General features: G+C 45.4%; 1 protein-coding gene across 1 annotated transcript; it reads left to right on the top strand.

The window, feature by feature from the left end:
- Positions 1-51,276: 51,276 nt before the first annotated feature.
- Positions 51,277-463,565, top strand: MAP3K9 (mitogen-activated protein kinase kinase kinase 9). The gene is made up of 11 exons (XM_085627122.1): positions 51,277-52,972; positions 117,993-118,406; positions 179,689-179,869; positions 221,572-221,720; positions 244,101-244,276; positions 259,554-259,794; positions 274,488-274,610; positions 371,444-371,600; positions 374,206-374,318; positions 407,847-408,635; positions 459,487-463,565. Exons 1-11 carry the CDS (start codon positions 52,396-52,398, stop codon positions 459,969-459,971), a joined length of 3,405 nt encoding a protein of 1,134 aa, XP_085483248.1. The 5' UTR covers positions 51,277-52,395; the 3' UTR covers positions 459,972-463,565.
- The last annotated feature ends 113,151 nt before the right edge of the window (positions 463,566-576,716 follow it).

Genomic DNA, 576,716 nt, shown 5'->3' on the forward strand with positions numbered 1-576,716 from the left:
AGATTCTATGGAGAAATTCCCAAAGGTCTGGGAGGCCTTAAAAGTATACATCCGGGGGGGTCACTATCTCAAAACATGCAGGCGTACTTAGTGCACTGCGAGGCCGAGAGTGTCATGGTTGGAGATAGAAAAAGCAGATCTAGAGCGGGCACACAGAGAGACGGCTGAGCAGAGTGTGCTGGGTGATATTAAGGTAAAGTTAGAGGACGTCCACAAAGTACCGAAAGCGCAGTCATTTATCTAGGTAAATATGCGACTGCAAGGGTGATTGGGGAGGGTCCTAGAGTGATGCTGGCGGGGCTCCTGCATCCCTGCTGTGAGGATGATACCATTTATTTTAGCAGGGGTGCCCCTTTATATGGCGGAGCAGATGTCAGATTGTTTTCGCCGTTATTATGCGGAGCAATATGAGTTGCACCTGCCCTACGATGAAAAGGCCACAGCAGTCTACCTTGCCCAAATCACTATTAAGTGGTGGATGGTGGCACACAGGGAGCACCTTATGGCACCACTCTGCACCTCGGAGATTGTGGAGCCACTGAAGGACATGTCGAGCAGGAAAGTGCCAGGCTCTGATGGGCAGATGGTGGCCTTTTATAAGGCCTATCAGGCCAAACTTGTTCCACACTTGGTCTCCCTGTACGAGGAAATGATAAAGGAGGACTGCATGCTGCCCATGATGTGTGAGGCCTTTCTGGTCATATTGCTACAGCCGGGCAAGCCGGCTAACTGCTGCTCGTCTGATAAATTTCTGTCGCTGTTAAACAAAGACACAAAACATTTTACGAAAATCTTGGGAAATCGATTAGCGCCTCTGCTCCAGGTCATTGCAGCCTGGAACAAGCCAGGTTCATCTCGGGCAGGAATTAGTATACAATCTTAGAACCCTCTTTGGCTCAATTTCACGTATCGATCCGGATGTGCGAGCTACTGCTGTGTTTCTGGACGCTGAAAAAGCATTTGATTCGGCCGAGTGGTGGTTCATGTTGGTGGTGTTGAGTGTGTGGGAGAGGTCTTTCTGCAACTTGCCAAAGTGCTTTATACACGGGCAACTGCTCGTATTTTGGTTAAGGGTTTAGTCTCAGGGGCCAGAGTTATCACAAGATGCACTAGGCAGAGTTGCCCCCGGTAGCCACTGCTGTGTGTCCAGGTGGCTGAGCCACTGGCCTACACACTGCGAGAATATCATGTGCACCAGGGGATACGCTTTCCGCACTAAAACCTGATCATCGCTGCTTATGCAGATGACACACTCATACATCTGCAGAATCCAGAGTATAACGTATTTCCTCTTCTTCAGGAGGTTGTGAGATTTCGTGGGCATTCCGGCATGCAAATCAATTGGCCCAAGTCCACAATATTCCCGCTTTCTGTGGCCACAACACCGATACAGCTGGAGTACCGGCTGTAGTAGACAACGGACTTGGTTCGATACAGGCCCACATGGACCAGTTGGTGGTGTTGCTGGACAATTATGGGGAGACTATGCAGCAGCTTACAGAGGCAGTCGAGTGCCGGATAAGGCTTCCTTTGTCACTTAGGTAAGATATTGCCATAACGTATATGGTGCTGTTGTCCCGCTTCCTGTTTGTAAACATCCCGATTCTTCTGCCCCATGCCATATTCTGTAACTTGTGGACTCTCCTGGTGCACTTGGCCTGGGCTGGAAAGCAGCCGCATGTGAGCTGGGACACATTAACTCTCCCCGATGATATTGGTGGGTTGAATGCCCCAGATCTAGAGGTTTACTCTAGAACTGTGAAGTGTATGTTTGTCCATTACTTGCTGCATAGCCCGAGTGACCTACCACACTTGCGGGTTGAGAGAGACACTGCCTCCCCCCTTTCTTTGCCTAAAATGCTATTCGACAAGTCAACATGTCGCAACAGTACTTTTGATTTTTGATTTTTTCAAGGTGCATACTGGGTCGATGCTTTACTCACAGCGGATCTTGCTGGAGTTGTGTATGTGGTTCTTCCTGGGTCAGGGGAAAGGAGCGCTTGGGGTGTTACAAGGAATGGGACTGAGATGCATGGGTGACTTTTTCCAGAACGGGGAGATATGCATCTGGGAGCAGGTGAGCGTGCAGGTTGGCACTCAGGCTGTCATGGCTTAGTTTCATTACCATAAAATGCAACATACGATGCGTGAACTGCTGGGGGAGGGATTGCTGGAACAACCAGAGTTTCTAGCTTTGACACACCTTCTACAGATGGCTATGCCTCAGTGCATTATAGCAAAATTGTATGCGTTCTCTTAGGAGGCATGGCACCCGGGAGTCAGGAAGGTTAGACTGGACTGGCAAGAGGACCCAGGAATATTCATTAGCGATAAACACTGGAATTATTGTTGTTCGGTTGTCAAGTTCATTTCCTGAAAGCTGGCATAGCTTAATACACTTTAAATACCTTAGTAGAGTGTTTTACACACCAGCTAACCACTTTGTTATGGTTTGTGGGACTGTTCTTGCTGATCTTGATGCGGAGTGGAGGGGTTGATGTTTGCCCGTGTAGCATGGTTTTGACCGGGGGTGCAGTCTACTGGGATGCAGCAGTGGGGGAGCTGCCGGAGATAACAGGTGAGAGAATTGAGGCGTGCCCCCTGTTAATGCTGCTGGGTTACGACAAGGCCATTCTGAAGTCCAACAGGTGGTTGATAGCCCTGGGACTATTGTTTCTGAGGTGCAGAATAGTTATACACTGGGCGAAGGGATAGCTCCAGACGCTAAAGAAATGGCACGTGGACATGGCATACTGCAATACTCAGTCTGACACATATCATGACCTGATGCCAGTCCACAGCTTCCTAAAAAATATCTGGGTACCCTTTCAGGCTTTTCTGGCTTGGATAGGGAATTCTGGGATTGACAGCATGGGGTAGTGTGAAGCAGCAATGGCTCGAACAAGTTTGCAGCAGGTAGAGAAGACCCCTGGAGCTGTTTAGTGTGCACACTACTCAATAGGTAGTGAGGTGGTGGGGTCTGGCGAATGCAATTGTTTGCATCCCTGTCGCACGGAGAACGTGGAAGAAAAGTATAATCAGATCTCTTGGATTTAAGTAAGGGGAGATGTGGATGATTTACTGGGGAGTGTTTCGGACCTTGCTGTGGTTTGCTCTACGTATGTATAAGTGCAACCCTGAATGTATGCTCTGGAATAAGGTCACCTGGCCAATAATTTATATGCCACTAACCTCTGTATGGTTGTTCAAAATGAAAATAAAGTTTAAAAAAAATCCTTAGGTCAGTCCTGATATAGTTGCAAAGAGCAGTCAGGCTTTAATAGAGGAACATGTGTTAAGCCAGAGGTCTTCAATCTGTGGGGCGCGACCCCAGGGAGGCCATGGAGTCATGGGAAGGGGGTTGCGCTGTTCATTTGCTAAAAGGAAACATTCCAGACAGTTAATTTCGGTAGTTAAAATGCCTTCTCTGGAGTGTTACCAACTGACCACGGACTTGAAGCTCGTCCTAGCCCCGCTATGGTGCAAGATCATTAACAGCTCACTGAAATCAGGAGTCGTATCAGATTGCCTCAAAGTTGGTCAAGTCACACCACTGCTGAAAAAGCCTGGACTAGACACGGGGGATCCAAATAACTTTAGACCTGTCTCGAACTTACCTCTTCTGTCCAAAATCCTGGAAAGATGTGTACTTCCCCAACTGACCCAACACTTGGATAACATTAACCTTCTAGATCCCCATCAATCGGGCTTCAGAAAAGGCTACAGCACTGAAACCGCAATCCTCAATGTCATAGATGATCTACACAAGTCACTTGACTCGGGCCAATGCTGCCTTCTCATCCTCCTGGACCTATTGGCTGCATTCGATACAGTCGATCACAAACTTCTCCTCAAGGTTCTACAAGAAAGGGCTGGTCTTGAAGAGACGGTCCTCCACTGGTTCTCTTACTTTCTCCACAATCGCTCACAAAGATTAAAAATTAAAAATTTTGAATCCGACCTCCACCCTGTTAACAGGGGTGTTCCACAAGGGTCAGTGCTCTCTCCTCAGCTTTTCAACATTTACATTGAACCCCTCACCACCCTACACAGGAAATCCAACATCCCTTTCCACTTATATGCTGATGACACACAGTTATATCTGAAAACCTCCTCCATTGAGGACATCCAGAGACTCAATGCCATGCTCAGAGAGGTGCAACATTGGCTCTCAAGTAACCACCTGAAACTCAATCAAGAGAAAACGGAAATACTCCTCATCTCCAACAAAGACGAAAACCCCCAAATTGCAGAATGGCTCAAAGCTATTGACGCCCTCAATGGCAACCTCACCCTGGCGGATTCGATAAAACCTCTAGGTATCACCCTAGACCCGAAACTGGACATGAAAAACACATTACAAGATCCGCTAAAATTGCCTTTCTCAACTTGAAACAACTGTACAAAATAAAACCCTTCCTCCCGCCCAAGGACCTTCAACAAGCCACCAAAGCACTGGTGCTCTCCAGAATCAATTATGGGATTGCAGCCCTGACTGGTACAGCAAAATCCCACCTCGCCCCCCTGAAAACAACCTTTAATGCAGCAGCCAGAATGGTCACCGGAACTAAGAAATTCGAATACATCTCCCCTGCACTCAGAGAACTTAAATGGCTCCCAATTGAGTTGCGAGCCAGCTTCAGAACAGCCTGCCTCACGCACAAAGCCCTACACACAGGCAAGCCAGAATACCTAGCCGCCAAACTCAAAAGGGCCGGCCAGTCCAGGAACCTCAGGAGCTCCAACACTCTGCTACTCATCCCGCTGAAAACTCGCAAACAAAAAACTGCAACCAGATCGTTTGCGGGAAACGCCCCTAAAATATGGAATTCCATCCCCCCCCCCACATCAGAACAATTCCAAAATTCAAAAACCTGCTCAAAGTCCTCTTCCTTGACTGCTCTCGAGCGAGCAGATAGGAGCTAAGGAAGTACTTTAACCGGCACGCCATCTAACTTCAACTAGGTGACCAGTGTCATTGTCTCTGATCTAGAAAACTTTTTGGATACTTGTATTGTCTGAACAAGAAAACTCTTTGGATACTCGACTTAAGGAATGTGGATTACTATTTTACATAACTAAATCATCTCCCATGACACTCTGCATATATTTTCCTGTTTAATAAGACAGAACTGTAATTTGCTGACACGATAGGAGCATTTTTACTGATACTATGACAATTGTTTCATGTCTCTGTAAAAGAACGTCTATTGTATTTGTTGCTTATAGGGTCATGTAACATTAGTTGCTTATTTGTGCTTGTAATGTTGGTCTGACCCCCACCCCCCATGCTCCCTATGCTTTCGGCGTGAATCGCTATGTTCGTCTATATTCTCTGTACTGCCTATTTGCACATAAGGTGCTTGCTTTGAAGCGCTCTGATACCCTCGTGTCCAGCTAGCGCTATATAAAATTCCTAAAAACTTTTACAAAAAATGTCATTCAGGGCAGACAGCTAAACATGCCTTTCTACCAGGGTGTTGCTGGCCTGAAAGAAATGCGAATGTGCACAACGAGTTAATCTGCAAATGTAAATGATTTGAGGATTAACTCGTTGTGCACATTTGCATTTCTTTCAGGCCAGCAGCACACTGGCAGAAAGGTGTTTTTAGCTGTCTGTCTGGCTTTGATTTCTCAGGAAAGGGGAGTGCTGTTGCAGTTAATTGATCGAATCACTTGAAGCTTTTTGAGTGGTGATGCACAGAGTTAACTGAGCTGTGAAGTGCTTGCTTTTAATTGTCATTGTATTTACATAGCGTTTACTGTCCCTGAGAATGCCGCCTTCCTGCACAAAAACAACCCATGGAGGCTTTTTCCTCTTTCTGTGTGTGCTACACTTAGAAAGAGGAAATAATTGAGGAGAAATAAAGATAATTCTCCTTGTTACGCATCCCCTGGGGCAGCGGACAGTTTTGACGCATCCTCAGGTTTACAGAGCCTTGTAAATCTGGGAATGTGTCAAAACCCATGGGAAGTCCTCCGCAACGCCCATGAAACGTCCCCGACGCAGTGTATGGCAAAGCATCGCAGTGTGAGGCAACGCATCGATTTACGATGCCTTGCCTTACACCATATCTAGGAGGCCATGAAAATGACTTTGCGTGGCCTCGTAAATACGGGTCTGCACTCTGCGCAACCAGAGCATCATAAAAAAATGACGCACCAGCAGTGCAAGGGGCTTACAAATAAGCCCCTACATTTTGGAAGCAGCCCATATATTTTGGAAGCACCATTTTATCGTAAAACATTTTGCGCATTTTGTATTTGTGTGTAATGCAAGTATCAAATAAAGACTTACATATTCACAGTGCTTTCTGTCACAGGCTGTAAACTCATAGCACTAAAAATACACAAGTCACTATCAATGTTCCCTCTAATATTTTTCCTCCATGTGCGGCAGTGTAAGGTCTCTGTGCGCTGCAACCAAAGCTATGTGCACAGGGAACCAGACCGCGCGTGTGCCCTGCAATTAACATAAATACTCCAGCCCTGCCAAGTAGCACGCATTAGGCATGGTCCGCAACACAACACTAAAATGCATTAATCACGCATTTTTAGCACCATGACAATGTCTGTTTAATAGGAGTCAGTGATTGTGAGTGTTGGGGCTGAATTTACAGCAGTGCAGTAAGTGTTGGGCATACGGTGCTATAGGTGGGACAATGGAGAATGGAACGAGGGGCTTTCTGCTTGCATAATTTTTTCAAGTAAGCATTTTACGTCCTGTCCGATTACTCAGCTCTGATGCTGTGAGGCCAAGCGTTGGAAGCGCTGTACTGCACATGTCTGCCTTGGAGTAGGTTCCTGGTGAACGCTGTATGCACTCACAGGTAAAAGCATGTGACTTGCGCACGAGCCCCCAGTAGCCCTGTCTGGCGTCAGACACTGACAGGTGTGCATTGGCGGATGCGCCCCACGGATCCCAGGTCCAATGTGAGAAGAGAGGAGGGCACGGCTCGCGCCCACAGGCCGTGCACCGGCAGAAGCTCAGGTGTCAACAGGTAACCTCGGAAAGCAGGCTTCCATCTGTGAGGGGCCAATGTAAGGGCTCCTGCATGCACAGGAACGATGAGGGGAATGTAGGTTTGTAAAGAAAGGTTCAACTTTATATACAACAATATTTGCATCCACAGGAATGTCTGAATGTCGGGTTTCTTCTATGCACAGTATAATGCCATAGCACACCGGGGAAAGGGGATACACAGCAGAACTGAAGCATTGCATGTGTGCAGCTTGTTTGTTGCTGTGTGACTTCTTTATGTTGAAGGCCCAGAGCTGCCCTGCTCAGCTCAGTGATGCTGCATGTGACTCCTCACTATGAGCAAGGCCGTTAGCAACACCGGAGTGTGGCAGTGAGACAATAGGAATTTAGAGTATTAAAGCAGAGAAGCTGAGGGGGAGGCCTGATGTTTCATGCTCCCAAAGCAAAACCAAAGGAAATGATGGACGGAGTGTTGAACATTGCAAGCACTCACCCCCAGTCAACTGATCTGGGTTTAATCCACCACTGTTCTTTAGCCCACTCTGCCACCCCAGTTCAGACATGGCCATATGCAAATCAGTCTGACCCTGTGCCTCATGGGAACAGTCCAGCCCGAACTGCCAAGCCATGTCTTCCCTGGACTGGAAACAAGCTTCCTAGGACCGGTTCCTGGCATTTCAGCCGTCTTCAGCCAGGCTTGCTTGAATCCAGTGGCAAAGTGAGCAAGGGACTCACGTCTGAGCATACCCTGCCAACTTATGGCGAACAAAGCAAAACCAAAGGAAATGATGGACGGAGTGTTGAACATTGCAAGCACTCACCCCCAGTCAACTGATCTGGGTTTAATCCACCACATTTCTTTAGCCCACTCTGCCACCCCAGTTCAGACATGGCCATATGCAAATCAGTCTGACCCTGTGCCTCATGGGAACAGTCCAGCCAGAACTGCTAAGCCATGTCTTCCCTGGACCGGAAACAAGCTTCCTAGGACCGGTTTCTGGCATTTCAGCCGTCTTCAGCCAGGCTTGCTTGAATCCAGTGGCAAAGTGAGCAAGGGACTCACGTCTGAGCATACCCTGCCAACTTAAGTTGAGTGTGAGGGCTTGCAATGTTCAACACTCCGTCCATCATTTCCTCTGGTTTTGTTTCATGCTCCCACCCATAGATCCCAGAGAAGGCGCTTTCAGCCTGCCACTCCACTGCACTTGTGTTGTGTGTGTGTCTGCCAGTCTCAGTGCTGTGCGTCCTCCCTACCCCCTTTTGGCTAGGCATTCTTCGGTGCCCTGTCTCGCCAGGGTGCATAGTCACAGGTGACGCCGAGATCTGCACGAGGAGGTGTGCCGGGGCCCCAATGTAAAGAGTAAAATAACACCCACAGCTGGCGCTGAGCCCTTCCCAGCCCTGTGTGCTGGTGTCACTGCACCTGCTGCACCTCTGGTAGCTCCGCCCCAACATAAATACAGTAAATGTTCCCATTTCTGGCACACCTATGCACCGCCTGCACTTCGAGGAGCTATCCTTCTCTGGCAGATAAGACCAGCCTCTCTCTGATACCTCCCTGTCCAGAGCTGACAGGGACTCCGAGTTATCACAGAGTTGTTCTTCTCTGGTGAAGGAGGGGGCTGCTCAGGACAATCAGGGCACACACTGCACAAATATCCTCACAGGACCCGGGCGGGGTCTGTGTGGCTCCTCTCCCTCCCCCCCCCAAGCAGCTGTTAATACCACCTTTATTAAAACAACTCCTCTGTAGTTTTCAGTTAGGCTCCCTTTGCCTTTCATTTGGAATTACTTTTAAAGACTAAAACAGCAAGAAGGTTTTGCGGTTTTCGATGTGAGAAAGATGGTAACTACTTGTCTTTTGTGATGGCGAGAACATTTTGAAAAAAGAGTGGGCAAACGGTGCATTTTCAAGTAAATTTGAGAAAACAAGAAGGTTAATAAAGCAATTGTGAAAGTGCAGTTATTACATTAATGAAGAGATGTCATATAACATAGGTAGCTGCTTATTCAGTATAACCACAGAGCTTCATTTTTTTTTTTTAACAGACGTTTATTGGTTTTCTGAAACAGCGATACAAACAGCCTCATGGGTATCATAGCGGAGTAGGTGGATAGGCAATATGCGGTACAATTATAATCAACAGCATCCCTGCTGCCATCCCAGATGGCTACAAGTACAAGTCTTGCCTGAGTCCCCCAGGAACATACTACTGGATCCCCGCCATTCCCCCCTAGTTACCCTAACAGATAGGTCAGTTTGCTTCCATGTCTGTAACAGTCAAAAATGCAGGCTCAAACAAGAAACTCCCAATACCCAACCCACCCCTTATACTTAGGCACCCCAACAAGACCCATCCACCCCGCACACCCTCCCAAGCATGCCGCTAACCTATAAAAATATCCAGGGAATCTCCCAACTCTCCTGTACCTCCCACCAGAATCCTTGCCTCGCCGATCACAACATAGGACAGACCGGGAACATCGACCTTTCCAGGCTCTCATCAGCCGCACCATGCCCCTCCCACATCAAAAGTCAGCCCCTTCAGGTGACCTGCGCGCCCTCCGACTCGTCAAGAGCCCCTTTTTCATCGTCAGGAGGAAGCTTAGTCAGTTCCACCAGTGCCACCCACGCCCAAGCCATTTCCATTGATTTCTCACTCCCATTCCGCCTAGCCATGGACAGCCTGTAGTTCTGATGGAGCAGGTAGTGCAAAATTTTGTATACCTCCTCTATTTTGCATGAAAGTATTAATTGAAAAACCTACTAATAATAATTTACTAATGGTGTGCTGTGATTTATTATAACTAATCATTTGCATACACAAATTACACGTGGGAACTTGCTATTTGCATGGCAAAATAACTCTAATAACTAAAATACGTACGCATATTAATAGTAGTATATGTGGTAATTAGATATTGCATGATTTATGTTGCTTTTGTGACGTTTGCATCTTCGTGGAGGACCGTAAAGGTGAATATATTGCTTTAAATGTCGCTATATGCTAGGAAAATACTAATATATAAAGGGATTAGTAAGGGTATAACATTAGAAGCATCATTTCTTTGTATTAATTATCCTTTTGTGTTTGTTTCGCTTAAGTTGACATTTTGGCCTATCAAAATATGGCGGCAGAAACCGAGTTCAGAAGTGGCCACCGTCTCGTGAGGCTGGCTCCGTGAACTTCCTAACGACCTCTATACACCCTGTCCCTGTCAAGGATAGGATATTGGTGGACTGCCAAGACCCCGGACGTTAGAAACTGGTATAAATGAACAATGGACTCTTACAACTAGAAGTCGAAACTTTGCAACAATCAGTATTGGATCATCACCGGAAACGTATCAGCAAAATCCATGTGAACGTGGACTGACCAAAAATCGGACGTTTTCCCCAACCAATAGAAATCATTCTCCGCCCAAAAATGTTTCATGTTATCCCGAAATTTATTATAAAAAGAGTAGTAGAATAGGGAGGGGCTAGCTACTTTTCACATTCGGCGGTAACTATGACTGCACACCCTCTTTGACCCCACAGGCGATGACGGATGCTGGCACGACTTCTGGTCCTTTGTCGATCTTTGGGACTGTACCGTGCTGAGCAAAGGACTTTCGGACTCTGAGTTCTGGCCTGCTTATTTGGACAATTTAACGACAAAACTCAGTTATGCAGAGCAAATGAATTAGAGAAAAGCCAGAATAGCTAAATATGATGTTCTGTGATTTAACTAAATTGATCTAGAAATTCTAAACTTTGAAGAGACAAATGCTAATATTAATTACAATGACATTTTAGATACACAAATATTGATTAACAGAAATTATGAGTTTGTGGTTCTTCGTTAAAGAGAATTAGGGATTCTGAGTCTTAAATGTGTTTTAGCTGGTTCTAAATCACCATCAACCAATCCAACTAATTGGTCCGTCGACTAAGTGGGCGGAGTGCCTTGATGTTTAGGATTAGGAATCTATAGGTGACGAATGTTAATGTATATTTTGTAAAGTAACTTTTCTTTCCCTATAGGTTATAAGATACCCCACCCACATGTCCAGCACATAGTCCCCCCCCGTGTGTGCAGACCTGTGAAAGAGAACGTGCGAGTGTTGGTGTTATGGGCCCCACCAATGAATGCGTGTGTGAATGAGTTAGTGTGACGGCGGGTCTGCGACGCAGAGAGGATAACTGTGCTCTTTCTATTTCCCCAGGCTTTTGCGCTGGATCAGTTTTTCTGGTAGCAGAGTTATGGTTTTATTGCATTGGTTTGGTGTTTATTGCTTATAGATTGCTTATTGATTTCGATTTTTATTGATTATTGATTGTGGATGTTGGATAAGTATTGGTTTATGTATTAACACTCTATGTTGAGTCGCGTTGCATTTCATGTTGTTTGACGTCTTCTGGGATGTAGGAAGTCGGAAGTTTGTAACGATTCCGTAGTAGGGCAGAGGTAAGCACTGCTCTCGGGAAAGACGGAATTGTTGTTGCCCTGTAGGTATACGGGGAAAACGTGTGACAATTGAAGTAGCACGACGCATTGTCTGGGTTCGATTCGGTAACATCGTCGTGTCTTGCCATGAGGGACATTTTCTGTATGAAAGAAGTGTATGGTAGCGAAGGTCATCTGTGAAATTTTGGTCTTAAGTACCAGGAGTCCAAAAGGCACTCTGATTACGCTTATCACTGGAAAGGTAATAGGTGTTCTCTAAGCTTGAAAGAAGGGTAAAGTAGAGGGATGTGCTACTTTATTAACGAATGAAATAATTCTGTAGTAGGGCAGAGGTAAGCGCTGCTCTAGGAAAAAGACAGGATTCTGTGTGAATGAACTACATTTTCCGTATGAATGTGTGTAAATGAAATAGCATTCAAGTTAATTGTGAAACTCTGGTTCTAATTCTCAGGAGCAATGGGTCTCCAACAGGTGTTTTATTTCTGGAGGAACAGTTAGCTAATGCTTGCTAGAAGGGTGAAGTTGAGGGAAGTGCTACTTTATCAACGGATGTAACGATTCCGTAGTAGGGCAGAGGTAAGCGCTGCTCTCGGGAAAGACGGAATTCTTGTGAAAAAGGTCAAGACTATTCTTTGTTAGCGAAACAGACAATGGTGGCCTTTTTATGTCGTTACTAACATAATTTTTGTAAAAGTGAATGTAAAAGGTTTGCAGATAAATTTTGTAAAGGAGGGGTCAGCAGAAGCAGGAACAGCAAGAAAAACTGACGTCAGAAAGACCGCGCTGGGATTGGACAGTCAGTAAGAGACGTAGACGCTCCGGATTGGTGCGTTAGTGTGCACCGTGCTAGGAGTGGAGAATTACAGGGTGACGTAGACGCTCCGGATTGGTGCGTTAGTGAGAGTCGCGCTGGGATTGGAGAACTGAAAAAGTGACATAGACGCTCAGGATTGGTGCGTTAGTGTGAGTCGCGCTACGATTGGATAAAACAAACAAAACAGTCGTAGAAGAAATCTAGCAATACAGAAAAGAGAAAATGATGTATTACGATCCACCAGAGAAGGAGAAAAAGTCCTGGTTCGGTAAAATCAAGAACTTATTTAAAAAGGACAAACCGATTGTGACTAGAGAGGGACAGTTGCTCCCTCCAGCGAAATCACCTGCATCTTTTATGGTTATCATACATGTATTTGGTTAGACAATTGCGCAAAATATACAGCAGATGATGGAGTTTTGGCATTTCCAGAACATGGTTCATTTAATTTAGCGGTTTTGAGAAATTTGAGGGAAAGAATGATGAAATTAGAACCGAGACCTAGACCTACACAGTTTGAAGGATTGACAGAATGGGAAGATGAGATGTATGACAGAGAACGGCAATGAAGTGGCGGAAGGTATAGATATATGTTTGATAGATCATACGGACAAGAGAATCATGATGATATAATGTAGTGATGGCGAAGTGCAAATATGACTGATGGGTTGTTTCCTATGAGAAATGTTGAAGAAACCACTAGTAGAAAGTGTACGGAAAAGAGAAATAATACAGGATCAGAAAGTTATAAGTATGGTGTGCATGAGTCGGAGGATGATGTACTGGAAGACATGTTTTATAAAAATCCACCCCGTATCAACCAAATTCCACATTGACACCGAGTGCCCCAGTAAAAGAATCGCCACAGAATATAAAATTTGAAACCGTTCCACATGAGGCAGGAAGAAATAATCATTTGAGAGAAACAGAAAATACTCAAGTTAGTAAAATGGCTAATGAAAATTCAGCTGAATTAGTTAGAACTACTTTAGAATTGACTGAGAAGATTAGAGAATGAACTAAAAACATGGAAGATGTAACTGTTCCTGTAACAATAGGACCTGTAATGCCGATTTTTGATAAACAGAAGGATAGTGAGCATTGTCTGACGATTCCTTATAATGGAAACAGAGAAAATGAAATACACAGACGAGATATAAGAGAAATTTTGTGGGGACAAACGGTAGGTTGACAGCAAATCAGAGTTTAGTAAATAGAGCAATAATGACAACAGAGTCAGTACCAGGATCACCAAAAGGATTAGAACAGACACGAAATGAAATGATTCCTGTAGGTCCTACTTCTGATGAATTAAGTGAATGGCTAAGAAGTTTACAACAAAAAGATGCTGAGCCTAAACCTTTAGATGTGTCCAAATTAAAAATAGTATTAGAGGAATTAATAGTAGGGACTATTCCTACAGAAAAATTAAAGAGCTATCAGAATGAAGAATTAATGTTTCTATGCAAAAGCATAACATGGAGAGCCAGAAATGTACATGAAAGACTAGAAGAAGTAGCAAATGAAATGGGAATTGATTTTGAAAAGGTAAAGTCATTACAAAAACCATATAGAGTAGATTTTTCTGAAAAAGACATTGAAAAATTAAATACGACAGGACGAATGATTCAGATCAAAGATTTAATCATATTACTGAGAAAATGGGGCGATGTAGACAAATGGAAAAGTAGATTGTTTCGAAAACGAGACGATGCAATGGATAAAACGTTTGCAGCTTACCCATTAAGAGAAAAATAAAAAGTAGTAACTGAATGTCCCATGAGAGAGATTCCAGGTGGAGGCTATGTACATGTCCCCTGGACTAGACAAGATATTTTGTCATTTACCAATGATTTTCCCTGACTGCGCGAAAAGCCAGTCGAGTGGTATAGGCAGGTAAACAGATTCGTAAAATTATCAAAAGTTCTATGGATTGACTTGACTAGTCTTTTTGACATAACAGTACCAGCAGATTCATGGACAGATGTAAGGTAATAATTAGCTGGCCTACACAAGAATACCCTAGAGATCCAAAAACAGGTGCCCCTGATCCAGAAGGAATGAGAAAATATGAACAAGTAATTACCTTTTTGAAAAATCAAGTACCTCCTAAAGAAACTGATTCGGTAAAAATTGATAGGACTCATCAAGAAGCGAAAGAATCAGTACATACTTACTATGAAAGGTTGATCCTTGCCTTTAAACAGTATAGTGGTGATGAAAACTTGAGTGAAAAAGATTTGAGTCATTTTGTATATCGATTTGGGTACGGGTTACGACCTGAAGTAAGTGAAATGATTAAACAACATACCGTAGATTGGCAAAATAAAAAGATAGATGAAGTACTAAGACATGCCAAATATTTTATTGATGAAATTGAAGCAAAGCAGCGTAAATTAAAAGAGAAAGCCATGTGGGCTCAAGTAAAAGAGGCAGAAAGACAGGAAGCTCAATTGATTGAACAGGCAACTGGTAAGGGTATGAAACCAAAATTTAATATTGGAAAAGGGAAAGGACAATTTAATATAGATGAAGCCAAAAAGAAATGGCCATGTCATAATTGCGGAAGAATAGGGCATTGGAAATCCGAGTGTAAATTTCCCCCAAGTGCTAATGGTGATAATGCATCATTGAATTCACAGGTGCAGAAAGAGGTGAGTTGTCAACCGCAGCAACAGCAGCAGGTTGTTCCCCAACAGAATCAGGCGCCAAAACTGCCTTTTCCACAGAGATAAATCATCAGAAATACAGTAATGAGACAGGATTTTACAACGAAGAACAGGTAACTAAGCTGCTGCGCGCTAGTGCTGTTTCGCAGTATTGGCTACGACGCGATGAGAGTGAGTCAGAAGAAGGTTATTGACGGTGCCGAGGGGAGGAAGAGGAGTGCGTACTTGGCGCAACTCTAGAAGTAGACCAGACAGGCCCATTTGTGGGTGGAAAGGTAAATGACAAAAACATTACTTTCCTAGTAGATACTGGTGCTACTCGTTCAACTGTTAGGTCAGCTGATGTTAAAAATCTTCCTCTCTCGGACAAAACAATCCAAGTAGTTGGAGTATCCAACAGACAGATAAAAACATATCTCACCGATCCAGTAAAAGTTAACATAGGGAAATTTTCTGAAATGCACCACTTTGTCGTGTGTGATTCAAGTCCTGTAAACTTACTAGGGAGAGATTTGCTGTGCAAGATGAATTGCACCATATTTTGTACTCCCGATGGTATAGCATTTGAGACTCCAGATGAAGATGTACTGTATAAAATGAATGGCTAATATGGAACCTGAGATTATCGAGGCATTTGCTGTATTTAACCCCGAAGAGCTGCCTCAAGAGTTGAAAAAGACAGTAAAGTCGGAGGCATGGGATTTCACAGGAGAAGATGTGGGATTAATGAAAAATGTAGATCCCGTAAAAGTTGCTGTAAAAGAAGGAGTAAGTTACCCAAATATTCCACAGTACAAATTGACACCCGAGATAATTACAGGAGTTACTCCTATAATAGATAGAATGATCAAACAAGGTATTTTGAGAGAAATAATGAGCAGTCCATGTAATTCACTAATGATGGGCCTGAAAAAAGCCTAATGGAACATTTAGAATAGTACAAGACCTGAGAAAAATGAACAAAATCGTTGTGTCATGTTGTCCCATTGTACCACATCTATCTGTGATTTTGTATCAGATTCCCCATGATGCAGAATGGTATACAGTAATCGACCTGTGTCATGCTTTTTTTCCCATTCCTTTGCATCCCGACAGTCAACAGATTTTTGCGTTCCGGTTTGGCGAACGTATCTTGGCATGGTGCCGAATCCCACAGGGGTACACAGATAGTCCCTCAATATTCAATCAGATATTGAAAAAGTCTCTAGAAGATTTAAAAATGCCTGAAAGTTCAGTTCTGGTACAATACATAGATGATCTGCTTGTGGCATCAAGAACTCGAGAGGCTTGTGTAGTGGATACCATTGCACTGCTGAATCATTTGGCAGATGGAGGACTTAAAGTATCGCCATCGAAATTGCAATTCTGTCAGAAAGAAGCGAAATATTTAGGCCACAAAATTGAAAAGGGACTGAGAAAAGTAACCGCAGATAGAATCAAGATAATAAAAGGAATGAGAGCCCCAATGACGCAAAGAGAAGTGAGAATGTTTCTTGGAATGGTTGGATATTGTCTTCAGTGGATAAATAACTTTTCCCTGATTACCTTTGGTACGCTTAACGAGAAGTGATGTAAAAGATCCCATTGAATTAAATAAAGAGGAATTAACGGCTTTTAAACAATTGAGAGACAGTTTGTGTGAAGCACCAGCACTTGGTATGCCTGACTATGAGAAAGAGTTTGAACTCTATTGCAGCAAAAGAAATGGATGTGCACTTTCTGTATTAATACAGAAACATGGAATACTAAGGAGACCAATTGCATATTTCTCAGCTATATTAGACCCAATAGCTGTAGAATTGCCAGGTTGTTTGAAAGCTGTAGCAGCCACTTGCAAAAGTTTGGAACAGAGTGAAGGAATTGTGATGGGATATCCTGTGAGAGTGTTTGTACCTCACGATGTGGCAATCCTTTTAATAAGGAGCCGCACCCAGTTCATGACGCATAGTCGTCTGACTAAATATGTAAAAGTCATCCTAGGTGCAATGAATGTTAGCTTGGTGAGATGTCTGAATGTGAATCCTTCAACGTTACTACCTGATGCTGAGAATGTGGAAGTCAGAGATGATGTGGATCACGACTGTTTGGAAGTGCTTGACTTCTGTACCAAACCCCGACCTGATATAAAAGATGTACCTTTGACAGAAAGTGACTATGTGATGTTTGTGTACGGATCATGCTTGAGAACAGATGAGGGAATTCTGAGTGCAGCATATGCAGTATGCACAGTAGCAGCTGTATTAGAAGCATCGTGTCTGAAAGGAGTAAAATCAGCCCAAGTTGCTGAACTATTTGCCTTAACAAGAGCATGTAAGTTGGGAAAGAATGTGATAGTGACTGTGATAACCGATAGTCAATATGGCTTCAGTGTAGTGCATGATTTTGGCCAAATTTGGTCCCAAAGAGGATTTTTGACATTGAGTGAAAATCCCATAAGGAATGCTGAAGTGGTTGGAAAATTGCTTGAGGCGATACAGCTGCCTAAGCAGTTAGCTGTTGTGAAGTGTGCAGCCCACACAAAGTCCAACGATTAGATATTGGCTGGAAATCAGTTTGCAAACGATATGGCTTAATATTGCGCACAAAATCAGAATTCCATTAATAGGGGAAGAGAAAGAGAAATGAATTCATGCCCCTTGTTGTTTACTAATACTGTGAATACATGGGAAGAAGTAAGGCAGTTGCAGGAAGAAGCAGGAGATGAGGAAATGAGACAATGGGTAAAAGCAGGATGTGCACCACGGGAAACAGATCATGTATGGGTTTATTTGGATGGAAGACCAGTTATGCCTGATAGCATGATGTCTGCCATGGCACGGATGTATCATGGACAAGCACATGTAGGAAGATATGCTATGATCAGAATTTTTAAACAGACATGGTATAATGCAAAATATAGACTTGTAGCTGCAAGTCTTTGTCAGAGATGTCTTATATGTCAGCAGTTCAATCCTGGAAGAAAAACAGTGGTAAGTCTGGGAACGATAGGTTGAGAAGGAGGGCCTTTCACCAGAATGCAGATTGACTTCATTGAAATGCTCCCCTGTAACAGGTTGAGGTATGTTTTAGTGATGGTTTGTCTGTTCTCTCGATGGGTGGAAGCATAACAACGAGAAGAAGTGATGGAATTACAGTAGCCAAGCTATTATTGAGAGAGTTCATTCCTAGGTTTGGTTTTCCAGTCACGATTGAGTCAGATAGAGGAAAACATTTCCATAATGAAATCATGAAGTTCATTTGTGAAGCATTGAATGTACAACAGAAACTACATTGTGCCTATCTCCCAGAGGCTTCTGGTGTGTTGGAACAAGTAAATGGCACCATTAAAAACAGACTGGGAAAAATGTGTTTAGCCACAGGTTTGAAATGGCCTGATGTCTTGCCTCTGGTACTCATGACTATTAGATCCATTCCAGATAGGAATACAGGTCTGAGTCCCCATGAAAGAGCAATGCAACATGTTTTCATACCAGTCAACAAGCTTTTGCCTTTATCTGATGACTTGGTGTTGTTTATTGCAAGGGGTTGGCTGATTCCGTTCATTCTGTGTTCCATCAGTTTGGATCGGATGCCACCACTCTTGAAAAGAAGCCAGGTCATGAGTTGAGCCCAGGGGACTGGGTGAGAATAAGAGTGCACAGAAGACGAAACTGTTTGGTCCCACGTTGGGGAAAACCACGTCAGGTGATCTAGACTACGACAACAGCAGTAAAATGTGCAGGAGTGAAGAACTGGATTCATGCTAGTCCCACCTTGCGAATTCCAAACCCAGTGGATAATAAGGAAGGAGAGTACTTTGAAGAATCAGATACAAGCTCTGAATCAGATACTGAAGAAACAAGAACAAGACAAATTCCTGAAAGGGGGAATCAGAACAAAGTCCAGTTATTGCACCAGAGATCCTTCCTTTAAGAAGAAAGTTACAGATTCCTGACACCAGCTCAGAATCAGACACTGAACCTGTTCAAGCACATAAGAATGAGAGTGAAACAGTGAAGAAACTGTAAAGGAAATTCTTGATAAGACAGCCCCGAATGAAAGTTCAAGAGAAATTCCACCCGAAGTAATAAAATTAGATGGTAAGGTACCAGATACAGAGAGTGAGGGAAAGATTTTTGCGGAAGACCCCCGAGGAGTTGTAGGGAACTCACACATCCAGTTAGAGGAAGGGACGGTTAGCCAGCAGGAAGATTGTGTAGAAGAACCACGATGAGGGACAGAAGTAGGTAATAAAAAAAGAAGTGGTGGAAAGAAGAACTACTGAAAGTAAAAGTCAAGTTGAAACTGAATCAGAGGACAGTGATGAAGAAGTACCAGAAGGTCAAGTCCTGAGAAAGAGAGCATGGAGAACTGAGAAAAATGAAAAAGGACGTAAGTTGAAAAGGCTAGCAAGAGATGAAATTTGGCCCAACAAGATAAAGAGATTAAGATACAGATTGACACGAGTAAATTCATCTAGGGCTGAACAGCTGAATGAAGTGTCTAGCCATGAGAAATTGAAAGACGTGGAACATACAACAGCAGAAGAAAATAAGAGAACGAGAAAACCTAACCAGAAGTATAAGTCGCCGGAATGGTAATATGTGGCACTGCCTGAAGTAAAGGAAGAGGCAGACAGTCAAGGGGATCTAGAGGTGACTGTACCAGGAGTGTTTGAGGAAGACGAAGAATCAGAAATCCTGGGAGTTATCTTGTCCGACTTCGGAGAAGAGACGGATGTTCAGGAAATTCTGCAACAAGATTACAAAAGAAAAGTGAAAGACGATCAAATGCCAAACTGAAAAGATAAAAGTATTTAAAATGGTGAACCAATAAATTACTGGAAAAGACATAAACTGAAAAGAACCAAGTACGTGTTTAGAGCCTTGGGTTAGACAAAACTAGTTGTGAAGTAGAAGAGGCTAAGTCAAAAGACACTGATCATTTTTCAAAATGTCAAACACAGAAAATAGAAAATCTAAATGTGTGTTCCTTAGAAGATGGTTCAAAATGTGTTGTTGTTGTATAGGATTACTAATGCTTCTGTGGAGTGCATTGGCTTTAATGGTTTCATTTAAGGTTACATTAGAAAAAATAGAAGGACATAGTGAGAATAAAACGAATATAGAAAAGATTCAGAAGGTATATCCGACTAAAATAGATAGAAATTATTTACATAAAGACAGGTCTATAACAGATTTTTCTAACAATGTATCTTCAAAATTTTTATACGAATCTGTGAAGACGATGAACGTGAGGGATTGCTACGTCTGCATGCAGTTGCCAGCATCTGTATCTGAGGGAGTGACTTACCATCACCTCCCAGTAACATATGGAATAACATGTAGTGTACTAGCAAGTTTATTTTACAAGATAGGGAAATTAGAATATTATTTTTCAGATGTAGATAATGTACCTGTAGTTAATAAGTTGAATAAAGTTAAGCCTGCTAAAGTGTTAGGAGGATTTTTCTTAGAAACTAAAGAATTAACATTAGAGTCAATATTTAGAAACAATCTAACTTGCAGTTTAAAGAAGGAAGAGAAAGTTTTCTTGGATATGGTTGAAGAAAGGAGATTAAAAATGCAAAGAAAGGTACCCGAGGGAAAAGATGAAAAGACAGTCTGGGATGTTGAAAGAGAAAAACATTTAAAAGGAGAAGCTAGTCCAACAATGGCTTTAGATTGGCCTCAGAAAGGGAAGTTGTGTATTAGAAGGAATCAAACTGCATATGATAATTACTTTGTAGGCACAAGTAATTGCCATGATACTTATAGAATCATGGGTGGATGGGGATTTAAAGGAGGAAATGATCCAGTTTTTCCTGGACTATATTTTATCTGCGGGAACAAAGCATATAATCGATTGCCAGATCACTGGTATGGCACATGTTATCTAGACCTGGTTTTCCCAAATATATTCCATGTGGGAAGAGGAAAAGATGGTGCACATGAGTTAGGTAGTCAACTAACACGTAGAAAAAGAGAATCTTGGTCAGAAATTGTAGGAGACATTTTCGGAGCGTTGATACCAGCAGTGGGAATATCTCTGAATGCACACAAAATTAGAAAACTATCAACAGCAGTGGATCGCTTGTCAACAAGCACCGCTGGAGGATTTTTATTGGTAAATACCGAAATGGTTGCCATGCATGCCATGGTAATGCAAAATCGACTTGTCCTTGATATAATTTTGGCAAAAGAGAGTGGAGTCTGTGGAATGCTGAAAGTTCAACATTGTTGTACTTACATTCCTGACGAAAGTCAAGATTTGAAGACATACATTAAGAATATAACTGATTTGCGTGAGGAAATTGTTCCACTGGAGGTTGAAGGTATTTGGGAAAAGATTGGGAAAACGTTTTCTACTATTAAGAGCGTTTTACTAAAGCTAGGTAGTACCTGTATTGGCAAGATATTATTTCCAGTAATATGTGTGATTATTTTAGTATTAATTCTAAGACTAGGATGTTTATGTGACAAGAAAAGAAAATTACGAAAACACATAAAAAGAGAAACTGTAAGAAACAAAGAGAAAGAAAGAAAAGAAAGGGAATTTGAAGAAGTAGAATTAGAAGAGTGGAAAGACAATATGTATAGAGAAACAAGAGAAGAAGAGACAGGTGAAACAGTTATGTGAACTAACAAAATAATTGAGAGAATTGACGTTTGCATCTTCGTGGAGGACCGTAAAGGTGAATATATTGCTTTAAATGTCGCTATATGCTAGGAAAATACTAATATATAAAGGGATTAGTAAAGGTATAACATTAGAAGCATCATTTCTTTGTATTAATTATCCTTTTGTGTTTGTTTCGCTTAAGTTGACATTTGGGCCTATCGAAATATGGAGGCAGAAACCGAGTTCAGAAGTGGCCACCGCCTCATGAAGCGTGAAGTCTACTGCGCAGACTCGGCTGGCTCCGTGAACTTCCTAATTACCTCTATACACCCTGTCCCGGACGTTAGAAACTGGTATAAATGAACAATGGACTCCTACAACTAGAAGTCGAAACTATGCAACAATCAGTATTGGATCATCACCGGAAACGTATCAGCAAAATCCATGTGAACGTGGACTGACCAAAAATCGGACGTTTGCCCCAACCAATAGAAATCATTCTCCGCCCAAAAATGTTTCATGTTATCCTGAAATTTATTATAAAAAGAGTAGTAGAATAGGGAGGGGCTAGATACTTTTTCACATTCGGCGGTTACTATGACTGCACACCCTCTTTGACCCCACAGGCGATGACGGATGCTGGCACGACTTCTGGTCCTTTGACGATCTTTGGGACTGTACTGTGTTGAGCAAAGGACTTTCGCACTCTGAGTTCTGGCCTGCTTATTTTTACACTTTAACGACAAAATTCGGTTATGCAGAGCAAATGAATTAGAGAAAACCCAGATAGTCAGAATAGGTAAATATGATGTTCTGTGATTTAGCTAAATTGATCTAGAAATTCTAAACTTTGAAGAGACAAATGCTAATATTAATTACAATGAAATTTTAGATAAACAAATATTGATTAACAGACAGTATGAGTTTGTGGTTCTTCGTTAAAGAGAATTAAGGATTCTGAGTCTTAAATGTGTTTTAGCTGGTTCTAAATCACCATCAACCAATCCAACTAATTGGTCCGTCGACCAAGTGGGCGGAGTGCCTTGATGTTTAGGATTAGGAATCTATAGGTGACAAATGTTAATGTATATTTTGTAAAGTAATTTTTCTTTCCCTATAGGTTATAAGATACCTCACCCACATGTCCAGCGCATTGTCCCCCCCTGTGTGTGCAGACCTGTGAAAGAGAACGTGCGAGTGTTGGTGTTATGGGCCCCACCAATGAATGCGTGTGTGAATGAGTTAGTGTGATGGCGGGTCTGCGACGCGGGGAGGATAACTGTGCTCTTTCTATTTACCCCGGCTTTTGCGCTGCATCAGTTCCCTTCACTCTCCGCCCACTTCACAACCTCCCAATGCCAGCGCACAAGAGCAGGTCCCTGCCTTGCTTTCCAATGGGTAGTAAGCTCTCTTTTTGCCAGGACTAACCCCAGATCAATGAACTTGCTGGTGATTTTGGTCTTAGCCGTGTGGGGAACCCCATGCAGCAAGCAAACCCTTGGTGTTAGGGCAATCTACCTTTCCGTCACAGTCGCCAAGGCAGACACCACTCCTCGCCAATAGTCCCCCAGGTGCGGGCAGTCCCAGAACATGTGCAAAAACTGCGCCCCCTCCAAATTACAACAGGGACATGCGGACGACGACCCAAAATAGTAGTTGATTTTACCAGGTGTTAAGTATGCCCTATGTAAAACATAAAATTGGATTAGTTGAAAGCGTGCATTCCGGGAGCTTTTCCACGCCCTCTCGACAACTTCCCCCCAAGGTTTCTCTTCAATGGTTTCCCCCAAGTCTACCTCCCATTTGAGTCTCAACGCTGTTAAAGGTTGGCGCACGTCCTGAGTAATTTACTGATACAGACAGGTTACCGCTTTAAAAGTCCCCGCTGCCAACACCACATATTGACAGGCGAGGAACGTGTCCGGTTCCTCCAGTCCCTTCCACCAGTGCTTTCTGACAGCCGCCACCAGGGCAGCATGAAATAGGAAGTCACCTCGCGGAAGCTCATGTCGCTCCCTAAGATCATTGAAAGGGAGGAGGTTACCATCCTCGTAAGGGTCACCTAATGTGAGGACTCCCACTTCTTCCCAGGACTACAGCTTGCTCCAGTCACCCCCATGGGGCAGCACCTTGCACATTGGCAACGGAATCTCAGGCGCGTATGGGATCCTGATGTGCGCCTACCGGGCCATGCGCGTCCAGCACGTTGTACCACGCGCGAATCTGGCAGCACTGACTCCCCTCCCTGTGGCACCCGCAACAGTACGCAGGACAAAAGACGCCAACTCAGATCCAATCCCCCCCAGGTCTTCCGGATGCCTGATGTGACCCGCTATCCATTTCTTGAACCATTGAAGTTGCGCAGTGTGGTAAGAAGCCTCAAAGTCTGGCAACGCAGAGCCTCCCTCCGCCCTAGGTCTCTGCATAGTCAGGGCAACCCTCCGTCTCCCAGATCCCCACAAGAACCCTGTAATTAAAGTGTTAAGCTGCGCAAAGTACTTACCCGGGACCCAAACGGGAAGCATACCAAAATAATAGAGGAACCTTGGTAATGTGACCATTTTCATTAAAGCGACCCTGCCCACAACAGATAGTGGAAGAGTCCCCCAAAATTCGAAACAAGTTTTGGCGCTGCACAACGCTCGCCCCACATTGCCCTCCATCAGGTCGTCACTGTCGTGATAAATCTGGGTCCCTAGGTATGGCAAGCAACTGGACTCCCATAAGACTTCTTCTGCATTCCGTAGATTCAGCCTGCCCGACCTGGTGGGGAACAAACACGACTTGGCCCAATTCACACGGAGCCCCGCCATTCTCCCCAAGATCTCTAACAAGCCCTTCGCTCCCCGAAGCGCATTTCCGGAATCTGGCAGGAACATAAGCAGATCATCCGCGTATAACGCTATATGCTGCACCTGCCCCTCCACTAGCAGCCCAGGATAGAATCTCCCCATCCTGGCATGCGCAGCCATGGGCTCCACCGCCAGAGCAAACAGCAGCGGGGACAGCGGGTACCCCTGCCCCGTCCCCCGAGCGACCTCGCAGGCAGCAGAGATTAAACCCCCTGTCCGAACTCTGGCAGTGGAGGCACTGTACAGCAGTGTTGTCCACCGCACAAACCTCTCTCCCAGACCAAATTCCGACAAAACATTAAAAAGGTAGGGCCACTCTAGGCTATCAAAGGCCTTTTCGATATTGACTGCAAAAATGTAGGCCTCCTCTTAATTGCACGTGTCGGACCCCAGGATGCGCATGAGTCTACGGACATTCATTGCAGTATTCCGAGATGGTATGAATCCGGTCTGATCCCTGTGAACCAGGGTCGTCATAAGGGGCAGCAACTGACTGGCCAATATCCGATTTAAGATTTTATAATCCAGGTTAAGCATCGCGAGGGGTCTATACGAGGAGCGATCCCAGGCGGGTTTGCCTGGCTTGAGAAGGGGTACTATGGGGGTACTCATGACATGCTCCCTTATACAGTGATCCCAGGCGGGTTTGCGGGTTTGCCTGGCTTGAGAAGGGGTACTATGATAGATTTACACGTAGAGGCAGGGAGGACGCCCTCATGACATGCTCCCTTATACAGTGCCACCAGGCAGAAAACCAGGTCATCAGCATAGGCTGCATAAAATTCTACTGGCAGCCCGTCCGTTCCCGGCGTTTTGTTCCTGGCCATGTGATTGATAGCGCTGCGCACTTCGCCCGCCTCAATATCCCTACCAAGGGCTTCAGTCTCCATAGGGTCAATTTTAGGGAGGTCAGCACCCAGTAAAAAACCCTCATCATCAGGGAGTCCTGGGCTTCACCTGCTCCGATACAGCTCAGTGTAATACTGTAAGAATTGATCATTAATGCCCTGTTGGGTGTAGCACACTGCGTCTCCCAGGTCTTTCAGTTCTAAGATCGCTGTCCCTCTACGCGCTGGGTTGGCCAGCCATGCAAGGAGTGCACCAGACTTGTTGCGCTCTGCATGCGCCCTGTCCGTAGAGGCCTTATAATCAAAACAGCGCAGTATCTCGAGTTGAACTGCTAGCTCCTCCGGGGCCGCAAGCAGCTCATCATGCTTGTCTAGCCGCTCCGGTCGCTCCTGCTCCAAAACACGCACATTCTGCTCCGCCTTTAGCACATCCTGGAGCAGCACTCTGCGTACTCCCAACACTTTCCCAATACAGCGCCCCCAGAACACTGATTTAAAAGCATCCCACTCAACCAGCAGAGAGGATGATGTGTTGACATTAAGCCTGAAATTTTCAGTAATGGCTGCACCTATAACTTCACGAAACACTGGATCTTCCAAGGTATCGGTCTGAGTCGCCATGTAGAAATGGCGGGCCGATCTCGCACCCAATGTAAGATCACTAGCAGTGGGTTATGGTCAGACGAGGTTCTAGCTTAGTATTCACTGTGCACCATCCCCCCATGGACGTCTTGAGAGCAAAGAACCTAATCCAACCGAACATGCAGATCATGTAGTGATGAGAAGTAAGAGTAATCCCTATCAGTCAGGTGATGTGCCCTCCATGTGTCAGTCAGTCCCCATTGTTGTTGCCAAGCCCGCCTCACCGCTGCCAGCCTGTGTACCGGGGTATCAACGAGAGGAGGGTGAGAGAGGTTCAATGCAACGTCAGTGATACAGTTGAAGTCACCCCCTAAGAGCACAGACCCTGTCAACAGTGGTGCTAACTTCCCTGAAAGGTGTGCAAAAAATGAGGCTTGATCAGTATTAGCGGCATGTATACTTCCTAGAACAATATCTCTGCCATCTAAACGCGCCGTCACTACAACATATCTACCCTCAGGGTCAATCAGCTGCCCAGTGCTCTGGAACAGAACTCTGGCACTGATCCAAATCAGTGCTCCCCGCACAAATGCTGAATATGTTGTGCAGAACACCTGTCCTCGCCACCTGCGCTGCAAGGCTAAGCCCTCTTGCTTACTTCAATGCGTCTCCTGCAGTAGTGCAATCTGTACCCCTCTCCTTCTAAGACAGGCATGGATTTTGTGGCGACGGATCATGGAATGCATCTCCCTAATGTTCTAGGACAAACGCTTAATTCCTATGGCGGTTTCCATGGTGTGGTTATATACAGTCTGTCCTCCATAACTTCCCTAGCAGCATGCTTGGCCCTAACAACCCCATCCCCCCCCGACATCCAATAACCCCCAACTCCCATTCCCCAGGACAGGTTCCCTGAAACTAGTTCCCATCCAAAATGGTTTAGCCATCAACAGTGCAAGAGGCAAGGAGACGGGTGCTGACCCTTTGGGACCCGTAACTCCCCCTGGCCCTCCCGTTCTGTGTCAGTGTGAGGGTCCCCATCAGTACTGAGCAAGGTGTGCCACCCCTCCCTCTCCGCAGATCATAGGCCCTGCAGTGTGCAAATCTGGATACCATTGCAAGTCTATCTCACCCAGCCGTCGATTGTCAGTTCAACCCAGCAGGTCTGCCGTTCATGGAGTGATCACCGGCAGCTCAATATCAGAATCGCCATTTGTGCTTCCAGGCAGTGAGGTCTCAAATCCATCCAGCACTCGGCCAGTTGAAGCAGAACTCGGGCTGACCGTAACCTTAACTGATCTCTGCAACTGCCTTCACAGCTCTATCCTGCTCAAGACGGTGGTCCGGCACCGAGAGTACCCTCGATGGGCTTGTGTGTTCAGGGGAGCTCCTCTCCACATCGCTCGCTGCAGAACTCCGCCTGGACCTCGTCTGACGCATTGCCAGTCACCGCCATGCATCCTGTGGGGTGGTGAAGAAGTGCATGTCGGCGCCATCCACCACTCGTAAGCACGCTGGAAAAAGCATGGCGTATGTTATGTGAAGTTGGCGCAGTTTCCGTTTAAGGGATAACCACAGAGCTTCATAACATTGGTGGAGTATTGGGTGGTAGGGCGGTGGGGTGGGGGGGTCAAAGCATAACGAAGTGCACCTGGCTAGCAGATTGTCGATTTTTGTCAATGATGTGTGTTATTACAAAGCAAACAATACCACCCTTCTCATGTGACAAAAATTGTTATTGTGTCCCAGAATGGGATGTTGAGTGGACCAGGAAGCATCGCCACCAGACAGTTACCCTGCACCCCCGCCCTGGCTTGCACATGAAGGAGATACATAACGTGTTGATCTGAAGGTGGCACAGAATGGGCAGTGGCTCGACATTAAACAGCGGAGGAAGGGGAGGGCGGACTTCCGGTCTGTGCCTGAACTAGACCCCCCCAAACCCCTACCCTGGATGGAACACCCTATCATGAAGGAGCGGAGCTCCCCGCCACCCCTCACATGGACACATGACTTGTTTGCACCTTGGCGGGTCCGGGCGGGGTCCAGGGGTCCAGGGACCGCTTGAGTCAATGAGCTAACCGTAAATCACGTAATAGGACCATGAGTCAGAAATCCTCTCGTTGAAAAGAAGGGTCGAGTGTTTAAGTGTAATAATTTGTCTCATTGCCTTAGGTACAACAGCTGTAGCCCAGTGTGAAACATCGAAGCAGGGCACCCTCACCCCTGTTTACCCCACGTAGAATGAAGGCTTTCTTTCCCCATTGGGGCTTCTGAGTCCTTGGGTGCATGTAGCGCACATTAGGGATCGATCTTGAAGGATTAGCTCGGCGCTACATAAACTTGGTAGAAAGAACAGAGTGCCACAAATCGCTCCCATGCGCCTCACACGTGCCCACCCAGAGGCTGAGGCCGATCAGGTGTCCACAGGCACGAACCAGCTCTGTTGCAAGTCCTGTTCACAGAGTGCGAGGTGCCAGCCTGCCCCTTCAGTGCGGGCTAGGGAGCACCGGTTCCGGGAGGGGTGGGGGCCCAAGAGCAGCTGGGTGAGGTGCACTAGAGGGGGCTTCTGGGGGTCATGTGCAAGGCATAAATTTGAGGTGTAGTATATGAGCACCGCCCCTAAAATATGGCCCTATTAAGTCTTCCACTGCGAGCCTCACTCGGAGGCTGAAGAAACAGGAGGGAAGAATAAGAAGAGGGTTCGTGGGAGATGGACAGGGACTATAGTGTGGGGAAAGAGGCATGGGCGGCATGCATGGGAAGAAGGATAGTTAAGAGAGAGAGTGGAGCAAAGGAGAGGAGGGCTATAGAAAGGATGAGAGAAAGCAGGTATTCATTGCAGGCAGTAAACACGCGCAGATTATTGGGACACTGAATAAAAATGTATCTTAAAAAGTGAGAGGAAACAGCGCATCCTGGAAGAGGGGGAGAAAGGCACGTACATACTAGACATGCACACAGACATGCTCACGCAAGCACACAAATACGCACTCACACGCACGTGCACACACACAGCGGCAAACACAGACATACAGAGGCACACTCAGACACGTACACAGGCACGCACATTTACACACTCTCACATGCACACTCACTCACATAATATAAACCGAGGCCAGTCCTTTTCCTGTTCTCGTGATAAATGTATTTCCCTAAGCCTGAACAGGCTTGTCTGAAACATGCCTCGAGCACGTGTGGCCCCATCACATTCTAAAGCAGGACGTGTGCTTTCAGACTCTGAAGGCACACGTCCTGTTGGAGACTCTGCATTTCTTTTATTGATAGTGCACAGCTGCGGGGCTGATTGAGAGCCTTTGTGAAAGTATTCATGTTAATCGCAGCGCCGTCATGCACTGCAATTAACATGAACACTATCTCAAAGGCCCTCAATCAGCCCCGCGGCTGTGCACTATCAATAAAAGAAATGCAGAGTCTCCAACAGGACGTGTGCTTTCAGAGTCTGAAAGCACACGTCCTGCTTTAGATTTGCTGTATTCTTTTTCTTAATAGTGCGTAGCTGTGGGGCTGATTGAGGGCCTTTGAGATAGAATTCATGTTAATTGCAGCGCATGACGGCACTGCGATTAACACAAATACTTTCACAAAGGCCCTCAATCATCCCCGCAGCTATGCACTATTAAGGACTGAAGTGAAATTGAGGAAGTGCAAATTCCAGTTGCTGGTGAACGGGAGCCCTCCCGAACACTTGCCGCTCCCGGGATGTGCTGTGTGCGCGCAAAATATTGGACACTGCACGCTCCGAGTGACTTCAGTGCGTGGGCGCGCATGCGCGCACGTTAAAGGGAACAGTGGTCACTATTCTCCACTGCACCGACCACAATTTAATTCTGTGGCTCTCTGGTTTCACACTGACCTTTGCAGTGCATTAACTAATAGAGGTTTCATAATGTATTATAGTGCATTTCCCACTAAGTAACAATTTTTTTTAATGTATTTATTATTCATTGAAGCTGCACGTTATTTTATATGTAGCTGCCTGACGGTGAAAGACCTAAAAAAAGTATGTATGTTTAATTATGATGAATGATGTTCAGCTACCTCCAGTTACATGCAGCTGTAAATGCCAAGCTGTCAGCATCCCCTGAAATATAGTACGGTTTACCTCTAATGCAGTGCAATAAAGTTGCAGCCCATGCATAACAGCTATTATACCAAGAGCTACTAGAATTATGTGATTGTGTGGCCGCAGCGATTTTAGCATAATTATAGATTTTCCGCATTTGCCACATAATCCATCATCTGATGCATAATCTGCTGATTTTAACAAAAAAAATGTATTTACTATAAAGGTTCAAAAGTTACTAAAAAGCAGCAACAGGTGCCGCTCAGTAGTAGGCCCTTTGTAAAGTTAGACTGTTCATCTTTTTGTTGCTTATTGCTATATTTGGGTGTTAAACTGGTACTAATGAGGTGCAACCACAGATTGACCGTTTCTCTGGAGAACATTTCTGGTTGTCAATGATAAGGAGTACTAGGTTCTAGAAAGTTTTGTCGGGAGGGGGTCCTTACACCTTTAAAATATTTAATGGGGTGGTCTCTGCATCAACAGGTTTGAAGACTACTGTGTTAAGCATTTCTGAGTACCAACATGGAAGATAAGTAACTGACAAGACTTGATAGAAGTCAGATACCAATTAATATAAAATAAAGTATATTTTTATCTTAATTTAGATACCATACCAAATGGAATAGCATGCATATAAACGGAGTTAAGGATTTTAGAAGCAATATTAAATCAGTGCAGAATAATAAAAAGAAAATATAACATTGCAGTCAGTGGTATAAACCATTAGTGACAATCGGTCACTTACAGGTCGATTAACGTGAAACCTTTACAGGGTTAAGGTCATGCGGGCCCCTGGACCAGGCCACAACAGGCAGTAAAATTTTACCTGGCCCGTGGAGTCCGGGTGCAGAGTTGTCCTGGCTGTCCGCGGTGCTGATTGAGAGCCTCGGGGTGCTTGTTTTACTGCTTACACAGAGCTGCAAGAAAACAGAATGCAAAAACACAACAGATGCTCAGCTGCTAATACTGGACGATGGTTGCACAGTTTTCCTTGTAGAGTTGAGTGTGGAGCTTAGTTGCCGGATTGAGGACTAACAAGCCTTGGCAGCGGTAAGCCCAATGAAAAGGTACTGGCACTTCACAGTATCCCGTTGAGCGAGGTAGCTGCCCGAAACTTCATGGCAGGCAGGAATACAACTCTCACAATGTACCGGACCATCTGGATTTGGGAGATTCCATGGAGGGCCCGATGGCCAGCGAATATTTGGATCTGGTGTGTGTGTTTTACCTGCAGTTTGCAGGGGACTAGTGCCACTAGTCCAGGCGAGTCTGAGGGTGCTTCTGGCTTCTATAGGGTTCCCTCTCTCAAAGAGTGCCAAGTTTTAGTCAAGGATGAGGCTCAATCACTTCCAAGTCTGTTGCCACAGGGACCTAGTATCCCTCTTTTGCTTTGGTAGTGTGGGCAAGGTCCTGTTGTCTGCGGCACGGGTCTCTTCTTCGTCTTTTCTTGATGCAAGTTGTTCAGATCTGAGGTTCTGGTGTCAGGTGGGTCCCTTAAATCCTAGATTTAGGGGGCTAGTGATGTGGGAGCTAGAAGCCAATGGGCAGTGAGTTCCTGCCACTAGTTCACCCCTGAGGTGACCACATTGGGTGTGTAGGTCACCTTTTCTACCCAGAACCTTCTATTATGCCATTCCTAAAGATCTCAGAAATCAAATTGTGGTGTACAGACCAGGCTGCTCACCCTAGAGGTGTGGCTAGCCTTCTGGGGGGTACACCTCCCTGCAAAGCTAATTTCCCACCTGCCTGGCTGTAAAGGTGCCTGGGCCAGGGGATGGTTGTTTCCGCCATTGTGAGTGAGCCCTCATGCATATCGGAGGCAGTGCAGCCTTTGAAGCTCACCACCTTGATGAGCCACTTCACTAGCCTGCTTGGCAGGAGGGAGGTGTGACTTCCGTCTTGCCCATGCCTTTGTTCTTGACTCCTGGGAGTGATTGCACTGCCTGGCAGGAGGTCAGAATCCTAAAACGCAAAAACAACAGTTGATGGACAGAATGCAGAACAATGTCATATATTCACCCCAGTACAGAGATCTGGGCCTAAATTCATCAGGAGGTCAGAATCCTGCCTGGGTGGCAGCAGGCGCAGGAAAGCATAGGCTTGCCAGCCATAACACAGAGAAGAATGGGCAACCAGATGGGTAACCTCTAAGGTCACCACGTGGGTGCATGCCATGTCACCCAGGGCATGAGATTCTTCTCAGGGGTGAGAAGGCATTTTGTTTGATACCAAACATGACGAATTTTGGCGGTACCATAAGGGAGCTGCCAACCTCGGGATTGCTGGGGTAGGAGCCCATGTTATCCTATGGACCATTCATACTTTTATTAGTTTTCAATAGGGAACACCACTATAGGGACATATAGGCTTGTACTTATATGTCCTCACCTTTAATATGCTGCACCCTGCCTCCTTGGCTGAGGAGTCCTACCTTAGGGGTGTCTGACATATATTAAAGATAGGGAACAGGCTGGGTCAGCACACATCTAATGTTGTACACAGTTTTAAAAGTTCACAGTAGCACAGTAGAGTCAATAATTAAACTTTAGCACGGCGTCTCCCAAATGAGTCAAATGAGTAATCAGGTTGTAAGAAATGTATTCCTCTTTTATTCCCTTATTCTTTTGTTCAAGATTTTTTCGTTAAAGCACAACACAGAATTCATAGCCAACGTGACGCGTTTCGTCCCAACGGAACTTCTTCAAGGCTATAAAAATTCATACAAAGCAGACATTAATATATAAATGTAAACATTTGAAGCCACAATATTTACAAGATATTAACTCACAAAGTAAACCAGATTTTTAATCCAATCTATAAAAATGTGCTGAATTGACCAAAATGAATTTTGAATCATCTCGAGTACATTCATAGGAAGACACCTCAAATTTATGAACCATCAATTATAATAATTTGAAGGAAGGAGAATATTACCAAGAAGTGGAATGGACCATACAATTATTATAGAACATACATGACGTCATTATGATGTTATATTCATGGTAACACAAACAATTGCAAAAAGAGAGGCAAACCTGTGCATTGTTTTAAATAACCACCGTTAATATATGTAAACAGTTACAATACTGTTTTGCTTCACACATCATCATCTCTATTATATATTGGGCTACAACATCATTAAGCGCATCTAATTGGTCTATATTATAAATAGAACACATGATTTCCAAACGTTCCATTGGTGTCTATAAAGTATTATAATTCATCCAGCATACTTGTAATGTGTTTAAGTAATCCACATGAACGTTGCCCACCAGACTTGGTGACTATAGGGAGTATTTTTGCAAAGAAAATCTGAAAAGGAATTGAATAAAGAAGAGGCTAAATTAATATCCCAAAATCAATCCACCACAAACACAACTGCATTAGTCCCTAGAGAAGTGAAAAATTTGATAAGCAGTATCCAGCATACCTTCGTGTTTAGGTGTCCAAATACTAGAAGGACAGGCATTCGATCCCCATACTCAGCTCTTGGTCACACTAGACGTGTCCTCCTTGTACACTTCGATTCCTCAAGACACTGCATTGGATATCGTCAGAAACACATTGGACTCCAGACAAAGACCGCATTGGATCCCCACTGAATTTTTGATCTCTTTACTGGACATTGCCATGAAAAAGAACTACTTCACATTCAAGAAACAATTTTATTATCAGTGCAAGGGCGTAGCCATGGGGGCTACATATGCCCCAAGTCTAGCGAATGTGTACATGGACCATTACGAAGAAGAACATCTATATAGTCTGGACAACCCATACCTGAATGCCATCGCAGTATGGCAGCGCTATATAGACGACGTGATAATGATTTGGAATGGGGACAACATCGAACTCAATAATTTCTTTACCTGGTTAAATATGAGATCTACAGATATCCAGTTCACAATGACGAGTAATAACGAAGCAATTGATTTTCTGGACTTAACATTCCGCTCACAAGATAATCTGCTATACTGTGATCTGTATCGAAAACCCATGGAAAGAAACTCTTTACTCAAATACCAGTCCCATCACCCACACAGCCTGCGAGACAACCTCCCTTATGGCCAATTCCTCAGACTGAGGAGGAACTGCACAAGAAGGACAGACTACTTCAGGGAATCTGAAATATTAGTATCCAGACTCAGAGAGAGAGGTTATCCAAGAGGCCTACTCAAACGGGCAAAGAAACGGGCATGGTACTGCCCCCGGGAGCAATTGTTGGAGACCAACCAAAAACAACCAGAGGCAGACAAAATAGTCTGTGTGACTACATTTAACACTAAAAGCAATGAAATAAAGAAAGTTGTAAAGAAATATTGGAACCTGGTAGCGAGTGAACTACAGATATCACAAGACCCCACATTCGCCTTCAAGAGAGGTAAAAACATCAAGGATTCGGTGGTGAATGCATATTTGGACACTCCTAAACAACCTGACCTCAGGGACCTTTTGGGGCTGGCACCTGTAACTGGACACCACAAATGTGGGCAATGCAAGGCGTGCGACGTATGCTATGAAGGAACTACATTCGCATATACTGGTAGAACATACAAACTTTCCCAATTTACTAACTGTAACAGCATGAATGTTATTTATGCCATCCAATGTCCATGCGGACTTACATATGTGGGACAAACAACTCAGAAAGTGAAAGTACGAATTCTGCAGCACATGAGCAGGATAAGATGCAAGGTACATGGGGCCCCTATGGTCGAGCACTATGCCTCACACAATCACTCTCCCAATAACATCACATGGTGGGTACTTGAAAAGATTGTCCCTAACAACAGGGGTGGGTCAATAGCGAGGTTACTGAACTACAAGGAGTGTAGATGGATCCATTTACTTAACTCGGTCCAGAACGGGTTGAATGAGATGGAGGAGATCTCAAAACAAATGGGCCTACTTTGATCACCCCCTTAGCTCGGTATGCAGGAGTCGCTTGATTACATAAAACTGGCTGAATCATTCAACATACTTTAGATTCACTGTGTGTAATAATTTTTCCCCCCCAATTTCAGTGTATTTAGAACTGCCTGACTTTTTTACCTATGTACTGTTTGGCACTCCGTGAATTTGTCTATGTTATGTGCATGACTGCTATGAACCGCACAATGTAGCACAAATCACTGGAATCCTTTAATGTTGATTTTAAAATGTTTATCTGTACCCGAGCACAATTTGTGTATGGAGACATTATTCCCATGCCGACTGCCGAATTAAGTGTTCATATGTCACATCGATCGCTGTACATGCCATCGTTAATTAATTGTGCCCAGACACTCCTTATTTTGTGGATGGATTCCACTATGTTTGACTTTGATTTTAACATTGACCACAACAAGTGACGTTCCTTGTTGCTCTCGCCACACTCCACTTGCGTCACAGCAATCGGCGCATGTGAATTCCTCAGATGACACTCGTTGTTTACGTGGTTACGATGGTAACATATGACGAGCAGTGACGTCCTTTGACGCTCCCGCCTCGCACCAATTGGCGCACAGAATCCCCCAGATGACGTAATTGCACTCTGTCACCATGGGAACTTGATACGTTCATCGACGTTAGCGTAACCCATTGCCTAGCAACCAACAGCGCTCGGCGTCCACGCGCACGCCGCACTAGGCTTTTATGCAGACTCACCGCAGACTTCTTTGCCGATTCAATCAGACGAGCCAGGACCCACAGGCCGGCTGTCCGTTTCTTCCGAATAAGGTAATTGGGAATCCCTAAGCGACCTCGTTTATTCTCAGACCTTGTCCCTTCGGATCCGAGGCTATCTAACTCAAACTTCAATCTTGCTTCTTTACAGTAAATTTCGTCTGAAGAAGCCCATTTTTACCCACACTAAGGAGATAGAAGGGTCTGGATTATAGACAGCACTTCGTAGGTAAATAGGTGAGCGTCAACCGTGCACCACTCCAGCCCACCACACAGCATAGGTGCAATGGTTTTCTCACGCTAACCACCGTTATTTATTATCTTCTAGATACCGCCAATATTAAACACAATGATGGAGCCTCAAGTGAATTAACATAGGTGAGCAAGTCAGGCTCCCCTATCTCGTTAGTCGTTAACACACACCCAACTCTTTCTTATATTCACAATGTTTGTAACTACTTACAGGCCCATCAACACGATAGACCATTGGAGTGAACCCCATCCTGACACACATGCCGGATGCTTACCTACTCCATAGACTTAGACCTTTCTAAGGTGAGTCATCTACCATCCTTAGTACATAGATCCTTGTTCTAGTGACAACACACCTGACTTAGTCCTCTTTTACTCACAGGCCGTCACGCTTAATTCAAGTCCTGATGAAGACCCGCACTGACCTATCAAGAGTGCAGTACTAGGGTTGAAACGTCGACTACTTTGTGGACCTCCGCATAGAATCTGCGCCAAAAAAAGAACTCTTCCATTGCGCAGCTTTACTATTTGACACCCCCTGGCCACTTTCGAATAATTTCGATTTTAAACTACTGTACATATCACGCACATTGTCACCGAGCACTTATTATTCACTGTGTCACTTCTGTCATCACACTATTGCCTGACGGCCTTTCGTGAAAATATTGATGTATGCATATATGAATGACGCAATTCATATATAAAGAATTTTGTCTTGCATTTGAACTGTCTTGTGTGTTGCTTAAAGTTTAATTATTGTATATTGTTCGAATAACGCGTGACTAAGCCTAATGCGCAAAGCAATACTTTCACCCAACAGAACCACTGTTACCTTATAAAAATAGAAAGGAGATAGGGCACACGACTACTGTGTGTTGTGAATACCGAGATGTGTCCAGATATTAAGTGACCGTACAATCTGTAAGAAAAAATAAATATATAATCGGGTATTATACACTGATATTTCTATGTGATTGGCGATAGTTGTAAGAATACGACACTAGTTCAAACGTGTCATTGGTTCATACTTATGGGGCAACGTGTGCCATATTCCACATGTATAGCCCACACTATCTTGTGAAATGATCTTAAAATAGCATTATTTTAACAAAAGGGTCCTGGCAGGGCCAAATGTTAGGCCTCACAACAAGAGGCACTGACTTATGCATCCATTCACTCGTTCATATTATGACTACATCGACAAGATTTGTAAAGAGCATTTATGTTGTCATAGTGCCCCTGAGCTTTATGAACTGCTCTATCGCGGCACAAGTCAACATGACGTCCGGAATAAGGGCATCACGGCAAGCAGCCACAACATGACGGTTGCCATTGTGTATAACTGTGCAAATGACATCCCATATTTTATCAAAAGACAGCGGAAGCCATTACCACCATTATAAGTGGCTGCGTATGTGTATATATGTTTTTTAATCACGAGTAATTTAATAAAGGAATCACGGCGAGCAGCCGCACGATCAACGTTGCCATTATTAATAATTGCACAAGTGGCATCCCATATCTTATCAAGTAATAGCAGACGTAATTACCACCATTATAAGTGGCTGAGTATATATATGAATATTTTTTTCTGACCACAACAGACAATTTTATATATAGTGAAGTCTCCCATATTTCTCAACAAGCGAACCCTGAGACAATCGCTCTTATTGCTGTGATGGGAAAGTTTTGGTAAACTCGAGTCATACGGCCATACCAGCAACATTTATATATAGTGCCCGTTAAATATCTGGGCGCCTAAACAGTAATGCTTGAATATGTCAAGCACAGCTTTAAAACCCCTACTGTAAAAGTGAATCAGACCCAGTATTGCAAAACCATCTAACCTTGTGAGAGCGGTCGTCAAATTGAAAACCGCGTCCTATTGCATTGACATCAACAGTTTCATAGAGTGAAAAAGATCTTAGGTAAAGTAACTGACATAGACGCAAAGCAGCAGACAAATAATGCATCTAAATTTGAGGTGTCTTCCTATGAATGTACTTGAGATGATTCGAAATTCATTTTGGTCAATTCGGCACTTTTTTATAGATTGGATTAAATATATGGGTTACTTTGTGAGTTAATATCTTGTAAGTATTGTGGTTTTAAATGTTTAAATTTATATATTAATGTCTGGTTTGTATGAATTTTTATAGCCTTGAAGAAGTCCCGTTGGGACGAAACGTGTCACGTCGGCTATGAATTCTGTGTTGTGCTTTTACGAAAACATCAAGAACAAAAGAATAAAGGAATAAAAGAGGAATACATTTCTTACAACCTGATTAATTATTTGCCTCATTTAGGAGACGCCGTGCTAAAGTTTAATTATTGACTCTTATGCGTTACTGTGAACTTTTAAAACTGTGTACAACAATAGATGTGTGCTGAGCCAGCCTGTTCTCTGTCTCTTTGGGTTTCTCAATTAGTGGGGACGTAGGAAGGTCACCTTCCCGGCTCCTTGCACCATATTTCTGTTTTGATTATTCCACACTAGACTGACTGGTGCAGGTCTTCAGTGCCTTGACCTCCTGCTTCCTGTTGTGCTTATATATTAAAGATAGTGCACTTGACTGTGCCACACATGGTGAGGCCACAGTCAAGGTTTAGCAGTTTGCACTGCTCCTGCCGTCTGAAATGGCAGGCCTGCTGTCAGTAGTTTGCTTGCGTTGCCCAGGGTGTCCAAAACAATGCTGCAGCCCTGGGGGCCCCTTTGGAACCTATGCCCTGGGTTCCCCAGGTACCATATACTGGGGACTTATAAGAGTGTAAAGTCTTTGCCAATTTGGGAATACCAAGTTGAATTTGACAGTTTTGGGAGAGAGCACAGGCACTGGGGTCTGGGCAGCAGACTCCAGTGCACTATTAGAGTCATAACCCTCAGCATTTGGAGCAAAAAGTAGTGCGTGACCATACAAAAAGAGCACTTTCCTACAGTCCCAAGATCACAAACAGTAGCATTTGTACCTATAGGTCTCTCTGTGGCTATGGCCAAGATTTGGAGCTCTCTCCCAGTCTGCATACACTCTGAACCTATTCTTCTCCAGTTTAGAAAACTGCTAAAGTCCTGTCTGTTTAACCAGATGTCAATTTTTCTTTGGGCACGCTATTCAATTTTACCTCTACAAAGCTCTGGCAAACATCCTCCTGCTGTCCTTCCTTTCCAGTTCTGGGACCTAGCCTTACGTGAATCCATTCGAGAAACTATTGAAAATTACTTCAAAGAAAATTATAATGGGGAGGTGCAGTGGAACATGATATGCGGCCAAGGTGATGGGCAATCTTATGTCACATAGAGCCCTTTTCACTCAAATCAGATCCAAAAAAATGGAACTTGAGAGCCAGGTACAAGACTTTGAATGCTGTCACAATCAAAGTGGCTTCTGGTGAGTATATAGAGAATTGCGGGCTACACAGCACGAGCTAGAGCACCTCCAGATGAAGGAGACAGCAAAGAAAATGCTATACACAAAACAGAAATATTACGAGAAAGGTAACAAAGTGGACAGGCTATTAGCCTATAAACTGTGCACATTTTAAAGGCATTTCATCAATATTACTCACAGCCCTTAAGCGAGATGACCCAAGATTGCTACTTGGACTCATTGACTTTCCCCCAACATTGGGGACCTTGATTTGACTTTAATCAAAGGCTCCACAATGACAGCTGAGGTTAGGATGGCCATTAAAAATACTTAAACCCAATAAAGCCCCCGGACTGGCTATCGGAGTCCTTTTATAAGGCATATATTGGCTCCCCCACTCACAACACTTTACAACTTCTTCCTTCACTCAGAAGAACTTACGCCAACGATGACCTAATCCATCGTAATTCTTCTATTTAACCCAAAGAAGGGCCCTACTTCTTGAGGCTCCTATCAGCCAATCGCTTTGCTGAAATTCGACGTGAAGATCTTGATGCCCATTATAGACTCTTACATTCACAATGCTTGTCCCCTAATAGTATCACCAAAACAATCAGGCTTTATCAAAGACCAACAAGCCATAGATAACACCAGGCTAGCGTGTAACCTAATCGATGTGGCAGATAAACGAAATACATGAATTGTCCTACTCTGGCTAGATGTGGAGATGGTCTTCTATGGAGTGGACTGGAAGTTTATAATAAAAGTGCTTACCAAGACAAGCGTGGTCCCTAATCTCCTTAAACTCATTATGGCAAATTTTGTGCAACCCTCATCAGGCCTAAAAATTGATGGCCCATTATCTGAAATACTGAATTTAACAAGAGGTACGAGAGGCCCCCTTTTCCCACTCATTTTCATCCTCACAATGCAACCTTTGGTGCAAAAAAATATAAAGGCTAACCCCGAAATTCAGGGTCTCTGGCTTGGCCCAAAGGAATACAAGTTGACTTTATTTGCTGACGATGTGCTCTGCTTCATAAAGGACCCAGACATGTCCATTCCAACACTGGCCTCTGATTGAACTATTTGAGGGGAACTGAGGATTCAAGATACATTATGCGAAATCTTCCACACAGGGTATCTCAGCTCCCCAGTGACTCGCTAAACCAGCACTCCGAGATTGCGATTATGGAGGAGCGATTGTTCGCTTTGATACTTGGGAATAACCTAAACAAAAGAGACAGAGCACATTTACAAGGCCAACCTCCTGCTGCTACTAGATGTCTTATATAAGAGCTAGTACAGATGGAGAAAGTTGGGAATAGGAGCAAAACAATGTGGACGAACCCACTGAGAAGAAAGTTGTCAGGACTCACTGTTGTGATAAACAGTGCCAAGACACCATTAGGTTTTGTTAGAAGACCCCTCACACACAAACCTAATTGGTGTCATGCTTCATCATGAGGGTCCCAACTGGGGGGCCGAATGCCCCCCGGTTGTGCTACAACGCCTGATTACAGCGGAGCTGGTGTGGTGTGCTTGTGTGAAGTGGTGTAGTGCTAATTAAAAATATCTCTGGGAATCCTTGTCAAATGTGTTTATTAGTGGCGGCCCTGGATACAGTTAAAATCAAAAGTGCAACTAATGGAGTAATTAACTCTTAGTTGTCAGAAGGAGGTCTACAAGTAGAAAGATGAGTGGGCTTTCATCAGGACCGCGTGAAAAGTGCGTGAGTGGCACAAATCATGCCACATGAAAAGTGAATATCCAACACACGCGCTAAGGTGTGTTGTGGTGCTTAGTGGTATAGGTATACTTACGGACCCACTTTGAAAAAACACTAAGTAAAGGTGTGTGGCAGAAATTCACGGCCCGGGAGGGGCTCCATCTGTAGTCACACTTTCGTCAAGATGGAAAACCCGCTGAGACCTACTGCGTGCGGTCTCCCATGGTCCTGAATGCTGGTTGGGAATATCCCGGCGGGGGCTTGTCGCCAGCGTTAAGATGAACTTTCTCTCTAGGCTCTTGTATACTCTCCAAGCACTGCCACTTTGTGCCTAACCCCATTATTTCAACAGATCCAAAATAAGCTTCTCGCTTTTGTTTGTGGCAACAATCACCAAAGGTGTCTAGATTCACGCTGTATAAAAAACCAGTGGAAGGATGAGGATACGCACTTGCTGCGACCAGCACTGGACTGGCATAAAACCTCTCCACCCCACATTTAGCACGGCAGTAGTACAACATGACACTAAGATCCCTGTGGCCCATATATTGTGGCTGTTACGTAAATACAGACCAAACCCAAATACTTTATTCCACTCTACTGCAATTATTTTAGACTATTGGGAGACGATATCTCAAGCCTGATTTCCTTCCCGTCACCCATGACCCCGGTCACTCTCTCACAATCTTGACTTTTTGCCGGGCCAGCTAAACCCACACTTTCAAGCTGGAACAGAGGGGATCCACTACGATTAGGAGATTTTTACATTGACAGGGTGCTAGCTGATCGAGACACCTGCATAGACAAGTTCCACCTCCAACCACGTAATGACTACTGATTGACACAATTATTACATTGGGTGAGAGATAGAGAAGTCCAAGCTCAGGCTCTCAGAGACAACGCACCGCTTGAGCACCTATTCCACAGCAAAACAAAAAAGGGGACTTTCCTCTTGTACACACTCTAAATCAATCACATAGGGTGCAACTCCCCACTTGCACATTAGAATGGAGCAGGGACTTGGGTCAGGAGATATCAGAATACACTTGGGGAAGGGTGTGGACCAGGGTAGCGAAATCATCTATGTGTGTGCAACACAAGGAACATGCTTATACAAACTTCTTACCAGGTGATACTTCACCCCTACCCGATTGAAAGCGATTAATGGAGGTTCTGATCTCTGCTGTACAGGGTGTGGGGAAAGAGGAGACATACTACATTTGGGGTGGTCCAGTCCAGTGGTTCGTTCCTATTGGGAGGACGTGATCCAGAAGGTAGAGGAGACCACAGGAGTGAAACTCCCATTGGACACTCTTATCTTGTTGAGGGCCCCAGGTGAAATCTCTGTGTATCTACTAACAACACCAATAGGTAAACTCATAACACATTTGCTGTTGGCCGCCCAGTTAACTCTCGTGCAGTTCTGGAACCCCCCCATTTCATGTTTGGTGAACAAAAGTGTGGGCAGTTTGTGCAAATTAAAAATTAATAGCATTACTTCATGTCATAACTCATAAATTTGAATAAACATGGGCACCGTTCCGAACCAACATGAAGATGGGGAGAGACACAGAGGAGGCCCCATAGGCAGACCAGTCCACCATTTTCCAACGTTCAGGAAAAGACGAAATGTCCTCAACATCAGAGTCCACTTCAACATCAGAGTCCAACTCAATGGAGGATGGTATATGAATCAAAACCCAACTCCGACCCACTAATAACATGAGCAGCACACACTAAGGGCTTGATTACATGTCGGTCGGAGTAGCCTCCGACCGAGACAGCAATCACAATGGTGCAGTCGCATACTACCATTTCTCAATGGGAGCTTGTGCTTCAGCCGTAAACCGGCCGTAGCACAAGCTCTCATTGAGAAATGGGAGAGTATGTTAATCCCTGCACGGGTGGCTTCATAGGTGCCCCCTCGGCACCCAACCGGAGGCCGCAGGGAAAGGGGACCCCCAACTCGCTTTCCAACAGGCTTTCCATGTTGGAAAGCCCGGCATAGAAAGCCTGTCAGAAACCAAGCATCGTAATACCAGTGGCCGAAATGCCATCTATTGGGATTACGTGCTGGTCTCCAACTGGCCGACGAACTCCTTGAGTCCATCAGAAACCAACCGGAATGACCGGCTGGTTTCAGTTTCGACCGCACGCATTGTAATGCAGCGGTCAGAACTGAAATCGCGATGAGCCTCGGAAAGCCTCATCGTAATAAGGCCCATAGTGTCTACCGACCCTGCAGACTGGGATGACAGTGGCCCTTGCCCAGGGATCATTACCACACCGAGCTATAATCGATTAGGTGTCCTGCTCAAGTGCTACGAGAGACCTGCCTGCCAGTGAGAGACTCTGTATTCGTTGGAGGTGGGACTGCGAGGACCAGCTTCCCTAGCGCCCTGAGCACCATCGGCGCAGCTGGGTCCTCTTCCCAAACACTCCCCTGACAAGGCGGAAACGACTCGCGGCCCCCGCTTCGCGGGAGCCGCTCGTGGATTTAAATTGCTGTTCTGCCTCGAGGGTGGGTGTCCTGCTCAAGTGCTACGAGAGACCTGCATGCCAGTGAGAGACTCTGTATTCATTGGAGGTGGGACTGCGAGGACCAGCTTACCTAGCGCCCTGAGCACCATCGGCGCAGCTGGGTCCTCTTCCCAACCACTCCCCTGACAAGGCGGAAACGACTCGCGGCACCCGCTTCGCGGGCGCCGCTCGTGGATTTAAATTGCTGTTCTGCCTCGAGGGTGGGTGTCCTGCTCAAGTGCTACGAGAGACCTGCATGCCAGTGAGAGACTCTGTATTCGTTGGAGGTGGGACTGAGAGGACCAGCTTCCCTAGCGCCCTGAGCACCATCGGCGCAGCTGGGTCCTCTTCCCAACCACTCCCCTGACAAGGCGGAAACGACTCGCGGCCCCTGCTTCGCGGGTGCCGCTCGTGGATTTAAATTGCTGTTCTGCCTCGAGGGTGGGTGTCCTGCTCAAGTGCTACGAGAGACCTGCATGCCAGTGAGAGACTCTGTATTCGTTGGAGGTCGGACTGCGAGGACCAGCTTCCCTAGCGCCCTGAGCACCATCGGCGCAGCTGGGTCCTCTTCCTAACCACTCCCCTGACAAGGCGGAAATGACTCGCGGCCCCCGCTTTGCGGGAGCCGCTCGTGGATTTAAATTGCTGTTCTGCCTCGAGGGTGGGTGTCCTGCTCAAGTGCTAAGAGAGACCTGCATGCCAGTGAGAGACTCTGTATTCGTTGGAGGTGGGACTGCGAGGACCAGCTTCCCTAGCGGCCTGAGCACCATCGGCGCAGCTGGGTCCTCTTCCCAACCACTCCCCTGACAAGGCGGAAACGACTCGCGGCCCCCGCTTCGCGGGAGCCGCTCGTGGATTTAAATTGCTGTTCTGCCTGGAGGGTGGGTGTCCTGCTCAAGTGCTACGAGAGACCTGCATTCCAGTGAGAGACTCTGTATTCGTTGGAGGTGGGACTGAGAGGACCAGCTTCCCTAGCGCCCTGAGCACCATCGGCGCAGCTGGGTCCTCTTCCCAACCACTCCCCTGACAAGGCGGAAACGACTCGCGGCCCCTGCTTCGCGGGTGCCGCTTGTGGATTTAAATTGCTGTTCTGCCTCGAGGGTGGGTGTCCTGCTCAAGTGCTACGAGAGACCTGCATGCCAGTGAGAGACTCTGTATTCGTTGGAGGTCGGACTGCGAGGACCAGCTTCCCTAGCGCCCTGAGCACCATCGGCGCAGCTGGGTCCTCTTCCCAACCACTCCCCAGACAAGGCGGAAACGACTCGCGGCCCCCGCTTTGCGGGAGCCGCTCGTGGATTTAAATTGCTGTTCTGCCTCGAGGGTGGGTGTCCTGCTCAAGTGCTACGAGAGACCTGCATGCCAGTGAGAGACTCTGTATTCGTTGGAGGTGGGACTGCGAGGACCAGCTTCCCTAGCGGCCTGAGCACCATCGGCGCAGCTGGGTCCTCTTCCCAACCACTCCCCTGACAAGGCGGAAACGACTCGCGGCCCCCGCTTCGCGGGAGCCGCTCGTGGATTTAAATTGCTGTTCTGCCTCGAGGGTGGGTGTCCTGCTCAAGTGCTACGAGAGACCTGCATGCCAGTGAGAGACCCTGTATTCATTGGAGGTGGGACTGCGAGGACCAGCTTCCCTAGCGCCCTGAGCACCATCGGCGCAGCTGGGTCCTCTTCCATACCACTCCCCTGGTCCTCTCTCCCTATAAATCCTGATTGCCTCAAGCGCGCGAGCGGAACGCGCGCGGAACGAAGCACGGTGCGAAGACCGGGCTAAGAGCGGGCCGTTTGAGGCCGTTCGAGTACGGGTGAGGAAGGGCCTGGGCCCCCCATCGACGATCATCGCTGTATCCTATCCACTGAACTGACATACGATAATGTCTACAAGAGAAACGAGAAGTAGAACCACGCTGGCCGCAGGGGCGGCCAAAGGTACTTTGGACACTTATTTTGCCAAAGCGGGTTCCCTCATAATCGATGAAATATCTATCCTGGAAAGGCGAATATCCCAAGAAATTGACTGGGTGAGGAGATCCTCACTTGGCCCCCTTGCACATGCTACCACGCCTGAACAAATCTGTGCTCTTACAACGCTAGATATTAGGGGGACTAATGGTACTCTTGATTCAGCTGACTCGCGCAGCCCCAATACAATTGCCACTGATTGCGATATGTCTGTTATTACGGGGCTAAGTATTTTGCCTCTTCCTCCTGCTAGACCCCCTTCGCTTCCATCTAGTGTTACAATGACCCTCCCCAATAGTGATGTAATTACTGAGAGAGTTAGTTCCAACACACAGCCACTAAGGCAGGAGAGGGAGGGAGCTATTTCCAAAAGAAAAACAAGGGTAGGAATCACAGGGGGGCGTAGGGCGAATGCTCCTAAACACAATTCCATCAACGAGCCCAATCACCAAATTTTAACTTCTAAGAGGCCGAATCAACACGGGTTAAAAAGGTTGCCACCTACTACAACCCCGCCCCAGTTGCCCCCCAGTTTAAATTTCATTACAAGGGACGAGTCCCCTACCCTCTCAGATATTCGTACCCTTTTGAAGGAAATCTTCAATCCTTTAGAGGATCGTATATCCAAGATGGAACTACTCCTATCGGAAATACCTAAGGGACTTGCACAGATAGTAGAGGGACAGCAATCATCTAAAGATATGATTATTAATAAGAGTGAGATACAATCTATGTCCCTCCCTAAAAAAGGCATACTTCTATCCGAGCCTATTCTAACCCAACAGCCCTCCGTAGCTGCACCAGAAATTCCTATACCACGCACCTCAACATATGTAAATAGAAACCCCCAAGAAGATCTGACTGCGCCTACAGCTGGGGCACCCTCAATGGACTCACAGCATAGGATAGTTAATTTACCACCACAGGCTATTCCTTACGTAGTGATTCTAGCAGGCATCCCCGAACTAAAACCTTCCACTAGAGAACCTGTGGGGGCACTAAAAAATAAGGTAATTCATTGGCTCTCCATCAATAGACCTCTTCCTGAAGGCACACATAGTGAGGTCCTCATGGTGAGAAGAGTCCCATGGCTAGGCACCACGAGGAAATCTATTCAGGGCGACTGTATCGTGATCAATTTCAGGGACCCCGTTACTGTCAAACACATATGCAGTTGGCCCCGGAACGCGTACGAGACGCCCATCCAAACCCTCCCCCTGTCATTCTTCTACCCCTCGGCGGGGTGTGAGGGGGGGAGAGGAGGGTTGGGAAGTTGTGTCTAGAAGGGGACGCAGGTGGAGGCCCAACGTAATGAAAGACCATTCTAGTTTTAGAATCCCGCCGGACGATTATTTTCCCACATTCAATAGGTTCAGCTACCTTGACATGGTGGACTGACTGGATAGGTCAGGGCTAGGGGAGGACCTGAGTCACAAAAGGCCCGTATTACATGATGTACAAACAGTCACCTCTACACAGAAAAATGTATCCAAGCAGAAACTACAAAATGCGGAAATTTGTCCGGTGGTCTTTAACCTAACTACCACCGCATCATTGGTGTTACCAGCACAGGATGAATTGACTGCTAACATGATGGTTCACCCCATGGTCGTTGCACCTTCCACTGCCAAATCTGAAAGGACTAAAATGCCCTTTCTCAAAATTATATCTTGGAATGTGGCGGGACTGTCTAGTAAATTGAATTGCCCAACTTGGAATACTTTTATAGAGGATAAGGACATATGCCTGTTTCAAGAAACATGGCTGAGGGAAGACCTTACTCGTACATGCTTTGCCGTCTTCTCTAAAAATGCAAAATGGAGTGGCAAAGGACGCCCCTCGGGGGGTCTCGCAATTTGGGTAGCCATAGATTTAGGCTGCAGGGCTGCCACTTTCCCACTGATTTCGGATGATATTTTGGCTGTGTTACTGGAGTGGCCAGATTCGCATAGCCTCCTGGTACTGAATGTCTATTCTAGGCCAGTTAATATCTTGCAAGAATCCTGTACCATCGAGGAGCTCGATCTTGCTTTAAATGTAATTCCGGAGGGTACCCCATATTTAATAGGAGGCGATCTTAATTGCCATTTCGAGCCACTTTTGCGCTCACTGGATGGATTGGCTCAGGAGGAGGATCTTGCCTGGTCCATACCACCATCGCACTTACCGGCTCCAAGAGTTTGGTCCCCTCTGGCACTACAAATTACATCCCTTACTCTTAAGCATGGTCTCAGGGCTTGTAATGGAAGGTTAACTTCGGACATTCCTCCAAGATGCACCTTCCATAGAGAGGATAAAACATCAAGATTAGATTATATTCTAGTCCCACTGGCCATGTGGTCACAACTAAGTGATTTTCGGGTAATTCCAAGAGAGGACAGTGATCACAATGCTCTGGAGCTGGAGCTTTACCACTCTGGTCTGGAGTCTAGGGAAAAGAATAGGGACTCACCCGACTTGGGCTTACTACTTTCAAATAACAGACGCAGAATAAAGTGGGAGAAATTAGTAGCCAAACAAGGGCAATTATCTAAGTTATATGCTCTATTAATCCCTACGCTTGAGAAGGCTCAAGTCCTAAGTGTGCAAGGCAGTATCCCGGGACTATTCAATCAGTTGGAGCAGCTACATGTAGAACTTATTACACTTACATCTGAAGTTTTTATTATCACATCCAAAAGGGCTAATGGGCCTATTCCTGGTCCACCTTGGTATAACTCTGCCTGCAGGAAGGCCAAAAGTGATCTTCTGATTGCAATCAAGACAGGACAGGGTCGGGTGGAGATAGGGATAGAAGATTGGCATATAAAATCCTAACCAGGAACGCAAAACTTAAATGGGAGTACCAAAAATGGGAGAAACGAACACATTTTTTGGCATGTGGAGATTCGCGCAAATTCTGGCGCTGCGCAAATACAGGGTCAGAGGAGCTGGTCTCCGCAGTAGAGCCTAATATTGCAGCCAAGACCTGGCAAGATCATTTTCAGGCCCTCTGTAAGTTACCTGATGGGATCGAAACCGACTCAGCCTGGACGGAAACTACTAGTTCGCGGGGACTGTCATTTACATTAAAAGAGGTTAGAACAGCTATCATGGGTTTAGCGTCAGGTAAGGCACCTGGCCTGGATGGACTTCCGGGAGATCTGTTTAAGCAGGAACCAGAAGTCTGGGCACCTTATTTTATGCTTCTATTTAATTCTATTTTAGAGGGCATGGAGGTGCCTGATACTTGGCTGGGCGCGGAAATTGTCCCAATATTCAAAAAGGGCTCGCCTCTGCTCCCAGCCAACTACAGACCCATTAGCCTCATCGATGTCCCCCAAAAACTATTTGGCAGACTCATCCTCAATCGGTTGCAAGACTGGATTGAGGAATCGGGAATTATGAGTACATACCAAGCTGGCTTTAGAAAAAGAGTTTCTACTATTGACCAGATCTTCCGTCTAAATTGTATACATTGGAAGACTGTGCTAATTGAGGGCGGCACCCTATACACAGTTTTTGTCGAACTGCGTGCCGCATTTGATTTAGTGCCCAGGGACAAACTGTGGGCCGTTCTGACGGACCTTGGGCTCCCAACTGATATTCTAGCAATTCTGAGAAGGCTACACCAGGGGAATTTTGCAAGGGTCAGGTGTGGGAGAGGTGGAATTCTTACAGACCGCTTCCCCGTTGACAGGGGGGTCAGACAGGGCTGTGTCCTTGCACCGACTCTTTTCTGCCTCTTTGTCAACGGGGTGATCAGTCACTTGAACGGCTTGGAAAACATTGACGCTCCCAGGCTTGGAGGCACAAGGGTACCCGCTATTCTTTTCGCGGATGATACCCGGTTGCTTTCCAAATCCCCCATGGGCATACAACGGATTCTTGACGGATTCGCAACTTTTTGCGCGATTCGTGGCTTGGAGATCAATGCTTCCAAAACCAAGTATATGATCTTCAACCCACTCTCGTCAACACGCGCTAACCCTGCTCTTGGGCCCTCTAGGCTGGAGAGGGTCTACACATTTGAATATCTGGGGGTAACAATTAATCAGTCTTTGACTTGGGACTCCCACTGCATTAGGGCAAATTTAAAATTGACTCAAATGATAGGTGGTATATCAAGGATGACTCGAGGATTGACCTTTCAGCCACTTTCCCCTCGCCTACAAATCTATAGAATTCAGGCAAAGGGGGCAGTGACCTATGGAGCCGAATTATGGGGGCATACTGCCACCCAGACCATGCAGGTCACCGAGATTAATTTTCTCAGGCAACTGACAGGTCTCCCGGCTAGTACCCCGCTCCTTCCCCTTAGACTTGATCTAGGCCTTAGACCAATTGCAGAAGAGTTGGGCCTCAAACTACTATTGTATTGGCGAAAACTTTGGTCCACGCCTGAATTGTCCAACTACAGAGCTGAGCTACAGGAAATTATGCGACTTGCTAACCATGTACAAATCCCATGGCTCAGTTACATCAAACAAATATGCGAGGCATTAGGCAGACAGAACTTATGGTTTGATCCTGAAAATATTTGCCCCAGAACTTCACGAAAGTCTCTCTCCAAGGCTTATTATGAGCACCATTTACGTGCACAAACCAAAAATGTAGAGGAGAGGTCTTTAACGGGAATATTTTTGGGGTCCAAAGACTCATACCATCTAGAGCTGGTATACGATAATATAGGCCCTCAGCTCACAAGGAAGCTCTTTATGTAATGGCGGTACAGCACCCTTCCTCTTAAAGCATATACTGCTCGCTGGACAAGTCTCGAGACTTCATTACAATGTCCAGCTTGTGCCTACCAGAGAGAGTCCGACTTGCATATTATATTCTTTTGTCCAGCATACAGAAGAGCAAGGAACTATTGGTAAGTTCCATTACTCAAAAATTTGGGCTTTAGACGGTACCTTCCCGCATATAGGATTTTAAAGAAAGACTTGTCGGCCCCAATTGTATTTGCAGTTGCAAAATTTTTAACAGTAATGTGGCACAGTCGTAATCAATGTATTAAGTTATTATCAACTGAATGATTTGGTTCATACTCTGGTCAATTGTCTGTAAATAACTGTTTTATTACCTGTAAATTTTATATTGCTTCCAATTCTTTTATGGTACAAGTGACCGAAATAAAGAAATAAATGAATGAATGAATGATTAGGATAAAATAGTTCGAATCACAACAATCAGTCAATACACTGTTATCATATTATATTTTATTATTATGTTTCCGCGACAATGTGTGCAATGATAACCGTAGACACATAAATAAAAGGGTTTTTTTTAGATGTAATGATCAATGAAAATAATACAAATTGTGATTTATTTTCTGCTTTAAAAACTACTTTTTGAGCTGCAAATTTTTGTGACGGAAGTAACAGCCTTTTAGACAGCTAACCTCTTTCAAAATCAACCTACTAGCTTGATTTTTGTGTAGTGTTTTATAATATCCACAACTGCGGTAGGTGGGTGCTGTAAATAGTAGATTTTTTGAAGATCGGAGGGGTAAAATTACTGTGGTGCCTCCTCGTGTTTCGATAGGGCACTACCGCTAGTGGCCAGCGTTAGCTCCCAGCGAGGATGGCACAGGCATAGAAGCATGCTGAAGGGACATGGGCGGAACTTTTCTGTGAACAGACAGGTCCCCCATCCAATCCCGGACCTTCTGGCTGACCAATGAGGTGAGCAGCACCTTGCACTTGTCGCTGATTCAGACATCAGCAAATCTAAGCTCCAGCCATAAAAAAGACTGGGCGGGACACTGGCAAGAGGGGTGGGGAGAAAGAAAAGTATCCAATCATAGGCCTGCGGCATTTTGACAGATGGCACTGCCAACCAATAGATGGCCTAACAGCTGCAGCATTACGGTTCTCCCCCTCTCTGACCTGCTCAACCCTGCTATCTAGAGTCAGGCTCCTATGGATGGGATACTGCAGCATCAGGATGCAGCTTAAAAACGCTTCGATCAGGATCGCTTCCCCACCTCACAAACTGAAGCATCTGGGGCTGTCTCTGCTCTGAGCTACCCGTAACACCCCCTCCAATCTCTACTTGCGTTGCGGAGGCAGGCGCGGGCACACGGTGCCCCATCTCCACAGACGCCCTTTGGATAATTGTGTTTACGCACAGGACACCCGTCTCGTCTGTTTCAGTCAGTGCATTCTCCGGATGGACTCGTCTCTGACCCTTAGAGACGACTGGGAGCTTGCACGTGGACCCATGGACCATTCTTTGCCTACGCAGGACCCCATCTAATCCCTTTGGGTCAGTGAGTGCATGCGGATTACAGCACCCTCTGCACTATGCACAGTGAGTGTGTGCACAGAAGACCTGGGCTACACGCACAGGCGTTTCCGCTCACCTGGACCAAAGCGTGCAAGCACAGGAACCACCCCCACGGACCACTGAGTAAATGCACAGAAGCCACCCTCTCGGCTCTGTGGACCACTGAACGCAAACACGGGAGACCCATGTGCAGGAACCCCCTCTCACTTCTTAGGGCCGGCGAGTGCATGCACAGGATCACCCTCTCCACTATGCTTTACTGCAAGTAAATGCTTTGACTCGCTTCACTATGGGCCAGTGAGTGCGCGCTCAGGAGACCCAGGAGGCATGCACAGGAACACCTCTCATCTCTACGGACAACTGAGTGCATGCACAGAAGCCCCCTCTCCCCTATGGACCTGTGAGTGCATAAACATGAGACCAAGGGTGCATGCAGAGGAACCGGTTCTCACCTCTATGAACCTCTGATTGCATGCACAGGAACCCTAGCCCCCTTTAAGCCATTGAACACTGAGTGCACGAACAGGAGACCAGGGGTGTATGTGCGTAACCCCCTTCTCACCCCTATGGACCGCTGAGTGTATGCACAGGAGCCCCCTATCCACTATGGATCCTTCAATGCAAACAAAGGCATCAACGCTCTTCACTATGGACCACTGAGTGCGTGCACAGGAGACCCAGGGTGCATGCAGAAGAACCCCTTTGCACCGCTAAGTGTATACACAGGACCCTAGAACACAGGAACCCCTGTATGCACTATGGTTCCCTCTGTGCACGCACAGGCCTCACTGCTCTGCACTATGGACCAGTAGTGCATCGGGGAGCACTTCTCGCCGACGGATCTTTGAGTGCACGCACTGGACGCCCTAGGCCCCCCATATGGATCACTTCCATGGAGCCCTTCAGGTCCCTCTTGCACCATGTCGGCTGCAGGTCGCCCCCGGGCCCCGTTAGCGAGGTGCTGGCTGCCGCAGAGGACGAGGAGGAGGATGCGGATGGCAGGGCCCGCTCGGGGTGCCGGGAGGATGGGGAGCCGGGGGCCCAGCCCTTCTCTCCACCCGGGTTCACATCCCTCTGGACCGCTGTGTTCGAGTACGAGGCGAGCGCCGAGGACGAGCTGACGCTGCGGCTGGGAGACGCCGTGCAGGTGCTGTCCAAGGACTCGCAGGTGTCCGGCGACGAGGGCTGGTGGACCGGCAGGATCGACGAGCGGGTGGGCATCTTCCCCAGCAACTACGTGAGCATCGGCGAGGGCCTGTCCGGAAAGATCCGGGGCCATGGGGGGCAGGATCGGACCTGCTACCGTACACCGGCTCTGCGGGTCAACGGTGAGGAAAGGGGACGGGGCACAGTGTGTGGGGGAGGGGAGCGGTGTGAATCCTGCTGCAGGTCAATGCTGAGCAGGGAGGGGGTGGGGGGAGGCTTACGGACGGGGTAGGGGGGTCCAAGGGCGTAGCTATGGGGGAGGGGGTTTGGGGTGTTACACCCCCCTAATAAATGTATTTTATGGTAGATAGTTGGGTACAGTCTACTACGCTGAAGTGTCTGTCCGGTTTCAGCAGCAATTTTAACACACACTCAGACAAAAAAAGCACATACACGCTCCCTCTCTGTTTTGAAAGTCTTCACAAATGTTGATTTTTTTTCTTTCACTTCGTACCCCTATCAATCCATATTCGTCTCCCTTTCCACTGCCCCTTTAGCCCATTTCATGCACCCTCCTTGTCGTATAATGTATTTTAATATTATAAGGCAGCGTGATTGTTGGAAAATCTGAAGGCCCCCACACCCCTAATCTTACTGACCAAGCTACGCCCCTGGCAGGGCCCTGCAGATCAACCGTGAGGAGAGGGGAAGCAATGACGAAAAGAGGAGGGGTCCGTTATTGTGTGGCAAACGGTGCTGCAGGTAAACACTCCCTAAGGGGGTTGTTGGTGAAGAAGTGGTGGGGCACGGTCGGGTCAATTCCGAGGCAGGACATTTGCTGAGGAGAGATGGTGTTTTGCATCTCTGTGGCGGAGAGTGGGTGTTGCAGGCTTGTGGTAAGGAGGTGGGGTGCTGTGGGTCACTGATGCAGTGGGTCAGTAGGAAAGGCAGTGCGTTCAGTGGGATGAAAAAGGCAGGGGGTCTCTAAAAGGGCGTGATCAGAGATGTGTAACTGAAATCTTTTCAAGAGGTGTGACCTTCGCAATTAGGTGTGCCGCTTAATACATGTGAACTAAACTCCTGTGCCTCACACAGCCTGCCACCTGACCAATATATGTGTGCATTTGTGTGAGTTTTCTGTTAATGCATCCAGACATATCACAAAGAGCAAACACGTACGTATAAAACAAGCCAGGCTTATTGGCTTTGCCATTCTTTGTTATTAGTATCGGATACATGAGGAATAACAATAATATTGTGAATAATTAGAATTGAAAATGTTTCAGTTATGAATATATGAGACTGGGAATTCAATATCACTACAGTCTGTGGAAGGAGCAGTGGTCTTTAGTTTCCCAACTGGTCCCATTTGTCAGTCACAGCACTTTCCACTGTTAGCCAATTAATCCATTTTTCTAACTTCACCCTTTTGAAATCCTCAGTGTGCATGGCTGACACATCATCTATTTCGTCTTCCATCACTGTCTTTTCACTTTGTATTTCTACATGTACTTTGCTTCACTCCCTTCCACAGTGCTCTCTCTCACACTCTTCTCATCTACAAATACAGTGTTTTCCCTTGGCACTGTCAATGTTTTAACACCGGAGTGTACTTCCTTCACACACCCATTCACAAAAATGGTAACTATGATTGGCACATATGTGACCATCGTTCTGTGCACTCTGCAGAAAAAGCCAAGGATTGTGCGAGCATAATCCCTGAATACTTTTATGACCCAGTGACAGGCACTGTGAGAAACCCACACTACCTCTAGCCTCAACCCTTGAGTTCAAAGCCATGCCCGGCATGAACACCAACCCATAAACTGAACTCAGTGCACACAAAGCACTACATAGAAGGCACATGGTGCAAGAAAAAGTACTACCAAAATAAACATTTGGAAAATGGAACTAATCAATGCAGGGTGAATTAAAATGTGAACTGTAAATAGGGACTCACTGTTTACATGGATTCATTTAAGGGTGTTTACAGACATTGTTGAGAAATGGATTGGGGTGTTTGTCAGTAAGGCTAATGACATTGGCATAGGCCCAGTTGGGACTCGAATCAAAGTAGTTTTTTAATTACTCCACTTATGGCACCCCACAGGACCCACTGCACTTAAGGTCCTGAGTAAAGAGATGACGGGGAGGAATGCTGCAGGTCATAGGTGACGGGGTACTTGCACGTCAGTAGTTAGGTAGCTGATGGGCAAGCCAATGGCAAGGAGATATTGATGGACACAAAGAGGGATGCTTCTCAGTGTTATGGAGATTCAGATGATTCACATCAACTCATTATCAGCGAGATGAGATTCAGGGGTTGCTGAAGGTCAAGAGTGAGGTGGTTTCAGGGTATGGTGGAGGGAGGTGCTGCAGGTCGATGGGGTTGTGCTGTTTGTCTGCGAGAGAGGCAGTACTGGCAAATGCGAAGGAGCTGGGCGATAAACGTAAATATTGCTATGGAGCTCACAGGTGAAAAATTATGTGGTTGGTAGAGGTTAATTTTAAGGGGATCACGTCTTATAGGTGAAAATAGAGATGGGGTACCGGAGGTGAACATTGAGGAGATAGAATGGCACATGTGAAGGGTGATGTGATGCTGTGGGACAGGTTTGTGATATGATTGTGGTGGAAATTGTGAACTGTTTGAGGTGGGATGTTAGAGACAGAGAAAGATATGTCACAGTACAGGTGAGTGGAGTTGTGTGGTACAGTTGAATGATGAGTTGATGATGTATAAGGTGTAATGTGAAGGAGGTGGTAAAGGTGGAATGTAAAAAGATTCGGTCGTAGAGTTGAAGGAAGGTGAGGCGTGGGCTAGAGAAGAATTTGAGGAGATAGACTACGATGCAGATACACGCTTAGGAGATTTGGTGGTGGAGCTGCATGTTGAGGGTATGTGTTGTTCAGGTGACTCCTGAGGGACTGTGGTGAAAGAATGATTGCTGAGGAAATGTCATGGTCTAAGTGAATGATGTAGGGTAGTACAGATGAATGTCCAGGTGAATTTCTCAGATAGTTTAGTATTAGGGATGAATGATGAGAAGATGGAGAGGTGTGCAGGAGAGTGATGTGAGACAGCCTGTGGCTGCCCTTGAAGTCAGTGAGGGGATAGGTGTTGCATACAAGTGATGAGAAAGGCAATTGGAAATCGAGTATGTTATTCACATGAGGTGGGCAGGCAGTGAAAATGAGACTTGATAGTGACTAATGAATTGTGAGATTCGTGCCATTTAGCATTTGTATGGCTTATTTAGGTTTGGCTCAAAATACCACTTTTGGTAAGAGATGTGGATAGCCTTTTTAGGTCATGCATAGGCAGCACGCATGCGTTGCCTGCAAGACATGCTGTATTCAGTAAAAGGACTTCGATCCCACCTGCTTCTTACCATAGGTTTTAATCCAGTTTTGCACTTCTTTGCTGCCTCCTAACTGGTTTGCACAGCCGATACGTCAGTTCTGTTCTTAGCTGAGAAGCACTGGCCAAGTATAGATGAATTCCTCTTGATTAGTGCCCGTCCGCTGCGATGCAGGTACTATTTCTTCTGCCCCCTCCCATTCCCCTGCCCACTTTGCCAATGCGTGCATTTATTTTTGCTGCTTTCCGACCGGAATGTAACTGGTGGACCAATACCTTTGGGTCGAGTTTGCGCTTGTGTAAAACAGCAGAACAAATTGATAACAGAAATTTTTCAGGTCTATGCTTCAGTTTCCCATTCGTGGCAGTTTTCTTTTTTTTAATAACATTTTTATTTGTCAAACAACCAATATATTGCAGAGCACTGTAACCCAGCAAATCATGCATACAGAATGGACAGTGAATTAACTTTGACAATTTCAACTAAAGTAGAGGACGAGTGAAGAGCAATACAGTTGAAATATTTAGCAAACAAAAAATCAAAGAAACAAACCCCTAAACCCACCCGTGGCACTCGCGCCTACCCTAAAACAGCACCATATTTTAACAATCTCGTTCATCCAGACACACTGTACCTGTAACTAAAAAACAATGTTGCATGTCAATTACGGGGGGAGGGTCACCAAGTCCGCGGGCCCGGTCGCTGAAACCGGTTCCAACTCCAGGCCGCGATATTCTGCCCATCGCCTCCATATTTTATAATGTTTAAGCGGGCATCCCCTGGCCGCAAAGATGGGGATTTCCAGCCTCATGCAGAAATCCATGCTATTTTTCCACACAGACACCGAGGGCGCTCTCTCGGAGCCTTCCAAGCTTTAGCAATATCTCTCTTAGCCAAGGTGAACCCTAATAACATCAAATGGTGTTTGTATATGTTACCCCCTACATCCTCCATAACATGCAGCAGGACCAAGTTTGGAGAACTAGGGAGGTCCCAGCCGAGTACTTCGGATAGGCACGACAAGACTCCTTGCCAAAATCGCGCCAAAACGGTACATTGCCAGATTGTGTTGAGCAAGGTACCCTCCTCATGTTGGCATCGAAGACACACCGGGGAGGCCACCAATCCCTCGCTCCAGAGCCTGACCCTGGTGAAATAGACCCGGTTGAGATATTTAAACTGAATGAGACGAAGACTTACGGCGATAGATGACCCTCGCGGGGAGGCCAAGGCCTCCACCCAGTCCTCCTCCTTCAGTGGGCCTATGTCTCCCTCCCAAGCCTTCCGAAGTCGCTGTAGTGTGGGGGAACTATGGATAACCAGGGACTGATAGATCTTAGAAATCTTGTGGTCGTGGAGATCTCCCATAAATACCTCAGCCAGGGACCCCAACCCCTCAATGTAAGGAGTTATGGCATGCCGGAGCTGTAAATACCGGAAAAAAATTGGGTTTTAGGCATGTGGAAGTCCTTCTGTAGCTCCTGAAAGGACTTAAGAACTGGTCCCCACTATATCAGCCCGCATTGTTTATCATTTATAGGTGATTGACCGACACACAATATCGACATGTGAGTGTGATGCATTTTGGCCATTCACCAATTCTGGTTTTCCAAGTATGGTTTTTATGGGTGCACGCATTGCGTCCTGCATTTCTGAGTCATGCTGGCAGACTGAATGGTAGCTATTTCTTTTGTCACATGCTCCTCACTGGTTCTTTTAACATGGATTGGGTCCATATTCTGATCTTTTTCATAATTTTTCACCTTTTTGGTTGGCCTTGCGGTGCACTATTCTTTTTGTAGCAGAATAGAGACCCAGCATGCTCTGTATAATTAATGGGATAGATGCGTATGTTAATATACGTATATTTTATGGATTTATTTAGACTGGTTTCATTGCCCTTGCCCTGAGGAGGCCAAGAAGAAATTGAAGGCTGAAACGCGTCCACGTTGACAATTTTTTGTAGAGGAGTCTCTATTAAAAAAAAAGTGTAACTTAATTGTTAAGGCAAAATAGAGTAAAGGGTATAGAGGTGTTATACCTCATGTGCTTAAAAGACTACCTCTGAGTGTATCACCCATAATAAGTGCGCAAACACTACTTATCAAAACATTTTGGGTATTGGCAATGTAGAGTTCAGTTCATAATTGTTTGTGTTGCTATGGTTATATATATGTATTTTTGTATGTCATTGTGCTTATGAATGATTTATGTTCAAAGATTGGTCCCATGGCATATGTGTGTTTTGAATTAACCTTGACAATATATTCGTATAGGATTTTGTACTGATGATAGGGTAATTGATTGTTCCCTATGATAAAATAAAAATAAGATATTAATTCCTCCGTAAAAAAAAAAAAAAAGAACTGGTCCCCGCATGACGTCTCTGAGAGTAGAGATGCCAATGCGGTCCCAGCTCCGAAAACCGGACAACATTGCCAGTTGCGGTAGATGCCCATTCGACCAAAGGGGAGTCTCCCGGGTCAACCTATTCCACCACCCTGTCCTTCGCAACGCCTGTCGCCATATTTGAAATATCAGTTTCATAGCCGGTGGTAGGGAGTTGCCCAGCGGCGCGGAGTATAATATAGTGTGTAGAGTGTTATCCCCCATACAACGCCTCTCGACCGCACAGGCTGGGTCGGCCCTATCGCCATACCACCACTCATTGAGGACCAGAAGATGGGAGGACAGATAATAAGATAGGATATCAGAGGTTGTCAATCCCCCGCAATATGTGGACTGGAAGCAAGTCCGCAGAGCTACTCTCGCCATTCCGCCAGCCCATTGAAACTGACCCAAGGCTGTATTGACACATTTGAACGACCCGGGGGAAATCGGATAGGGATGGTTTTGTAGTTAATGCAGGAGGCGGGGTAGGGACACCATTTTAAAAATGGCCGATCGGCCGTATATTGAAAGAGGCAGGTGGTACCAAGTTTTAAAATCTTCCTGCACCCCCTCCCATACAGGGGCCAGATTCCGTTCCCAAGAGATGATCGGAGAATCAGATAAAAACACTCCCAGTTACTTCAACCCCCTATGGCTACTTGAACGGAGGAGGCCCAGGGACAGGGGCCCGCTGCTCCCCCCAGGACCCACAGTGTAGATTTACGAGGGTTCATGAACAGACCCGACGTCTCCCCAAATATTCGCATAATACGTAGTAGACGCGGTCCTGTCTTATCGATATTGGTAAGAAAAAAGAGTACATCATCCGCATATAAGGCAATGCGATCCGATAGGCCCATCGCCCATTCCAGTCCAGTAACTTGGACGTCGATGCGCACCCAGGACGCCAGAGGTTCCATAGCCAGCGCAAACAAATAAGGGGACAGCGGACAACCCTGCTTATTGCCCCGACCAATAGAGAATGAGGGGGAAACGGCGCCCGCCACTCGTACGGACGCCGTCAGGTCAGTATAGAGAAGGGTCAGGTAGGACAGGAATCGTGGTCCAAAGTTTAATCTACTGAGAAGTGAAAATAAATATACCCAGCTTAGGGAGTCAAAGGCTCTGTCTATATCAGCAAGTAATAGCGCTGCCCGCTCCCCCAACTCCTGGACAGTTGCCACGGCAACATGTGCGCGCCTTATATTGTGGCGGGTCGCCCGATGGGGTATAAACCCGGCCTGGTCGGGATGCACTAAAGATGTAATATGGGCACGGAGGCGATTGGCCAACACCTTGGCCTCCACATTAAGGAGGGATATAGGGCGATAGGATGCATGTTGTTCAGGGGGTCTTCCCGGCTTGTGGAATACTACAATCTCCGCGTGCCGCCAGTCTTGAGGCATGCAACCCCGCTCCCTGGCCTCCTCAACCACTCTACGGAAATGAGGTCCCAATCGCAGAAAGTAACGTTTAAAAAACTTGCATGGGAAGCCATTCGGCCTCGGGGCCTTTCCAGGCTGCGTCTCACCCAGCGCCGCACCTAGCTCCTCCTCGGTGAGCAGGAGATCCAGCTCCTCACGCACCTCGTCAGAGAGGGTCTTGGGTGGTAGATCGTCGAGAAATCGACCCACCATCGCTTTGGGGAGGCACTCCCTAGGGGCATAGAGGTCCGCATAATACATGGCAAAGCTGTCAGCAATCATAGAGGGGTCGGTGAGAGCAGACCCATCTGGGCCTAAGACACCCGGCAGGCTCTGGGAGTACAACGACCACTGGTACAACCTATGTAACAACTTGCTGGATTTGTCACCCTACTGATAAATTCTATGGTGAGTCGCCAGCCACGCCTGTCGGGCTTCATCAAGCAGAATATGTGCATATTCCTGCTGTGTCAAAAGAAGTTGGCGGCGGGCGCGGTGGTCAGCGCCATCCCTGCTGCGGGATTCCAATGCCAGAAGCTTAGCCTCCGCCTGAACCAGAGTCTCCCTACGCAATCTGCGGGCTGCTGCGCAATATGAGATATCCACTCCTCGAAGTGTGGGCTTCATTGCTTCCCACAGACAATCAGCACCCTCCACCGTCCCCTCATTAATTGACAAAAATTGGTCGATGTCTCCTCCCATGTGTTCTCTATAGTCCTCCCTCTGGAGGTTCCATGCCGAGAGACGCCACCGAAATGGCTGCTGTGCTTGACCCATACTTAATGTAAGAGCGATCGGTGAGTGATCCGAGAGTCCACGCGGGAAAATATCGGCGGCAACCACCCTGTGCTCCAGGGCACAGGGACGAAGATGTAATCAAGGCGGGAGAAGGAGCCATGGACGGCCGACAAGTATGTGTAACCCTGTGCTGTCCCATGTAGGGGACGCCAGGGGTCTATCCAATCCAGACCCGACACCAGTGCATGCAGCTTCGTAGGCCCCCCCGTGGCCGACGGGTCACCCAACCACCAACGATCCCCAACCAGGTCCAATACATCATTCCAGTCTCCCCCCACAACCATTAACCCATCATGTATGTCCGTCAGCAGTGTCATGAGCTTTTGAACCATGCCCCAGGAAAGGGGCGGTGGGACATAAACACTTCCCAAAACTATGGGTTCCGTCCCTATCATCAATAGATACCTGCCCTGTGTATCCCTCCATACCTTCACGTGTGTGTATGGACTCTTCTATGTATCAGGATTGCAACACCCCGGGATCTCCTTACAGATCCGGAGTGAAAAACGTGTACGTATCAAAAGCGTTGAAAACAGAAAGCCTTATTCCCCATAAGATGCGTTTCCTGTGGTAGGAGGATGTCTGCGTGTGCGCGCTTCGCCTGTTTAAGTATCGCGCCATGCTTGATTTTGTCAAGCGCCCCCGAACATTCCAACACATTATTTGAAGGGTCCCCGAGGGATCCCGCCTATCGCTAAGGGGGTCCGCCATGAGGCAGTGCGAAAAATAGGTGCGAACCAGGCAAGACCATGTGAAATGGACAAGATGACTCTGAAGCAATGTATGCTAGTGCAATCGAGCAACGACCCCCCACCCCCAACCAAACCAACAACATACCCCCCCACCCAATACATCAAAAACAATGAAGTATCTGTCGCGGCGAGTGTACATGACAGACCCCAACGGGGGGTCCCCCGTCCGCCCGCCAATGGATCCACAACTTACAACCCATTGTCAGCTGGCCCTTTCCCCGTCCGCAGATGTACTGCAGGGGTAACGGCCCTCAATCGTGCTTCCCCGGTCAAGGCAAACAGAACAAGAAATTAATTAAATACAACATTCCCCATAAGTCAGTGCAAAGTGGTGGGTAAGTGCTGAGCCGACGCCGACCGGGATGAGGCGGGGAACAACCTTTACAACGCAACTTTTACAACGCACTACCATTACAACGCATTTTTTACAACGCATAATCCATTACAACGCATGATATTACAACGCATGACACTACAACGCATTTTTAAAAACTACCTTTACAACGCATTCCATTACAACGCATACTACCATTACAACGCATACCATTACAACGCATAATATTACACTATACTATCCAACACTTACCCTACTGATGCACCCCCTGGAGTTAGAATAGTAATTTTTACCCCTATACTATCCAACACTTACCCTACTGATGCACCCCCTGGAGTTAGAATAGTAATTTTTACCCCTATACTATCCAACACTTACCCTACTGATGCACCCCCTGGAGTTAGAATAGTAATTTTTACCCCTATACTATCCAACACTTACCCTACTGATGCACCCCCTGGAGTTAGAATAGTAATTTTTACCCCTATACTATCCAACACTTACCCTACTGATGCACCCCCTGGAGTTAGAATAGTAATTTTTACCCCTATACTATCCAACACTTACCCTACTGATGCACCCCCTGGAGTTAGAATAGTAATTTTTACCCCTATACTATCCAACACTTACCCTACTGATGCACCCCCTGGAGTTAGAATAGTAATTTTTACCCCTATACTATCCAACACTTACCCTACTGATGCACCCCCTGGAGTTAGAATAGTAATTTTTACCCCTATACTATCCAACACTTACCCTACTGATGCACCCCCTGGAGTTAGAATAGTAATTTTTACCCCTATACTATCCAACACTTTCCCTACTGATGCACCCCCTGGAGTTAGAATAGTAATTTTTACCCCTATACTATCCAACACTTACCCTACTGATGCACCCCCTGGAGTTAGAATAGTAATTTTTACCCCTATACTATCCAACACTTTCCCTACTGTTGCACCCCCTGGAGTTAGAATAGTAATTTTTACCCCTACACTATCCAACACTTACCCTACTGTTGCACCCCCTGGAGTTAGAATAGTAATTTTTACCCCTACACTATCCAACACTTACCCTACTGTTGCACCCCCTGGAGTTAGAATAGTAATTTTTACCCCTATACTATCTAATACTTACCTTAAATGTAATTTAATATTATGCGTTGTAATGGTATGCGTTGTAAAGGTAGTATGCGTTGTAATGGTAGTGCGTTGTAAAGGTATTTTTTAAAAATGCGTTGTAGTGTCATGCGTTGTAATGTCATGCGTTGTAATGGATTATGCGTTGTAAAAAATGCGTTGTAAGTGCATGCGTTGTAATAGTGTGCGTTGTAACGTCATACATCCGGATGAGGCATTACACAACAAAGATCTTTGTCTGGACCTGGAGTGCCTGTTCCTTTTCCCCTTCTGCGTGCGTTGTTTGCGCATCATCTCATTCGACGAAGAGTCTGAATCTATCCGGGGCGGGGTGTGTGGACGCAGACGCACAGTCTCGTCCGTCCAGTGAAAGACCTCCTCTGGTGAATCGAAAAAATGGGTGTGGGATCGATAAACCACCCGCAGTCTGGCAGGGTATAGCAGGGCATAGGGGAGCTTGAGCTCTCGGAGACGGCCTTTGCTGCCATAAAGGATTGCCGTAGTTGCTGAACCAGCTTAGTATAGTCCGGGAATATCGGAATAGGGCGTTATTAACCAGAAGTGGTTCCTGGGCCCTAGTCTGTTTCAGGATAATGTCCCTGTCGTGATAATTAAGTAACTTCGCAATAACAGGCCTCGGCGAGCGCCAGGAGGGGGCTTCTGGGTCAGCACCCTATGAACGCGCTCCACCACAAAGCACGCAGACAATGACCCCGGAGGGAGCCAACTCTCAAGCCACTGGGTGAGGAACCGCTCCATACCACCCTCCTTGCATCCCTTCGGGAATCCAACAAAGCAAAGATTGTTGCAGCGTGCCCTCCCTTCCGCGTCCTCCACCCGGGATGCCAGCCCACGTTGGACCGTCTCCAGGGAGGCCACCCGCTTCTGTAAGGTCTCCACCACATCCTCCACTCCAGAGATCCTCGTTTCCGTCTCCGTTATCCGTGCCACTGCATTGCGAAGATCTTGGTGCAACAGCATGACGTCAGATCCTACTGCTCCAATTTTGGCATCCAGGGTATCCCTCGACTGGGTGATGGCGGCCAGGAGGGCAGCGTTATCAGACACATCACCAGGCGCCCCCCCAGACGCCACTGCAGAGGCCCCAGGGCCGGTGAACTTATCCATCGTGCTTTGCTAGGACAACCCCCCCACCCGGCCAATCCCTCGTCATGGCAGACACTAAAGGACCCCGTGGGTTAGAGAGTGTTGTGCCAGCCCCTTGTACGATGTAGTCCAGAGAAAATGGGTCCCCAGAACGTCACAAGGGGGCTAAAATGTTGCACAGTTCTGATAAGGTACCAATTAACCCACCTCACAGGCCCAGTGTTCGACAAGGGAAGTCTTCTCCTGTTTATATGGCCGGGCCACCAAGCACAAAATGGGCACCAGAGCGAAATGTGGGGGAGCGTCGAAGTTCCACACCGCCAAGGGACACAGCTGTTTAATGCAAATAAACCACTCTGGTCACTACTCCCAGCTGGGGGCTCGGGGGGTACAAAGCGTCCTCACCACAGCACCGCAGAGATCCCTGCACATGGTATAGATGACGTCACCACAGCATCCACATGACACCTGCGACAGGCTCGCGTGGCCCGATTGAACAACGAGGCGAGCTCGCAGCTCCACCAGCGGGGGGGGGGGGGAGGGAGTGGGGGGGTAGAAATCTGTGGCAGGTAGACCTCCACTGGGGCCCTAGGACCACGCCCGGCCCTATCTCTACCAGCAAAGCGTCCAGCACGGCTCCCGTGCACAGCCGGCCCTCAGGATCAGGCCCTCGACCGCAGCGCAGGGACAGACCCAGCAGGCCCCATGTCAGGGCCAAGGAGCTCTGTCCCGGAGTAGGAATGTCGGTCACTGCCCCGCCCGCGGCCCGACAAGGCCGCCGATCAGTGGCACAGGAGACTCAAGGGGCAGTGAGCGACTGGGGTACACACCCAGGGCGCCAGGAAGCCCTCCTTCGCTCCCCCGCTAGGGCCCGTGCGGACCGATAATGCCACCGATGCAGGTCCCTCACACACCACGGGGGCGGCAGCGCACAGCAAGCCCTCCCACCCGGGGGGAGCCGCTATCTGCGGCCCGGATCAGCCCGGGGGTTCGACGCTCAGCCCCAGTCTTGGCGCTCCCCCTCGCGAACCAAGGGAGTCGCCGATCAGCCTCACTCACTGCTCCTCCGCAGGCAGGGGGGCTCACAACCAGCCCCGGCGGCCACGTCTCAAGCCCAGGTAAAGTCCGCCACACTCCGGATTACTTCCATGCAGCCCGCCACAGAGGCCACGCTCCAGCACCCGAGCGCGGCAGGGCCCTCCGCAGTCTAGTGTTCTGACTGCCACCGCAGGCCGCTCTATCTCCACAGCCGCAGGCCGCCCAAACACCGCAGGATAAGGCCCGGTCCAGGCCCTCGTCGGCAGCGCCCGCTCCGAAGCATGGAGCAGTCTGAAACTTGGTGATCGTGGCACAGACTTCAGATCGTGATGGCCTTAGGATACCATTCAGGTAAGGGGAAGAGACAGGGGAAGCAGGAGAATGAAGGATATTAGAGTGGGCTGGACGGAGCTCTCCTAGCACACGTCCACCATGATGGCTCGCTAGACCACGCCCCCCATTCGTGGCAGTTTTTTAAAGTATTTGTTTAGCTATTTGAATTATTAACTTATCGGTATCACCAGAGTGATTCTTTCAAGTTCTGTAATTAGGCGCGTAGCATTGATGCACACGTAATGGATGCGTTGCTTGCAAGTCCTCTAATGGGCAGTTCCGCCCAGTACATTTGTGTAGCGCTATACACCGAGTGAGATGGAGATAGTAAACATCCTACCACGGGCGAATGTGCAGCTAAGTGTTACAGTTAGTGCTCTAGCCTTTCGGCTAGAGCGCTGGACGACATGCGTAGGTTGCGCTCACGTCGGGGACGTGAGCGCGTAGTTAAATAATAAACGGGCGGGCGAGCGAGGCAGTTCGCGCCCAACTGAGCAACCGGCTGCAGAGTGTTTATTGCGCTGTGCGCGCGAGGCCCCATACCTGCTCCCAGACAGCGTGGGTGTGTACCAGGGCCCCACCCCTCACAGGCAGAGGTCAGGGAATAAAACGCAACACTGGCGATGAGGGTTAACTGCTGAACCCCAGGAGCTCATCCACCGACTGACCAGCCAAGAAAGCCTCGCCTAGCGGCGCAGCACACCGCGCCTGCCCACGTGCAGCTACCAACTACCCAAGTGAGTGCACGACGGTCACTGCCCACAAGTTGGTGGTTTCGACACCACCATGAGCGACACTGAGACGCCCGGCCCTGCGGGGGCGCTGCCCCATCACCCCGCATCGGGATTGCTGCCTCCTTTTAGCGAAGCCGCGGACCCCACGACCGCCGCTCCGCCGCTCCGCGCTGGCAGACATGGCTGGGCAGGCTGGAAAACTATTTCGTTGGGTCCAGAGAGACAGACAGAGCGGTGAAACGCTCCCTACTCCTACACTATGCGGGAGAAGAAGTTTACCTCTTATTTAAACACCTGCCCGACACGGGACCCCCGACTGACTACGCAGCAGCGTTGGCGGCTCTGAATGCACATTTTGACCCCCAAGTCAACCCTGATTATGAACACTTCAAACTTCGCCAAGCGAAACAGCGCGAAGGGGAGTCGGTTGACGCGTTCCACGCGAGGCTGAGAGCCCTCGCAGACACGCACCTGGTCGGGGACCGGGCAAAAGAAGAAATCAGGGCGCAACTGATATTGGGAATCAGGAGCAAAACGCTACGAGGCCTGATACTTCGCAAGCCCAACATCACGATGAACGAAATTCTCGTCCTGGCCAGAACGCACGATTTGTCAGCGGCGCGCGCAGAAGAGATGGATTTGGCCCTGGTGAAAAGAGCTGACAGAAGCGTAGAGGTGAAGGTGGAGAAGATGGACGCAGTCCGGAGGAAAGAACGGCCACAGAGGCCCCGCGACAGGCGGGCCCCAGACCCAGCCAAGCAATGCGGATACTGCGGATACGACGAACACCCCCTCAAGACATGCCCGGCTCGAGGGAAAACGTGCACCAACTGTGGCATCGACAACCACTTTGCGTCGGTCTGTCGCAGGAAGACGCAGAGAAGCAGCCACAAGCGAGACAAGCCCGTGAGGAAGCTGGTGCGACAACTGTCACACACGTCGCTGTCATTGCAGCCGAGACCCAGAAGGGAACAAACCAGAGATTATCCAGACTCAAGCACTGAGTCCGACGATGGGGAAGAAACGTACCTTGTGTCGTTCACCAGAGCCCTCAAAAGCACCTGGCGACCACAGCCACGATGTGACATACTAGTAGCTGGATCGGAGGTGAACGCCATGATAGACACCGGCGCGTCGGTGACGGTGATGGGCGTGCAACAGTACAATCGCCTCAGACCGAGGCCGGAGCTCCGACCGTCGAAGGCCAAGATATTCGCGTATGGAAGTGACACGCCGCTTCCGCTGAAGGGAAAGATGACGATGGCAGTACAGTCAGAAAAGGCGGAAATCGTAATCGACATTCATGTAATCAACCAGGAAGTAGACACATTACTCAGCGGCCACGCTGCAGAAGACCAAGGACTGATCACGTTTCTCAGAGTGGTCCAAGACAGGCAAGTTGAAGACCTGCTGGAAGCGTTTCAAGGCCTATTTTCAGGACTAGGGAAGATCAAAAGGCCACCGGTACGGCTCCACATAGACCCCGCTGTACAACCGACAGCCCTGAGGCACAGGCGCATTCCGTTCCACTTACGCCCGCTAGCAGAACGCCAATGCCCAGTTTCTTTACAATAAGCACACTGATCAGGGGACAAATTTGCTCGAGGGAGAGGGGGTACTCCAGGTGTACTCCAGGTGTATACATTGCACGTCCGCCTCTTCCACTTCCCCTAAACGGTAGACCATATATTTGAGCCAACATAACTTTTGTCTTTAAGGCTTCATCCTTCTTATACTTCCTGCCTTTCGCTTCCTGATCCTGTTGCGCATAATATTGGGCCATAGTCAAAAGGGAAACTTGGGAAGACATGTCCAAGAACTCTCGCTGGCCTTTAAGCGACTAGCTATTTCCGGTAACATGTTAGCGTCAAATTTATCGACAAACAAATGCTGACCCGTATCATCAGCCAATGACTGACCACTAAAATCATGGAATGTTTCCTCAAACCTTAAAAAGAAATCAGAAACTAACTCATCCTTTTTCTGTTTACAGGACGCTAACGTAGTCAAATCTATTTTCTTAGGAGGTATGAGAGTCTTTAACTTAGTCACAATAGCTTTAGGAAGATATATCTCTTTCTGAGATTTCTGCGCAGGCTCCCTTTTCACATCTATTTGTTCTAAATGTTCCCAGGTATCACCATATGCTACATTGTCATCTATTTTACGTATTGTTCTCCACATATCAGGAGGCACAATAAGCCCAAAGAACATATCAATATCTGGCAAGGTCATAGTGCAGGAGCTAATGGCTCCTTCCACCTCCTCATAGAAGGCGGCAGGATTTTTCCAGGGGTCAGGCAAAGCAGCTTTAAGAGTCATCACGTCAGCTCTACTCCAAGGAGTGTAAGCCCAATTATATATAAAATATCCCTTTGCATCATCCGAAGTTTTATCATCATTTGTTCCCGCACCTTTAGGAGGAACATAAAGGGGTGCAGCTTCACACATAGGTTTTATAGCAACTGTACTACTAACAGATGCAACCTCATCCACCGGAGCATCTACTTTTTGTGCTGGGATTGAACTGTTTCTACACCTTTCTGTTTTCTAGCGAATTCTTGCTCCTTTCGTAAACGCAATGTTGCGACTCGTATTTTAACCACTCGTCAAATCATATCAGATAAAGGCGAAAAAGGAAAGTCCCCTCTGTTAATCGTGTATAATCAGTATTTATATCCTTTGGCTCTAATTCCTGAGAAATTTGTCTATAATCAAATATTACATCCCAAACACATTTTTCTACAAAATACAATTGCTCCATATTTTGCCACTGTTGAACCATAGTTACAATGAGCAATGCAGCGTGAGGCCGGCGAGCCTCCTCCCTAGCAGCGTTTTTTTAATTTATCTTTTTCTGCTCTAGTCAAAGTAGAGCGAGTCTGTCGCCCATCTTGTTTATCTTGTTCTTTGTCATCTGAAGAGAAATGCTCGTCGTCAGAAACCTCATCAGGGGCACTTGGAGTGGGAAATTTATACGGGGTGGGGGGCGTTCTAGTAGGATGCAGTCATCCTGAGGTTTATTAAGTATGGGATATATGGGGCGCCTAATAGATTACTGGCTGTTTACCTCTAATCGACGTTACCTATCTTCTTTTTTTCAGTTTTTTCCTTCTTTTCTTTATTTTTTAATTCTAGTGCTTTTTGATATATTGTTTTATGTTGTACTTTTTCTGCTATAGCTTCTGCTCTCTTCACTCTCTCTTGTACTTCTTTCTCCCACATACGCACACAATCAAACATATCCTGTCTACTTTTTCTTTTAAATAAATACTGCTCTACCTATTGAACCTTTTTAGAAATCAAATGACCCATTCACTGGCCATTGCAGATCAAAATCTTTTTGGTGTATTTGTTCCACAGTCGACCGTACATTATGGAATGAAATAGAATATTTGACATATATATATCTCTATTAGGTGTCCCCTCCAGAGGAGCCAAATGCAAAAACAACAGTTGATGGACAGAATGCAGAACAATGTCATACATTCACCCCAGTACAGAGATCTGGGCCTAAATCCATTGTTTCTTTGCTCACTATGCCATTCCAGTTTGAACCCAGCCAGATGCAAATCAGTCTTGACCCTGTGCCTCATGGGAACAGTCCAGCCTGAACTGCCAAGCCAGGTCCTCCCTGAACTGGAAACAAGCATCCTAGGACCGGTTTCGGGGTTTCACCCCTCTTCAGCCAGTATAGCTTGATTCCAGTGGCATGGAGAGCACAAGACCCACGTCTGGGCATACCCGTCTCACTCGGGGTGACAAATGCAGAAACAACAGTTGATGGACAGAATGCAGAACAATGTCATACATTTACCCCAGTACAGAGATCTGGGCCTAAATCCATCATTTTTTGGCTCACCATGTCATTCCAGTTTGAACACAGCCATATGCAAATCAGTCTTGACCCTGTGACTCATGGGAACAGTCAAGACCGAACTGCCAAGCCAGGTCCTCCCTGAACTGGAAACAAGCATCCTAGGACCAGTTGAAGGGTTTCACCCCTGTTCAGCTAGGATAAACAAGCATCCTAGGACCGGTTTCGGGGTTTCATCACTCTTCAGCCAGGATAGCTTGATTCCAGTGGCATGGAGAGCACAGGACCCACATCCGAGCATACCCGTCCCACTCGGTGTGACAAATGCAAAAACAACAGTTGATGGACAGAATGCAGAACAATGTCATACATTCACCCCAGTACAGAGATCTGGGCCTAAATCCATCGTTTTTTTGCTCACCTTGCCAGTCCAGTTTTAACCCAGCCATATGCAAATCAGTCTTGACCCTGTGCCTCATGGGAACAGTCCAGCCTGAACTGTCAAGCCAGGTCTTTACTGGACTGGAAACAAGCATCCCAGGACCGGTTTCGTGGTTTCACCCCTCTTCAGCCAGGATAGCTTGGTTCCAGTGGCATGGAGAGCACGGGACCCACGTCGGGGCATACCCGTCCCACTCTGGGTGATAAATGCAAAAACAACAGTTGATGGACAGAATGCAGAACAATGTCATACATTCACCCCAGTACAGAGATCTGGGCCTAAATCCATAGTTTTTTTGCTCACCATGCCGTTCCAGTTTGAACCCAGCCATATGCAAATCAGTCTTGACCCTATGCCTCATGGGAACAGTCCAGCCTGAACTGCCAAGCCAGGTCCTCCCTGGACTGGAAACAAGCATCCTAGGACCGGTTTCGGGGTTTCACCCCTCTTCAGCCAGTATAGCTTGATTCCAGTGGCATGGAGAGCACGGGACCCACGTCTGGGCATACCCGTCCCACTCTGGGTGACAAATGCAGAAACAACAGTTGATGGACAGAATGCAGAACAATGTCATACAATTACCCCAGTACAGAGATCTGGGCCTAAATCCATCATTTTTTGGCTCACCATGTCATTCCAGTTTGAACACAGCCATATGCAAATCAGTCTTGACCCTGTGACTCATGGGAACAGTCAAGACCGAACTGCCAAGCCAGGTCCTCCCTGAACTGGAAACAAGCATCCTAGGACCAGTTGAAGGGTTTCACCCCTCTTCAGCCAGGATAAACAAGCATCCTAGGACCGGTTCCGGGGTTTCATCCCTCTTCAGCCAGGATAGCTTGATTCCAGTGGCATGGAGAGCACAGGACCCACATCCGAGCATACCCGTCCCACTCGGTGTGACAAATGCAAAAACAACAGTTGATGGACATAATGCAGAACAATGTCATACATTCACCCCAGTACAGAGATCTGGGCCTAAATCCATCGTTTTTTTGCTCACCATGCCAGTCCAGTTTGAACCCAGCCATATGCAAATCAGTCTTGACCCTGTGCCTCATGGGAACAGTCCAGCCTGAACTGTCAAGCCAGGTCTTTTCTGGACTGGAAACAAGCATCCCAGGACCGGTTTCGTGGTTTCACCCCTCTTCAGCCAGGATAGCTTGATTCCAGTGGCATGGAGAGCACGGGACCCACGTCTGGGCATACCCGTCCCACTCTGGGTGATAAATGCAAAAACAACAGTTGATGGACAGAATGCAGAACAATGTCATACATTCACCCCAGTACAGAGATCTGGGCCTAAATCCATAGTTTTTTTGCTCACCATGCCGTTCCAGTTTGAACCCAGCCATATGCAAATCAGTCTTGACCCTATGCCTCATGGGAACAGTCCAGCCCGAACTGCCAAGCCAGGTCCTCCCTGGACTGGAAACAAGCATCCTAGGACCGGTTTCGGGGTTTCGCCCCTCTTCAGCCAGTATAGCTTGATTCCAGTGGCATGGAGAGCACGGGACCCACGTCTGGGCATACCCGTCCCACTCTGGGTGACAAATGCAGAAACAACAGTTGATGGACAGAATGCAGAACAATGTCATACAATTACCCAAGTACAGAGATCTGGGCCTAAATACATCATTTTTTGGCTCACCATGTCATTCCAATTTGAACACAGCCATATGCAAATCAGTCTTGACCCTGTGACTCATGGGAACAGTCAAGACCGAACTGCCAAGCCAGGTCCTCCCTGAACTGGAAACAAGCATCCTAGGACCAGTTGAAGGGTTTCACCCCTCTTCAGCCAGGATAAACAAGCATCCTAGGACCGGTTTCGGGGTTTCATCCCTCTTCAGCCAGGATAGCTTGATTCCAGTGGCATGGAGAGCACAGGACCCACATCCGAGCATACCCGTCCCACTCGGTGTGACAAATGCAAAAACAACAGTTGATGGACAGAATGCAGAACAATGTCATACATTCACCCCAGTACAGAGATCTGGGCCTAAATCCATCGTTTTTTTGCTCACCATGCCAGTCCAGTTTGAACCCAGCCATATGCAAATCAGTCTTGACCCTGTGCCTCATGGGAACAGTCCAGCCTGAACTGTCAAGCCAGGTCTTTTCTGGACTGGAAACAAGCATCCCGGGACCGGTTTCGTAGTTTCACCCCTCTTCAGCCAGGATAGCTTGATTCCAGTAGCATGGAGAGCATGGGACCCACGTCTGGGCATACCCGTCTCACTCGGGGTGACAAATGCAAAAACAACAGTTGATGGACAGAATGCAGAACAATGTCATACATTCACCCCAGTACAGAGATCTGGGCCTAAATCCATCGTTTTTTTGCTCACCATGCCATTCCAGTTTGAACCCAGCCAGATTCAAATCAGTCTGACCCTGTGCCTCCAACTAGGTTAGCTTGATTCTAGTGGCATGGAGAGCACGGGACCTGGTCTGGCAGTTCGGTCTGGACTGTTCCCATGGGGCACAGGGTCAAGACTGATTTGCATATGGCTGGGTCCAAACTGGGGTGGCCTAGTGGGCAAAAGAATGATGGATTTAACCCAGATCTTTTGACTGGGGGAGAATGTTTGCATTGTCAGAATTCCATCCATCATTTGTTTGCTGTAACACTTTTCGCCCTAAGTGGGATGGGTATGCCCAGACGTGGGTCCCTTGCTCACTGTGCCACTGGATTCGAGCTAGCCTGGCGAAGAAGGGTGACATACCCTGAAACCGGTCCCAGGATGCTTGTTTCCGGTCCAGGGAGGACCTGGCCTGGCAGTTCGGTCTGGACTGTTACCATGGGGCACAGGGTCAAGACTGATTTGCATATGGCTGGGTCCAAACTGGGGTGGCGTAGTGGGCAAAAGAACAATGGATTTAACCCAGATCTTTTGACTGGGGGAGATTGTTTGCATTATCAGCATTCTGTCAATCATCTGTTTGCTGTAACAGCCCTCTGGGGGGAGCTGGCTGACTTTTTTTCAAGTTTACTTTGGTACCACCAGAGCAGCAACACCACTTACGGAGTGTGCTGAGAAGAGGCATGCTTTTCCAATATGTGTAAATTATTACTACTTCAAAATATTTCACAAGGAGAAAAATCTCCACATTACCTTCCTTCAAACTTTGCAGACTGAATAACAAATTCAAACAAAAAGCCCAGGCTTAACAAATCAAGAGTGCCGCTTTAGCGACCTTACCAAACAGAAGACTCCAACTCCCACCTGCTGATCTGTTGTTGACCTAATGGTCACTTCAAAATTGTGCTAAAGAAAACCCCAGTTGAGACCGGCCATCACCTGGATGGTCAAATTGGGAAAACAGGAAAAATCACGTCGGCCTACAAAGACAAAGGTCTCCTCGTGCAGTGCGCTTCCTCAGTGAGATTTTGATCTTCTGTCAAGACTACTCCTTTGGACGGCCACGTCTCCAATGGGGCCCCACGTTTGGCGCCAACTGTGGAAATGTACCTTTTTAGGGGTACACTGGGTCACCCTTTTGTCCACGGGTTCAAAGAACAACAAAATAGAGATCAGCACTGGAGTTGGAAATAAATAACAAGTTTATTAATCACTCATGAGTGGGACCACATCCACACAGCACTCTCAAGTGCTGCCTGAGGTAGTACACTGAAGTCACAGAACACAGGTCTTTTATACAGGTTTTCTGGCACTGTAAGCATGTGAACAGAAATAGGAAGAACACGTTTTAAAAATAGTTATCAGCAAACAAGGGCAGATGAATAACCACTTGGTCAGCAAAGTGGGAGGGGGAGCAGGAATGCTTATGGCAGCAGTAAATGGTTGACAGTTAACATCTGAGATCAGTGCTCTGGCAGCTACAAACCCTCAGCACATACATTGCTTTTAGCTGAGTCAGGAAGTCAACTAAAATAGATAGCACAAGCAGAGTGGAAAGACGAAAGAATAAACTTAAATGGACACCACAGCCAAAATGGCTGTTGCTTATGCCAAGTAAAATATTACACGTTTTCCACACTGTGGTAACCCCTATCTAGGATTACAGATATGGTGTGTTACCTGGGCATGTGAGGTACCTGCCATTTTGTCTTTCAAAATCAGGCAATATTACTCCTTTTCCAGGTCACCGTCTGTCCTTTGCTCTGTTCTTTTTCCTTTCCAATATAATACCCCCTTTTTCTCTTCTGACCTCTGACTGACCCTTTCTCTGGACAGGCACTGATTGATGGCTGAATTGTTTAGCATATGAATGATTGAATGACCCCAGGATCTCTGTGAGTTGGGGATAAAATAGAAACGTATTCTACCCAATGTTATCTTTGACATAGTTGTCAGCGTTTATGGGGAATAACCTGGAGTATGTAGCCCTTCCCTCGTTGATTCAGAAAGGAGCAAGATACCTTTATCATTTCAAGTCCATATGCTTGGTGGAAGAGTTAGGTCTTCATATTTTGTTTGGTACCTTCTGAAGTCCACCTCAAAACAAAGAGGCATAGGTAGTTAGCACCTAAGGCTAGATCGCAAGAGTGCTGATACCTTTCCTAAGCAATGTCAGCCATTTGTAGCTTGATGGAAGTAGGAAAAGACAGCGGTGGTAGGCAGAACTTAGATGTCATATGGGGTGGTATGGGAGAAATAGTGTAGTCATATCATCTTTTGTGAGGTGCTGTGAGTGGGCTTAAAAAGCAGAGATTTTTAAATCTGACCACTTGGAAAGCGAAGTAACATCAATGGAGGTGAAATATGATTTATTCCTTTTAACCCAAGAATGAATCAGGCAGCAATGTTTTGTGGTCTTTAAAGCTTTGCCATAATTTGTGTTGGGATTATTCCATTGTCTCCATTGTTGCATTCTATGTGCATGAAGCCAGATATTAGGATGAGGGGGGGAATCCCACACACATGTTGGAACACATTCATGGGCGGACTTTTTACTTGTGGAAATGAAGGGCCTATCTGAGAGGAAGAAATCAACAAGATATGTGGTCATACCTGTGAGTGTTAAGGGGGCCACCTATAAAGAGGGAAGTCAACAGAGATTGATCAAAGGCATTAGGTATCCAGAAGCAATATCTCATTTTGTTGCCTTTAATGTAACAATACCATGCTAATTTAATCAAGAATAAAAGCATATTTCCAAAAGCACTTTAGTAACATGACAACAATTGGATTGCCCCATATGTCCACTGAAGGCAAATCTCGCCCTTCTTGGCTTGTAGCCTACTACTTTCAGGCCCCTGAGATTTCGTGTATCTCCCTGCCAGACCTTTTGCTTCTGGTTTTTGTATTGTTAAGACGGGATCTAAGATGACAGAGTAGTAGTAAGTAGTTGATGGAGAGTTCACAAATTACAAAATTCTAATGAGTTTGTTGTTGTAATTATTATTGTTAATTAGTACTTTTATAGTGAACAATCTGCCCTTAATATGACAATTTGGTGCATGTTGGTGGTCTTGGTAATAACTTCTCCACCCATTCCACCAAAATGGCTATCTTCTGGAAGATATTATATCCACAATTAGTTGGCAGATAAATTGCTGGTCTGTAGATACTGCTTCAACAGCCAATGTCATCTCCTGTGTACTTGATGTGAGTTCATCATTGGGTGTCTGTAGCTGTTTCTGCCTTTAGAATGCACTGATACTCACTGCCTGTCTGTGTGCGGTTGCATATTTTTACTGATGTCTTAAAAGCATTGTTACTTTTTACTAGTTTTCCAGTTTTTATACTGATCTGCGTTTTGGTAATCATTATGTCTGGAAAAGTATTGCTGCATTGAACTTTTGAGGATGTTGTTAATGATATATGGATTGGCCGCTGTTCTTGTTATGTCTGGATACACCTGCATGCTGGATTGACTTATCGGTTCTAGATAAAACACCCCTGTTTATCTCTGCTATGCCAGTGTGACCTGCGTTTGGAGAATGTTGTGTAACTGGTCCTTGCGTATCAACAGTTTCTGTCAAGATGGCAGAGAAACTGGTCTGCCTATGTATATATGGGTTGTATGTTCCTTGTAGACACTTGTGTGCCATGCATTGTTACTGCGGAGGTGCCCGAGGTTCCCATTGCTGACATATAGCTCCCACCCATTCTCCTTTGGGTCAGTTACCTGCTGTGTTACTTCGCTTTCTTCCAACCCTCCTGCAAAGTCACATATAATTTGCACCTGCTGTTACCCTCACAGGTGTCATTGCTGCATGTCTAGTTAGCGGTGTAGCTCCAGCTCATGCTTCTGCTGTTTGGACACCTCATGGTTCAGTGTGGTGTTACAGTGAGTACTTAGTTGCTTTTTGTCATCCTAAGGATGACTGGTGTGCACTTTAGAGCTGTATTTGAAATCAGTAAAAAAGAGCCAAAAGGGGATTACCAAGAATCCTTTCATCATTACTAAAATCCTTTAAAACTCTGCTTCAATCCCACAATATGTACTTTAAAGAGAGTAGCACCATCCAACAGCACCAAAGCAACCACTCAGTCAAGAGCCCGATAGACCTACCTTCCAAACCCCTTTGCTGAGCATATCTCAAATTGAAGTCCACTTTCCATGACACAAACCCTTGCAAATTTTGCTCCTGGTGAAGTCTTCTAGCTGCACACCCAGTTGCTATTTAGTTCTGATTTTCAGCCCCCACTTAATTAATAAAGCTGGCTGCAAACATCATGCAGTTAATTTGTTTAATCTTACAAGCTGCATAATCTTACAACCCATAGGTAACATTGAGCTGAAGTAGCATAATCTCAAGGCCTTTTGCACTAATATACACTCTCTAAACCCTTTTTATAGCTGTTCTTTAATTTAAGAAAAACCCAAATTACCTGCGTCTGTTTATCTAAAACACATATTAAGGGTGGACAGAAGGAAGGAGAGGATGACAACCGCAGGGAAGGGAAAGACCAGAATAGTAGTCTCATAAGAAGGAAAAAGTAAAACCTAAAAACTGAACCCCAAAGCAAGTCTGTCATTTCCTGCCACAAATGGCTGAGAGTTTGGTGTCCTACAACTAAGACCGTGCCCAGTCTAACCAGTTAACTGGTGATGAAATAAAGCTTGAGGTGTAGACAAAACCGTGGAACTCCTGCTGTAGTCGCCTCCATTAATCCCTGCACCTTCAGAAACATTCCCGCGAGGACCTGCTGGCAAGAGACAGAAGGTTCCCTAAATATCTCTTGTAAATCTTGATGCCATGTCACCGGCAGGTAAGCTCTGACTCTTGCCATATTAAACAGATCTCTGATAAAGTCTTTGTTTTGAAGGGATGAGACATAACTTTTTCAAGTTCAGGAAGCACCCCAGACTGGACAGACACTCCGACACTCTTGACACATCCAGGTGGGTCTTTGAAAGAGAAAGAGATTCAATTAACCAGTTATCTAGGTAAGTCATTACTTAAAGGACTTCCTAATGTAAAAAGGCTACAACATATACCATTACTTTTGTGAACATTCTCGGGATGCTGATAATTCAAATGGAAGTGCTCTGAATTGGAAATGATGTCCTGTGACTGCAAATCTAAGAATGCTCTGGCTGTTGCGATGAATAGGGACATAAAAATATGCATCTTGGTGGTCCTAGGTCATAAGGAAATCTTCTACGGAGACCATTTATTTATTTTATTTGAAAGGTTTTATATAGCGCTTGCTAGACCCGGGGGTATTAGAGCGCTTTACATGAGCAGAAGCAGTTCAGGAAAAACAGTTGATTCATAGAATAACACAGACAGGCAATTACAATACATATAGAGTTAAAAAGGGGGCAAAAAGCAATTTACATGAAATAGAGGCAATCGGGAAGAACGATTTTACAAGGTAACAAAAACGCAGGTACAGCTCACAATTAAGTAAAGGAGGGGGAACACAATTCTGGGCAGATTAGCGGGTAATGGACAATTAGCAAATATATACGGGTGAGAACAATTTAGGGCAGAGAAGAGAGTATTGAAGGAGAAAGATTAAAGGAAGAGATGGGGGGTAGGGATAGGAGACGGGGTGGGGAAAAAAGGGGGTAGGGTGAGAGTGAAGAGGGTGATATGTAAAAAAGGGGTGGGGGGAGTGAGGTGAGAGTTGGGAAGTAAATAAAGGAAAACCAAAGCAGAGAAAGTGGAATGTAAGGTCAGAGGCGAGGTTATGGACCCCAGTATATATTGAGAAGGTGATGTTTTAGGTCTTTTTTAAAACTGAGGTAGGAGGGGTTACAGCGCAGGTCCCTAGGGAGAGCATTCCAGATATTCGGGGCGTTCCCTGAGAAGGAGCGAGATTGGGTGGGTTTCTTTTTTAACAGCCGGGGGACGAGGAGGAGTGCATTAGTGCTTCTCATCGGTCTGGAGCAGCCCGCTTTATTGAGTTTGTTTGTAAGGTACAATGGGGTTTGTTGGTGAAGAGCTTTGTGCGTAATGCATGCAGTCTTGTAGAAGCATCTTCCTTCAATGGGTAGCCAATTGACGGCTTAAAGAGCTGGGGAGAAGTGGTCAAATCGTTTGCAGTCAGTGATGAGCCTGGCCGCTAGGTTAAGCACAGATCTAATGGGGGCTGGGTGAACTTTGGGGGTTCTGGTGAGGATAGAGTTACCATAATAAAGTTTCGAGAGGAGTAGTGATTGGACAACTCATTTGAAGTCCTCTTATGGAAGAAGGGTTTGATTTTCTTGAGATGTTGGAGAGTGAGAACAGCTCCTTTAGCCAAGTTTTTTATGTGGTCATTAAGATTTAGGTTTTTGTCAGATGAAGTACATCAGAGTGGGATCTAATCTTATAGTAGAGTTGGGTGTCATCAGCATAGAGGTGATAATTGATTCCAGCTTGTTTGAGAATGAGGGTTCCATAAAGAGGTTGAAGAGAGAGGGGAAGAGAATAGAAGCCTGAGGGAAGCCCAGGGAGACAGGTGTAGGATTAGAGAGGCAGTCATTTTGATTTGTTGTGTTCTGTGTTGGAGGTTAGAGTCGAACCATTTGAGGACCAGACCATTAGGGCCAAAGCGAGTTTTAAGTGATTTAAGTAAGGAAGAATGGTTAACTGTATCAAAGGCAGCAGAGAGGTCGAGAAGTATAAGTAGGCTGGTCTCACCATTGTCAAGGGAGCAGTGGATGTCATCCACTATGTTTAGCATGGCGGTTTCTGTACTGCAACCTTTGCTGAAGCCGGTTTGCAAGGAGTCAGGTAAGTTGAAATTGCCTATGTGTTTGTCCAATTGAAGCAGTGCACATTTTTCAAGGGCTTTAGAAAGAAGTGGTAGGCTAGAGATGGGGTGGAGATTGTTAGGGTCGTTGGGGTCAGCAGTGAGGTTTTTAAGAATGGGAGTGATTTGTCCTAGTTGGAGGGAGTCAGGGACACATCCCGTGGCAAAGGAGGTATTAATGATATTAGTCCAGTAAGGGGCAATGATGTGGTGTAGATCTTGGACAACGATAGAAGGGACGGGTGTTCCTTTAAACTGTATCTATGATGTTCTCTTCGTTCAATATAAGTATGTTTTCAGCCTCTGCTGCTCAGGTAAGAGAGGTGGGGCCAGCTGAGGGTGGGGGATTTTGAGAGACTTCCACAAGGGAAAATAAATAATTAATTTTCCCTCGTGGTCATCTCTCAAAATCCCCCCAGCCGGCCCCACCGCCCCACCACTCTTACCTGCAGCGGCTGCATGTTTTATTATTCCTATTAACAATTTGTCTTTGATTAGTCTTTGCCATGTCTCGTAGTGGTTGGCAGTCCTTGCCCCAACAGCTTCCCCTTGATAATCAGGCCTTAGGAGACTGATATTGAACTTCTTGTGACTGAGGTTTGTTATTCAGGCAGTCCCCTGGCCTTGACAGGGTCTTTTTGACTGCTGGGAAAGCTGATTAATTTTGATTTGCATTAAATACTTTTTTGCAGAAAATCCCAAAAGGGTTGAAAAATATTTTTTTCGTTCACAGTCGTTTGCATTATAATATTAAGGTAATCTCCAAAAAGTCTCTGACCTATAAAGGGTAGCTTATGAATGAGAGTCTGCTGTGCAACATTCGGCATCCACATCTTGAACCACAACACCCTTCTTATTGCTTTTGAAGATGCTGCTGCCATAAAGGATGACCACAAGTCATCAAAGGGATTGTCCGACAGCAATTTTATATTAGTATCACACTAAAGGAAGTGACAGAGGATTTTTTTAAAACTGCCTCCACCACAGCTAACCTAAAATCACACAAAAGATATGGCAGCTAAATTTAAAACCTCACCCCACAGAAGACTCCAAAGGTAGGAACACAAAATCCAAAGATTATGGACGGAAAGGCCTCACCCACATTTTCGTGGCATGCTTTATCATCGGCCAATCTGTCTGTTAAGACAGTTTGTGGGATTGTACGCAATTTTATATTGCCTAAAATTGTCGTGGGGTCCTCTCCTCCCTGTAGACACTCAGACAAAGACTGTAAATCTTTCTGCAGCATCTGCACTGCATAAGAACTTGTTCTTGTTTCTGAAATATGACGTAGCATATGCTCTTTTTAAAGTACTCATCACCTTTTATCAGCTGGATCATTTAACAGGGAGTCTTAGGAGGCCAGCGAGAGAGATGATGATGCTATACTGGCCAGTATAGAGTTGACCGTAGACACACAAGGAATGTCATGCTCCAAGTTCTGTAGTGAACATCTGTGTGCTAAAAAACGAGGAAAAATTGACTTTCCGAGCTCCTTCCACTCTTTGAGGGCTTTGGGCCTTATGTTTGTACATATAATTTACCTATTCATTATTTGCAGATATCAAATCAGTAAATTATATATTTGAGAGGTTAGTTTCCTCAAATTGCAATTTCTTCGGATTTACAGTTCAAAATAGTGATTCTATATTTGCGAATCAGAAGTGGTTGCACATAGAGAATCACAAATACCGAATGTCGCACAGACTGAATTTGATGACCTTTTTAACCAGAAAGTGAGTTACCTGCCTAACATTGCTTGGTTAGCAGATTGAAGACACACATCTCTGTGGAGCAGGAGAGTATTGGAGAGTTGTTACAACGTCCAGTTAGGATAAAGGCAAGGATGATGGAGGGAGCGAAGGAAACAGAAGTTTTCTGATGTTGGATTGGTGATTTTGGTAGAAGAATGTGTCTACAACAGTGACAAACCTTTTGGAAAAACATCTTTGACTGTGTTGGAGTCAACCAAAAAGATAATCTATGTGTCAATCCAAGAAAGAATAAATGCTGATGGTGGTACCAAGCGCACCATTGATGAAATCCGTGAACACTGGAATGATTTGCGAATTTGCACAAAAGAGAAGCTTGCACAAGGAATATCTCATGCTTGGTGTACTGGAGGTGGTTCTTCATTTGTCCACCCTGCAAATCCAGTGGAGGAAATGATAGAAAGTACCTTTTCACCAGAAGCAGTGTTTGGAGTTACAGACTTCCATACATCAAGTCTTCCACCATCGAACACAGGTTAGAAATTCACCTTATTTAATAATAAATGAAGCACACTTAATTGGGTGTTTTTTAACATTAAAAATGTTTATGTAGTTTGTGGGACATATATTTCGAACATAAATGTAGATTTAAATTATAGTAGTCATTACCAATATCCAAAAAATGAGAAATACAAATCCCACAATGCAATGTTAAAGCAATCATTTGTAACATACCTTTTTTATTTCTCTACTAAGACTAATCCTTAGAACAGTTAAGAAAACCTCTCAAAATATGTAAATTCATGTACTTTTGGCTCCACAACATTGCAATATGGGTCATGTAGTTTTATTTTATAGATATCTAGCCATAACATATACGTCTTCACCACACTTAAGTAATATATATGCTACTTCTCACTAGAAAACACCGCTGCAGTAGAGCAGTGGTCTTCAAACATTTTAATGCTGCCCCTCCACCCCTCCCCTCCCCCAGTGGAAACAAAATCATGGGGGGAGGGGCATCAGAATATTTCACAATTATGCTATTAATTTAGCAATGTTTAAATATGTCTAGATTTATGCTAACATTGCAGTTACGTTCTGTTACTTTTTTGAAAATGCAATCAAATACATAATTGCCAGACATACAATTCTGGCCTGCCAGGCCTTTCTAATGTGTAAAATTATCCACAGTAGGATTTGGGGGGGGGGGGGGGAGGGGCGTTTTGAAGAATATTTGGAGTCCCTTCCCTTTTGACATATACCCCCAGCTAGGATATAGATGACAACAATATGTTAGTGATGCCCAATTACAGAGCAGCTTACTGCAGCTCTTTTTTGTCTGCTTAAAACAAAGCACTGTTCTCAGCATAATACTTCTTTTGGCCAGAGCCTGCCCCCCCCCTCCCCCCCCCGGGATAATTTGAGGCCCCCAGTTTGAAGAACCCATACACTATAGTGTTGAAAATGAATATGACAATGTTGAAAATATTGTTAATGAATAGATGGGTAAAACATCTGCTGTGCAACATAACAGCAATTTACATACAGAACAGCCAGCTGAAATGCTAGATGAACCCCATGGACATATGGAGAACTCTTTGGTCCTGATCTTTAGGTCTTTCCATGCCTTTGGCGCTAAATACTTATCCAAACGTTTCTCTCGTTATAGGCCTACGAGAACCCTTAGATCATCTAACTCTAATTTGTTAAATCCCCCTATTTTTAGATTAAAGGCAATTGGAGGAAAATCCTTTGCTGCTTTAAGACCTAAGGCCTGGAACCAACTTCCGGGTTGTCTTTGACTTATGGTTAATGAAGTTAGCTTTAAGTAGGGCCTTTAACTGTGTTTGTTCCATTCTTCAGATGATCTCTGCCACGCTTATTCTAACCTGCTCCTATGCTTTACTTTCTTGGCAACGGTCCTTGTAAATAGTATCTGGGTGTTAGCTAGCGCCAGGAGGCTCTGATTGAGCGATTCAATTTTCATTCATTCATTCACGATCTCCATACGTCCAACTATGCAGATAATTAGAAATATTACTCCTTCAACAAGACACCTTATGCGAAGCAGTTGTTGCGAAATCGCAGAGCTATGTAAAGCTGAGGGCTGCATTGGCTTAATTTAGAAGCAAAATTACAATCTGTTCGATTCAAAACATTGAGAAATACACCAGTATCTAGTGATAGGCATGAAAGGGACAAAAAGAGCACAGCAGCAAAGCTCGAACTGTTGTTATATTACCTTTTTGTTTATTTTGTTTTCACAATATAAACTGAAAATAAATATCTGTACAATATATGTTTATAGTTACATTTTAATTTGCAAATTGTTGCTTAAAAGGAAAACATTACTTTGATCATAGATTGGCCCGTGAAAAATCCGAAATAAATATTGTGTAATATTTAAAAATGATACTTTGTGGAGTCGAAAATGTCAAAAATACAAAAACTTACTTTAAAAGTGATTTGTGTTCTAACATTCCTGCCATCGGCGGCTCTGCTGGCATCCGCATCTTGATGCTGTGCATGAGGTGGAGGTATTTCTTCATCATCACTATTGTCCATTGACTTACTGTAGGAAGGATTCTTTGTGTTGTAACATTATGCAACATAGCACAACATGCCACAATTTTAGAAACGTCTGGTGCATATTTCAATGCTCCTCTTCGCAAATGTAAGGCATCTGTGGCGTCCTTGCAGCAGTCCAAATGTCCTCTCTATTATGGACTGGTCATTCGATGGGCTATATTATATCTTTGCGCTCTGGCTGAATGAGGATGTAGGAAGGGTGTCATAATCCATGGCTAAAGAGCATATATACTGTCACCTAAAAGTGCATTAAAAATGATAAGAAATCCTGTGTGTGTGTGTGTGTATATATATATATGTGTGTGTATATATATATGTGTGTGTATGTATATATATATATATACGTGTGTGTATATACATGTGTGTGTGTGTGTATATATATGTGTGTGTGTATATATATATATATATATATATATGCTAAAGGTATATTCATTTTTTTTAAATTATGTTACATTGCATACCCAAAATCATCTCCGAGCTGACCTGTAGACAGACGTGTGTACAGGCCACAGTGGTGGAACAAATAGGAATCATGGGTACTGCCTGGATAATGTGCTACAATGTCAGTCATTACACACTCACTATTTCACACTACTTGTATATTTAAGGAGTGGTAATTGTTCCTATTTCTGTACAAAAAGAAGATTGTGATGGTGGACAAATTGGAATGGGTGTTCCATCAGTGCAGCTAGTTACGTGAAGAAATTGTGCTACTCTGGAAAATGCAACCTTGGTGTCTAGTAGATCACCTGCTGTATGAGAAAACGCAATGTAAGTATTGATTTTTTAGCACCATTGCTGCAAGAAAAATCCCAAAAACCCGAGATAGTGAACTCTATGAAATGCCTCCTGCCTCAGTCACAACAGCTTGGTAACTCCCTAAAGCCAAAAGATGGCGAGGGCACAGCACTTGAATGTGGGAGGGAATGGCCTGTGCTCTGCATGTGTCTCTTTCTAAGGAAGGGTGCATTTAATTTATTAAATCTAAAATAACACTACTGGTAAGCCTGTACTTTGTCCTTTGTTTGGTCAAGAGTGTTACTATCTAAGGGCGGAGGGAGACTCGGAAACTGAAAACGGAGGGGGGGGGGGGGGGGGGAGCTGGCAATGTAATATGTGGAAGGTTTTCCTTGGTTGGGACATATGTAAGACTCCTGCGCCAAGTGCTGTAACTTCAAACAGTGCGAATGTAATGCTTGTAAGTGTTTGGATCCAATACCTGATTTGTTGGTGCCTTGAATGCAAATATAATAAAAAGTTATAAAAAAAGAGTGTTACTATCATCTTATAAATACTCTCCTGTCCAAAAAAATGGAAGGTGCACTCTAATAGGAGTCGAACAGGAAACGCACTTGTGGTCCAAATAAATTCTTTTTATTCACAGTTGTTTTGCTAAAAACGGCACACAGCCAACGTGTTTCGTTCCCCAGTGCCACGGGAACTTCGTCAGGGCTATAACAATCATAAAAACATTTTTTGCACATAAATATACATATATATACATTGAAAAATACAATTAAGAAAACCAATAAACAATACAACACATTTAAGAAAATAATAATACAAAAATCATAAACACATAAATCAAAAACACGGAAGAACCAAAGAATGAGCGACCCAAAACCAAGATAAAACTTTTTTTTTGACAATAACAAAATACTATACATAGTAAACAAAACTGTATACGTCGAGCTAACAGAAAAGGAACATGTTATCATATTTATTAGTCAAAAGTTGTGCGCAAAAAATAATACAGATAAGAAATAAAAAAATACTCTCCTGCCTGTTCTGTATTTCTTCCAAACTGTTGCTCTGCCTCTCCAAAGCATGCAACGCAGCCATTCTGAAATTAAATGAAGTATTCTGGACCCCTTTTTAGAGTTTAGTCCTGGTTACCATCTGCATCCACTTGGTGGTAAATAGCAAGTGCAACAAGCTTGTTTTGCTACTAGTGACACCACCATGACAGAGTGAGCACAGGCAGCAGGGAGATAGTTTTTTCCCCTCAGGCCACCATAAGTAAAACACAACAATGAGAGCAGACAGATGCCGGCAACACCACACCGCTACAATATGGGACACTCTGTGATGCCGCCACATAAGGTACACATTACAAATCAGGATAAGCACTGCATTTTCAAACATGTGATTCTCTTTTTCCCCATACAGTCTCATTCCCTTTCCAGTTCTTTAGAGAATTATATCAACTTTATTTTTGGACACATCCGATTCAGTAGCAAATAGCTTTATAAAGTTAAATCAGGTGCCATTGTGTCATCCCCCTAATCAGTCACATTATCCTGAGAACCACACAGACCTGTCACCAATGAGTGCATCTTTTACTCTTTTATCATTTTCCAGCCCTCATTCATGGTGCTGCATTGAAGTTAAGGTACTGATTTTTCACGTCTCACTGATCACTTAGGGGTGAGCAAAAATCCAGAGATTGCTAATTTCTTTTCCATCTATTGCTTCTTTTGATCCGATCCAGCTTAGAGTCCCGAGGAGACCCTCTACTCAGACAGTGTCTAAACCCATTGACGCTTGCCCCAAGAGCAAATGATTTGCTTTTCCCATTTGCGAGTAGGAGCGCCGGCATTTCATTGAAGGCGAGCAAAATATAATAACTTATGGCTCTCCCTAAACCTCAACAACATCCCTTGGCATCTTCCAAAGAAAATTGTCTATCTAGCTAAAGAGAGACTTTACCATAAAGACTTTTGTCCAAACCTCATTTTTCATGAAAGCATTTTGGAACTGGTTAATGTTATGTGCTATCTTAAAATGTTTTTACACTGCACAAGTTTTTCTCACTGATGTTGGGATAATTACACAAGATATCCTCACGGAACCAAGTGTTTTTTTCAGTTTTCTCTGTTTGAATCTAGTGTTGCATTAACAAAACTTCCATTTCATGTGAAATAATTGAAGAACTAGGTAATAAAAACAGCCCTTAGCTCTTATGTGGATCAACTGACTGCTTTGTCTTTTGGTCCATACTTCTAACAGAGTATCAGTAGTTTCAACACAAGGTTTTCTTCATTGGTTTGGTTTTTGTATTGTGGTCCAGTCTCCTGTGCTAAAGGACCCGCCCCTTTGCCCTTCAAGTGGAGAATTTGTTTACACTTTTTCTCCTAAAAGCGGGCAGTAATAGGCCTCAACTACAAATCTTGCTAAATCATGCTACCTCCCCAAGACAATCTATACTGTGCTCCTTCCACCTGCTAACATTAAAGGAAACCTGTGATCTAATTAAAACCATAAACATCTAGTAGACCATCCCCTCTAAAAGTATATAATGGCAGTGTAAATGAAAACTCTGCTGTCATTCTGCCTAGATCAATCGTCAGTCCCTCCCTATGAAATGGAGGGTTCTAGAGTGGCCTGAAAATATCTTACATTAAACCCATACTAAAGAGGAAAGACTTGATCAGTTTGACCCAGAAAACTGCGGACTGACATCCAAAAACCATTCTGTGGCAAACTCATTGTCTTACATCTACAGCTTAATTGAACAAATTAACGCCTCCATGACACACGGGATTACAGAATTCCCATTGAGCTCCATCTGGGACATCCTCAAGAACACCATAGACTCTGGTGGAGTGACACCACTACTCCTATTCAGAACTGTAGACCACCAATCGCTGATATAAATACTACAACATGGTATTCCAAGGCATTGTTCTCAACTGGATAGAATCATGTCTCTCAATCCAAATTCTCATGTTTCCACCATTTGGCTCTTTGCCAATCACCTCTCTGGTAAGTATTTCTAAAGGCTTTAAAATTGTCCCTCTTCTCTGTAATAAATAGCTATCTCCACTTCCTAAACTTGTGAACTCCTTGTCGCTTAATGATACAGTTTTGCTGGTGATAACCAGATCGGCTTGAAACTCTAAAAACTGTTGGAACTTAAGATCCAACTTTGATCAATGCCTGCTGGCAGTAGACTGTTGGATTATATAGAACCAACTTAATCTTAACTCAGAAAAATGGAAATACTCTTTTGTGAAACATGACAGAATTATGACCCCCACATGCGCATGCGTCCTGCAGCTAGGACCACAACCAGCAACATTAAAAAAGGTGAAGAACATTGGTGCAATCACGGACACCAACCTATCACTCAAAACCCAAGTTCACAAAGTGACCTGAGATTTACTACTCATGATGAGAACTTTGTAAAAAATACCTTTTCCAAATAAGACCTGTGGCACAAAATACAGACTTCAGTTATATTTTGTCATGTCTTGATTATACAAATTGCCTCTACATTGGACTTCCTAAAAAACAAATCCAGAATGCTGCAAACAGACACGTCCTTAATCTTAATAGACAGGACCCCATTACTCCTGCCCTCAAAGAACTACAACAGCTACCAGCAGCAAGAAGAATCTCTTACAAAGAGCTGTGTATTGAAAACTGGACAATCCATGAAAGAGTTCAAAAAGAATCTACAGTTAGAATAGAGACTTCAGATCCAAAATGGCTCTACACTTGATCATTCTCCCTCATAAAAAATGCACTAGAGTGAGCTCCTTTTCCTTATTGCTATCTTCAGATAAGCAAACTCTGGAGCAGGCTCCTATCAAGAATATGGGTCATCAAGAGCAATCTAGAGTTCAATAAACCAATAAAGATTCGGCTGCTCCCAAAATGACAAATCAACTTCCTACCTAGCTATAGGTTGACTCTACCTTGTGTTCTCAGCATACTAGACAACTATCTTTCAGACTTCATTCTCATTTGCTCCACAATTACAATGTTGTCACCACATTCTTTTTGGAGCATATCTACAGGCAGCACACCTTACTTCAAAACACTCCTATCATAGGTGACACCTTAACAAGCCCCCTCTTCCATGCACAATAAACTGAGTGCCTATTTACTCGACCAAGCAAAAAGCACTTTGAGGCTTTGTGAAGGGGCAGAAGAGGACTATAGAAACGCTAGAATGCAATTCACCCCTTAACACCCAGTAAATTCATTCCAAAATATTACAGTATTTTGAGCAGTGCTACAAGTCCTATCTCCTAACAGCTTCCCCATATTTCCTTATCTTTGCTTTCCTGCCTACCTGTACCTTTGCCTCCAGAGGGCCAAGACTGTTAACATAGTTTATCCCTCTAACACGGCTGGCTACATGCACGAGTTTACCACACAAAACAGGAGGTAGGGTGGAAGAACGGCTTCAATCCACTAGCAATTGCTGAATGTTTTTAAGAAAGCACACACGTTTTTTGAAAACTGCCCTCACCCACAACGAGTGGTGGCATGCTTCATCATCGGGCTGCTACTAACGCCTCTGCGCAAGCCAACGCTAGAGGCGGAGCAATAGGGAGGGGTAGACAGTACAACAATGATACAAACAAAAACAAAAGAAGGCTGGATCCTTTAGTGCAGAAAAGATGAATCTTACAACTGACCCAGGGATATCTCTCTAATAATTTTATTCCTGGATTCCCCTGTCAGATTAAAAAGGTATATATATGTGAAAAGACTATATACCCAAATGGATGGTGGTGGAGTGAGTTAGTTAGGTGCTCACCACCCCTCCATTCTGCATAGCAGTCGACATGTTTCTGCCGGTTCAAAAAACTAAATCTCCGGCATTCCTCAGGACAAATTTGATCCACATGCCCTTTTGCCAAACCCCTGTTATTTCCCACTGTTGTGGGTTATACTCCACCTGTCAGTCTGGAGTTCCTCTTATAACTTACTCCTTCAAAGATTAGGAACAGAGTTTATTAAGCAATTTGCTTAAAAAGGCACTGGAGTAGAGAGCGACCCTCTGTAGTCAAACATTCGTCAAGAGTGGTGCGCTGCCTCCTGATTCCGTCTCTCCTGGTGCCGTGTACATGCACGAGTTATCATGTGAGTATCTGTCATTGTTATATATGTGCTACTCCCTTGTAGGAAGACTTGGGTGGGTTGGCAAAATGTCCCATCATATGTTAGAGCTATCCAAAAAGGTCTCGTAGAACAAGCATCCCATTGCAGTAAAAAGTCCATGCTGTGGCCAAAGCTCAGTTTGAGGTTAAGGTCCTTGAAGGTCAGTGCTGGGACTGCTGTTCAAGATTTTGATCACTGACCTTCAGGGTGCTGAAACCGAGCAGCTGCTCAAACTGCTGATTCTGCTGAATTTGCTGAAAGAGTGGATGCTGCAAAGGACTGGATGCTGAGATGTGAAATTCAATGTCTGGAGGTACAGCATGGCTACTAAAATAAACTCTGCCAATGCACAATGTTGCCGGAAAGCAGTCTGTACAGCGAAACAGCATGATGAAGAAAGCATTACAGTATCTAAATTGAAGAACTGGAAATTATGCGCAGCAGCTCCCACAAAAGTGAATCCTGTACTGCTGCTTGCACGCAGAGGCATATGAATAATGTTTGATCGTTCAAAGAAATTACATTTCCAGCTTACTGGCACTGAATATGCAGGAGACCTTTTTCTGGTGCGGCTGGTGCCCATGGTTCTCATGCTCTTGGGAGGTATTATGCCCCCTTCTAAATAAGGGTTGGCCAACGCAGGATAAGGAGATTTGAATCATGATTTGTAGGATATACACATAGGATACATTTATATGCAGTGAATTGAGGTGTGAACTATTTACATAGGGGTTCTCATGGACAACTGGCAAGGATCCCACCATCACTTCTCGCCCTACCTTAGACATACCTGCTCTAAATCTTGATCCACTGCAAGTTGGGTCTGGTTAGAGTGGGAGTTGGGAGATAGCAGAAAATATTCTGATTTATGAAGGAAGTGCCAAATTCGGAGGAGTAGCCACTGGCAGAATATCCTCTGCCTTTCTAATCTCAGTCATCAACAGAATTCAGCTAGTTGATTATCCACAAACTGAAGACTACTCTATTACTATGTAATACTGTCTCATATCCTTGATGCAGCGTATATTGAAGAGCTTCAGAACCTAAGTCTTAGAAAGATGTCATATTCTTTTGTTTTTCTCTATTTCTGTATTTCCAAACCCACAATGGGATCCAGAAAGTGCAGAGAAAGCCCATTTGCTTCTTCTATGATCCTAGGGAACTGCAATGTTATGTTATGTCATGTTATGTTATGTTAACAGTGTTTTTATAGAGCGCTAATCACCTGTGAGGGTATCCAGGCTCTCCATGGCTCTCCATAGCAGTTGTGCGAGGCCAGCTCTAGCGGGCTTACTTGAAAAGCCAGGACTTCAGCTTCTTGAGAAATTCAAGAAGAGAGGAGGAGACTCTGATATATTGAGGGAGGTTGTTCCAGACTTTTATGAGCCATGTATGATAAGGAGCGTCTCCGTGCTCTGCTTCTCTGTATGCATGGAGTGTTTGCTAATGAGAGACCAGTAGAGAAGAGGTGTCTTGAAAGATTGGTGGAAGTTAATGTGGCTATTCAGGTAGGCTTTCTCTGTGTTGTGGAGTGCTTTAGGTGCGCGTGAGGAGTTTAAAGTGTGCACGCTTGTGTATCAGAAACCAGTGGAATTACCTGAGCTGTAGTGATTTAGGCTCGGCGTGGGAGGTTGAGGACTAGTCTAGCTTCTGTGTTTTGGATGTCCTGCAGGCTTTTTGTGAGCTTGTTGGTTATCCCTTCATACAGGGATTCCACATAGTCTGGTCTGCTGTTGATTAGAGTGTTGTTGATCGTTTTTCTGGTGTTATCTGGTAGCCACTTGAAGGTTTTCTTCAGCATCCTTAGAGTGTTCGAAGCAAGACGAAACCACTGCGTTGACTTGGGTGGTCATGTCCACTTTGTTGTCTCTGATGGTCACTTTGGTCATGCATGTGGTGAACTTGTTCCTGGTGTTGGATGTATTTTCAGTTGCATGTCATCGGCGTAAGTGAAGATGTTTATGTTGTAGACTCGAATGCTGTTGGCCAGAGGAGGCATGTAGATGTTGAAGAGCATCTGCCTGAGCAAGGAGCCCTGCAGGGCGCTGCAGATTAGATCTTGTGCTTCAGAGGAGTAGCGGGCATGTTGACAGTTGTGAAGGAGAAGATCCATTCGAGGGCATGTCCCCAGATGCCTGGTTGTGGAGTCTTTGCATTAGAATGGGATGGGAGACAGTGTTGAAGACTGATGATAGGTCTAGAAGGATGAGAGTTGCAGTTCCCATCCTGTCAAGGACCATCTGGATGTCATTTGTTGCTACTATGAGGGCAGTTTCTGTGCTGTGGTTATGTCTTAATCCTGATTGTGTGATGTCAAGAAACTGGGGTTCGACGAGGTGATTAGCAAGGCGCCTATTAATGGATTTTTCCAAGACTTTTGCTGGGTAGAAAAGTATGGATATTGATCGGTAATTGGCGAGTTCGGTTGGGTCAGCTGAGGGTTCCTTTAGGAGGACATTGACGGCTGCATGTTTCCATGGTTCTAGAAATGTGGCTGCACTGATGAAGGGGTTGAGGATGGTGGTGAAGAACTTGTTGATGGGGATCACTCCTTTGTCAAAGACTTGGTGGGGGTAGGGGTCTGCCGGGGCCCCGGAGTAAATGGTCTTCATGATTTCTGTGGGTTCCTGTGTGGTAATGGGGTCCCGCATGGTGATTGTGTCCTAGAACTATGGAGTGAGGATCAGAGACTATTCTCCTTTCTTGTGACCTTTCTCTCACGCCACTAATTTGGCCGTTATTCTTTGGAAAATAAATATCCTTAGGGAATATTTATGCTTATTCGTGTGCCCTCCTTCTTGTGTGTCGCTGCTTCACATTTGCTTTTGGTGATATTTTCTTGTACTTCCTTGTAGAGACTATAATCATGACTTGTAATATTCCCTCAATGCACACACTGATCTCTTGCCACATAGTTGCATTATTGGCTGTGCTTGGCCGTCAGACACTGAACTTTACTTATAAGCACTTAGTTGCTCGCAAGATCTGATCTTTCAACCAATTTAGCATAATGAGCAATCATGATCCATGGCAATGCTTTTTAAGATGCTTACGAGGTTCATGGGGGGCGGGTACAGCCTGTGTTGATCTGGTTCGCCTATTTTCTGCCAGATCATTAGGAGATTGTGACAGTAGTGGACTCCAGTGTGGGGCTGTTTCTTGTTCCAATTGGTGTTCCTCAGGTCTGTAGATTGTCACAGTCTTTGTTTACGATGTATGTTGAGGCACTGGGAGTTCTTCACAGATCCAGTATGAGCGGAAATCCCACTGCATGTGATTTTAAAGACGGTTAATTGAAGTGGGAGGTCTTTATACTACTCTGTCTAGATCGACCTGGAGGGGTTCCTCACTATGGCTGGTCTTATAGTTGCTGGTGAGGCATACCTAAACTATAGTTTCCCAGAAATATTTGCCTGCATGTTTGCAGTTTCTGCTGCCCTGTTCCCCTCCCCCACACATAACTAAGATTAGGTCTTCTCTGAGCTACTGCATCCAAGAAACTGACAGAAAATGCTGTTGCCCACGCGTTAATAAATATGGTGTGCTCCAATACATGGTCAAAGCAGTGGTCGGGCTGCAACACTAGAGCCCTCCTTACGAATGGCCCTGTCAAACGGTATGTTTAGATGGAACACCGCTGGTGAGTGTTATCCCACCTGGAGATTTGATCTGGAGCAAGCAGGCAAAGTCTCTTATGTGGTATACTGGGGTTAAGCATCCGGCGAGCTGCACGGTGAGCCTGATACCTGCATTCTGTTCCCCAAGAGACCGAATACTCTTTGGAAGCAAATTTTACTCGGGAAGGAGAAGTGAATCTTGAACGCTAGAACTGAATCTTGAAAGCTAGAACTGAATCTTGAAAGCTGCACTGAATCTTGAAAGCTAGAACTGAATCTTGAAAGCTAGAACTGAATCTTGAAAGCTGGCACTGAATCTTGAAAGCTAGAACTGAATCTTGAAAGCTGGCACTGAATCTTGAAAGCTAGAACTGAATCTTGAAAGCTAGAACTGAATCTTGAAAGCTGGCACTGAATCTTGAAAGCTAGAACTGAATCTTGAAAGCCGGTACTGAATCTTGAAAGCTGCACTGAATCTTGAAAGCTAGAACTGAATCTTGAAAGCTGGCACTGAATCTTGAAAGCTGGCACTGAATCTTGAAAGCTAGAACTGAATCTTGAAAGCTAGAACTGAATCTAGAAAGCTGGCACTGAATCTTGAAAGCTGCACTGAATCTTGAAAGCTAGAACTGAATCTTGAAAGCTGGCACTGAATCTTGAAAGCTAGAACTGAATCTTGAAAGCTAGAACTGAATCTTGAAAGCTAGAACTGAATCTTGAAAGCTAGAACTGAATCTTGAAAGCTGGCACTGAATCTTGAAAGCTAGAACTGAACCTTGAAAGCTAGAACTGAATCTTGAAAGCTGGCACTGAATCTTGAAAGCTAGAACTGAATCTTGAAAGCTAGAACTGAATCTTGAAAGCTGGCACTGAATCTTGAAAGCTAGAACTGAATCTTGAAAGCTGGCACTGAATCTTGAAAGCTGGCACTGAATCTTGAAAGCTAGAACTGAATCTTGAAAGCTAGAACTGAATCTTGAAAGCTAGAACTGAATCTTGAAAGCTAGAACTGAATCTTGAAAGCTAGAACTGAATCTTGAAAGCTAGAACTGAATCTTGAAAGCTAGAACTGAATCTTGAAAGCTGGCACTGAATCTTGAAAGCTAGAACTGAATCTTGAAAGCTAGAACTGAATCTTGAAAGCCGGTACTGAATCTTGAAAGCTGCACTGAATCTTGAAAGCTAGAACTGAATCTTGAAAGCTGGCACTGAATCTTGAAAGCTGGCACTGAATCTTGAAAGCTAGAACTGAATCTTGAAAGCTAGAACTGAATCTAGAAAGCTGGCACTGAATCTTGAAAGCTGCACTGAATCTTGAAAGCTAGAACTGAATCTTGAAAGCTGGCACTGAATCTTGAAAGCTAGAACTGAATCTTGAAAGCTAGAACTGAATCTTGAAAGCTAGAACTGAATCTTGAAAGCTAGAACTGAATCTTGAAAGCTAGAACTGAATCTTGAAAGCTAGAACTGAATCTTGAAAGCTAGAACTGAATCTTGAAAGCTAGAACTGAATCTTGAAAGCTAGAACTGAATCTTGAAAGCTGGCACTGAATCTTGAAAGCTAGAACTGAACCTTGAAAGCTAGAACTGAATCTTGAAAGCTGGCACTGAATCTTGAAAGCTAGAACTGAATCTTGAAAGCTAGAACTGAATCTTGAAAGCTAGAACTGAATCTTGAAAGCTGGCACTGAATCTTGAAAGCTAGAACTGAATCTTGAAAGCTAGAACTGAATCTTGAAAGCTAGAACTGAATCTTGAAAGCTGCACTGAATCTTGAAAGCTAGAACTGAATCTTGAAAGCTGGCACTGAATCTTGAAAGCTAGAACTGAATCTTGAAAGCTGCACTGAATCTTGAAAGCTAGAACTGAATCTTGAAAGCTAGAACTGAATCTTGAAAGCTGCACTGAATCTTGAAAGCTAGAACTGAATCTTGAAAGCTGGTACTGAATCTTGAAAGCTAGAACTGAATCTTGAAAGCTAGAACTGAGTCTTGAAAGCTAGAACTGAATCTTGAAAGCTGGCACTGAATCTTGAAAGCTAGAACTGAATCTTGAAAGCTAGAACTGAATCTTGAAAGCCGGTACTGAATCTTGAAAGCTGCACTGAATCTTGAAAGCTAGAACTGAATCTTGAAAGCTGGCACTGAATCTTGAAAGCTGCACTGAATCCTGAAAGCTAGAACTGAATCTTGAAAGCTAGAACTGAATCTAGAAAGCTGGCACTGAATCTTGAAAGCTGCACTGAATCTTGAAAGCTAGAACTGAATCTTGAAAGCTGGCACTGAATCTTGAAAGCTGCACTGAATCTTGAAAGCTAGAACTGAATCTTGAAAGCTGGCACTGAATCTTGAAAGCTAGAACTGAATCTTGAAAGCTAGAACTGAATCTTGAAAGCTAGAACTGAATCTTGAAAGCTAGAACTGAATCTTGAAAGCTAGAACTGAATCTTGAAAGCTGCACTGAATCTTGAAAGCTGCACTGAATCTTGAAAGCTAGAACTGAATCTTGAAAGCTGGCACTGAATCTTGAAAGCTAGAACTGAATCTTGAAAGCTAGAACTGAATCTTGAAAGCTGCACTGAATCTTGAAAGCTAGAACTGAATCTTGAAAGCTAGAACTGAATCTTGAAAGCTAGAATAGAATCTTGAAAGCTGGCACTGAATCTTGAAAGCTGGCACTGAATCTTGAAAGCTAGAACTGAATCTTGAAAGCTGGCACTGAATCTTGAAAGCTAGAACTGAATCTTGAAAGCTGCACTGAATCTTTAAAGCTGGCACTGAATCTTGAAAGCTAGAACTGAATCTTGAAAGCTAGAACTGAATCTTGAAAGCTGCACTGAATCTTGAAAGCTAGAACTGAATCTTGAAAGCTAGAACTGAATCTTGACAGCTGGCACTGAATCTTGAAAGCTAGAACTGAATCTTGAAAGCTAGAACTGAATCTTGAAAGCTAGAACTGAATCTTGAAAGCTAGAACTGAATCTTGAAAGCTAGAACTGAATCTTGAAAGCTGGCACTGAATCTTGAAAGCTAGAACTGAATCTTGAAAGCTAGAACTGAATCTTGAAAGCTGGCACTGAATCTTGAAAGCTAGAACTGAATCTTGAAAGCTGGCACTGAATCTTGAAAGCTGGCACTGAATCTTGAAAGCTAGAACTGAATCTTGAAAGCTGGCACTGAATCTTGAAAGCTGGCACTGAATCTTGAAAGCTAGAACTGAATCTTGAAAGCTAGAACTGAATCTTGAAAGCTGGCACTGAATCTTGAAAGCTAGAACTGAATCTCGAAAGCTGGCACTGAATCTTGAAAGCTAGAACTGAATCTTGAAAGCTAGAACTGAATCTTGAAAGCTAGAACTGAATCTTGAAAGCTAGAACTGAATCTTGAAAGCTGGCACTGAATCTTGAAAGCTAGAACTGAATCTTGAAAGCTAGAACTGAATCTTGAAAGCTGCACTGAATCTTGAAAGCTAGAACTGAATCTTGAAAGCTGGCACTGAATCTTGAAAGCTAGAACTGAATCTTGAAAGCTGGCACTGAATCTTGAAAGCTAGAACTGAATCTTGAAAGCTGGCACTGAATCTTGAAAGCTGCACTGAATCTTGAAAGCTAGAACTGAATCTTGAAAGCTGGTACTGAATCTTGAAAGCTAGAACTGAATCTTGAAAGCTAGAACTGAATCTTGAAAGCTAGAACTGAATCTTGAAAGCTAGAACTGAATCTTGAAAGCTAGAACTGAATCTTGAAAGCTAGAACTGAATCTTGAAAGCTGGCACTGAATCTTGAAAGCTAGAACTGAATCTTGAAAGCTAGAACTGAATCTTGAAAGCTGCACTGAATCCTGAAAGCTAGAACTGAATCTTGAAAGCTGGCACTGAATCTTGAAAGCTAGAACTGAATCTTGAAAGCTGGCACTGAATCTTGAAAGCTAGAACTGAATCTTGAAAGCTGGCACTGAATCTTGAAAGCTGCACTGAATCTTGAAAGCTAGAACTGAATCTTGAAAGCTGGCACTGAATCTTGAAAGCTAGAACTGAATCTTGAAAGCTAGAACTGAATCTTGAAAGCTAGAACTGAATCTTGAAAGCTAGAACTGAATCTTGAAAGCTAGAACTGAATCTTGAAAGCTGCACTGAATCTTGAAAGCTGCACTGAATCTTGAAAGCTAGAACTGAATCTTGAAAGCTGGCACTGAATCTTGAAAGCTAGAACTGAATCTTGAAAGCTAGAACTGAATCTTGAAAGCTGCACTGAATCTTGAAAGCTAGAACTGAATCTTGAAAGCTAGAACTGAATCTTGAAAGCTAGAATAGAATCTTGAAAGCTGGCACTGAATCTTGAAAGCTGGCACTGAATCTTGAAAGCTAGAACTGAATCTTGAAAGCTGGCACTGAATCTTGAAAGCTAGAACTGAATCTTGAAAGCTGGCACTGAATCTTGAAAGCTAGAACTGAATCTTGAAAGCTAGAACTGAATCTTGAAAGCTAGAACTGAATCTAGAAAGCTGGCACTGAATCTTGAAAGCTAGAACTGAACCTTGAAAGCTAGAACTGAATCTTGAAAGCTGGCACTGAATCTTGAAAGCTAGAACTGAATCTTGAAAGCTAGAACTGAATCTTGAAAGCTGGCACTGAATCTTGAAAGCTAGAGCTGAATCTTGAAAGCTGGCACTGAATCTTGAAAGCTGGCACTGAATCTTGAAAGCTAGAACTGAATCTTGAAAGCTAGAACTGAATCTTGAAAGCTAGAACTGAATCTTGAAAGCTAGAACTGAATCTTGAAAGCTAGAACTGAATCTTGAAAGCTGGCACTGAATCTTGAAAGCTAGAACTGAACCTTGAAAGCTAGAACTGAATCTTGAAAGCTGGCACTGAATCTTGAAAGCTAGAACTGAACCTTGAAAGCTAGAACTGAATCTTGAAAGCTAGAACTGAATCTTGAAAGCTAGAACTGAATCTTGAAAGCTGGCACTGAATCTTGAAAGCTAGAACTGAATCTTGAAAGCTGGCACTGAATCTTGAAAGCTGGCACTGAATCTTGAAAGCTAGAACTGAATCTTGAAAGCTAGAACTGAATCTTGAAAGCTAGAACTGAATCTTGAAATCTAGAACTGAATCTTGAAAGCTGCACTGAATCTTGAAAGCTGGCACTGAATCTTGAAAGCTAGAACTGAATCTTGAAAGCTAGAACTGAATCTTGAAAGCTGCACTGAATCTTGAAAGCTAGAACTGCATCTTGAAAGCTAGAACTGAATCTTGAAAGCTAGAACTGAATCTTGAAAGCTAGAACTGAATCTTGAAAGCTGGCACTGAATCTTGAAAGCTAGAACTGAATCTTGAAAGCTAGAACTGAATCTTGAAAGCTAGAACTGAATCTTGAAAGCTAGAACTGAATCTTGAAAGCTAGAACTGAATCTTGAAAGCTGGCACTGAATCTTGAAAGCTAGAACTGAATCTTGAAAGCTAGAACTGAATCTTGAAAGCTAGAACTGAATCTTGAAAGCTAGAACTGAATCTTGAAAGCTGGCACTGAATCTTGAAAGCTGGCACTGAATCTTGAAAGCTGCCATTGAATCTTGAAAGCTGGCACTGAATCTTGAAAGCTGCCACTGAATCTTGAAAGCTAGAACTGAATCTTGAAAGCTAGAACTGAATCTTGAAAGCTGGCACTGAATCTTGAAAGCTAGAACTGAATCTTGAAAGCTAGAACTGAATCTTGAAAGCTGGCACTGAATCTTGAAAGCTAGAACTGAATCTTGAAAGCTGGCACTGAATCTTGAAAGCTGGCACTGAATCTTGAAAGCTAGAACTGAATCTTGAAAGCTAGAACTGAATCTTGAAAGCTAGAACTGAATCTTGAAAGCTAGAACTGAATCTTGAAAGCTGGCACTGAATCTTGAAAGCTAGAACTGAATCTTGAAAGCAAGAACTGAATCTTGAAAGCTGCACTGAATCTTGAAAGCTAGAACTGAATCTTGAAAGCTGGCACTGAATCTTGAAAGCTAGAACTGAATCTTGAAAGCTGGCACTGAATCTTGAAAGCTAGAACTGAATCTTGAAAGCTGGCACTGAATCTTGAAAGCTGCACTGAATCTTGAAAGCTAGAACTGAATCTTGAAAGCTGGTACTGAATCTTGAAAGCTAGAACTGAATCTTGAAAGCTAGAATTGAATCTTGAAAGCTAGAACTGAATCTTGAAAGCTAGAACTGAATCTTGAAAGCTGCACTGAATCTTGAAAGCTGCACTCAATCTTGAAAGCTAGAACTGAATCTTGAAAGCTGGCACTGAATCTTGAAAGCTAGAACTGAATCTTGAAAGCTAGAACTGAATCTTGAAAGCTGCACTGAATCTTGAAAGCTAGAACTGAATCTTGAAAGCTAGAACTGAATCTTGAAAGCTAGAATGGAATCTTGAAAGCTGGCACTGAATCTTGAAAGCTGGCACTGAATCTTGAAAGCTAGAACTGAATCTTGAAAGCTGGCACTGAATCTTGAAAGCTAGAACTGAATCTTGAAAGCTGGCACTGAATCTTGAAATCTAGAACTGAATCTTGAAAGCTAGAACTGAATCTTGAAAGCTAGAACTGAATCTTGAAAGCTGGCACTGAATCTTGAAAGCTGGCACTGAATCTTGAAAGCTAGAACTGAATCTTGAAAGCTAGAACTGAATCTTGAAAGCTGGCACTGAATCTTGAAAGCTAGAACTGAATCTTGAAAGCTAGAACTGAATCTTGAAAGCTGGCACTGAATCTTGAAAGCTAGAACTGAATCTTGAAAGCTGGCACTGAATCTTGAAAGCTGGCACTGAATCTTGAAAGCTAGAACTGAATCTTGAAAGCTAGAACTGAATCTTGAAAGCTAGAACTGAATCTTGAAAGCTGGCACTGAATCTTGAAAGCTAGAACTGAATCTTGAAAGCTAGAACTGAATCTTGAAAGCTGCACTGAATCTTGAAAGCTAGAACTGAATCTTGAAAGCTGGCACTGAATCTTGAAAGCTGGCACTGAATCTTGAAAGCTAGAACTGAATCTTGAAAGCTAGAACTGAATCTAGAAAGCTGGCACTGAATCTTGAAAGCTGCACTGAATCTTGAAAGCTAGAACTGAATCTTGAAAGCTAGAACTGAATCTTGAAAGCTAGAACTGAATCTTGAAAGCTAGAACTGAATCTTGAAAGCTAGAACTGAATCTTGAAAGCTAGAACTGAATCTTGAAAGCTGCACTGAATCTTGAAAGCTGCACCGAATCTTGAAAGCTAGAACTGAATCTTGAAAGTTGGCACTGAATCTTGAAAGCTAGAACTGAATTTTGAAAGCTAGAACTGAATCTTGAAAGCTAGAACTGAATCTTGAAAGCTGCACTGAATCTTGAAAGCTAGAACTGAATCTTGAAAGCTAGAACTGAATCTTGAAAGCTAGAACTGAATCTTGAAAGCTAGAACTGAATCTTGAAAGCTGGCACTGAATCTTGAAAGCTGGCACTGAATCTTGAAAGCTAGAACTGAATCTTGAAAGCTGGCACTGAATCTTGAAAGCTAGAACTGAATCTTGAAAGCTGGCACTGAATCTTGAAAGCTAGAACTGAATCTTGAAAGCTAGAACTGAATCTTGAAAGCTAGAACTGAATCTTGAAAGCTAGAACTGAATCTTTTTTTTTTTTTTTTTTTTTTTTTTTGAAACCGTTTATTGCAGTTTGTAAAAGTTACAGGTATGGGCCTACAACCACCCGGCCGGCCGCTAGAGTGACAAAAGCATATTGCATACATACAGTAAGAGTCTCTTGGCAGTGCAGAGTAGCGAAACAGGAGAAATCAATGTTGCAGGCCGCATAGCTCCATGCCCACAGTACGGTTCCCTTTTCTCAAAACAAAACAACACGAAAAACCACACCCGCAAGGCAACCCGCGATCCAAAGTGACAGCACGTGCTCCATAAGTGGGGGATCCAAACCAGCAGCAGAACTCTGAAGAGGGGAATGGGAGTAGATCAGGGACTGGGGGACCGCGTGCCCACGGCCGAGGGAGGGGGGCCATCTAGGGAGACGGAGCAGGCGAGGCAGCCGGTAGCAGTGGCGGCTCACAAATACCCCCGCGGTAAGCGTTCCAGGGGCCCCAGATTTTCACCCACGCCCCAGGCTTACCCCTCGCCACATACACCACCTTTTCACGAAACATACACCAATCCATATGTTCTTTCCAGGCCAACACCGCAGGGGGCCTCTGGGATCCCCACAATTGAGCAATATCACGCTTAGCTATCATGTATCCCAGAGTCACCCACCGCGTCTGCTGGACCGAATAGTCATTTGGTTCCCACACATTCAGCAGGCATCTCCTCGCTTCAGGCAACAGCGCGACACGCGTAACCACACGCAGGACCTCATGCACACCACGCCAGAATCGCTCCACCTTTGGGCACTCCCACAGTATATGCATGAAAGTTGCCAACGCACCACAGCCACGCTTACACATTCCGTCACCAGCAAAGCCCATACGTAGAAGCCTTGGCCCCGTCACGTAAACCCGGTGAAGGATCTTAAGCTGGACGAAACGAAGGCGAGCCGGGATGGCCACCTCTTTTGGAGAGGCCACCGCGGAAATCCAATCCTCGTCGTCCAGCTCTAGCCCGTCGGCGACCCAGGCCTCGCGGAGACTAGTCAGCAGGCACGATCTGTCGTTGATCAGTTTTTTATATATGAGGGAGATCGTGCTGTCTGGGACATGGCCATCCAGCACTCTGTCCTCCAGGGGGGAAGACTCCGGAATGGACGCGACATCCGGGAAGACGGAGCCCAGCGCATGGCGGACTTGTAGGTACCGAAAGTACTCACTGCCCTGCAGCTGAAACTCCGTCTGCAGCGCCGCAAAAGTCTTGAGTCCCCCCCTCGTCCAGAGATCTCCCACCGTGCTGATTCCGATCGTGTCCCACTTCTCGAAGCCCTTCGACGTCCACAGGGAGCCCAACCTCTCAGACGCGTACAGCGGTGACGCTCGGGTCAAACGGTCCTTCCACCCCATGGCTGCATTAGCCGCGTGCCAGACACGCACCATGACACGCGTCGGTCCCGTCAGACGGGAGTCGGGCGCGGCAGAGTAGAGCGCTCGATTGTAGTCGCCACCGGGCAGGAGCATCTTGTCCATCTCAAACGCCGGGTTCAAGGCGGGCCCGTAAAGGCCATGATTAATTGCAGCCAGTTGGGAGGCCCAGTAATACCGTTTAATGTCCGGGAGGGCGACCCCCCCATCGTACCACGGGAGCGTCAGTTTAGCTAGAGCAATGCGCGGCCTCCCGTCCCAGAACAGGCGCCGCTGGAGGCCCTCCACCTCACGGAAATAGCGTGCCGGAACCAAGTCCATAGTATTCTGGAGGGCGTAGAGGAAGCGCGGCAAGGACATCATTTTAAACAAGGCCGCTCGGCCGAGCGGCGAAAGCGGCAGACGCCGCCAGCGCACCACGTCCTCCTTCAAGCGCTGGAGGGGGGGCAGCAAATTCCGCTCATAGCGGGCCTCCGGGTCAAGAGTGATATATATACCCAGGTACCGAAACCCCTGGGAGGCAATCTGGATCGGACAGTCCCGTGGTAGGACCGGAGCCTCCCCGGAAAGCACGTATTAGAACTGAATCTTGAAAGCTGGCACTGAATCTTGAAAGCTGGCACTGAATCTTGAAAGCTAGAACTGAATCTTGAAAGCTGCACTGAATCTTGAAAGCTAGAACTGAATCTTGAAAGCTGGCACTTAATCTTGAAAGCTGGCACTGAATCTTGAAAGCTGGCACTGAATCTTGAAAGCTGGCACTGCAAACATCAGGGTCCCCATAGAGCTTCCATTCCTCCTGAGATATGTAGGATCTGCACTGTTTGAGTTTTCTGCTGTCAGCCCCTTTACCCCCACTAATTGTTAGGTATAGAAACAGAGGTAGGATGTGTGATCAGTGACACACTAGTGACTGGTGAGCATCACTGGGATAACGGAGCTTACATCAAAACAATGTGTTTATTTCATCATTGCTACACTCGGCTCCATGTCCCCTCCTCCAATCCACCCCCAGCACAGTGGGGGAAACGGTGATGCCTAGACATCCACATTGAACACTTCTTGTTCATTAAGACACTTGTCCTTTCTCTACTGGACATTTCGTTATGGCGCATTACAGAGGAAGTCTAGAAGAAAAACACAATTTATGAAGGGGAGCTCCCCTCAGACCCACTGAAGCGTAAGCAGAAATCCTACCTCTCTACTTGATTCATAAATCTTTGTCCTGTAAATCATTGTGTCCTTGTCCTGGAAATTGAGGGTAAAGGGCTTCATTTTGGACCTAGCAGATGACCTTGCTTATTTTGCGATCCCTGGGTGGGGGTTACAAAATACCTACAGTGCATCTACCGGTGTGACGGATTAATTGCAGTCAGAGCAGAATGAGGGGGCGGGGTGTGGGGGGTCCTTGCTTTCTGGTCCTGCTCAGCAGACTTTTTTACTTTACACAAACTTCTAAACCATGGATTTGCTTGTTTAAAACAAAAGATGGCCCCCACGTTCAGGCAGTTTTTTTAGGTTTCGCCTACAGTGCACATACGCTGTCAGCGAAAGCTATTGTAAATAAAACAAAACACAGGGCTTAGGCCTAGCCCCTTACTTTACCGTTACTTACCATGGTTGGCTCCCACGTCGGTCGATTTCCTTCTTCTCATTGGTCAGGGCCTCCTACTGCTTTCACTTTCTCTTCAGTTCTTCCGTCGTCCTGCTGTCCATGGAGTTTGGACCAAGTACTATTTCCTGTGTCTGCCGCCATTGTCCATCCACTGGCCGCCGCTTGTTGAGGTACTTTTTTTCTTTTTAATCAGACACTTCTCAAGGGTGCATGTGTTTGCAGGCCCTTTCTACCTCATCTCCATCCCTCCCACCCCCTCGTCCATCCCTGTGTGCCCTGTCCCTTCCACCCCATCGTTGTTGCCATCCCATCTCACACCTTCTTGTGCCCTTTAATGACCTCGCCCCGCCTCAGAACAAAAAGCGATGATAGTCAGGGCTGGCCGTGCCAGAGTGCTTTGTTTATATCTACCTTTATCCATCTTTAAAACACATTAACAAAGCCAAAAAGCTGGAGGAGAGATAGCTGCCTTTGTTAATGTTCTTTTAAAGAAGCTGCAGATCAGCACAGGCTTCTGTGCAACATCGCTTGAAGTAAATTAAAACAAAGCGCTGTGGCGCTGTCAGTGCTGGCTGCGCCACAGCGCTTTGTTTTTACTTACTTTGAGCCATGTTACACAGCAGCTCGTGCTACTGCGCCTTTAAAAAACATTCACAATGCCAATAGGTCTTGCATAGACTACACCTATTTGCTTTGCCAATGCTTGTGTCCTTGGACGTTGGGTCCATTGAACTTTTCCACTGCTCGGATCTCAGGTCTTGCATTATGAGAATTGGCAGGAAAGGCCAATGGTGTGACCTGGAAGTATCGTGACGTGCGTGCCCTCAGGTTATATTGGTGAAATCAGCGGAGGCTTCACTAGTGGAAATCCTGTGGTTCTCCCAACTCTAAATGGGCGGGTTAAACACGAGGATGGCGAATGGGGCATTTGCCTTTTATTGTCAGATGCCTGAATCTGCCATCCTCTATATGAGGCCCCAAGTCATTAGTAAGTTCTTGGCTAGTATATCCACCTGGAAGAGGCCTGCCCTCTGCCCTCTCCCCCTTGGCCCTGTCAACAGTGCTCTGGCCCATTACACCCCTGCCTCACTCTCCCTCTCGCTTCTGACCACCACCTTCTCCACCTCATACCTCTCCCACTGTTTGATGGGGTCCCCCAGCCTTACCTGTGCGTGTCTTTGCCTTCTCCTGCCACCTGCGCCACCCACTGCAATGTGCAGGGCTCCGTGCTATGTCGCGAGGTTTAGGGTATTCAGGTCCCCTTATACGTGCAGACCCCAATGAAGGTAAGGATTTACTATACTGTTCACCTGAGTTCTTAATAGGGAATGAATGGGTAATTCCACGCCAGAGTCTAAGTGGAAACTGAGCCCTCTTGGACATATTGTTAATGCTTTGAGTGAATTTGGCATCAGTGCACTCAAAGTTGTCCCATAGGCGCCTTCATCACTTCTGTAGGGGGGTGGCTGAGGGGAGAGAGAGTTAAAAAACGCAAAAGGGATATTTCTCATCAGAAATGCAACCCTTTTCTGAGACCCGAGTAGGAGCCGCCGAGACTTGTTTGGTGCAGTACTGAATATATTAACGCGTATTTTGTATCGCTAATCCTTTCCTCCCCCTTGGCACACTGCATGCCTCTGAGACTCTGTGCACACCTGCTGTTTGCACCGCTGAGAGTGGGCATTGATTTGGCTCACGAATTAAGGTGCCCATGTTGTTTTTCTGCATGCCACTGAAGGGTGATTTTCCCTGCCAGCCCGACATGTCCTCCAGAGCATCCGGGCCCGAAGCTCCCGGGCGCTGTCCCTTCAGCACTGCAGCTGGGCGCTGGTTCAGAGTGGGCCTGTGTTTGCCAGCAGCTCTTCGGCTCTGCACGCTGCCTGCACGGCCCTCAGAGTCACTTGGTACATGCTGTGCTCCCTGCCTAGGACATGGCGGCATCATTGTATCCGGCGATGTGCCTTTAGCACCGGTGGGAGGGACAGAGATGCTCTAAGCTCTGCTTTCTTTCTGCGCGGCCTCGCTCAGGGCCAGCTTCCTTCGGCGTGGGTGGGTCCGTCTTCGCCAACAGTCTCGTGTGTACTTGTAAAGTGTGTTAGCATTCTCTTTATTTCCGCAGTCGTGCATTACTGCTGTTCAGGAACACGGTCCCATTTGGAGCCATATCTACATTACCCAGAAAGAAAGGCCGTCTTTAGTCACACTAGTGGGTGTTCCAGAGACGATCTGCTCGAAAATAACCCTTTTAAGATGTTTATCACGTAGACCCGTGGTATGGACAGTCTGCTGCGCGCTGACTCAGCACGCCTTTAAAAACGCCGTGTTCTTCCCTCAGCCCATGTTGGACGCCAGTAGCATCATGGGAACGACGCGGCCGCCATTTTAGGTTCTTTTGCGCAAGTCTTGTGGCCCTTATGAATCGTCTTCTGTAGCCAGGATGAAGGGCCTGCACCGAGCAGTCTCCACAGAGGACGTTACCAGTACCACAGTTTAAGCACTATAATTCCCCAGGTAACAGGAATCGCGGGCAATAAAAGTTCCCTAGACAACTCTCAGATCTAGCCACCATTACGCTCATCCTCTCCCTACACTACCCCTGCATTCCAGTTCTCCACAAAAAACAGTATTTTTCTTTTCACTGCACTGAGTGGATTTCCCTCACCTGGTCTTCGCAGAGCATGTGCACCTTTCAGGCACTGACATTCATTCACCCCACTGTAAAGAACTCCCCGGGGACGTAATCTGAAGAATGAACAAGTTCTTTATTGGAAACACCAACACAGGCTCCACATATGGCGGAGCGCAGAGTATGCGGCCACTCCGTGAGTCATCAGCTGACAACTGTCAGATGCCAGCTGACCGCTCATGACAGGCGGTGGTGGTACGGTGTCCACGCTGGGACACAAGAATGCATACCAACATACGGTGTCCTCGCAGGGACACATGGGTATAAACATAACACATCCTCCCCCTTATGAATGGAAAGGAAAGAGAGAGGGACAGAGAGATACATGAGTGAAGCAAACATCTACCAGAAAAAGCATGTGTGCGTGGCTACCCACAAACGTAATCCGAGAGGTTGACTGGAGGGAACAACCATCTAACTTCTCTGCTAGTGCTGATAGGGAGAGTGGTGTCATGCAACGGTGTGGAGGGCAGCTGCCTTCCAACTCTGCCTGTGGCGTTGCGATCAGTTAAGACACGAACAGGCGCGGCCGTGGGCTGCAAAGTCGTGCTGAGTGCCATAGTATTAGTGGTGATGGGCTCATGGTCAGATTCATCGTCAGAAACACCAGTGGGGGCTCTGCTGGGTTTACTGGTCATGGGAAACTCACTGGTAGAATTTAAAGGCAAGGTACTGTCAGGGTCCCAGGAGGTTTGTCTGCACAGGGAGAGGGCAGAGAAGTGCCACACTTTACCGCCGCTCAGGAGAGCATAATTATAAAACACCTTGTGTACTGTAAGGGGTGGTGAGTACCTATCCTGGCCTTTGCTTACGTGCCCACTTCTCTTGACCTTGACAATGTCCCCAGCGTGGAGCTAAACAGGTTTACAACCATGCTTAAGGTCGTACCTGACTTTGCAACTGGTTTGTGCCTGTATCAATTTTTCCCTTACACGGTCAGCTGACCAGTGCACTCTTTTCGCAGCTTTGATCCACCCCACGTTGTCTTTGGACAATGGTGTCCTGCCCCCCATAAGTTCAAACGGGCTGTGGCCAGTTGTGTCAATTGGAGTAATGCGATAAGCCCAAGGAGTTTTGAGAATTTCCTGTCTCCAACTTAGGTTGTTACTGCAGGCCAACTGGACTATACCTTTGATGACCCTGTTAAAGCGTTCAACGGCACCATTGCCCGCTGGATGGTAAACAGAAGTGGTTTCATGCTCTATTTGGTTTCTTTGTATGCAAGGCTTAAATACGTCTGACATAAATCGGGGCCCACTGTCACTGACAATCTGTTTGGGGAGACCTTTGTGTGTGAATATGTCATCTAAAAATGTAACTATGCATATGGAATCAGGTTTTTTGACAAACTTTAGCCCAGGACACTTCGTAAAATGATCGATAACGACGATGATGTACCACTGTTCCATTTGTTCAAGAATGGGACCCATTATGTCCACTCCAATCCTCTCCCAAGGCATGGAGGGGCACGCAATGGGGTGCAGTGGTGGTCTGAAGGTGACCTGAGTTTTATCCGAGTTGAGGCATAGGGTGCAATCCCTGACCATCCTTTCTACAGCCAAACTAATGCTGGGCCACCAGTAGCTGTTTGTAACCCTGCTCTTTGTTTTCCCTATGCCTAAATGTCCTTCATGGCACAAGTTCAGTATTCTCATTCTAAGATTACTTGGAGGAACAACTCTACCTCCCCTCAATAACAGACCATTTTCATGTGATAAATTGTCTTTGACCTCCCAAAAGTGTCGCAGAGAGTCAGTTAACTTGTTCTTACATAACCACCCTTCGGTTAACCTTTTTATAACCTAGCATAAAAACGATGTCCTTATCTTGTTCACTTAACCATTCCTCTCTCAAAATCCCATACAATTTTTCATTTATGCTGGCTATGCATGACTCTTCGACCTCCAATGGTTTGTCTTGGTCAGTCAACCCAACTGGCATTCTGCTCAAGAAGTCTGCCACCACGTTTTTTACACCTAGAACATATTGAATTTTGTAATTGTAATCGAAAAGGCGCACTGATAACCTTGCCAGTCTCGGTGATGCAGAGTGCAGTCCCTTGGTAGTGAATACTTTTGTTAAGGGTTAGTGATCAGTGCAAAATGTAACTTTGTTGCCCCACACAAATTGTCTAAAATGTTCTAGGGCCCATACACATGCTAATGCCTCACGCTCTATGACTGAGTACTTTTCCTCAGTGGGAGTCAATGAGTGTGAAGCAAAAGCTATGGTACATTCCACGTCTTTAGTGTCTTTTTGGGTGAGTACCACGCCCAGTCCCTTTGAAATTGCGTTTGTGGTGACGATATTCTCCAGTAACGGATCGAACCCTTGCAAGGGCAAAGCGGAGCACAATTCATTTTTTAGCGATGCAAATGCCTGTTGACACACATCTGTCCATTTAAACTTGTTTTTCAATTTAAGTAGTTGTCTCAATACATGTGTTTTGCATGAAAAGTTTTTTAAGAATTTCACATAAAATTCGACCAGTCCTAGGAAGGATCTTAATTCGTCCATGTTGCTTGGCACTGGGGAATTCTTAATGGCATGCAGAAGTTCTCTTTTGGGGCTAATACTATCACCAGTGATTTCGTGACCAAGGTAGCTCACTAAATTGCAATGCAGATTTGCACATTTTGTGCACGGCTGTTAACCCTTTAGCGTCCAGGATTTCCAAAACTTGGTTGACTTTATTGTCATGTTCTTCTCTAGTACTACCCATTATGAGAATATCATCCTGGAACATTAGTATGCCAGGGACTCCATTGAAAATGTTATTCATCAGTCTCTGAAACATCGTGGCAGCAGAAGCCAGCCCAAAAGGCACCCTGGTGAACCGGAAACACCCAAAAGGCGTGATGAAGGTGGTTAGCTTCCTGCTGTCGCGATGTAAGGGGTACCTGGTGGTAGGCTGATTTCAAGTCAATGGTTGAAAACCACTTAACCCCTTTAGTGGTAGCCAACATTTCACTTATCTTTGGGAGGGGAATCTGCTCTACAACTATGTTGTTATTGAGGTCGCGTAGGTCTACACACAACCTCAGTTTGCCGTTGGGTCGTTTCGCTACGACCAAAGGTGCAACCCACTCTGAAGCTTCAACTTGTTCAATGATGCTGTCTTCGAGAAGTTTATCCAGTTGCGCTTTCACTTAATCTCTAATGGAGAAAGGTACGTTTCTAGCTTTATGTACCACTGAGATGGCATCCGGTTTCACAATGATTCTGTGTTGGTACCCTTTAAGTGCACCAATTTCGCCACTAAAAATTCTTTGGTATTTGTTCAACATAGACCTGCCATAGTCATCGTTACCTTGAACCACTAAGACTGGGTCTGATTTGCTTGGTTCAAGTATAATCCCCAGGTTACCCTGATCCATCCACCCTAGTACTGAGGGACCTATTGAAGATACATACAGTTTTCCTGTAGATTCCCTCCCCTTGAATGCGAAATTTAGTTCCCTGAAACCCCATACGTCAATTAGGTCACCCTTAAATGACTTAATAGTGATGTCAGCCTTATTAAGTTGTCCACCAATGCGAGGCTTGAACTTCTCTTCCCAGACTTTGCTGATGACGATTGTGTATGGGGAACCTGAATCAGCAACAAAACTGATATCAACCGCCCCAATGGTCATGTCACAGCCAGACTTTTTTTTTGTTGGTGGTGTTGGCATCACTGATTTTATCGACCTGCTCGTCTTCTATGTGTAGAACAAACATGTTGACGTCGTCTTCATCGGACGTGTCGTGGTAGGTTGCATCTTCCTCATCTACGACCTTGACATAACGTGTATTTTTTTCCTGCAAGCCTTCTGAAAGTGCCCGAAGATGCCACAATATGAGCACCTTACACCACGAGCAGGACATTTCATATCATCAGCCATATGGGAGGTGTTTCCGCCTCTTGTTGCTACTCATGGGTTTGTTGTATGAAGTTTTTGAACCTTTGTTGCTCCAGGTTTGTTTTGGAGTGGGCTTGGACTCTGTTAACTTGTACACGGTGCCCGCTTCTTTCTTCTCTTTGTTTTCGTTTAGAACAGCTTTAGCGCAACGACCAGTAAGCTTAGCTTTCCTAGCTATGTCTATAATGTTTTGTAGGGGGTATTTGCCCTTGGCCCACAAGCTGTCCTGAATGTTGGAGTTGGACCCATGCATGACGATCTTGTCACTTATAAACTCGTCGTGTAATCCCCCAAAACGACAATTTATGGCTAGGTTTTTTAGGGCTGACACATAATCATCGATGGATTCTTCCTTGCCCTGCTTCCTGTGGAAGAATTTATATCTATCCACTCCCACGCAAACCTTGGGTTTGTAATAAGTATTAAAATCATCAATGGGATTTTGAAATACATCACCTTCACCCTCCCCTCTTACTTTTTTGTTGATTCTATTAAACACTTTGATACCACCCGCACCAAGACAGTGCAGTAACATTTTGTACTTCTTTTTCCGCTTTAAACTCCTCCTCCTCATCATCAAAGTTTGAGATATAATTTATGAAATATTCTCTCCATTCCTCCCACTTGAGTAATGGTTCACCCCCAGTGGGCAATAATGCTTGAGGAGGCGGTAGATTCCACAAGTGTCCAGATGCCATTTCTGGGTAAAATGGATGCGTAGATTTAAATCAGTGTGATGATACTTTTTATTGTAGCAGAATGTGCCAGTATAGTTTGGAGTTCTGGGTACATAATACTGTCGCGCTGTAAGGGTAAAGTCTAGCAGGCGCTCTTTATTTATATAATCGGTACCCAAGTTTGGCTTTAAGATGCTCACAATGCCGTGGCTTTTATATGGATGTCAGACTTGAGTTCCAATCTCCCGGTGTTGAATTGTGTTCGTTTTCCTAACTCCTGAAGAAATCTAAGATGGCGGCACGCATACATGCGTGACGCTTCACCGCATAAGCTGGAAAGCCAACTTGGATTAAAGATGTCCTCCACCGTGTCAACGTCATTGCGTCATTACCATCAGCAGTGCTGCGCCTCACCTGCTTGTGATGTAGGTTACAGCTGACAGTTGGTACCCATTGAAAGTACGTTAAACTGTCACTGACTGTAACGTTGGATTTTCTCCTGTGCCTTGAACAACTGCCGAATGTAGTGACCAAACAAAGCCATTGTACCAGATTTTACGCTTCTTTAAACTGATTACACCACAAAACGTAGTTCACTGTTCTCGTTTCATTTAGTTGAATATTTCATTCCTTATAATTAACCTGCACGTAACACATGGGATGTTCCGCCCGATATGTATCACTCCAATTTTAACTTTTAGGCATGTTTCTTTCACCCATACATTTTTCCAGTACGCCGCCCCTCTTCACATTTTGTATTTATCTATTCAGTTGTTATGAATTGGAAAATCGTTGACTGACCTCTATTTCTCGTAATGTTCAGTTGCTCGTAAGTGCTTGTGAGGCAATTCAAGTAGTTTAATTGTATTTTCCTTTTTCCTAATGCTTTGATGCCTTTCGCATAGTAGTAATGGAGTTTTCTCTTAGGATTCCTTTTCCAATTCTTCTGGTGGGTTCGCGTGTTGGTGCTCGTCGCCCAGTTTGTAAAGAACTCTCCGGAGACGTAATCGTGAAGAATGAACAAATTCTTTATTGGAAACACCAACACAGGCTCCACATATGGGGGAGCGCAGAGTATGCAGCCACTCCGTGAGTCATCAAGAGTCAACTGTCAGATGCCAGCTGACAGCTCATGACAGGTGGTGGTGGTATGGTGTCCACGCAGGGACACAAGAATGCATACCAATATACGGTGTCCCCGCAGGGACACATGGGTATAAACATAACACCCACAAGAACTGGGCGCCATCTTGGAATGGTCGCTGGTAAGATTGGGCGAGCTGGTCTCTCAGGCTTGGTTCTGCCAGCCGCTATTCAACTCAAGGTCTTGAGTGTGGTTCCCCAAGCTCCTTGCGATTGGGCACTATTCCCAAGTGTTACTACCTGGAAGCTTGGCCAGTTGCACCTCCACATTTGCTTATCTTCGGAAAAAAGCCCATGTTTCATATGCAAATACAGCTGGGATTTCAGTGTGGCACGACAAATTATCGGGCAAAGAGCTACTTAATGGGAACGACTTGCAGAACAATGATGTTCCTCCAAGCTGTGGCTTATTAAGGACTTAAGGCACCGTTAGTTACCGTTCTAGACTGTTTTGTATCATTCGCCATCATAACAGTTCCCTTTCCAGAGTTACTGTGTTGCGGGCCCTGTGTTTGTGGAGGATTCCAGAACAATGTTTTGTTTTCTTTTTAACTAATTTCGACATTGTTTTTGGAACGTTAAAAGATGGAAGACCCATGTGATGCTTCTGAGTAGCGTGTGAGATAATACAGGTAGTTCATAGAAAAAAAGCTGCTGTGAAATGAGTATGCCCCGAGAGAGGTATGAGGGTGAGTTCTGCCCGGTATGAGTTTCCACCCAAGTGAATTGGTATTTGAGATAAATACAGAAGTACCGGGTCCAGCCCAGTTTTACTGTCCAGATATTGCGGTCTCGTAGGATTATATCTTTCTCTTCAAAGACGGAAAAGAATTGTATTGGAGATAACTAAAAACTATCTCTATGATTCTGAAGTGTGTCGATATCTTTGAATGAACAGTGCGAGAAATAGCATTTATAATGGTGTTTCTGCAAAACAGGGCAAATCGATCTCAGCCTGCACTAGGGTGATAACAGCAACCTTTAGACTTCCTTATTCCATTATTTGGATTTCGTCAAGCCTTGTCTCCGTTCCAGCAGCATATACATGCTTCCTAAAGAGAGAAGGATTCCAAACATCTGGCATGTTGCCTCTGGATTGTGTTTTCCAGATGAGGCCTTCACAAAGTTTATTCAAGGGTAGAGTTTCTTTAAATTAAACTTACCCACCGAGGCTGGTTCTATTGCAGGTGGGACCTCTGAGGCATGGACACGCTCTCCAGTGTTGACTGAGCGAAGAGAGGAGCAGTTTGGGGGCATATCTCTCTCTTATTACAAGAATTCCGAGTATTACAACACTTGAAGTACCTCAGAGTCTTTCGTCCGATAGAGCCAAAGCTAGAGAGACAGCAAGTAGCCATGAGCACATAAATGTTAGGGTTCCTAGGAATTCTGGAGCCTCGAATGCCCTAAATTGGGCTCAGAACTTTAATGCTGTACGGTACAGGTTAAGGGGGTGGTGCGAGGAGTAAGTTCTGCCTGTTGAAGCTTGCTTTTACCCCCACCAGACAGTGTTTGTAGGCAGGAGTATGTGCATTTTCAAATTAAGAAAACAGAATTGAACCACAAATTAAACTTATCTCAGACCTTTCCCAAGGTGGATCATGAAGAACGGCCACACTTCCATCAGTAAGCCGTGGCAACATGCTGTGGCTCTCGCTTTCTATTTGATATTACTCAGATCACCTCAGGGAAAAACCTCCCTGTTATTCACTGTTACCCAACTTTAATCATATATATAGTACATGGGAGCCTGCATTCCCTGTATAAAAGCATGTCTCTGATTTCTTTATTATAGACGACTTGTAACATCTCTATTTGCCTGTAATGAAATTATAACTCAACTGTAATAAGTTATTACAGTTCAGCAGTAGTGTAATATCATAATTCCTGCTGTCAGAGCCAGCACCCAAGGTGAAAGACAACTCGAGGACAATAATTAAAGCTGCAATTTGAACTGTAAAAACAAAACCTGGTTTTCCCATCTTCTGCTCTATTTTTCTAGATGATCAGCAGGAAGCAGATACTTATGGCAACATGTTTATTTTTGCACACTTTAGATAATTATTGGAAAGCTGAAATCTAGTCATGTTTCTACATGCTCTGAACTACGGCTTTTTAAAAAAAAATCTGACTTCAATTTACTATATCTTTTTTCAACAAATATCTAATTGCTTTTTGGTGTATCTAATTTTGTACTTGTCTTTGCGCACATCCTTTCTCTTTCATATTGAAAAAACAATATACCAAGGACTTACGTGGTTTGTGAGAAGAGTGATGGTCTGACCATGTATTATAAGGAATAAATTGCCCCTGCGTACATTGTAAGCATACTGCAAATCTCTTCAGAGTTCCATAACCTTATTAAGCAACTATTCTTTCAGTCTTATTCCTCTATATTTTCACGGAACCCCGAGGTTATTTGCAGTATCCTTATAGCGCAAGGCAGGAAATACTTTATACATAAAACCTTCTCGAAATCAAACATCCGATGTGCAAAACACACAGATGTTTCAGTAGCAGGTACATTCACCTCGTGAGATATCTTGTCACTTAGGAATTCAAAAATCTGCGAGGAACTTAAATGAGGAGGGCATTTTATATTGTGTGATATAGAAGGTTTGTAAAATGCATGTGTCCTGGACTAACCTGTATGTGATTTTTTTCTGAATTTATCTACTTTCAAAAAGGGTAATTCTGCAAGGCATTCCCATCTAAGTGGGACTGTATTACAGCGGTGTATGAGAAATGATATGTGTTTTATTTAGTTCACTTTATTTCCTTTCATTTATTTCTAAAGTTCACACCAAAAAAAACATGATCGTTTTCAAAAGTGTTTTTGTGTGGGCCTGTATGCCTGTAACGTTGTCTGATTGCATATGGTCTATCAACTTATTTCATGTGTATGCATATGTACATGCAAAGTCTCAAAGTGTATATTAATGCATGGTAAATGTACCTGTAGTATTTGCTGCCCCTGCATGCCTTATGGCCTATTGGCATTGCTGACGTATGCTGCTTACGGCTCTCTGCAGAGTGTAGGGAGCATAGAACAGCATCCATCCGCTGTGAGGTGCTCAGTCAGGCGGGCAACTAGAGCCAAATTTCGGGGGGGGGGGCGAAAAAGATTTCGGGGGGGCTATGTCTTCCAGCCATAGGCAGAGTGGCTGTAAGAAGGGGTGAAAACACAACAAAAGCCTCATTAACGAGTAAATGGTCTTTTAAAGACCTGTGAAGTACTCAGGTGCGGCTGCAATTAGACGGACGCCAGCCCGCGAGGCTGTCTCAGCCGGGCTGACACCCATGACGGGGGGGGGGGGGGGGGGGGGGGCTGAAGCCCGGTGAGCCCAATGGGTGTTGTGCGCCTGTGTTCAGTAGATCTGCTTTAGAACTTGGGGCTTACCTGGTCATGTGACTATAGCCAATCAAACGATTTTAGATGTTGGTTTTATGATGAGGGGCAAAGAGGAATGCATTCATTGGTGGAAGCAGCCATGTTGACTTTTGAATCCAGGGTGTTGATGTTTTAAATGTATGGATATTTGTATGGGTGTTTGCAGAGTATGAACCTAGCTAGAGAGTGAGTCTTCTTCATAAAGTGATGAGTTGCACTGGCATAACCCAGGTTGTTCTTGTGAACTGAAGGCATCTCAGGTTTGTGCATCAGAAGAAAGCATGAGTTGAGTGGTAGTTCAACTATGACATCATGGAGCCCATCAAGGCACCCATGGAATACGTAGTATGAAATATACCAGCGCCTTCTGTGAAGTTCAGGGACACCGCTGCTATCATCAAGAGCGGAACATGAAGTATTGCAGGAAGCCCTCAGTTAACTGTGTCTTATAGAACATTCCCAGGTATTTATGTCCTCTACTTCAAAAGTCAGGAAGGATTTAAGGGATGGGGAAAAAGATTGTCAATGATGTAACATTAAGCATGAGATAAGCTCAGTAGTCATTCTACTACTCTTGAAGTTTGCCCTGCTTGGAGTTTTCCATGGTGTAGCCAGTGCTTAATTTGAGCCGGTGGTTGCCAGTGGGGGCCACCACCACTAATATTTGGGGATCGGCACTTATTTTTCCTCATAGTTATTGTCCGAGAACAAGAGAGGGGAAAAACATACAAATGGGAAAGAAAGGAGGAAAAAAAAGATGGAAAAACTGTCACAAAGGGAGAAAACGGGGACCAACAAGAGAGAGGTAAAGGGTAAGTGTGTTCCTGGTAGTGGATTAAAGAGGCCTGAGGTAAACTCAAGGCTACACAGTTTTGGTATTCTGCATGCCAACAATTAATAGGACCGGCTGCATGGTTCTGAGCAGAGTTTTGGGCACCAGCACTTATTCTTTTACAAATCAAGCACTGGGTGTACCTGTCAATCTTCCAGCTTATACGTCCCAATGTACATCTTTTCATCCTTGATCTAATTGGACCCTGACTTTCTCTCTGCTTTTCCTGTAGCCTTCCAATTTTATGTCCACTCCCTCTGTTCAGTACCTATCTCTAATATTTATATTTGTGCAGCTATTGTTGGAGACAGATATTTTGCTTCCAAGAATGTTGCTCCTGTGGTCACACCCATTTTGCTTTCAGATAGTAGGAGAAACTGTACAGCGGCTTGATTTTCATCTGAAGCAAAGCCATTGGTGTAAACTGGGAGGGTCATCATGAACATGATCCATAGCCTGGGGTCCAGACACTGCACAGAATCTGCTTCCTTCAGAGCTGCTGCATTTTTGGGGGATTCAGAGAATGTTTAGGTTGGATCAGCAGAGGGAGCAACTAGGGTTCTATTTTTGTATTTTGTTGATGAGCTATTTTCTAGGTTTGTCATGGATGTATTGAAGCTGAATCAATAGGTGGGTGCTTTTGATGTTAGTGTGAAGCCGGTACAGTGACTTTAGGGTCATTAAGATAGTGCTCAACGCTTCTTACCAGTTGATGGGGGTCAATGTATAGGCAGGCAGAAGTTGAGTGAGTTGGCTTACGAGAAATAAGTCAATAAAACATGGCATATGTTGTTCATGGGAACACAAAGGATGATTTCTGGCAAAGAGACATCTGACAGTATAATAACAGGCTCTTGGAAGAGGGCAGATCCTCGCGTGGCCTGGGGAGAGTGGTATGCTATTGCTCTTTTCATCTTCATATAGGAGTTCTCCATTGATTGTGGTGTTCCACTTTTTATTAGTGGCCTTTATGATAACTACATCATTATTTTAAAGCACTTGTGCATTTCAGCTTGAATTTCATGAGGCAGAACTAATCTAATACTAACAGCTCTAATGACAAAATGTAGTATTAATAGACTAATTTTCCTGTAGCTTGCACATGTAATCAGGAACTGTCCCAGGGAAAACACCAATAGTCTGCTATGATATTCTGCCATTAATGCAGTGAATCAATGAGGCAGCCACTGTAAAGTGTATCACAATGTGTTTGAGCTACCTGCAGTTTCAAATTAATGTCTTTTTAACTTCATTTTTCTTTTCTCCTCTTTTGCTTCCTAGTGTTAGAGATAGACTTCACAGAGCTGGCTCTGGAGGAGATCATTGGCATTGGAGGATTCGGGAAAGTCTACCGTGCCGTTTGGAGAGGCGCAGAGGTTGCGGTGAAGGCAGCCAGGCAGGACCCGGATGAAGACATTAGCCAGACAATTGAGAATGTCCGACAGGAGGCGAAGCTCTTTGCAATGTTGCAGCACCCCAATATCATCGCGTTGAGGGGGGTGTGCCTCAGGGAACCCAATCTCTGCTTAATCATGGAGTTTGCCCGAGGAGGGTCATTAAACAGGGTGCTGTCGGGGAAGCGGATACCCCCGAATGTGCTGGTGAACTGGGCTGTGCAGATTGCCAGTGGGATGCATTATCTACACGAGGAAGCAATAGTTCCCATCATCCATCGGGATCTCAAGTCTAGCAACAGTAAGTAATGTAATAGGCTGTGGAAAGATGAGGTTTCTTTCACTATTTCAATGCCATGTGTCTCAGAAAGCAGAGTACCCTACAGATATTTGTAAAATTGTCAGTGTCCTTGCACCTTTTTTATTTGGTACCCATGACAATGCACTCCTCATCTACCATTATGCACTGTCCTTTTCTGATCCTCATGTAATGCGAAGATAGTGATGTATGTGAGGAAATCCCAGCTCAATTGTCAACAGCTAGAAAGCAGTAACATTCATGGTACACAGGCGCTTCCATAACCTTATGTAATATTGATGTTGGCCGTGATCTGAATTTGTGGATGAAAAGATTGGCTAGAGTAGGGACTGTGCACGACATTATGACGCTGATTGTGGGGCTCCCACAAGCAAAACAGAAACAACACAGGTGGTAGTTAAGATCATCATTTTTTCATAATCTGAAAAGATGCAGAGGGAAATTACTCTGTGCACCATTAATTATCCCATGAAAATATCTACAAACCAAATCTTCCTGGTCCATATAGTATACCTCCCCAAGCTGACCATAGGCTCTTCTCTTTTTGTGAATACCTTGGCCTAGTCCAAAATTAGTGGGTTATTAGCAGTGAAATGCACATACAGGATACCATCCTAATAGTAGTAGAAACATACACGCATTACCTTCTCAGAACTCTTATTCATGGGCTAAACTCTGTGAGATAGGCACTGTTGGAGTTAGGCTGTCTTTCCCATGCTTATCCTGGCTACAACAAATCCTGTCTACTGCCCACTAAGTAAGCTGATGTTCGAGGCCATTCTTCTACCAATACAGTTAATAAAGAATTTCAATTTTTCAATTTTCTAAATTGATTTTTTTATTCAACAAGCATAAAATGCTTACTGCATATGTACAGTGCTAAAGCATCTGAAAGCTTGAGGTTTTTTCCTCACATTTGGCAAGGAATAACCTAAGACTAATGAGTGCGGCAGGCAAAATTTCATGATCATTGTATAAAGTTCAAATTATGATAAATGGACTATCCTCCAGGGAAGAAGAACATAAGCAGATCCTTCTCGTGTTAAAAGATGTATACTCCTTTTTCGTGAAAGGCACAATGGAAGCAGTTACTTTGGGCCCTATTATGATGTCAGTCGGTAAACCTCCGACCTCTCATTAGAGGCTTACTGACCAACATCATAGGTTTACATTCCGACAGCCGAATTATAATGTCGATGGTCTGAGTGTAAACCGGCTAGCCAAGCCGACTGGGTTCTGTCGGGCTCAAGGAGCCCGTCGGCCAGTCGGAAGCCGCAAATAATCCCTAACAGACGGTGTTTCCACCGTAGAGATTATGATGTCTGTTTCCGACAGCCTTCCCATGTTGGCCTTTCCATCATGGAAAGGCTGTCGGAGAGCGACTTGGAAGCCCCTCGCAGGGTCTTGTTCTCCCTGGCCTTACAGTTGAGGCCTTGGGGTGCACCATACGTGCCCCTCGTCACATCCCTGCCCGCAGTACAGGGATGTGGAAAAACTTCAATTTTTCAGTGGGAGCTTGTGCGGCAGTACGAAAAAGCACCCATTGTAAAATGAGAGTTTGCGGCCTCACCATGTGTGGTCACATCCTAATTGTGGTTTTAGGACCGCCGACATCGTATTGAGCCCCTATGTTAGAGACAAGTGAAGGATGTGACTTTATGCCTAGTCCTGCATTTATATAACTTGTATATGCCAGATAGATTGGCAAAGTTTAAGTTGACTTCTTTGCAAGATATCTTGCACCTTATAAGTAGAAGGTGACTTTATAGCTAGAATTAATTTGAAGACTTTATACCATGACACACAAAGACTGAATACATCCTCTTGAATGAAAGATCCCTTGAGTCCCCCATCAAGGAACAGCTCAAAAGTATGAAAATAGACAGCTTCTCTCTGTGGCCATATTGAAAAGAGAGCAAACAGCATGATTCCAGCTTACGTCACTAGGTAAAATGAAGCCTTTCCTATCTCCATTCCATTGTTTTATCAATCATGGAAGTAATGCACAACTCCTTGGATCTATCAAAGACCTCAGTAACACAAATGAAACCATTCCACTGCCTATTTCTTCCTCACAGATCCTGATGGTTGGTTAAAGGAGCAGAAACCATTGCCCCACAGATATATGTACAACTAAAACCCTGCATTTTGCCTGTACAAACTGGGTAGTCACACTCTGTCCTATAATATTTGCCATGTGCTTTTCTGCTGTAAACAAACTCTGTTACCTTCCCATCTATATGCCATAGGTTGTGTATGCTGCAATCTCTGCTACTAGTCCTCCTAAAATCCAACCCACTAGAATATCCTATATAGTCTTCCCTAACAGTAGATTTTACTGAACAGTTCTGTCATAAACCATATAGCCATAAGACACTGCGGGCTGGACACAATAGACTGTCTAGAACAAAATTGCTTAACTGTTTCTGGGATATGTCACCCTGGTTAGCACCCATGCTTCTGCTTGGGGGCAGACCCCAATTCCTGGGAGTTGCATCCACCTGATTGCACCCCGTGCTACTCCTGGTTGGATCTCAAAGACGTATTTATAATATTTAGGTAGGACCTGCATAGATCCCAGGTGGACCCCTAGATTGATCTAAGGTCTAACTACTAGCATTACTCTAGAACTGCATCTCCCTTGGTGGCACCTAAACCATTCCTACAAAAAGTAATTATTGGCTTTAGTATCTTGTATGTCTTTGGAGCTGCATCTCCCTAGCTAGCACCGATGTCTTTCCTGGGTGCCTGGAATATAATTGCTACCTTGTCGTTGGGAGCTGCCGCTTTCTGGGCTGCATATCCGCCACTCCTGGGTGGCTCCTATAGGTTGTGTTTATATAAGTATCTGCATTTCCAGGAAGCTGTGTCTCCTTGACTAGGACCTACTCTACTCCCAGGTGGGCCTCATAGATTGTTGAGTAAAAGTATTAGCATTTCTTAGGAGTTGTTTCTCCTTGGTTAACACATACACTGCTCTGGCTTTGCCTCCTTAGACTATATACAATATAATTGTTTGCTTGTTCTCTGGAGCAGAGTCTCCCAGGACCCACCCTATGCCACTGCTGGGCTGACCTCACAGATTGTTTTGAAATCACCTTTTACATCCTGTTTGGAGCTGTACCTAGCTGGACAGCATTTACACCTATCTTTTCAGAACTAAATGTGTCCTAGATGGAACTCGCACACTTGAAGGAAATAATATTTCCAATTTGAAAGACGTTTTTATTTTGTTTTGTAATTTGCAATACATCACTGCAAACCCACAGGCACTAATTTGAGATTTGCTCCTCCATGGGACACCTGAATGGATAAATAGGTAGACATATATACGTAGAGAACTTACAAATCTGACCATACAGTCTGAAACCTCAACTTCATATCCTGGTGCAAAATGTAGTCAGGTCCTTATCTCACTGGTTTTACAGAAAGAAGTTGAGGCATATGTCCGAAGCATTTTTCTGGTCGCCAATGGGCCAAATCGCAGAATCAGCCCATTAGGACCCAAAAAATGCTTTTTGGAAATGACAAAGCCCAAATTGCTATTCGGTAATTTGGGTTTTGTGATTCAGTATTTGGAAGGGGCACGTTTATGGCGTCCTTTCCAAATAACAAATCGCATTGGTATGTACGAATGTTTCGTGAACAAAAGCGGTTGCAAAATATACGCACTTTACCACCAACTCAAAGTTGACTGTAACACATGTGCAAAATGGAAGGGGTCCCCAGGTCACCCCTTCCCCTTTATGAATGTTGAGAATGTCTTTTTAATAAGTCAGTGGTCCCATAGACCCCTTCCTGCTCATAAAAAAAAAAAAAAATGTTTAATTTTATTTTGTTGAAACGCATCATGTTTTCCTTTAAGTAAATCGGTTGCATTTCAACAAAAAAAAACCTTTATTAAAATGCAATCTCAGACATGGTGGGCTGCTGACCTCAGCAGGCCATCCTCCCTGTGATGAGTGTAATTCCTAATGGACCATAAACTGCGACCTACCTCATTAATATTCATTAGGTAAATCGATTTGAGACCCACTAGGAATAGCAAGCATGAAACAAAAAGGTTCATACATACGAAGTTGGGATTTCCAAATAGCGATTCGGATGAAATCGCTGTTTGGAAATCTCTATTCTTTAGTCCTTAAATATGCCCAAAGCACAGCTAATTGCCCATCTTGAGCACAATCCCCCTAATACTCTCTTTATGTGCAAATTTCCACCACAAATACTAGCTACCTTATGTCTCTACCCCAATCAAATGCACCCAAAACCTGGATTCTTCCCTGCCTCGTCTCTGTCATTTCTCCTCCATTCACACTCCCAAAATTGTTACCTCCAAACCCTGTCTTAACGTCACATTCCTCTATACCATCTCCCCTCACCCCTCCTCAATATTTTTTCCATACTCTCACAACCATTCCCGTCTTGTTCATCTCACACATCTACTGCCACTTCATATTCCTCTCTGACTATCTTTATCTTTTCCAACCGCTGCTCTTTTTCCCTCTTATCCTCTTTCCTTCGCCTCCTCTTCAACCTAACCTTAATACAGTTTTGGTGCCCCTTTTTTCCCACCGCTAGTCCTCTCGATTCTCTCCCATGCTCCGCTCTCTCCTGAGCATCATGCAGCTCCTAACTCATACTAATTACTAGACTTCTGCTATCTCCCACCAGATCAGTCACATTTCTACCCAGTATCTGTTTACTCACCACCTCCGCATGCAATTGCCCATGACAGTTATGCTGACCTTCTGCATTTTTTTTTTTTTTTGTATATAACAACAGGAGTATAACCCATATACCACGTTGAGAGGTGGGTAGGTATGAAAGAAAGAGCAACAATTCTCAACAGGTATTATTACGCTAGACAATTAAATTTGTATGTCCAAGACATCAGACCGGAGGGAAAAAGGAAGACTCTTGAAGAATGTTTAAAGAATGTATTTAGGTCAAAACATCATTTAAGCGTCATTCGTAGAAACAAGAGAAAGCAAATTTACAGTTGTATCAGCACTGTAGAAATACATATTTGAAGCAAAAAACAATAACAACCCAAATTGCACTTGGTGCTGGATGTGAAGGTGAAGGTGGCGACACAAGTGACAATTGTGAAAACAGCGACGGCGGCGCAAGAGAAGTGACAAGTAATGTACAGTGAGAGCAAATTGTATAAAATACTGTGGTAGAGGAAATAAATTGATTATTCTTTGTAATTCAAGACAATCATTTTGAAAGGAGAAAACCACAGGAGAAATGTTGCGCGATTAATGGCGCTGAACGGTCGACGGCGTTTCGATCCTCTATGTTAGGATCATCTTCAGGACCGGGTTGTTCGATTTAAAAACGGTGCTGTACAGGGGGCAAGAACAGAAGGGCGTAAGGACAGAGAGGGGGGGAAGGTATGAGGAGAGTGAAAAGACCGCAGTGGGCCCGAGTACAAGGCGAGTTGTATTTGAAAACAGCAAGGTGAAAGGGAGAAGAAGAGGAAAAGGCATGGCGGTGTTAGGAAATTAATAATTAACCTGAGGGGGCGTCGGACAAGAACGTAGAGGGGTCCGCATCAGTGGGAGAACGTTGTTTGCTGCAATTAAGGGGACAGAAAGGTAAAATTAGGGTGAAGGAAGGATGGGCGGGGGACAAGGTTCAAAACGAACCGGCGTGAGGGTTACCTGGGGGTGGAAGAGGTTGCGTCAAGTTTAAGTAGAGACGCGGGGCGCGTCTGTGGATGAACGTCGCCGGGCGGTCAAAGGATCTTCGGGGCTTAGCCAGGTCCCGTCAGAGGTACTCCTAAATAAAAAGGCCAATAAGAAGCGATCCGGGGACAGGATGTGGTGAACCACACTGGAGGCCAAAACAAGTAACGGAGCACTTACTGGGAATGCGGAATGAATCCGAGGCATGTCGGGGGCGTGTGCAGCTTGTCTTCGTGTGGCGATTCGAATGAGGAGGCCTTCGAGGGGAGGTGATTAAGCGAGACCGGGTGGGATCACGTGAGCGCGACTAGGGGGCGGGGCTAACTGGCCGAGTGAGACAGCCCGGTGGAAGACTAGAAGGCGGAAAAAGGGAAGAGGGACGCGCGGGAAGGTAAAGGTACAACTCAGAGAAGACAGACTATGATAGAAAAAATCAATAAAGGATAGTCATGTGGAAAAAACATTTGGAGACAATAATTGAAAGATAGTCATGTGGAAAAACATTTGGAGACAATAATTAATTACACAATGCACTGTATTAATGAAAGTAATTATACATTGTGATTCGGGGTGGGTAAAAGGAGGAGAAAAAAGGGGGTGGGGGGAACAGTGAACACGTATCTCAGTAATGGAAGTTAGTAACAGGGGTGTGAAGAGTCAGGACAAGGTTCAGAGTAGAATGGTGCTATTCCATTCATCAAGTGTGTTCAGGCCAGCATGGACTGAGTCACAAGTGGAAATCCATTTACATTCGCATTTATTGAGGAGTGCTTTGATGTCGCCCCCTCTCAGCGGTAGTGTGGGTTGCTCTATTACTTGCCAAATCATATCAGTTTCGCAGTGGTTTTTGAGAATGTAATGTGCAACCAGGGGCGCAGTAGGGACCTTGCAGTGGATTCTACTTTTGTGTTGGATAATCCTTTGTTTGACCATTTGGGTGGTTTGTCCGATGTAAGTGAGGTTGCAAGGGCAGCGGATGGCATAAATCACATTTTGAGATTTGCAGTTGGTGAATGCTTTGAGTTTATAGGTGAGATTGTTGGTTTTAAACTCTTTAGTATTGACTGTAAGGTCGCAGACAATGCAAGACAAACATTTGTAGTGTCCAATGGCAGGAGGTAAGCCCCAAATGGACGTGATGGTGTTTCTTTTGGGGTCTGTAGTGGGCCATGTAATGGCATGTACCAGATGGGTAGCCAGATTACTCCCTCGTTGGTATGAAAACAGTGGAGGCTGGTCAAAGGTTTCAAAGGGTTGAAGTAACTTCCAGTTACGCTTGATGATCTTATTGACTTCGTTGCTGCAGGGACTGAATTTAGAGACAAATGGAATCCTCGTCATAGTTTTTTTGGGTTGTGGCATGAGTAAATGTTCTCGGTGGCAGTACCAAGCTCTCTTGCGGGCTTTGGTAACGAGGCGTTTAGGGTAGCCCCTATCGAGGAGTTTCTGGATGAGAATGTCTGATTCTCTGAAGTAATCTTTGCGCCACTTACAGTTCCGGCGGATCCGTAGGAATTGCCCATATGGGAGGCCATCTCGGAGACTGCAGGGATGATAGCTGGAATATTGAAGTAAAGTGTTTCTTTCAGTAGGTTTCCTGTATAGACATGTGCCAATTTTGTCATCTTCCGCGTGTATTAGGACATCCAAGAAGGGCAGGTCATTGGATTTGGACTCATGGGTGAATGTGAAATGGGCCTGAGAATGATTAAGCCATTGAATAAAGTTCTCAAGAGTCTGGGCTGAACCTTTCCAGAGGAGGAGCACATCGTCAATGTAGCGACGCCAGAGGGTAATATGAGTGAAAAAGGGGTTTCTTGTGCTGAGAATGAGGGTCATTTCCAGATTGTGGACGAACAGGATGGCAAAATTAGGAGCGAAACAAGCACCCATGGAAACTCCCTTGATTTGGAGGTAGAAAGTATCACGATACAGAAAATAGTTATTTTCTAAAGCCACTTGAAGTAGATCCATGATGAATTCCGTGGGAATTAAGGTGGGTCTTGGTCTGGATTCAAGTAAAGTTTTGATGACCTGTAGTCCCTCTTTGTGGGGAATGTTGGTATAGAGAGATTCAATGTCTAACCCCACCATCAGGTCAGTTTTGGTGTCAAAAGGCCGGTCCTCTATGGTGCAAATGAGGTCCATGGTGTCTTTAATGTATGTTTCAGTAGATGGGACAAATTCTTTTATGATGGCGTCAATGTATTTACCCAGAGGCTCGAGAATGGAGCCACAACCCGAGACGATGGGACGTCCTGGTGGGTTGATATTGTCTTTATGGATCTTGGGAAGGATGTATAAGACTGGCGTCCTGGGGTTGGGATTGTTGAGGAACAAGTACTCTTTCTGGGAGATAATATTCTGTGATTTGGCTTGTTCAGTGAGGATATTGATTTTGTTGCGAAGGTCTGGTAAGGGGTCCTTGGTGAGGGGTTGATAATGAAGAGTATTGGATAGTTGTCTTTTGATTTCAGTGTCATATTTCTCAATGTTCATGACAACAATACCTCCACCTTTGTCTGCTGGTTTGATTATAAGATCAGTTTGTTTCTTTAAGTTGAGTAGAGCTTGTTTTTCTGCCAATGGTAAGTTGTAAGGAACAAATTCGAAGCTATGTTGGAGGATCATGATTTCACGAAGAACAGCTCGTTCAAACGTAAGGATTTCCGGAGGCATGCAGGAGGAAGGGGGATTGAAGGTGGATGGAGGGTGAAAGCGGGGTGCGGTGGGAACAGGCGTTTGAGGTTTGTCAGAGAAAAATTGTTTGAGTCTGATTCTTCTGAAGAATAGTAATAGACTCGATTGTAGATCCAAGAAGTTGGTGCGTTCGGTGGGCACGAAACTCAGGCCTCGACTCAGAAGGGTGGTCTCATCGTGCGACAGGATGTGGTTAGAAAGATTGAAGATGGGTATGGATGTGGGGTCCAAGGAGGCCCGGACAGGTGTTTGTTCAGTAACTTGGTTGTTCACCATTGGTAGTACCTGTTGCGTGTTTGTCTTTCTCCTGAGAATGGAGGTTGGTACTGACGGTTGCCCCGTGGTCGGGAAGGTGGACGGCCCTGGCTGCGGCCGCGTCCTAAAAAACCTTGTGGTAAAAGTGGAGGGGGTCTGTTGGTGGTCGTTGAAGAGCTAGGTCCCTCACCTGGGTCTGAATCTTCAAGTGAGGTATTGGAGGAGTCAGAGAAGGTAATCTGTTGGTTATTACGGTATCGACCCCAATTGCGAGTCCTGGGAGGGATGTAAGGAGTGTTGAAGAATTCGTCGCGTAGATATGGGTATGTTTTTTCAACGTTGTAGAATTTGATATCTTTCTGAATCTTGGTAACTTTTTTGTGGAGTTCAAAGGTGTTGAAGGTAGTGATAGTAAGGTTGATTTTTTCTAGGAGGTTTTTTGCATCTGTGAGAGATGAATCAGCTAGTATTAATTGTTCCAATTCTGCAATTTCTTCTAATTCTTTGCGGCTGTGTTCGATAGCTGTGTCGATGCCTAGCACCATCCAGTAGCGTGAGCAGGTGGTAGCTAGATGGCTGAAACCAGTACGGAATTTTGGGTCATTGACAAATATGGCTGGAGTATTTCTGATTTGTAAACCAACTGGGATCACACCTGATTTAAGGTATTCTGTGAGCATACGGGCGTGAAGATCAGTTCTGATTTGTTTTTTCTTAAGTTTTTCAAGTTTGTCTAACAGGATACGGGAGGTATTGGGGGGGGTTGTGGCTGAGGTAGTGTTCACTGGAGGGCCAGAGAGGAGAGAAGGGCCCCCAATTAGACGTTGGATGTAGTCTTCTGTGTATGTAAGAGTCTCCCTTGACATTCTAAATGCCAAAAAATTGGCAGAAGAGAAAAGGCAAAATAAATTTGTCCGAAAGTAAGATCCTAGCAGGAATCAACTCTCGCAGCTATGCAGCTGCTCACAATCTTGTATATAACAACAGGAGTATAACCCATATACCACGTTGAGAGGTGGGTAGGTATGAAAGAAAGAGCAACAATTCTCAACAGGTATTATTACGCTAGACAATTAAATTTGTATGTCCAAGACATCAGACCGGAGGGAAAAAGGAAGACTCTTGAAGAATGTTTAAAGAATGTATTTAGGTCAAAATATCATTTAAGCGTCATTCGTAGAAACAAGAGAAAGCAAATTTACAGTTGTATCAGCACTGTAGAAATACATATTTGAAGCAAAAAACAATAACAACCCAAATTGCACTTGGTGCTGGATGTGAAGGTGAAGGTGGCGACACAAGTGACAATTGTGAAAACAGCGACGGCGGCGCAAGAGAAGTGACAAGTAATGTACAGTGAGAGCAAATTGTATAAAATACTGTGGTAGAGGAAATAAATTGATTATTCTTTGTAATTCAAGACAATCATTTTGAAAGGAGAAAACCACAGGAGAAATGTTGCGCGATTAATGGCGCTGAACGGTCGACGGCGTTTCGATCCTCTATGTTAGGATCATCTTCAGGACCGGGTTGTTCGATTTAAAAACGGTGCTGTACAGGGGGCAAGAACAGAAGGGCGTAAGGACAGAGAGGGGGGGAAGGTATGAGGAGAGTGAAAAGACCGCAGTGGGCCCGAGTACAAGGCGAGTTGTATTTGAAAACAGCAAGGTGAAAGGGAGAAGAAGAGGAAAAGGCATGGCGGTGTTAGGAAATTAATAATTAACCTGAGGGGGCGTCGGACAAGAACGTAGAGGGGTCCGCATCAGTGGGAGAACGTTGTTTGCTGCAATTAAGGGGACAGAAAGGTAAAATTAGGGTGAAGGAAGGATGGGCGGGGGACAAGGTTCAAAACGAACCGGCGTGAGGGTTACCTGGGGGTGGAAGAGGTTGCGTCAAGTTTAAGTAGAGACGCGGGGCGCGTCTGTGGATGAACGTCGCCGGGCGGTCAAAGGATCTTCGGGGCTTAGCCAGGTCCCGTCAGAGGTACTCCTAAATAAAAAGGCCAATAAGAAGCGATCCGGGGACAGGATGTGGTGAACCACACTGGAGGCCAAAACAAGTAACGGAGCACTTACTGGGAATGCGGAATGAATCCGAGGCATGTCGGGGGCGTGTGCAGCTTGTCTTCGTGTGGCGATTCGAATGAGGAGGCCTTCGAGGGGAGGTGATTAAGCGAGACCGGGTGGGATCACGTGAGCGCGACTAGGGGGCGGGGCTAACTGGCCGAGTGAGACAGCCCGGTGGAAGACTAGAAGGCGGAAAAAGGGAAGAGGGACGCGCGGGAAGGTAAAGGTACAACTCAGAGAAGACAGACTATGATAGAAAAAATCAATAAAGGATAGTCATGTGGAAAAAACATTTGGAGACAATAATTGAAAGATAGTCATGTGGAAAAACATTTGGAGACAATAATTAATTACACAATGCACTGTATTAATGAAAGTAATTATACATTGTGATTCGGGGTGGGTAAAAGGAGGAGAAAAAAGGGGGGGGGGGAACAGTGAACACGTATCTCAGTAATGGAAGTTAGTAACAGGGGTGTGAAGAGTCAGGACAAGGTTCAGAGTAGAATGGTGCTATTCCATTCATCAAGTGTGTTCAGGGGCGACATCAAAGCACTCCTCAATAAATGCGAATGTAAATGGATTTCCACTTGTGACTCAGTCCATGCTGGCCTGAACACACTTGATGAATGGAATAGCACCATTCTACTCTGAACCTTGTCCTGACTCTTCACACCCCTGTTACTAACTTCCATTACTGAGATACGTGTTCACTGTCCCCCCCCCCCCTTTTTTCTCCTCCTTTTACCCACCCCGAATCACAATGTATAATTACTTTCATTAATACAGTGCATTGTGTAATTAATTATTGTCTCCAAATGTTTTTCCACATGACTATCTTTCAATTATTGTCTCCAAATGTTTTTTCCACATGACTATCCTTTATTGATTTTTTCTATCATAGTCTGTCTTCTCTGAGTTGTACCTTTACCTTCCCGCGCGTCCCTCTTCCTTTTTTCCGCCTTCTAGTCTTCCACCGGGCTGTCTCACTCGGCCAGTTAGCCCCGCCCCCTAGTCGCGCTCACGTGATCCCACCCGGTCTCGCTTAATCACCTCCCCTCGAAGGCCTCCTCATTCGAATCGCCACACGAAGACAAGCTGCACACGCCCCCGACATGCCTCGGATTCATTCCGCATTCCCAGTAAGTGCTCCGTTACTTGTTTTGGCCTCCAGTGTGGTTCACCACATCCTGTCCCCGGATCGCTTCTTATTGGCCTTTTTATTTAGGAGTACCTCTGACGGGACCTGGCTAAGCCCCGAAGATCCTTTGACCGCCCGGCGACGTTCATCCACAGACGCGCCCCGCGTCTCTACTTAAACTTGACGCAACCTCTTCCACCCCCAGGTAACCCTCACGCCGGTTCGTTTTGAACCTTGTCCCCCGCCCATCCTTCCTTCACCCTAATTTTACCTTTCTGTCCCCTTAATTGCAGCAAACAACGTTCTCCCACTGATGCGGACCCCTCTACGTTCTTGTCCGACGCCCCCTCAGGTTAATTATTAATTTCCTAACACCGCCATGCCTTTTCCTCTTCTTCTCCCTTTCACCTTGCTGTTTTCAAATACAACTCGCCTTGTACTCGGGCCCACTGCGGTCTTTTCACTCTCCTCATACCTTCCCCCCCTCTCTGTCCTTACGCCCTTCTGTTCTTGCCCCCTGTACAGCACCGTTTTTAAATCGAACAACCCGGTCCTGAAGATGATCCTAACATAGAGGATCGAAACGCCGTCGACCGTTCAGCGCCATTAATCGCGCAACATTTCTCCTGTGGTTTTCTCCTTTCAAAATGATTGTCTTGAATTACAAAGAATAATCAATTTATTTCCTCTACCACAGTATTTTATACAATTTGCTCTCACTGTACATTACTTGTCACTTCTCTTGCGCCGCCGTCGCTGTTTTCACAATTGTCACTTGTGTCGCCACCTTCACCTTCACATCCAGCACCAAGTGCAATTTGGGTTGTTATTGTTTTTTGCTTCAAATATGTATTTCTACAGTGCTGATACAACTGTAAATTTGCTTTCTCTTGTTTCTACGAATGACGCTTAAATGATGTTTTGACCTAAATACATTCTTTAAACATTCTTCAAGAGTCTTCCTTTTTCCCTCCGGTCTGATGTCTTGGACATACAAATTTAATTGTCTAGCGTAATAATACCTGTTGAGAATTGTTGACCTTCTGCATTTTGCCATCACTCTGCTCCCACCACCCTCTTCTAACCATGTTAAATACCATTAATACTTGCTTGATCCCGATCCTTTAAAGAATTGCCCCACCACAAACACCATCTCACACCCTTCCACCACCTTCCAATCCCCCATCGTCTCGACCCATGATTAAAACATAAGCCTGGATATGGCCTTGTGATCATTGCAAACTCTTTTCCAACATATACGATGTTCTAGGTGATCATAAACCTGAACTACTTATACATACATGATGTTCTGGGTGACAATAAACATGAACTACATTTCAGTGTACTGGGGGCGTTGGAACTTCATTTATTCCTGAAAAAAATCACAAAACTGCAAATGTATCCTCCAGAATTAATCAATTAGAAATTCTGAGGGCCTTGTCATCAGTTACGGTCACTGCATAGCCTTCCTTAACCCCTTGGGCGTGGCCGGAATTCCCCCGTGGTGCGAGCGAATTCCACACGTGCGCGGTTCGGACGGCCCCCGGTCGTCTGACGCACACGCCCACCATGACGTCAGACGGCCTCCGGCTGTCTCACGCATGCAAGGGGTTAAACCACAGACCATAAATAAGTAAATAAATGTATTTATTGTTTCATAAAATAACCAAACTATGTAAAAAATTAAAATACATGATAACACACAAGTCTGAAATTGGGCTTGCCCTCTCAGTATAAAATATAAAAGCAAGTTATTAGTCAAAGCCGCTAAAGAGAGACTATGTAGCATGGTTAGCAATGACTTAACTAAAATTTTCAGGTATTTAGGGCCTTATTATGATGCCGCTCAGACCGACCTCCGTCTTCGTAAAATCTTTCCGACTGCTGCCGTATTACAGTGCAACCACAGCTACTGTGGTGGTCGCAGCTATTGCAGAGCACATATCCTCGAATATGTTGCTGCAAATGTGTACAAAACTCACAGATAACATGCATAGCATACGTGGAGAAATGCCTTGTGCACCCCACACCTCATTGCTGGAGTGTCACAGAATGTGCAATATTTCAGTCAATGGGGATTCATACCGCAGAAAGACTTACCTGGATTCTGGCGCCCACAGGATCATTGTCATCAGTGTTCAGCTTCCAAGGTATAGAGGGGACTTGGAGGAAAGGGTCCACGGCGGCTTCTGCTGGACAGAAGTGGATTGGGGTGAGTATGCACCCCAAATCCTTCATTTCCGAGGACTCAAGACAGGTGGTCAGACCGCCATGGTCGTGTTGTCAAAAACCCACATCGTAATCTGGACAGCAGTCAGAGATCCCTGTACAGCTCTGTGGATGCAGTTTGTCTCCGACCGCCATCTCGGTGGTTATAGAAAAGCTGTTGGAGTCGGCGGTCGGTTGGAGTACACGATGTATGCATCTTAATCCGGCGGTCGGACGACTGCTTCTGAAGAGATCTTCGATGGTCCGACCGTCTCAAACAGGACAGCAGAAGCTGGTCCGATCGACATCGTAATCAGCCCCTTAATTATGTGGCTGAAAATACTATTCCCACTTCATTTAACATTATTTGATCTATGCGAGCACAAAGTGCCCAAAATTAACACAAAATAGTGGGAAGCACTCCGCTGCAAGGCTGCAGGATCTATTAAGTTTACCTAATCTGCAAAAAGAGCTCACAATCTTGAAAAATTTCAGAAAAAAAGAGTAAATGCAACGTGTATCTAAGAAATTTCACCAGTTGAAATCACTGGAATGTTATTAAATGGATGTGGGACAAGTATCCAAACCCTTTAATATTTCAGTACCAACTCATGTCTAAGAGTTACTTGTCCAACAGTGAAACACTTGACAAGGCAATACTACGGTTGTGAGTCTCCTAAAAGAGAGAGTCTGGTAAAGTCCAGTTCAGACTAGCTATTGGGTTTTGGCATTTCTTACCTCAACCATAATAATTTTCACGTGAGTTGAGTTGCAAGGCTGTCAAGATACTTTCTATGAAAGAAATCTAAACACATAAATTCATAGACATTGCAAAAAAACATGTACCCATTTCAATGAAGTTCTTATAGGCCCCTGCTGTGAAAACGTGGCTGACAGATCTTTAACAATGGGCTAATACCATTATAGGCAAAGTCACCAAAATGCAACCCCAAAAGGGTAAAGGCACAGAGCACAACACATTGGATATTATACAAATTACAATTGAGGTGAAAGTAGAAAAGTGTCTGCTGTGAACTCAAACGATATAAATTAGCTTACTAATATAAAAATGAGTTAGACTTGTGAAAAACATGAATGAGTAAATATGCCCTAGTAAGGTAATGCCCATGAAAATTCAAACTTGTATATGCACTAGGACAGGCCTCCTTAACAACAGATGGCTTACACCAAATTACTGAAAGTATGAATAACTACAAGAAACCCACCCCACCTCACTTGATGGGACCAAATTTAGGATGAATATGTCAGATGGATACAGGACCTGATCCCCATATGGTTATTTTGCTTACAGTTTAGAGTTTTATGTGTTCATGTGTTCTAAAAACGAGAGATGTGATACATATTAACCACATGGGTGATGTTGCTAACTGAATATATGTATGGCAAAGAGTATTTGAAAAGCTTGTAAAGATCAAATTTAAAAGCATGTTTTTCCAGTAAAACAGCTGCACCATAAAACAGTGTCCAATTTACTTTAACTTTGTAAACATTTATAACATCACCCTTCCCTCTGCTACCAATGTGATAATTCAACCTTTGAACTCCTGTACTAATATGTGCAAATCCGCTGACCCTTTAAGCAATTTGGGATTCCTAGATGGTCTTTTATCGATTATAACTCCAAGTTAAGAACATTGAGCTATAATTTAAAGATATAAATTTTGTTGCTGGACCACTTATACCCTGAGTTATCTGATGGGAGAAGTGTGGCTCAATGATTAGCGCGGCAGACTCTGATGCAGAGGTCTAGCCTGGGACCAGGGTTCAATTCCCCGCCTCGGCGGGTCTTGGGCTCAAAAATTCCACGGACCTGATAATTCTCACCTTAGTGCCTATTCCAATCATGGAGTCCCACTCTGCAACTCTGGGCAATAGCTTGCTTAATCTCCACAACGGCCCCCACAACGCTAAGGATGCCTGGCCTCCACCTTGGGGGTGCTCAGGAGTGGACGCCTCACAGGGAAAGCCAGGATGGGTTCCACAGCGGTATTCGTACAAGCGCCTTGAGACCCTTGTGGGTGAGTAGTGCGCTATACAAGTATCAAATTTACATTTACATTTATGGGAAAAGGGTGGTGTTATTCTTGAGCTTATTGAGATATAGTTTATTGAACTGGTGATAAAGTTTAAGCCAGTTCAACAATCCTTGTAAACCTTTGGAGGTCATCCACGAAGAGGTGTGGCGCCGCAGCCAGGGTGCCTGACTCTGGACCACGGGGTTCACGGATCGATCTCCGGCGGCAGGTTAGCCCAGCACCATGTGACTCTGGGCAATAGCTCGGCTAATCTTCCAGATGGCCCCCAGGGCCGGGACACCTCTCCGGAGGTAGCTGTGCTCTTTTAAAATGCTGGTATTTCATTTAATTTCATTCACATCGGTCAGACACCTAATTATTGACCTAATGTGACTCTTTACTTCAGCTATGACATGAGGAAGGTTTGACCTGCTAAACAAAAGAACAGGGAAGCTTATATTCACTCCTAATTTTGCCATTTTGGGTATAAAATCTTTGGAGAAAGACCCAGATCGCTATTTATTTTAACTCTGATCCAGGTACCAGAATCAAAATGGATTCACAAGTTAAGCAGTCCATAATAAATGCCCCAGTCTGATAGCTTTGACCACATCTATCCTTGATCCACTTGGTTAAAGGTGGTGAAGTATAGTCCACATTGTAAACAAATAATTTTTTATGTATACCTTTGGCCTTCAAGTCAACACCGGCCACAGAGGTATCTAGAGTAGAATTTTGTTTTCTGGAAACCAGTTTGGGCTTTGGCAACTAGGCTACTTCCATGTGCCTAACCTTCTCATGCTGTTGATAAAATGTGGGCAAGCACGTTACCATCAGCATTTAAAAGTTCAGTTTGCCAATAATTGCCGGTTTCTGGTTTGGGTCCTTGGTTTTATGAATTGGCTAGAGATTGGAATCATTCCAGCAGTGGAATAAGCTTGGCATTGTTGACATTGATATATGGAGGCAACACACGTTTTTTCCTTTATGGTCCTTCTCGGTTAAAAAGATAGGTAAACCATTAGAACAAGGTGCTCTCAAGTTTGTAAAAGACAATAAGCTTACAAACATTCTCTTCTGTAGCATTTATTGATGTTTTAATATTTTCCAAGCATCAATTACAGGATCAGAACCACCTACAAAATTAATTGATGTACACTGTCTAGCATTAATAATATAGACACACCAAGATTTAAGATGCCCACAGCTAAAGTTCACTATTTTCCAAAACGTTTGAACATCTTTGTGCTTCAGTGCCGTTGATATTTTAGCCGGCCTGCCTCCAGTTTAGGAATGAGTGATGCTGTATGATCCTATTATTACAAGAAGATTTTAATTCTCATAATGTAGGTGTTCTTAAAAGCATTTCCAGGTTGTCTTAATAAAGGCTCAAATGCTTTGTGGTATTTGGGTTCATTAATAAAATTAGGCAAATATAATTGTACATTCATGTGTGAACTAGTAGTCATCCTTAAGTATTTACTACTTACTGTTTCACTAATGAAAATGTAAAGGACCCCCACAAGGTGCTTATATCTCTACCTTGCCGTGATAGTTTAACTTAATAAGTCCAATTGTTTCTGGATGCGGTGAGATAGCTACAAGTTCTCGCTTTTGTGCTGAAGAACATTATCCCAGCTAATTCTTCAGGAGCTCACTCTGACCATGTAATTTCCAATACTTATCATTGTCATTGCAACTCTCGGTGTGATACTCTATAGATAATACTTTTGGGACGAGCTACAGCGTGATAGCCAAGACATGAATGAAAATACATATTCTGAGTTAATGTTTAGTTCACTACTTCTCAATTTAATTTTTTGAAATTGCCTAACTGAACAAGTCTCTCAAACCTATCATTTAAAAAAATTAATCAATGTTCATACAGGATTTTTTTCTATTTTTCCAGCTTAGCAAGTTTGCAAATGGAATGTGAATATTTGCTCAGGCCGATTCTGTACTTCAACATCTTAAGATACAGCACCATGGAGAATTTGAGAGCTAAACAAAAACTATTATTGTTACCAGTTCCCAGTAGCAGTTCACCCACACATTATGTAATACGTCTTTTTAGTTTAGACAGTCTTTCCACATGGGAGTGCTTCTAACTAAACTAGGTGGTAAGCATACATTTATTACCAAGAGCTTTAGCTAAAAGAATAGTTATCCAATTCAATTCAATCAATTCAATTGCAAACTTTATTCGATATGTAAAAAACAATATCATAAAAGTACACACAAATGAATTTAAAAAAGAATCAATAGAAATTCAGTAGTAAAATACCACAAAGGGTCATAAAAACATTAAAAAGAGTATACTGGGGTAATCACAATTGTTTAGCAGCTATCACAGAGTCATTTAGAATAAAGGTACACAACAAACATTAAATCATATATCGTCTAAGGCTGCATTGATGCCCTCACCCTCACAATCACTTTTAAGTAAGAGGAGACAGCGGCCATAGTTAAAGGAGTGTCCAATGTTTTTAATTTATAAAAAGCCGCTCTACAGGATTGTAGTCCCCATGATTTGAGCAGAGGTTTCAAAAGGGTAGCCCTCGGCAGTTGATAGTACCTACAGAATAAAATACAGTGAATATTGGATTGTGCTGACAAACCATCACAAGGGCATTTCTCCAGGTCGCTGGACCAACAATTTTGATTGGGAAATGTTAATAGTCTGAAGAAGGTATCAGTGCGGAAATGAGTCACGAGCATATGGGTAAAAGGTGATGGTATTAAAAATAGGTATTGCTGAATCCCTTCGGTTGTAGTGGAATGTTGGTAATCCACTACCGTGCTCTTATATTTTTCGGATGACCAACGACGGCTAGTCAGATGACTTAAGACTAGTCGTTTTAATGTAACTCTTGATATTTTGTTCAGAGTTGAGGGTTCAGAGAAAAATTCGGGATGCCCTAAGTCGGAAGACAAGTTTCTTACATAGTTCAGCCACTTGATGTTATTAACCTCATTCAGTCTAAGACAATCTGTGATAATTTCCCTGTTAAAAAGTGTCTCTTGGTTGGTCCAGACTTTGTGCCATAAGATGATAGGGGAAGAGTTTATGATGTCCGCAATATGCGTAAGGCCAAGTTCATTGTGCACCACGTAGGTTGATGTACCACGTGGGACGGCCAGGAGGTAGCGCAAAAATAGGTTCTCGGAACGTTGAATTTGATCAGCGTGCTCGATTCCCCAGATCCCAGATCCATAAGTGCCAGTCGAAATACACTTGGCCCGATAGATCTGTAATAAGGGGTTAATCGGACGTCCCCCCAGCTTTTTGGAGAAGTTGGTCAGCGCACCTGTAGCTTTAGAAAACGCAATGCCCCTAGCTTGGGCAGCAGCCCGCCAGGTGCCCCTCTTATCCAAAATAATGCCCAGATATGGAAACCTGTCAATCCTATCCAATTTCCTGCCTTTTAAAAAGATAGAATATTGTTTTTTTCCGATCCCTAGGCTGCAAGACATGGTAAAGGTTTTAGAGGCATTAACATTTAAACCTCTCCGTGACATAAAATCGGTAAATTCATCAACTGCCCTTTGTAGCCCTATGCGGGTCTGTGACATTATTGCTGCGTCATCCGCATAAAGAAGTATGGGTATAGATTTGCCATTAATGGTAGAGTAGTCGTGGTAAGTTCTGTTTAGATAGTGGCCGACAGAATTTATATAGAGTGTGAAAAGTAAGGGGCTAATATACATCCCTGTCTTACACCTCTCCTAATATAAAACCTGTCAGAGCATTCTCCACTTCTACCGTATCTGACACGGGCTGATGCTCCCCTGTAAAGCTCTTTAATGAATGCAAGAATGGAAGGTTCTAATCCAATCTCTACAAGAGATTCCCAGAGCAGCTCGTGGTCAACGCAGTCAAATGCGGAACTGAGATCTACAAAGGTTACGAAAAGGTTTCCCTTTTTTGCCTGGGTGTATTTGGCAATTATAAGGGTCAAGTTCAGGCCTTGCTCAATGGTACCTTTGCCTTGTCTGAAACCATATTGTAGGTTGGAGATGATGTCTTGGTCACTTATCCAATCATGGATTCTATTTAAAATAATTCTCCCTGCGACCTTCATTAGGGAATCGAGCAATGAGATTGGGCGGTAATTGGAGGGATTGTTCCTGTCGCCTTTTTTAAAAATCGGGACTACGACCGCCTCAGGCCAGGTGGAAATGAAGCCTGTGGCATTCAGGGAATTCAAAACATTAGTAAGCAAAGGAGCCCACAAGTCCGGTTGTGATTTAAAAACATCTATTGGTACACAGTCCGGACCCGGGGCCTTCCCAGAAGGGTTTTCTTTTAGTGCCACGAGTACCTCTCCGCAGTCAAAAAAGATGTTCAGGGGAAAAAGACTAGAAATGTGTGACTCAGTCTGGGGATTAGGGTGACTTTCCCGCGCGCTCATCTGTTCTATGGAATCTGATGGGTTATATAAAGTACTAAAATGTTTAACCCAGGTTTCGGCTGTTATGGCTAAGTCCATCTTTGGGAGCTGGGAGCATCGCAAGAAAGGTGCATTAACTGCCCTCCAAAAGGCGGTATTATCCCTTTTAGTAGAGGCATCCTGCAGGACTTGCCAAGCCTCTGATTTCAGCTGGTTTTTCCTGGCCAGTCGGACTGCACGATAATTATGTCTGGCTTGCCGTAATTCTATCTGATTTCTCGGATTAGATTTTAGGGCAGTTTTTAAAGATTTCAGAGCTTTAGTGCAAGTCCTATCAAACCAGCCTTGACTGCACGTTGGAGTAATCTTTTGATCTCCAACGAGATTATGGAGAACGAATGGCTGATTGCCTGGGGATTTTCTATTGTTGACAAGCATATCTGTATGTGCTCGTAGGTGTTCTTGACCAGTGAGTTAAGAAAGGCAGAGGGGACTACTTTGTCCCATTTTAAATAGAGCCCAGTGGTAGTTCCCAGCTTAAGTGGCGGGGTATAAGAGGGGTTCTTCCTTGCACTGGGATTAACGTGCAGGGTTAATTTTAAAGTCACCACAATAGGATAATGGTCGCTAATAGCAGTATCAAGGGTCTCCCAATCGAGTATAATCCCTGAATACCTTGAGGATATCAGGGTATAATCGATTGTGGTGTGACAGCCTCTCCCATTGTAAGTTGGCTTAAAGCACTTTGGTGGAAGACACAACTCATTTACATAAGATAAATTAAAATGAGATGTTAGACCGTTTAAAAGGTCTCCTAATTTAGTGTGCAAAAAATGGGTAGAGGAATCGTCGCTAGCAGTATCCATTCCACAGGTGCCTTTGTTACTCAAAGGGCACAAGGGGCAGTTGAAGTCGCCCATTCAAATAATCAGCATATCAGTTTTAAGCCGGTTCTCTATTTTTATTAGGTCAACCTTTAACCCATTGAGAACCAAATCATAACGGGGACTTGGAATGTTATTATAAAGATTAATCAAAATGATATTATTAGAGGGTCCACCTGTTAAAGTAATAATCTGATAGTTTTCGGTCCCTGTAAAATTTGCTGGTTTTAATCCGAATTCCACGGAAATGTAGGTCGAGAGCCCCCCCTTACTTCTGCCATGTGGACTAGGAGAAGCTGGGGTATGTAAGGTCCTGTACCCTGAAAGATGGAGTTCAGTGATAGTCCAGGTTTCCTGCAAGCAAATGATACTGTGTCGGGAAACAATTTGAACCCATAGGGGGTCAGTCAGTTTGTCAAGTAGACCTGCCACGTTCCAAGACAATAGACTGTCTCCCAGTAAGGGTTTTTTTTTACAGATGTTACCGTTCACAGTGTCATTCAAGATCTCAGAGATTTCCTGAGATGGAGGGAGAATTAATGGAGAATAGTTATCCATAAAAGTTGTATTCAAGTGTCTGAATTGAGTTTTGACCACAGTGTAGGGAGTGTTTGTCGATGCCAAATGCAGTAGACACAAACATAATGAATCTACCAATAGGATGGCCTTTAGAGTTTCTTACAGATAATTGTAAAGTGGGGAATGGAAAGTGGCTCCAGTTCCCAACACTCTTGTAAACATATAATTTGAAATCCCTCAAGAAAATTTCCTAAAATGCTTAAAGACTACCCCGGGGTTGCTTGGCTCTGGCTATGTTCCAAGAAAATATTTTTAATTGCCCCCCTGTCTGCATGCACCCCCTTTCCTGCACAGCATGGACTGCACAGTCCATGGTGTGCAGGAACAGACTTTTGCGTTCCCATTGCGGTGCCTTTTTAATAGGCGCCTCAGTGGGAACGCCAAAGGACCGGCCGCCAGACAACGAGAAAACTTGGAATCTGGGGGGCAGGCGGCAGTGAGGTTTGGTGCAGTGGGAGTGGGAGTGGGGCGGTGGCCTGCTGCCCTGCTCCCACTCCGCCAACTCATAATCAGGCCATAAGTCCTCCCTTACACCTACTCCCCCCCACTCCTCCGATGCACGCCGTATTTATGCAAGGTTCTGGAGGTAAACGCCGGGTGTCACGTGACTGTGTCATGTGATCGGGGTTTTAATCGCCTTGGTTTTGATCCCTAATTAAGCTGTGGAAGCTTAATTTAAAAGTAACGTGATGAGGGTGTTGCTGTTCGTTCTCCCACTGACCCCTCATGTAGTAAATGAGTTTGTTGAAGTCCACTGATAATCGTGATGGCTGTTTGCTGGCGCTATCAAGGAGTGGGGAGGCTGGGAAATGTAGTCCCACCTCCCATTCATGCTCCATTGCTATTGGAGGTGAGGGATAAGGAGGCCATTCGGCTCTCCTATATGGAAATCGTTGAAATACAGACTGGGGTGCCTTAAAAACGTGCTAAAGATACTGTAAAAAGGGAAACCTCGTTAAGAGGTTGGCACAGTGAGTACTAACAAACAGGGGTTTAAGAAGGCACAAAAGGAAAGTGGTTTTGTACTGATTTCTCAAAACTTCTTACTGGTTATACATGAGGTATTTTGTCAATTACAGTATATTTCACCAGGGGATACCATTGTTTAACCCTTTTTTTAGGTGTGGATAGTTTGTAAATCCAATGCTCTTCTTCTCAAAGGGGACTTTCTCTAGGTTTCTTGTTCCTGCATTGACTTGTTTGAGGATAACCCACTTTAGATCTTTCACAAAGTACCCAGTCAGTATGCAATGTTCTGCTATTTTTGTAGTGTTGCACCTGCTCCTGATATTGCTCCTGTGCTCACATATCCTGGTGCTTATTTTTCTCCTAGCCATGCCTACGTGTTTAAGATCAGGTTATGAGGTATATTATTTGTTCATGTTACAGTTTGTATGTTTTCTCAATTGCCAGAGGGATCATAGACCTAAATATATTTCTTTAGTGATTACAGTCAGATGGCAAACACTATACGTTTAGTGACCTACTATTCCTGGGAGACCATGGAGATTGACCATGTCCTGTGTTGAGGATACGCCAATTGCGTTTGATGATCTTCTTAACACTATCTGAGGCAATATTGTATGTGGTAACGCATGCCAATGGCGGTTCTGACTTTTCTTTCACTGGAGTTTCAAATAGTGCATCTCGATTCCGGTTTCTGGCCCTTTTTTTGTTTTTTGAATGATCCCTTCGTGATAATTATGTGCCCTTAATTTGTCTGATAGATTGATAGTCAGCTTTTTTTTTTTCTTTTTCTTTTTTGTCCTCATTTATCAATATACTAAAATGTCGAAGAAGGTCCATTCTACGAAGACTAGGGGTGCCTCGTCTCTCCATACGGAGGGGATGTAATAAGCATCCAGGGTTAACAGATTTCCCCCTGTCCGGTCAAAGGGACTAACTTCACTAAACAGGTAAATGAAGTAATGGCTCTGAGAAAATCAGACCAACCTGTGAAGCATATTACTAATCATAGGACCATAGATATAACAATAGAAACAAAAAACAGAAGACCATACTTAAGAGAGGATTTACAGGCCACAGAGTTTTCTACCCAACCAAATTTAAACTCAAGTTAGAGAATACTTCAAGACTAAAGAATTGAGTTTGTTACATAAGTTTCAAACCATGTGTCCTATAATTCCCATTTTTTTTTCCTCTTAACCATCTTAATAGCTTGGTCAAGAGTCGCAACCCTTTGTACTGATCGGATCCATTCCGCCTCTGTAGGGGGACATGTGAGTATCCATTTAATGCACAACTCCCTTCGTGCTAGAAGAATTAATACAAATATGATGGCTTTTTGAATTTTAGGAAAGTTAACATTTTCCTCCCCACCCGTCACTACCCCAAAGATGACTATATCCAAGCTCACCTTTAATTCTTGGCCTGCGACTTCCAATATGATCTTACCCCTTTATCCCAGAAGGCCTGGATCGAAGGACACTGCCAGAACATATGTGCTTAGTTCAAATTTTCTTTGCCACATTTGGACCATTTTTTCACTGCCCGACTTCCCATCTTCGATACCTCCGGGGCGACCAGTAAGCCTTATGGACGGTGAAAATATGATTCTTTCTCAGTGGAGCAGGTCTCACGTAATTCCATAAATAAGCCATAGATACTTGCCATAAAGCTTCATGATCCTGGTCCGGCAGTTCCCTCTTCCAGCTCTCCATCAGTACATTTTGTGCCCCTTCTTCTGCCTGAATCAACATCCAATGCCTCTCTGCGATTTCTTTCTGTAGAATGGGACGTAGTCGCATCCTAGTCTCCGCCTCCAGGTTCCCCTCACCATTTTTGGCCAAAGTATTTGCCCAGCTTACTAGTTGATAGTATTTAAATTTAAACAGTCTCTGCCACGAAATTGGTTTACAGTTTTCTAGGAGCTGCCCCCAATGATTGATGCCACACTCACGCAGAGGGGTTGCTAATGATTCCAAAAGACTGTCCGGGGTACCCGGAGAGTCCCAAATAGGAGCAGAGTCAAGTAATATGGTATTTGTAATGTGAGTCTTACATGATACCAGATCTTGGCTGCACCCTGAAGAATCTTTAACCTAACTTTTTTGAAAAGTTTAGGATGGCCAAATTTAAGAAGGAAAGATTCTGATTGAACTTGGGGAACCTTTATGAGAGCTTTTAAATAAGGGGCTAAGCTGGACCTGTCCTTTAGAAGCTGGCGAAAATTCTTTCGACGGAAGGCTCGATAGTATTGGTATAAATCTGGGGTGGCAATGCCGCCTTGCCCTTTCTTCCTTCTTGGTTTCTTCAAGGCAATTCTGGGACATTTGTTTCCCCAGATGAAACTAGTAAACTGTCCTTGTATTCTCTTAAACCATACTTTCTTAAATTCTAGAGGAATGGTGTTGAACAAAAAAGTGAACTTTGGGAGCACCGACATTTTTAAGAGATTTGACCTGCCAAGAAAGGACAGTGTCAGCGCTCCCCAAGCTTGAAGTTGTTTTTTAACTGATGTAACTAGTTTGTCAAAATTCGTCTGAGCTAATTTTTCCAAATTATAAACTATTTGTACTCCCAGATATTTAATTTCTTGTCTTATCAGGTTACTGCTCTATTGGGTGTTCCATGGCATCAATTCTGTTTTTTGCTGGGTTACGGAATACCCAGATGCACTTCCAAATTGATCCAGAGTGTCCCAAATAGCTGAGAGTGACTTAATTAGGTCACCAGTAAAGATCATTAAGTCATCGGCATATAGACCAATTTTTTTGACCATCCATTACAGACAAAAGGATGGATACTCCGACTTGCACTTAATTTACAAGCCAGAGGCTCATTTTAAACAGAAGGGGGGAAAGGGGACAACCCTGTCTAGTCCCTCCACCAATTTTTATTAATTTAGAGAGGTTCCCATTTACTAACACCTTTGCCAAAGAATTTTTATTTACTGCTTTAATTGCTGTTAAAATGCTTTCTCCTAGGTTAAAACTTTCCATCATTTTATACAGAAAAGGCCAACTAACCTTGTCGAAAGCCTTGGCGGCATCTAGAGTCATCACTGTCAAGGGGCTCCCAAATTCCTTCGCTAAATCTATAGTAGCAATTAATTCACGAGTTAACTCGTAAAGTTGCCTCCCCTTATAAAACCTTTTTGATCGACATGGATTAATGATCCTATCACCTTATCCAGTCATTTTGTTAAAGCCTGGGTATAGATTTTATAATCACTGTTAAGGAGAGAGATTGGCCTATATGACTCACAGACCCTCGGATTTTTGTTTGGTTTTAAAAGTATGGTTATAGTAGTTATATCCCAAGACGACGGGAGATTCTGTCTACAAATAATGGCAGAGTTAAACAGTTGCAATAATATCAGGGCAAGCTCCTCTTTCAGTATAATATAAATTTCGTTTGGGAGAGCATCCGGACCTGCGGCTTTCCCCCATTTCAAGCCCCTAATAATGAGAAGTATTTCCTCAAGACTAAAAGGACTATTTAGTCTGTCTTTTTTCCGGGCCCTGCAATGAGGGGAGTTCGATGTCTTGAAGAAAATCTTCAATTTTCTTATTGTCTACTTTAATATCTTCTTTATAAAGGTCTTGAAAAAATGAGGCAAACACATTCCTAATCTCATCTTCATCCGAGATTATATCTCCAGACATTTGATATCTGAGGTCTCTAATCTGATGTCTTGTCTGGTTAGCCTTTGTTTTCCATGCAAACAGTTTGCCGTACCCCTCTCCATATTCATGGTGTGACAGTCTGCTAGCTTCCCATTTTTTCCTAAAGATTGCCTCAAGATAATCAGCCAGCTCCAATGTTGCAGTTTGCAATTTTTTCTTTATTTGCAACACATTTAAACTTCCTAACCTTTGTTCAAGTTCTACCTGGCAGCTTTGAATTATAGTTTCCAGTTCATCTATATCATCCTCGACTTTCCCATTTTGTAAGATAGATAGGCCGGTTACAATGCCCCTTATGTAGGCCTTATATGTGTACCAGACCACATAAAGAGGGGCCGAATCCATATTAACCAGAAAAAATTCACTTGTGGCACTTTTCAGTTTCTCCACTATCTGGGGTTCTAAAAGTAGAGATCTATTTAAAGTCCACCTACTGGAGAGCAGCCTTGTTCTCAACATGACCTCTAAAATAACTGCTGAATAATCAGAAATATGTCCCGGGGCATGGGTAACTTTAATAGTGTTTTTACTGATATTAGGTGTCCACAAGAAAGAAATTGATCCTTAATCGGTGGCCGCATTTTTTATTATGGAAGGTAAAGACTCCCCCAGCCGTCTCAGCCTTATCTCCCATCAACCTCCATATATCTATAAGGCCTATGTCTTCCATCAATTGTTTTTAAAGTACATATCATCTTGCGAGTTACAGCGGCCCTCTTAGATGTTGTATCATGAATTGGATCTATAACAACATTAAAACCACCACCGAATATTATAGGATTACTAATATCTACCAGATGAAGAAGTAAGGTACGTAGTGAGGCCGGATCATCTATATTAGGGCCATAGTATCCCACAAAGGTCAGCCAAGATGCCTAAATTTTGGCCCCAGCAATTGCCCATCAACCGAGGGTATCAACCACACATTCCCCTAAGGTGGCTTGGATGTTTTTTTTAAAGAGTAGTGCGACTCCCTTTGACTTGCATGTTTGGGTGGTGCACACACAATGTTCCACCCATTTTTGTCCTTTGAGTACCTCAGCCCAGTCATCTTTTAATAAATGAGATTCTTGTATTAATAGCACCTCTCTATCCGAGAGTCTCAAATGCTCTAGTACTTTTTGTCTCCTAGAGACAACTCTGAGGCCATTGACGTTCCAAGATAAAATTTTCAATTTTTTGGATCTATCTGAATTCATCATATACACAGTAATTTGGGTAGCTCAAGGTATCTGTGGTATTTCAGATGCTTATATCTCTTTAAAAAGGCTGAGCTGGGGGGAGGAGCCAAGATGGCGACCGGAGCAGACGCTTGAGCGCCCGGCTCCGCCGGCCCTCGGCCTCGGACTATCATCCTGATTCCTATCCTCGCCGATTTTCGAGGTGCAACGTGCGCGACGACGCGCTGACCGCGCCGCCGCTTTCCCGGAGTCTGAGCCCGCCCGGATGCCGGAGTTCTTGGTGCCTTTGTTCTCCGCGCTGGACCCCTGCTCTATTGTGGCCTTGGCCGGCCCCCTGGAAGCTCCGCAGTCACTGGACCCCCGGCGCAAATCTGAGCCCCACGGCCCCGATCCCGCCTCATACCACGGATTGTCGCCAGAGGAGCCGGGGGAGAGACGCCCGGACACCTCCTTCACCTTTCACCTGACGGGCTGGAGTTATAGGGTAAGCCCCGGTGTGGCGGGTCGCCTGCTTCGCTCTGTGGCCCGTGCTGTGGAAGGCTGCGGACCCCCTTCTTCTATTGCCTAGTCGGCTGCAAAGAGAGTCCGAGGGAGGGGAAGCGACTGTTGGCTTTCACCTGTTGCGGCGCAGACCTGCGTGGAATTGCCTCCTTGTTACGACCCCCCCCCTGGCCACTGTACCGTTCAGCGGTAAAACATGGCGTTGATTGCCTGCTCGCTGCTGGGGGGCGATGCTCCGGTCTCGCCCGCTGCCCGCTTCGCCCTCCCTCTATCAGACTCCAGCTCCACAGTGCCGTCCCGGATTGCTGCCGATGTGGGGGCGCAGCTTCCGCTGACATGCGGCTCCGTTCTGGCTGCCCTGCGGGACCTTCGTCTGCAATTGTGTGTTGGCTTGCAAACGCTGAGTGAGCGGTTCGACTCCATACTGTCGGCTGCGGGTCGTGAGCGCCCCGTTTGTTCTCAACAAGACGTGGGTCTGCCAGTGCTTCTGTCCTCTTGCGGGGACGCAACGACTGTGTATAACCGTGCTACACTGGTGTCTGCATCTGGCTTTCCCGGCACCCAGGATCAATCGATCTCCTGCTCAATTGTGGACACTTTGTTTCCCCGTTCATTGCTGCCTGCTTTGTTGTTGCCTGCCTCACCGCGTCCGCAAGAGTATCCAGCTGAGCGACACCTGACGTCCTCGAGGAACCGTTCACGGTGGCCTACGGCTTCTTTTATGTGGAACTCCTGTACTTTACAGGCCAGGTCTGGATTTTATATGGTGCACAAGGGGGCCTCAATGGATGATCGGTGGCCATTTTGTGACTCTACTTCTCCATCTTCTCCCAAGCGGCCATATTGTCTTTGTCTGCACGGGCTGCGGGGCCTTCATGTGGGGGCTAGTCTAATCTTACGCCCGCGATCGGGCCAGGGCTAGATTGATTTCTATCACCATGGTGTCACGGATGGGCTGGATTGGGACTGGAACTGTCTGCATACGTTGTGCGCACTCGTCGCGATTTGTCTGCCTTCATTTATATGGTTGTCACACGTTATCTTCACACGACCGCCTTTGGGTGTAGTGGGTTCTTAGTGTGTGGAGACGTAGTTGGCCGGTGGTTTCGGGCGCTCCGAGGTTACGTGGGCTCCTCCCCGCTTTCTTCTTTGATTTCTTATTTTCTTTACTCTATTCCTACTTTCTCTCTTGTCTATATTTCGGGTTCATTGGGCGACAGGCACTATGCCGGGGGGGGGCAGGCCGTAGCCTCCGCATTGGTGTAGGGTGGGGGGGTAAATTACCTTTTCTTTTTGGTTCTATGGGCCTCTTTCTTCTATGTCTCTGCGCTATACTTGTTTCCGATTCGGGGTCCGGGTGTGGGGTGGATTGAGTGAGGGCGGCTTTGGAGGGGTGCGTATTTACTCATGTGACTATCCTGTTCTATAACTGCATCGCCTCACTGTCTGAGATTTTCTATGGCCGTTTTAATGATGCTGCTGCTCTCCCGTGTGATGAAGCCATCTTGCGGACTCGAATCTCCTTGGTTCTATCCTCTACTGACTTTTTCCTCGATAAAATTATTTTGAAAACCTTAAAATTAACCTTTACTTCTCCTTCCCCTGGTGTCAAGGATCTCTCCAGTGTATAACTCCTGAATCGATGCTAATCCTGACCATTGACGCACAGGGGTTGTAATGTGTGTCTCAGTGCTTAACCGTTTTGTGGCCGGCCTGATGGTTGTAGGCCCGTATTTGTCCTTTTCATATGCACAAATAAAGGTTTTTATAAAAAAAAAAAAAAAAAAAAAAAAAAAAGGCTGAGCTGTGTCGTAGTCTGATTGGATTATATTGACGAATGAGAATCTTTTCTTTTTTAACCCATATGCTCCCCCACCCAGTGAAAAAGCTAAATCATCTTTTTGTTTATGTTTTATTTTTTGCCAGTGACTCTCCACCTCACTTCCACCCACCCCTCCCCTTCCTCACCCTGGGGAACCCTCCTAACACTACTAGAGGTAACTAGATAGTTACCTCCGATTTGAGCTCCATTACTTCAGGCGGAAACTAACAAATTACTTGTGATGTGCTTTAATTTGTTCAATAAAATTGCTGATTTCGGTGGGGTCCCTGAAATTGTGCAGTTTATTGTCCCACATCACTTTTAAGGAAGCAGGGAAGCGTAGATTAGCAGTAGCCCCCAATCCTCTCAACTCTTGAATACATTTCCCCAACTCCCATTGTCGATCTTGAGTAGTGCGTGAGATGTCTGATCTAACTCGAAAGGACCAGTCTCCCTTCTTATATATACCAGCTTTGAGGCCCCCGCAAGAATTCTCTCCTTAATGGAATATGATTTAAAATTAAGCAGAATTCTCCTTGGATTTTTTTTCCCGGTCTCTTAAGGTAGGGATCACGATGCACTCTCTGGATGTCTTCCTCCAAAGTAAGCTCCTATATATCCATATTGAACTCTTTTAAGAGTCTGATTGTGAAACCCCTTATATCTTCCCCTTCAAAACTCTCCGGGACATTCAGGATCTTAATGTAATTTCTCCTGGTGTTATTTTCAAGAACTTCCAGTTTGTCCCTGAATTCTTTGTCACTGTCTTTCAGTTTTACAATCTCGTTTTTATTTAAGTCAACTTTTTTTGAAAGATCATCCATGGAATTCTCTATTACTCCGACTCTGTCCATCAAGTTAATCTTATTTTCCAGGATCTCACAAGTACTTTGGATCTTTTGCTGATTTATCTCCGAAACTGCAAACTTTTCCCTTACTTCCATTAGTAAAGTAGATAGTATTTTTTCCATACCGAGCCGGTCAGGCTGGTCAGATTTTTCAGCCAACGCAGAGGCTGTTTCAGGAGGCTTGTTAAAGGTGTTCGTTGAACTAGCCTCTGCTTGCACACCAAACTTGTTTTCTGCTATTACTGCTAAAGGGCTAAACCTGCATTCTAGACATAAAGTACTATCCATGACTTCTGTACTAACAGTGCCGTCCATAATGCACGTGGGGTTGTCAGAATCAGAGGTATGTACCGACTCTAAGAGTGTAGGAACCAAAGTAGAGGGGGGAGTTAAATACACAATCTGGGATAAGAGCAAAGTGAAGGCGTAATTTTGAAGCATTCAGGGTTTCTTTTAGACCGTCTCTTCCCTGGTCCAGGTGTTGGTTTGTCTATCAGAGAGCTCTTTGCAGTGCTAGCTGGAGGGAGATGTGAGAGCCTCCTTTATCCAGACCTTTTTGAGAGGGTAGCAGGGGTACTTTTTTAGTTAAAGGTCCTGCAGAGGTTTGACCCTTTCCCTTTTAATCCGGACTTCTCAGGGTGTATCTGTTAGTGGAGCAAGTAGAAACTTCATTCAAACCCTCACTCTTGCCCTCTTTCAAAAAAACTCTGGGAGATTTAGAACCCCCTCCAAAAACGTTTTGTTTTTGCCCCTTCTCCCCTCTTACCGGAGTCATCAGAGGTTTTATGGTGACCTTGACCGTTCCTGCCTTCGTGCCCTCTTTACCACTTGAGGGCAGAGACTATACTATACTCCTGTGTGCGGGTGGTCGGGTTATAGCTCCCGCTGCCCTGAAAGCTGATCCTGGCGGCAGCATGCCGCCCCTGTCCGAGCCGGACTCCTGCCTCCGCCCACACGCTACGCCGCGGCTGAAATGCCGTCTTGAAAAAAACAAACAAACAAACAATAGCGCAGACATAGAAACCCCTGCAGCGGGGGCCGCAAAAGTAGAAAGGAACCCCTCGGAGAAATCAGGGAGTCATCCAGAGGCAGTAACCCGCTTCACTATGCACAAGCACAGGTACAATTACGATCTATTTACCGCATGGGCAATGGAGTTTGCGACTTACACTAACTGACGGCTGCCATGTTCCCCGATAGTCAGCTTTTTGTTTGCAGTCGTTTTTGTGAGTACAATTCCGTTGCAAGTGGAGGAATTGCCCAAAGGGTATGCATTCCCGTAGTGTACGGGGGTTAAAGCTGTCAAAAAGTTGCAAGCTGTTCTTTGCAGTTGGTTATGGTGGGTATCTGTTTGTAGAATTCCTCTTTCAGGAAAGATTTCGACATTCAAAAAGGTCAATGACTCTTTGCTAATGGTGTGAGTAAATCTTAAATTTCTGTCCTTGTTGTTTAGCCAGGTGATAAAGTCAAGGGCAGTGGCACCCCTACATATCACAAGATTCTCATCAATATACCACTTCCATGTGAAGATGTTTCCCCGGTATGGATTTGTTTCATGTAGTATGTTTTTCTTTCCCAGGTCGTAAATGTATAAACCCGGCCACACTATGGGTGAAGTATGTGCTGTGGGTTTGAAAAAAGTGTGTTCCCTCGAACTCAACGACATTTCTTGTAAGGGCTAAACAGGCTCAGTCCTTCACAAAGTTTTGGGGGGTGGCGTATAACCCCTCCACGTTCTCAAGTATCTCGTTGATGACCTCTTGAGTCTCTTCTTTGGGAGGCTGGTATATAGACCTTCTAGTCTAAGCTTATTAAGAGCTCTTGTTGGTCACTGAACTTGATGTCTTTGATATGGACCAATAAATTTTTTGTATCCCTAATGTATGTTTCTCTGTTCAGTAGTAGGAGTTTTAGAAAGAAGTCACAGAATTGTGTCAGGGGTTCCAAAAGGGAACCTATCCCTGATACGATTGGCCTACCTGGAGGGGAATTGTGATTTTTGTGGATCTCGGGGAGCATGTAAAAGTATGGGGTTACTGTTCTTTAGAAAGTCCACTTTGTGTATACTGATCCACCATTCACATTCCTTATCCTCTACCATGGAGTTGATCTTTATTTGATTGTGGTGGCAAAGGGGTAATTCCTAATTTTCCATCTTATAGATTGAATTACTGCCAGAATTTAGGATAACAGACACCCACCTTGCTTGTCACATGTTAACATTCATTATTAAAATGTGGGCTTCTGCATTTCTATATGTTTGTAACTTGGGGTTTACATGGTACATCAATGATTATTGCAGTATGCGATGCTCAGAGATGAACGGGGACATCATTGTGACTTTGAAAAGGCATGCAAATTGTGTATAGCCCCGTAGACCTTGTGTATTTATTACATAGAAATTTGAGTTTTCCTGTTAAAAGGGTTTTAGCATATAGAGAATGGAGAGTAGTGTAGTATACTAAGCCAGTCAGTCTATGTTGTGTCACTGGTGAGTGATTATGTGACAACATGCTGCCATTCAGCTGCTGCACAAAGTAGCATTGATTTAATATTAATATGTTATTGATCTGAGACCTATAGGCAACACATTCATATCCAATTATGAAATCTATTTGCTCACTAAAGAGAGGATAATTACTTGGTTCCCATATAAAAATAGTATCATTAATGAGCAAACGAATTTTGGGATCTTCACTCATTCTTAAAATGTTATATAAAAACAGAATCTGAACATACAGTGGCCACGTTCAACTTATGTTCAATTTATGTTCAACTTCATGTTCAACTTATGTCCAACTTCATATTCAACTTATGTTCAACTTCATGTTCAATTTATGTTCAACAACTTCACCTTAGCTGAGACATAAAGTTTTAGACCATGTTAATTATTTTCACATGCCAAGAGAGTACTCATCATGCACACGTACCAAAACACAGGAGGGAACGATTGTTTTAAGGATCTGTGTGAGTACTGCACAAACGTCTTCACAAATCTTTTAAGTTGTGAGTAAAAGGAATAATCATTTGTCCATGTGCTGGAAATGTAATTATTGTAGTTTCTACATGTGTGCATTCCATTTCAACAATTCTAAATTTGGAGAGAAACGAACCAGCATGTATACTACTAAAATTGTTGGTGTTCCAGTCAGTTGTTTGGAAACAGGCTTACATGGAAGCACCGACACTTGTATTTTCTATGGTCTCATATTCAAATCCTTGCAGGACTCAGACTGACATTATTATCTGGTTCAGTTTTTTGAAGGTGATGATAATGCATACCATTTCAGTGTCTAGAAACTATTCAGTAAAGATTATAATTACTGATTGTTGCTAACTTTAGTTTGTAAAACTATGGAACCTTAATGAAGGTAAGTTCCAGAAGTTAGTTGCAATACGTAAGTACTTATGTGGCAAAAATGTTTTCGTGCTTTTTACCCTAACACTGGAAAGCAATACATATTTTCTGAACATGTAGTGCAGTTTAGTTCATGGTCTCTTGCTGGATGTCACAACAAGGTAAGTGCCTTTCTTGTAAAGTCCTTGCTCCTGACAGCTTATGCATTATTAATGTGTCTTCAAGACAAAGGATTTAATCAGACTATCTGCAGTATTAGCTCATCCTCTGTTTTAACCTTTTCAAAGCTTTTTTTTCAATTCTGCATAAAAGTGTTTTTGGATTTACTAAGATGTCATATTGTCAAAGGCATGGCAATTAAACAAAGACCTTACGACTTTACCAAACTTATGACTATAGCCCAAGTATCATCTTTATAACAGTAGTCATAGATAACTGCGTTGGTCCTGTGTTAGTAACAGACCTACTCACAAATCCGCTCAATAGTAGTCTTGGATAGTCCTCACGAAATCCAGGTTACATATAGACCTAATGAGCCTTCTTGCTCGCTGTGATGTTCCAAGTACCTCTGCCTTGGGAAAGACCATCTCAGTCTGCGGACTCCAATGATGCCCATGATTGGCTGACATTCAACCAAATCACACTAAGTGACAGACTACACAGTCCTAATGAATGACTGATCCCCTGGTATGACATGAAACATGTTGAAAATAAGAAATAGTGGTAATGGTCAGATGTCTGTTGTTGTAGTTGTGGTGGTCTAGAGGGTAGTAGTTAAAGTTTCCTATGCAATGGATTTGGCAGAGCTATTTCTCAGGGATTTCTGTCTTGCTGTTTAAGGAAACATTTTCTGTTGAAGTTCTGTTCTGCTCAACTCTACTGCCACTGTTGAGATATGCTAAGTAACAGAAACTACATCTTCTCTACGTTTAGGGCTACTGGTCCTCATCTTCTCCTTACCTATGAATCCAAAATAGTGCACTGAATTATGCAGTTTGGTTTAATGACAAGAGGTCTGTCTATAGATGTTTAACACATTAAAATAAGAGAGTCTAGTCCAAAATTCATTGCCTTGTGGACATTGATTTCTCAAGAAGGCATTTGTGTTGACCCAGATGTTTTGGTTCAGCTGTGTATTCACCCTGGCCAGGGTTTCCTGTGTGGCCACGCTGCTTTCGTTGGTCACGTTTTGTGCAGGTGCATCTTATGCTGGTTTGTTCAATACAAATGGGTGCCTCCTCTGCCACTTACTTGTGCCTCTTGCATCTTCTGCACTCACGCTATCCTTCATAGCACGCTGTGTGACCTCTTACTGTTTGAGATCGGCTGTGAATCAATTTCATGCCTACTTACCTTCTTTGGTGTCCTGTCTGAGGTTTTCTTTGGGGGGTAGAGTTTTTCTGGCATGCTATTCAGTTTATTTTCCGAATCAGTCATGGAGGTTTATTACATTCGAGTACTTACTGCAATCTCCCCATAAATGCCGGGCAGGGAGTTAGGTCTGCAGTCGCAACATGGATGCTTTGTTGCTCGCTCCTAGTTGTTCCCTGTGGTCTGCTAGATCACCCAGATTCATTCACATCAAGTTGTATTGTTTGTTCCTGCTGCTCTTTGCCCTGCTGAGAACTTTGAAACATGATGGAGCCTCAGCGGGGTTAGCGGAACTGCAAGCCATTTGTAGAACAAACGAGGAGGATCTGACACTTTACGCAGAAAATTGTTGCTTCCCACTCGTGACATTTCATTGTTTTTGGATATCGCCTAAGACATGCATGCTCTTCAATAGACACGGTTGTTAAGAACATTCTCTTCCAACTAGTGATTCTTGTTATTATTCTTGATATAGTAAAACATTAAAATACCTTATTCCTTGATAACATTGAATTTATTAATCTCTTCTAATGTAAAGTGATTTTCCCAAGTAAAGAAACGTTGCCCATGTTCTGTTGGCGCACATTCCCTCCCATGTCCAGCCACATGTAAATATATTTGAGTAAACAACTTTTTTTACACCTGGTATTTATACAACTTCTTTATCATTTCGTGTATGTAAATGTATTTAATGAGTGGTATTCATGAGAATAAGAAGGGATCTTTAATATATTTTTCCTAGTTACTTGTTGCTATAAAAAGAATTTGAGTTGGAAAATTACTAAAAATGGCATGATGTACTCTGGTAATTGTGAATGCATTCATGGATTTTAAACTTGTTTTAGTTATTTAAATCTCAAATATATTTTTCTTATTTGTAAAAACTGAAACATTAGAACGCTTGGTTTTTTCTCGACCAAATTTTCCTAAAGGAAAGCGGCCAATGTATACCAGAAGCATATATCTTTTTGCATCAATGTAATAATTTTCTTTTTAATTTGGATGAAGAAAACAAACATAATAAATTGGATTACATAGGGATATTTTGTCAATCACAAGTGGGAAATGTGTACCCATGGTATATTCAGGGCAACAATGGCATTGAAATGAGTTCATTTTGGCTTCCATTAATACTCATGATAGGTCACTGATCCTAACATCTTATGTCAGTCAGCCTAGTGCATGGAGCAGGCTAACTTTATGGATTTTTTTGTATCACAGTACACTTTAAAAACCACACTTTGGTGAAGTTTTCCATTTGATTTAGAGATCAATCTGTTACTTTTGCCCTTGCAGCACACCCTTTTATGTCTTTTCTACAGGATGAATCATGAAAAGTTCCATTTCTAAATTTAGCTGAGTGTTCGTCTCTTCAAGCCAGGTTATTTTTACCAGTGAATCCTTGACTGTTCAATGAACATGTGCAGCAGTAATTCCTTTAATAATTCAGTGATAACTGAAGTGTAAACTATTGTGAGGGTTGTACGATTTTAGAACTTCAACACCGTAATTCATCGTAATTTAGGGTACGCAGTATAGGTTAGCACTATAAACCAAAGGAAATGATGGACGGAGTGTTGAACAATGCAAGCACTCACCCCCAGTCAACTGATCTGGGTTTCCATCACCGTTCTTTAGCCCACTCTGCCACCCCAGTTCAGACATGGCCATATGCAAATCAGTCTGACCCTGTGCCTCATGGGAACAGTCCAGCCCGAACTGCCAAGCCATGTCTTCCCTGGACCGGAAACAAGCTTCCTAGGACCGGTTTCTGGCATTTCAGCCGTCTTCAGCCAGGCTTGCTTGAATCCAGTGGCAAAGTGAGCAAGGGACTCACGTCTGAGTATACCCTGCCAACTTATGGCGAACAAACCAAAACCAAAGGAAATTATGGACGGAGTGTTGAACAATGCAAGCACTCACCCCAAGTCAACTGATCTGGGTTTAATCCATCACCGTTCTTTAGCCCACTCTGCCACCCCAGTTCAGACATGGGCATATGCAAATCAGTCTGACCCTGTGCCTCATGGGAACAGTCCAGCCCGAACTGCCAAGCCATGTCTTCCCTGGACCGGAAACAAGCTTCCTAGGACCGGTGTCTGGCATTTCAGCCGCCTTCAGCCAGGCTTGCTTGAATCCAGTGGCAAAGTGAGCAAGGGACTCACGTCTGAGCATACCCTGCCAACTTATGGCGAACAAAGCAAAAACCAAAGGAAATGATGGACGGAGTGTTGAACAATGCAAGCACTCACCCCCAGTCAACTGATCTGGGTTTAATCCATCACCGTTCTTTAGCCCACTCTGCCACCCCAGTTCAGACATGGCCATATGCAAATCAGTCTGACCCGGTGCCTCATGGGAACAGTCCAGCCCGAACTGCCAAGCCATGTCTTCCCTGGACCGGAAACAAGCTTCCTAGGACCGGTTTCTGGCATTTCAGCCGTCTTCAGCCAGACTTGCTTGAATCCAGTGGCAAAGTGAGCAAGGGACTCACGTCTGAGCATACCCTGCCAACTTATGGCGAACAAAGCAAAAACTAAAGGAAATGATGGACGGAGTGTTGAACAATGCAAGCACTCACCCCCAGTCAACTGATCTGAGTTTAATCCATCACCGTTCTTTAGCCCACTCTGCCACCCCAGTTCAGACATGGCCATATGCAAATCAGTCTGACCCTGTGCCTCATGGGAACAGTCCAGCCCAAACTGCCAAGCCATGTCTTCCCTGGACCGGAAACAAGCTTCCTAGGACCGGTTTCTGGCATTTCAGCCGTCTTCAGCAAGGCTTGCTTGAATCCAGTGGCAAAGCGAGCAAGGGACTCACGTCTGAGCATACCCTGCCAACTTATGGCGAACAAAGCAAAAACCAAAGGAAATGATGGACGGAGTGTTGAACAATGCAAGCACTCACCCCCAGTCAACTGATCTGGGTTTAATCCATCACCGTTCTTTAGCCCACTCTGCCACCCCAGTTCAGACATGGCCATATGCAAATCAGTCTGACCCTGTGCCTCATGGGAACAGTCCAGCCCGAACTGCCAAGCCATGCCTTCCCTGGACCGGAAACAAGCCTCCTAGGACCGGTTTCTGGCATTTCAGCCGTCTTCAGCCAGGCTTGCTTGAATCCAGTGGCAAAGTGAGCAAGGGACTCACGTCTGAGCATACCCTGCCAACTTATGGCGAACAAAGCAAAAACCAAAGGGAATGATGGACGGAGTGTTGAACATTGCAAGCACTCACCCCCAGTCAACTGATCTGGGTTTAATCCATCACCGTTCTTTAGCCCACTCTGCCACCCCAGTTCAGACATGGCCATATGCAAATCAGTCTGACCCTGTGCCTCATGGGAACAGTCCAGCCCGAACTGCCAAGCCATGTCTTCCCTGGACCGGAAACAAGCTTCCTAGGACCGGTTTCTGGCATTTCAGCCGTCTTCAGCCAGGCTTGCTTGAATCCAGTGGCAAAGTGAGCAAGGGACTCACGTCTGAGCATACCCTGCCAACTTATGGCGAACAAAGCAAAAACCAAAGGAAATGATGGACGGAGTGTTGAACAATGCAAGCACTCAACCCCAGTCAACTGATCTGGGTTTAATCCATCACCGTTCTTTAGCCCACTCTGCCACCCCAGTTCAGACATGGCCATATGCAAATCAGTCTGACCCTGTGCCTCATGATTGAAATTCCTTTAAAAATCCCCAAATGTCCTTCGGTTTGGGGTTTTATTGTTCAGTTACACACATAATAAGTAGGTAGGCATGGAAGTTATCAACACTCACCAAATTATTTTAAATTTGTGAGCTACTGAAATAACTCTTGTGCACACGATTGCCGTGTGAATGTTTGAGTGTCCTCCTGTGTCCTCGTCATCTTGGAAAACTCATCTCCGATCAGGGAGTTACGTATAAAAGCATCTGTGCAGTCATCTGTGCTTTGTCCGTGCAGTGTCTTTTGACTGTCATCGACAGTGGCCCACCTGCACCAACTAAGTCAGCTGGATCCTAAGGCAACACCTTACTTATTGCTGTTCATCCCATCTCTAGGCTCAGGGAGAATTCTGCCATTGAGCAGAGTCAGGACGCAGCATCCGACACGCCCCTTTAAACTTCATCACTTTTGGACCTCATGTATGGATTCCTTCCAGTTTTACTACCTCAGTTCATCTCACAGATTTAGTACCTGCTGTTAAATGTTCTTTAGACATTATCCATGGTTTTATATCACTCGTTCTGCTTCTGATTTCACCATTCTGTGATGGCTTGCTCCCAAGATCTCAGTAGATTGCATCTTCTTACTCTTCCTAATTTCATGAGTGAGAATAGGTCTGGCTGCATTTAGCTCACCGTCAATGGTTTTGTAAAATTCCTTCTTTCTCAGGCAGGTTTGCTGGACCTTTTGATCTTACCAAAGCAGTGGCCCCCATTGTGTATCCGCTACATCTGGATTCAACGTTGAAGAATCACCCAGCGCTCCATGTTTATTTATTATCAACAATAGTCTCCGGCTCCCACACCCCACCACACCTGCTCCTGTTCTTGTTGACAAATGGAAGGAATTACCACTGTTTTGCGCCTGCAAAATGCACTACTTTAGGAACACCTGATTCAATTGTATGGATTAAGTATAGGCTTGTTCAAGCATCTTGGAAGCCCTGGCAATTGCTACGTTTTTGGTATGTCTTACATCGTCTTTGCTCAGAGAAACCAGATCCCTGTTGCAGAGAGGTAAACCAGGTCAAACACTGGTGCCTTTTCTCCTGTTGAACAGGAAGATGGCCCCCATGTCTGTTACTTCTGGAGGTCGCGGGCACCATGACCAGACAGAATAGTGGCTGTAGCTAGAGCAGATGGCCGTGTTTAGGGCTGCCCAGGAATGGCTGGAAGGCTGAACGAGGCACAGGAAATTTGCAACCAGTCAACATTACAGTCATATTATCCTCTATCTTAGAGAACAGGCACTACAGCAATTGAAGGAAACATGCCAGAGGTAAGCACCAGTGTCAGTTCAACATTTCGTATACGTTTTGAGCGTGATTAGGTTCAAAGGACGACTTCATAGGTGATAGTGTCAGGGTTTGAATTATTTCTGCAGTCTTCATTAAGGCAGCTCTTTGGTAGAGCGGTTACTGAGCTCAGCAATTGTTTCTGCAAAAATCTAGTCAAGCGCCTCCTTCAACCCTTTGCTGCGCATTTCCTAAAATATATCCAGCCCAGAGCCTGCTTGTTGCGTCTTACCAGATGATTGCAAAATGGGAGTGATAGGTAACATCCGTGGGATTTAAGGTATATGCTTAAAACCACTGTTCGGTGTGCCCTGAAATCTTTTCTTTATTTTTCTCCAATTGTTCAGTAGAGTTCCCAGATCCCTCCTGTTTCTTTCCTGGTGATTTATGTATCAACCAGATGTATATTCTGTAGGTCGTACACCTGGATCACTTTAATTGAACTAGTATGACGAAATTGGCAGATCGCATGTTTTTGGTAACGGGAAGCTAAGAGCTGGCACTCTGTCTCCTATGACGTGGAGTTATCTTGTAGCCGTATTAGCAAACAACACTCGTCTTCGCAGGCAGTGGTGATGCCTACCCTACTATGCGCCTCTCGAGATTACTGTTCACATATGCAACTTATGCTAGGTCGATGTTAAAAACAAAAAAAACAAAAAGCTTGCCACATGGCCTGGAAATTCATGGAAAATCAATAATAAATTTTTTACACTGACGAGCATCACCTGATAAGCGCTCTAGTGTTGATAGGACTGCGACCACGCCTTCGTGTCTTGCACCCCCGTAATCATTTAGATGATTAGAAAGAAGCTACTTATTCACCTTTAACTGATTGGGATCCATCTATAGCCACTTAATAGTTGTGGCACCACCTGGGAAACCCTGTCCTTGGTGATAGTGAGTGTGTGTTTTGTTTTTACTTTAACTCCCTTTACATAAAATAATAACACACTTGATCCTTGGACTGGAGTTATCTTAGACATACAGAATAACATTTAAAGTGGAACCAAGCGAAATGGAAAGTTAGACAAAATGCAAGGAAAAGCCACCAGGATGCTATAAAACAGGTGTTGGTAACCTTCAATCAAATGCACCAGAGAAGAACAAAAAAAACAAATCCCTCCACTAAATAAAGGTAGATGAAATCTAGACACTAAGCCACTCGAAAATAGTATGAATTGACGTCAGCTCCATGTTTAAAAATGCACTGATGTCGAGTACAGGGAGAATTAATAAAAATCCTTTGTTGATTTTGCCCGCGATTTCACAGACGCGGAAGTAGCAGCCCGGGGACGCCAGCCGTAGGATTAATTCAGCCACGAGCAATATTTACCCGGAGCAGTAAAAGAATATCTCAATGCCATCTACCTCCTAACAAAAAGGGGTAGTCTTGGTTGCTGGATAAACATCGAATCATAAGAGAACTCCAGAACCGGAGGCAGTCAACAGACAAAAGATCCAAAGGAATAAAACTAACGTGATAGAAAATCATCTTTCAAGCCTACGACAAACGAACTACGCAAGGAAGAACTTTATACCTTTGCGTGATCTTAAAGGTTAAAAATGTTTTGGAGAACCTAATAGATATTGTCCTGAAGAAGGAGGCTACCAACAGTGAAAGCCTCCAAAACGCGTTGACGCATTGAGTCTGTGTTAAATTCAGAAGGGGCTAACAAACTATCCGAAATTGGAGTCGATGTTGCCCATAGGTGTCTGAATTAACCACTTTATGACATAGTGTATTGTCTTTTCCTTTTTTCTCCTGCACAACTATATGCAAAAATGATTTTAACTGTTTTTTGATACTTAGAAAAATGAAATTTTATATTGTTATGAATATATTTTATGAGGCTAATAAATAGCTTGTTTTGATAAAAATTGGTGTTGTGATAAAAATTGGTGTTTTTTTCGTGCAAGTGTTACATCGACTTGAGTGAGTAGTCTAGACCCTTCTTGGGGGTTTTTTGATTGAATTGAATAAGTGAGTCACTTGAACAGTGTCTGTCTCAAAAAGGAAAAAAACTTTTTACTTTACAGAATTAATAAAAAGCCAAATTAACCCATTGCCTCAAAAACCTTTCACTAATCTTTAAAAACTTTTCGTTAGTAGAATAAAAGACATTATGCATCCAGATTGTGTGCGTTTTTCTGCTTCTTGTGCACAGCATAGTCTTAATTAACAACTTGGATGGACATGGTGTAAGTTCCTTAACTATTGAACCCAGACTCGGCGTGCTACTTTTTTCAGTGTACAGCTAAATAAACAACAGTCATTATTGTTTGAAGAAGACCCACGGTTGCCAATACCATCAGCTTCTTCCTCAGATATACAAATGCATCTTTTTGATAGTTCTAGCCCCAATGTCCTGTTAACCCAAAGAGTTTTAACATGTGCTATATCACTAGATCTGTTCCTTGGGTGCAACACCTATTCTGACCAGGTGTGGCACTTTCCTAATATCTCATTAGTGATGCTGAACCAGGAATATGTCTTTCCCACTGTGAAAATGTGCACCCAAGGAAGCCTTCACCATACCCATTGAGTATCTAAAGTAAGAGAGTGTGCTTGCACTGCTCCTCTTTACAAAGCAGTGCATTTCGTCATCTCAATAATTCAATGTGCTTGAAAGTGTAGATGGGCACAAATGTGCCTCTGCGCCCGCGCATTTCAGATGCTCATCATCGGGGCCTATGGTGCACATTACAGCAGTCCTGAAAAAACACAAAATGTGTTGCTTCTTTACAGAGTTGGTAGGTACTCACACAATTATGTAATGTGCCACATATTTCTCCTGATGAAGGGCACAGTCCGAAACGCATAGGCGTGCAGGGGCAAATGTGTGAATGAATTCACTCTCAAAGACACTGAATAAGCGGATTAATTAAATAAATATACCAGGAGCATTCATCTTCTTTTGAGAAATGTTCATTATAGTTTCGTGTGGTGCATGAGATGTAGCGCACATGTGCACTTAGAATTGTGCAGAAGGGGCCACAGACCACCTCTGATGTTTGCAGAATTGAATATGCATTTGATCTCCAGCTGGATAGAATATGGCCTGTTTACAAGCAAAATCCATCAAAGAATTTTTGGATACAATTTCTGAGTGTGCAACCTCACAGGACTCTTCTCACTTCACGTCATAATATTTACACATGCCACACTGGATGATTTCCTGGTGTATTGTGATGTTGTGTGTCAGACTCTGTAACCACTTGTGCCTGGGTCCAGTCACGTGACGGAGCCCACCAATACCACTGCTGTCCACCCACCATGCTCTCCACAGCCCTTCTGTAGCACAGTGCCTTGCCACTGCAGAAACAATCAATCAATTCCGTTAACCAGTGCAGGCAGTCAGAGCCATCGCTGGTGCATATGGGTTGACACTAGACATGGCTGTGTCATGTGTGATGAGTATGCTTCAGGCTTTAACGTGCCTCTTAACGAAAATGCGAATGTGATACATCTGTTCTTTCTGATGGGTGGCAGGCACTTCACAAGTCTATACACAAGCTGGTATTTAACGCTCATATGGTTGCACATAGCAGTGCTTGAAGATTTTTTCTTTGACGATTAAGGGTGAGTTGCTCATCATGCCTCTTGGGACGTTCAGAGACCTTTATGCAGTAAGTGAGCAAATCAAATATTTTAAATTTCAAAATTACATCTACTAATGGCAGTTCGATGGTTAACATTAGACTGTCTCTGTGTGCCCTCTTGCTATCCCTGACAGCTTATTAGGTTTCATGAGGTATGCGCCGGCAGTTTGCACTTGAAAGTGCTGTAATTGCCAGAAGACATAGAGCCCGGACCCCCCAGGAAGACCCCCGCCCCAACCTCATGCAATCACACAATCGAAAATAACCAGTCCAAGAGTGTGGGAAAAACGGCAATGTTTAATAACCATTAAAACATTCATAAACATGACAATAACATTTTCTAAAAATTCACATTTAACATTCAATATTCACAATTTTAATATTTACAAGTATTACCACTGATCATAACCACCGGTTATGCAATATCTACTTCCTCCAGCACCAAGGGGCCCTCTGGCTCGCATGCCCTATATGGGAACCACGCAAGGCGCAACCCACCTGCGTCCTTGAGCGATGAGCCCCCAGCCCTCGGTCCTTGTCCGTCATTTCTGGGGGCCCACCCCTCTACCACCAGGCTGCCAAGGAGGCTTGTGTGACCTGGTGCCCTTGCCTCCCCAGCCGGTGTCCCCATTCTCCCTGTGGAGAGCTTACCATCTCTCCCCTCAGTGCTGGCCTCGGGAGTATATAAGCAGGCCTCCCGGTAACCCTGAAAATCAATGTTATGTGGCCTCTTTCCCGCCATTACCCCTCCTAACCTACCCCAAACCACTAATCTCAGGGACGGGTGGGTGGGAGATAGATTGGATTCACTGGTCGAGGGGTTCAGAGCTGGAAAAGAGGAAGAGTGGAAGTGGAGCCAGGGCCTAAATAGCCCCCCCCCCCCCGGCTCCACCCCTAAAGCTATCTGCTCCAGCCGAACACACGAAATGAGCAACCCGGAAGTACTTCGTCTGGCCAGTAGCCAGTCAGGCTACTGGACCAGACTATGGGGGTGTGGCGCGGGGCCGGGCCCTAAGGGCGCGCTTGCCGAGATCTCGCACTTGCCATAGAGCCCAGATCCCCCAGGAAGACCCCCGCCACAACCTCATGCAATCCCACAAATAAAACTATACAGTCCAAGAGTGTGGGAAAAACGGCCATGTTTAATAACCATTAAAACATTCATAAACATGACAATAACATTTTTAAAAAATTCACATTTATCATTCAATATTCACAATTTTAATATTTACAAGTATTACCACTGATCATAACCACTGGTTATGCAATATCTACTTCCTCCAGCACCAAGGGGCCCTCTGGCTCGCATCTCCTATCTGAGAACCACGCAAGGCGCAACCCACCTGTGTCCTTGAGCGGTGAGCCCCCAGCCCTCGGTCCTTGTCCGTCATTTCCGGGGGCCCACCACTCTACCGCCAGGCTGCCAAGGAGGTTCGTGTGACCTGGTGCCCTTGCCTCCCCAGCCTGTGTCCCCATTCTCCCTGCGGAGAGCTTACCGTCTCTCCCCTCAGTGCTGGCCTCGGGAGTATGTAAGCAGGCCTCCCGTTAACCCTGAAAATCAATGTTCTGTGGCCTCTTTCCGCCACTAGGGTGACCAGGGCCCACAGGTCCTTCACCCTCCCCACCTGCAAACAAGTTCTGAACAAAAGACCAGATCCCCTTGATCCACACATCTGTGCCAATGTTCGACAGTATGATTAGTCTATGTGGAATGTGACACAAGCAGCCCGGACCTGAGCACAACTTGGCCAATTCGCCGTTGAGGCACCTTACCGACACGTTCAAAGCTCGAGATCTGACTCCAGTAGTCCATGTCCGGCGAGGTATCATGCAAGACCATGCAATCCGAGCCAGAGGAAATGCTCTCCCTAGCCAGACGAATTCGGTCAGTAAGGCTTCCCTGACTGCCATGCGTCCCAACTCCACCATGTCATTTCCGCCCAAATGTAGGATAATCAAATCCGGGGACTGATGTCCCTCGTGTTCCCTCGTCTCCTCAATCAGCTGCCGCAACTGCCGAATTCGCAGGCCGCCGACGCCTCGCCATAGGAACGACGTTCTCTTTAAACCAGGCGGTTTCGACACTCGCTTCTGCCATAGCCGAACTGTGGCACGCCACACGAACGAGTGTCCCAACACCCATATCACCTTTGAGGACATACTAGTAGCAGGAAGAGAAATGGAAACGTCAGCATGGTCACAACAATATATCGGTCCTTTGTCCTACAGTAATTCGGGCCACACATAGCACTTAAAACAGGCCGATGACCAGCACCCCACCTTTTTAACCGCCTCAGCTGGTAAGCCGGCGCCCGCTACCAGCGTTGCCGCCCCAATTCTGAACGAGTGTGATGAATACCCCTTAGAATCCAGACCCAGACACACCAGCGCACGCCCAAACACCGCCCTGAATTGGTACTGCAACAGGCATTCACCCTGTTCATGTATGAATAGGGCCTGACCACTGCCTGATGGACGAATCGCCAATTATGTTTCCATCCTGGCTACCGGGCAAATCTCCTCACCAGGCGCGGGGGACAAGCGAATCGTGGCCCCCTTCCCCAACTGATCTGTCTTGGATTTCCTCAGAGACACCACCAGGCCCCTGTGGACTAACTTTGTGTCCTGCCACTGGAGCCCCCCCCGCGTGGTCTAGTTTGGAGGTCCCCACCAATTCCCCCAGCCGAAAAGCATCATAAAAAGCCAAAGTAAATGCAGCCCCAAATAAGATGCTCTCATTTTTTTGTTTAAATCTGTTTTATTATTTATTACCCACATCATTTACATACGTGTGCGAGACAATTTCCAACATTTCATCACAACCACAAATAAAGTCCTCTGATAGTGACGCTCAGTTCCCACATATGAGCTGAGAATATCCATTACGCATCCTAGTGACCTTATAGCCACCGTTCCCGGTTGAACTACATCATATGTGTCGCGTCAGCAGGGGTAAAGTCCCCAAATAAGATGCTCTCATAATAAGAAGAGCATACCGTCTGTAGTACCCCCAGAATGTCACCCAGAGTTTTTGCATCCAAAGGCCTTCTACTATCTTTTTTGACCCCTTCTAGCCTAGCCCAGCCAGACAGCGCTTTCCTTACTACAAAAGCTGTGCCGGGGTCACGTTGTCCCGCTAATTTAGCAAAGAAGCCTATCGCCGTCACATGCGCCCTGGCGTAAGATGCTGGCCTTCCCTGATCTTTTAGATCTAGTAAAAATTCGCAGAGCGCCCCTGTGGAAAAAAGGGTCGCCCGGCCTGTGCGCTTAGCAAATATCCTGTATGCTTTGAACTGTTGTTGGTAAGTTCTTCTAGTGCGATCGGTTAATGACACTCCCACCAGGCCTGCTAGGCCGGGGCTCCAATCTTCCACAGAGATTTCGGGAACACAGTCATCTGCTCCTCTGCCTGAGGGTGATACCTTCGGAAATCCTGCAACTTGGAGCGAGACAAAGCATCAGCAGCCTGATTCTGAACACCTGGAATATGTGCCGCTTTGAAAAGCAGATTGAGCTTTAAGCAAGCCAAAACTAGATGTTTTAACAACCTCAAAACATGTTTACAGGTAGCTGCCTGCCTATTGATAGCTTCTACCACCGCCATGTTGTCTGACCAAAAAATTACTGATTTGTTCTTGAAGAATCCAGCCCAAATGTCTACTGCCACTATTATAGGAAACAGTTCCCAAAAGGCTATGTTCCTGGTCAAGCCGCTGTCATGCCAAGATGCAGGCCAATCGCCCCAGCACCAGTGGGACCCCAACACTGCTCCAAAACCAATGCTGAATCCGTGAGCAAGCCCAAGTCCGTGCTGGATATTGCCGGCCCAGGTCAGATTACCTTACCATTGAAGTCACTCAGGAAACTACGCCATACTCTCAGGTCCTCCTTCACATCAGCCTGTAGTCGCATGTGATGATGCTTTTGAGTCAACCCCGCCATTGCCCGTGCAATTGACCTTGAGAAGGGGCATCCCATCGGGATGATCCTTAAGGCAGAATTCAACTGGCCCACTAGAACCTGAAGCTGATGCAGCGTGACTTTGGGTCCTGCCAGAGCAGAATCTATTGCTTGCGAGAAAGCCTGTACCTTGTCCAATGGCAGCCTGCATTTCCCCACTACTGTGTCTATCTCAATGCCCAAGAAAGACATACTAGTAGCAGGACCCACCGTCTTACTGGGGGCCAATGGCACCCCCAGCTCATCAAACATAGCTACTGGCTTGCTCAAGGCCTGGCCACACCTGCCTGATGCTGGGGGGCCCATGATCATAAAGTCATCTAGGTAGTGTACTATGTCCTTGTGCCCTGTTCTGAAGACAAACAACCACTGCAGCATAGAGCTGAACATCTCAAAGTATTTGCACGACACAGCACACCCCATTGGCATACACCTGTCATAATAAAAGTGGGAATTCAGCTGAAAACCTAGCAAATGATAATCCTCGGGGTGAACCGGCAAGAGCTGGAAAGCTGACTCAATGTCCGTCTTTGCCATGAAGGCGTTGGGCCCTAAGTCTATAGCATCGTTCACCGATGCCCCCATTGGTGCTGATAAGTTATGAATCATCCTGAACTGGCCTGGCTCCTTTTTAAGAACCACGCCCAGAGGTGAACACACAAATCCTGGCAATGGAGGCGCAGTGAACGGGCCAGCCACCCGCCCCAGCACCCTTTCCTTATCGACCTTCTGTGACACTACCATAGGGTACATGCGTGCTGACAACAGGTTATTGCAATAACCCACTGGGGGCACCCCTTGCGCTGGAATGCGGAAGCCTGTGGAGAACCCTTCATACAATGTCCTGGCTGCCTTCCTGTCAGGGTACTGACTCAGCCAGAAAATCAGCCTCCCTATGTCAACTGGCGTGGGTAGTTTACTGCTGAGGAGGTGGCTTTGACTCTCTCCCTTTTTCTTTGGACTTCTTAATACACTTAAACTCGGGATGAGAAGGGTGGCCGCAGTATGCACATGCGTGTTTGAATTGACATGCCTCTGGGGGCCAGGTACACGTTTTTTGGTTAAAAGCCCAACACATTCCTTTTTTCTCCCTGCCCCCTTGGGAAGTCTGAAAGGGCTGTTTCATGGGAGCTTTATTATTGACGCTCTCTAACCATACATTTACTTCTGTTTGGTCCCAGCCCATGTCAGGGTAATCTCCCTTGGCCCATCTAAAGTCCCTATCGTAATCCAACCAAGCTACTCCCCCATACATTGTCTGTGCCTTTAAAATCTTATTCGCATAACATATCAGGGGTATTGCTAATTCAGACTTCTTTTCCAACATTACTATGGAAAAAACATTGAAACCAAACAACCAATTAGTGATTGATTCCTCTACCCTTGGTTTCCTATCTCTGAAGGAACCTTCTTTCCCGTCCTTCTCTCTAGGCTCCACTTCCCTCCTCTTTGGTCTAATTAAGGCGAATATATCGACAAATTCCCCCTTCCAAATCTTTTCTCTCGTGTCCTGTGTAACATGTGCTGCCAATTTACCCCGCTTAGATAACACTGCATCATGACCACCAATTGCCTTTACCCCGTTATCTACTTCTTTGCTTGAACACTCCACTGCCTTACCTGGAGCAACCCCAGTTGTCAATGGTTGGGTGGGGGCCTCTTGACCCACCGCCGGAAGGGGCGTGCTCGCATCCTTTTCTTGCGCTTTGCCCAAGAGGGCCACTTGTTTATTCAATTTGCCGAGCACACTTCCCGTGCCCGTTGATGACGCCCCAGGCGCTACCGTCGCACTGCTACCTGGGTTCCCCAATGCCGGTGCGCCTAATTGTGCCAAAAGAGTTGCCACAAAAAGAGGAAGAGTGGAAGTGGAGCCAGGGTCTAAATAGCCCCCCCCCCCCCCCCCTGGCTCCACCCCTAAAGCTATCTGCTCCGGCCGGACACACGACATGAGCAACCCGGAAGTACTTCGTCCGGCCAGTAGCCAGTCAGGCTACTGGACCGGACTATGGGGGTGTGGCGCGAGTCCGGGGGGCCGGATCCTAAGAGCGCGCTCACCGAGATCTCGCGCTTGCCAGATGTGTGCGTGTGACGTGATTTTTTGGGTTTGATCAGTCTGTACCCCATGTGTCATAGCAAACCACTGAAATCCCTTCACGTTCCTTGCTATGTCCTTCGAGGGGATGTGTCCTTTGAGTCTGACCTCCTAGCACTAGGGGTAGAAAGGTAAAGTAAGTTTAGGGCTTTGGGCTCCCTGCAGTGCAGCGGGCCAGTGTCCTGCTGTGCTCAAGTCCCATTGGGGAACCGTAGGTGGCTTTACTGAAGGCCTGAGGGAAGGGCACAGGCTGCCATGTCTGCTTGTGTAACTAGTCCCGTAAATCCCTGGTACATGTGGGATAACAGTCCTGCTGTCGACTCATTCACCTGAGCGAGTGGGGTGTAAGCAGTAGCTTGGAAGTCTTTGCAGGAACTTAGTGAATGCTAAATACCCGGCCATCTTGATCTGCTTTTTTCCCTAAATGTGTGCATATGTGATTAGATTTAAAATTAGTTGCAAGTATTCTTCCCTAAGTGCTTATTCAAACATTCTCAATTCTGGTTTTCTTATGCTATGGCGCAACATATTGTATGAGAATATTCCATGTTGATTGCTTCCTCGCCAAGCTGATAGGAATCCGGGTCTGCGCGCTGATCTTGGGTCGTGTTGAAGGATTGGGCAACTGTTCATCAACCAGGTGCAAACAGGGAAGCAAGGCCGTGCAGCTGGGGAGAGTCCTTGCTTCCCCCTTGCATGTGGGGCAGAGGGCACCTGCTGCTCCTTGAGGCCAAGGCCTTCCTGCCTCTGCCACCAGACACCCTTAGATAGCTCTGGAACTGCAGAGAGAATGTCTAGACTGGGATGGTTGGAGATAACTTTGTTTTATAATTACACCAGATTGGAACAGATGAGAGCTGGTTTGGACTAGTGATATTGACAAGTGGGAGAGAGAACTACCATTATTTAAAAGGGATTGTCAACCATAAAAGACAGCTGCAGCGGTACACCCCACCTCCTAATATATCATGCACAGTAACTAGTGAACAGAAATGCACTTTAAACTTGGAAAACATTTTTATGGTGTTGGAGGTGCAACTTTCACATAGTTAGAGTCTATAGGATAGTGCCAACGTATTTTCTTCTTCAGGTTTAGTGCACTAATTACAAGTCCAAGAAGGCACTGGAATATCTGTGGAACAGGCTATCAAATTTAAAATCCTATATGGTTCCTCATACCATGAAGAGCAGCCTGGCTTCTAAAGAAGAACATAAGATGAGACTATCCAGTAGACACGAACTATGTGAAAGTTGCCTCTCCAATCATATAAATTATTTGGGAGGGAGTTGGTCAATTAATGCTTCAGAATGCCCAATCCGCGGACCAATATTCCTCTAATACTGCCATGATCCACATTGCCTCAGTATGAAAACCACATATTGCTGTGGCAATTCCTACATTGTCCCAGTATTTTTTTTTTATAAACAAATGTTATTGATTTTTGTATATAGTATATACATTCAACATGTCCCACCTAAGTAAAATCAAATACCCTAAAAGGAGTGCCCGCCTTACTTCTTCATAGGTCACACTATCCCCACCAGTTCACCCTCATTTCTATGTTTCTGCAGGCAGCCACGAAATAGGTATATGGTCTCTTCAGGTTTAGCGCACCAGTCCATTGCTGTTTGCTAGCTGGCCGTGGGGTAGGAGTGGGGTGCAGTTGGAGAGCACCAATGTCTAGCAATGTCCCTCTTAGCGATCACTGCCCCAATACCCAGTAAAGTTCCATCTTCGAGTGTTTCCCCAAAGTCGTCAACATTGTCCCAATATTTAAAAATAGTTCTGCAGTACCTGAAACCGCTTTTTGCACATATGCAAAGTACCAGGTCATGCCAGAAGCCATGGTGCCCGGGTGTGTAAAAGACCTATCATGACAGACTCCACATTTACCGTTTTTTATTGCACCATGTACATTACACTAGAATGCACACTGTCCCTTCCATCAACTGTTCTTTTTGCATTTGTCACCTCGAGTGGGACGGGTATGCCCAGGCGTGGATCCCGTGCTCTCCATGCCACTGGATTCAAGCTAGCCTGGCTGATGAGGGGTGTTACCCTGAAACCGGTCCCAGGATGCTTGTTTCCTGGCTTGGCAGTTCAGGCTGGACTGTTCCCATGGGGAACCGGGTCAGGACTGATTTGTGTATGGCTGGGTCTGAACTGGAATGGCATAGGGAGCAAAAAGAAAAAAATGTGATCAGCATTCTGTCCATCCATTGTTTTTTTTTAATCTGTTATGTACAGCACCACTGCCAGGCCCGAATCCACATGGTTCAGATATGCACAGCAACATTGGCTTGAATCGATCCACATTTCCCCAATATGACAAGCCAATTTTAATGCAAGCATTATTGTCAGCGTGAGTCCCTCTTCTGCTCACCCTCCTATGAGGGTGGAAGGAACTTTATTGGGGTTGCACACTAGAGCTGCGTGGCCCAGGCACCCAGCTCCTCATTTCCGCTGTACTTCTGATTTTACTCCTGTGAAGGAGGGGGTTGGGGGGGACGGAGGGGGGCTTCTAATTCCGCCTTGTACTTAACTCCTGCACTGTCACCTGCAGATGAAAGCAAGATCAGTGGTACTTAACATTTTGGCTACTGGGGACCCTTACTGGAAGATTTGAACTTCAAAAACGATCCGCAAAAATGCAGAATCAAGTAAGGATCGAAAAAATATGCAAATTTCGAAATAGTTTATTGCATTTATATAAACAAAAAAAATCAAAAATCGAAATTTTCATTGTAACGAAAAGGTTGAAGCTTTTCAAAATCTGGTTTTATTTCTAAAAGATGACGCAATATACTAAACTCTAGCACATCACTTTATCTTTTTTGCTCTAATGCATGCTCTCTTTTTGTCCGCACATACTAGTGCTTCACTTGAGGCCACCAATTACCCATACTAGACCCTATTTACTGTACTTGCTCTCTCCTCCCACAAATGAGGCTAAGGATGCTACCTTTATTTTTAGCCTCCAATTGTAAATTCATTCATATTTACAAAACTTTATTTTTAATTCTTCTTTTTTTATGAATATATACTTTATTATTCTGTCATTATTATTTAATTCTATAAACAATCACGGACCCCTTGATTGTGTATTGCGGACCCTGAGGGGTCTGCGGGCCACAGGTTAAGATCCGCCGTTCTAGAAGCACGCGTGTGCGCAGTACAGATTCACAGGTCACTTGTTTTTCTGACCTGGGAAGGCAAGGTACCTGCAAAAGAGTGTAGCTTTAAATCAGAGACGCAAGCACTCCACATACACAGTTATGGTCACTGGCAGGTGTCTGTGGCTACAATGGCCATGGACCCTCACAGAGTTAGATCAAGGCACCCTTTCTAGCCCGGAAAGCAGCCCCCTACCCTTCTGCCCACCAGGGGAATTCCAGAGGGACAGGCTAGTTAGTCTGAGCCAGGGAGAGGAAAGCTATAATATAAGGTCAGGGTGTTAAAGGGACAACCTTACAAAGAGACATATAACATATAGAATTATAGATGGGTAACAGTGAATTTTGGGGATGTTTTTCACCTTAACCAACCCCCACCACCTTCCCTGTATTTCTTTCCCCTCCTGCAGCTGTGCTGTCTGCATTCAGTGAAAGCAGACCAGCAATGCTGCAATGACAGGCTCTCAGAGAGCCCTGACAGCCTGGTCTGGAAGCCCTTGATGACGTAGCAGCAGTGAGTAGTGTTCAGTGCTTGATTTGTAAATGAATGAGTGTCGTTGCCCTAACCTCTGCTCAGAAGTCTGCGGCCTGCGGTGTTAAATGTAGACGCGCCCAATACCAAGGCTGCAGAATCCTGCAACCTCCTCGTGCCTCTTTAATTCTCCTTTTGTGTTGTGCCTTTCGTGTGCTCTGTAAATGTCTGATGTCGAAAAATAAGTTCTGGTCCCCTAAAATGAGTGCTGGTGGCCCCACCGGAAAGCATTCGCTCAATTTAAGCACTGGCAATTTTTGTTGGTCTATGTGCTTGGGCACCTGTATGTTTGTCGCACACTGTAACTGTAAAAGTGAGCGCCTTGAGGTCTTTGGTCAGTGTGCATGTTGTATGCACTTGTATCTGTATCGTGTGACTCTGCACGCACCATACAAAAATGAAACCTATTGTCTTTGTCATTACTCAGGGAAGCATCCCCCAGACCCTCCTGCACAGGCTCGCGCTTGCTGGTTGTGCATGGTGATTGAGTGCTGGCAGCTGGTGCTGCGTTGCTTTCAGGGCCGCTCTCAGCTCCCAGTCCGGCTCTGAGTAGATCTGTTTGCCAGAGCTGGGCTGCGCTTGCTGTCCTTGGGTAGGGCGGGTCTGCTGAGCTCATGAAGCGCACTGCTGTGATATCCGATACCGTCCCGGGAGCCCCAGCTTCATGCAGGCTCAGCTGCATTGGCCCAAGCAAACCCTGTCCGAATGCTAAGGCCCGCAAACGTGCTGCACACCGGGTGAGGCCTGTGGCGCGTGCTGCTGATCACCGAGTGAAGGCTGTGGCGCGTGGTGCTGATCACTGGGTGAGGCGGTGGTTCCCAAACTGTGTGCCGTGGCTCCCTAGGGAGCCGTGAAACCTAGCCAGGGGATCCGCGCACCTAGCATTTTAATGCATTTAAAGTTGAAGGGTTTGTTGGCTTCAGTTAAACTAATTAGACTTAAACGCATGATGTCGATGATTTGTAAGTCACATGCCTAAAGCTGTAAACGTAGTGCTTAATTGATGGCATGTCGAGGTAGATGACCTCCATATTTCACTGGATCTTCACGTTCCAACACTCCCAAAGTAAGCAGAAGATGCCTGATTTATTTTACTGCACTTGTTAATAGTTTTGTTTTTTCCAAATGCATTTTACACCAATGCAAGTTATCAGGAAAGTATAGTTGTCCTGTCTATTAAACACACTAAGTATTATTAGGTATTGACATTTGCACTTGAATCATAGATACTTCCAGTATACATTTCTTTCAGTACACACACATTTCCAGACAGGCCTGCTCTCTCCTTGAGCACAGGGTAGTAAAATACCATATACAGCATAATGCCAACATTTGGAAGCAAGAAAGAGTGGCGTTTAAAAAAAATAAAAATTCAGAGGAATTTATTTTACTTGCATTGATTTGGAGGCAATTTTAGGGAGGAGACAGCAAAGTTGAAGCTGTATGTGGTTTAAAAAATCATGAGGCACCCTGCTGAGACAGGTGTGTTGGCACGTATGACATGGGTAGAAATGGAAGTGCATGCAAATATTCTTCAAGCGCACAAACACAAACGGGCCTACATGCATTGGGGTGCTATCTAGTATTGTAAGTGGGATGAAACATTTTGAGAGGGTACTCTAAAAAAGGCATGGGCAAAGAAGTGTAACTAGGAATATTTTAATTTTATTAGAGGCGATGCCTTAGTAATATGAAACCCCCTGCGTATATGATTATAATACCTTCATTAGCTTCATCCCAATTATATTCAGGGAGAAAAATGCAAGTACTCCAGAGACCGGGCTTACATCCACCCCACCCTAAAAAAAAAAATAACGGTGGGGAGCCATGGGCAATGGCCAATGGGTTAAGGGAGCCACGGGTCAAAAAAGTTTGGGAACCACTGGGGTGAGGGATGTGGCGGGTGCTGCTGCAAACCGGGTGAGGGCTGTGGCGAGTGCTGCTGATCAGCGGGTGTGAGGGCTATACTCATGCTGCTGATCACCGGGTGAGGCCTGTGGCGCGTGCTGATGCACCCCGAGCCGCCTCTGCTTCTGGAGGGAAGTAAGGGGGCTGGTTAAGAGAAATGGGATGACTGCACGTTTCTAATAAAGCTTCAAAACAAATGGGATAACAGTCCACTAATGATTCTTCCACTCTTATTAAGTCGGTTATATTCAAGTGCCCAGAGTTTTGATTAGGACTTAAAGGTTCTTTATTATGTTTCGTTGATGCCTTCACTGCTGAGCTCAGTAGTTAAGGACTAAATTAATCTGCCCTTCCCTAAAGGAGGGGGTGTGCCCATGTAGAATAGGTCTGTGAGAGCAGGGGGTCCATCTTACATGAAAACTCTCAGTTTGAGCGCGTGCCCTGAGAGCACGGGAGCAGATGTAGCATTAAGTCAGAGCTGCCCACTTTGGAACTAGGGATCCAGGTTAGAGTCTCCGCATCGGCGCAACCTCCTGTGATTCCGGGCAAATCACTAAACCTCCCCGTGATGAAAGCATGCCCAGAATCACATCATGTTGAGTCGACCCCGAGACTCGAACCTGGATCGCAACTTCTCGTATGTTTGCAACTTTCGTAATTCACCCCCTCCATTTTGCTCCTCTAATCATAATTGAAAGATGGAAGCCAAGGTGACAAGGCCGCCATGGTAGTTACATTTGAAACCAATCAAGGGAGTCCGGTGTAGTAATTCTGGAGCATTCCCTCCCATTCCTTTATTTGTGCTCTCCCTTCCGCGCGCTTCATCAGTGCTTTCTCCATTCATTACCTTTGCCCATCCTTATCTGACGGTTAGCACCTGCAGGGCCTGCTTTATAACTACCCCCCTCTCCCACACACACTCCCAGCATCGTGTAGGTACAACATGACATTGTTGTCGAAGAGGGATATCATATTCCCATAGTCCCTTATCTGGATTACCGGTTGTTCATGGCTGCTAGTAGCTCCATAGCCAAGTTATACCGGAGAGGTTAGAGAGGGCTGCCCTGATGTGTTCTTTTGTGTATATTCCAGTTGTTTGATACAGTTTTCATAACTCTGGCCTTGGGATACATACGAGTTTCATCCACTTTAGTATGTGCCTGCCTAAGCCCATTTCTTGTAGTACAATGAGCAGGTATTCCCAATCCAGGATCTTTAATGTTCTCTCCATGTCTAAGCATAGATAGAGTGCAGTGTGATGATAAAGCTTGATGCTCTTGACATGGTTCGGGCAATCCCTCTTGGAGTGGGTGTATTGTGCCCTGATCATGCACCTCTGCGTACATAGACTGCAGTGTAGGAGCCAGAGTAGCACTAAAGGTCATTTCAAATGTGACCCAGTCGTCAGATCTTTCATCATCTGCCTGACCTCCTCGATTGTGATAGGTGTCTCAAGCTCCTCTGATTGCAGTAGGTTAAGTGTGTTCAAGCCTTTGAGTGCCTGTATACAGTGCAGACGCCTATCGAGGAGGGCGGGGTACGCTGTTGAGTTTTCTGTTGTACTATGCATTAATTTCATCAGCATAATAACTATGTGGCTGTCTGGAGATCTCAGCAACCTCTTTGTAGAGAAACAATCCTAGGCAATTCATACATTTCCCATGCTCCTGTTAGTACATGTATGATTTGCCTGTAACTGAGCTCTGCATGTGGATTCTAGCTTTAATTCTCTTATATGACGTCCTGTCTCAGGATGCCTTTCGTGATTACGAAGCGCACTCGATGAGCAGTCATTAGGCATGTGCCTCTTATGTAAACTTTAAAGGCATCCCACTCTAGGAGGTGGTCATCTGTGGCGCTGGCATTGATGGTAAAATATTGTTATATGTGTCCCTTGATCTCCTCTGCAAAGGGTAGGTCAGTTAACGAATCAGTCTGCAATATCCATGTGGGAATAGTTGTTTGTTACTTCCTCCAGGTTACATGTGCTACTAAATGGCATGATCAGACAACGCGAGGCACTCCGCTGTAGATATCCTGTCATGTCCAGTCCAGAATGCAGGCCATGCACTGCCGAATAGAACGAGTATGCATCGGCATCAGCGTGTATTGCACGCCATGGTTAGGTTAATGGCCATTTTGCAAAATGAGCGGACATGACTGTTTGAGGTAAGGGAGGGAATCAGCTGTCTTTATCTATGTCCGTGCATTTATTGTCAGCCTCCCCTCGACCTACCCACCTCATATGGCTGAGGTCTGAGCAAGAGGAGGCAATTGCACCTGCAAAACACATCTGCCTTTGAGGCATTGGAGTATATATGCTGAATACCACTAGCGGTTTGCTATCTAATAACCCTTCCACTACTACAAATCTCACCTTCAGACCAGTTTTAACTTGGTTTGCTGCAAAAGGTACACCAGCCTCTATCCATACCATCACTCCCCTATCACAGGGAGTGTATGACATTCAAAACATTTGTACCCTCCATTGATTCTGAACCCTTCATCTCTTTACCCTGGACAAATGGGTTTCCTGCAGACAACGCTCGTCTGTGTGAGGTTTTATGACACTACAACAGCGTCCATTACCATGCATGCCATTAACACACATTTTTTAATAACACATGCCTTTACCACATCATATGCCTTTTACCATGCATATGTCTTTACCACACAGGTCAGTATAATTAAGGTAGGTGTTACACACACACACACACACATATATATATATATTTTTTTTTTTTTGGGGGCGAGACCCCACAACCGCCCCTTTTTTCACTACCCTTACCATTCAATATATTTACGCACCCCTAAACCCTAATAACACCCTTACCACCCAGTACCCTTACCCTCTGCAAAACCCTAAAAATACCTTTACCAACCAATACCATTACCCTCCTTCAACCCTAAAAATACCTTTACCACTCCATACCCTTACCTACCCCTAAACCCTTGGAACGCCCTTACAACCCAATACCCCTACCCACCCCTAAGCCCTAAAAATACCCTTACCACCCAATACTCCTACCCACCCCATAACCCTAAAACACCCTTACCCACCCCTAAACTCTAAATATACCTATACCCCTACCCAGGGCTTTAAGTGGGCCGGTTCTCACCGGTGCTGAGCACCGGCAGTTTTTTAAAGGGGGCCTCGAAACGGGTCTCTCTTGGGCTCTGTTTTGTGCCCTGGCACAGGCGGTCCGTTTTTCTCCTGACTGCAGTGACAGCAGGTACATCGATGTGCGCATGCTCACACTGCTCACTTCTCAGTAGTGGAGAAGTTATAGCATGACGTCATGTCAGGTAAGTGATGTAGGGGAAGGGAAATCCTTTAAAGAGAGTTTTTTTCTCTCTGAATTTCCCTTCTCTTTTTGAAACTCGGGAGCAGCAACATTGTCGTGGTGTCACCAGGGCTTTAAGTTGAAGCTTTTTCAATATTATATACAAGCCTTAGTTGCTGCTTATTTATCTTGTGCAACTAACAACCATTGACAAAGCCAATAATCCTGACTTGTTGTAGGTATGATTGTTAATTTGTGTTTTTAAGCCCCGCCCTTAATTATATTGGCCACGCCCCTTTGAGGGACCCCCCCAGTTTTTCATCCCACTTAAAGCCCTGCCTTTACCCATCACTAAACTCCTACACAGTCCTAAACCCAAACCCTTAAATGTCAGACATACGCGCACGCGCACACACACACACACTCTCTCTCTCTCTCTCTCTCTCTCTTAGACTAACCGTAAATTAACTTTACGTGCTTGTGAAAAGGCAAAGGACCTTCGTGCTAATGACAGCGTTGTTGATGCTGTTTCCCCTGCGTGCATTCTGCTTCACTGGGCTTCTCATCTCCCTCACATTCCACCGCTCCTACCTGCAGCGGCCGCGGCTGAGGTCAGGAGCTCATATGTTCTCGCGAGAGGCATTTGTGGTCTTGTCGATCGCTTTATAAAGCCAACGTGCATGACTCTCAGTCTCTAATATGGGGATCCTGGTGTGTGGGAATAGATGTTAGGTGCTTCGAAATAGAAATATTCCTTCTGCAGTCGCGTGCACCTAAACATTCAAGCACCAAACACCAATATATCACAAAACTGTGACTTATCCCACATGGATTAATAAAGCCCCCCAGTCCGAGATAAGGAGCCTCCCTACATAGAACAGCAGAACAGCTGACCATGTCATGCCTAGGACCCCCAGACCGCCCTGGGGGCCTCAAGTGCATGCAGGGAACTCACGCTCTTGCCCAGTGGCCCTCTCCAGGTTCCTTATGCATCCCCGCCTGTGGGAGCCCGACAGCCTTAGCAGTCCTTCTGTATGCCCTATGGCAAGGTGGGTGGGAACATGTGGTATACAATTAATGTCGGTGTTAATGTTTTATTCCCTTCTATGAATGTGTGGATAAATCGTGTTGTACTCTGGTTTGGGCATTCATGTGTAATATTTTATAAATTGTTCCTCATTAAAACATTCAGGTGGAGTCACTATGCACTGCATTGTTCTTTTATTTGTTTAGCAGTTGCTGGGCAGATGGTGTGAGCACAGTGTGACCCACAGTTGCACCGTACATGCAAGGGCCATAGTACGATTAAAGCATGTGATTGGCCGACATTCTTTGCTCTACTCAGTAAGGACAGCACAGCAAAATGAAAATCCCCTGCACACAATATTGGTCGATTTACCAAATAACTGATTGTCCAGATTAATTAAAATCCCCAAAAGTCTCCTTTAGCGAAGTTCATAGAGGTGTGAACAGGCCCCTCAGTATCAGTACTTCTTTCTGAGTCACACCGGGAAAGCCCATATGATGACTTTTAAGGAACGTTTTTCCAAATATATCGACTGAAAAGTTGTAGAAGTTTTGAAGTAGAGTTCATGAAATATTCGGGGTGCTAATACCTATGAGTCACTTCCGGTTTCTGAAATTGAACTCAAATCCCCAAATAGATGATAGTCCTAGTAAAAAGAAAATACAGAAGTGATAAGATATGGTTAGAAAATGATTGTGGCGTGGGTAAGAAGCAAAAGAGAAATCTTAAAAGACAAAATCGTTAATTTTGGAAAAAGCTTATTAAACCTTAAACTTTAAATAAGGTTTTTTTAGGCAATCTGACTTTGATTTTTAATATTTATATGCTTCTCTATTGCTTAAAAGATACAAATTGAGCTTGCGCTAAACCTCTCCTAGTAAAACCCCCTTCGGTCCCAATGAAGTGATTTTCTGGAAGGGCATCTCTCCGTGGCTTGGATGAGCTACGACCATCATAATCTTGACTAATTTTATATGTTTGTTTTCTTCTTTGTATTTCAGTTCTATTACTGGAGAAGGTAGAGAATGCTGATCTGAGAAATAAAACATTGAAGATTACAGATTTTGGCCTGGCAAGAGAGTGGCATCGAACCACCAAAATGAGCGCGGCTGGGACGTACGCGTGGATGGCGCCCGAGGTGATCCGCTCCTCCATGTTCTCCAAAGGAAGTGACGTATGGAGGTATTCAGTGCATTTGGTATAAGATGCTCTAGCTGCCGGTTATTTCTGTAATACACTATAATATGTATTGTATTTGTTTTATATAGTGCAGAACATTTTAAAGAGTTCCCACTTCAAAACGCCTTATCAAAAATACACATTGTTTCCAGTTACACCTGAGTGCAGTATGTGATATAGTAGGATATAAGCTGATCTCTAGGTAGAGTTAGCAGAGCTGGTGCTAATGTTTGGGACCACAGAAACATGTAAACAAAGTGAGATGGCCATTTGTTGGGGGTGGGCCTCCTTCTGATGTTACTTGGGAAATTAGACCTTTGTCGCTTAGTGCTAGTTGAAACCATGGATAAAGTGGTTTGATTGTGGTCTCATGTATATTTCGGATGCCTTGTTGCAATTCAGGGACCCGCCATCCAAGGGACCTACCTCTTTGTTTAATAAATTTGAACATGTTTGGTAGATTGTCAGACCTCATCTTGCTCACCTAAGTGAGTGTTATGGGATTTAATGATGTGTTTGTTGAGGTTGTTTAGCTGCCTGGTTTTGCACTGTTTGTAGCTTGTTGGTTTGAGGCCTGTATAAACTTGGTTCCAGTTGCCCAACTATAACTCGACTACAGGGGTGATAAGGTCCCCATGTACATTGTACATTGTGGGAAAGTTATACATTTATTCCCATAACCTTTGTTTGTTCTTGTGAGGGAGGGGGGTTTAAGAATGGAATGTTATGCCCAAAATTAGTTTCATTCGTCAGATTTCAAACTCCATTCAGGATTGCAGGCCGAGGGACCACACTTATAAATACTGCGTTTGGGGTTAGGCCTTTGTTTTTTCATCCACCAAGGCGTTGATCATTTTCCTTCATGTGGTAATGGATGTTGTCCAGTTCTTTTATAGTATTGGTCCATCTCTCAAGTGCTGGGTATTGACTATGAACATTTGGGATTGCAGATGTTGTTCGAGCACCAGCGTTAGGTGATGCATATAGGAATTGAAAAGTGAAAGTGAGAGAGAGAGAGCGGGGGAGTCCCTGGGGTACTCAGCAGGACATCTTGTTCTTGGAACAATCCTGTGTCACAATTATGACCTGATGGTAGGATTGTTGGGAAAGGATCATGTCTTCTCTGGGGCACTGCCAGGGCAGTGCCTGAGATTTCCATCATCCTTAGCAAAGGTGTCAGTAAGATGCTGCTATCTATAGCCGCAAAAGCTGTGGAGAGGACTGTTAGTCTTTTTATTGCTTTTATATCTGAACCTTGACTGGAGATTGTGGAGTAGCCTTATTCTTCCAAGTCTGCCTGAATGTTTCTCTTTAACCCCTTTTTTAGTACTTTGCTGGGAGTAGAATACAGTTGAGATTTTATTGGTAGGTTGGGACAGCATTGGTATTTACAAAACTTTTTTTTCCAGCAAGGTGCGATTATTACATGTTTCTTTGGGAAGTTATGTCTGAGAAGCGATGTCCTCAAGAGCTCGATGCGAATGATTACTGGTAGTCATTTTCTCAAAGGTCCATGCTGTTCTGCTTGCCCTTGTTTCCTCTTTACAAAAGGGGGTGGTGATGGACGGAGCATCAGAACCAATCAAACACTCACACCCAGTCAACAGATCTGGGTTTGATCCATCACCGTTCTTTAGCCCACTCTGCCACCCCAGTTCAGACATGGCCATATGCAAATCAGTCTGACCCCTGTGCCTCATGGGAACAGTCCAGCCCGAACTGTCAAGCCATGCCTTCCCTGGACCGGAAACAAGCTTCCTAGGACCGGTTTCTGGCATTTCAGCCGTCTTCAGCCAGGCTTGCTTGAATCCAGTGGCAAAGTGAGCACGGGACTCACGTCTGAGCATACCCTGCCAACTTATGGCAAACAAAGCGGTACAAAAGGGGGTGGTGATGGACGGAGCATCAGAACCAATCAAACACTCACACCCAGTCAACAGATCTGGGGTTGGCAGTTCGGGCTGGACTGTTCCCATGAGGCACAGGGTCAGACTGATTTGCATATGGCCATGTCTGAACTGGGGTGGCAGAGTGGGCTAAAGAATGGTGATGGATCAAACCCAGATCTGTTGACTGGGTGTGAGTGTTTGATTGGTTCTGATGCCCCGTCCATCACCACCCCCTTTTGTACCGCCTTGTTTCCTCTTTAGCAGCTTTGGGATAACTCCTCATGTGCATTTTCTACCCTGCTTCCAGTTTCTCATCTGTTCGTTGTAACATAGACAGCACAGTGTTGAACTGTTTTTAGTTGCTTTACTCGTTCATTTCGGATAGCTCTTTTGGAGGTGAGCTACTCTGCTATAGTTGTGATATTTGGACGAGAAATCTTGAGCAGTATTGTTGGGTCAGTTGAATCACGCATTCCTAACTGGATCGTACGTTGAAGTTAAAGCCTTTTTTATTGTTTTGGTCAGCCTTGTCGAAATTGGTCCTGGTTGGTCTTGCTATAGGAGCGCATTTCACATTGGAAGCTTGAGGATGGGTAAGCAATGGGTGCCTTCCATACTGGGGCTGAACCTCTAGTTTGGTCATCTCATTGCTATGCCAGAAGTCTAGATGCAGTGTGTGGCTGCTTGCATGGATGGCTGCTCTTGTAGCTGCTTTAGACTCCATGTCTATTAGTTCTTTATATATAATACTGGTCATCTGTCCTCTATCCTGTGTGCTCTTAATCAATATATGTTAAAGCCTCTCTGTATGAACATCCGGTGGAAATGCATAGAGGGAGCAGTTACCTGAGACTCTTCCTGCAGCTCTACCGGTGAAGCCTTCCAGAGATTGCTTAAAAGTATCATTGTTTCACCTCAAGCTCAAGGCTTAGTCTGAGGACATTTCTAGGGAGCTGAAGGCTCTGCACCTTTAATAATCAATAAAGATAGAATAATGGACATGCTACAAGCCGATTTCTTAAAAATGAGTAACGAAATAACTAACTACAGCAGAAATGTAGAGAAAAACTAAGGTGAATGAAAACGTATTTATCTGTTTTAATGAAGCTTTGCGCGAGCATCATGAGCATAGGTTCTTAAAGCCCCCAATGCAGGTCCATGGAAAAAAGGAAAAGGCCCGACAAAAATGAGTTATTCGACTTTTTTGCGGGACTAAGACATGTGGTGATATGACTTGTGAATGTACAATATAAGAAAGAGAAATTGGTCAGGATGATTTAAAAAAGTCTCTCTCAGACTTGGGTGCTCATGTATAGTTTGATGGTTCGGCAGCTAAACCTTCTGGGTTCCCCAGCCAACCTGTCAGCAACCCGATGTTTACATTTTGAGGTCCCGGCCTCAAAGTTTCCACCACCATAGTGGCACAAATTCTGATATTCTGGTCGCGTTTGGAAGTATTTGAAAGTTCTTCACTAAATCTGATGCTTGATGCAACGTTGGCCAATTTCTCTTGATTGACTTTCCTTAGTGGAAGTTATGGAGCTTTTCTGTCCCCAGTCAAAGCCAGGAGACTGAGGCCAAGTATGACCCATTGCATCGGACATGACTGTCAAGAACTCGTGGTGGCGAGGTTTCTGCATGTTCAGAAAACTCCGATTGGGTTGTGCAGTTGTCGAGAGCAACAAGACTGCATCTCCTATGGCCTACTCTGTAAAAGATGCAGTTGGTCAGTCCTTCAATAAAAATAATTTGTATATGTTTGTGGACTCGATTTACTGCAAATCAGACAGAGATCGCCATGTAAAGTCTCCCCCTCCAGATCTCTGTGACTTCCAGGGCTGTTAACTGCATGTACTGGCTCGTTTGTTCGCTTGATTATGCACAGTAACCAACTAGCATCATGAGGTTGTAGATGCACGTATGATTTAGCTGCACATAATCTCTTCTTGTGGGAATCAGCACTCATTTACAGGGGCTGGGGCTTATTCTGCATGATCAAGAGTGCGAAAGTCAAATAAATGAGGAAGGTAAGATAGGAAAACAGTGACAAGGGGAGAAAGAGAAGATGAAAAAGAAACTGCAAGAGTGAGATAAAGTGACAGAAAATGTAGGATGGCGAAAGGAAGAGGCATGAGGCAAAATTAAGACTAGGTAGCCTTTGTATTCTTCAGTTTGGCCTGCTATATCTATCTTCAAGGCAGCTTAAATTGCTCGCACAGTTTTACATACAGCCACACCTGTGTCTCAGAAAATAAATGAAAATCTATGGCCGTCATCAGTCTGTCCTTAGTGCATATTCACTCCTGCTTGAACCATCATTATTCAAAAAACATCGCCATCACCAAGCCTGCGCTGACTGTGTCACAAGAATTTGGAATTTATTTCCTCCTGCTCTCTTCAACACTACCTCCTATGTCATGATACACTTCTTTTCACTAGGCACTTTAGTTCTGGACCATACTGGGCGCCGCTAGATCCACCACTCTCCTCTCTTGACTTTCTAGGTTGGTAGAACACATCTTGACCTACTTTTATCACTTTTCCTGTTTTTCTCTTATTCCTTATTCTAGCATCAGTTCCTCTTCTCTTCGATGCAACTCATCACCTGATACTTTACTCCTTTTTTTACTGGATGGCCTTCCTTCCCACCTTTACTTGTTTTATTCCTGCTGTGCTCTCTTACCTCAGTCTGGTACTCTGCACAGACATTGTGTGCTCTGAGTATTTACTCCTGTGATTATTGCTTCTATTGCTGTTGTATCTATTTACTTATCAAATACCTGTGACCTATTTCTGCTGCTCCCTTTACATGAAAACTGGGTGCCCTATGCAATGCACTTGTAATTATTTCTCTCGTCATTGCTTGTCTCCATCCTTACCTACCTGTAATGTCTCTTGGATTTATGTTACACTGTTTTCTACAGATGTTTCTGCTGCATCCCCACCCTCATCTTCCATGTATACCATGTTTTATTTTCCTACACCTGCTTACCCACACATTTGTTGATCGTGACTTGTTACTTGTATTGCTTGTAATGTTGCCGGCGAGGGGTCTTCAACTCAAAACCCACAGGCTATTGTGGAGTTTTGGTTGGTCCCAAGGTCACATGACTGCGGCAGTATAATAAAGGGGTGGAGCCATGCAAGGGCAAGATCCGCGCCAGTTACAATCCAGGGTGGGTGCCTGAGTTATTCGCAGCAGCGTTCAGGCCTGGCCACGCGGCGTAATCCCGAAGCCAGCGATCCCCCTTCCACCGAGGTACGGGCGGTGGGAAACATACCTTTGCTCCCTGTGGTAGTTGTGCTGATGTTTTATTACTCAACTCTAGTTTGTGCTCTAGTGTGAAGTACTCTAGGCCCTTTTGCCCTTGTGGAGAAATCTTAGAACACCACAATTCTGCATTTTTGCTGGTATTGCGGAGGAAGAGATGAATGCTAAAATCATTTGCAGTCACTCGCTGCATGGCTTGCAGTGAGATCATCCAGGTGTTAGTTAGAAAGCCTAAAAAAGTTTGAAAGTGAACAAAACATACCATATTTCATGGGTGTGTAAAGAAAGGGTGTCATTTACACGAGGGAATGAAGAGGGAAACAAAGATATGTGGAACATTTCTCTAATGTCCTCACTCCAGAACTGCAAAGTGTTCACACCGTGAACAGTCAGTAGTCAAAGGCGTGTTCCGGGAATTCACAAAAATAGTAATCGTGCCTAGAGTACCCCCAGAGCCACTGCTTTTAAATAAAGAATATACTGGTAGAAATAAAGGCATGAATTGAATCATCATGGACACTAATTATTTCACCTATTTAAAAAGGAAAAAGGACATCCAGCTCCAAAGCAATGTATCTTTTCATGCGCTTGTGACTGGTGTTTGAGTCTGCCTGGTGTCTAAACATTGCTCTAACTTCAACGATTGTGCTACAGCGGCAGAAAGGATACATTTAGCTTTGTGATTGCCTGCAGGAAATTTTGCAGGACTGAAATTTAATCAGTCAATAACAGAGCACCTCAGCCATCAGAAGTAACTGGAGAGCGAGGCAGTGTTTCACCAGCCCTGTTGAATCCGTGCAATTTGATTTATCTAGGCTAAGACTAAGGCTAACATTCTCTCAGTAAACGGTATGGCTATACTAAGCTAAGAGATAACAGGGTCCATAACTGACAGATTCAGGGAAAACTGACTTAATCTCTTTATTAAAATCTCCTTTTCTCAACAGAGGGTAAAACTCAAGCACACTAAATGTGCTGACCAACAAACACTTATAAGATGAAATATGTTTCCTTAGATCTTAACATGAGCAAAAATGTCCTCATCACCTCTTTTATTCTCATGCTAAGAACATGTTATTCCTTGGTATAGATCTGCAGATCAAAATTCTATTATGCACATCAGGGGCCTCCAACCTTTTCTGTAACAAGAGCCACTTATGTTGAATGAAAATCATCCTGAGCTACTAATATTGCTTGTGTTTTAACAATGATCACATCAGACAGGATTACATTAGTGAACTCAGATGCAAGATACAAGTAGTAATCACCTAAGTGCATCAGGCAAAGTTGTCAGCTATAATGTAAAAAAAAAAGGCTTAGTCAGTGTGAAATGCCTCTACACAGATAATACACAGTAGCTGCAATGCCCCTGATACCAAGGTAATAATATATGTAATAGGTCTCCAAAAAGCCACAAGAATTTCCACTCAAATATTAGCTTTAAATTCACCTTGGAAACAATCATTTATTCTCGAATCTTTAGCTTATAGGTTATACAATTCACACATTTCCGTCTCAAATGCACACTTTTCAATTTTGGTAGACAAACATTACTTCAGCCAAGCAAAAGCTTTTAATGTTGTAGCTCGGCCTGCAGAGCAGAGCAGCGTATAGGTAGCCGGAGAGCTACCAGTAGCTCACGAGCTACTCGTTGGAGAAGCCTGATGTACATGATGTGGGCGCAACTCATGCAAATAATGCTCAGGATCCAGTAATTTTTCCTACTTGCATCCACACTTGTTGCTTCACTTTGCAATTCTGGTACCTTTTGTGCTGGTGCTCATGTGACATGTTGCGTCTCTCATGACTGTATGATAGTTCACTACCAATGCTTTATAATGAAACCTTTCAACGACATTTCATAATTTTTTAAGCCTTTCTTCTTTTTTGGTGTTAAACCTAATCTACACGTCGGTTCCATACATTCTAATAACCTTACCTCTGCAATCTAAAAATAAGCTAAACGTTGTTGGTAAGCATGGTTTAGGAGTTCTTTTCTGGACTGGCTTTGAGCATTTGACTACGCGGGGTAACAACTCTCCTGCATTTGAAGGACCTTCCGGTGAATGTTGTCTCAATAGATCTCAATCACCCAGCTGACTTCATAATTCGAACTAACATTCTAGAATGCTTATTCTTGGTAATTGTTATAGGACTTGCATCCTGGACAAAAAGAGTGTTTTTCTCTGCACTAGATGACCCCAATATAGGCAACAGGAGAACAGTTCAGAGACAAAACGACCTCTCCCGGGTGTGTTATGTCCTACTGTGTTTCTGCTGCCTTCTGATGTTTGGAATTCTTCTCTCTTATTTCCCCTTCTTTCATTGCCATCTTTCAGCAAATAAAAAAAAAATGTTATTGATGTTACTGAGACTGCAGTTATAACAATTGGAAATGGACCAATCAAGAATGGATATGCCTTAGATGAATGAAGACTTTGATATTGATTTGGATGCCTTTCTGAGAGAGAGAACCTTCATTGTCAATCAAACTCAAAAGTGACAGGGGGCCTGCCTCTTCTGACATAAGCCTTTCCCTGTTTTTCGCTCCCACTGACTCCTTCCCCTCCCAAACATAAGAGCCCATGACCTACCCTGTACTGGGTAGCGCCTCACCCGAACCCCTTCCAGACCATGCTCAGCACTCTTTCGTCATCCATCCCAGAATATTGCCCTAGTGGCGCCATTTTGTTGAAATTTTGGGGTGTCCGCCCCCGCTATGGAGACTGCCATTTTGGCATAGTCCAGGCCTTACCTGCTATTATCCCACTCCTAGGTGGCTTATGCTGTTTATGGCCTTGTTGTTTACTTGAACATACAATGAATACTGACGTGTAGGGATTAAAGCCGCATCACTTGACTTTAGTGAGGTTGCCATGATTCAGGGGTGTTAGAGGCCTTCTGCATAAAAAAACATTTTTCCTTCCACGTGATCCATTAGTTTGCCAGTTATATTTGGATGTTTCTGGTTGCTCTATTGAAGATGCCTCAATCCAGAGGTCCTTGTGAGTGAACAGTCAAACAAACCCTATCTCATTACCAGTGTCCAGCAATTCATGGGCTTTTTCAGTAGAGAAAAGTTCTGCTGATGCTTCCAGAGGATAAAGACTTAATTATATGATAATTCATCCTTCTGCAGTGACCCTGAACCTACTGCAGTGACAGAGTACAACTTCAACCCTAAATCAGACGATTTCCTTGTACCTTGCACATTGACCTCACTCATGGATCGCCCATAGATGTTCGTTCACGCCCTCAGCCTCTTTTCTCTGAAATGTCAATACATTTCACAGCCCTTCATAAATGCCAGTATTGCTTCAAAGCATCTCAAGCAACACCTCTAATAATAAGACTTAAAAATTCATATTTAAAAAGGAATACTCCCAAGAGTGTTAGTTCACAAAGTAAACTGGAGAACGAACAGGATGAAAGGAGTTATGGGTTAGGGGTTTATAGTAAAAGGTACAGGGGCTATGAAGTTGGAAGTTAAGAGTTAAAGGTACAGTGTTTAGTGTGCAGTGTTTGTGGTATAGGGTTAATGATATGAGGTATATTGATTAGGGTCTAAGAAGTTAAGGTTTTGGAGTTATGGGTTGCAGTATAGAATTAAGAGTATGGATGTTAAGGGTATGGGTTTAGGGGTTTGGGCTATGGGGTTACAAGTTTGGGGTATAGTTTAAGGGTATAGGGTTATGGGTCACTGATAGGAGTAGAGGGTTAAGGATATGGGGTGCAGGGTTAAGCGTTTGGAATATAAGGCATACAGGTATAGGAGGTTTTAGGTGCAGAGTTTAGGGGTCACATGAATAGGGTTAAGGGTATGTGATTAAGTTTATAAGGTTAAAGGTTTGGGATGTCTAGTTACTGGTTTGGGGTATAGGGTTAAGGACAGGAGTTTAACCCTATGGGAGGTAATGATTTGTGGTATTGGGTCTAAGGCCGGTGGTTAGAGGTTAACAGTATAGCCTTTTGGTTAGGGGATAGGGTTAAGAGATTTGGACCTAGGGTTAACAGTTTGGTATATAAAGTTAAGGGCTTTCGGTATAAGGTTAAGAGTTTGATTTATGTAGGTTAGAGGTATAAGGATGATACTTGTGATTATATTTAGTTGGTGTCATATTTGGAAATGTTTTCCATTTTTTAATTGCAGGTGGGTTGATGCATGTTACAGGTATATGTATCGTGTCTGTATGAGGAAAAATGGAGTGTTGCTTTTCACAGTAATTATAAACTTAAATGCTATGGAACATGCTTAAGTTTGGAAGTGATGCAATTGGAAGTTTTAAAACCATCTGATGCCATTCCTCAGTTGCAAATCGATTTAACAAGGAATGATCATGCATGCCAGCTCTTTGTGGATGTCTAGAAGTAGACAATCTCCGTCCAATGTCTCCATAACTAACTTTCTACAGAGCACTCTACGTCATAACTGCCAGCTTACATCCATGACTTCCTGGGATACAATAGTTTTTGCGGATACATGAATATGAGTGTTTTGCTCTAAAATGAACGCACGCCCTCTCCTTGAGAGACCGCGTGTAACACTTCTTCCGCTCTTATGTACATGATTGTAGCAAGAACTGCAGCTTCGATCTACATCTGTTTAAAAATCCAGGTGATCAAAATAAACAAGTGTTGTTCAAAGCTTAAAAGCGGTGAAGGGGGGGAGGAGCTTAGCGCTTGACCAAGATGGCCGCGTGAGCCTTGAGCTCCCGCTACCCTCGCGCCCTCCGGCACTCATCCTGTCCTAAATCCTGATTTTCATGCACGGAATCCTGCAGATGAGTCACAGCTGGGGCGATTGACGTTGTCCGGGTCAAGATCGCCCACCGGGGACCGAAGTTGTGCATGGCGGAAGATTGCGGCCTACCTCCGAAGGATGCCAGGGGCTTGCGTTGGCAGGATGCCCGGCCACTAATTGAACAACAGCGGCCTTGGGAGGTGTGAACTGACGGACGGATGCCGTGGCACTTTCACTTTCGCTTTCTGGCCCTTTGTTTGCTCCGGGTTGGGAGTGCGTCATACAGATCCTCTGTTGTCTGGAAGACCTCCACCCGGTCCTGACTGGCTGTTGAAGACCTAGTCGTACCTGTCTCCTCTACCTGAGTGAGGGACGTCCTCTTGCGACTGACCGTCCTGCTGTCCGAGATGTCGACCAAATCGGAGGCAGACAGGTCGAAGTCTAAGACTACCAGGCGGGGAGGCTATGTCCAATCCAACAATATGGATCGCTATGCCCAGCAGAAGGAGTCGCCTGGTGGATCGGGACAGTCGCTGGAAGCACAGAAGGCCGATTCATCCCCAGCCTCGGAGTTATCACTGCAGGATATCAAGGGGGCGATAGATGGGATGCAATCTTCGATTGGGCGACAGTTCGAGACCCTGGCGCACAAGGTGGACATGATTTTGGTCGACGTCAACTTGATTCGCGCGGATCTGGGGAAAACTAATGAGCGGGTCAAGTCCCTGGACCTCAAGACTACTGGCCTCGCGGACGATGTCTCGGAACTCCAGGCTGAGGTCCGCAAGCTACGAACCGCGAATGACCTCTCCGCTCGCCGGCTCGAGGACTTTGAAGGTCAGGCCCGGCGCAATAATGTGCGCATTATTGGGGTCCCGGAAACTTCGGATGAGCTCTCCGTGGACCTGCTCGTCGAGGACCTGGTGGTGAATCATCTTGCGCCAAAGGGCCTCGGCAAGTTTTTCGCGGTGGAGCGGGCTCACCGAGTGCCTGGCGGACGGCCTAAGGTGGGAGCCCCCCCGCGGCCGATTGTCGCCCGGATCTTCCACTTTCGAGATCGGGACGCTATCCTGCAAGCATCGAGGGTGACAGGCCCGGTGCCTTTTCAAAATGCCTCTGTGAGCTTTTACCCTGATTTCACCCAGATGGTGCAGAAACAGAGGCAAAGTTTCCTGGGGGTGAAGCTGCGGCTTAGGGATATGGACCTGAAGTATGCCATGCTCTTCCCCGCTAAGCTGCGTGTGGTATATGAGGATCGGACTTTCTTCTTCGAATCGCCGGACAGGGCAGGGGACTGGCTGGATGCACTCCCTCGGCGACAGCCCGGCCGGGACAGCGTGGATGGGGTGGAAGGCGACCGGGATGGACAGAAGTGATACCTTCGGTGCTGGCCTGCTTCGATTCAGCCCTAGACAGTGACTCGCACCTTATTGCAGTAATGGGAGGGCGGCGGGGGTAAGATAGGGGCTCTTTCCTCCCTTGGGGTGCTTTTTGTAGATTTGTTTTTGGTAGGGCGACAGGCACACTGCAAGTTGGGGGGGCTTTGTAAGCTGACGCAGGGGTGCAGGGTGGGGGGGGGTTTCAGGATGTTGGGGTTGTTGTTTGGGGTTGTTATTTTTTCTTGCAAGGCGTAGCAATGACTGTCAGGATTGTCCGATTGTGGTTCTCTGGGGGGGGGAGGTCTCTTTGTGTTCAGGGATGGGGGATAGGGGCTTAAATGTACTCAGCTGGAATGTTAATGGCTTAGGGGACCGTATAAAACGGGGGATAGTCCTGCAATTTTTGAAACGGACCTTGCCAGATGTGGTCCTCCTGCAGGAGACCCACCTTATAGGGAATATGTGTTATGCACTTAACAGAAAGGGCTATAAATTCATTGCTCACTCGGGGTTTTCCTCGGGATCCAGGGGTGCGGGCATACTTGTCAGAGCTTCCCTACCATTTGAGGTTGACTCCACCATTGCTGACGATAGGGGGCGCTTTGTGGCCGTGTCGGGGAGGTGGGAGGGCAGAACGTTGGTTTTGGTTTCTGTTTATGTCCCTCCTGCCTTGCAGGCCTCCACGTTTGCTGATCTGGGCAAGGCCTTGTTGGAACTCCCCGAAGGGATGCTAGTGGTGGGAGGGGACTTCAATGCGGTTGGTTCTGGAATGCTAGATAGGTACCCGCCCAGAGACACCGGGGGGGCTCAGAAGTGGCTTCCCGACTTTATTGATACTTTTGGCCTGGTAGATTGTTGGAGGCTGCGGCACCCCACTCAGCGACAATACACCTTCCACTCCGGGGCCCACGGGAGTCTCTCCCGGATTGATTATCTGCTCACTCTGGCGGCACACGCCTCTTTGGTAGCTGAGGTTAGGCACATGGCACGGGGCATATCAGATCATTCACCGGTGTGGGCACGTCTGGACATAGGCCGGGTGGCGGGGGGCAGGGTGGCTCCCGTTAACCCCTGGTACTTTCGGGACCCCAAGCTGCGCAGCGCGTTGCTGAAGACAGTTGACCACTATTTTCGAGAAAACCAGGGCTCAGTTGACTCCGCGGTGTCCTTGTGGGAAGCTTCTAAGGCTGTACTGAGAGGAGAAGCCTTGTCCCTGGTAGTGGCCGCCAAGCGGCGGAGAGACGCTGAGGTGATACAAGTGGAGGAGGAGATAGCGGCCTTAGAGTTGGCCTTAGAAGGGGATGTTGAGATGTCCACGCTGCACAATTTGAGCCTGAAGCAATTGGAGTATAGGGATCTGGTGACAAATGCCGCCAAGACCCTTCACAGGGAGCAGCAGGGGCGGTTGTATGATGTTGCTGATAAGGCCGGGAAATTGCTGGCATGGCTGGACAAAAAGGAGCGTGTTAATCGTGTGGTGCCGGAGTTGTTGACGGATGGGGGAGAGGTTGTCACTGATCCCGACGGTATAGTCCGGTGTTTCTCAGAATATTTTCGTACGGTATACGCCTCGGTCTCGGATAGATCGACTGAGGACTCGTGTGATCTTCTGCGTGACATCGCTCTGCCCCGCCTTTCCGCCATTGATAGGGAAGACCTCGATGGTGATATCACTGTAGACGAATTGGCAGGTGCTATCCGTGCGTTGCGCTCCGGCAAGGCTTCGGGCCCAAATGGTCTGCCGATAGAGCTGTACAAGCTTTGTCCGGATAAGTTTGCTCCTCACTTGACCGCCATGTTTGTGGAGGCGCGGAAGAACGGGTTTCTTCCGCTCGATCAACGGCTGGCGACGATCGTGGTAATACCTAAAGACGGAAAGCCCCGGGATAGGTGTGGTTCCTATCGGCCGATCTCGCTCCTCAACGCCGAGCCGAAAATCCTTGCCAAGATTCTCGCGAACCGCCTGGTCCGGGTAATTGGTGACTTGATCCACCCGGATCAGTCGGGCTTTATCCCGCACCGTAACACTGCACTAAACCTTAGACGCCTCCACGGAGTGATTGCCAGGACGGGTACGATACGAGAGCCGGCTATTGTGGCGTCCCTCGACGCCACGATGGCCTTTGACACGGTAGAGTGGGCATACTTGTGGGCGGTGCTGGCCAAATTCGGCTTCGGGCCTGGATTCGTGGGGTGGGTGAGGCTGCTCTATGAGGGGCCTCTTGCAAGCGTCGTGGTGAACGGGCGGGCGTCGGCACCTTTCGAGCTCGGGAGAGGCACCCGGCAGGGTTGCCCCCTGTCGCCGTTGCTGTTTGCCCTTGCTCTTGAGCCGTTGGCGGCGTGGATACGGTGGCACCCGGATATACGTGGGCTTCGTTGGTCGCCTGACCACGAAGACCGTATTTCACTCTACGCTGACGACATTCTGTTATATCTTGCCTCGCCTAAGAAATCTCTGATAGGGGTTTGTGACGTCTTGACATCTTTCGGTAGAAACTCGGGCCTAGTCATTAATTGGGGGAAGTCACACTTGTATGTCCTGTGTGGGGATGTCCCGCCTGTTCCGCGTAACTGTTCGATCCAGATAGCCCAGCAGGGCTTTTTGTATTTGGGGATCTATATTTCCACCGACCCCATCTTGCGCTACGAGAAGAACTTGCTCCCTCCCTTGGCGCGCCTGCGGCGGGATGTGGCGGGCTGGCGGCGATTGCCGCTCTCCCTCCTTGGCCGCGCTGCACTGTTTAAAATGATGTCCCTTCCCCGTTTCCTCTATGCCCTGCAGAATACTCTTGACCTGGTCCCGGCCAGCTATTTCCGTGAGATCGAAAGCCACCAGCGCGCGCTCTTATGGGACGGGCGTCCGCGTATCGCAGTCGCTAAGTTGACGCTTCCGTGGTATGACGGTGGTATAGCGCTTCCAGACATTCGACGTTATTACTGGGCCACCCAGTTGAGCGCGATTAACCATGGTGTCTATGGTCCGGCGCTCAGCCCTGGCTTCGCCATGGACCGCTGGTTGCTCCGTGGGGGTAGTTACCACAGAGCGTTGTATTCGAAATCGTCGGACCCCACCCTCACGGGGCCCACCAGAGTGGCCATCCATGTGTGGAAGGTGGCGACGGACTCGCTGGGCTGGAGGGGTAAGCTAACCTTTGCCACCCCTCTGTTTGACTCCGAGATTCTGGGGAAGCTTTGGAGCACAAAAGGGTTCGAGAAATGGGATTTGATCGGCATATCCAGGGTTGGAGACCTTTTGGTTAAGGGTAAGATAAAGTCGTTCGAGGAGCTGCCGAAGGAATACGAGCTGGGGAGCACGGAGTTCTTCCGATATGCACAAGTGCGCCACGCCTTGCGGTCAGTCCTTGTGGAGGGGGAGAAGGTGCCCGAGTCCTCTCCGTTGGAGGATCGGATCCTGGATGGTCACATGCCTGAGAGCACGATTTCGCTCATCTATAAGAAGCTTATCAATGTTCGGGCGGATCTTCTCCTAGGGTTGCGCGCCCAATGGATAAGGGACGGCCTTGAACTAGATGATGAGGATTGGCAGTACGCAGTTTCTTCTCCCAAAGAGGTCGCTATCCCCGCGCGGCTGAGGCTGGTGCAGCTTAAAATACTCCATAGGGTCTACGTGACGGGGCCCAGGTTGGTTCACATGGGTTTCTCTGAGGAGGGCCTATGTAAGAGAGGCTGTGGTTTGGTGGGTACCTTCCTCCATATTATTTGGGAATGCGGTGCGATTATGGAGTTCTGGAGGCAAGTCCACGAGGTGATGGGGGAGGTGACAGGAATTGTTATGCAGCCTGAGGCGCGCTGTTGTCTCCTGAATGTCTGGAGTCCTACTGACCACAACGCGGCACAGACTCAGTGGGTGACCCTGGGGAACATGGTAGCCAAGCGCGATATCGCTCGGCTGTGGGGCTCCAATAGGCCGCCCACATTGACAGCGTGGATGGAAAACATGGACTGGAGCATGTTTAGGGAGAAGACAGTGTATTGTGCTAGGGGGCGCCCTCGGAAATGGCATGCTGTGTGGGGGCCATGGAACCAATACAGAGGGGACATATGCTTGCCCCCCGACCCGGATCCGCCTGAGGAGCAACTTTCCCCTTAGTCCTTTTCCGGCTTTGACTTTCCCGCTGATATGTGATTGTTTCTAGAGTCTCTGCCTTTCCCTCCTTTCCCTTACTATAGATCAGTGCCTGTTGGACGTGATGGGGCTCGTCCCCCCTGACGGGAACCTCTCTTGGTGCTTACAGTACCTTTCGCCTTGCTTGTGTTTAGGGTTGTATTTATGTTTGTGCACAATAAAACCTTTGGCTCTCCTGTCAGTGATATGTGGACGCAAGCATGTGTTGAACTTCTAAAGCTGCCGTACCTCCGGGATGTCGGCTGAATAGCTGTGTCACTGATATAAAATAAAGGTTTTTCAAAAAAAAAAAAAGCGGTGAAGGATTAGCTTTATTTAAGTTGGAAGTTTCACTTGAAGAAATGGATCACATAATTTGTGTATGTTTATATTTAGCCTCAAGGTGAGTGCAACATAGTTGGTTCAGGTGGAAAGTAAATGTACTTAAACATGTGTTGAAAATGTGTTTAAAAAAATGCATGCCTGTTTTTAACTTTAAACATCTCCAAGACTGGAAACAGTCACGGTACAGTGAGTACTTAAGGCCAATGAAGGCTTGCAGCTGTGGTATCTGGGTTACTGTTGTCAAGTGGGGTGGAGATGGCATTTTACAGCAGCTTACTCTGTAATGTAGGAGCCGGGGCATTTACATTGTGAGAACTGCTTAAATTGTGGTTTAGGATGCCCCCAACCAGGGCTAATCTTGTGGTCCCATTGGTTGGGAATTAGCACGTAAGGTGCGTCAGTGACTCATTGTCCAAACTGCTAGGCTCTTGATTGACATGTTTGACATGTTTCAAGCAGGTGGTGGTTATTGATGATTGTGGAATGTGGGCAGTGTCCATCGATATCCCAGCCTGATGATAGGGGTGCTAGCCGATTATGACGCTTTTTACCCTGCCATTAAGTTTTTTACTGTTCATTCGAACAGAACGTGATATTTCTGAGACAGCCATAATTGCCCAATATATTTTTCGGTGGGCTACAACCTGTGATTATTTAGTTACTTTTTGAGTCATAGCTGCTTGTTCCTACTCCTCTCCAGACAGCTGGCATTCATGATGGGATGTGAATGTTGTGAGGTGATATAGGGGTGTTGCTTAGGACTTCTCCATAAAAGTTTTCATGGGAGTTGATATGTAATGAACCAATGAATGACTTTAATTAAGATGTCAGTTGGACTCCACACTCTGTCACATGGCTGAACCTCGGATTACTACAGAAGGAGAGATTCACTGATGAATCAGTCTTGCACTCAGAGAAGAAGGAGAGCTCTCCCACACTCAAGAAGCCCCATAATTAGTAGATGTAGTAGAAGGACTTAGCAGCTAGCACCCACCAGGCGCTCACTCCACCAGGCCCTTTGAATCAAAGAGATGGCAGTAGAGTGGATCACCCAAACCTCCAACTATGATCAGCTAATGGCCCAGTGAGAAATAAAGAATGCCTTTTAGGTGTTCATCCTCAGAGAGGAAAAAAAGAGCGAGAACTAATGGCAGCCAGAGCACGGACTTCCCCAAAGAGGACAAATTGCAACCCATCCCAACACCACCACAAAATGGTGTTGTTGAGGTAGGGTGTTGGTACTTCAAGATGATGTCATTAATGTGTGAAGGGTTATAGATGAAGGGATGGGGAATGGTCCAGAAGCTGTTCAAAGTGCCGAGTGGCATGGACAGTGTCAGTGGAGGTAGGAAAACTAGCCACGGGGTGAGACTTAGATCAGAATTCGAAAGGACAGTCTGTCACAATAGTTGTTCTCAGTCTTCAGTTCAATACAATGTGGTCAAATAAGTTATTGTTACAATCAGGCAGAGAGATTTTGGGCAGTAATGGTTGTTCCAGCCCCCAGAATTGAGATATATGAGGTGGAGGTGGGTGCTTATGTACATAGCCATAGAAATGTCAGTCAAAAATTGAAATGGCTGTATCTAAGTATAGGTGCAGTGGAGACGTAAAATGCATTGGTTCGTCTGCTAAATAGTTAAGTAAGGGATGCATTATGGTAAAACAGAGCTATCAGAAAGATTCTATTTTGGCTGCTCTCTGAGGCACTGGCCCACTCATCAAGACAGTTGCAAACAACAGGGTTTAAGGGAGACTTTTTGTGGTATGGTGCACCGCATTAGCATGGGGGTCAGCCTGCCCATACTCATTAAATGTAATGTGCTTGGGGTGAGCGATGCTACTTATCAGTGTTTGTGGCTTCTAAAACAGGGACTCCAACTTTAAGGAAATGGTGGGTCTATTTAGTGAATACACAATTATTTGAAAATGTACCTTCCTTGACTGTGTGGTCCTATTTTATTTTAACAGAACATCCATAGAGCTGGGAGAGTTTTTTTTTTTAATTTGTTTATTCAGGTCAGCAAGTAAATGACAATACAGTTATAGATACTCCAAGCTGCCGCATCTGCGGGCTGTGTCCGAACATATCAAGTACTGTAAATCAGCGTGAATGCAATATTCGGTTTTCATATTACACCCAAATACATTTTTACATAACCAAAACCAACACAAACTCCGGTACAGATGGGAATCAGCAGCGCACAAACAGTTTACACGTGGCAATTCAGGAGCGAAATCTGCAAAGGGGGCACCTTATATCAAGTGGCACACAGCAATGACGAACTTTTGTATGTATCGGACCCAAGTATGTCGCGACCCACGTGGTCCCAGCCATATCCCCCACTGGCACACTGCCCGGCCCGGCCAGGCGAAACACCTCACTCTTCCCACCGTCCCGTCTCCATGCATGCACACCCAGTCAGCCACCGACATCTGTAAAATAGGCTAGAGCCCAGCATACTAGGCCAACCCCACCCGACCCCCAACCTCCTCAACCCATGTCGTCCGAAACTGCCCCTGCCAGGGAACGTGGAGAGTCGGGGGAGCCCGCCCCCTCCCGGGTCCACTGCAGAAAGGGCTCCCAAATGTCCCTCGGGCGGGAAGCGGTCGGCATCGTCTCCCAGTAACATTCCAGCTGTGCATTTCCATACGTGACATCTTTCACCCATTCTGTAAATTTAGGCACGGATTTACGGCCCCAGCGCACCGCCACTTGCCTTTTAGCATAAAGGAGCAGTAGCGCGTGTAGTTTCCTGGTCTTTGGTGGGGTAGCTTGGACATATCCCAACAGCCCCAGAAGTGGTGTCGGTGTGTCGGTTCTGTGAAGGATTTGATTGATGGCCGTGAAGATATTCACCCAGTATTCCTCCAGGCGCGGGCAACTCCATGCCACATGCAGGAAAGTGGCCTGCTCGGCCCCACACTTCCAACAGTTGTCATCCTCCCTCAGGCCCATACGATGCAGCGATCTCGGTGTGCGATAGTACCTGTGTAGGAACTTGAAATGCACCAGGCGCAACCTGTAATTAGGGGATAGTTCCTTCAATTGCCCACAACAAAAGGCCCATTGCTCTTCAGACAAAGGGGTCTCTAGATCCTCGTTCCACACAGTGAGCGAGGTAGGTACCACGACAGGGGCCTGCTCTTGCATACAGTTGTAGAGCCGGGACACCAGTTTTTTGGGGGAGGCTCTCGAGAGTAAGTTTTGTAATGCCTGGAGTTGTGGGGGTTCCTCCGGGAATTGAGGCCACAGCGTTTTGCAGGATTCTCTTAGTTGGTGTAGGGTAAAGAGATCACTAAAGGTCCCCTGTGAGTCAGACTCACCCTCCACTGGAACCCCGAAGGTGCCCCCCGGATAAATGTCAGCAAATGTGTGCAGCGTTTTTCCTCTGATCACCACGGCTCCCCCTCTGTCTAGCAAGCAGGGAAGCAAGGGGTTGCCCCTCAGGGGGGCGGCCGGTGCATACAGGAGGGGGAGTCGCGCCCGCCGTCTCAGCTCCCGCCATGTCCAGCGAAGCAAGGCTACCGTGTCCACATCCCCGGAGGGGCGGGACGGCTTTCCGTATACTGCCACACTCAGGGGTAAAGGAGCAGCGGCCGCCGTCTCCACTGCAATATGCGGTTGGTAAGGTGTGGGGAACACCCAAAAGTGCAGAAATTGCGCCTGCGCGCAAAGCGCGTATAATGCCATGTCAGGGGCCCCCAGTCCGCCCTGTCGCAACGGGAGAGTAAGCAGCGCCCAGGAAGATCGCGCCTGGCCCCCAGCCCAAACCAGCGTCAACAGAAGTGACCGCACCCGCGTGTGGAAATGCGTCGTCAGGGGCAAGGGTACATTCACGAATAGGTATAAAAACTTAGGAAGGACCACCATTTTTACGAGGGCGATCCGCGCAACCAGAGACAGGGGGAGCTTATTCCAGAGTTCAACTTTCCCTTCCAACCAGTCTACTGCCCTGCCGAAATTCAGCAACCACAAGTCGTTCAGGCTACGGCTGATCCAGACCCCCAGGTATTTGACCGAGTCTGTTTCCCAGCGCAGGGGATAGTCTGAGGTCACCTCCAATGTGGCATCCGTCAGGGGGAACGCGACAGACTTGGACCAGTTAATCGCCACCCCCGCCAATCCCTCGAACCGCACGAATTCCCTCAGAAGTGGGCTCAGGTTCTCGGCGGGATTGGTGACATATAACGTCACATCGTCTGCGTACAGGGAGATCAGCAGGCTGCGAGAGCTGAAGCCTATACCCCGGGCGGTATGGTGCTGGCGGACCCGAGCCGCCAGAGGCTCCATGGCAATGGCAAAAAGTAGAGGGGACAGAGGGCACCCCTGCCTGGTCCCGCGTGATATGCCAAAAGGCTGGGAGATCAGCCCATTCACCCGCACCCGTGCTCTTGGAGCGGCATACAGGGGCCGAATCAGGTTTATGAAGAGGGGACTAAATCCCATTCTCCCAAGAATCCGAAAAAGGTAGGGCCACTCTAGCGAGTCAAACGCTTTCGTTGCATCTAGGAAAACGACCGCCGCCTGTACAGAGGGGTGTAGGTGGTGTAATACTGAGAAAATCGTTCGCAGATTGTGGGACGTGGCGCGGCCGGGGATAAACCCCGATTGATCGGGCAGCGCCACCATCGGTAACAAGGGCTGAAGCCTGTCTGCAATCAGTTTAGCGTAGATTTTAACGTCTACGTTAATAAGGGAGAGCGGACGGTACGAGTCCAGCAGTTGACTATCCTTGTCCGGTTTCAGCAGCGTGATTATGAGTGCCTCTCGCATCGAGTCCGGCAGGGAACCAGTCTCCTGGGCCTCCGCAAATACCGAGAGGAGCCTGGGGGCAAGTTCATCAACGTATGTTTTATAGAAGGTGGTGGTCAGGCCGTCCGGGCCAGGGGCTTTATGCGTGGGCATGCTCTTTATCACCTGCGCCACATCCCGGGCAGTGAACGGGACATCCATGTAGCGGCGGTGGTGGTCGCTAAACCAGACAAGGGCGATCGAGTCGAGGAAGGCATCTAGGGACTCAGGGACTGTAGTCTGTCTAGAAGTGTACAGGGACGAGTAGAACTGGGCAAAAGCAGTCAGGACTGCATCGTGCCCTAGCTGGAGCTCACCCCCCACGTCCTGTATGGAGGCTATAAAGTGGGACTGCGCACGCGGGGAAATCAGCCGCGCCAGGGTCCTGCTAGGTCTATCCCCCTCCCCGTACCGACGGGCCTCCGCCTGTTTACCCAGGAATTTTACCTCACGCTGCGCCTCGGTTTCGAACTCTAGGAGCTTGGCCTTCATTTGGGCCGCCAGTGAAGGCGACGGGTCAGCACAGAATCGTTCCTCTAAGTCCCGTAGCTCCCCCTCCAATCTGCTCAGGATCCCGCAGATGGCCTTGAGAACCCCGGCCTGCCTGGAAATACACTGGCCTCGGATCACCGCCTTAAATGCGTCCCAGAGGGACGCCTCGGTAGCCACTGACCCCGTGTTGGTTTCAAAATACTTCACAATGTCCTCCCTGATTTCTTCGGTGAAAGCAGAGTCTGTGAGTGCATGCTGGGGTAGCCGCCAGGAGAACGCGCGGGTGGGGGCATCAGGTACTCGAATCCCTAGCAAGCAGGGGGCGTGATCCGATAGTGACCGTGCTTGAATGTCCACCGCAACCCCCCAGGTCGCCACATCCGGCGAGACCAGCCAGTAATCCAGTCGGGACCATGCCGCATGCTGGCTCGTTATGCAAGTCCCCACAGCATCAGAGGGGTGCCTATCTCTCCATATATCCGACAGCAATCCCTCGGCCATGATATCGAAAACGGCTTGTCGCGCTCTGATGTGGGTTGGCCCACCCGCCCCCTTACGGTCCATTGCATCCACCAGTGCCACATTAAAATCCCCGCCCAGAATAATAGTGGAACAATCCCGTAACACGATCTGAGCCCACAGTTCCCTGAAGAAGTCGGGGTCATCAACGTTAGGTCCGTACACTGCAGCCAATACAATCTCCCTCCCCTGTAACACCCCGTGTGTGATAACATAGCGGCCCTCTTTGTCCAATACAGTGTGATGTTCCTTCCAATCCAACCCGGCCCGTATGAGTATGGCCACCCCTCTAGCATAATTCGAATAGACAGCGGAGTACACCCCTGCCCAACGTGAGTGTTTCAGCCTGTGTGAGGGAGTGGAGGACAGGTGTGTTTCCTGCAGAAAGCAGATATCTATCTTGTGTCGGGCGAGATACCCCTGCATCAGCCGAGCCTTTTTGTAGTCCCCAAGCCCTCTAACGTTCCACGTCAATAACCTAACGGTCGTCATCCCATCAGTCACGTGATGTCTCTACGCCCTCGCCCCTGCACTGTATCACCAACACAGTGTATAGCCCGTGCCCTGTGTGTGGCCGCAGTGTGTTGAAATGCCAGAAATTATATCCATCGTACCATAACATGTTAAACTGTAACGAACCCAACTTCCCCCCCCCGCCCTCCACCCTCACCAACCCCCCAATCAGGTTGTGACAGATCCCCACCATGTACACGCAAAACATATGTGCACATGCAACCCACAAACAATGGGAGACACCCCATGGGGCGTGGTGCTCCAGACGAACTCCCCCGCTTTCACAGGGTGGCTACACCATAAGCAACCCATAACACATCCGAGTCCCTTGTACTGTCGAGGAGTTCCAGTTCTGGAGTTAAATTGCACATACCAGGGATAGGCCTCCCTCGGCAACCCGGAAACATGTATCCGGCCCACCGGAGCGATCACCGGCGGGAAGAAGACAACCCATCCCGTAGAACCCTCAATGAACAACATGGGTGGCACTAGCCGCCTACTCACGTCCTATTCAGTCATTGTCACTCAGGCGATCGTCTACCATCTCCGCACGTGGCGACGTGCGTCTAGCCGCAGCTCCACCGAGCCGCTTAGCAAACTTCAACGCCTCCTTTGCCTCGGTAAAGTAGTGAGTGGTGCCTTCATGTGTCACCTTCAGCTTGGCTGGATATAACAGTGCATATGGGATGGTAGCCTGCAGGAGCAGCTTTTTGGCAGGCAAAAATTCTTTCCGGGCGGCCTGCACCAGAGGAGTGAAATCCGGGTAAAAGGAGATGTGGTTACCTTTATGTTCGATTTTCCCCTTTTCACGTGCAAGGCGTAAGATAAGGTCCCTATCTTGAAAGTTCAGGATCTTAGCCAGGATCGGGCGCGGCGCCGCCCCCACTGGAGGCTTCTTCCCCAGCGACCGGTGTGCCCTCTCAACCGCGAACATCGGGGAAAGCGCCGGATCAAAGAGCTCGTGGAGCAGCTCCGACACATAGAGCTCCATCTTGCCCATGTTCGTCGTTTCCGGGATGCCAGTGATGCGAATGTTGGATCTGCGGGACCTGGCCTCTAAATCATCAGTCTTGGCCCTGAGGAATGCCAGTTCCTTATCCACAAACGTGAGGTGTTGTTTGGTCTCCCGTCTGAACTCACAACATTCAGTGCGTTCGTTCTCCAGGCTGTCGAGTCGAGATTCGTGCGAGTCCACCTGTTGCTTGACTGATTCCAGCTGTGAGGCCATGGCGTCCAGTTTTGCATCAATGCTCTTCAGGCTCGACCGCACCTCCAGCATCAGCGCGCGGTATTCACTTTCAGGCCCCGACCCCTGCGAGGTAGACTCCGCCGCCTCCTGTTCCGCTGTCTGCTGCCTGGCCTGGCGTTTGTGTTCAAATGTGAGCCGGGACTGCTTCGCCTCGTTCTTCCCTCCCATGGCGTCTGGCCCGCCACGGACCCCTACAGGAAGGTGTCCGCTGAGATAATCCGGTATGGCAACGTATCTCAGACAGCGCCCCGTGCGCCGGGATCAACCCCCGGGGTGCAGCCTTCCCGCCTCCTCTACACCCCTGCGGGCTCAGATCAGTTGGGGCGCAGCATGTAATCGCACCCGCCGGTCCGGTCCAATCTGCCCCCTTCTCGCCGGGCAGCGCGGGTGTTGTGCGATGGGCCACAGGCAGCCCAACTATCTCTCACCTGTGGCGCCACGTATAGTCTCACTGCCGCCCCCTCCTCATCCGCAGGTGTCCACAGGAGCCCGACTGTCCCGACTCGGCCGCACCCGGCGCGACCAAGCCGCGTCCTCAACCCGACAATCTCCGAGTCCGGCACAGGGACGATGCGGTATGTTAAGGCAACACCGTGGCCTCTCGCGGTTCCAATCGCCTCCAGGCCGCCCGCAGCAGCGCCAGTGACAGTCTATAGCGTGTGTCCAGCAGTCAGCACAGCGCCAGCCCCATCCGCAGGTCACCTCACACAGGCCGTCGCCTACCTTCACATCAAGCGTGTAGGGGCGCGGGCCAAGCTATAGTCCGGTGTCCGCCGCGCTGGCCAGTCGCTCGGCCGCCCCCGCTAGTGTTCACAAGATGGCGCCCGCGCCGCCCGGGTGACCTCCTTCCTCGGTCGGGCGCAGGCAGGCCCGGCAGCGCTCCACACAGCGCGGCAGACGGAGCACAGCGGCCGGGTCCCCAGATGGTTCCGCTCCTGCGGCGACGGACCCCACACTTCCACTCTCTCCAGGTCCGGGGGAGCAGCCGGCCGCCTCACTCCAAGCCCGCACAGCCCCGGCCTCGCGCAGCCGCAACCAGCCGCCTCCGACCCCCACAGCGGCGGGCTCACACCAGAGGATCCACGCGGGTGGGGAGGACAGGGGCACAGCTCGGCTCCGCGGTTTCCAGCTGCCTTCAGATGGCAGACGGCAGCGCTGCTCGATGTGCGGCACCCTCCGGTGTAGAAAACGGGACTCTTCGCGTGCTTGGGTAGGATTATTTCAGGATTTATTCATGTAGCCGGCGGAGCTCGCTCACAGAGCGGCCATTTCGCTGCCCGGTTGGCCACGCCCCCCCCAGAGCTGGGAGAGTTCACTGACATTCTGTATAAAACATAGGTCTACTTAGATATTGGCATTTGAATAAATTGATTTTGCATGAGATTGAAACAGCTATTTAATTGATTGAATTGGACATTTTCTCTCATAGCTTAAGTAGGTATTTTTTCCCAAAAAAATAACTAATCCAGTTTCAACAGAATTGGTCTTCTTACAGTATTTAATGCTTAAGAAGAGCCTAATAGAACTCCATGGCTGATAAGTAGTACGGCGTTTTAAAGAGTGCCCATTATAAACTATTACCTAAATGTGATAAAACACAAGTGTTACTGCTGTGCCATACATTGGCCCAGTTATTTTAAAATCGTTTTAACTGACATGCAATTTGAGGAAAAAGGCACTTGATGTCAACATTACATAGACTTGTATGTGTCCTTCTAGATTATATCTTCTACTCATACGCAGGCACAACTTGATATTTCTAGGTCAGTCCTTGAGCATGATAGCATTTTGCTGAACAAATCGCCCACACTGCAGAGTGATTCATTCCAAGCAGCTTCTGTTTGGACGGAGGTTCCTTACTCTGCCCAACAATAGTGTACGTAGGCTTGGCTGCATCCTCAGGATACATGTGTAATATGCACACAATTGAGCAGATGGACTATTAAATTCATTTGACGTAGAAAAAGTAGAACTACGACGTTGTGCCAGCCATATATATTCTTAAAGGAAGAGTTTGCAATAATGCTAGCTATCTGCAAAGTGATTAATTTATATTAGATTTGTTTTGGCCTTTTTTGACTTTTTCCATTTTTTGATCTTTCTGTCTTCACACTTTAAATTCTCATTAGCAATTTTTGTATCATGAACGTTTTGTGATCTCACTTCAGGGAAAACCTATCAACTCGTGTTAGTAGTGAGAGGGCTGATGATATCTGCAATAAAGGCTAATAGTTCAATCTCTAAAGAATGTTGCATGTGGAAAGGTGTGTGAAAAGTGAATATGATGTGTGAACTGTACTCACTGGAGAACAGAGAAGACTTTTTGTTTTGTTATTTCAGGAAAGATCAAGATACATTATGTAGGTGTGTCATCCACTGGAGGAATTTAACGTGCTATTTTGCTTTTCCCTTGTACATCACGTTTATTTTCTTTATGTATTGCTGATATACCGCTTTTCTACAGAAAAGTGGATCATTAGCAAAGTCCTTAAAAAACATACTGTGGGATAACACATGATATAATTTTTCATAGCATTGTTTACCTTGATCTCATAATTATTTTAAAAGATCCGTTTAATGTATTTATGATGATCCATTTTCACTAAGAGACAAATAAAACTTATATAAAACCGTCATACTTTAGTATTGCAAGTAAACGTTAGATGTTACTGCATTACACCCCTTGTTGCGTCATCTTCCAAGAGTGGTGATGTAGAAGTGTTTTCACAGTGCTTCCTGCCACACAGCACTCTGCCGGGTAATCCACACTTGCATTTTCTGTTTATTTGCACTTTTAGTTCAGCATAAAGTTAGTCGTTTGTTTGAAGACCTAATGTTATCCCGAGTAGAAAGTAGAGTTTTAGTATATAGGAGATGTTAGCAAATGTGTCTTTCAAATTCATAACAAATTTCACTACAAAAACAGTTATCAGGTGCAGTTCTCAAGATGTGCTACAATCTCCTTATCTGAGTCTGATTGCATTATTTCATAGTTTGATTGTTCCAGAGTAATAGCTTTGATAGAGAGACTCTGTGCACCGACAGAGACCGTCTCCAAAATCTAGATTTGCTTCTATTATAGCTCTTAATCTGCTTAAATGGAATATGTTCTATGCCATAGAGCAAAATAGCTAGAGTAGTTTACTTTTAGTGATTTGTTTCTGGGTGTCATATTTTGATACTTCCCGCTATTAGAAAAACTAAAAATCTGAAATTACCTATTGCTATTGCCACTGCCTTCAGTATTATGAAGTCCTTGCAGAGTTGGTGTGAAATCAAAACATATACTGAGATAATAACTCTAGTAATTGGTTTCTTAGAGTGCACTTTTTTTTACAGACACGTTGTGTTTTGTAACCACCACAATTTTTCTCTTATTGACTTTCATAGTTAACTGAAATAATCAAGAGATTGTGTCCACAAAAACTCTGAACCACATGTGGCGGTGGTGCCGACAATGGGCCCTGGAGCCTATGCAATAAATTGCTCCAAAGTGTTTCTCTCTTCTACTGGATCGGTAGGCACCATTTATTTTTACGCTCACGGATAAAAAAGAATTCTGCTATCTAAAGACAGTTGCTACTATTTGTAATGTTCCCCTTTGCTCATGACAAAGGCTGTTGGAAAACTTTATCTTGAATGGCCTTCTGGAAAGTTTCAGAAGTGCTTCCACTCTAGTTTATGACAGTGTAGGCAATTGTACCTCATCAGTAGGCCCGGTGATCCTGAGTGAACATCTGAGACTGGGCAATGCACCTGCAGGAATGGACAACAACAATTAATTGTCCTATATGCAATCCATAAACCAAATCCAGACACTTTCCAGTAAACAGTGTTGTGCTGGAAATACAACAGATGTTTATTCGGTCTACCTGTAGCAATAATAGGTTATGCAAACAGACAGATCTATATGTAAATCTATAAGCAATACACAGTGATTAGACAAAGCTCAGACAAATTCCATTACAACCCAGCAGTGTACCCTTACCCCACGAACGTCTGGTCCTTTTGGTGCTCATTGGGGATGCTTAACGATGATGTCAGTGTGCTTTCAGGTTTGGCTTGGTGGAGATGTTGTGACGTGTTGTCGGACTCGCAGTGCTGGAAGGGACCAAGATCAAATGAACACTTTAAAGGTAACGTGTGTTCTGAGGGTTCCAACTCTCGTTCTCACTTTACATCGTATGAGAAGCACGCAGGCTTCTGGCGGTCATTTGACAGATCCAGCAGTGCCAGAAAACCCTTATAGTCTGTGGTTATGGAGACTTTCTGAATGAGCCCCATTCACCAGTGTAAAGATGTTTGTAGTGCTAAAACCTTAGTAACAAAGTCCTATCAAACTTCTCCCTCAATGAATTGCCTTGGTTCCTCAGTGGGGGAAGTCATGCCACCTTGCCTTAGCCATTCCAATGGGCTTCCCTTAAAACATATGGGAATAACACTAAAGGGCCTGATTTTGAGTTTGGCTAATACATTTCAGTCTACTATTGTGGCAGATTTACTTCTTTCATCAAGACCATGAAAGAAAGTTCACCATATTTACATTTCATCTGCAGTGCTTTCCAGGACTTTCTTTACCAGATAGAGCCTGGTATCAGCACTTAATCAGGCACTTGAAGCTCCACTATTGTTGGTGGAGTTATCCCGCACCTTTGTGGACCAAATGGTGGAGCCTCAGGGGTACTCACAGTTGGACTATCAGTCATATGCCAAAATGAATGGCCATCCCAACAAGGGGATGTAAATGTCAATCTGCTGTTGTTACGCTGATATACTATTGCAACGCCCACCCCCGCAAATCAGCTACAAACTTCTTAGATTCTCTCAGTCTCTGGTTGGCAGTAACCATATTGTTAGCTGCAGGGTCAGCATGCATGGACAGTGCAACTTAATGTAAATAAGGAAACTGTCTCTGAACTCTGCTTTGAAAATGGTCCCCACGTCAGGCGTCCAACCTCAAGGCAGGAAGGCCCTTCCTTTCTCAGCCACCCTTTAGGCACATGGCTGAAAGAAGGTCAAACCTCATTAATGAGCCCGGCTCCCTCTAGTTGAAACCTCTTCCTTTATCCACATCTCACAAAGACTATGGCCTAGAATTTTAAAGAGATGTGGAGGCTTTCACATAGCTATGTACAGTTCTGTACTTCCCCTGTGGGCCTTCTTTATTTGCCATTAGATCGATGCAGTGCCTTGTGCTACTTTGCACCAGATGAGCGCCTGTGCAAAATGTTAGCAAATCTAGCACTATTCAGCCAACTCCTGAGGAGAAATTAGAGATCACATCAAGGGGTTTCACTGTTTCCTTATGGCACACACATATCCCCCGCGGTATGTCGATGTAATACCGGTGTACCGCTTAACATGCAGGATCAGTTAGACCTTCCATCCCTTCTCACTTTTAAACTTTTATTAAGTAATCATGCATAATCATGCTTAGGCTGGCCTTCAAGGCATAGCCCCATGTTTTGTACGAAATGAGAATCACACCAGAAGTCTCTCCTGGTTCGTCCCATCTTAGAAAGTGAGCAGAGTTGCACCAGGTCTGTGGGATGGCGGCTTCCCCAACTTTCATTCTACTGCTGACTTACTAATCCTGTTTGGTTCAAGGGTAGGATGCTACTCCTCCCTTGTGGCACTGCACAGTGAATGGAAGGCAATTCATAAAGGTTGCGTTTGGTCTGTTATTTCCCTTGTTTGCTCAGGGCAGAGGACGGGTTTCATATATCTGTCGTTTCCCAGCCTGCACTGGGTGGCAGTAGAACATGGGTTATCGAATTATTTGGGCAGTGAAGGAATGAGTACTAAAGTTAGACAGCTGTGCAAAGCCCACAACTTCTGGCAGAGTGCTTTCAATCTTGTCACAGCGATTGGCTAACTGAGGCCCATGGTGCACACTGTCTGCAAGCAGTTCAGGAGGGAGTCTTTCTGTGCACTGGCTGCCCAAACTCCTCATGCCTCCTTACAGCAGTCATTGAGTAGTGTGTGCTGGCACATTTAGGGAAAACCATGTATGGCTGCTCTCTGAAAGATCTAGACTCAAGATATGCATCTGGAAATATGGAATCACCTCAGGGAACTTTTCTCTCCATGTGATGTGGACCCTTCTCCCTAGTTCTCTATCTGACAAATTCAAGCCCTGTGGGGTGCATAGAGCTCTGCCGTCCGTGGGCCGAAATCTCACGTCTCCTCTAACTTTCTAGCTTTCCATTATGAGAACACGGCGTCTTGGGTCCATGTGGTCTTATCTGTGGAACACTCTTCCTGACTATTTTCGGCAAGAATCTAATCTCTTAAAAGCCCATTTTAAAAACAAATTCTACTCTCGTGATTCTTATAGAGAAGTCACTTGAAGTAGATTGTCTGTAGTAGTGCGCTTGTTTGATTAGTTTAACCTAACAGTGGTGGCTGGCATGTCCCGAAAGTGGTGGGCGGGGAATAAAAAAAATAAAAGGCACTTACCTCTTCTAGCAGCACAACGTCCTCCTCAATCCTTCTGTCCTCGCAGGCTCCTGACTCCCAAGCCAATCCTGGCGCTGCTCTCATGCTGCGTGAGAGCAGTGCTAGGATTGGTGGGAGCTTCCTCTATCAGCGCTCTCAGGAGCACTGGAGGCCTTTGCTTTCTCTAACTCAGCTGTCTTGATACCTGAGCTAGAGAGGTTTATAATGCACATGCCTGGCTGGCCGTCGCAAGACAGTAGGCCAAAGAGACATGCGCATTTTAAACTCAAGAGTACAAAGCTCCCTGCTGCCACTCAGCAGCAATGGCCCTGCCCTGTCCTGGACAGGCCAGTTGCTGAAAAATAAGATGGCAATAAATAAACTTTATTGCCATTTTATTTTTCACCTCTGGCCTGGGGTTTTTGTTTGTGGGGTGACGCTGCTCCGCTCAAACGGAGGAGCTGCCCTGCAACCTAATCTTTGCTAAGCATACCACCTAATGCTTCAATAGTTAGATTCTAGTTGACAGAATCTATTTTTAGTAGGAATTGTTCTTTTTTGAATATAAAAAGCCTGATGATTGGGATCTGCCGCCAAGTGGAAGTTATTTCCTCTCATGTTTTCTCTTATTTTGGCGAAAACGCAATGTGAGGTTGCGCTCTGTTATATTTAGTGGTATTTATAGCTTGTAAATTGCCACCAAGGGTTACGCTGTTGCCCTCTGCTATAGGTATAGGTGTTGTATACTAGTGGTGATGCTATCAACAGTTGTATGCGACTTTATAAAAATACTAAATCATTGAATACTGGTTCTGAGAAACCATTTAAGTTCAGCTTTTAATCCAAATTTCCGTGATGAATGGTATTTACCATTTGGCCGTAACCAATGCATAGAATGTCTTTTTTAATGGACGTTTAAAGGTGTACTTGCCATTATTTGATGTTTAACTGCTATATGTTTTTATGTTAGTTCTGACCAAGTTGTGTTTCTGTCAGCTTGCTTTTTAACTAAATGAGTTTTCGATTATTCGGGTTCCCTGAAATGGATTTCTGTTATTTTGTTTTTCTGTTACTTTGCATACTAGAGTTATTGACACTAATCAATTGTGTTGTCATTGCCTCTCTTAGAATGTGGCCATATGTGTTCTAACTCAATTGTCCAGTTATTTTAATTTATTTACAGTGTTATTCTCTAACACTGCTTCACCAAGTGGTATTACAGCGTTTTACATTGTAACAACATTGACTCATTACATGACATACTATGCGTACAAGTAACATAAATCTCATTGTAACAAATTCCAAGAAACAGGAAAAGGGGGTTAGAGGTTTTGGGGGAGTGTACAGTGTGAAGAAAACATTAAGAGGAAGGTTGATGCACCTTCTGAGTGAAGGGGGGGGGGGACTAACAGGGCAGGGAGTGGTTCTGTTCAGTGTTCTACAATAAGTGTTTTTTACATAGAAAAGTTTTAAGTTGCTTCCTGAAAGCAAGGATGTTGGGTGCGAGTCCTAATTGGTTGGGTAAGGAGTTACAAAATGTGAGAGCAGCACCTGAGAAAAATTCTTTGAGATAAAGTTATCATTCGGTCTTGGATAAAAGCATGCTTACGTGTGGTGAGAAAACCATTTAATAATGGTGTATGCATTCACTTATCTATCAGGAGAAAATGTGGTTACATGACTAAAGCATAATGAAATGTAAGAGGCTGGAGATGAGGCCGATGTTTCCTGTGTGTTTTATGTAGCATATGTTTGGAAATTAAAAGTATATATTTTCCCTAGTCATCAGTTTTTTTGCTGCTGAGAAAATTGTTGTTGCAGGAAAGCCATGTATATATACACTGTAAAAGCTCCTCCTTTTACTGACATCAAATGTCAAAATTATCTGTGCTTTGTTTTTCAACCATGAGTTAATTTTCTCATAGCTTAAAAACATGTGCAGGTTGAGGTCCTCTGGCATCTCCCACTTAATGTTTCTAAAATTTAGGAAGGGTGTCAAAAGTACTTTGTAAGTATCTGCCAGAAGGCTCTGATCTCAATTCTGAGTCCAATGGGGTTAATTAACTTTCCTGCGCTTTTAAGTATTAACAATCACCTATACACATGGGGAATATGTTGTTTGCAGTAGACCTGGGTAAAGGGAAATTGGATGAGAGAGAAAACAGATACTGAAGATCACCTCTGCCTCGTCACTGTGCTGAGCACTGACACCTGCTGTGTGCTGATGGATTTCTAAAGAGAAGATCAACGAATGAGTGAAAGAATGAATGAATGATTTTTTTATTGGTTTGATTAATTACAATTATGTTAATAAATATTACACGCACTAAATAAATTATCAATATAAATTTGCAGTCCGTTAAAACTACAGAATTACATGTATTAAAATACACTTGGCACATGCATTGGGCATGTTCTATAAAAGCATTCCTATGGATTTAATATGGCATAAAGGTCGACCCAAAGTAGTAAACATCAGAAGGGTTTAGTCTGCTTATCCAGGCTTTGCTTACCTTTTAGATTTCATTTTTTTCCAAAATGTGTTCACACATTTACCAAACCAGACCCGTTCTGTTATATCGCTGCTTTTAAACCACAGTGCGTGGGCTTCCTTTCAAGTAGATTGGAATTCCTATTTTTACCAACATTGATTTAAGTGAAATGCGCCATGCAGATACAAATTCGAGACAACAACTAAGTAGATGTACAAAAGATTCCTTTCTGTAGTTACAGAGCCTGCAGTACTTATTGACAGTTGGTCTGTTCCTCCAGGATACCCTAAACTCATCAGAAGACAAGACCATGAATCTTGCACGCAGAATATGGTTTCTGCAGGGTCCACTTAGTGCCTTTTTTAAAATAAGGCTGTATGCAATTTATTCATAGGACTTACAGACGAGGACGAAGTGTGCTGCTCATTTGTGTTTTTCTAAGTTGGCATCCCTTTATAGCGCCAAGACTTGCTTTTTTAAGGTGGCTTTTAAAGCCACATACATAAGGGAGCTTGTAAGATTTTCCATGATGAGGATTAGGTCTTTAATGGCTGCCGCTAGGTGGGTTAACCATGGTTTGAACTATTATTTATAGATTTCTTGTATCACCCTCTTCAATGGTTTAACATTTGTTACTAGATGATGGTATTTAAAGATTGAAGACTTGCATACAAGATCATGCCGGAGTAGACCTAACTCTTAACAAATCTGAGCTTGTTGGGGACCCTTAATCACAGAAAACCTTACCTGGACGCCGCCACTTGCCGACTGGGTGAGCTGGGAGAACGCTGATCCGCCTCGTGGCCTCCCCGTGTCCCTGGAGGGATTGACCGCCTTATTGCCATTTAACATCTTGCAGCACCCGCTTCGCGGGTGCCGCTGCGCGGCATTTGGCGTGGGGTCGAGGCTGCAGGGGTACCGGAGAGCGCCCGGAACGAGGACGGAATATCTGCGGGAGGTACCAGAGGGCGCGTGCTGCAGGGACTCTCTAGACCAGGAGTCCCTGCGCTGCACAGGTGTGCACGGCCGCGCCCCCAGCAAGACACGCCCCCGGCCGACCAAACTTTAAATTGTGAACATTCCCTAAGTGCTGTGGGACCCTTAATCACAGAAAACCTTACCTGGACGCCGCCACTTGCCGACTGGGTGAGCTGGGAGAACGCTGATCCGCCTTGTGGCCTCCCCGTGTCCCTGGAGGGATTGACCGCCTTATTGCCATTTAACATCTTGCAGCACCCGCTTCGCGGGTGCCGCTGCGCGGCATTTGGCGTGGGGTCGAGGCTGCAGGGGTACCGGAGAGCGCCCGGAACGAGGACGGAATATCTGCGGGAGGTACCAGAGGGCGCGTGCTGCAGGGACTCTCTAGACCAGGAGTCCCTGCGCTGCACAGGTGTGCACGGCCGCGCCCCCAGCAAGACACGCCCCCGGCCGACCAAACTTTAAATTGTGAACATTCCCTAAGAGCTGTGGGACCCTTAATCACAGAAAACCTTACCTGGACGCCGCCACTTGCCGACTGGGTGAGCTGGGAGAACGCTGATCCGCCTTGTGGCCTCCCCGTGTCCCTGGAGGGATTGACCGCCTTATTGCCATTTAACATCTTGCAGCACCCGCTTCGCGGGTGCCGCTGCGCGGCATTTGGCGTGGGGTCGAGGCTGCAGGGGTACTGGAGAGCGCCCGGAACGAGGACGGAATATCTGCGGGAGGTACCAGAGGGCGCGTGCTGCAGGGACTCTCTAGACCAGGAGTCCCTGCGCTGCACAGGTGTGCACGGCCGCGCCCCCAGCAAGACACGCCCCCGGCCGCAACGCCTCCTTTAAGAACAGCGTTCCTCCGCTCAGCGGGACGCGAGCGGGACGCCGAGCGAAGCCCGGGCAAAGGGCGGGCCATCTGTGGCCCTCAGAGGCCAGAGGAGGCTGGACTGGGCCACAAACCCTGGTCGGTTATACTTAGCTCCTTAGTGTCCTCACTGATAGGAAATATAGGCCATGAACTGCCGCGAAACCAGAAGTATGGCCGCTGTAGGAGCTAAAAAACTTACCGGAACCTTGGATGATTTTATCACCCGCACTCATGCGCTAATTGACGAGGGTATAACATTAATGGATAGGAGAGTGTCCCAAGACCTGGCCATGGCCAAACGATCCTCCTTGGGTCTTATAGCACAGGCACAGACACCCAACACTGATTCTCGGACAGATATACAGGTCCTAGTACATAGCACTGGAGAGACTGGGGATCTTGACGCTTTAAACACCTTACAGGATCTGGAGGCTTCTCCCAACCTTCTTTTCCTATCAGAATGTGGAGTGCAACAAAGTGAGTCAAATACCTCTAACAATATATCCGTTACAAAAGAAAGGGGTCGGACAGAAGGGGCTATCCCTAAGCAAACTCGAAAAACCAATAAACCATCTATTCATAAAGGAAAGAAGGTTCGAATTCCCCCTAACCCCCCTAATATGGATAAATTGCCAGTAGCTTTACCCAGTTCCACAGAGGGATCGCATGTTATTAAGAGTGGCTTACCCCTGAGCCTCCCTGACGATACTATTATCGATCATAGCCTGGAGGAAATCCTGGAGTTGACCGGGGATGCGGGCAACTCAGTAAAATCTCCATTACAGGAGGGCTATGGTTCAAGCATGAGTAATACCACTATTTTTAATATGTTAAAAGTACTGCTGGAACCCTTAGAGGCTAGACTACGCTGTCTGGAAACTGTCCTAAAAAACATACATAAGGACATAAGTGCCCCTAGTTTCACCTTGAATAATAGAACTGCCCAGGTTACTATTCCAGCTAAAAAGGTCAATAAGCCTTCGGTGGCTGTTACCAAATCGCTGGAGACTACAAAAATGACCCCCAAGAATTCCAGTAACGCTATAAACCAGGATGGCATCACTATAAAAGCCCCCAGAGCTGGCCAAACTCAGAAAACAGATCAATCTCTGACAACAACCAAGAGCAATTCAACCGCTCAGGCTACATTAAGCGATCGCTTAGCACAGCCTCTAAATTTTGATGCACCCGACAGAGCCAAGGGCATGGCCCGTAGAAACATCCATCTTCCCCCTGATGCCTGCCCTTACGTGATTATTCTCACTGGCGTCACTGAAATCTCTTCGCCAGAAGTTGAATCGTATCAGGCTCTCAAAAATAAAGTATGTTATTGGCTATCTAAAAATTATCCTCTCCCGCCAAACATACCGTGCAACATTTTAATGATTGAGAGAGCTCCGTGGGTGGGAGGCAACAGAAAAACCTACAAGGGGACTGTGTAGTGGTCACTTTCGAGAATACTGAGGTTGTAGAGTTCATTTGTAGTAGTGGATCCCCTAGATTCCAGACGAGCACGGTGGTTGCTAGACCTCTGTCTTATTTCTATCTCCCACAAAATCAAGCTGACAATCGATGGAGTTGGTTAAAAGGACCCCATGACAGTAAATTTAGACAAAGATCCAATCCCCCCTGGGAGATACAACCCCATGCGTGGGAGGAGGGGTGGAATGCGGGATGGAACCAGGTAAGGAGTAGAAGAGGTAGACCGCGTCAAGGCGGCCCTCTTGTTGGTTCACATTACAGCCAACCCTATCATTACCAACAGTTTACAAATGGTCTAGATAATCCCTTGCACTTTCCAATAGCCAATCGTTTTGAATGTCTGTCAACCACAGATTGGGTTGACTGACAAACACAGAGCTCGGAATTTGGTCGGAGCTTCCAGATTATTCCTACTCAACCAAGTAAGGCTGTTGCTATGAAGGATTCGATTAAACTAAACCTTTCTTATACCCCTGATACAGACCCAGCGGAGGGTGATCGCCGGGGTGCGCTTACCCCTTCTAATGCAGATTCATCATATTGCAAATTTCTCACCTGGAACGTGGCAGGTTTAAATGTAAAGGCTTTAGACCCCATATGGCAAGGGTTTGTAAAACAATATGACGTCTTGGCAATCCAAGAAACATGGGATACCACTAGAAGTTTCTCATTGGATGGTTTCTGTAGTTTTTCAACCCCAGCAGTCCCAGGAGCGAGAGGGAGAGCAAAGGGTGGCTTACTCACACTATGTTCTCTGAACCTAGCGGGGGTTTTTAAAAAATTAGATTCCGTACCCATGAACACGTTAGTTGTGGAGTGGATTTTATCCGACACTAAAGTTTTTTTGCTCATTAATTTTTATAATTCCAAGGAGGTTTCTTATGCGAATGAGCATTTGACCTCCTTGTTAGATTTCTTGTCAGTCTATAGACAAGATTGCAATTCCGTCCCAGAGATGGTAATCCTGGGTGATTTTAATATTCATCCCTGCGAGGGAGACTGTTTTAATGATAGATATGGGGGCTTACCGACTGAGGGCATTCCCCATTTTGAACACACAAACGAGGGTGAGTGCCTTGAGACTTTTCTTGCGAACTTAAATCTATTTGAAATTGAGCAGGGCAAAAATGAACCCAGACCTCCAACATTTATAGGGAGAGACGCCAACACTGTCATAGACTATATTTTTGTATCATCCAGGGTCCTGTCAAAGGCACGTGAGTATAGGGTTGTTACTGCTAGTTTCAGTGATCATCACCCTGTCCTCTTAGTGCTGGACCTAGACTGTTTCCGGATTAATAGATTGACAAGTGTGGCAGCTCCAAATGTTTTGACAACTAAGGACCAGGGAAGGCGTCTTAAGTGGGGGATGATTGTCCCTGAGCAATTCTTCCAAACACTAGCCCAAGAGGCGGAGGCTAATCTGGCAGTGTGCCTAGATCCAACTGCCCTGGGCTCTGATGTTATGGCAGCGTATGAGGAAATATGTACAAGGATCTCTAAGAACTTGGAGCTAAGGCCAGGCGCTCTAAGGAACAACAACATTTTTAAATGGTTTAACAAGGATTGTTCGCTAAAACACAGTGCCCTGTTGAAAGCATTAAAACATAAACCCAGAGATAGGCCCTTAGTGACTAATTTAAGGAAGGAATACAAAATTGCAGTCACTAATCGCAAAAACCAAATCAAGGAGGAAGCTTGGGATAGTTTACTATCCATTGATGTACTGAGAGATAGCAAAAAGTTTTGGGCCTTGGTGAACCAGCCTTTTTTTTCCGAGGATGGGAAAACTGATATGGACTGCGTGATCGAAGATGGAAGATGGCTAGGCCACTTTAAACAGATTTATGAATCCACAGCATTAACGCCACCAGTCAGTACCCATGCTACACCTCACCTGAAGTTTAACATCACTGAGGTTGAGAGGGCGATTAAAGATACAAGTAAACACAAGGCCCCGGGTCCGGATGGGGTCCCCGCAGATCTCTACATCCAGTATCCGCAATTTTGGTCAAAAATACTAACCAATGTGTTTAATGCGATACCTGCAGCTGGTTTTCCCTCCTCTTGGTCTACCTCTATTATCGTGCCTATTTTCAAGAAAGGGAATAGGGGGGACCCTGCCTGCTATAGACCAATCTCCCTGTTGGACTCTGCCGTTAAGATTCTGGGCAGAGTTATTTTGCAAAGAATGGGGGATTGGCTAGTGGAGAGCGGGACCCTATCGGATCTACAGTACGGTTTCAGAGCACATAGAGGGACCATGGACCAATGTTTAAACCTTCACCTTATTATTAGCAAATACACTGTGGCGAAGGGTGGGCTTCTTTATTTGGGATTTATGGATTTATCTTCTGCTTTCGACTTGGTAAATCGCTCAAAACTTTGGATTATTTTGCGAGACTTGGGTTTGGATAGCACCTTGGTTAACTTTTTGCACGACCTCCACCAAAATCTGTCCGCCTCGGTCAGGGTCACAAGGGAAGGAAGATGTACGGCGAAGTTTAGGTCAGGAAGAGGGGTCAGACAAGGCTGCATTCTGGCCCCTCTCCTCTTTACACTATATATTAATTCCTTGGGGAAATCCCTGAATTCAGCTACCTTGGACATACCGCATATGGGGGGGCTACCTATTCCGGTACTGCTATACACGGACGATGCCGTTCTTGTAGCTCGGACTGGTACGGGCCTGCAAAGATTATTAGATCATTTTGGTGGTTTCATGGAAGCCTTGGACCTAAAGATCAACACTGCTAAATCCCATGTTATGGTTACAGGCTCACGGAGGAAAAACATGAAGATTAGGGCCTTTAGCTGTAACAACTCTCCAATCTCGAGGGTACCCTTTTTTTGTTATTTAGGAGTTACTTTTGATGAGAAAGGAACTTGGGGTGCCCAATTAAAGTTAAAGGAGAATGGTGTAAGCAGATCTACCACAGCTCTTATGCATTTTGCTAAAAGATTGGGTTCGAGACCCATGGAAGCCATGACTCGTATTTATAGAGCCAAATGTGTGGCAATTACATCATATGGGGCAGATATATGGGGCTACGTTTCAGCCCCAGGCATTCAAATCGTAGAAAACAACTTTATACGAGCCTTGTTATCACTCCCGAAATCATCCCCCACATATTCAATACATAACGAAACAGGCTTGGGTTATGTTACTGATCTCTTAAAAATGTCCCCACTGCTATGTTGGATTAAAACTTGGACAAACGAGGAGATTACATTGAACCACTGCATTCTCAAAGATTGCATGTCTTTGGACAAAGCAGACAGCATACCGTGGCTAGCGTATGTTAGAGCGGCATGCGCTAGGTTAGGACGCCCGGATATGTACTCTTTTCCACAGAACCTTAAAAAAGAAGATGTAAGGTGGGTCAAGCAGCACTTTCGAAATATGTTGGAAGCTGAGAGGGAAACGGTTGAGCTTTGTAAACCAATGGTAAGATCACTTTACCAACTTTCGTCGTCTTTGGCCATGGAACCTTATTTAAAATATGTTACTAAACCATATCATCGTTTTCTACTCATAAGGTTCAGGTTCAACCTGATACACCTTGTGCTTGGCTCGTATACAAAGTGGGGCATCCCAGAAGTTCCCCACCCTGCACCTGCGATTCTTTCTCTACACAGGATACTCTGCACCTAGTGATGCTTTGTGAACATTATTTGGTGGCCCGTAAAAAATTTCTTTTCCCCATCCTGAAAGACTTAAATTTTGCGCAGGTACGGCCGGCTCTATTATATTTACAGATGTTGAACTCGGTACAGGTCACATATGGCGTAGCGTGTTTTCTGGTAGCAGCCACTAGACAAAAGAAAATCAGTCTGGCCACAAAGATCAATCACCAAACCTGACATTTGCAAATATGGTACTCCTTATATCTCTGATATGTTTCTTTTATTTAGGATTTGCAATCACTTTTTAAACTGTTTTATTGAAGTTTTAAACCTTGTTTTATGTATTTTGTACTGCTTTTGTGGTTTTTAGTAACCGAATAAAGTTCTTTGACTGACTGACTGACTGACTGACTGACTGGGTATACTGAGGGAGGTGGAAAAGTTGTCTGTCTGTTTTACACTGAAGTGTGTTTGGGACTTGTGGAAATGCATACGGGAAAACCTGGTGGCCATAAGAAATTGTAGTTATCAACTTGGCTTTGGTGACTCCTGAGACTGCTTCTGCTGATAGGCCATGCAAATGAGTGTGCAGTTTGCACAGAGCAAATGTTAAATTGCTAGTTTTTTCCCTTCATATGTGTTAGATGAGTATTGGGTTTGCCAGTAAGCAATAACCAGACCCTTGGTAATTGCACGTTGGGGTATATGCTATCTGTGACTGACCCAGAGACCAAAACTGAGTAGGCTCAATTTTGTTTTTCCCAAACACCATTACATTGGCTTTGCCCTCGTTGACCAACAGTTGTAGATGTTCAATTTTTGTGTGGTGTAACACAATTGAGCAGATCCTCCACATATTGGATAATGTGAATCTTGAATGAGTCAAGCCTAGGAGGCAAGGCCTCTAGTAAGGCCATACCAAGGTCAGCTGTGTTTGAACAATAGAAACACCAAAACACATGCTTGTTTTAGACCCTGAGTTGTTTGTATTGATTCTGCAGCTTTGTCAGGATTAATATCTTTAGTACTGTCTCAGAGTGTCTGCGACTTCAGTGGAACATTGACACGTCTAGTATTGAAATAAAAATAATATCAATGTAATTGGTATTAGTAGGGATGTTTTGTAACCTTACTCCCTTCTCTCATGAAGGTAAATACCTTCTGTTTTTGTGAGTACACCCTCTCTGATTTTCATATACATTCAAGATAATTTCGTAAATTGTAACATAAACATTCATCAATATAATCTAGTTCACATTGATACTAAATAAATCAATTCCCTCAGTGCATACTACTACCTTAAATACAATATGTGCATTAAGAAAAATATCTACAGCCATTAAGGAGGTGAGGATCCTACTGGTTCCTCACATGTCAATGGTCTTTAAGTAGATGAGGAACTTTGCGATTCCTCACAAACTTTAGTATGTGCAAAATTAAATTAGACATTTATACTCCTTCTTCGTTATCTCTGAAACAGTACTTCTATTAAGGTTTATTCCCAAAGTAGAAAATCTCTCTATTCAGCTATGACTTCATCCCAGAAAAGTCTCTAAGTTTTTCTTGCTTGCTAGTAATAAGTTTCTGACTTCCCCAGCAAAGTACCTCAATTGCCTAGCAAGGACTCGCTGAACGCCGAGAAAACATACTCGATAACTTCAAGAACGTTACGTCTATTTTCAAATGTCATAATAGCTCTGTGGCTTCATGGAAAATGTAGTTTCCTGAGTTGAGCTCAGACCCCTTTGGCACCCTCAAAGTTGCCAAGGTTTTCACAGAGCAGCCCCACCAGTCTGAAGCCAGTATTTCCTTCCTCAGAATGGGCATAACTCTTGTGAGTTCAGGGTATGGAGCTCATGTACCCCGGCGAGTGCTCAAAGGTAATTTTTTTTAACCAAATATCATGACCGTATCCTAGTGAAAATTGGTTTCAGTGTAAAAGATCATTTTATAAAGGAGATGAGCATTAGGGTTTACTCTAGGACTAATATTGGGTATTTATATAACATTGGAGCTTCTTTTAAGATTTTTCTTTTGTTGTAATACATTTGAGAGAGTGCAATTTTTGTAATCTCTGCTACCTTTTTTTAGAACAGATTAATGGTAGTGTTAAGCCACATTACCAATTCTACTACTCCATGCTATGGTAGCCCATACACCTCTGCTTAAACCTGTGAAATTTAAATAAACCAATATTTCATCTCACTTTGTATAGTGTCAATTTATCATGTATTAGCATATCAATATTGCAAATTAAAAGTGGGAATTTCTCTAATAGTATTCACTTCTATTTAAAAATCTTTATTCTTTTTCATGTATGTATAATGATGTGCTGTTGAGAATGTTGTTGTTTCATGGGAAGATGATTGTGGTTCACAAATGGTAACACAGTGGACCATCACTTTTGGGAAAATATGCTAATCCCCCTTTGGTGTAAATTACAGAGCATGCTTAGTTGTTTGTGTTGAACTCTGACTCCTTTTCTGTCTCTCTCTCACATGTTAGCTATGGCGTGCTGCTGTGGGAGCTCCTGACGGGGGAAGTGCCCTTCAGAGGAATCGATGGTCTTGCTGTCGCCTATGGAGTTGCCATGAACAAATTAGCTCTTCCTGTTCCTTCCACCTGCCCGGAGCCTTTCACAAAGCTAATGGAAGGTAATGCATGAGAGGGTATCTGTAGGTATACATGGTGTGCAGTATGTGCAAAAAAGGAAACTATATGTTGCTTGGTCTGGGGCCACACAGCAAGACCATGGTGTGTCCATGATGCATGATAGAAGATGTATTCGACATAGGGAAATGGCGATTTTTGGTAGCCTTAAGTATAAAGGGAAACTTATTGCTACCTAAGCCATCCTTTTGCCTCGCCCTTATATTCAGCTGTCAATCAAAAGAGGGGAGCATATTTACTAATATTTGACGCAATGCAACAACCAAATTTGCAGCATTGTGTTAAACGGATAGAGCAGACCAATGACATAGCTACTAACAAACTGCACTTTTTCTCTCTCAGCCTGCGCTGCCGCACTTTAGGGAGCATTGAGCCACACACACACCCTTGCAGCATGGTGTGCAAGGGTGTGTGATGTCTAGCATAGGCTCTGCACTGGTAGGATACCTTGCAGTATAAAATACTATTCTTGATATGCTTTAAAACTTTTCCAAGTTTGCATGTGTGCTGTACAGTACAGCACACATGCAAAGCGGGGAAGTTTAGAGAACAGTGTAACACTCGCCTCGAGGTGGTGTACACTTTAATCGCAATGTCTTGTCTACCTTTGTTTAGTACATAGGAATGGCTGTCAAAATCCATGGATGGTTGCTTAGGAACACTCATGTACCACCCATGGTATGACTGCTTCTGTCAAAGTAACGCAAAGTAGCGCATAACAGTACTTTGTATTATTAAAAGGCTACTTTCCAGCGCAAGACGTGATTTACACTGCAAAGTAAATTCAGATTCCACACTTTGCCCTGGTTTTTGTCAGTTCTGTGATGCAAACTGGCAGCCAGTGTAAATCTGCCCTGCGGCGTCTAGACTGGCCGAGGGGGTTTATAACATAATATTCCTGTTTGCAAAATGAAGCCTTCACAATATGTGGCCCGGGTTAAAAAAGAGAGTAATGGTTGGAAATGCATATTTCCTGCGACAGCGCATGCTTTTGCACTGTTTGCATGGTGGTTAGCAAGTACTTACCTGAAGATGTCAGTCTGATTCCAGATGTAAGACAGATTTCTGTGTTAGGGTTACAATCCCTGGTTCCCAGATGGTATGGGGAAAAGGGAGTGCTTGGTGCTGACAAGATCCAAATAAGGTATGGGTAGAAGGTCATTCATCTTTGCTTCAAGAGCAGCCCCATGCTTTTATATAGCCCCTCGTTTTTCACAGTGTTCTGATCCACAGATTTGAGCATTCTGCTTTCTGTGATTGCCAGACAATAAATGCCTTAGGATACATCTGGGTATGTTAACATCCTTTGGGATGCGTAGCTTGGTTGAAAGTATGATCTTCATTACACCTGATCACATCAATGAGATGATGCAGAGGAAGAAGAGATTTCACTACTGCCGCAGGTAGTGGGGGCAGTGTTAGTACCAGGATAATGCAATGTGCATGCTAGAAATATTGCAAGAGATCAAGTGGTGTGCCTGGCACGTCCATAGCACTGCAAAGTGTTAAACACTTCTATAATTCCCTGATGAACATTAAGCGCATGTCAACTTCTACATTCGTGTGTCACAGCACCTGCAATATTACACTGTGAATGTCCGAAATACAGCACAAGAACGATCACCTGGCAAAAGATACTGCCATCATCTACTGTTGAGGTTAAAAACCATCACTTGCAGTCAAATGATACAACCATCCTTCCATGGTGAAAGATACAACCATTGACATATAGTGAAACATACAATTGTCAGCCCCTGGTAAAAGTTGCAACCATCCTCAGTAGGGACCCTTACAACCGTCCTCTACAGTTGAAAGATACAATCATAGAGGCAAAAATGTCAACGATTAAGAAGAAACGTTGGGTGTTACAGACAATTGTTGTACTACCATGTATATCCTGCACGGAAAGGTAGCAAAAAAAAAGGGTGCTCTGACACTTCAAACAAAGAAAATAGTTCTCAGTTTCACATTAGTCTAAGGTAATGTTGATTCTTGGAGTCCATAGTACTGTAATTTTCCTTAGGAGAGCAGAAAATGCACGAGGATGTTAGCATGTTATAACTTGGGATGGGACACAATCCTTTCCTCTGTAGTGTACATTGATTTAGTAAAACAGAAGACAAGGAAGGTGTGGGAATACGCGAATCAACGAGTCAGTATCGGCCCAATAAAATGCATCACAACCTCCACAGAATTGGAATATAAAATATTGGCAGATAACGAGGAAAACAATGAACATAAAAATGTATTTTTTTATCTGCCACCAAAGCCTGTCTTCCTTAATGATATGGTACCTATAACAATCGTTACCTGTGAGGAATGCATCTAATTCTGCTTTGCTCATAGAAAATATCAGCATCAGACTATGTGGTTCAGGCAGGTGACATCCAGAGTAATGTATATAATCGCAGACAGCGGTCAAGGAAAACATATTCCATCAAGACCCCGTGTAGTTTCATCCCTGTTCCTTATTTAGGTGCATTGTTCTTGGCACTAGCTGGCATTTCAAGTAGTAAGGTTATCATTTGGATGTTGTGAGCCTAAATAATGGGTACCCTGCTATCAGCAAACTTATATCGGAAGAAACAATCCCCTCTTACCTTAACTAATTAATACTATTTGATTGCTCTAGGCTTTCCCCTCCCCCTGTCAGGTTTTTTCAGTACTCTGTAAAAAATATATTAGCACCCCTGCTGTTAGCTTAGGCACCCCTGCTGTTGTTTTAGCACCCCTGTTATTGGTTTTAGCACCCTGTTGTTTGTTTTAGCGCCCCTGCTGTTTAGTCTGTTAATTGCAGATCTCCCCCAGATGTTACGCGATACGTATAGTTTTTCATCAAAGGTTAGAGGTAGATATATTAGTTGCCTCATGTACGTGGACGATCTGGTGGTGATGGACCTCAAGCCTATAGGGCTGCAACGGAAATTAAACGCCCTTAATGCCTACTGTCTTGAACACAAATTAATGATAAATGTTGACAAGACAAAAATCATGTTTTTTTGCTAGGAGGAAAAAGAAATTTGTGTGGGTCCTAGGTGATGTATGTTTAGAGCAGGCTAGAGAGTACAAATATCTGTACGTAACCTTTTCTGACGATTTCAGGTGGGATAAACAAATGGCTTTCTAGAGACTTGTTCTATCCACAGTCGTGAATGGGGTGAAAAGATTTGAGCGCAAGTTTGGGAGCCATACCTTTGAGCCACTAAGTAAAGGTATACAGGGTAAGCTAATCCCACAGGCCCTTTATGAAGCAGACGTGTTGGCTTGGGATAGGCGGGTATCATCGGAAGGTTTAGAAAGTAATTCTCTGAAACTGCTCCTCGAACTCCCTAAAAATGCTATGATTCAAGCTGTAAGGAGGGAGTTGAGACAGTAGCCTGACTTGCTCTGGTGGACTCCAGAGCCTTGCGCTTCTATATTTCTCTTAAAGATGGGACGCCTGTTGATAAATTGTCAAAGAAAATCTTACCAGAAATAATTCTAATTTATGCAGATTAAAAGAATCATGTGGTAATGATGCTGAAGCGTTTGGGGGGCGCAGAGATGCGTACCGAAAGAGAGAAAGTAGACCAGAAAAACCAGATAAAGAGTACACTCAGGCAAACTGCTCTAGACACCAGCTGGAGAGAGAATTTGTACTATCTTAAAGCCAAGAGCACAGATCTATTACCGTACCTGTATAACATTGAGGGTGGGAATCGACCCTGTGTGGCATATCAAGGGATTAAAAATAGAAGTTGCTAAGAACAATGGGCAGTGCCCCTGCAAGGGAGGTAGGAAATATTCAGTGAGCCATATTTTGATGGTTTGTGCATTCTTCTTAGCTGAAGGGAAACATTTACTCCAACCTGTATTTAAAAAAAAAAATAGAATCCAAACAATGCAAATAGGTGTGAATTTAATACACGATCTTAGGTTCCGCGATGTAACTATCACCATTGCCCAGTCTTAGTATAAAATCTTAAAGACACCTACGATATTAGCCCTTTTTTAGGATTTTAGCATAAAGTTGGCATGGGTGTTTTTCAATTAGTAAGGAAATCTTTATCGCAATTTGAGTATCTCCTAATAGGAATATGTTAGAGGACGAGAAGTGTGGCTCATACTGAATCAAGATTAAGAGAGATCATTGAAGTTGCGATAAGCACTTTGCACCTTATAAATGTCGATTGGAGTAATATGAATTGTTTGTCATTGGCTTAAATCTTATTATGTTTTTTAAAGTGCTGCAAATATATGTAGTATCTTGGGCTGTGAACTATATTGAGTCATGGTATGCAGAAATGTTAATGTTTATATGTTTGTATTTGTGTAAATTGTAAATATGTGAGGTTAAAAGATATAATCATGAATTGGTATTTTATGCTATTAAAAACAATTGTCTATTTTGATGAATTGTGTGTTTATTTCTATAAGTATGTATTTCTTGCAACTAAAGCATTTTGACTTCGTGAAATATAATGCATTTTATTCACATGCAATGAATGGCTTGTGCAAGTTTCCTCAGCAATAGGACATCACTATCAAAATCCATGGTACAGCCAGTAAGTCAACCAATGAACTGTAAACTCCTTCACTTAATCAACTGACCATGAGGAAGCCATGAATTTGGCCAGTCTTTCTCTGTAGACCCGAACTCACAGATTCCAGACCATGCAGGGCAGGCGTGGCCTTTTTTGGATTGGATGTTGATCACATTATCAGCTTTGAGCTATGTAATAATAAGTCTTATTATTTGACTGCTTAGAGACAAATTGAGTTTGTGGTGCACGCTAATTATTATTATTGTTATTAGTAATGCTTTGACAAACGTAGGTGCAATCCAGTGCCTCAGGGCATAGCCAAAAGGTGAGACCTATTGGCTTTGCCAATGCTTGATTCTCTTCCTTTCTGGGTTCTTACTTGCCAGGCACTCTCTGCCCAATAGTTTGACTTACAAGGCAACTATAAGCAACATCTTCCACTTAACGTATGTGTCCAGTAGAAATCGCTATCATCACCTCTCCGCCACTTGGTAAGCCATGTGACTCTCAAACCACAACAAATCGCCAAAACAAGCTCAGATCAGAATTTAATTAAGAAAGGAAGACATCAGTGAGACCGAAACATTCTGAGAAGGATTTTCCTTCGTAAGAAAAAGTACAACAAAATAATCTAAAATAGTTTTACATTGTTTAACAAACCGTGTCTGTAAAGCACAAAGTGGGATTCAAAAGTCATATTTTACTATACTCATTTCATATGGGCAGCTTTTTTTTCGTTACAAACCTTATATTGTCTAAGATAGCAATGATCATCTAAGGAATCTAGTCTGGCAGCTGCATGTTTTTCCATAGAGAAGGCACAAATGAGTACATAGGAGAGAAGTGGGCAATGTAGCGAGACATAATTTTATGATCATACTTGCACTGTGGTACGATGCAGCCTAAAAATTTACATTTGAGCAGATATGTTCCATGATCCCACCTTCTAAACTGCAGATGCAAGAATACATCTTCCTGCTCTGGCATTTACTATATCTGCTTGGGATCATCATTTCTCGGAGTTGTAGCAAGTGGTGCTGATGCAGAATTCCTTTGCTGGGTCAAGAAAGAAAACATAATTTAGTGCCTTAGGATGAGCTGAGCGCCTGGTGATGTGACCTGATGGTAAACAAAGGAATCAGAGAATCCAAGGTGAACATGGGTCTCAGTAACCTTATCACAGATTTCTACCAAAATTACTCCCCTGATACTAATCAACATTTCATGAAAGGTCATTATCCACAAAGCTGGGCCACTATTTCTTTGTCTACCCTGGCCAAATTTTGATATCACTCCAACCCTGCAGTTAGGTGACAAGAAAGAGAAGAATAAAGTTGCCTCATTCCAGAGCGCACTCTGTGATGTTTTTCCCCTCATGCACAGTACACAGATAGGTGCTGTAGTTAAAAATAGGCCAAATTTGGGAGATGCATTATGGTCCAATCAGATTGACAGTGCTCGGGGTGCTGTCCAGCTGCAGTCCCCAAAACTGTGGTACAAGCCTCAGGGAAACTGTGCCACCTCGCAGTTCTGCCTCTGCTGGCATGCCCATGTGGAGCACTTCACAGCTAGGCTAAGGTGGCATTTAAACTGCAACCACAGTGTAGTGTGCACCGTCCTAAAGCACCCTCTGGCAGAGAATGATCTCACTACTTTCCCGGCTTCTCCCAATTATCCCTTAGGGTGGAAGCTGCACAGGAGTTGTCACCATTGGCTCAAATTCTCCCCACACCGATGCGCAGCTCCTTTGCAAGTCAAAAGGTCTGGGTGGGCAATGAATGATACTGCAGAGGTGCAGCGAATGCCTCCATGCCCACTGCATTGATTTTGCATTGATTTTGTTTTGTAACCAATTTTGTAGAAATCAAAGCACTCATTTCAATAGCCAGACATTATTCCCTGTTTAGATTATGTGGTCTAGTAATGGATATGTGTTGTGCTGTTGGCTCAGTAAGCGAATGCATGCAGTCATGTTTGACAGCTCTGAATGATATGGTCTTAAACGTGTACTCACTGGTGAGTCAGGCAGTGTAACTTCATGATCGTATTCTCAACTACCCTTGATTATTCCTCTGAGTAGAGACCAAACCCTGCTTCCAAATCAATTTTAGGATTGCTTGTGCTCCATCGCTGCTTAGATGTATGCCATTTCCGTATGTCAACTCAAACTAAAGCAAGAATATTACTTTTGAGAATCCTCCTTCCTCATAAAGCAGCACCTGGTGTTTGACAGACATTGGAAATCCCCTGGTCCTTGTCTGTAATTTAGGTGTAATCTTTGACATTCGGTATTAAGATCATATTATCAATATGACCTCTACTTTAACTCCTATTTCTTAAAGTTTTATGCACACATTTGCCTTTGTACCCTACCTTTTGTCATAAAGTTGTACAAATAATATTAGTCTTGCTTGAACTATTGTAATTCTTTGTTCCTTGGTCTTCCCAATCCTTGTTCTACTGTGTACAGCAGATTCAAAACACAGCAGCTCATCTGATCATAGGACTTAGTAAGAGAGCACATATGTCTAAGTTCACTCCATTTGCTCCGAATCCAATAGCTTATTTAAGGCTCTTTAATATTCTGCCCAATTTTATTAGTGTTGTAAGCCTTTTAACCAATAATTAACTGTCACTGTTAAGACGGTTGGTTGAGCAGTGGGTCATATCTTTGCCCCTTTGTGCCAAAATAATTTCAGCTTGAGTACATGATTGCAGAATACTGTTGTCATCTAAAATGTCCTTTTGATTAAGATTCTGCAAATCAGTTTCCAGTTCTTCTAGACTTGCCAGTCTTCTGCTGATTTCTGGCACTGGGCTATTCTCCACTTCCTCCTTAAAATTCTGTTGATCAGAGTATATTAAATAAAAGGTCTAGAAAACTTACCATGCCAACGAACAAGTTACTTACCTTCGGTAACGCTTTTTCTGGTGGATACAGTATCTGCCTGTGGATTCCTCACCTTGTGAATATCCCCTGTGCCAGCAACATTCGGAAACTTTTGTAGCAGTCCATGCCGATGAGGTCGAAGACGACGTCACAGAGACACGGCTCCGCTCGCGACTCTGCTGACGTCACCGGCTCCATAAGAAGACCTTCGAGGCACATGGACGGACTGACAAACAATATATATATACACAGTATACACATAATATACAAATCAACACACACAGTATGGAGATCAAATAGAAAGGCAAAAGAAACAACACAATGCCTTTGACAGGAATAAATACATCCTGAAACACCATCATATACTGAAGGTATACAAGGGTGGACAACGGGGAGGCGGGTGGGACAGTGAGGAATCCACAGGCAGATACTGTATCCACCAGAAAAAGCGTTACCAAAGGTAAGTAACTTGTTCTTCTGATGGTTACATCTGCCAGTGGATTCCTCACCTTGTGAATAGATTCACACAGCAGTCCCACTCCAGGAGGAGGGTGTCCACCCTTCTATACCAGAAAGTCCTGAAGGACGGAACGAGCAAAGTGTCCGTCCCTCCTCACCTCGGTGTCTAAGCAATAATGTTTTGCGAAAGTGTGGAGGGAGGCCCAAGTTGCCGCCCTACAAATGTCCTCCACAGAAACACCTCTAGACAAAGCAGAAGTGGAAGACTTAGCTCTAGTGGAATGAGCCCTTATACCCTCTGGAGGTTCCTTACCATCCAAAGAGTAGCATATCTTGATGCACAAGACAATCCATCTGGAAAGGGTGCGCTTGTGCACCGCTCTGCCTTTCCTGCAGCTAACAAAGCCCACGAAGAGCTGGTCATCAACTCGAAAGTCTTTTGTCCTGTCAAGGTAGAAGCTCACCGCCCTCTTAAGGTCCAAGCGGTGAAGTCTCTCCTCCTCCTTGGAAGGGTGAGGGGGAGGATAGAAGATAGGAAGGGTAATGCCCCAGATGGAAAGGAGTTACCACCTTTGGCAGAAAAGCAGCCCTGGTCCTGAGTACCATTCTTTCAGCATGAATGGTCAAAAACGGGGGTTTTGAACTCAGAGCTTGAAGCTCACTTTCCCTCCTTGCCGAGGTGATTGCAACGAGAAAAACCATCTTGAAAGACAACAATCTCAAAGGACACTTATGCAAGGGCTCGAAGGGAGAACCCATAAGATAAGTTAAGACCAGGTTTAAGTCCCATTGAGGCACAATAAAAGGAGTAGGAGGAAACTTGTTTGTAAGGCCTTTCAGAAATCTCAAAACAATAGGCTATTTCAATAAAGACGGCTGATCCGGCAAGCAAAGGAAAGCCGACAAAGCCGATAAATATCCCTTTACAGTGGCCACAGCAAAGCCATGCTGAGCAAGAGAAAGGGCAAACTGCAGAATGTCAGATAAACGAGCCCTCAAAGGATCAATTGACTTCTCTCCACACCAGAGAACAAATTTAGACCACCTATAGGAATAGATAGATTTAGTGGAATGACGTCTGGCAGACAAAATTACATCTACCACATCTGGCGGGAGAGAGAAAGAATTCAGGTTGCCCCGTTCAATCTCCAGGCATGAAGGTGTAAGCTCTGGAGGTGCGGGTGTAGAACCTGCCCCTGCGACTGCGAGAGGAGGTCTGCCCTGAGAGGGAGACGGAGCGGAGGGCACGAGGAGAGTTGGAGAAGATCTGTATACCACACCCTTCTTGGCCAATCCGGAGCGATCAAAATGACATGGGCCCGGTCTTGGCGAATCTTCCTCAGAACCCGAGGAATCAAGGGTATGGGAGGAAACGCGTAAAGTAGATGTGAGTCTCATCTCAACTGAAACGCATCCCCCAAAGCTCTCTGCATCGGATACTGGAGACTGCAGAGTGACGGGCAGTGACCGTTCTCGTGAGTGGCAAACAGGTCCACCTGAGGAGTACCCCACATCCGAAAGACGTGACGAACCACCTCCGGATAAAGCCTCCACTCGTGGTCAGCGGAGAACTGCCAACTGTGACCGTCTGCACGTACGTTCAGAACCCCGGCCAGATGATTTGCCATCAGACAAATCTGATGATCCTGAGCCCAGGACCAGAGACGCAGAGCCTCTTTGCAGAGACAATGCACCCCACTCCTCCCTGCTTGTTGGCATACCACATTGCGGTAGTGTTGTCCGTCAAGACTTGAACTGACTGACCGCGAAGGGAAGGGAGGAAGGCCTTGAGCGCCAAACGTATCGCCCGCAATTCCAGAAGGTTGATGTGAAGCAACCTTTCTTCTGGAGACCTAAGACCCTTGATCTCCAGATCCCCCAGATGAGCACCTCACCCTAAAGTGGATGCATCCGTTATTACTGTGGCCACCAATGGAGGAAGATGGAAGGGCTTTCCTTGAGACAGATTGCCCTCCACGCTCCACCAAGACAGATCTGCCGCAGCTTCTCTGGAGATCCTCAAAGACTCCCTGAGATCTCCTTTGTGCTGATACCACTGCCTGCGGAGGCACCACTGGAGGGCCCTCATATGCCAGCGTGCATGGTTGACCAACAGACTGCAGGAAGCAAACAGACCGAGCAGGCAAAGGACCTTCAGGACTGGAACGACCGCTCCATAGTAAAACAAAGGAATCATTTCCTGTATTTTGAGAATACTTTGAGGAGGTGGGAATGCTCGACACACAGTAGTGTCCAGTACCGCCCCTATGAACAGGTTGCACTGAGAGGGCACCAGGTGAGATTTGGGTACGTTTATCGAAAAACCCAATTTGTACAACAGCTGAGTCGTAACCTGCAGATGATGAAGCACCTTCTCTGGCGACTCCGCTTTGACCAGCCAGTCGTCCAGATAGGGGAAGACTGAAATCCCCGACCTTCTGAGATGGGCTGCCACCACTGCCATCACCTTCGTGAAGACTCGGGGTGCAGTAGTAAGACCAAACGGAAGGACCGCAAACTGATAATATTGCGACCCTACCGTAAATCGGAGATACTTCCTGTGCGACTTCAGGATGGGGATGTGGAAATACGCATCCTGCAAGTTGATCGACACCATCCAGTCCTCCTGATTCAGCGCCTGAAGAACCTGCGCAAGGGTGAGCATCTTGAACTTCTCTTGCTTCAGATAAAGATTCAAGATCCTGAGGTCCAATATCGGACGCAATCTGCCGTCCTTTTTCGGAATCAGAAAATACCGGGAGTAGCATCCCTGACCCCACTCCTGCTCTGGAACCATCTCTATCTCACATTTCTCTAGTAACTTCAGGGCTTCCTCCTGCAGGAGAAGTCGGTGGTTCTTTGAGCAAACCCCTTGACAAGGAGGGGAATTTGGAGGGAATTCCGGAAAGGGAAGGGCGTACCCATTTTCTACAAGATCTAGAACCCAAAGATCTGTAGTAACTGATTCCCAATCTTGTAGAAAATGGGTAAGCCGACCCCCCACAGGACCAACATGATCCAGAATGGTGGATCTAGGGCTGCTTTGCGGTGGTGGAAGGGGCTGAGGAAGAGGAAGAGGAGGAGGAAGAGAGCTGTCGGCCACGTGTGCGACCCATGATTCTGCATCTGTACCCCTTATACAGAGTGCTCTGCTGTTGTTGCTGCTGTTGCTGCTGCGGCTGCCTGTAAGAACGAAAGGTTGCCCTTCCGAAACCCCTGTACCTCTTGAACGAACCCCTCGACTGGGATTGAAGGCCCAAAGATTTAGCCGTAGCCTTACTTTCTTTAAAACGTTCAAGTGCAGCATCCGCCTTCTTGCCAAAGAGTCCGGAGCCATCAAAAGGCAAGTCCAACAGCGTTGATTGAACATCAGGGGAAAACTCCGATGACTTAAGCCACGCGCTCCTCCTAGTGGCAACAGAAGACCCCATGACTCCTGCTACTGAGTCAGCTGTGTCCAATCCACTCTGTATCACCTGACGCGCTGCCGCCTGGGCATCCGCCAGGACCTCATTAAAACCAACCCTATCCTCCTCTGATAGTTTTGTGGCTAGTTGCTTCGCTGAATCCATGAGCGCATGTATATAGCGTCCCAGAAGGCAAGTGGCATTCGTAGACTTAAGAGCCCTGCTGGCCGAAGAAAATACCTTTTTGGCAAAATGTTCGACTTGAATTCAGTAGAAGGCAACTGCAGATCTAAAAGTACAGCAGCTTTTCTTATGACAGCATGGTATGGTGCCACATCCTTTGAGGGTTCATCAGAAGGAGGAGATTCAGGAGACAGGTCCAGGCCACTAGCCTCTTTTAGCTCTTCAAAAACATCATCTGACTCCATAAGCTCCCCTTCTTCTTCCACCTCCTCCATTAGATACCTTTGTTCATCCAGCGCTCTTTGAGCTGCCCTCCTAGACCGGATTCTTACAACCGGCGTCGGCGGCACCGTGATCGAATCTGACGGCGTCGAACGTGGATCCACAGGAGCAGCCGGCTTCGGGTCGAGTCGGCACCGGTGAAGAAGGCAGCGGCGTCGACGTCCTCGGCGCTCGTAGATGCCAAGACGGCGTCGCCGGAAAAAATGGCATGAAGGGGGCCTGAGGATAGGCTTGAGGCACCCCCAAACTGAAAGCCATAGGACCCATAGGACCCGAAGGTGCTCCAGCAGAGTACATGGCTCTTGAAAATACCCCGTACATTGCATTTAGATAATGCGTGGGGTCCTGACCTGGTCCAGGGAACGCAAGATACTGATCAGGCATCACCGGACTCGGGCCAACAGGCGCCGACGGTGGAATCTGCGGGGCTGAAGGCTCACCCGGAACTGGAAGCTCCTCGACCGGAGCCGGGGACGAAGCCGGAGATGGAACCGGCGTCGGAGTTGGAACCGGCGTCAGAGATGGAGCTGGAGCCGGAGAATGTTCCGGTGAAGCCACTGGAGAAGAAAGGCCAACAGGTGAATCCGGAACGGGCGAGGGAGAAATAGAGTCCTTACGGCGTCGAGAGGGTGACTTCGACCTCGGAGCCGTACTCTTGTCCGAGTGACGCCGAGAGGAATGTCTCCTCTTCTTGTGCTTCTTGTATTTTGAAGCATGCCCCGAAGTCGACTTCGACGCCGACCTCGATCTCGACCTCGATCTTGACCTCTTCCTAGATTTTCTCCGGCCTCTCTTCTCTTTCTTCATCCTCGCGATAAACAGCTTTGCTTCTCTCTCCTTGAGAGCCTTAGAACTCATCTTGCGGCAGCAAGAACATCCCTCTACATCATGGTCCGATTATAGGCACCATACACAGTCGTCATGTGGATCCGTGATGGACATATGCTTCCCACATTCACGACAGAGCTTGAATCCTGACTTCTTTGTCGACATTTTCACAGAAGAAGACAAAGAAAAACAGTAGAAAAACAAAGTAACAGTGAAGCTACAGATAGAGATTCCCGAAATCCGTTGGCGTCGACGGCGCGGAAAAAAGGGAACTGACGTCATCACTCCGACGAGGTCTTCTTATGGAGCCGGTGACGTCAGCGGAGTCGCGAGCGGAGCCGTGTCTCTGTGACGTCGCCTTCAACCTCATCGGCGTGGACTGCTACAAAAGTTTCCGAATGTTGCTGGCTCAGGGGATATTCACAAGGTGAGGAATTCACTGGCAGATGTATCCATCAGAAGATTGCATTACCGAAGAGCACACTCACTAACACTCCCTCAGTGTCCTCAATATCCTTGTTGCACACTATTACGTCTCACCTTCCTTATCTGCCTTTCTTTTGACTTCCTCAAATTAATTCATTGTTTCCCTTTCACTCTTTGTCCTGCTAGCATCTTTTCCTGAATCCGTACACCCTTCACATACATATCAATCTTTCCCCGCTTTCCAATTACTTTCTTTTACTCCTGTAAGTAATCCTGTCAACCTATTCCTCCTTCCCCCTCTCTCATCCCCAACTCAGTCCTCTCTCTTCCCCCAACCATGCCTCGCCCTTTAATTGTTTTATAATCAAAGCAAACCTCAAAAGTCTTTAGTGTAAAGATTGGAGGACTGGTGAGATATGAGTTCTGATATACAGATTAAGATGTTGTCTGGCAGCCACTTTTTGGAATCTCATGACCTGCAAAGCAGTTAGAGGGAAGCACCAATATATTGTGTTGGCATGGTCAAGAGGGGAAAGCACTAAGAGGCTAATGGTCTATACTCTGACGGAAACCTAGGTAAGGGAAGATTTGACGTATGGCACACGATGTAGAATGTGCCACAAGGGAGAGTTTGGAATCCATAATTACTCCCAGATTACTTGTTAATGTTGAGGGGATTGGAGCTGGTCATTGCTTTCACGGCTGCATATTGGAGGTGATATACTTGGTCCATTTCCCATATGCAAGTATTTAAGTTTTCCGCAACTATACCTAGAGGTGGTTAGTTGGTATCCAGTGGTCAACAGCTTGGATGCATTAGCCAATTACACAAGAGTCAAGATCTTCTCAGTTTCCAGGCATTGGAATAATTTGTGTGTTATTAGTGCAGGTTTAGCACTGGAGGTTGAAGAAGGAAATTATTTCAAGCAGAGGAGTACATTACACATTAAAGAGGAGGAATGTGATGCTGGAGCGCTAAGAGGCACTGACTGTCAAAGGGAAGGTAGGATTTGTAATGATGAGGGATCTGTTGTTGAGGAAGGAGACATTCCGGTATTGAATAGTGCCCTGTAGTTATATGTTGTCACGTCTTTGAATGCAGTGTATCAGAGGCAGAGGCTCAATGGATCATGCAGAATATATGAAAAACAGAGTAGAGGTCTAATAGTAATGTTTGAGTCAATAATTGGTTGGATATTGTCCCATCTGGCAAGCAAAGCATCTTCCATGCTGGACAGAATCCAGTTTAGTAGTCTGAAAGAAAATTGTTTCCTTATATATATTTTGTTATTCGGCTAAAGGCAAATCTTTGATAAGTTTGTCTCAGAATATGTCATTGAATATTGATCGATAATTAGAAGGGGAGAACATGGCGGCAGACGGCTGATCTGCCGTGGTGCTCCGTGAGTTTGAGCTCCCGTTTCCCCGCTTCCCCTGGTTCCCCGTATGAGCTACTGATGGCGGACACTAATTCAGTTTCCTGAATTTGTAACCTGTGTTTCGTGCCTGTGCCTGTGCCTTCGGTTTGGCAGTTTCCTCGGGGTCTCGCTGGTTTCCCTCGGCGTGCTACGTGCAGTGGACTGCGAACTGCTGACTGCCTGTCGTCCGAGTGCTGCGGGGTCCTAATTCCTCCCTTTGGTGCGGGTCTGTCTTCTCTCTCTATGCCTTGCTGCTCTGGTAGCAGAGTCCTTGCTGGTGACGCCCTTGGTGCTCTTGGAGGTGCAGCTGATACTCCTGGTTGCCGCGGTTCTTCCATTTCCATCGGCTGTTCACTGGTTCGGTGGTCGTGGTCTTCAGCCGCCCTGGAGCTGCGGCGCGTCAGGAGAGCGCGCAGCTTGGTGCGTGCTGTGTGTGTTGGAGACAGCCTTGTTCACCATTTGGAAGAGTTTTCTCAGGCTACAGCTGAGAATACAGAAGCGGATACGACGGAAGCGGATGGTTACAGCGACACAAGCGCACAGGAGTCAGTCTCAGTTCTACCTCAGTGTGGGGTATTAAAAGATTCCGAAGGTTTGCACCAACACTATCAAGCGTCCAGAGGTAAGGGGAGAGGTGGGAAATCTGGTCGAGGACGAGGTAAGGAGCAGGCTAGAGTGCCTACGAGGGGGGCTGTTATCGGTCCTAATTCATCCGGTGCCGTTATTCCGCCCCAAATTGGTAAGAGAACCTCTTCCTATTTATCCAAGGAAGTGAAATCTAAGGGCGCCAGAGGGAAAGCAACACGTAATCCCGTTGCTGGAGCCGAGGCTACATCTAAAATTACACCATCTCTTCGGTCATACCTCAAAGTTGGCCCACAGGTCTTGCGCCTTGTGGAATCTAAGGCAATGACCACACCAAAGGATTCTGCTCAACTGATTCCCCCTACTTTAACTCCATCATCTCTCTCAACCCCCCCCCTTTAATTGTTGTGCCAACCCTTTCGGCTCTTGGTGACTCCGGGATGACTGTAAGGGAGGTAGCGCCAGCTGTCTCAGTTGCTCCTGGAATCTCAGTACCTTCCCCACTTACAATTATACCCAAGAGTGGAGTTTTGTCTAGTGAAACGACGGGAGGCTGGGCAACACCTATTAGTTCTAACGTGAGGGGCGACTTAGCAGCAGCTAGTGAAGGTGGTCTTACCCACTCCGATTCCTGTGCTCTTGAATTCATCACGCAGGACTCTGGGGGGGTTACTGTATTGGAGCCATCTGTCGAGCTATCCTTGGCAACATCTGTCCCTGTTCTTGTACCTTCCACTCCATCTTGTGAAGAAGCAACACCAGAAAACATCTTGGCAGCCACCTTATTTGCGATGCTTACTGCCTTGTCTCAGGACATAAAAAGAGGGTTCGAGCAATCCTCAGTTATGCAGAAGGAGATTCGCGATTATTGCCAGTCATTGGATAATAAGATCGATGGGCTGTCAACAAGGACAGAAGTCTTGGAGGAAAAATTAGCTATAATGTCGGTACATCTAGATAAGACAGAAGAGGACATTACTAAACTTAAAAGAGATGATCAGGCCTTGTTGGACAGGATGGAGGTTTTAGAAAATAATGCAAGAAGATGTAACATTCGTATTCTTAATGTTCCGGAGGGATCTGAGGGGGCGGATGTTAAGCAGTTTATTGTTTGCCTTTTGAAGGAAGGTTTATGTTTGGGTCAATCCCTGGAGCAGCTAGCAACCGACATTCAGAGGGTCCACAGGGAACCCTTTAAACAGAACCCGCAAAGGCAAAAGCTGCGTAAAATCCTTGTTAATTTTCTTACATACACTCTCAAAGAGCAGATCCTGAATGCAGCTCTTAAACAGAAGTCTCTACTTGGTAAGGGGTTTACTTTCCTCATCAGGTCTGATCTATCTAGGGTCACACTTGAGAAGCAATGGGAGTTTGGAAGGGGGCTGGAGGCCTTTAGGAAGTTGGGCGCTTCTGCTCAATTGGTGTTCCCGGCCTCTCTGAAGGTCATGTATAATAATAAAATGGTAAACATTAGGTCAATTGAAGCTGCCGATGAATTCCTTTTGGATATAGGCAATAAGTCATCTGGTAATAGCACTGAACTCTCTTTTGACCTCTTGGAGTTTAGGTCTTTTTACAGCCTTATGGTCGCTCACAGGGATTGAAGCATATTAAGGAAAAAAAAAAATCTATTACTTTTCTTTTATTATTCCAAATGGAAAACAGGAAAGGATGTTTTTCTCTTGCTTTCACTTTTTTTTTATTTTTTATTAACACTATCAAAAGTGGGATCACTTCCCTTTTTTTCCTCACTTTACCTTTTAGCTGTGAGTTTCGGGGGGGGTGTAACAGGAGCCTGAGGTAGGGGTGCCATCTACTGGACCTGATCCGGTTAGATACACCACGGGTTCTCCATGGGGAGGGTGAAGGGTGGGTGGGGGGTGTTCACGGGCAAAATTTAAAAATTCCTCATTAGCCACCTTTTTTATTTTTTGTAGGTTTTTTAAGTTTTTCACGTTGTACTGCGAGTTTTCTCATGGAGGTGGGTCAGTATATATCTGGTCGCATTATAAAGGCAAGACTGGTTGTGCTCTGGTTCAGTGGGGATGGCTAGTTTAAAGATCATGTCTTGGAATGTCAATGGGCTCCGTACTAAACCTAGGGCTAGAATATTGATGCAGTATCTCCGGGACTCTGATGCCCAGGTCATCATCCTTCAAGAGACACATTTGATCCAGTCTGAAATCGATACCTTGGTTAAAAAGAATAAATGGATTGATTTTATGATATCGACCTCACAATCTATGACTTCCCGAGGCGTGTCACTGATTTTCAGAAAGCAGCTTAGGGCCAGGGTATTAGAGTTTAAAGTTGACCCTGCGGGAAGATGGGTTATTGCTTCTGTGGTAATTATGGGTGCCTGTTTTACTATTGTTGGATACTATGGTCCCAATCTTGATGACCCTACATCTTTGGAAGCGATTTTTTCTCACCTTTTGTCCATCCCGGAACCAGTTATATTAGCTGGCGACTTCAACATTGTTTTAGATCCAGTCCTGGATAAATCTCATAACAGCAGATCCCGTGTCCCTTCAAAATCAAGATCTTTCTTGTTGAATGAGATGAAACAATACGGATATGTTGATATTTGGAGATTAAGGGCCGGGCAGCAGCAGGGGTTGTCTTTAAGAAATTATAAATATAATCACCAGTCCAGGATAGATTTTATATTAATTAACCATAGTTTATCCGACGCAGTTAAGGACATTTGTTATCTCCCGTTACATTTATCTGACCATTCTGCAGTTTTTCTGGAACTTATGGTATCTACCTCTGATGTAGTAAGGACTTGGTCTTTTGACCGTACTCTACTTTCTCACCCCGAAGATGTCACTTCTTTAAAAACTGAGGTGAGGTCTTTCTTAGAGGTGAATGTGGGTTCTGCTGGACCTGGTGTGGTCTGGGACTCACTTAAAGCCTCTTTGAGGGGTCTTATTACTGGTAAGATGTCATATAGAAGGAGGGAATATAGAGAGGCTATTGCCTCAGTTGAGGCGAACCTGACTAGAGCACAAGCTGACATCGATGCCAACTTGGCTTCCACAGATGCTGTCTTAACACCTTTGCGGGTTAATTACTGACCCTAAGAGGCCAACTGACCTTGATCCTTAACCGGCAGCTTCAGGAAAGATGGGAGGCCAGTAAAATCGCACATTTTCAGTATGGAGAATGTGCTGGTAAATTATTGGCATGGAAAGTAAAAACTGATCAGGTTCGTAACAACATCAACCAGGTCTATGTCAATAATGTCCCTCTTTCTTCTGATGCAGATATTAGAGCAGCATTTAAAGATTACTATCAAGATATTTATCACGAAGATAAGAAATTGGATACTGATATGATCAATGAATGGCTTGGGAAAATAGATCTACCAAAACTCTCTGTTGATCAGTCAGCAATGCTAGATAGTAAAATCTCGGAAGAGGAGGTAAGGAAAGCCATCCGGGATGCCAGGAAAGGCAAGGCGTCCGGGCCTGATGGGCTGCCTGCTGAAATATATAAATCTTTGGAGCAGGAACTTGTTCCTTTCCTGGTTACATTGTTCAATCAGATACTGCTAAATGGAGTACGACCACCTGTGTCATGGGATAACGCATCCATAACTGTTATCTTGAAACCAAGGAAGTCTCCAACCGCCTGTGGCTCCTATAGGCCAATCTCTGTTCTAAATGGAGACTATAAGATCTTTGCCTCCATTCTTGCAAAGAGATTGGCCTTGGTCGCTCCTTCCATTTTACATATCGATCAGAAGGGATTTATTAAGGGGCGACAGCTTTTTGAACTGACTTTTGATTTGATTGGATCAATAGATATGGCATGTTTGAAGTCTTTGCCCTTGGCGGTTCTCACGCTGGACGCCACCAAGGCCTTCGACAGAGTTAATTGGTTGTATCTGTCGGAGGCCTTGGCAAAGTTTGGCGTGGGGGTAGATTTCGTCAGGCGATTAATCTTCTCTATAGTAACCCTAGTGCCCGTGTCTTGGTTAATGGTATGCTCTCCGACTCATTTGACATCTCGAGGGGTACTAGACAGGGATGCCCTCTCTCCCCGCTCCTGTTCGATTTATATGCTGAACCCTTTGCCCAGATTTTGAGGGATAGTGTTAACATCAAGGCATTTGCGTACAGGGGCTGGGAGAGAAAGGTGGCCCTTTACGCCGACGATATTCTCATATTTACCTCCGATCCGCATGAGGCCCTCCCAGCAATATTCAGGCTGGCTTCGGAGTTTGGGATGGTCTCTGGATATGAGATTAATGCTCTAAAGACTGAGATGATGACCTGGAATATTGATCAAAGTACCTTCGATTCGGAAATCCGGCCGGCGAGTCGGATGAGATATTTAGGTTTGGATATTGTAGCTGACCTCGATCAGATTACTACCACTAATTTTTCAAAAATTGCAAAGGATTGTCGTAGGTTGCTCCAGACCTGGGCCCATCTTCCACTCTCCCTACTGGGTAGGGTCAGCCTTGTCAAAATGTCCATCTTGCCCAAGGTTTCTTTTTTGTATAATGCGATACCCTTATGTTTTGATCCCACCTCTATCAGAAAATTACAGTCGGATATTAGTACCTTTATTTGGAATAAACATCTGCCAAGAATCTCCTGGAAAAAAATAAGGAGGCGTAGGGAAAAAGGAGGGCTTGCTGCTCCAGATCTCCAGGCTTATGCCTGGGCTTTCCAGCTTTCACATGCCAGGATTCTATTAAAGAGACCAGCAGGGGATGGAGTGTGTTCCCTCTATTCAATGTTATTGGACGTAGAAGGTGTAAGTCAGTCAGGGTTTCTTTTCAAATTTGGAAACCCCAAGTTTTTCAAAAAAATTAAATTGAAAATTTTAAGGGGTTTGGCAAGAATATGGGCTCAGATGTCTAAAGCAATTAAAGTTGGGTACTATGGAAGTAGGACACCGTTGTGGGACCTTCCTGACGGTCCAACATGGTTAGGGGATGCACTAGCTACACCTATGAGAGAGGCTGGTCTGGAGGAGTGGGGTAACCTATTTGTTGACGGGGACTTGTTACCCTGGGATTATCTTTGCACAAAAATTGGTCCACACTTCTCCTGGCTTAAGTATCTTCAGATGTTGAGCTGCTCTTGTGCATACTCTGTTCAACCTCCACATGGTGTTAAATATCCCTTGGGCGCATATAGTCATCTTATAACGCTTTTGGCAGATAAGCCGTCTGCCAAGAAGGAAATTTCACTGTGGTACAATTTAATCTTGGAGGAAATGGACGGAACTTTTTCACTGCCAGAGGATCTTTGGTCTCTACACGTCATCAATTCCGATTTACAACATCTTTGGAATTCGTCTTGTAAGATGATGTGGGATATTGTCAAACCTGCATGGTTACGCAGGAACCATCTTTTCACCATTCATCGAGCATACTACTCACCCCTTCGTCTTTCTAAATTTACTGAGGGGAGTAGTGTGGCCTGTGCGAAGTGTGGTTTGGTGGCTGCTTCTGACATTCACATGTTCTTTGACTGCCCACATTTGTCCCCATTTTGGGATGCCATTAGTAAGACTCTTTCACTTTCTGTTGGAGTTAACATTACCCTAGATTTAACATCAGTAATTTTTGGTTGCTACCAAGGGGTCCCCTCCTTGGCAAAAAAGCTTATTTTTTATGCCATCCTGCTAGCCAGGAGGGAGATATGCAGGAAATGGAAGGATTCTTCATCTCCTTCTATTAATGACTGGTATGCTTCTACTCTGCTGGTCTCTAAGCTAGACCTGGCTAGAACTGGTAATCCAGATACAAGATCTTTCTGGCATCTCCTGAATTGGGTTAATTGAATATCTGTTTTTTTCTTTTCTTTTTCCCCAGGTCCAATGATTATGCATCAACCTCATTCTGGGGGTTACTTGTTTCATGGTGCTAAGTTTAGTACCTTGGCTGGATTTTAGCAATTGCCTGTCCGGTAGCAAATTAGTGATCATTGTTGGTTGAAACACGTTGCTGAGGGGTGAGCTTTCCGTTCTATTACTGCCCCAACCAGTCTTGGCAACTGAGGCAGCACAATGTGTGTAAACCTACAAGATTGCATATTGAAACTTGTCTGGCAGATGAGGACAAAAAAAAAAAAAAAATAGATAATTAGATGGGTCTGTTTCACTGCTGTCTTGGTTTTTAGAACTAATTTAATATTGAAGGGTTTAGATAATTCAAGATTAGTCCAACAACCAAGGCGTGGTTAATGATATCTCTGGCCAGGAGGAATGATGAGCTGTTTCAGAGGGTGTTGTTGAACATATCTGCCAGGTAGGGACCTGCTGGTGATACTTAAGATCTGATCCATACGCCTTGATGAGGTAGGTGGATGAGATGCAGAGTGGGTACTGGATTCTTCTTGCTAGACGGTTTGTGAATGACAAAGTTGGCCAAACTGTTATTGATAAGTTTAAAGACTGATATAAGTGTACATTGATCCCTAGTTTTCAGTGATATCCCATCACTAAGGCCAGCTTGGGAGCAAATTGCAGCAATTGAAACTGTGGCAATACCAACCCCTTTTTCATAGAGAAAAAATACTCATCAACAAAGCAAGAGCAGTTTTAAAAGGTGGCGGCTGAGTTATCAATTTACAGTATAGTATGTAACTATATATGGTTTTCAGGTACGTATTAAGAAAAATTAATTAAATATTTGAATATTTAAGAGTCCTCAGAAACATTATTTCTCTGCATCAGCAAAGTATGGATGCACCTACATAAATGTATGTTTCTTTCTAAAGGTTGTTTGCATGGCTGGATGATACGAGGTGACACAGCTCATTCACCTTTGAAAGCAGCCTTTTCCTGCTCAGTCTGCCGGCGTTTTCTCTGTGCCCAATGTTTGCAAATGGCACCACTGTCATACATTGTAATGCAACGCTTTTATTGTGATCTATGAATTTGGTGAGTGTTGTTATGTTTATACCTATATGGTGAAATGGATCAGGCACCAATCTGGTAATTTAATCGTATTTCCATTACCAACAAGAAATGTACTCTGTACACAGTTATAATTGATTTGCCAGCTTCTGTTGAGAATCATAGGATTGACTAACAAAATATAGAAATGTTCTTCCAGGTGTTTGCGAGTACCCACATTTCCGTAAATCTATAGGTGTTTACCTACTAAGGCAGACGGAATGTCTCATACAGCCCTGTTTGCCAACAGATTTCCTCACACATAATTTTCCATCAAACTTGTGAAATATTTTATGTGGACAAATTCATTCATGAGCGTAAGGTCACCTTTTGTGACTTTCATTCCCGTTTTCTATTGTTAATTGGAGAATATTCACCTCTAAATGAATGAAGGTATGTTCTTTATAGAAAGCGAGACATATCTGCTTATATTGTTTCCTAGAATGCTGGGACTCTGATGCCCATTCACGGCCATCATTTGGTTGCGTCCTCTACCGTCTCACCACGATAGAGGAATCCGGCTTCTTTGAGATGCCTCAAGACTCCTTCCACTCGCTGCAGGATGACTGGAAGCACGAGATCCAGGAGATGTTCGACCAGCTCAGGGTCAAAGAAACGGTAGGACTTACTCCATTGAGCAGAACCTGTTGACTGCAAAGTACAACTGACAGACGTGATCATTGTAACAAACAGATAAATGTTTAAGATGTCTTAAATATGTACATGCAATTATCATTTTGTCCTTCTCCCAAACCCACTCTCATTTTAAATATTCAGCATTCCTGAGGACAAGAGGGTTGTTTCTGGATCCAGTTTTAAAATATTTGCAGCAGGGAATAGGGGATAGCTCATCTTGAAGCAGAAACCGTTTTGGGACTGAAATAACGTGTAGGAGTTTGTGTTAACAGGATTACCCTAAAAGAGAATGATGTCATTATCTACTAGTTTTGTAGTCCTTACATAATGAGGGAGTATATGCACATTAAACAGAAAGCCTAGGTTCCACCTAACCACATACACATCGGTTCCAGTCGCTTGTCGCATTTCGTATGCCACCAGATCCTACAGCAGAAGCAGGTGATTTGCTGTTTCTCTTTCCTATTGCCTTTGTTTTTTGCTGGGTTATTCTTATTTCACAAGTAGTCATGTTCTGGCAGATTTGTTTTTTGTTTTTTTACGGGATCCCATATTAAGGGCTTGCTCCCATTTTGGTTATTATTTATATACCACTGCTTGACAAAATGGTGGACAAACTGTTCTGCGCTTGGATTGCATAGTAGTACTAGAGGTAGTAGGCTCTGGAAGCACCAGAAACACAGAAGATAGAGAAATTAGGAAAGAAACCAGATAAGATGATGGCTGGAAGTTAAAGAATGAGCAATTATCAGAGGGCATATTCTGTAATTCATGATTATAACAGTAGCTAAATAGAAGTGATTTTGGAGCACTGCACACACAGAAGTAGCAAATAGACACTTTAACCCGTTCGACGCTTGTGACGGAGCGGTTCCGTCACGTGCGTCGGTTGCGCTGTGCGCATGACGGAACCGCTCCGTCATGGCCCCGCCCGCGCACGGAATCTTCAGCGCGGCGCGGAAATCCGCGCCGCGCTGAAGGGGTTAAAGAGAAGTGAAGAAAATTAGGAAAAAAGGGTACGCCAATGGAACAAAAATAATGCAAACAAAACAAAAAATGGGAAGGGAGTTTGATCGCATCAAAACTTGGGCTGCTTTTTGCCCCAAACCAGTGGCGACAGCCATTTTTTTATTTCTGCATTTGCATCTGTTCTTTAAACTTTCTTTTCGTCCTTTTGTAACCCATCTTCCATTCTGTATTCTTTCAAACGTTCATATTCTCCTGCAAGGTAGTGCAATTTCCCAAGTTTCTCATGTTATGGTGGGCCATCCGAACCTCTCTCCAAAAGCACGTACTGAAGCATGGTTCATCAAGAGCAGTTTATTGTAACCTAATGCATTTCAGACCCCACCGGGTCCTTCGTCGGGGGTAACTGTAAATAACAATCAGACATACTTTAAAAACCAAATATATGTACATCACCTCCTTGTCATATACTTTTAACTGTGAATTGTGCAACTCATCTCTCCCAACAATCACCAGCATGTTACCAAAACTATTTTTTCGATGGCTGACCCTCTTCTTTAATGTGGCAAATCTCTCCCCTCTTTATCCTACCTATACGCTGTCTCTATTTTACTCCGTCACTCATTCCTTCATTCCCTAACTCTTTTCAAACTGAAAGTCACCTCCCCGTCCAGACCTTTCAATAACTCCTCCCTGCCCAGTTTGATAGGACACAAGTAAATAGCAGATGTGTTGAGAATTATGGGAAATTTAAAAAATCTAAAAGAGAGCCTGGACAGTGAAGTTGTTGAAGGAGTTACAAAAAACTTAGAAACATTTTGGAATTCTAGTAAGACCTTAAGTAAGCTGTCCCATGTTTGGTTTAATACTTTGTCTGCTTCTTTGCTTTTTACAGCTTTTGCTGACTATTCTTATTCTTTACAAAGAGCTTCTTTTTGATTCTTTGATTCTTTTGATATTAAAAAACAGTTTATAAGTTTGGAATTGCACCCAACCAAAGGAACTCGATAAATCGATCACGAATGAAGAGAACATAGAACTCCCTACATTGGACCAAAACTGCACAGCCCAACCGGTTTACAGCCCAGTTTTATAAAATCATTTGGCTCCATTTAATTGGCATCCTAGAACAACTAGTTGGCACCTTTGCAGATGAGGGTTCTATTACAACAACCACAGAGCCTATCACAGTGATTAATACGCCTGGTCAATATTTAGAGGAATGTCGAACCTATAAACTGATTTTCTTTTACTTAACTTAGACCTATAAATTTACACAAATAATCTAGCCAACAAACTTAATAAAGTTCTTCCCCGGTTAGTGCACCCAGACCAATCATGGTTTGAAACAGGTAAAAAAGTGAGTAATAACACTAAAAAGGTAGTCCGTCTCGTAGATGCAGCCCTAAGGCTTAGTGGTGGATAGCTGCTTGTCTCCCTCGATGCTAAAAAAAAAAAAGAAGCCTTTGATCAGGTGGAGTGGTGGTATATGTAACAAATGATAATAGCTTTTGGTGTTGGGCCAAGATATGATACTGATGTGAGCGTTATATGGGAATCCTATTGCTTAAATATGGGCTAATGCCCAGGTCTCACAAGCAATCCTTATGCAACAAGGGATGAGGCAGGGTGCCTATTCCCTGCTCCTGGACCAAGGAGGTAGGGGTAGTACCCATGGGATCTTTTCTTCCTTGTGAAGTCCTGAAGAAAGCCGGGGTAATGATTAGTTGAATTGTTTATTCAGCTGTAACATGTCGACGTTTGCTTGCAGAGTGGAGGAGTAGGTGATTCATTATAGTTCACCATACCTTCATCCACTGGTCAAATTCTTGACCTTTTCCTTTTTACTCTGCGCAAGGGAGTCCATAATACAAGTTGGATTGAGGACATCATTTGATCCAGTTTTACATCACTAGTTCTGCACCTTTAATCACATTTTGATCCTGTGTCTTGTATTTTCTTTATGTGTTGTATTGTATTCCCCCTCCCTATTGCTCCACCTCCAGCGTTAGCAAGCGCAGAGGTCTGTAAGCAGCCCTATGATGAAACATGACACAGTTTGCTGTGTGTGAGGGCAGTTTTAGACACCTGGGTACTCTCCCTGGGACCTCAATAGATTATAGCGATCCAGCCTCAAGAGTCCTACTTCTTTGTTGTGTGTTTAAAGGGTGCCAGCCACCCTGCTATTTGAGGATGGAACCATGAGCACAAAGGATACGCAAGAATCTACTATTAAAGGATTGCACATAGATCCGGATGACTTTAAGTTTGCAGATTATGTTTTGGTGACTGTGACTTTGACTCGCGTTCTCAGTGGAGAACTAGAAGACTACCTTAAACTAGCTGTGTTCAGAACCAACACTTTAAACAGGTTAAAGGAAATGACACCTTTCTGATGGAAGGAGACATGGAGTAAACATTTGGAAAGTAATATAACCCCCTAAAGGGAGGTATCTAATGAAAGCTGATTGCATCCCATTACTCATTGGAGCACAAATAACTTGCTTAGTGGCAAAATCTACGGTAAACAATTTTAGGGCACATAGCTTAGGTGAAAATGTCTATAATGCCCAGAGCTCTATTCATGTTTTAGGTCCTTCTAGTGACTGTCCCAAAGAAGACTGTCTTAGAATTGCAAAAAGCCTACATTTCATTGATAGAATATGGGAAAAGACTTAAACCCCTTGGCATCCCAAAGAAGTAGGGCTTAACATACCAAACCTTTTGTTGTACTGTAGATCTTCTCAATTGAGCTTTATGTGGGACTGGAATCAGGGAAGCAATATTAATGTCTGAATCAGTTCCTGACAGGACTCTAATTTTGAGAATTACCCTGGATTAAGTCTAAGAACTTTGGCATAAAATGTCTCTTGCTGTAAGTGGCAACATGAGTGTGTGGGATGACATCAACAAATCACAAATATTATAAGCTACCCTGACCCATTTACACCCTTTTTGGTAATACCGACTTCCTGACAGGATTAGACAGGTGGAGATTTAGAGACTGGGAAGAAAGCTGGTGCAGCAAGCTCGAAAAGTAAGATTCAAATCCTTTGAGCAAATACAAATGGACTATGCCTTGACAAACCTAGAACAATTTCAATATTTGCAGATTAGACATTGAGCTTTACATGCCCCCAGTTCAGCAGGGTGCTACCAGGGAACTCACTTAGTTTGGAAAATACTTGCAACACACCCACTCTGAACTGCACACCATTTCTGAAATATACCAAATTGTTATTTCAAGCAAAGCACATCCCAAATGAACATTCCTAATAGACTAGGTAAAGGAGTTGGGCATTAGCCTCTGAGATACTGAATAGATCGCCGTCATCAGATATAGCTGGGAAATTCCAGGAGGCATTATTGGGAAACAACTCAGTCTCAAGTTTCTCCATAGATGTCACTTCACTTCCACTCACTTAGCCAAAATCAATAAGAAATGTACTGAGAAATGCTGGAGAGGTTGTGGGGAGGGTAGGGATGCTTACCCACATATTTTCTGAATGTATTAGCTTGGATACATTTTGGAGGGGCGCAGGAGAGCGATATTGGCTCTATCACAGCAATGAATCTTACCAGGTCCTCACCACCGGTTACACTAGGATATTTGCTAGTTCAAGAGGGGGACCTGGATTAAAGATGGGATATAAATCCTCCTGCTCTTGGCCTTGACCAATGCTGGGCAGATGGGGTGGTACAATCCCTGTCACACAGCTTGATTAGTACCACCATCTTTGGCCTATGGTGGACATGGACAAAATTACTCAAGACTTGAATGGTGAAACGGCACCCTTCACTAAGAAATGGTAAGGGATATCATTTTTTTTGGCTAATGATGTAAAAAGGTTATCGTCCTTAGAACATTTCCAGCCCCACACATAGACTCAGATTGACCCAATGTTGATGGTCTGGTGCTTAAGTGGGACAGTTGCTTATAAAAGCCATTTTCATTATAGTGTATGAGGGTGTGTGATGGGTTCACGGGTTTTCTTGTTTTTGTTCACATCAAGGAGAACACAATGTGTTTTGGAACATGAGATCTACCTCCCTCAATGTATTGTTTTTTAAGACATTTAAAAAAATAAAATTAAAAATCAGTTTATGTATAGTTTGACTGTGCCATTTTAGGGCTGCTTGCAGTATCTTTCAAACTTGTTCATTCATGCCCTAATTAGACCTTCCAACTGATGATATTTTCTGCAGCAAAAATGTGTTGAATGGTTTAAAGATTCACCTGTATCGTCTGTGCAGCCCATTTCTTAACTAGTGCAAGTAGTGTAGCAAAGGCAGTAGCCTAACATCCAATACAAACTTGTATTATTTGTCTTGTCGTGAATGAACAGCACCCTGCACGTCGAGAGCACCTCGGACCTCCAGAGCCCAGGGCTTTAACCAGGAGTGAATCCTCCTCTAAGACTGACTCGCCACAGAAGGCAAAGGGCTACGCCAGGTGGGCCCAAAGAGTGGTTTGGCACGGTGTGTGGTGGGCAGAGCAGCAAGGCACAGGGTTGGGGCTGGAGCACGGCCAGAGCCGGGGAACATGAGTGGCTACAGTTACCGGTCTCTCACTGGCCCTCAGCTGCCATTACTGCTATAGTACCTGCACCTGCCCCCACTGCTGGAAGACTATGACGAAGCGGTCACAAGTGTCTTAAGCCTTGATGCGTCTAACCAGCCATTTAACCAGCCTATAACAATAACTGGCAACAAACAGCCATATTGACAGTGAGTGGCAATTAAAGTGACCCTTTTTGCGTGGTTGAGCCCTGGGTTGCGGAAGGGGGAGACTAGATTCGGGTGCGGCTTGCGGCCTGGCTGACCTTCCTCCCCCCGCATTCACTATTGCGCTCTCCATCACAATCTCCAGCTAGTATGGCTTTAATGCAAATCCTGACCGGATGCCACTCATGAAGCCAAGTCATTGGAAGACTGGCCTGCTTCTTGATGGGTCAAATAAGGCCTCAAACCAGATATGCAAAACACGTCAGCAGCCCTCAGTATTTTGCTCCAGCTGGACGCTTTCCACAGAGTGTTTGAGACTCGAAGTTACATCGCCAGGTCAAGAAGAGAATAGAGAAAAGCAGCTTTGAGACCCATAGTAAGGCCTTTAGCAAAGGAAAATGTAGCAGGCGAGCTGAAGCAACAAACTGCTCACAGAGCTACTTATGGTGAACACAAGCCTGAGCCCTGCGCCACACCTGTGAGAGGACCACCTCAGGCTGAAGAGGGCAATACAGGCATTGAACAACCAAAGGGAAAGCCGCCCCAGGCGTGAGTCTGGCCGCTTTAGATTCTGACCCACAAGCGAATACCATAAATCAAGGGTGTGAAGCAACTCCAGGAGGAAGCCACAACAGATCTACAAAATGTCTTCCACACACTCAAGCACTGAGGGAATTGAGCGGCTGCAACATGAGGAGCAGGCACATAAAGTTGGCCCAGTCGAGAACACAGTTGACGCGCCATCGACAAGTAACTATGTAAGGGAGAATGCACTAGAAGCCATGAACCTAGCCCCCCTTGAACTGATGGAAAGTATCCAAATACCCCTTTCATGATGGCAAAAGAAAAGATTACGCAAATCTTTGACAAACAGCAAAAGAAAAAATAGACTAATTCATAAGGCTCAAAACGAAACACAAACCTACCAGAAGTCCAAAGCATCTTAGTGAATGGGAGGGGGCAGGGCAACAACAGCAGGGCGGAACTGTTGGAGATCTCCCCGATCGTCCAGCCAAAGACCGCGACACATAAGCCACCTAAACAGCCTCTTCAAGACAAACAAAATGCACCATCATGCACCGGACTGACCCTGCTCTCAGATGCACAACAAAAAATGGAGAACTGCACTCAGAGCATGCATGTGGTGCATAAGGCTCAGCCAAAGACCTACTCACAGGCTGTGGACTCCAATAACAGAGGCAGCACTATGGAGCAACCACACTTCCCTTACACTAACTCTCCCATCAAACCGCACGAGAAAGTCCGGGCAAACAAAGTACAATCAGAAATGAGTAGGGCAGTGGAACACCAAACTAATAAACAATGGGGCAGTCCAACTAGGGTGGTGGAGCTGCATCAAGGATCGAGGCCCTCTCATATGGAAGCTCTGAATGAGCAGCATGAGAACTCTCGGGCAAATGATCGACAGACTGTAACGATCAGGGAGATAGCATCAGAATAGCAAAATAACATGCAATGGACAAACATCCGCAGACATCTACAACAGCAGCACTGATTTTACCCCGGAATTTAAGTTGAGAGGGTAATGGGACTCCTTATATACATCTCTTAAATAATATGCCCTCGCTTTTTTAACTCACATCAGTGCACCTTAAATCAGTAGAATGTAAAAACTACTCTTGGACTACTCATTGAGAATCCACATTGACAGAGTGGGCTGATATTGCCAATGTCAAAAACAACATAGCATAAAGCAAGCAATTCAAGGAGTGGGGCATTTTTATCAACAAGCCAGCGATGGAAAAATACCCCCTTATTCTGTCAAATAAGCAAAATTCTCTGGTGCAGCGTAAGGCTACAAATAGTATATTGAGAGAAACAAAGCAAATAATACCCCTGATGTAGGAAAAAAAGATCGTAGTTCAACTGGCAAGTAACACAGGGGACAGCACTCCCACTGGCGCACCACCAGCACTCATGAACACCCGTCTCAATGATCAGACCAATTGGGCCCGGCTACCGGCTGCTTTCATAACCAATTGATATCCTAGCACCAGGGGAAATAAAGAAAAGGCACTTAGAACCACCATTAAAATAATAATCTGGAATGCAACAGGTCTAAACTCTCTGATGGGAAATAAAAATACTTTAGAATACCTGTACACTGGTGACATCCCATGCCTGCAAGAAACATGGTCCACTGTGCCCACCTACATTCCAGGGTACTACGCATTCCATATAGTAGCCCCGAAAAAAAATCTGTCCGAGAGACCAATGGGTGGTCTCTCCACCTACATGAAACTGGACTTGCAGGTAAAAGTAAGGAATTGAGTAAGTATACCTTTGACATTCAGGCCCTCGAACTTAAAGGCATGGCAATGGATGGAAAAACAACTCCCTTCATGGTGGTAAACCTGTATGTTAATCCATGCAGGGACGTGAAAATTGAGATTGCCAGAAATATCACCGATCAGATAAAAACTCTTCTCTATGATTACCCAGGACATGAGTGCATAGTGGCTGGTGACTTAAACGCACAAAAAAGGTGTCAACCTGGGGAAAACCACAAGGACCTATTCCGCAATATATTACAGGCTTACATCAGAGAATTTGAGTTCGGCCGACCAGAAAGGCTCCCTGGAGGATAAATCAAGGCCCACTTTTAAAAATATAGCCACATTGGACTACATATTTTTAAGCAAGACCTTGCTAAACAAATGTGAGAAGACCACCACCCATTATCTATTGTGTGCAATATGAGCCAGGCGGGTAACTAGAGCCAAATTTCGGGGGGAGGGGGGCTGAAAAAGATTTCGGGGGAGGCTAATTCCTCCAGCCTTAGGCAGAGTGGCTGTAAGAACGGGTGAAGACACCATAAAGCCTCATTTACAAGTAAATGGTCTTTTAAAGACCTTGAAGTACTCGGGTGCGGCTGCAATTAGACGGTCGCCAGCCCGTGAAGCTGTCTCAGCCCGGGCTGACACACACGACGGGTGGGGGGGCTGAAGCCCGGTGAGCCCAATGTGTGTTGTGCGTCTGATGTGAGCTTGATGATTCACCCGGAGCCATAATCCAGCTGGCCAACCACTACCAACCAATGTTGGCCCACTGTTAAAAAGAGTTCAATGGGGCCCGGTTTTCAAAGCCTGGTATTTAAGATGGAAATTAACTTTCTCTCCACCAACTCTGGGGCATAAATCGTACCTAACTGAGAAACATTGGAGGGCAGGGGGGCAATAATAACAAAACTGCATTCAGCCCTATAATCCAATAAGCCCAGAACCCAATTTTACTTGCCCACAAAAAGAAGGCAGTCTCCACATTTTGCGAGCAAACGGTTTAAGGAGAGCAAAAAAATGTGCCGCCTCGCAGATCTACAATATAGAAGATGGAAGTGCTCAAGTATGGAAACAATGCTAACAGGTGCAAGGAACAAACACTAAATGTTAGTTTTGGCATTAAAGCAAGAACGCCTAGAGGAAGAGTGGAGACACACATTCTCGCTTCTAGCCCCAAGCATGTACAGGGATCTGGGACCACATTAGTGGTTTGGGAAGCAAAAACGGAGGCAAGGCTAAAAAATGTGTTGTCAACGTATCAAAAATTTATGTAGACCCTGCGAAAACAAGGGCCACCATCAAAACCTCACTTGCTAATGCCCTTGAGGGTCTTGAGGAGTACCCAGTTGTAGTCACCGAAGAGGAGACATTAAGCATCCTGAAGTCAATAAGGAAGGATGGAGCCCTGGGCCCAAATGGCCTATCTGAGAATATTCGCAAGGAAGATCTGGCATCATGGCTACTTTACATGCACTACCTTTTTGACGAATGTACTCTGCTGTTTGCCATCCCAGAATTAAGGAAATACTCCATTCTGTATCCAGCTCATAAAAAAGAGGCCAACTCCTTACCTGAAAATTACAGGCTAATAGTCCTATTAGCTGTAGATGGTAACGGCTTTGCGAAGGTATTCTTACATGATGGGGAGAGCTGGATTAATGATAATAACATCATCCCATGCTATCAGATGGGGTTCAGGCTGAATGCCTCAACAATGGACGATTATTATTATTACCTACCTGGGGGCTAAGGACTTTGAAAAATCCATGATATACAGCTCTATGCCTGTTTCATGGATTACAGCACTGCATTCGATGGAATTGACCGGAACACACTTTGGGCCAAACTTTGTATTGGGGAATACCAAGGTAACTCCTAGCTGCAATCACAGCACGGTACACAGAAACCTGGGTCCAGATTAAGATAACTCAAACCCATGTCACGCCAAAAATACATATAAATAAAGGTCTGAAGCAGGGATATGTCATTGCACCTACCTTGTTCAATCTATATACAGCTGACTTAAGTGTTGAGTTGAGTTGTTGAGGCCACACCAAATTACTTATCATTCAGTACGCGGATGACTTGGTGTTATTGGATTATACATGAATTGGGATGAAGTAGGCCTTGGGCATACTATTTTCATATATCAGTATGAACTCCCTGCTTGCAAATGCTTCAAAAATGAAAGTCCTGGATTTTGGCCTAGAAACATCAGCTGGAATGGCAATTGGGCTTTTTAAGTATAAGTACCATGTTCAAATACAATTACCTCGCGTCTGGCTGTCAGTCACCAGCAATTCCTTTTTGCACGTAAAGGCCCTGAAAGAAGAAGCAGCCAAAACGATGGGTTTTTTTAAAAATCCATATAACAAGAATTTTTTTATCCATACATACATCCATAAAATTCATTAAACGTGTTGAATGATACAAAATTGTTAAATAACACCAATAGGCCGGAAAACAGTAAATCCTAAAATCAATAAAAGAGAGACAATATATGCAATGAAGCCAGTATTCGAAAAATCAAACGCATAATATTTTGGAACAGCATCCACTGCCAATATTAACACAAACTAGACAATTGATTGAACCTTAGATACCTTAAGCATATACAGAGAAATCAGCGAGTGTGGCCAAAATAATATTTCATCCTATATCGATTAATACAGCTCTGTAACAATAAAATATGAAGTGTTGTGTAGTAAATTAAAGTGCTGATATAACTATAGATAGGATTCGAACATAATGAAAATACCTCCTGAAATATAGGCTAAATTTTGAGATCTTAATCAAAATAGGCTGCCCAAAACCTCTCAAACTTCTTAAGCCCGCCAATTCGCAGTGCATAGGCTTGTTCCCTCTTTTTTAACCTGCTTCATTTTCCGGACCCATTCATTTTTAGATGGTATAAGATCCGATCGCCCTCTCTGAAGCAAAAGTGATCTAGCAACTGCCCTTGCAATATATAATAATTTGATCACCTTGTCTGAAGAAGATCTTGGTCATAGCGAAACACTATCAGCCGCATATTCAAATCTATTGTAATTAAGCATTCGGCTTCTAAGTAGTAAAAAATGTCCTTCCAGAACCTCTGGATCAGGGGGCATTGTAATATGATATGTGTAGAATTGGCTGAGGGATGGTTAAGGCAACGAAAGCACTGCCCAGATTGGTTGGAATAAACCATAGATAGGAAAAGTGGGGTTCTATAAAGTAGCCATTTGCTAAAAAATAACATCCTTTGCCAATTAGCACCCCTTAACGTGCTAAAGTTGAGATTATTAACTGCTGACCACATACTTGCTGTGATTCCATCTCCTCATGTTTTCCCCATTTAGTTATAGCCTTCTCCTCAAGATCCATACCGTTGATAGAGGCTAAACGCTTTTTCCATTCCCTGGGTTTCTTAAATGTAGTATCATCTAATAATTCATATACTAAGCATTTCCGTTTGATGATCTGAACCAAATCAAGTTTACTCAGAAACTTACTAAAAATGTTATATGACCCAAGGAGAAGGAAATTGTTTGGAATTAAATGAGATATTTTGGTTATATTCAGCCATCTATCATTCCTTAAGAGATCTGATATTTTCCCAAATCCAGCCTTGGCCCATTTTTGTGTAATTGCAGACGAATCTCTAATCCCAGATAGTGAAATGAGGCCAGATAGCGGAGTTGAGGAGTTAATTACGGGATTGAATATCTTCTATAAAAAGCCTGACGTTTATAGACAAACCACTGCATACACTTATACCGTACTGGTTTAGGAGATTTTACGATTGTTAGTGGGCAGTGGATCTGATTCTCTTTGCAAGTAAGTTCATAAAGTAATTAATTTAAAAAAAACAATTGTAATTCTGGCTTAAACCTTGACATATATTGTGCAAAGTATGCAAAATAATAATCCCTAAAGTTAGGGAGAGCTAATCCACCATTTTCCAGCTCCTCATATAAAGTGCTAAGTGCAATTCGAGGGACCTTTTGCCCCAAAGAAAAGATGTAAACATAGACTCTAATTTAGCAAAGAAAGAGGCCGTTAAGACACAGGAAATCGCAGAAAAAAGGAAATTAAATAGCGGAAGAACAGACATTTTAATCAATGAGACCCTGCCCAAAATGGTTAATGGAAGAGAGTTCCATCGAGAGAATAAATCCTGGACTTTTCGCAGAAGTGGGTAAAAATTTAAATCATATAATTCGTGCCATAAAATTAACACCCAGATATCTTTCCAGTTTTATATTTAGACAAGGAAAAATATCGAGATGTAAATTCGTAGGCTCACAACTACACTGTATAATTTCTAGTTTTTTTAAAATTGATTTTATACCCCCAGCGACTCAAATTGCTTGAAAATCTCAAAGGCTTTTGCTTGCACCTCCTTCTCAGGCTTTATAATAAGCATGATATTGTCAGCTTATAATTTCCATTTTCCCATAGTTGGCAGTGGAGGGCAGATATCCAAACTGTTCTTAAGAGCTATCACTAATGGCTCGATAAAAAGGCGAATAACACCGGAGACAGTGAGCAGCCTTGTCTAGTCCCCCGTTTAACATTGAGTTGGCCAACCTCCGAGGCATTGATGATAAAGTTGGCTTCTGCATTCAAGTATAATTTCTGATTCAGCCCCGAAATTTTGTGAGGTATGCCGAAGTTTGACAGAATAAAAAATAAGGTCTCCCAAACAACTAGTTCAAATGCCTTCTTGGCGCCTAATAAGAGGACCAGAGCTGGTATCTTCCGAGTCTCAAAATAATCACGTGCTTCCGCTAGATAGTGCGTATAGGTGCCGAGCTGCCTCCTGGCGATAAAACCGTTTTGATCAGGATGGATCAGGTGCGAGGCAATTCAATTAAATCGATTAGCTAACAGCCAAAACTTTGTTTGCCTTAACCAAACTACATTACAATCTACAGAGTCCTATGCCAGAGGGGATCCGAATAGTAAATCGGGCGAAATTACTACCCACCATAAGTTATGGAGATCTCGCATTTCTGGCATGCTCTCACGGACATTAGAATGCTGCCATACAGCTGCATACCAGAAAATATTTGGTCTCCCCAAAACTACTAGACGCACACTGATTTGCTTTGAGTTTGGAATAGTGAAAATGCATATTGAATGTGAAAAGGATTTAATTAAATACTACTATCATGTGGCTAGAACAGACTCTGATTAAATTAAAGGTGCCTTGCATGTGATATTCCCGGATAAAGAGAGCTACTGGTCAAGATATCTTGGCAGTGCGATAGGCACACTGAATTTGACCACAGAGTGTCTAATTGATCCAGGTGTAACAGCACAGCACCCAAAGAGGTCCTTAAAAGAACAGGGTAAGCTCATATCAAGGGATCAGGATATTAACAAAATCAGAAACATCGCGGGAGCAGTGGGGCTCAACAAATCACATGAAGCCACTACTTGCCAGCCATATCAGAAAGCAGCCTTGGGAAGAACCCCTAAAGAACATTTTGCTGACCAGCTTCTAACATTGCTGGTATGGAAATACGGGGAACACTGGAAGATGAACCCACCAGTTCATAGGCAGTGCAGGCTGTCCTAAGGTTCCACAGAATCCATTGTGCACATAGCATGTTGGAGCCCAGCATTGCTCCCTCAGAGGCAAGTTTACCTAAGGCAATTTTCCTGCAGCATGGTGTAAGAACATGCAAAGAGACAGTGACACACATCTTTTCATCTGATGTCCCGATGAAACTAGCACGGACTGGCAAGTTTTTTGCTTTAGCAGGTAAGCTTCTGTGAGACGCTTGCCCACTCCTGTGGACATTCCTCCGATAGGTTTGAGTACGAACCTAAGCACTGAGCTGCTAGCCCATAGCTTTGATATAGATTGACAACTTGTCACCTTGCACTTTAAAAGCCATGTTCAACATAAACTTCGCTGGCACGTAGGTCTGGCATTTTGCACATGGTTCTACTGTCCTGGGTTATTTGATATGGCTTGACAATTTGCATCTTACACTTTGAAAGATATACCTGTTTATAAACACTGTTGAGTCAGCATATGGTTAGCACCATTGTTTCTCATTTCTTGACAACTTGGCACCTTGTACTTTAAAAATCATGCTCATTTGAACTGTTTACTCCTAGTGATGCATTGCTCTTATGCTGCTTCTAGACAATTTTTTTTGTTATTATTATTTTTTATTAAACATATTCTCAGCTGCACAGCAACAATACAGTATGACACTTTTGCCCAATTCAGTAGGTTCGGATGAGTAAGCAACACCTCCCTCCCCAGTACCAGTATCTCTAAACATTGGTAATAAATCTCACTATGTTCCCACAACCAACCCTCACAATCCCTCTCCAAGAGGAATGCTCAGTAGCCCCTACATGCCACCCACTGACCCCAGACCTTTTCCCATTCCCATTGGCATCCACTGATATAGCACCTTTTTGGCTGCACAACCCCAATCAAGATAATGTTTCCAATCCTCTTCCCTCTGAGGGTGACCCACGCCCCAGGCCTTGTTTACATTTCTCTTCACCACCATGGCCGCCACAATTGGCCATATTTTGATACTTCGACCATGTCTCCTCCCCTGTCATATAGAGTATATGCCACCTAGCCTCTAGCGTAGTATTCTGGCCTACTACTCCAGTCATAATCTGTATTATCTCCCCCAAGTTTTGTTGGATTTTGGGACAGGCCCATAAAATGTGGAAGAAGGAGCCCACTTCCTGACAACCCCATGCACATTGGTCTGTGTTTTAGCGTCCTAGTCGATGCATGAGTATTGCTACTAGACTATTTGGACTCTTGCCTCCCGTGTTGTTTTATCAACTCGATGTGGCTTTTTTATTGAACTGTCTGCAAGTATAAGTTAAACACTTTGTATCTTTTTTGTTTATATCTTCTCATAAAGGTTTTGCTTTTAACCTGACCCATGGCACGTGGGACTTTAGGACTGGACACGCTATCTCCTTTTGGCCACCCCGTGTTTCACACCCACAATGATTCTACTGCAATGTTTTAATGTGTCATTTTTAATATAATCTATTGTGTGTAGGCCTTCTGATGGCATTGTAAAGATTTCAAGTATTCATACAATAAACTATTGATTGATTGAACTTAAAATTCAATAAATTCAATGAACTGAGCTGCACTTAGCTGGGGACCAACTCCTGATTACTTGACAGCCCAGCCTGCTTCTGACCCAGATGTGAAAAGTCGCTCCATCGTTTGCATGGATACTTTGGGGAGCAGGTGTATCATTTGCCAATGTATTTGTCTATCATAGCAACTGCGCACGTGGGAGGAGGAGTTGTCTCGTGCCGCCCTCGAACAGAAAAATTATGAAGAGTTGCTTCGTCAGCGAGAGCAGGAGCTAGCAGAGCGGGAAATTGACATCCTGGAGCGAGAGCTCAATATCATCATCCACCAGCTCTGTCAAGAGAAACCAAAGGTGAAGAAGCGCAAAGGCAAGTTCAAAAAGAGCAAGCTGAAACTCAAGGATGGCAACAGGATCAGCCTTCCATCAGGTACGATCTAGGGCGTATGTTTAGTATGTTAACTAACAAATGGCATCACCGTCTCCTCTAGCACGTGGGCACTCAAAGATGCCCAGCCTCTGCTTTTCAGATCTACTCATCGATTAATTCATTAAATAAAAACATTTGGAACGAACATGGTGCAGTAAAAAAGTCTGCTGCAGAAAGTGCACATTTAATATGTAATGAGTGATGTAATATGTGAGATCATAATCAATGCATGATTTTGGCACAAGTAATAATTCATTTATCTGTAACTGCTTTGTCAGTGTGTTTTTTTTTAACATTAGGACATTCCACGCCCTAACTATAGCATCACTCTAACCATTGTTTTTTTTTCATTGAATAAATATATTATATATATCTATCAAAATGTTATTATTTAAAAATAAGGGAGCTGGTAAGCAACCAGGAAGATGTGTAGGATGAGGAGTCAGATATGGAAAAGGGATGCTGTGCTTATACAGTTCGGGCTGGACTGTTCCCATGAGGCACAGGGTCAAGACTGATTTGCATATGGCCATGTCTAAACAGGGGTGGTGTAGTGGGCAAAAGAACGATGGATTTAACCCAGATCTCTTGACTGGGGGAGAATGTCTGCATTGTCAGCATTCCGTCCATCATTTGTTTGTTGTAACGCTTTTCGCCCTAAGTGGGATGGGTATTCCCAGACGTGGGACCCGTGCTCACTACGCCACTGGAGTCAAGCTATCCTGGCTGATGACGGCTGATAGCCAGAAACCGGTCCTAGGATGCTTGATTCCGGTCCAGGGAAGACATGGCTTGGCAGTTCGGGCTGGACTGTTCCCATGAGGCACAGGGTCAAGACTGATTTGTATATGGCCATGTCTAAACTGGGGTGGTGTAGTGGGCAAAAGAACGATGGATTTAACCCAGATCTCTTGACTGGGGGAGAATGTCTGCATTGTCAGCATTCCATCCATCATTTGTTTGTTGTAACGCTTTTCGCCCTAAGTGGGATGGGTATTCCCAGGCGTGGGACCCGTGCTCACTACGCCACTGGAGTCAAGCTATCCTGGCTGATGACGGCTGATAGCCAGAAACCGGTCCTAGGATGCTTGATTCCGGTCCAGGGAAGACATGGCTTGGCAGTTCGGGCTGGACTGTTCCCATGAGGCACAGGGTCAAGACTGATTTGCATATGGCCATGTCTAAACTGGGGTGGTGTAGTGGGCAAAAGAACGATGGATTTAACCCAGATCTCTTGACTGGGGGAGAATGTCTGCATTGTCAGCATTCCGTCCATCATTTGTTTGTTGTAACGCTTTTCGCCCTAAGTGGGATGGGTATTCCCAGACGTGGGACCCGTGCTCACTACGCCACTGGAGTCAAGCTATCCTGGCTGATGACGGCTGATAGCCAGAAACCGGTCCTAGGATGCTTGATTCCGGTCCAGGGAAGACATGGCTTGGCAGTTCGGGCTGGACTGTTCCCATGAGGCACAGGGTCAAGACTGATTTGCATATGGCCATGTCTAAACTGGGGTGGTGTAGTGGGCAAAAGAACGATGGATTTAACCCAGATCTCTTGACTGGGGGAGAATGTCTGCATTGTCAGCATTCCGTACATCATTTGTTTGTTGTAACGCTTTTCGCCCTAAGTGGGATGGGTATTCCCAGACGTGGGACCCGTGCTCACTACGCCACTGGAGTCAAGCTATCCTTGCTGATGACGGCTGATAGCCAGAAACCGGTCCTAGGATTCTTGATTCCGGTCCAGGGAAGACATGGCTTGGCAGTTCGGGCTGGACTGTTCCCATGAGGCACAGGGTCAAGACTGATTTGCATATGGCCATGTCTAAACTGGAGTGATGTAGTGGGCAAAAGAATGATGGATTTAACCAAGATCTCTTGACTGGGGGAGAATGTCTGCATTGTCAGCATTCCGTCCATCATTTGTTTGTTGTAGTGCTTATACAGATGTCTGTCTTTTTAACTAGCCCCTTGCAAATTACATTATGCCTCAAATTACTAAAATTCTATGCCTCCCCTCTCATTTCTAACTCGCTGGTTTCATGCCTGCATTAACATCTCAATACTCATCAGGAAAGACTTTAAATTCCACAGCTCCTATTAAAAAATGGTGTTCAGGAATGCCACACTTTTGTCATAAACTCAGAATGTTAGCGCTCTAGTTGTTCAGTAGAACACTGTTTTGATGCTGCAGTTGGTCACTAGGGCATTAACTGACAGACTGCTATTGGTGCTGGAAGTACATGTATTTCTCTGCTTTTCAGCATGTTTTCTCTCTGCATTTCACAAGGTTTTACTAACATGGATGAGGAACATATTTGTGAAGTTATCGAAAATGTGTCCTCATTTTTGCTTTCTACTGCACTTGCCATAATTTCTAGGACAAAGTGGACACCCTCATTGTCGTCATTTCTAAAGGAAATGCTTTCAGTTTTCAGCTTTGATTCCATCAAAGTGGTGTTCAGTTGCATACATGGCAACATTTTAGAAGAGGAAAGTGGGAGATTAAGAAAAAAGTATCAGGAGAATGTACAAGCGCACTTTTAAATACTTGAGCTCAGGATGTGCGCCGTACAAGCACCTCTTCTATTTCAATTTAATAGACTGTGATGTTGCTACATTTATAATAAGAATCTAGGCCACTTTCAGTGTTTACATGAGCACTGACTTGCCTCTTAGTTTGCTAATGGCATTGCTGGGGAACCATAAATGTTCAAAAGAATTATCACTTTTAATAAATGTCCGTTTATGCAGTGATATATTATGATGTACTAAAGTGAAATGCTTCCACTATCAAAAGAAATACACTTTTTTGAGTTTTTAAGAGATTGTATTTTATTTTTACATTATTATTTTTTCATGATATACATGCAAAACATTTTAATGGCTCAGGTCGTACACAGACTCTTAGAGCCATACCAGACCAATGGCTTGGCTGTAGCTCGACATGCCTTATTAGAATGCCTGCTCGTTCTCCTCTGTTTGCGACTTGGTCTTAGTGCATGGGGCCGTAGGTCACTTGATAAAATGATTTGTAAAAGGAGAGTATTAGAAGCTTGGAGTCCTGTGCTCTTGCATCTGCATCTTTTAGCTGAGAAGATGAAGAGTGCATGCACTGAAACACATTTAGACAAGTGATCCCAGGGCAGGGATTCCATTCCGTTATTTTGTACATGACCATAGTCATGAGTTTCCAGGGAGAACTACCAGGCCCAGGTGGGACGGTTAGGGGGCATAGCTTCAGCAGGCGTGTTTGAGGTGTGACATCTCTGAAATGCATTCTTGGTTTGGTATTTGGATCTAGGGGCCCTGAGTCGGATCTGCTATATCTGTGTCGGCATTTCTTGTCATTCTCATTTCATTCAGATGTTTTAACTTGCTCATTTATTTGGTATAAGGACCCTAAATATATATATATAGTGACCAGTTTACCTAAAAAGTAGTCAATCTGTACCCATAGAAGTACTCTTTGAATGTGGGCAAATTTACATTTAACATTGACAGTAGTAAGCTTGGAATGCTGTGCCAGTCTCAAGTTTCCATGCAGAAAGGGCAAATGATGGACGCAATGCTGAACAATGTCAAACACTCATCCTCAGTACAGAGATCTGGGCCTCAATCCTTTGTTTTTTTGCTCACCAAGCCATTTCAGTTTGGACCCAGCCAAATGCAAATCAGTCTTGACCCTGCTCCCTATGGGAACATTCCAGCCCTAACTGCCAAGCCAATTCCTCCCCGGACCGGACACAAGCATCCTAGGACTGGTTTTGGGGTATCACCCCTCCTCACTTAACAAACAAAACACCATTGGTCTAGAAAACAACAAATTGGACAGCAATAAACAAAAAATGTTTTGGTCAAACAATGCCCCTTAAAAAAGGGGACAGAATCCCATCAGCCCACCATAGTGGCAAAGTTCATGATCTGGGATCTCCTCTTGACTGCGAATACTAGTGCAGCCGAGGGCTACACCCTTCTCAACAAGGGAAGAGACCTCAAGATGTCTTGATCAGTGGCCTAGAGTGGAGTCCACTGTGATCCCAGGAATGATGAGATATGATTCTGATTTAAGAGGGGTGATGATGATAATTTCAGTGCATGTAAATAAGTGTGAAAAGCAGTGAAATTTAAAATTGACTACCAGGACACTAGACAATTTTAATAGACGCTATCCTAGTGTCAAACATAAAAACAGTGCGTATACCGTTTGAAAAAATAACTGTAAGAAGTCCACAAGAATGACAGGTCTACATGTTTCAGCCTATGTATTCTCTAATCCGGGCTTTCATCAGGACCTAAACAGATGGAATCGCTACTGCAATATAGTGCATTAAATGTATGAAGACTAAATACAAAGTCTCAAAAGAAAGTGGTTGGTTCAGTACAACCTACGATCACCTGTGTATCCTGTAACCGGTCGAATATCACAGGGGTATTGGACCCATTCCTAAGGAAACAGAATAAGCAAGTTTCACTATTTAAGACCAAACATAAGTAAATTGCTGTCCAAATTTACATCCTCTTGACATTACTATTTTGATGATATCGCTATTTAAAAAATAAAACATTTTATATATCAAGTACCACTAGGTGTACACGTCACAAAAGGTGATTTTCAGAGTATTGTTGCACTTACCCATCTTTATGCGGGAGTACTCCTCATCTCACCTGGCATCCGCTCAGGGAATGAGGCACCACTCTGTATTTCAGGTGAAAACATAAAAAGCCACAGTCAGAGTCCACATCCTCTGAACAGTGGCTACCTATCATATTATCAAAACACTATCACGCAAAGCTCTGACCAAATGGCAAGATCCAGGAGCCCCTGAATGTCAAATGAAAAGATATGTTTTAGTATAACTGAACAGGTAGCTATGAGTAGTATATTCCTATATCTGAATCAACCAAGCCAGACTCTCTGGCCTGTATAGATGTTTCTTACAGAAATATTTATTGCTGTATGGAATTCGTCTATATGTAACCATGTCCCAAATATACTTTGAAACAACTTTTGAGTTTTACCACGTATTTATACGCCTTAATCAAGCAAAAAAAGGAGCCTATCTGTTTGTTTCATAAGCCATTAATAAACTCGCTCTCGCTTAAGGGACTGTTTTTTTAGGAGTCGACATCCGACTTAGAAACATTCTAGAGTGAGGACTTGGCTCGAGGGAGCATGGCTAGAGAGAAGATACCCCTCTTGCACACAAATAGCGTCTAGAAGCTTCTCAAAGTTACTCAAGAAAACATTAAGAGACAACCGGCCTGATCGCTCCTTACCTGTCCGTCGGTACCCCTGACTGGAACTGAGCTGGAAGGGGAGGTAACCAGACGGACAGGCATGTCTGTTTAAATGCCGCATGGTTACGCCACCTAATTGACCACCGGTGTCTCATCAGTATCTCCGACACTGGTCACTGACGTACGCATCAATGCGCGCGACGCTTACACCAAACGTCGCGTCGTAATTATGGCTGCGCATGCTCAAAGGCGGTATCATCATACTTCCTGGATATCTAACTAAGGATACCTGGGAAATGTAGTTTTCAACAGTGCGACTCCCACACCAAACATTGCGTCATGGCTTTGGTTGCACATGCTCATAGGCAATATCTTATCGCTTCCTAAATACCTGATTAGAAATGAATGGGAAATGTAGTTTAGTCCTTGGCCCCATTGCATATACAGACGTACTCTTGCATAATTAATAAAAGCTTGTTATTAAAACAGCAGCATACTCACAAACCTGTATAATATGCAAGTGGCTGTATGCAAATCCGCATGATTGATGATTGTTGAAATACGTTCTTGTCTCAGTATGGCAGATCCCAAAAGACCCTTTATGAAAATGTGTCACCGGTGACTGCTAGTTACTGGAAGGCAAAGAGGCATGATATAGACCTACCGAACGAGGCAAGGACATATCAGTAGGAGTGTACTGGTGGCCTACCGTCACATACCCCCACTAATATCCTCTATGATGAAAGCAAAGAAGGGGCATAGTCAAAGGGCTCCCATGGGGCCTAGGTCGTACACACGATCTAGCAGATCTTAATCAAAATATTCATAGTGTGACCCATGGTATATCGTCGTTCAGCCCCTGACTATCGCACTTAAGTTTGAAAATCCATCTTTGTTCTTTAATAAACAAAAACCTAGAGATATCACTGACATGCAATGGAATAAAAGGTTGCTCTAATGCAATCCATCTCAAATCCTCTACCTTGTTTGAGTGTGAGGAAATGATTTGTCAATCTCGTGGCCTGCTTATTGCACCTAATGGTGCTTTTGTGCTCGTTGATACGTAGTTTGACCTGGCGTGTTGTCATCCCTATATAACGAAGAGAACACGGACATGTGATCATATAATCACTTTTTTGGTGTTACAATTTGTGTGTCTTCTGAGTATCCAGGGTCTCGTGGTCCCGATGTCTACAGTCTTGGTCTGTCGGGTTTGAGGACAGGCAGTGCATGATCCACATGCGAAATGTCCTTGTACCGCAGGAAGATCCCAGAATGTACTTACGGGATCTGGAGGTTTGTTCTTTGGCCAGGTGTGGACTAGACTATCCTGGAGACTCACACCCCTCTTAAATGAAAACAGTGGGGCAGGTATTGTGTCATTAGATACATTTAGAATCCGCCAGTGTTTCCGCACAGATTTTTGCACCTGATTTGACAGTAGACTGAATGTATTAACAAATGTTAACCTGCCCAAAGGTGGTTTCTCTGTCGGTGGTCCTAAAATAGAGTCTCAATCATTATTAGAAGCTCTTTTCCACGCCCGCCTCACCAGTTGCTTGTGGTACTGCCGACTTTTCAATTGTGTAGAAAGCGCCTTTGCATGGTTTTCGAAATCAACTTTGTCCGAACAATTCCTACGTATACGCAGGGACTGTCCCACTGGCAGTTTTTCACGAAGGGCCCTACGATGGTGACTGTCAAAGGTCAGCAAGGAGTTTTTAGCCATGGGCTTTCTGTACAGTTCGCTGGCCAGTCTGCCTTGTGACGGACAGATAAGGATGTCAAGAAAGAGCAGACTAACCTTGTTGTATTCCACTGTGAAATTAAGAAAGCTGTTTTTTGTATTAAGCCAGGCATGGAACTCCAGAAGAGTGGCAGCTGTTCCTCGCCATACGACAAAAATGTCATCAATGTATCTCTTCCACAGCAAAATCCGGTCCCGGAATGGATTGCTGTGGTCAAGTACACATTCATGCTCGAACAAGTGGACATAGAGATTGGCCAGGCTGGGCGCAAAAATACTGCCCATCGATGTTCCAGAGATTTGTAAATAAATTGTCTCTTCGAACCTGAATTTTTTTTTTGCCATTGCCAATCTGGCACACTCCATGATAAAGTGTACCGGTGTGATGGTATCTAGATCCTGAGCATCCAGCTGGCCTCTGATTGCTTCAAGAGTCTCCTCTTGTGGAATGCATGTATATAAGGATTCAACATCGAAACTGAACAAAAAATCAGTCTTGGTGTCAAATCTAATGTCTGGTAATAGTCTCAGGATATCCTTTGTGTCCTGGAGGTAGGTAGGCATTACTCCGACCAATGGTCGTAACAAATGGTCGACAAAGGTCGATAAGGGTTCCAATAAGGACCCAATTCCCGAAATAATGGGACGACCCGGGGGAGGCCTTTGAGTCTTATGAATTTTGGGTAAAACATAGAAGTAAGGCATCACAGGATGGCTTGTAATCAAAAAGTTGGCTTCTTGTGGTGTTATCCAGCCTTCTGTTTTTGCTTCTTCTACGAGATCTCCAATTTCAGTAGTTAGTCTCGGTGTAGGATCCGTTGCCAAAGGACGGTAAGCTTTTCTGTCATGAAGCTGTCTGAGACATTCCGTGCGATATGCCTCTGTGTCCAGGTTTACGATGGCTCCGCCTTTATCAGCGGGTTTGATTGTTAGCAAAGTATCATTAGCCAATTTGCGAAAGGCTTGTTTCTCTACTGCGGGTAGATTTTGATAGGTATTGCTTCTGGTATCACAAAGAGTCATAATGTTGTGAGTCACTGCTTTCTTGAAGACCCCTCCTCAGCCAGGATAGCTTGACTCTGTGACATGGTGAGTATGGGACCCACGTCTGGGCATACCTGTTCCACTTAGGGCGACAAATGCAAAAAGAACTAATTATGGACGAATTGCTGAACAATGTGAAACACTCATCCACCATAAAGAAATCTGGGCCTAATCCCATTGTTTTTTGCTCCCCATGCCTTTCCCGTTTAGATCTAGCCATATGCAAATCAGTCTTGACCCTTCTCCCCATGGGAACATTATAGCACGAACTGCCAGGCCAGGCCCTTCCCATACTAGAAACAATCATCCTAGGACCGGTTTTAGGTTATTCTCTCCTCAGCCACAATAGCTTGACTCCAGTGGCATAGTGAACACAGGACCCACGTCTGGGCAACAATTGCAAAAAATACAAAGGATGGATATAATGCTGAACAACTTTAAACACTCATCCCCAGTACAGAAATCTGGGCCTAATTCCATCGTTTTTTACTCATCACGCCATTCCAGTTTGGACCCTGCTCCGCATTCCATCGGATTTAGTTTGATATTGTAGTCTCTGAGAGCGAAGGCATAGAATTACAGTGGAAATGGTAGTTCGTATGGGCTATCCCAAGATCATCTTTATTGCAGCTAGGATCTCACCCCAAAATGGTTTAATCAGTCACACCAGTTATATCTGATATCTCCTAGCAAACCACAGCTTCTCCAACACATTGAATTTGTGTGCGGGAAGCATTCGCTCAGTTTAACACGGTGCAAATACCAGTTGCACATGACTTTGTAAAGGGCCTCTCAACGGCCATGCTATGATAGTGTTTAGGTGTGTCCTGCCAGGGTGTATTCCACTGTCTTTCACTAGTAATCTCCCCTATATTGCTAGCCCAGTGTATATTTTAAACATGTGTAGTCGGTAGAATGGAGTGCAATAATATAGAAAAGTTATCCGCCTTCTTGACTCACCAAGTATTTTAAAACATTTTTCCAAGGGGTAAGCTCGTAAGTGGCTGCTAGGCTGTTTGGCGGCTGCATAACCCAGTGTCTTAGTTGGGTATATTGGAATCTCTAAGATATTTGAACTTCTGCTTAGATGAATTGAAATATATATCTCCTGCCCACTACGCCTATCCAAGATTGTAAGACACTCTCCTGATCTCCTTTTGTCAAACAGGCCAGAGTAGAGAGCTGGGATAAAGGTGGGGTTAAAATGTATGGGAGAATGTGAAGATGGAAAAGTTGGTTCTCGTTGATATCTAAAGAAAGAGTCCCACACCACCAGCGTTTTGCTAGTGGGCATACAAATATAGGCATTCGTCGACCTATCTAGTCTGGGTTTCCAAATTACTTCTCTTATTATTCTGTCCACAACAGCCCAATCCATATGCACCCTATGCTTACCGGTGGTATGAAATGAACAATCAGCTGTGAAGCGAAGTTGGGCTGCCTTATAGTGATATAATGGTCAAACGGATGCTTACACCATAGAGACCGAAACGTCGACAACGACATCTATTTCCTCTGTGACTCACCCTCCTCAAGGAATTGTTTTCTGTGTTGATCGGCTCCATTTTCTTTCTGTACATATTGTTTGGAATAGATGCTCATGCTAGCGACCTAAAGTTGTTTGTAATAATTAATTATTTGTAAACCTCAGCCACTGTGTGCTGTTTTAGTCTTTTGTACCCTTTGATAAATCTTCTTTCATCATAAAGTTTGCATTTTGAAAAATGTACACCTATCCAAAGAGTATTTGAAGCAGATTCATTCTGATACATATGAGCAAATTCAATTCTTGATAAATCAATTGCAAGATACTATACGGAGCTTGTGACTTTTGGTCTGTATACTGAATGTTGGACTGAGTGTACTTAAAGAAATCCCTTGTAGTCATAATTACCTGCTGATATATACACTACCCAAGCCTCCAAGGGTTTATTGGGTTCCCCACTTTTTCTTGTTGTTCTTTCAGAAAAGTCAGTCGCTGTAGATAATTGATTTTATAGTGGTCATCAGGGTTGGGTGAGTTACGACAACCCAAAAAATTCATGGATTTATTTGTCCATTTAAAAAGGAGAAAGAAGGAGCAGAGCGTCCATTACAACCTGAGGATTAGTAAGATCCAGAACTCTGATTTAATCATGTTTACCTTATACTTCGAAACCTCCTTGAATTCTTTCAGGCATAGGTGGAGCTTTGGCAACGATGTATTTGCACCATTAGGGGGAGGAGGATATCATCAACAATATGTGGAACTTTATACTCCTCCTGCTCAAATGATATTCGCCGTAGCTCCGTCAACCATCACCCATGGCTCTATGCTAAGTTCAAAGTGCAGTGGCAAGGATGGGCAGCCTGGCAGGTGCCAGGTTCCAAGGGAGTAGATGTGAATATCTTCCATGTACATTTATTCTCCAGGCAGAGGAACTGTACGCTGCTATCACCATCCAAATGAACTTAGGGCCAAAACCAATTTTTCCAAAGTCAGAGCTAGAAAGTGTCAGTCCACCTAATGTGTCAGACTGGGAATGTGCCTGCTTTCAGCTAATTTGCTATTTCCATTTGTGAATGAGGTTGTGGATCATCAGTAGGTGAGCTGAGTGATATGCAGCCATTTGTTACTGACTTAAATGTTCTCATCAGGCCACATTGTCAGATCAGTTCTAGGGGCTCATTTAGGTTGGGGTTCATAGGGGTGGCACCTGGCACACAATACAAGTGTTTACGTGCCTTTCAGCAAAGGTCTCCGCTCCTTAACCTGGCTCCGTTAGTTATCCACCTCAGTGTTTTCTTTGATCATATATCGCATGCAACAGTTCGTTGCACCCAACCAACCATTCGCATCCAGGCTTAGCAGATGGCCACAGGAACTGGCCTGTGTACAGACCCTGCATCCAAATACAGCTGCGCACAACTTTGCCCATGAATAGGGAGGGTGGGCTGCAACACTTGTCCTTGGCCAGACCTGGTGCACAACCCTCTGCAGGATGCCAACACCTTCTGCACACTGATGTTGGCTGTAGGTTAACAGGTCTTGTACCCAACCCGCAGTGTGCAGCAAACGCCCGGTGCTCAGGGCCTTTATCTTTGCACAGCAGGGGTTAACTGCTGGGCTCCCTCTCACCCCAGGTGACAACCCCTGTTGTGCATGGCCCAACACACCTAGTATGGCCAACTCTGCATAGGGCAGTTGGCCAAGTACTGCCAAACTGCACTGAATATTTTTTTTAATTTTTCTTCTAAATTTGCGAATCCTTATGCCAGATTTGTGTATTTTGAGGCCCCTCACCCGCCAACATTTGATATTTATTTTATTGCATGATGGGCCTCTTTGGGGCCCCTACAGAGGTCTGGGGTCAGGGTAGGTTCTCTCTGCCCTTTGTTGATGTCACCAGAGGCAGCACATGCGCTGTCGCTTGCAAGATCTATTGTAAATAAAACAAAAGAAACTAAACAGGGCTTAGAGCCTGCCATTACTTACCATTGGATGGCTTTGACGTCACTCTCATGGCCTTCCTACTCAGTAGTCAGTTCCTCTTGCTTCCTCTTTCTATGTTTGTAGGTTCCATGAAGCATGGACTAAGCAGAGACTTCTGTAAGCAGCCAGTGTCATTCCACTGGTAGATATGTTTGCAGTCTGTATCCCCTGCTGAGTGTCATGGCTTGCCCTGTCATCCTCACACCCTCCTCCCACTGTCTAGGGTTTGGCATGCTTTCTCCCATCCCTCCGTCGGTGCTTGAGCCTTACCCCTCCTACTCTCCTTTCGCTGACCGTGCTGTTACTTGCTTACTCCCTCCCTTCTCCTGCCACCTGTGGTCTCACTTGTCTGAGCCCCCCTATCCTCACGTAGCATGCCTGTCCCACCCTAGTCCTGCTGTCCATCTTTTTGTGCCAACAACCCGCCCACTCTGTCCCGCGTTTCTTGCTACTTCCGTCCCACCATGTGACAAAAAAAAAATCAGAAACAAATCCAAATAACTCTCATACGCGGTAGATAGTTGGCTTTTTCTGTGTTGTTTTTGCCATATTGTACAGCACCACGGCTGCTGTGCAATATGGCTGGAATAAAAATAAAAGCAATATGACACGGCCAGCATTCGTTTACTGCGTCATAGCAGTTTTTTATTTTACTTTCAAGTTCCATACAATAAGGCAACCTGGAAATCTCCCAGGAGATGGGGTACATACAAATATAAAAGCGAAAAGACTCCTGCAGGAGTAATTTTGGAGAGTGTGTGGCTTAACGGCTAAGGCGGTCGACTGGGGAACCAGGTTCTATTCTGAAGGGAGGCTCATACATCCTGTGTGTTTATGGGCAAATCTCTTAATCTCCCTGTGCTTAAAAATGAATGTGTCCTCCTGTAATGCAACTGGTGCTCATGTAAAGTGCTCTGATACCTTCGGGTCAAGTTTGCTCTATAAAAAACTTCAACAAAAAAAAACATTATACATTAAATCACTCACGTGATTGGTAACCAAGCTATCAAATCACTATGCCACATGTGCTAGTACACTTGGTTCTCTGATTGGTATCTGATATATCCAATCCATGTTTATTAATCCAATAGTACAAAAACTGTAGGCCTACTTTGTCAGATATCAATATGAAAACGACTAAATTTTATTTAACATAAATACATTCTTTCATTGGGTCACATACAACAGCATCCCTTGCTTAAATAAGTCCTTATGTCGTCACTTGAATTCTTTTTATGTGAAATGAATCAAAAGTCCATATAGAAGAGGCTGTAGTGGCCAGTACTTAAACGTTTTGGTCTCTTGTTGTCTAATAAGTAGGTGAAACCAGTCTTAGAACGTTGTGTCGAATTTAACATGAATTAAGGCCTCAAAATAAAACCCTGAAATCCAAATAAATGCATTCAATAAGAAGAGACACTGTATGCTTGAGTACAAATCTAAGCTACATCCAAACACTGCTAATATGAAGGGATGGAGTATGCCAACAGTCGTAAATGCCCCTAATGAATAAAGGGACCCTTATTAGACAACAAAAGACCGAAGCCTCGATTACAACCTCTTCCATATGGATTTTTTAATCAAGCTATGCCTGATCGATGAACTAGGGTGAAACTGGTCCTGGGTTGCTTGCGTTCCAATTCAGGAAGGACCTGGCCTGGCAGTTCGGGTTGGACTATTCCCACTAGAGCAGTGTGAAGACTGATTGGCATATGCCTGGGACCATACTGCGATGGCATGGTGTGCACAATAACGATGGATGGATATGCGGCCCAAATTATTACCAGTGGCTGAGACTAATTCAAGCATTCCATCTACCACTTTTTTGTATACTTTAGTGTGTTGCCCTAGGTGAGATATGTATGCCCAGACGTCGGTCCCAAGTACACTGTGAAACTGGAACCAAGCTATACCTGGTCAATGAGCCCGCACTAGGGCAAACCCGGTCCTGGGTTGCCTGTGTTCCAGTTCAGGGAGGACCTGGCTTGGCCTATTCCCAAAGGAGCAGGGTGAAGACTGATTTGGATATGGCTAGATCCAAACTGGGGTGGCATTGGGTGCAAAAAACGATAGACTGGGAGGTGGCCCAGAGTATTTACCAGTGGCTGAGATTAATTCAAGCATTCCATCCATCACTTCTCTGTAAAGTTTACTGATGGGCCGCCAGCTTGTTTGCTTGCAAAATAATTTCTGAAATATGCTCCAGTTTGGTTATAAGCTATTTGTGATAATACCGTTATGCGATGGGAAGTGGTTCTTTTCCACTTATCCACAGGACTATCTTTCCCAAAAAAGTAAAGGTTTGCTCACCATGTAGATTCGTTTCCTTGCTTAATGCTCGTGGGGTGATGTTTTCAGGATCTTAGCTAAGTGACACTGATAACAGAGCTTTTAGTATCTAACAACATTGATTTTCACCTCGATAGTAGTCTGTGATCCAAATTTTTTTGTACAGTTTTATTATCTGGAAAAGTGTTTGTATTAGGACTCTGAATTACGTGTATCAATTGAAACCTTTCAAAAAATGTAGGTGCACTGAGGCAGCTTTTTGCGTTATCACTGACCTGCTGCCCTTTTTTTCTTTATTTAGATAACAATGCAGCTTTTTTTCTCAGAACCCAGCAGTGCATTGGCAGCTGTTAAGGCAAATGCATCCCAGTACTAGACCAATTTACAAATATACACTGAATACAAGAAATTTTGATTAATAGTTGTAATTACCCACCTCGTAGCTCACCATTGGCTAAATTAGCTGTTGAGTTTAAGTATTTGATTGACCGAGAGTTCCATAAGACTCTTTCTGCTAAATTATGGCAATATATTAAAGCAAATGACTATTTAAAAAAATTAATAGATATCAATTCATTCTGATAAGACGTGTTAATTTGAACCATTTGATTATTTCTTAGCTTTCTCTGGTCATGTTATTGTAGTGAAATTGAGATATACTTTACACATTTATGGATTTTATTGTGTTGCTATGTAAATCAAAATCAGATATCTCTTCTTTGCTTCCACAAACAGAAAGTGGAATTTGACTGAGTACATCAGTCGAACCACACCTTTTTACCTTAATACCAGATTGTAATCTTTGAAACCAAGCAACACACTCCGGATTACTATTCCACTGTCCTATGAACCTTTCTTATGTGGATATGTGTTTTTGTTTGTTTATTTACCTTTACAGATTTCCAGCACAAGTTCACCGTGCAGGCATCTCCAACCATGGACAAAAAGAAGAGTTTCATCAGTAACCGGTCTAGCCCTCCTGCAAGTCCAACAGTTATCCCACGACTCAGGGCCATACAATGTAAGCAACCTAGACCAAGTGATGCGCAAAGAAATCGAGCTGTAGCTCAAAAATAGCTAACAGATCATATTATATTTATTCGTTGAATGCAACTGCTGCCCTCATAAGGTTGTCCTTGTGCTAGAGCTCCAAAAAAAGGGGGTAGAAGAGGAAAAGTAAAAGTGTTGAGACAGCCAGGTTTTAATAGATTTTTTTAAAGGTGGAGCGGTGAGTGATTTGGCGCAAGTGAGGTAGAAGTTGATTCTAGCTTTGATGGGCTGGCTGGTGGAAGTTTATTTTATGATTTAGGCAGAGAGGTCCTCTGTTGTATAGAGCCTTGTGGGCAAAACAGTTTTCAATTGAATACGCAGACCTAAAAAACAAATCATTAAAATTATGCATAACTTGTAAGTCTAGTGACTTCAATAATCTACTTTGCCTAAATATAATGCTCTAAACCTGTAAATTGGTCTCAAATATTGTTATCCTGGGCAAATATTCAATTTTATTGAGTCACCTTTTTCTTCATTATTGCATATGAGAGCACCTTCAAATATGTGAGGTCAGTATGTCTCCTGTACAAAAAACAATTTTTTGGGATTTAATAGACTACATTTTTGCTCCATACATAATAAGAATCTAGCCTACAGATAGGGTATACAAGACCCCTGACTTGACTCTTAGTTCACTACCAGCATTGTCATTGGGGCAGGGAAGGAATATTTTTCAGTTCATGTTTAAAAACTAACTTTTACAGCCAGCACATTCTCCATTGAAATGGCCATAAACTTTCCCCCTGACATGCGTTTTTACTGATAAAACTATATAGCGTACAAATGATGTTTGGAAATCAAATTTCAGCAAAAATTTATCATTTGCACATCATCAAGTAAAGAGTTCTGATTTGTTTTGATGCTATTAAAATCGCACTTCTGAATTACAAAAAAAATTGCTTTCCTAACTGCTGAGATATTTTGAAATATTTGTACTACTTATTTGCAAGCTATTTAAATGGTGTGTGTATTGAAAAAAACAACATCAAACTTCCTGAACCTCACCGCAGTTGTCAGACCGTTTACTTTATAAAATCGTCTATCTTTGGAGTCAAAGAAAGAAAAGTAAACACCAGTCTGCAGGATAAAACATGCAGCAATTTGTTAGAAGACATAAGCTGACAGTTGCTTTCCTTCTCTGAACACCCAGCAAACCAGGTTAGACCAGCCTATCTGCAAGTGCCCCAAGGGCTGGTCTGCCAGTGTGTGGGCCGATTTTTGGGCTCTTTGTGGGCCGGTTTTTACTATTGAGTTCCCTGATATTGCTGCAAAAAATGCCTGCAGTAACTTTAAATCCATGCAGTCTCCTATGCCTTGCAAAACACATATACAGCGTGTCTTTACAAGTTCAAAACTGTCTCAATTTGCAAACATGGGCTACTTTTTTAGCTCTCTAATTCACTAATGGGGGCCACTTTTATTTTGGTGCTTGTGCATATTTTCTGACCCAGTCCGATCCTGACAGCCAATGTGACAAGATAAAAAAAAAGATTTTAAGGCATCTTTATTGTGGTTGTGTATTTTACCCCTGAGTCGGGAGGTGAGTGTAATGTCTTCAGATGTTTTAATTTCTGGTGTTAAAGTGGGCCCTCTCAATCTCCTGTTAAAGCCCTTTTTTATTCCTCAAATTGCCGCTCTTTAGTGAAACACAAGTTTGAAATTTGTGACTTCATCTCTTATCATCTTCCAAGCGCAATTTTTTTGACAGAAACTTGGTTGTCTGAAAATGTAGATCCTGATGTCCTGCTGGCCGTTCTGTCAGGCGATGCAATAGTTAGACTGGATAGACAAGCCTAGTGGAGGGTGGGGGTGGGGGTATTCCTGTTATTGTTAAGCAACCTCTTACTTGTACCTTTTCCAAAATGACTATAGCCGGCTGCGAGGTAGCTCTTTTTTTCTTTGACTTGTACCATCAATTTGACCTTGTCTGGGGTTTTGATTTATGGACCAGCCTGTAATTTCGTTTCTTCCCTAGCTGATGTCCTTTCTCCCTTCTCTGGTATTACATTATTCTAATTTAGCTTTTTGAGGATCTCTCTTGTCCTATGACAATGGCGCTATTTACAGATTTAGCAGGGCTTCAACTGTCGCAGTTAGTTTCTTGGCCTACTCATAAGGGCGGGCATACGCTCAACACTATTTATTCAAACTTTACCAAGCTTGTGGTTGATTCTCCCTTGTCTCTCCCTTGGTCTGATCACTTAGCTATCCCTTTTCAGGTTCCGATGCGAAAAGTCTCCTCTAGTTTGATTTCTGGTCAGAGGTTTAGATCTAGGAGATGGGCCAAGGTTACTACCAGTAATTTTACCAATGCCCTGGCCATAACCAGCCCCAAACTTGACAACTGTGTCTCCGTTGCTAATATTCAAGTGGATGACTGGATAGCCCCAGGGCTCTCTATTGTATTGCTCCTATAGTGGAGAGAGTATCACGCCAAACTAAACTCTCAGTGGACTAGTTCAGTGAGGAGCTTGCCATGCTTAAAACCAATTGCAAACGCTGTCAGCGTATGTGGTGTAGGAATTTCGAATAAGACTAGTAAGGAGATTTACCATCTAGCCTTGAAATCTTATCATAGTCATATTAGGTATGTGCATTGAGCTTTTCATGCAAATAAAATTGAGTCAGCGCAAAACTCTTCTAGAGAGATATTTGCGATTGTTAAATCTTTATCCTCAATGGATCTTGTTTCAGCAGATGTCGTCTCGTCTGAGGAGAGTTGCAATAGTCTAGCTGACTATTTCTCTGCTGATAAAGTAGCAGGTATTTTTCTCCTTCCGGAGGTTGCCAGAAATGCTCCATGTCTTGAATGTTTGGTTTATACCTTCTACATGCCCTGATAACCTCTTACAGTTTAAACCTATTGCGCTTTCGGAGATACAGACTTGCATGGCATTAATAAAGTCTGGCTCTCCTCTTGACGTGGCCTCTCCTGCGATCTTGAAGCGTGGAATGGATGAGTTCCTTCCTGTTTTTAGAGATCTCTTGAACAATTCTTTTATGGTGGCCCAGGCGCCTCTGAGTTGGAAACATGCCTCGGTGGTTCCGCAGCTTAAAAAGCCTCTGTCAGATCCCTCCAAAGCGGCAAATTATTTGCCGATCTCGATTCTTCCTTTTCTGTTGAAAGTAGCAGAAAAGCATATTAATTAGCAGATTGCTGGGTTCATTGAGGAAAGGAACGTTTTGCACAGAACTCAGTCAGGCTTTTGCTCACAGTACAGTACCAAGTCTGCTCTGGTTCTCGCATCTGAGTCTCTGCACCAGGTTGTGGACAGAGGAGACACTGCAGCACTGCTGCTGTTAGACTTGAGTGCAACTTTTGATACCGTATCTCACAGCCGCCTATTGGAGTGGCGGTGGAGCTACGGGGTTGGCCACAGAGCCTTAAAATGGTTGACATCTTTTTTGCAAGGCCATTCCTGTCACGTTTTTAGAAAGCCTTTTCGATCAAAGGTGGTCCCACTGGCACAGGGGGTGATGCAGGGCTCTTCTCTGAGCTCTACCTTATTCAAACTTTATATGTCCCCCTCTTGCTGATGTCATTGAGAGTCATGGTTTCAATATTTTATTGTATGCTGATGACACTCAGTTGATTATTACTCTAGCTCCAAATTCTGCCAGTGTGGCCACGTCAGTTCTTTTCTTTCCGCACTAGTCGGCGCAAATCTGGAGAGAGCTAAATCAAGTCATTTTTTTACGTACTTTTTTAAACATTTTGTCAACATTCTTTTTTTTTTTTAGACTTCTCTCTGGGAGTGGAGGGATGGCCCCCAAGAAACCAGAGGGGTTGTGACAGACCCCCATCAGGTTTGCCTGTGGTGCTTTGAGTTGGATAACGACTCTAAGACTTGTGAGGACTGCTGCACTATGAACTCCAAGGCACTTAGGGAGCACTCAGTGAAGCTTCTAGTTGCCCAACTCTGGTCGACTCCACAACGCTCCAGGTCCCAATCGCAAGGAAGGTCCTTGGCCCATTTGTGGTGGTTGTTCCAGGCGCTTGTCTTGCACTCAAAGTCGTCAGGTAAGCCCCACAAAAAGTTAATGAACTCAAAGAAGCTGAAGAGCTCTTTGACCTCACAGTGCCGGTCCAAACCTTCGGACAAGGCGCATGTACAACGTCGCTCCAAGCCACGCTTCCACATGAAGCCATCCTCTGAGTCTACTCCGTGCCCACCTGAGTATCCTGGTGCTGGAGGGGCCACCCGACTCCGATATGAAGTGAACTGACGTCGCCCGACACCGAATCTGACACCGGCTGGGACTCAGCCTTTTGAGTCAAATCCAGGGCCTTCTTTTATTGACAGGCCTGAAGAGGAGTATGTTTTGGGAGTATCTGAGGATCCTTATTAATACAACCCTCTTAAAGAGGCCGATGACAACTGGTATGAGAAACTGACGGATGCCACTTGTATGGATACCTCACCACACACTGGCCTGGTCTCTCCTCCTAGTGTGGCTATGGAGGAAGGGGCCTCCTTCGATATAATGGTGAGGAGGGGGCGGCTGAGTTCTTAGACCTTCAGCTGCCCTTGGTGGCAGTCAAGACGAATGTCTTGACAGAGGTGCTTCATCCAGGAGTCATTCCCTCAGAACCACTTCTCTCTTTTAATGAAGCCCTCACTGATGCCCTGCTTGAGACCTGGGACAAGCCCTGCACATGGGCACCTGTGCACAGGAAAATTGCCCGCCTCCATCACCCCACTCCTGGAGACCCAGCTTTCCTCACCCAGTACTCAACCCGAAGAGCCTGGTCGCCCAGTCCTCCACCTCCAAAGTCAAACATGGTGCATTCACTTCCTCACCACCAGATAGGGAATCCATGAGGCTTTAGATCTTTGGCATAAGGATGTTCTTTTCTGCCAGTCTTGCACTGCGGTCGGTGAACATTGAGTACCTTTTTGGCCGATAACACCCACGGTTTTAACCTTCCTTATATGTTCACCCTTTGAGCCTTGCACAATTGCCCTCTGTTAGAAAGGGTAGACGGACCGGGAGGGTCGGCCGGGGTCAGGAGGAGAGGTCTCCGGGGAGAGCCGTCTCCAGCGATCGTACAGACAAGTAACTTCCCCCCACCACAGACAGATACCACACACGGATAAGGTTCAGTGTTCTTTATAAGCACTTCTTAAGGTACGGTTGAATGGTACAAGGAGGTCTGGACTCAGGGGTCCCCTCGATTCAAGTCTCTCAATGCAGGGTAAGGGGGAGCGGGACAGTCTGTTTACCAGTTAGGTAGTTCGGATGAGATGATGACTAGCTCACAATCCTCGAGCTTGGTGGTTCAGCTGGTACGGGCCGCGGCAGCGCCAGCAGGTCCCGGTCGAGATGGTCGGGACACGGTCCGCGGCAGCGCCAGCAGGTCCCGGAAAGATGGTCGATGTACGGTCCGCGGCAGCGCCAGCAGGTCCCGGTGAGGATGGTCGTTACAACGGGCCGCGGCAGCGCCAGCAGGTCCCGACGAGGATGGATGTTGCAGAAGGCCGCGGCAGCGCCAGCAGGCAGGACGATGGTTCACAAGAGCGGGCTACGGCAGCGCCAGTAGTCCGTCAAGGCTGAGTTCTCTCGGTGTCTCTCGACTCCAGGATACAACTGCCTTCCTGCTCCGGAGTTGCCCCAGTTATAGGGCAGGCGCCCTTTGATGTCCGGACCCTCGCACTTGGAGGTCGGAGGGCCCGGGATGAAGGTGTCCAGACACCCAGCAGGGGGTGGAGCCAGCGCCTGGGGGAGCTGGAGGCGATCGGCACCTGGCGGGGGAAGAGCTCTTGACACTTCGTCCTCCCATTGACCTGCCAAGTGGTCCGCTCACCTCCTGGGTGGATGGTGGTGCCGGGATGTCGGGGCCGGCCAGGCCCGGGGTTAGGGTCGGGGCGAGGCCACGCGGCCTCGTGGTGCAGGGCCCAAGATGGCGGCTTGAACCGGCCGGGGGAGCCGGTGGGGCTGGGCCCCGTGATGAGTAGAGGTCCGAGGGCAGAAGATCCGTCGGGAGACGGGGTACAGGTGCTTTTCGTGGGTTATGCCTGGTGGGCCGGAGCTCGGGCCCTGTCGTGCGGGGAGGGAGCAAGCCCTTCGTGTGGCCTGTCCAACATGCGTCCCCCCCAGCTGAAGGCGGGGAGAGTCACCCATCTCCTTGGGGACTCTTTTCGTCGAGGCGGAAAAAGCGGGACAGGCCATCCGCGTTGGCGTGGTCTTGGCCTGGTCGGTGCTCCACAGTGAAGTCCATTCCCTGCAGGGAAATGGACCAGCGCAAGAGTTTTGGGTTCTCCCCCCGCATCTGCATCAGCCACTGCAGGGGTCGATGGTCGGTTTGTACCCGGAAGTGGGTACCGAAGAGATAGGGCCGGAGCTTTTTGAGGGCCCACACCACTGCGAAGGCCTCCCTCTCGATGGTGCTCCAGCGCTGTTCTCGGGCCAGGAGACGTCGACTGATGAAGGCCACCGGCTGGTCATGACCTTCGGGGTTTAACTGAGAAAGGACGGCTCCGATGCCGTGGTCGGAGGCGTCGGTCTGTACCACGAATTCCCGACTGTAATCGGGGGCCTGGAGCACAGGGGCGGTGCACAGGGCGGCCTTCAGCTTCTCGAAGGCCGCTTGACAATCGGGGGTCCAGTTAATCCGCTTCGGTTGGTTCTTGGACGTGAGACCCGTGAGGGGCCCCACGATGCTGCCGTAGTCCTTCACGAACCGCCGGTAGTAGCCGGTGAGCCCCAAGAAGGCTCGGACCTCGGTCTGGGTGACGGGGGGCTGCCAGGACTGGATGGCAGCAATCTTAAGTTGTAGCGGGGCCACCAGCCCGCTTCCCACTTGGTGCCCAAGGTAGGTCACAGACCCTTGGCCAATTTGGCACTTGCCGGCCTTAATTGTGAGGCCGGCCCGCTGGAGGGCCTGTAGGACCTCTTGGAGGTGACGGAGGTGGTCGGACCAGTGGCGGCTGTATACAGCGATATCGTCCAGGTAGGCAGCGCTGAACTCTTCGAGCCCCGCCAAGACCTGGTTCACGAGGCGTTGAAACGTGGCGGGGGCATTCTTCATGCCGAAGGGCATGACCTTGAATTGGTAGTGGCCATCGGGGGTAGAGAAGGCTGACCGTTCCTGAGCCCTGGGTGTGAGGCCGATCTGCCAGTAGCCCGCTGTTAGGTCGAAGATACTGAGGTAGCGGGCGGCCCCCAGCCGGTCGATCAGCTCGTCTGCTCGGGGGATCGGATGAGCGTCGGTCCGGGTGACAGTGTTCAAGCCCCGGTAGTCGACGCAGAATCTCAGTTCAGGTGCGGTGCCGGGGGCAGCGGCTTTGGGAACCAATACAACCGGACTGGCCCAGGGACTGTCCGAGGGCTCGATGACCCCGATTGTGAGCATCTTGGCCACTTCCTCCTGTATGCAGGCCCGTACCCGATCTGGTACGCGGTAGGCCCGGTGTCGGACAGGGGGACTGTCCCCGGTGTCCACGTCGTGCAAACACCAAGGGGTGACCCCGGGGGTGAGGGAGAACAGGGTAGCGAACTGCAGCAGGAGGTTCCGGCAGCCCTGGCGTTGCTCCGAAGTGAGGGCGTCAGAGAGCCGGACCCCGTCCACGGAGCCGTCATTCTCCTGAGTCTTCAGAAGATCCGGGAGGGGTTCGGAGTCTTCCTCTGCCCCACTGTCCGTAGCCATCAGGAGGCTGAGTTCTGAGCGCACAAAGTGTGGTTTGAGTCGGTTGGTGTGGAGGACCCGAAGGGGGTTCCGGGAGGTCCCCAGGTCGATGAGGTAAGTGACGGGGCTTTTGCGCTCGACCACTTTGAAGGGCCCCGTCCACTTATCTTGCAAGGCACATGGTTCGGTGGGGGACATCACCCACACTTGTTGTCCAGGCTCGAACTCAACGGAGGAGGCATTGTGATCATACCACCTCTTCATGTCCTCCTGGCTGGCCTCGAGGTTCGCCTTGGCCATCTCTCTGAAGCGCCGGGTCTGATTGCGTAGGGCCAGGAGGTATTTGAAGACGTCTGGAGGGGTCTTTAGGGGGGCCATCTCCCAACCTTCTTTTACTAGGCTGAGGGGCCCTCGCACAGGGTGCCCGTACAGGAGTTCGAAAGGGCTAAAACCGAGGGACTTCTGGGGAACTTCTCGGTAGGCGAAGAGGAGGCACGGGAGTAGTACATCCCACTGGCGACGGAGGGGCTCTTCCAATCCCCCAATCATCCCCTTGAGAGTGCGGTTAAAACGCTCCACTAGTCCGTTCCCTTGGGGGTGATAGGGGGTCGTGAATCTGTAGGTGACCCCGCATTGTTGCCAGAGGGACTTCATGTATTTGGATATAAAGTTCGTGCCTCGGTCGCTGACGACTTCTCGGGGGAAGCCTACCCGGGAGAAGATCCCCATTAGGGCCCGGCCAACCACCGGAGCTGTCACGGTCCGTAGGGGCACCGCCTCGGGGTAGCGGGTGGCATGGTCCACCAGTACTAAGATGAACCTGTGTCCTTGTGCCGTGCGGGGGTCCAGAGGCCCCACAATGTCTATCCCCACCCTCTCGAACGGGGTGGTGACCACAGGGAAGGGTTGCAGAGGGGCTTTCAGCTTCCGACCACTCTTCCCGCTGGCTTGGCATGTGGGCCAAGATCGGCAGTGGTTCAGGACGTCGTTCCTCATTTTCGGCCAGAAAAAGTGGGTCACTAGGCGGCTGTACGTTTTGTCCTGGCCCAGGTGTCCAGCCAGGGGGACATCGTGGGCCAGGTTGAGCAGAAAGTCTCTGAAGCGGAGAGGTACCACCAGTACTCGACCGGCCCCCAGCTCGGCGATTCTTTGCTCGCTGTATAGCAGGTCGTTATCCCAGTAGACCCAGTGAGTTCCGGTGGAGTCCCCTGCGTTCTGGGCGCTGGCTTGTTGGCGGAGTCCCTCGAGGGAGGGACAGGTCTTTTGTTCCTGGCGGAACTGTTCTTGGGTGGGCCCCCCTTCTTGACGCCACTGAGCCAGGTCAGGAAGGTCCTGGGGTTGCGCGTCCCCTTCGGTTGTCGGGTCTGGGAGGCTGGCCTCGTCGTTGTCTTCTACTGGGGCGACCGGGGGCGGAGGTGCTGGCCATTCCGGTTCTTGTGATCGGGGGACGGCACGGGCGGCCATGGACCGGGTGGTTATGCAGGCCCAGTCCGGGAGGCCCAGCATCCCCAGGTGCTCTCTTCTCTCAACGGTGGCCCACGGGGAACTCTCGAGGTCATTCCCCAGGAGGCAGTCCACGGGGGCATCGTCCCGGACCGTCACCTTCAACAGGCCGGAGACCCCTCCCCATTCAAATGGGACGCAGGCCATTTGACACATGCTCTCAGAGTTGTCTGCCGAGCGGACGGGGCAGAGAATGTTCGGCAGGATCTGCTCGGGCTTCACCAGGTGACAGCGGACGGCCGTCACACTGGCGCCTGTGTCACGCAAGGCCTCGGCTCGCTGTCCATTAATGGTCACCCACTGACCGTATTTCCTGGTGTTAGCGGGTAGGGGAGCCCGTGGGACCATGTCTCTTCCCCCTAAGCACGCCAGGACCATGGCGGCCGGTTCCCACTCTTGCTGGGCCGGCTCATACTCTTCTGGTTCCTCCGATAATCGCTCTTCCCCCAGGGCGGCGGCAGCTACCTGGCGGGGCTTGGGTGTTTGGTTCTGCGGGCAGCTCGGGTCATTGGCGTAGTGGCCGACTCGCTGGCATCGGTGGCACGTGACGTTGGCTCGGAACCCAGGACGCCACGGGGGGTTGCCCCGGCCGGCCGGAGGCGGGGTGCTGGCCACGGGTGTTGCTGGCAAGGCGTCTCTCCCTCGCCCCTGGCCCCCTCCTCCTCCCCGAGGACGGTGCTGGCCTTGGTTGCTTCTGTTCTGTTCGTGTGGCCCCCTCCGGCCCACTCGGGTGCTTTCCCATCGGTCAGCTTCGGCGGCGAGCTGCCGGGGGTCAGTCAGCTTACTGTCGAGGAGGTGCTGCCTGAGCTCAACGAAACAGTTGTTCGACAGGTGCTCCCATACCATAAGGTTAAAGAGTTGTTCGTAGGTGGTGACATGGCTCCCCTTGATCCACCCCTCGAAGGCACGGCTGAAATAGTTCACGTATTCTACCCAAGTTGTACCTGGGATCCGGGTGCAATCTCTGAACCTCTGGCGGTACATCTCGGGTGTGAGGCCGTAGCGGGTGAGGAGGGCAGCCTTCATGTGGTCGTAAGACGACATTTGGTGATCTGGGAGCTGCAGTAGGGCATCGCGACCCTCGTTGACAAACCTCCCCCAAAGTCCGGCTCCCCAATCACTCCGGTCGATCCGGTGGGAGGTCATGGCGATCTCGTAGGCTTTAAACCACTGTTGTATGTCGTCTTCTCGGACATACTCGCGGACAACATCCTTGGGGATGTGGACTTTTTTCTCGATTGGCCCCGGGGTGTGTGGTCGCTCAGGCACCCCCAGTTCTTTATTCTGTTTCCGAAGTTCTATCTCCGCTAGTTGGCGCTCGTGCTCGAGCGTTATTTTTTTCTCCTCCAGCTCTCTCTGTCTCTGCTTCTCTTCTCGTTCTTCTCGGAGCCGCATATGCTCGAGGTTGAGTTTCTGTTCAGCTAACTTGAGTTCCCCATCCATCTTGAGTCGTGCCATTTCCAACTCGTGCAATCTGGTTCTTTCTCTTTCTCGGATCTCCTCCTGCGAGAGGCCCGTTCCCCGCTCCTCGGGAGCCGTGGCGTTCCCCTCTGGTGTGATGCTGCTTTGGTCGGAGGGTCCGGCGACCCCAGTTTCTGTCCACGACTCTAGGGCGTGCTTTAGATCATCCTTGGTACTCAGGCCGGTGGTAGCAATGCCAAGTTCTATGCAGAATTGTCTCAGTTCGCGGTGGTTGTATTCTTCTAACTTATCCATTTGGAATTTCTCGGTGGAGCTGCTATCTTTGGCTGACATCGTGTTTTTGTCGTGGGGTGAGCTACTCTCTGTACGATTACGCGTTGATTCGGATCGCGCCGCTGGCCACCAATGTTAGAAAGGGTAGACGGACCGGGAGGGTCGGCCGGGGTCAGGAGGAGAGGTCTCCGGGGAGAGCCGTCTCCAGCGATCGTACAGACAAGTAACTTCCCCCCCCCACAGACAGATACCACACACGGATAAGGTTCAGTGTTCTTTATAAGCACTTCTTAAGGTACGGTTGAATGGTACAAGGAGGTCTGGACTCAGGGGTCCCCTCGATTCAAGTCTCTCAATGCAGGGTAAGGGGGAGCGGGACAGTCTGTTTACCAGTTAGGTAGTTCGGATGAGATGATGACAAGCTCACAATCCTCGAGTTTGGTGGTTCAGCTGGTACGGGCCGCGGCAGCGCCAGCAGGTCCCGGTCGAGATGGTCGGGACACGGTCCGCGGCAGCGCCAGCAGGTCCCGGAAAGATGGTCGATGTACGGTCCGCGGCAGCGCCAGCAGGTCCCGGTGAGGATGGTCGTTACAACGGGCCGCGGAAGCGCCAGCAGGTCCCGACGAGGATGGATGTTGCAGAAGGCCGCGGCAGCGCCAGCAGGCAGGACGATGGTTCACAAGAGCGGGCTACGGCAGCGCCAGTAGTCCGTCAAGGCTGAGTTCTCTCGGACTCCAGGATACTGTGGTAAATAATTTAATTACCGGAACTTAATTTGATGCGGAAAAATAATAATAATAGCTCAGAAAAATAAGAGGCAGAATCCGTGGTATTAGAGGTTCGGAACGGGCTTTATTCCAAAATCAATTCGAATTGATGGACTCCATATTCCATCACCACGAAGGTTCAGGAAGTGAAGGACCAACTTTATTGACAAGTAATCATTTTTATACAATAGGCATTACAGTGAAACAGATGCGGGAGGCGTAACAATTGATAACACATACATGCGTAACTAAAGTGGGTGTAACTAGGCGTAACTTAAAGAACGTCATCAGGTATGATGTCACAATAGGGTGGTTCCATGAAAGAATTTTGCAATGTCAGCAGAAATATTCGGCAGAGATGCGCGCGCAGCAGCATGACGTGTGATTGACGTGCAACTAGGGGGTGAAGGGGACTTGACATTTAGCTCTACATGTGGAGACAGAAGTCTGGGGGGGTCAAGTCAACCTAATCCCAAATCATATCTAACATCCTATGTTTAAAGAACTATGTTATCCAAAAAGAAAGGTCTTTCGAACAAAATCTATTCTATACTGACTGTGAGTGCGTGTACAAGCGTCTAAGTGTCTACACTAGATGCGAGGGCAGAAATCTTCCATAGTAACAGGGCTATGAATTACTTGCATAAAGACAGAGAAGCCGGGCCCTTTGCTCGGTGGCTGGAAGAATGTTTACTTAAACTACTAGACAGGAATGCATTGGATAGGGAGCGGAGCAGATAATCACAAGGTGAAATACAGTTTTTGGCAGGCAACAGGCTGGAGTCAGGCACCGTTAGCCGCGCAGGGAGTAGGACAAAGTTCATGGATACAGATGCGAGCTCAGACTGGAGCTTTCAGAGGCAGAAGGCAAGAAAAGGCTTAATGGCAGAATCAGGGCCTACTCGCCTGGACTGAAAAATGGGATAAATGAACCATATAAAGCCGGTGGCCTTTCATACTTAGGAATGGAATATCCGACCCATTCATGGCGGATCTGAAAGAGGACATGTTGGCGGTGGACGCACATGTGTTTGCGTCTTCATAACTGGAACTGGAGGGAACATACATGTACTTTGATTTATACATGAAACCGTTGGGGTCCAAGATAGGGGACATAACTGATCATAAAAATCCATATTTCCACATTCCCTCCTTGTCCCCTACTTGCCCTTAAGAGATATCAATCTTCATCAATCCGTTGATCTGTTCATATAGCATCATTTGTTCTTCTTTTTTCTTCTGGGATGAATGAAATCTTGGTGGTGGAATACACGATGTGGCACACAGGCCGCAAATCGCTGGTCCACATTGTAGGCATAAGCAGCAACTGAATAGTATGAGAAAGCCAATACCTAGGAAGGATAGGACCCTCCATCCAAAGGTAGATAATACACTCCAAAACCAACCGGACCAAGTCCAGGTGCCTGGATTCTGGTGTATCTGGCTTACAATCTTATGAAGGCGAGTTATGGCTTTATATACAGATGGCGAATTTTCTGGTATGAAAATGCAACAGCTTGATCCGATGACCCTACAAGCTCCGCCCCTATCGGCCAGGATGACGTCAAGGACAAGACGATTTTGAAGCACAACAATCCGCATAGCAGACTGCTCTTCTGTTAAATTGCCTAAGGCGGAAATAGTTTCGTTTACTACTGCTTCAAGGGTTCTCGTTAATCTACGTATCAGCTTACTATTGGTAACTGTACCTATATAGGGAAAGAGACCTTTATTGAAATCTGTGTATTTTTCCCATGCTGTCTCAGTATAATCGACTATTGGGAGATCTCTCCGTTCTCTATTGTGTACTAAATGAGTATTTCTATGATAATCAGGAGGAGCTAGGAAAACAGGTGGCAAAAGGAATCCGATGTAGCAAGTACCATCCCAATCTAGGGGCAAACGTATATATGCAGTCTGACCACATACGAAGTAGGAATGGCGAGAAGCTCTAAATGTAGACTTGCCTTGATCACTGAATTCTATTACAGTGGTGCATCTACTATGGCCCATATGTATGGATCCATTCTTTCTTACACATAATTCACCTTTAACTGGGAATACTGACATGGCGGGCAAAATTGGTGCAGCTTCGGATTCAACATTCAGGATCATGAGATTAAGCGTGAAATTCCCTAATCCATATACTTCATTTTCTAGATCAGTTCCTGTTCTTTTGGGAAGTCCCTCCTTGTTAGGGTAACAGACTTTGAGTAAAACTAAGTTCAGGTTTCCCCATACCCAGTTGTCTTGATAAACTGCAGAATTCGAATCTAGGGAATTTTTTTTTTTTTTTTTTTTTTTTTTTTTAAAACCTTTATTTAGCACTGTGTACAAGACAAATACGGGCCTACAACCATCCGGCCGGCCTCGACACTTCTGATGCTTGATAGCAAAGTATACGTCCACTCGGTGGCACGGCAGCACCTAAAAGCATACGACCTATGTTGCAAAATCCACGTGCACTGAGTGGCAGGAGACAGTAAGGTTAAGTTTAAAAAGTTTTAAAGTTAAGGAGATACAGAGCTAGAACGGATCAGTGCACAGAACAGACGAACATACGATAAATGGGTAACATCCAACAGGAGAGTCAACTAACAGTGAACATATCTAAAATGGCGGCACGAAACTATAATACCAGGATATAGATACGCAGCGAAATGTGCCTCCCAGCCGCTACCCTCCTAACACCATTCCCCCCCACTGACCCTAGAAAAAGAAGTAGGAAAAGGACAGAAGAAAGAAAAAGAAGGCCCATAGTAACAAAAAACGTATCGAAGAAGACCCCCCACCCTACACGCATGCCGAGGCTATGGCCTACCCCCCCCCTAGCTACGTGTCTGTCGCCCCATAGGAACCCGAAATATAGAATTAAGGAAAGAAGAAAGGAAAAAAGACCATAAAGCGGGGAGGAGCCCACCACACTGCCGAACTCCCGGACTCCCGCGCCGCTCATACATCCTGCGCCATGTACAGTACAGTATCAAAAGACCCACGTAAACCCGGTGGTCCCGATTCAATAACACCCAGCACTTCAGCACTTCACAAGTCCTCCCCCCAGCAGAAGAAGGAAACAGGAGGCGAAATCACAGCGACATGTAACAAAAACTGGTCATTAAAGGCTACTCATCCAAAATTACAAAACGTGTATCAGTCCAGGGCCCCGTATGCCGATCCAACCAAAGCGACAACCGGCATGCCATCACCCCTGTCCGGACCGGCAGATATGATTCAGGCCCGTCCATTGCTGCGAGTCACCTTCAGCCAGGACAAAGAGACAAGATGGCCGCCCTCGAGGAAAGGGGACAATGAAGACGTATCGTACCACAGGGTCCCATACGCAGCAGTAACATGCCACAGAGGCTCGAGCGATAGGTGCTTTCAGGGTAACATCTGGCAAGGGCAGCGAAAGGCTAGGTCTCAGCAGGTAGTTCGTAGGCAGAGTCACAACGTTCAAAGTGAAGGGTGTCCCTGCAACTGTATCCGTGTCGATGGGTTGACGCGTTACATTGTAGCCAGGAGGACTCCGCACCACCGGCCCCCCACTCTGCGACATTGTTTCACCTCCAGGAGAAAACAGGGGCGGCGGGGGATCCTCCAGCCGGGAACGTCCCGTTGCAACCAGTGCCTCATCGATTCTCCGGGTCAGCGCCTGGCAAGTACTCTGCATTGCCACTTTTAACGCCACAAGGGCGGCCAATACATCCCCACAGGTCGGGTCCCTCTGTACCAAGCATCGGTCCGCACTATCCCGCTGTTCCTCCGATGCGGCAGATGGGCGCGCAGACACTGCGAGTCCCGGGTCAGCCAGCGTCTCAGCAAGAAGAGCAGACGCCATTGTCATCCACTGCGGGCAATTAGTGACGGGACAAAAATGACTATGATCCGAAGATGTAGACACCGGAAAAGCGTCGTGTTCCACTCGGGAGCTGCACCGGGCGAGAGCGCCCCACGGCCACCGCGAGAACCGGCCGTTCGCCGCAGGAAGACGCTACAAAATGGAGTCCGCTCGCTTGTCTTCAGGGTGGCGGAGGAGAGCTAGCATTAGGGGGCTCCGACGTCGTCCACACCACTGCCGGCGCTCGGGGGAGTCCGACCCGGACGTAAGGGTCTGACTCCAGTCGCCCGGCCAGCATTTCCTCCCCCGCGATCACCCGCAGTATTCCAGCTCAGCACCCCGTCCACATCCCTCGGCGTCCAGCGGCGGCCATCTACGCAGGGACCCGTGGGAGCGCCGGAGGTCGTAGTAGACACCGAGTCAGCCACCAAACCCGCCGACAAAGGTGTCAGGAGAACGCCAGTCACTTCAATGCCGGTAATCCGCGGCGGCTGGGCGGCGCAGGTCAGGAGAATTAATCAGGATTAACAAAAGAAGCCGGACGGTCCACGGAGCCGGGAGCTCAGGCGTCCGACCCGTCGGCCATCTTGGCTCCTCCCCCCCGAATCTAGGGAATTAATTAAACTAAACCATGCTCCACATGAGCCATTGTGTGTGAACGGGTATGGAAAGAGAGGCAGAATTCCCTTATAGTTCTGATAGGGAGGGAGTCGGCCACATATCCAACAATTCGTAGCATTGCTAGCCTGATGGGAATGATGTAACATACTAATGAAAGTGTTATTGCGCAGCGCAAATCTATAGGACAACTCATGCGGCGGTAATTCACTAAAAGAATGTTCAGCAGTAACATTGTAAACATGTTTAGAAATAGGATAATATATGTGCAACAATATACTTGCAGCGATTATTAAAAGACTTAAGAAAAACAAAATTAATAACGTCACTGTGCAATGACTACGCAGTGATTTACAGTACGCATGTTGTTTCAATCGCATTTTTCCGTTTCTTTCTCTATTCAGGTCTAGGGGATACATGTCAGAGACAAATTCGACCGATTCACCTTGGAGAGGACTTAAACAATCAAATTGCCTGACTTGTTAGACCGTAGTTTTAGTTTATATTGTTCCTTGTCATTCAGTTCAACCAAAGGAAGTTTTGAGTCAATCGGTGAAGACACACGAGGTGTGTCGTTTACATCGGACGGTAGTCCATGAAATTTTTTGATATGACTTGAATGTATCCAGCCTTTTCGACCTTCGATCTTCACGGCTGTCCTCGTCGTTAACAGTACGAGTTGAGGCGATTTCCACCTAGGTTAATCCAGCTGAGACTTCCGGTCAAAGTTCCTCACTAATACCAAGTCCCCGGGAATTACGTCATGGGGTTTCACCTCGGTATTATCGGGAAAGGCTGCGGCTACCTGTGAACGACAAGATTGTAGTGCAGACATCAAGGAAGCCAAGTAATCTGTCAGCATATTACAGTCAACATCAGTTATTTTGCGTGGTATAGGCGTCCCCCACATATTTGGTGGTCTGCCAAAGACCACCTCATAAGGGGATAGCCCTGTTCGAGAGTGCGCTACCATTCTCATGTAAAAGAGTGCAACTGGTAAGGCTACTACCCAGTCGACACCTTTCTCTCTACAAATTTTGGCCAATCTAATTTTCAGAGTTTGATTATGTCGTTCCACGAGACCTGCTGCCTCGGGGTGTCGGACACAGTGAAATTTCCACTGATAGCCTAACAAAAGTGAAACGTGTTTCATTAGTTCGGATGAGAACGGCTGGCCGTTATCTGAGTAGACAACACGTGGTAAACCGTACCGTGGGAAGAATTCTCGAACCAACTGTTTGGCAGTAGTCGGGGCAGTGTAATCTGAAACCGGGTATGCCTCTGTCCAACGGGAAAGAGCACAGACAACTACGAGAACATATTTGAATCCTCGACATCGTTCCATCTGGATATAATCCATCTGGAGGACTTCAAAAGGGTGATCAGGAGGCTGAAATCCACCTTGTTCTACGGGAATGCTTTTACCTGGGTTAAACTGACAACAGATCATACAGGTACGAACTTTTTGTTTAGCTGCTGTTCGTAAATGTTTGTTGAACCAAATGTGTTGAATGCTGTCTAGCATAGCTTTTTCTCCTAGGTGCGCTGGACTATGTACAGTATGAATTATAACTTGGACCATTGAATCAGGAAGGAACCACACAGATTTTTCCTTCGTCATCCATCCTTGATCCGTTTGGATCCCTCCTAATTCAGTCCATTTCTTTATTTCATCTGGTGTAGCATGTGTCTGTATGTCAATTACGTCAAGAGCGGGATCCTTAACCGTCATGCAATGTGTTGGTGTCGGAACTATTGTCTTTGTCATGTCAGATGTTTGAGTTTGAGCAGTCTGTTTAGCTGTTCTGTCAGCTAGGTCATTGCCTTGGGAAATGATATCAGTAACTTTCGTATGAGCTTTACATTTCATAATTGATATTGCAGTGGGTAGATGTATTGCATCTAATAAGGCATGAATGAGGGGTCCGTGCTGAATGTGGGCACCGTGAGAAGTTAAATAACCTCTCTCTCGCCACAGCACGCCGAAGTCATGTACAACTCCGAATGCATAACGTGAATCAGTGTATATGTTGACCTTTTTATTTGTGGCTTGAATACAGGCTTGTGTCAGAGCGATGAGCTCTGCGGCTTGAGCTGACAAGGTATTTATGCAATTTGTTTCAATGATTTCAGTGTCTGTTGTGACTGCGTAAGTGGCCACTAACTCTCCTGTACTTGTTCTCATACATGAACCATCTACATACAATGTCAGGTCTGGATCTGACAATGGGACGTCTGTTAAGTCTTGTCTGGGTTTCGTCGTGGTAGTGATAACTTCAATACAATCATGTGCTAGTGGGTCTGTTCCGTTTACTGGTAACAGTGTGGCAGGATTCAATGTACTACAACGTCTGATTTCTATGTGTGGCTGAAACAATGTTAACTCGTAACCGGTGAGTCTTGCTATAGTCAAGTGTTGTGTTTGTGTGCGGTTCAAGAGAACCTCTACTGCATGTGGTACTTGTACTGTCAATTGGTGTCCTAACACTATGGCATCGCTTTGTCTGATTGCTAAAGCTGTCGCTGCCACTGATTTCAGGCACGCAGGCAAAGCCTGAGCTACGGGATCTAATGTACTAGAAAAATAAGCACATGGTTTGTGTGATCCTGCTTGTTCCTGTGTGAGTACTGACAAGGCAGTACCTTCGCGTTCTGTAACAAAGAGTGTAAACTGTTTATTGTAACATGGTGTTGCTAAAACAGGTGCTTGGCATAAAGCTTTCTTTAGGCTTTCAAAAGCTTGTGTATGTTCCTGAGTCCAAGAGAGAACAGTCGATATGGCTGCCTCCTGTGTTGTCAACTGAATGAGTGGTTTTGCTAGAAATGCATACTGAGGGATCCACTGCCTACAATATGAAGTGAGGCCTATGAAAGCCCGCACCTCCTTTTGTATCTTGGGTATTGGCATGTTAGCAATTAACTGGATGCGATCTGGTGTAAGCTGCCTTCCCTCCTTGGACAGCGAGTGCCCAAGGTAAACAACTCGTTGGACACAGAATTGCAGCTTAGAAGGGGACACCTTGTGCCCCTTTTCGGCCAAAAATTGTAAAACCGTCAGTGAGGCTTTTTCACATTCACGTTCGCTTCTAGCGGTGATCAGCAGATCATCGACATATTGAAGCAGGGCAGTGTTGACTGGCATGTGGATACTGTCAAGTTCTCGTTTCAGTGCTTGGCTATAGATGCTGGGGCTTTCTGTGAATCCTTGAGGTGCGCGTGTGAATTTAAAGCTTCGTCCATTTAAACTAAATCCGAACAAGTATTGGCTTTCCGGATCTATTGGGACGCTGAAAAAGGCATTCTTGAGATCAATTACAGTAAAGAATGTTGCTTCGGAATCAATGGCTGTCAGTAATGAAGAAATGTCTGGGACTACGGGGTATTGTGGTACAATGCATTTATTTAATTCGCGCAGATCAATAACCAATCGATATACTGGCGGGGCTGTTGGATCAGTTCGTTTAAGAATCGGAATTATCGGTGAATTACATACATTGGAGTCGGTTTCCACAACCACTCCTTGGGTAATAAGCTCGTCAACGATTTGCAGTAAAGCCACTACAGCATCTGGGGGTAACTTGTATTGTCGCATTCGTGGTAGTACCACTCCTGCCTTTAGTGTGACTCGATATGGTGTAATGTTCATGCAACCAACATCTGTAGGGCCTTGTGCCCATAAATGTGTGGGTAAAGTCTGCAGTCGGTCATCCATGTCTCGGGACACATAGTGCCCTTTGAAATCACGTAAAAACAATCTTACTCCTTCCGGAGAACAACATATTATAGCTCCTAGAGCTTTCAATGTTTTTATACCTAACAGGTTTTCTGGGCATGATTTAGTAAGCAATAAATCTGTAGTTCGTGTCAAGGGACCAATCGTAAGTGGAAGAGGCTGTGATACTTCGTTAATGATAGGTTTTCCTGAAAAACCAAGGGAAATATTCTGTGAGCCTGAGAGGGGTGCCCCTGGAACTTCACTACGTTTTATTGTTGTTCGGCTTGCCCCTGTATCAAGTAAGAATTTTCTATCTTGGCCTAATAGTTCACTGTGTACATAAGGTCCTTCTTGATCTACAGGGACCTCAATAAGGGGTAAGCCAACTTCCCTCTCTAGGCTGTTTCATGAGTATCGTTGATAATCAGGATAGTCATACTGTGCGGTCTGATACATCTGTCGTGTGGTTGTTTGTGTGGCAGCAATAGGCTGCGGTGGTGGAGCAGGCATAGACTGTTGCGGAGCTGGCATGGACTGTGCATGCTGCGGGGCTCCTTGTTGGTTCTGATCCTGTCTAAGTGGTCGTGGTCTTTCTTTTGTGTTACCTATGGCGATATTATGTTTTAAAACGGGACAATCGTGTACATAATGACCTGGCTGTTTACAATAGTTGCATGTCCCTTTTACAGGACCTGCTGAAACACTGGACTGTGTCATACCCTTTTTATGACCGTCAGTTGGAACTGTCTGGGAAACTAGCATTTTCATTTTCGTGTCTTTCATGCGTCTTTGTTCATGTTCTTGTTCCTCTCTAATTCTATTGTGATGGTACTGTAGCATTTGTAACATTTGTGACGGAGTGTTACCTTGCCAGGTACTCTCGAACTTCAATACTCTATTCTTAACTTGGGGCAAGGCATTTTCAACCAATTTTGTCACAAACAGATGTGGATACGACTCGCTACTTGCTTTTATTCCACTATTTATACCAAAACATTTTTCAAATCGGGAATAGAAATCACTAGTGTCTTCATCTGATTTTTGTTTACAGGCTGAGATTGCACCCCAGTCTTCCTTTTTCGTAGTTAATAAACGTGGCAGTACCTGTACTAGTAGACCTGGTAGTGTTTTGGTCTTTTCCCCAAGCCCTGAACCTGGACCTCGAGCTTTTTCTTCGTTTTCTAATGCTGTCCAATCTATCTTCTGGTCTCCCACCTCCCAATCCTTTTCCTTGAGTTTTTCGTAAATGCCCGCAGGCATTAATACCTTCAATATTGTCATAATGTCAGGGTAGGTATATTCTCCCATGAGTAACATATCTTTGATTTCACGGTGGAAACCCGCTGGGTCTTTGTCATGACTGGGTACCACTTTCTTCATTTCTAATAGTTCTATTTTGGATATGGGTGTGTATACAAACACACGTTTAAACTGATTGTCCTCACCTTTTATCGGGTGGACTTCGCGTAAGGGATTCTGTCTATCCATATAATACGTCGTTCTTTCCTTGATGGGCAGTGAGACATGTTCGGGACATACAAAAAGAATGTACTGCTTTCTGGATTCTAGTATTTCTCTAATTAACTCAGTACCTGAACCTCTCCATTTATTCGTGAGTAATTCAGTCAATATATCAGGTAAGGGACCGGGATCGGAGTGTTGTCTTTTATATAATATAAGGAGTTGTTGAATCATATAGATACTAGCTAAACGTTGTTCATCTGGGGTGAGGTTCAAAAACGTATGCGCTAGTGTATCATCACCATATTTTCCAGGACTATTAACCCAGTGTACGGCTGACCTGGCTAATTCTTGTTCGTCCATAGAATCGAGTATATGATAACCCCTTCGTTCTCGAAGTAATTTGTCAGCGGCTTGGAACGAATGTTCGGGGGACCTTAGATTTATTATAGGAGTTTGGAATTTTCTGCTATTCTCTGGACGTATCGGACGTATCGGATCAGTAAAGCATCTAGTATTCTTGCAAGATCTTCCTCTACCTACATAGGCCATGGTTTCTAACTGTCCTGTGGGCAGTTCTAATTCTTCCTCGTCCTCGGTTTGTTCAGGTTCGTCTACTGCTAATCTTTCTTCGTGTATTCGTTCTATTTCTTTGCGGATCTTTCGGCACATAGCTACTATACATGATCGTTTATCATGTCTCCCCTCTGATATATTCTTACTCCATGTGGTAAGAATTTGCATTTCTTCCGGATTTACCCCTGGTCGGTCTTGATTTCTGATCACACAGTTTATGAGGAAACGTAACAGTTCCCCCTGTATTTCCACTTTTTGGTACTCCATGGCTCTGTTAATACTCTCAGAATCTCGCCCTGACTGGACAAAGTGATATATATTTTCTAAATGTGCGGTCATTCCTGGTATCTTCCCTAAATATATTGCAGCTCGTCGGATACGTAATGATGCCAGCACCATTTCGTCCCCTTTTCCGGGCACAGGGTCATATCTACAATCTATTAGAAGTTCCTTGAGCGTGTTGGGAGTTACTAGTTTGGGCGTACGTTGGTGGGCTGATTCTTGAAAGGAAAGTTTATTTGCTCTGGGTGGCGTGGAAAAAATGTTTGATGTACCTCCGGTAGCACCACCTGGGGTGCTGGGTGTGAAAGGATTTGTTGAACGTGATATAGCAACCATAGGTGTGGATACAGATGTAGAAACAGATGTGCTTGCCGGAACTTGTGTCGGGGTTTGCTGTTGCGTAGGTACAGACGGAGGAGGGTCTTGGCGTTGAACCCCCTCGGCAGGCGCTCTATGTGGCGCAGTATTAGCATACTCGGGAGCTGCGTCGTCTAAATAAGAGGAAAGAAAAACATCTTCTGCGGTTCTGGGATGCCCTTTGGGATGTACTTTTATCGGAAACAATGGGGGTGGCAAGTCTTTTGGTATCTCCGGAGTAGCCTTAGGTAACCCTTCGGCCAGAAGAGGATACATACCATTCATAAGGGCATTTCTTTGTCTGTCTGTTTGTTCTGCTTTTACTCGAGTACCTTCTTCAATTAATAGACTTTCTCGAACTTTATTTGAATTCTCCTTACTTTTCTCTTCCTGTCTGAGCGCTTTTTCTGTACGTCTATATGATTCTTTACGCCATAATTCAATGGCATCTTTCTGTGACTGTCTAGCTTTCTTTTTCCATAATTCTTCTTCTACTTTCATGATGCAATCTGCATCCCAGGTCCCAGCTGCGGGCCACCTCTGACTTTCTGGTAATTCCTTGGTGTAGTCCACCCATAAATCAAGAAATAATATGGCGTCTAGGCCATGTTTATGATACATGAAGTACCCTGGAGTGTCCCTAGGAGGAATGGGAACAGCTTCTTCGAGTACCCCTTTTCTAGTTTTGATCTGTCTTAATTTCGAAAAGAGCGGCATATTGAGAACTGATCTGATACCTAATTTTGAACAAGTTTAATAAAGCAAAACACAATAATGAACAGTCATTCACACCACAGCATGCAGAACGTATTTAAAACATTTAACATTTAATGAACAACAATGATGATGATGGCCATTTAGGGAACTAATCACTAAACATAATACTCGGCACTAACTAAGTAATTCTGAATTATATACTAGACATACTTGATATACTGCTAAACAGTACAGATACACTGCTGAAACAGTGCAGACCGGATTTGTGTACCCAAACCCGTCTTGACCGGCACAAACTATGTGCACGTCAGAACGCCTCCCCGATAATGGTACTCACCGGGTAGCTCGGAACGGAAGGCCTCGGAACTGAACTGAACTGGACTTGAACCGGACTGGACTCGACTCGAAACTTCGGAACCTCGGAAACTGGTGGGCCTCTGTATACCTCGGATCTTGCTCTCTCAGCTAGGCTCTGGTCGGGATACTTCGCACTTCTCACCGCCTCGTCTGGGTGTTGATCGCAGCCTCAGTTACCCCCGCTCGGCAGGAGGGAGATACAGGAAATCCTGTGGGTACGCGTTGTTGTCCGTCCAGCTGTGGCAGGAGACCGGGCCTGCAACGCACCTCCGGCGCGTGAGATGAGAAAGTGTCCCTGTTCGGGCGCCATATATGTGGTAAATAATTTAATTACCGGAACTTAATTTGATGCGGAAAAATAATAATAATAGCTCAGAAAAATAAGAGGCAGAATCCGTGGTATTAGAGGTTCAGAACGGGCTTTATTCCAAAATCAATTCGAATTGATGGACTCCATATTCCATCACCACGAAGGTTCAGGAAGTGAAGGACCAACATTATTGACAAGTAATCATTTTTATACAATAGGCATTACAGTGAAACAGATGCGGGAGGCGTAACAATTGATAACACATACATGCGTAACTAAAGTGGGTGTAACTAGGCGTAACTTAAAGAACGTCATCAGGTATGATGTCACAATAGGGTGGTTCCATGAAAGAATTTTGCAATGTCAGCAGAAATATTCGGCAGAGATGCGCGCGCAGCAGCATGACGTGTGATTGACGTGCAACTAGGGGGTGAAGGGGACTTGACATTTAGCTCTACATGTGGAGACAGAAGTCTGGGGGGTCAAGTCAACCTAATCCCAAATCATATCTAACATCCTATGTTTAAAGAACTATGTTATCCAAAAAGAAAGGTCTTTCGAACAAAATCTATTCTATACTGACTGTGAGTGTGTGTACAAGCGTCTAAGTGTCTACACTAGATGCGAGGGCAGAAATCTTCCATAGTAACAGGGCTATGAATTACTTGCATAAAGACAGAGAAGCCGGGCCCTTTGCTCGGTGGCTGGAAGAATGTTTACTTAAACTACTAGACAGGAATGCATTGGATAGGGAGCGGAGCAGATAATCACAAGGTGAAATACAGTTTTTGGCAGGCAACAGGCTGGAGTCAGGCACCGTTAGCCGCGCAGGGAGTAGGACAAAGTTCATGGATACAGATGCGAGCTCAGACTGGAGCTTTCAGAGGCAGAAGGCAAGAAAAGGCTTAATGGCAGAATCAGGGCCTACTCGCCTGGACTGAAAAATGGGATAAATGAACCATATAAAGCCGGTGGCCTTTCATACTTAGGAATGGAATATCCGACCCATTCATGGCGGATCTGAAAGAGGACATGTTGGCGGTGGACGCACATGTGTTTGCGTCTTCATAACTGGAACTGGAGGGAACATACATGTACTTTGATTTATACATGAAACTGTTGGGGTCCAAGATAGGGGACATAACTGATCATAAAAATCCATATTTCCACAATACAACTGCCTTCCTGCTCCGGAGTTGCCCCAGTTATAGGGCAGGCGCCCTTTGATGTCCGGACCCTCGCACTTGGAGGTCGGAGGGCCCGGGATGAAGGTGTCCAGACACCCAGCAGGGGGTGGAGCCAGCGCCTGGGGGAGCTGGAGGCGATCGGCACCTGGCGGGGGAAGAGCTCTTGACACTTCGTCCTCCCATTGACCTGCCAAGTGGTCCGCTCACCTCCTGGGTGGATGGTGGTGCCGGGATGTCGGGGCCGGCCAGGCCCGGGGTTAGGGTCGGGGCGAGGCCACGCGGCCTCGTGGTGCAGGGCCCAAGATGGCGGCTTGAACCGGCCGGGGGAGCCGGTGGGGCTGGGCCCCGTGATGAGTAGAGGTCCGAGGGCAGAAGATCCGTCGGGAGACGGGGTACAGGTGCTTTTCGTGGGTTATGCCTGGTGGGCCGGAGCTCGGGCCCTGTCGTGCGGGGAGGGAGCAAGCCCTTCGTGTGGCCTGTCCAACACCCTCTATGCTTATTGACTTTACAATCTGCCTTTCTAGTGGCCAATACATCGCCAGGGGTTAGTGAGCTGCAAGCACTTTCTATGCACCCTCCTTACACATCTTTCTTCCCAGACAAACTGGTGCTGAGAACAAGTGCCTCTATCTTCCCGAAAGTGGTGACACCTTTTCATGTGGGCCAGGCCATCACCTTGACAACCTTCTTTGCTCCACTTCACCCTTTCAAAGAAGAAGAAATACTTCACTGACCGGACCCAAAAAGAGCATTGTCATTGTTCATTGATTGTACCAAAGAGCTCTAGGTGGATGATATCTTTTTCATTGGGTTTGTTCGGGCAAAGAAAGGGAAGGCTTTGCAGAAACACATCATATCTGATAGAGACATCTAGCTGCAGATTCCTTACCTTGGAATATTCCACAGGTGTCAGACTGGATCCAGAAACTTTGGGTGAGCAGTAACTCTACGTGCAAGTAGTTGGTTTCATTTGGCCCTGTGTGGCTTTATTCACACCGGAAGTTGTGTGTGCAGTACCTATATGCGCACCACCCCAGTGCACTGACATCAGTTCTTTTCTTTCCAAACCAGTCAGCACAGATCCTGAGAGGACGACCTCCAATCACTTTTTGACTGACCCTTTTTTGACACATTATCAAAGATTTTTAGAGACTTTGTCTCCTGGTGTGCAGGATGTCCTCCAGAAAGGCAGATCTGGAAAAGAATTACCCCCAGGCGTCAGGCTGGATCCGTAGAATTTGTTTTGTAGCAGTACCCTTGCATGTCGGTAGGTGGCGTCGGTCAACTCAGCGTCTGCATTGTGGTCGCTGGGATGACGTTGCGGTGTCTACTTAGACGCTGCCCCTGCGTGCTGACATCAGTTCTTCCTTTTCCACGCCAGCCAGCGCAGATCCGGAGAGAGCATGCCCTTAGTTACTTTTTGACGAACACTTTTTTAAAACTTTTTGTCGACATCTTTTTGGAGTCTATCGACTCCTGGTATACTAGGGATGTCCAACCGTCGACTCGGCTTCAAACCCTGTGACTCCTTTCACAAGTTGATGTCGGTAACCTATCCACACCTCGTGTGCCTTTGGTGCCTGGAGCGCGGCCGCTACCCGAAGTCGTGTTCCGACTGCCAGGTCCTGAACCCGACGTCTTTGCGGGAGTGGTCCTGAAAGCTTCTTGAGGCCCAGCAGTCCGTTCCATGCCGCTCAAGGTCCCAGTTGAGGGGAAGGTCGCGGGACCAGTCGCTGAGCCATCACCACTCGTCATTGAAGTCTTCGCACTCCTCGGGTAAGTCGAAGCACAAGAAGAAGGCAAAGAAGCACCGTCACTCTTCAACTCCTCTCTGCCCGTCGGCCGACGCGATGCGGGACCCAGAGCATTGTCGTTCTCCGGCTCCTCATTTGGATCCTGCTTCTGAGACAGCTCCGGGCTTCCCTCCCTTTCCCAGAGCATCCCCTGCCCAGCTTTGTCAGTTTTATGAAGCACTGCACAGCATTTTTGGGCAGCTAAACTCCACTGGTACGCCTTTAGGCCCCATGGACTCGGCTGGGGGCCCGAGGCCTTCGATGCCGGCGGCTCTCGCCCACAGGGCCCCCATTGATCCAGGCCTAGATCCGTGCCGGTCGACCTCACGGTACCTTCCCCGGTGCTGATTCTAGTGATGCGTAGGTTGTGCCCTCAACCGGTGTTGTCCCCAGCCTCATCCCGATATGGACACGGTGCTGGACAGACATCGATTGATGTCGGTACCGGTGCTGGAGGGTACTTTTGTCCCACTGTTCATTCCTGGCGTTCCCTACCGCCCTGAGTGGCAACCAGAGGAGGGTGAGGAGGACTGGGAGGGGTCTGGTTACCCTCTAGCAGATCAACCTGAGGAACCGGACTGGCGAGAGGAGTTGGGTGATGCCTGTGTTCTGGATACCTCCCCAGACCTTGGTATTCTGTCTCCCCGTACCGTGGCCACGGAGGAGGGAGCCTCCTATGCTATGGTGTTGCGTAGGGCGGCTGAGGCCTTGGGCCTGGATCTTCCTATGGTAGCAGTCAGGACTAACCTCCTGACTGAGGTGCTTCAGCCAGCAGTGGCCTCTTCAGAGCCCCTGGTGCCTTTTAATGAGGCCCTCACTGACATCCTTCTGAGCACTTGGTCCAAGCCCAGCACAGGGGCTCCTGTGGATAGGATGATCGTCCGATGCCACAGCCGGTCCCCGGGCGACCCACTTTTCCTCTCCCAACACCCTACCCCAAGAGCTTGGTGGTCCAAGCCTCAACCTCTAAAGGTGCGTTCCCTACTGCTCCCCCAGATAGGGAATCCAAGAAGCTGGACCATCTTGGGAAGAAGATGTTTTCTTCCGCCAGCTTAGGACTGCGGTCGGTGTACACTGCATGTCTCTTGGGCCACTACACACCCTCCATGTGGGACACGGTTGCACAAGTGCTGCCACAGTGCCTGGAGGAGGCCCGGGCCGTGCTCACCCGCGCTGTCGCAGAGGGGAGAGACACAGCAAAGTTCGCCATCCGATGTGGGCTGGATACTGCCGACTCGCTGAGTAGGACAATTTCAACGTCAGTAGCCCTGAGACGCTACGCCTGGCTGAGGTCCACTGGCTTCTCTGGGGATGTCCAATCGACCCTTTTGGACATGCTTTTTGATGGCCGTTGCCTGTTTGGCGACAACAAGACGCTCGAGCGTTTCAAGGACTGTAGGGCTACGGCCAGATCCTTGAGCCTCGCTGCCACCTCTCACCCCATGCAGTCTGCCTTTCGCCCCTTTCGTGGCTACAGAAGGGGTGCCCCACCACGTTCCACCCAAGGCCACAGGCCCACGCAAGCTGCCCAGCCTCTGCGCGGCCGAGAACATGGGACCCAGCGTTGTGGGACTGGGGACCAGGGGGCGGGCCAGTCCATAAATTCTCCCTCTGCAGCAGCCTCCAAACCTTCCTAGTCCGACCTTCCAGGGCCACCAGTTGCCAGTGGGTGGCAGGATCTGCCATCACCTCCCCCACTGGCGCAACATCACGTCGGACAGGTGGGTTTTGCAAATTGTCCGAAAGGGCTACTCCTTCCCCTTCGAGACTACCCCTCCCTCCATTCCACCAACATTCCATCGCATGTCGGAGGATCACTTGGCCCTTCTCCACCAGGAAGTTAAGGCTCTCTTGGCCAAGGGAGCTATCAAATGGGTCCCTGTGCCAGAAGTAGGTTGTGGCTGCTACTCCCTCTACTTCCTGGTACCCAAGAAGGACAAATTCCTTCGTCCTATCTTAGACCTCAGGGACATCAACCGCTTCCTCCAGAATGAGAAGTTCAAGGTGTTAACCTTTGCTCTGGTCTTGCCTACCCTCGACCCTGGAGATTGGATGATAGCGTTGGACTTGCAGGATGCTTATCTTCACATTCCCGTCTTGCCTGCCCACCAGCGTTACCTACGGTTCACTGTAGGCCACGAGCATTTTTAGTTTACCGTGCTCCCCTTTGGCCTTACCAGCGTCCCTTGGGTGTTCACGAAAGTGATGGCAGTTGTCGCAGCTCATCTGCGCATATCGGGGGTTCCAGTCTTCGGGCTATGATTCCGATGTTTCAGCCTCTATCCCAGATTTCGGTGAGAATGACCCTGAGGCTGCTGTTCCTCATGGCCTCCTGCATCCTGCTGGTGGATCATGCCAGGTGGCGTATGCGGGCTCTGCAGTGGGACCGGAAGATCCAGTAGGCGCAGCATCAGGGGAATCTTTCTGATGTCGTCCAGATCTCGCAGTTGCAGTGTTGGCTAACTAACCAGGATTGGGTCAACGGCAGATCCCTCTCCCTACCCCAACCAGTGTTCACGGTAGTGACAGATGCATCACTCCTGGGATGGGGCGGCCACATGGGGGTGGCGGACATCAATGGCCTCTGGTCTCCGTTTGAGTCCGGGCTCCATATCAACCTTCTGGAGGTCCGGGCGATTCATCTTGCACTGAAGGCATTTCTTCCTTCTGTCAAGGGAAGAGTAGTGCAGGTGTTCACGGACAACAACACCGCCATGTGGTACTGCAACAAACAGGGGCGGGGCGGGGTCGTGGACCCTATGTCAAGAGGCTCTTCGCCTGTGATCATGGCTGTAACATCAGGACATGTCTCTGGTGATTCAACACCTGGCAGGTTCCCTGAACGCCAGGGCAGACGAACTCAGCCGCTGATGCATGATTGTTTACGAATGAGGTCTTCACTCGGAGGTGGTGTAAGATCTCTTTCAGCAGTGGGGAGAGTCTTGGTTAGATCTATTCGCCACAGAAGAGAATGTGTAATGTCAGCAGTTCTGCGCGTTGAAGTTTCTAAGGCGGCACTCGCTCAGCGACACCTGTCCAGCCTCCACCTACTTGCGTGGAGATTGAGTGGCGACTGTTGACAGCTTTCGACCTTACTCCCGAAGTCTGTAATGTAATCTTGGCAGCCAGGCGTCCCTCCTCTAAAATGGTATAAGCCTGTAGATGGAACATATTTGTGGTATGGTGCACAGCAAAGGCTGTGGATCACCTTTCTGCCCCTCTTTGGGAGGTTCTCCTCTTTGTTCTTTCTATGACTCAGCAGGGCTCTGCTCTGGGCACTCTAAAAGGCTACCTTTCGGCCATTTTGTCCTTTCTTCGCCTTCCTGATTAACCTTCTCTTTTCAAGTATCCAATAGTTAGCAGATTTCTGAAGGGCATTACACATCTCTTTCCTTCTTCTGCTTTCGTAATGCCCCAGTGGGACTTGAACCTTGTCCTCACTTATCTTATGTGTGCTCCTTTCGAGCCACTACATAATTTACCTCTTCGTCTCCTTACTTTGAAGACTGCTTTCTAGTTTGCCATCACCTCTGCTCTCAGGGTGAGTGAGCTCCAGGCCTTATCTTCCAAGCTTCCCTTTCTTGCTGTCCATCCGGACACAGTGGTCCTCCGTACTAGGCCTTCTTTTCTACCCAAAGTGGTTACCTCTTTCCACATAGGCCAGACCATCACATTGCCCACTTTCTTCCCGCTCCCGCACCCTTCTAAAGAGGAGGAGAGACTCCATCGTCTGGACCATAAACTCACGCTGACTTTCTATCTTGACTGCACTAAAGACTTACGGGTGAACGATCAGCTATTCGTGTGTTATTTGAGCGCCAAGAAAGGTCGGGCAGTGCACAAACATACCATCTCTCGATGGGTCGTCTTATGCATTAAGATCTGCTATTCTTTGGCTAAAAAGGACCTTCCAGTGGGACTCCACGCCCACTCTACCTGGGCGACAGCAGCCACTACTGCTTTGTAATGTGGAGTTCCCTTGTGGAGCAAATTATTAATAATCTGCTGGTGCACCACTTCGCCACATGTTCTTATCAAGTAAGGAGGAAACGACACTGGAGCGAAGTCAAAATAGGTCATTTATTTTAATCATTCATGAATGGGTCTCCATCCGACAAGTACCATCAAGATACCCAAGGAGAGAGCACACTAAGCGATGGTTGCATGGGTTTATATAGGGAAAAACACAGACGAGGAACGCCCAGAGATAAATAGAGGTCTGGGACGAACACAAAAATGAGACAATCGGTAAGAATCAACAACCTTGGTGCCTTGTGTAATTGTCGCGTCTTGAAGCTGCATAACAAGATAGGCATATCTGAACAAACTTTGTCTAAGGCTTTATCATTGTTTAAAATACACGAAACCCACAGTGAAGACATCAGCTGTTCATTTGTGCTAACTTTGCATGTTTGCGCAGTCTACAATGTCTCAACTTAGATTTGTGACCTAATGTTTATGCAAGTGTGGTGTCAAGGATAGAGTCAGGCTGAAAACAGGTCAAAGGTGAGCATGGATGAAGCACAGCTGAATTATAAAACGAGAGATTCAGATTTTAAGGTTTCACACCCTTACTTGACATCTGCCAGGCAGCCACGTGGGCATCCTTGCACACGTTTACAAAGCATTACTGCCTGGATAGCCAAGTCTGGAGAGACGGCTTCTTTGGCCGTTCTGTTCTCCAGGACTTCCTGGTGTGAACTTGTTTCGCAGACCCACCTCAGGGGTTGGTATTGCTGGGGTATCTGTTCTAAGGTAAGGAATCTAAAACTAATAGTCTGTTTCAGGTGAACAAGTAACTTACCTTCGGTAACGATGTATCTGTAAGAGACATATATATCAGTTATAGATTCCTTACCGTCCCACACATCCTCCCTGTTCTCCGAACTGAGTTCTAGGGATAGGGACTCCCTTAAAGGGCCCTAGTTTTGTGCACCAGTGGTCAGTGTCTTGCATGGCTCTGCGCTTCTGGTGTGGAAAGTCGTGTCAGGATTGACGTCAGCGCGCAGGGGCAGCATCTAAGTAGACACTGCGATGTCATCCCGGCAACCACGACACCGACGACGAACGCAGAGTCGACCGACGCCACCTACTGACGCGCAAGGGTACTGTTACGAAAACATTTCTCCAAATCCAGCCTGACATCTGGGGGTAATTCTAAGGTAAGGAATCTATAACTAATATATGTCTCTTACAGATACATCATTAACAAAGGTAAGTCATTTGTTCTTTTATACCACGGTGAGCCTGTCGCCAACAGAATTTGGTGATGGACCCGCATTTGGTTAGTCTTTGGTGCCTTGAGTGTGACCGTAATGCCAAGACATGTGAGGATTCCAGCGCCATGTGCCCTAAAGCACTGAGAGAGTGGTCCCTCAAACTTCTCGCCGGCTGACATCGATTGACTCCGTGATGCTCCAAATCTCATTTGCAGGGAAGGTCTCGAGATCGTTCTCAAAGTCGTACACAGTGATCGTCATCCCATTCCAAGTTGTCGGGAAAATCCCACAAAAAGAAAAATAAGTCAAAGAGGTCTTCGACTTGGCCATGTAAGTCTATGGATGTTTTGTGGAGCCATCGGCACTTGAGGCCTAGGTCTGTAGTAGAGCCAGCACCTGGACCGTCTCTGCTCCTCTGAAAATTTCAGGAGCCAGAGCAACCTGTACCCAACATAAAGAATTTTTCAAGGCCATGCACCTCATCTTTTGGCAACCGTCCCCTCTGGAGCAGACTTGGGCCCCACGAGTCTGGGAGGGGCCCTTACTGGTTTTACACCTGCAGGTTTGTCTTGGGTGTCAATTCGGCCCAAGGGATCCATTGACAGACCTGGAGCGATGCCGGTTGAGCGACCTTGACCTTCCCCAGTGCCTGCTCCAGTGCCGATGTTCCGGCGCCACCGATTCCCAGCAGTGGCACCACCCCATCATCATTCCTGACCCAATTTGGACCCGGACGGGAGTCGTCCGAGGCCGGCTTTGGCCCTGAAAGGGGCCAGACCCCCCACATCGGAGTCAGTGCCTTATTCATATAACAGTCCCGGATTGGGTGATGATTGGGAGGGGTCTGTGGACCTTATTAGAAGATTCCCGTGGCAACGGAGGAGGGTGCCTCATTTGCAATGGTAGTGCAGAGGGCAGCTGAGGTCCTGGACCTTACGCTACCCTCTGCGGCAGTCAAGACAAACGTCTTGACGGAGGTGCTTCAGTCGGACATTACCCCACTGAACCATTACTCCCATTCAACCTTGCCCTTACAAAGACAATTGCCTGATGCCGTCACCCTCCCTCAGCCCCCACCCCAGAGAGCTTGGTGGTCCAGGCCTTGACTTCCAAAGTTAAACCAGGCACATTCCCTCCCACTCCCCTGGAGAGGGAATCCAAAATGCTGGATAACTTAGGGAAGAGGATGTTCTTTTCTGCCAGCCTGGCACTACGGTCGGTGAACACTGCGTGCCCCTTGGGCCGATACTCCCATACAATCTAGGTCTTGGTTGCACAAGTGCAGCTTATGGTTTCGATGGGAGCCTGAGCCATACTCTCTAAAGCAAATGCTGATGGGAGGAATGCAGGCATGTTTACCATAATATATGGGCTGGACATGACAGACTTGGTGGGCAGACAGATTTCATCGTAGGTGGCCATTAGGTGCCATGCCTGGTTGTGAACCAGTGGCTTTTTGGAGGATGCCAAGGCTACGCTCATAGATATGCCCTCTGATGGCTCCTATTTATTTGGAGCAAAGGCGGACTCAGCCCTGGAGTGCTTTAGGGACTGCAGGTCTACTGCCAGGTCCTTGGATCTTTCCATGGCCCCTAGCCAATCCCAGCCCACCTTCCAACACTTTTGTGGCCACAGAAGGGGCTTTCAACCGCGTCTCTAGATTCCCAGCCACCATGGCAAGCAAATCTTTCTGAGGACTTAGTTCCTACAGACCATCTAGGGCAGGTAGCCAGACGTCAGGCCAGTATACCCTCCCTCCCCCCGGCAGCTGCAGCCTCTGAACCCCTATAGTTTGCCTCCGACCATCGAGGACACCCAGTTGGGGGAGCAGATATGCCACCACTTGCACCACTGTAGTCAATATCATCTGACTGTTAGGTGTTGCAGCTCTTCCAAAGGGGCTACTCCCTCCCCCTATGACAAGCTGACGGAGGACCTCCTCTCCTTGCATCGTCAGGAGGTGTTAGCTCTCTTGGCCAAGGGAGCTATAGAGAGGGTGCTGGCATCAGAAATAGTTTGTGGTTTCTATTCCTGCTACTTTCTGGTACCCAAGAAGTATGGATGCCTTAATCCTATTCTAGACCTACGCCTTCTCAACCTCTTATTCAAAAACTTACACTTGCGCAGGTCCTGTCTGCACTGGACCCAGGAAACTGGATGGTAGTAGTGGCCTTCCAGGATGCATATTTCTACATCCCAGTCCTGCCTGCCCACAGACGTTACCTGTGATTCACAGTGGGCCAAGAGCACCCCTACGGCCTTACCAGTATCTCTTGGGTATTCACCAAGGTGATGCCAGTGGTTGCAGTGCACCAACAGAGCTCAAGGGTTTCAGTTTTCCCCTACCTTTACAATTGACTGTTGAAGGCGGCCTCACCACAGGCAGTTGTCTCCTAACTTAAGACTACAGCCAACCACCTACACCCACTGGGGTTCACTATCTACGTGCCGTAGTCAGACCTGACTCCCTCTATGATGCTCCCTTTTATCGTAGCTGTTCTGAACACAGCGCAGGTTCTGGCCTATTCTCCTGAGCGGCAAGTTCAGGTTATTCAGGCAATGATAACGATGTTTCAGCCTCTATCCTAGATTTTGGAGAGGATGACCCTGAGGTTGTTGGGCCTCATGGCCTCCTGCCTCTTGCTTGTGACACCTGGCTGTTGGCATATGTGGGTTCTGCAGTGGGACCCGAAGTCTCAGTTAGCACAGCAACAGGAGAATCTCTTCAACATGATCCAGATCTCGAAGGGAACTGCAAAATACCTGCAGTGTTGGCTGACCAACTGTGATTGGGTCAGCTGTAAAACCCTCTACCTTCCCAACCAGAACTAACTGTTGTGACAGATGCATCACTCCTGGTCTGTGGCGGCCGACTGGGATAGTTAGATAGGACTCTGGTCTCCGGTGGAATCCAGGTTCCACATCAATCTGTTGGAGCTTTCGGTGATCCGGTTGGCAATGAAAGCCTTTCTTCCTTCAGTCGGGGGGAGACTGGTACATGTGTTCACAGACAAAACCACCGCCATGTAGTATTGCAATAAACAGGGCAGAGTGGGGTTGTGGATCCTCTGTCAAGAGGCTTTGCTTCTCTGGACATGGGTGGAACACCAGGGCATACCCCTAGTGGTTCAAAACCAAGCAGGCTCTCTGAAGGCCAGAGCGGACAAACTCATGGCAGGCTCTCTGAAGGCCAGAGCGGACAAACTCAGCTGTCGATGTCTAACGGAACACGAATGGCGTCTCCATATGCAAGGTCTCTTCCAAGAGTGGGGAGAGCCTTCGTTAGATCTGTTTGCCTCCACCGAGAACACACATTGCCAGCAGTTTTGCACACTGTCGTTTCTAAGGCAGCTCTCACTCAGCGATGCTTTTCATCTCAAGTGGAGCTCTGGCCTCCTGTACGCATCTCTGCAAATTCTCTCCTGCCCAGAATTGTCAAGAGGATCAGGAATGACCGGGCCCAAGCCATTCTTGTGGCTTCAAATTGGGCACGGAGAGTCTGGTATCCTCAGCTGTTAAGCATGCGCATTAATCCTCCAATCAGACTGTCTCATCCGGAGGATCTTCTGTCGCTGCAGCAGGGCTGGGTTCTGCTCCCGAACCTGGAAACACTTTGCCTTCATGCGTGGAGATTGAGCTGCAACAGTTTACAGTTTTCAAACCTCTGCTCGAAGCTTGCAATGTTATCTTGGCAGCCAGACACCCTTCACCAAGACGGTATATACCTGCTATTGGAGCAAGTTTGTGGCATGGCATACAGATAAATATGTTGAGCCTCTATCTGCACACTTTTCCCAGGTTCTCTTGTTTATTCTTATCTTAGCACAGCAGTGCTCTGCTCTGGGCATGTTGAAAGCTTATCTTTCTGCCATTTCAGCATTTCTGTGGCTGCCAGACCAGCTGTCTCTTTTCAAACCCCTATTGTGCATGGGCATCTAAAAGGCCTCTAGCACATGTACCCACCAGCACCTTTTATTTTGCCCCAGTAGGACCCCAACGTCGTTCTCACTTTTCTGATGTGCGCTTCCTTTGAACTGCTTCACAACTGTCCACTCAGGCTTTTGACCATCAAAATGGCCTTCTTAGTGGTGATAACATCTGCCCTGAGGGTCAGTGAGCTACAGTCGCTGTCTGTATATCCTCCATACCTTAATTTCAACCCAGGCACACTGGTTGTTCAAACTAGAGCACGCTTCTTACCAAAGGTGGTCACTCCTTTCCATGTAGGCAAGTCGCTCACCCTTCCTACCTTTTACGCTCCGCCTCACCCCTCTAAAGAAAGACTCCACCAGCAGGTCCCAAAAAGAGCATTGTCATTCTACCTTGATCGTACGGGGAAGTTCCAGGTAGATGGTCAACTCTTTGTGGGGTATGTCAGAGCCAAGAAAGGGAAGGCAGTGCAGAAGAGGACCATCTCGCACTGGAGAGTTCTCTGCATCAAGATCTGCTATGCATTGGCCAAAAAGCAACCCCCGAGGACTGCATGCTCACTCTATCAGAGCCAAAGCTGCTACCATTGCGTTAGCCTGTGGAGTTCCTGTCCTGGATATCTGTAAGACCACAACACGGGCTTCTCTGCACATGTTTATGAAGTGCTATTGCCTAGACAGTCGGGTCCGGTGTGATAGTCATTTTGCCCGTTCGGTCCTACTGGTCTTTTTAGTGTAATCCACATTGCAGCCCCACCTCTGGGGGGGTATTGCTTGGGTATCTAGTCTAAGGTAAGGAAACGGCAGCTAGAAGTCTCTATCAGAGTAACAAGTTACCTTTGGTAATGCCTTATCTGGTAGAGACTCTTTCTAGCTGCTGATTCCTAACCGACCCTCCCATCCTCACTGCTCTGCGACTGGATTACAGTGTTAAGGATCATCCCCTCTAAGGGCCCAAGCTTTGTACACCAGTGGTCAGTGTTCCTCGTGGCTCTGCACTTCTGGGGTGGAAAGTCGCAAAAGAAACTGATGTCAGTGGTTGGGTGGCACCTATATAGACACCACAAATGTCAGTTTTGGCGCAGACGACGTAACGTGGAGCCGAGATACACCACCTGCCAGTGCACAGGGGTACTGCTCACCAAAAGTTTCCAGATCCAGTGTGACACCAGGGGAATGTTCTAAGGTAAGGAATCTGCGGCTCGATAGAGTCTCTACCAGATAATGCTCTACTGAAATTAAAAGTTGTTCATCATGATGGATAGTTTTCTGCACCCATTGTCTAAGAAGCAATCCCCCTGATGCCTGGGGATAATTCTAAAGTAAGGAATCTGCCACTAGATAGTCATACCAAATAAGGCGTTACAGAACGTAAACAACTTCTTCATCTCTACCAGTGACATCATACCTTCAGCGATTACACCTTTCAAAGTACTGACCTTATATTTTCTTCTGAAAATAAACAAATGCTCTTGAGCCAGAGTTGCACCTTTCTAAAGTTAGATGCGATTAATTCTTTAATGGTTAGATCTGGTCTAGGCAGTACAGCTAGCCCTGCAATGGAAGGCTGTAGCAGAAGGGCAGAGGTTATATCTTTTCACACTGCTCAGTCTGCTCACCCTTAGACCTCAAATAGCAGAAGGTACCTGACAAAAGACACCAGATAGCGCATTCACAGACAGATCTGGAAGACTGTCTCAATCCTGTTTACTTGTAACCTGCTCTTATGCCTATATTACCTAGTGAAGAGGCGGCTGAGGATGAGGCATCGGGTTAGACAAGTATGGATGACAGTGGGGAGGGGGCTTCTATGTAATTTACATACACAGTGAGAACAGTGGCAGGTTATAAGATGCTGCACCAATTACTTGTGTTCTTGTACAATATCTAATACATATTAGTTATTTCAACCAGTAGTGGTCCAACAAATGCCCACCTCCCGAAACCAGCCACCAATTTGGTTTCAAATATAAAACAGATATACAGAAAGAAGGGAGAGGCAATGCTATAATGACCAAAGAGTTAATCTCTTTCATTCATCACAGACGATGACAGAATAAATGATTTCTATAGCCGTAAATGTTCTTAGTCTTTTTTTATTTCAGTTTTGTATGTATAGCAGCAAAACAGCCAACGCGTTTCACCCTTTCAGGCTTCTTCAGGGCAACTATAATGTTTCGCAGAGTCTTCGGCTCGGAGTTTCCCGATACTCATTCTAGACACTTTCAAATTTTAGGATATACACTTTTATAATTTAGTATCAGAGTTACTGTAGGTACATATTCTGGTCCACGTTCCTCTTTCCAATTCAGCGGTTCCTACTACCAAACCAATAAGTGAATGCGCTCAATCGCCCAATCTATCAAAATCAAAAAGTTGTCCTTCTATGTGTTTGAGTCCACACCCATGGTAAGTCCAAGGACCTCGAGCAATAGACAGTAATGGCGGCGCTCAATCGCTACCCCTATTCAGCGTGGACACTCCTCTTCCATACACAGGTCCGGCGTACGTAAGTGTCTAGAATGAGTATCGGGAAACTCCGAGCCGAAGACTCTGCGAAACATTATAGTTGCCCTGAAGAAGCCTGAAAGGGTGAAACGCGTTGGCTGTTTTGCTGCTATACATACAAAACTGAAATAAAAAAAGACTAAGAACATTTCCGGCTACAGAAATCATTTATTCTGTCATCGTCTGTGATGAATGAAAGAGATTAACTCTTTGGTCATTATAGCATTGCCTCTCCCTTCTTTCTGTATGTCGGCTTCTATGTAATTCTTTACCCTGACACATGATGGTGTTTCCAGCTGTCCCTAAAGGCTGAAACAGTGTTAATTTAGCCCTTTTAGGGTCGGTTATTAGGGCTGTGGATATTGACCTCAGCTGGAGGTGTTTTTCCAGGGCCACAGATTAGCCATGCACTTCGAGTCAGACTAGCAGTTAGAGAAAATATGTCACCCTACAGATGGTGCTTTACAGGAGATTATTGTAAGTCTATAAGATGACAAAACCCGGAGTCAGACATTACCACCTATCTCAAGATTAGGTCCTCTGTGGCCTTCACTGATGTCTGTCCTTCTTAATTTACAGCAAATAGTAACATTATCTACCTGGCCAAAAACATAAGATTGGAAAATCAAGCCATTCCTGCAGTTACTAAAATGTCCAAAGCCAAGTTGGCTAGTCACATTGCAGCTCACTTGTGGAATTTGTATAACATCTTCTGCATATCTTCATCTATCCACCCTGTTCCACTTCTCTCACCCCGCCATGCTTTTTTTTTTTAATCAATTTTATTGAGTTTCAACATTATGGCATATACATAGATATCACATCCGTATCTTTACGTCAGTTACAGAGGCGGTATACTCTTTCATACCTTATGCTTGCACTCCGGCACAATATTACTGATAGGAGTCACTAGTCCTGTTTTTGTTTTAAAACTGAACACTGTAAGCAGGATATAACAACAGTATATAACAACAGGTCATGTAGTGTTATTGTTGCATTTTTAGCTCCTCTGAATGTTTGGCATGTTTTCCATCTACTCCTGACATTTCTATGTCACTCTATTTTGTTTCAACATACAATGCGAGAGAGACATACAATTCCGTATTAGGATATACATAACGATAAACGGCATGTGTATAGAAATATGAGGGGTTGCAAAATAGCCTCAGAGGAGGGATTGGAGGGGTTCTGAGTCAGAGGGGGGGTGGTAGGAGGGAATAGCGAGAGCAGGGGGGAGAATGAGGAAGGGGAAGGGGAATGAAGGAGGGAGGGGGGAGGAGGGAAGGGTCGTATTGTTCCTGGTACCCAGAGGCCTAGACCATGTGCGGATCTGCTGACCCCTCCATGCTTGGTACACAAATTGCCAACTTTACAGCATAGAAAGGGATCCTGATCTGTATTAGTGGTCTATAAATATCTAAAGAAAGAAATGGATACACTACGTTACCCAACGGCTTAGCCTGGACTATACAACCATGAGCTTATGGAAAGCAATCAAATGATAAAATTGTACATGACTGGCCATTAATACAGTGGGGTAGTCCCTAGCAGTACTAGCAATTGACAGCTAATACCTGTCCATATTATCGAATTTGCCTGATAATGATGTCAGAAAGAGGAATGTTTATGAAAAGGATCTTATCAATACACTCACTGAAAGTGAGAACTGCAATATTCCTTGGTATTATGCACTCATTGATGAAACACCTTTCAGAAGATGAATAGGCTGATGCAAAAGGTGTTATGAGAGATGAAGAACCAACTCCGACACAGTCCTGCTGACACATGACCAATGTGGCTGGCTCAACAGATGCCGTTAAAGATTTATTTTCTGATTAATTTGGTCAATTTTTGACTAGGCTTTCAAATGCCACCCTCAAGAGTGCAAAATCAAATGTAATTTAGTTGTAACAATCTTGCCATACATTTCTCAACATTTGATGAAAATAAATTACACATATTAATCATAAGTTATATGCAGTAAATTGTCATATATATTAACTTAAAATATGTTATCCTCATTGTAAGAAATCCACCTTTTCTGCATGGTCACCCCTGATTTTTTGCATTTTGCTGGACCCTATATTTTTACTGCCTTCAGAACTCGGGTCACTTTACCCCAGTTAACCAGGAGTATAGTGCAGATGAACTCCCTTTAAACATGGCTACATTGGCTTATTCCCAACTGGCATATTTTACTTGCCTGTGCATCCCTAATATGTGGTGGAGAAAGAAAACTAATTTGGAAACTAACCAGGATATGAAATAACGAATGAAATTCATAAGAAGATAAACTTTTCAGGATGGCCATGCAGCAAAACACAATGCTGTTGCTAAGAAAAGGGGACCCACTGTTTTCCATAGGGGCTGAGCAGAATGACCTACTTCTTCAGTAGCACAATTCCAAGCATGGGACATTCCTTTATTCAAGAACCAGTACTGCAAACGGAGGATCCTTCCCATTGGAGTGAAACCGCACCCAAGGATGTACATAAAATGTGCACAAACAGTACAGTTACAGTCTGACCCCTATGGGTGCTTCTGTACATAAGGCACAGGGATTTCAGCAGAGCGCATAGTATCTTCACGTTCAAAAGTAGATTAAGAAAAGCTAACTCTCTCACCTGCAATAAATATCTAGTTTTCTGTAGTGTTGCATAGGGCGGCTGAGGCTCTTAACCTCGAGCTCCCTTCTGTACCTATCAAGACTTCGAACATGAGCACTGGTAAAGATGTCTAAAGAGAGGATCCAGAGAGTTCGAATATTTAACCTTGAGCTCATACGTACCAGTTCCTACTATGAGTGAAGCTATCTTCCATTCTTTTGAGCTCTGACTGTAGATTTTTGATGAGGCTAACCCGGGTGAATCTGGATGCCTACCGTTTGAAGGGGTCCTAGGAGGACAAAGGGCTACTCATGCTCTAATCCAAGGATGGCTGTACAAACAGAATTTGACTAAGGAGTTATTATTCCATAAACCTCTGTGTTAAGTTACAGTGATCACAGGCGTGGGCCTTTCTGGGTGGGAGAATGTCTGGGCAACTTCACAGCAAAGGAACACTAGTTGGAGGTGGAAAACATATCTACATAAATGTCAAAGAATATCTTCGGCCATTTCTACTGAGTGAATGTTTGAGTGGTGTAAGGTCTCATTGGCAATACCAGTAACTGTGTCTTGCATCAGGAAGCAGGGAAGAGCAAGGCCTCCCTTTCTGCATATTTTGTCTGTAGAACCGCCCATTTTAAAGAGAGATTTACTAGACACTAAGTTGTTGCAAACAGTTCTGCGAAACCGCACAATTTTGATATCCACAAATAAAAGCCTAAAATGACAAAACTCCACCAGCAGAGAAGCACAACCAAATTGCCTAGTGGAAGTGTTTTTTATGTCAGTGTCGGAAGAAATTCTATGCGCTTGTTCGTTAATTTCTCAGATAGAAGAATGTTAGGAGAATTAAGTTGTTCTTTTCCAGGATTGCTCCAACTTGGTACACTAGGAGAACTTGGGGAGTCTAGAGCTATTTAGACCAGAGGGACATATTTTCAATATGGGTTCTGTGCAAACTGAGGGATTTTAACCAAAAAGCGCTCTTTGCAGTTCTTGCATCATCTTATATTTCTGGACGACTCATATGTCATCATTGTTCCATAAGAGTTTATCAGGCGTACCTTAATCCAGCTTATATTGTTGTAACTGTGCATATTCATGGAACGCTAAAAGGGCTTGCTTAGAGCTTATGAAGAAGTTCACAAACCAACTACATCCTTGCTGCTTAATACTGCATTATCAAAGCTGATGGGGCAACCAATTAGCTCATGCAGAAGTGTGACAAAGTCAATGTCTTGGAAGACAGCATTCTTTATAACCAAAAATGTTAGCAAGACTTGAAGGATGTTACCACGCTCACAACAGTAGGAGGTAAGTACCTTTTTGTTTAAAACACATTTTATTGACGTTGTATAGTACCATCTGGGCAGCAGCCCTGCATATACATATTGAAAAATAAGATAATTCAATCGTACCAAGCTTGTACACAGTGCGAACTACAGTTTGCATATGTAACAACAAAAACTTTGAGCAGACAGGTACATTACCAGTGTATTGTAGGGAGTATGTTTGAGCACCCGCATCGGCGATAATAAATTATAATGTGTGGTGTGTTGTGGTCAAGGAAGTGTGTAGAGGTTCACTCATCGGGGTGTGTGAGAGGGAAGGGGGGAGATCAATACCCCGATATATTGCCCATCGGGACTATATTTTCCTGTGTTTCAGGGGGCAGCTTTGTGTTTGGAATACCGCAATCTCTGCACTCATACATCTATCTAGTTCTTTTCGCTATTTCCTTAATGTCGGGGGGGGGGAGGTCCCCTTCCATAACTGAGCAGTATCACGCTTAGCAATAGTGAGGGCCGGGAAAAGCAGATGTTGTTTATACCGATTGCCCCCCATCCCATCAGTGCTGTGTAGTAAAAATAGTTTAGGGTCGTATGGAAGATTCCAGAGGTAAGCAACTTTAATGTAGAATAGAACATGATGTTCTTGTACAGCAACAACCACTGTAAACAACTGCCAACCTGCAGAATGTTCTAACTCATGCCTACATGCACATCCCAACAACACTGAAATTATTCTATAGTATGCCATAGATTTCATTCAGCATCCCAGCATTCCCCCTCACCACACTTTTCCCCAATAAATCTGATGTATGTATCAAAAGAAAATAATATAATTTAATTAGTGTGGAAGCATAATATGAGTTCACTCAAGAAGAATTTAGACAAACATAAATACAACACATTATATAAATCCTTTGCATGTTCAATTGGCAACATCCTCTTTTTGGATAGACAGTTTTTTGTCACTGTTTTCTTACATGAGAGCATGACGTTAACAGGAGGAGACATAGTGTATTATGGCACAGCAGGAGTCCCAGACTCCGACACTTTCACCTCCCATGCACAATGTTTGGAAAACATTTTCTCTCCTTTTAGTAGGAAACACAGAAATGTTGCTCTTGTTGTGAACCCTTACCGCTGTCCAAGACTATCACATCTTGTTTCATCATCTTCATACACTGTGGCAGGCACCCTTTCTAATCTCACCCAATCCCTTTCAACAACTTCAACACTCTTTCCCACCTTGCATTTATAATTGTTTGGCTGGGCCTTCCTTACATCACACACACACAGCTCAGCGTTTTGGGATTCACAACCTTTGCTCCGTCCATTCCTTATTAGCACATTCCCTGCCACTCTCTCTCTTTACAGCACAAAAGGAGTCATGCCCGTGCTTGAGTGGAGACAGTCCATTCGCCATCTGCACCTGAAAAATGTCCTTTATGATTCTCATGAAACGCTCTGAGACCATTACTATTGAGATGGTAAATCTAAGACGTCACATACTTCACGCTAGCTTGATGGAGACACTTTTTTAATCTCTTTTATGACTAATTTCTCTTGATAAAATGCCCTTTTGCAATTTTAATACACTCCTGACCATGTTATTATCTAAAAACCTGACCTCTGACCACTTAGAATAGTAATCCATCTTGACAATAGAATACGTTGGAGAACCACCACTTACACCACTTGAACTAGAAATGTCCAAACGGACCATCCTCCTCAGCACTGTAAGGATGTCACCATATGTCTTTATGCCTTTATGTAGATTATTTCTAGAGTGCAACTGTTACTCCAAGGAGTGTCCTGGCACTAATGCAGAAGCAGGTTCAACCAAGGGAATAAGAAGGATTGACTTTGGCACTAGAAAAGAGCCAAGTCTTGAGCTTATTTGAAAACACGGGGTAGCCTTGATGCATCTGATTGTCAGCTGAAGTTTATTCCACAGAGATGGGCCCAGGAGAGAGAGAGATCTGACCCTGCCTTCCTAGCCCACTGAACTTTGGCAAGACAAAGGTTTGCAGATCTAAGGTTTCTCCGGGCGTTATAGAACTTAATTCTAGCTCATAGATAGCCCAGGCCAGTTCTGTATAAAGTTTTCTGCGTAAAAAGCAAGATCTTAAAGATGATCCTTTTCCTCACTGGGAGCCAGTGAAGACCATGAAGAAGTCGTGATGCGTGGGAATTACTGGGTAACCTGAATATTGTTCAAGCCGCTGTATTCTGCACCACCTGCAACCTATCCATACCATACTCAAAATGGATGCAGGTAAGCACTTTAATGAATAAAAAATTAAAAGTAGTCCATAGAGCGACAAGCATGAGTAGCAGCAGCCAACCTCCCGGACGTTACAACTCATCCCCATACAGATATTCTGCTAACACTAAGACGATTCTACAGCGTGCAATACATTCCATACAACATCGCAACATTTATGCGTTGAGTAGATGACAAGCTTCTTTTTCAAAAAGCCATTTGCAAGATTTGCAGGTAAAAAGATGGTCTTGAAGACAGATCCTAAACTGATACCTAAAGCACCATCAATGAGGAGAACGTTTTGCATATCCTTCTGTCACAGTTAGGAACATGCGGAATTGCAAACAAGAATCACAGCTCCCTCAAGGAGAGGGAGGGCAGCCAGTGTAGCCTAGTAAGCAGGGATCTACAATAATTCAGTGAAGTAGCTGCTTGATGGATATACTGTTTTGCCAAGACACAGCTGCCCGGATGTAGATTCAAGGCCAGAAACTCGAGTGGCTCATGTCATACTGAAAAAACATTTTTTTTTTTTTGTGAGCCATTATTATGTATTGGACCAAGAATGTCAAGAGCTCTTGCCATGGGTTAGAAGGACGCCTTCTTAAAACCATTGGTTGAACACGTGTGCAGTTTGATTTGTCACTTAATGAACATGGAATACAATCACGTATTATCTGTTCAACTTCCCTATCCATACCTGGCCCCCAATACGACATGCGCAATCTCTCTTTACATTTGGTTAATCCAGCATGTGAAGAATTAAGCAAATCAATGAGCTCCTTCCTAAAACTGTTTGGAGGACTTAGTCTAGTGCCACGAAACAATAATCCATTGTCCATGGATAACTCATTGCGCAATGGCCAAAATTTCTTAATAGTATCTGATCCCTTCTTATTACTGATCCAACCTTTCTTTTTTTTTTTGAAAAACCTTTATTGACATTTCAACCAATAACAAGTATGGGCCTACAACCCCCGGGGCCGGCCGCTAAGCAGTCAGAGTAACAGAAATCAATATTTATCACAGGCAGCACCTCGGGGAGCAGAATCTCCATGCTGGTATACTCTCGGCCCCTAAACAGCCCAAGTAGGAGACCATGATACAAAAGGTTTTCATTTTATAATAAGGGAGAATGGAAGGATCAGGTGCCAAACAGTTTCCCGGCAGCAAGAAATGGCAGGCAGTATAATAAACGTCCACAATAAACAGAAATTTATCTAGTCAATGGCGCTGAAACAAGAAGTTCAGGACGTGGAGGAATATCACGGCCATTTGCACCTGCAGTCCCCTGCCCTAAAACCCAGAAAACACCACGGAAATTGTGGCACACATGAAAACGCAGCGATTAACGACGAAGGAGTTCTACCATGCTGATCCCAGAAACGAAAGACAAAGAAGAATAAGAGAAGAAAAAGGAGGCCATGGAAAAAAAGGGGTTAAAGACTAAAGGATCCCCTCCCCCAACCCCCCACCCTGCACCTCTGCAGATGAGTACGGCCCCCCCCCCCAGCAGCGTGCCTGTCGCCCCGGAACCAGACCCGAAATATAGAAGAAACAGAGAAAGAGGAGTAGGAAAAGAAACCCCACCAGACGGGGGGGTAGAGAGAATATTAATAAACTGGAGGAGGGCCTTCAAAACATGCCCCCGGCTTCTCCCTCCCGCACAATTTGTTTTCCCCTAAAGCAAACATTAAGCAACACAAAATCGACCAAGTCAAAGAAGAATGGGGAGCATTATGCGCCTATTACACTAACAGTTATGCCGTGAGAGCACGCAACCCCTGAGCCCGCCCGCCTATTAGATGACCACCTCTGAAGGATCAGCCTTATCCTTGGCCACTCTTTGCGAATCTACCCATGCATACCCATCGACCCAGTGCCATGTCCAATGCTACAAAGAAGAGGAGCGTCCAAAAGAAAACAGGAAGCGACACACACAAGTAGGGTGGAAGTCTCTGATCACCAACACAGTCAACAGTATGGAGAGTCATCTTTCCCAGTGCTGCCCCAGGATCTGCACCGCACACAAGGTCCAAGAAGGCGAAATCGGCCAGAGCAGGCGACCGTTGCTTGAATGTTGCCTGGGTTGCCGGAGGCCGCGCACGGGACAAGGCCACCACCCCCCACTCAGGTCCAAGACCTCCGGAACAGACCAGACCCACAGCCAGCCGATCACACGTTAAGATACTGTCCGGAGTTTCCAGCTGGTCACTATCCACAGGGGCGGCCACGACACTATCCTCCTGTGTGCGGTGTAGGAAGTCCCCGTGTACCTGGGGACAGGCAGGCAGCAACTGTTCCAACGCTGATGTCACCCCATCAAGCTTACTCCCCAATACCCAGGCGCCGTGAACCAAGGTGGAATGAAGGGCACCGAGAGCCTCGAGAAGATCACCATACCCCAGCACAGCTCTCGGCGCTCGCTCCGCTACGCTCCTCATAGTCGCACACTTCCAATCGTGCTGCGACCCAGTGTACAGGATAGTAGACTTCGTCCTGTCAAGATGGCCGCCAAGTAGGTCCAACCCAGATTGGGACCAGGACTCAGGGACAAGCGCCTCAGGTTCCATGTCACTGGAATCAGGGTTTCGGGGGCAAGCAAAAAATATATCCGGCGTGTGGTCACGGACAACAGTCATCCCCTCCACGGACCTGCGCCCGCGAAAATCCGGGAGCAGTCCGCAAAAATCAGGGCGAGTTACGGGCGGCGGCCGGGCGGCTCACCGGCGAAGGCTGAGACAATCACCGGGGAATCTTGGATTAGCCACCTCGGGCATGCACTCGTTCCGCTACGCTTAGTGGTAGGAACGACCACGGCGAAATGTAGGCCGATATTCGCACCACTCCGGTTAGGCCGACTCCACCCCGTCATCAAAGGCCGCTGTTGTTGAACTGCCGCCCGGCCATGTTGTCCACTCGAGGTCCCGGTTCCAGGGTTGCACAGGCCGCAAACTTCAACTGGACATTTCTCCGGCGATACCGCCGCCAGAAACTTCGGAGTCACACGATCGGTTGCCGCTCTCATTCACCAACACGGGCATATAGCGCAGGCTAAGGATCTCATGCAGGATATCTGTGCGGGATGCGGAGGTTCACAGAGCCGGGAGCCTACGCTGCCGTCCCGGTCGCCATCTTGGCTCCTCCCCTGAAAAAACATTTTTGAAGAAAACATAGGTCTCATTTCCATTCTGTTCTTGCTTTATACTTGTGTTATTCTGTTTAGTAGTCTATTCAAAGTGAAATTAATTAAAAAAGTGAAAATCCATGAATTTTACAATGGGGATGAAGAAAAGGTTACTTTCCTGAACCTACAGTTCTCCAGTACTAGCATCTTTCATAGATACACGCCATCAACTCATCTCTATGGTGACGCGAATAATATATTGACCTCTCTCCTATAGAATCGAAAGATAGATCTTAACCTATCTTTTTTTGCTTTGAAAGTGGGGAAGATGTGCGAGGCAGACATGGCCCGTGTGAGCAGAGAGCTGGAGCAACAACGGGAAGAGAGACGAGGAGGCAGTGGATAGCCTGGCTGACAAGGCTCACGGCGGGAGGAAAAGTCAGAGGGGGAGAGTAGGGGCCCAACTAATTGCGGCACAGCTCTCATCCTTAGTCATACCTGCTGCCTGTAGCCCGCATTTCGAGCCCTCTCTGCCTCTGCATCCATTGGAGAAACAAAGTGGGGAAGCAACGTCGTGGTAGTAGCAGGATGCAGATGCGAGCCGCTCTAGGTCCCGTTGCGACTTGCGGCCTGGGCCTCCCTGGGAGTACCGCCACTCCCACCAACAATGGCAATTCCTGCCAGAGATTGCTAACAGAGTTTGCCAGCAGCTCTCATCACCGAAAGCGCCAAGCGATGAGCGTCTAAGTGAGCCAGCCCTCCTAGCCCTTCTTGAATTTAATGACAGGGAGTTCAACTTTGGGTACAACTAGGTGGATCTAAGTGTGCTATAGCTGTTCTGTGCTTGGTGCTCTGTGATTTGTGTGTGGACAAAGCCCAGTGCGATGCAGGGCATCTAAGCACCGGGCACAACAGCATATTATTAAATAATCATCAGATCACCTTCAAATCATCATACTAGCACATTGGTCCATGAGCACCCTAGTCAGCGCCTACTAGCTGCTAAGAGGAAAGCATGGGCACACTCTCAGCAGATAGGTCAGCAGATAAACACTCTCCTCTAAAGATCCTTCTCCCAGTAGAGGCTCCATTAAGGGCTCTTGCAAAGTTGCATCCCGGGCCTACGTTTCCAATAAGGTCGTGGAAGACCAGGGGGTCTATTCCCAGTAGGACCAGCAGGAAGAAACAGACTTTACAACCTCTTCAGACATTGTGCTTCACTCATACCAATGACAACCTCCTGGGTCTCACAGAAAAGGGGGCTGAGGACTGCACCACCTCGTAGTTTCCTGCCAGAAATATATACGAAAATTAAGTTTCTTGAAGGATGTAGAATCCGTGCTCTACTCTAGTAATGAGGGGCTGCTGAACCCACTACAACCTGAAATCCCCTCCTTTCCCCTTGAGGCACCCTCTTGTCATACAGACACTTCAAACTTATTTGGAACCTCAACACAAGGATCTGTGGAAGGAGCGATGGGTAGTAACCGGAATGTTTCCAACCATAGAGACCTGAGAAATCCTGGTACAAAGGAAGAAAAATCACAGAAGGGAGCATAGATGGAAACTCGGACCCAAGCTATGCGAGGACCCAAAGCTCTAGTCCTCTCGCCCAGCAGTCCTTATCGCAAGTGTGAAACTGCAACTCCAACTTTACAAACGACACTACAAAGTGTGTGACCAGGGACCCTACTACAGGCAGTAAAATGCATAACCAAATAATGTTTTTCACAATCCATTTGAAGGAGCAATACAAAGGCCCTAACACAGACCCCTCGGACACAGGCAAGTCCTTATTCTGCTCAACACCACCCCAAACCTTGTGGCACAGCAGGCAACGGTAGTACCCAATACTAAGGCAAAATATCAGGTCACAGCACTGTCAACAGCCACTGAATCTACATCCTGCCTAGAGGCCAATGTTAGGGAGAGCATCTTGAGCAGCAAACCTCAGAGAATGTACAAGAGATATCAAATGACATCCCCTATCTAACACCTCAGGAATTCGAGGTGATGGTAGCTTCGTATGCTCAGGGGACTTCCCTTACAAGTAGTACTCAAAGCACTAAACACAATTAGGGACAGAGGGGGAACTGCAGATGAATAGTGTTTGGTTAACACTGTGCAGATATCAGTGGATGCTCTACAATCAGTCGAATAAAATGGACATACAGATTTCACTACTTAATACACTTGCAGTTTTATCGCTAGTATTGATGGCAAATTGGGTTACCTTAACAACCTCATTAAGCGAGCCCAGTCTGACTGGCAATCCCCACAAACAAACTGTACCTGTGCCCTGGTCTTGGATATGTTTTCCTCCATCCCTGTTTTGCTCACTGATTTACTTATGGATATAAAACAAACCACCAAGCCAGTAACAAGAGTACAATGACAACTTTTTAATTCCAATGGGGAACCGCAGAGTCCGCCACAAATCAATATGTCCAACTCCCACAGTGAGGGAGGACGCTGATCCCTCATTGGAGCTAAAAATGGCTTTTCAAACAAGCAGGAGGACACCTCTGTTAAAAAGAAATCCAACTTGCCAAGCATCCCCCAGGCTCCAGGGCAGGGGTATTCAACCTTTTCTGTGTTAGGAGCTACTTATGTTGAATGAAAATCATCGTGAGGTATTGATATAATTAGTGTTATTTTGTTGACCACATCAGACACAATTACATTAGTGGCCACCATATGCAAGATTACTAACAGTGATCACCTCAGTTCATTAAGCTTGGTAGCCAGTTGTGACGGGGAGGGGACTACGGGATCTGGATCAGAGAAAAGGTCCACTCCACGTCGTGATAAACTTGGCATTATATTTCTGTACATATGGCGTTTAAATGAGGCCAGTTTCAAAGTCTTTCCAGTGCGGGGATAATACGTTTCATCTGGGTCTTTCTACAGGCAAGTTCTAGTTCCTCTTGACTGTTCCTCTCGTCGTAGGCCAGTCTTCGACTCAGGTCAGAGTCTCGTATACTTGAATCAACCAAACAGTAGAAAAGGAAGAAAAAAAAAGAAATCCTTGTGTCAGGTTTGCTGTCCTTTTTTTGCTATTAGTACGGGGAGGGAAAGTGCAGGGACACCGGTGCAGGAGATTCACTCTTGGGGGTGCAGTGCTCGTGGAAACGGAGGGAAGTCAACCGGGAGGATACATGCACAAAAACAAACAGCTACTCGTGCTCTCTTCCCCTCTTCCCAACCCACCCCGCAAAACGGTCCCGTACCTGAAGGAGCCACGCTCCTCCGGGAACGTGGCTGGGCGGTCGGTAGGGATGTTGGCGTCCTGGCTCTTGCTCGGGTGTCGCACTGGGGTTTCCTCGTGCCTGCGTTAGTGTTTCTTCTCCTGGCTCATCTCTCTCGTCCGCCTCGGCTCCGCGTCTTCCAGGACTGTTCTCTTCCGCTTCAATCCAGCCGCGTGCATTGACTGGCCCGGGCAGAATGACGTCACTCGTCCAGGCAGGGCGTACTCTATTTTCAGGCTGCTTAAAGGTATATTGCTGCACCTCAGGACGGTTCTCATACCAGGTGGTGCCGGCTTCCGCATTCCAGTCCCCCGGCTGAAAGGCAAGGAGAGATTGGCTCTCAGTAGGCCTGGACCACCACTCTTTGGGAATTTCCCTCTCTTCGGGTGGCTCACTGATCGGGGGAACGGGGAACTCGTGACATACCCCTCCCCTAGGAATCTCCCGATCAGGGAGAGGAACCACCCTGGACAAAAAGTCAGTGTTCCCGTTTTCAGACCCACTACGGTGTTTAACTTCGAAGGAAAAAGGCTGTAGGGTCAGAAACCACCGTAAGACTCGTGGGTTCTGACCCATGTTACGGCTCATCCACTGAAGAGGGGAGTGGTCAGTATACAGGGTGAAATGTGCCCCCTCCAGGTAATATCGCAATTTGTCGATTGCCCACTTTATGGCAAGACATTTCTTTTCAATGATGGGGTACTTTCTTTCTCTGGGGAACAGTTTTCTGCTGATAAATAGGATGGGATGTTCCACCCTATCAGTGGATGCCTGTGACAGTACCGCACCCAAGAAATTATCATGCGCTGGCTGCCAACAGACAACGTCCCTCTGGGCGCACCGTTGATTTTTCGCAGAAGCGAATTGAAGGTTGTAGTGAACGTTAAAAGAATAAAGATTGATGCTATTTGTTGATCTCAAAGTTTATTGGCAAAACTTTATAGGTAATCCATGAAGTTGTATACTGGAGACATTCCAATATGATTATCTCGCTGTATGAGCTTAATCCATACTCTTAAGCGTGATCCCAATGCATTTCGGGCACATCGGGCCCTTCATCAGGGGAATCTAAATGACAAAAGAATACATATATGTGGCTAGATGTCACAATGAGGCGTTATGCCATTTCAACAAAAAACAAAGAAAACATATAGGCCAGTGCCTCAATAGGTTGATAAGAGTGAAAACCCATAATAAACGGTACGTCAAAGCAAAGAATCTGGAGATCATTAAAAAAGCCTTGATCTGGTTTGTGCATAAATATCACTACGTCATTGCAATTGGTAACAGTCTTAAACGGTGTCGAATTCATTAGATATGAATGTGAAAAAAAAGGGGGGATGCTGTCTGCAGTTAGAATGAAAAAAAGAACGTAAGTAGCAGGAATATTAGTGTCATATCTGTGAAAGACGATAAGTGAGAGACATTAAGTGAGAAACATTAAGCGTGCTCTGTGACGTGTTCATTGAAGACAGAACAAGCCTTGTCAATAAAGCCGAAGTTGTGTGCAAACGTGAAAAACGTTTGTTTGTGACCGCAAAAAGAAATGAAAAAGTGCCATTAGTGCCGTTGAATCACATAAGGAAGAAAAAGTGGGAAAAACATGCTTCAGTTCAAGTTATTTGAAAGAAAAAGTGATTGTTATAATAACAGCCGGTATTTGAACCGTGCGAATAGAAAAGACGCTTCATACCTCTAGGTCAAACAACGACTTTGTGTCAGGTTGGTAATTGCTTCAAGGGGTGTGTACAATTTAAAAAAAGGAGGATATCAGTGAGGAACGGATGCCGGAAGTGCTGGGTGAAACTAGAACGTGAATGCGTGTATAGATAACTATATACTACGGGCGCCATGTTGTGAGTGGTATAAAGTGTAAAACAGAGATAGACCTAGTAAACCAACAGGCTAGGAGAATAATATGTAGGTGAAAAAACGGCATGAATGAAAGGAAAGATTAGGAAAAATGCAAACAATGCTTAATCATACCAAATAATGATGACTGGGAATAAAATCATCAATAAAATGCAAAAGTACAGCAGAAAAAAAGCAGAAAAACGTGTGATGACTACACATTGACCAGAAGTGTCACTTCTCATAGATAACAAGCAAATTCCAGGCGGTCGTTGAGACCCTTTGGTTTCAAAGATTCCAACTTGTAAATCCAATGATTTTCTTGTTGTAAAAGAAACATGTTATTATCTTTGCCCTCTCAAAACCAAAACCAAACAAAATCAAAAGGGAGCTCCAAGGCAATTTAGAGCACTTGAACTTGCATGAACTTAATGGATGATTCCCAGGGGTCAATCCGCTGGCTGCCTCATGTCACTGAAACTCAGCCAGCTCTATAATCGATTACATCTTTGTCACACTGCCATTAATACACCACGTAACTTCATTTCTTTTTGGCGAGAAGGGGGAGAGTGACCATCTTCCTCAAGAGGTGACCTTCCTGGCAGCCAACTGAGTGTTTCACCAGTCAAAGGAGGCATCCAGCTCGCTAGTTACTACTAACAACAAAATTATTAAATATTTCCCTTTAACCATAAATGATTTATCGGAATCAGCAAAGGTGTTGCTTACATAATATCTGGCAACCTCCAACAATGCCCTAATTACCTGGAAGTTATTCACAAAAAGACTTGCCGAGACATTTACTATTCAAGTAATAGCAGGGTATCAAACACGAAGCCACAGCCAACAGGGGCTCATTCCATTGGCGCAAATTGAACAACTAAAGACATTTGAAAGGGGCGTAAACAAAGCACTAAGAGCCCTGGGGACGTTCACTTACAATCAACGCTGAGAAGCTTAAAACCTCATAGATGGGCCCAGGAGAGAGAGAGATCTGACCCTGCCTTCCTAGCCCACTGAACTTTGGCAAGACAAAGGTTTGCAGATCTAAGGTTTCTCCGGGCGTTATAGAACTTAATTCTAGCTCATAGATAGCCCAGGCCAGTTCTGTATAAAGTTTTCTGCGTAAAAAGCAAGATCTTAAAGATGATCCTTTTCCTCACTGGGAGCCAGTGAAGACCATGAAGAAGTCGGGATGCGTGGGAATTACTGGGTAACCTGAATATTGTTCAAGCCGCTGTATTCTGCACCACCTGCAACCTATCCATACCATACTCAAAATGGATGCAGGTAAGCACTTTAATGAATAAAAAATTAAAAGTAGTCCATAGAGCGACAAGCATGAGTAGCAGCAGCCAACCTCCCGGACGTTACAACTCATCCCCATACAGATATTCTGCTAACACTAAGACGATTCTACAGCGTGCAATACATTCCATACAACATCGCAACATTTATGCGTTGAGTAGATGACAAGATTCTTTTTCAAAAAGCCATTTGCAAGATTTGCAGGTAAAAAGATGGTCTTGAAGACAGATCCTAAACTGATACCTAAAGCACCATCAATGAGGAGAACGTTTTGCATATCCTTCTGTCACAGTTAGGAACATGCGGAATTGCAAACAAGAATCACAGCTCCCTCAAGGAGAGGGAAGGCAGCCAGTGTAGCCTAGTAAGCAGGGATCTACAATAATTCAGTGAAGTAGCTGCTTGATGGATATACTGTTTTGCCAAGACACAACTGCCCGGATGTAGATTCAAGGCCAGAAACTCGAGTGGCTCATGTCATACTGAAAAAACATTTTTGAAGAAAACATAGGTCTCATTTCCATTCTGTTCTTGCTTTATACTTGTGTTATTCTGTTTAGTAGTCTATTCAAAGTGAAATTAATTAAAAAAGTGAAAATCCATGAATTTTACAATGGGGATGAAGAAAAGGTTACTTTCCGGAACCTACAGTTCTCCAGTACTAGCATCTTTCATAGATACACGCCATCAACTCATCTCTATGGTGACACGAATAATATATTGACCTCTCTCCTATAGAATCGAAAGATAGATCTTAACCTATCTTTTTTTGCTTTGGAAGTGGGGAAGATGTGCGAGGCAGACATGGCCCGTGTGAGCAGAGAGCTGGAGCAACAACGGGAAGAGAGACGAGGAGGCAGTGGATAGCCTGGCTGACAAGGCTCACGGCGGGAGGAAAAGTCAGAGGGGGAGAGTAGGGGCCCAACTAATTGCGGCACAGCTCTCATCCTTAGTCATACCTGCTGCCTGTAGCCCGCATTTCGAGCCCTCTCTGCCTCTGCCTCTGCATCCATTGGAGAAACAAAGTGGGGAAGCAACGTCGTGCTAGTAGCAGGATGCAGATGCGAGCCGCTCTAGGTCCCGTTGCGACTTGCGGCCTGGGCCTCCCTGGGAGCACCGCCATTCCCACCAACAATGGCAATTCCTGCCAGAGATTGCTAACAGAGTTTGCCAGCAGCTCTCATCACCGAAAGCGCCAAGCGATGAGCGTCTAAGTGAGCCAGCCCTCCTAGCCCTTCTTGAATTTAATGACAGGGAGTTCAACTTTGGGTACAACTAGGTGGATCTAAGTGTGCTATAGCTGTTCTGTGCTTGGTGCTCTGTGATTTGTGTGTGGACAAAGCCCAGTGCGATGCAGGGCATCTAAGCACCGGGCACAACAGCATATTATTAAATAATCATCAGATCACCTTCAAATCATCATACTAGCACATTGGTCCATGAGCAGCCTAGTCAGCGCCTACTAGCTGCTAAGAGGAAAGCATGGGCACACTCTCAGCAGATAGGTCAGCAGATAAACACTCTCCTCTAAAGCTCCTTCTCCCAGTAGAGGCTCCATTAAGGGCTCTTGCAAAGTTGCATCCCGGGCCTACGTTTCCAATAAGGTCGTGGAAGACCAGGGGGTCTATTCCCAGTAGGACCAGCAGGAAGAAACAGACTTTACAACCTCTTCAGACATTGTGCTTCACTCATACCAATGACAACCTCCTGGGTCTCACAGAAAAGGGGGCTGAGGACTGCACCACCTCGTAGTTTCCTGCCAGAAATATATACGAAAATTAAGTTTCTTGAAGGATGTAGAATCCGTGCTCTACTCTAGTAATGAGGGGCTGCTGAACCCACTACAACCTGAAATCCCCTCCTTTCCCCTTGAGGCACCCTCTTGTCATACAGACACTTCAAACTTATTTGGAACCTCAACACAAGGATCTGTGGAAGGAGCGATGGGTAGTAACCGGAATGTTTCCAACCATAGAGACCGGAGAAATCCTGGTACAAAGGAAGAAAAATCACAGAAGGGAGCATAGATGGAAACTCGGACCCAAGCTATGCGAGGACCCAAAGCTCTAGTCCTCTCGCCCAGCAGTCCTTATCGCAAGTGTGAAACTGCAACTCCAACTTTACAAACGACACTACAAAGTGTGTGACCAGGGACCCTACTACAGGCAGTAAAATGCATAACCAAATAATGTTTTTCACAATCCATTTGAAGGAGCAATACAAAGGCCCTTACACAGACCCCTCGGACACAGGCAAGTCCTTATTCTGCTCAACACCACCCCAAACCTTGTGGCACAGCAGGCAACGGTAGTACCCAATACTAAGGCAAAATATCAGGTCACAGCACTGTCAACAGCCACTGAATCTACATCCTGCCTAGAGGCCAATGTTAGGGAGAGCATCTTGAGCAGCAAACCTCAGAGAATGTACAAGAGATATCAAATGACATCCCCTATCTAACACCTCAGGAATTCGAGGTGATGGTAGCTTCGTATGCTCAGGGGACTTCCCTTACAAGTAGTACTCAAAGCACTAAACACAATTAGGGACAGAGGAGGAACTGTAGATGAATAGTGTTTGGTTAACACTGTGCAGATATCAGTGGATGCTCTACAATCAGTCGAATAAAATGGACATACAGATTTCACTACTTAATACACTTGCAGTTTTATCGCTAGTATTGATGGCAAATTGGGTTACCTTAACAACCTCATTAAGCGAGCCCAGTCTGACTGGCAATCGCCACAAACAAACTGTACCTGTGCCCTGGTCTTGGATATGTTTTCCTCCATCCCTGTTTTGCTCACTGATTTACTTATGGATATAAAACAAACCACCAAGCCAGTAACAAGAGTACAATGACAACTTTTTAATTCCAATGGGGAACCGCAGAGTCCGCCACAAATCAATATGTCCAACTCCCACAGTGAGGGAGGACGCTGATCCCTCATTGGAGCTAAAAATGGCTTTTCAAACAAGCAGGAGGACACCTCTGTTAAAAAGAAATCCAACTTGCCAAGCATCCCCCAGGCTCCAGGGCAGGGGTATTCAACCTTTTCTGTGTTAGGAGCTACTTATGTTGAATGAAAATCATCGTGAGGTATTGATATAATTAGTGTTATTTTGTTGACCACATCAGACACAATTACATTAGTGGCCACCATACGCAAGATTACTAACAGTGATCACCTCAGTTCATTAAGCTTGGTAGCCAGTTGTGACGGGGAGGGGACTACGGGATCTGGATCAGAGAAAAGGTCCACTCCACGTCGTGATAAACTTGGCATTATATTTCTGTACATATGGCGTTTAAATGAGGCCAGTTTCAAAGTCTTTCCAGTGCGGGGATAATACGTTTCATCTGGGTCTTTCTACAGGCAAGTTCTAGTTCCTCTTGACTGTTCCTCTCGTCGTAGGCCAGTCTTCGACTCAGGTCAGAGTCTCGTATACTTGAATCAACCAAACAGTAGAAAAGGAAGAAAAAAAAAGAAATCCTTGTGTCAGGTTTGCTGTCCTTTTTTTGCTATTAGTACGGGGAGGGAAAGTGCAGGGACACCGGTGCAGGAGATTCACTCTTGGGGGTGCAGTGCTCGTGGAAACGGAGGGAAGTCAACCGGGAGGATACATGCACAAAAACAAACAGCTACTCGTGCTCTCTTCCCCTCTTCCCAACCCACCCCGCAAAACGGTCCCGTACCTGAAGGAGCCACGCTCCTCCGGGAACGTGGCTGGGCGGTCGGTAGGGATGTTGGCGTCCTGGCTCTTGCTCGGGTGTCGCACTGGGGTTTCCTCGTGCCTGCGTTAGTGTTTCTTCTCCTGGCTCATCTCTCTCGTCCGCCTCGGCTCCGCGTCTTCCAGGACTGTTCTCTTCCGCTTCAATCCAGCCGCGTGCATTGACTGGCCCGGGCAGAATGACGTCACTCGTCCAGGCAGGGCGTACTCTATTTTCAGGCTGCTTAAAGGTATATTGCTGCACCTCAGGACGGTTCTCATACCAGGTGGTGCCGGCTTCCGCATTCCAGTCCCCCGGCTGAAAGGCAAGGAGAGATTGGCTCTCAGTAGGCCTGGACCACCACTCTTTGGGAATTTCCCTCTCTTCGGGTGGCTCACTGATCGGGGGAACGGGGAACTCGTGACATACCCCTCCCCTAGGAATCTCCCGATCAGGGAGAGGAACCACCCTGGACAAAAAGTCAGTGTTCCCGTTTTCAGACCCACTACGGTGTTTAACTTCGAAGGAAAAAGGCTGTAGGGTCAGAAACCACCGTAAGACTCGTGGGTTCTGACCCATGTTACGGCTCATCCACTGAAGAGGGGAGTGGTCAGTATACAGGGTGAAATGTGCCCCCTCCAGGTAATATCGCAATTTGTCGATTGCCCACTTTATGGCAAGACATTTCTTTTCAATGATGGGGTACTTTCTTTCTCTGGGGAACAGTTTTCTGCTGATAAATAGGATGGGATGTTCCACCCCATCAGTGGATGCCTGTGACAGTACCGCACCCAAGAAATTATCATGCGCTGGCTGCCAACAGACAACGTCCCTCTGGGCGCACCGTTGATTTTTCGCAGAAGCGAATTGAAGGTTGTAGTGAACGTTAAAAGAATAAAGATTGATGCTATTTGTTGATCTCAAAGTTTATTGGCAAAACTTTATAGGTAATCCATGAAGTTGTATACTGGAGACATTCCAATATGATTATCTCGCTGTATGAGCTTAATCCATACTCTTAAGCGTGATCCCAATGCATTTCGGGCACATCGGGCCCTTCATCAGGGGAATCTAAATGACAAAAGAATACATATATGTGGCTAGATGTCACAATGAGGCGTTATGCCATTTCAACAAAAAACAAAGAAAACATATAGGCCAGTGCCTCAATAGGTTGATAAGAGTGAAAACCCATAATAAACGGTACGTCAAAGCAAAGAATCTGGAGATCATTAAAAAAGCCTTGATCTGGTTTGTGCATAAATATCACTACGTCATTGCAATTGGTAACAGTCTTAAACGGTGTCGAATTCATTAGATATGAATGTGAAAAAAAAGGGGGGATGCTGTCTGCAGTTAGAATGAAAAAAAGAACGTAAGTAGCAGGAATATTAGTGTCATATCTGTGAAAGACGATAAGTGAGAGACATTAAGTGAGAAACATTAAGCGTGCTCTGTGACGTGTTCATTGAAGACAGAACAAGCCTTGTCAATAAAGCCGAAGTTGTGTGCAAACGTGAAAAACGTTTGTTTGTGACCGCAAAAAGAAATGAAAAAGTGCCATTAGTGCCGTTGAATCACATAAGGAAGAAAAAGTGGGAAAAACATGCTTCAGTTCAAGTTATTTGAAAGAAAAAGTGATTGTTATAATAACAGCCGGTATTTGAACCGTGCGAATAGAAAAGACGCTTCATACCTCTAGGTCAAACAACGACTTTGTGTCAGGTTGGTAATTGCTTCAAGGGGTGTGTACAATTTAAAAAAAGGAGGATATCAGTGAGGAACGGATGCCGGAAGTGCTGGGTGAAACTAGAACGTGAATGCGTGTATAGATAACTATATACTACGGGCGCCATGTTGTGAGTGGTATAAAGTGTAAAACAGAGATAGACCTAGTAAACCAACAGGCTAGGAGAATAATATGTAGGTGAAAAAACGGCATGAATGAAAGGAAAGATTAGGAAAAATGCAAACAATGCTTAATCATACCAAATAATGATGACTGGGAATAAAATCATCAATAAAATGCAAAAGTACAGCAGAAAAAAAGCAGAAAAACGTGTGATGACTACACATTGACCAGAAGTGTCACTTCTCATAGATAACAAGCAAATTCCAGGCGGTCGTTGAGACCCTTTGGTTTCAAAGATTCCAACTTGTAAATCCAATGATTTTCTTGTTGTAAAAGAAACATGTTATTATCTTTGCCCTCTCAAAACCAAAACCAAACAAAATCAAAAGGGAGCTCCAAGGCAATTTAGAGCACTTGAACTTGCATGAACTTAATGGATGATTCCCAGGGGTCAATCCGCTGGCTGCCTCATGTCACTGAAACTCAGCCAGCTCTATAATCGATTACATCTTTGTCACACTGCCATTAATACACCACGTAACTTCATTTCTTTTTGGCGAGAAGGGGGAGAGTGACCATCTTCCTCAAGAGGTGACCTTCCTGGCAGCCAACTGAGTGTTTCACCAGTCAAAGGAGGCATCCAGCTCGCTAGTTACTACTAACAACAAAATTATTAAATATTTCCCTTTAACCATAAATGATTTATCGGAATCAGCAAAGGTGTTGCTTACATAATATCTGGCAACCTCCAACAATGCCCTAATTACCTGGAAGTTATTCACAAAAAGACTTGCCGAGACATTTACTATTCAAGTAATAGCAGGGTATCAAACACGAAGCCACAGCCAACAGGGGCTCATTCCATTGGCGCAAATTGAACAACTAAAGACATTTGAAAGGGGCGTAAACAAAGCACTAAGAGCCCTGGGGACGTTCACTTACAATCAACGCTGAGAAGCTTAAAACCTCATAGATGGGCCCAGGAGAGAGAGAGATCTGACCCTGCCTTCCTAGCCCACTGAACTTTGGCAAGACAAAGGTTTGCAGATCTAAGGTTTCTCCGGGCGTTATAGAACTTAATTCTAGCTCATAGATAGCCCAGGCCAGTTCTGTATAAAGTTTTCTGCGTAAAAAGCAAGATCTTAAAGATGATCCTTTTCCTCACTGGGAGCCAGTGAAGACCATGAAGAAGTCGGGATGCGTGGGAATTACTGGGTAACCTGAATATTGTTCAAGCCGCTGTATTCTGCACCACCTGCAACCTATCCATACCATACTCAAAATGGATGCAGGTAAGCACTTTAATGAATAAAAAATTAAAAGTAGTCCATAGAGCGACAAGCATGAGTAGCAGCAGCCAACCTCCCGGACGTTACAACTCATCCCCATACAGATATTCTGCTAACACTAAGACGATTCTACAGCGTGCAATACATTCCATACAACATCGCAACATTTATGCGTTGAGTAGATGACAAGATTCTTTTTCAAAAAGCCATTTGCAAGATTTGCAGGTAAAAAGATGGTCTTGAAGACAGATCCTAAACTGATACCTAAAGCACCATCAATGAGGAGAACGTTTTGCATATCCTTCTGTCACAGTTAGGAACATGCGGAATTGCAAACAAGAATCACAGCTCCCTCAAGGAGAGGGAAGGCAGCCAGTGTAGCCTAGTAAGCAGGGATCTACAATAATTCAGTGAAGTAGCTGCTTGATGGATATACTGTTTTGCCAAGACACAACTGCCCGGATGTAGATTCAAGGCCAGAAACTCGAGTGGCTCATGTCATACTGAAAAAACATTTTTGAAGAAAACATAGGTCTCATTTCCATTCTGTTCTTGCTTTATACTTGTGTTATTCTGTTTAGTAGTCTATTCAAAGTGAAATTAATTAAAAAAGTGAAAATCCATGAATTTTACAATGGGGATGAAGAAAAGGTTACTTTCCGGAACCTACAGTTCTCCAGTACTAGCATCTTTCATAGATACACGCCATCAACTCATCTCTATGGTGACACGAATAATATATTGACCTCTCTCCTATAGAATCGAAAGATAGATCTTAACCTATCTTTTTTTGCTTTGGAAGTGGGGAAGATGTGCGAGGCAGACATGGCCCGTGTGAGCAGAGAGCTGGAGCAACAACGGGAAGAGAGACGAGGAGGCAGTGGATAGCCTGGCTGACAAGGCTCACGGCGGGAGGAAAAGTCAGAGGGGGAGAGTAGGGGCCCAACTAATTGCGGCACAGCTCTCATCCTTAGTCATACCTGCTGCCTGTAGCCCGCATTTCGAGCCCTCTCTGCCTCTGCCTCTGCATCCATTGGAGAAACAAAGTGGGGAAGCAACGTCGTGCTAGTAGCAGGATGCAGATGCGAGCCGCTCTAGGTCCCGTTGCGACTTGCGGCCTGGGCCTCCCTGGGAGCACCGCCATTCCCACCAACAATGGCAATTCCTGCCAGAGATTGCTAACAGAGTTTGCCAGCAGCTCTCATCACCGAAAGCGCCAAGCGATGAGCGTCTAAGTGAGCCAGCCCTCCTAGCCCTTCTTGAATTTAATGACAGGGAGTTCAACTTTGGGTACAACTAGGTGGATCTAAGTGTGCTATAGCTGTTCTGTGCTTGGTGCTCTGTGATTTGTGTGTGGACAAAGCCCAGTGCGATGCAGGGCATCTAAGCACCGGGCACAACAGCATATTATTAAATAATCATCAGATCACCTTCAAATCATCATACTAGCACATTGGTCCATGAGCAGCCTAGTCAGCGCCTACTAGCTGCTAAGAGGAAAGCATGGGCACACTCTCAGCAGATAGGTCAGCAGATAAACACTCTCCTCTAAAGCTCCTTCTCCCAGTAGAGGCTCCATTAAGGGCTCTTGCAAAGTTGCATCCCGGGCCTACGTTTCCAATAAGGTCGTGGAAGACCAGGGGGTCTATTCCCAGTAGGACCAGCAGGAAGAAACAGACTTTACAACCTCTTCAGACATTGTGCTTCACTCATACCAATGACAACCTCCTGGGTCTCACAGAAAAGGGGGCTGAGGACTGCACCACCTCGTAGTTTCCTGCCAGAAATATATACGAAAATTAAGTTTCTTGAAGGATGTAGAATCCGTGCTCTACTCTAGTAATGAGGGGCTGCTGAACCCACTACAACCTGAAATCCCCTCCTTTCCCCTTGAGGCACCCTCTTGTCATACAGACACTTCAAACTTATTTGGAACCTCAACACAAGGATCTGTGGAAGGAGCGATGGGTAGTAACCGGAATGTTTCCAACCATAGAGACCGGAGAAATCCTGGTACAAAGGAAGAAAAATCACAGAAGGGAGCATAGATGGAAACTCGGACCCAAGCTATGCGAGGACCCAAAGCTCTAGTCCTCTCGCCCAGCAGTCCTTATCGCAAGTGTGAAACTGCAACTCCAACTTTACAAACGACACTACAAAGTGTGTGACCAGGGACCCTACTACAGGCAGTAAAATGCATAACCAAATAATGTTTTTCACAATCCATTTGAAGGAGCAATACAAAGGCCCTTACACAGACCCCTCGGACACAGGCAAGTCCTTATTCTGCTCAACACCACCCCAAACCTTGTGGCACAGCAGGCAACGGTAGTACCCAATACTAAGGCAAAATATCAGGTCACAGCACTGTCAACAGCCACTGAATCTACATCCTGCCTAGAGGCCAATGTTAGGGAGAGCATCTTGAGCAGCAAACCTCAGAGAATGTACAAGAGATATCAAATGACATCCCCTATCTAACACCTCAGGAATTCGAGGTGATGGTAGCTTCGTATGCTCAGGGGACTTCCCTTACAAGTAGTACTCAAAGCACTAAACACAATTAGGGACAGAGGAGGAACTGTAGATGAATAGTGTTTGGTTAACACTGTGCAGATATCAGTGGATGCTCTACAATCAGTCGAATAAAATGGACATACAGATTTCACTACTTAATACACTTGCAGTTTTATCGCTAGTATTGATGGCAAATTGGGTTACCTTAACAACCTCATTAAGCGAGCCCAGTCTGACTGGCAATCGCCACAAACAAACTGTACCTGTGCCCTGGTCTTGGATATGTTTTCCTCCATCCCTGTTTTGCTCACTGATTTACTTATGGATATAAAACAAACCACCAAGCCAGTAACAAGAGTACAATGACAACTTTTTAATTCCAATGGGGAACCGCAGAGTCCGCCACAAATCAATATGTCCAACTCCCACAGTGAGGGAGGACGCTGATCCCTCATTGGAGCTAAAAATGGCTTTTCAAACAAGCAGGAGGACACCTCTGTTAAAAAGAAATCCAACTTGCCAAGCATCCCCCAGGCTCCAGGGCAGGGGTATTCAACCTTTTCTGTGTTAGGAGCTACTTATGTTGAATGAAAATCATCGTGAGGTATTGATATAATTAGTGTTATTTTGTTGACCACATCAGACACAATTACATTAGTGGCCACCATACGCAAGATTACTAACAGTGATCACCTCAGTTCATTAAGCTTGGTAGCCAGTTGTGACGGGGAGGGGACTACGGGATCTGGATCAGAGAAAAGGTCCACTCCACGTCGTGATAAACTTGGCATTATATTTCTGTACATATGGCGTTTAAATGAGGCCAGTTTCAAAGTCTTTCCAGTGCGGGGATAATACGTTTCATCTGGGTCTTTCTACAGGCAAGTTCTAGTTCCTCTTGACTGTTCCTCTCGTCGTAGGCCAGTCTTCGACTCAGGTCAGAGTCTCGTATACTTGAATCAACCAAACAGTAGAAAAGGAAGAAAAAAAAAGAAATCCTTGTGTCAGGTTTGCTGTCCTTTTTTTGCTATTAGTACGGGGAGGGAAAGTGCAGGGACACCGGTGCAGGAGATTCACTCTTGGGGGTGCAGTGCTCGTGGAAACGGAGGGAAGTCAACCGGGAGGATACATGCACAAAAACAAACAGCTACTCGTGCTCTCTTCCCCTCTTCCCAACCCACCCCGCAAAACGGTCCCGTACCTGAAGGAGCCACGCTCCTCCGGGAACGTGGCTGGGCGGTCGGTAGGGATGTTGGCGTCCTGGCTCTTGCTCGGGTGTCGCACTGGGGTTTCCTCGTGCCTGCGTTAGTGTTTCTTCTCCTGGCTCATCTCTCTCGTCCGCCTCGGCTCCGCGTCTTCCAGGACTGTTCTCTTCCGCTTCAATCCAGCCGCGTGCATTGACTGGCCCGGGCAGAATGACGTCACTCGTCCAGGCAGGGCGTACTCTATTTTCAGGCTGCTTAAAGGTATATTGCTGCACCTCAGGACGGTTCTCATACCAGGTGGTGCCGGCTTCCGCATTCCAGTCCCCCGGCTGAAAGGCAAGGAGAGATTGGCTCTCAGTAGGCCTGGACCACCACTCTTTGGGAATTTCCCTCTCTTCGGGTGGCTCACTGATCGGGGGAACGGGGAACTCGTGACATACCCCTCCCCTAGGAATCTCCCGATCAGGGAGAGGAACCACCCTGGACAAAAAGTCAGTGTTCCCGTTTTCAGACCCACTACGGTGTTTAACTTCGAAGGAAAAAGGCTGTAGGGTCAGAAACCACCGTAAGACTCGTGGGTTCTGACCCATGTTACGGCTCATCCACTGAAGAGGGGAGTGGTCAGTATACAGGGTGAAATGTGCCCCCTCCAGGTAATATCGCAATTTGTCGATTGCCCACTTTATGGCAAGACATTTCTTTTCAATGATGGGGTACTTTCTTTCTCTGGGGAACAGTTTTCTGCTGATAAATAGGATGGGATGTTCCACCCCATCAGTGGATGCCTGTGACAGTACCGCACCCAAGAAATTATCATGCGCTGGCTGCCAACAGACAACGTCCCTCTGGGCGCACCGTTGATTTTTCGCAGAAGCGAATTGAAGGTTGTAGTGAACGTTAAAAGAATAAAGATTGATGCTATTTGTTGATCTCAAAGTTTATTGGCAAAACTTTATAGGTAATCCATGAAGTTGTATACTGGAGACATTCCAATATGATTATCTCGCTGTATGAGCTTAATCCATACTCTTAAGCGTGATCCCAATGCATTTCGGGCACATCGGGCCCTTCATCAGGGGAATCTAAATGACAAAAGAATACATATATGTGGCTAGATGTCACAATGAGGCGTTATGCCATTTCAACAAAAAACAAAGAAAACATATAGGCCAGTGCCTCAATAGGTTGATAAGAGTGAAAACCCATAATAAACGGTACGTCAAAGCAAAGAATCTGGAGATCATTAAAAAAGCCTTGATCTGGTTTGTGCATAAATATCACTACGTCATTGCAATTGGTAACAGTCTTAAACGGTGTCGAATTCATTAGATATGAATGTGAAAAAAAAGGGGGGATGCTGTCTGCAGTTAGAATGAAAAAAAGAACGTAAGTAGCAGGAATATTAGTGTCATATCTGTGAAAGACGATAAGTGAGAGACATTAAGTGAGAAACATTAAGCGTGCTCTGTGACGTGTTCATTGAAGACAGAACAAGCCTTGTCAATAAAGCCGAAGTTGTGTGCAAACGTGAAAAACGTTTGTTTGTGACCGCAAAAAGAAATGAAAAAGTGCCATTAGTGCCGTTGAATCACATAAGGAAGAAAAAGTGGGAAAAACATGCTTCAGTTCAAGTTATTTGAAAGAAAAAGTGATTGTTATAATAACAGCCGGTATTTGAACCGTGCGAATAGAAAAGACGCTTCATACCTCTAGGTCAAACAACGACTTTGTGTCAGGTTGGTAATTGCTTCAAGGGGTGTGTACAATTTAAAAAAAGGAGGATATCAGTGAGGAACGGATGCCGGAAGTGCTGGGTGAAACTAGAACGTGAATGCGTGTATAGATAACTATATACTACGGGCGCCATGTTGTGAGTGGTATAAAGTGTAAAACAGAGATAGACCTAGTAAACCAACAGGCTAGGAGAATAATATGTAGGTGAAAAAACGGCATGAATGAAAGGAAAGATTAGGAAAAATGCAAACAATGCTTAATCATACCAAATAATGATGACTGGGAATAAAATCATCAATAAAATGCAAAAGTACAGCAGAAAAAAAGCAGAAAAACGTGTGATGACTACACATTGACCAGAAGTGTCACTTCTCATAGATAACAAGCAAATTCCAGGCGGTCGTTGAGACCCTTTGGTTTCAAAGATTCCAACTTGTAAATCCAATGATTTTCTTGTTGTAAAAGAAACATGTTATTATCTTTGCCCTCTCAAAACCAAAACCAAACAAAATCAAAAGGGAGCTCCAAGGCAATTTAGAGCACTTGAACTTGCATGAACTTAATGGATGATTCCCAGGGGTCAATCCGCTGGCTGCCTCATGTCACTGAAACTCAGCCAGCTCTATAATCGATTACATCTTTGTCACACTGCCATTAATACACCACGTAACTTCATTTCTTTTTGGCGAGAAGGGGGAGAGTGACCATCTTCCTCAAGAGGTGACCTTCCTGGCAGCCAACTGAGTGTTTCACCAGTCAAAGGAGGCATCCAGCTCGCTAGTTACTACTAACAACAAAATTATTAAATATTTCCCTTTAACCATAAATGATTTATCGGAATCAGCAAAGGTGTTGCTTACATAATATCTGGCAACCTCCAACAATGCCCTAATTACCTGGAAGTTATTCACAAAAAGACTTGCCGAGACATTTACTATTCAAGTAATAGCAGGGTATCAAACACGAAGCGACAGCCAACAGGGGCTCATTCCATTGGCGCAAATTGAACAACTAAAGACATTTGAAAGGGGCGTAAACAAAGCACTAAGAGCCCTGGGGACGTTCACTTACAATCAACGCTGAGAAGCTTAAAACCTCATAGATGGGCCCAGGAGAGAGAGAGATCTGACCCTGCCTTCCTAGCCCACTGAACTTTGGCAAGACAAAGGTTTGCAGATCTAAGGTTTCTCCGGGCGTTATAGAACTTAATTCTAGCTCATAGATAGCCCAGGCCAGTTCTGTATAAAGTTTTCTGCGTAAAAAGCAAGATCTTAAAGATGATCCTTTTCCTCACTGGGAGCCAGTGAAGACCATGAAGAAGTCGGGATGCGTGGGAATTACTGGGTAACCTGAATATTGTTCAAGCCGCTGTATTCTGCACCACCTGCAACCTATCCATACCATACTCAAAATGGATGCAGGTAAGCACTTTAATGAATAAAAAATTAAAAGTAGTCCATAGAGCGACAAGTATGAGTAGCAGCAGCCAACCTCCCGGACGTTACAACTCATCCCCATACAGATATTCTGCTAACACTAAGACGATTCTACAGCGTGCAATACATTCCATACAACATCGCAAGATTTATGCGTTGAGTAGATGACAAGATTCTTTTTCAAAAAGCCATTTGCAAGATTTGCAGGTAAAAAGATGGTCTTGAAGACAGATCCTAAACTGATACCTAAAGCACCATCAATGAGGAGAACGTTTTGCATATCCTTCTGTCACAGTTAGGAACATGCGGAATTGCAAACAAGAATCACAGCTCCCTCAAGGAGAGGGAAGGCAGCCAGTGTAGCCTAGTAAGCAGGGATCTACAATAATTCAGTGAAGTAGCTGCTTGATGGATATACTGTTTTGCCAAGACACAACTGCCCGGATGTAGATTCAAGGCCAGAAACTCGAGTGGCTCATGTCATACTGAAAAAACATTTTTGAAGAAAACATAGGTCTCATTTCCATTCTGTTCTTGCTTTATACTTGTGTTATTCTGTTTAGTAGTCTATTCAAAGTGAAATTAATTAAAAAAGTGAAAATCCATGAATTTTACAATGGGGATGAAGAAAAGGTTACTTTCCTGAACCTACAGTTCTCCAGTACTAGCATCTTTCATAGATACACGCCATCAACTCATCTCTATGGTGACACGAATAATATATTGACCTCTCTCCTATAGAATCGAAAGATAGATCTTAACCTATCTTTTTTTGCTTTGGAAGTGGGGAAGATGTGCGAGGCAGACATGGCCCGTGTGAGCAGAGAGCTGGAGCAACAACGGGAAGAGAGACGAGGAGGCAGTGGATAGCCTGGCTGACAAGGCTCACGGCGGGAGGAAAAGTCAGAGGGGGAGAGTAGGGGCCCAACTAATTGCGGCACAGCTCTCATCCTTAGTCATACCTGCTGCCTGTAGCCCGCATTTCGAGCCCTCTCTGCCTCTGCCTCTGCATCCATTGGAGAAACAAAGTGGGGAAGCAACGTCGTGCTAGTAGCAGGATGCAGATGCGAGCCGCTCTAGGTCCCGTTGCGACTTGCGGCCTGGGCCTCCCTGGGAGCACCGCCATTCCCACCAACAATGGCAATTCCTGCCAGAGATTGCTAACAGAGTTTGCCAGCAGCTCTCATCACCGAAAGCGCCAAGCGATGAGCGTCTAAGTGAGCCAGCCCTCCTAGCCCTTCTTGAATTTAATGACAGGGAGTTCAACTTTGGGTACAACTAGGTGGATCTAAGTGTGCTATAGCTGTTCTGTGCTTGGTGCTCTGTGATTTGTGTGTGGACAAAGCCCAGTGCGATGCAGGGCATCTAAGCACCGGGCACAACAGCATATTATTAAATAATCATCAGATCACCTTCAAATCATCATACTAGCACATTGGTCCATGAGCAGCCTAGTCAGCGCCTACTAGCTGCTAAGAGGAAAGCATGGGCACACTCTCAGCAGATAGGTCAGCAGATAAACACTCTCCTCTAAAGCTCCTTCTCCCAGTAGAGGCTCCATTAAGGGCTCTTGCAAAGTTGCATCCCGGGCCTACGTTTCCAATAAGGTCGTGGAAGACCAGGGGGTCTATTCCCAGTAGGACCAGCAGGAAGAAACAGACTTTACAACCTCTTCAGACATTGTGCTTCACTCATACCAATGACAACCTCCTGGGTCTCACAGAAAAGGGGGCTGAGGACTGCACCACCTCGTAGTTTCCTGCCAGAAATATATACGAAAATTAAGTTTCTTGAAGGATGTAGAATCCGTGCTCTACTCTAGTAATGAGGGGCTGCTGAACCCACTACAACCTGAAATCCCCTCCTTTCCCCTTGAGGCACCCTCTTGTCATACAGACACTTCAAACTTATTTGGAACCTCAACACAAGGATCTGTGGAAGGAGCGATGGGTAGTAACCGGAATGTTTCCAACCATAGAGACCGGAGAAATCCTGGTACAAAGGAAGAAAAATCACAGAAGGGAGCATAGATGGAAACTCGGACCCAAGCTATGCGAGGACCCAAAGCTCTAGTCCTCTCGCCCAGCAGTCCTTATCGCAAGTGTGAAACTGCAACTCCAACTTTACAAACGACACTACAAAGTGTGTGACCAGGGACCCTACTACAGGCAGTAAAATGCATAACCAAATAATGTTTTTCACAATCCATTTGAAGGAGCAATACAAAGGCCCTTACACAGACCCCTCGGACACAGGCAAGTCCTTATTCTGCTCAACACCACCCCAAACCTTGTGGCACAGCAGGCAACGGTAGTACCCAATACTAAGGCAAAATATCAGGTCACAGCACTGTCAACAGCCACTGAATCTACATCCTGCCTAGAGGCCAATGTTAGGGAGAGCATCTTGAGCAGCAAACCTCAGAGAATGTACAAGAGATATCAAATGACATCCCCTATCTAACACCTCAGGAATTCGAGGTGATGGTAGCTTCGTATGCTCAGGGGACTTCCCTTACAAGTAGTACTCAAAGCACTAAACACAATTAGGGACAGAGGGGGAACTGTAGATGAATAGTGTTTGGTTAACACTGTGCAGATATCAGTGGATGCTCTACAATCAGTCGAATAAAATGGACATACAGATTTCACTACTTAATACACTTGCAGTTTTATCGCTAGTATTGATGGCAAATTGGGTTACCTTAACAACCTCATTAAGCGAGCCCAGTCTGACTGGCAATCCCCACAAACAAACTGTACCTGTGCCCTGGTCTTGGATATGTTTTCCTCCATCCCTGTTTTGCTCACTGATTTACTTATGGATATAAAACAAACCACCAAGCCAGTAACAAGAGTACAATGACAACTTTTTAATTCCAATGGGGAACCGCAGAGTCCGCCACAAATCAATATGTCCAACTCCCACAGTGAGGGAGGACGCTGATCCCTCATTGGAGCTAAAAATGGCTTTTCAAACAAGCAGGAGGACACCTCTGTTAAAAAGAAATCCAACTTGCCAAGCATCCCCCAGGCTCCAGGGCAGGGGTATTCAACCTTTTCTGTGTTAGGAGCTACTTATGTTGAATGAAAATCATCGTGAGGTATTGATATAATTAGTGTTATTTTGTTGACCACATCAGACACAATTACATTAGTGGCCACCATATGCAAGATTACTAACAGTGATCACCTCAGTTCATTAAGCTTGGTAGCCAGTTGTGACGGGGAGGGGACTACGGGATCTGGATCAGAGAAAAGGTCCACTCCACGTCGTGATAAACTTGGCATTATATTTCTGTACATATGGCGTTTAAATGAGGCCAGTTTCAAAGTCTTTCCAGTGCGGGGATAATACGTTTCATCTGGGTCTTTCTACAGGCAAGTTCTAGTTCCTCTTGACTGTTCCTCTCGTCGTAGGCCAGTCTTCGACTCAGGTCAGAGTCTCGTATACTTGAATCAACCAAACAGTAGAAAAGGAAGAAAAAAAAAGAAATCCTTGTGTCAGGTTTGCTGTCCTTTTTTTGCATTAGTACGGGGAGGGAAAGTGCAGGGACACCGGTGCAGGAGATTCACTCTTGGGGGTGCAGTGCTCGTGGAAACGGAGGGAAGTCAACCGGGAGGATACATGCACAAAAACAAACAGCTACTCATGCTCTCTTCCCCTCTTCCCAACCCACCCCGCAAAACGGTCCCGTACCTGAAGGAGCCACGCTCCTCCGGGAACGTGGCTGGGCGGTCGGTAGGGATGTTGGCGTCCTGGCTCTTGCTCGGGTGTCGCACTGGGGTTTCCTCGTGCCTGCGTTAGTGTTTCTTCTCCTGGCTCATCTCTCTCGTCCGCCTCGGCTCCGCATCTTCCAGGACTGTTCTCTTCCGCTTCAATCCAGCCGCGTGCATTGACTGGCCCGGGCAGAATGACGTCACTCGTCCAGGCAGGGCGTACTCTATTTTCAGGCTGCTTAAAGGTATATTGCTGCACCTCAGGACGGTTCTCATACCAGGTGGTGCCGGCTTCCGCATTCCAGTCCCCCGGCTGAAAGGCAAGGAGAGATTGGCTCTCAGTAGGCCTGGACCACCACTCTTTGGGAATTTCCCTCTCTTCGGGTGGCTCACTGATCGGGGGAACGGGGAACTCGTGACATACCCCTCCCCTAGGAATCTCCCGATCAGGGAGAGGAACCACCCTGGACAAAAAGTCAGTGTTCCCGTTTTCAGACCCACTACGGTGTTTAACTTCGAAGGAAAAAGGCTGTAGGGTCAGAAACCACCGTAAGACTCGTGGGTTCTGACCCATGTTACGGCTCATCCACTGAAGAGGGGAGTGGTCAGTATACAGGGTGAAATGTGCCCCCTCCAGGTAATATCGCAATTTGTCGATTGCCCACTTTATGGCAAGACATTTCTTTTCAATGATGGGGTACTTTCTTTCTCTGGGGAACAGTTTTCTGCTGATAAATAGGATGGGATGTTCCACCCCATCAGTGGATGCCTGTGACAGTACCGCACCCAAGAAATTATCATGCGCTGGCTGCCAACAGACAACGTCCCTCTGGGCGCACCGTTGATTTTTCGCAGAAGCGAATTGAAGGTTGTAGTGAACGTTAAAAGAATAAAGATTGATGCTATTTGTTGATCTCAAAGTTTATTGGCAAAACTTTATAGGTAATCCATGAAGTTGTATACTGGAGACATTCCAATATGATTATCTCGCTGTATGAGCTTAATCCATACTCTTAAGCGTGATCCCAATGCATTTCGGGCACATCGGGCCCTTCATCAGGGGAATCTAAATGACAAAAGAATACATATATGTGGCTAGATGTCACAATGAGGCGTTATGCCATTTCAACAAAAAACAAAGAAAACATATAGGCCAGTGCCTCAATAGGTTGATAAGAGTGAAAACCCATAATAAACGGTACGTCAAAGCAAAGAATCTGGAGATCATTAAAAAAGCCTTGATCTGGTTTGTGCATAAATATCACTACGTCATTGCAATTGGTAACAGTCTTAAACGGTGTCGAATTCATTAGATATGAATGTGAAAAAAAAGGGGGGATGCTGTCTGCAGTTAGAATGAAAAAAAGAACGTAAGTAGCAGGAATATTAGTGTCATATCTGTGAAAGACGATAAGTGAGAGACATTAAGTGAGAAACATTAAGCGTGCTCTGTGACGTGTTCATTGAAGACAGAACAAGCCTTGTCAATAAAGCCGAAGTTGTGTGCAAACGTGAAAAACGTTTGTTTGTGACCGCAAAAAGAAATGAAAAAGTGCCATTAGTGCCGTTGAATCACATAAGGAAGAAAAAGTGGGAAAAACATGCTTCAGTTCAAGTTATTTGAAAGAAAAAGTGATTGTTTTTTTTTTTGTTTTTTTTTTTTTTTAAAACCGTTTATTGCACGATAAAAAGTTACAGGTATGGGCCTACAACCATCCGGCCGGCCGCTAGAGTAGCAAAGGCATATAATATATATACAGTGAGAGTCTCTTGGCGGAGCAGATTGGCAAATCAGGTGACATCAATAGCGTAGGCCACATAACTCCTAACCCACAATACGGTTTCTTTTTGTCAAACAGAACAACACAAAAAAACCACACCCGCAAGGCAACCCGCGATCCAAGTGACAGTACGTGCTCCGTAAATGGGGGATCCTAACCAGCAGCAAAACTCTGAAGAGGGGAATGGGAGTATAGCATGGACTGGGGAACCACGTGCCCACGGCCGAGGGAGGGGGTCGGCTAGGGGGATGGGGCTGGCGAGGCGGCCGGTAGCAGTGGCGGCTCACAAATACCCCCACGGTAGGCGTTCCAGGGGCTCCAGATTTTCACCCACGCCCCAGGCTTACCCCTCGCCACATACACTACCTTTTCACGAAACATACACCAATCCATATGTTCTTTCCAGGCCAACACCGCCGGGGGCCTCTGGGATCCCCACAATTGAGCAATGTCACGCTTCGCTATCATGTATCCCAGAGTCACCCACCGCGTCTGCGGGACCGAATAATCATTTGGTTCCCACACATTCAGCAAGCATCTCCTCGCTTCAGGCAGCAGTGCGACACGCGTAACCACACGCAAGACCTCATGCACACCACGCCAGAATCGCTCCACTTTCGGGCACTCCCACAGTATATGCATGAAAGTTGCCAAAGCACCACAGCCGCGCTTACACAATCCGTCACCAGCAAAGCCCATACGTAGAAGCCTCGGCCCCGTCACGTAAACCCGGTGAAGGATCTTAAGCTGGACGAAACGAAGGCGAGCCGGGATGGCCACCTCCTTCGGAGAGGCCACCGCGGAGATCCAGTCCTCGTCGTCCAGCTCCAGCCCATCGGCAACCCAGGCCTCGCGGAGGCCAGTCAGCAGGCACGATCTGTCATTGATCAGTTTTTTATATATAAGGGAGATCGTGCTGTCTGGTACATGGCCATCCAGCACCCTGTCCTCTAGGGGGGAAGACTCCGGAATGGATGCAGCATCCGGGAAGACGGAGGCCAGCGCGTGGCGGACTTGTAAGTATCGAAAGTACTCACTGCCTTGCAGCTGAAACTCCGTCTGCAGCGTCTCAAAAGTCTTGAAACCCCCCCTCGTCCAGAGATCTCCCACCGTGCTGATTCCGATCGTGTCCCACTTCTCGAAGCCCTTCGATGTCCACAGGGAGCCCAACCTCTCAGACGCATATAGCGGTGACGCCCGGGTCAAACGGTCCTTCCACCCCATAGCTGCATTAGCCGCGTGCCATACACGCACCATGACACGCGTCGGTCCCGTCAGACGGGAGTCGGGCGTGCCAGAGTAGAGCGCTCGATTGTAGTCGCCACCGGGCAGGAGCATCTTGTCCATTTCAAATGCCGGGTTCAAGGCGGGCCCGTAAAGGCCATGATTGATTGCAGCTAGCTGGGAGGCCCAGTAATACCGTTTAATGTCCGGGAGGGCGACCCCCCCATCGTACCACGGGAGCGTCAATTTGGCCAGAGCAATACGCGGCCTCCCGTCCCAGAACAGGCGCCGCTGTAGGCCCTCCACCTCGCGGAAGTAGCGCGCTGGTACCAAGTCCATAGTGTTCTGGAGGGCGTACAGGAAGCGCGGCAAGGACATCATCTTGAACAAGGCCGCTCGGCCAAGTGGTGAAAGCGGAAGACGCCGCCAACGCGCGACATCCTCTCGCAAGCGCTGGAGGGGGGGCAACAAGTTCCGCTCATAGCGGGCCTCCGGGTCTAGAGTGATATATATACCCAGGTACCGGAACCCCTGGGAGGCAATCTGGATCGGGCAGTCACGCGGTAGGGCCGGAGCCTCCCCGGAAAGCACATATACGCAGGATTTCGCCCAGTTGATGACAAGGCCTGAGTTTCGCCCGAAGGAGCGCAAAACATCAACCAGGACAATCAGCGATTTGCGCGGGGAGGCGAGATACAAAAGGATATCATCGGCGTAGAGGGACACGCGGTCCTCATACTCAGGGGTCCAGCGGAGACCACGGATAGAAGGGTGCCACCGTAGCCACTCCGCCAAGGGCTCCAAGGCCAGTGCAAACAGGAGCGGCGACAAGGGGCAACCCTGACGCGTGCCCCGCCCCAGCTCGAATGGGGCCGAGACTCGCCCATTCACCACCACCTGCGCCAATGGGCCCGAATACAACAATTTGACCCAGCTAATGAACCCCGGGCCAAATCCGAATTTCGCCAGCATCGCCCAGATGTATGGCCATTCAAGCGTGTCAAACGCCATGGTGGCGTCTAAGGATGCCAAAATGGCCGGCTCCCGCACAAACGGGACACGCGCGAGCACCCCGTGCAAGCGTCGCAGATTAAGAGCCGTGTTGCGATGGGGTATAAATCCAGATTGGTCTTGGTGGACCAAGTCGCCCACCACACCGACCAACCGGTTGGCCAACACCTTGGCGAGGATTTTGGGTTCCGCGTTCAAGAGCGAAATTGGCCTGTAGGATGTGACCCGCTCACGGGGTCTCCCCTCCTTGTGTATCACCACGATCGTGGCCAGACGCTGGTCCGGCGGGAGGGAACCCTGCGAGTGGGCCGCCAGGAACATCGCGCGCAGGTGGGGCGCTAGTACATCTGGGCGCAGCTTGTAAAGCTCGATGGGGAGACCATTAGGGCCCATGGCCTTGCCGGATGCGACCGAGCGAATAGCCAGGGCAATTTCGTCCGAGGTGGGAGGAGCGTCCAGCGAATCCCTGTCCGCCACCGAAAGGGAGGGCAGCGCTATGTCCCGAAGCAGGGAATGGGAATCTTCCTCTGAGCAGGGGGAAACCGGGGAGTACACCTCGCGGAAGTAATCCGCGAAGCAGGAGACGATGGCTTCCGGCTCGGTGACACGCGCACCATCCATCCTCTCAATCAAAGGTACCACACGACTCGCTCTCTCCCTCTTATCCAACCACGCAATCAATTTACCCGCCTTATCGCCCACATCATACAATCGTCCCTGCTGCTCTCTACTGAGGCCCCTGGCCGCCTCCGTGACGAGGGCCCTATAGGCCGCCTGCTTGAGGTGCAAAACATGCAGCTTGGCATCCGTTACCCCCGCTCCCCAGGTCACCCTCCAGTTCCACAATCTCGGCCTCCACCCGGGTTACTTCCTCCCGCTCACGCCTCCGGGCATGGGAGATAAAGGAGAGGGCCTCCCCTCTGAGGACTACCTTAAAGGCCTCCCACAGGGAGATGGCCGAAGGGACAGACCCCACATTCTCGTCAAAATATCGCTGTAAGGATTTGATCAAGTCGGCACGAATGGTGGGGTCTCGCAAGTACCATGCATTGATTGGGGCCACCCTGCCCTCCCCCCTCGGGAAGACATCAAAATGTAACAGTAATGGGGAGTGATCTGAAATACCCCGCGCCAGATGGCACACCTCTCCTACCCTCCCAGCGTGGGCCGCCGGGACCAGGATGTAGTCAAGTCGCGAGAGGCTACCATGGGCACCCGAGTGGAAAGTGTATTGCAGCTGCGTAGGGTTCTTTAGGCGCCAGCAATCCACCAGGCCCAGTGTGTCTAAAAGGCCGGACAGCCACGCCTGCGCCCGGGGGAGGTCCCTAGGGGGGTGACGATCCATAGACCCAGAAACTACCGCATTGAAGTCCCCCCCCACCACCAGCAGGCCACCCGGGAGGTCCAGGAGGAGGCGCCCCAGGTCCGCAAATGTAGTAGCTTGTAACCCAGGCGGGACGTACACTGACATGAAAACAAACACTCTACCCTCCATTCTACCCACCAGGACAGTGTAGCGTCCCCTCTCGTCATGGCGCACCTCATCAATCTCCAACGGGAGCGAGTTCTTGATCATGATACCCACCCCCCGCGATCCCGAAGTGAAGCCTGAGTGGGCCACCAAACGATAGCCTCGCCGATTCATGGCATGGAAGGAGTTACCTATAAGGTGTGTCTCCTGCAGGAAGACAACATCTGGCGATATACGTTTCAGGAACTGCAGGACCACACCACGCTTAATCCGATCCCCCAGGCCGTTAACATTCCAGGACAACACAGCCAAATCCCTACCCCCCATCATACATAGAAGCAATCAATCGTCCCCCACAGAGCCTTTCGAGAACAGCAATACAATAAAGGGTTTGCCTTGCGGTGCGAACAAACAACACACCCCCCCCGCCCCCCCATCCCAACAGAACTCCCCCCTCCCTGCACCCCTGCATGAGCCCAGTCAGCCCCCCCAAAGTGCAGTGTGCCTGTCGCCCCACAGAGAAAGACTAACTAGTACCCCAGAGGAGGAGGGAAGCCCCCAACAGACCCCGTACGACCTCCATAGGAGGGGAACATACACGATCGAGAAATGGTAAAGAAGTATTGTCCCGAGCAGGGCCTATTATTCACCCCTTAATTCTGATCCGGCAGGCCCTCTCCACCGCCCACACCCCCCCCACCCCCCCGGCCCCGATCATCAGGCAGAGTGTCCAACCAGTCCCCAGCCGCCTCGGGTCGATCAAAGAAGTGCGTGCGACCATCCACTTCCACCCTTAGCTTAGCTGGAAAGAGCATTGAGTACTTCAGGTTCAGGTCCCGCAGGCGACGTTTAACACCGAGAAAACTCAGTCTCTGCTTTTGGACCGCCGGAGTAAAGTCTGGGTAGAAACGCACATCCATGTTGTCAAGCTTGACCGGTCCCTGTTGCCTGGAGGTCTGCAGGATAGCATCCCTGTCCCGAAAGTTAAAGACCCGGGCAATGAGAGGCCGCGGCGGGGCACCGGCCTTCGGCCTGCCCCCAGGGACCCGGTGAGCACGCTCCACCGCAAAAAGCTTACTCAGGCCCCGGGGCTGCAGATGGGTAAGGATCAAATCTTCCACAAAAAGGTCTGCGGCCTCCGCCTCTCGTCCCTCCGGCACCCCCACAATGCGAACATTATTCCTCCTGGCCCGACCCTCGGAATCCTCCAGTCGCCGGTCCATCAGGGCGCTCGCCTGGCCAAGCCGGCGCACCTCCTTTTGGAGGGCCGCCACATCCGTCTCGAGGCCCGTTGTGGTGTGGGTCAGGGAATCGACCCGTTCATTCGTCTTAGACAGGTCGGCCCTCACCAGGCTCACATCCACAAGGACCGAGTCTATTTTTTGCGCTAGGGTGTCGAAGCGCTGGTCCACCGAGGCCTTCATCTCTGCGATGGCGCCCATGACGTCCCGGAGGGTCGGGTCCACCGGCTGGGCAGATGTCTCCGTCAGGCCCGCCGGGGATGTGCGCGATGTCTCCGGAGATCCCTTCTGGAGAGTGTAGCGGTCCATACTGTTGGATTGGTGCGCCGGGCCGCGGCGGGTCGTCTTCACCTTCGCCCGGTCGCCATCTTGTTTGGTGGACATGCTTGCTCTCCCACCGTCGTGCCAATCTCCCCGAAAGGGCCGATAAACCAGTTCACGGGGTCCGGGGGGGGGAGGGCGGCCACTGTACCGCAGGACGTCCCACAGCTGGCGGGTCAGCCGGGCACCTGGACACGACCACACCACCGCACCCCGCTTCGCGACCCTACCTCGCTGGAGGCGAGGAGGGCGCAAAAGTGAAAGTGAAAGCGCGGGGTACGCGAGTCGCCCAGCCGTGCCCGCCGCTGTTGTTCACTTTGTCCCCGGATCGCCCCACTACTCCAATCCGGGGGGCCGGCGCGGAGAAGGCCGCAACCTTCGATCGGCGCTCCCACCGGTGTTCGGGGTCCGATTCGAACACGGAAAACGGGTGGCGCCTCAGCTCGGGTTCACCGACACAGTCCCCTCAACAAGGACAGGATATAGCCAGGATTAATTCAGGAGGTCGCGGAGGTCCTCGGGAGCCTCGCACCTACGCGGCCATCTTGGTTGCGCGCTAGGCTCCTCCCCCCAAGAAGAAAAAGTGATTGTTATAATAACAGCCGGTATTTGAACCGTGCGAATAGAAAAGACGCTTCATACCTCTAGGTCAAACAACGACTTTGTGTCAGGTTGGTAATTGCTTCAAGGGGTGTGTACAATTTAAAAAAAGGAGGATATCAGTGAGGAACGGATGCCGGAAGTGCTGGGTGAAACTAGAACGTGAATGCGTGTATAGATAACTATATACTACGGGCGCCATGTTGTGAGTGGTATAAAGTGTAAAACAGAGATAGACCTAGTAAACCAACAGGCTAGGAGAATAATATGTAGGTGAAAAAACGGCATGAATGAAAGGAAAGATTAGGAAAAATGCAAACAATGCTTAATCATACCAAATAATGATGACTGGGAATAAAATCATCAATAAAATGCAAAAGTACAGCAGAAAAAAAGCAGAAAAACGTGTGATGACTACACATTGACCAGAAGTGTCACTTCTCATAGATAACAAGCAAATTCCAGGCGGTCGTTGAGACCCTTTGGTTTCAAAGATTCCAACTTGTAAATCCAATGATTTTCTTGTTGTAAAAGAAACATGTTATTATCTTTGCCCTCTCAAAACCAAAACCAAACAAAATCAAAAGGGAGCTCCAAGGCAATTTAGAGCACTTGAACTTGCATGAACTTAATGGATGATTCCCAGGGGTCAATCCGCTGGCTGCCTCATGTCACTGAAACTCAGCCAGCTCTATAATCGATTACATCTTTGTCACACTGCCATTAATACACCACGTAACTTCATTTCTTTTTGGCGAGAAGGGGGAGAGTGACCATCTTCCTCAAGAGGTGACCTTCCTGGCAGCCAACTGAGTGTTTCACCAGTCAAAGGAGGCATCCAGCTCGCTAGTTACTACTAACAACAAAATTATTAAATATTTCCCTTTAACCATAAATGATTTATCGGAATCAGCAAAGGTGTTGCTTACATAATATCTGGCAACCTCCAACAATGCCCTAATTACCTGGAAGTTATTCACAAAAAGACTTGCCGAGACATTTACTATTCAAGTAATAGCAGGGTATCAAACACGAAGCGACAGCCAACAGGGGCTCATTCCATTGGCGCAAATTGAACAACTAAAGACATTTGAAAGGGGCGTAAACAAAGCACTAAGAGCCCTGGGGACGTTCACTTACAATCAACGCTGAGAAGCTTAAAACCTCATAGATGGGCCCAGGAGAGAGAGAGATCTGACCCTGCCTTCCTAGCCCACTGAACTTTGGCAAGACAAAGGTTTGCAGATCTAAGGTTTCTCCGGGCGTTATAGAACTTAATTCTAGCTCATAGATAGCCCAGGCCAGTTCTGTATAAAGTTTTCTGCGTAAAAAGCAAGATCTTAAAGATGATCCTTTTCCTCACTGGGAGCCAGTGAAGACCATGAAGAAGTCGGGATGCGTGGGAATTACTGGGTAACCTGAATATTGTTCAAGCCGCTGTATTCTGCACCACCTGCAACCTATCCATACCATACTCAAAATGGATGCAGGTAAGCACTTTAATGAATAAAAAATTAAAAGTAGTCCATAGAGCGACAAGCATGAGTAGCAGCAGCCAACCTCCCGGACGTTACAACTCATCCCCATACAGATATTCTGCTAACACTAAGACGATTCTACAGCGTGCAATACATTCCATACAACATCGCAACATTTATGTGTTGAGTAGATGACAAGATTCTTTTTCAAAAAGCCATTTGCAAGATTTGCAGGTAAAAAGATGGTCTTGAAGACCGATCCTAAACTGATACCTAAAGCACCATCAATGAGGAGAACGTTTTGCATATCCTTCTGTCACAGTTAGGAACATGCGGAATTGCAAACAAGAATCACAGCTCCCTCAAGGAGAGGGAAGGCAGCCAGTGTAGCCTAGTAAGCAGGGATCTACAATAATTCAGTGAAGTAGCTGCTTGATGGATATACTGTTTTGCCAAGACACAACTGCCCGGATGTAGATTCAAGGCCAGAAACTCGAGTGGCTCATGTCATACTGAAAAAACATTTTTGAAGAAAACATAGGTCTCATTTCCATTCTGTTCTTGCTTTATACTTGTGTTATTCTGTTTAGTAGTCTATTCAAAGTGAAATTAATTAAAAAAGTGAAAATCCATGAATTTTACAATGGGGATGAAGAAAAGGTTACTTTCCTGAACCTACAGTTCTCCAGTACTAGCATCTTTCATAGATACACGCCATCAACTCATCTCTATGGTGACACGAATAATATATTGACCTCTCTCCTATAGAATCGAAAGATAGATCTTAACCTATCTTTTTTTGCTTTGGAAGTGGGGAAGATGTGCGAGGCAGACATGGCCCGTGTGAGCAGAGAGCTGGAGCAACAACGGGAAGAGAGACGAGGAGGCAGTGGATAGCCTGGCTGACAAGGCTCACGGCGGGAGGAAAAGTCAGAGGGGGAGAGTAGGGGCCCAACTAATTGCGGCACAGCTCTCATCCTTAGTCATACCTGCTGCCTGTAGCCCGCATTTCGAGCCCTCTCTGCCTCTGCCTCTGCATCCATTGGAGAAACAAAGTGGGGAAGCAACGTCGTGCTAGTAGCAGGATGCAGATGCGAGCCGCTCTAGGTCCCGTTGCGACTTGCGGCCTGGGCCTCCCTGGGAGCACCGCCATTCCCACCAACAATGGCAATTCCTGCCAGAGATTGCTAACAGAGTTTGCCAGCAGCTCTCATCACCGAAAGCGCCAAGCGATGAGCGTCTAAGTGAGCCAGCCCTCCTAGCCCTTCTTGAATTTAATGACAGGGAGTTCAACTTTGGGTACAACTAGGTGGATCTAAGTGTGCTATAGCTGTTCTGTGCTTGGTGCTCTGTGATTTGTGTGTGGACAAAGCCCAGTGCGATGCAGGGCATCTAAGCACCGGGCACAACAGCATATTATTAAATAATCATCAGATCACCTTCAAATCATCATACTAGCACATTGGTCCATGAGCAGCCTAGTCAGCGCCTACTAGCTGCTAAGAGGAAAGCATGGGCACACTCTCAGCAGATAGGTCAGCAGATAAACACTCTCCTCTAAAGCTCCTTCTCCCAGTAGAGGCTCCTTTAAGGGCTCTTGCAAAGTTGCATCCCGGGCCTACGTTTCCAATAAGGTCGTGGAAGACCAGGGGGTCTATTCCCAGTAGGACCAGCAGGAAGAAACAGACTTTACAACCTCTTCAGACATTGTGCTTCACTCATACCAATGACAACCTCCTGGGTCTCACAGAAAAGGGGGCTGAGGACTGCACCACCTCGTAGTTTCCTGCCAGAAATATATACGAAAATTAAGTTTCTTGAAGGATGTAGAATCCGTGCTCTACTCTAGTAATGAGGGGCTGCTGAACCCACTACAACCTGAAATCCCCTCCTTTCCCCTTGAGGCACCCTCTTGTCATACAGACACTTCAAACTTATTTGGAACCTCAACACAAGGATCTGTGGAAGGAGCGATGGGTAGTAACCGGAATGTTTCCAACCATAGAGACCGGAGAAATCCTGGTACAAAGGAAGAAAAATCACAGAAGGGAGCATAGATGGAAACTCGGACCCAAGCTATGCGAGGACCCAAAGCTCTAGTCCTCTCGCCCAGCAGTCCTTATCGCAAGTGTGAAACTGCAACTCCAACTTTACAAACGACACTACAAAGTGTGTGACCAGGGACCCTACTACAGGCAGTAAAATGCATAACCAAATAATGTTTTTCACAATCCATTTGAAGGAGCAATACAAAGGCCCTTACACAGACCCCTCGGACACAGGCAAGTCCTTATTCTGCTCAACACCACCCCAAACCTTGTGGCACAGCAGGCAACGGTAGTACCCAATACTAAGGCAAAATATCAGGTCACAGCACTGTCAACAGCCACTGAATCTACATCCTGCCTAGAGGCCAATGTTAGGGAGAGCATCTTGAGCAGCAAACCTCAGAGAATGTACAAGAGATATCAAATGACATCCCCTATCTAACACCTCAGGAATTCGAGGTGATGGTAGCTTCGTATGCTCAGGGGACTTCCCTTACAAGTAGTACTCAAAGCACTAAACACAATTAGGGACAGAGGAGGAACTGTAGATGAATAGTGTTTGGTTAACACTGTGCAGATATCAGTGGATGCTCTACAATCAGTCGAATAAAATGGACATACAGATTTCACTACTTAATACACTTGCAGTTTTATCGCTAGTATTGATGGCAAATTGGGTTACCTTAACAACCTCATTAAGCGAGCCCAGTCTGACTGGCAATCCCCACAAACAAACTGTACCTGTGCCCTGGTCTTGGATATGTTTTCCTCCATCCCTGTTTTGCTCACTGATTTACTTATGGATATAAAACAAACCACCAAGCCAGTAACAAGAGTACAATGACAACTTTTTAATTCCAATGGGGAACCTCAGAGTCCGCCACAAATCAATATGTCCAACTCCCACAGTGAGGGAGGACGCTGATCCCTCATTGGAGCTAAAAATGGCTTTTCAAACAAGCAGGAGGACACCTCAGTCAAAAAGAAATCCAACTTGCCAAGCATCCCCCAGGCTCCAGGGCAGGGGTATTCAACCTTTTCTGTGTTAGGAGCTACTTATGTTGAATGAAAATCATCGTGAGGTATTGATATAATTAGTGTTATTTTGTTGACCACATCAGACACAATTACATTAGTGGCCACCATATGCAAGATTACTAACAGTGATCACCTCAGTTCATTAAGCTTGGTAGCCAGTTGTGACGGGGAGGGGACTACGGGATCTGGATCAGAGAAAAGGTCCACTCCACGTCGTGATAAACTTGGCATTATATTTCTGTACATATGGCGTTTAAATGAGGCCAGTTTCAAAGTCTTTCCAGTGCGGGGATAATACGTTTCATCTGGGTCTTTCTACAGGCAAGTTCTAGTTCCTCTTGACTGTTCCTCTCGTCGTAGGCCAGTCTTCGACTCAGGTCAGAGTCTCGTATACTTGAATCAACCAAACAGTAGAAAAGGAAGAAAAAAAAAGAAATCCTTGTGTCAGGTTTGCTGTCCTTTTTTTGCTATTAGTACGGGGAGGGAAAGTGCAGGGACACCGGTGCAGGAGATTCACTCTTGGGGGTGCAGTGCTTGTGGAAACGGAGGGAAGTCAACCGGGAGGATACATGCACAAAAACAAACAGCTACTCGTGCTCTCTTCCCCTCTTCCCAACCCACCCCGCAAAACGGTCCCGTACCTGAAGGAGCCACGCTCCTCCTGGAACGTGGCTGGGCGGTCGGTAGGGATGTTGGCGTCCTGGCTCTTGCTCGGGTGTCGCACCGGGGTTTCCTCGTGCCTGCGTTAGTGTTTCTTCTCCTGGCTCATCTCTCTCGTCCGCCTCGGCTCCGCGTCTTCCAGGACTGTTCTCTTCCGCTTCAATCCAGCCGCGTGCATTGACTGGCCCGGGCAGAATGACGTCACTCGTCCAGGCAGGGCGTACTCTATTTTCAGGCTGCTTAAAGGTATATTGCTGCACCTCAGGACGGTTCTCATACCAGGTGGTGCCGGCTTCCGCATTCCAGTCCCCCGGCTGAAAGGCAAGGAGAGATTGGCTCTCAGTAGGCCTGGACCACCACTCTTTGGGAATTTCCCTCTCTTCGGGTGGCTCACTGATCGGGGGAACGGGGAACTCGTGACATACCCCTCCCCTAGGAATCTCCCGATCAGGGAGAGGAACCACCCTGGACAAAAAGTCAGTGTTCCCGTTTTCAGACCCACTACGGTGTTTAACTTTGAAGGAAAAAGGCTGTAGGGTCAGAAACCACCGTAAGACTCGTGGGTTCTGACCCATGTTACGGCTCATCCACTGAAGAGGGGAGTGGTCAGTATACAGGGTGAAATGTGCCCCCTCCAGGTAATATCGCAATTTGTCGATTGCCCACTTTATGGCAAGACATTTCTTTTCAATGATGGGGTACTTTCTTTCTCTGGGGAACAGTTTTCTGCTGATAAATAGGATGGGATGTTCCACCCCATCAGTGGATGCCTGTGACAGTACCGCACCCAAGAAATTATCATGCGCTGGCTGCCAACAGACAACGTCCCTCTGGGCGCACCGTTGATTTTTCGCAGAAGCGAATTGAAGGTTGTAGTGAACGTTAAAAGAATAAAGATTGATGCTATTTGTTGATCTCAAAGTTTATTGGCAAAACTTTATAGGTAATCCATGAAGTTGTATACTGGAGACATTCCAATATGATTATCTCGCTGTATGAGCTTAATCCATACTCTTAAGCGTGATCCCAATGCATTTCGGGCACATCGGGCCCTTCATCAGGGGAATCTAAATGACAAAAGAATACATATATGTGGCTAGATGTCACAATGAGGCGTTATGCCATTTCAACAAAAAACAAAGAAAACATATAGGCCAGTGCCTCAATAGGTTGATAAGAGTGAAAACCCATAATAAACGGTACGTCAAAGCAAAGAATCTGGAGATCATTAAAAAAGCCTTGATCTGGTTTGTGCATAAATATCACTACGTCATTGCAATTGGTAACAGTCTTAAACGGTGTCGAATTCATTAGATATGAATGTGAAAAAAAGGGGGGATGCTGTCTGCAGTTAGAATGAAAAAAAGAACGTAAGTAGCAGGAATATTAGTGTCATATCTGTGAAAGACGATAAGTGAGAGACATTAAGTGAGAAACATTAAGCGTGCTCTGTGACGGAGTTCATTGAAGAGAGAACAAGCCTTGTCAATAAAGCCGAAGTTGTGTGCAAACGTGAAAAACGTTTGTTTGTGACCGCAAAAAGAAATGAAAAAGTGCCATTAGTGCCGTTGAATCACATAAGGAAGAAAAAGTGGGAAAAACATGCTTCAGTTCAAGTTATTTGAAAGAAAAAGTGATTGTTATAATAACAGCCGGTATTTGAACCGTGCGAATAGAAAAGACGCTTCATACCTCTAGAGTTCGTTGATATCAAACAACGACTTTGTGTCAGGTTGGTAATTGCTTCAAGGGGTGTGTACAATTTAAAAAAAGGAGGATATCCGTGAGAAACGGATGCCGGAAGTGCTGGGTGAAACTAGAACGTGAATGCGTGTATAGATAACTATATACTACGGGCGCCATGTTGTGAGTGGTATAAAGTGTAAAACAGAGATAGACCTAGTAAACCAACAGGCTAGGAGAATAATATGTAGGTGAAAAAACGGCATGAATGAAAGGAAAGATTAGGAAAAATGCAAACAATGCTTAATCATACCAAATAATGATGACTGGGAATAAAATCATCAATAAAATGCAAAAGTACAGCAGAAAAAAAGCAGAAAAACGTGTGATGACTACACATTGACCAGAAGTGTCACTTCTCATAGATAACAAGCAAATTCCAGGCGGTCGTTGAGACCCTTTGGTTTCAAAGATTCCAACTTGTAAATCCAATGATTTTCTTGTTGTAAAAGAAACATGTTATTATCTTTGCCCTCTCAAAACCAAAACCAAACAAAATCAAAAGGGAGCTCCAAGGCAATTTAGAGCACTTGAACTTGCATGAACTTAATGGATGATTCCCAGGGGTCAATCCGCTGGCTGCCTCATGTCACTGAAACTCAGCCAGCTCTATAATCGATTACATCTTTGTCACACTGCCATTAATACACCACGTAACTTCATTTCTTTTTGGCGAGAAGGGGGAGAGTGACCATCTTCCTCAAGAGGTGACCTTCCTGGCAGCCAACTGAGTGTTTCACCAGTCAAAGGAGGCATCCAGCTCGCTAGTTACTACTAACAACAAAATTATTAAATATTTCCCTTTAACCATAAATGATTTATCGGAATCAGCAAAGGTGTTGCTTACATAATATCTGGCAACCTCCAACAATGCCCTAATTACCTGGAAGTTATTCACAAAAAGACTTGCCGAGACATTTACTATTCAAGTAATAGCAGGGTATCAAACACGAAGCGACAGCCAACAGGGGCTCATTCCATTGGCGCAAATTGAACAACTAAAGACATTTGAAAGGGGCGTAAACAAAGCACTAAGAGCCCTGGGGACGTTCACTTACAATCAACGCTGAGAAGCTTAAAACCTCATAAATGGGCTATAAAAAGGCAGGACGATGACTCACTATGGGCCAAATTACTTTGGGATAAAAGTAACAATGACAGTGTGCAATTTTGGGAAACAACAAACAAATTTCTGCACCCTGCCCAAAGAGGGATCAGCTCATACCTGTCAGAGGAAACTTGGGCAAACGTTCTGACCGATCATTTCAACCAGCAGGTGGCTGGAGGGGCAACCAGTCAGGGCCACGTCGAAACACAGACAACAGGCCGCAACTGCTACGAACTAAGGGAGCGGACCCACCACTTGCTTCACTTGAGTGAAAATGGTATCACTCCAGCTCTTTAAGCTCGATGCAGCCTATTGGGTGGAAAACTTTGCATCCGTCTTTAATTAAGTACTTGCAGAAGGAGCAATACTGGCTTCATGTAGAGGGTCCATGATCCCTTCCATTTTTAAGGGGGGAGACAAAACCTCTGCTTAAAATTATCGCCTTGTAGGGCTCATTGATAACGAAGCCAAATACTTTGCAGATACACTTCTTGAGGCGTTAGCAACCTGGGCCTTTAAGAGCAATAATTCTGCTAAATCAGATGGGCTTTTCCAAATTAACTGGCACCACAACTGACATAATGGCCCTATCACTCCTGATAGAAAGACCACAAAGAGCAAGGCTGCCACAGTATCTAAGCTTCATTGATTACAGGTCAGCTTGTGGTCATGTTGACCGGGGAAATTATGGCGTAAATTGGGGAACTGGGACATCCCACCGGCCCTCCTGAACTTACTCATACTTCTACATATGGACATGTGGGTGCAGATTAGGCTGGGCACTGGATCACACCTCTCCAGGCAAACTCCAACTGCTAAAGCTTTGAAGCGAGGGTGTGTACTTGCACCCTTCCTGTTCAAACTTTTTCTGGCAGATTTAACACCGAAGTTAAACATCAATGACTCTCACTCCCCTAAACTTGCTAGCATGGTCCTCTCCTGGCTCTTGTATGCAGACAATTTTGTTTTAATAAGCCGAACCCAGGAAGAGCTACAGAGCTTTCTCAACATCATGCTGGAATACTCTAGAAAAAATGGCAATTGATTGTATCTTGGGGCCAATAAGTCTTGCGTTCAGCGTCTGCAGTGGATCCAGAATGCTGCGGCTCGCATTCTGGCGACACTGCCGAGATCTGCTTCTGTCTCCCATGTCCTGCCCAAGTTACATTGGTTGCCTGTTGGGAAAGGAATCCAATTTAAAACTCTTTGTGTTTCACATAAGATGCTTACTCAACAGGCTCCCCTGGGTCTGTCGAAGTTGCTTCAGCTTTATGTGCCTCAACGGCCTCTTAGATCGGCCAATCAGGCCTTAGCAAGTGTCCCCCGTGTTGTGAGAGCGAGAGCTGGGGGGCGCTCGTTCCGTTGTCTTGCGGCGCAACTCTGGAATCTGCTTCCTGTTTCAATCAGAGAGATCCAGAGTCATTTGGTTTTCCGAAAAGCTATCAAGACCTGGCTTTTCCCCACTGTTGCATAACTGCCCTCTCGCCAGCCACCCTCATTGTCTTTGGTCGCGCTGGGACACCCCATCGCTGGGGCAGCTATGCGCTATACAAGTCCGACAAATAAATAAATAAATTAAGTCACTCTCCGTGCTAGAGGATAAGACTATTTTAGCTAGAAGAACCCATGCATGGTTAGTTTTGAATAACCACAGATCAGCCTCTTCTCAACCATATCTTCATACTGGATAAAATAACCATGTCAAAGGGAAGTTTTTGAAATACCGTCTTGGTCTACTTCCATCGCAGCTACATCTACCCTCATGGCAGCGAAGTACAGATATGAGCAGCTGCGGTTTATGCCATGAAGGCTCAGAGGACTTGTTGCCACGCTTAATGGCACCTGCAAGGAACTAATGGGTGATCGCAGACTACTCTTCAAACTAAAGAGGAACTCACCCACGAAGGCAGGCTGCGCTTACTTTCGTTGCCCCAGTAGACCCAAAGCTGAACTGTCGCCTAGTGAAGCTTCTCATAGGGGTGGAAGGGAGAATGGCAGCTTTGGACAAATTGCTGGGCCTGCTGATCTTTCCTTACTCTTCGTGTACCTCCCGCCTTTTAGGATCCTGCACAAGATTTACTTTTTGATCTTGCCAGCCCTGGGGATTCTCAAATTTTAGCCGAAATAAATCAAATACGTTCTTGAATAGATATAGAAGGGAGTATTTTAAATCAACTATTGACGTCCTTAGCACTGAGGATTGTTCTACGCAGGGCTTTAAGTGGGGTGAAAAAACGGGAGGGGGTCTCTTGAAGGAGCGTGGCCAATGTAATTAAGAGGCGTGGCTTAAAATCACATAAGCTAAAAATCTGTGCTTAGCATGGTGTGCCGCTTGACTTGTATTTTGCTGTTCCTGTCATTGCATCCAGCTATATGATACAAGTAACATCATACCTACAACAAGTCAGGACTATTGGCTTTGTCGAGGGTTGTTAGTTGCATATGGTAAAGAAGTAGCAACTATGGCTGGTATATGATATTAAAAAAGCTTCCACTTAAAGCCCTGGTGACACCATGACGATGTTGCGGCTCCTGAGTTTAAAAAAAATTAGGGAAATCCAGAGAGAAAATGACTCTTTAACCCCTTCCCTGCTCATGACGGAACCACTCCGTCATGAGCCACGGGTGCCGTGTGCTCATGACGGAGTGGTTCCGTCATGCTGCGGCCGTTGGCGGCCGCTCCGCCCACGCGGCGCTAATTCCCCGCCTGTGCGGGCGATTAGCGCCGTGGGCGGAGTCATGACGGAACCACTCCGTCATGAGCACAGCTCAACCGTGACTCATGACGGAGTGGTTCCGTCATGAGCACGGCGCCACCGCAGTGCCCCCAAACCCCCCACCAGCGCCGCGGCGGACTTCCCGCCGCGGCGAAGGGGTTAAAGGATTTCCCTTCTCCTACAATGCTCATCTGGCATGACGTCATGCCATTACTTCTCCACTAGTGAGAAGTGTGAGCATGTGCACATGATGTGCCTGCTGCCCAGAAAAAACGGACCGCCTGTGCCAGGGCACACAACAGAGCCCGATAGAGACCCGTTTCCAGCCCTCCTTTAAAAAACTGCCGGTGCTCAGACCCGGTGAGACCCGGCCCACTTAAAGCCCTGGTTCTACGTAGACCTTTGACCTGTTTACTTCTGCAGCTATTTTATTCTTAGTATCAACTGTTCACCTCCCTGATTTTAGCACATGGACTAATTGTCGTTACCTTTTGCCTTGAACATTTCATTATCCTCTGACCCTGGTGGCTCTGTCTAAATCAATTAGGAAGATATACAAGATGGCACACCCTGATTAATCGGCAGAGCTCGCGAGGGCATTAAACCCTTATCTGCCGCTTAGAGAGTTGCATTTTATCTTGAGACCTCGCATCCCCTTTGCTGATCAGTCTCGCGAGTTTTTGCACTTCCTGCATCACTAACCTATCCTTTGCGGAGGCAAAGGCTGAAGATTCGTCTGTGCTTGCAGCGCACTTTATCTGGCTCATAAGCACTTTACCTGCTGACTTAGGTAGTTCTATTCTATTCTGAGTCCTTGCACCCCCCTCTTGACCCCCCTCGCGCTTTTGCACACTTTGGTTAATGAACCTACCTGTATAGTGGGCTGCCAAGCACTGCAGATCTGGTATAGCTTGCATCTTATCTTTTTTATAAGCACTTTACATTTTAACCTGGGGATTTTGTTCATCATTTTCTCTGAAAATCCTCACGATTCCGCATATCTGGTGTACGAATCCACCTACATAGGGGACAGGCAAGCATTGAAGAGCTGTTTTAGCGTGCATTTTATTTGGCTTCTAAGCACCTTATTTGCTCGACCAGGCACCTCCATTTTATTTTGAGACCTTGACCACCCCCTTCCCTGAATATTATTGTGATTTTTAAAACGTTGTCACGTGACTCCGACCACGAAGGCGGTAGGCAAACACTGAAGATCTGTCTCGATGTGCACTTTGCTTGCATTTTTGTTGCTGCCTTCCATCGTTTGACTTTGTACCCCCTTCCCCAGTGCTCCTGCATTGTTTGCACACCCTGCTCGAACTCTCCAGCCAGGCCCAGGCCCAGGCTTTAATTATATGGACTGTCCCTTGGACTAGGTATGAATTCTAAACTGAGGTTAACCCATCATGTCTCCTGTTTTTGCTGTGTGTCTCTTTATTCTGCTTACAATCCTGAGCCATCACAGTTTATCTGTGCATTGAATGGCATACAACAGTGAGGTTCTATCATTAAAGGTGACACTGTATAATTGTGTTATGATATTGCTTGGTATTGCATTACTGCTGATGTTGTCTAATGTTTTATTTGTTTGCAATGGTTTTAATTAACTGAGCAATAATAAATAAACCTCGAAGTTGAAACTATAGCATTGAGCAGAGTTCATTGACCCTCCACTCATTGGCTGAAGCTGTACAGACTGAAATAAGTGGATACATTGACTATATTAAGGGCCATATTTATGGCCAAGTCACACAGTGCAGCGCAACAAGTCCCCTTGCTGCGCTGCATGACGGGGAAAGGGCAGCAATGCGCTGTATTTACGGCAATACGGGCAATTCCTGCCATTTCTCCTGCGCTGGAGCTCTTTTGGAAGCCTGGCACCAACGCAGGCCCCTTTCACCATGGTGCAAGGGTGCCTACATTGTACGGAGGATTACTCTGTGTAGGATGGGGCACTTCCATGCACTAAAACAATCCCCTGAGGCTTTCCTCTTTCTATGTGTGCTGCGAAATGCAGCACACATAGAAAGAGGAACAAACTAGGAAAACATAAACATAATTCTCCTCGTTATGCCTCACCTGGGGAGGCATAGGATTTTGGCACGTTCTCTACCACTTCTGGAAAATCTGGGAAGTCATCAAGATCCATGGTGTTGCATGGCAACACCCATTCAACCTCCGTGGAAATGCCTTCCTGGCGCAGAGTAATGCAACGCAGCGATTTGCACTGCATTGCATTTATGAACCCAGCTACATAAATCTTTTTTCCAAATTGTGTTGCGTGGTGCAAGAGCGACATAAGGGGCTTGTAAATATGCCTCTAACTTTGCTGTTGGATACTACTGGCCTAATATTGCAGTGAGGATTTCCAGTCCGATGACGGGCTTTGCTTTTGCCTGCAACTGTCTAGATCTAGTCTTACGTTTTATCATACTTATAAACAGTCTGCATGCTCAGTCTACATATTTGTTTCAAAGTTTTACAAAGGTCTGTTTGTTGACTTTCAATTACTTGAGAGCACTGTAGATGCTCAAAAGTCGTCTGCTTGGTGCAGGGTTGAGAAACTGTAGAGTCCAATCAGCAGCGGTGAAGGAAAACCTTGTCCTATATTCTTGAGTCCTGGCCCCAGGTCTGCAATCCGTTTATTTGAAAGCGACTTTGCATAACTCAGTTTGCTGGAGTTTTCTGAAATGCTTGTGATTTGGTTCAGGGAAAATTCAAGGAAGGTCTTTCTTGATTTGTCCTCTGTGCTTTGGGATATTGCGGCAAATTCATGCGAGGCTTTGCATGCCCATCAAGAACAAATTTACCCGGACTTTTAATCTGATCCTGAGAGCCAAAACCCCTAATGAACATGCGCATCCTTTAAAATAATTGAAATTGTATTGCAAAACCAGATAATAAAAAGTGATATTAATTTGATTGATTTTAGTGTGTGAATTTGAACACTGTTTTCAGTCTTCCTTATATTGAGCTAGCAGAGTCACTGAATTGCAGGACTTCTGATTAGATCACCCCTCTACAATTTTGTAACGCAACTAGGTATTGACAATAGCCAACTTGTGGATTTAAGAAAAAATATTTTCCTATCGTTATTGCAGTCTGTCTTTATTTTTCACAGGGCAATTCCCTAAGTCTAATGGTTCTTACTTTGGGAGGATGCTTTCCTGTTAGTCATCAGATGAGCATTGCAATTTCATCTTGTAAGGATAACACGTATTAGGACAACATTCAAGTATGTATGTGACTTGGATTCAGGAAGCATATGACAGTCATAGCTCTGCATGATGCATCCCTTTGGTGCTTGGACTCTGGTCATGACTCAAACTCATGTGATAGGTGCACCTCATGCATAAGAGGCCACTGTTGAAGACGCGCCATAAGTGCAAAAAGGCAAAGGGAGCTTCACTACATCCCGCCACAGTAAATCTGGTGCAAGCGTGTCAATCAATGGGTCATACTCCGCAAGCATCTTCTGACTCCAGTCCTGGCCTGCAGTTGGTACCAGTGCATTCCAAATATTGTAGTTTGTTGTCAACCACACTGCAGATTGCAGCCTTAAAAGAGGCCATGTTGCAGCTCTTTCAGACACTCATAGGTCTCTCTCCCTCTCTGGCATGCATTTGCTATGAAGCCAAAAGAGGCTCCAGTTGAACTTCTGGCAGCAGACCCTCCCTCAGCACCAACTGACACAGTGTGGCCTACTCCTGGACCAGCGACGACACTGGTCCATACTTCGACTATGGTACCATGTTACATGCCAGTCCCTTTCATGCCGGCTCAGGACCCCATTCTGATGTCAGCAGACCATTCTGCAATATTACTGCAAGAAGTCAACTTTCTGCTGGCTAAGGGTGCCATGGAGTAGGTTCTGACTTCGGAGAGAGAGTTGTGCTGTTTGTGCTTCTTCTTCTTCCCAAAGAATGATGGTGGCCTCAGGCCTATTCTGGACCTCCACCCAATGAATGCCTTTCGGCAGATTGACACATTCAAGATGCTCACTCTGTATCCGGTTATTTCTTCTCTGAACCTAGCACACTGGAGGGCGTCCATGGACATGTATTTTTATATACCTGTCCTGCAGTTCACTGGCATTAGCTGAGGTTCATGGTGGGGTTGGAAGACTTCCAGTTTGCTGTGGCGTGCTTTGAACTCACCTCGGCCCCTCGAGTGCTCAAAAAACTGATGGCGGTTGTCACTGCTCACCTTCAATGCTCAGATATATATATGTGTTCCTGTACCTCACCAACTGGCTGCTGAATGCGGGTTTGAGGCAACCAGTCGTGGACTGCCTTTGTATGAAGGCTGGGGTTCTCCAGCATCGAGTCGAAGTACTACCTGTGTCCCACACACAAGTTTCATCTTGCGCCTTGTATGCCTGTAGTTGATTGTGGCATCTGCGTGATTCGTAGAAGAAAGACTCATTGCAGTCAATAACAGTGGATTTTGAGGAAGTAGTAGTCGGCACCAACAAAGTGACTCAAGCTCGAATGTGGTGAGTGCATCACGAAACCCTACACTTTTCCCCTTTATTAAAATTCCTAAAAGGGTTTATTCTTGTTTCTTCACTGATTTGCACCATATCACCTATGTTTCTTTTGTTCTGTGGTTACGTTGCCCGCATTTTAAATAGTCATTCCTGCCATCATGCTACTGTTATTCTTGGTCTGTTGAAAACAATAGTTTGTCCACCCCCAGTGTAATTATACCATTTCTCTTTACTGCCATCATCCATATTATGTTTTTATTTTTACTTTTAATTACACCTGCTTGGCATAAAATGAAGATGAGGAGAGAATACTGAATGTGGATTGAGGCACTGTAGCTGAAATGACTGTCTTTTGACCAGTTAACAGGCTAAAGTAATCACAAAAGGCATTTCAAAATGTTTTTCTTCTTTAACAGAAACCTACAAGGTTCTAGCTGAATCCCACAAAACGTACAGTGCAATACAACACACCCCTCCAACAGATTAATATGATAAAAACTCCTTCAACTTGGCTGCACCTTGATTTTCCTGTTACATCTCTCTGTTGCTGGCATCTATGCTATATCTTTCATCACCTTCTGGTCTGCACATGTTCCAAATATGTTCTTCTGCCTCCTTTTTAGGTTGAGACTAGGAGGAGCATGCGCTGTCTCTTCGAGACATGCTGTATTCAGTCTGTGGGCTTACAGCCCACCCATTGCTTTTTTATTTGTCCCTTCGATTGTCATTCAAAAATGCTTGCTTGCTAGTGGTTAATCACTCCTCTTTGCCTCTCCTTTTTGTGTTTGGTTTCCTCCCACAGAGCACCGCCCAATTTCTGTTAACATTATACTTCTGTGCTTGTGTTTATTTGGGGATTATTTGTTTCTTTGATTGCTGCTTGTGTCACTGTTTGCCCATCTTCGGTGGTTCAGCTTCAGCACCCATCACTCAATCTCCCTGTGCCATTCAAATATGAGATGAAATGTCAGGCACTATTTTTGAATTCACCATTTAATTTTCTCTGACTTGAAAGTGTGAGGACTTCCCCCAAACCCCTCCCTCTTCGCTGCTTGTTGCTTTAGCAAGACTAGGTCACCGGACCTTCAGCAGCCCAACCTTGCAGCACAGTTAAGGGCAAGTCTTGGGCAACTTCCATCGCATTTTCCCTAACACTTGTTTATATATTATGAACTCGAGCGACCCGAAGGTGTTGGTGTGCTTTACATGAGCGCTAGGTACATTACACAATGTCAGATAAATTTTTGGGGGCATTTTTATAGAGCACAAAATCGACTGAATCAAAAGTATTGAAGTGCTTTACAATAGTGCCAGGTACATTACACAAGGCCAGGTTAATTTTTTGTTTTTAGGTGCACAGAGATTAAGTGATATTGACACCGCCCCTGTTTAGTCATTATTTCCCCTCTACCTATACCCAGGGGACTGGGACAGAGGGCGGGGCCGAGGAATTACTGGTGAACAGATGGTGCGAGCAGTGTTTTGAAAGTTCTGGAGAAGGGTGCCTAGTAAATAGGGCCATGGGGAGGAGGGATGTGACGTCTCTGCCATTGGAAAGTACTTCACTGCTTTTTTCTTAGACTGTTCAATACTCTATTAATGTAGTAGCACACAGAATGTTATAGTGCTGTTGACTTGCATTGAGGCACTTGTCTTTCTGTCTGTGCGTTAAAAAGCCTTGGAATGTGTCCTTAAATGTTTCCTGAGGCAGGCATTTATTCCTGAACCACACCGCATGGCCCAGTGTAATAGTAATTGTATAGCTCTTCAAACCCTGGCGGCACAGCACCCATGAATATGTGCCGCATGGTTAAACACTTAAAAAATCTCAAAGGCGAGACCTATTGGCTGTGCTAGTGCTTGTCTTCATCCCTTCCACTATCCCAAACCAATCTCTTCTTACTTCTGCCTTCTTCCTCCCTCCCTCCCTCAGTTTTCCATATTCACTACAGTATTACAGTCCTATTCATTTACAACATCTACATCACTACCGTTGTAATTATCCAGCTCACTTTGAGTCTAATCCTGTACATGCACCCTACAATGTTCCTAATTCCAAGAGGCCCATATTTCCCAAATGTGGTCACCAGCTGCTGAAAATGTATGGATATGTGGTGACTCTAGTTTTTCAACAACTGTAGATTAATTAATAATGACCTGTTCGTCAAGCTTTAATTTACTTTGACAGTTAACCTTTTCTTGTTTAGCACATTTTACATTCCAAGCTTACATCAGCACTTTTTTTAATTCTTACAGTGACACCAGGGGAGAACAACAAGGCATGGGGTCAAAGCAGTATTACTCCTCCAAAAGATGAAAGCGAGAAAGAAGAGAAGCGCTGTTTGAAGAAGAAAGGTCGAACGTGGGGGCCCAGTTCAATTTGCCAGAAGGAGCTCAATGTCGAGGAAGATGGGTAAGACGATCCAGGTTGTTCACGAAACAGCCTCAGTTCACTCCCTGTGTATGCTGTCTGAAAGCTTTCATCTTTGCATCCTTGCACCCAGCAGGACCATCAATCAATCACTCGCTAACTCATTTCAGCCATGGACTTTGCCTTCTAATTCTAATCCAAAATCGTAATCATCTGAGTCACCTTTCCCTCACTTCTCTTAGCCCTGGCTACCTTCAAGCACACTTCCTTTTCCCCATCCCACTATGCCAATATCTCCCCCCCACATCTCATGGACAACTAAACTTTACCATATCATTAAGCTTTAAGTTGTTCATGTGCTCCATCTGATTATTTCAGTCCCAAAACTTTTAAACACTTGGCTCTCACCTCCTCCATCCTGTGGTGTATGACATCGCCATTGCATCACTCCATCCACTCAAACACTTAGTTGTTGTTTAATCGCCCAAATTGAGGCGAGCACACCATAGAACACAAAATATTGGAATGAATGCAAGTTTCTAATTAAAATCCCTTTTTATATTCTTTGTAAGCATGATAGTAAAAAGTAAAACAGCTAACCCGTTTTGTTCCAATAACATAGCAAAATGTACTCAGGGCTGCAATCATAATGAAAACAAACCACAGTTTACTAAATAGGATGTATTTCATTATCACATAAAATAATATTTTAAAAAAATTAAAAACATATTGTATATGAAATCATTCATAATACTCTTTTTACAAGGATGCTAAAAATTTTCACGAGGTGGCACAGCTAATCAGAAGAATCAGTATGTTCTATTTACACCAAAGAAAACTATTGTGTTTGGGGCATTTATGAAGTAAAATCGTTATCATTAAGTTGAGAAGTGGACAGTATTTGTACTGCTGACCATTCCTCTCTATGAGAAACCTCTCTCCTCAGTACACTCTCTCCTTCTGAAACTGTGTAACTTGTTATGTTTATATATAATAATTAATGTATAAATGTATAAAGTTGCAGATGTCCTGACTCATAGAATTGATTAGGATTGGGAGATCAGACACACTGTCACCCATTAGACCTCAATCATGGATCTCTGACTGCCTCAAAGTTCTCTTGGATGGCTTTTGTTGTGTACACCACAGCAAATCTTTTGGGAAAGAACGGGGCCCCTGAATATCGGATAGACTTACCCTGACAGGGAAAATACAACTATGAGGAACGACACACCTGGGCACGGTGAATATCGTGTAAAGCAGGCACATCAATTCTGAACAATCTACATGACAACAAATAGTTTCTTAAAGAAAAATCTTGAACCAGTATAAGTTGACTTAATTTATTTTTTCATATTTTATTTCTTTTTTTTTATATAAAAAATATATATCCCGATTCTAATACTTTTTTTAATTAAAAAAAAATTTCTCCATGTTTTCAATAAATATGCATATTTTGTACATACTGATAGACAATTGTCAAAAGATCATATACAGTTGTCATATTTCACATTATTATCACAATACAAACTTATTTTTGATATCGATGACCGAATAATCAATTTTTAAAACCAAGAGTCAAGTTGTGATGTGCAGAGACTGGCGGCATATTGACATACAACGCTCGTTTCGGCATAGGCCTTTGTCAGGACTCCGTCACAGTAGTTACTATTGGGTGTTCAAGACTTGGAACAGACCCACACAATGTTAAACAGATGGAGATTTCACTGCTGCTGTGTATTTACTTTCAAATTTATTATGCTCTCAAAATGACTGGCCCTCTATGGATGAACTCCTGCATCCACAACGTATACTGATGAATGCGGATCAATGGGCCACTGTCAAATGGTAGTTCAGATACACCACCCAAGATGGATAAAGATGTAAGGCACTTAGTCTAAATTTATCATATTTGTCAGCAATCGTAAAGTGAGCAATCATGTGCCCTTTAATGTTTGTCTCTCTCCTATTGCATACAGTTTACTTGAAAGATTTGTAGGTGTGGTAGATGCCCAAGAGAGACACATCGATCCATATGGACGATATTATGGAAGAGCCTGTATAGACAGTGTGCGACAATTGTCTATCAGTATGTACAAAACATGCATAATTATTGAAAAAAATGGAAGAAAAGTTTTTTTATTAAAAAAAAGTATTAGAATTGGGATATATATATTTTTTATATAAAAAAAATAAATGAAATATGAAAAAATTAATTAAGTCAACTTATACTGGTTCAAGATTTGTCTTTAAGAAACTATTTGTTGTCATGTTGATTGTTCAGAATTGATGTGCCTGCTTTACATGATATTCGCCGTGCCCAGGTGTGTCGTTCCTCATAGTCACCACAACAAATCTACCTTCCAGCCACCTCTGCACCTACCTCCCCACCAAACGCTTTTCCCAGATATTCTGGTCCCGTCACCATCTTTTTTGGCATGCTGTTTAATCCCTCTTTGTCCCTGGAGACTTTCATTACCATTACATCCACCTTGTCCAAATTGTATTATTTAAATATATGTATGAAATGCCCAATGCAGAGCAAATAGCATAGTCACCTTGTGCTTTGTTAGTAAAGACATGCATCATGTGTGCAACTTGAGCATTAATAGTGCTTTTTCTTACCTCCCCCCATTTTCGTTGGAAGCCTTAAACCACTGATGGAAGGATACAAGCAGTGGTCATCAAGTACTCCAAATCTGGCAAAGGGCCAGAGGCCTCCTCCAGCAGTCCCAGGATTCACCAGCCTCGCTGAGATGGGTAAGAGTGAACAGAGGTATATACCTGGTATAATCTATGTACTTCATTGTTCCTAATGCTCCCTTATTGCACGTGCTATTAGAAAAATAGAGTATTAAACATTCAAAGAGCGTTATAAGCAAGAAATACAATATACTCATCGCACTGGAGTATTCCCTATATCATCTTTTGGATGAATTACAGTTCAGAAAGGTTTCACAGGCTCCTGTATATCTTATGTGACTTTTGCTCACGTTTGAGAGAAGCATTTTCTACCACCCCCCACAGTACAGAGTTTGGGACAGTAAAACAGAACATGGTGAAGAAGGGGTTTCCCCCCAAAATACATTTGTATGCATCCATTAATGCGATTTAAACTGTGGACTCCCAACCAGCCCTGAAGATTTTAGGACTGTATGTTTTTGTCTTTCTGTATCCTTTCTTTGTCTCTTGATACCCTCGGGGGATATTTGTGTGCTTATAAACTGGGCTTGGTTTTTCCTAAATTATGACCTGCTTGAGAGCACACAATGCATGAAGCTGCAGCTCCAAAGTCATCCAAGAGCGTGTAGGTTGGCAGATATTTACCGTTTGTGTAAGTGTGTATGTCTGTCTGTCTGTCTTTATGGCCAGCCCACTGACTCGGGTGGTGAGGCAGAGCACATGGGAAGATGTGAAATGCCCCATGGTGCTAGTTAAAGGCTTTTCTCTTCCTAGGTTTATTAATCCCGTCCGTGGACCAGTGTGTGTCGCTGTCTGTACTAATTGAAAAGCTCAGACTGCACCGAGTGACTTTAGGGGATACTGGTAAACACTGTAGATCAAAAAGCAGTGAAGACCTCCGAGCGAAAGAACTGCTTAATGTTTTCCAATTATCAGAAGAAACATTGGTTCACAATGGACTTATTCACTAACTTGTTCAATAACATGTTCAGTGAATATGAAGCAAATCAATTGCTACATTAATCTATGCAGAGAATTTCAATGTTTTCATCCGCCATGTAATTAATTCAAACCCAAATGGGATAGAGACATATCAGCTAGCTGCCTTGAGTTGTGTGTGGTATTTAGTCATTAACAGAGTATGTGATCATCATCCAAAGCTTCATCCAAAACAAGATAGAAATGGCAAGGAGCTCAGTGTCCTCAGTGATCACCCTTAAACCGAGAATAGTAAAAATTCCAGTAAAGTCAGATGAATTAGCGATTCATAATTCTCAGTATGGTCTGTGAATGTGCACACGAAGTCCTAATCTTCTGGCTGTGAAGTCGACAACACCTCCACCACAATAAATACTTTCTGAGGTCATCACCAGGGCGCAAAAAACAAAGCGTATATATCGAGACATAGTTGAGACACATGAGGAAGTTGCTCTCTAAATAGATGGAGTGCTAGAGCATTGGTTGTAAAGCCACATGAAGGTGACCGACCCCTGGAAATTGACGAGGTAAGCATGTTGTTGTTCTTAAAAGAAAAGTGTCGGAAGAGAATATGAAGTACACAAAAAATGAGACACCCAGTTGAGGAATCTAATCAATAGGTACACACTTGTAAGGGTAGATTTATAAAGTATTCAGGGTACTTGAAATAAAATTAGCACAAGCATCTAAACTATTCAGGCGAATTCAAGAGTGAGCCGCTCAAGTCTATGATCTAAGCAGTAATTACTCTTATGGCTTGAATGCTAAGGGAATCAGAAGTTCAGGGTACAGCAAAATTTGTATATTGTGAGTTTCTTCTCTTAAATTATGCACATAACTCAGGTTCTCGAACTCACCCACCAAATATTGGTGAGACCCGGAGCAGAAGCAGATATCCATAAGGGCCTAGAATCAGTGGCCCACAACTCATAGCAGACAGAGTGACCTTCTCTGTCTGGCAACAGTGAAGATAAATCACGCATGAGATAAATCACGTGTGGGGAAGGGGAAGGCCTTCCATTTAAAGAGTTTATTAACAGCGAATTCAGTTTGTGCTGTGGCACGCCATGGAGCAGGAAATGTTAAGATCTGGAACGCGCTTCAGCTTTAGAATGTGCTACGATAGACGTGAATTCGGGTCTTTTTAATGAAGACAGCTTTTATGTTACAGTAAGACCGTTGTTAGGCAAAAGCAATTGCAGAACATGGGTGGAAGTGGGAAGGATAACATTATGAAATGGGAGGTCCCAATGGAAGATATTCGTGAGCCTACCCAAGGGTTTGGGTGTAGAATTTCCAGCCCCGGACAATGTAACAATGATGAATGTATCAGGTTAGCACTATGAGGGGTGCATACAGTATTAATGAGTTCAACATAGAGCTAGTCAAGCAAATGAATGCAAATACATGGTCGATGTCTAAATGTACTATTCACGATGATGGCAATCTCCATGAAAATTGTTTTAATACTGCATTTTAGATACCCCTGAGGAAGGAAAGATGGCTTCCCGAAATGATTTGGGTTATTTTAAAATAAAAACGCAACATGTGGATTTATTTGGTGTCCTTTTCGTTGATGTGAAAAGCCTGGCATGGTTAGTGAATGAATAAAATGAATTGAAGAAAACATGGAATAAAAGGAATATGGAAAAAGAGTAATGGAGTAAGCACGGAGTTTAAATGAAGATAAAATGGAGAACTTGATTGGTTTGATTCATTCAGTTTCTGAAATGGCTCTGCAGTTTGATTGGAACCCAAACTGGTTCCGCTGTGTTTGTTAATAGTGAAGGTGTGCCATGTCCGCATTCTGGGAAACTGTCCGCCAGACCCAAAAACGAGCCCTGAGCTGCAGAGAAGCGCACCCACAATAATTTTGGTAGAGATCGGTAAAAACATTTATGAGGCGGATAAGGGCAGGTTTTGATGCACTACGTAGAAAAAGACTACGTAGAAATAAGTGAGTTCGGGAATTCATTTTCTGAAACATAAACTATGAAAGGAACAGGAACATGTCAGTACAAGAATAAATGTGCATATACAAAGACAATTGAGCACATAAGTGATAGCAAAGAAGAGAAAAGGGGCATGAGTTAGAGTTCGGCTGATGGGTGCTCAGTCACAATCATGGCAGATATCCTGTCCGCCTTATACAAGTGTAATATATTATAATGCACTTGTATAAGGCGGACAGGATATTCTTCATGTTTGTGACAGAGTGAGTACCTTCTGCCAACTCTAAAAGGTGCAAAGTTAATTTAAAAAAAGTCTACAACCAAAGATAAAAATTGGTCAAGTCCATCACTGATGGATTCACAGCTGTATCCATTTACGATTCCATTTCTATAGGATCTCCTCAAGGTGTCCGCCTCTGGGTGGGTTCCTGGCTACTTCAGTCACTTGCCATCTGTTGTCTTTTTCCATGTGGCCTTTCTCAGTGAAGTGTTAGGCTAGGAGTTACTGTGCAGCAAAGTTGCAATGTGATCCTTCTTTTCACTTGTTGAGTTGTCAACCCTACATAGATCACCAGACACCTGATACAGTGAACATTACACAAAATATAGTTAGAAAATGCGCTCAAATTGTGCGTGATCTGTTCATGGCTAAAACGTCTTTGTATTAGATGTGAAATCATCCACCTCACTTATAGTTACCAACAATTTCTGAGAGGGCCACAAAATTCATGTTATTATATTCTGCTCAGTAGAACATTAATCACCAGAATGTACAATATAGACTGTTTCATATGATAATACCTTTAGCAAATGGGTTGCTCTTGTATTTGTTTACGACAATCTTCTTACAGACGCATGCATGGGTTGCTGCCGCAGACACATGCTGCTCTCGAGCATTATGCCAGACATTAGCAACAGTTCATAGGATTCCTTCCTTCATAAGAGCTACTGTTTTGCAGCCAATATATTTTAGCAAGTGTGCTTTACAATTAATCGTTTGGCTCCATCATGGGGGGGGCGGAGAAATATTGGTATATCTTGGGAAGACAACCCACCACAAACCTCTCTATACAGGCTCGGGTTTGCCATGTGTGTAGCAGAGGGCCTGATGTTAAAATATTTTCAAGGCTGTGAGGCAAAGTACCTAGACATCTAGATATGCAAAACAGAGGATCTATGCATTGTGTAAGCTTATCTATGCCGAAATGTAGTTAAACTGCAGAGTAAGGGCGCAGAGTGTCTCACATTTTTCTGTGCTGGTATTTTGGGTGGCTCCACTTTCAAGTTTGTTAGGGTAACTAGTAGTGAAGGTAAGAGGTATTCTTTAATAGTTGTAGGATAAAGACTGTTTTTAGTGCTAAACAGCAGACAGCCTGAGTGAGAGGCTGTGCCAGGATTTCACTAGAATTCAGGCCAGGGATAACAATGCTAACCCTACTCCTTCCATTTGAGTCACATCAAGTAAGATCTGTAATGAACCCAGTAATCTGAAGTGACTAATCAGGGGAAAAAAGGGACTGGAGATAGAGCGACAAGAAATACAAGAAATAGTGTCTCATTCCGCTGATGTCAGGAGCACAGTCTGGTGGAAGGCAATGGGCAAGAACCCTTGGTCTACAGTGGACTGACTGGTGACCCCGTTATTCTTAAAACAAGGCACCTTCAATGTAAGTATACTTGTGTAGAAAAGGATACAATGTGTTGTGAGTATCAGTACAAGGGCTTATCAAGGTATGGAAGCAAGGAGCCCATAAGTAGACCCTCAAGTGACCTGGATACAGTCCTGGAACTGAATTTGAAGATCTGGAAAGCCTAGATTATGTGGAGTGTTTTAAGTTGGAGCAGGAATTTCAGAGTGGCAGCAAGCAAAGTTTACTATCTGTGGAAGGAGGAGCTAACCTGACCTACCCTAATCACTTGAGTGGACCAATGCTGATCTGTGTTACCTTGTGATTTCACCCTCCTTCACGTCCCCAGCCGCCACTGGGCGGTTTGCTAGTCTCCAAGGCTGACCCATAGCATACTTGTATTCTAGAGTTTGAGAAATGTGGTTACGTCCCTGTGAAACTGGACACAATCTCCAGAGAGCACAAACTCCAGTATTCCTGACATGCTGCCAATCAACCCCATGCACTATTTGTTTATGAAAAAGGAAGGGGATCCGATAATGATCACAGACAAAGAGATGTGCTGTTATCATCTAGGGTTTTCAGTTCAAAGACATCACAGAAGACCAGTCTACAGCCTTAGTACGCACTATGATGTCCTGGAAATATATTGTAGCTAGGACCAAGAAGCAACAAGACTTTTAAGGCTACGTCTAGGGTGCTGACACAAGAATTGCCTCTATTAAATGTCTTAAATGTGCCATTCTGGAGTGGTACGTGCACAACCTCTCGCATCCTTTGGAGATATTGCTAACCTCACTGTTAGAAATGGGATTTCTGGTTGGCTAGGTCATGCGCCTAAGTCAGGCAGAAACCACCACTCTCATCAGGACAAGGGAGTTACACACTGAATATAACCCCTGCTCACCCCCTTGGTAACATCAGAACTCACAATTATCAAAAGCAACCAGTAACTACTGGTAAGGAAACACTTAGTATAAACACATTAGTTATGAACACCATAGCATTACCCAGTGTAGCATATTATGCAAAACATCATAATCACATCAGGCCCACATTAGGCCTACACTACATGATAGGTTATGCGTATACAACATCATCCGCAGTGCACATTATAGAAACATCATACCCAGCAGTGTACCTTAGTAAACATTATTAGTGTGCACATAGCCCATAACTAAAGGAGCCATTATTCACCTAGAAGGCATATTTACTGCCCCGGCCTCCTCATCACCGTTAGGGCACCTCACAGGCCACGTGCCCTTACATCAGGGCACAACATATGCTTATTCCTAAGTGGGAGCCCTGTCCTGGGCTCGCCCCGCAATGCCACCGAAGACAAAGTGCCCCCCATTAGGAGCCTTATGCCCATAGTAGGCTTAACCACCATAAAACTAGGGCCACTGTCTTTCCCTGCGTAGGCTCCTGGGCCACGTGCCCTCTTACCACAGGGAATGCGGGAATGTGGAACCTAGGGTCCCAACTCGGCAGCTGCGGCGAGTGATGCAGTGCAGCTGCAGGCCAGCTGAATACATGGGAGACTTCTCTGTGTCCCGTGCCCTTGATGTCCGGGTAGTCTCGTCATTACTCCCCCAAAAGGTCAGCGCGATGCCCCTTAGGGCGGGAAGACCTAAGGGGCGTCCCCCCCTGGAGAACAAAGAGATGACCAAAAAGCGGCCGCCCGCTTCTCCGCGGTGTGGCTACCTCCGTGTTGACAAGGGGAGGCGTTGATTCCCCTTCAGTCAGCCCCTCCGATCTCACCCTCACTCCGGGAGCCTGGAAAGCTTCTCCCTGCTGTGTCAGTCGGCCTCTCCTGAGGTCCCGCAATCCCCGCGCCCTCGGGTGGAGCCCCCACGCACCGGCAACACATGGGGCTCTACACCTCCTGGATTAGAGCCCCGCCCACAACCAGGCGTACCAGCTCCCTGACTTCCTGTTCGCGTTCGCTGCTCTCGCCGCATTTGAAACAAGAACCCACTTTTCGGGCTCAGCGGACAAAAATGGGAAAGGCTTCACGCTTCGGGTGTGTGGACACCGCACTCTTCCCACACATCGAAAAGCACGTTGGCACTTATGTAAAGTGAAGTGCCCCACCTGCTCTTGACCACAGAGTGCAGGAAAAGCGGGGCGCTCATCAGCACTGGATTAAAGGGTAAATAAGATGGAGCGCTCAGCCCGGCGCTAAGTCCTCAAAGTCCTACAGGGCAAAGCTGAGCCCAGGCAGGCCAGCTTTAAGGGCCCACCAGCAGAGGGCAGTCCTTCTTGGCAGTTCCTCCTGGCACCCAGCAGTCCTCCAGTAAACACCAGTCCAGTGAGTCCAACAGACACGGGGTCACAGCCCCAATATTTATACTACAAATGTCTTTGTTCTTTCCCCAGGCACCGGGATCTGTGCCCACTCCAAACCAGTTCTGGGGGGCACTTAAGCAGTGCACAACAGTCCCCATTCTTAGTCTAGGCCCTGGCCCCAGACACACCACAGGGGGACGGAGCCAGCATTGTGTAAGGCAGGTACAGTCCTATTCAGGTCCCAGGTGCTACTCCTCCCACTACTCCACATGCAGATCGGCCTATTCAGCCTAGCGCTAACTCACCCAGCCCTTCTGGAGCCACTGCACCTCCCTAGCCCCTGTCATCCAGAGCCAGACATGCAATACACAACAGGCAGGCACAAAGACACATAGCAAATAGTGATAATAAATCTGTGAACACCATTACGCAGCATTTATTACCACTATTCAAAACATACCAAACTTGATCAAGCGACCCCTCTCATATCAGGAATTACCACTGAAACACATTTCAGGGAATGCCCAATGCATTCCTATGAGACGGCAGCCTCACAGTAGTGAGAAACCAAATAGGCTGTTTGTCACTACCAGGACATGCCACACAGTTAAGGCACACGTCCTACCTTTTACCTACAGCGCACCATGCCCAAGGGCTAGCTAGGGCCTACCTTAGGGGTGGCTGATATGTAGTAAAAGGGGAGTCACAGACGTGGCACCTACTTTATGTGCCACGTCACAGCGACAGTAAACTGTGCGTGCAGGCCCTGCAATGGCAGAGGCCTGAGACAGGTTTGAAAGGCTACTTTGGTGGATGACACAAGCAGCGCTGCAAGCCCACCAGTAACATTTAATTTACTGGCCCAGGGTATATGAGATACCGCTTTACAAGGGACTGATAGGTAAATTAAATACGCCAAACAGGTGTAGACCAATCTTACCACATTTATCATAGAGAGCACATGCACTTTAACACCGGACAGTGGTGATAAAGTGCCCAGAGTCCTAACACCACCAACACCAGGTCATCAAAAATACCAGAGGATGGCAAACAGTTCAGGGATGACCCTGCCAAAAAGGGCCAAGTCCAACACCCACATTAACTGAACACCACATAGTCCGCTTTATCTGGTTATTCCATACACTGGCTTAGGATATGTTTGATGATGCAGCCCTCCACATTTCCTTTTCCCATTTCAGAAATAGGATGACAGAGGGAGTTTCCTTTTTACCTCACTAAATCCCTCACATCGAAATGTGACCCGAGGGTCTCGTAGGTTCTGCTTGGCTAGAAAATAGGCGCTGGTGAAATTCCACTGCACTAACTCCTATTTTCAGTGGAAGTGGATTTCCTTTCCATGGTTCTCATCTGTTTCACCCCTCAAAAAGCAGTGGATATTACACCTGCCTTATTTACACTGCCACAGATAGCAATGCACTATTTATTTGGCGGGACATCTGCCCCACCCACTGACTGACCTACGTAAACAGTAGTCTGTTTGGTCTAAAAAGTGAATACTGAAGACAAACTAAAACTGCTGTAATTCTGGCTTCACCTGAAAGATTATTATTGCGGGGTCAATGTCTTATTCATTTCAAGTCACATGAAGGTTTGATACCCATATTACCTCACCTCAAAATCAGGACCTTGGAAGTCCCTATTCTGAGTTGTTCCACTGGAGCCCGGGGTAGCTTTGCTTCAGAAAGGGTCCCATTAGAGTTTGGCGGACAGGTTACTATGCCACAGACATGGCAGAATTCCCTGGTTTGAATGACAAGGGTGGCAAGATGCACACCAATGTACTCCATGTAAACTATGCTCCACTGTTAAAAACTGTAGCGGCGTGCTCACTTGTTTCGCTCTTCGCCCAATTGCGCTAAGTATTGAACGAGTGCGAAGGGACCTCATGTGATCCCTATCAAGCTGCGCAACCAAGTCCATGACTCAATGAATCAAATAAATCGAATTTATATGTTTAACCTTCCCTTTGTTCACTATTTACTCCGTTTACTTTTCACCTTTTCTCCTTTGTTTAATCGATTAGTTTTACTCATTTCCAGATTAAGGCAAAGTTTTTTCATAAACGCACAGGAGCAAAGCCGTTTCCACATGTCACGTCTTTATTTAAAAGTCACCCAATGCATTTCGGGATTGCAGAGTTTTATATAGTACGAACTTAACCTGAATCCGAATCGGGTATCAGAGCGCTTTACATAGCACCAGTTATGTTACATGAGGGCACACATTAATTTTTTGTTAGGCACGGGGAGATTAAGTGATTTGCCCAGAATCACAGGATGTTCAGCGTCATTACTGAAACTCGAATCCAGTTCCCCAGGTCCGAGGTCGAGCGCCCTAGCCGTTAGGCCAACTCCTCTCCCCTTCATCAGGGGTATCTAAAATACAAGATTAATACACATCAGCTTCATTCTTACACTCCTACATTTAACAAACAAACTACGTGCATATATTTAATTCATTGGAACTATACCGAGCTGCATGCAAGAACACTCACATTTGTGCATAAACTACTGTTCTGTTCTATTCCTTTAAACATTCTTCAACTTTAACCCTCCTGTTGCACATCCCAACTATTGAGACCTTCTCATATCACAAGTCTAAACACCAATGCCTCGGCAATGCTTTTGAACCCCAATAAACCCCTAAAAACACTAATATTATATCCTTGTATGATAACAATCGCACCACGCTTACCGTGACAAGTGTTCTGCGCTCATAATAACCCATATTTACTCAATAACCACCAGGTTCAGCAGTATTATTGACAACCTTGAAATTACTGGGAATTTCTATGATGTACCTTCACACGTCTTTCCATAGTAAGTGGTACCAGCATAGACTGTGTTAGCTTTCTCAAACATTTAACACCCCTCCAACTTCCCACAGGTGGGTAATCACGTGTCATAGTGAATGAACTAAACTCAGAACCGAACTTCATATTCTGCGCTGGTCCTCCCTTCTACTCCTGTGTTTGTGGGTACTACATTTACCAGAATGCCTTGTGAATCAACTAACTCAAACTGGAGGGGGTGGGTGCACACTGTTTCAGCACTCAGATTGCCGCGATTCATCATAATAAATGCAGTGCATGATAACACTTTCTTCGGTGTCAGGCTTTAGTTTTTCACCCTTGTTGGTGCAGCCAGCGCTTTGTATATCTAGACAAGTGTTTCAGGATAATTGTCCTTCTTCAGTAGAGAGCAACAGTTTTTGGGGGGTTGCTGGAGATGCTGCCCAAAGTCTTCTCAGGGCTCAATACCACTCGCTGGGCGCAGGTGCATCAACCAGAGCTCGTCCGCTCGTTAGCTCAAGGGAGCCTTTTCAAATAGGGGGGGGGGTGGGCGCACACTGCTTCACACTCCAGCACTCAGTTTGCCCCGATGCATCATAATAAATGCAGTGCATGATAACAATTTCTTCTGTGCCAGGCTTTAGTTTTTCACTCTTGTTGGTGCAGCCAGTGCTGTGTATATCTAGACACATGTTTCAGGATAATTGTCCTTCTTCAGTAGAGAGCAACACTTTTTTGGGGGTTGCTGGAGATGCTGCCCAAAGTCTTCTCAGGTCTCAGTACCACTCGCTGGGTGCAGGTGCATCAACCAGAGCTCGTCAGTTTGTTAGCTCAAGCGAGCCTTTTCAAATAGGAGGGGAGTGGGCGCACACTGCTTCACACTCCAATACTCAGTTTGCCCCGATGCATCATAATAAATGTAGTGCATGATTACACTTTCTTCGGTGTCTGACTTTAGTTTTTCACCCTTGTTGGTGCAGCCAGTGCTGTGTATCTCTAGACATGTGTTTCAGGATAATTGTCCTTCTTAAGTAGAGAGCAACACATTTTTGGGGGTTGCTGGAGATGCTGCCCAAAGTCTTCTCAGGTCTCAGTACCACTCGCTGGGCGCAGGTGCATCAACCAGAGCTCGTAAGCTCGTTAGCTCAAGGGAGCCTTTTCAAATAGGAGGGGGGTGGGCGCACACAGCCCCTCCCAAAAAAGTGTTGCTCTCTACTGATATATGGACTGTTCGAACAATTACCGCGGAACATTTAAACTTGCATTTTTGCGTTTCTTTAAAATGCCAGATATGTTTATCAGTGTTAAAATGGGTAATATTAATCCATTCTATTGAGAGTGGGTAAGATGGGGAGTTAAACAGTTTGAGTTAGTTGATTCACAAGGCATTCTGGTAAATGTAGTAACCACAAACACAGGAGTAGAAGGGAGGACCAGTGCGGAATACGAAGTTCGGTCCGAGTTTAGTTCATTCATTATGACGCATGATTACTCGCTTGAAGTTGGCTCTCCTGGACCCATGACAACAACGACGACACCATCAAAATCATGCACGCCATCCACTCCAGCTCACCATCCGAGACCGCCACCTTCCCGGATAGCTGGAAGCACGCCAAGATCAACGCCCTATTCAAGAAACCCAAGGCGGACCCAAAGGACCTCAAGAACTTCCGGGCCATCTCCCTGCTCCCGGCGAAAGTCATCAAGAAGATTGTCAACAGGCAACTGACCTGCTTCCTCGAGGAAAACAACACCCTGGACTTGTCCCAATCCGGATTAGGCAGCAACCACAGCACCAAAACTGCTCTCATCGCCTCCACCGACGACATCAGGAGCCTGCTGAACAACGGCAAAACCGCGGCCCTAATCCTCCTGGACCTCTCGGCCGCCTTCGATACCGTCTGCCACCACACCCATAGCATACGCCTCCACGACGCAGGGATCCACGACAAAGCCCTAGACTGGATCACCTACTTCCTCACCGGCAGAACCCAGAGGGTCTGCCTCCCTCCATTCTGATCCGAATCCACTAAGATCACCTGGGGCATCCCCCAAGGATCATCCCTCAGACTGACCCTTTTCAACATCTACATGGCACCACTCGCCAACATCATCCGATCGCACAACCTCAACATCGTCTCATACGCCGACGACACCCAGCTGATCCTCTCCCTCACCAAAGACCCTGCCACCGCCAAAACCAACCTCCACGAAGGAATGAAGGCCGTCGCCGAATGGATGAACAGTCGCCTGAAATTGAACTCGGACAAGACGGAGGTCCTCATCCTCGGCTCCAGCCCCTCCGCCTTGGACGACTCCTGGTGGCCGGCCACACTGGGAGCCGCACCGACACACACCGATCACGCACGCAACCTGGGGTTCATCCTGGACTCATCGCTGTCAATGACCCAGCAAGTCAACGCCGTCTCCTCCTGCTTTAACATCCTCCACATGCTTTGCAAGATCTACAGATGGATCCCCACCGGAACCAGAAGGACGGTCACCCAGGCCCTCGTCAGTAGCAGACTGGACTACGGCTAAGCCCTCTATGTGCGTACCATGGCCAAACTCGAGAAAAGACTACAACGCATACAGAACGCCTCCGCACGCCTCATCCTCGACATCCCCAGCCACAGCCACATCACAGCCCACCTGGGAGACCTGCACTGGCTCCCTGTCAACAAGAGGATCAGCCTCAAGCTCCTCACCCACGCTCACAAAGCACTCCACAACGCCGGACCAGTATACCTCAACAAACGACTCACCTTCTACACCGGAACCGCCAGCTTTGCTCTGCTGACCTCGCCCTCGCCACCGTTCCACGCATTCACAGAACGACCACCGGCGGCAGATTCTTCTCCCACCTCGCTGCCAAGACATGGAACACCCTTCCCACCCACCTGCGACAGACCCAGGACCTGCTGACCTTCAGGAAACTTCTCAAGACCTGGCTGATCGAGCAGTAGCAGCACCCCCCCCCCCCAGCACCTTGAGACCCTCACGGGTGATTAGTGCACTCTACAAATGAGCGATTCATTGATTGATGTGGAGCTTGAACAACAGGAGTTCCATGATAGAGTGATGGAGGATGATGTGTCTGTGGAGGTTGTACAACTACAACTGATGGTGTCCTTTTGATGATGGCGATTCTGTCTCTGAGCTTGTGAATTCTGTGTTTTCTGGTGATCTTGTAGCTGGCGGTGGTGATGTCAGGTGCCGATGCAGGGCTCAGCCAGGTTTCCCTAAGGAAAAATAGGTGGGTCGTACAGCAGGTCCTAGATCTCTGTGGCATGTTGGTGAGTGTGCTAATGCTGAGGAGCATGCATGCGATAGCAGAGTGTTGTGTAAGTGGTTGGGGGACTCTGTGAGTGTATGAGAGTGGGGTGTTGTGTGGAGTTGGTGTGGGTGCGATGAGTGTTGGGTGTGGGCAAGTGCATACAAACATGCAGGAAGCGCAAGAGAATGCACCCTCAGTGATGTGTGGTGTGGTGAGGCAGGAGTGTGTGAAGCTGAGGCAGGAGCATGTGGAGCGGTGGCCAGAGTTGAGGGCACGAAGGGTTGCAGCAGGTTAGTGGCGGGAGAGGGGAGGACCAGGGTCCCTGGTGCTAGGCACCGTCCAGTAGTAGGGAGGGCAGACGGGCTTGCCTTTGGCGCACCAGTGGCACATCTGTTACATTTGTCCGCTGTGTGCACCCGGTTCAGCCATCATTAAGTTGGTCCTGGGAAGGGGGAGGCGTGATGTAATTCCTGTGTAGGTGGATTATGGGACATCAAATGATGTCACTTCCTGTGCTGATGGACGATGGAAATGAGTTCTCTTGCTTGGCTTCTCCTTTTAAATACAATTTGGTGCTATAAAAGAAAACTGACCCCCCACACTGTGGGAGAAAATTCACAGGGTGTCTTGGCCATTGGTATTTTTTTTTAATCAAAACAAACTCTGGGAGTTTGTTCTTGTAAAACAAATTTTGCTGAGCGGCAGCATGAAATATGACAGTTGTTCAGCAAACTGTGTGTGGCTTCAGAGCAGCCTGTAAGGTGGCAGCTCCTCTGAAGGCACAGAGATCTCCATGGATAGGCAGAGATATCTACATATGGTGGGCAGTAGACTCCCAGGGTGACATAGGGAATAGCCTCCCACAGCTTGCAGGATGGCAGACCGCCCGCTAAACTATACATGAGTCGCAAAATCTACCCTTGGGCAGCTCTTTTGTGATCAATCTTAAAATAATCTAGTCTACAAGTACCAACTGTTTTTGTTGGCTACTGATCTCCAAACTTCTCCTTTGACAAAAGCTGGGGTTTAACCCCTCTGACTAACACACACACACACATGCACCTTTCAACATCCTAAACATATCAGCCAATGAGAGCATGCTCTATATTCACAGTATGCCCAGTTCACCTAACTATCAAATAAATGTAACTTTAACATAACTTCAGTGGGCTGGGTACTAAACGTGGGATTTTCCAGCACCTGGTTCTTATTCAGGTGGCTCACAATCCTCCCTGTACAGTCATTCTTTAGGATATACCATGGCATATTAAGGAGAATTCACTGACATGAGATTGCCAGACAATCTGATTGACTAAAATCAGGCATATTCTGCCCAGTCAGATTCAAATGAGCCGTATCCTTGGCCTGCTTCAACACCCTCCACTTACTCTGGAAATAGTTCAGATGGATCCCCTCCGAATCCAGAACAATTGTCACACACACACACCCTCATCACTAGCAGACTGGACCACAGCAACGCACTCTACGCCGGAATCAACAAAAAACACCTTAGAAAACTCCAGACTATCCAGAGCGCTGCAGCCAAACTGATCCTAGACATCCCCGCTGCAACCACATCACCCAACACCACGACCCCCACTGGCTCCTCATGGAAAGAAGAATAACCTTCAAGCTCCTCCTACACGCATACAGGGCCCTCCACAACATCGGACCAGCATACCTAAACAACCTCCTTCCATTCCACGTACCCAAGAGAAACCTCTGATTAGCCGACCTCTCTCTGGCTACCATGCCACGCATCTACAAATCCAGAACGGGGTGAAGGTCCTTCTCCTACCTCACAGCCAAGACCCTGGAACGACCTCCACCTCCGGCAAAGCCCTACACTGATCCAGTTCAGGAGAGACCTCAAGACCTGGCTCTTCAGATGAGCACTGCACAATATGGACCCATAGCACCTTGAGGCCCTCGTGGGTGAGTAGCTGCGCTATATAAACCCCTGATTGATTGATTGATTGATTGAATGAGCCTGCGAACTGGCAGGCGCTGCCATTCTGTGGTAGAACACTACTCTGTATCCAGTGTTCCACCCGGAGGCATAAAAGAAAAGGTGAATGCCCCAAAATGTTGTCTGTTACTCTGCTTTCTTAAATAAAGCATAGGTGACTCGTCTATGTGGTTACAAAAGAATGTGGACCACAAAACGCACCGAAACCACCAACTTCACATGTAAGCATCCTCCTCTGAATTGTTTGTCGCTTTTCTGCTTACTAGTTAGTGTTGATCCCCTAATGATCCTTGCTTTACTAAGTTATGTCTTCACTTAGTTTAATTATCAAAATAAATATTTGAAACCGTGATTTAATGTCCAGCTGCAGTTAAGTGTTACAGTGATGTTGATGGAATCTCCCTAGAGTGCCCGAAATTGGGTAATTTCATAAAATGACACTTTCGTGGTGAAATCTGGTTTGCTGGTATCTTGAGCATGTTTTTGTTATCTGAGCTTCCACCTCGTGTAAAAAGAGTCTTGCGAAACACAAACAGGAGACTAGTTCGTGAAGAAAGTGTCTGTCGGAGACAATGTGTCTGGTTAAACTAACCCTGTGGGACTTCTTAGGAAAAAGTAACCTAATGCGAAATTTCGTGAATTCCATTCAACAAGAAATTCGGGAATTTTGCTGGTGTAATGAAAATATCACTCGGGCCAAGTGCCTTCCTGCTTCTCTAAGTCAAGTCTTAGCTCAGACACAGGCTGTGCGCGCGCTTCTGCTGAGTCAGCTCCCAGTGCTATCTTACTCTAACTCTCTGCTTGAATAAAAATAGTAAGTGATCAATCCATGCAGGAGGACAAGATTTCCCAGTGGTATTCTTTGCTGAATCAGCAGCATATTCTGGTAACAATTCCACACAAAGAACAGCAAGGAGAGGAGCAGCCTGGGGGCCAGTGGGGAGCAGCAGGAACGGGAAAGCTGCTGCTTTTTATTAACTTACACTCTTTAGACGCTGAGTTCATGCCAGTGCTGCTGTGAGGTCACTATGTCACTTAGCCACTTACTGCTTGCTATATGTACTATTCCTGTTTGCGAGCCAGGAATGTGCAATTGCTCTCTGACGTATTTGCAGTTGGGAATGCAATGTGAGTGCAACATTTGTAGGAATAGGTCGCATTGCAAATTGTGCATTCATACTGGATCGCAAAGCGACCTGCCTCATGAATATTAATTAGGCATTTTGCAATTTGCGACCCCGTGTGATGAGCTAGGAATGGAGACCTGCAAGGCACAGCAGACCTCTGTTCCTGCATTTGCCTTTCTCATGTCTTTTAAAGGCACTTGTTCTCCTATAACAAAAATATATTTCCCATTTGGAAGGCATTGGGGTAGACGATTTGAATCCCAAATGATTTACCATCCTAAATCCAGGGCCCATAACTGATTAATGGTATGTAATAGCAGTTGAGAACTTAAACCATTGCCTTTTCAACTTGCAAATAGGAGGTGACTGCCCTTTTCATGCCCATTCTTTTTTATTATTTGGAAAGGGATACAGGGGTCTTTTTATGAGTAAGAATTCTTTTCCAAATAATAAAGAGCTTTTGTACATTGTGAAAAAACATTCTTTTTTTTTTCTTAGAGTTTTATATAGCACGAACTAGACCCGAGACATCGGGTATCAGAACGCTTTACTAGCACCAGTTTCGTTACAGAAGGACACATTCAGTTTTGTTAGGCACGGGGAGATTAAGTGATTAGCCCAGAATCACAGGATGTTGAGCGTCGTTGCCGAGACTCGAACCCGGTTCCCCAGCTTCGAGTGCGATCGCTCTACCCGTAAGCCTACATCCTCTCCCCAATTCTGCAATCGCAAACTCTTTGATGTAACAAATCGCATGGTTTGCAACTGAAAAAGGGCTTTGTACTTCTAGGTAGTCACTTTGGCACTTAGCTAAACTTTATTTATGCATTTATTTTTAAAAAGAAAAATCAAAGGACAAAATCATGCTTTTCTTAGGAATACTGTATGCAAGGGAAATGGAGCATGCCATTTAAAAGGCTCAATAGCGGTTCAGCCTAGTTGAGGGTTTATCCTGAAAATACCACAGAAGTGGCTAATCTTGTATTAAGAGAAGCCGCTTCCATATTATTCCCAATTAAGTTGTAGTGACTTTTGATATAATGCCTGCGGTATAGTGATGCCTGATGTACAGCCCTTGATGCTGTGGTGGTTTACCCTGACAGATACACACACAACACTTTCGAGGAGGTGTGTTGTACTACGAGAATACCTCCTGGCACTATTACTGATACACTGGAAATTACCAAAAAATAGCACAATCCTCCAAACGAGGAAAAATGTGTGGTAACCTGATTACTGTATGGTTTGCTGGCCGCTGACTTTGGGGGTGGGGGAGCACTGTGTTTTCAAGTACAGTATGGTTGTAAAAGCACCTGCTGCCACATTCCCTGCCTCCAGCAATTTTCAGGCAACCATAAAAATGTTAAGATAACTCTGGTGATTGGTGTGCCTCCTGCAGAGAGATCAGAGTTTTGTCTAGTGGTAGTTTTGAGTCATCATAAAGTAGCGCAGGAGGTTAGAATGCCTGCAGCAAAGCACGTGTACCATGCAGATCACAAAGCGGATACTCTGTGAATAGGTCAGTGTGTACTGCGTCTGTCAGAGAGCCCCTTTTACTTGCAGTTCATAAGTTTAAATCCTAATACAGAACAATGAGCTATTAATTGTCATCAGAGAGCTGTATGCAAACTGCAAGGTATAGATTAGAGCGTTATGATTTTTTTTCCCACAGTCTTTCCTCATCCTAATGTTGCAAACGGGTTCACTTGGGAAGAAATAAGTTCTTATTATTGAAGCCAACCTTCGACCATGGTATTACGTTTAAATTCTGAGTTTGTGCTTCTCCAGACCAAGCACTCTTAAACAATACTGTCTACCAGTATGGATGACATGTGACTCCTACACCTTCTGGACCTCTGTCTGATGTAAAAGTTCGTATACACTGATATACACACTTATGATTCATTGTCTCTGTGTAATATGTATGTGTTGTAGAGTGCTCTGGCGCCTTACACTGGTATGAGTGGTGCTATAAAACAAAAGAAATGCATGAGAGAGAGTGGTTGTGCTGACTTGAGGGGCACTGTTAAAGGGTGGTAGTGAGAGAATGTTATGTTATGTTATGTTACTGGGTTTTATAACGCGCTCAGCTACTCCTAAGAGTGTCCCGGCGCGAGCTATGAGAACAGCAAACAAAACACAGATTAGAACAGATGGGTTTTAAGGTGTTTCCTGAACAGGCGATCATCCTGAATGGCACGCAAAGATAGAGGCAATGCATTCCACAACCTAGAGGCCTTGAGCGAAAGCGATCTACCCCCCATGGGTTGGAGACGGAATTTGGGGATAGAGGCCAGCAGCTGCGAAGAAGATCGCAAAACCCTAGAAGGTTGATAAAAGGAAAAGCGTTTTTTGAGATAAGAAGGGCCTCCATCATATAGAGCCCGATGGGCAAGGACCAATGCTTTAAATTCGAGGCGTTTCCTGACAGGAAGCCAGTGCAATGTGCGAAGTGAGGAAGAGATAGAGGCTCTGATGGGAAGGTTCACCACCAGCCGGGCTGCGGCATTCTGAATCACCTGCAGTTTACTCAGCAGGTAGTCGGGCAGACCAACATAGAGACCATTGGCATAATCAAGGCGGGAGAGGATAAGAGCCCGAACCACAGTCTCCTTTGCTGATCTGGGTAACAAAGGTAGAAATTTTTTCAAGGATCTGAGAATGCCAAAGCAGCAACCTGTAAGCTTCTTTATTTGAGTCATAAAAGATAGCTGCTCGTCAAACCAAATCCCTAAGTTTTTTGCGGGGAGACCCGTACAAGAGGGAGAGGGGAAAGCTGAGGGCCAGAGAGAGTCCCTAAAGTGAGGTGGAAAAGTACCAAAGAGTAAAATTTCCGTCTTTTCCTTATTGCACTTCAATTGGGCGGCAGACAGCCAATGAAAGACTGCAGCAAGACAGCTCTGTACTCTAGAGGTGGAAAAGTCAGTACTATCCCAAGTAAACAAGAGCTGAGTATCGTCCGCATATGCCACCACCTTAGCCCCACCTTCCTCTGCCAATTGAACTAAAGGCGTAATGTAAATGTTAAAAAGCAGGGGGCTTAACGAGGAGCCCTGGGGAACTCCAGTGGACACAGGCTGGGGGAGGGAAGCAAAAGGAGGAAGCCAGACTTGTTGTGACCGGAGGGTAAGAAAGGATTCCAGCCCCCTCCAGGCCGAACCAGTAACACCGATAGCAGCTAGCCGAGATAGAAGCAAGTCATGGGGGACGGTGTCAAATGCCGCCGACAGATCTAAAAGGATAAGGGCAGCATTCCCCCCTGAATCCAGACAATCGCGGATCGCCTCCGACACCTCGACTAAGGCAGACTCAGTACTATAAGAGGCTCTAAAGCCCGATTGAGCCGGATGGAGAAGCCTCTCATTCTCCACAAAAGCAGACGGTTGTTTGTTAGCTACTTTTTCACATATTTTGGCCAAACAGGGCAGTAGAGAGATAGGTCTGAGGAGAAGAAGATAATTTGGGGTGCCAATTAACATTGTTGCACCGGGCGCTGGCCCTGCTCTCCGTAGCACTTCTAGGAAGCTTTAAAAAACACCTTAAAGTGGGTGTGAACAGAGTTTGTGCCCGATTAGCATGAACACCTTTTCGTAGAAGAGTGTGCTTGCTCTGATATTAGCACAGACCGACACCACCAGGTCTGGGCAGGTCGTATGTGTTCATCAGGGCCGGAATTGCCGTAGCGGGCACCGGGCGTTTCCCCAGTGGGCCGGTAGAGTGGGGGCCATTTTTGTTACCGGGGGTCAGCAATATCGGCCCCCTGTAACAAAATCGGCCGAAACCAGCCCTCGCAAACTGCTCGGCTGCACCCCCCCTCAACCCAGGGGGTGCCGGGCGAGCAGTTTGCCAGGGCCAGTTTCGGTTCCCAATCCGGCCCTGGTGCTCATGTTAAATATCGGGTAATAATGCATGCAAACCAGGCACAGAACCCTTGTTTGTTAACGTAAACCTCTCATTTGAGTGCAAAAGCACTTCCTGGCATACATAATACTTGCCACCACTTTTTGTTTTACTCGTGGTTCCAATTGACCCTTCTAATGTCCAAGGTAAATATGAGAAGCACAAAAAGAACAAATGTTGCTCACAGTTTGACCTTCCCAATCCAAGGAAAAAATGACAAGTGGTCTCATATTTTATTAAAAAATGAAAAAAATATATATTCTTGTTAAAGTGCAAGTGTGTGTCAAAAGTACAAGTTCTCATGTGCACCACAGACTGCATTCATTGATGAAACTGGGCGACCGGATACATCTGAGTTGCTTGATCAGAAAAAGCCAATCCCAGGAGGAAAGCGTCGGTGACGTCTGAGACAGGGCCGGCTTTAGCGCTGGTTGCGCCCTGTGCGATAATGTCTGTAGCGCCCCCCAATGACCACCTCTGCCATGGATTCCCTCACCACAGCCCTTTAACAGTGCCCCTCAAGTCTCCAGAACCACTGTTTCTCGGATTAATTTAGTTCTACAGCACCACTCATACCAGTTTAAGGTGTCAGAGCACTTTACATCAACCATACATTGCACTGAGACAATCATAGGTGTGTAAATCTGTGTATAGGGAATGTTACATCAGACAGGACTACAAGGTGTAGGGTAGCAGTAACGTCATCGATACTGGTAGGCAATATAGTTTGTGTCCATTCTTAGGGGTTCTCTTTAATAACAAGAATTGTTTTCCACCCTAATGAACCCTTTTGGCAAGATTAGGATAATGAAAGACTGGGCAAAAAAACATATAGCTCTAACATATACCTTGCAGTTTACACACAGCTCTTTGATTACAGTTAATAGCTCAAGTTCTACATTACAGTTTTCACTTACAAACGACAAGTAACAAAAGGAGCTGTCTTGCAGAAGCAGAAACCCACGGACCTATTTACATTATATGCACTTTGTTATCTGCATGGTACACGTTCTTAGCAGCAGGCATTTTAACCCCCTGTGCCACCCAGGATGAGGCAAAACTTCCACTGGACGAACCTCTGGCCTCTTTCCAAGAACACGATAAATCACCAGAGTTATCTTGACGTTTTAATTGATGCCTACAAAAATTGCTGGAGGCCAGGAACGCGCCAGTAGGTTGGTGCTTTTAAAATGATAATATTACTTCTAAAAATGACACACCCACCCCAAGTCAGCTCCCGGTGCGGTGGCACCGATCGCACCGCCCTAGAGCCGGCCCTGGTCTGAGCCGTAGCTTCTGCACCACAGCCTACGAGGCTTGTACAACTGCCCTGAGATTGGCAAAGAGAGATCGGTATGCAGTCATCACGGATCAGTTTTGGAGGGGCATCCTTTAGATGCTGACTCATTATTTATTGTTAGGTCTGGCTTGACAGCACAGATGATGCAGTCACCTATTGTTAGAACAGATTCATGGACGGGCTTTGTCTGCACTTCATGCTGTTAGTTGTTTGGTGTTATCATTCCATCCCCTGTGAATTGCTTACAGTTACAAGTCGGGGGTACATGCAGGTACATGGCGTCCACCCACTTTTTTCACAGGATGGATGCCATCCCGTTGCCAAGAAGTTGGGCCACACAGGAATAAGCTGAACTTGTCCTGGTGTAAGACACCAGGAGACCTTCAGCAGCACCTGTATGTTGTCTGCTTTAATTCCCAGCAGCACAGTGCAGGCAGAGAGGGAGCTTTTTTTCACTTCCAGCTGGGCAGAAGTTAAGGGGCCATCAGGCCTAATTTTGTTTGAATATCCTGTCTGGGGGCGGCCTGGAACCCCACACTTAAATGTAAATGCCACGGATGGGAAACAAAGGCACACAACTTGTTAGCTCTTCACAGGTACTTAACAGAGGCAGCTTTTCCCTTTGCTCAGTCCCTGTATATAAGAGATGCGTGCACTGTAAGAATGTCAGATGTGTTGGTCTGATCCAGTATTTACACAAATAACAATTTCAGTAGCACTATTTTATTTCTTTTATAGCCCTACCCAACCCAATGCAGGGTGTCAGAGCTCTTTATGTAACATACACATCATACATTGACAATAAATCATGTACATGTGTAAATCAATGTACGAGATGAGTTACGTGAGACAGGGTTACAAGGTGTAGGTGTCACATGTCCTTCATAGCTCACTGTGCTGTATTACAAGGATTACAGTTTATGAACTGCAGGAAACAATAGGATCTCTGTGTGAAAAGCAGTAACCCACTTTACTATCTACATAAAATAAAAATCTGTTTTGTATCTGGGCCAACCTGAGTATTTACTGGACCGTCTGCAGGTGGTTCAGAATGCGGCGGCCAGAGCCATTCTCATGGTGGGACCCAGAGCACGTATGACGATCCACCTGAATGCCTTGCACTGGCTACCGGTACAGAAGAAGATTCAGTTTAAGGCTCTGGTTCTGGCTTATAGGGCCTTTCATGGCACTGATGCTGTATATCTCAGGAGAAGGGGCCAGCATTATGAGCCGAATCGTGCCTTGAGGTCCTCGGGGCAGTCTCTGATGCTCATTCCTAAATTTGCCCTCTCTCGGGCTGGCGGTCGCTCCTTTCAAGTAATGGCAGCCCGCTCATGGAACTGTCCGCCTCCCCATCTTAGGCAGGTCCAGGACCTGCTCACCTTTAGGAGACAGCTAAAAACCTGGCTGTTCCAGCAATAATTTTCTTTGGGCGGGTTGGCCTTCGGGCTTTGGCTGTGTGTCTTGTGGTGGTCCTTTAGCGCCGGGACACTCTGTGGAGTAGCCGTGCGGTTTATAGGTGCCTCTTTTCATTTCATTCATCTGCATGTTTGCAGGAGGCACATTTAATCTTATACTACTTTGATTCAAATCTGGGACTTCACAAAACACGGATCTCTCCAACAAATGTGTTAAACTCCAGCCTTATCTCACCATTATTACTATTCCCTGAGATTTACTGGGCACCTTTCCAGCAGATGCCTAAACGCAATCAACTATTTTAAAATGCAGACTTTGCAACCAATTAAGCATTACAGATCAACTCTCATACTTCTCCTTGTTGCCATTTTCTTTGTGGCAGGGCTTAAAAAAATATATGTATTAGTTGAGGCCCAGTTTTTGCGTCGGGATTGTGCCTCTTTTTTGTCACAACCCCGACTCCAAATCTCATTTGTTGAATCTCATAATGCGCTCACATGTACTCAAGATATACCTGATAATCATATGTGTGAGGTCTTAATATCTGATGTCACTTCTTGTGATGCCACTAACAGTGAGGTCACTTCCTGCGATGTTACATGCAATGTCACGCGTTGTGACATCATGCCCTGTGATGGCGCACGTCATGAGTTCCCTTGCATACTGCCTAACCTGGTTACTCCCCGCACCTCTTTTTTTTAGGAATTTTGCCCTGTTACAATGCAATTTAAAAGGGGCCATTTTACACCACAGTGAATCCTCACACGTTATGTTAATTAAACTGTACTTGCAGTGTGTACAGAAAGTAATCTTTTTTGTTTTGTTTTTACACTGCAGCAGTCTTTTTACACGTTTCATTCAAGGCTCGTTTGGATTTTTCCCTGTCTGCCTTAACTATTGTTCCTTCCATTCTCTCTCGTTGACTTTCCATGTGTTTGTTGATTCGTTGGTTTTTGACCCTGTATGAATTTTCCCGTTGTTTACTTCTCTGCCTTCTTTCCATTGTTCATCCTGCTTTGTTTTCATTAATGAAAGGTTATGCCAAAGACAATAGGTCTTGCTTTAATGAGCTAACATACGCAAACATAGACCTGCACAGGCGCGGGTTCCATGTGTTAGTACATTAAAGTCAGACCGATTGGATTTGCCAATGGCTGTTTCCATTGGTGCCACTGTCGCAGGTAGAATCAAAGCGCACGTGCGCAGAGAGCGCTCTGAGGCACGCGCTTCTTGCGGGAGCTCCATGACCCGTATCAATGCGTGGCCGGCTGATGCCAACCCGTTCAGGACTCTCCTGTTGCTGTACACGCCGTGATTAATTGCATGGAAGCAGCTGTACTGTCAGCAGCAAAGTCAAATAATTCAGAAGCTCCTTTCTGGCGGCGGCAAAGGGCAAAAACATTTATTTTGAAAAAGAAAAAAGACGTCACGCTACATGTGTATTTAGCAGGATAAAAACACTCTAATGTGTAGCATTTTGGGGCATTTGTCAGTCTGGGAATGGAAAAACGCATTTAAATTGAAATCAGGAGTATACAAATAAGTTAATTTTAGTTAGCTTGTTCGATGGGAACCAATCCTTTGGTTTTTTTCGGCTTTAATTTAAGAAAGCTGTGCATTCTGGGAGTCGTAGTCTTTATATGCATCATTTAACCAAAGCATTTGATAACCCTGATTCATAAAGGGAAAGTCCTTGTCTGGATATGTAATGTTTAGTGTAGATGGAGCGATCAGAAGGCCATTGTATGTCATATGTTATTGTTAAAGAAATGAAGATACTGAATTGAAGTGCTAGAAATGTACGATTGTATGAAATAGGCCAAGGATTGAATGGGCATGCAGACAGGACAGCACTGTGACAGATCACTAGTAAAAGTGATTTCTTTATGGGGTGGCCAAGGATTGAATGGGCACCACTCTTTTCTCTACCTCATATTTGATTGGATCAGCAAAGAGTCTAAAGAATAAGTGAAGAAGAAACCTGTATCCATACATCCGTCTGTACTTCTTTATTGTAAGTAATTTCGCTCCCTGTCCCTCTGTGCGCCTTGGGGCGTGACTTGTCATACAGCTCACTTGATCATGTCTGCCCATCACAAACAACTCTGATCTGCCCTAATACTGTCCGACCTGTCTTCTGCATGCAGTGGTGTTGATCACACTTTCCACCTTAGGTTTCGCTGATTGAACACTCTTTTGGGTTTCTTCTTATCTCTCAGAATAATTCTTCTCTGCCTCTTGCAGTTCTTCGCTCTCCTCAAAGCTCTGCCTATTAGAGTTTCCTATTGGTCCAGGCAATGTTCACAAAGTTATTAAAGGTTTGTTACCTAACTACCTCATATGGGAACTAGACCGATTCCCTACACGCCCTTTGCAAAGCTTCGATCTCCATGCGCGGCTTCAAGGTTCCATTCATTCTATCTACGTATTTACCTACCTATCTATATATTTTTATATAGCGCTGACTCGTCCACAGGGTTATCAGAGCATTTGACATCCAGTGACTCGGCTACATGGAAATCATCACACGGGGTTCACTTGTGTCAGGACTCATTTTTGGGGGGGGTTATAAATGATACAAATGTGGGCTGGCGGACAACGACTAAGAAGGTAAGAGCATTTTATGGTTGTGATTGGGTTACATAGAAGATATCTGTAGGAGGCTGGCTTAGTATATGGTGCACACCTATTTAAGTGAAGCACCTTGCACTAATCCAGATAACCCTTATAGTGTTTAGTGGTCTTAAACAACCATAGAAAGCTCTCTTAAGTGGTAGCTGTGGAGAGCATCCTTCAGGCTTAGTCCAGAAGAAGTGTTAAGCAGCTTGTTTTACCAGATCTAATCATGTAGTGTAGGTTAAACAGAAAAGAACCACACAATGTCATTATAAAAATATGTCGATTTATTACACAACACTCACTAATTTTTCCTACGCGGAGATAGCAAAGCAAATACACAAGAATATTTCAATTGCAAGAGGTAAGTAAGCACAATACACAGTGGTCTCTAGGGAAGACCAAACCATATTCTAAGAGAGTGGAATGCGAACTGCGACCAAAGTCGGGACTTGGACCAGGAGACTCAGAAGAGCTGGGGACACCAGGACCCACCCAAGGTAAGTACTAAGGAACCCCACAGTGGCTACGTTCAGAGTAGAAACACAGCCCTGTACTCAATAGAAGTCAACGGGAAAGTTGCGGTTGTAGTTATGAATAAGAAGGACTCTTCCCAGTGGACCCTGAAGAAACCCCGTGGAAGACAGAAGGTTAGAGAGTGACACCACTCGTGGATACCCCAGAAACCAGTATACCTATACTAGGGAAGCCAGTTGCATAGGTGCAAAGTGATGTCAGAAACCGCTGTAGACCACAATGGAGGACTTCATTAAAGATGCTGCTGGTGAATACTGTGCAAGAGTCCGATGGAATCCAAGGGTGGATTCTTGAAGAGAAGAACCTGCAAGCAGATGGGACAGAGTCTATGCCACTCGGAGGTGACCAGGAAGCACGGAAGCGCGATGCCCACCAATGTCGGAAGATGCAGGAGTAATGACTGTGACCTTGTCGCTGCATCTATCAGGACCAGGCAATGTTGAGGAAGACCACAAGCCGTTCACAAGCTGTCTCATGTTGGAAGTCGAGAACCAGGGGGTCAGTGTCTGGCAGGAGCACCAACAAGCCTTGGCAGCAGCAACAGACATGGTAAAGGATGAAGGAGCAACGTTGGGACCAGCAAGGTCCAAGGGACTCACCAAGTGCAGGAGAGTCAGAGCAGGCCCCGAGCAAGCAGGGGAGCCCACTGAAGCAGGAGAAGACCCTCGAGAGGACCCACAGGCCAAAGGCACAGGAGTCGCAGGAGGACCTTGAGCAGCTCACCAAAGATGAAGGCCCAGGGACCAGAGGATGCGGTGAGAACAAAGATCTTGTCAGGAAGAGATGCTGGGGGCTAGAGCTTCTTGCAGCCCAAAGATCCCTGGAGTGTAGCGCCAACAAGCTTTGACAACGGCAAGTCAACACGGCACACAGGAGTTTTGTCCCAGCGGTTCCGATGAGGGATACTGGCCTCAAAATTGCAGGGAGGACAGGTCAGCCCTTGAGGGAGTTGCATAACCACGACCTGTGTTGCTAAGCCTTTTGAAGTCCGTGGGTCGTCAGGAGCAGCAGACTGGTCAGCTTCATTGCGGGGCCTGCAGATGCAGGGGAGTGACTACTTCACTCCAAGGGAGATTACTTCGGGTGTCCTTGATGCCCACAGGTCTGTTGAAGATCCTGGAAGAAGCACAGACACAGACAACAAAGAAGACGTGCAGAACAGTGAGACCAGGAGCATCAGAGTCTTCCTTGGTGCATTCTCTGTTCCAGGCGAAGTCCAAGTGACCAGAAGGTCGAAGAGTGACGTGGTTTCAGGCTTGAGTCTTGTCTCACGACGAATCTGGGGACCCAACCACAGGTAAGCCCATTTATACCCTAAGAAAGGGGTTAGGACGTCTCAGGGCTTCCTCCCAGATGAGGGACTGGACAGAGAGGAGGATACTCCCATGTCCTTTGTCCAGTTTCGTGCTAGAGAGGGAGCCACGGGCTCACAGAACTAGTTCTAACTAGAGTATGCAAGGAGGGCACCAAATATGCCCTTCAAAGCAGTCTGGCGGCGCTAGCAAGCACCCCCACCCACACCAGCCCAATACACTGAGTCCTGTCTGGGAGGTGGTCACACCTCCCTGTGACAGGAAACCTATTGTTCGACCTTCCCCTTCTTGAGCTCAGCTCAGCAGCGTGAGGGCATAATCGTGTCTGTGGTCGGCAACAGCACTAGCTTGCTAGCAGACCCAGAAAGTCTGTTACCGGGAGTACTGGGGGCTTCCCTGGGGAGCCCCCTGTGCATGGAATCATACCTCCAACACCGGTAATGGTGCTGGGGTATGATTCCAACATGTTTGATACCAAACATGTCCAGGTTTGGCACAGCCACTCTATAGTTAGCCCTAGCGTAATGACACATGGCAACTATATGTATCAAAATGGCTGACCGCACTTACAAAGCCTGGGAAATTGACTCCGGGGTTTGTAGGGGGCGTTCTGCTCATGCAGGGGCCCCCTTACACTTATAACCCAGCATCCTGCCTTCGGGATCGAAAGGCGTGCCTTAGGGTGATTTGTAGGTTTTAAGTGTAGTGACCACAGATATAAGGAAACCTATATCTGTCATAAGCGGTGCTAGCACCAGCTTACACAGGCTGTAATGGCAGACCTGTAGTCACAGTTTGAGTCGTCTCTCATTTATTTATTTAATCATTTTGGGGTTTGTATACTGCCCAGCTACCCCCAACGGAGGTGTCCCGGCCCTGAGACAGTCAACTGAATAGAAGGGAAAGGGAAGAAGCTCGATGTAGTTGAAAAGCCATGGGTGGCATAATACATGCTGCAGCCCATGGGAGACCCCCAGGTGTACCTATGCCGTGGGTACCTTAGTACCATATAATAGGGACTTACAAGGGTACACCAGCAGCTAATTGTGGAGTTACCAAAGTACTTACCATGTCAGATGTATGGAGTAAGCACAGAGGCTGGGGTCCCAATTAGCAGGTTCCCAGCCAGACTAGGAAAAAAGAAACACTGACACCAGCAAAAAGAGGGGGTAACCATGAAAGCAGATCCTACTTTCGTACAATATCATTATCTGAAAAGAATAATATTGGTAGCTGGGTTCCATAGTAAACATTGTAGAGGGAGTACAACTATGATACACCTATGGATGGGCGTGGAGGGGAGCTGAGGTAGACGGTTAGGATATAGAAGCTGGAAGCATACAGCGGTCTTAATACATTGCGAGGAAAAAGAGTGACAAGTAAACTGATGTACTTTAAGACAAAGACCAACAAAAGAGGCAAGATTGTAGGTTCACCTTGTGCTCTGTGCATAGATCCCAATAAGGGACACTACCCTTGGGCCGACCGCTGGATCGACTCCCTTTCAGTCTAAACTATGTCTCCTTCCTCCCTATTTTCAAAACTTTCCTTAAGAGTCAAAACCCCTCCCCAGACTATCAGCCCTTCCCATCCGCAGCCATCAGGCTTGTCAATCCCCCATGATGTCAATATGTAGACTCCCCTATGATGTCAACATTTAGATGTTTTTTTGTTAGTCTGTGTCTGTCCACAAACCATATCATGTTTATTATATAAAATACACTACTCTCTTCATGTATCTCATTCAAACTATAAATGACCGAATGTACCCTGCTCCTGTTACCTATTACATTAGCATTCCTTATTGAAATACTCTTTATTGCTCACAATAAGTAAATAAATACTAAATGTGCTGCCTGACCGAGGTCTGTGGGACTGCCTGTGCACCTGTGTGTTTGTGGTAGGTTTGTGTGTTCATTTCGTTGTGTTAATTTCCAGATTATGGGGACCTTTCTGTCCCTGGCATGACCTGATATCTCTCTGCAGGCCCCCACGTCTAACTCCTTCTTTGATTCATTCCTCCTCCCCTCTGCTGCTTCCTCCTCTGTCCTGCAGTCTGTTTTCTGTCCCTGCTTCGTCGATGCCATCCAAGCATCCAGGGTTCGCTACCGACTGCTGCTTACTTTTGGAGGAAATAACTCCTTTCACCACGTTCATTCCTCAGTCCCTCTCCTTTGCACTCTCCTGTCGCATCTAGCGCTTTGAGGTGGCCTTTGGGCAACAGGCACAACCAGCAACAATAACACACACCTCTCTGCCTGCGTGGGATGACATTTGTTGTTATTAGTGAAATATATGGTATGGAATATATGGAAATACAAAAACAATACAGACACCATATTGAAGGAAAAGGGTTAGTGTAAAGGGTGAGGCTTAAGGACTGACACAAGGGGAGGTTATAACATGAGTGAAGAGTAAACATAAAAAAACAACTAGGCAAGGTTATGTTTAAGGCAAGAAATCCCTGACAGAGTAATTAATGCTTCTGTAAAATCTCGTGAAATCCTGTGTATCAAGCGTTGTGTGTATGAATGCTTGTTGGTCTGTGTGCAGGGCTGCCTGTGTGTGTGCTGGCCTACATGTATGGATGGCGGTACGTGTGTTGGCCTGTGTCTCCATTGATTGCTGTAGGTTTGCTGCTCGTTGCATTTTGCGTGTATGTCTTTGTCAGTGTGTGCCTGGATGTTCTCTTTGCATTATGCTTGTGGGTATATAATACTGCAAAATGAAGCTTTTGACTTTGTGAATGCTTCTTGTTTTATTGGGTTTTTTAAAGCCCTGTTCGCTGCATCAGCATTACAAGGGGAGGATTTGCAAATGGTTGGTACACATCTTCTAGCCCTGCTACCATTCTTCAGTACTGCGCCTTGAGCATGCTTAAATGATGGGGAAGCGCTTGATGAGAGCGGCCCGCCTTAGCTCACGCCGCCCGCTTTTAGTACGTGTTAGGTTAGGAATGAGCATAGGAATCTGACACTGACTACCACAAGTCTGATCACAAAAGTTGGCAAGTCCAGCCATAACTAGGGGTGGGCGCAATCCCTTTTGTGTTTTTTCATTCTCTGCAACTGGACGAGGAACTGCAGGGAATGGCCCTCTTTTCGCCTTTGCAGGCCCGGCTGAAAACAAGCATTTGCAATGCAATCGGTCTTGCCTTTGGGACCTTATATGTATTTAGCTATGCAGCACATTAGCCTGGGTGCTGAAACATCTGTTGTTCTTTAACATGGGGGAAAGTAAGCACCAAACTGCGTGACGCGCCAGGTATGGGAACACATGGAGAGAAATGTATCTGCCTTTCAGCGGGAAATGGTATAGCCCAAAGCTCTGTTTTTAATATAAAAGCAGGGCCTTCGGTGGTCATATCACTGAAAATATAAGATTTGAAAGAAAATATTATTGTCTACGGGTGCACGTGGAAGACAATTTCTATGGACTAGAAGCTAGAGAATTCTAAAATGATTCTAGTATTTTACTGACCTCTGCTGGTCGTTTTCTATCAAGAAAGTTAAATAGAGGCAGTTGCAAGAAAAATTAAAAAAAGAAAGTCCCTCAGCAGAAAGCAATTCTGGTATTTTACTGACCTCTGCTGGTAGTTTCCTATCAAGACAGTTAAATAGAGGCAGTAGAACAGAAAAAAAGTCCCTAAGTGGAAGCAGACAAGTCCTAGGGCTGATCTCCATTGCCCACAAAGTACATACACATATAAGTATATACCAAAGTATATATACTAAAGTATATACTAAAGAGGGCTCGAATGCTCAACCTGAAAAGGACGGATTGAGAGGATAAATCCCTGCAGAGCTAGAATCCTTCATTCTATGCAGTGAACAACTCATGGAACGAGGAATTATTGTGCAGTCCAGCACTGTCAGAGGCTGGACACTGTAATTACCTTAATGGCAATTTCATTGAGTTTATTACACTGGCTGACCGCTGACAGTGCGTTTCAGAGCAGCTTTCCCGGTAGGGGGCGTGTGTGAGCCTCCTGGCTGTCAGGAGGACCCCGCAGGCAGGCGTGGCAAATAGACCTGCCAGTGCTTCTAAAAGCAACTGTCCTTTGACTTTTACTTCTTTGTTTGTTTGTTTATTTACATATTTTTTTATTTGCATTATTTATTTATGTATTTTTATGTAGCGCTGGCATTACCCAAATTTGCTAGAGATTACTTACATTATCCAAAGATGTTGATACATTTAGGCACGCTAAGAACATTAGAGTATAAGAGTAGATCATGACATAGGGCCAAAGTGACAATATCCGTAGATGTAGGTACATTTAAAACGCCACAAATATTGGTGCATAGTATATGGTGCAACATTCATAAAAATTACACAACAGGATGTCAACTGATGCCAAGTGCAACAAATCGAGGTATTGTGGTAAATCTCAAGCCACCGAACAGTGCGAAGACTAAACCAGAGAGGTCAAAACTGGGGAGGAGTGGTTAGCTAAAATTCTATTTGAAAGAGAAGGGCTTTTCGCTCAGATTTAAAGATAACCTTCAAAGTGATATTGTGTAGGTTCGGATCTGAGGAGTTCTGGTCATGCTGCTTTAGAATGATTGTGCCATAAATTGTTTCTTGTTAGGGTCAGAGGTTCTAACAGCAGTGCTTTGGCATTCCGTGATGGTCTAGTGCCTCCTGAGGGATACATGCCGTCTTGTATATGGCACTGGCTTCAGTGGGCAGCAAGTAAAGTGTAACCAGTATTGGTGAAATATGGTTATTTCTTTGGGCCCCTAAGACTAAACATGCTGCTGAATGCAGGATTGATTTTAAGAGGAGTGATATTTGGGAAGATCAGTCAAGAGTCAAGGGAAAGTTACAGTAGACGATTCCTGATAGAACCAGTGGCTGAACAAGAGGTCTATGGAATGGTGGGTTTGCTGTTAAGGATGCTGAATGTGTCCCCCTCCAAGATTGTAGTGGAAGTGGTGATTTCATTGAGGAGGAAGTCAGTTTTGGAAGGGTTAAGTTTTAAATAATGTGAAGTTATCTAGTCTTAAACTTGCTTTTTGGAAACTTGTGAGGTTCATAGTAGAGGGCGCTTGTCTCCATTTCTTCTCCAGAATTCTCAGGGCTCTTCTTTTCTCATACAAAGCCTTGTTGAATGAGGGAGCCAATTGTTTAGGTCTTTTCTTTTTGCTCTGGAGTAGAGTTACCTTATCAACAAGCACATCTGAAAGACAGTCACAGCATTGGGCAGTCTAATCATTGATATCAGTGATGGGTCTGGTGGGCAGCAGTAAGTTCTGCAGTCTGGTTAAAAAGTTTGACGTCAATGTTCTTAGTGTTGCAGAACCAGGTTATTGCTCATTTGGTTGGCCCAGGATGACAGGCATGCGAGAGCCCTAGAGAGAAATAAATATGGAAATGATCTGATCAGTCTAACAATATGGGTTCATCTACTAGGAGCAGGACTTCTTTGAAGATTATTAAGTCAAGAATGGACTCCTTTGTGTGTGTTGCTCTTGAGGTTATGTAGGATCCAGAAAGAAATTATGCAAAATGATTGACAGCTGAGTCTTCTGTGATGCCCCAGGGAAGACTAAAGTCTCCCAGAAAGATCACTTTGTCGCTTTGCAGTGACTGATTTTTGTGAGATCCATGTGTTTTTTGCTAAAAGCTATATTATCGCTTTGCACTTGACAAATGGCATTTAACATGAAAGGGAAACTGTGTTGTGCCTGTAGATCTAGAGTTAGACATTGAAATGGGGAAAACAAGAAAATGGATATCTCTCTACATCGTAAGGAGTCTCTGAAGATGGCTGTGATGCCGCCCACAACTCTACTGATAGTTATTCCGGATGATGGAATAGTTTGGAGGAAGTAAAAGATACATTATGTTGTGGCATGTATCATTAAACCGGACATCTGTAAGGAATAATATGTTCATTTGTAGTGTGCATTTCTGCAATTTCCAGCTTTTTCACCCACGTATCAGCTCCAGTTCTGCTCCACGGGTGAAAAATACCCAGGTGAATTTCCCAAATTTGGCTTACAACATTGAAATTTCGCCCATCTCTAGTCGTAGGCCATTTCTCCGAATATATTGGTCCTACTAATATATGCTTCCCGACAACCATGTATGTTTAGTCTGCTGCTGCCGCTGCCACGCTCGGCTGTCTGCAGTAATTTAATAAAGAGACATTCTCTACAGCTGTGCTAATCCTCTGAGGCTTTCCATATCATGAAAAATATTCAGTTGTGAAATCTAATCCTTCAATTAAGCAAGTCAGTCGCAGACTTTTTACTATTTTTTGATCGACATTTGGAGTATGTAATCCGCTGTTAAACTGCAGGCTTTAAATGTCCTTTCTTGCTCATTCTTGAAACCATGCTGTACAAATCCCTAAATCCTTGTGAATGTCATCTCTAGGATACATAGCCAAAGAGATTCAGAACATAATGATAGGACAGGGCATTCACCTGAAACTACTTTCGGGAAACTCAGATCGCTAACTTCTTTTGTTTGCATTTACAGAAAATGAAGATGGTGAGTGTCTCAAAAATGAATGCAAGGAGCACCCCTCGCCCTCCTCCAGCCAGTCTTACCTCTGCGTACCCTTCCAGAAGGTGGGCGATGGGGATGGTCCATTCAGCGATTCAGCCGAGGAGCCAACCCCAGTAAACTCTGCCTCCAGCACCCCACATGCCACCCCAACCAACAGCCTTAAGCGTGATGGCCAACACAGAAGATGTGCGATGGTTCTTTTGGGTTGTGGGGCGCTCTTGGCCACCGTAGGTCTTGGCTTTGACATGCTCGAAGGGGGGAAGTATCAGCTGACCCAGGATGAAATGGAACCCAAGGAAGAGAAGAAGAAAAAAGAGAGCATCTTCCAACGCTCAGTAAGGCCACGTAGAAGCACCAGCCCTCCGGCGAGAAAGCTCTTCAAAAGAGAAGAGTCTTCACCAAATCAGGGGGAGCCGTCTACATCGCTTACCCACCTGTCATTATCCTCCATTTCTGAATGTAACTCCACAAAGTCCTTGCTGCGCTCAGACAGTGATGAAATTGTAGTTTATGAGATGCCCGCAACCCCTGTGACCGCAGAGGAACCCACGCCCTTTGTTTGCAACCCCTTGGTCAATGTGCACATTGAAAGTTTCAAGCGAAATCCCAACCAGTCCCTCACTCCTACACATGTGACAGTAAATGCCAGACCCCAGCAAGGGCACAGGCGTACCCCTTCTGACGGGGCCATCAAAGTGGTGACTGTGGTGGCAAACGGAACAACTTCTAATAACTGTAAAGCAAGTGCCCCAGGAGCAGGTATGTTTTCCAATGTTATGTGTGGGTTAATTGGTAAACTGGATCCAATGCATAATATTTCAGTATTTAATTTGAAGCAGTATGTAGACTGAATTGTGGTTCATGGTCCCTAATTAGAAGAAATAAGGTCGTCCTGATTCAGCCATTAACATGTGTTTATGGATAAGTCAGGATTCCTTGGTGTGTGGTACAGAGAGCACCCACTGTGCTCTCACAGGCTTTGGTGAGGCCCTGGACAAAACATCTTGGTGTGATCTCATAATGCAGGAAATGTATCAATCTTGGAAGAATGAAAAGTGAAAGTATCTGCTAGCAATAAAATTAGTGATTTATATGTTATATATAAATATCCGCAGCAGGACAATTTATGTAGTAACCCATCCCAGTAGCCACACAAAGGAGTGTGCTCAGAAACAGGTGGAACACTAGAGTTGAGAACCATATATATTTTTCTCTTATTTTGCAACTTGAAAGTCACCAGGTGGCGGTTTGGGCCAGCTGTAATAACATTTAGGAATAGCAATTTTCGAATAGCGATTTTCTCAGAATCGCAATGAGAAAATCGCTATTCCTAATGCATGTAATTTTTTATTTTAAAGTAGCAATTCCTAGTGGGACGCAAATCGACCTACCTCATGAATATTATGAGGTAGGTCGAAAGTTGCGACCCACTAGGAATCAATGCCATCACGGGTATGGTGGCCTGCTTGGATTAGCAGACCACCATATCTGTGATTGCTTTTTAATAAAGCAATCTTTAAAAAAAAAAGTACAGCCCATTTCCCTTAAAAGAAACTGGATGGTGTTTTAGAAGAAAAGTTTCTTTAAAAAGAAATGTTTTGTTTAAAAAGACACAGTGGTCTTGTGAACTATGGTCTTACATTCACAGGGGACCATTTCCCATTTGTGAATGGGTTACTACTATGTTTGTAGTCTTAAATTAGTAATGTTTTATGACTAGAATTCAGCAGCGAAACAATTCCGATTCAGTATTTGGAAGGAACGCCCTTTACACATACCGAAGTGGTATTTGATCGTAAACACAAATTGTGTTTCGGTAACATTCTGCTAGTCGGGCCATTTGCAGCCTCAAAAATGCTTAGTATATCTGGCCCTATGTGCTTCGGTGACCTTGCCTCCATCTTCCCAAATCAACCATTTCTCCTCTATATTTCCTGTTCTTTAATTATTCCCAGTCTACCAATGTATGCACACTGTCCTTATTGGTGGTAACTACCCACCCATCGGACAGTGTGCAAATATATTCTTGGAGTATTACTTGTTTGCAGAGAGAACCATCACTGACTAGCTTCCTGCAAACCAACTCTCTTAATAACACTGAAATCATGAGTTCAGGTTAGACTTTGTTGCCATTATTTACTGTTAAAGATACATAATTGATGGATGGAATGCAGAACAAATCAAAACATTCACCCCCAGTCAAGAGATCTGGGATAAATCCATCATTCTTTTGCTCACCATGCAACCCCAGTTTAGACCTGGCCATATGCAAATCAGTCTTGACCCTGTGCCTCATGAGAACAGTCCAGCCCGAACGGCCAAGCCAGGTCTTCCCTGGACCAGAAACAAGCATCCTAGGACCTGTTTCGGGGTTTCACCCCTCTTCAGCCAGGATAGCTTGATTCCAGTGGCACAGTGAGCCCAGGACCCATGTCTGGGCATACCTGGCGCAATTAGGACGAGAAAGCAAAAGATACACAATTGATGGACGGAATGCAGAACAAATCAAAACATTCACCCCCAGTCAAGAGATCTGGGTTAAATCCATAATTCTTTTGCTCACCATGCCACCCCAGTTTAGACCTGGCCATATGCAAATCAGTCTTGACCCTGTGCCTCATTGGAACAGTCCAGTCCGAACTGCCAAGCCAGGTCTTCCCTGGACCGGAAACAAGCATTCTAGGACCGGTTTCGGCAGTTCGGGCTAGACTGTTCCCATTGGGCACAGGGTAAAGACTGATTTGCATATGGCTGGGTCCAAACTGGAATGGCATGGTGAGCAATAAAATGATGGATTTAGGCCCAGATCTCTGTACTGGGGTGAATGTATGACATTGTTCTGCATTCTGTCCATCAATAGTTCTTTTTGCATTTGTCACCCCGAGTGGGACGGGTATGCTCAGACGTGAGTCCCGTGCTCTCCATGCCACTGGAATCAAGCTATCCTGGCTGAATGTAAATGTGTTGTACTTGTATAGCGCACTGTTACCCTAGGGTGTCCTGGCGCTGTACTCATACCGCTGTGGAACCCTTCCTGGCTTTTCCCTGTGAAATGTCCACTCCTGGGCACCCCCAAGGTGAAGCCAAGCATCCCAGCGCTGTTGGGGCCGTTGTGGAGATTAAGCAAGCTATTGCCCAGAGTTGCAGAGTGGGACCCATGATTAGAATAGGCACCGAGGCGAGAATTAACAGGTCCGAGGAAATTGAGCCCAAGACCCGCCGAGGCGGGAATTGAACCCTGGTCCCGGGCCAGACCTCTGCATCAGGGTCTGCCGCTCTAACCATTGAGCCACACTTCTCCACCAAAAACCGGTCTTAGGATGCTTGTTTCCAGTCCAGGGAGAACCTGGCCTGGCAGTTCGGCCTGGACTGTTCCCATTGGGCACAGGGTCAAGACTGATGTGCATATGGCTGGGTCCATACTGGAATGGCATCGTGAGCAAAAAAACGATGGATTTAGGCCCAGATCTCTGTACTCAGGTGAATGTATGACATTGTTCTGCATTCTGTCCATCAATAGTTCTTTTTGCATTTATTTACTCTGAGCCATTAATTTCCTGTAGTCAGCTGATGTGTGATACCATGTCTAGAGCGGGGATCCTGTTCATTTAGCCCTGGTTGCACGTACAAATGTGACGGTCCTCCGCATTGAGGACACAGAATGGAATAAAAACACGGAGTAATTCCCCATTCCTTAGTGAAACATTTACAATGGCCTGGTAATCCTACAGTTTGGAATTTGGTACCCCACATTACTGGTAGTTGTTGATCCAGGATTATCGAGGTGTTGTTGTTACAAATCCTCATGTCTGTCCTTAACAAACTCGCTTTGCTATGTTACTGCTATCCCTCAAGCTTTTACCTGATTCCTAGCAGCATCGATGAAGCGTCAGATTTCAGTTGAATCACAACATCAATAAGAGACGCAGAGCCTCATTATGATGGTGGAGGGACCGCCACCGACAGGCTGTCGGTGGCGGTCCCATCACCATTGTAACAGGGATGTCCGCCCGCCCGAGTACAATGGCGGGTGGATGTTTTGGGGTTGGAAAGACAGACCGCCACGGTACCGACGTACAGATGTCATCCGACCCCCCGTTGGACCTCCCGGTCCTCCCTGAATGGCAGCGTTACCTGTCAGGCAACAAGGTAGGGATTACAATTTCTCTTTCCTCCGGTCGTTCTGCAGTGGTCAACCCGCTGCGAAACGACTAGCCATTTTCTAGAAAGAGCAATCTAAGGGGCAGATTACGATGGTGGATGGACTTCAGTCCGTCCGCCATCATTTCTTATCTTGGACCGCCCTACTACAAGACGGCAGTCCCACATACTGCATTAAGATGCGACCGCCACCACAGCAGCCGCATTCCCTATATTTTGTATTGCAGCAGGGATGCGGTCAGCAGCCCCGCCGCAATACAAAAAATAGGGTGTTGACCTATCCCTGCACTACGTGGCAGGCACCATGGGTGCGCCCCAGGGCCCATGTCCCAGGCCCAGGAGGGCCTGCCTTTGGCTCCTAAATCCTTTTCCGCCAGCCGTTTTGCAGCGGGTTGACCACCACAGAATGACCGGAGGAAAGGGATATTTTAATCCCTACCGTAGTGCTTGACAGGCAACGCTGCCATTCAGGGAGTACCGGGAGGTCCAACGGGGGGTCGGATGACATCTGTATGTCGGGACCGTGACGGTCTGTCTTTCTGACCGCAAAACATCCGCCCGCCATTGTAATCTGGCGGGCGGACATCCCTGTTACGATGGCGGAGGGGCATAGCATTGTTTTGAGCCCTGGGTTAAGAGTCACACCTAGCCCCTTCCTCAAAAACAAAAACTTCTGAGGCACCACAACTGCCCAGGGCAGGTTTCTAAACCCCCAAGTGACATAATTTGTATGAATTCTCTTAACATGAGCTGGAAACTCACTCTCATTATAGGTTTTTATATCACTTAGCACCTGATTTATAGTTTGCCGGCTGGCCATCCTCTGTCAAGACGAAATTAATAAATTACTCTGTCACCCTGGTGGAGGTCCTGCCCACCAAATTATGACATGTGCATTATCCCGACTGACATTTCAAGCATTCACAGGAACTGCCATCAAGGGGGTTCCTGTGAATAGATTTGCACTTTGCCGTAGAACTCCGTCAAACATGACAAAGCCATACCGTAAATTTTCCAAAGTTTTTTATTTTCAAAAATAAAACACCAAAGTGGATTTTTGTTTTGGGAATAAAAAAAAACGATGCCTTCCTCGCTATTGGAGTCTTCTCCCATGACGAGGGGACCATCTTTGATTTTTATAACCTCCCCTTACCGCCTGGGTTTTTCTGGATGTAACTGGCAGTAAAAATGGCTATATGTCCATTCATCCAATTTGGGTGGACATATAGCCAATTCTCTGATGGCCCCTACTCCATCGGAGAAGTTTCTAAATTCGGCAGGCTGACCATTGTATTGGGAGTAAGCATACTCTCTTTCGACGAAGTATGCTTACTGCCAACATATAAATCGGGCCCTCAGTCACCCACTGTGTGATATCAGTTTTTCACTGGGTGACAGTGTAAAGAGAGCCAATTTTGTGTGACTCAGAGTGGGATAATGTGAGTTGGTGGTGAATGACAAGGATATAGTTTCAAAAATATCGAGTTACAAGAATATCATGTCCAAAATATAGTCAACTCAAAAATATCAAGAAAAAAATATAGATGGGAAAGATTCATACAAAAAAGAAAAAGAATCTAGAAGTTAAGAATATTGTTTTTTTCTGTATATAATATAGTTTTTTAAAATATTGTATCTGATATTGGTTACTTTAATATAGTTGTATTCCATATAATTTTTAATTGATGTAATATATAAGTTGTATACATTTTAGGTGTTATTATAATTCTTCATTTGTTAAGATGGTGTGTAATTTTTAAAGTGTAATTAATATTGTTTTTAAATGTAATTAGTAATTTATATTTTACTAGCAGGTTGTTGGGTTTGTAGGGGAATAGGTTGGGACGTTATTTAAATTATAAATTCTTTTTTATTTTAAATTAATTTGTATGTTAAGTATGGAATTGGTAATTTTGTAAATCATTTAATTGATTTATTGTTATTTCAATTATTTTTTTTTTTTTTTTTTTTTTTTTTTGAAAAACCTTTATTGATGTTTCAATCATTTACACGTATGGGCCTACAACCCCCCGGGGCCGGCCGCTAAATAATCAGGATAATAAAAGCAAATGTCAACACAGGCGGCACCTCGGAGAGCGAAGTCTTCAGTCCAATATAGTCCGGCCAATAAGCCGCGCAGGTAGGGCACCAGGAGAGAGAGGGTTTTTCATTTTATGATGAAACGAAAGAATAGGATCAGGTGCCAGACAATTTGCCAACAGCGAGAAGGGTCAGGATAAGAGACAAACAATAAGCAGCAATACAGTGAGGCGATGGCGCAGGCGCGAGAAAGTACGGATGGGGAGAAACATCAAAAATAGTTGCGCCTACTGGTCCCCGTACCTAAAGCCCAGCGAACCCCCCAGAGACTGTGGCACACATGAGGAGCAAACGATTCACAATCAGGGTGGTGTATCGCACTGATCCCAGAAAAAGAAAGCAAAAAGAAACAGTGGAGAAAAAGGAGGCCATAGAAAAGGAGATAAAGACGAAAGAGTCCCCTCCCCCATCCCCCCACCCTGCACCTCTGCGAATGAGTATGGCCCCACCCCCCAGCAGTGTGCCTGTCGCCCTGGAACTAGACCCGAAATATAGAAGAGACAGGGAAAAAGAGAGTGAGAAAGGGCCCCCCCAGACGGGTGGGCGGAGAGAATATAATAAATTGGAGGAGGGCCATCAAAACATACCCCCGGCTTCTCCCTCCCGCACGGTGAGGTCTCCCCCCAACAAACAATTAGCGGTACCAAGCCGATCATATCAACAAAAATAGGGGAGGGGGGGGGGGGGAATGGGAAGCATAACACACCAAATGTTCGAATGACCCCAGGAGCGCACAACCATGAGTCCGCCTATCTATGAAGTGACCACCCTCGAAGGATCAGCCTCAGCCTTGACCGCTTTTTGCGATTCTACCCATACCTGCCCCTGGACCCAGCACCATGTCCAATGTCCCAAAGTACAGGAGTGTCCAAAAACAGTCGGGAAACGCCGCACACAGGTGGGGTGGAAGTCTCTGGGCATCCGCACAGACCGCTTCATGGAGGGGCGTCTTTTCCAGTGCTGCCCCAGGATCTGCACTGCCCACAAGGACCAGATAGGCTGGAGCAGCCAAATGAGATACACGTTGCTGGAAGTGTCCCCGGGCCGCCGGAGACCGCGCACGGGACAAGGCCACCATCTTCCGCGCAGGTCCAATACCTCCGGAACAGATTAAGTTCACAGTTAGCCGACCACACGGTAGCATATTGTCCGAGGTGTCCGGCTGTACACTAATCGCGGGGGGGGCCGCAACATCTTCCTCTTGTGTGCAGTGTGGAAAGCCACTGCGTACCTGTGGACCAGCATGCCGCCACTGCCCCAACGCTGTTACCACACCATCTAGCTTCCCCCCCAGGACCTCGGCGCCATGAGCAAAGGAGTAATGAAGGGCACCCAGGGCCTCCAGGAGGTCGCCATATCCCAGAGCGGCTCCCTCCGATCGCTCCGCCACACTCCCGAAAGTCACACACCCCCAGTCCCGCTGCGTCCCCGCGGACAGGATGGCTGGCTGCATAATGGCAAAATGGCCGCTGGGAGGGCCCGACTCGTATAGGGGCCAGGACCAGGGGAACAACGCCTCAAGGGCCACGTCGCTGAAGACAGGGATCCCGGGACAGGCACAGATCCAGCCGTTGCACGGTCACAGGCAACAGTCGTCTCCGCCACGGACCATCTCCCGCAAAAAGCCGGGAGCAGCCCGCAAGGATCAAGGCGGGCCAGGGACGGCGCCCAGGCAGCTCACCATCAAACGCAGGGGCAAACGCCACAGAATCCGGAAATCGTACACCCGGGCATGTCCTCAGTCCGCGGCGCTCAATAGGGGGGAGCGGCCACGGCAAAATGCAGGCCGATGGGGGCTCCACTCCGGTGGACCGGCTCCACCCAGTCACCACAGGCCGCTGTTGTTCAACTGCCACCCGGCCAAGGTGCCCACTCGAGGTCCCGGCTTCGGGACCGCACGGGCCGCAAAGTTCGATCGCTGATTTCTCCGGTTGTATGGCAGTCAGAAACCTCGGGGTCACACGATCGGTCGCCACTTTCGCTTACGAACACATTCTCGTGGTGCAGAATAAGGATCTCTTGCAGGATATCCGTGCGGGGTGCGGAGGCTCACGGAGCCGGGAATCTACGCTGCCGTCTCGGTCGCCATCTTGGCTCCTCCCCCGTTATTTCAATTATTTGAGTGTATTTTGTGAATTTTAATTTGTAATTTTAATTTAGCTGGTAGCTGGGTTTATAGGGCAATAGGGTGGGAAGTTATTTAAGTTATGAATCGTTTTTCAAATTAATTTTGTAATGTTCCTTAAATATTTAATATATAATTATGTAAATTATTTAGTTGTTTAAATATTATTATAATTGTGTATTTGTGTTTTATGATTTTTAATGAGTAATTAACATTTTCTATATTTTAATTACTCATTTTTAATTTTGATTCCTCACCTTCTGAATATTCCCCAGGCGCCAGACTGCTTCGCAATGACGTTATTCTGCTTCGGAAATGACGTGTGGGGCCGATATAAGCACCACTCCAGCATGCTAATGTCAGTTCCTTTCTTTCTACGCCACCACAGACAGATCTGGACCTACTTCTTGTCTCTCAGAGACTTATACAAATTTCATAAATCCAGTGTGCAAGGGAAAAGTCACCTCCCAAAACTGCAAGTTTTAAACCCTGTACAGATGGTTGCAAACAAAATGTCTATGACAGATCCTTATCAGGTTGGCCTGCGGTCGGGCCACAACTCTAAGGCTTGTAGTGACTGTGTGTCAATCAATCAGAAGTCCAAATGAGGCCATACGGTCAAATTCTACATTGCCATGCATCAAAAGACTCCACAACAACACTAGCCATAGTTGAAGGATCGGTTCTAGTCCTGTTCCCAGTCCAGAAGTTGAAGTCGTTCCCGGGGTCGATAATATTCATGCTCCAAGTCTTTGAGTGAGTTGAAGAAACAACCCGAAAAATCTAAGTAGGACTCAGCCCTTTCCAGCCAATCACACACTCCTGAGAAGGTGTGAGGGCGCCATCATTCCTCTCAATCTCGCTTCCAAAGTCGATCAAGGTAGAACCCTGTCCTGGAACGTGTTCTGGCATAATCTGATTTACAGGGGGTCATCTGCAACACTTAGGCAAATCCTTGCTCGCCCGCTGCTGCCGCTTCACCCGTCCATCCTCCCAATCGCGTTTCTGCTTCCGCTGCTCTGGATTTCTGGTTCCATGTTGGGCCGCTCGGACTCTGACATCGCAGCTTTCTGCAACACGGCTGCGCAACTCTGGACTACTCAATGCACTGTTCCGAATGATCCAAGCCAGCAAGGATTCTCTTATCCAGCCTGGATTATTCCAGGTGATGTCTTGAATGCATTGCACTGTGATACTGTCTGCTGGCAAGCAGTTATGCTCCGCTGAAACAGGCGTAGTCGTAGACACCCACCTATGGTCACAGACCCCCAGAGCCAAGCCTGGTTCCCGGTGGAGTCAGTCGAGGAGACTTGTGGGTGACTGCTGCTATAAGACATTAGGAGAGTCCTAGGTCAGGGGGTAGTTGTCAGTCAGCTTCTAAAGTCTCCTCTACTCCACTGCGTCCTATCCCTTCGGGGAGCCGGGTGTTCGGATGCGTGGCAGGGTGGGAGGGCGGTCCTTGTTTTCAGTCAGCTGGCAGTTGACCTACCATTCAGATTCCAGGGGGGCTAGTAGAGCACAAGCAATCCAGGGACCAGAGGTATAATCCACCCCCCTCCAAACCTGGTCTTTTATTCTTTGGCCCTCATTAATCAATCAATCATGCATTTGTAAAGCGCGCTACATACCCGAGAGGGTCTCAAGGCGCTGGGGAGGGGGGGCGGGGGGGGGGGGGTGCTACAGGTCAAAGAGCCAGGTCTTGAGGAGTCTTCTGAAGGCCGGAAGTAGGAGAAGGATCTGCCGCCGGCGGTGGTTTTCCGGATGCGGGGGACTGTGGCGAGAGCGAGGTTGGCTGAGCGGAGGCTTCGGGTGGGGGTGTGGAACCTGAGTCGGTTGTTGAGGTAGGTGGGTCCGGTGTTGTGCAGTGCTTTGTGTGCGTGGATGAGGAACTTGAAGGTGATCCTTTTGTTGACGGGGAGCCAGTGCATGCCTCTCAGGTGGAGTGTGATGTGGCTGCAGCGGGGGACGTCGAGGACATTGTGGAAGAAGACGACTACTCCTCCACCCCTTTGAAAGTTAAGAGTTTTTAAAAGGTCTTCTAAGGAGCACCAAGGGACTTTCCGACAAGTTGATGAGGCAGTGGCGGCAGTCTTAAGTTGGGGTGTGCTTAAGAAGGGGGTGTCATTCCTGCTTTTCTTGCCTTCAACTTCACTTTTTGCCTGGTTTGACCAGTAATAAATACCTCCTCACGTACCACACCTCCGGTGTTCTGCTACAAGAGCACCCTTCCCAGTGCTCCAAAAGGTAGATCCCAGGGGAGAGTCTGTAAAAGGAGGAAAACAGGAGGGAAAAAGGTGACCGTCGGATCTGATCTAAGTTCTCTATCAAATGGTAAAGCACCACGCTCACCTCATGTTACTTCAATAAAGAACTAATGCGGGAGCCCTTACGTCAGCGCAGGAGGGGAACAAGATACTCCATGAGTTACCCAATGTATCAGACTCAGCAACAGATGTACTGTGTTCAGCAATGGATGGTGTGCAAAAAGATTGCCTTTCGGTGTATTCTTCGCAGACCGCAAGTGCTAGTCCAAACAGGGGCCAAGACTGTCTTCTTCAACCCGCTTAGATATTTCTTCATCGTCCTTCTGCTTAGATGATCCTGAACTCTTACTGCCGAATATCAGAGAAAACCATCCAAATGGAATAATTTCAACACCTTACAAGGACACCATGGTCGGGGAATCAGACTTTACCTTTGGACCCCAGGGAGGGTCCATAACTATCCAGCCTACCACCTCGTTGTCTCCGTTGGACATAATGCTGCTTATGCAAACCACTTTACAGGGCATCTTGGAAGCTTTGATATCGATAAGATCAAATCAGGTGGATCAATCAAAGTTTCGGAAAGACATTCAACATGAACTTCAACATGTAAAAACGAGGCCACAAGTGTAGGCGAAACCATAAATACTAACCCCCCTATTGCCGTACCAGCCCAGAGCTTTGGGTGGGGGGTTCAAAGTCTCATTATAGGAAACTGTGAGGCCCAACTAAACTCAGTAGGCTCAGTCTATATTTCCAGATGCCCTATGCTTGTGTGGAAAAAGCCCCACCTTTTTAATCCTTTTAAAATGTCCTCATGGTTCTACTGTGCGCAGAGGGCCAGCACTCAGAATAGATTGTTAGCATCCCTTACCCCATGTGCAGGCAAAAAGAATGCCTTGGGTCCGAAAGGAAAAGCCTGCAAGGGTGTTTGCTCCCAAGACTTGAGGCCCCCTGGTGGCAGATCCGTAGAGGCATCCACCTATAAAAAGGCAAAATCAAAAGCAAAGTCTAGTATTAAAGCTAGCTCAGATCCCATTATTTTACCTTTAAATGTTCACCCAACTTTAAAAAATAAAGGCCTAATATCAGCTCGAAGTAAGGTGCCTAAGCCTCCGAATATCAATATATCCCATAAAGAACACTACACTGGTCCCGAATCTCCTCCCAGCCTTGGCGTCCTCAGAACTATTGTTGGATATTACACGCCAGGGGGGGAAAGCAAACAAACTACAGCCTTTGAACTTCTCAAAAATCCTCCATATATTTGTAATCAAATCTCCTCCCTTTCAGGGATATCTTTGTTGGATTTAATCTCAGTTGGGTTTCAGCATGGTGATCTAGGTAGAGAAGTTTCTAGAGTCTCTTTTATTTCGTCTTGTATTGCGCAGCTAGTGGTCTAGGCGGTAGAGGATTTAGCTATGGTAGGACTACAAGCTTTATGCCCCCCTAAAAGGACCTCCGCCCCGAGCCCTACTCCACCTGTTGTTTTAAATGTCCATTGTGGATTATCTGCCACCCAATGGGAGCGATTTATACCTTACAAACCACTCCCAATGCCTGGAAGTTCATGCCACGGCAGCCAGTCGCCCAAAAATATAAGAGTGGTTATAGTAAATGATAGACCACTGATGCAGCCTGAGCAATCGGTATGGAGCCTGGGTAATAGGTTCTCTCCCCTACTACACCTCTCAGAGGATTGCAACTGGAATGCCAGGCCTTGGTCCCCCAGAGCAAGGGGTCCTCTCTAAACCTGAGAATCCTGAGCTGGAATATCCATGGGTTTGAACGCCATGGGAATAGTGGCGAACTGGAAGAAAGATTGCTACCCTTGCGTTTGGTGTTCCTTCAGGAACTCTTGTTGAGAGAGGATCAGACAGTAGAAAGTTTTATGGTATTGAACAGTAAATGCCAGCGCCGGGGTAAGGGGAGAGCATCTGCAGGTGTCCTAACCCTAATATCCAATAAGGTGAGAAATCATTGGAGGTTATAAACGTGTCAAGTGTTCTGCAGCTTTCTGTTGTTGAAATGGGCTTGAGCAATAACATTCATAGATGCTTCCTGCTTATAAATATCTATATTCATAAAGAAGACCACTGGCGAATGAAAGGCTGGCTGGAATAATTTGAACTCTCCTTCCAGCATCTTGTAGCAAAATACCCGGAAGCAGCCATAATAATGGCTGGAGATGTTAATGCCTGTCTTTTTCCTGTACAGATGGACTTACAGCAGGAGGAAGCTCTGGAATCTTATAATATTTATCCAGCTCATTTTCCTCCTGGTGTCAGTAAAAAGGAGGCTAAAGTGCTGAGCCAATGGCTGGGAAATAACGGTTTGATTTATTTAAACGGCCGATATAAAAATGAAATGCCAGCAGCAGCAACTTTCCGGAAGAGCCTGTCTACAGGCCCTATTGACTATATATTCACGTCCTTTTGGCACTTCAATCTCTTCTTGGATTTTGAGTGGCAAAATATGAGGGTAGTGACCACTGGGCAACTTCAGCAGTTCTTAGCCTGTGCGAGCTGATGACCCCTGAGAGGGTATTGCCTTTAGAGATGTCCTATCCATGGAGGCTCTCAATACGCTTAGATCCCATCCATCTCCAACATCTAGCCGCCTTCCTGCTAAATGAAAAGATTGATATCCTCCCTACCTGTGTGGTACAATTAAATTGTACATCCAAGTTCTGGGCTGTATCACAGTAAGCATAAGAGAGAAGGGATCACGAGTAGACCACTGCTCCAGAGGGGTGGGGGGGAGGGGCTGGTTTGATTTCGCTTGCCAAGAGCTGTAGCAATTTGTGAGACGGAGAGCCAGGAGTGCCAGGCGACATCCAGGTCCTTTAGCTTCCCATGAGCTGGCTAAGCTTAAGCTACAATATAAAACTCGTGTGAAGGCGAAAAAAGCTACCACAGTAAGTGGGACGAGATGTAGGAAATTATCCTCTCCAAGGATCAGCAAATGTTCTGGGCAAAGGTCAAAGAGCCCAGTGTTCTTAACATGGGTATCCCTGCATGCATGAGTCTGGAAGATCAGTGGGATACCTATTTGACAGATTAATATAGGGAACCTTCTGTTCCAGCTAGACCCCAGGGAACTCCTGGACAAAAACTCCCCCTTACTTGGTTGACAATAAAGGAGGTAGGAGCAGTCATGGAGAGCTTAAAGCTGTCCCGAGCCGCTAGGCCCGATGACATTCTAGCAGTAATAATTAAGTCAAATAGCATTTGGTGGGCTTTCGGGGGGGGGGGGGCCTCTCCACCACAGATCACTGCTTTGCATTATGGGCCATTATTCGAAGGCCCTGGAAGTAAACAAGGGCTGTGCTGCTGTTTTGTCGACTTCAGGACAGCCTCTGATTCGGTGGATAGGGACATCTTACAGGAAAAACATGGCGCCTGGGAGCTCCCATCAAAACCTCCTAAGTGCACTCCAATCCTTGCATTTTGGCAACTCGTCTCAGGTGAGTTAGTCAAGTGGTGCCGACTATCCCAAAGAATTCCCATTGAGAATGGCCTTTGGCAAGGGTGCGTTTTAGCACCCTTGCTCCTAATCTATCTTTAGCTGACCTTCCCACCTTTATTTCCCAATCTAAGTCCTTCTCCCCTAAAGATGGGAAAAAGCACATTGATTGTCTGCTTTTTGCAGATGATCTAGTGTTACTGGACTGTACCCCAATTGGTCTGCAGAGGAAATTAAATGCCCTAGCAACCTATAGCAAGCAGAACCAGCTCACATTAATCTAGAAAAAAACAAGATTTTGGATTTCGCGAAAAAAGTAAAAATGTTTACCTGGTACCTAGATAAACTGGATGTTGAGCTAGTCGACCAATATAAATATTTGGGCTTGACTTGTAGGAAGAACTTGACCTGGGGCACGCATTGGGTCTGCACTAAGCAGAAGGCACTTTTGCAGGCCAGTTGTCTGTCTAGATTTAGCAGTAAATTTGGGGGGCTATCCCATATTCCACTAGTAAGGGCCAACGAAGGAAAGATACCTCCGCTGGGTCTGTATGGAGGAGAGGTCTTTTCCCTTGATCTCGTCTATGAATGAGACCGATTAGAAGGGTCAGTTCTCAGAAGGCTTTTATCACTCCCTCCTGGTACTATGGTCCAGGCCATAAGAAGAGTTTTCAGCCTGGTCTCCTGAAATCTGCAGGCCTTCACTCGGGTCCTAAGATATTTCAATACTCTCTCAGAGGGTGATGAAGTGTCTAAAGTCTCCAAACTGTGCTGGTATGAGATCCAAAGTAGTGAAAGAAGGTGGGCGAAAGAAGTAAGCATTAGATTGACCGTTATGAAGAACCTCCTTTCAGACAGTGGTAAATCACATCCTGGTTCCCCTTTCCAGGCAGGCAAGCATTGAAAGAGTCTGCAGTTTTGGTGACTGAAACTAATGACCTGTCCTATTTGAGTAAGAAACCTATTAGCTTCTCAATCTCTACTCTAGGGCAGGACACTGTCTTTCCATACCTGTTACAGTTACAAGATCCTGGGCTGCGAAATAAAATATCAAGGGTTAGAGTGGGATGTAACCCAATCCACACATCCCGCCCAAGTTCAGCCATGATCCAATAACAGCGGTCTCTGCCCCTGCCCCCTGAATGTAAAATTCTCTCTACTGCATATACTAATGGACTGTGTTTTTTATCTCTAAAACCGTTTAAAGTTTTTAAGACCTGTTTTTTAAATATGATACTGTCCATATGAGGAAAGCTGTGAAGCTGTTATCAGAAATACACTATTTAGATGTGGTATTAGGAATTGCTCGTTTTTACGGTCTGTTAAACAGAGTTTTAATGATGAACTGTATTGGGAGGGGGGCGTCGGGCAGTCAATATGGGGTCCAATTATTGATTTTAACTGTTTAAATGTGTTTTTAGAATGTATTATACTCAATTGACTAAATAAACTTATTTTCAACCTACCTTAGGGATATTAAAGAGTTTCGTAAGGCCATTCTCCGATTCTTCGGATCTTTATTGACTCCCTCTGGAATGACTTCAGGCCCTAGTGAGTCAATAGCTCCACCTTCTGGGGTACAGCCAGTGGGTGCAGCATCAGTTGGACCCTCCAAATTCCCCACTAGGCCTCCTCCAGCTCCCATTCTCACTCTGCCTCTGGTGCCACGATCCATGCCAGTTCCCGGAGCATCATCGTTGATGCGGAGTCCATCAACGCCAGAGGGCAAGGTACCTGTTGCACTCTTGGACTCCAAGTTGGTGCCATTACAACCTCGACCGAAGCCGCGCTTGGCATCCATCGAGGCACCGCCACTGCCACCCCCTCTTCACTTGCTACCCCCGACAAGGAGGGAAGCATATTCTGCATTCCTTTTTTGGCATGGATTCGGACAATGTTTATGAGACAGGTAAGGATGTTGGGCAGCCATACAGTGAAGATAATTGGTATGATGACCTTCACAAATCTAGTGGCCTAGATACTTCCAGAGTCGGGCCTCCTTAGCATTTCTTACACAATGGTTATGTGTAGAGTGTTCAAAATTCTTCACCTCTGGCTCCCCACCCTAGAGGTCAGAACCAATGTCTTGACGTAAGTGCTCCAGCCAGGGCAAATATGTACTGAGCTCCTCTTCCCCTTCAATAAGGCTTTTACAGATACCTGTTTGAGAGATTGGGCCAAACTTTGCTCTGGCCCAGTCAATCACCAGATTGAGAGACCCCACTGCCCTGCCCCAGGAGCCCCTGCATTTTATCTCAGCACCCCTCCCTTGAAAGCTTGGTGGTGCAGGGGTCTACAAGTCAGACCTTTCCGACTACTACCTCGAAAAGTAGTCCAAATGATGTAGGCCTTTGGGTATGTTCTTCCACCAGCTTACCCTCAGGTCTGTGAATGCCAGCTGCCTCCTGACTGGCTATACCGCCGCTCTTTGAGATTCGGTGGCCCAGTTCCTTCCAGGTGTCCTAGATGATCTTTGACCTGTACTCGACAAAGCCATACAGTATGGTCGTAATGTGGCAAAGTTCGTTGTGACTTGGACACTACAGATTTCATCAGGTGAGCCACTGGCACTAGCATTGCCATTTACCACTACGCCTGGCTGCAGTCAACTGGTTTCTTGTTCGATGTCAAATTGTTGTTTATGGACATGTCCTTTCATGGGACTCCCCTATTTAAGGATAAACCTGATTCCCACTAAAGCAGTTCAAGGGGAGCAGGGCCACCACACTCTCTGGGCTTATTTGCCGTCCCTTGCGAGCTGCATCAGCACTCCTGTTCCTGTCGTAGCTTTGGCAGAGGTGCCCTATATTGTCAGCCATTTCAGCCACAGCAGGTTCACAACAGTTTTGAAGCTGCAGCGCCCACCATCCTGCTTTTAGAGCCCGCTAGCTGCTCAGTCCACTGCACTAACCCTGCCACTCCATGGCATCTTCCACCATCGACAGAGCAACAGACAGAGTACCATCTATCTGTCTTACAGCAGGCCCTTATGGCTAAAGGGGCCATCGAGAGGGTGCCAGCACCAGAAGTAGTGTTATTCATGCTACTATATGGTGACGAAGAAGGACGGACACCTTGACCCTATTTTAGACTTGAACCCTCTCAACGCCTTCATCTCAAAGGAAAAATTCAAGATGCTCACACTTGCTCAGGCCATGGCTGCCTTCAGCCCTTGAGACTGGATGGTAGCGTTGTACCTGCAGGATGCCTTTTCCCATATACCCATCCTGCAGGATCATCGGCGCTACCTGTAGTTTGTGGGGGGAAAGGAGCATTTTCAGTTTGCTGTGCTCCCCTTTGGTCTCACCACCCCCTTCTGGTGTTCACGAAAGGGATGGTGGTGGCAGTAGTACACCTTGGGAGGTCCGGGGTTCCAGCCTTCTTCTACCTCACAACTGGATTTTGAAGGTGGGCTCTCCCCTGGCAGTTGCCAACCACCTCCAGACTACGGCAAACCTCCTGTCATCTTTAGGGTTCTCTCCCACCGTGCCAAAGTCACATATGATTCCTTTACAGATGCTAGCCTTCATCTGAGTCATTATGGGATCTATTTTGTGCCTTTCCCCGGAAAGCAGTGTCCTGGACATTCAGACCTCTGTCCTGGATTTCAGTGAGTTCAACTCTGAGGCTACTGAGACTGATGGCCTCTCGCATCCTGGTAGTCAAGCACGCCACGTGGCATATGCAGGCTCTGCAGTGAGCTTTGAAGTCTCAGTGGCCCCAGCATCATGGGGACCTCTCCAACCACGTCCATATCTTGGAGAAGACTGCAAAGATGTGCGCTGCTACTGGACTTGCTTGGGTCAGTGGCACTCCCCTCACCCTACCACACCAAGAGTTGACAATGGTAACTAATTCATCCCTTCTGGATTGAGGATGCCATCTGGGACAGGTGAGATTAGATGCCCGGCTCCATATCAACTTCCTGGGGCTGTGGGCCATCTCCTTTTTTTGTTGCAAACATACTTTATTGACTCTTTATATGATTGCATCCAGTTTCTATATAGTTAGCAAGTAATACCCTAATGGGATGGGAGCCATAAACTTGGCATTGAAAGCTTTCCTTCAGTCCATCAAGGGGAGGCTGGTGCAGGTGCTTAGGGACAACACCAGCATGTGGCAACAAACTGGGCGGAATGGGGTTCTGTGTCCGGTGCAAGGAGGCATTAGGCCCCTGGAAATGGCTGGACCATCAAGGGATCTTCTTGGTGGTGAACCACCTGGTGGATCTTTGAAGACCAGGGCTGACCAGCTCAGCCATCACTGCCTAGTAGATCACGAGTGGCAGTTATACCTGAAGGTGGCGCAAAGTCTTTTCTGCGAATGGGGAGAACCTTGGCTCAATCTATTTGCCACCGTCAAAAACCTGCATTGTCATCAGTTCGGCGTGTTGAAGTTTCCATGGCTTCTCTCCTGATGAGACACATTCCTCTAGAGTGGAACTCGGGACTCCTGTGCGCCTTTACGCTGATACTACTCCTACCCCGTATTCATGAAGATCGGGAACAGGGCCCAAGTCATCCTAGTGGCCTCGGTGTGGACATGGAGAGTGTGGGCCTTAGCTTCTGTCCTTTGATCAGGCTGCCCTTCAAGAGGACCTGTTGTCGCAACGCAGCCATGGTGCTGCACCTGGGCCTTAGCAATCTCAACGTTTATGCTTGGAGATTTAGCAGTGACAGATGAACACCTTTGACCTTCCTCCGGGGGTGTTTGATGCCATCTTGGCAGCCAGGCGTCCCTTGATTATAACTGTATACGCCTGTCAAAGGGGCAGGTTTGTGGTTTGGTGCTGTACCCACCAGATAAACCCCCAACCAAGCCAAGTTATCTGACATTCTGTTATTTCAGATGTTTGTTTTTTCTCTTGCTTTGCAAGGCTTTACTTTGGGCATGGTTAATGGGTACCTGTTGGCTCTTTCGACCTTTTTGGAGTTGCTGGAACAGCCCTCATTTAGGTCACCGATTGTGGTGTGTTTTTTAAACATTTCCAACATTTGTTTCCTCCCTCTCCTTTCGTCTTGCTGCAGTGGGACCTCAACTTAACATATTTGATGTGCCCTCCCTTTGAGCCTCTTACATCTGTCAACATATTTGATGTGCACTCCCTTTGAGCCTCTTCACATCTGTCCATTGCAGTTCCTCACCCTCGTGACAGTGTTCCTCATTGCCATCACCTCAGCAGGTGAGTGAGCTTCACACTCTTTGTTAAATTGCAGTACCCTACCTTCACAGACAAAATGGCTCTGCGGACATGAGCATCCTTCTTACTAAACGTTCAACACCATTCTACAGGGGTCACACCTTCTCCCTGCTGGTGTTCTGTGCTCTGCCTCACTCACCTAAGGAGGAGGAGAGACTCCATTGCTTGGACCCCAAGAGAGTGCTTAGCTTTTACATCCATCCTACCAAAGAACATCAGGTGTACAGTCGGCTCTTTGTGGTGTTCGCTGGGGTGAAAAAAGGCAAGGCTGCGCATAAAAGGACCATGTCATGTTCGATCGTACTCTTCATCTAGATCTGCTATGTGTTGTCCAAAAAGCAACCTCCAGAGGGTGTGCGAACCCATTCCACCAGGGCCAAAGATGCTACCACTGCATTGGCATGCAGTGTTCCTGTCCTGGACATCTGCACGGCAACTATGTGGGTGTCGCTCTATATATTTACAAAGCACTATTGTCTGGTTCTCCAGGTTCACCAAGAGGGGCATTGTGCTAGCTCGGTTCTATAGGACTTTTTGGTTTGAGCCAACTCACAGACCCACCTTCTAAAAGGTGCTGCTCTGATATCTATTAAAGAGGTGCGGAATCTGCGGCTACAAGTCTCTATAAAACAACTAGTTACTTACCTTTGGTAACGATCTTTCTGGTTGAGACTCTACCTAACCATAGATTTCTCATCGACCCTCCATCCTCCTTGTTCTGTAAATTGGGCTCATTATTAAGATCCTAGTCTAGGAATCTACACACTCATTAGAACCAATTTGGTATTGGGACTCTGCGTCTGGGGATGCAGACAGCCTCAAAAGCAACTGACAGCTGGAGTGGCACCAATGTAGGCTCCCCAAGTCATTTCCAGAGAGGAATGGCGTCAGTGCAGAGCCGCACAGCTATACCTACCAACACACATGCAGCGGTACTGCTCAGTAGACTGTGGATCTAGTCTGATTCACGGGGAACAGTCAAAAGGTGAGGAATCTACACTTAGATAGAGTCTCTACCAGAAAGAGCGTTACCTAAGGTAAGTAACTTGTTGTTTAGTAGCCGGCTGTTGGATCTGTATAAGAATAGGGTGGAAAAAGTTATTTAATTTATTTAAAAAATCTAATCAATTTTTTATGTTAGTTAAATATTTAATTGGCAATTGATTATATAGATTATTTAATTGTTTATTTATGTCAATTATTTCTTGCATTTTAAGTAGTTTTTAATCCTTGCTAAGTTTATCAAAAATATACTGTAAAATGATTTTTCTATTTTTTGTTTTAATTTCATTAGTTTTACTTAATGACTATTTTAATGTTATTTTATTTATAATTTATTTACAAGTATTTTTTTTTGGTTGATTTTTGTTGGGTAGTAGGGAAGGACGTGTATTTGTTTTAAATATATATTGTTTTATATCTGTTAAATTATTTTTGTACTTATTTAATTATATGTAATTCTATTTATTCATAGTTCAGTGCATCTATTGTTTATTTCGAATATATTTCCTTAAGATTTTGTATTTTGTTTGGCATTTAAATGTATTTTTTTCAGTTTTCTAAAATTATTGGGGGTTGGAATGGTCTATTTTACTCTTAGTAAGTCCAACACTTTCCCTCGTTTTCCTTATTTTGGATTGAGAATAGTAAATCAAACCCCTCCAAAGGCCTAAACTGTCCCTACTGTTGCTTATATTAGAGTGGGAATAGTAAATCTAACCCCTCCGAAGTCCAACACTTTCATTACCATTGCTTAGACTGCATTGTGAATAGTCCACCACTGAGTGGGGATGGTAAATCTAACCCCTCCAAAGTTGTATACTTTCCCTCCTGTTGCTTAGATTTATGTGTGAATAGTAAATCTAACTCTTCTAAGGCTACAACAATTTTCCTACTCTTGCTTATGCTGGAATGGGAAAAGTAAATCTAAACCCTCCGTAGTCAAACACATTTTCTCTTATTTTTAAATTGGCGCTGGAATAGTAAATCTGAAGTCCAACACTTTTCTTACTGTTGTTAATTTTTTTTCTTTTTTCTTTTTTTCTTTAGTATTTGTATTATTTATAAAAAAAGGGTTGTAATATTTTACTTATATTAAATGTTTTCAATATTAAGTTTATGGTTTTTAACTAAATCTGTTATGTGTTTTTAATATGTTTTTTAAGTCATTGTCATTATTAATGGGTTTTGTTTAAATTGTTTTAATATTGTTTTAATATTTTAAGTATATTAATATTTATATATATTTTGTTTGTTCACACTTTTATTGAAGCTATTATTTTATTAATTTAAATGTTTACATTAAGTTTCATATACGTTTCCGTTATATACATATATTTGTCTGTTTTTATATCATTTGTACTTTTAAATCATTGTTTATATATTAAATGTAATGTTTAAAAAAAATGTATAATTACATATATATATATATATCGGCAAACACTCTCCTCACTCGAAATAGTATCAAACCAGCTGAGTAAAAGGGAGCACGGACCACGGGATTCTTGTCGAATATCTGCTTTATTCAATGATTTCAGACAAACAAGACGGCCATTACGCGTTTCATCCCTCCTGGGGGACTTGATCACATGACGTAGATCTACCAATGGCATACGGTTTTTAAAGAAAAATTTTTTTTGTATTTTTTTAAGTGTCATGTCATCTGATTGGGCTGCATTTCATTGATGATTTCACATGCAAATCACGTTCTAATATCTAACAATTTATGTCGTATATTCGACACAGAAGTTAAATGAGTCATAATAACTAAAATTTCGGGATAAATCCTTAATTACTCACTAGCAAAGACTTGCAATGTCTATTAAAGAAGCCAAATCTATTATAATTTGGTAGTTGGTACTTTGACAAATTTGTTCCACAATGGAGTGAGGTAGAATCACATGTGCAAAATATAGCTCTAAAAAAATGTAAAATTTCCCACATAGTATGGAGACATAAATATTCAAAAATATTCAAAACTAAATCTGTTAATAATACATGAATAAATACCATGAAAAAATATAATTAACACGATTAACATTAAGATGGTTAAAAGGTTATTCATATATACATATATATTATAAAATTATATAAATATACACAATAAATATTAAATATTAAATATTGTAAAATATCTAAAACCATCATTTTTTAGGAACAAAGTTATTAATATTGGTTCTCACAATGCCTCCTTGACATGTGGAATAAAATATTTTATTGAGCTTAATGAATTGCAGCATGTTAAGTTAAATTGAAGAGACTGGCAAGTCATTATGAAAAACGGTTTGGATAGGCTAGTATATTGAACAGCTATTAATGCCCTGCCATCTAGATAACGAAAACAGTGAAGGGCTAAATACCCAGAGTTGTGAAAAAAAGATTCTTCTTTTTTTTATATATAAAAATATATACTTAAAATACAATATAAGTACATATAAAAGTTATTTTTGTGCAAATTATACCAATAAAAACCGTGATTATTAAAACTGATGTGTTTAAGAGAAAGATCAGGAGGAGAAAAAGCGGGGCCCTTTGACTGAATACAGTTGAGTATTGTATTTGGATTATCATTGCATAAATACTCACATAAGTGTGGCATGATAATTGACGACTTGTAAATAACTAGACTAGGGGTACAGAAATACGTTGGGTAGCGCGGCAAAGGATTTGAGTATACAAGACTGGAGATATTGTTGATGATGTTGTCAATTATAGACTAGCATGCAACTCCTCAGAACTGTTAAGTCCATTCGGGTGCTTGCTGTCTAAGTTTAGAATGTAATGCATCTCCAATAGTCTGAGGGATTTCTCCCTATCACCCCCTCTTTTGTTTCTAGGAACAGAGTCAATAAAAAAATATTTAAGATCTTTGGGGTTGCCTTCATGTTTTTCATGAAAATGCCGCGCTACCGGGTACACCTGATCATTGTTCTTGATGGCTCGTAGATGTTGGAGTACCCTTTTATGGCCTGGTAGAATAGTACTCCCTATGTACCTTAAATTACAAGGGCACTCCAAAACGTAAACCACATAGTCTGTTTTGCAGTTAAGGGCTTTGGTAATTTCTTTGTTTGGGCCGCCAAAAGGAGTAGAGTAATTGGATGCGGATACACCATGTTGACAGGCCTTGCAGGTCTTACATTTAAAGAAACCTTGTCGTTGTGCCAGCCAAGATCCCTTGGCTGGGGTACCACAAGGATCATTGTCAACAAGTGAGTCCCTCATTGAAGTCCCTTGTCTGTAAGTTATAGAGGGTTTTTTCGGTACCAATGTGCCTATAATAGGATCTTGTTTTACAAGGTACCAGTTTTTGTTGATGATTTTTCTCACTGACATTTGATGCTGGTTGTAATCTAACTCTTCTAAGGCTACAACAATTTTCCTACTCTTGCTTATGCTGGAATGGGAAAAGTAAATCTAAACCCTCCGTAGTCAAACACATTTTCTCTTATTTTTAAATTGGCGCTGGAATAGTAAATCTGAAGTCCAACACTTTTCTTACTGTTGTTAATTTTTTTTCTTTTTTCTTTTTTTCTTTAGTATTTGTATTATTTATAAAAAAAGAGTTGTAATATTTTACTTATATTAAATGTTTTCAATATTAAGTTTATGGTTTTTAACTAAATCTGTTATGTGTTTTTAATATGTTTTTTAAGTCATTGTCATTATTAATGGGTTTTGTTTAAATTGTTTTAATATTGTTTTAATATTTTAAGTATATTAATATTTATATATATTTTGTTTTTTCACACTTTTATTGAAGCTATTATTTTATTAATTTAAATGTTTATTTTAAGTTTCATATACGTTTCCGTTATATACATATATTTGTCTGTTTTTATATCATTTGTACTTTTAAATCATTGTTTATATATTAAATGTAATGTTTTAAAAAATGTATAATTACATATATATATATACTAGCACACCATTCAAAAGTATATATCTCTCTAGAAAAATAATTATTGTCTAAAAGCAAAAAATCTAAAAATCATGAATTTTTTTCTTCACTTAATAAGAACTTTATTTCTTGATTAGATTGTGGTCATAACCAGTACTAATTGGAGACACTTCTTATGTGATTATGTTCCTCATTCCCTCCAAAACCATTGTTGGTACTTTACCCTGATTTTGAATTACTTTATAAACCAATTGCAACTTATAACTATTTGTTCTCCTTGTAAATTGCCTGAAACAATGGATACATTGTAGTAGCAATTAGAACAAATCAATTCTTTACTTCAAAAATGTTTTGTCGATGCAACTATGTCCAGTATGTCTTCACTGTCTACTCTAAAATTTGCATTAACACTTTAAATAGACACTCTGGGCCTTGAGACTTTATGGTCCAGTCGAAGGCCGAGTGCCGAAACGCGTAGACCGTCTCTTGCGTGGATTATGCCCTGTTTCCATCTAAAATAAACATCATTAGAGTGTTCCTTGTGGTGCTGTGATTCTTACCGACGACGTACCTTTGAATAACCGAAGGAGAAGCGAGAGAATTTTTTTGATTGTTGTGCGGTGGCTGTCCTGCACCTCACGTGCACCTGGGAAGTGAAGTATCCTTGGCGAGTTGTTACAGCCACATTGAGCCGGAAGGAGAAGAAGTATCGCCGAGACCTCTGATCGTTGTTTGGTCAACGCTTGTGACTCCGCGTCAGAATTGAGTGAACGCGGCAGGACAGCTCGAGAACCACGGGTGAGTAGAGAGGCGGGGAAACGGCTCCGGCAGCGTCTCGAGATTCCGCGGAAGCGGTGTCCGGGTCACTGCCGCCACGTACCCAACTCTCAAAAACCCCTTTCTTCGTCACTGATCTGGTGTTACGGGTCTGGTTTGAAAGTCATATGTAACGGATCACATCCAGACCCGCTCCCGCACTGTCCCTTGCAACACCACTAATTTACCTCCAAACAACGACCATTTTCCCAGAATTGACCACAATTACCCGCTGGTCAAGTAACAAAGATACTCTCCAACAAATTGTAACTGGAATTATCGAGGCAGACACGCAAATAGTAAATATCAGCATCGACTTATTGGATAGAGACTACAATACCCATAATTCATCATGGCTGAAAGGAACAAAAATAGAGCACAGAGAGCAAGTGACCTTCTAAATGATGACCCTAATTCTTTAAACAAAACCAGAACCAATGAGATAAGTGGAGAAAGAAAGAAAAGAACTGTCTCTTGCATTATAAGAGATTTACAACAAGCACGCATTCAAGAGGTCAACAAATGGTGGGAAAAAACAACATTGGAGAAATACATTGCATTTAAAAGAATTCCTAGAGGCTTAAGAATTCTAATTATGCCGACCCTCAATGATTTAGATGCCGATTTAATCAAACAATGGCAGGTTGATACCAATGAATGCTCTTTCAGATTAATGACCACTCTAATCTCACATGCGGAAAGAAAACTAGCTAAAATCACCACAATCATTAAAGAATTAGAGGAAGAACTAAACCAATACTTTTCAGATGAAGAAACAGGAAAATCAATTGAATCGATGGAAAAGAAAATCAATAAACATGAAGACGACATTGAAAAACGCAAAGCCAGTAAATTTAACAGGGACAGATTGGACTATATCAATGGGCGAATATATACGTTTGCCAGGAAGTACGACACATACAGAAATCGTGTCGTGATGGACAAACACAGTGGTTATGAAACACCTGGAACAGCGGAGAGCTCTGAATTGAGCTCAGCAGATGAGGACCAAATTGCTTCAAGTCTGGATTTTTCTGGGGAAATGCGCCTCATGCAAATGATCACGCGACAAAGAGGACGAGGTCGAGGATCAACACGGGGAAGAGGACGATCACAACCCCCAAACGAAGAACCAGAAGAGGGGGCAAGACCCAAGAAAGGAAGAGGAAGGACAAAGCAAAATTGAAAAAAGATTTACAAAAAACTAATCTGATTGTTAACATCTCAAACAAAATCTTAAGTAAAGCACAAACCTCACTGCTGAATAAAGGTTTATCTTTTTGTCCTAATAAAGACATGGATCTGGCCAACATACGTATTGATCTTTACAAATTCTGCCGTAAAGTTAAACTTAAAAAATACTTAGAAGAAAGAAAGTCTCAACCATCATCTATACCTATAAGCCAAACCATTCCATCTTTGAGCATAAAGGATATCCCAACTCTCAGAGTAGCAACTTCACTACAAACTGAGTCAAGTTCACAAGTAGAGATGAGTGAATCTTCTCAAGTATCTGACTTACAATATTGCCTGACAATGGGTTATGAAACTAACAGAGGTGGAAATAGTGGTCTCAAAACACGATCAACCTTCTGCCCACAACTCCCTCCGGGAAACAAAATAGATCTTTTCCAAGAAATCATGGTGGAGGAAATTAACAAAATGTCAACTAATCATCCCATGTCATTTCCTAAAAAGAAAACCAAAAAGAAAAAGACATGGAATCTCACACCTGATGAACATAAGGCATTACAAGAATTACGAGAAGACCAAAGTATAATCATTAAAGCCTCAGACAAAGGTGGTAACATAGTCATCCAATCCTGTGATGACTATATTAAAGAAGCCTACAGACAACTGAACATTGGGGAATATTATGAGAAGCTCACAATAAATCCGATCAAGAACTGGACTGAGGAATATCACAAAAAACTCTTGGCCTGGAAAGAAAGAGATCTTATTGATTCAGAAGAATATTTATATCTGAAAACGAACCACCCTATTACGGCAACCATTTATTTTCTTCCAAAGATCCACAAGTCCACCATTAATCCACCAGGCAGGCCCATTGTTAGTTCCATTGGTTCCCTGCTGGAATCTACATCCCGATTCATTGACATCTTCCTGATGAAATGTCACAGCTTTACCATCTTATCTGAGGGACACAATGGATTTTTTACAAAAAATTGACAAACTGGATTGGAAAGAAAATTACATCATGGCCTCCATTGATGTATCATCCTTGTACACTTCCATTCATCATTCAGACGGAATAGCAGCAGTGAAACAGTTCCTTGATACCAGACCTATTTGCTTTTTGGAACATTCTGATATGCTAGTACAAATGCTCACATTTTGCTTAACACACAATATTTTCCTTTTCAGAGGAGATCTGTTCTTGCAAAGACAAGGGACCGCAATGGGGACTTCTTTTGCCCCAACGTACGCTAATCTTCTTATGGCCGTATGGGAAACGGAAGTCTTGAAAGAAGAGAAAGCAAGGAACATAAGATCTTGGTCTAGATACATCGATGACCTTTTTATCGTTTGGGAAGGCGACAACGATAGCCTTACGACCTTCCTTGACTCTCTTAACATCAATAAATACAAACTAACTTTCACCTCCACCATAAGTACCACCAACATTGTATTTTTGGACGTCGAAGTCTATATAGCAAATGGCAAGATCTGCACTAAAATGCATAGAAAGCCGACTGCCAGCAACAGCATTCTTCATGCCAATAGCGGACATCCAAAAAATCTCAAATGGAGCATCCCCTATGGGGAAATGCTAAGAGCAAAAAGAAACTCTTCTGAACTCTCTGACCTCAACCCACAACTACAAGAAATGAGTCAACGTTTCCTTCAACGAGGATATCCTTCGGAAGTCATCACCACAGCAAAAAATAGAGTCAGTTCAAAGAACAGATCTGATCTTCTACAAACCAAGTTGGTAAATCACAGACCAAACAATGGAGAAGTTGAAATAACATCCAGGCTAATTGTTGATTTCAACAACCAGAGTGATGACCTACGCAAGATTGTACGGAAACACTGGGAAATATTGTTACTTGATGAAACTGTCAACAAAATCTTATCCCCGAGACCTAAGATCACCTACAGAAAAACTGCGTCTCTGGGTGACTTATTGACACATAGTCACTTTGAGATTAAACCAGCAACAACGACATCCTGGCTGAACACTCCGGGTTTTTGGAAGTGCTCAAAGTGCAAAGCATGTGAACATGGAAAAAACACAACCACATATCAACTACAAAATGGTCACGATGAAAAAATCAAAGCTCATAAAACCTGTGAATCTAAATTTGCAATTTACATTTTGGAATGTCCATGCAAAAAATTATACGTAGGGAGCACCATTAATAAACTTAAACTCCGCATTCTTCAACATCTCCGCGCCATCAAAAACAGAGATTTCTCATACCCTATGGCTAAACATTTTTCTGAATTCCACTCTTGTGATTGTAATCATCTAAAATATTTTGGCATCAAAATCATTAAACAGAAAGAGAGGGGTGGAAACAGAATTCTAGAGCTAAGAAGGGCGGAGTCAAGAACAATCTTATCAATAGGCACCGAGAAACCATGGGGCCACAATTTGGACGCTGAACTACATGTACACCTATAAATCATGGGAACTCCCACTGAAAAGAAGGACATGGACACCCCTAAGAATGATGATCCTTGTCTAGTTCTAATCAATCTCATTCTTATATCTTTGATTCTCGCTACATATAACTGGGAACTGTACATCGCTTCTACTCTCATCACTCCTCTCTGTGACAGACAAGATTGATAATAACTTTTTGCAAACTGGTTTACATTAGGAGGGAACTCATTGGATGAATTAACCCCTGTTATTAACATCCCATTGTGCCAACTTGACCCTTTATAGAGATATACACCATGTACTTTACTAGCACACCATTCAAAAGTATATATCTCTCTAGAAAAAGAATTATTGTCTAAAAGCAAAAAATCAAAAAATCATACATTTTTTTCTTCACTTAATAAGAACTTTATTTCTTGATTAGATTGTGTGAATAAGACATCATATGTAGTTATATTTAGAGAAAGTTTGTTGTATATATTCTTTACTAATAGGGTCATAACCAGTACTAATTGGAGACACTTCTTATGTGATTATGTTCCTCATTCCCTCCAAAACCATTGTTGGTACTTTACCCTGATTTTGAATTACTTTATAAACCAATTGCAACTTATAACTATTTGTTTTCATTGTAAATTGCCTGAAACAATGGATAAATTGTAGTAGCAATTAGAACAAATCAATTCTTTACTTCAAAAATGTTTTGTCGATGCAACTATGTCCAGTATGTCTTCACTGTCTACTCTAAAATTTGCATTAACACTTTAAATAGACACTCTGGGCCTTGAGACTCTATGGTCCAGTCGAAGGCCGAGTGCCGAAACGCGTAGACCGTCTCTTGCGTGGATTATGCCCCGTTTCCATCTAAAATAAACATCATTGGAGTGTTCCTTGTGGTGCTGTGATTCTTACCGACGACGTACCTTTGAATAACCGAAGGAGAAGCGAGAGAATTTTTTCGATATATATATATATATATATATATATATATATTCACTGAAAAAACCGTAGGTTTCACACACGTTATAGTTAGGAATTAGCATTTAAAAAACCTTGCAAATTCACTTAAAAAACCATAGGTTTCACACATGTTATAGTTAGCTGGACATTTCACTCGTGAAAAACCATTGAAATTCCCCCGTTATAGTTAGTGCAGGCAACTATAACTCACGCGACCGCAATCCTCTGCTGATGACGTCAGATATTACATCACTGTATTTAGACACTTATTTACCCATGTCTTCTTCCATTAATTTTTAGCTATACATATATTACAAATATTTTTTTTTCAGAAAGACACATATGTCATCAGTGATGTAATATCAGTCTGTTTTTCACCCCCTCAGACTGCGAGAGACAAAATGGCGGCCGACACTTCCTGGTTTCGACCGATTCGAATGTTTACTAAGATCTAACAACCAATCAGAATCGCGTTCGCGCACGGCAGCGTGCGCGTACGGTAAGTTTTACCGTACGCGCACGGAGCGCGCCTATAGATATATTTATGCTTTTAAATGCTATTTTCTCAGGAAATACCGAACAGATTTACACCAGACCTGCAAAAGGCACATCCCTGACCTGAGGACTACCGCTCTGCCAAATTTCAAGTAATTCTGTTCAGCCGTTCGGGCTGTAGCTTGGACTAAAGGTCCTATGGAAAAATGCATAGGGAAAACGCGTTTTGGGACCCCCCCTTTTTCTCAGCCCCCGCTTGACGAATGCCCCCGAGACTTTCAGGGAAGGAGCGGAGCGCCCCACCTATTGTGAAAATTTTGCGAGGATTCGTCAATCGGCGCCAAAGTTATTCCAAATAGAATGTTGCGGATTTCCTATGGAAACACGATCCTAACTATAACTATCTACTGGCGATCGCCAGTAGATAATATATATATATATATATATATATATATATATATATATATTCACTGAAAAAACCATAGGTTTCACACATGTTATAGTTAGCTGGACATTTTACTGATAAAAAACCAATGAAATTCCCCCGTTATAGTTACTGTAGGCAACTACAACTCACGCGACCGCAATCCTCTGCTGATGCTAATACTGTATTTAGACACTTATTTGCCTATGTCTTCTTCCATTAAATTTTAGCTATACATATATTACAAATATTTTTTTTTCATAAAGACACATATGTCATCAGCAGAGGATTACGGTCGCGTGAGTTATAGTTGCCTACAGTAACTATAACGGGGGAATTTCATTGGTTTTTTATCAGTAAAATGTCCAGCTAACTATAACATGTGTGAAACCTATGGTTTTTTCAGTGAATTTGTACGGTTTTTTAAATGCTAAGTTACTTTACGCCATTTGTGGCGTGCGCGCCCACTTAACGCAGTTCGTTCCATGCGCGCACGGTGCGCTTCGCGCACCGTGCGCGAACAGTGAGCACGCGGTGCGCTTCGCGCACCGCGTGCCCACATTACGCTAGATGGGCCATGAACGCACGATGCGCTTCGCGCACCGTGCGCACATGGAGGACATATGATGAGCATCGTTGTGAGAGGTAAAATATATGTTTTGTTTATCTTTAATAAGCCATGCACAAAAGGTGCACTTCGGGCACCTTTTGCACACGGGGTGGGGAGAATGTGGATATTTTTTTTTATAATTTCTTACCGTACGCGTACGGTAAGCGTAATCGGCGAAATTTTCAAAAAAAAAAAATTGCCTTTTTTCACTTGGGGGGTCATTGGGGACTCCCTCGACATGGCAAGGTGCTTGGGAGCTGTATAAACAGCCCCCTTACGTGTTTTTGGACTTGGTTGATCAAACCCCCTGTCAGAGTGCGAGAGAGAAAATGGCGGCCGCCGCTTCCTGGTTTCGACCAATTCGAATGTTTACTAAGATCTAAGGGCCAATCAGAATCGCGCTCGCGCACGCCACCGTACGCGTACGGTAAGCGCACCGTAAGCGCACCGTAAGCTGGCTCAGATATATATATTGATTTAAAGGCTATTTTCTCAGAAACTACTGAACAGATTTACACCAAACCTACAAAATGCACTTCCTTGACCTGGGGACTACCTCTCTGCCAAATTTCATTAAATTCTGTTCAGCCGTTCGGGCTGTAGCCCTGTCTAAAGGTCCTATGGAAAAATGCATGGGAAAAAGGCGTTTTGGGACCCCCCTTTTATCTCAGCCCCCGCTTGACGAATCCCCCCGAGACTTTCAGGGTAGGAGCGTAGCGCCCCACCTATTTTGAAAAATTCGCGAGGATTCGTCGACCGGCGCCAAAGTTATTCAAAATAGAATGTTGCGGATTTCCTATGGAAACGTGGTCCTAACTATAACTACCTACTGGCGACCGCCAGTAGGTAATATATATATATATATATATATATATATATTCACTTAAAAAGATAACTATAACTCGCGCGCCCGCAATCCACTGCTCATGACGTCACATATTACATCACTCATGACATGGTCAGTGGCATCACTCTTGACATCACTGATGACATCATCCTTGTGATAGAGTGGCGGTCGCGCGAGTTATAGTTATCTGAAGTAACTATAACGGGGGAATTTCATTTGTTTTTTACGAGTGAAATATCCACCTAACTATAACATGTGTGAAACCTATGGTTTTTTAAGTGAATTTGCAAGGTTTTTGAAATGCTAATTCCTAACTATAATGTGTGTGAAACCTATGGTTTTTTCAGTGAATTTGTATGGTTTTTTAAATGCTAAGTTATGTATGTTTTTTAAAATTTTTTATATATTTATTTTTGAATAAACTATGTATTAAAATATATATATATTTTTTTATGGTTTTTCACCGTGCGCGCACCCCCGCGATAAAAAAAAAAATTAAATGTTTTTTTCTGCCTTCGGGGTCCTTCAAGGACCCCCTGACAAAGGCTAGGGGGTCAGGAACTCTCTACCCTGCCCCCTTTTCACGTTCACCACCTTCCTTTTCCACTCTCGCACTGAAAACAAACAAAATGGCGGCCGACACTTCCTGATTTCGACCGATTTGAACGTTGACTGACATGTAACAACCAATTAGAATTACGCTCGCGCACGTTAGGGTGCGCGGCTATAGATATGTATGTACTTTTAAATGCAATTTTCTCTGGAAATACTGAACAGATTGACTCCATATATGCAAAAGGCACTTCCCTGACCTGAGGACTACCTCTCTGCCAAATTTCAAGTAATTCTGTTCAGCCGTTCGGGCTGTACCTTCGACTAAAGGTCCTATGGGAAAATGCATGGGGAAAACGCGTTTTGGGACCCCCCTTTTTTCTCGGCCCCCGCTTGACGAATCCCCCCGAGACTTTCAGGGTAGGAGCTGAGCGGAGCGCCCCATCAGTTTTGAAAATTTCGTGAAGATTCGTCAACCGGCGCCAAAGTTATTCAAAATAGAATTTTGAGATTTCCTATGGAAACACGTTCCTAACTATAACTATCTACTGGCGACCGCCAGTAGATAATATATCATTACCAATTAAAACTATTTATGTTTAATTATAATATTATTTTGTATTTTCATAGTTTAAATAAATTATACATAATGCTATCATTATGATTTTTTTGATATATTTGCCTCATTGTTTCACAATATTCTGTTTCACAATAATTTTGACTTGATTGCTTGCTAATTTACATACATAGGGGCCGATTCCGATTCTGATGTCGGACGGACTCAGGTCCGTCCGACATCGGTCATGAGCCATAACCAACCGACCTGCTGTCGTCGGTTACGGCCCTGCTAGTACTATGCGACCGAACAGGGTTCGGTCGCACTCGTATACAAGACCATGCAGTCATGCATTCCGAGCAGAATGCATGCCTGCATCCTTGAAAGCAGGGGTGCAGTTCAGCTCTGCATCCTGCGGGCGGCACCCCAAGGTGCCTGCCACTGGGTGCAGGGATCCACAGGGGGGCACCATAGGTGCCCCCAGGCTGCCATTCGGCAGCCTCGCACCCATGGGGGCCCTCCTGGGGGCCCCCAAAGACAGTTTCCGACTGCCTTTTCGTGCCGGAAAAACCATCACGAAAAGGCAGTGAAAAGCTGCCATCGTACTCCCCCGGTCGCAAAGAGGCGGCCCGGGGAGTACTGGGAGATTTCCGGACGGCGGACAGGCTCTCCGAGCCTGTCATCCGCAATCCGGAAATCCGTGTCAGATTCCTTTCCAACCCAGCCCATCGGAATGGCTCGGTCGGAAAGGAATCTGGCCGACATGATCAGAATCGGTCGGAGCCCTTCCGACTGGAATCGGCCCCTAAGTGTGCAAACTTTTTTTTTTGTAGGCTATATTTTTGACATGCTATTCTGGTGTCATGATAATGTTCTTGCTATTCTGTCATACAACTAAGTTGACAAGCCTGTAGATGTCACTGGATACGTTTTTTATTTTTTATTATATTTGTTTTTTTTTTATTTGTGTACAGTCGCCACAGATGGTGACGAACCATGCCTCTAACAACATAATTACAAAAGCTGTATTACATAAAAAATCTACATGGGCTCTGTGTACCAGGTTTAGCATGCATATGTAGAGTTACCATTGCTCAGTACATTGTTCGTTTATCAATCAGTAGTTTAATAAAACCCTTTTCAAGGCCCCCATCTCATACAGACCTCAAGAGGTGAAATAAGGTTGCTAACACATGTGGACCGACTCTTGTAGGAGGAAGCTTGTCTGCAACAATCAACGTGCATCGTTCTGGGTGGCCAAAGGTGGGGTCCGACTCCCATCTGAGCCCTGATGCTCCGATCCCCCCTCCATGGATGATTCCCCTTGGGTGGGTTCTACCAAACTACGCAACAAATCAGCCCGCACTATACCGTCATCTTCTACCTTCTCTCATTCTCTACTCCACTGCCAACTCTTATTCTTCTGACTTTCAACCATGCGAGCAACGATAGTCCAACATTCGCTAGCCAGTGGATGGCAGTGTGCCATTTAACCAAAGGAACCCCAACTCAACAAAACACGTTTGCATCTTATCATCCTTTGGGGTGGGGACAAGCTCTAAATTACACTACTTGATTGAGGGCTCCAAGCAGATCCTCAATACAACCTGCAGCCATTTGAAAACCTCTCTCCAATAGGTCACCACCTTTGGACGCCTCCAGAAAATATGCAGGAAACCCGCTTGGTCTGCCCTGCGTCTGGGGCACTCGTCAGGTCCAAGGGGGTAAATGTGGTGCATTCTGGCAAAGATGAGATAGGTACAATGAAGCACATGGAAATGCAGCAGTTTGAATCTGTTACTGGATTCCTCCCTCACCTAGGCATAGGCTTTTTCCCATTTCCTATCTATTAGTGATTCATGTATTCCTTCTCCTAATTTTGTTGTGCTTTTAGGACCAACAAGAGCCTATCCTTTTTCAATGCTGCATGAAGACGGGAGACTGACCTCCCCTTGGATCCTGCTTGCAGTAATTCTTCTAGTGCTTGCAATACTGTTGTGGCTGCGGGGAACCCAGTCCATATCTCACTAATGTTCTTGGTCTATTTGGCAAACTGCAAAAATAGTTCAGCTCCCACCCCAAAGTTCTCCACCTCTTGAAAAGTTATACAGGTGGCTACCAGGAAGATATCTCCACCTCATGAGCACTCACCTTCCGTCCAGCACCTCATGACCATGTTGCGGCCAATGCATATGATGTGACTCAGACGCAAGTGTTGTAGACGTCTTGAAAAAGGCTGTGTATGCAACACCCTCTTCACCACCATTCCCCAGACCTTAGCTACCTGGTGCAATATGTAGGGGCAATTAGACTGCTGATGCGCTTGCAAAATCAGCCACACTGGCAGGTTACCTACTCCTGCCAATTATCTCTTCTCCCAATTATCGTTAGCTGAGCACCATTTACTGTATGTTGAAGTTGCATTGCCATGTAGTACAGCTTCAATTCTGATAGCCCCAAACCCTCTTCTTCAGTGTTTAGCTGGAGCACCAGTAGCCCTACCCTAATTTGTTTGTCTGCACATATCAGGGAGACTGGCAGGCTGTCTAATTTGTTTAACGTAGCACGCGGTATCGGGCATTGGAACTTCTGCGAAGCATACAGGCAGCATTGAAGAAACACCATCTTTGCGACCGCTGCCATACCCATTGTAGATAAGGGCAACGTGTTCTAAAATTGGACATGGGCATGGAGACAATTTAGCACTCTGCTCATATTGTAAATGAACTGCTGCTGGGCCGTGCGCGCTACCTGGACGTCTCACAAGTGGAATCTGTCCGTCTCCCACCATAACCCTACCTGTGGGAGCCCCTCCATTGAGACATCTTTCAGCCGTGCCAATGTGAACAGCAGACATTTTCCCTGGCTAATATAGAGCCCTGAAGCCTCCCCAAATGCCTAATGTTCAGTCAGTAGCATTGGAATCGAATTTTGTGACTGCTGTAAATAAAGGAGTACATCATCCGCATAGAGAGGACAGCACATGTGTGGCATTCCCCACCGAATGCCCCATTCCCTCAGCACCCCGTGCAAAAGTACAGCCAACCTCTCCACAGCCACTGAAAATAAGAGGGTTGGAGGGAACAGCCCTGTCCAGTCACCCTCCCTATTTCCCAGCTGCCTGACACATATCCTCCAGTACGCACCTGCTCCGTAGGGTTCGAGTACAGTAACAAGATCTACAGCAAGAATTTGGCCCCAAAGCCCATTCTTCGGAAGACCTCCATCATATACAGTCTAGGGTATCAAAGGCCTTCTTCATATCCAAAGCTACCAGTGTGCCTTCTAGTTCAGATCGCATGCATAACAAGTGTTAATTGTCAAACATTAATCATGGTGCTCCATGTAGGTATAAACCCACATTGGTCGTCATGCACCAACACTCCAACTAATGGCTTTTGTTTGTTGGCTAGTATTTTTGCTAATACCTTAGGGCCCCGGAATCAAGGGATCTCTGTCCCATTTTGGTAACATGATTATGACAGCCACCGCGATAGACTGCAGAAGTTAGCCAAAAGTTCTGGCCTCTAGGAACACCTCCAACAGACACTCCGGGAGCAGTGTGGTGAAGGCCTGGTAGAATTATGGCAGCAATCCATTCGCCCCTGGAGCTATTTTGTGCGGTAAGTCAAAGAGAACTGCATGGATCTCTTTTGACTTGATATCTGCCTCTAATGCAAGTGTACCCTCCTCCGATAGTGTGGGAATAACCAGTCCTGCTAAAAATCGTAGAATGTGGAGCTTCTGGCCCTGCTGTGGTCTCTCATGGCTCTGTCAAATAAGTACGTAAGTATATGTAAATTGCCCTTTGTACACATAAAAATGTACCATTCTCCCCAGAGAGCGCTATTATCAGGTGTAGGGGTCTCCTTCTTAAGCAACCATGCGAGGAGCTGCCTTGACTTATCTCAGTCTCTATGAAGTCATTGTCTGTACTCTTGCACTGTAAATTAGTCTAGTGCTGCCCAGGTGTCTCCAATATGCTTTTTCATTTTCAGAGTCTCCCCATTCACCGGCATCACATCTCCCTACTGCCTCTGCAACTTAGCCAATTTCTCTTCTTGGTCTTGAATCTCATTTTGTAACTGAGCTTTCATACCATATCTTTTATCACAAACAGAGAGGGAGAGAATAAACAACGTGGTTGCGTTCTCCCTGAGTAACTTTTTTTCACAAAAAGCAACCACTATTGAATTGGCGAAATACCAGATTCAGAGTAGTGGAAAGATGTTGTTCAACTATCTACTTGACAGGTGGAATATCAAAGATATTGAAGTAAAAGCCTCACTCACGTAATAGTGACATGCTTCATCATAGGCAATTACTCCACACCCAGAGAAGATGGTACTCTCTGGGCGGACTCAACCAAAGATATACTGGGAGTTCCTAGATAAATGAACCACTGGTTAGGCAGGGAACCAGATCAGATTAAAAATACCTATGAGTGTACCCTATTTTAAATTATTTATTATTGGGCACTCATGATATCAGTAAAAACTTATTGTCGGGGTTTCTTTGAACTCGATTTGTTCAATTGTACCCGCTACCGTATGCCAACATGTTTCGGCCCGTCTTGTAGCCCAATCGGGTCTTGGGGCCTTCGTCAGGGCGATATCTTTCTTTTCCTTATGCTATAAGGTCCCTGCGATTAAGCTGTACATGTGCTTACATGCAACTCATTCGTACGTGAGGCCTAATGCACTCACCTGTCCGTATGTGCCTTCCGACTTCAGTAGAATTTTTCTATTGGACATGGGACACAAAGTTAACATGTGTTTCTTTGACGACACAACAACATGAATCTATCTACAGCCCGTCTTGTGCTCGTAGTCGTTGGTTCTTAGTTGTAGTGATGGTGTACCACCTGACTATGTGCTCTCTATGTTAGGGCTTAGTGTAATACATTAATCATTCCAGTTTGCTCACCGCCACATCACATCCACATCTATACACCACACAACGTGATCATCATACTGCTTGTGATTGACTATGAGTGAAAAGGATTGTGGCTATAATGTATTTTCTAGTCATCAATCCTATAGCTCTCTATTCAGGCACCCATTCCCTTGTTGTGTTGTTTATTCATTTCTTAAATATATCACCATGCATAGTGATCATGTATATCTCTTTCATCCAGTCGATTATTCAGAACTTCCGGCGCTCACCTACTGCCCTGTGCCTACTGGCATCATGCAGATCTCGTGTGTTAGGTGCAGTCCTGTAGTCAAACACTGCATCAGAGATAAATAAAGGCAACTATTAGCACGTTCAAAACCGATCTAATGATAAACATCTCGTTCTCTACAAGATTCTAGTTCACGGAACCTTATTACCGCGTTACTATCTTTTTACGGTTTAGGGAAATATATTCAGGGACGTATTTATTCTTATTTCGCTTCCGTGCCAGTATTCCTGCTTAGTTCTTCAAATCCTGTGTTGCAGGGTGAACTTTCCCCCTATTTGTATATGTTTTGTTTGCTGTCCCTTTTGTTATAGCTAGTCTTTTTTTGAAATTATTTAAACAGAACAATTTGGAACCATTGGTAAGCTCTACATGCGTCTCTGCTATCAACACAAATCATACGCGATAACAGGCGTCTGAATAACAAAGTGTACCCTCGCTGTCACTTACTTCATCAAGGACCCTGCACCGCCGTTGCACCTAGTCAACCACACCGTCTGCCGTCGGGGATGTGAGTACGGCGGTGTCGGCTTTTAACCGGAGGTGCACGAGCCTGATTGGAGGGCGGTTCTGACCCAATTCTCTAACGTCACGCAACGTAATCACAGCTGTTCACACTTTTACGAGGCTGAACTACAAGACTTGTGGGAAATGTAGTTTATTTATGTCTGGTGCGCCGTGTTCGATCCCCCTCACAGCGAAGGACTTGTTAGTTACAATTTTGAGGAGTATTTCGTTGATCCCTCGTGTAGTTATTTTAATGATAATCGCTTGAAGTGTGTAGAGTTGCTATTTCGCCATTATCTTTGCGGAAATAGCGTGTCTCACCTCACGACCAGTGTTAGTGGGTATGGTGTAGGCAGCCCCACTTGAGTTTCGTATATCTGCTAACGGCAGGTCATTCTAATCAGTGGATTTATCTAGTTGACTGCACGTTTGTTACCTAATTCCGACTTTCATGGTGTTATCCCCTTGTGTTCCTAAATTATATATATCGAGGACTAATGTTACACCCCAATCTTTTGTTGTTATATATGTCGGAGGTTTTGTTGTCTTTCCAGGACTATGCCTCTTGTCTTTTGCTCCTGTTTACCATGTTTTAGGGATATGTATACTTTGTGGCCCAATCTAAATTAAACCTTCCCGCGGAATTTTCTTCTTATTTCCTGTTGTTGTTTTAAACGGGCAATAGATCTACTTGTGATTGCCATATTCAGAGATATGTAGGCTATGTGGCAAAGCTACGTCATAGAGCACCATGGAATTTCCTCGTTCAGTCCTGATGTTGTGCTTGACAAGCGATAGATCCACCTTTGCTCTAGTTTTAGCAATTGTTTTTCGTTGCAGCTGTCTGGTAGTCGCTCAATTACAGTCCAAGTAAAGTCATCTTCACTGTGTTTCTGCGTTTGAAAATGTCTCATCATTTTTGTGATGGTTTTACCGCACCTAAATGTACTGCGGTGCTCATTGATCCTGATCTTGACCTTACGTGTGGTCATCCCAATGTATATTTTATTGCAGATGCACGTCATTAGGTAAACCACATTGTGGCTGTTGCAATTGCTGAAGGACCTTTGTTCCCATGGTGTTTTAAGGCCCACGTCGATTGTTTTGCTCTGTGTTGTTAATTTGCATACACTACATGATCCGCACGGGTAGTGTCCGGTTACCTCTGGTAGATTCCAGAGTGTGCTCTGTTGGCCTGTTCTGCCTTGTTTCTTTTTTGGTCTGGTATGTACAACAGAGTCTTTGATGGATTTACCTCTCTTAAATGCAAATAGTGGTTTCTCTAGTTTAAGACCCCCAGAGTTCAGTGTTCTCCAATGTCGTAGAACTATGTTCTTTACACTGTTGGAATCTGTTCCGAATGTGGTTACGCATACCAGTTTTTTGTCATCCAGTTTCCTTTTTGGTTCCAAAAGCCCTTCTCTGTTGCAGTTTTTTGCCCTTTTATATGCTTGTTTAATCAGTTTTGTAGGGTAGCACTTTGTCTGCAATTTCTGTGTTAATTTTTTGGCGTGTATTTCATAATTTGCTTTTTCCGTACAATTTCTCCTTAGTCGTAGGAATTGGCCTACTGGCAAGTTGTCTCGCAGCGCTTTCGGGTGGAAGCTGTCATATCTGAGGAGGTTGTTGGCATCTGTAGGTTTGTAGAACACTTCCGTTTTTAGTGTCCCCTCCGCTGGCCAGATTTTCAAATCCAAAAATGTGATGGAATCTTTTGTTAGAGTCATTGTAAACTTCAAGAATTCATCCCTGTTGTTTAGCCATGTCAGAAATTCTTTTGCTTTTTCGGCATCTCCTTTCCAGACTATAAAGATATCATCTATGAATCTTCTCCATACTCCCAAGTTGGATTGGTACGGGTTGGAGTCACTATAGATGAAACGTGTTTCGAAGTCATGCACGTACAGGCATGCTACACTGGGGGCGCAGGTCATCCCCATTGAAGTGCCATGGGTTTGTAGAAAATACTCCCCTTCAAATTCAAAGTAATTTCTTGTTAGGGCTAATCGTACACATTGAACCACAAATTTTATAGGTGTTATTGATGACCAGTTTTCCAGACCCAGCAGATTTTCTATCACCCTAAGTGAGGCCTCTTGTGGAATACTGGTATACAATGCTTCCACGTCTAATGTCATTAGGTAGTCGGTGGTAGGACTGAAGCTCAAAGTTTGAAGTTTCAATAAGATGTCTTGTGTGTCTTTAAGGTACGAGGGCATTCATCTGTGGATGTGATGTGGCGGTGAGCAAACTGGAATGATTAATGTATTACACTAAGCCCTAACATAGAGAGCACATAGTCAGGTGGTACACCATCACTACAACTAAGAACCAACGACTACGAGCACAAGACGGGCTGTAGATAGATTCATGTTGTTGTGTCGTCAAAGAAACACATGTTAACTTTGTGTCCCATGTCCAATAGAAAAATTCTAATCCAACTTGGGAGTATGGAGAAGATTCATAGATGATATCTTTATAGTCTGGAAAGGAGATGCCGAAAAAGCAAAAGAATTTCTGACATGGCTAAACAACAGGGATGAATTCTTGAAGTTTACAATGACTCTAACAAAAGATTCCATCACATTTTTGGATTTGAAAATCTGGCCAGCGGAGGGGACACTAAAAACGGAAGTGTTCTACAAACCTACAGATGCCAACAACCTCCTCAGATATGACAGCTTCCACCCGAAAGCGCTGCGAGACAACTTGCCAGTAGGCCAATTCCTACGACTAAGGAGAAATTGTACGGAAAAAGCAAATTATGAAATACACGCCAAAAAATTAACACAGAAATTGCAGACAAAGTGCTACCCTACAAAACTGATTAAACAAGCATATAAAAGGGCAAAAAACTGCAACAGAGAAGGGCTTTTGGAACCAAAAAGGAAACTGGATGACAAAAAACTGGTATGCGTAACCACATTCGGAACAGATTCCAACAGTGTAAAGAACATAGTTCTACGACATTGGAGAACACTGAACTCTGGGGGTCTTAAACTAGAGAAACCACTATTTGCATTTAAGAGAGGTAAATCCATCAAAGACTCTGTTGTACATACCAGACCAAAAAAGAAACAAGGCAGAACAGGCCAACAGAGCACACTCTGGAATCTACCAGAGGTAACCGGACACTACCCGTGCGGATCATGTAGTGTATGCAAATTAACAACACAGAGCAAAACAATCGACGTGGGCCTTAAAACACCATGGGAACAAAGGTCCTTCAGCAATTGCAACAGCCACAATGTGGTTTACCTAATGACGTGCATCTGCAATAAAATATACATTGGGATGACCACACGTAAGGTCAAGATCAGGATCAATGAGCACCGCAGTACATTTAGGTGCGGTAAAACCATCACAAAAATGATGAGACATTTTCAAACGCAGAAACACAGTGAAGATGACTTTACTTGGACTGTAATTGAGCGACTACCAGACAGCTGCAACGAAAAACAATTGCTAAAACTAGAGCAAAGGTGGATCTATCGCTTGTCAAGCACAACATCAGGACTGAACGAGGAAATTCCATGGTGCTCTATGACGTAGCTTTGCCACATAGCCTACATATCTCTGAATATGGCAATCACAAGTAGATCTATTGCCCGTTTAAAACAACAACAGGAAATAAGAAGAAAATTCCGCGGGAAGGTTTAATTTAGATTGGGCCACAAAGTATACATATCCCTAAAACATGGTAAACAGGAGCAAAAGACAAGAGGCATAGTCCTGGAAAGACAACAAAACCTCCGACATATATAACAACAAAAGATTGGGGTGTAACATTAGTCCTCGATATATATAATTTAGGAACACAAGGGGATAACACCATGAAAGTCGGAATTAGGTAACAAACGTGCAGTCAACTAGATAAATCCACTGATTAGAATGACCTGCCGTTAGCAGATATACGAAACTCAAGTGGGGCTGCCTACACCATACCCACTAACACTGGTCGTGAGGTGAGACACGCTATTTCCGCAAAGATAATGGCGAAATAGCAACTCTACACACTTCAAGCGATTATCATTAAAATAACTACACGAGGGATCAACGAAATACTCCTCAAAATTGTAACTAACAAGTCCTTCGCTGTGAGGGGGATCGAACACGGCGCACCAGACATAAATAAACTACATTTCCCACAAGTCTTGTAGTTCAGCCTCGTAAAAGTGTGAACAGCTGTGATTACGTTGCGTGACGTTAGAGAATTGGGTCAGAACCGCCCTCCAATCAGGCTCGTGCACCTCCGGTTAAAAGCCGACACCGCCGTACTCACATCCCCGACGGCAGACGGTGTGGTTGACTAGGTGCAACGGCGGTGCAGGGTCCTTGATGAAGTAAGTGACAGCGAGGGTACACTTTGTTATTCAGACGCCTGTTATCGCGTATGATTTGTGTTGATAGCAGAGACGCATGTAGAGCTTACCAATGGTTCCAAATTGTTCTGTTTAAATAATTTCAAAAAAAGACTAGCTATAACAAAAGGGACAGCAAACAAAACATATACAAATAGGGGGAAAGTTCACCCTGCAACACAGGATTTGAAGAACTAAGCAGGAATACTGGCACGGAAGCGAAATAAGAATAAATACGTCCCTGAATATATTTCCCTAAACCGTAAAAAGATAGTAACGCGGTAATAAGGTTCCGTGAACTAGAATCTTGTAGAGAACGAGATGTTTATCATTAGATCGGTTTTGAACGTGCTAATAGTTGCCTTTATTTATCTCTGATGCAGTGTTTGACTACAGGACTGCACCTAACACACGAGATCTGCATGATGCCAGTAGGCACAGGGCAGTAGGTGAGCGCCGGAAGTTCTGAATAATCGACTGGATGAAAGAGATATACATGATCACTATGCATGGTGATATATTTAAGAAATGAATAAACAACACAACAAGGGAATGGGTGCCTGAATAGAGAGCTATAGGATTGATGACTAGAAAATACATTATAGCCACAATCCTTTTCACTCATAGTCAATCACAAGCAGTATGATGATCACGTTGTGTGGTGTATAGATGTGGATGTGATGTGGCGGTGAGCAAACTGGAATGATTAATGTATTACACTAAGCCCTAACATAGAGAGCACATAGTCAGGTGGTACACCATCACTACAACTAAGAACCAACGACTACGAGCACAAGACGGGCTGTAGATAGATTCATGTTGTTGTGTCGTCAAAGAAACACATGTTAACTTTGTGTCCCATGTCCAATAGAAAAATTCTACTGAAGTCGGAAGGCACATACGGACAGGTGAGTGCATTAGGCCTCACGTACGAATGAGTTGCATGTAAGCACATGTACAGCTTAATCGCAGGGACCTTATAGCATAAGGAAAAGAAAGATATCGCCCTGACGAAGGCCCCAAGACCCGATTGGGCTACAAGACGGGCCGAAACATGTTGGCATACGGTAGCGGGTACAATTGAACAAATCGAGTTCAAAGAAACCCCGACAATAAGTTTTTACTGATATCATGAGTGCCCAATAATAAATAATTTAAAATAGGGTACACTCATAGGTATTTTTAATCTGATCTGGTTCCCTGCCTAACCAGTGGTTCATTTATCTAGGAACTCCCAGTATATCTTTGGTTGAGTCCGCCCAGAGAGTACCATCTTCTCTGGGTGTGGAGTAATTGCCTATGATGAAGCATGTCACTATTACGTGAGTGAGGCTTTTACTTCAATATCTTTGATATTCCACCTGTCAAGTAGATAGTTGAACAACATCTTTCCACTACTCTGAATCTGGTATTTCGCCAATTCAATAGTGGTTGCTTTCATACCATATACCTTGCAAAGGCATTCCCCCAGGAGCACCATCTTGAAGACATCCCATTCAGTGACCTTGGTCATCGCTGTCCCACAGTTGGTAGCAAAGTATCCATTCCGGACCATCGCAATATCTTTGTGAAACGTAGTCTCTGAGGGCCTCTGGGCAGGCAGTGAAACTCAAGTTTCACTGCCCGCCTTCTTGAGGGTCCGCCCGCTCAATTTAGATGTTGGCGGGTCCATGAACGAAATCCCGACCGAGTCCCTCCAACTTCAACTGCATTTCCCGCCTAGCGGCTGTCAGAGGGAGTCGAGCCAGGATTACCACCAACCTAATCACGATGTGCCTTTCTGGCGTGAAAAATGTGGCGGGCAAATAACCTACTTCAAGTTGGCTGAATCAAAGGAAATGAGGTTAAAACTTTACTTTTTTGCTGTTCCAACACCGTTTCTGTAATGAACTCCATTGTCCGGGGTCCTTCCTTTGCTGCTGCAACGTGACCACAACGCCAATCCACTCTGTTGTCGGCGAGAGCAAAGTATTTTAACACTTGTCTCACTGTGAATCGTGTGCTAACATTTGCTTTAGCCTTGTTCATTTATACATTGCTCTTACATGCTATTTTGTATGTGTAATGCATGAGTGTTCATCTTACAACTTATCGTGGTAAAAAGTACACACCTTTATTGATACTTAAAAACATATTTGGTGGTGGAAGTTGTTGATGTTGTGCTTGTGGTACCTGTGGGTGTACATTCAACAGTGTGTGTATGCTGTTGGTATACAATGCTATATGTAAAAAAAAAGCAGGGCATTACATTTACCTACATATACATCTTGACAGATTCACAACACATATGTGTAGTGAGATTTTGATAAGTAGTACTTACCTGTCTCCACACCATCATGACCTAACTCGGTCAGGACTCCACCTCCAGGACACCGCTAGCATGAAGCCCGCTGGCATGAGGCCGACGGAGTATTGGTAGCCAGCAGAGAAGACCGCTGATGCAGCAGTTGCACAGTCTGTTGATGCCTCATCTACATACGGCGGATAGAACATCGGCTTGACAGAGTACTTGGGGCCTCTGCCGCAGTGAGACTATGGTAATACTGCCAAGATCTAAATCAGGCCCTAAGATATGTAAAGATGTATAGGGTAGTTATATGTCCGTGTCAACTAGTGTGGCCTTCCATGGCTATCCCCTCGGTGTATTTTGAATCCACATTTACTTGTGTCTCCCAGCTACGCTCCTTCATGGTAGAGCCACTCCTCCACGGGCCCCTTTAACAAAAAAACCCCATCCTTCTTCCCTCCCATTACCTTGCTGTGCACATCTACAAACTTCACTCCATCCCGCTCTCACCAACAGCAATACATCAGTCTAGCTCAATCTGTCAGCAGCCCTAATCAGTGTCCTGCCGTTAAATCTCTTTAGGCTGCAATTCCTCCTATGGAGCCACCAATGACCCTGCCACCATCTCCAGTGTGCCTTCCTGTTGTACTTCAACCCAAGGACTCAACCTGTCTTTTATCATACCCACCTCCTTCTTTTTGACAACCCACTCGGTCTGCTGCAGTTTCTTCTAGTCCCACTGCTTGGGCCTCCCAAAGCCCCTCTACGCTGTCTGTTATCCAGTCAGTCCTACACCTCCTCTAGCCGTAGGAAGAAGTGCATGTGCGACTCTCATTCATTACTTTAAGTTTCGAGAGGTACAAGAGCATGCATTTTAAGCTTAGTAGATGCAGTTGTTGTTTGGCTGTCAAAAAGGACTTCTGTTGGGAGTGTAGTTTTCTCATGTAGTCTATGAAAATCCTTGCAATGAAGCATTCAAACTTAGGGTCCACTTTGATTCTAGACTGCTTCAGGGTGCCATCTCTGTTCCTGTAGTTGAGGATTTGTGCGAAAAGAGCTCTCGGGGGCCAGAGGCAGGACTAGTGCTTTGTGGATGGCCCTTTCAATGACAAATGTTGTCTACAGTGTACCTGGATCAATTGTATACCTGAGCCACTCCTCCAAGAAGAGCTCAGAAAAGCTTTCTTCCTTTCCCTCCGTAAAGCTCACAAACTACAGATTGTATCTGCGGGCTCTGTCTTCTTTGTCCTCAACTCAATTCTCCAGATATGGTGCCCTTTCAGTTAGAGCACAACGTGGACTCAAATTTCCCCACCTCCTTTCTGAGTGCTGTGGCATTCCTTTCTGTTGCCAGGGAGTATTCGCTAACTTTGAGTAAGTTCACTCGCTACAGATCGACCTCTATAGAGATCAAGCCCATTTTTTGTTCCAGTCCCTCGTTAGATTGCTGAATGGCCTCTAGGATCCGTGCTTCTGAGGGTTTCAATGTGGTGGGTGAAGATCCTTCCTTGTCTGCACACGTCTACATCCTGCTCCCCCCATCTCTGCCTCTATATTGGTTCATATTTGTCTGTTGGGAAAATCTCAAGGTCCTGTTGCGGCCCATGCTATTGTCCCAGAGGCCAGCCCCCTTAGTGGTATCCTCCAGTGGGTCCACTGTTTCTGTATCTCAGCTGCTTCTGAGTCTCTGGCGGTGGGTATTCCCTCCCGTGCAGTTCTATTCCTCCACGGTGGTCTGCTATGCATTGCACCTTCAAAGAGCTCACTCAGTTGCAAGGCACCTGTTGTCCTCAGACAACCTTAGGCTGCGGGGACCTTTCTCACTGGCCCCCCTGCCACTAGCTGGTCCCCCGGCTCTGTGCTGCAGCCTACCTCCTTAGTGATCCTGTCTTCTGTGGGGCAGGGGCTAGCTGAAGGTCACCAACAATCCCTGCCACTCCCTGCAGTTATGTTATGTTAAAATCATTTATAAAGTGCACAGCTGCCCCAACGAAGGGGCGTCCCGGCGCTAGTAGCAGTATCCAGAGGAAGAATGATTAGGCCATAGGGAAGAGAAAGGTCTTAATAGCTTTACGGAAAGAGGTCAGACAGTCCAGGCTGTGGATCTTCAGCGGCAGGGAGTTCCAAAGCTTGGCTGCCAAAAGACGGAAAGACTTGCCCCCAGCTCTCGAACTCTTGACTCTGGGGACGGAAGCTAGCATCAATTCAGAGGAGCGCAGCGTACGACTAGGGATGTACGGGGTGATCAAGTCAGACAGGATCTCGGGGGTGGAAAGTTTAAGAATTTTGAAGGTGAGACAGAGGGATTTGTATTCAACTCTTTTGGAAATCGGCAACCAATGAAGGCGTTGGATAGCCCCTGCTCCTGAGCATGATCTCGAGAGACCAAGGATGGCGCGAGCTGCAGAGTTTTGAGTACGCTGAAGACGATTCAGTTCCGCCTTATTGGCGCCTAGCAGCAAAGAGTTGGCATAGTCTAGTCTCGAGATAATAGTGGCCTGGACTATAAGTTGGCGTGTAGCCGGGTCAAAGAACCGGAGCGTGGGTCTTAAGGCACGTAGAAGACCAAAGCAAGTGCCAGCTATTTTTTTGGTGTGCTCTTGAAAGCTCAAGGTCGAATCGAACAGAAACCCGAGGTTCTTCACCACCAATCTGGGGGAGGGGGCAGGTCCCAGGGACGGAGGCCACCAATGGGAGTTCCAGAGCTCCCTGTCCCTGCCTACCAGAAGAACCTCGGATTTACTGGCATTCAGCTGGAGACAATTCTCTGTCAGCCAGCCCGCGATAGCCTCAAGGCCTATCTGGAAATGAGAGGCATCATGAACATGGTCGTCCGAGAGAGCTACCATAAGCTGGGTGTCGTCCGCGTAAGAGACCATGGAAAGACCATGGTGGTGGGCGACTGCAGCTAAGGGTTGTACGTAGAGGTTAAACAGGGCCGGGCTAAGCGCCGAGCCCTGTGGAACCCCCTGCTCAATGGGTTTGATGGAGGAAGCAAAAGGGGGGGCAGAAACTTGAAAAGATCTGTCTGTCAGGAAGGAGCGGAACCATTCAAGGGCAAGATCTTTTATACCGGCTTCTTCTAGCCGGCGCAGGAGGATCCGATGGGAGACCGTGTCAAACGTGGCACTCAGGTCAAGCAATACGAGTGCCGCTGTTTGGCCTTTATCAAGGATGGAACGTAGGTTTTCGCTCACAGCTAGAAGGGCGGTTTCTGTGCTATAGCCCGCACGAAATCCATTCTGGGATTGGTCTAAAATCTTATTTTTGATTATATGATCAGAAAGAACTTTATTGGCATGTGCCTCCGCTACTTTGGCCACCCACGGTAGAAGAGAGATCGGTCGAAAATTCTCGGGCTTGGTGGGGTCAAGGAGAGGTTTTTTCAGCAGTGGAAGTACCTGTGTCAGGCCACAGAGCCCTTCCCCTTAGGACCTCCTACAACTTGCCGGCCTAACGGGTCTCTACTGTTTCTCCTAGTGGGATTTCTCTGCCCAGGTTCTCCTCTGTGGCCTACAGGCCCATCTCTTGCGACACACTGGGGCAAACTCCTTAATCAGTTCCTCTTCCATGAGGGCTTGCTGAGGGCTCCCAACAATCTCCACTGTCACCCGCAGTAATTGCCGGGTCCATCCGAGTCGAGATGGGGCTCTCTCACACCAGCACCCACACCGACCACTCTGCTTCCCTCTAGGCTCTACAGCAACAGCAGGCTGAAGCAGCAGCAGGCCTGGCAGTCCCCGCGCCCAGAATTTGGGTGCGGCCCCAGTCGCGTCCTCCACACTGCAGCCTCAATTTGTCACTGATGCTACTTTGCGCTCCTTTCTGGCTGCTGGGCACAACTCCCACACCACTTGCCTGGCGTACAGGGCCTTGATGCGGCCTTATCGCAGCCCAGTGCTCTCCCACTGGTGCTGGGCAGGCCGCTTCCTGATGCAGAGATTCAGATCTCCCCGAGCCCTCACGCAGGGGTCCTCACCGATCATTGCTCCGCCACAGGGCAAACTACCATCAATATTCCCAGGAGTCCACATAATACTGCAGGATCACACAGGTTCCCAGAGCTACATCTTAAGCCGTACTGTTGGTCATCTTGGTTGGCCATGTCCCCAGATGTCACTGGAAATTAATGCATCGGTTCATCCCTAAAGCCCTTTGATTTCATTGAAAATTATGCAGGAATTCAACAATAACAAAAATGTTCAAAACTATTGTTGAAATATTACACCATTTGATGGTCACATCCACCCTAACATCATACCAGAGTTTCTTTAAGAGTTTATACGTGTTTTCCTTAAAAAGATAGTTAATATAACATATCATTTACCGCCCTCCGCTATGCCGCTTCATATAAACATGCCAACTGTTAAAGCCAACACTTGTTCTTTTTTACAACTAGATTTTTATTATTTTAGCAATAACATTAGATTGATACAACATGTGACAGTGAAGCCAGAGCGCCGAAAAGCGTCAACCGTCCATTCAGTGGTGGTAAAAAATAGAAAATGTATTGAAAATTCCTAGAGTCTGCAGTGCTATGTGTTCTCGTTAGCAGTGAATGGGACGAAATGGAACAACATGATAAGTATTCACAAAGCTTAGCCAAAGCTTTCATATTTTATCCACAACGCGTTAAGGCAGTACCAGGTTCCACCAAACTGTCTTGCCCTACTTCAGAACACTGCTCAGCTATTATTCATCATCCTGTGGAAGAACTACTAAGCAGCGTAAATTAGCTCATCAGTTGCCTCCTTTTGCAAAACCTATATTAGATCATATAGTATTATTGTCTAACTGCTGGCCAATAGATTATCAGATGTTTGTAGTATAATTTATAAGATTTTGCAGCGGGGACTGTATCTTATTTGAACTTTGTGGAAATTTCAGACCAGTAGATTTGGGATGAGGCAGCATAAGCCGTTCAAATATCTGAATGATTTGTGCAACCTGTGAAGGACAGCAGGTCACAAGTCTCAATACTTGTAAGGCGGACAACCTTTCATGCTTCTGAACTTGTTATGTTGAGTTCTCCAAGTTGGTTGCTCAGTTGCTGGTATAGTCCCCCTTGAATAAAGTTACTAATACCGGGGAATGTGTGACATCAAGCGGCAGGGCTTAGGTGACAGAAATACTCCTTATTTCAGGTTTTTTGATGAATAACATTAAATAACTGGCACCTCCTCTATGGTTCCTGCTAGATTTTGTCGTGTATTTTACCCAAATACTTTGCCTGCTTGCAGTAAATTGTCTGGGTGAAATACTCCTGAGCCACGGATTTACCGCTGATCTCATAATGCCTATTGGGACCATATTAGTTGGGTAAGAAAATCCTAAGGATCTTAGATTACACATCTCAGCTATCTGTAATGATTAGTCTAACCTCTGCCTAACACATATACCGATTATATGGAATTGGGAGAATGTTTAGTATCTTTCCTCTTTATGTCAATTCATGTATTATCTCTGCATACCTCTAAGAAGCTCTCAGGTCTGCAGTAAAAAATTGGCTCTCTGGCATTCTCCCCAATTTACTAGTCTTCTTCTGTGTCCTCCCAAATGTATCCCTCTTTATCCCTTTTCCCCCAAGGAAACTCTATGGAGAAGGGAGGGGAGTTACTGTGCAGTTCCGTGTATCTCTAGTACTGTGTGAGCAATGCCTCAGTTAGTGAAATGTCCAAAAGTCAAGCAATTGTATCAAACCTTGTTTCATTCCACATTTGTTGCAATGCCACCAATTTCCCTTCCAGTGTTGCTTGCCACATGTAGCTTTCTAAAGAGCAGAAGAGAAGTTTCCTCTTAGCTTTGGGCTATTCCAGGGGGCTGGTGTACAGTCGGCGAAGACCATACAGCCCTTGCAGCAACAGCAACATGGGTTCTTAGCTCTACACGTTCTTGTTCCTACTCTTCCATGGTGCAAATGGGCGACACATGAACAGATGTTTAGTAAGTGATGTCAGCAGGCTAAAACAGAAAGATGCAAAGGTCAGGATGGGCATATCTTTGTTCTTAATATGGCATTTACGTAAGGTTTTCCATTAAATATCTAACTTCATGTTATATCTCTAATGTTTAGTCTCATGTTAGAATTTGCGAAACTCATTGGTACAAATCAGAATCAGATATGTTACTAAGAACTGTTTACTAACAAGTCTCTTATTGTTTTTTAGGCATGCTGCAAACACCAAGCCCTAGTCGAGATCCCTTTGAGGTACCCCGTCTGCCTGATCCTAACCTAGTATTCCCTCCGACCCCTAGGCGCTGGAATGCACAGAAAGACTCCACCTTAGAAAGGCCTAAAACTCTAGAGTTCGTGCCAAGGCCCCGTCCCTCTACAAATAGGCAGCGTCTTGACTCATGGTGGTTCATCTCGCCCAGTCGGAATCGGGGTGAATCGTCAGCCAACAGCTCAAGTACTGACACTCCAAGCAACTTGGACTCATGCTTTGCCAGCAGTAGCGGTAGCACAGTGGAGGACCGTCCAGGGATTCCTGGTCTGTTGCCTTTTCAAATGGGAATCCCTGTCCGTGAGCGAACGCTTTTGGATGTCGATGCAGTGGGACAAAGCCAGGACAGCACGGTTCCACTTTGCCGAACAGAACAGAAAACAAACAAATGCGCTGCCTATGAACTGAACCAGGACCTCTGGTCTTAGCATGGTCTTTACCTGGAAAACAATACAACACCACACAAGTCAACCACAATTCTTGCACTGAGAATGCACTTTGAAGACATTTGAAGTAGAAAGATAGCATAAAAGTGATATTGCGATGATGTGCAATTGCCTTTCGTATGAGAGACAAAACTCCAATATAAGCTGCTGACCCAAACCACTCAGTGTTTATGAAAATAATGTCTTCCTTTCCATTGTTGTGGGAGATTGACCATGAAATAAAAAAGTGGATCAGTTGTGTTGAGAGGACATCTGTGATTTTGAAGGCGTGTGAGTGATCATCCTGTAGCTTTGGATCAAGTTCATAAGTGAGAGGTGATCAATTCTGCAGTGTTAAGCATGTGCTTGGCTAGTTTGAAATATCATCAAGATGGTATTAGCCAAATTCTATGAGTGTTATTTGTTAGTCGTCCACCTGTCCTTTCGACTCTGAACTTTGTTCATGTGTACATATGCTTGGTAAAGTTGGATGGCACAACAAGGCCTCGTCGATGGAGATCCTTTACTTTGTTTACAATACCTTCAGCTCCAATGTTAGGAGAATCACTACAATATTTAAGTAAGCATTCTGACTATACGGTTATATATGCAAATGAGGAATGCTAGCCCGCTCTGTTCCTTGTGACGTTATGCGCAACACGGCTACAATCCCTGCACAGTGGCATAGCTACTAGGCCTGTAATGAGGTATTCCCATTCGCACCCACAGTGTGAGTGTAGTACAGTCTATGTGGCGCCCAAGCTACTGCATAGAGTCCTCTGATTGCCAACGGTTTTCTGCAGGATACCTGTATTTTGATTCATAATGTATTAGTATGCATGGAGGCATATTGAGTAAGTGTTAGCCAACCCCCATGTTCTCCCCTGGGGCTACATGCATTTCCAGCTCAGTAGCTTTCTAAAACCCTCATATCTTTCTAGGATGACAAACGTGTTACAAAATGTCCAATGCAAATCTGCCACAGAACTCCTGAATAGCTGCAGTGTCATTATGATATAAAACTATTATTATTGAGGGTGAATGTCAGAATATCAACCACAAAATATTGTGCTAAAAAAATCCTAGAAAGAATATGTACAGCTGAAATAATATGAAGTTTAGAGTATAGAGCAGTGGTTCTTAAACTTTTGACATCTGTGGACCCCCACGTATTACTGGAATCCGGGGGACCCCACTAAATCATTATTGGAATTGAGGACCTCAACTGAGTCATAACTTGAAGCTAGAGACCCTGGCTTAAGCATTTTCGATGGTTTGAAATGCAAACCAATACACACAAAAATCCTGAAACAAGCATTCATCAAACAAATACATAAATGACAAAATAGTTTATTTATTTACAAATTATTATTTTTGTAATTTTAATTTTATTTTTTATTTTAATTTTATTGGTAATGTTGTAGCTTTTTGTAATTTAATTGAGGCTACCCATTGTCCATACTATATTCTGTTTGATGCATATCATTTAATTGTCTAAGCGATTGCTGATTCCCTGAGTAGGCTTTGTGGACCCCCAGGGGTCCCTAGACCACAGGTTAAGAACCACTGATGTAGAATAAGCACAGAATTTTTATTCTTAACTCCGCATCTACTTACCATAAATATATATACATGGTGGTAAGGTTCAGATATGTAGAGTTAAGTATAGTAAATCATGGTGAAAAAATATGCAGAAAATATTTACAAAAAGAATATTCATGTGCAGAGGGTGCATTAATTAATGTAAGGACAGGCAAAATGTGTGGTTGATATTAACACAATAAAGAGAACAGTCAACATGTAGTAGCTATATGCTTAGTTTGTTTCCCAAATCTCACACATTTACTTCTCTGGGATAGATTAAGAATGTTTGACATTACTACTTAGAGCAGTAGATCAAAACTCTGAATTAATCATGTGGGCTCAACTCTGTCAATAGTCTAACTTGTGCAACATATACTACCTTCTTGTTTTCTGGAAATGTATCACATTGGATCAGCATCTATGTTACCTCATTTCAAAATGTCATGATATTTACAATAGGCATATGTATTATTTTGTGGTCCAGAAGAGTCTATGTGCAGAGTCACCTGGAGAAAAAGGTCTATCGAGAAAGAGTAGATTATGATTTGAATAATTCCAAGTCTGGCATACCACATTTCAACCCTTCCATTATTCGGGATATACTTGTACACAACACCAAAGAAATGTTATGCCTGACACAATGTCCTAGTACCAGAGAGCAGCTACTGTTGGACAAGCCATGAACTTTATTTTTACACATTCAATAATAACACTATTTTTAGATTGGACATTATGAATTATTTAAGTGCATTACACAAATACTTATCAGTGGTCATCTAATCGACACAGGCATCTCCGTGTGTTAGCTCACTCAGTGAGACTGACCTCTCCATGTGTTACATCACTCAGTGTGACTGGCATCTCATTGTGTTAGATCACTCCGTAAAACAGGCCTCTCCATGTGTTAGCTCACTAAGTAAGATTGGTGAACAGGCTTAAGGGGCAGATTTATAAAAGTGTCACCCAATGTAGCACAGCTGCCAAAAATGCTGCTCTGCGATGCGGGGCAGGGAAAGAGCAGGAGAGTGCCACATCTACAGATATATGACTCTCTCCTCCCCGCTCCCTAGCTCTGGCACAGAATTGTGGTGCAGAGTGCCACACACACACCTTTGCGCCATAGTGTCAGGGTGTGTGTGTGAGTCTAGCATAGGTTTTATACTGTAAGGCCAGATTTACAAACCTTTTGCGCTGTGTTGCGTCACAAAAGTGACGCAAACAAGCACAAACGTTTTGTGCTGGAAAGTTGCCTAAAAGTAGAGCAAACCAGAATTAAGTTACTTAGCACCAACAGGGCGTTCTGTGGGTGGTACATGGGCATATCTACTAACAATAATAGGCAGGGTTGTGAATCAAACATTTATGCCACCCGAAACCAGGCATTCCAATACAAAACCTATGCTAGACTCAAGTACGCACCGTTGCACATTGACACAAAGGCGCTCGGCAGCATCTCTGAAGATATGTTGCTGTCCTGCTCTTTCCCTGTCACGCAACGAAACGCAACCTTTTGTGCTGCTTCAGTGCGTTGGGTGACACCTTGATAAATCTGACCAGAAGAATTCCCTTCCAGTACACAGTGCTATGCGTAGCCAACTTTTAAAACTTTGCTACTTGGTAAGTGTGCTGGACAGTGCAGCACAAATGCAAAGTCTGAAAAGAAAGGAGAAATGAAAACATTTCTCCTTTTAATGCCTGGCTTCAAGTAGCGTTAATTTGTGACAAAAAAACCCTGTCTACCATTGTTAGAGATAAGGCTTTGCATAAAAAAACACAGGTAGTTGCATGAGAACGGCTATGTGTCACCTGTGGGACGCCTTACTGAGACTAATTAACAGGAAGCAGTGCTTCGTGCTGGTTTGTGTTACTTTTAGGCAACTTTATCACTAAAAAAACATTTTGTGCTGGCTCGCGTCACTTTTGTGACGGGAACACAGCCCAAAATATTTGTAAATCTGGCCCTTTGTGTTGTCTAAACTGTGTCAAACTAGGCAGGTTTCATTTTAACCCCTTCGATGCGCATGACGGAGCGGTTCCGTCATGCGCATCGGTTGCGCTGTGCGTATGACGGAACCGCTCCGTCATGGCCCCGCCCGCGCAATAGAACCTTCAGCACAGCGCGGTAATCCGCGCCGCGCTGAAGGGGTTAATTGAAGAATTTGCTGGGCCACTTTCAGTTGGTACTTTAAACATATCAACCGCACAATCACAACATTTCAGGTCGAAGGGAGTAGTCACACCTTCTAAACCCAAATTTAATTTAGCATAAAGGAGGAAAAAATCAAAATGTAAAGATCAGAATTCAGGTTCAAGCTGTTTAAAGGAATGTTTTCACATTTGGGTATAGGCTCCAATTCATAAACCTTTTGCTAAAAGTTATTTCTTATCTCGAGGCTTAGTTGTGACTTAGCCAAGCATTTCTTAGAGTGGAACTTGCTCACTTATGGAACAAAGCACTATCGATCACAAAGCTTTTTTTTCCTGTGAGTAAACATGTCTTAATACTAGAAATTATGGTCTAACATTATTTCGAATTTAGCAGACGCAGTACATCCACCTAAAACTGGTGGGGGACACCCTTTACGGAAGACAGAACATCCACTAATTTTAGGCAGATCTCCTGTTCTGCCAAGCTATAACTAACCTCCTAAGTCACAGCAAAGTCTGGAGTAGGACACAACTACTTAACAGAGATATTCATGTGAAATCAACATTTAAATCAGGAGGGAGGCATAATTACTAATACAAGCAGCTTTACCATCCAAGCAGTAGAGCATTGCCAGCTATATTCTGTGCAGTAAAAAAACACATTGTATACTTGTTAGCACCTACACTTGTAATCAGGGCCTAAGAGAAAATGAACTATTAAGTACACCTGATACATAACGATACCACGAGGGACATTATTTATTGGGTGCAATAAATAGCACCTATTATGAGTTTGTGTGGAATAACATGCAGATTTTGGTGTAACGCCCCAAAATCCACAGGGTACTGTAAATAACATACACATATTTCCCCTGTTAAATTTCAGCAGGTTTGACCTGCTGAAATTTAATGAGGTATTTAACGCATCCAATAATTATTATATACTTTAAAAACCTTTTAACTCGAATTTCTGACCCATGCCTAAACAGGGACTTACCTGACCGACTAGCAATCAGGCCCTTAGTATCATTTGGTGATATGCTATCTGCATGCCATCTGCGAGACAGAACTTGCCCTTCTGCCAGTCTGCCTCCCAAGAGTCATGTGTTATTGCTATTTTCTGTAAAACATAATGGTGGCCGAAGATGCATATTTCGCTGCTCACTCGTCTATAAAGTGCAGATCTTTACAACATACAGTGTAGAGCCTGGTTGTGGGCCAGGATCAGATGTTAAAATATCAAAGAGAGTTTTTATTGACACGGTACTGTAACTTTTCATACTAGCCAACTGATTCATATCTGACATTTTCCTGGGCCCAACAGTGAAACTTGCAGCAAAATATAGAAACCAGGAGATATAGTCCTTGGGAATGTTTGATTAAAAAAAAAAAAACACAGGATGAAACTTCGAGCTGGAAATTCTGTCCGTTTATCCCTTTGTAGTGTATGTTTCTGCGGTTGAGGGGTGTGACAGCATCTTTAAAACTGTTTCCGCCTGAGTTGTGTATTTATTTTGTTGTTACATTAAATGCAACTGTAATATGTCTGTAAAGCTTGAATTTCCTTTTTGTATTAACTTATTTAATGTTATCGGACATTATTTAAATGAAGCAGAAATATACCTAATGGAAAGTATACATTTAATTGTTAAACCAAGGATGCCAAGCAGGCTTGGATGAACTGTGAACCACGTTGTTGTATTGCAGTGTCATGCTGATTCAGGCATCACCTCAACATTACAGTACACAGACTTGAATTAAAACTATTGTTACGGCAACCAGCTAGAATCTTAATGAGTGATTATTCAAATGAGAAATGCTTTGAGGTGTGAAACCCATATACCGGTGGTGAATTAGCAAACATCCTGAAATTCCCAATATTCTTCGGTCTAGCTACAAAACGCGTTAGTTCTTTCAGCCATGTTAATGCATGTACAACAAAATTGGGACTATGCAAAGTAGTATGCAAATGGCTGCAAGAAAAACTGCTTGAAGGATTTGAGTGGTGTCCATTTTAAAATCCCCCTGAAGAGAGATTTACCTCTTCCTGCTAGCTGAGCGCATATTAAATAATAGGACCTCTAAACAAATACAATGGAAAGTTGTTTTGGGTATTTTAGGTCTGCTTCAAGAGAACTTTAGCTGTTGACAAGCATAATGCTTACAAAACAAAAATGGTACCATGTAACACACTGCATTGCATCTTAGGGACATTGAGCCACAAAAATGTTCTGCATCCTGGAGGGAACTCGCCATACTAAAGTGCATTCTAGGGACACCAACCCACCACTGTCCTATGCATCCTAGGGACACCAACCCACCTCAGCCCTATGCTGCGTCCCTAACCCAAGACAGTACATTTTATCCTAGGGGCACTGAGAAAGCACAGAGCACTTCATCTTACGCTTGCTAACCTGCCATACCTCTGTAACCTAGAGACACTGAACCACCACACTGCACTTCATCTTACGCTTGCAACCCTGCCATACCTCTGTATCCTAGGGCCACCAACCCACCTCATCCCTATGCTGCATCACTAACCCAAGACAGTGCATTGTATCCTAGGGACACTGAGCCAGCACGGATCACTTCATCTTACGCTTGCTAACCTGCCATACCTTTGTAACCTAGAGACACTTAGCCACCACACTGCACTTCATCTTACACTAGCTAACCTGCCATACCTCTGTATCCTAGGGACACTGAGCCAGCACACTGCACTTCATCTTACGCTTACTAACCTGCCATACCTCTTTATCCTAGGGCCACCAACCCACCTCATCCCTATGCTGCATCACTAACCCAAGACAGTGCCTTGTATCCTAGGGACACTGAGCCAGCACAGATCACTTCATCTTACGCTTGCTAACCTGTCATACCTCTCTATCGTAGGGGCACTGAGCAAGCACACTGCACTTTAGCCACCTAATCTAGACATCCAGCTGCAGATTCCTTACCTTTGAACTTCCAGACATCAGGCAGAATACGGATGATTTTTCTTAGCAGTTCCCCAGTGCGCCAGTAGGTGGCGTCGGTCCACTCCGTGTGACATCGTCCGCGTCGTATTCATCGTTGTCGCGATGTCCGCGTTGTCAAGATAACCGCCACTCTGGTGCACTGTCTTCAGTTCTTATCTTTCTGCGCCAGCCAGCGCAGATCTGTTGAAGAGAGCTACCCCCTGTAATTTTTTTAAAGACTTTTTCGACCTTTTGTCGACTCCTTTTGGTGTGTAGGATGTTCAGTAAGAAGACCTCGGGGTTCAAACCGTGCAGCACCTCTCACCGTGCCATGTCGGTCACGGGTCTCCACTTGGTGTGTCTCTGGTGCCTGGAGCACGACCATGACACAAAGTCATGCACTGATCGCCGGGCCATGGCGCTGAAGGCTTTGAGGGAGCAGTCCCTGAAGCTAATCGTGACCCGGCATCTGGCACCACGGCGGTTGCCTCGTCTGTCTTGGTCCCGGTCTCGGTCGAGAGGATGTTCCAAGCACCACTCCGGTGTATCGAAGTCCTCTTAGTCAAAGTCAGGTAATAGGCACCCCCAAAAAAACAAGAAGTCGAATCATGCTTCGACTTCGCCACGCCTGCCTGGTGACGAAGTGGAGTAACCTCGGCATTCAAGGCCCCACTCCCTCCGGGGTGCCTGGGTCGGCTCTGCATTTTCCTCCCTTTCAGGGTCCGAAAGCAACCCTCGCTCAGCTTAAGTAGTTTTATAACTCCATGTACCCCACTTTTGAGTGACCTGACCTGCCGGCGTTCCTTTGGGCCCTGCAGGCTCAGGTGGAGTCCCCATGGGTTCCCGGCCTTCGGCTCTGGTCACGGACTCCAACTAGACCCCTTTCCGGGTCCAGACCGGTGCTGGTCACACCTCTGCAGCGACATTCCCCGGCTTCGCATCCACCGCCGAGGTCCTTGGCGTTGCTGGCGCCCACCAGCGGCGCCTCCTCAATCCTCATTCCTGATGATACGGAGCCGGTCGGGCGTTCCATGCAGAGACGGGGCCAACAGAGCAGTGCGGCTCCATGCCGTTCAACCTGCCCTATTTGCATGGGTTAGGGATGGATGAGGAGGATTGGGAGGGGGAGCAGGATCCCTTAAAAATCCTGCAACCACAAGACATGGACTGATATGAGGAACTGGGTGATGCTAGTGGTCTCTACACCTCCCCAGATTCTGGTATGCTGTCTCCACCTAACCTGGCTAGGGAGGAGGGAGCATTGTTTGCTATGGTGGTGCATAGTGCTGCGGAGGTCTTGGACTTGTAGCTCCCTACGGTGGCAGTCAAGTCTAACGTCTTGACAGAGGTCTACAGCCTGGTGTCTCGATCTCGGAACCCTTGCTGCCCTTTAATGAGGCCTTAAAGGACGTCCTTCTGGGCACCTGGTCCAAACCCAGCACTGGGGCTCCTTTGAATAGGATGATTGCCCACCGCTATCGCCCTGCACTGGGCGACCCAGTTTTCCTCACTGCCTACCCCACCCCACAAAGCTTGGTGGTCCAGGCATCTACTTCCCGTGGGGTGTTACCTTCCACAGCCCCGAACAGGGAATCCAAGAGACTGAAAAGCATTGGGAAGAAAATGTTTTCTTCCGCCAGTCTGGCATTGCGGTCGGTGAACACTGCATGCCTTTTGAGACGTTATTCTCATTCGCTATGGGACTCGGTCGCGCAGGTGCTGCCCAGAGTCTCGGAGGAGGACCGGGTCCTACTCTCCCAAGCTATCTCAGAACGGAGAGATGCAGCCAAGTTCACCATCAGATATGGCTTGGACATGACACTCTCACTGGGCAGATCGATTTCCACAGCGGTGGGCGTACATCGCCATGCCTGGCTGAGGACATCTGGATTTTTGGGGGATGTCCAAGCTAACCTTATAGACATGCCCTTTGATGTCTCCTGTGTCTTGAGAGACAAAGCAGATGCCGCCCTTGAGCGTTTCAAGGACTCGCGGGCTATGGCCAAGTCCTTGGACCTCACCACAATATCCCGGCCTGTATCTGCTTTTCGGTCCTTTCGTGGCTACGGAAGGGGTTACCAACCCTAGTACCGCCAGAGTGCCCCACAAGCTCAGCTGCCTCTGCGGGGCCATGGACTCGGTTTGCCCTGACCCCGTGGATCATTTACATCCAGTCAGTGGCAGAATATGTCATCATCTCCACCACTGGCGAAACATCACCTCGGACAGGTGGGTATTGCAAATAGTCAGCAGGGGCTACTCCCTCTCCTTCGAGACTACCTCTTCATCTATGCCTTAAGTGTACGATCCGCTGATGGAGGATCACCTTGCTCTGCTTCGCGAGGAAGTCAAGACTCTTGGCCAAAGGTGATATAGAGAGGGTTCCCAGGCCAGAAATAGGCTGTTATTCCTGCTATGTTCTGATCCCAAAGAAGGACGGAGGCCTTTGTCCTATCCTCATCCTCAGAGCCCTCAACGACTTCCTCAGAAAGAATTTCAAGATGCTCACCCTAGCTCAGGTCCTGTCTTCCCTGGAACCAGGAGACTGGATGGTAGCGCTGGACTTGCAGGATACCTATTTTCATATCCCCGTCCTGCCTGCTCATCGTCGCTACCTGCGGTTTACAGTGGCCCACAAGCACTTTCAGTTTGTCGTGCTCCCTTTTGGCCTCGTCAGCACCCCTCGGGTGTTCACAAAGGTGATGGCGGTGGTCACAGCCCATCTGCGAAGATCAGGGGTTCCAGTCTTCCCCTATCTCAACGACTGGTTGTTGAAGGCAGGCTCGTCCCAAGCAGTCGTCTCCCATCTCCAGACTATGGCGAACTTCCTGCATTCGCTGGGGTTCACTATCAATGTGCCAAAGTCACACCTGACTCCCTCTCAGACACTCCCTTTCATTGGGGTGGTTCTGGAAAAGGTGAAGTTTCAGGCTTATCCTCCCAAGCGGCGGTCCAGGATATTCAGGCTATGATACTAATGTTTCACCCTCTATCCTGGATTTCGGTGAGAATTACTCTGAGGCTGTCGGGCCTCATGGCCTCCTGCATCCTGCTGGTGAACCATGCACGGTGGCACATGTGGGCTCTGCAGTGGGACCTGAAGTTCCAATGGGCACAGCATAGAGGAAATCTCACCGACCTGTTTCAGATCTTGGAGGGCACTGCGGAAGACCTGCAGTGGTGGCTAACAAACAGCGATTGGGTCAGAGGCAGACCCCTCAGCCTTCCCCACGCAGATCTCACAGTAATGATGGATGCGTCTCTTCTGGGATGGGACGGCCATCTGGGGGAGGTGGAGATCAGAGGACTCTGGTCTCTGGCAGAAGCTAGGCCCCATATCAACCTGTTGGAGCTTCGGGCGATCCAATTACCACTGAAAGCCTTTTTACCATCCATAAAGAGAAGGATAGTTTAGGTGTTCACAGACAACACTACCGTCGTGTGGTACTGCAACAAACAGGACGGAGTGGGGTCGTGGACTCTTTGTCAAGAGGCCCTGAGCTTCTGGACTTGGCTGGAACAACAGAGCATTTTCCCGGTCGTTCAACATCTGGCCGGTTCTCTGAACACCAGAGCATACGAGCCCAGCCGAAGGTACCTTGCGGATCACAAGTGGCATCTCCATCCGGATGTGGCACAAGGTCTCTTTCAGCGGTGGGGAGAGCCTTGGTTAGATCTGATAGAGGGCACGCAATGTCAGCAGGTTTGCGCGTTGGAGTTTTCAAGGCGGCTCTTGCTCAGCAATGCTTTTCATTGCGAGTGGAGCTCATACCTCCTGCACGCCTTTCCGCCCATTTCCGCCCATACCACTCCTGCCCAGAGTGCTTAAGATTATCAGGAGTGATCAGGCACAAGGCATTCTTGTGGCTGCATATTGGGCACAGAGAGTTTGGTATCCCGAGCTTCTAGATATGCGCATCGATCCTCCCCTGAGGCTGCCCCATTGGGAGGATCTTCTGTCGCAGCAGCAGGGGAGGGTCCTCCACCTGAACCTGTCCTTTCTCCGCCTTCTTGCGTGGAGATTGAGGGGCGACAGTTGACAGCTTTTGACTTCCTCCCGAAGTCTGTAAGGTTATTCTGGCAGCCAAGCATCCCTCCATGAAATCTGTATACACCTGCTCATGGAACAAAGTTTGTAAATATTGAAAAGAAATGTCCATTGACTGTTATCTGCCTCCCTGGCAGATATCCTCCTGTTTAACCTTTCCTTGGCCCAGCAGAGCTCTGCCTTGGGCACTTTGAAGAGCTACCTTTTGGCTTTTTTCGGCTGCTATATCAGCCTTCACTTTTTAAGTCCCCTCTGGTGCAGCGATTTTTGAAGGGGTTAACCCCCTTGCTTCCCCCTTCTCCTTTTCTTATGCCACAATGGGATCTTAATTTGGTCCTCACCTTTTTGATGTGCACACCATATGAGCCGATGCACAACTGTCCTCTACGGTTGCTTACCATCAAAACAGCTTTTTTGTTGGCAATTACCTCTGCCAGAAGGGTGAGCAAACAACAGACACTGTCATCACAGCCTCCTTACCTGACAGTTTTCCCGGACAAAGTACTGAGAACTAGGGCAGCCTTTTTGCCCAAGGTTGTAACTCTGTTACTCTACTCACTTTCTATGCACCTCCGCCTCCTTCCAAGGAAGAGGAGCATCTCCACTGTCTGGACCCAAAAAGAGCGTTATCGTTATACCTCGATCGCAGAAAGGAGTTCTGGGTAAATGACCAACTCTTTATAGCTGATGTGGGAGCAAATATTCAGCATTAAAATATGTTATGCCTTGGCAAAGAAGCAGCCTCTCAAAGGCCTTAGGGCCCATTCCACCAGGGCGAAAGCAGCCACCACGGCCCTTCAGCATGGTGTTCCTATTTCTGACATCTGTCAAAAGGCCACGTGGGCATCTCTGCACACGTTCACCAGACACTATTGCCTGAACTCTCAGGTCCGCAGGGAGGGCCTGTTTGGCCGCTCTGTAATATAGGATTTCCCGGTTTAAAGCTTTTCCGCAGTCCCACCTCCGGGGGAGGCATTGCTTGGGTATCTGTTCAGAGGTAAGGAATCAGCAGCTAAATGTCTCTATCAGATGGACAAGTTACTTACTTTCGGTAACGCCTTACCTGGTAGAGATATGATCTAGCCGCAGGTTCCTTACCGACTCACCCATCCTCCACGCACTGCGGAATTGTCTTTTAGTCTCAGGACTGTTCCCTTTCAAGGCCCTAGTCTCTTTTTAACACACCAGGGTCAGTTACTTCATGATTCTGCGCTTCTAGCGTGAAAAGTCGTGAAAAGTACTGACCTCAGCGAGCTGGAGTGGTGGTTATCTTGACAATGCGGACGTCACAGCGCCGACGATCACAACACCAACTATGTCAGGCAGAGTTGGCCGACGCCAACTACCGGGCGCAGGGGTACTGCTAAAAATAATCTTCAGGATACAGCCTGACATTTGGAAGTTCAAGGGTAAAGAATCTGCGGCTAGTTCATGTTTCTACCAGATAAGGCGTTACCGAAGGTAAGTAACTTGTCCTACGCTTATTAACCTGCCATACCTCTGTATCCTAGGGACACCAACCCACCTCTATGCTGCATCACTAACCCAAGACAGTACATTGTATCCTAAGGTCACTGAGCCAGCACAGAACACTTCATCTTACGCTTGCTAACCTGCCATACCTCTGTATCCTAGGGACACTAAGCCAGCACACTGTACTTCATCTTACTCTTGCTAACCTGCCATACCTCTTTATCCTAGGGACACTGAGCAAGCACACTGCACTTCATCTTACGCTTACTAACCTGCCATACCTCTGTATCCTAGGGACGAAAAATAGTGGAATTACAAAAATCGTAGAGTACATATTATCAGGGAAACAAAAAACAAAACATTGCGATTAGAATGGAAGCTCTAATAAGAAAAATAATGTATTCAAGGAAATTAACATACTTCACATACTTCACCAGTTAAGGTTTGATGTATGAAAGTCTTTAAAACTGAGGAATGTAGAAAAATGGTTACTGGAGTCCAGATAGAATTTTGTGTATTAGTTAGAGCATTGGGACAGTATAGGCTCTATCTGGTCTATGATTATAACAAACACCATACCACCATGCTTGAAAGGAGATGTGTAGAGCATTCTTCCAATTTTTAGAAATCTGGTGAAATGCAACAGCAATTAATACGTCTACAATTTGGATATTAAAAGTACAACAATGCCAATCATCAGAAAGACTACCTAAAAATATATTAGTAAAGGAGAATTGTATATGTATATGAAAAATAGTGTTAATTTGTTTTCATACTTGTAAACAAAAATTGATATGTAGTGGGACATTCAAATGAAATATAGTTAATATCAGAAATTGATGCAGAACTGAACCAACAAGATGATGGAGTGGCGCTATAAAATTTGTGCAAAGAAGCAGGAGTGATTAGAAGACAGTAATGAATAAAAAAAGGGTGCTTGCGTTTTGCTGGCAGCACGTGATATCTTGCCAATTTTAAGCCATAATTTGTCCCACAAGGGAATATGAAAGGGGGTGTGAAGATCTGCTTCCCTTTGTAATTCTATGTCAGGACCGGAGGCGAAGATTATGCTTTAACTTTCTCCACTTTAATCACAGCAGCCATTTCAAAGTTAACAAACCACAGTTCCCATGAACCATAGGAACAACAATACAAAAAACAATAGAGTGTCCACGGAGAGACAGTCCTCTTCCAATGCACCAATCACGAGGCTCCTAGTAGTATGTAGTCCTCTGTCCCTCTTCATTCTCCCTCTTTCCTCGCTGCTGCAGCCAAGATAAGTGCAACCTTTTTTCACTCTCCTCATACTGTGGGTTGTTTACTGTTTGCCTCTTTAAGAGGTTGATATTCTTGCATTGGCCGTTCAAGGCCGCCACTCTCAGTATTGTGATTTCCCTTTTGCGATGTTTCCATTGCTGATTGTGTTTTTGGCCTTCTTGCGTTTTTGTGAGGGCCTCATCGTCATTGATAACTGTCTTATGGATCTGCCTGCATGATCCGTCAATGTTCCACGCTTCGCGCTTAGTGCGTCCCCCGTTTTCCTTAGGTGTGCTCTGCGAGTTAACCGCTACTCGGTTTCCTCGCTCAGCTGTGGGAGATTTCAGTCTCCCTAACGGGCGTTGATTCTGTGATACGGCTTGCGGCGCCATCCTCCCACCGCCAGAGGGCGCTAAGACGCGTCCTCTCGATCGTCCGCGTCTCCGGCATTCCGCGCATTGCTGGACGGAGACGCGGACGATTCCTGAGCCTTGCCTGCCAGTACGCCGCGTGTGTGGTCGGTACAGCTGCCTTCAGGCAGCGCTAAGATTTACGCCCCTTGAACGCTCGCGTACAGAGCAAGTCTGTAACTGCCGTGAGGCAGGTTTCTGAGGCATTTTGCCTTGTGGGGGGCCGTTATTTTAGGCCTGTTATTAACGCTCTGCTTGAGCCTGTATTGGGACGTTTGACCTGGCAGGCTGCCCTCTATATTTAACTGCACCAGGGCTGTCTGTCCCAGGGGTTTTGACCATTTAAAAAGCGTGCTACGCCTGCCCTTGCACTAGGCTGTCACCCAGCCCCCTTTCACGTGGAGGTAACTCCTCGCAAGTTCCCCACTTACCTGTGCGGTGCTCTATCTTCCCGCTCTAATGGAAGAGTACCAAAACAAGCCCTACCAGGATGACCAGTGGGAGGAGGATCCCCTCACTTCCCTCCAGTGGGATGAGGATTTTTACAGCGCCGTGGATGATTCCATTTACAAGGAGGTGGAGCAGGCCATGGCTCCTTTAGAGGAGCGCCTGTCTCGCCGTATTGAGCAGGCTTGTGCACGGCTTGCCCAGGGTTCCCATACCCTTCCTGCTCCTGCGTCCAGCGACGGTGGTACCCCCGCCGACTCCCAACCCCCTCAGCTTAAGCGACCTAGAGAGTCTGGGGTTGATTTGGATGCTTTTGCCCGCCTTAAGCAGGCGTTTTTGGCCAGCAAGCCCACTCCGGTGCCCACTACTCTCCCGGGGGATGATGCTGCAGGGGATACGGATGAGGACGCTGGCCCCTCCCGCCCCTGGCTCCCGGCCCGCCCAGACCAGGCACCTGCCGCTCCAGACCTTTGTGCTGACATGCTTGACCCCATTGATGTGTTGCATCCCAGGTCCTCGGATTGGGTCCCCTCCGAGAAAGTAGCGCAATATGTGGCCAGTTGGATCTGCAGGCCATCCTACGTTGGCGGGGAAGGTGGCGGCTACCCCAGAGATCGACTCGCGCATGGCCACCTTTCTTCAAAAATTTGTGAAGGACCCCTAGCGGGGTATCGATAGGTCCTGGCGGGCTTGCCAGGTCAAGCTCCTTGACGCCCTAGGCCCCATTACCAAAATCTTAGACATGGCCGAGGAATCTAAACAGTCGGGATCTCTTATTTCACCAGAGACTCTCTCCGCCTGGGCCCAACGAGTTGTGGTTTTCCTCGGGAATGCCTACTGCGCACTTTCTACGGAAAGGTGCAGGAGTTTACTTATTAAGGTTGACCCCAAGCTTGGGGATCTAGCCGATTCAGAGGCTGGCCCCATGGCCCAAGGGGGTCTCTTTGGAGAGCCCTTTATCAGGGAAATGGTCAAATTCGTGAATACTTTCACGTCTCTTGATAAAGCCGAGTCCTCGAATTGTAAGGTTTTTCGACCTCAGGTTTTCCGGGGGGCCGGACGAGGTAGGGGCCGCTCGTCCGCCCTGCCAAATCAAGGCAGGGGGCAAGGCTCCGGAACCGGACAGTATTAGGATCAAGCCAGGTTCGGCAATTTCTACCCGACCCGAGGACGTTGTGGGAAAGGCAGAGGCGGCTGAGGTGGTGGAGCCTCCAACTCTTCCGGTGAGTGTTCTCCCTTCTTCCCTTCTAAAAGTGGGGGGCCGTCTGGCTTATTTTTTTCCAGGCCTGGACTTCTGTCACGGGGGACTCCTGGGTCCTGCAGACTGTCCAGGGTTTTCACATAGAGTTTCACGGAGATCCCTCACAACCGGTTCCTCCGCGCCCCCTCTCCTTCTCGGCTTCAGAAGCCGCTTTGGTCGACCAGGAGGATTCCTCTCTTCTCGACAAAGGAGTAATCGTGGAGTCCGTTCCGCACCCCAGGGGTTTCCTCAGCAACATCTTTTTAGTGGACAAGGCGGATGGTACGCAACGTCCGGTCATCAAGTTCAATGGGTGGCTGGTGTACCGCCACTTCAAAATGGAAGGGATCCACCTGCTGCACGATCTCCTCAGACCCAAAGATTGGATGGCGCGTCTCGACTTGAAGGATGCCTATCTGACGATTCCCATTTTTCCCCCACACAGGCGGTTTCTTCAATTCCCCTGGCGGGACAGGGTGTACGAGTTCACTACCCTGCCTTTTGGTCTGTCCTCCACGCCCTGGTGCTTCACCAAGGTCCTGCGGCCGGTGATCGAACGTCTGCGAGCGTCCGGTATGCGTCTGATTGTATACCTGGACGACATTCTGTTGATGGCTCAATGTCCCGAGCCTTGGCATCGCAGCTTCAGACAGCGGTCAACCTCCTTCAGAGCTTGGGCTTCGTGGTCAACGAGGCGAAGTCAACGCTGGTGCCCGCTCAGAGGGTGGTCTTTTTGGGATTTGTGATCGACTCGGTGAAGTCCAGTCTCAGCCTCCCGTCTCGAAAGATGACGAAGACTCGCCGCGCGATCAGGAGAGCCCTCGCTCAACCACGTCTGTCTCTCCGTCAGCTGGCCCGGATCGTGGGGCTCCTCTCGGCCTCCATCCAGGAGATTTTCCCGGGTCCTCTACACTACAGGGCCCTTCAGCGCCTCAAGGCTCGCCACCTTCGCAGGGGTCTTTCTTACTCGCAAAAGGTAACCCTTTCCCTCGACGCCAAGGAGGAGCTCCAATGGTGGTTGACCAACATGGAAGCTTGGAACGGGCGGGCTATATTCGGTTCCGCACCCGATCTTATTATCGAGTCCGACGCCAGCAGGTCCGGCTGGGGCGCGCGATGTGGAGAGTTCACTACCGGCGGTGTGTGGTCTCCGCAAGAGCAACAGCTTCATATCAATTATCTGGAGCTCTTGGCGGGCTCTTTTGCGATCAAATGTTGGACCAAAGAATCGGTCCGGTCTTGTGTTCTCCTCAAGATGGACAACGTGTCAGCCGTTCGGTACATCAATCATCTTGGGGGCACACGGTCGCGAGCTCTAGCGGACTTGGCAGCGAATTTCTGGCAGTATTGCCTGGATCACCAAGTCTCGGTCATGGCGGAATACCTCCCGGGCCTGGACAACCAAGTGGCGGATTTCCACTCACGCCATTTCCACGACGTGAGCCAGTGGCAGCTTCATCCAGGAGTTTTCGCGGATCTCCAGAACATATGGGGTCCTTTTTCTGCAGACCTTTTCGCCTCCCGGCTCGACTTTCAGCTTCCTCGGTTCTTCAGCTGGAGGCCGGATCCGTTGGCTGCGGCCACAGACGCCTTCCTTCAGGATTGGAGGGAGGAGACGGGGTATGCCTTTCCCCCATTTGCCATGTTAATGAGGGTCTCGGCCCAAGTTCGGCGCCAGGGGGCGGACCTTGCGCTGATATCACCCATCTGGAAGTCTCAAGTCTGGTATCCGGTTCTTCTGGAACTTTCTTGGGATTGTCCAATCCCACTCCCCCGCTTTCCGACTCTTCTGCTCAGTCCAGACAAAGTTCCCCATCCACTCATCGCTCAGGGCTCTCTGAACTTGATGGTGTGGCGGATTACAGGGGACGCTGGGCGGTCCCAGGCCTTTCGGGAGCGGCTGAGAGGCTCATGTCCAAGGCCTGGGCCGATAGTACGGTTAAGCGATACGATGGGCTCGCTGGTGTCTGTGAAGGGGTCTCAATCCCGTGGCAACAGATGTGACGGACATTCTGAATTTTTGGGCGGCTTTGACACCTTTCGGTCTGCCATATCTGCCGGCCACAATATGGTGGACGGCTCACCCGTGGGCGAGCACCCCCTTGTTTGTCGACTTCTTCGAGGCATCCGTCTTTCTTTACCACCTAAGCCTCGTTACTCTCAGTTGTGGGACGTGAATCAGGTCCTCAATTTGTTCTTGTCCTGGCAACCTAATCGCTTCTTGTCTAGGAAGGAGCTGTCTGCCAAACTGGCTATGCTCCTTTGTCTCTTTTCCTGCAGGCGAGTTTCGGATGTGCAGGCTCTGGATGTCTCGGGTAGAATCTATTCTCCCTCCGGGGTGACCTTCACAATCAGGCGGGGTACGAAATGTGGGACATCATCCATCTCGTACCCAGCGTTCCCAGACTCTCCCAAGTTGTGTGTCGTTGCTTGCCTTAAGGCTTATGAGGAAATGTCAGAGGAGTTCCATCCTCCGGGCAAGCAACAGTTGATTATCGCGCTCAGGAAACCTCATAGGGCTGTGTCTTCCCCCGCGATCACCCGATGAGTCCGTTGGGTGATGCAGGAAACCAGAATTGATCTGCGGCTTTTTGGTGCCCATTCGACTAGAGGGGCAATGGCCTCCAAAGCGTTTGCCCTGGGAGCTCGTCTGGAAGACATTCGGAATGCAGCAGACTGGTCTTCCGACTCCACTTTTCAACGGTTTTACTTTAAGCCGGTGCTAGACATGGCACACTTGGTGGTGAGCAAGCTTTAAACAAGCATAATCCTCACCTCCGGTCCTGACATAGAATGAAAAATTTCCTAGCTATCGTAACGGAAAGTTTCAATTCTATTAAGGACTCGGAGGCGAGGATTATCCCACCCAGGGTACCTGTTTCAGGTCTACTGCCCGCTCTCGTACTAGGGTAAGTAATTGTTTTGTTCTTGGATGATTCGCTTATGTGGTTTGTGCTTTTATGCTGTGATTTTCCCTCCCTGGCAGGATTAAACCTTAGCCATTGCTGTTGTTTACATTGTGCTTTGCTTCTGCAGGTGATGCCAGTAAGCAGGACTCATGAGGATTCAGGATTGGCTGGCTTTGAGCGACGAAAGAGGGAGAATGAAGAGGGACAGAGGACTACATACTACTAGGAGCCTCGTGATTGGTGCATTGGAAGAGGACAGTCCCTCCATGGGCGCTCTATTGTTTTTTATATTGTTGTTCCCTATGGTTCAGGGGAACTGTGGTTTGTTAACTTTGAAATGGCTGCTGTGATTAAAGTGGAGAAAGTTAAAGCATAATCCTCGCCTCTGAGTCCTTAATAGAATTGAAACTTTCCGTTACGATAGCTATGACATTTTTCATTCTAGGGTTGATTTTTGTCGATCAACAGGAGGCGAGGTAAGGTGGGTATATATATGAAGAACAGTAGGGGCAGTTAGCAGTAATGTTGGTATAGGTGAAATAGGAAGAGGGGATATGGGTAATGAATAAAGTGAAAGGTATGTGGTAGAAATAGAAGAGACCAGTCACTGTAATTTGTGTTGATATGAAAGAGGGAAATGAAAGATGGATTGAACCTGCAAAAAAGAGATAGGTGAATGGTTATGTATCAATTGATGAGTCCATAATAGACCTTTATCTCTCCAGGCTTTCCAAAAGATAGTTTTAATATTTATTATAATGAATTTATTATATCTGATCAAGGATTGAAAGAATTAATCGAGAGGTGAAAGAGAAGATATTTAAAATGGACGTAATGTTTTGCAAGCATTTTTGAGAATAGGAAGAGACATGGAGGAAGGACGTTGAGTAAACTACAGAAATCTTGCAAAACAGAAAGGTTGAATAAAAGATAACTCCAATTCGGACCATAAGAGAGATGAAATTACAATTGGGCCATCTTGAAAATGTATTGACTGTTTTAAAAAGAAAGCATGTTGATAAGACTGAAAATTAGGAAAATTAACTCCCCCCTTGCTGCTTTTGACTTTGTAATTTGGACACAGACATACAATGCTTTTTATTATTCCATAAGAATGCAGTGAGAATATAATATTTTTTTAAAAAGAAGAGGTGGGAAAGTTAATTAGAATTACTGAAAGTTAGAAAAGATTGATGGGAACTAACATCATCTTTATAGAATTTAATCTACCCCACCAGGAGAGAAATAGCGGATTCCATTATGAAGTATGGTTAGATAAAGTAGACTGTAAAGTAGTTGTGTTTAGTGATATAGTGTCTTTTTATAGAAGTAGTGAACATAAGGCCCAAATATTTATTTTTTATCAGGCTCCAAAGAAATCCGGAAGGGAGGAAATCGTGTTTGATACACCATTTGTTAAGTGGAAGGATTTCACATTTGTCATAATTAAGTTTATAACCTAAAAGTGAGGCAAAAGTAGAAACTGTATTTAACAAGCATTTGCAATGCAATCGGTCTTGCCTTTGGGACCTTATATGTATTTAGCTATGCAGCACATTAGCCTGGGCGCTGAAACATCCACTGTTCTTTAACATGGAGGTAAAGTAAGCAACAAACTGCGTGACTCACCAGTTATGGGAACACATGGAGATAAATATTGCCTTTCAGCTGGAAATGGTATAGTCCCAAGCTCTGATTTTATTATAAAAGCAGGGCCTTCTGTGGTCATATCACTAAAAATACAAGATTTGAAAAAAATGTTATTGTCTACGGGTGCTTGTGGAAGACAATTTCTATGGACTGGAATCTAGAGAGGGCTAAAGTGATTCTGGTATTTTACTGATCCCTGCTGGTCGTTTTCTATCAAGAAAGTTAAATAGAGGCAGTTGCTAGAAAAATTAAAAAAAGAAAATCCCTCAGCAGAAAGCAATTCTGGTATTTTACTGATCTTTGCTGGTCTTTTTCTATCAAGACAGTTAAATAGAGGCAGTTGCACAGAAAAAAAGTCCCCAAGCGGAAGCAGACAAGTCCTAGGACTGATCTCCAGAGCCCACAAAGTACATACACATATAAGTATGTACTAAAGTATATACTAAAGTATATACAAGAGGTCTTGAATGCTCGACCTAAATATACAAGAGGTCTCGAATGCTCGACCTAAAAAGGGTTGTAAAGAAGAATCGGGAGAGGCCATACATAAAAGAATATAATCAGTGTAGACTGAAAATTAAATTTTTTTATTGCCGTATTTGAATCCTTGTATGGTACTATTTTGTCGAATTTTAGATAGAAAAGGTTCGAGAGCCAAAATAAAAGGAAGAGGCGATAGAGGACAGCCTTGTCGTACATGTCTGTATTAAAGAAAAGGAGAAGAGATGAGGCCATTGACAAATATAGAAGCTGAAAGGGATGAATATAAAAGAGAGACCAAGTTAATGAACTTTTCCTCAAAACCAAACCATGAAAGTGTAGAGAATAAAACTTACCAGTGTATCCAATCGAAAGCTTTCTCAGCATCCAAAGAAATGGCTGAAAAAGAATGTTTAGAAGCTTTAGATTAACATCTAAGAAATGCCTGGTATTTTCCATGAGTTGTCTACCTTTAACGAAAACAGCTTGTTCACGACCAATTAAATTGCGGAGGAGAGGATGAAGGCGCAATGCCATAATTTTGGCAAGAATCTTATAATCAGACTTAAATAAGAAAATAGGTCTATAATTTTTGCATAACTTATGATCAATCCTTGATTGAGAGAAATGTACATGCTAGAAAAAAGTATATTCTTGTAAACAGGGTTTGCAAATTTTCCAGGAATCAATAAGGGGTACAGGTGGGTACAGAGAGGCATAGAACAGACAAGTAACACTACAGAATTAGCAAATTGTCCACATTTGATTGCCTGAACAGGGAAGCTTGTCAAGAGAATGATTATTCTACCCTAGCTTGGCTGGGGTAGCCTGTGTAGGAAATCCGCCTTTTCTGCATGGTGACCATGGATTTCTCGCCTTTTGCTTAACCCTAAATTTCTGCTGCCTTCAGAAGTCTGTGCACTTTACCACTGTTAAACAGTAATACAGCGCCTCTGCTCCCCTTTAAACATGGTCAAATTTGAATACTCCTAACTGTTGTATTTAACTTACCTGAAAGTTCCTCTTCTCTAATAAAAGCTGCTTGTGTTAAATGAAAATCATCACAAGCTACTAATATAATTAATGTTGCAATGATTACCACATCAGACAAGATTACGTAAGTGACCACCTTGTGCAACATCACCAGCAGGAGTCACCCAGCAATGATTACGTCAATGCTTCAGGCAGGGTTCCCAGAAGCAAAGCAAAAAGGCTTTGTCAATGTGGAATGCCTTTACATGGGACATACATAGCAACCATAGTACCAATGCCTCTGGCACCGAGGTAATTATATTAGTGATACACCACCTCCAAAACACATGATTTATCATTTAACCCCTTCCCCGCTCATGACGGAGCCGCTCCGTCATGAGCCACGGTTGCCGTGTGCTCATGACGGAGCGGTTCCGTCATGTCACGGCCGTTGGCGGCCGCTCCGCCTACGCGGCGCTGTTTCCCCGCCTGTGCGGGGGGACAACGCAACTGGGCGGAGTCATGACGGAACCGTTCCATCATAAGCACAGCTCAACCGTGGCTCATGACGGAGCGGCTCCGTCATGAGCACAGCGCCACCGCGCTGCCCCCCCGCACCCACCAGCGCTGCGGCGGAATTCCCGCCGCAGCGAAAGGGTTAAAGATCAGTTTATAATATATTTTCAAAATTCAACCATTTTTCTCGAAACATCAGTTTATGAGGTCTGAAAATGCACACATTTTCATCATGGATGCACACTTTCAATTTTGGAATACATATAATAATTCAGCTTAGCAAAAGATTCAAATTTAGAAAACTGGGCTGCACACAAGAGAGCTGCTTACAGGTAGCTGGAGAGCTAACAGTAGCTCACAGGCTATTTGTTGCAGAAGCCTGTCCTGGAGGATACTTTGCATTAATTCTCCAGCTCCTTCCTGTCTGTACTTGGCTTGAATAAGGTGTGAATGTGGTGTGCAACTCAGCAGGAGCTACATACTAGGTCACAGTGATTAACAGGTCGACCTGAATGGGCAGGGGGGATGACTCCTTTGAGCTCAGCAGAGGTGTGGGTGCTGTAAGCATCCTTTTTGACATAACATTGTCAAATCCATCTTGAGCGTTCACTCATAAAAACTTAAAGGATGGGAACAGGATGGCAAAATAATTCTTGTGTATCCACTCTCGGTCTCGGAGTTTGTCATGGGTTCAGTGGCTGCCTAAATCTGGATTTTAATGTTAGATGTGGCAGGCAACCAGGATTACCATTTTACACCACATACAGCAACAAACCTATCCCTCAGAGTCAAAGTTTATTGTGGCTGAAGATTTTCACTATCTTCAAAATGCCCAAAGTGGGTAAGTTTGGCTCCTGAAACTGTTACCCCATTGGTTATGGCATACCCAGGGGTCATTCGTCATTTCAGAACACTGCTGGACCTTAGGGTGAATGGACTGGGCCAGCTGTCTGTGACCTGAGAGGAGTCCTTAAGGACTGGCCTACTCCCTCTTGTATCCGAGGCAAAGAAGTGGACTCCAAGGGTCATAAGGCTGACCTCCTTTTCAAGCTACAGGGATACAACAAGCTACAAGAGGCCTTTCCTGCAACTGCCAAACTGACCTGGACTGGACCCTGCTGTTGGCCTCTGCCTGACACACTGTGAGTCTCTAAGTGCCTCATTTGAGGGCTTTAGAAGTATACTTCTATGGCAGGTTGGGACTTAATAAACTAAGTCAGAATGTGAAATCTTTTGCCAGGAAAAACTTGGTTGGTGTATCCGACACGTGTTCCATCGTGGTCAACATCAAATTGCACCTAGGTCTTATCTATTATGACATTGACTATTATTTACTTCCTGGCTCTATTCATAAATAATATTTAAAAATTCATACCTCTGGTTCCTCTTATTGGATTGATGTCATTTTGGTATCATTTTGTTTATTAAATGTCTGCGTTTCTAACTCGGTTTAGGATTTGTATTGTTTTCTGGTGCATTTTGACTTTGTTACTGTTTTGGTACTGCATAAATACACATTGCCTTAGGTTATGCCTGTCTGCTCCATGCCATAGCTACCAGGGGTTGAGCTCAGGTTAATTTAGTGACTTGATGGGTTCACCCTTAAAGGGGTTGTAATTGCTTTTTTAAGTAGGCAGTCACCCACCCCAAATAATAGTCCAGTTACTCATACACAACAGCTCAAGTTACGCAGCCAAAGATCACAGCCCTCACTGGCCTCTTTGGCGATCTTTGGTCCTGCATGATTTTTGTCAGGAACCACATTGGAAGAGATTGCTGCCCAGCAGCATCAGGGCATGCAGATGGCTATTAGTAGTCTTCCTGTCCTGGTAGACCCCACCACGCTGGGGTCAAGCTGCACTTTGATCAATCTGGAGCTACTCCTGTAGTGTTGACAGGCTCCTTCCCTCCTCTCTCAGCATGTATGATGGCTTCTAGGCAGATCAGGACAACAGTCCTTACAGGGAAGGGTATCCTCAGGAAGGAGTATACTCAGGTGGTGTCCTCTCACTTCTGGAAAGCTGGCTGTCAGAAAGACACACATTTTGGTTTCAGTGTTGTCCTTTAGGTACTCTGTGGAGCACTCCCTTCATTAGTCTTTGATAACCTGGGACAACAAGTGGGTCACTTGATCCCACTTTTATACACTAAAAGCAGACAGTAGGTGTAGATCACCTTTCAAGTGTCCTTTCCAGACAGCTCTCCAGACACAGCCTTTGTGTAGTATGATGCTTTGCAGAGCAGAGTTGTCTCCAGCCTTGTGCACTTAAAGCAGAGGCTCAAAGTGGTGTGATGCACAAAGAGGTGTGAGGTTTTTGCACCCGTCTGTCATCAGCCAAACTAAGGATGGTGATCAGAGAAAGACAAAAGGTTCTCTCATATGTACTATGGAGAAGATTATTATTTTTACATTGTATTATATTTTTATAAAAGATCTATAGCTTAGATAAGATATGATGTTTAGAAAATGTAATTTAGTTCTTTGTAGTTAATTCTCCCTAGGTGTACCCAGAAATAAAACATAGGTGTAACCATCAATATGATCTATATGTATTATCAATCAAGGATAATCAATATTCTACAGCATATATTTCCTCCTTTTTAAGTCACTGCTGGGTTCTCGGCGAAGCCTAAACCATGGTATTTGCTGACTGGCTGTGGCTCCAGCATATAGATATTTACACTAGTGACACGTTTGTTATCATGCAGAAAATAATAGGTAAAGCAGAAACAATGCTCACCCGGGAGCCACTATCAAAAATGTTGGAATGGAGCGCGCAACCAAGATGGCCTCATAGGCTTACGGCTCTCGAGGGCCTCCGCAACCTCACACGTCTATCCTGACTAAATCCTGGTAAACTTGATGGGCTTTTGCTGATGCATCCGCGCTGAGGTGCCACCCGTTTTCCAAATTCAGATCGGACGCCGGGAACCCGAATGGTCGCCCTCCGAAGATTGCGGCCTGCTGTTGCCTAGGTCCCGATCTCGAGTTGGTGGGGTGCCCGGGTACGAAGTGAACAACAGCGGCATGCTGAGCCTGACTTGCCGCGTACCCCGCACTTTGACTTTCGTTTTCGAGTGGGTTTTTTTTAGATCGGCTGAGGGACCTCGGTGTTTCAGAGGAGAGCGGACGGCGGAGTGTCTGGCCTGACTCTCGGGCTACACACGGACTTCCTGCCCGCGACTGCGGTGTTCGATTGATTTGGCCAACTGGTCCCTGTCCCCGGCTTCGACGAGTGCCAACCTTGGTGGCCTCCGGACGATGGCGACTAGACTAGACGGTGACAAGTTGAAACCCAAGTCAACTCAGAGGGGAGCCTATGCACAGGCCAACAATATGGATCGGTATGCGCAGCTGAGGGGATCCCCCAGTGGCTTGCACAAATCGCCTGAGAGGGCTAAAGAGGTTTTGGGCCCATCGTCAGAATTGACCCTGCAGGACGTTATGGGCGCCATTGAGGAGATGAAGGCTGCGGTGGGTCAGCGGTTTGATACCCTGGCGCATAAATTGGACGCGGTCCTTATTGATGTGGATTTGGTCAGGGCAGACCTGTCCAAAACCAACGATCGGGTCGACTCTTTGTCTCAAGCGGCGTCGAGCCTAACTGTGGATGTGGCAGCCCTGCAGACGGAGGTCCGCCGGCTGCGGCTGGCAAGTGACCAGACGGATCGTCGACTGGAGGACTCTGAAAGCAGAGCTAGGTGGAATAACGTTCGCATCATCGGAGTGCCGGAAAGATCGGAGGAATCTGCCGCGGATCTATTTGTGGAGGATCTGGTGATCAATCATCTCGCGCCCAAGGGATTGAGCAAGTTGTTTGCGGTGGAGAGGGCCCACAGGATTCCGGGTGGTGCGCCCAAAGTGGGTGCTCCCCCGAGGCCTATAATTGCCCGACTTTTCAACTTTCGAGATAGAAACGCTATCCTTCAGGCGTCGAGGGTGTCAGGGCCGCTGAAGTTTGAGAACTCCAATGTCAGCTTTTATCCGGACTTCACGCAAGCGGTCCAGAAACAGTGGCTGGGATTTTTGGGTGTGAAACGGCGCTTGAGGGACATAGAGTTGAAGTACGCGATGTTGTTCCCGGCGAGGCTGCGGGTTGAGTTCCAGGGTCGTTCCCACTTTTTTGACCGGCCGGAGGCAGTTGGAGACTGGTTGGATGCCCTGCCGCGGGGACAGGACCGAGACAGTCGGACGGCGGAAAACGAACGGGATGTGGTGGAGCGGGACTAGAACTTGGTTCATGGCGATTGACTAGACTGGCGAGGATTTGTACCTTGGTGCAAATGTACTTTAATCTGGTACATCATGTCCTTCAAGTGCCTGGGGTTTGTGGGGAGCTTATTGGGGTCCTTTCCTCCTTCTGGGGTTCTTTTTGTGGTATAGGTTAGGGCGACAGGCACACTGCAAGTTGGGGGGGCTGTTTGGGCTCAAGCAGGGGTGCAGGGAGGGGGGAGTTGTTGTTCTGGGATTGTGGGGGAGGGGGGTTGTTGGGGATGGTTGTTTTTTTGTTTTGCAAGGCAATGTGAAGTTTTCTGTTGAATTCTCCGGGTTGCGCTCTCCGGGATGTGTGTGTCATGTGCGGGAGTGGGATGGGGGGTAGGGGATTGAGAATCCTTTCGTGGAATGTGAACGGTCTGGGGGACAGGATCAAGCGCGGGGTGATGTTGCAGTTCTTGAAACGAACCTCGCCCGACATTGTTTTCCTGCAGGAGACACATTTGATTGGGAACTCCTTCCAGGCCCTAAATAGGAGGGGCTACCGCCTTGCCGCTCACTCTGGTTTCACTTCTGGCTCTAGGGGAGTGGGCATTCTGGTCAGGGCCTCTCTCCCACTGGAAGTGGACGAGGTGCTTCACGATGATAGGGGGCGATATGTGGCGCTGGTGGGGAGATGGGAGGGCAGGACTGTGTCGCTCGTGGCTGTGTATGTACCTCCGGGGTTACAAACGGCTACGTTTGCTGATTTGGGGCGTTTGGTCCTGGGACTCCCTGGGGGGGTTTTGGTGCTGGGTGGAGATTTTAATGCCGTTGTCTCCGGGTTGGAGGACCGTCACCCTCCCAGGGATCTCCCAAGGGCTCAAGCCTGGTTGGGTGGCTTTTTGGACACTTTGGGACTTGTAGATTGCTGGAGATTGAGGCATCCGGGACAGGCGCAATACACCTTTCACTCGGGGGCCCATGGGAGTCTCTCGAGACTTGACTATATGCTTATGCCGGCGACCCAAGCTGGAATGATTGGGGAGGTGCGTCATTTAGCCCGAGGTATCTCTGACCATTCCCCTATACGGTTGCAGCTGAGGGTTGTCTCTGGAGCAGAGGGGAGAGTGGCACCCATTAACACCTGGTATCTTCGTAACCCTAAGATCCGCGCGGAGTTGGTCAAGTCCACTGATCACTACTTTACTGATAACGTGGGGTCGGTGTCGTCGGCCGTCTCCCTATGGGAGGCCTATAAAGTGGTGGTCGGGGGGCAGGCCTTGTCCCTTATCTCCCATACCAAGAAGTGCGAGAGAGCGGAGGTGGTCCGCCTGGAAGCGGAAATAGCTGTAATGGAGGAGGACCTGGAGAGTGGGGTTACTGAGGAGAAATTGCATGTTCTTAGCCTCAAACTGTCAGATTACAGAGCGTTAGTCACGGAAGCTGCCAAAGAGATGAGTAGAGAGCAGCAAGGGCGGTTGTATGATGTGGGGGATAAGGCCGGAAAACTGATTGCTTGGCTGGATAGGAAGGAGAGAGCTAGCAGGGTGGTGCCCGTTGTGGAGAGGAGTGATGGAGTGCGTGTGACTGATCCGGTTGAGATCGTTGACTGCTTCGCGGCTCATTTCCGCGGAGTATACTCTTCGGTCTCGGTGCGATCGGAGGAGGATTCCCACAGCCTGCTTAGAGACATCGCATTGCCAACCTTATCGGAGGCGGACGCGGTGTTGATGGAGGCGAAGTTGTCGTCAGATGAGATCGCTTTGGACATTCGTTCGATTGCTTCGGGCAAAGCGGTGGGTCCTAATGGTCTTCCCATCGAACTCTACAAGTTGCGTCCCGATAAGATAGCACCATATCTTCGAGACATGTTTTTGGCGGCGCGTGCGGCGGGCTTCCTCCCCCCTGACCAACGCCTCGCCAGCATAGTTGTGATACACAAAGAGGGGAAGCCGCGAGATCGCTGCGCCTCCTATAGGCCCATCTCGCTGTTGAACGCAGAACCCAAAATTCTGGCTAAAGTGTTGGCCAACCGACTGGTTCGGGTCGTGGGCGACTTGATTCATCAGGATCAGTCTGGCTTTATACCCCATCGAAATACCGCTCTAAATCTGAGGCGGTTGCACGGCTTGCTTGCTAGAGCGGAATTCATACGTGAGCCGGCCATCTTGGCATCTTGGGATGCTACTATGGCATTCGACACTTTGGAGTGGCCGTATATTTGGGCCGTGTTGGCGAAATTTGGGTTCGGCCCGGAGTTTATTGGTTGGGTAAAATTACTATACGCTGACCCATTGGCTCAGGTGGTGGTGAATGGTAGGGTGTCGGCTCCCTTCGCACTGGGGAGAGGTACGCGGCAGGGGTGTCCGCTATCACCCCTTCTCTTTGCACTTTCTTTGGAGCCTCTCGCCGCCTGGTTGCGTTGGGAGCCGTCGTTGCGAGGCATTAGATGGACGCCGGAATTTGAAGACCATGTCTCCCTTTACGCGGATGATATCCTTCTGTATCTTACGTCTCCCCGGCAGTCGCTAATTGTATTGGTGGATGTGCTGAATTCTTTTGGCCGCAACTCCGGCCTGGTCATCAACTGGGCCAAGTCGTGCGTCTACGTCCTCTCGGGGGATGCCCCCCTTCTGCCGCGGGGTTGCCCGGTTCAGATTGTCACCCTGGGGTTCAAATATTTGGGAATCTTTATCTCACTGGACCCCGCGGTTCGCTATGAGCGAAACCTTCTACCTCCCCTCCAACGATTGAAGGCCGACGTAGCGAGATGGCGACGACTTCCGCTCTCGCCGCTCGGACGGGCGGCGTTGTTTAAAATGATGTCGCTGCCTCGTTTCTTGTATGCCTTGCAAAATACTCTTGATGTCGTGCCGGTCCGTTATTTCCGGGAGGTGGAGGGTCTTCAGCGCCAACTGTTTTGGGACGGGCGGCCGCGGATTGCTCTCGCCAAGTTGACGCTCCCTTGGTATGATGGGGGGGTCGCCCTCCCCGATATTAAACGATACTATTGGGCGTCTCAGTTGGCGGCGGTGAACCACGGGATATATGGTCCTGCCTTAAACCCGGCCTTCGAGATCGATAAACTCCTGCTTCCGGGTGGGGATTATAATAGGGCTCTGTACTCGGTGACCCAGGACATGCGGTTGACGGGACCCACGCGTGTGGCGGTGCGGGTGTGGCATGCGGCGAATGCTGCGATGGGGTGGAGGGATCGCTTGACTCGGGCGACGCCGTTGTATGCTTCTGGGCGTTTGGGCTGTTTGTGGAGATCGAAAGGCTTTGAGAAATGGGATATGATTGGTATATGTAAGGTGGGTGATCTGTGGGCGAAGGGTGCTTTCAAAACGTTTGAAATGCTCAAAATTGAATATAAATTAAACGATAGAGAGTACTTCCGGTACGCTCAAGTCTACCATGCGCTTTGTTCGGTCTTTCCGGATGCTACTGCTATCCCCGAGTATTCCCCACTGGAGGACAGAGTGTTGGATGGCTATGTGCCCGACAGCACTATTTCCCTGATTTATAAGAAGTTCATTAACGATCGTGCGGACTTGCTGCTCCGTTTGAGGGAGGCGTGGACGGGCGATGGCCTGGAATTGGATGATGAGGACTGGGTATCGGCGGTGGCCTCCCCGAAAGAGGTGGCGATCCCGGCCCGCCTACGGTTTGTACAGCTGAAGATCCTCCATAGAGTGTATGTCACAGGGCCCGGTTTGCTGCGTATGGGTTATTCGATGGATGGATTGTGTAAGCGTGGATGTGGCCTGCCGGGCACGTTCCTTCATATATTGTGGGAATGTCCGGAGGTTGTGCGATTCTGGAACGGTATCCACACCGTAATGGAGGGGGTCACACACGTGGCCCTGTTGCCAGAGGCTAGGAGGTGTTTGTTGAATGTCTGGGAACCAAATGATTGCAATGCGGCACAGACGCAGTGGGTGACCTTGGGGTATATGGTGGCTAAGCGTAACATTGCACAGCTATGGGGCTCCCCGAGGCCGCCCACGGTTGATGTATGGAAGGAGAATATGGACTGGTGTATGTTTAGGGAAAAGACGGCGTATGTGGCGAGAGGTAAGCCAGGGAAATGGACTAGGGTATGGGGTCCGTGGAATCTATATCGGGGACGTATCTGCACCCCGCCTCTGCCATTAGAGGTCGATATTGCTCTGACCCCCTAGCCGCACGTTCCGCGGGAGAGCTTGAGGTGTGCTCCATGCTTTGTTTTCCCATGGCCCCCCTCTACAGCTTCCGGACAGGAACTGCTTTGGACATTATATGTTATTCCCCGTCCCGGGAAGAGCACGCCGCTACTTTAGACTCTCATTGCCTTGAGTGTGTTTTATATATAATACAAAATGAAACTGTTGTTTTCAATTGCTCCTGGCCTATGGCCGCGGCCTGTTATATGTGCTTACGAACTGCCGGGCGCCTTGCTTATGGTTCAACTGATTGTGTGGTGCTACATTGCGGGCCCTCGGGCTCTATAGCAGCCGGCCCTGGTGGTTGTAGGCCCTCGTTTGTATTTTATTGTGTGCTTACGGTTTCGAATAAAAAATTTAAAAAAAAAAAAAAAAAAATGTTGGAATGTTTTCAAAACGATAAAATATTATTTAAGCCTTATTTGAAATTTGCTGAGCATAAATCACATTGCACATTCATTATAAATAACCCTGGGCAGGTAACTCCACTCCGCCAGCGGAGTTACCGGAGATTTGCCTACGAACGCGGAGGTAGACAAAACTCTGCCTCCATGACGGAGCAGAGTTAACCGCTCGCTCCTCCCTCCCAAACGCTTTAAAAATAAAAAAATAAGCCACTTACCTGTGTGTCTGCTGCCTCCCCTGCCTGGCCGCTCTCCTTCCTGCTCTTCGTGTCCTTCTATAATTAAAAAAACACTACGTTGTACGTCTTGTGCACGTGCTGAAATCTCGTCATGATCCCATGATTTGCAGAACATTACCAAATCGTCCTTGGGAAGAGGTTCTATTGATATTGTTGGTCCGTTACAAAGTGAACATCAAATGCCTTATTGTTGTAGTTGATGGATCTATATTCTAGATGGGTTGATGCAAGTTCAACATTCAACGTGGATGAGGAGCTGGATTCTTCTGCAAGCAGTGATATTGCCACTAGGAAGAATCAAAGAATGTATAAACGGCCTGGATACCTACAGGACTATGTTACCATTTGAGGCTTATGTATAAGGATTATGTTTATGTGTGTATTTGTTATCAATGTAACTTATTTCAGTTAGGTTTATTCATGATGTTCTCCGAAAGTGTTGGGGTAAATTTATTAGGAAGGGAGAAGTTTGATGTTTATTAACATATTTAATTCCACTGTGGAATGTTTTGGGAATGAAATGTTGGTGGGAGAATATCGGTCAGTTGCTTCAGGGCGGCTGATGGGTGAGGTGTTCTGAATGAAGACATATTTCAATCTTACCAGCATTCGGCCTTCCATCTTGTTACAAACTGCATGCCATCCCAACTGCTGTAACGTCTTCCACTTTCATGTAGTCCAGCCAGTTGTGCCCACTTAGTTTCCCATAAAGTGCAGACGGATAGCCACTCACTCCTATCCACTGCCTGCCATATCTAACTGAGGGCTTCATCTGATCCGTGTATATCCAATCATTGACTATGACTAATTAGGCGGCCAGATAGTAGCACTTTATGTTGGGAAGGGCTATGCCTCCTTCGTATACCCTTCTTTTTGGGTGACCATCTTTCCATAGTAGTCGTCTCAGTTCCCAAGTCACATTTTGAAAATAACCGCTAATGGACAAAATAGGGTGCTCATATGAATTTAGGCATCACTATCATTTTAAACATAGCTGCTCTGCTAAGCATTGAGAGCGACAGAGTCGTCCAACTACCAATATCTTCTCTGAACTTGTCCAGAATGCGAGACAAATTCCTTTGAATTATTAACTCCTCCTGGGTGTCTGTCATAAACATACCCAGAGAGAAAAAGCCCTAGTGGCATACCTGTATTTGTCCCCAGTCTTAACGTGATTTGAGTCTCAGAAAATATTTTTGTGCAGACTACAGGTGGTAGTTGAAACAAGTGGAGAGAACTGGAGCCACCTTACCCTATAAGATTGGTATCCACCTTAGGCGTGGGCTGTATGTTCTGTAGTCACTGGCCTTTAGAAAATTCTATTTTGCAGCAGTTGGTGAAAGCATACCCTAAACTACATGTCACTTGGTGACAGCATTCCATTGGGGCACTTTCTACACACTGTTATACGCGGCGCTGCTGCTCATGGAAATATAAGAAAAGTGGAGAGGCTATACATTTTGTCTCTTGGCACAGGATCTTAATAAACCCTTGGAATTTGACATAGCTGTTACTTTTTTGACCTTTGACGGTCATTTGGAACACGTTATAGTATTAGCCCGAGGAAGTCTGTGGCGCACACCACAAAAGACGAAACACGTGTTGGCGGCTAGGACTGTTGTTAGAGAAGTAGATTTGAAATAAAAGATTAAGAAGACCTTCTCGATGTTGACTCATTAAGGACTTTGATTGATTGTGAAACAAGCTCAGGATATATATATCTTTTTGTGTTTAAATGTTGTAGAACTATACCATCTGGTTTATGGTGGATGGCCGTTACCATATCCTTTGAGCGACCCGGAGGAGGAGCTAGCGGAGTGCGGTCCATTGCGGTTGTTTATATCCTTTGAGCTATTTAAAATTTGAATTGCTTGATTATTTCACAACTCTGCGCAATTGTCACCCAGCCATCCATTCTGTGTAGTATTTTCCATTGGGGCAGTGATATCATTGTCAATTGTCTCCCCCTCCGTAGCTGTCCTAACAGGGACCCTGGAAGAGCCCCTACTGTGGCTTCTCGAGTGTAGCTCCCATTTATGTGGGTCTCCAACACCATAGACTGAAACACCCTACCCAGCCAACCCAGAAAGAGGGAGTGGGTAGAGGTACGTTTTAGGAGTTCTCTTCTTCCTTCTTCCCTCACTGGGAATACTTTTGCCATTCTTAAATGTTAGAACACCAGAGAGGAGAGAATAGATAAGAGATGAGTGGAAAGAGGCAGAGGAAGTAAGAGAAGAACAATGGATAGAGAGAAAAGGAAAAGTAAAAGATGAAGGGCTGTATAAATAGGAAGGGTGAGGCAAGGCATTATAGACCAACCATTATCAGACCAACACCCTTGCCGACAGACCATACATGCAACCTCAGCATCATCCTCGACAGCCAACTAACCATGAAACAACAAGTAAACGCAGTTGCCTCCTCATGCTTCTACACCCTGTGCATGCTCTGCAGAATCTTCAAATGGGTTCCAATCAACACCAGAAAGACAGTGATGCAGGCCCTCAACACCAGCACCTCTACTATAGCAACGTTCTCTATGCCAGAATTTCCACCAAGCTCCTCAAGAGACTCCAGACCATACAGAACACTGCACCCAGACTCATCCAGACCTCCCCAAAAAGACTCACAACACCCCTCACCTCAGAGACCTCCACTGGCCACCCACCCAGAAGAGATGCCAGTTTAAGATCTTAACGCATGCATAAAAGGCTCTACACAACCAAGGATCTCCTTACATCAACCATCGTCTGAACTTCCACCAGCCCACAAGACACCTGCACTCTGCCTGCTGCGCCCTCGCAACCACCCCCCTCCCGCATCCATTGCACTTGCAGCAGGGGCCGCTCCTTCTCCTATATCGCTGCCAAGACCCGGAATTACCTGCCCCTCTGGCCTGCACCCTGCCTGGCTGACTTCAGAATGCACCTCCGTACGGAGATGAAGCAACCTCAGTGCCCAGATACCCCTAGGAGTGACAGTGTGGAGCTATACAAATATGAATTGACTGATTCATTCATTGATAGCTCCAAGTGGATAATGTTCAGTCGTTTGCTTGAGGGGATGAATTCCTTACTTTCACTAGGACCCATGGCACCCTTGCTATGCAATTATGCATTTTGCTACGAGTGAAGTGTTTCATTAAAGCCGTAGACTGGCACAGTCTGTCCATTACGGAATATCTGGGTAGATTATCCTTCTAATGTGTACAGTCAAACATATTTTTTTAAATCTTTTTATTTTATTTGTAATAAACAATACAAAGGTGTCTTCACACTATTTCAGTAATATATGAGACTTAAAGCAAATGCATTTTCCAGAGTTTTACCAAGACACTCGCCACCTTTAGTTTCTAGAATATCTTAGATGTGTACACTACCTCAAATGTCCACGGTACCAATTTCAGGAGTAAATCCCTTGGGTGGGTTGAGTCTAGCAGAGATCCTGAGCTTCCAGTTGGCATTTCAGAAAGCTGAAAAGGCCAGTGAGTTCAACGGGGAGAGACCGGAGGAATGGGCCCAGGAAGAGAAACTGTGAGAGAGAGAGAGAGAGGAGAAACCTTGAGAAAAGGACAAGAAACAGAGAGAGTGCGAGGAGAAACAGAGGAAAGAAAAAAGATTGTCTGTTAGAGAGAGAAAAGTAGGATGGCAGTAATGTCGACTCCATCTGACATAAGTGATTCTGCATCCAGTTCAGGCCAGGTTGTTGCCAAGCTTCCAAATATTGTGTGCATTTGTATGTGGATGGTCGGGATATTTTGGAGTGGTTTGTGAGCTTTGAAGTTGCTTATAAGATACAGGCCTTAGATAAGGTGCCTAAGGCAGCTACCTTAATGGGGCACATGCCACTGGAAGGGTCAGCCGTCATTAGGAGGCTTCCTATGGCATACCATATGGTCTATAAGCGAATCAAGGAAGCTCTCATTCGGCAGTTTGGGCTGAAGCCAGATCAATACTTTCAGAGATTCCGTGACTGCAAGAGAGCGTATCATGTTCCATTTGAGTCTTGGATTTATGGTGTATAGTGTGATTGGCTTGAGTGGGTAAGAGGGATGGAGGCCAAGGATTTTTAGTCCCTTATCCAGTTGATGGTGACCGAGTGTCTCACGGAGGAGTGCCCTACCTCACTTAGGCAGTTTCTGTCTGATCTGAGGGATCCAACAAAACTTGCAGTGGTAGCTGGTTAGTGGTTGGCTAACAGGGTTTACAAAGGGCTAGAGCAGCACAGTTCTAAGCCTGGTTCCACACCTGAGGATAAGGGCCAATGTAATTTGCATGCGACTAGAAGAGGTTCCAGGAAACATGGGAATGGTAATGGTGTATCCACGAAGGAGCGTCATGAGAAGGGAAAGCAAGCAATCTCTTCCAATTCCAAGGTACTGACTTGTTTTAAGTGCACAGGGTGGGCCATTTAAAAAAAGATTGCAAAGAGAAGGAACTTGGCCAATACACACCAGGGATAGCAAGCATGTTACCTATGGGTGAAGGTATCTGAGAGGGATTGGTTGCAATCATCCTAGTAGCTATGGACATTTGGGAAAGGGACCCAGATGCTCTGAAGCACATTCGTCCTAACACAATGGGATTTGTGCAGGAAGAGAGTTAAGATGGAGCAGTAGCCCCTGCATGCCCCATGGCCCCCTGAAAGAAGTTATGAAGGGGTTGTATTTAGTTTACCAACTCCGGGCACACAACCTGCATGTTCTTTGCATTAGACTGCAGCAGAGGGGCCCATTCTCTTTGAAGGACCTCACAGAGTTTTGCAGACATCAGCTGGTGGGGAAGGGGGAGACGAAAACTATAATCATAAGAAGCACTAAAAGGAGATTAGTGAGGAAGGTAGAAGGCCAGCTGCATCCACTTATACAGTCAAACTTCAAAGCAATAGCAGAGCTGGGATGCTAGAACAAGGAGATATATGTTTTTACCCACCTCTCCATTGAAGCCTAAGATTAGAATCTGAGAATCAAAGGTCAGCAAATCAGTTTGGGCGAGGCTGCCTTATTTTGCATGTGATTTAATGTAAATTGATGGCTTATGCAAAGACAGTGCTTTTCTATGGGCACTAGTGTAAACTCTTGAAAGTTTTGGAGTGACCACTCACATAGCTGGCTCTTTGCCATAAATAAGATAAATTGTAGTAAATTGTGGGTGGGGTATTAGAATAAGGTTGCCCCCTCACCTGCGGTAAGTGCTATGGCTGATGGTGTTTCAGAGAGAAGCATCGGATTTGTCACAGGCATACTTCTGCTGTGCTGTTTCTCACTTGCAATGCTGGGAGGGACAGAGGTCCCCTGCTCCAAAGAAAGCAGTAGAGGGTTAGGTGTAGCCTTTTAGCCACTGTAGCTCAGCCTAATAAGGGTACCAAGGGTCAGAGCACAGCTGGACGTGTGACCATGGAGAAAAGAGAACCGACGCACAAGCTTGCATGGTGCAGGTCTTGGAAGCCTATGAGATATTGCTGAGCTGTGAGTGGAAGGGTGAGCCACCCCGACCAAGCTCTGTGTGTTGTGTTCTACAGTAGGATTGTTGTTGGCTGATCTTTAGTTAGCTCACATGATTGCAACAGAGCACCCAGAAGTATCTTCTTGTGCAGAAATGTTGACCAGTTGTAACTGGTCTGGCAGTGGACTTGGTGAAGAGTGACAAAGCTAACTTATACTTGCTTTGAACTGGTCTCCAGAAAGAGGACTCTCCAGAGGGAGGGTACTGTCTAAATGCTTAGGGAAACTCAGAAAGCCTAGAGGGACTATGGGGCCTATTAGGATGGCGGACGGACCCTAGTGGTGCTGGGAGCGGCCGCCAGTGGTGCGGCGGTCCCGCACCGGCAATTAGGATGCCACCGCCATGGTGGTGGTGGCATACCCCATCCACAACATTGTGGCAGGCGGTGCTCACAGCACCGCCCGCCACATTGCTGTGGATGCACCTTGTGCATTTCCATGCACAATGTGGAAGGTACCACGCGGTGCCTGCCACGTTGCGCCTGCAAATGCAGGGGGCTACCCCCCCATGTGCACCCTCCCAACACCCTGGAGGCCCGCAACGGGCCCCCCCAGTCAGGAACCGCATGCCTTTCCATGGCGGCATCGCGTCCTTCTATAATTAAAAAAACACTACGTTGTACGTCTTGTGCACGTGCTGAAATCTCGTCATGATCCCATGATTTGCAGAACATTACCAAATCGTCCTTGGGAAGAGGTTCTATTGATATTGTTGGTCCGTTACAAAGTGAACATCAAATGCCTTATTGTTGTAGTTGATGGATCTATATTCTAGATGGGTTGATGCAAGTTCAACATTCAACGTGGATGAGGAGCTGGATTCTTCTGCAAGCAGTGATATTGCCACTAGGAAGAATCAAAGAATGTATAAACGGCCTGGATACCTACAGGACTATGTTACCATTTGAGGCTTATGTATAAGGATTATGTTTATGTGTGTATTTGTTATCAATGTAACTTATTTCAGTTAGGTTTATTCATGATGTTCTCCGAAAGTGTTGGGGTAAATTTATTAGGAAGGGAGAAGTTTGATGTTTATTAACATATTTAATTCCACTGTGGAATGTTTTGGGAATGAAATGTTGGTGGGAGAATATCGGTCAGTTGCTTCAGGGCGGCTGATGGGTGAGGTGTTCTGAATGAAGACATATTTCAATCTTACCAGCATTCGGCCTTCCATCTTGTTACAAACTGCATGCCATCCCAACTGCTGTAACGTCTTCCACTTTCATGTAGTCCAGCCAGTTGTGCCCACTTAGTTTCCCATAAAGTGCAGACGGATAGCCACTCACTCCTATCCACTGCCTGCCATATCTAACTGAGGGCTTCATCTGATCCGTGTATATCCAATCATTGACTATGACTAATTAGGCGGCCAGATAGTAGCACTTTATGTTGGGAAGGGCTATGCCTCCTTCGTATACCCTTCTTTTTGGGTGACCATCTTTCCATAGTAGTCGTCTCAGTTCCCAAGTCACATTTTGAAAATAACCGCTAATGGACAAAATAGGGTGCTCATATGAATTTAGGCATCACTATCATTTTAAACATAGCTGCTCTGCTAAGCATTGAGAGCGACAGAGTCGTCCAACTACCAATATCTTCTCTGAACTTGTCCAGAATGCGAGACAAATTCCTTTGAATTATTAACTCCTCCTGGGTGTCTGTCATAAACATACCCAGAGAGAAAAAGCCCTAGTGGCATACCTGTATTTGTCCCCAGTCTTAACGTGATTTGAGTCTCAGAAAATATTTTTGTGCAGACTACAGGTGGTAGTTGAAACAAGTGGAGAGAACTGGAGCCACCTTACCCTATAAGATTGGTATCCACCTTAGGCGTGGGCTGTATGTTCTGTAGTCACTGGCCTTTAGAAAATTCTATTTTGCAGCAGTTGGTGAAAGCATACCCTAAACTACATGTCACTTGGTGACAGCATTCCATTGGGGCACTTTCTACACACTGTTATACGCGGCGCTGCTGCTCATGGAAATATAAGAAAAGTGGAGAGGCTATACATTTTGTCTCTTGGCACAGGATCTTAATAAACCCTTGGAATTTGACATAGCTGTTACTTTTTTGACCTTTGACGGTCATTTGGAACACGTTATAGTATTAGCCCGAGGAAGTCTGTGGCGCACACCACAAAAGACGAAACACGTGTTGGCGGCTAGGACTGTTGTTAGAGAAGTAGATTTGAAATAAAAGATTAAGAAGACCTTCTCGATGTTGACTCATTAAGGACTTTGATTGATTGTGAAACAAGCTCAGGATATATATATCTTTTTGTGTTTAAATGTTGTAGAACTATACCATCTGGTTTATGGTGGATGGCCGTTACCATATCCTTTGAGCGACCCGGAGGAGGAGCTAGCGGAGTGCGGTCCATTGCGGTTGTTTATATCCTTTGAGCTATTTAAAATTTGAATTGCTTGATTATTTCACAACTCTGCGCAATTGTCACCCAGCCATCCATTCTGTGTAGTATTTTCCATTGGGGCAGTGATATCATTGTCAATTGTCTCCCCCTCCGTAGCTGTCCTAACAGGGACCCTGGAAGAGCCCCTACTGTGGCTTCTCGAGTGTAGCTCCCATTTATGTGGGTCTCCAACACCATAGACTGAAACACCCTACCCAGCCAACCCAGAAAGAGGGAGTGGGTAGAGGTACGTTTTAGGAGTTCTCTTCTTCCTTCTTCCCTCACTGGGAATACTTTTGCCATTCTTAAATGTTAGAACACCAGAGAGGAGAGAATAGATAAGAGATGAGTGGAAAGAGGCAGAGGAAGTAAGAGAAGAACAATGGATAGAGAGAAAAGGAAAAGTAAAAGATGAAGGGCTGTATAAATAGGAAGGGTGAGGCAAGGCATTATAGACCAACCATTATCAGACCAACACCCTTGCCGACAGACCATACATGCAACCTCAGCATCATCCTCGACAGCCAACTAACCATGAAACAACAAGTAAACGCAGTTGCCTCCTCATGCTTCTACACCCTGTGCATGCTCTGCAGAATCTTCAAATGGGTTCCAATCAACACCAGAAAGACAGTGATGCAGGCCCTCAACACCAGCACCTCTACTATAGCAACGTTCTCTATGCCAGAATTTCCACCAAGCTCCTCAAGAGACTCCAGACCATACAGAACACTGCACCCAGACTCATCCAGACCTCCCCAAAAAGACTCACAACACCCCTCACCTCAGAGACCTCCACTGGCCACCCACCCAGAAGAGATGCCAGTTTAAGATCTTAACGCATGCATAAAAGGCTCTACACAACCAAGGATCTCCTTACATCAACCATCGTCTGAACTTCCACCAGCCCACAAGACACCTGCACTCTGCCTGCTGCGCCCTCGCAACCACCCCCCTCCCGCATCCATTGCACTTGCAGCAGGGGCCGCTCCTTCTCCTATATCGCTGCCAAGACCCGGAATTACCTGCCCCTCTGGCCTGCACCCTGCCTGGCTGACTTCAGAATGCACCTCCGTACGGAGATGAAGCAACCTCAGTGCCCAGATACCCCTAGGAGTGACAGTGTGGAGCTATACAAATATGAATTGACTGATTCATTCATTGATAGCTCCAAGTGGATAATGTTCAGTCGTTTGCTTGAGGGGATGAATTCCTTACTTTCACTAGGACCCATGGCACCCTTGCTATGCAATTATGCATTTTGCTACGAGTGAAGTGTTTCATTAAAGCCGTAGACTGGCACAGTCTGTCCATTACGGAATATCTGGGTAGATTATCCTTCTAATGTGTACAGTCAAACATATTTTTTTAAATCTTTTTATTTTATTTGTAATAAACAATACAAAGGTGTCTTCACACTATTTCAGTAATATATGAGACTTAAAGCAAATGCATTTTCCAGAGTTTTACCAAGACACTCGCCACCTTTAGTTTCTAGAATATCTTAGATGTGTACACTACCTCAAATGTCCACGGTACCAATTTCAGGAGTAAATCCCTTGGGTGGGTTGAGTCTAGCAGAGATCCTGAGCTTCCAGTTGGCATTTCAGAAAGCTGAAAAGGCCAGTGAGTTCAACGGGGAGAGACCGGAGGAATGGGCCCAGGAAGAGAAACTGTGAGAGAGAGAGAGAGAGGAGAAACCTTGAGAAAAGGACAAGAAACAGAGAGAGTGCGAGGAGAAACAGAGGAAAGAAAAAAGATTGTCTGTTAGAGAGAGAAAAGTAGGATGGCAGTAATGTCGACTCCATCTGACATAAGTGATTCTGCATCCAGTTCAGGCCAGGTTGTTGCCAAGCTTCCAAATATTGTGTGCATTTGTATGTGGATGGTCGGGATATTTTGGAGTGGTTTGTGAGCTTTGAAGTTGCTTATAAGATACAGGCCTTAGATAAGGTGCCTAAGGCAGCTACCTTAATGGGGCACATGCCACTGGAAGGGTCAGCCGTCATTAGGAGGCTTCCTATGGCATACCATATGGTCTATAAGCGAATCAAGGAAGCTCTCATTCGGCAGTTTGGGCTGAAGCCAGATCAATACTTTCAGAGATTCCGTGACTGCAAGAGAGCGTATCATGTTCCATTTGAGTCTTGGATTTATGGTGTATAGTGTGATTGGCTTGAGTGGGTAAGAGGGATGGAGGCCAAGGATTTTTAGTCCCTTATCCAGTTGATGGTGACCGAGTGTCTCACGGAGGAGTGCCCTACCTCACTTAGGCAGTTTCTGTCTGATCTGAGGGATCCAACAAAACTTGCAGTGGTAGCTGGTTAGTGGTTGGCTAACAGGGTTTACAAAGGGCTAGAGCAGCACAGTTCTAAGCCTGGTTCCACACCTGAGGATAAGGGCCAATGTAATTTGCATGCGACTAGAAGAGGTTCCAGGAAACATGGGAATGGTAATGGTGTATCCACGAAGGAGCGTCATGAGAAGGGAAAGCAAGCAATCTCTTCCAATTCCAAGGTACTGACTTGTTTTAAGTGCACAGGGTGGGCCATTTAAAAAAAGATTGCAAAGAGAAGGAACTTGGCCAATACACACCAGGGATAGCAAGCATGTTACCTATGGGTGAAGGTATCTGAGAGGGATTGGTTGCAATCATCCTAGTAGCTATGGACATTTGGGAAAGGGACCCAGATGCTCTGAAGCACATTCGTCCTAACACAATGGGATTTGTGCAGGAAGAGAGTTAAGATGGAGCAGTAGCCCCTGCATGCCCCATGGCCCCCTGAAAGAAGTTATGAAGGGGTTGTATTTAGTTTACCAACTCCGGGCACACAACCTGCATGTTCTTTGCATTAGACTGCAGCAGAGGGGCCCATTCTCTTTGAAGGACCTCACAGAGTTTTGCAGACATCAGCTGGTGGGGAAGGGGGAGACGAAAACTATAATCATAAGAAGCACTAAAAGGAGATTAGTGAGGAAGGTAGAAGGCCAGCTGCATCCACTTATACAGTCAAACTTCAAAGCAATAGCAGAGCTGGGATGCTAGAACAAGGAGATATATGTTTTTACCCACCTCTCCATTGAAGCCTAAGATTAGAATCTGAGAATCAAAGGTCAGCAAATCAGTTTGGGCGAGGCTGCCTTATTTTGCATGTGATTTAATGTAAATTGATGGCTTATGCAAAGAGATGCTTTTCTATGGGCACTAGTGTAAACTCTTGAAAGTTTTGGAGTGACCACTCACATAGCTGGCTCTTTGCCATAAATAAGATAAATTGTAGTAAATTGTGGGTGGGGTATTAGAATAAGGTTGCCCCCTCACCTGCGGTAAGTGCTATGGCTGATGGTGTTTCAGAGAGAAGCATCGGATTTGTCACAGGCATACTTCTGCTGTGCTGTTTCTCACTTGCAATGCTGGGAGGGACAGAGGTCCCCTGCTCCAAAGAAAGCAGTAGAGGGTTAGGTGTAGCCTTTTAGCCACTGTAGCTCAGCCTAATAAGGGTACCAAGGGTCAGAGCACAGCTGGACGTGTGACCATGGAGAAAAGAGAACCGACGCACAAGCTTGCATGGTGCAGGTCTTGGAAGCCTATGAGATATTGCTGAGCTGTGAGTGGAAGGGTGAGCCACCCCGACCAAGCTCTGTGTGTTGTGTTCTACAGTAGGATTGTTGTTGGCTGATCTTTAGTTAGCTCACATGATTGCAACAGAGCACCCAGAAGTATCTTCTTGTGCAGAAATGTTGACCAGTTGTAACTGGTCTGGCAGTGGACTTGGTGAAGAGTGACAAAGCTAACTTATACTTGCTTTGAACTGGTCTCCAGAAAGAGGACTCTCCAGAGGGAGGGTACTGTCTAAATGCTTAGGGAAACTCAGAAAGCCTAGAGGGACTATGGGGCCTATTAGGATGGCGGACGGACCCTAGTGGTGCTGGGAGCGGCCGCCAGTGGTGCGGCGGTCCCGCACCGGCAATTAGGATGCCACCGCCATGGTGGTGGTGGCATACCCCATCCACAACATTGTGGCAGGCGGTGCTCACAGCACCGCCCGCCACATTGCTGTGGATGCACCTTGTGCATTTCCATGCACAATGTGGAAGGTACCACGCGGTGCCTGCCACGTTGCGCCTGCAAATGCAGGGGGCTACCCCCCCATGTGCACCCTCCCAACACCCTGGAGGCCCGCAACGGGCCCCCCCAGTCAGGAACCGCATGCCTTTCCATGGCGGCATCGCCACCATGGAAAGGAACTTTCCGCCTGCATTGCAATATGGATGGTGGTGTCTTGCAGACACCGCCACCATATACAGCCCCTTTTCCGCCCGGTCGACTCGTCGACGGGCGGACAGTCTTTCCATCCGCCGTGGTCCCCCCCGCCATCGTAATATGGCGGGGGGAAATGGGATGCAGGCGGTGTGAAATGTCGGGCGGATCGCCACCGTCATGTGCGCGGTGGCGATCCACCCGACATACTAATAGACCCCTATGTCTGCCCTGGAGACATAAGCCAGAGAAACCCAACACAAATCATGTGAAGTTTGGAAGCTGTGAACAGCGCCTGCTTTCCTAAGGTGATTGACTCTCATCCACCCTGCTCCAGCCTGACTGAAGGCAAGAGGCAGCAAGGAGCTGAGAGATGTACTGTGCAACTGGAGGGAGAAGAAGCTCCAGTGGCCACTTGTAAATACAGTGCAGGAACGTTCATTGACTGTCCATGTAGAATGGAGAAGCCATGTGGGATAGATCTATCACTTTGAAGCACTATAAATTTGCAGTGATTGATCCAATTTTTGTCATTTTGGACTTTTTTAATAATTAAAGGCTTCATGATTTTTCTAAACTGGACTGGGAGCTTTACTGAAGCAGGTGCTGTGCTTGTACTGCTAATCCTTAACACAGTGTCTGAAGGCACCTTCTGTCTCTGTCCTGCGCTATTAAAGTGTAGGCCAGGCTGTTTTAGTATCTGCCTGACAATGAGTTTATTTTGCATGGCTTTGGGAAAATTTGCTCCACTGGGCAACTCCATTTTCTACATTACCCTAACAGAGTACACATGCCCAAGAACTCTATAGCTCTTTGTTTCGCATAATTTCCGGTGCCCTTCAACCCTCAATCCCCATGGACACCACAATCGTTTACCTTTTGCACTCTTATAAATATACATTGGGCTCCACTATTTCATTGGGCAGGAATGTATGAAAGGGTTGGTTTCAACAACTTGGGTCCTGCTGCAGGGTCCTTGTCTGCTAAGAGCCGGAAACAGACATTTGCTATAAACTTCAATTTTGCCTCCACCCTAGTCTATGCTATCTCCTAGTTAAATTAAGCCAAAGCCACATTGTAGGAATCCGGCACTTTTAATGACTGCTAGCTGTAACCCAGAAGCAGTACAACTCAACTCTGAAGTAGTCTAAGACAATATTCCTCCAACACAAGGGTGCGCTAACCTTCCTCTCAGCCTTCTCCAGTCTCCATGTTGTAATGGTATGCGTTGTAAAGGTAGTATGCGATGTAATGGAATGCGTTGTAAAGGTAGTTTTTAAAAATGTGTTGTAGTGTCATGCTATGTAATGGAATGCGTTGTAGTGGATGTTGCGTTGTAAAAAATGCGTTGTAAGTGTAGTGCGTTGTAAAAGTTGCGTTGTAAACGTTGTTCCCCCTCTTCATCCTACGTGTCCTGGCATCGCTTGCACTGAGCGTCCACGCGCGCCCTTCCCACAGTCCCGCAGATCAAGCACCAGCAGGAGGGTGAGAAGTTATAATACTGACTAGCTTTGTGGCTGTAAGTAACGGGAAATAGCATTACTCAGCTCACGAGTACTTGTCTTATGATCCTTAGAAAGATGATAGGCTGAGTCAGCCCCTCGAGGATTCGGGGCTGAGACATGTAGTGATGTCTGTGCTGTTATATAGCAGAGTGATGGAGCTGTGTCTCTGTTGTAGTATAGCAGAGGAGATGCAGGCATGCATGTGGTGTAATTGAGATGGTGCAGTCATGCCTGTGCTGAGGTAATGCAGTCACGTTGTGCTGCGATTGAGGTAATGCAGACATACCTGTGCTGAGGTGATGCAGGCATGCCTGTGCTGTGATAGCAGGGGTGATGCAGCCACGACAGTTCTGAATACAGAAATAGCGCTACACTGTTGCTTCGGCGCTGTAATGAAGCAGTCCAGTACTAGTTTGTGCTGTAATGTAGCAAAGGTGATGCGTTCTTGTCTGCCGTGTAATATAACAGATCCGTTGCAGTCGTGTCTGAGCTGTTATGCGATAGGAGATGGCGTTGTCTCACTGAGTTGCAATACAGCAGGGGTGATGTACTCTCCTCTCTGTGCTGTAATAGAGCAGAGGCAAGCCGTGCCTCTGGGCTGCAACATAGGGGAGTTGTTGTAGTCTTGTGTCTGTCCTTTAATACATAGTGGGAATGGGGTAGTGTCCTGCAAGCAAAGCTGTCCTCGTGCCAATCACCGTCACCTTGTACTCAGTCTTTGAGTGGTAAAGTGTGATTCGGGCTCATGATCTAGGCGGGGTGTGATGCTTAAAAATGCACCATTTGCCCCCGGGATCCCCCGTAGGTGGTTCGGACTCGCTCGCTCACCACAGTGCAGTACAATTATTGTTTTACGCCTCACCACTATCAAATGTCACCGGCCGCCACTGATTTCACAGGCTCTCCCTGCTTCAAGAATCACTCCTGCAGTAGGCCATTTTAGATGTTGGCTTTCACATAATGCGTTCTGGATGCCTTTGAAACTTTACAAATGATGTGTGGCAAATAATGACAGCTGCTGGAGCTGTCATGCTGAAAAGAGTGACCTTACACAGGTTATTACAGTCCTCCTATTGAATATTGAACATTGACTGGCCACCTGACTTTCCTTCAATCAGTTTAGAGGCTTTCCCCTTTCACCATCATCATCATTTTGCCAAAATTATCTCTTCCGCCTAGATCTCATGATAACCATGGAGTTCTAATCCATTCTACCACAATGGAAGAACGTCTGTCAGTACATACAAAATGAGCATGGGTAGAATTTACCAGAAGCATAGATAACACTCCGAATACAAGTAGCAGCAGGAAATGTGCAGAAACATTCTTGTTGAGTGAAATATACTCCTTTCTACAATCACCTAAACCCTCTTAAAAATATCACACCATATCATTTTCACCTTTCAATCAAGAACAATATTTTTAAGTTCTTGTGATGTAATCTAACCTTACCTCCACTAAATGTCTATTTGCTCCCTCTCTTTCCTATCTCTGTTCTTTCCTCGTTCCTTCACTTACTTTCTCTTCTCTTCATTTGCAATTGGTACTTTTTGAATAGGACGTATTAACTGCTTGTCCTCTTTATGATTGGAATCAATTCTGAAACAATGCTGTTACTAAGTTGTGTTAACATGCCAGGATCCTGTTCATACAGTCACTATCTTTTCAAAGATGGTATTCACCTTTTCTTAAAGTACAAAGATAACTGTATTATTAATGATTTTGCATGAGTCCTGTTTAGTGATGCCTATGTATGATCCTGAATTTTAAAACTCAATAAAACTATTTGAAATGTAAAAAATAAAGTACAAGATTCACAGTTGCCCTTCTTTAAATTATGCCATTGGCATGGTAAAGGGTATTGTTTGTGTTGACCTAAGAACTGACAAAGGGCACTGATCAAGTTATCTATTTCAAAGTTGTCAAAGATAAGAAAGAGGCCAAGAAGTAATGTGATAGTGTTAAGAATTTAAAAATGTTTTCACCATGACAGTGAAAGAATTTCCCTGCTTGGAAGGGGGGATTATTATTTGTATCTTCATAGTGGACATTATGCTTGTGTATAAAGATGCATGTTGGTGTTATTGTTATGATGCGGATGTGAAGGCGTTGAAGGATGTGACAGTAGGCTAGAACATCGGAATGTTTAGAGTTCCATTGAAGACAGCGGAGTGACTCAAGACCAATAATGGCTGGCACACACCTTCAGCCCCAACATTTCAATTCTTGTCTTTCTGTTTCTCTGTCTATTTTATTTACATTCTACTGCCAGTGGATGAAATGTTCTAATAGCCTTATAGCCCTTCCCCTTTAGTATAGCCCAAATCATATGATTTTACTAAAATTATAAGTACAGTATACATACTTAAAGGGGCTTTCAGGAGGGTCTCTTTGTCCATTGGTCTGTTTGCCGGCTCTCTTCATCCATTGGTCTATTGTTGTGTCATTAACATTTTGCTTCTACCTACTGCAGCATATAGCATGGGGCAGTGGGTCACCTTACTTAAGCCACTGGTTAACTTCACTTCACTGCATTTTGATCTTGGAGTAGTCCTCCGCTGACAAATCCATATCAGATGGAGGTAATACCCAGCCACTGGCTCTGGGATGGAGGTACTACAATGACTTCTCGACTCAATAGGTTGATGTGAATTTGGGTAACGCCCATTAGAGATCGGTCCATCAAATGTTACACTGCTTAAGCACAGGAGAAGCCTTTGACTTGGCCTAGTTAGGAGCTACTACTTTAGGAAACTTCTATTTAAGGAACTATACATTTTGGTAGCTGGTACTAGTTGTAAACAAGCCCTGACATAGCCCATACGTCTGGCCTTCCGTGCATCCATCCCGGGATGTTTTTCGGCATAGCCTATGCTTCAATTACCATTTCAAGATGGTTGATGCGTTGAAAGCAGGATATCAGTGATCTTAGACCTTGAAGCAACGAGGAAGTATGCCAAAATCCATGTATAGATCTCCACCAGTGCAGGTATGGTCTGCCATCTCTGAATATTTTGGCATATTTTATCAAAGGCCTACAGATGTACAACACATTTAGCATCAAAGCCAACAAAAAGCCTGGCCAAAGCAAATGCATCTGCCCTTTTAAAATCAAAGTGCTTCTTTTGTATGTGCTATTTTTCAGACAGCTGAGTGGGAAAATTCCTGAGTGAGTGAAATGCTGGATGAAAGGAGGCATACTCATGAGTACATTGATGAATGAATGGGAGAGGGAATATGTGTATGGATGAGTGCTTGAATGCCAAGATGGAGGAAATAAATGAATGGACGTGTGACTGATGGTAAAGGATGGAAGAGAGAGACTTCAGATGACATGTGGGCACAAGTAGAAAGAATGAGTATAGGCCCTGAGACATCAGAAAAGGTGCAGACTTGGGTCAAGAGTGCACAGACAGGGGCCGACTCAGGGATGCGGATAGCGTAAGGTAAGCTTTTTTATTTATTTATTTTGCCTATCCCATCATCTGTCGATTATCCCCCTCACCCCGACTCACCGCTCTATCCTGGTCTGGCCGCGCCTGAACAAACCCCCCCTCCCAACATTCTACTATGATCTAATACATTCCATTACATCATGCACTCTATGGTACATTCAATAGCTGACCTCGTTACATCCTAATGTGAGAAAAGCATAACACAACACATCCTCCCCCCAAAATAAGAGATATACTTATACATAGCCAATGGTGCATGCATGTGACATGCTAAATAGAACATGTAACTGTTAAAAGTAACAATATTCACTTTCATACTAAAATAGCATTGTAAGAAAATTACACAACTGAATTCACTGCTACAGCATAGTCATTAAATTGTTTAGGTTTCATGCTTACTCTTCCAGACCTGGTTGTATTAGTTGCACCCTTCTCATAATTATAGTTCTCACAATTAGTAGAACTGCCGGCATTATCATAGCTTACATCCCTTACTCCAGGTTGACTCTGTTGTGTTATTGTGGCATCACCACATTGGAACAAATCATAACTGGAAGGCATATCATCTGTCTAACATACCTTCTGCTAACTCCAACTATTGAGGAACCAAGATTAGGAGTAGGTACACAGAGTGTTTTATTCCCGGGTTAGGCCCATGTAGTCAGACAGCTTATTCCTTACATTGTCCTAGAAAACAGCATTTCAGTGATGAACTTTTGCACACATTCGTATGCACGACAATGTTGGATTAGTTTCTCTGAAACTACTTTGTTTACATATCCTGCTTTGCACACCGTTATCACGATGCCTTGAACATCATGTACTAGGCCTCTCTACGCACTAGGTACAAAAGTTGTCCTGGCTTCATGCATGAGGCGACAGCGCTATCCACACTTCCATAATCTCACTAATCTAGCGTGCACATCGCGAAGGCTGCTTTCTATTATAAATAATAGGCATCCCGATAGTTTAGTAGCGGAGGCACTTTTGCTGACACCGATGGTCTGTGCATGCTGAGAATCCACCACGCTCCGGTCTGACATTCCGTGAGGGGTGTCCAACTCGAGACCAAGACTAGGTCCTCGACTTTATCAAGTCAGGTAATGTGGTTGGATCGTCCCTTGGGGGGATTCTTGGCTCTACACCTATACACACTCTAGCAACACTCAGAGTAGGGTCCGCATCGTAGGAGTATGTTAGATTACCATATTGCATAAATGCCTGCACACATTCATTGCTTTAGCACCATGGTAGAAATGTATCTACTGTTCGCTCTTTTGGCGCTTGTAATCTCCTTTATTTGCTTCTGTCTCCTAATCATTGCACCACACTTATTTTAAGTAAGAATAACGGTTCAATAAATATTATTGAAAGTGTTCCACTGAGTATTCTCTGTATATTTCTCTGAGAAGAAGTGAGCACGAGTGACTGAGTAAAAGGTTCTGTACTGTTTCCATGATCCCTGAGTGATGAGGGTTGTCATGTTCAGTGGTTGCCAGAAACTGTTTGCTCCCTGGTAGGTTAGGGGGCTTACAGTGGCACTGTGAGCTAGCTGGCCTATAGGCCAACATATCCTGCGGGTGTGTCCGGAATCAGTCTTCACACCAAGCCCTTAGTTTATGTTGCCCAATGAATGAGCAGATCCTATTGATTAGTAGGAACTACACAACATGGCTCCACCATTGTTGGTTAGGCACTCATTTAATGGTCAGATCCGGGTAGTTCAGTCGTGCTTTCTCAGAGACCCCCCTACTCACATTAAACCAGAGACGTCCGTAGTGGGAATAGGGAATCTGCCTCAACTGAGTAGGTACGTCCTATGTATTGGCTTGTTGCGGGGATTCTGCTCATGCACAGAACTATGCACAGGAAGCCAGGACCTCAGTGAATTGTGGTGTACCAAAAAACTCACCTCAGTACCCAGAACCCCTATCCGACTAGCATCAGTGTCTCATTCGTTCTCCGTATCATCTCGAAGCTACCAATGATTAGACAACCCAGAACAAGTGACTTAGGGGCATATCAACAAGGGCTTTATCTCTGCTTTTTTGGCTTTAAAAGCCAAAAAAGGAGAGATAAAACTAGCGCCCTATCAACAACAGGGTGCTAACATGCAAATTTGCATGTTAGCACCCTTTTACTCTACGCTTCCCCTTGCATCTCTAATGAGATGCAAAGGGGGCGTTCCAGAGTAAAATAATAGGAGAAATGTCGCTAAGCGACATTTCTCCTATTATCAAGAATGTCGCTAACCCTGTTAGAGAGAAAAAAAGGTGCGCTAACCGCGGTTAACGCTGCTTTTTTACGTCTGGTATTTTTCAGACTTAGCCATGATATCCTATGGAAGGAGGATATCATGGCTAAGTTTGCCTGTCCCTATCAACAAGGTAACGTGAGATTATCGCTGGGTTTCCAGCGATAATCTCACGTTAGCCTGTTACCGTGAGGATTTTTATCGCTATTGAGATAAGCGTTGCTAATAGCACACTATCTCAGCGATAAAAATTCACGCTAGCCGGCGATAATTATCCTAGCGCTAAGTGCGCTTAGAGATAATTATCGCCGGTTGTTGTTGATATGCCCCTTAGAGTACTCTCAGGAATGGTGGGAATCAGAAACACCTTTTCGTTATTCTTCTCATATCAGTCCACAACAAGAGTAATCAGAGACACGAAAAGTTTAAAATGTTTATTTTTAACTACGTTCTCTAGGGTGCAGTACTTTGGGGAACATAAGCAGACAAATGATTAAAAATAAAACCCTCAGCATTGTTACAATTCCATAGAATATGAAGGGAGAAATCATTTTAAAAAAGATAGTGGAAAACAAGTCCTATAATACTTTGTGAACCACCCTCCCTTGGCTAGAAAACTAGTTTTATAAACTAATAGAAGGTCTCTAGGACTGAATGGGGAACCACATACCTCAAAGATCAGCTTAGGTGAATCACATCACAGGATCAGCTCTGCTCTCTTTGTCTGGAAAGGTTTTCTCCAAGTGTCTGTATCATGCATGCAAATGCAATATTAAAGGCACCCGAGTTTCAGATATTTACAGCTGTGTGCGTGTTGTGTCTAGAGCGTGGGGCGATCAACCTGAATTCAACAGCAAACATTGTCATTTGACCTTGACGGTTTCTGCATATAGTGTTCAGACAAAGGTCGCGGGCACGTCTAGGGATGTGAACAACAGACCGTTCTTATGTGAAGAAAAAGCAAGCAAGCAGTTTTACTTGTAATAACAGCTACCTGTAGTGTCGTGTGCAAAAGCAGCAAAGCAGCAAGATGGTGTTTAGCTTCTAAAACGCTTATTGCTAACATTGCAATGTGTGTACATAAAACCCTGTCTCCACTACACCCTCCCTTGATCGGACCACGAACAGAATAGGGAAGTAATGTAGGAAACCAGAGTTCAAGTTCGAGTGAGACAGAACCAAGTTCATATATTGCTAAGCCGTATAATTGGTAGTGAAAGTTTGAAAAATTGTTGGGAAAATTAAAAAAATTAAAACATCTCTCAGGGGCGCTATACAGCCCAATGTCGAGTAAAAAAGAAAAATTCAAAAAATCCAGATAAGGAAGAGCGGAAGATGGAGAACTGCCAATTTAATCCATCAACGTGTAGGCACAATATGTTGCGACTGCCTCCAAGAGGAAGTCATTGTAATGTTCAGTAAAAGAGTCTGCCATCCAGTCAAGTAAAGTAAATGAACATGCATGTTCTTCGATAACCGGAGCCTCTAGCACCATCAGAGGACAACTTGCGTGTTCTTCAAGATAACTGCGCGCCAGGAAGTCATATGCTGCCGCATATATATCCCAATTTCCTAGGACTCCGTGCTCCGCTCCACAGGCCATAATCCCGATACCAGAACAGTCCAACTCATGAGCCACTAAGGGACTCATTAGTCGATCATAATCCGGGACAGGAGACGCCATGTTCAACAAGCACAAATCCAGAGCCTATTCGAATGGACAATCTAGGCAATGGAAAACAGGTTACACGCATGTAAAGAATGAGAACCGGAAGGATAATCCATAAACTATGCTCAAAGTGGCCAGTGGTAATGTGCCATAGTATTCAAGCATCCGGTTGTGCAGTTGAAGCAGCTGGGACAGGCTGTCATGTGATACATATCGTCCAGCCATTGCGGAGCAAGCAAACCAACAGCAGCACACCAGCAGTCAAGGCGAGAATCAACGGAAGCCCGCCGAAGACGCTGGAAAAAATAGAATGAAAAAATGCCGGTATCACACCAAAGATTGTTTGGAAGGAGGTTACAAGGCCGGAGCCCACAACTTTGAAAAAATGCACCAAGCCAGTTGATGACGAGGCATTGAATAAAGTATGAATCAGAGCACCGAAATGAAGGGGGATATCAGTATTTAAAAGCGCATGCACCTCGGTGCCGGTGTTTGCTACTTGAAGGACAAATGTTTCACGGGAGGAAGTCAGGGCGACTTCTTTTTGAGAAAATAGAGCCCTAATTCTGCTCATCTTGTTGAACTCTGCTTTCAAGGTTGGTATGGAAGGCCAGATGGATACATCTAGTCTCCCATGCGGGGGTGGGAAAAGGACATTCTTACAACAGACTACTCGTTGTGAGACAATTACAATGTACGGAATCCCCACTAGCATCCCGCAGCATGCCACATTATTTAAAAGTAAATAACTACCGTTAGCTAATTACGTGAAAGTGGGTGTAATCGCTGGCACAGGATTTCCCTTCAGAATGCAAGCTAAATTTGGTGCTTGAACGTTGCATGTGCCATGCAATTGGATGTTCCTACAGACTATTGAGTGATCAGGGGTGGAAGTGCATTCCTCTCCTTTTAAATAAACCTCTTTACCCTCTCTCAGGCACCTGTAAGGTAATGGGAGTGACCAAACTTCATGCAGGAAATCGGTACCCAATGGTTCATACTTGCCTAAGGCATAGTGTTTCAAACATGAACTGAACTTAAAAAATGGAAATGGCAAAGTGATCAATCCATGGATAAGCCACACAGCTGAGTTCGATTCGGCCACAGAGAATGGTAAAGGTTCCAACTTTTCAATATGTAATAATGAGTATGTCATCCTTCATGGACATGAACTGTTGTTTATCAGTCAGATTAAACGGCATGAATAAAGATGATGTGTTCATGTAGTCCCAGGGAACTTTCCCAGCCTTCATTGTTTGTAAAGTCCATGCAAACTGCATTATAGAACACAATTGATTTTGACCATGGTATAAAACAGACATATCTTCCTGTATAATATCTACAACAGATGAAACAATATTATCTAATGTGTAAATTCTGAAAGAAAGGGTGTTTATGCTATTATCAATGACAGCAAGCACTTTCCAAAGTTGCTTGATCAATAGCTCTTAATCTAGAAACAGCTTCAATTTGAGATAATTTCCAGACTTCATTATAAACAGCATACACCCATCTATTGGACCTGCCACCCACAGAGTCCTTTACAAAATCATTCAAATCTACTTTGTCATTCAATTTGGATAAATGAAGTTCAACAGATGCCAAGGTGGAATGTTGCAGCCAGGTTTGACATAACTTTCCTACAGAATAGGTAGTAACAGCATGGGAAGAATCAAATTGGGGGTCCACCCTAACCTGTGTATAACCGGGGCGTAGACCCAGAAAACGATGTTGACAGGAATCTGAACTTTTCTGCCATATTAACTATCCTTCGGGATCTAAGTTGGAAATGTTGAAGGATGTATTAGTAATGAATGACTGCAATTCATCAAGGGACAGATCTGTGTGATTATCCCATTTTGGATAAGCGCCCAGATCAGGAATAGTAGGGGAATTCATCTTTTTAGAAGTAGCCAATCCAAAGCAGGTGGTCTGAAAAATGGTAGAATTCAAAAACAACATGTGGATCGGGATAAGGCATGCACGATGCAGAGCTTCTGTGCCTTGTACCTGCCAAGCTTTAGAACCCCAAACAGATTTAAGATCAATGGTATCTTTCCACAGCTCGTAGCCCCCTATAGCTAAGTCATCCATAAAGGATTTCGAATACAATAATTTAGTGTGGGTCAATCTGACTCTGAAAGCTGACTCAGGAGCCATTTTAAAATAAAAGGCTTCAGGTTCAGATACAATGAAATCAGTAAAATATGTAAATGTATTCACTAGAGTTTTGGAGCTGCCTTCAATTGGTGCTGGACAATGTTCCCATTGTGTATAATTCACGATATTTCTAAATGTATTTGCTTTATGCAGGAAATGATTGCCATAGTGTTGGTAGAAAAACAACTCCCCATAATTTGCTGTGTCTAAATACAAATCTTCAGCATCAAAAGCAGAATAATATTTCAAATCAGAAAAAAGAGCCTCTACGGCCTGGACATCCCAATCATCAGAACGTATGTTTTGTTTCACAACATCCCCCATAGAAACACGAAGTACATTTGGGACATTAATCACCTCTGTGGGACCATGAATTTGAAATTTCACAGCATCCCATACAATCCCATCTAACACAGGACAGGCAGTAATATTAACAAAAGTCTGGTCTCTCTTCATGATGTGTGATGAGGAGTGGGGTGCCAAAGTTCCATCAATTAATCTAATTATAGATCTTTCGGTTAGATAGTGTACATTTACTAGACGAAAAAATACAACCACAAATCCAATCGACATAAACAAACAAATAGATATGAGCACCAGCCAAAAGTAAGTCCAAGGGGGAATTAAAAAATGTCTTTTAAACCAAACAGCAAAAATAGACATTTTCGATGGCGCTTTCGAAGTTGTAGAGTTAGTGTCAAATGAAAAACGTGACTGGTCAACTGCATTGGATTGCACACCAGGTAACGACACATCTGTGGGATAAGTATACTTAGTATCTTCAACGGGACCACCAGCCGGTGGAGTCAATAAAGGATTAGTAACTGTATGCATCTCAATGGCAATGTCAGGCCTGTTGGTATTTGCCGAGGCCAAAACAGAATTTCTCAGCATTGCTGGACAAGAGACCGCTGGAGTCATACTAAGAAGAATCGGCTACTCGTTGTAGTTTGACATTGTCAATGGAGATGTACCTGTTATCCTTGTGACCAGGAAGTGGAGGTAAAATGACTGTTCTTGTACCCTGCACGCCAAGCACTGGAACAGGTGCACAATAAGAGGGGCTGAACTCCTTCTTGTTCTCCACCTTCTCACGGACCAGGTCACCAACTCGAGGTAGCCAGCCGACTACCGGGATCTGAAGTGCAGCATCAGTTGTGGAGGGCAAGTGTTCCTTTGCAAGACTGTCTCGGGTCTCTTGTAGATTCTGTAATATAGCAGAATGATCATCTACATCAAAGGGTGCGGCCGATGCTGCCATGTCTGGACCATCAAGGTCCGGGACAAACATCTTTATGCCAAAGACCATTTCGTATGGGGTCCGCGCACCCAGAGACCTTCTAGGGAGATTGTTAAGTGCACGTTGAATGCTATACAAATGGGCCAACCAGTTCCTGCCAGTACCTAAAACCCTGGCTGGCAGGGATTGCCTTAAGTCACGGTTCATTCGCTCCACAACACTGTTGCCCTTAGGCCGGTATGGAGACGAAAATTTTGTTTGGACCCCCAAAGATCTCATGGCATCCTTGTACACCTTAGAGGCGAACGCTGGACCTTGGTCTGAATGGAGGGTACCACACGCTAAAATTCCCACAAAGACACGCAAATCCCTGATGACAGTTCGAGCATCAGCACTCCGTTGAGGCCATAGAAAACGTGTGCACGAATCCACTGCAACTAAGATGTACTTATACGCAGTATCAGAGGAGAAAGGACCGCAGTGATCTAAATAAACGCACCCAAGGGGTTTCTTAGATATGTACAACTGTGTTTGAGGTGGACGTGCAGAAGTGGAAGGTTTAATCTGCTGGCAAATGTCACAATTAAGGACATGAGCACGAGTCTGTTTATACAATCCGCGCCACCAGTAACGTTGTTGTAAGATAGTAACAGTCGCCGAAACGCCGGCATGTGCAGAAGCCATAACTTAGTGAGCGGCTGTTTTCAAGGAAAGTCTGCAGTCCGCATTGGGAATCAATCTGTCACCAACGTCGTTAATTCTCACATAGGGAACTTTATCAGGACTTAAATGATAAGAAGATTTAGCAGGGAAACCCCGAGGGTAATTATCACCCTTCTCTGTTGCAGCAATAGCTGCCAAGACGTCATCATCAATCTTACTTTTGGATCTTGTAACTGCTGCTACTAGATATGTTGCCACTGCTGTTTTCGCTGCTTCGTCAGCTAAACTGTTGCCAACAGCTTGGACACCTACGCACTGGTGCCCAAGAGTATGAATTACATTCACGAGCGGCAGACGTTGTTTAAGTTCTGCGACTCGAACCCAAAGCATTTTATGCTTGATTGTGCTACCTTTGGAATCACGATACTCATTTTGAGACCAAAAGAATAAATTGTTGTTGTAAGACTGAACACAGTAAAAAGAGTCACTCACAATAAGAGTAGTCGCACGAGGATCAGCAAACTCCAGTGCAAGCACCAGAGCACGAAGCTCAGCCAACTGGGCCGTACAATCACCCAATGTCTGCGTGTGCACGACATTAGACTTGAATTCACCGTTCACGAAAGTACCAGCCACTATTGTGCAGGCCGCTGAATATGCATGCTTAGATTCCGTCGCTGGTTGCGCCAAACCGTCAGTGTAAATGATACAATGTAATCCTCAAGCGAGCGCAAAGACAGAGGAGTTGGATGAACAAATTCATACTGCAAATACTCCTGAGTCTGCAATGAGGCATCAAAGATGTAAGTGACATCCGGAGACGTCAAAGAAGTGGCCCATTGTATCCAACACGGATGCAAAGCTTTAGAATTTGGTACACTGGCTTTTGTCACTGCCTCTAGGGCAGGGTATGGTGTGACAACTAACATGCGTTTACCTTGCGACAGCGCTCTTTCTTTCAGAATCGCCATCTGCACTGCAGTTTAAACTTTTTCGACAGTGGAAAAGCGCATTTCAGCCGAAGTTTACAGGTGTGGCTTGTAAGCAATAGGGACTGTGTCTCCCTCATTGAACGTTAAGTACGTGAAACCCAGTGCGCCAGGCACAATTCTTATTACCAGGTTTGTGTGGTTATCACACGTCAACAAGTATTTAGAAGCAAGAAGATCAGCCTGCAAAGATTGCAGGATAGCTGTGTGTTCTGGCAGCCAGCTCGATTTGGAAAAAAGTTGGTTGTACCAAGGGATATAGCGGCTTGATATGCTGCGCATAATCGGGAATGTAAGTACGTCCAAAATTCTAAAAACCCAGCAAAGATTGTAGTTTTTTCAGAGTTGTTGGAGCGCGCAAACATGCAAACTTCTCCAGGAAGTGAGGTGCTAAACCTCGACCTTCGTTGTTAAGTTCATAGCTCAAAAACAACACTGTAAACTCTGCAATGTGTTATTTTGCAAAGTTAAATTTGTAACCAAAGTCCGCAAACATAACAATGATGCGGTCAACGCAACGCAGATGCGGCCATAATTCGTCGTCTGTGAGATAGATATCATCAACATACGATTAGGCATCAGGGTCAATGCTCTCTAACAGAGAGACTACACACGCAGCAAAGACACCAGGGCTGTTTTTGTAGCCCATGGCTAATCTTTTAAACTGTTTCTGTTTGCCGCCAGAAGTAAAGGCTGTCCACTGACTGCTAATAGAGGACAGGTTATGGCTATAAAAGCCATTGGAGATGTCAAGTGTGGTCTTATACCTTTTTCTCACGAGACTATCAATGAGGGCAGAACTGTGGGTATTTTGTACCGCGCAGGTCCGACAATGAGAGTTCAAATGCCGATAATCTAAAACTAGGCGGTATGACCCATCAGGTTTGGTTACAGTAAAAAGAGGATTATTCATGGGTGACACACATGTTTCAATTACACCTTGATATTCAAATTGTTCAAGGATTTCTGCGACGTGAGATCTAGCTTCACAGCGCATGGGATATTGAGGTTGTGGCTGGGGCATAGACCGTATTGGAATCTCATGGCTTGGCGACAATTTATCCCACCCAACCTGAGTACGGTACAATGCCGGAGCAAGCACCTTTGCCCACTCTTCTGCAAAGTTCTGAGCCTGCTCCTTCGGCACAGTGTGCGCGAAAGATGGGAGGATTACCTCCTCCCCTCTGGGAGCTGCCAAAACGAAAGCTAGGGGCCAGTCTGCCTCTGCTAACAAAATGTCATATGTAGAGGTCAGATTTTCCCAAAAATCCCTTTTATGGTACGTTGTATGTCACCTTCAATTAAAAGGACTATGTCATATAGTCTGTCAGGGGGAGCCACTCTAGTGTCAGCAGTTTCTACAGTAATAAATGTGTCAGTTGCTGTCGCCTTCAGATATGGACGCAGTGCTTGCCGCACTATTGTAACCTCCGCTGCGCTGTCTAGCAGCGTTAGTGCCCATGTCAGGTTCCGAAGCTGCGTTCTCACTATCTGTGGCATACCTCGCCGTTAGTGCAGCAACCTTCTTTTTCTGAAACAGGGGTCGCTGACATGCAAACTCTTCCTGCTTGCCTTTACCGTCAGCCGGGCGGGGCTGCTCACGTCCTTGTTGGGCACCCCGACCTTTGCCACGTTCTCCTCCACCGGACTGTGAGACCGATGTTTCCTGTGAAGAACGAGGAGAACGTTGTTCAGGAACCTGAAATCTATCAGGAGACCTAATTCTAGTGTGATCGCGCAACTCATATGTGCGTTCAGTAGTCACTTGTACTGGTGACGCGGGCCGAGACCCCTGTTTCTGTTGCTGCTTCCCCTGTTTCTTAGTTTTCCAATTCTGCTTAGGAAAAGCTGGACGGTCGTCTTTAGTAGACGTAACCGTCTGAGTTTGCGGTTGTGCTGTTGTTTTAGTAAAAAAGCTTAACCCCCAAACTATTGCAGCCAATGGCCTTATAAGCCTCTGCAATCATTTTCGGTAAGTGTCAGGGATTATCGACGTCGGCGTCGCGGCGACGCGGCGCAGTTCATTCGACACTCGAAAGTTAACTGCATCTCCCTTGATGTTAGCAAGGATGAGATCAGCAACTACGTCGAACACATCGACAAGCCTCATTCCTAACTCGACCGCCGCCTCCGGACCGTGTTGTTCCTGAACATGCTTGATCACGGAGGGCAGTGCAGTAGACGGTGTGCCGAAGCACTTCGAGTAGACTGCTGCAAATACCTTACCCCAGTTCTGACAATCATTTACCTCTGGGACCAAGTCTTTCTGCAAACTAATGGTAAGGATCCTGTGTTTTTCCACAGGAGTAGAATTTGGAAATACCGCTTCCAGCTGGTCAAATTTCTCAGCAAGCCAATAAGGCATAATGTCCTTATTCTGGGGGTGCTTGCCCATTACCGAATTAACCATGACGGGACTAATAGTAATCCCGGCCGGGCCAGCTGGTTGCGCCACAACCCCAGGTGCCCCCACCTGGACATTGCGAGAGACGTATTGCACTAAAGCCCTATGTACCGTAATCAAGGCGGTATGGAGTTGACGTAAGTCATCCAGCGGGGCTTGCAAATAACGTGGATGCGGTGTAAAACCAGCCAAGACTGGCCAATTGGCCCCTGAAATGGACAAGGGACCCAAACAAACCAGTGTAACGGTGTGGGGGAGGGCACCATTGAACCAAATATGATGCTGCCAAGCAGAAATGGGAATTTCCTGGGTCCTATACGGCGTGTAATAAGCTGGGACCGCCGTAGGAGTGTATGTGTGAAACGTCTTATCATCCGCATTCAACTCCGGCAAAGTAACCCAAGAGTAAAACAGCTCATAGGGAAATGATGCATTGCCACTCACTACAAAGATAATAGACATCCCATTGTCAGGTACCCCGAACTGCGTCAAATGACGCCGGAGAGGTGCGCGACTATGCGCTGCAATAGCAACCTCAGCCATAAGGACGCAGAGAAGAAAAACAATCTATATTAAACAGTAGCACAAAAAGGGTAGAAGTTAAAATGAAACCTTTTTCATTGTCAAGCTTGATTGAACCTATATATTAACTATTTAGGTAGGTTTAAACCGTCACTCCCGTTAACCGGAAACAAGAGTGAGGGTGTTGTGGACAAATATGAGCACTACTAAGGCGTCTCAATCAAAAGACCAAAACTTTAGGTGCGCCATGTTGCGGGGCTTCTGCTCATGCACAGAACTATGCACAGGAAACCAGGACCTCAGTGAATTGTGGTGTACCAAAAAACTCACCTCAGTACCCAGAAGCCCTATCCGACTAGCATCAGTGTCTCATTCGCTCTCTGTATCATCTCGAAGCTACCAATGATTAGACAACACAGAACAAGCGACTTAGAGTACTCTCAGGAATGGTGGGAATCAGAAACACCTTTTCGTTATTATTCTCATATCAGTCCACAACAAGAGTAATCAGAGACACGGAAAAGTTTAAAATGTTTATTTTTAACTACGTGCTCTAAGGTGCAGTACTTTGGCTAACATAAGCAGACAAATGATTAAAAAAAAAAACATCAGCATTGCTACAATTCCATAGAATACGAAGGGAGAAATCATATTAAAAATGATAGTGGAAAACAAGTCCTATAATACTTGTCCTATAGTCCCTTGGCTAGTAAACTAGTTTGATAAACTAATAGAAGGTCTCTAGGTTTGAATGGGGAACCCCATAACTCAAAGATCAGCTTAGGTGAATCACATCACAGGATCAGCTCTGCTCTCTGTGTCTGGAAAGGTTTTCTCCAAGTGTCTGTATCATGCATGCAAATGCAATATTAAAGGCACCCGAGTTTCAGATATTTGCAGCTGTGTGCGTGTTGTGTCTAGAGCGTGGGCCGATCAACCTGAATTCAACAGCAAACATTGTTATTTGACCTTGACGGCTTCTGCACACAGTGTTCAGACTAAGGTCGCGGGGCACATCTAGGGATGTGAACAACAGACCGTTCTCATGTGAAGAAAAAGCAAGCAAGCAGTTTTACTTGTAATAACAGCTGCCTGTAGTGTCGTGTGCAAAAGCAGCAAAGCGGCAAGATGGCGTTTAGCTTCTAAAACGCTTATGCTAACATAGCAATGTGTGTACATAAAACCCTGTCTCCACTACAGGCTTGAAGGATTGAAGAATATTCCCAGAATCTCAATAAATTCATTTTCATAATTTCTTTTTTTTTTTACAATATCCGAACATGGAGAGGACATTGAAGTACAAGTATCTACTCTAAATATTTCAGAAAATTACAGACAGGCAGTTACTATGAAATTATTACAATATGGCCTTACGGCAACAGGTGGAGAAGCAAAGAAACAAGTCCGCGAGATCTTAAATCAACTTGAGTACCAGGGTGTGATAGAGAATTGCACATCATCTATGAACAATCCTTTGTTTGCCGTAATGAAACCCAACAATTCATATCGCTTAGTCTTAGATTACAGACATTTAAATGCATCCACACGCACATTTGCAGTACAGAATGCACTCAGTCCCGCACTAATGAATAACATTGTGCGGAAAAAATACAAAACAACACTAGACATCTCAAATGTTTTTCTCTGCCCGAATATAGCACTTGGAAGTAGATATTTGGCTGCATTTTCAGCGCTAGGGTCTCAGCGGCAACTTTGTCACTTACATCAAGGGTATAAGAATAGCCCTGGGTTGTTCTCAGCCAGAGTAAGAGTTACTTCAAAGTATTGATGAGGAGGGTGTGTCCTATGTAGATGATATATATCTGATGGATGACTAATTATTGGAGCATTTGGCTACAGCGAACAACATAATAAAGGGGTTTGCTTACCTGGTCTACAAATTTCATTTCAAGAAATCAAAAATCATCCACCTCATTGTCCTGTTTCTGGGATACGAGTTATCAAGTGAAGGAAAAAGCCTGGCGACACATTTTTTTGAAAAATGTGCATTTTTCCAACCTCCAACAACTCTGAAAAGAATACAGTCCATTGTAGGATTTTTAAATTTTGGCAGAACTTACATTTTGGATTACGCAAGAAGGGTTACACCATTTTATGTCTTAATTAGACCCGACTTTTCAGTGCAACACTGGACACAGGAACATAGTGATATTTTACGTTACGTACAAATGGACATGCTTGCTTCCAGGCATTTACACACATGTGTCAACACAACTAACCTGGTGATCCGCTGGACCAACCGGGTACACCTACATCACTTTCAATAAAGGTGAGATGGTACCTATTGCATACAAAACACATCTGTACACAAATGCTGAAATGTGTTTTGCACCTACTGAGAAAATTCCCACAGCTGTACAGACTGCTGTAATGAGAGTGAGAGCCCTAGCTCAAGGAAAATGCATAATTGTCATCATCCCAGTACCAACCCTAGAAGGGGTTCACTACAGGAAGCATTCAGAATGCTAAAGCTCTACATCCAAGATAGATTCAATGAGGTAACTTTCTCACTGCAACAGATTTGATGCTACGTTACAAACACAAGCATTCCTGCAGTACGAACAAGAATATTCTCTGCAGAATGATATAATGCCTCCAGAGCAATAGGAATTTATCATTTATACTGATGGATCTGCTCAACCTGCCATAGGATCGAAACAGCAATAATCTTCGGCATCTGCAATAGTAAAAGGGTGCATGCAAGACGGAAAGGTACTTCTTGAAGAAACACATACACAGTCCCTAGGGGACTGCACGGCGTAGCTGTCAGAAGTAAAAGCCCCCAAATATGAATCACTAATTCCCACACTTACCGTATGTGATTCATTTTACTGTGTGCAGCCTTACAATGAATACCTTCCCTAATGGGGCCAAAATGGGTTTCTAGATTCCAAGGGGTGTACAATTAAGCGCATGATGCTTTGGGAACAAGTGGCAAAGCTAGAAGAAGGCCTGCCACGGGCTCCTGCTATTCATACATTGAGTCATCAGCGTGTTGGCGTTCATGTTGTAGGGAATTCAATGGTGGATGAAGCTGCCAAGGCAACAGTGCGAACTGCTGCCGTTGCTGCGATCACCCATTCTAGTACAAGGATAATTGGAATAACTATGATAGCTGTCAATGCCACTTGCAACAGCTCAGCACCACCAAAACACTTTCTACTCAAGTACTTCTATAAGTAAGATTCCAGGAGTGGATGATAGAGTCATATCAAATACTGATAGCAGATTGGTATTGATACTAGCTGCACACAAGAGGATGGGTTATGCTCACACAAGGATTACTGCTACAGTTTCACTATAAAAGCAGCGCTACTGGTGGCCAGGTCTCACTGAACAGACTAAGGACTTGTCCTCAAGTGTGACACCTACCAGCAGATGAAAGGCTCCACTGTAGCACGTCCACCGCAAACACATTCATTGATCCCAGACAAACCTCTTGTATGTGTCTATTTGGATCACTGCGGCCCCTTACACTCTGATGGGGCTTACAAGTACATCTTGGTGGAAGTGGATTCATGCTCTAGATCCCTATGGGTTTGGCCCCAGCGCTTGGCTGACGCCCAAACTGTTATTAAGGATTTGCTAATATTTATCAGGACATATGCAATTGGCACACTACATTCCGACCAGGGTCTGGCGTTTAGCTCTCGGGCTTACAAAGAAGCCATGGGAAGTTTTAGGTGTGGACTTCTGTTACTCCTCCGCCCACCATCCTGAGGGAAATTCGGTTGTTGAGAGGAAGAACCGGGACTTAATACAATCCTTAACAACTAGGGTACTAGGTGTGGGTGGCAGTTGGGTCAATCACCTATATGGGGTCCAGAGGGCACTTAATGACATGCCAAGAATGTCCCTGGGGGTTGAACATCTTATGAGCTCCTGTTTGAGTTGAGAATGTGGGTACCAGACCTCGATAGTGTCAGCACGGTGGAGGCTGAAACTTCATTTGACATCAATGATTGTTTGGATGTTTTACAGGACTTAAGAATACACAGCAACATCCAAGTGAAACGCACCGCCACTGGGGAAGTAAAAGCAGTATCTGCAAGAATTGCCTGGGTCCCGAAGATTTGGGGATCTGGTCAGAGAAAATATAGTGGACAAGAAAGAATGTGGGCCATCTTACAGAGCGCCTGTACCTCTCCTGGCTGTTGAAGGTACCAGAACTGTTCTTCTTCTGCCTCTTGCCGGCCGCTGAGACAAAAGGTTTGTCTCCATTGAGCTGATCAAACAACGCTATGTGGCCGATTCTCAACAGTAGGCCACTTGGCTCCTGGGTAGCCGCCGATCTCCTCTCACTACCATACAGGAACCCTGTTAAAGCGCTCAACATTTCCATTCCCCTCAGGATGACATATAGCTGTGGTTCTATGCAGGATATAGGGCGGCTCCTCCATAATCGCGGAGGAGCGTCACCCCACTGGTCAGTCAGTCAATGAAAAATAAATTGATAATAAAACAATATTATCATTTTATTTTCTACTGACTTACTAAGCCAGGAAGTCGTGGGCCAGGCCATGGCAGGGAAGAGGAGGAGTGATGGGCACTGTAAATTGAGCATGTCGGTTTGGCAGGCCATTTTAGGCTGGCCAAACAGACATGCATACTGAGGTTTCTCCAACCCAGCTGCGTTGACAGCTGGGATGGAGAAAAAACACAGGTTTACTGTGCCTGAGCGAGCATCAGACCAGCCCGCTCAGGCCAATCCCCATTCTGCTGTCATGTTTGTATGACATGAGAGCAGTGTCTGGATTGGGTGGGGAGCCTGTGCTTTGTGCCTTTATGGACTGCAGGGAGGAGAGAAGCATTGTGGTGGCCGGCAGCGGCACAACAGGTACATTTAAAAAAAAATAATATTATTCCCCTAATCCCCTGTCGGCCCACCCCCACACACCCCTCCACACACTTTGGTTTTGCGGCGGCCACCACTGCTTTGTATGTGCTTTGCTTACCACTTGAAATGTGGATTTTTGTTTAAGCGTGGGTGGGGCATCTTTAGACTTTTATTTTGTGCTAGGGGTGGTCATTTTGTTGATCCCACTGTCAGTTCCGACATGACCTTGTTTGTTTGGGCCTATTATGTATGAAAAACCAGGGTGTTTTCTTTTTGTGTAGATTGCTTATAGAAAGATTAATGCAAAGTGTGCACCTGATTTATATTTTGAAAGACCTGGCTATGAAAGGCTTGGGTTGTTTTCTATGTGTGGGTTTTACACATCTGACCAGTACATTATTTTGCATTGTCCTTATTTGTATTTTGATACGTGCTTTCGAATTCTGTGTGACATTATCTACCAAGTGGTGGCAAATAGCTTTAAGAAAAAGTGAGGTGTTACTGAGAGAAAAGGATTCCATATAGCCAAATAGCCAGAGGAGAGGAATAAGGTTGCCCTGTTTGTCCCATTGACCAATAGTAAAAGAGAGGAGGCATTTGTTTATGGACGTCATTTAGAAGGAAACAAAGATACCAGTTGCTATCCTTGGCTTGCTGTTTGGTGTCCCTGGTATTGCCCTTTCTATTGCATATATGTAATGAAACTTTTTAGGGCATTCTCAAATATTAATTTTAGGAAAATAAACAGCAAATAAATAAACAAAATGTACATTCAGAATATAACGCTACCTACTATTGTGACACGTGGCTGACCACATTAACTGATGGAAGAAAAAAAAACAAAGGGTGTAGAATTTTGTTGTTTTTGGGTCTAGGTTTTGGCAGTGCTGCTGTTACATGTCCCTACTGCTAACAATGTACAGTTGGCTTGTGGTCCGCCACTTTTAGCCTTTGGCTTTCTTTAACCAGTCTATCAGTTTGTCAATCCCCTTTTGGCACCGCCCAGTGGAGTTTTAATCCTCCACCTAATGCTATTGTTTATCCACACTTGATATACTGTGACGAATCACCCCTGAAAGGGCACCTTGGCACTGGAGTGCTGTCAAGGTAATAGAAGGAAGAAGGGAAGAGGTGGGAATAAAGTAAAAAACATACATGTTTTGGGGAACTTTTTAAAGCGGGCAAAGTCAGGACAAACGCGGATGTGTAAGGGTAGTCTGTTCCAGAGGTAGGGGCCCGCCGCCCAAGTGGCTCTTTGATTGTATCTACCACCGCTACTTTAGCATATGCATTGAGCTGCATGAGGGACTACTTTGGAACTAGAGCCCTCCATAGCCACTGCTGCTGGCTACTTCTATTGAGTCTTGCTCTGGTTGGTAAGTCTTACTTGTTAGATCTGGCTTGACAGGACAGCTGTCCTGCCAGGTGCTTGTTTACAAATCAGAGGGCCCGCGCTGTGGCTCCTCTTCCTCTTGCACCCAGCAGCTCCTGCCAGAGTCGGACTCGGGTAGAAAATAGGCCTCGGCACCATATAAAAGTGGCCATAAATAGTGAATTAGATAACTTTAATTGGGGCTTTTTTTAACTTGTAAAGACTCTTTGTATAAGTTTTTTGCAAGATATTGGCGACTGTAGGGATTTGAACTTGATGCAGGAAATGTTTGTTTTAATATCAGGGAAATCAACAGTAATAACCGGGTCAGCAGATCATAAACCAGGCCTCCAAATGCCAAACAACGGCCAATACACTGACCTGTTAGACCAGCCTATGGGCACTGCCTGATTGCCCTATAGGCCGGTCCAACACTGGCCCTCTGACGCTTCTGTTTTGACCTTGCACCAGGTGATTGTCTAAAAATTACATCACCCAGCATGGCCTTTCCCCCATTCAGTCTCCTGCTGCCAGGAACCCCCGTTTGTTCTCTCGTTCACACCCCCAGCACGGTCGATTCCTCAATAAACACAGCGCCCTCACCTCCCACAACACCATTACCATTCCAATTACTATTACACCACTTACAACATTACCATCATCATTCTTACAACCATTACCACCATCACTCCCCCTACCACCACCATCATTACTACAATCGCCATCAATGCCACCTTCATTACAACCATTCCGACCACCCACTGCTAAATTTGAGCCAGTGGTTTCTGGTGCTCAGTACGGGCACTTAAATATCAACATCGGCACATTGTTAGGTCTCGCATAGGGCAGCGCATTCGCTGCCTCTCCGAGGCATTAAGTAATTAGTATTAGTGATGAAACTCCACCCATTATGTTTCTATTTGTTTTGTCACTTACCATTGGTTACAGCCGACATTGCTCTTCTTATCTCGCTCATTGATTGGGTGGTGGTCCGATACCTCACTTCCGTTTTGATTCCGTTTTGCCAGAAGCAGCATTGACCAGCTACAGTTTAGTTCGGCTGCTCGGCCTTAACTATTCATTTAGGGACTACTTCCTTGTTACTTTACTATTTACACAACACCCTGCTTCACCTCTCTGATAGCGCAGCTCACTAAATTATTTCTTTATTGAAATTAAACGTTATTATGCAGCGTCATGCCACGCTTGAAGTTTATGGAGACAGCCGCTTTCTCTGCAACTCGAGTTGCCTCCTTCTTCCGCCCCTCAGGAGAAAGGGCTTCTGCCGCTGCTGCTTGCGCTGCCATTTCAGTCCCCCAACTGCCCCCCTCATACCAGGGAACATGAGGAAGCCACTCCCCTACTGACAGGAGAACAGACACCGGGCCAAAAGTAGAAGCATTGTTCCACGCAGCAGATATGGTATGCACAGCAAAGTGGAGACAGTACCCTGCGCACAGCATGCCCCCACCCCTTCAATGTATGGAGGTCTTCACTGCAGATTGAGTGACGCAACTGGTGCTCATGTAAAGCGCTCCAATACCTTTGCGTCGAGTTCGCGCTATATAAATCTGCAACAAAAAAAAAAGCCGCAAAAAGAAAGTGTCCCAACTACTGACAAATTGCTGTCCGCTATCATGTCAATAATGGACTTCAGGCTAAAATTACGGGCCCGTTTGTGCAATTTACGGACAGGTGGAGATTCAAAAACTATCAGGCACATCAGCAATTATTTCACTCTGCTCTGTTCTTTAGTTTTTTCCAGTGAATGTTTATGTTCGGGGTGAATCTATACAACTGCATGTACCAGAATGCAATGCACGGCACGAAAATAAGCCTGTTGAAGGTGCCTCTAGGCAAACTTCAGATTTGCTGCACCAATCACACATTGGACTTTTCCTTATTAGCAGTTCCTTTGTCCTTGATGCCTTTGTTTTCGCTTTTCCTGCATCAATTTGACCACAAAACGAGAGCTGGTTGTTAAACGGCAAGAGGGGCCGACCTTGACGTTGGGGAACCGGGTTCGAGCCCCGGCGTCGGCTCAAACATTCTCTGATTCTAGGCAAGTCACTTAAGCTTCCCGTGCCTAAAAAAATCTGTATGCAATTGGTGCTCTTGAAAAGCGCTCCGATACCTTCGGGTCATGTTCGCGCTTTTTAAATTGAATAGAAGAACTAGTGATCTGAATCGCTGGAAGAGCTTAGAGGCGCGTCAGTTTGCAGTGTGTGCTGTCTGTCACTAGTACTTGGAGAGGTAGAGCTTAGAGGCGAGTCAGTTTGCAGTGTGTGCTATCCGTGTGATCAGTACTTCGAGAGGTAGAACTTAGAGGCGAGTCAGTCTTCGATGTGTGCTATGCCTGTGATTAGTACTTAATGAGATAGCGCTTAGAGGTGAGTCCGTTTGCAGTGTGTGCTGTATGTGATTAGTACTTGGAGAGGTAGAGCTTAGAAGCGAGTCCGTTTTCACTGTGTGCTATGCGTTTGATTAGTACTTCCTTAGATAGCGCTTAGAGGCGAGTCAGTGTGCAGTGTGTGCTACATGTGATCGAGTCAGTTTATAGTGTGTGAACTCTCGCAGGTGCAAGGTAACGTTTGATTGATGGAAATGGCCAGTTAGTGTCCATGGAGTAACCGTGTCAAATTTACTTCACCACGACCCTTGCTTCGAGACGCAGAGGGAAGACAACGGATCCAGCTTCGGGAACAGACTTTGTACTTTTACACTGTTTTGTATACTGCGACTGCTGGGCATTCGACTAAACACCATGGTATATGCTGAAAAATCTGAATCGATATGAGGACTGAACCATGTGACAGCCGTGCCTCGGTCATGCTCTAATTCTGAGGCTTAATCATGCAAAACCAAGCTCGGCTTTCACAAGTAGCTCTGTGGGTTCAGGCTGGAGATGTGGTTTCTGACGTTCCACTTCTAGAGGCTCCAGAGCCCTCCAGAACCATCTCCAGTCACCTCCATTTTCTTCTTAATACTGCACACCCCTATATTCTCTGCATGCGCCTGGAATATAGGCCTCAACATAGAAGGAAAGAGCAGCAAGTAATAGTGCCTAACACCTACCAATCGACCTTTGCTTCTGTTTTGATATGATGTCAAGGCCGTTACTTTTTCCACCCTTTGGCTTATCTATTGAAATATATTCTAGGCATTAATAATTACTTTGAATCCGACTCCTCTCAGTGCGTGAGGCTGTATTTAAGGTATTTGAAAATTCAGATCACGTTCCACGTCTACTACGATACAAAGGGGCAGAACAAAGCCGATTCACATCAAGTGCACTGGCCTTTTTGCACCAATATGTGCACTGACGAACACAATTATGACGTCATGAACCGGTACTTGGTCTAAATGTTAGTGCAAGATTCTGCTGGTACGAGGGCAATCCATGTAATCAAAATGACATTACTGACTTGTGAGCCAGCAGACCCAGGGTGCAGATTCTGGCATCTCAATTTGACTGCATTGTTTGATCGTCATCTTATTTCCTTATGCCTCCGTTTTTTTAATCTGAAAACATAAAAAATGCTGCAGAATGACCTAAATGTTAGCTTTAGTTTATATACATAAGCTTGACATTTCTTTCGTATTACAATCTTCCTAAGCGCTTTAATATCATATCACAGTATTAATCAACTCATTAAATGATCGTGGTAATCCGACATGTGTCTCCCCTCTGCAGGAAATATAACTTGTAATTTAGTAAGTTGCAATCGGATCTCTACAGCAGGCATACAAACGTGCTAAATTGCGAATTTGCAAGACTTTGAACTATTAGCATTATAAATGACAATGCCTTTTATTTATGTATTTAAAAAACCTGCAATAATAAAAGGCATTGTCATTTACAATACCAATAGGTCAAAGTTTTGAAAATGCGAGACCTATTGCATTGCAAATGCTTGTTCAGTTTGCCAGTGCCACATGGTGACACTATCTGCCTAATTTTGAAATAGGCACAACAACAGTAGTTCTAACATTCAAAATACAATAAAAATGACTAGTACCTGCTGCCTAAGCCATTGGCACAGCTTTGGATGGCATGGAATAGTCTGTAATGGCACTTCTTTTTTTTTTTTTACAAATCAAGCACTGCTACCACCATTACCACCGTTACCGCAATGATTGCTACCATTGCCACCCCCACTACAACCACCACAACATTTATTTAAGCTTGCCTGTGTTCGCGTGCTCTACCACATGAAATCCAGACCTCTTGCCTTTTTCAGTGCTTGTTTTGTTTCGGTAGTCATGCGAACACCCCCCAGGTAATCCAAGGCATTATCAGCAGCAGGCATCACACAGGGCGGGACGCTTCAAAGGTGTTTCGGTGTCGGCGGAGCCCTTATCAGCATTCACACAGCTGTGGGCTTGATCAGAATATCCGAACACAATCCCGAAGGACACACGACCTCCACAGCCGCAGGTTGGCAATGACTGCGATGCCTCAAGGCGGAGAACAAATGGGCAGCGAAGCATGGCAGCCTTTGGCATTTGATGCCTTTCAGGTCCTTAAAAGGGAGTATGAACATGTCAAATATCTAGGAATATGGATAATAATAGACTTTGATAAATCGATTACAGAGAAAACAAACAGACCATTAGAAGACCTAAGTGGGGACATTGCAAAAAAGTTGCCACTTTTAATTGCGGGGCATCAGCTCTCTTTAAAATTATTGCTTTCCCAAAATTCATATATATATATATATATTCACTTAAAAAACCATAGGTTTCACACATGTTATAGTTAGCTGTACATTTCACTCGTAAAAAACCAATGAAATTCCACGTTATAGTTAGATCAGGTAACTATAACTTGCGCGCCCACAATAAACTGCTGATGACGTCACATATTACATCACTCATGACATGGTCAGTGACATCACTCTTCACATCAATGATGACATCTGAAATGACACATTGTGGATTGCGGTCGCGCAAGTTATAGTTACCTGATCTAACTATAACGTGGAATTTCATTGTTTTTTTACGAGTGAAATGTACAGCTAACTATAACATGTGTGAAACCTATGGTTTTTTAAGTGAATTTGCAAGGTTTTTTAAATGCTAATTCCTAACTATAATGTGTGTGAAACCTATGGTTTTTTCAGTGAATTTGTACGGTTTTTTAAATGCTAAGTTATGTATTTATTTTTTAAATTTTTTTCTGGTTTTTCACCGTGCGCACACCCGGCGCGCACCGTGCGCGCGCTGTGGGCACTCGGTGCGCTTTGCGCACCGAGCGCCCACGTTGCGCAGTTCATACCGTGCGCGCCTCGCCTTTTTTTCCACAGTAACAATTTTTTTTTCTCCCTTGCGGGTCCTTCAATTTATTTAATAAATGTGATTGTTATTTCGGTTTTTTTTTTATTATTTTTTTTTGCCGTGCGCGTACGGTAAGCTTACCGTACGCACACTCCGCGATTTTTTTTAAAAATTATTAAATGTATTTTTCGTACTTTTTGGTCCTTCGTGGACCCCCTGACAAACGCTAGGGGGTCTGCAACTCTCTTCGTTGCCCCCTTTTCACGTTATCCACCTTTGTTTTTCAGTGCGAGAGACAGAAAATGGCGGCCGACACTTTCTGATTTCGACCGATTCGAAGGTTTACAGTCATGTAACCACCAATCAGAATGTATGTATGTGTCTTGTAAAGCGCACTGCTGCCCTGAGGCGTCGTGGCGCTGTAGACCGCTGGGGAACCCGTCCTGGCTATCCCTGGGGAACCCGTCCTGGCTATCCCTGTGAGATGGTCCCTCCTGGGTATCTCCAAGGTGAAACCAGGCATCCCCGGCGAATGTGGGGGGCCGTTGTGGAGATGAGGCAAGCTAATGCCCAGAGTTGCCGAGTGTGTTCCTGGTTAGAGTAGGTACCGAGGCGAGAATTATCGAGTCCGTTTTGACCCTGGTCCACAACCCTGCCGCGTCGGGAATTGAACCCTGGTCCCTGGCCGATTCTCTGCTTGCGGATCTGCCGCCTCTAACCAGTGAGCCACACCTCTCCACGTACGCGTACGGTAAGCTTACCGTAAGCGCACGGAGCGCGCTTACAGATATATATATATATATATATATATATATTGATTTAAATGCTATTTTCTCAGGACCTACTGAACAGATATACACCAGACCTGCAAAAGGCACATCTCTGACCTGAGGACTACCTCTCTGCCAAATTTCAAGTAATTCTGTTCAGCCGTTCGGGCTGTAGCTCGGACTAAAGGTCCTATGGGAAAATGCATGGGGAAAATGCGTTTTGGGACCCCCCTTTTTTCTCAGCCCCCGCTTGGCGAATTCCCCCGAGACTTTCAGGGTAGGAGCGGAGCGGAGCGCCCCACCTATTTTGAAAATTTCGTGAGGATTCGTCAACCGGCGCCAAAGTTATTCCAAATAGAATGTTGCGGATTTCCTATGGAAACACGGTCCTAACTATAACTATCTACTGGCGACCGCCAGTAGATAATATATATATATATATATATATATATATATATATATATATATATATATGTATATATATATATATATTTGTACTACAAAATACAAATGCTGTAGGTAGTGCCCGGTGGATTCTGAACGAAATAAGAGAGTTAACACCTTCCTTTTTTATGGAAAGACGCCTCCCGAGAATCGAATCACACTGACAGCTCCTTAAATAACCACACACAGAGAGGGGTGCCCCATCCTAACAAAAAGAAACGGTATGAAGCCGCTCAGCCTACAATAGTAAAGGGAGGTGTTGGCCCCTCAGAAGGAACTGGCCTCTCCTGGACAGACACATCACGTATATTATTAGGAGGTATGGTGCAGAGTAACATGCTGCCAGCTTCTTGTTGGGTAGTAAAGACAAGGCACAAGATTACTAGAGAAATGGGGTAAGAAACTGACCGCCAAAACACCACTGTGGATAAGATCCAGACGAAAGTCCCAACCTAAACAAGCATTTGCAATGCAATGGGTCTCGCCTTTGAGACCCTATATGTATTTAGCTATGCAGCACCTTAGCCTGGGTGCTGAAACATCTACTGTTCCTTAACAAGAAGGGAAAGTAAGCACCAAACTGCGTGACATGCCAGGCATGGGAACACATGGAGAGAAATATTGCCTTTCAGCGGGAAATGGTATAGTCCAAAGCTCTGTTTCTAATATAAAATCAGGGCCTTCGGTGGTCATATCACTGAAAATACAAGATTTGAAAAAAATATTATTGTCTGCGGGTGCTCGTGGAAGACAATTTTTATGGACTGGAATCAAGAGAATCCTGAAGTGATTCTGTTATTTTACTGACCTCTGCTGGTCGTTTTCTATCAAGAAAGTTAAATAGAGGCAGTTGCCAGAAAAATTTAAAAAAGAAAGTCTCTCAGCAGAAAGCAATTCTGGTATTTTACTGACCTCTGCTGGTCGTTTTCTATCAAGACAGTTAAATAGAGGCAGTTGAACAGAAAACAAAAGTCCCTAAGCGGAAGCAGACAAGTCCTAGGGCTGATCTCCAGAGCCCACATAGTACATACACATATAAGTCTATAATAAGTATATACTAAAGTATATACAAGAGGTCTCGAAGGCTCGACCTAAAAATGGGATATGATTGGAATATCCATGCTGGGCGACTTTTGAGATGCATCTGGTGCTGCCCACTTACAGTCCGATTCGGACTGTAAGTGAGTGAGTGAATCAACAATCGGGTGAGTGAATCAACAACGCGGTAGAAAATACACGTTCTACGAGTAAAAATATTTGCGCATGTTTCGGTCCTCTCAGAATTGTATTCTTTATCCTTTAGAACAAAGATTGGTATTCTTTAATTAATGGAACTGATATTTAATAAATGGAGCTGTGAAACTCGCGATATATGTTTTAAAACTATAGAAACCTTTAGGTTTATAGCAATAAGTATGAATTGTGGTATGTCCAAGATGGATGCCGCACTTGTCCAATACTGTTGTAGAATAACGCTTTTTCTGTCTGTTTGAGCTACAAATTCGAAACGGACCATACTTTTATCGTCATACATATGTACTATAAAATCCATGACACCATATGCCCTGAAAAAACGTACAGTGCCTAGGCTCTTATTAATGGGCATTAGAAACGACGAGCCGTGACATGCTAAAGATGGCCGCCGTATTTGTTTAGTATTCTCACAGAATGATGCTCTTCCTTCCTATTTTGGCTATAAATCTAACTTTGCCTGTATTTCAAAACGTTGAACTTGTATAATATAATCATCATTAGATTGCATGATTTGTGGATTTCTCTATCATGCACAGTGATTAAGTCGCATTGCAGTGTGCTGACTGCGGTTTTAATATATAACCGCTTGTGACATGCACATGTATCTCGCATAACTTTACTCAACTATTCGTATCGTCTAGAGTGTTCATGATAATGAGAAAAGTGTGTTTCTAGATGAGGAGTTGTGTTCTCTTTTATGTCATAATTTAATTGGCGATATTGGGGGATGCAAGTATAAAATATGGAACTTGCAATTTTAAAAAATGCTCTCTTGGGTTATCTGCCTTTTCCCATAAGAAACTGTGACTCTAAAATGAGAATACACGATAATAACTGTGTAAAAATGATTTCCTTGATCTGTGTTGGTGATAAGAATTTGATATGTAATTAAGAATAGTACTTGTTGAGGCCATATAAGAATGGTTATAGATAGGAATTAAGCTTGTCTTTAATATATGCACAACAATATGACAAGAATTCTTTCATACTATACACATTTATTACTCTAGAAACTATACATTGGATAGAAGAATTGGAATTTGGAAAACTCTTGAAACCTGAACTGCAAAAACAATATATGAAATCACGCTCTGTTGTACTGTGAAGGTATGAAGTAGAATATATGTATATTTTCTAGTTCCCTGTCTATAACTGGATCATGCGTTACTATAATCTTTGATCTATAAATAGAAAAAATGCTTATTACGATATGGTTTTCTGTTTTTAAACATATGGATATTTAAAGATACGTATGCTTAAATACAATAATTATATCAGAATGTACAAATAACAAGTATTTTTCATGCGCCTTAGACCCTTGTGTTTTATAAAAAAACATATGTGTGTTTTTATCTGTAATGTATTGTATTTTTCATTGTATGTTGAAATGTAAAGAACTGTTTGTACTCTTTTTTAAAACAACCTATTTGTATTGTATTTTTAAATAGCCCTGAAGAAGTCTCTTTAAGAGACGAAACGTGTTGGCTATGACTAGGATCTCATGATCTCTGGAAAATAAAGAAAACATTTAAAAGGAAAATAAAGAAGAACTACCTCAAGAATAACATATCTTGGATGCTTTATTCATTCGCAAAATCATTGTGATTTCTGACTTTATATACATATTCTATATAGCGCCTCTCAGTTGAATACCTCAGAGTTGAATGCCTCACAGTTGAATGCCTCACAGTTGTTCAGATGCTCGCCACTCAAACATGCACTGTTCTCCTGCAGCCAGGAGGTGTCAGGCGAGTTAGAGGAACCACTATTAGAGAGTGGACTGCTGGTACAAAAGGGTTGAAAAAGGAATTGCTCAGGTGTGTGCTACCGTAATGGTAAACACAAAAAAGAGCTGACCCATTGGCAACAAGACATGTATGTATGTATGTTTGTATGTATGTATGTATGCATGTATGTAATGTATGTATGTATCTATGTATACACGTAAGACATAGGAACATAGAAAATGACATCTAGCATTAAACTGGTCCTACTTCACAGGATCTGCCATACAAAGATGGACATGATTGGTGACTCTGGTAATGGTTTATGCCTACGGGATTATGGACAGTTTCATTTCCCTATGCCCTTCGGTGCTCTCCGATTATAGAGATGACCAATCTGATACAGAGTAAGACTTCATATTAGCGTACTGGTATTATCCAGCTTGGAGTTAATGAGTGAATTGCTTTCATCTCAAGACATGTTTGGTCAATGTATTGAATCATTGAATTTGGCCGTCTTGGACAGAGGAATGCATGAAAGGTTTTTGTTCAGCCTCCAAAATGACACATTTCTTGCTTGCTTGGCAAAGGTGGTCAGAAACCCAAACCCTCCTGAAGGCAGTAGGGCCGTCTCTGGCACACTATTTGAAGGTTTGGTCCCACTGGTAATCCTTCGGTTTGTACTCCATTCAGATTTCAGCCTCGTTAGTTCGTTCAAGTGGCCATTTCTTGTCGCCCTTGCTTTATTTGCAATTTATAAATCAGCTCTTTGCTTGATTGATGCATGTCAGCTTGTGCACTTGGTTCGTGTTAGGCAAATACCATCTTGATGAACACTGGATGGTCTCAAAGACAATTTTATGGAATGCTTGATTGGACACTGATTTATATCCTCAGTATCCAATCATGTGACTCTTCAGAACTCCCAAATCTCTTCTACCCACTCCCCTGCAAATGATGTATGCAATCTGTGGGTGCTTGAATTGAGTCTGCAACATTCTTCTCCCTAAGATAAATCCACCAGAACATCTATCTACCAATGCTCACTCTGCCATTCATCTCACTAGTTCTGCCTGTGCAGCGCTTCTCCCTCGCTACCTCTCAACCCTACATCTAAACATGGCTCCATAAAACATGGCTCCATTAGCCCTTCCAGTTTCTCCCTCTGGTCCTCTGCCCCAAATCACAAGCACTTTCTCCTCCTTGAAGTCCCCTCCCACCTAAGTGAACAGTGAAGAATCGCCTACATCTGCCTTGCCTGGTCTAAGGTCTAAGGTATGCCCAGCCCCGTCTTCATATCTTCGACAATGACTTACAAAGTCTCATTTTCATCCTGCTCCCCAACATCAGTCAACTCTGTAAACTCCTGCAAAAGGGGTCAAAGATGTGATACAATATACAATGGAGGCGCCACATTTTGCTCACATTTGTACTAAACATATCCCTGCTCTTGCAACACTACATTGAGGAGGCTACCCACTCCCCTCCGTTATACCGCGACCTAATATCACGTAATTTGACACAATGTGTCCAGTGTGGTCCCAAATGTCCACAGTGCAGTGAAGCTTCCATGCACCCTGGGCCTGGAAGGGGAGTTGCTCCATCACCGGACAATTTGTAACAATTGCTGGGCGACTATTTACAACCTCAGGGATCTAAGCCCCAGTCTCCCCTTCTTTCAAAAGGAGAAGTGCACTCTGGAAAGACATTTCTCTTTTGCTGGTGCATCCTGGGTGCCACAGAGGCCAGGAGTCGCAAGAACAATGCTAAGGATCACAAGGAAAGGCCCAGGGGTCTCAACTACGACCTCTGGTGACCCCTAAGTGACCTCCATTTACCCTTTGCCCTCAACGCTGAACAGCTTCAAAATTTCAGCAGAAATAACCTACTGGAGCATAATGGACTTCCCACCCCCACTGCCCTTGACCGTAGACTTGGAAAATCACATCAGGACCAATGGAAGGATTTTGATTGGACTGAGGCCCTGTGTTGTATTATCTCTCTATCCATCCTCCTGCGCATGTCCTGCTTTTTCTTCTTAAATGTACCAAATAAATCTCTATCAAAAATATCAATTTAAAAGTAAAAAATGAGATCCAGGCACACTAATAAACTGGTACAGACATCGCTCTTTGTCCTTGCTTGGGGGGTGATGTTCATGCTTGATGGGTTTCTCACTCGCAAGCCCTTGAGGTGCTTCCACCTTTTTACCGACAGGTCTTCTATTAGGAACAGGAAATCTGATAAATGATGCTTCTAAGAGGCAGTATGAGACCTCACTCTAGTTCATTTCGTATTAAAATGTGACACTAGAGATTCTAGCTAGCCATAGTGATAGAGTATTACACTTTAGTTACCGTGGGTTAGGAAAGGTTTTGTTCTGACGGTGTGCACATATGATTCAGAAACCTGATTGGTGACTGTCTGTCTGTCTGTCTATCTATCTATCTATCTATCTATCTATCTATCTATCTATCTATCTATCTATCTATCTATCTATCTATCTATCTATCTATCTATCTATCTATCTATCTATCTATCTATCTATCTATCTATCTATCTATCTATCTATCTTTAGGAAAGCTTAATGTATTCTTTCTGTACAAAAGCAACTTAAACTACACAACCCTTAGAAATTCTAAAGTTATAGTTATACCTAAAAGTTATAATTTGGACATCACCCAAAACGTACTTTAACTCATGCACCTACGTACACAGTACTGTGAACTTGCCAGCCAGACTAACTGAAATATAAGTTGTGCCTTCCCCATGCACTGGTTATATCCTTTCATATTACATCGCTTATATCATGTTAAATAATTGCATTCATAGCAGCACTCATGACATCTCAAATTACATCATTTATGACGACACTGTCCATGGTAGCAGGCTGAGTTATAGTTTCTCAGTCTTGATCATGCTCCAATTGGAACGGTCCAGACAGAACTGCCAGACTGCTGGTCTGGACTGTTATTATTGGAGCAGTGACAGGACTGAATTGCATATGGCTGGGTCCCAACTTGGCCACTTAGGGCGAACAAAGCGAACACAACAAGATAATGGACGGAGTGCTGAAACTTTCTAACCACTCACCCCCAGTCAAGAGATCTGGGTTTAATCCATTTCCCATTTGCTCGCTATGCCACCCCAGTTTGGACCCAGCCATATGCAAATCAGTCATGACCCTGCTTCCCATGGGAACAGTCCAGCCCGAACTGCCAAGCTGGCTCCTCCCTGGTCTGGAAACGAGCATCCTGGGGCCGGTTTAAGGGTATCACCCTTTATCAGCCAGGCTATCTTGAGTCCGGTGCCAAGGGTATGCCGAGACGTGCCACTGGATGAGGGGTGACAGGATTCTTGTTTCTGGTCCAAGGAGGACTTGGCCTGGCAGTTCGGGCTGACCTGCTCAAATGAGGAACAGGGTCAAGGCTGAATTGCATATGGCTGGGTCCAGAATGAGGTGGCATGATGGGCAAAAGAACGATAGTTTGGAATGCTACCCTGAGCTATAGACAGTGGTTAGACTTTTTGCAAGCATTCCTTCCATTACCTTTTGTGTGTTCGATTGATTTTAGTTTGACATAAATCTACCAAACTGTTCTGTATTCAGTGTGTACACAGGTAGAATTCAGGGCCGGACTGGCCGTAACATGCATCGGGCGTTCCCTGGTGGGCTGCCAGGGTGGGGGCCAGTTTTGGGCCTCTGGGGGCCATTTTTGTTACCGAGGTTTGGCAATATCGGCCCCCTGTAACAAAATCCTCCGAAACCAGCCCTAGCAAACAGCTTGGCTGCACCCACCCCACTGCACCCTCAGGGGGGGCTGGCTGAGCAGTTTGCCAGGGTCGGATTTGGTTCCCAGTCCGGCCCTGATAGGATTTGTCAATTTCAAAGGTATGTAATTTATTTCTGTTACACTTTGTAGTATACTAAATACTGTGATTGATTTGGGGGTTGATAATTATAATCTAATGGCTGCCTTAAAAACCTTAGTTTGGAATAAGCATATAATGAACACTGAGTCTAATAAAGTAGCTTGGATTTTATTGCCACACGACCAATTGCTGGTGTCTTGATATACTAACGCATGAACAATTATTTGGTTAAATATTTTTGAAATGTGTATTCATATTGTTTCCATTTGACATGAATATATTCTTTCATTTTATAATTTTCAGGTTTGAGAAAGCAACTTTACAGTTGTGAAACACTCCTTGGATGTTTTTACAATTTTACGTTCAGTAGCCAATTATTCCAGTGGTTTATATATTAATTTATTGTCTTATATCTACCTGAACTGGTGAATCACATTTTTTCATATATAGTGATGAACTAGCCGTACTCTGGAACTCAACTGTGAATGGAATGAATTTTTAGGACTATTAATAAAACACAAAAGAATTAGACAGGTTAGAGTAAAGCACTTTTCTTAAATTTTTGATTGGGTGTCTTGATCATTATCATCATCATCAAACTTTATTTGAATCTTTTTATTATCCATAAAAGTACATACATTTAAAACTTGCTATCAATAAAATGTTATATGACACATAAAATCACTGTTAAGACTTCATTTGTACAAATCACCATGTTGTCCCATCTATTAATTTTACTTCTCAATCAAGGGGCATACTTCAGTCAACTTCATAGACTAGATTATCTAGGTGTGCATGACATTTCCTTCTATATACAGCCCTTCTGATAAAACCAGCAACAGCACAACTGACTAATTCATTTTCAAGAGTCTTGATGTTTTCTTTTTTAGCAGTGTTCAAAAGGTACTTATGCTGAGTGGTATTTACGGGCACCCATAGTGCAGTCTGTCACCGCAGCCAGCCCTCTGCCTTTTTCAGAGTCTATAATTTTAGGTACCTAATATGAAATGTATATAGATGGTTAGATGTTAACAAAACGGTGAGGGTACTTACAGGAGGTTTTAATATAGCCTTATAGTATACCGGCCATTAAAGTCCCTCTCCGGTGTTAAAGGCCCGAGCCGAAGGGGAGGACCTTTAACAAGGGAGCGGGACTTTATTGCCGCTATAGCCCATTTACGCAGGGCTATAAGGCCATTAGAGGGCAGAATGTTCTAACAAATAAAACAAAGGCCTCATGGAGCCCGAGATGACTGAAATCCCTTGGGCTCCCCCAAGGCCTTTGTTCACAGCAACAGCTGTGACCGACAACAGTGGAATGTTGATGCCCCGGGATTCTACCAGCCATTAGAAGCCCGGAGCACTCCATTGTTTTCAATGGAGCTCCCAAAATTCCAATGTTCTAATGTGCATTATGCGCCCCTTTTTGAACATCACAGTCACCAAAGATAAGGGTGCTTCTCCCCATCATCTTGCACTTCTATCTAATCAGTAGCCTTGGATTAGGGTAGTTTCGAAGTTGTTTGGTTTAATCATGCCTCCAAAAATATAGATGCTTAGTTCATTTTCCACTAGGCAATGCATTTTCACTCTAAACCAGCTACCTATAGGGCTTGTGTTGACAATCAAGCAAAAACAGTGACAAAGGGAGAGAGCAGGGATTAAAAAAAGCTGCCAGAGTGAAATAAAGGGCCAGGGAGTGTCTGGTGGTGGAAGAAATAGGTATTAGTTTGCAGAGGTGGTGTCTTCCATAGGGCGTTAGGGTATTGCTCCCTCTGGTATTTTTGCCCCCCCGGCCCAATTAATTTAAGTGTTTATTTAGGCCTCTGTAGTCAGCTGTTAGCCATGGGCCCGTTCCTTAATCCTTTCAAACCTCATTGCTTGCAGCAGTGGCAGGCTGGGCCTGGGTGGTGGGGCTTCATATTATGATTGACATGAGGAGGCCAGCAGAGCAGACAGTGCTCTGCTCAGCGAAAGTGCACATGTCAGTTTGGACTGGTGCCTTTCCATAGCTAGCCCGACATGCGCACTCTCATGGAGTCTCACCAACACAGTTAGTGGAGCCTGAGGATCAAAGTCACAGGGCCCCAGTATCCAAATGAGCGGAAAGTTGGCCTGCCCAGGCCAATCCTGATGCAGCTCTCATCCTGTGTTGATAGCAAGGGATCAGCATCTGGATTGGCTCAAAGTCGGGTTACTAGGGTCTCTGGTGCAGACTGCAGAGGCAGTGCGGGGGTCCTCTTGTCCACCGAGCAATGGGAACACTAATGGCTAATCACTGTATGGCCTAATTGTGAAGCCATGCAGTGACTGGCCATTTTGCCAGGGCTTTAAGTGGGCCGGGTCTCATCGGTGCTGAGCACCGGCAGGTTTTTTAAAGGGGGGCTCGAAACAGGTCTCTATCGGGCTCTGTTGTGTGCCCTGGCACAGGAGGTCCATTTATTTCCAGACTGCAGTGACAGCAAGCACATCAGTGTGCGCTGCTCACACTGCTCACTTCTCAATAGTGGAGAAGTTACGGCATGAAGTCATGCCAGGTGAGCGTTGTAGTGGAAGGGAAATCCATTCTCTTTTTGAAACTCGAGAGCAGCAACATTGCGGTGGTGTCACCAGGGCTTTAAGTGGAAGCTTTTTCAATATTATATACAAGCCATAGTTGCTGCTTATTTATCTTATGCAACTAACAACCATTGACAAAGCCAATAGTCCTGACTTGTTGCAGGTATGATGTTACTTGTATCATATATCTGGATGCAATGACAGAAACAGCAAAATACAAGTCGAGCGGCACACTATGCTAAGCATAGATTTTTAGCTTACGTGTTTTTAAGCCACACCGTTAATTACATTGGCCACGACCCTTTGAGAGACCCCCCAGTTTTGTCATCCCACTTGAAGCCCTGCATTTTGCCCTTGCGGCTCAGCCCTCTCTGCCCCCTCTTTGTGTGCCTTGCCAGGCAGTAACGGCATTGCACTCAAGGAAGCCTGGAGAGAGAGAGTCAAGATGAGATGTGGACGAGACCACACCTCACCACCTCATGGCCTGGCCTGATGCGAGTGAGGCCTCGCCAGGACTGGGCCTCACACTGTTGCAAGCAAATGAATTAAATAGCCCTGCTAAAGCAGTGTCTGGTCAGTGAGTACCAACCATATTAAATACTGGCGAAGTAATTAATTGTCACCAAATGAATAGCTTAAAAAAATTGCTGTAGCTCGGCTACGATGTAATATCGCGCTAGTAGTGCGCTCCATGAGTGAGCCCGTGCCTGCATGTGGGAAGAGTAAGATGGTGTCTGTCCACTCTAACTTGGCGTCCCACTGTTAGTGAAGGGGCAGAAAAGTGGGGCTCTTCTGTCACCTCACAACTGGACCTATGCAAGTGTTCAGCCATTGTTCTAAATGTTGGCTGTTTTATTTACACACTGTTATCCTCGAAGTGAGCGGCCTGTATGTGGTGTAGGAAACCGCTGCGGTATACATGGGAGTTACTTTCAGAGAGTTTAATGTCCAACCGTAATGGGGGGCCTCGGCATCAGAAGCCTTTTCGTCATAACATTACATTGTCCGCCTTTTAAAATATCGTAATGCCATGTCACACATCTACACTAATGGGCAGGGCGGATCCCGCATATTGCAGCCATTGCAAAGTGAGACTAGCCACCAATGGGTACGGCTGCGGCTGCCCCCCAAGCCTCTCCATCCTTGGCACCCCGGTGCCTGTCCCACACATGATGATGACTTATTTTTGCTGGCTCGGGTTGTATGTCCTGTCAGGGGAGTGTGCCGAGCCTGCAGCATCGGAGGGTAGAAGAGAGAAGGGGAATGGGTGGATACAACAGGGAAAACTAGGTAGTGGAGGGCCATTGAGATAATAGAGAAGAGAAAGAGAGAAGAGACAGAGAAGGTAAACAGAGGATGAGAGATGGGAAACAGAGAACAGAAGGAGAGAGGAAAGAGGGAGACGGAAGGTAAAAAGGCCCTGGGTACAGAAAAGATGAGGGAGTGGAGATAGTAAGAAAACAAGCATTTGCAATGCAATAGGTCTCGCAGTTGTGAGAGTCTGAGCTATTGGCATTGTAAATGTCAATGCCTTTTATTTACGTGTTGGTTTCCAAAACATAATTAAAATGCATTGTCATTTACAATGCCAATAGCTTACACTCTTGCAAATGCGAGCCCTATTGCATTGCAAATGCTTGTTACATTTGTCACAAGTAGGCCTGTATGCAAGCACGTGTGTTTTGGTGCCTACTCCTCGGAAATGGACAGTGGAAAGGACACCCTCGCATCACCAGGAGACGCGGACCCGTTGGCAGCCAGTATCTGTAAGTCTCGGCATCACACTTTCTTGTTTAAGCACTTGAATGGCCACCATAACTTTGTCTGGCTTTTGTCGTGTGCATTGTGAAATACATTATTAACCCCTTCCATGCTCATGACGGAACGGTTCCGTCATGAGCATCGGTTGAGCTGTGCTCATGACGGAACCGTTCCGTCATGGCCCCGCCCGCGCTCGAACCCTTCAGCACCGCGGGGGAATCCGCGCCGCGCTGAAGGGGTTAAAGGAAAAACAATTGTGTTTTCAAATGCAAGAGATCAGTGCGCACGTACAATGAGCCTGTGGTGTGAGTCAGGACATCAGATGTGAAACCACTTTCTGTGCTGTACCACCTGCTCACCTCAATTCACCCGGTGCATAAAGGCCATGGGAGGTAATGGGGGATGGGTGTGTTCGAGGCCGCTTTAAGTTAGGTTTACCAGCACAGAACAGCAGGCAGGTGTACAATATAATAAACGTGGGCGATATTCAAAGTGCAGAGCAAATTATACGGCCTGCCAAAAAGGAGCCTAAAATGTACGGTCATCAGAGGCTTGGCGAAGTTGGTGGCCCTCTGTAACAAGACCTACAAATGGCAAAGCCATTAGGCACATCCATCCATACACGTAACACATTACAAAATCTTGAGCAGGGGAAAAAATATTTTACTTTCTCATTAACCAAAAAACAAAACATGACTAAACTACACATTTCTCTGCTCCCCATACAAAACCAAAAGGCAATTCACAGTGGAATAATGGAAAAAACAGAACCAGGCGAAAAGGCACACAGATCAAGAAAGCTCTGAAATGCAACCATAGTATAATGCACTACAGTAATACTGACAGTGTAACATACCAAAACAAACACAAATGACAGACTTACTACCAGACTCTGTTGCTGCAGGTTTTTTTTTCACGAGCACAAAATAGAGTGGAAATCCCAAATAGAAGCCATTGTATTGTGCCTCTGGTGTGGTGAGGTGTGGCTCTCACAAACAGTACACAGTAGAAACGGGAATAGGACGCATAAATTGACAAAGCTTGGTCGGGCTTTAGAAATAAGTGAAAACGATCCTACAAAGTTTGGGAGGTTTCCAAAAGAGAAATCCGGATTCGTGTCTGGTATCGTTTTTGAAAAGAAAACTATAAATAGATGAAATTGCTTCAATATGAAAAAAGAAATGAACTAATGGACCACGTGATGACAGAAATACGTGAAGAAATTATGTATTTTAGAGAAAGGTTTATTTGTCAAAATCAATTTAAACTACGCAGATAGTAAAGAGCAGGGCCTCCAAACGTCTGCAGAATAAAGAGAGAAAATGTATTTCTTTGACTGACATGACTGTAAGAATAAAAATAATCCCACTATTGAAATCGACCGACGAAAACTTTTCTTTCGACTTTAATTCCACTCATCAAGCAGCACAGTGTGTGATGGCAGCTACCAGAGCAGAACAAAAACTAATATACGGTAAAACGAACCCACAGGCATACGTGTTGGGAGGAGGAAGGAGCTGGCATCACTACTGCCCTCGACATTGGTGCTTCGTGAGAGAACACAAAGCAGTACTAGTAGCACGAGAAGTGTTTTGCTAGAGGTGTTTAGAAGTTTGGTTAGAGATGGAATTTAGCATAAAGGGATATGAAAAAAGAAACCAGGAAGTGTGATGGAGGGAGGTAGGGAGAAGCAAAGGGATGAGAGAGAGTGAAATAAAGAAAAAGCAGATGGTGAGAAGATGGCGAGAAGAAGCGAGTAGGGGGATAAATATAAAATGGGTTTGGTAAATATAAAAAAACATTTTAGTGGTCGCAAACCCCTTTATAGATGAGGAAAAGGTAAGGGAGAGGATCGATGTGGGGTTATATCAGAGCTGCTGACTTTGGTACACGGGAACCAGGGACGAATCTCGGCGTCAGCTCAAAAGCCTGTGATTCTGGCCGAATCCCTTAATCTCTCAATGCCTAAAAATAACAAGGCAGTAGGAAAACAGAACAAGATGGATGTTAAATAAAAGCAGTTAGACTTGGAAGGACCAGGGTATTAGTGATTCCTGAAAGTTTATCAGTCTTGCAACACCATGGTGCCGATTACGATCCTGGAAAAACCGGGTACGAACCGTCGGTCGGAGCGTTTTCTCCGTCCGACTCGTACCCGGTTGTAAAACTTTACAAACATGGAAGTACGATTCGCACGGAAACACCATTTCCGTACGAATCGTAAAAAACACCGTCCGAAGAAAATATACATACGAATGTGATCCGGGAATGCCCCGACGTGACGTTGGGACGCTGTCAGGCAGCGTTTCACGACCCAGGAAGTACGATTCGAACCGACAGCAGTCCGGACGGCAATATTTTTACGGCACCCAAAAAGTGCCGGAAAAGTGAAGTACGCCACAAAACGACCAGAATAGGGCCCCCCCCCCAGCCCCCATGAGTACGCGCCGTACCCCCCCCTAGCCCCCGTGAGTACGCGCCGAACCCCCGTGTATGTACACCCCTGTACGTGTCGAACCCCCTGTGTATGTACACCCCTGGACATTCGAGTCGTACCCCCCGTGTATTTACACCCCTGTACGTGTCGAACCCCCATGTATGTACACCCCTGTACGTGTCAAACCCCCCGTGTATGTACACCCCTGTACGTTCGAGTCGCACCCCCACCCGTGTATATACGGTGCGTACCCCCAGCGCTGGGGGTACGCACCGTACATACACGGGTGGGGGTACGACTCGAACGTACAGGGGTGTACATACACGGGGGGTACGACTCGAACGTACAGGGGTGTATATACACGGGGGTTCGGCGCGTACTCACGGGGGCTGGGGGGGGTACGGCGTGTACTCACGGGGGCTGGGAGGGTGGGTCGGCGCGTATGTGGGCACATGTCTCCATGGTTGCATTGGGAGTTCGGTGCGGACGGTGTTTTTTCCATACGGTTGTGACATCGGACGCACGGGATGGATCATACTTGCGCGGTCGGACTTCACTTTTCACGTTTGTACGGTAAATCGTCCGGGGAGGTGTCGGACACATTTTCCGACCCGAGGACATGTGGGGAATTATTCCCAATGCGACTCGTATGGAGTTTTTCCCATGCGAATCGTACTTGGCAGTTTGTACGGCACTTGTACGATTCGTACGGTAAAAAGACCGGATACGAGTCGTACGGGGAATTTTTTTACAGGATCGTAATCGGCACCCATGTCTCTTGGCAAAAGGCTAGGCATGGCCTTTGAGCTACAGGCGCCTGACTGAGGAGTTTCGCATAAATGGCCATGACATTCTTTGTGGAGTGCATCATATCTGCGAAAAAACTGAAAATTAATGGCCAGGGAACGTAGTGACTCCTCCAGAAATCAGAACAAAGCGAGATCAGCAATTGTAACTTTAAAGTAAGAACAAAGGGAGCTTAGTTCCTTGAGTATTCCTTTAAAGTTCTGCGTCATCAAATCCCTTGACACCAATGGCCCTGAACTGTTTGATAGCGCTGTGATGTTACCAATGACCTCTAGGTACTAAAAGTCAGGCCTGCCCAAGTAGTTAACTCTCCTTCCAGCAGATGAGCCCAGCGGAGATCACCAGAGAACAGGAGAGAATGTGCTGCTGGAAAGAAAAATGCTCTTTGATGTCACAGCTCAGCCTATAAATAATTAATTACAAACATGCCAGGAGCTGAAAGAGAAAACAATACCTTGGGCTGTGTGGGAGGAGCAGAAGCAACACGCGGCCGCAGATGGGCGAAAGCAACATGGGATCCGTGGATGGGATGGGAGGAGCAGAAAAAGCAAATGGGTGAGAGAGCGAAGTGAAATTGATCGCGATAGGTCCGCCCAAGTAGTTAACTCTCTTTCCAGCAGAGCTCACCAGAGAACAGGAGAGAATGTGCAGCCGGAAAGAAATAAGCGGCATTTGTAAACAAGACAAGCCCGGCAGAGCGTGGTGCGCGCGCGCTTGGTGGGGGCGGGGGAGCGCATTCCAGGTGGGGGAGCGGACCCTTTGAAGTGCGATGCCAAACGGATTGCATGGCGGCACAATGCGCGTGATTGTGCGCGTGCTCGCCATGCAATCCGCTTTTCGGAGCACTTTTAAATTCCCCTTACTATAGTCTTGCTTTGCAATCGCTTACACGATAGCAAGGCGAGACCTAAACAGTGGCGGCTGGCATGAATCGTGGGTGGTGCAGGCGCGGGGGGGTGCGAGGTTTAACAATGTTAAATAGTCATTTTACACACTTACCTTGCCGCCGGGTCCCGCGTCTCTGCTTCTTGCTGCTGCTCTCCTCATAGGATTGGTAAGCACCCAGACTTCCCTGACCAATCACAACGCTGCATTGCAGTGTTATGATTGGTTTTGATCGTCCTGGCTTGACGCTCAACCAGGGAATGGGGGCCTGGGCTTGTTCTCCGTGCAGGCTGTAATGCAGCCTGCAGGGAAAACAGAGAAAGTGTGTATGACTGGTTTGGGCACCCCATAGGGCGGCCTACACACTCAATACGCATTTAGGATTGGGCTAACCACTCCTGCCCTTCTCCGTGAGCAAAGCAGAGCAGTCCCGCCCGCAAAGGAAACATAAAATGATAATAACTTGAAAGTTATTATCATTTTATATTTACTTTAATTTCCGATGCTGGAAAGCAGTGGCGCGATGCTCCACCGCCATAGCGGAGGAGGCACCACTGAAGAAAAGAGGAAGAGAGGAGGAGAGGAGGAGAGGAGGAGCAGAGGCTAAGAATGGAAGGACAGGGAGAAAAGAAAAGGGGGGTATTTTCAAGGGTAGAAAGGAAAAGGGATGACGAGGCAAAAAGGAGGGGGAACAATGGAAGAAAAGAGGAAGAAAGAATGTAATAGAGAAAAAAGGAAAGGAGAAGAGAGTGAGAGAAGATGGGAAAGATAAGAAATAGGCTGCTGAAGGATTTAGAAGTAGATGAGAAAGGGAAAGAGGGAGGAGAGGGGAGACACAGAGAGTGTGTTGCTATGTCTGTAGGTTTGTAAAGCTTGACAACACTTGTCACCTCATAAATCATGCAAAGAAAGCTATACTGAAGTCAGTGAACTGGGGTACTGCTGCAACTCTCCAATACGTCATGCCCCCTCTGTTTTCAATAAAAACCCCTAATATTTAGGCTCCCACCACAGTCAAGCCAGGCGGCAGCGGCCCTTCCCTTCCGCACATTTCTTGGCTTGCCCTAGTCGACCACCTCTATCTGCCACTGTGGCACATGCTGCTGCGGAGTAGCTCGCATCTGACAAGGCGCTTAGAAGCTGAGACTGCAGACGTCAGCCAGCGCCACAGCAGCGTCAAGAGGCCAAGTAAATGAAACCCAGCGGCGGGCACACCGCTAAAAATAAAATGTGCCATGAGGCAAGTTTGCTTCTACCTCTGGGTGAAATGTAGTCCCCGGCAGTGGATTGCGTGTGAAAGAAGTTGGGGTTGATTTAGCTGGGGGGGTTGTCTGTACCTTTTGTCTAGCTGCTAAAGGCTAATATGGATACATCCCTCAATGTGCAAGGTAACTTTTTTTCAGGCAGGTTGGCCGAGAGAAGGTGCATTTTTCATTTTCTCAGGTCCTCTACAAATGGATTAAAGATTCACTGTAGGCATATTCTACTCTCCGCTGCTGGTGGCTCCATACCTCACCAGGGCAGTCATGCTGGTGGCTCCATACCTCACCCGGGCAGTCATGCTGGTGGCTCCATACCTCACCTGGGCAGTCATTCAAATCCAGGCCGCTGCACAAGGCATATGACCAAACCTTTCCCAAAGGAAAAGGCATGTTGGGGCATATTAGCAAGACCGGCGATAAAATTATTGCCGTTTTAGCGGCAGGAAACTGCCGCTAAAACGGCGATAATGAGCTTGCTAATATGAGTTATAGAATTCCAATAGAAGCCCAGGTTAGATGTGCAAGACATCTAACCTGGGCTTCTATTGGAATGCTATAACGCATATTGGCAAGCCCATGATCGCTGTTTTAGCGGCAGTCTCCTGCCGCTAAAACGGCGATAATTTTATCGCCGGTCTTGCTAATATGCCCCGTTGTTTTAAAAAAGCCTCGTTGCTGACCTCATAACTACACTTTTACAACTACCTTATTAACCTTCTTGCTTTCTCAAATTTGCCTGAAAATGCACCATTTGCCCACTCTTATTTCAAAAATTTCTTGAGGTGAGAACCCCCTCCATCCCACCCCCCCAAACATCCCTTATGAAGGTCGGGCTCGCTTGCTTACCTCTCTCGCCGCAGGACACGTATAAGGAACTTTTATGTCCCATCACTTTCAAATTTCACCAACCGCTACTGTTTGAACTAAGATCACAGCCTTCAAACATAGCACATCAACATTCATATACACTGGCTGTGGGATTCTGAGAAATTTTTAGGCACCAGCACTTATTATTGTACAAATGAAGCACTGTCTAGAGAAGAGTCGTCTTTCTCAGATGTACGCATGGACATCCATTGATGAGCCGATAGTGTTTATGATGTACAGTAGTGTTAGAAGTTCTTCTGAGGCATACAGGGCCAGATGTATCAAAACAATGTTTGTGATTCTGCGATTCGCAATTAAGGAATCGCAAAACGGCTTGCATGAAAGTGTGTAGTACACTTTCTGCAATTCCTAAGGGGTCGCAAATGACCTACCTCATGAATATTAATGAGGCAGGTCGCAATTTGCGACCCTCTAGGAATCGCAAAAATCACAGGGATGGTGGCCTGCTGAGATCAGCAGACCACCATGTCTGTGATTGCTTTTAAATAAAACAATCTTTTTTTTTGTAAAGCAACCCGTTTTCCTTAAAGGAAAACGAGATGCTTTACAAAAAGAAAAATGAAAAGTTATCTTTTCTTTTTTTAAGAGCAGGCAGGGGTCCGTGGGACCACTGCCTGCTCTGAAAAATGCTTTTACAAACATTCACAAAGGGGAAGGGGTCCCTTAGAGACCCCTTCCCCTTTGCGAATGGGTTAGCACCTACTTGAAGTAGGTGGTAAAATGCAAATGTGTTGCGACCTCATTCACGGTCACAAAACATTCATGCATACCGTTAGGATTTGCTATTTGGAGGGGATGTCCTAAACACGCCCCTTCCAAATAGTGAATCACAAATCCATTTTGTATTTTGGTAACAGGTTACCGAATGGCAAAATTGGGTTTGATGCATCGCACAAGCATTTTTTGCGATCCCAAACGGGGCCCGTTTGCGAGGGGAAAAATATTTGATGCATCTGGCCCACAGCCCACTGACTGTCAGGCTGCAGCCTCTAGCTTGCTTTTTCCAGAATTTAGGAGCCACCACTTTAAAATTAAGTTCTGAATGGAAGGGGGGGGGAGGGGGGTGAGTGACATCACACATCGTTTGAACTCCCAAGTGACATTACATTTTTGACCCCATGTCTCACACTTACCAGCTCAACAGCTTCCTATGATCGTTAGACGTTAGGTCCTAGAAGAATGGAAGGGTAGAAACTACTGAAAGTAGAAAGGCTTTTTGAGCCCTGTCCATTTCCTGTTCCAGCCCCTGCACTCCTAACCTTTGACATCAGGGACAGCAGAGGCAATGCCAGGAATAACAAAGTGCACGTCGACGTGTTTGGGCTATCAAGTTAGGGTTATGTAAAGCACCGACCCCTATTCACCTGCCTCCTGATTGGCTCTGAGTCCTTAGGCTAGGGCCAATAATGGGCGTGGGTCTGGAGAACACTCAATTACAGGATTGGTCAGATGCGTGTTTGCGCTCTGTGACGGAGGCCTGCAGCTTGTGGGTCCTCTGTCCCAGCATGCTTTGCAGGTCATTAGAAGGGATTTGAAGCAGATTCCGCTCTCGGTCAGGAGAGAATAAAGCGCATTAACAGTTAAACCGATGTGTTTAGTGGTGTGTTTAGTGGTGTTTTAATTAACAGGTAATCCTATAGGTATTTTTTACATTATTGTAATATCTTGGTCACTTTGCTTCATTTACCTAAGCAACATACCGCAGAACTATGGTGACAAGATATTGTGTCTTCATAGGCACTCAGTGAAATACATTCAGAGCCACAAGAGGGCAGAAGGGTATATGAAATACTAACATTTGTTTCCATGCTATATTCATCATAGAAGTGTCTAAATCTTTTTCGACTGACAATACATTTTTATGTAACAAAAAGACAAGGACTTAAAAATAAATAGTGGTGCAAAAGGCACAACAGGCGCGGTTTAAGTAGAGAAAAACAGTTATTAAGGGCAAGACGAACACATTAGGAATGAATGCCGCATATTTCCGTATTTTCAAGGAACTGCTACGACACCTAGAGCCAGATTTACGAAAGTGTCACTCAACGAACGCAATACAGCAGCCAAAATTGCTGCACTTCTTTGCGTACAGGGATGGAGGAGGTGAGCGTCTTATCTACAGAGATATGGCTCTCTCCTGCCCTCTCCCTAGTGCTGGCACAGAATTTTGCTGCTGGACGAGACGCTCACACCTTTGCGGCATAGTGCAAGCTTGTGTACCTGAATCGAGCAGGCTACAAAATACTATGCCTAGACAACTTTAAAAACGTTTCCTACTTTGGGGCATATTATCAAGAAACGGCGTTAAAATTATCGCGGCTTTAGCGGCAGAAAACTGCCGCTAAAACGTCGATAATGGGCTTGATAATATGCCCCTGAAAATTCCCATAGAAGCCCATGTTCTGGTGTCAACATGGGCTCCTATTGGAATTCTCTGCGGCATATTATCAAGCCCATTATCGCCGCTTTAGCGGCAGTTTTCTGACGCTAAAGCAGCAATAATTTTAACGCTGTGCTTGATAATATGCCCCTTGGTTTGTGTGCTGTACGGTGCAGCAGAGTCGGAAAAGAAAGGAGAAATGACAAATGTCTCCTTTTAACTCCTGCTTTTAAGTGGCGTTAATTGTTAGTAGGTAGACAGGGTTTTGCATCAAAAAGCATGGCTGGTTGCATGGGAATGCCCATTTACCACCCATGTAACGCCCCCTCTATGCCAAGTAACGCAATGGAGTTCTTTGTGCTGCTTTGTGTCACTTTTAGGCAACTTTCCAGTGCAAAACAAGTTTTGCGCTGGAAAGTAAATAAAAAAACCATTTTGCACTGATTTGTGTCACTTTAGTGACGCAAACACAGCATGAAATATTTGGAAATCTGTCCCCTAGTCAATAAGAAACTCCCGGAGGAATGAACTGGTTTGTGGCATTCCTCCATTTTAAACCTCTCTTCCTGTAACAAAGTTTCGAGAAAAATAACATTTTGTTCGAAATTAACTCTCGTATTCTTCCAATGTATATGATTGGCTATCTCTCTACTCCCTCTCACCTAATTGTCTGCGCTGTGATGTTACCAACTCACGTGGATAAACCACAGCCCTTTGGGACCTAATGTCCCACAAAATTCTGTACACACACTATGTAACCCCAGAGAGCTGTTTTCAAAAGTTAGAACACTGTCAGGACCATCAGCATGGTATCCATCATTTGTGGTCAGAGTAGATAAGGATAAGTCACAGGGGCCGATCAAGGCTGATGGACTCAGACGTAACCACTTATGATTTCTTATATTGTAGTTATTCAGAACATTATGGGCCTGACTTCGAGGCTAGGTATTATTTATCGTTACGGATAAATAACGATACCCGGTAACGATACCGGTACAATAAATTACATCTATTACGTGTTTTAGGAGAGTAACATATTAATTTTGGTGTTTAACGCAAAAAAATCTGCACATACGGTAATTATCATATGACCTTTCCATGTTAAATTTCGGCAAGTTTCAACTGTCGAAATTTAACTATAGTTGAGGTCTTTAATGCATCCTATAATTATCGTATGCGTTAAGTTCAAGCAAACTTGTAATTCCGCCCCATGCGTAAACAGAGTCTGTGCAGGAGTTGGAATTAACTGGCCCATTCATAATCAGGCCCTCTATCTTGAATTTTGATTTAATGTTATTAATATCGAATACGGATATAAGTAATGCTCTATAATTTATAATGGAAGCAGAAATGTTGCATGTCTGACATAGCTCGCCAAACCAAGATGGCTCGCATGTAATGAAGATCTCATGTCACACAGGAACAAATCTGAACTACAATGTAACGGTCATCTTTGAACTCTAGTATATCAATGCCCTTACCAATGGCCACATTTCCGTTTACTTGCGTCTCGCTCAGTTTGACGTCTGCATACAATTATGCTGTTGAATCCTTTTTGGTGTTGGAGGGCCACCAGCAGCTTTTGTATGGACTTGGAAATCTTACTCAAAAGCAATATTGTTTGTGATTGACTTTGTTCAACTAAAATTATATTCTTGATTTGGAGTGGCAATTTCTCATTCATTCTAAAATGTTTGAACAGCGTATCAGGTTTGGCTTTTGGAACATATTTTAAACTTAGCATACATATATTATTACAGTCAGAAGAGTTTGACCAGACCACATATTTTCATTATATGTTGCAGGCGAGCCATTTGTATTCACACTCACACTGGGCAGCAGAGTGTTATGCCCCTCTAAAATGTATATCACGTATACAATGTTAGAAAGTTTATTTCAGGAGAATAAATATTAATATTGTTTGTTTACTCTCTTTAGGACATGAACGCATTTGAGAAATCCATATTAGATCCAAGAGAGGCTTCCAAGCATTGACGTGTTTTTTTCCCCAATTCTAGTCTCTCCCTATGTTCTCAGGAGTGGCTTTTACCCTCCTAGGAGCTCAAGGTGGGGGAGGCGGAGACGCATCGAAGCCCAGATATCCCCTCAGTGGAACTGTGAGGCTATCAAATGTTCCTCCAGATGTTTTCTAATACCGACCTATCGTGCAGACCTTTATCTTCATGCTGCACCCTATTCTGTGCAGTGCTGTGAAACCCGCAATGGTCAAGTCCATGCCTAAAAACAAATAATACGAATTTAAAAATAAAAAAAATCACCTAGTCCCCTAAAATTGCCTTAGTCAACAAACTAATACAGACTTTACCCTATGCATCCCTCCTCGCATTAACTAACCCACCATTTTCTTATTGACCATCTCCCTCTTCCCTGAACTCCTGATCAGCCAGCGATCTCATGGCCCCATTGCCATTCCCCCATACCGGATGTCCCTACTAGACCTTACAGTTCTCTTATGTTGAATGGTTGTTTATTCACCATGATTGCACCTGTTCCCCAGGCAATCCTGCACACCTGAGAGGGAGGGCTGACCTCTTTCCTCTTTACTTCACCCATAACAGTTGCCCTCTACACGCCTAGCCCTAATGCAGCAGCGAGTAGCCTTAACTATGAGCATGTTCTTATGCATTTATTTAATGTTTAGTTTAGGGGTCTTCCTTACTATGCCATTCCTGAGTGGGAGCTAGTCAACTCCTCATCAGCCTTCTCCGAAGTGGCAAGCCACCTTATTTATTTCTCCTCACAACAACATTTAGTCTGTAAATTATTTAACTAGTATGGTGCTACACCTTCAATTAACAACCTTAATTTGAAAAAAATAACTTAATATAGTTTCATGATGTTATGAAACTATGTTATGTCATATGCTATTCAGCGGCAAGATAGCCTTGGGTGAACGTGCGATTTGCGACTACATGTTATGTTATGTTATTACGTGAAGGATATACACAGTAAATAGCATTCATCAAGACAATTGAAACAACATCTTTTCCAAGACATAAATAGGTTTTCAAAGACACCATTTTGAATGTTCCACTTCTTCCTTTTGGCAGGCCAGTCTTCACTTAAACCACTAAACATAGTTCAACATTTGTACAACTGGAAACAGCAACTTCATTAGCAATATGACCCACCATCGAGACAGCTATGTATACCATGCCAGCTCGCCTCTTAATAAACCTGATCCGGAAACAGTCATAGGTTTAAAACATCTGACTGGGTTGGCATCTAGTTCACGAATCATGTGTGTTTTGATTATTCGTGTATAAGATGTTGTTCCACAATAACTGGACAGGGATTGCTTCTATGTCTTCCATTACTGAGCTATCATGAGTCTCGCAGCAAGCAGCACATGGGTAAACATTCCCTGCGGAGACTATTAGGGTAATGCCTTTAGTTGCTTGTATTTCCCATAAGGTACAACAGTGGAACTATCGCAAAACTTCGCTCTACATTTTCTTTTTTTACCCCCTGTACTTGTCCCTAGAAAGTTACCAACACTGGAAAGGCCCACTGTGGAAATGTACCCAAAAATGAGCACACGGGTCCGAAGACTAACAAAAAGAGTTGAAGAAAAACAAGTTTATTAATCACTCATGAGCGGGATCATGTCCACACAACACTCTCAAGTATTGTAGGAGGAGGTACACTGAACTCACAAACCATCGTCCTTATATAAAGTTTTGTTGCAATGTAAGCATATGGACAGAAATCCAATCCAATCCAAATTTCTTTATTTCGGCCAATTAGGCCATAAAAGATACAATCACACAATACATTAAAAAGAATCACAGAGAATAAAAGTAGTTAATAAAATCAGTAAAATCAATACACGAAGGATTGCGTGCGTCTGAAACCAAGAAATTCATTAGACAGACCGGTTGTTAATTAGTTTGGACCTTATCTGCCACATAGCCATTAAAAATTTTGCAACTGCAAAGACTATGTGCGGACTAGTATTTGTTTTCAAAATTCTATAGACCTGGAGATGACTCCTAATGCCCAGGTTTCTGCATAGCGGGATTAACCAGTATCTTCTTGGTCTATTGTAAGCTGGGCAAAAGAAAACAATGTGGGTTTCTTCCTCATCATGAATACAACAGCCTGGACAAGTTTTGTCGTTATTTTTTGACCAATTGTGGGTGGAAATTTTAATAGGGAGAGTCCCTAGCCTCCATTGTATAAACAATTTTCTGGATAATGTGGGAAAAATAATATCCATAAATCCCTCAAACTGATAAGTCCTTAAAAGTCAGAAATCGATCGGTCAAGGACCCTTTATTTGATGCAGAGACCAGGGAGGCATAGCGTTGCTCCCTATATATACCCACAAGACGTTTGCGAGAAACCCCCAGACAGCCTTGCTCAGGCGACTCCCATAGTTCCGGGAGTCCCATCCGATGAAGTTCTTTCTTAATGAATTCTAACCAAGGGATTTTATCGCAAACATTCAGATTCATGACATGTACAAGCTCTTGCCTATAATGTGAAAGCTCAGCAGTAGACCAGAGCCTATGCCAAAACCTTAATGGCATAAGTTCCAGGTCCTCTTTTATAGAGGGTAGGCCCATATCAAGTCTTAGGGGAAGAAGGGGTGTACCGCGGGGGAGGGCCAGGAGACGCCGTAAGAAATTATTTTCTGCATTGATAATTCCTGTGCCCGCCTTGTGTCCCCATAATTCTCCACCATAGGATGCAGCAGCTTTAACTTGGGACTTGTACATTACCACTGCCGGGCTAATTGGTTTATAGGTGGAAGAATTTGCCACCTTCAGAATCCCCCCCGACATTTGTGCAAGTTTCAGGCGGCTTATTGCTACATGAGGTTCCCATGATAGGTTCTCATGCAGCGTTACCCCTAAATACTGAAAGGTTTTTACTCTCTCCAGTGTTACTGAGCTCAGGGAAGGGTTTGGTCTAGTTTTGGCTGTGGGATTAAATATCATAAACTTGGTCTTCCCTGTATTTATTTCCAAGCCATATTGGCTACAGAAAAGACCAAAGCCATCTAAAATCCGTTGGATCCCCATCGGAGATTTGGACAGCAGGAGTGTATCGTCCGCAAACATAATGGCCGGTACCCTCCTGCCGGCCAGGGACGGGGCATCATTGTCATGAACGTTGTCAAGATGCGCAATTACGTTGTTAACATAAAGGCAAAAGAGGGTCGGGGCAAGGACACAACCCTGTCTCACCCCTCTATGAACTGGGAATTTAGATGTCAGCTCACCCGTCCTTCCATACCTGACCTGTGCAAAGTTGTTTTCGTGGAGCCTAATGATGGCGTTTAATAGGTGGCGTGGAACTCTCAGCCCCGTTAGTGTCTCCCAAAGTTTCTTCCTGGGGACCAAGTCAAAAGCTGACCTCAGGTCCACGAACACCATGTACAGCCTTCCCCTCTCAATGATCACAGTTTTCCAATATAGGAGTACGAGGCGGAAGATCTGATCCATGGTGGACGTGTTTTTTCTGAAGCCAGCTTGTAAGGGGCTGAGAATTTTATTTTCCTCCATCCACTCCATGAGGTGGTTTAGGAGTAGGCGGGAGTACATTTTCTGGGGGACATCTATAAGACTTATTGGCCTGTAGTTGGCTGGGACTAGAGGAGAGCCCTTTTTAAAAATGGGCACTATCTCAGCCCCCACCCAAGTACAAGGAATCTCCATCCCACCCAGAATGGCGTTAAAGAGTGTGAGAAGATACGGACCCCATATATCTGGATAGGAGCGAAAAAGATCGCCGGGCAACCTGTCAAGTCCTGGGGCCTTCTCCCTCGACAGGGCTAGAATAACACTGACCACCTCGGAAAGAGTAAATTCCAGGGCTGGTGCAGTGGCAGGAGCGACAGTAAAGGCCCTGTCCCTTACGCCATCGATCTGAGGTGGTTCCTGGTATAGTTGGCCAAAATGGGCCTCCCAAGCGGAAGCTGCAATGTTTGGCTCTATTGCAGCTTTATGTTCTGGCATGCCAGTATTCACCAGGGACCAGAATTTCCTCAGATCTTTCGCTTCCAGTGCTGATGTTAAATCCTGCCATTTATTCCAGTCCCAATCAGCTCGCGCCACTGCCATAGTTTTCTTGCAAATCCGTCTAAGCTCAGCAAGTTTGCACTTGTCAGATCCCATTTTAACACACTTCAGGAGTTCGGACTTGGCCTTTTTACAGGATGCATTGTACCAGTTAGGGGTACGGGTTATTTTTTTCCTTTGAGGTAACACTGGGTAAAAAACCTCGCCTAAAAGGGCCACCAGTTCTTCATGAATGTGAGCTAATTTCTTATTGAATTCTGGGATTCTTGGCTGCGAGATTAGATTATCCGTTTCCATAAGCTTCGGGAGTGCTAGGCGAAAAATTTTGCTTATGGACTCGTCTGAGCTCGCCAGTTTCCCCCATTTGATCCTACGTCTATTGGAACTAATTAACAGGTTCCCAGGATCGTGTCTGGGCTCATCGGCAAGTGATCGAGCTGTACCTTTAGGGTGCACCATATACATTACAAGTGCATTATGATCACTATCCGTTCTTACAATTATTCTAAAGTCCTGGATCTTGGGCCAGAGACTAATGTCTACCAAAATGTAGTCTAACCTGGATTCGTTATTCGTCCTGTTAAAAGTGCATACGGAGGGGGTATCTGAAATACTGCGGCCATTGCATGCCCTTAAGGAAAAGTTCAGCGTTAAGGAGAGTATTTGTACTACTAGGGGAGACCAGATTTTAACATATGGGGATTGGCAACGCGGAACTCCCCAGAGGTCATCTTCCACTGCAAGGGCTCCTTCCTTGAGGCCTTCTAAAGGCTCGAAGTGACAATTTAAGTCTCCTCCCAAGACTATCTTAAGGTCATTCGGGAGGCTAGCCAGAAAGCCAGTAAGATCATCAAGTGTGGGAGATTCCATGGCCAACTTGGTGGGTCGGGAGTATACGTTAATTATTGCTAGACTTAAAGCGTTGGGCCACCTGAGTATAACACACTGAATATCCTGGGAGTGAGTCGGTAGACTCTCCGCATTACACCCAATGTGACTAGCGACCCAGATCGCCAGTCCTCCAGAGGGCCTCCCTCTACCTGACCAGGTCGCATTAATTTCAAACACAGCATACCCCACTCTAGATAGTGGTTCCCTAGCCCATGTCTCTTGGAAGAGACAGATATCGCTATTTGCTATCAAGGAGTCCCAGTCACTCGTGTTAAGTTTATTGACAATACCAGCAACATTCCAGGAGAGAACCTTTAGGGAGTCGTCAAACGGATCTGAATCGCTTCCACCACTTTTAAGCGGAGCGACATCCGTTGATAGAGTCGTAGGACTGGGCAATGGTATTTCCAGAATTGGTGGTTCCATCTGGTCTACTACATAATGTGTTGAGATTTGCAATTTGAACTTATTACTAGTACAGCCCGGTGGAGTTTTAATTTTAAATAAATCAGTTACTTGACCAGGGGAGTTAATAGATGTCAAGTTCTCCCTTCGAGGGGCACCGTGTTCTTGAGTGGCGCTATCTATTTCGCATCCGGCCTGTCCCTGACCCTTGAAAAGTCAATCTATCTGTTCAAGGCAGCTGTATCTATTAGGGTGCCAAAAGTTACCAAGGTTGTTACTGGGTGCATTACGGATGGGCCAGACTCTGCGGCCGTCAGCAGCAGGTCCGACCAGGGTCCAACCATAGTCATTGTTCAAAATTGGGTTATAAATATTGGGGTAAAAGAATGACAGGTGGACCACTTCAATAGATGTAGACCCTGTGTTCCCAGTCCAATTGCAAATATATGGCACAATTTTAGGATTCCTAAAGTTCACAATTATGCAGTCACCAACACATTTCTTATCTGTATAACCGATCCATGGGACTCTTCTTACCATAAGAATTTCTCCCTTAGTATTAGGTGGTAATGGCCTATGGGTATTTAACCAACTAGTAACCTTATTGTGTAAAGAATCATAAGGTTCCACCACAGTTCCCTCAAACGTGGGTACTCCCTTCAGGACAACAGAATAGGCAGCAGCCTCGGGAGGCAGATTTATCGCTTTGCGCCTGTTTTGTTGGCTATCTTGCCTATCTATATGGTTCCTTGCGTCGTGTGATAATTTTTCCTGATCGGAACCAGAGGCCGGACCAGATAAATTCGGCCTACAGGTAACTCCTGTGACAGGTTGGTGGTTACAGGATAGGACGGGAACAGATTTTAGCAAAGAAGCTGGCTGCGCATTGTCCGTTAGAATAACTGTTGGAGGTACATTTGACAGGGTGTTAGGATTAGATGGTAACTTAGGTAAATTAGAAATCCCTGAGGGGTGTCCAACTACTGCGTGTGTGCCTGCTCTATGGTCTGAGGCTAAGCCTAACAATCCCTTACGCAGGTCTATTAGACAAATTTCTATGTTGGCCAAACGGTCTTCTAGAGGAGTGAGGATTTCCCTCAGTAGGGTACGTAGGCCATTATACATATTATCATCCATTCCGGCAACACTTTGTTGACTAGGTGGGTTTTTTGCCGTGATGTGATGTTGCGGGGATTCATGTTTACGGGATAGGACCGACCCTTTGCCAACTATGTCCAGTTTAGTTCCCCTAACCCTAGAGATGGCTTTTGGGGCTTTGGATTTTCCCCCCTTAGTTTTATGGGCCCTTTTATCCGTTTTAGGAATTGCTCCCTCCTTCTCCCCCTGTGAGAGCATGGTCTGGTCCTTGGTTTTACTTGTAGGCAAATCAGTAACCGCTACCTCAGCAGTAGTGCAAGGTGCGGGGCCCTTACAGTTTGGAAGAGATAGTATACTGAGCTCTGCATGCTCGGAATTATCACAATCAATAGAGGAGGTAATGGAGCAGTTAATATCAGACGGATCTGGGAGAACAGTTACCCCGGCAACCCCCCCTATCGGAAGTGTTATAGGATTTAATGACTTGGCGGGAGTAGTAACATTTGCAATAGGTCCCAGGGAGGATCTCCTCACCCAATCTATTTCTTGGGAGATACGTCTTTCGAGAATGGAGATCTCATCCACAAGTAGAGACCCAGCTTTAGCAAAGTATGTGTCCAATGTACCTGTTGGTCTTCCCGTTGCCATGGCACTCTTGCTCCTGGTCTCTCTCGTAGTCATAATGTCTCCAGCAGCACCTGGTATATAGTGGATTGCGGACAGCCTGAGGTGCCACTCGCCCTCCCTCGACCGTACTCGAACGGCCTCAAACGGCCCGCTCTTTGCCCGGTCTTCGCTCCGGCTCTCGTCCCGCACGCGTCCTGCTAGCGCGCGAGAGCTGTAGTGTGATAATATAGGAGAGGGGGCGGAGATAGGGGAGGAGTCGGGAAGAGGGCCAGGTGCAGCCGGTGTGCAGCGCGCACAGCTCCCTGGTCCTCGCAGTCCCGAGTGCGTGGATCTCAAATGGCAGACTCTCCCCTGTAGCAAGTAAGTTCAGGCAGCGTTGTGTCCTCCAAGATGCAGCGTCCGTTGTGGTAGACGAGCCCCAAGGTCCAGCTGCCAGGAAACGGTCCTCGAGCGGCACCCAAACAAGGGCAGATGGATGACCACTTGGTCAGCAAATAGGGAGGGGGAGCAGGAATGCTTATGGCAGCAGTAAACGATCAATAGATAGCCTCGAAGACCAGGTGCACCGGCAGCTACAAACCCCCCAGCATGTACATTGCTGAGCCATATCGAAAGAGGTCAACTAAAGTTAATGACACAAGCAGGGTGAAAAGGCGAACAGCAGAGGACGAAGGAAACGAAATGGGAGCCACAGCCAAAATGGCTGTTGTTTATGCTAATGTAAAATATTACACGTTTCTACAGACAACCCTTTTAGCATAAGCCAAGACATTTTCTTGTCCCTTCTAAGGGGTATGATATACATCGTGAATATCAATTAACATCATTTCACAAATTTCTCGTTCCATTGCTTAATGGGCATTTGCATATCAGACATTCGTTTTAGATGGTACACAAGTTGTACACGTGGAAATACAGAGGGAACAGAGCATTGGTCCCCATTGGTCCACATTGTATGCATAAACAAGAGAAGATAATTGCAATAATTATGAATAAGGCCGACAATACTTTCAGACCCCATACAGAAAATAAGTTCCAGAACCATCTAGTCCAAGTCCATGTTCCTGGGTCTTGATGTATCTCAGTGGCTATTTTATGCAGTTTGGAAATGGCATCATAAACAGAAGGGGCGTGGTCAGGGATGGACACACAACAGCTACTCCCAATAATGTGACATGCTCCACCACGATCAGCTAATATTACATCTAAAACCATTCTATTTTGCAAAGTCACTACATTTTTTCTACCTTATTTTTCTACTATACAAGGCCGCACCAACAAAGAAAAAGAATCCCAAATTAAAGTGAACATATTGCTGTAATGCCGTGTCAGTTTGTTCCACTTCATCATTATTTATAGTTCTTTTGAATCTGTTCAAGCGAATATCATTAAACAATTTTTGATCTTTATGATAAGATGCAGGTGCTAAGAACACAGGGGGAAGCAAAAAGGACACATAGCATATTCCAGACCATCCAATTGGTAGATGATAGTAACCTTTATTTCCACAAATGAAATAAGTGTTATGTGAGGATAGAAAACTGTTATTGTTCTTTCCAGTGATATTCAATACCGTAGTACAGTCACTTTTTCCCACTGGGATACTGCCAAACCTGCTCACACAATGATTTGATTGGCCTCTAGTAACAGCGATGACAGGAGGCCCGTTACCCTTGGCCATTCGAGTGTTGGGGAAAACGTAGCTAGTGGAGGAATTTCCTCTGCGATACTCCTCCATTTCCCTTATAGTTCCTTTGGCCTGAGGGAGGCCATCGTCATCGGGGTAGCACACCTTATTCAATTGCGCATTAAGTCACCCTACATCAGCTGTAGTAATATTATTGATTTCAGAGGCCTACAAAAGTCCAAACCAGGATCTACAAGAGCCATTGTATGAAAATGGCAGGGGAATGAGAGGCGTTCCTCCCGTCTTTTGATGGGTTGGCATCATTTCACATATCCAGCAGTTGGTAGTATTCGTAGCATTATGAGTATGATGCAACATTTGTATGAAAGTGTTATTGAGATATGACATTCGATGCTTCTTTTCATGACAGTGAATGTAATAATGTTCCGTGGGGACAGGAGTAGTAGCAGGCATTAAGTTTCGAGCCGGAGTTACTTCCTCCACAACCCACATTACCATAGCAATGATGGAAGCAGTCAAAGTCAATCCAGTAATGAACATTGTGCAGCCGCTACAGATCTTTGTAGCATTTGATTTCTTCTCCTCAGGCATATTCATCTCGTCGACAAACAACAAAATAGATGATGTCCTAAGGTCCTGGGCGGGTGCTGGTTTCTTCACTAATGTTGAGACGAGTAGTCACTAAAAGTCTCTAACCACCCAGGATAGTGGCTCAAACAGTCTCTTTTTGCGATGAAGTGTCTCTCTTCCTGGATCGAAGTAGGTATCTAGATGCGCCGGGGATCGTGTGGTCCGCGAAGACTTCCTCAGGCTCTTCAGGTGACGCAGCTCGTCCTCTCTCTGTGACCAGAATGTCGCGGTGATCTGTCAGCACAGTAGGGCTTACGAAGGTATGCGGAATCTTTCGGCAGTGGCTGGCATGGACCCAGTTCTTCCTGTCGGTCACTCAGACTGCAGTTCTGGTAGCAAGGAGGACCTGCTCTGGGCCACGCCAGCGAGGTGCCAAGCATCTTGTCAGTTGAAACGATTTCGTAAGGACAAAATCTCCAGGCCACAGATCATGACTATCACCCTGCAACCTGTCTGGAAGAGCTTCCTGCACTTGCTGATGAATAGAAAACAAGCTGTCAGTTAACTAGGACAAACAGTCACTCATCAACATGTGGGGAACATCATGTATAGGGCGAGGTTTATGGACCCCCCAAATATTCATGGGCCTCTCAAAGATGATGGGGCAGTGCATCAGGCCATTTCAGAGATGTGGAAGCCTGTATTTTAGCCAATTTCAGTTTCAGGGTGGAGTTGTAACGCTCCACCAGGCCTGCTGACTGTGGGTGAAAAGCAGCATGAAATTTCTGCTTAATCCCCAACCCTTTCATGACATATTCTACAACTTGCCCAATAAAATGAAGTCCGTTGTCACTCCATAGGACCCGACAAACGCCGAACCGGGGAAAGAACTCCCTTAAGAGAACTTTCGCTGTTGTGAGAGCTGTATTATCCTTCATAGCATACGCCTTCACCCATTTACTGAAGGCACAAACCACTACTAGGACATATTTCAGATTATTACAGCACTCAAACTGAATGAAGTCCATTTGCAGGACCTCAAAAGGTGCAGGTGGTGTCGCAAACCCTCCTGTTGGAGTTTGCGTTCCCTTTCCAGGATTATACTGGAGACAGACCAGACAAGACTGTACTATCTGTTTAGTAGTGCCGGCAATATCAGCATGATCCCAAACTTGCATGAGTTGTTTTGCCATTAAGGATGCACCAACATGTGCCGGCCCATGTGCCATGTGAATCAAGGGGTATAAGTATGCTGTGGGTAACCTCGATTTGGTCATATCTTTATTCCTCCAGCAGTCCTCATCATCCAGTGTTCCCTCCTTAGACCATTGGTCTAGTTCCTCAGCTGAAGCAGATTGTTGCATGTCCAGCACTTCCTGCCTGGCATCATGCCAACGTTCAGCTTGTGACTTAACCACATACATAAATGTGGTGCTTCGCTGCATTGCGGTCTCATGGGCTGTGTGATCCGCAAAGGCATTACCTGCTCCTATTTTATCAGTCACTTTCTTGTGTGCACTACACTTAGGATAGGTTAGGGCAGTAAGAAGATTATGCACTAATTCTCCATGCACTATCTGTGTCCCATGTGAGGTAAGGAAACCCGTTTCTTACCATAAGCGGACAAAATTGTGTGCTACAGCAAAGGCGTACTGGCTATCGGTGAAGATGTTAACAAGTAAGTCTGTACTAAGCTCACATGTTCTCGTCAGTGCAATCAGTTCGGCCGCTTGGGCCGACTTCTGCGGGATGCGAACTGTCTCCACTACTGTCTGAAGTGTCGTAATAGTATAGGCAGCAGATGTAGTGCCATCGGATAATTTCAAACATGACCCATCAACCCATAACTCCCCATAAACAATAGAGAGAGGAGTATCTTGTAGGTCAACACGACTCTTTGTTTGCTCTTCAGTGAGAAATATACAATCATGTGGTTCTTAGGACTGAGGCAGAGTAGCGGGAAATGGTAGTAGTGTAGCAGGATTTAGTGCCAAACATCTTTTTAGCGTGATATGGGGGGCCAAAAGTGTCAATTCATATCCTGTCAGACGGGCACTAGTCAAATGCTGCGTCTTGGTTTGGTTTAGTAAGGAATCAACTGAATGGGGTACTAACAAAAGCAGTTTGTGTGACAGAACTATTCCTTTACTCTGACGTATAGATACAGCCGTTGCTGCCACTACCCGGAAACATCCAGGCAGCGCGCGAGTGACTGGGTCAAGGACAGCTGAAAAATATGCACAAGGGCGTTATTAATCTCCTTGTATCTATGTTAAAACTGAGAGGACACAACCCTCCCTCTCGTGTACGTACAGTGTGAAAGTCTTAGTGTAGTATGGAGTTCCTAATACTGGTGCAGAGCAAAGAGCTTGGCGTAATTGTTGGAAGGCATTTTGACATTCAGTAGTCCATGGAAGGGGCATCGGAGTGTCTTTAGTCAAAAGGGCCAACAAAGGTTTAATAATGTGCAAAAAACTGGGGATCCACTGCCTACAAAAAGAAGTAAGGCCAATCAGTGCACGGACATCCTTCTGAGTACGGGGCACAGGAGTATCTAAAATGGTCTGAATGTGATCTGGTGTGAGTGCACATCCCTCCTTAGACAGGAGGTGACCTAAATAGGTAACCTACTGTCTACAATATTGCAATTTCTTTCGCGAGACTTTGTGATTATGAGAGGCAAGAAATGATAACAATAACAGTGTTCCTTCTTCACACTGCTCAGGGGTATCTGCAGCTAACAAGATGTTGTTGACGTATTGGATAAGGGCCACCCCTTTTGGTACAGGAAAGGAATCAAGCTGTCTTTTTAATGCCTGACTGTAATTGCTAGGACTCTCTGTATAGCCCTGTGGAGCTCTAGAGAACCGGAAGGATCTATTTTTCAATGTGAAGCCAAACAGATAACTGCTTTCAGGGTGAATGGGTATTGAGAACAATGCATTTTTTAAATTGATCACCGAAAATGTAGTGGCAGTGGGCGGGACCATAGTGAGAAGGGTTGTGATATCAGAAAGTACGGGTTATTGGGGCACTACAATTTTATTAACCTCCCGCAAACCAATAATGAATCTGCAAATTTTAGTGTCAGAGTCTTTTTTCAAAATAGGAAGGATAGGGCTATTGCAATTATTATAGGGGACTTCTTCCACTAGCCACACTTTGATCAAATCCTGAACAATGTGTGCTAATGCTTCTTCACCTTCTCTGGATATTTTGTATTGGGGCAGTCGAGGCAATGAAACACCTTCCCTTACTTGGATATGCACCGGTGGAATAACCGTTTGACCCACATCAGTATCTGATCTAGACCGCAAGGTACAAGGTAGAGACGCAAAAGCGGCATCCTCATTGATAAGGCAGGATCTCTCAACTATTGGCTAATTGTCATTCAGAATAACACGCACACCTTCCGGAGAACAACATATTGTAGCACAAAAATATTTAAGCATATCGATACCCACAATGTTGTCCGGCGTGTTAGGGGAAAGCAAAAATGGTCATGCTGCAGTAAATTTGTCAAGTCCGAATTCAAGTGGCTGTGATAGCAGGCTAGGTGTAGGTGTTCCATCAAATCCTATCGATGTTATCATTGTGCCGGACAGGGGGGCCCTAGGAACCAATCTTTTAGACAGAGCACTACAGGTAGCCCCTGTGTCAACCAGAAACTGATCAGTAGATCCCAAGACATTTGCATCAACATAAGGACCCATTTGATCTACTGGCACCTCAACCGGTCCCTTACCCCATCCGTTGGCATCCCTATGCGTATTCGAAATCTGCAAGTGCATCAGCAGAATAATCAGATATTTGGTATTGATTTCGTCTATCAAAAGTATTAGAGTAATTGGCCTTGTTCAACTGCCTCAAAACTGGGACAAGCTCCTGCACTTCCTCTGTTTCCTGAATTCTCTGGGCTTCCTTTCATACTTCCTCTTCCCCGCTGGAACTGCTGACCTCGCAAAAGAGCTGAAAAATATAGTACCTCTGACACCATAAATAGTACGTACTTTAGCTTGACAAGTGGATTTTTATTTTCCACTAGGTTACAATTAGATGCAGATCTATTTTCTATGTTTCATCAAGACCTGTTGATCCTATGCAGCGTTTACTAAAACAGAAAAATAGGTGCTCAGTACAAATTTACAATACATACATAAAGAGCAAACACAAGACAGACTTGTATATAAACACAGTAAGACATAAATAAATCGTATAATCAATACATAAATCTTCTTATACACTTAACAAAACATCAAATTCTATAATATTTTGTACATATAAAAGTCCTACGCTATTTGAACGATAGTACAGGGACTCTTATTCGTAAGGCCCTCACAGTACATTAATCTCTTCGGATGCCAGAGAGAGGTAGCCTACGGGTTTTTGGAAACCAAGTATACACAACTGTATTGTATAATTTACTAATTGGTGACAGAAACTTGACGTCAATTTGTCCTTGGTTTTCTTGGGCTTGCCTCATCAAAAAACCAACGCGTTTCGACCTTCTGTGTAGCGCTTGTTATCTCGAAGGTCTTCATCAGGGTAGGTATGTTTATACGGAGGACTGGTGGTATCTAATTATATAGAAAGTACCGTTACTAATCATGACTTTGGAAAGTGTGAAAAATATTTACAAGTGAGGAGGTTAATAAAAATGGGTGTTACATACCACAACTTTGATTTAGAGATTCCAGAATCCTAGACTCTCATATTCGAGGAAAGGTCTTTATGCTGTGGCAAAGGAAATAGGCAAAATTGTATTTACTGTCAGTAAATCTTCATGCTATTCTCATAGAAGTATTTTTAAACGCGAAGAAAAGGGCAAAATGGTTAGATATGGCCAAAGTAAAAGCGCCCGATCTACAGCCGCAGATGACTGGGGTGGAAAGAGTGACTAAAAGAAGGTGACAGGGGAAACTATCCCAGTGGTCAAAAGCGGGAAATAAGCAAGCGCAAAGTGAGCACACTCGTTGTCTATGCCTTATAAGGATTCTCTGTTGTTTATCTTTTGTGGTAACATGGACCGAGTGGAGAACACCCGTGTAGTCGGCGTAGATAGAAATAGGAGCCGTGTCTACCAAAACAGCCCAAGTGTTATGGCCAAGGCTGAATACATGCAAACCTTACCGCTAAGTGCCGAGAAATGACTTCTACGGGGACTGTTGATGGGCCCCAGCGGCCCGACTGCGCAAGGGCCGTCCTATCTTTAAATAGGGTGCGTCTCAGTTTGGAGTCTCCCGCCGGTGAATTAATCCTGGTTCGACCTGCAAGGATTCATTCGGCTATTTATGCTCGAAATCAGGGCATAGTCGTGTTCACGCCGGAACCAATGCTCAGGTGTTTCCGGGTTCTAAGACTAGTGACGGGGCAGGGGGCGGTTCTCATATGACGTTGAGCTCAATCGTAACCAAGGTGCTTAAAGCTGTAACAAACAAAACTTTATTTTGTAAGGCCGTGACGAGCAAACTCAGGTTGCCATGTGCACTTATCGTGTAAACAGAAGGTTGAAAGTCTATAGGTATACAGTACGGCAAGGAGAACTTTACATTGCCGACTTGGGAACAGATTCTGAACTGAACTCCACCAAACATTACATTACCAATTTGCACACAAATTCTCAACAAAAAATGGAACAAACTGCTCGTGTTATCAGTGCTTCCATAGCAGTTACCGCGTGCACGTGAGCACTGGTAAAGTGTCAACATATTAACATTTGATATTAATTGTAATAATACATTATAACGCTGAAGATTTTGCGCTGCCAATTGTAAGGAAAAGTTATAAACTAGACTCAAACAGGCTGCTCTTATTATCAGTGCTGCCGTAACTGTTACCACATACATTTGAACACTGGTAGTGAGATGTCAGCATATTACCATTTCCTTATAGATAGCTGAGAGTTAAAATAGTCTACAAAGTTAGAAAGGAGAGGAAAGAAAGAAAAACTGAGGTGAGACTTACTTAAACCCAGTGATTAAGCTCACTGAGTTCATTCAATCCATTATCAATTGTATTAAGATACATAATGGTTTTAGCTTCAAATTTGGAAAGAAGGCTGTCAACATTCGCTCCATGCACCTGTTTGAGCACAGTCCATTTTATATAATTAGGGCTATGTTGATGTTCAAGGCAATGTGTGACCATCGGTGCGTTAATAATCTTGCATCTAATTCTGGAACGATGTTGAGTCATTCGTGTCTTGATGGCTTGAGTTGTCTTTCCGATATAGGCCTGGGGACATGGGCAGATAGCACCATATATCACATTATGCGTGTTGCAGTTCGTGAAGGCCTCGTGTTTTACAAATTTGTTTCCATACGTGAAGATCGAGCCTTCTATTGCACTTTCACAGGAGGAGCAGTTGCCACACCGCCGGTGACCTTTGATGGGTGGCAAAATCAGCATCGTTCGAATTGATTGGGTAGTCCTTTTCTTAGCTGTGTCAGCATGTACTAGTTTATCCTTCAAGCTTCGGTTTTTCTTGAGTGCGAAGATTGGAAGATTTTGCAAGAGTTCCAAAGCTTTCACGGTAGACCAATTTTTCCGAACTATTTTCTTCATGTCACTGGTGAATCCTGAAAAGGTGGTGACACAAACCAAGGGCAGGTCCTCCCCTCATTCTTTGGGTACCAGTAGGGTTTCCCTCGGGATATACCAGGCTCTTTTCATGGCCCTCTTCAATAGCTTTTTTGGATACTGTCTCTCAACCAATTTTGCCATAAGGGAATTTGCATTCTCAAAATAATCCTCCTTCTTCATGCAATTGCGTTTTATTCGCAGAAACTGGCTGAAGGGCAAATTCTCCCGAAGATTGCGTTGATGGAAACTGGAGAAGTGAAGTATGGTGTTTCTGTCTGTTTTTTTCTTATATAGTGTCGTGTATAGGCATCCAGCTTCGTGTTTTATCAGTAAATCCAAGAAGTTTATCTCAGTTTTGTCGTAATGGACAGTGAACTGAATGTCGCTGTTCCTGTTATTGACCCAAATTAGAAATTCCAACAGTTGTTCCTTTGTCTCTCGCCATAACATAAACACATCATCGATATAACGGCACTCAGAACGCTAATGCCCAGTCTCTTTACAATAGGCACACTGATCAGGAGACAAATTTGCTCGAGAAAGAGGGAGTGCTCCGGGTGTATACATTGTACGTCCACCTCTTCCATTTCCCCTAAATGGTGGACCATATACTTGGACCATCATAACTTTTGTCTTTAAGTCTTTAACCTTCTCATCCTCCCTGCCTTTCGCTTCCTGTTCCTGTCGATCATAATATTGGGCCATGGTCAAAAGGGAAACTGTGGAAAACGTTGTCCAAGAACTCTCACTAGCCTTTAAGCGACTAGCTATTTCTGGTAACATATTACCAACTAATTTGTTGACAAACAAATGCTTACCCGTATGATCGGCCAATGACTGGCCGCTAAAATCATAGAATGTCTCCTCAAATCTTGAAAAGAAATCAGAAACTGACTCATCCTTTTTCTGTTTACAAGACGGTAACGTAGTCCAATCTATTTTCTTAGGGGGTATGAGCGTCTTCAACTTAGTCACAATAGCTTTAGGAAGATCTAATATCTCCTTCTGAGGTTTCTGCGCAGGCTCCCTGTCCGCATCTATTTCTTCTAAATGTTCCTAGGTATCACCAAATGCCACATTGTCATCTATTTTAAGTATTGTTCTCCACATATCAGGGTGCAAAATAAGCCAGAAGAACATATCAATATCTGGCAAGGTCATAGTGCAGGAGCTGATGGCTCCTTCCACCTCCTCTTAGAAGGTGGCGGGATTTTTCCGAGGGTCGGGCAAAGCAGCCTTAAGAGCCATAACATCTGCTCTGCTCCAAGGAGTATAAACCAATTATATATAAAATATCCCTTTGCATCATCCGAAGTTTTATCATCATTTGTTCCCGCACCTTTTGGGGGAACAAACAGGGGTGTGGCTTCACGCATTGGTTTCATAGTAACTTTATTACTGCCGGAATTGCCTTCTTTCACCAGAACATCTGTTTTCTCTGCCTGCTTCTACTACTTTATTCTTTCTAGCTAATTCTTGCTCCTTACATAAATCTAATGTTTCATTTCGTAATTTAACTATTTGTCTAATCGTATCAGGTATATCTGAAAAAAGGTAAGTCCCATCTACTAACCACTTATAATCAATGTTCAGATCAGCTGGTTCTGTTTCATCATAAATATGCCGCCAATCATATATTACCTCCCAACAGAATTTTTCTACGAAATATAACTGGTCTATATCTTTCCACGGTTGAACCAAATTTATGAGGATCGTCGCTGAAGTAGTCCGACGAGCTACCTCTTTAGCAGTGCTTTTTAATGTATCTTTTTCTGCTTTAGTCAAAGTAGAGCGAATCTGTCGCCCAACTTGCTTGTCTTTATCTTTATCCTTCGAGGAAGAGAGCTCCTCATCAGAAGCCACATCCTCAGGGGCACTTGGAGCAGGAATTTTATACGGGGGTGGGGGTCGTTCTAATAGGATGCAATCCTCCTGAGGCGTAGTAAGTAGTGGATTGATAGGGCGCCTAATAGGATACTGGCCATTTATCGCTAATTGAAGTTCTCTATCTTCCTTTTCTATTCTTTCCTTCATTTCCTTGTCCTTTAATTCCACCCCTTTCTGCTAAATTGTCTTTCTCTGCTATAGCTTCCGATCTCTTCACTCTCTCTCGCACTTCCTTATCCCACATATGCACAAAATCAAACATATCCTGTCTACATAAACACTGTTCTACATACTGAACTTTCTTAAAATCGAATGACCCATTCACTGGCCACTGTAATTCGGACTCTTTCTTTGTGTATGTGTTCCACAGTGAACTGTACATTATGGGACAAATACCATATTTGATATACATCTCTCTATTTGGCGGCCCTTCTGGAGGAGCCGGCTGACTCTGCTCTAAAGCATTCTTGGTACCACAAGAGCAGCAACACCACTTACGGAGTGTGCTGAGAACAGGCATGTTTTCACAAGTATATGTAAAATTTTACTTCTCCAAACAAATTTTCCAAAAGGAGAAAAATCTCCATATTACCTGGCTTCAGTCTTTGCAAAGAATGAATACCAAAACCAAACCAAAAACCAAACCAAGCAAATCAAGAGTGCCACCTCAGCGACCTTACCAAACAGAAGTCTCCAACTCCCACCTGCCGATCTCTGGTCGACCTAATGGTCACTGCAGAATACGCCAAAGAAAGCCCCAGTCGAGACCGGCCACCACCCAGAGGGTCAAATCGGGAAAACCGGAAAAGTCACGTCGGCCTGCAAAGACAAGGGTCTTCTCATGCAGTGCGCATCCTCAGTAATATTTCGATCCTCCGTCGAGACCACTCCTTCGGACGGCCGCGTCTCCGATGGGGCCCCACGTACTGGGCACCAACTGTGGAAATGTACCCAAAAGTGAGCACACTGGTGCAGGCTCACCCTTTCGTCCACGGGTCCAAAGACTAGCAAAAAGAGAGATCGGCGCTGGAGTTGAAGTAAAACAACATGTTTATTAATCACTCATGAGTAGGACCACGTCCACACAACACTCTCAAGTATTGTAGGAGGAGGTACACTGAACTCACAAACCATCGTCCTTATATACAGTTTTGTTGCAATATAAGCATATGGACAGAAATGGAAAGAACAAGTTTAAACACAGAAATAGCTATCGGCAAACAAGGGTAGATGGATGACCACTTGGTCAGCAAATAGGGATGGAGAGCAGGAATGCTTATGGCAGCAGTAAACGATCAATAGATAACCTCTAAGACCAGGTGCACTGGCAGCTACAAACCCCCCAGCACGTACATTGCTGAGCCATGTCGAAAGAGGTCAACTAAAGTTGATGATGCAAGCAGGGTGAAAAGGCGAACAGCAGAGGACGAAGGAAACAAAATGGAAGCCACAGCCAAAATGGCTGTTGCTTATGCTAATGTAAAATATTACACTTTTCCACACCACCACATATGTTCCAGTGTGACAGTACAGCCCAAGTAGAGTGCAGAGCTCTGTATAGTAGAGATTCCCCGAGCAAGTCTACCCCAGTGTAGATGTCTTCAATCTGAGTGTCATCTCTAGAGCCTCCCAAGTGTATCTCTGGGATGTGGCCCAGTGCAGGAGCCATGTTTTGTCAGGGTTAGATGAATTATGGTGACATATGTCTCACATCGGTGCATCATACCTTTATGGTAAAGGTCATTACGTTTTATGGGCCATCCAACCCTTGGTTCAATGACTCGTTAACTATAGCCAAAAAGGGCTATAAACAGCTTGAGTGCGCCTGGAGACGCTCTTATGATTTGGCAGCAAAAAGTAAATATCGAGCGGCCATCAAGCAGTACCACAAACTAATCCGGAGAGCTCGAGCGGAGTATGTGGCCGATAAAATCTCGGTCAGTAATAACCCCGCTAAGACGATCTTCTCTCTGCTTAAGGGCATGAAGAGCGCGGGCGCAACTGGGGTTTCCCCTACTTCCTTGAACCATCAGTGTAATGAGCTGGCTAGGTACTCTGTGAACAAAGTTGAGAAGATATACCTTGGCCTGCCTACCTTGGCCTCGTTTGCTGAGGTGGCTGTCCCGGGGGTTATCAATCTCTCGGCGGGCAACACTCTTTCCTCTTTTCCTCTCTTGTCCGCCTTGGAATTTGAGTCCCTTTGTTTGAAAATCAAATCGGGCTCGCCGGCTGACCCTTTGACACCTGCCCATTTTCGCCAGTTTCATGCCCTTATTTCTCCTGTGAACATTGATTCAGTTAACCTTTCCCTGTCTTCAGCATCCGTACCTGGGGCGTGGAAACACGGCAAAGTCACTCTGCTGCTAAAGAAACCTTCTTTGGATCCTGCTGAGTTGGGCAACTATCGCCCCATCTCCCAGCTGCCTTTTCTGGCAAAGCAAGGTTGAATCTCATGTGAATTTCATTCTCTCTGAGTTTATCGGCCAGAATGCCTTACTGGACCCTTCTCAGAACGGTTTCCGAGCGCGTCACAGCACCGAGTCTGCCCTGCTGGCAGTGACGGAAGCAATCCGGGGGAGTCTGGATGTCGGTGATTCAGCGGCCTTAGTCCTTTTGGACTTAAGTGCCGCGTTCGATGCCGTCTCTCACGTGATACTTTTAAAGCGCCTACAGGAAATCGGTATCAGGGATGTGTCTTTGGACTGGCTCTGGTCCTTTCTGGAGGGGAGGTCGTTTCGGGTCTCCCTGCCACCTTTTCATTCGCAGGAGTTTGCTTTGCAACAGGGGGTGCCGCAGGGCTCAATTTTGAGCCCACTACTGTTCAACATCTATGTCCGACCACTGGCTTTGGTAGCCAAAGGTAGGGGATTGTCATTGGTGTCGTACGCTGACGACACCCAATTGGTGATCGCCTTCTCTAAGAAATCCAGCGCCAATCTGGACAAGTTCAAAGAGGACCTTTTAGTGGTGGCGGACTGGATGGTGGTAAACTGCTTGCAGTTGAACGCCAGTAAGTCTAAGGTCTTATTGTTCGAGAAGGACCTGGAGTTGTGGTTCGAGCAGTGTTGGCCGGATCATCTTAAACCTGCCCCCTTGCCCAAGGAGGCTGTGAAGAACCTGGGCGTGTGGTTCGACAGTGGCCTGACTTTCGACATCCAATCGAAAGCATTGGCCTGCTTTGGGCTTTTGCGAGGTCTGAAACCACTTTTGGGTTTCTTTCCTCCCACAGTGCGTCAAACCATTGTCCAGGCGACAATTCTATCTAGACTGGACTATGGCAATTCCCTCTATCTGGGCGCCAATAAGTCCAGCATTAGGCGTCTGCAGAGAGTACAGAATGCAGCGGCTCGCATTCTGGTGGCTCTTCTGAAATCTTACCCGGTTGCCCATGTGCTTCCTATACTTCATTGGTTGCCTGTTGAAAAGCGTATTCAGTTCAAGTCTCTTTGTGTGTCGTACAGGATCCTGACTCTACAGGCACCTCTAGGGCTGGCCAACCTGTTAGAGCTTTACGTGCCGCGGCGTTCCCTTAGATCTGCTGACCAAGCTCAGCATTCCTCGGGTTCTGAAAGCTAGAGCTGGTGGCCGTTCTTTTCGCAGTCTTGCTGCGAAACTCTGGAATTCGCTCCCTGCTTCCATCAGAGCGAATCAGAACCACCTTGATTTCCGTAAAGCCATAAAGACCAGGCTGTTCCCTGCCTAACTTTCAATTTTCCTCCCTTGGCTCACGTCTATGGTCTTTGGTGGCGCTGGGACGCCCCCCTGCTGGGGCAGCTATGCGCAATACAAATTCGGCTAATAATAATAAATAATTATATGACTTTTGACTTTCCATTAATGGAAGTGCCTGTTCATCACAGTTTGTAAGAAATTTAGGGTGCATGCAGTTGGATTCAAAGGTATGTGTGTGTTGTCACCACATGCCTACAAGTTGCCCAGTTCCAGGAGAAGAGTAAGAAATTGATGGTCTGATAGGGGGTTATCGATTGACTATTCTTGTGTGATATCCATAGCAGCAGTTATAAAGATATTGGGGAGTCTTCTTGCTCTTTCGCTACCCAGTGCTTCTTATAATTGCTTGTCGACCATTCCAAGGTGGGCTTTAACAGTGTTGCCAAAACATAGTTTCCAATACCTGGGAGATCAGTTTCCAATATCAAGAAGATCAAGGCCTGCATACCCCAATAGACGGTGTCAATCTGGCTACTCGTGGTTGTTTATTATTCCATATGTCTGCCTCAAGATTCTGTACTGTCTGCCTGC

This window comes from Triturus cristatus, chromosome 9 (genome assembly GCF_964204655.1).
Source record: "Triturus cristatus chromosome 9, aTriCri1.1, whole genome shotgun sequence".
NCBI lineage: Eukaryota > Metazoa > Chordata > Amphibia > Caudata > Salamandridae > Triturus > Triturus cristatus.

Coding starts and splice junctions, on each gene's coding strand:
- MAP3K9 (XM_085627122.1), top strand. CDS start 52,396: ATGCACTATGGTTCCCTCTGTGCACGCACAGGCCTCACTGCTCTGCAC. Junction 52,973..117,992: donor ACCGGCTCTGCGGGTCAACG/GTGAGGAAAGGG, acceptor TTTGCTTCCTAG/TGTTAGAGATAGACTTCACA. Junction 244,277..259,553: donor AGCTCAGGGTCAAAGAAACG/GTAGGACTTACT, acceptor TGTCTATCATAG/CAACTGCGCACGTGGGAGGA.